At 40.5% G+C, this 576,716-nt stretch overlaps 8 protein-coding genes and 1 non-coding gene across 21 annotated transcripts; 5 read left to right on the top strand and 4 right to left on the bottom strand.

Annotated features, from left to right (window-relative positions):
• Positions 1-4,831: 4,831 nt before the first annotated feature.
• RASSF7 (Ras association domain family member 7) lies at positions 4,832-140,011 on the bottom strand. 3 transcript variants are annotated; one of them, XR_009631076.2, is made up of 6 exons: positions 77,391-77,610; positions 21,682-21,835; positions 16,617-17,527; positions 11,254-11,422; positions 10,429-10,748; positions 4,832-8,475 (listed from the first exon to the last, which is right to left on the bottom strand). XR_009631076.2 is itself a non-coding variant. In XM_060769507.2 (6 exons), exons 2-6 carry the CDS (start codon positions 21,782-21,784, stop codon positions 8,444-8,446), a joined length of 1,311 nt encoding a protein of 436 aa, XP_060625490.2. In that variant the 5' UTR covers positions 21,785-21,835; positions 139,746-140,011; the 3' UTR covers positions 4,832-8,443. The 3 variants fall into 3 exon arrangements, 2 of the variants coding, with proteins under 2 accessions (XP_060625490.2, XP_060625482.2); XM_060769507.2 differs by lacking the exon at positions 77,391-77,610 and adding an exon at positions 139,746-140,011 and having other exon boundaries at positions 10,653-10,748; XM_060769499.2 differs by having other exon boundaries at positions 10,653-10,748.
• Positions 140,012-160,201: 20,190 nt separating this feature from the next.
• Positions 160,202-209,386, top strand: LMNTD2 (lamin tail domain containing 2). Its single transcript, XM_060769572.2, is given in 16 exon segments — positions 160,202-160,223; positions 160,226-160,274; positions 164,985-165,194; positions 169,898-170,083; positions 175,845-175,926; positions 177,247-177,381; positions 185,823-185,921; positions 188,396-188,508; positions 191,186-191,328; positions 192,333-192,426; positions 193,473-193,668; positions 195,596-195,712; positions 196,670-196,887; positions 199,766-199,911; positions 202,296-202,381; positions 208,435-209,386. Coding segments are annotated over 16 exon segments (2,043 nt in total). The 3' UTR covers positions 208,582-209,386.
• Positions 209,387-211,378: 1,992 nt separating this feature from the next.
• Positions 211,379-264,208, bottom strand: LRRC56 (leucine rich repeat containing 56). Of its 4 annotated transcripts, none has more exons than XM_060769531.2 (15): positions 264,019-264,208; positions 257,915-258,164; positions 257,209-257,290; positions 250,440-250,606; positions 245,079-245,166; positions 237,058-237,118; positions 230,193-230,289; positions 228,821-229,024; positions 222,606-222,783; positions 221,901-222,092; positions 221,137-221,201; positions 218,465-218,595; positions 216,767-216,966; positions 214,089-214,443; positions 211,379-211,658 (listed from the first exon to the last, which is right to left on the bottom strand). In XM_060769531.2, exons 3-15 carry the CDS (start codon positions 257,264-257,266, stop codon positions 211,466-211,468), a joined length of 1,989 nt encoding a protein of 662 aa, XP_060625514.2. In that variant the 5' UTR covers positions 257,267-257,290; positions 257,915-258,164; positions 264,019-264,208; the 3' UTR covers positions 211,379-211,465. The 4 variants fall into 4 exon arrangements, with proteins under 4 accessions (XP_060625514.2, XP_060625525.2, XP_060625535.2 ...); XM_060769542.2 differs by having other exon boundaries at positions 228,827-229,024; XM_060769561.2 differs by having other exon boundaries at positions 211,557-211,658; positions 214,310-214,443.
• Positions 264,209-287,503: 23,295 nt separating this feature from the next.
• On the top strand, positions 287,504-349,979 carry HRAS (HRas proto-oncogene, GTPase). Of its 2 annotated transcripts, none has more exons than XM_060769646.2 (7): positions 287,504-287,985; positions 323,964-324,118; positions 333,596-333,774; positions 338,206-338,365; positions 342,586-342,710; positions 345,722-345,748; positions 348,181-349,979. In XM_060769646.2, exons 2-5 carry the CDS (start codon positions 324,008-324,010, stop codon positions 342,703-342,705), a joined length of 570 nt encoding a protein of 189 aa, XP_060625629.1. In that variant the 5' UTR covers positions 287,504-287,985; positions 323,964-324,007; the 3' UTR covers positions 342,706-342,710; positions 345,722-345,748; positions 348,181-349,979. The 2 variants fall into 2 exon arrangements, with proteins under 2 accessions (XP_060625629.1, XP_067318684.1); XM_067462583.1 differs by lacking the exon at positions 287,504-287,985 and adding an exon at positions 290,374-290,394.
• Positions 349,980-354,075: 4,096 nt separating this feature from the next.
• On the bottom strand, positions 354,076-441,333 carry LOC132771497 (USP6 N-terminal-like protein). 6 transcript variants are annotated; one of them, XM_060769613.2, is made up of 17 exons: positions 441,105-441,333; positions 394,917-395,004; positions 392,905-393,029; positions 384,304-384,610; positions 384,038-384,111; positions 383,703-383,788; positions 382,796-382,835; positions 382,088-382,168; positions 380,706-380,813; positions 372,519-372,628; positions 369,710-369,758; positions 368,832-368,952; positions 367,999-368,093; positions 365,807-365,872; positions 365,356-365,455; positions 363,870-364,022; positions 354,076-361,853 (listed from the first exon to the last, which is right to left on the bottom strand). In XM_060769613.2, exons 5-17 carry the CDS (start codon positions 384,101-384,103, stop codon positions 360,190-360,192), a joined length of 2,739 nt encoding a protein of 912 aa, XP_060625596.2. In that variant the 5' UTR covers positions 384,104-384,111; positions 384,304-384,610; positions 392,905-393,029; positions 394,917-395,004; positions 441,105-441,333; the 3' UTR covers positions 354,076-360,189. The 6 variants fall into 6 exon arrangements, with proteins under 6 accessions (XP_060625596.2, XP_060625606.2, XP_060625587.2 ...); XM_060769623.2 differs by having other exon boundaries at positions 384,304-384,606; XM_060769604.2 differs by lacking the exon at positions 392,905-393,029.
• A 111-nt stretch (positions 441,334-441,444) lies between these two features.
• Positions 441,445-441,517, top strand: TRNAA-AGC (transfer RNA alanine (anticodon AGC)). The gene has a single exon. It is a non-coding gene; the product is annotated as a tRNA-Ala (tRNA).
• An 18,192-nt stretch (positions 441,518-459,709) lies between these two features.
• Positions 459,710-479,871, top strand: RNH1 (ribonuclease/angiogenin inhibitor 1). 2 transcript variants are annotated; one of them, XM_060769659.2, is made up of 10 exons: positions 459,710-459,983; positions 466,883-466,983; positions 468,407-468,577; positions 470,077-470,247; positions 470,975-471,145; positions 473,023-473,193; positions 474,602-474,772; positions 475,675-475,845; positions 477,578-477,748; positions 479,244-479,871. In XM_060769659.2, the coding sequence occupies exons 1-10, from the start codon at positions 459,711-459,713 to the stop codon at positions 479,329-479,331; spliced, it is 1,659 nt and encodes a 552-aa protein (XP_060625642.2). In that variant the 5' UTR covers position 459,710; the 3' UTR covers positions 479,332-479,871. The 2 variants fall into 2 exon arrangements, with proteins under 2 accessions (XP_060625642.2, XP_060625651.2); XM_060769668.2 differs by having other exon boundaries at positions 459,933-460,012.
• A 16,835-nt stretch (positions 479,872-496,706) lies between these two features.
• Positions 496,707-506,261, top strand: LOC132761884 (synaptotagmin-2-like). Its single transcript, XM_060754930.2, has 4 exons — positions 496,707-497,085; positions 499,013-499,132; positions 503,590-503,701; positions 505,373-506,261. Exons 1-4 carry the CDS (start codon positions 496,765-496,767, stop codon positions 505,672-505,674), a joined length of 855 nt encoding a protein of 284 aa, XP_060610913.2. The 5' UTR covers positions 496,707-496,764; the 3' UTR covers positions 505,675-506,261.
• Positions 506,262-522,923: 16,662 nt separating this feature from the next.
• CHKA (choline kinase alpha) lies at positions 522,924-549,939 on the bottom strand. Its single transcript, XM_060769680.2, has 12 exons — positions 549,441-549,939; positions 543,475-543,586; positions 534,863-534,916; positions 530,581-530,694; positions 529,762-529,895; positions 529,549-529,653; positions 528,302-528,360; positions 527,691-527,778; positions 526,716-526,824; positions 525,256-525,362; positions 524,794-524,875; positions 522,924-524,055 (listed from the first exon to the last, which is right to left on the bottom strand). The coding sequence occupies exons 1-12, from the start codon at positions 549,782-549,784 to the stop codon at positions 523,996-523,998; spliced, it is 1,368 nt and encodes a 455-aa protein (XP_060625663.1). The 5' UTR covers positions 549,785-549,939; the 3' UTR covers positions 522,924-523,995.
• Between the last annotated feature and the right edge of the window lie 26,777 nt (positions 549,940-576,716).

The raw sequence follows: 576,716 nt of genomic DNA, 5'->3' as shown, positions 1-576,716 counted from the left end.
GAGAAATGCCTCTAGAACATGGCTCTATAGCCCGAAAAAAACCCACAAGAACCTAGTGATTCCAGCCATGAAAGCCTTCGACAATACATTACACTAGCTCTCATTTTAAAATTGAATTTTCTGCCCTTTTATAACCTGCAATGAATCCCAGTCTGGGAGGAAGGTACATTTTTAAATAGAAGTATACACAGATGGAGGCAGTCTTGCATGCCTCCCCGCACTCTTCCCTCCAGCATCTTCTGCTTGAGGCACAATAAGGCCAGACTAGGAAAGGGAATCTCCAAGATTTTTGTTGGATTGCCTTAAGAATGTGTAATGATTAAGAGATTCTCAGATTTTTTTTTCCTGCTCAGGAAATAATATGATCCTTCACTTCCTTTTTGACCCAAGTTCAAATATCACATCCCCTGTTAGAACAGAGGCTGGGCTGCTTTGTAAACATATGATGACACAGAGGTAGCCCAGCCCTGTTAGCTCATCTGATGAGGTGGACTTTGGTCTACAAAGACTTACATCATAATATATGTTAAGAGTTTTGCCTTTGAGGTGTCACAAGATCTGTTGTTGTTTTTCTTTGCTGTAGCAACTGAAATAGCAAGATGCACACTCTTTACATAATTCTTGGAATATTAACTTCAAAGATGTATTAGTTACAGTGGGGGGAAAAGTATTTAGTCAGATACCAATTGTACAAGTTCTCCCACTTAAAAAGACAAAAGAGGCCGGTATTTGACATTTTCCACCATAATTTGCAAATAAATTCGTTAAAAATCAGACAATGTGATTTTCTGAATGTGATTTCTCATGTTGTCTCTCATAGTTGAGGTCTACCTATGATGTCAATTACAGGCCTCTCTCATCTTTTAAAGTGGGAGTACTTGTACAATTGGTACCTGACTAAATACTCCCCCCACAACTGTATATAGTTCCAAGGACCCAAAAGGCAGAATGTCTACTTAATTGGTCTTTAATAACAAAACATGTTGTAGGTACTACTCTCAACGTAATTTTTTTTTTCTTTTCAATTTCTGCCACATTTTTAGTCAAACACATGTCAGATTTGAACATTTATTAATACTAAACATGAAAAATGTGGGAGTTTAGTCCACTGTCATTAAAATAAAACATGGAAATAGTGGCAATTGCTTTCCCCACTTTGCACTTTCCATATATGTTGGAAAGTGAATGGAAATGGCGGGAACTTAGTAATTGCTAGGTTGGAAAGAAGTCCTGAAGTACAGTATGATCTCCATATCTACGGGGACATTTTCCAAAACTCCATGGACACCTGAAATGCAAATAGTAGGAAAGCATGGATTGTAATGACAATACTTGGGCTGGGAGCATGTCATAGAATTGAACTGGGGAACCTAGAGAGGCCCACAAACACTTCCGGAAGGGATATTTTTTGCACTGTGGATGGGTGAAACTGTGGAGACAAAGTTCATGGATAAGGAAATCATACTTTATTATTTTATTGCTTATTCACATTCCTTTTCTCTCAATTCCTATCAACTGTTTACTCACAAATTGTCATGACTGGAAAAAAAATCATTGCTATTACATTGCACTGTTTCCCTGCAATAGCAAAATGCAGCTGTAAGTAGCTTCCAAGATCAGTTGGTGAAGTGGGCAGAGACTTGTTTAAGAAGAACTATCTTTGTTATCTCTCATGCAGAAAGACTTCTACACTGATGAAGAACTGTATCCTCTACCTTCCCACTCACAAAAAAGACGTATGAACTGCAAAGATCAATGCTATTGCACGTGTTTGGTATGCAAAGACCAGCAGTGACAATCGCTTGCAACTACAGTTCTTAGAAAACTAGCGCTTTCCCATTATCCTCCTTGAGACTTCCTCTGGTAATAGATAAAGCCAAAATTCACTGTAGGAACAGTGAGTGCTATCAATAGCAGATATACTTGTTAAGTGTTGTTGAGAAAAGGGGGTAACAGTACATAACAAATGAATCAGTAGATAACAAATGAAATATAACAAGTTCAAAGTTTAAAGTTGATAACAAGTGCCTCTTAACCAAAAAAATGAATTAATTCACTATTTTGGGAAAGATAATAACTAGGTCAAAATTAGTAAGATTTAACTAGTTAAATGGGGGATGCCTGGCTCGATAGTAGTACGTGTGAAAAAGATCTTGGGACAAGTTAAGCAATGTCATACGGCGGCTAAAAAGCTAGTGGGATTTTGGCCTGCATAAATAGGAGTCTAGTGTCTAGATCCCAGGAAGTCATGTTATCTCTCTATTCTACCTTGGTCAGACCACACCTGGAATCACACGTGTCCAATTCTGGGCACTGCAGTTTAAGAGAGATGTTGACTCTAAGCTGGAATGTGTCCAGAAGAGGGCAACTAAAATGATCAAGGCTCTGGAGAACAAGCCCTATGGAGAGTGGCTTAAAGAGCTGGGCAGGTTTAGCTTAAAAAGAAAAGGCTGAGAGCATACATGATGAAGGCCGTGTATAAATATGTGACGGGAAGTCATAGGGAGGAGGGAGCAAGCTTGTTTTCTGCTGCCCTGGAGACTAGGATGTGGAACAGTGGCTTCAAACTACAGGAAAGGAGATTCCACATGAACATTAGGAAGAACTTCCTAACTGTGAGAGCTGTTCAGCAGTGGAACTCTCTGCCCCCGTGTGTGGTGGAAGCTCTTTCTTTGAAGGCTTTTAAGCAGAGGCTGGATGGCCATCTGTCAGGGATGCTTTGGATGCGATTTTGCTGTTTCTTGGCAGGTGGTTGGACTCAATGGCCCACGAGGTCTCCTCCAGCTCTATGATTCTATAAGTTATTATCAAGCATTCTGTATGAACTGTATGACTGTGGTCTTTTGTACTAAAATACAAATAACCTTTATGGACAGAAAGTACCAGAGAAGTCTGTTTGCTCCTATCATTGCCTTCTCATCAGCTTTATTGGGGGGTTTAGTAGCAGATCTAGTTTCAGTGTTGTTAGGGTTTGGGAAGAGGATATAATCACTTTAGGAAGGGAAATGTAAGCTTAACTATAAATGATGGCTGGTCATTTTGCAAAAACAGGCCAGCATGATCTGATTATTTGCAAAAGGAGTCTGCAAAGGTTATTAACTTTGCTTGTAAAAATGGCATGCAAAGCGCTCCACAGAAGGCAAAGAAGAGGCTGTCGCCAGCCATAGGACAACAGTGAAGCTGTATTGTCTGACTGAAGTTGTCTATGTACTAGTTATGCCTGAGGCACTCTTCTCCATTTTATAGAAAAAGAAGGGTGTTATAGTTATGAGGTATATGTCTATGATGTTGCCCAGGTCTATGAATATAACTTTTATTCCCAAATAAAATAAAACTCAGGAATCTTGCCAGAACGACCATATACATCCCTCTTCCATTTTGCCACTCTTTTAGGAATCTTTGCAGCCATGCCTCACAAAACTCTCCTATTTTCTAGCCTTTAAAATAATAATTCCCCAAAGAATTATGATCGTCCCATCTCTATTGCTTCTCTGAAGCACCATGCCTGGAAATTTGAGCACTGAATTTGGATAACAACAAAAAACACAGTGAAATGTTGAGATACCCAGCATGAAGACCTTGTAAATTATGGCTACCACGGATAAGTATTCATTTGCCATTTAATCTAGATTTTTATTTCTAATGCTCCTCCCAAAGAGTCCAATATGAACCCAATGTGCTGCTGTTAACTGAAAAGAAAAGCTATATTTTCTAATATACAATGGGAAGCTACTTCATTTCTTGATTCCCGAAAAATTATGTAGTGACCGAGGATGAATCTACACTGTAGAATCGATGGAGTTGGACACAATTTAAACTGTCATGGCTCACTGCTTTGGGATTCGAAGAGCTGTAGTTTTATATGGTCTTTAACCTTCTCTTCTAAAGACTTCTAGGCTCTCTCCAAACTATAAATCTTAGGATTCCATGACACTGAACCTGGCAGTTAAACTGGTGCCAAACTGCATTATTTCCACAGTGTAGAAATGGGGCTACAAAATGGAGTCCACAACATGCGAGTGTGGAGAAGAGCAAACCACAGACCACCTATTACAATGCAGCCTGAGCCCTGCCACATGCACAATGGAGGACCTTCTTATAGCAACACCAGAGGCACTCCAAGTGGCCAGCTTCTGGTCAAAGGGCATTTAATAGATTACAAGTTTGCAAACTTTGTGTTTTTTTTTTGTTTTGTTTTTTAAAATACAGTACAACTGTTTGGTTTGCTCCTGATACGATAAATAAAATAAAGAGTGTAGATGCTCCCTGAGTGATACAGATGTCAGATGTTATGGGGAAGCATGATTCCTAGATGTGTTGAGAGTACATATTATAATTATGATTGACACTATTGACTTAAAGAGGGCTAACTTTGTGACACAGATAACACATAAAATGGCTTGTTAGATCAATGCCTAAGTGTGTATGTTTTTCTCATAAGTCATAAGGAATACTGTTCTTATTCTTTAGCTTCAGGAAGTATGCCAGAAACATTACAACTGCTTTATAAGGATCAGTGTTTCTAATAGGAAATGCGTAAAAAGTAAGCTTTTGAGTGACATTCCCCAAGTGGGCATTTCGAAACAAGAATTGTCTGAGACAGGTGCCTTCTGGAATTGCTGCAATTATATAAATGTTCAAATACAGTACTGATTTGAAACTGTCATACTGAAGGGTCGTTTGCCAATCTGAGTTGTAGAAGACAGAACTTTCTGCCGTTGACCACAGGATGTAGGGAATGCTGTACTGAGAACATACACCAGAGGGTGGCAGCATTGCCCTCTACTTCAGTAAGTTTGGTCACAAATAAAAAGATCCACATTTATGAAAATTGTTTTTATGGATTTTATTACAATTTGAAATCAGAAACTATATATACATTCATACATGGAAAATGAATCTTTTTTCCTAGCTGGAGAACAAGGGAAGTCACATTTCATAACCATGATATACAAAAGAACATTTAAAAAAGAGAGCGCGACCAGGGCTTCCAGAGCTAATTCTGGTCACTCAAACAACCATTCAGCCATTCCTCGCACATCTAGATTTGCTTCCCTTGGCTTCACAATGAGGACATATGACAGCTTTGGATAACATAAATACAGGGAGGTGGGAATGTTGTTTTATTGATTAAATCAAGAAGTTGTGGGGAGGGGGGATCCTATTAGTTAATATTATTTCATATCCTTTATCATACTCCAGTAAAATGCATCTGTTAAAAAAGCAGCTCCCACCACAAAGTTGGAAAATGCTGTTTGCTTTGTCCTCACTTACTGTAAATCCAATAAGCATTGTTTAAATAGAATCAAGCTTACTACTTGATCTTGGGCTCCATTCCCATCCTTCCCTGGCATCAGAGTCTAAGATAGAGGCTGGCAAACTTCAGAGGCCCAGCAAGCAGTGATCTTCTTTGGACTGCACCACCTCCTGAAATACTATTCCCTTTACATCGATTCAACACTGGAAGTGACCAGTAGTTTGTTATATTTTTTTAATGATCCTCAATAAAACCAGGTCCCCAAGTTGCTCGAGAAGAGAACCAAACTATAAGTGTATTGGGTCTATTGGTTTAGATTCATGGACAAGTAAAGTGGAGGAAGGTAATCATGATGCAGGTAGGCCCCTGTGACCATCATAAGAAATGTGGAATCCACTGCTCAACATTTGGAAATAATTTGAAGGTTTAAGTTGAGGCTGAGGTAAAAAGAACTGAATTAAAGTGCACTAGAAACCAGTTCTTTGTAATGGAACATGCCAAGGCTTTCATTCAGATCTGGTAAAATGAGCAGCCCGCCTTTTCTAAATGTTAAGCACCAAAGTGCTTCCTCCTGATACACAGCACACAAGCAGAAGGAAAGGAAAATATGTTGGAAAACCTTTCAGCTAGTTTTTACTAATGCTGAATCCTCTCTTTTGCTGAAAGATGCAGCCACTCTGCTTAGGGAAAGTATGACCATTTTTAATTCATATTTTTGAACTTAAGGATCCATCTTGTGTGACTCATGCAGCATCTGTTATAAAAGGTGGAATGGCTGTATGTCTGAAGCAGAAAACCAAATTGCTAGCCTGACAGGAGAGGAGCAGCTCAACATTCTTGGCCCTTCCTAATGCTTCCTAGTATGGTACCTAGAGCTTCTTAGCACTTACTTTTTATACTATATAATAAATAAGCTTTTATCTTTCCATATAATCCCACCTTCCTGATGGTATGTTGGTCTTCCACATTTGTATGTATGATCTTTGTGGATTTGATTAAAATGGTCTCTCTGGGAACCTCTAGGCCCTTTGAGCAAAAGTTGACCATTGAGTTGTGCTGGAGGACCTAGACATTCCTAGCATTTTCAGTCACAGTTTTTCATTTTCATGGGGGTTCTGTACCCCAAACCCAAGCAGCCTAAGTATGGGATCCAGGTACTCAAAAGGGCAGTTTGTCTATCTGCTGTTTTCTCCTTAGGCTGGTGAAAAGCCAGCATTAGAACAGAGGTGCTATGACCCCCTCCACAAAGGCACTGGATGACATGTATTGAAAAGTAAATTAATTTGTTTCAAGTTTTCTATTCAAAAACAGCGCAACAGTGCACTAGGTAACCTGCAAGAGCATACTGTGGGCCCATACTGAGGTTCACATTAAATTGGGAGATGGCACATTCAGCTTCACAGCTTATTTTGAGGTGTGGTTAAATTGGCAGGACACAATAGCAAGCAAAGCTTGAAATGTACTAAAAAGCAAAAATGGGTGCCCAAGTATCCACTATTGGAATAATAATGAGATATTAAATATCATTGAGTACTGTATTATATACAATAATTAGTGTATAATATAGTACTCAATTATATTTAATATCTTGTTACTATTCCAATAGTGGATACTTGTCAATTCAGGACACAATAGCCACACTACTGACTAAAAGCCCTTAAGGCAAAGATGAACCATATTATATCTTTTTTGGGAACCACATTATCAATTTTTAAATTGGGAAGTAAGCATTCAAGTGCACTCTCTCTCACTCTTGTTCTCTCACATAGAGACATCATTTCCTTCTTTCCTCATAAAATGCTCAGCAGCAGGATGAATGGAAAGTGTATAATGAAGTGAAATCGCAACTGTGAATAGGGAGGAAGAAAGACATTAGTTGCCCCCCATTGTAGCTTTCCATCTCCTGCTCCTCACTCAAATCTCCAAATGGGTTGTCACACCTAGCAGATAAGGCTAAGATGTCTCCTGCATAGGACACTACAAAATGGCAAATAGAAGGACAGGGAAGTCAAAAGCAGCGTCTTAACCGATCTCCTTTACTAAACCTTGATTCTGCAGATGTGTTATGTAGGCTTCACCCAAAATATCACCCATTATATGAATGTACATCATTTATAATGCCATGTTGCACAAGGGCTTCACTGGGTGGCCCTTTTGTTGAATATGAATGAGAAGACTTGTAGAAACTACTTTGCAAATGTGAAAGATCAAAATATGCAATCCATCAGGAGGAGACACCTAACACAAGTTCAAGGCTGTCCAAAAGTCACCTGTGACTGACCCACTGGGGGAAATCTACTTTTACACATCCTGGGCTTGGAGACAGCTTTGAAGTTAAGACTTCTTCATATACTACATCACATGACTTTAAAGACAACAAAAAGGCTTATATCTATAGGCCGAAGCAACTTAAATCTCTGAAAGCAAAACTGGATAATATCACACTTGGCATGATCCCTAAATGGCAAGATAGTGCTAGCACCTCAATTCTATTTTACCAGATCTGAAAGCTCTTCCCTGAAATGCCTTCTGGATGAATAACAACAAGGTGGCCTTAAATACTATCCTAAAGTGACTTGTCTCTTGTGTTTATATTTTCATCAGAAATGGAGCAAAGTTTATTTCTCCCATCCCAACTGTGTATTTCCAGAAACATAAAATGATGAAAAAAATGCTGTTCAACAATGTACGCATGCAGGCATGCAGGAGCACTACAGTGCATTGATACAATACAGTGAGGAATTCTGGCCTTCGTTGTACGGCAGTAATCTTGCAGAATAGCCTTCCGAATGGATGTAGAGGACTTGCTAGTGAATGTTTTGGACAGTTCATCCCCAGCAGGCTTCACGCCCCTCCAGGGCAGTTGATATTGTATGTACTGTTATGTGTGATCAAGTCTTAAAATAGGGAAGGCTATATAAATTTTCAGAGAAGCCACAAACAGCATCTTCATTTTAAATTACAACAAAAGGGATTTCAAAAAATACACCCGGTTTATTTCCTCCAAATGGATTAAATACCCTTTTCTTCTTTTTTTCTAAAAAAAAAGTCTTGCAAAATATTTTGCTCATCCATCTACACCCATCCATTCCTCATAAAAAGAATTCAAATACATACATGAAATAGAGGATTTTTTTCCTACATAGTTATATTCGCAAGGCAATCAGTCCTTCTTGGCTGGCCTTTTTACCTCCAGATGCTCTGCTTTGTCGGTATGACTGCAAGACACACAAAAATAAACGAAGTGATCCCATTATGATGGCTCAGTATTTGATAAAATGAGAAGATGACAACAGAGAGTGGAGAGAAAGAACCTAGTCCATGCAATTCACTTTAAACAAAAACACTGACATACCCAGTGTTCACAACGGCTTGATCTATTTGAAATGAATGCAAATGTTTGGTAGCTTCTAAATAAATGTTAAGTATGTGACAGAAGGATGCAAAAAGGGTTATCTTAGATGCATCATCACAATGCTGAAATCCACACAATATCAAACACAAGCATAGTCATCTAGAAGAAAGCAAGGCCATGTTTCAGTTCTCATAGGTTCCCATGATTGAAAATGAGTAATAGGCTAACGTTCTCAAAAAGCATCCACAAAATTTAATACAAAACCATGGCCAATCAGAAACAATTTGAGGAGATCTGCTTGATTTAACAAAACAGCCATAAGACAGATGAAAGGGAAATCAGATAAATATACAGATGTTATAGCATAACAGAAAACTGAAGGGTTCCTGGTTGGTTCTGATAACACTATGTAACATTTGAAAGATTTTCTGTTCCCGGTTTGAAAGTGTTATTTCCATTTAATTGCGTGGTACTTACTTTGAAAGTAGTTGTTATACTCTAGAAAGTTTGTTTTTGTGGCTAACACAAACTAGGTTGAATTGGCTAAGACTCAATGAAAAACTATAGCAAAATGTGCTGTGGGATGTCCCACAGAAACAAAGTTTTTGAAGTTTAATAAACTTTTTCCATGTATTTATGACAGAACCAATTAGGAAATAAGATTTATATCCCAGGAACAAAAATTGTGTTACGTAGTGTAATAAGAATAAAGAATCCAAATCCATGAAAAATGTTTATCAGACACATAAACACAGTCTGGGGTCGGTTACTCCAATTTTGAGGATTTGGCTTTTCCCCATCCTTCTTATGGGCCCAGTCAAGGAGAATAACCAAAGAGATCCTGCTGGGATATAAAGAGACCGAAAGAGAAGCATGGGAGTTCCTTTGTTATTGTAGTATTTCTGCATCCACTTAAATGATTGAACTTTGCCCAGGGGGGAAAAAAGAGAGCTGGAGGGATATCTGTTTGGAGAGGGGGGAAATATTCAGAGCAGGATGCTTAGTCCATCATCTATTTTGAACCAACCAGACCATGACTTAAACAGTAAGCCCACTGCTCATTCCTTTCATGGTCACTGCACTAATTCCATATGCTGGCTTTGAACTGAGAAGTTAAAAATGGAGACAATTTTTTGTGCACAAAATCTTTTGGAATAAACATATTGTCCCTGAGCTGATTTAAATACTTCCTATGGACTCTTGCGACCTGCAACTCCACTGTAAAAGGCCTCCCTTTCACTTCCTGTACAGCACCTGATTTTATTTGTCTAAAGGCCTGAGGAGTTGGGAACTGAACCTTAAAACTGTACAGATCATCCTGGGTATGCTTTTAAGTATTATGTTTCATATCTTCATGAGAGTAAAACACCCCTTGCCCCCTATTTGATGAAACTGTACAGGAAAAACAAAGTTTAAGATTGTGAGGCACACATTGTGTATGAAGAACAAAAAACAGGAGGGGGGGGGATCCTATTGCCATAAATTGTGTTAAGAGTCCAAGTAGTTAATCCAAGTGTGAAACTAATTTCATGCACATGGCAATTATCTTTTAGTAAGTTTTAAAATCTGCTTGATTGTGCAAGCACCCTCGACTGAATAAGCAACAGTGAGAAAACTAAACCAATAGTTCCCAAACAAGAAACCATCCTGCAAGCAGCCAGATTGTTAACTGGCAAACATCTGTCAACATCCCATCCTCCACCTGGCATGCAGTTAATGGGCCACATCCAGACTTGGTTCTGGCCTGCAATTTCAGACCCTAGAAGTAATGTCCAATGATTCTGCCTACTTCTGTTCTCAACCTGTTTTCCCTTACCTTTGGTAACTGCAGCTCCTGATAGTTTTGCAAGGGAAGCAAACCACAACTGTTCTACAGAAGGACAGAAAGGAAGAGAGAAAGACTGGGAAGCCGAAGAGATTGCACACTCCTTGCAGGCGAAAGTTGTCTCCAGCAGAGCAAGGTTAGAACATGAGCAGCACTGCTTGGCAAGACCAGGCATTAAGCACACCAGAGGCTTAGACCAGTTCAAACATACACACCCTCGGGGTTCAAGCTGGACACCAGGGGGTTCTGGAGGTTCCGCGGATGGCCAAGGAAGTGCTTGGCTGTGGCTCGGGGAGGCGAGTTGGAGAGATCTGAAGAAGACAAACACATGACAGTTCAGTCCACAAGAAACTCACTTCTCCAATCAGAAGAGCCTGCCTTTTCAGCAGCAACAATTCAAAATGCATTTACTTAAAGCTGCACTTTAGTGAAGCAAGCATACCCTTACTTTCCCACTCAAACAGGGCAATCTCTTATCAATAAGTATCTTAGCAACAATATCCAATAGTGTTGAGATTCAAAATCCACAGAACAATATCCAAACTGTAGCCAAGTTAACTGTTCTTTGACAGGCAGCACTATAGATTTCTGAAGAAGTTTCTACTGCTGACTGATTGCTTCTTTTGCCAGATAATTTCAAAGCATTTTCAAAGGAAGCAATTTAACTAACTGAGCACCATGAACTCCGGTTTTAGAGTTGCCAAAAGTTACATTGCAACTCATGGCCAGAAAATAGTATAATAGCACAGCATGAGAAATGGGTCTCCTGTCTCCCCTCCTCCCTTCTCCACCCATTCACTTGATTTGTGTTCCAACCTCCATTTCTCTGATGAACTGGCAGCTCAGGGTTAGTGTGATCCAGCTGGGGTTCTGCCTCTGATCTGGCCTGTGGAGCAGTCACCATGGCTCCTGTCTGCTGGATGAACTGCTGCAAGTTACACTGCCTCAGCTCCTTATTTAGCTCCTCCAGCTCTTGGTTCTGAGCCTGCAAGACAGAGAAGGAACAGGCAGGGTGAATGCCAAAGCTATCTGCATTTGTGATCAGACACTGCGTAAGGAAGACTTCTGATTCCATCCCAGCCCCCTGTCAAAAGTTAACAAATGTATCTCTATTGCTCAACTATGAATAGAAATCTTCTAGAAATTATGGATAATGTTAAATGTTTTAACTTGCATTGATTTTAATTCTTAATTTAAATGTTTATTTTAATTGTTTGTGTCTTAAGACATTAAATGGTTGCCTATATATAAAGCCACCTTGAGTCCCCTTTGGAGTTGAGAAAGGTAGGATATAAATAGGGTAAATAAAATAAAATAAAATAAACAGAATGTTAAAGAAGCAGGTATAATGATAGCTGTTACTCACCCATTCCAAAAACCAAGGAGCTATTTATTTATTTATTTATTTAAATCATTTATATTCTGCCCTTCTCACCCCAAAGGGGACTCAGGACGGAGCACAACATACAAACGGCAAACATTCAATGCCGGGACATGAATAAATTATATGCATACATCAACTTTAAAAACATTTGTCCAAACAATTAAAATACATTTTTTAAAACCGTCTCGATCGTCTGCATCAAATCTAATTGGCCTGGTAAGATTTCCTATTGCTGCTTTATTGCATTATCCTGAAAGCTTGGTCCCACAGCCAAGTTTTTACCATCCTTCTCAAGGACTGGAGGGAGGGGGCCGATCTAATCTCACCAGGAAGGGAGTTCTATAGCAGGGGGGCAATTGCCTCCAGTTTCTTTTTACGCTGAAGTCCGTATCTACTAAAAGCCCAACATTTAGTGTATGTGTATGAATGTTACAGACAGAACTCCAATGTACATCCACCAGCTTTAGGAAATTGGTTCCAGGTTACCAAAATGTGTAAGTCTGCTATACATTATTTTGCACTCCCCCCCAAGCACACTTTTACATTCCACAAATGTCTCCATCCCCATCTGGTGGGATGATAAATTTCCCTGTTCTTTCCCAAACTGGCTGAACTCCTTACTCCTCCTGGCCTGAGGTCACATTTACTGGCACAAGAAGGAAAGCTGGCATAGTCTTGCCCTTTTCCTGATGCCCTGAATTTTAAGTAAACCAGCCACTGTCCATCTTTCAGTAAGACTGAGAAGAAACAAAACCACCAGGAAAGAATTAAGGGGCGGGGAGGGGGCGGTTCTGCTAGTTTCTCTGTGTTGGTCAGGCAAAGAAGAGGGGAGATTCAGGGAATGCCCACCACCTGCACAAATAAATGTCTTAGTGAAGCATATTTCATTTCTTGTACAGTCAGTCTTCAACATTAGGTGGTTAGGGGTACCAGACCTCCATGAAAGAGAAAAACTAAAAATAAATAAATTGATACTTTTTGAAAATCTGAGCAAAAACTGCTTTTGGAATTGCAAGGTTTTCTATGACTATATGGTCAACTTCCACTGGAACAGTGGTTCTCAGCCTGTGGGTCCCCAGATGTTTTGACCTTCAACTCCCAGAAATGTTAACAGCTGGTAAACTTGCTGGAAGTTCTGGGAGTTGTCGTCCAAAACACCTGGTGATCCACAGGTTGAGAACCACTGCACTAGAAGCTGACCACAGAAATGCAGGCATTCTCTCTAGAAATCTCTAGCACAGTGGTTCTCAACCTGTGGGTCCCCATGTGTTTTGACTGACAACTCCCAGAAATCCCAGCGTTTACCAGCTGTTAGGATTTCTGGGAGTTGAAGGCCAAAGCGTCTGGGGACTCACAGGTTGAGAACCAATGGTCTAGATCCTCCAGCACGACTGAATAAAGGTCATCATAGAGTCATACTGGAAGACCTGGAAATTCTTTTAAAAAGTTTTAAAATAACTCAATGAATAATCAAATCTGCAAAAGTAAAAACCACAAATATGGACAGAGAATGATACTAATTATTATTGACCATAATAAAGTGAACACTGAACAATGATACTAAGACATTTGAGCATCAATTCCTCAAAAGGTCTAGATCATGACCCAAAAGAAATCAAAAAGACATCAGACATTTCAACATCCAGAGGGCCTTGAACGCACAAAATAAATCTAATCTGAAAATTGACTTTATCGGCATAAAACATCTGCTGACAAAGAAACCATCTTGGTTATCACAAAGGCCAGCTCAGTGCTAGTACAGTCTATTGGGAGGACCATTTCTATTGGAATTCAGCAAGAAAGAATATCCTAAATATGTTTTTGGATCACTGAATTGCAAACATGAAGCATTGTATCATAGAAATCTTGGCCAGTTTGTTGTTGTTCATTCGTTCAGTCATCTCCGACTCTTCGTGACCTCATGGACCAGCCCACGCCAGAGCTCCCTGTCGGTCGTCACCACCCCCAGCTCCTTCAAGGTCAGTCCAGTCACTTCAAGGATGCCATCCATCCATCTTGCCCTTGGTCGGCCCCTCTTCCTTTTGCCTTCCACTTTCCCCAGCATAATTGTCTTCTCTAGGCTTTGTAGGCCAGTTTAGGATTTACATAATAAAGGCTAAGATTTTAGGAACACTTCCTTGGACAACAATTCAAGAAAACCAATCTGTTTAGAATTAGTGTGTTGGCCTGTTACAGGCCTGTTCTACTGCATTCTTATCTTCTCATAAACGAGGTGTAATAATATTTAAATACAAGGGAGTACAAATGATGGTACATACTGGCCTACTATGATGATTAGAGAACCATCTGACAAATCAACACTTGTAGTTCATTGTTCTAATCCTGACAGTGCCTCAAGGAGGCAGTCTAACCATAATGCAAAATACTACATGTGGATTGCAGTGAACAAAATGTTACCACATAATAACTGGATGAAACCAAGAGTCACAAAGAATGTAAAATATAAGCACCCGGCTCAAATTAAAGTATTCCTGCATGCATAGTTTCTGGAACTGCATTTAAGTGACAATGGTTTTGCATGTTACTTTTGTCTCCCATTGTCTGGAATTATTTTAACAGGTTGTACAAAGTGGCCTAAAGACATCCGATATGGAATCCACCATAAATTGACAGGTGACCCTGCAGAGGTGTGCTCTCTTCCACACACACACAGAGATCAGTCATCGTGTCATTCTAATAGGCAAAAGTATACAGAGTGTTTATTTTCCTCGGCCATAAGAGGGCACCTGTGCCTAGTATACAGTCGAAGGAAGGCAGTCAGAAAAGATGGGGAAAGGGTGTATCTAAATCAAGCAAAGCATAACAACAGGGGAAGAAATATAAAGATTAGGAGATACATGCAAACTGAAACAAAATGCAGCCAGAATTCAAGCACACTTTCCAGACGGATTTCTTATAGCTGGATGAAAATGGGTAGCACACTGCTTGCGAAATGTTTTTAGAGTGAAAACTGTTGTCCCTCTCAAAACAAACTTTGCCCCCTCTGCTTCTGCCTCAGTGTTTATGGGCCAGCTTACTCTGAGGATAGAGCAAATTCAGCTTGTACTGCTGTGGTATTGGATAAAACATGGCTTGTACAATCACACCTTAGAATTTCCTGCCTCCTGCAAACTCCTGAAAAAACCAGAAAAGGGAAGCATTCAGAGATAAAACACACAGCTTCTGCTTCGGGGGATAACTTTGGATTAACAGAAAACCAATTTTTTGTTTTAGCAATTACTTTATAGTGTGCCTATCACACATTTTGAAAAGAGATTTTTCTACTGTACTAACAGCAGGTGCATTTTGATATTGGCAACAAGTAGCATTTATTATTATTTTATTATCTGATATTAATATTGTTCCAAAGCAATGTTCTTTTTATCATAAGGAGGCCTTAGTGCTACATTGCATATGAAGATCAAGTATGCCTATTCAATACATCCATATGCTTCCATTCTTGAAAAGGTTTATAATTGCATCACATCCATGCACATAAGCCTTATAGCACAAAGCTAACATTATGATTAACTAGTCCTTCTCTCCTATTTGGCAGAGAAGAGCTTTTAAGTCCTTTGGGCAGGATCGTGATCCTGGAAGATGCCAGTCACTGGGGCTTCATACCAGTGAAAGCACATCATAATCTTCCTGGGAAGACTCTTCAATGAAGCAGAACAGAAAACAACCAGGAGCTTCGTGCCAAGAATGTGTCATGTTGGCCGAGTCCCAGACCATTCAGCATTACTGTGGGATCAACTCCCATCTGTCTCTACTGCAACAGCCACACATTCTGCTGTGGCTTTCCAGGTTTATAATCCAATAGCTTCCAGGACCCATCTAGTGTACTGCTATTTGCCAGAAAAAGCTGAATTTCCAAAGATTTCAGGCTGCCAAAGAGATCACAATGCTTTATATCCTTATTCTATGACTCCATCTTCCCAGCAGGAGTATTTCACCTCTTTTTTGAATGGATTGTTTGGTATTTGACTAACAGACAAATCTTTTCAATTGCCCATTCAATCACATGTATTTGTGGTCTCTTTAGGATTGCAAAACAAATATAAGTAACATTTCAACTGGTCCAGAAAGCTGCTGGCAGTTTGCTACCTGGCCCTGGCTACAGAGAGCACAACATTCCCTTACTGGAACCTCTCCGCTGGCTGACAGTCATTTCTAGGTCCAAGCCAAAGTACTGGTTTTAGTCTATAAAGCCCTATAGAGTTCAGGTCCTGGTTATTTGAAAGACTGCATTGTTCTTTATGAATCTGCCAGTGCTCTGAGCAATTCTGGAGAGATCCTTCTCTCTATCCCATTACCCTCATAGGTACATCTGATGGAAACACGGGAGATGGCCTCCTGATCCCACAGGCTCTGAAACTTTCTTTCCAGAGAAGTTGCATTGGCACCCTCCCAACTTTCTTTTTGCATTACTGTTTCAGTAGGCATTTGATAATTGATTGTATAAGACCATCCTATCTAAAAAAATGTGTTGAACTTGGCTATTTGTGGTGCTAGTGAGTGTGTGTCTATTATGAATAGTTTATGCTTTATTTTCTTCATTATTTAATCTTTTACATTTTGTGAATTTTAATTGCGGTATGTGTTTCTAAACCAGATGTAAGCTGGGGAAAAGGCAAGGTAGAAGTAACACCACCACTAACAGACACCTTCTGAAGAACTAGAGGTAGGGTAGAGAGTGGTTAAATTCAACTGCATTCTATAACATTTAAAAGTATAGGCTGCAAGTGTATGTCTATGAATCCTTCAGAAAGGTGTGTTATTACTGAAGACATACCTGAAGGCTTTGTTCTGTCTCTTCCAAGGCCTTCCCCAACATGCTCAGGCTGCTCTCCAACTGTGCACTCTGCTTGGCTTTGGCATCCAGTTCCTTCTTCATTTTAGCAGCCATCTCTTCCAGCTCGGCAGGGTTGTGGGAGGGGGCATCCTTTGCCCTCTTGGTCCTCTCAGCAATTTCCCACTGGATCTCCCTCTCCAAGACCTCAGTTTTTGCCATGAGCTCGTGGATTTTCTGTGTGTACTCCTCCATGGTGGCCTGCAGGCTGTGGACTTTCTCCTGGCGCTCTCTTTCCCCCGTCTTCTCGGCATGCAGTTCATTTTGCCAAAAGTCTTCTTCGCTCAGCTCATTCTCATTCTGTCGGATCACTTGCTCTAGATGTAGTATCTCCTCCTCCAGGTGAGAGCCCCTGCTGGACTCCCAGTGCCTGAGGTCTATTTCCAAAGCATCCCTCTGCCTATCCAGGGAGTAGAGGTGCTCCTGTTGGTGCAGCACCGTCTTGAACAGCTCCTCTTTGGACAGGAGACCCCCGCTTGCACCATCCCTCAAGCCCAGAGCAGCATCCTTTCTGTGCTGCCTCAACTTGCTTTTGGCAAGTGACTCACTGGAGGCCACGGAACCCAAGTTGAACGTTAAGGATTTTTTGGGTGGCCTGGCCCTGGGCACTTCTGTGCTGAGTGGCCGAGGTTTGATGGGCAGGCTGGCTCTGACAAACGTCCTCTCAGGTACCTGGGGGGCACTGTCTGAAGAAGGCCTTTCTGTAAGGCTAGGGCCTGTGCGCTGAAGTATAAACTGTACGTCATTGGCATACTGTCCGCACTTGGCCAGTGCCTCTACAGGGCATTCATGGGGGAGAAGCTGTCTCTCTTTCTCTCGTAGTCTTTGGATGAGAACATACCGACCTGTTTGACCTGAGAAGAGAGAGGAAGGCATTACTTGGGTTAGGAGCGGGGGTGGGGGGAAGCTTCATTAACTACCACTTGAACCAGCTATCTCCAGCCAGCTGTATTCAGTTCACATTCCATAGTAATATCACATCAATAATCTTCATAAAGTTCAGAACTATATTAGTCCCTTTTTGGGGGATGGGACAGAGGAGAGGACAATAGTATATGCTAAATATAAAGACAATGTGTGTGTGTGTGTGTGTGTGCGTGACCCATCAACTTCATGAGTTTTGTAGGGTTTTCTTAGCAAGGGATGCTCAGAGGTGGTTTACCAATTTCTTCCTCTGAAATATAGTCAATATCACTTGGGATACATTGACAGTTCCCATCCAAGTCCCGCTTAGCTTCCAAGATCAGACAGGATTTAACGGCCTCAAGGCATTTAGGCTGTTATAAGGATAATATTACATGTAGGGCACTTCCACACAGCCCTATATCCCAGAATATCAAGGTTTGAAAATCCCACAATATCTGCTTTGAACTGGGGTATCTGAGTCCTCACTCAGATAATGTGGGATTTTCTGCCTTGATATTCTGGGATATAGGGCTGAGTGGAAGGGCCTGTAGAGTATCACTTATTCTAAAGACTTGTCATCAGAAGTATTTTGGGGTGTTTCAGATTTTTTGAATATTTGCATATACATCATGAGTTACTTCAGAGATGAGACTCTGAATACAAAATTCATTTAGTTTCTTATATACCTTATGCATATAGGCTGAAGGTAATTTTATATACCCTTTTAAATATATTTTTTGTGCATAAACAAAGTGTGTGTGCATTATATCATCAGAAAGCACAAGTGTCATTATCTCACATCTACCCATGTGGACAATTTTGATTTTGGAGTATTTTGGATTTCATAATTCCAGATAAGAGGTGCTCAGCCTGAATTTGCTTTAAAAAAATAGAAGGAAAAAAGAAATTAAAAATATTATACTATGGCGATATTGCCTCTTAAAGCCCCCTTTCCCCCTTCAAAATGTCCAAATGAGAAGTTTCATATCCTTGTAACATTGCAAATGGTATCTGAGATGTTTTTTAAATTCCAATAACATTTTTTTTCTTGCTGTAGGCTCTTGGGGGCATTTTACTGCATGAACCCGAAACCCCCTTGGACAAAGTTATCATTAGCAAGAGTCCATGAACTAGCAGTTCCAACGATTTTCAGCAGAAATTCAATAAGCATTAAGGCAGTTGCCTTAAAAGCCCTGATGAATTTTTACCAGCTCACAGGATATTCACATAAGATGTAATTGAAACCCCTGGACTGCAGAGTCAGGACGGAAGTACCCCTAATTCTAGTTAGAGGGCAAAAGTTAGTGCAAATTTTGCTTACCACTCTGGGAGTGTTTCCACATCACAAAGCAGAACAATCCCTCTCCCTTTGCCTGAAGTGACTCTATCAGAGCTGATGTGCCATTTATTATAGTCAAAGGGGGAAAGCATGCACACTCTGGCATTATGAGTCACGCTTGTATGCTGCAGATGGAAACTATGGCAGTGATCTGACCATGGAAAAGCAGCCCAATCTTTGGAATGAGAAGGGACAAGCAACACCCAAGGCTGTTTTGCATGACAAGGACTTAATGATTAAACACCAGCGCTGCCCCATCATATTAGCACATCACTCATATTGGGCTCAGGACATTGTGTTACAGGGAATCTCAGTTGCTTGTTTTTCTGTGGACTCAGAGACAAAGAGGGAAAAAATATGAGCCTTCGCCAATCAAATAGCCCAGCTACAATTGGGAATCCAGAAGCGGGGGCAGGGAGGTGCACAAATATTAGGTTTTTTAAAATCAGTCAACCAATACTTCTTCCCACTAGACCCTTCCACCTTCTGGCATGGGTAAAGTATGCCAGGAAATGACTGAGATTTCTCTCATTAGCACTAACATATGGAGAAGGTACGAAACAACAGGGATTTCTCTGACTGTTTCTTACCTTCTCCAAACAGCAACACGGGAGACCATTGGGAAGACTGCCACAGGGCCTTCCCACCATGAGAACTTGTTCAGGGCAAGCAGGAAAGACAACAAGGGCGATTCCTTTCCCTCTGCTGTGAGACCGGCTGCCTTGCCTCTCCTGCAATGGTCACTTGGCAGTAGCCATTTTGCAAAGCTAAACCAGCTGGCTATTATAAAATCTATAAACCAAACTTGCTTTTTCCCTCTTAGCTCACTAAACCTTATTCCTTACGCACTGTCTTAAATTCAAATTGTCATGTTGAGAGCAGGGACCACTTTTACAATTCAAATATGGGAAAGCTTTTGACTAAATGACAGTCTAGAAACACATAAAAGAAATAATGTTGAGGATACTGGTGCATATACTTTATTAAAAAGTTGTCACACACAGGGCCAGCCCCAGGTAATTTTCAAGTGTAAGCAGGGGTGCCTCAAGAGCACCTCTCGGGGATTCGTGCCATGTGCAAATGCATATCTTGCCTATTGCTTCAACCACCCCTGGTCACACAACTGAGAAAGATAAATTCTGTTAACAGCCCTTTCACATTTCGCAGTTATAGTACTATGAATCTGCTTTCACTGTCAGTGTTCCAGCCTATGGAATCCTGAGATATGCAGTAAGGAAATGGAGAAGAGGCTTGTGTGCTTGATGGGTAGAGGTTAGAATCATAGAATCATAGAGCTGGAAGAGGCTTCGTGGGCCATCCAGTCCAACCCCCTGCCAAGAAGCAGGAAAATCATATTTAAAGCACCCCTGACAGGTGGCCATCTAACTTCTGCTTAAAAGCCCCCAAAGAAGAAGCCTCCACCATAAGTTAAAGAAAAAACTTTTGAGGATGCTGATAAGAAGTTGTTTTTTTAAAAAAAGAAGAAGAAGAAGAAGAAGCTTAATTACTGCCGGAGATTTGGAGTTGACTGAAGAGGGTAGGCAGGTGTGAAAGACAGGAGGAAAGGAATACTGGTATGAGAGAAAAAGACAGATATAATTGACTAGGTGGCTATTTATGTGGAGTATTTCAGTATTGTTCCTATAATAGCACTGGCATGTGGTAACTTATTCCTAGAAGGTTTCCCACTAGGGAATGCTGAACCCTTAGAATAAATACTCCCTAGAATTGCTTTACATAAAAGAAAAATCTCCTTTCTCACAACAATTGGTTAGGGAAACAATGTCTATTTCTCTGAAAGAAGGACACTGTGTAGCACTTTCGGTCAGGGTGACCCTGAAGATAAATGTGCGCGTCACTGATTGACCATAGAAAGACAATGCAGGCAAATATGGCCCTTGTAATGCCTGATATTACCTTTGGCCCAGTGTCAGGAAGGAGAAACTGGTATGACACAGAGTACGTTTTGCTACAACACATGTTTTTAACAATGCAAATTGGTAATAACACCATTAGTTAAAAGAACACAAATACTTGGTTAGCTATAGCATGATTCCATCAGGAGCATTCCTAACTATGGCCAGGACTATGATTGCGGATAATGTGGTTTATAGTAATAATTGTAATGTTTTAAATGTTTTAATGTTTTCTAATCTTGTTTTAATTTTTTAATTGAAATGTTTATTTAATTGTATATTGGATGTATATTGTTTTTAAGGCATTGAATTATTGCCTATGCTGTAAGCTGCCTTGAGTACCCTTCGGGGTCGAGAAAGGTGGGATATAAATATAGCAAATAAAATAAAAATAAATTCCAAATTGGAATTTTTCTGCATCACAACTGGCAACCCCATCTCCCATCAGCCCTTCTGTTTGTCAATGGTATGGGTTTGAGAAGTGAGGAGCTGAATGGGGTGATTGGAAAGAGGATGTGGGAATATTTGTGAGAATTAGATGTTAAGATAGGAGTGGCTGAGATTGGTGGGAGTGAATTTATATGGGATGCGATTTTAAATTGGGACTTGAGTGAGTGTGCTGGATGGAAGGAGGAGGATGGAACATTTGCAAGCGGGAGATTTCTGTTCCTCTCCATCTGTGACTAGGGTGTCAGCATGAAAACTGGAAAGGGTTCCTATAACCCTGGTAATGCAAAAGAGAGAAGTTCAGTAGGCACTGATTGTTGCATGACAAGCAGAGCCTGCTGAAATTCCCTCTTCTAGGGTTGAGCTACAGGCTTAGACAGAAAAGTAAAAGATTACTTACCAATGGCACGTGCCAAGGCTATGACAATCTCCTGGCAAGTGGTCTGATCTGAGACACCACATACCACCCTCTGGACACCATCCACCCAGACCTTCAGCTCCATCACCAAAAATGCAGAAGATTAGGCTTTCCAGATCATGGCTGTGAGTCTTCCCTGCAGAGACATTTAAAAGAAACATAAGTTTAAGTCTATGTTCCCTGACTTCATTCTCAGACGAGTATTCCAGTCTGCTTCAAGAGAATGAACATTAACTGAAAGTGATTAGGAAGGTTAGGGATTCTGATATCTGTCCTATTATCCCCTCCCACAATTTCTATTCTGTCTGTTCTAACACAGAGATTTGGTTTGAGTCACATATTCCTCTGGTTGAAAGGCTATGACCAGGGGAGAAATGATGTGCTCTTCAGGTGCATTTTCCTAGACCAATAGTTTTCAACCTTCTTAATGCCACAACCGCTCAATAAACTTCCTCATATTGTGGTGACCACCAACTATAAAATTATTTTCATTGCTACTTCATAACTGTAATTTTGCTACTTTCTATGAATTGTAATGTAAATATCTAATATGCAGGATGTATTTTCATTCACAGGACCAAATTTGGCACAAATACCAGATACGCTCAAATTTGAATCCTGATGGGGTTGGAGGGGGCACTGATTTTGACATTTGGGAGTTGTAGTTGCTGGGATGTATAGTTCACCAACAATCAAGGAGCACTCTGAACCCCACTAACAATGGAATTGGACCAAACTTCCCACACAGAGCCCCCATGAGCAACAGAAAATACTGTGTTTTCTGATGGTCTTTGGTGGCCCCTCTGACACCCCCTTGCAACCCCTCCAGGAGGCCCCCCGACTCCCAGATTGAGAAATGCTATCCTAGACCATCTAAACCATTCTTTTGGGGAGGATATATAACCATGATAGCTGACCTCTCTAGACAGGTCAGCAATACTACCCTCCACCCCCAACTCCAGAAACCAATATACTTGTGTAGCTAAATACAATGATCCTGCCTGTGTTCATGCTTGGCTTCCCAAAGACAGGCTGCACCAGATGGCTTATACCAATGAAGAGTAACAAGTTTAAAGCATGGCCCTATTTCGTAACCATTTAGTCATTGCATGAGCACAATTGCCAAGGTGTAGTCAACCAGAATGAGAGAACTGACACAAGTTCAGAAAGTGTGCTCAATTTTAGAGACTACCCTAGCTCAAAAAAGTGGAACAGCTGCCAAAGAGCTTATAAACAACCTTGAAAACACAGGTACAATGAATTTAACTCATATTTGCTGTTGTGTAATATGGAAATCAATGATGTCTTCAATCACATGACAAGTCATCCAATCAGCAGCCCAGAGAATAAGTAAGTCATACAGCCTGAATCATGCGGGTATCAAATAAATATTTACATCAGGCTATGTGCTAGAAACTGAATGATTAACTAGAAACTGAACGATTGACTAAGAGAACAGCAGATACTACTGTGCTCCGTTCATTCTTTTCAGAAACTGCCTGAGTGAAATGGTATGACACATACAACAAAACAGCTTTTGCTCTTTCTTCTTCTCACTTCCAGTAGGTAATCAACATCAATACGTATTCCTTTTAATATTGTTATTGTTTAACATGTTGATGTAATTTCACTTGTATTTGTGTTTTATGGCACTATTAGGTACTTCCTGTAAGCTGCCCGAGTCTTTTTTGGGAGATGGTGGTGGGATACAAATAAAGATTATTATTATTATTATTATTATTATTATTATTATTATTATTATTTTATCAGTTATTTCAAATGTAGTGAACAGCTTCAAAATCCTAAAAGAAACTATAAATCATTCCTTTCATCATAATCCAGATGAGATAACAATGTGTTGTCCTGATGTGAAACGTACAGGTTTTGTGTGTGTGTGTGTCAGGAATGACTTGAGAAACTGCAAGTTGTTTCTGGTGTGAGAGAATTAGCCGTCTGCAAGGACATTGCCCATAGGACGCCCAGATGTTTGATGTTTTTCCATCCTTGTGGGAGGCTTCTCTCATGTCACCACATGGGGGACCTGGAGCTGACAGAGGTAGCTCAACCCACTCTCCCTGGATTCAAACCACTAACCTATTGGTCATCAATCCTGCCGGCACAAGGTTTAACCCATTGCGCCACCAGGGGCACATTTTTACAGTGAGGTGCTTTGAATGTGATTTTCCTGCTTCTTGGCAGGGGGATGGACTGGATGGCCCACGAGGTCTCTTCTATTTTTCTTTGATTCTATGAATATATGGTTAATTTAGAAATGGATCTTCTATCTTGTAAAGGGGCCATTTCTATATTTGACCACTATTATCACCACAGGCCCACCTCCCTTCATTTTTAGTTGTGTATAAATGGTTTTAAGACAACAGCTGGCAGCTCAGAGAACAAGAATTTCACAGATCAAATATTGAACGACGATAGTCTGGTATGAATCAGCCACCCACCAAAACTATGAAAAGAATGAAGTACTGGGACTTCCTGCTTGGATATCTGACTATTGGAATCCATTTCTCAACACAAAGCTATCTTGGCTAACAGGGCCACACCTGAAAAATGTCCTTTTCGTCAAGTCAAAGTGCAAAAGTACATCACCTAGATTTTTTTTTAAACACACACGCACACGTTCCTATGTACTCACAAACAGCTGCCTTATGCAACTGCCTATGTTCATTTTGACAAGGTAGGCTATCAGTTTTGAGGTTTCGGCGTGAGGCTTTATGGAAGCAGAGAAATGTCAACCACTTAAAGAAGAAGAGAAACGTGTATCTTCTGTTTCCTTAACGTGAGTGTAAAATGTTACATGGATATTGAGAAGAAATCAAAGCAGCTTATAATGGGCAGGCCCGTAGCCGGGGGGGGGGGGGAGGTGGCGCTTGAGGGGCTTTGCGCCCCCCCCCCCCCGAAATTCTCAGGGTGGTCCGCGAGAAGGCCTTACTGGTACATTATTTAAACTGTTATGTTTATTCATATCATGATCTGATATCATGATCTGATCACTCAATATATCCCATATGCATGGGGGCATTAGGATAACGATACAAAAGGTTTGCTAGGGTAGATCCTGACCCCCCCCCCCATCAAGCCCAGCCCCCTCCCCCCAAATCAAAATCCTGGCTATGGGCCTGATAATGGGCATTCCTTCTCTAAATAATTTTATACATGGAAGAGGTCAAGCTTTTAGGCAGATCATGCTCACGATTAATCAGAGATCAAAGACCAAGCTGGTAAAATGAAAAAGAAGCTTGTCAGCATTTCAAATAAGCTGAAGTAATATTTGTTATCCTCAGTAAACAGACATTTGCTTGCACTCAACTGGGGAGGGCCACACTGATTTAGACTGGGGGTAACAAAAGCATATACAGCAAGAGATTTATGGGGAAAGATTCCCAGTAAGCATGCTAGGAAGGCATATGTTGAAATTTAGTTGGAATAGACAAGTAAGGTATGTTGCAAACTGGTGACACATTTATGGCCATCCTCTTAAAGGATTCCACTCTCTGAATGTCTGGAATGGGGAGCCTTTCCACCCTGGAGCCAAATATGCCCTCCTGAAGTCCCGTATCCACCCTTCTTGGATTCTCCATCCCGCTTTCTCTCTTATTTTGGTTTCCCATTTCTGTTATAGATTTTTCCCATTTCAAAAAGGTTAAACTGTCCTTCCTGTCACTTAGTTATTTTCAGTAACATCTTTAATAGCAAAAGAGCAGAAACGATTTTATCCACCAGACAGTCCTTCACCTAACTTTAGACTTGGTCATTTCTAGCCTGAAATAGATCTCCGGGCCTTTTAAAAATAACCTTCACAACTATTTGTAAATCCCCAGTAATTTGGACACTTCGCAAGCCACGGTAATGAAAAATAACATCTTGCAATACTGATAAGAGATAATAAAATATCACAATAATGTGCAAGATGGAAATATGCTGTTGAATTGGCCATTGGTTTTACCTCTTGATGAGAAAGGAGATTTTTTTCTCAGCAATGCAATGATAACTTTATCATTTGTTCAATGCAATGATAAATTTGTTTCAGTTAGTGAGGTTTTTAAAAGGGACCACCTCCTTTAAAATGTCAGACAAATGTATGATGCAGACAAATTCACTTGAGTTCTTGTTTTCCACAGACAGGTGTCAACAAAACATTTCAGGTACAAATAGCATTGTGCAAAGTAATTATTTACTGATTCATTATATTTGTGTGGTGTAAGGCATCAAGTGGTTCATATTAAAAGTATGAGCATTGCATTCACCAGTTTTGAATAAAGACTGAAATAATAAAATAACTTTTTAATATACCAATTTCTATGAAAACACCATCCATTTTGACACATTTATATGAAAACAAGGACATTCCTTTACATTACTGGACAGAGCAGGGGCAAAGAACAGCAGCTTAACCTGGCAAACAAAGAGTGCAGTCTGCCCAGCTAACCTAGACTAAACCTAGACAAGCATGATTCGTTCATGCAGTATTGCATGAATGGATAAAGTACTACTATCTGCTCCAGAAAACCTCCATGAATACCATACTCAATGGATGCTCAGTAGTAATAGTTGTCGTAGTGGTAGTAGCAGCAGTAATTATAATAATGACAACAATAATGATAAGGATAATAATAATAATAATAATATATTTACTGCCTGCCTCTCCCTGTGGTTTGTATACAATGGCATAGTAAAATTGTGTCCCATATATAAAACGGCAATGATCAAAATTTGCTTTTAGGAATATTTTAATTTTTGAATATTTTAAAGTTGTTGGATTTAGATACAGAATTTGTGGATATGGATTTCTGACTGTATTGTGTTGATACCATTCAGAGCTGTGTTACTCAAAGTAGTGATCCCTGGACTGCTGCCAGTCAATAAGTCAATAGTTGCTTGCCGCTGGAGAATTTCTAGGAAATGAAAAAACTAAAAACACAATTGTAGCCTAGAAGAATGGAAAAAATAACTGCTGGTCCCACATATTAGATAGCCCTGATTTAGAAGACCCTGGTCTCCTTTTACAGCTGAGAAAATAATAAGTGGTTAGCTGAAGGTCGGTCAATGACTCCACAGCAGACATTTCTTGAACTAAAATGACTAATAACTGTATTACAGACCGAACTGAGAGTGTTTTCCCCTCAGGAACTATAGCCTCCCCCACAAAACTGGAAAGACAGCGGAGACAGAGAGGGACAGGATGCTTTCCACAGATAATAAAATCCCATCACCTCCCTTCCAAGATTGAGTATTGCTGTTGGCCACAAATTATAACCAGAAAACACATACATCCTTTTCGTCTTTGTTGAAGAATGCCTTTTTCGTTCCATGCCTCACTTTCCTCACAGCAATGCTTCACACACCAAGGTTTCATTTGTCCCAGAAAACCTTGCCTCCAACCTTCCTGTTCATGGAAACTTTCCATCTTACCCAACAACTTGTCCCAGAGTTAAGACATGCCAAGCTTCAACAGGTTGAATCCTGAAGTATGGGAAGTACCCCTGAGCACTTACAGAGTACATTTCCTTTATTCCCTCCTGATACACTTAGAATGTCAAGGTCTATTTCCCCCCAAACTACACCAGTGTTCACATCTGGGCATATTGAACATTTGTGCCAAGTTTGGTCCAGATTCATCATTGTTTGAGTCCACAGCAGATGTAGGTGAACTACAACTCCAAGGTCAATGACCACCAAAACCTTCCAGTATTTTCTATTGGTCATGAGAGTTCTGTGTGCCAAGTTTGGTTCAGTTCCATCGTTGGTGGAGTTCAGAATGTTCTTTGATTGTAGGTGAACTATAAATCCCAGAAACTACAACTCCCAAATGACCAAATCAATCACACCTCCTCCAACCCCACCAGTATTCAAATTTGGGTGTATTGAATATTTGTGCCAAATTTGGTCCAGTGAATGAAAATACATCCTGCATATCAGATATTAACATTACAATTCATAACAGTAGCAAAATTACAGTTATGAAGTAGCAACCACTGAATTAGAGCATTAAGCTTAACTAATTCTATTTTTAAATATATATATAACTTACTGATTTAAACATATTCCACTTAGTCTAAGAGCCTTATGATGGGCAGTATTTTGGAAGAATGGGATTTATTTCTGTTTTTATTTAATTTGGAAAGAACATAAATGTTGAAGTTATTAATCCATTCCCAGAAACAGATTTCACAGCAAAGATTTCTATCAGTAATTTTGAACTCCACTGCTTGATCTTGGTATGATCTGTTATAAATACTGAAAAGACTATTCATTTAGAACAGGTATGGGCAAACTTCATTCCTCCAGGTGTTTGGGACTTCAACTCCCGCAATTCCTAACAGCTGATAGGCTGTTAGGAATTGTGGGAGTTGAAGTCCCAAACGCCTGGAGGAATGAAGTTTGCTCATGCCTGATTTAGAAGCATTTGCATCCTTGTATTAAAAATCGAATTGGTAAAGTGAACAGATAACAACCAGTGTGGTGTTGTGGTCCCAATGTTGGACTACAACTCTGAAGACCAGGGTTCAAATTCTCACTGATCCACAGAAAACAATCTGCCCGACAATACAAGACAGAAGTGGGATCTGAGCCATGTTGGATCATGTGTGTTCCCCCACAAAGTAAGTAATGCCCAATTTACTGAAGGCAAAGTGGTAATGGCTAAAGGAATACAAACAAAGAAATTTTTAAAAGCACACACGTCGGATGATACTTTACAAACAGGAAACAAAATGTAGGCAAATGTTTCACATAACTCTCCTCTAAACAATACCAACATTTAAAAGAAGGAAAGACACCCACAAAAGAATGCAAAAAAGAAAAGCAAAAGTCCACACTGCCAAACCTTAATAAATAGCAAAGCACAACACATTAAAGAAAACCTACGGCATGGGTAAAACACTCTTCTGTTCCCGAACCACTCTCTCTGGTTCCTAGGCTGATATTTCAAAGACAGAAAGCAGCTTTTCTTTTCCTGGTCAGCAAGGCATGATTCAAAATAAAATACTGAGTATGGTCACTTGTCTCTCTTTGGAATGTTTGTGGGAACCATACCCGTCCGTCCCCCCTTTAACAAATAAAGATTGTAATGAAGGCTGGTACTTCACTTTACATCATACTGACCTCCCAATCAAATTATCACTATTAACAAAGGTCCTTTTTTAAAAAAAATCAAGAGTGCCAGTGTGTCTTGTAGGCACTGAATGAGGTGACCACAGACAAACTCCTGACCTGGAGGCCATAGCATTGGGGAACAACTTATACTGTATCTAATATACATCTTTTTGGGTTATATGGGTTATATTAAGGTGCACATTAGATTTGTGTAATACGGTAATCTTTTTTTCCTATTTTTCTCTCTAGTGATATAGCCTGGAAGTCTCGAACTATCATTCTCACGAGGTTTTAGAAGATCTTGATTCTGTACAGTAATAGGTTTTCCTGATTGCTACCCTTTGGCACGATATAATGGAGGAAAGAAATGCCATAGATTTCAGTCAAAACAACAACAACAAAAACAACAACATGTAAAGCAGCATGTTGATCCCAGAGATCTTTTCCTGTAAATGACTAAAAGAGAAATGGTGGCTGCTTCCATCACAAAGACTTCCAGGGTCAGCAGAATCTGCCTCCAGACACACATCCAAAGGAGACATCACATGACAGCTGACGGGATGCATACTGATTTTACAGTAAAAACAGCACCTCAAAACAGCTGTAAATTTTAAAAACAAAATTAGAACCCCGTGTGCAATTACTCCATTTCTGTGACATTTTGCAGATGGATTCCAATGGATCACTGATGAAATGAGACAAACCTCATGTGATAAGACTCATTCAGAATCACATGCAAAGAATCTCAGAAATTGAGTATAACCCAATGTGATAAGATCCTACTGCTTTAAGATGCTATAATTTAGGTTTGTCAGCACAACTAGAATACGTGATTGGATAACTATACTTATTTTTGTTTACAGATGAAATTGTAAATGTCTGGATGAAACGAGCCACTTCCTGAGAGAGTTAAAAAGGGGGACTGAGCAAAGAGGTACCAAGAGGAAACAAATGTTTGGGGGATCCAGCACTACAAAAATAAATGTATGAGGGGACAAGGAAACTGGCATTGGCAGCAGCTCAACTAAGTGCCTGCTATAAATACTGCAAGGCAATTAAGTCATTTCACCTTTTCCCAAATAGTCTCTTTCACTATGAATTTAAGTCACTAGAAAGTGAGTGCAGGAAGGAGAAGAATGTGCCATTTCATTTTATGTATGTTACATGAGCACAGGAAGCTTTCCGTCTCCAACATCATCAATCATCTTCAATTTGCAATTTATTTGCACACTGCACTCCTTTTTGGCACTGCTCTGAATCAGAATTTAGTCACTATGGTACCATCTGTTGTTGAATTTTTGTGCATAATTTCATGGAGAAGATGGAGAAGAGGTGGTGGCAGAGGACAAAGCATCTATTCTGATCCAATTTAAATGCATTCTGGCCATTTTCTAGGGCCTCCTTCACCTTATAAATTATCACACTTTAATACCAGTTCAATGGCCATAGCTACATCCAAAGGAATCTATACTTTGGTGAGGGACTTGAGGAGCTCCTTAGCTCAAACTTCTAAATATAATTTACAAGGCTGCAAATTCCAAATTTCCATGGGATATAGCCATGGAAGCTAAAAGTGGACCAAAGTGAAACAAAACAATTTTATTGATCAGCCAACTGGTCTTATCAAAACAGACAATATAAACAGAACATACAGTATACATCAAGTCCATGGCAGCTAAAGGAGGACCGAAGTGATATAACTAGTGTGGAAGAGATCAAAGAAAGGCTATTTTCTCTCTTTAGCTGATGCAATTAAGTGCATGGCCAAATATGAGAGCTGTTTCGTATCTATAGGTTATCTTGTGCAGTTTTCTCAACCAAGATGTATTGTATGAGTTTTCCTGTTTTAAAGAAGTATTTTCAAAAATGAGAACTAATGTAATGTAGTGGTTTGAATGTTACACTAGGATTCTGGGAAACCAGGGTTCAAAGCCCACTCACCAATGGAAACCTACTAGGTGTCCTTGTGCAAGTCTCAGCTAAGAGGAAGACAATGGCAAATGCCCTATAAAAATCTTGCTAAGACAATTCCATCATGGATTTACCTTAGAGTCATGAAGGCAAGTAACATTTACTTTCATGCTTTACCTAAAGTGGTGTTTTATGAACTCTTTGTTATGCCATCCATAGAGCCATTCTTCACAAGAGTACCTTCAGGATGATAAAGTAAATTATCTAGCAACAACACTGGTTTAATGAGAAAATGCAAAATAAAGTGCATAAGAAAATAATATTTTGAGATAGGCCATTTGCTTTTTTCAACAATAACAGAAAATCTGTCTATCCCCTTCCCATCCCCACCACACCAATCGTGCTAATCCCTCTTTTGTACTGTTAAAGATTTCCCAAGAGTGCTGATATTTTGAAATAAGCTGTATGAATAGACCGATAGTTATCTGAACACTTTTCCCATGCTCTCTTTCACAACACTGCAAGGAAAAGTGTATCTTAGATCACTGCTTCGAAGATAAGAGAAGCGGGCAGTGGTATTTTTTAAATTCACAAACTTGCCAAGTCCAACCTCCTGATCAATGCGAGATCTCCAGTAACAACTATTCCCAGGAGGTAGCTGTTCTGCAAAAGTAACTTTTTGAAGGCATTCCAAGAAGGGAACCCCAAGGCCTCCCTAGGCAATTCTGTTGCCCAATAATTCTCATTATCAAGAAGTTTTTTCTTGCCACCTATAAAACTTAAAATAATTAGAACTAGCTCTACACTCTGAGGCAGAAGAGAACAAGAGAACAGACTGAAAGAAAGATGACATCAGATAATAATAAAGTGTACATGGTTGCTGAGGCATTGTGCAATGAGACATCTTTTCATTCAGTCCAAATACAATACAACAGTGTAGTAGCATCAGCCTCAAAATTGCATTTCTGACCTTTTAAAATTATACATAACCAGGACCCATTAATTGGATGTGTAGTCAAAAAAGTGGACCATGCATTGAATATACCACCAGCATTGAAGCGATGGTCCTCCGCCATCAACTCCACTGGACCAGCTACGTTGTCCGGATGCCTGACCACCGTCTCCCAAAGCAGTTGCTCTACTCCGAACTCAAGAATGGAAAACAGAATGTTGGTGGGCAGGAAAAGAGATTTAAAGATGGGCTCAATGCCAACCTTAAAAACTCTGGCATAGACACTGAGAACTGGGAAGTCCTGGCCCTTGAGCGCTCCAGCTGGAGGTTGGCTGTGACCAGCAGTGCTGCAGAATTTGAAGAGGCATGAATGGAGGGTGAAAGAGAGAAACGTGCCAAGGGGAAGGCGCATCAAGCCAACCCCAACCGAGACCTCCTTCCACCTGGAAACCAATGCCCTCGCTGCGGGAGAAGATCCAGGTCAAGAATAGGGCTCCACAGCCACCTACAGACTCACAAGACTTCTGATCCTGGAAGACTATCCTACTCGGTCAATGAGGGATTGCCTAAGTAAGTAAGTATACTGGGTAATGATTTTAATTGGTCAAGAGAGCAGATAATCAAAATGCAAGGTGTTGAGAAATGGGGGGGGGGGGGGTTTGATGGTATATTCAATTTAATCTGTCCCTCAGTCATAAATTCTATCGTTACATGGTCATTCCCTAATAAAGTATCATAGAATCAAAGTTGGAAGAGATCACCATCTAGTCCAACCCACCATGCAAGAAATGCTTTGATTTCAGTGACCAACTTTTCCCTGTTGGGTTAGGTCCATGGTTGCTGATTCCTTTTTTCCTTCCTCCACCATCTAAAAAGAGGGAGTTATCTGCAAAGCACATCAGGAACGTGTTGGGCACCCTATGCTTAGCAGAGTTAAGTCCCCCAGGAGATCTCAGTATAGCTGAAGTTCCCCATTACTACCAGTTGTTGTTTCTAGGAGATTTCTGAGGTTTCCTTCAGAACAGTATCATCTTCCATTTTGGTGCCCTGCAGCTACCACACAGTGTTGTTTTTAATTCTTTTCCATTTATTTTTGCCCAAATGCACTCCCACTGGTCCAATTTGATTAGTTGTGTGGATTTATGAATAAGTAAATTAATATTTATTTTCATTTTTATTTATTTAGGATGTTTCTATCCAGCCTTTCACCGCAACGCAGACCCAAAGCGGCTTACAAACAGAACACAAACATTAAAATCCTTCAAACAGGAGAACAAAATAGATAAAACCATGATAAAACTATCAATATAACCCCACATTTCAGTTAAAACCAAAACCTGCTCCCCCATGTATCCCTCCTTCATCCCAATGCAATACTAATGCAAAATGAAATTTCCCCTCTTTTTTTCTCATATATTCTTTCTGAGCAAATTATATCCTTCAGTTGTTATATTCTAATTATGGGTGTCATACCACCAAGTCTCTCTGCACTAGAACTTCAATTTCTTCTTTGTTTCCCATATTCTGTCTATTACTGTATAGACATCTAAAACATTGTCATGCCAGACTAATCTGATCTCTTTCTTCGATAGAGCTACAAGCTGGGTAGATGCAGGGAATGCCGTGGATGTAGCGTACCTGGATTTCAGTAAGGCCTTCGACAAGGTCCCCCATGACCTTCTGGCAAGGAAACTAGTCCAATGTGGGCTAGGCAAAACTACGGTGAGGTGGATCTGTAATTGGTTAAGTGGACGAACACAGAGAGTGCTCACTAATGTTTCCTCTTCATCTTGGAAAGAAGTGACAAGTGGAGTGCCACAGGGTTCTGTCCTGGGCCCGGTCCTGTTCAACATCTTTATTAATGACTTAGATGAAGGGCTAGAAGGCATGATCATCAAGTTTGCAGACGACACCAAATTGGGAGGGATAGCCAATACTCCAGAGGACAGGAACAGGATTCAAAACGATCTTGACAGATTAGAGAGATGGGCTAAAACTAACAAAATGAAGTTCAACAGTGACAAATGCAAGATACTCCACTTTGGCAGAAAAAATGAAATGCAAAGATACAGAATGGGTGACGCCTGGTTCGAGAGCAGTACGTGTGAAAAAGATCTTGGAGTCCTCGTGGACAACAAGTTAAACATGAGCCAACAATGTGATGTGGCGGCAAAAAAAGCCAATGGGATTTTGGCCTGCATCAATAGGAGTATAGTGTCTAGATCTAAGGAAGTAATGCTACCCCTCTATTCTGCTTTGGTTAGACCACATCTGGAATATTGTGTCCAATTCTGGGCACCACAATTCAAGAGAGATATTGACAAGCTGGAATGTGTCCAGAGGAGGGCGACTAAAATGACCAAGGGTCTGGAGAACAAGCCCTATGAGGAGTGGCTTAGGGAACTGGGCATGTTTAGCCTGAAGAAGAGAAGGCTGAGAGGAGATATGATAGCCATGTATAAATATATGAGAGGAAGCCACAGGGAGGAGGGAGCAAGCTTGTTTTCTGCTTCCTTGGAGACTAGGACGCGGAACAATGGCTTCAAACTACAAGAGAGGAGATTCCATCTGAACATTAGGAACCGTTCAGCAGTGGAACTCTCTGCCCCGGAGTGTGGTGGAGGCTCCTTCTTTGGAAGTTTTTAAGCAGAGGCTGGATGGCCATTTGGCAGGGGTGATTTGAATGCAATATCCCTGCTTCTTGGCAGGGGGTTGGACTGGATGGCCCATGAGGTCTCTTCCAACTCTTTGATTCTATGATTCTATCATTTGTTCTCATTTTCCTCAATGTATCAAGGGCTGGCATCATACCTGTGGCTACTGACTACAACTGTTTCTTTTCTTTTTTAAATATCTTGGAAAGACATTGAGAAAAGATCTAATCTGCAAAACTTTTGTTGGCCTATTAGGTCCCTGTGCTTCACAGGCACCTGTAGGCATGTACTGTGAGTGGGAGGGGAAAGTGGCATCTTTCATGGGAATGTGGTAAAAAAGATTTGGCAATCTACAAAAGTGCTTCATGCAACAATCTGACAAGAAGTGCCAAGAGCTCCTCTTACTGTATGATGGCAATATTATTAATTTGTACATCACCTGCCCCTCAAGGAAACTGGAATGACTGCCTTCCACAACAGCCCTGAAAAACAGTGACTAGTAGGTAGCGTATGTGGATCTTTGCCAGAGACACTCTTCTTTAAAAACAGTATTTGGCATTAATACTCCTATTTTTCTCTAGGACCAGAGATGTAAAAAGTCTGATTCATGGACAGGCAAGTATGAGTGCAACAATTGGATAGGCTATTTATTTTGACAGGTTGCACACAGAAAGAGAAACTGCCGCAACAATCTCCTCAGGCTATGTGCTCCTAACTAACAGGACTGGGAACAACTCCATAACAGTTTCGAGGCCTAGAAGAATAAGAAATTTGTGAAGTCAAATGTTTTGTAGCTCAGCTGAACCACACCAGTAAGTGAAATTGTGCTGATTCTTTAACTGTTATCTCTACTTGGCTTTTAAAAAAGAATAAAGAACTTACTAAACGCATGTTACTGGATCTGCTGAGAGCCAACATGATGTTAGGGGCTTGAGTGTAGGACTATGACTCTGGATTTTAGGGTTTGAATCCCTGCTCAGCCATGGAAATCCAATGGGTAACCTTGGGTAAGTCACAAAGGCAATAACCCTCCCCCTGAACAAATCTTGCCAAGAAAACTCAGTGATAGGTTCATTGTTATGTCAGAAATGACTTGAACGCATACAACAACAACAACAACAACAACAAGTAAAATAAGCAACAAGACAATCACTAATAAAAAGCACACAAGTTGTATCACAGTCGGACCCTTCAATCACTGTCCCCTTTTACCCATCAGTTGCAGGACAGTCAGATCCCTGAACTACTGTGGTACATTACCTGGGACCTAAGGGTCAGGAAAGTTGGGATGTATTCCCAGTAAGTAGTTTCTGTTGCTCTATTGCAAATTTCATAAGCATGGCTCAAACTGTATATGCAACCTGGGGAGACCCTAGCATATCAGAGAAGTGAAAATGCAACATATGAGCTATCGTCATCACCCTTCATATAAAAATCAAGTTGGGAAGGGGAAGAGATGGCATCAGGCATCATGCCAATCTGCACCTATTTGAGATGTTTCCTTAGGCACACTCCTTTCACAAAACATTACTACAGCACTTTGATTCAACTTTAAATGCTATGGCTGCATTCAATCTCAAGATATCTAGTTTGGGGCAGCAATAGTATTCTATTGCAAAATGGCACACTACACATATTATTAGTTATCACCCCAGCCTCATGAAGGTCCTCTTGGTCAATTTATCATATCTTCTTTCTGATTCCAATCGAACATCACACTACACCCCAATAACACCCTCCATCATTCATATGGTTATCTACTCAGCTTTGGGCAACATCTTCCTTGTCTTTGTTCTTCAATTACCATCTTTGAAACAGAACTTGTTACCTTATTATCAGAGCCACAAGTTTTGCATTATTATGGATAGCCACATACCTAGCCTGTCTACAAAGGTCTGCTCCTAGGCACAACACACACCTGAGGAAGTAAATCTAGTCTACACAATCGCGACTAGCAATACCATAAGAGCTCTTTTTAAGATTTGGGATTGTATCTACTATTTCAAAGGCAAGAGACACTGATTTTTTCCCCTGCATGATTTTTTTAGGATTTATAGAGAATTCAACGTGGTTCAAAAGCTGACATATTTTGAGTCTAACAAAGTATAATTTGAATTCTATTGTATTCTGTTACAGGGCCAAAATAGCTATTTTTTAAAGGAGAGCTGCAGTGACTCTTCTCCCTCATATTGATTACATCCACTTCTACAGAGGATCTAACTATAAAGTCACAGCAAGAAATAAACACATATACACATAAGACAGAAATGCTTAACATTTTTATATGGTACATATTGAGTGGTTCAAAGAACTTCACACATATTGTGTTTCCAATCCTTAAAATCACTCTACATGGCAAGCCACTATTTAGCACTTCAGCGTTTTTACTGATACCTCAAGACATGAAGCCCAATCCCAAGCTACTCCATTCTCTGATCCATGGAGAAGGCAGGGGAACCATAATGCAGATGGCATCTATGGATCCAACATAGGAAGGAGAAAGAGACGTAATTAATACTTACAGCATGGCTAAGTAGCAACTCCCAGCACTTTTGATGAGGCTATGATACATCATGCAGGGTCATCCAATTGTGCAAGTATTGTTTTTCCTACTAGTTATAGCACTCACAACATGTGATTTTGCTAACCTTGTTTTAAAAAGTTATACAAGAATTTATAGACTGCACCACAGCATCTCGGACCACACAAGGACAACTGCATGTCCCTGAAGACATAATTTATATGCATTGCAGAATCCATGTAATTTATTTGTGACTCTTGTGCAATCTATGCTAGCAAAACTGAAACAAGCTCACTATTAAACTAACACAGCATAATCACAACTGTTACTGAAATCTCCACTGTCCTATTTCTTTTGCTATCTGTTAGTGAAAAGCTAAACTATTACCATGTATTTTTCTCCTGCTCTTCCTTCCTTTGCGATTAGAATTGGCTTAAAATATGATTAACACAGCAACATGAGGAAAGCAGACGTTTTGATCAGCTTTGAAGATAATCACATTCCAAAAATGATGTAATTCTGCAAGCTCCGTTCAGCTCACAAACAATTCAGTCAGATAAATTTCTATCTCTTCCAGCCTGTCACCAACTAATCCACCATTTAATCAATGTAGTTTGAGATGCATGTCATGTTTTAAACAATTTGCGGCACGCCCAAGTGAAGACTACATGTATGTGTATCTACGCTTTCAAGTTGTCTGCTGATGTATAGCAACCTCGTGAATTTCATAGAGTTTTCTCAGGCAAGGGATACTCAGAGGTGACTTTACCAGTTCCTCACTCTTATAGACATCTGGTATTCTCTGGCAGTTTCCCATCCAAGTATTAGCCAGGGCTAACTGTTTAGTTTCCAAGATCCGATGAGATCTGGTGCCTTTAGATCAGTGGTTATTAATCTTGCTAATGCCGTGACCCCTTAATACAGTTCCTCATGTTGTGGTGACCCCCAACCATACAATTATTTTCATTGCTACTTCATAACTTCATACCTTAGGTCTGTCCACATTTGTGTGACGATATTGTTCTTCAGACTACAGGTTGTTCCTGTAGTCTTAGTTAAGAACAGGTCTGAGACAACAGGGAGGGAGCTCAATCTATTCTTTGGAAAGGAAGTTCACTCTTGAAAGGGTTATCAAAGGGAAAAGTGTCTCCACTGAAACTTAATCCTTGTTTCCCATTTTTTTGGGAAAATCATGCCAGGGAGGCAGAGGGGGCAGGTCCGGAGGAGGTGGCAGTGATACCCCTCTCAAATGGCTGATCGACACCCCCCCCCCCCCAGGGGTTGTGAGCCCTAGGTTGAGAACCGCTGCTTTAGATAACCTTGACAATCATTTATATGTCCCAAAAAATTAAAATGCAAAAGAAAAAGGACATTTACCATAGTTGCTGAGCTGTAAAGACAGAAGCAATTTTGGGTGAAGGTGGAGTTCGCGGAAATATACTGACTCTGACTTCAAAAGGAATACAGGCAATCCCCAAGTTACGAGCAAGACAGGTTCTGTGGATCTGTTATTAAGCTGAATTTGGACGCAAGTCAGAACGGGTACCTTTTTAAAGTGCAGCTCCAGACACACACACACACACACGCTTTGGGTCATATGGAGAAAACACTCCTATTGTGTTTGCTTTGCTATCACCCCACTTCCTGTCCCTCTGATAATTGGATTTTGAAACTTTTGACTTGTGGAAAGGACTGGTGAGAAAGTTTCAGTTGAGGCATCTTTTCCCATGATAAACTCTTCCAGGAGTCAGTTTCTATTCCTAGGGGTAACTTTCTCTCACTTCCTATTGTCTCACCCCCGTTCTTAACTATGAGTCATTTGTAAGTCGGATGTTTGTAACTTAGGGACTGCCTGTACTTATAATGTTACAAAAATATATGATATATTTAAACTTAAAATTTAATTAAATATAGTTTATGTCCGATCCGTTTAGGCAGCCTGATGATTCACAGGTTGGTGATCAAATGCCTTGGGCTTCCATTTTATTACAGTAAATGTATTATTACAAATTAGTATGCCTTTGCCCTTTATGAAGAAGCTAGAGTTGAAGATTTGGCGTACCAACTTCACAACCCTGTTTAATAGTTAGAAATCATCTCCTTTTCTATTTTTAGAGGAGAAGAGAAAGTTATTAACATAAATGGCTTGGGAAAAACATCCACCAAAAGAAATGCTGCAGCAAAAAGCAGCTGGCCTTCAGACTATCTGGGTATAAAGAGCCAGACATTTTGCATACTTACATTGCCAAGTTTGAACATTTTGAAAGGAGAGAAAGACTATCCCACCTGACTATTGCTTGCAGCTGCCCTGCCCCAGTCAGTCATTCAACCTTAGCAATCATTAGCCAGCATTCTTTTTAGTACTTCCTCATACACGCTGCCTAATGCAAGAAAACAAGCCTTACTGAGAGCTACCGCCAATGCACAGTTGTTTTCAACACTAATGAGAAGAGGACAAAATGACCAGGTTTCAACTGTTTCCTCCACAAAGACACAAAGAGTGTTTTCTTTCAAGCAATGAAGACGAATTGCTTACCTGTTATTACTCCTGCCAGCAATTACCTCTGTAGTCACATTTTATGAGTTCTGCAAAACCTATTTCAGGAAGCTTCAGCAGCTAAATGAGAATTTTTGCAGGTACCCCATCCCCGCCATCCAATCACTTACTGAAAAGAAAAAGCTCCGGCTTTCACTTTTCAGTTTAAAAGTCAAAGTAATTGCATCTACAGTATTTACCAACAAATGAAGAAACATCTACCAAGCCCAACTTGTAACTCTACGTTTTGGTGCACTTTGGCAATAATTTAAAAATTACAATACATTTTAAAAAGCTATCCTGCATATTATGGGCTGTTTAAAGCAGAAAACTTTAAATATAAATATAAGCTAGGCTAACATGAAGAGAAGCAAGCAGAGGAGTCAGTATGGCAACTATTACATAGGAAACTGACAGGGCCTAGAAGGGAAGCAGAACTAAACTGGTTATCCAGACACATCCTCCTAGAATGTAACACAAGGAAAAGGTATATTAGCAAACACCCCTATTTGGGAAAGTCTAATCCCAATTTCCATTAATGAAGTCCAATCATCAGCGGCCATGGTACAACACAAGAACGGGAAACATACTGTTGGTGGACAGGTAAAGAAATTTAAAGATGGGCTTAAAGCCAACCTGAAAATCTGTAGCATGGACACTGAGAACTGGGAAGCCCTGCCCCTTGAGTGCTTTAACTGGAGGTCAGCTATGACCAGTAGTGCTGCAGAATTAGAAGAGGAATGAATGGAAGCCGAAAGGGAGAAACCTGCCAATAGGAAGGTGCATTAAGCCAATCCTGACCGGGACTGCCTTCCACCTGGAAACCAATGTCCTCACTGCAGGAGAGCATGCAGATCAAGAATAGGGCTCCACAGCCACCTATGGACCCACCGCCAAGACACTACACTTGAAGGACCATCATCCTCGGGCTATGAGGGATCGCCTAAGTAAGTAAGTACAGGTACACTTGAGAACACAGAAAGTTGATGGTCTCCTGTGAGAAAAAAATAGCAAATTTTCAGATGTTATTTAATCACAATTCCTATCAGTATCACAACACTGATGAGGGTCTGGGAGTTACAGTCCAAGAGCACCTTGGGGACTGGCAGAAGCTTTCCAGTGCTTCAGTCAGGAATCTCAAGCCCTGCCTGGAGATGGAAAGGTTGAAAATGAACTCAAAACAAAACAATACCCTCTTTTTGTTAAGCTACAGAATTCCCTCAAATTATTGGTAAAGACCGACCTGGAGAGGAGTCCATAGCTATAGATCCAAATCCTAAATGGTTTGAGAGGTCCCAGTTGACTTCAGCCATTGCTCCATGCTGGTTACATTAACTGCATTCTCTTTTTATATAAAGGAAGGGCATATATATCAATTATACCACAACATACAGCAACTTGAAAAAGCTTTAGAAAGTGATAAGACACAATAAATAAGTTTACAACTATACATGGCTATTATTATTATTATTATTATTATTATTATTATTATTATTATTTCTTACCTGCCTCTTTTTGTGGCTCAAGGCAGGTTACAATATCTCTAAAAACACATAATCATGTAAAAACATTCTATAAAATGCACATTTTAAAACATATTTCTACAAAATACATATTAAAATACTCAGAACAAAGATGAAATATAAGACACATGTTTAAAATTTGTGATTAAAACTGGTTGGGTAGGCCTGCCAGATGAGATAGGTTTTCAAATGTGTTTTAAATTCCGACAACTCATTTGGTGTAATTATGGATACATTATTACCTTCAGTATGTGATAAAATTTCTCATTTACATTTGCTGGAGAAGATAAACAGGCTCCTTATAAGTTAGACATTGGGAACCTTTTCAGGATGTGGGGGAAATTTCTCAGCTAACTCTCCTACAGACTGGATCACGTGTACTGGATTCTTAGCTAAAATCCTCCAGCAAATATTTTGACTGGGAACATTGCCTTGAGTCTCCTTCCTTACGACAAAGAGAAACAAGTGTTCCTGCCCTGATCTGCAAGAACCCATTGCGTCTTGCCATCAGGACTGCCATGATTCCCGAAAAGGTTGAATACCCAGCAAGTTTAGGACTCCGCAAAGTAATCTCCTATTACTAATCAGACACAAGAACAGAGATCCATTTACTTGGTAATCTCAAGTCTTGATAAGAAATCTCCATGAACCAGAAGTGGAACCTCTGTGAGATGGATTATCCCCGGAACCTGGAGGATCCTCATCTTTGCTATAGATAACTGGTTAGCCATTGAGGAAACAGTATCAGCCTTTGGTCTGACCAAGAATACCTATTTCCTTTCTAATACATCACTGATTTACAGAAAGGAGCATATGGTGAGTCTTAAACTGATTTGGTCTTTTAGTGGGAGACAAAGCAGATATTTTCGGAGCACTAGACACATTGTTTCCAAACTGCTGAACTATAATAGAAAGTCTGCATATATACTACTGGTTCTGATGTGGATGCAATGTAAAAGAAAAACAAAACCGAACAGCACTGGTTTGGGTTGAAGGAAACCTAGAGTTCAAATCTGCACTCAGCAGCCTTGTGCAAGTCACTGTCTCCCACCCTAATCTGTTTTCCAGGACTCTGAGATTACAGAAATATTTCAGATATTTCTGAAAGATAAAATAAAATATTTGCCTCTCACCTCTATACATATTATTCAGACTGGACCCTGCTTCAACAGAACAGCAAGTGAATAATGCATGCAGACACTGAAAGGGCTTCTCTGCCTAGGAAAGGTTGCTACTTAAGGAAGGGACCATAATATGAATAGATTCCTACTCACAGTTTCAGGTTAAATATTCCAGTAGAAGTTTCAGTAGATTTTGCATTGAAAAATTAATTGCCTCATCTACAAAGTTTGTCAGTGACTCAGATCCTGGTGAACACTACTCACACGCCTTTTATAATTTGAACTGCTTCAGGAACTTTGTTGCAGTCACTTGAGAGATTGCTTCCTCCTTTTCTGTTTCCTATATAGTAGAACTAAGACTGGCTATGTGATTCTAAATAAATGAAAAACAGACAAGCTTCAGTGGTACCTTGAAGACTGGCAAAATTATTACAGCATGCTCCTTTGTGGACTACCGCCCAATTCTTCCACAAAAGCTCATGCGGCAACGAGTCTGTTAATCTTTAAGGCGCCAAGGGATGCTTTATCATCGTGCAGCAATAAACTAATCCATCTACTCCTTTGGAAATCGTCATTTCTAAGTTAAGGAACTCTTACAGCTTACAAGTGTCTCCAGCACTTTCAATCACACAGCCTCTTAATAGAACAAGCCTTTCTCCTGTATCACTGAATGGATGCTAAGAAGCTTGAATGCAACGTGGCTTGCTTCTGCAATATCTAACCATGGTAAAGGCTAAGGAAAACTGGAAATAATAATATCTAATAACTATGTGTTTAGAATAATATCTATGCACATATATAACTAAGGAAAAACAGGAAGCATGTAATTGAAAATGCACTCTTAAAAGTCCCTGAGTGGAGGGAAAAGACAAACAAAGGGATACATGGATACCTAGTTTCCTCCACCATCGCTTTTAATGGAACTGATACCTTTTCAAGTCTACATTCGTTGCGTGAAGTCTTTTCCTCCACTACTCATGACCTTCCTTAAAACAAGTTGGGCTTATTCTATTGCTGTCACATGTGCAATTGTAAAATCTTTGATGAGTAGACTAGGGAGAGGAAAATGGCACTCTCAAATTTTCAGAATTATTGCAATAATTTTCAAATGGCAGATCTGAAATTGACATCTTAGATTGACAATTGTCAAGATGTCTATCACACATACATAAGTAACGAAAACAGACATGGTTAATTATTACAAGGGAATTTATATTCGCTTTATTTTATTTATTTATTTATTTATTTATTTATTTATTAGTTTGTTTGTTTCATATCAAAGGCATTGCATAAATTAGTATAAAATTGATAAAAATAGAAGGAGCACAAATGGCTAAATACCTTTTGACCAAAAACAGGCAAAAACGACCACATTGTTTGTATCCTCAAACAATTTTTCCTATGTACATGAGACAAGACATTATGGACAAGCACACAGATGTGGAATTGTCTGTTGTGATCCACAGTTGCACAAGGTGGAGGATTCTTTTAGGTAGTGCCATTTTGTCTTTTGCCCACTCCACTGTCTGTTCAGGGACTTCCAAATTGCCCATTCTTGGTTTGCCCCTGGAAGAAGACCCTCGTGGGGGAGCCATCCAATTGGGATTTCCTGATTTAGCTGCCCAGAGGGATACTCTTGCTGTTCCTGGGGCAAACTTAAGAGGAGTGGTGGTTCTCATAAATCTTTTCCTTGATTTAAGTCTACTTGGAGGAGGCTGATAGCCATGCAGTGGGTGGTTCTCACAGTGTTCCAACCTTATTTCTTTCCCAGTTAGCAGCAACTTCCAGTCGCACATCGGGGGAGGGGGGATGCCAGCTAGCTTTAGAGTCTATCAACAGGTATAGGTTTAAGACATCCTGTGATTATTCTGCATGTTTTGTTCAGTGCTATGTTCACTTGCTTTGCATGGGCAGACTTGTCTACTCTGCAACCTAGGTTCATTTGTAACTAATGAGTTCACTACATAATAAAACTCCTATTTACCTAGAGAGTCATTCATTTTCAAACGTTTTACAGCGGATTTTTCTCTTCTTCATAACCAAAACCAGGAGAATTATTAGAAATACAAGGCCTATTTGCAAGTGCACTCAAGGCTAATTTTCTTTGTCTTTCTTTTTTAATCACTGGGGTTTAATTAAAGGACTCCCAGGAGGCAAGGGGTAAACCACGCCAACATTCCACACATGTACATTATATACAAGTAATTCTTAGCAGCAGCTCACATCAGCTGGCTATGGAGAAATGTTACTCAAACCAGATGAGCTGGTGTGTTTACACTCAAACAACATTTTATGCAGATAAAAGCCTGCTTGAAAGAACAGGTATTTCAGGTTACTGGAAAGCATCAAGTCAATTTAGACAGGGCCTACCTTTTCAAACCTAGCAGATCACAGGCAGCGCAAACCTCTTTATCTCACCCAGCTGTGTTGCTTTCTTTATGCTTAATTCCTAATCCCTGGAGAAAGGCATTCATTAACAAAGTACTCGTATGCTCCCCTCCTCCTGCACATCCTTGGAAAAAGCATGTGTAGCTCAATTCAAGTTATTCATCGGTCTTCTCATAATTATAAGCCTCTCTTGCATTCTTCAAAGTGGCCCCAGTTCATTACTACATAGTCATTATAAAATATATATTAAAAAGCTAATGCAGTACTGCAAAACGTACACTGAATATATAAGGTGATGACCTCTTGTTTGTGCAAAATAGTAAGAACGTGACAGCATTTATCTGAAAGTGGGGCTCTTTATCATGAATGTTGCTATCTGCTTCTAACTTTGTTTCCACTTCCATGGCTCATGAGAAGTCTTATGGACGGGTCTTGCAGTGGGAATGCAGGAAACACCTACATCTCAAGAATCTCCCTCCCTAATTTCAAAGAAAAATGTAAAAATATTCCTAAAGTCAGCAAAAACAAAAACATATCCTACACCAATAGAAAGAGAAGGGAACAATATTAATTAGACTCAGCTCTAAGTTTATTGTGTGCCTTCAAGTTGTTTCCAACTTAAGACAATCTTAAGGTGAACCTGTCAAGGGGGTATCTTCGCAAGGAAAATAGAGAAAATAATTTCATCTCCACAAGTTCTCTATAGTGTCAAGCAGTCATAACAAATTCAATGTCATAAAAAGACTTGAGAAAAGGAAATCAAAAGCAGGAATTATTATAATCTGATAATATATAGTCTCACATAATTTCCTCTTATATACCTTTTAGAAATAATTTTGGAACAGTCAATGTGAACACCTTGTCTTAAATATTTTATTCATCATTCTAAAAAAATATTCCACAATTCAATTTTCTGGAGAAACAAATACTTTGGAAAAATATAGGGGGGAAACCCTCCCCCCCCCACCACCACTAGTTATTTCCCTGACACTTCACATATCTGTTAAGTAGAAGCCAACACCCATAAAACAGTTTTGAACAGGATGTTTGTAGCTTGGACAGAACCAGCAAATTTTGACTCAGTCTCTCATTCCAAGCAGCATTCCAACTTGCTGAGGAGGGAGAGAGGCATGGGAGGGAGAGAGGCATGGGAGGGAGAGGCTTCAGTGGCTTGATTTCTCCCTGACAGAAAATGGGGCATGGCAGTGGGAGGCGGTCAATGGGAAGGAATAGTCATCGGATGTAACAAGTTTCATTTTGTTTACAATTGCACTTTGGGATTTTAGTAGAGAAGAAAGTATTCATACCTGAAAGTACAATTACAGTCAATTTGAATTCTGAGCAAAATCAAACCCAGACTAAAATAACAATGTTGGGATGCTAGATATCCAAGTAGATCATGCTAATTTGGGGAGCTAACCGTATCAAGAGATACATTATTTCAATACAAACTCCACCCAGTTTTAGTTTTTAAAGAAATTAGTACAGATAAGTCAAGCCAGAAGTTGTTGGAGAAGATGAAGTGATGAGATAATAGTCTTTGACTGCAATTTTACTTGGCCTACAATCAAGGGGGAATGGAAGGACATGCAATTGTAATGGGCAGATATATATGTGTGCACATATACATAAAAAGAATTTGAGAAACAACATTAGTGGTATAGCTAGGGCTGAAGCCTATGGCCCTCCTACCCAGATAGTAGATGGGACTATGGGTCCTGTAGCAGAAGTAGGGCTGATATAGGCATGCCAGGTCATACTGGTGTTGATCAGTAAAGTTTCTTTAAAGTTTTCATCCTCTCTGTGGGCTACCAATAGGTCAGACATTTTCTATTATTGTATTTTCTTACTAATAACCCTTTTGGCACTGCCTGAGACATGCTTTTTACTGAATTTTCCTCTCTAATCTTCTCTAGTGGTCATCATTTTCATCTTACATTGCTTTAGGAATTGCAATCAACCTTCCACTTTTACTGGAGGCACAGGACACATATGGAAGTGAAAAAACTGCAACCTCCTTCACCCCCACAATTTTTTTACCAGAAACAACACATCCCTAAGAATTTGTAGGTCTTCCAGCACAACTCTATGGTCAACGTCAGATAAAAAAATGACCACAAAATACCACTGGAGGATCAAATCTGAGAATAATTAAATCTGCAGAAGTCACACCCAGAAATGTGGGGGGGGGGGGGGCATTGTACATTTTTCCTTGTGAGGTGCAAAAGCAATACTTTTAAGCGATGACCATTTAGTCATATAACAGACATAGTTTAGGGATGAAGAATATAAGTTAATATATAGCAACCAGAGAACAGCAGGAAGTCAATGTTAATGGGTAGCAGGAAAAAGAATGATGTACTGTTGATTGTCTTTTGTCTTATTAGGTTTATATATGTGTGTGTTTGTTTCTTGTAATTTAAATATTTACTGTTATTTTGAAGTTTTCTAATAAAAATATGATTTAAAACAGGTGACCGCTGTAACGAAAATTAAAGATATCTGGGGCAGGGGGGAACAAAGAATCCCACCGCTGCCACCAGTATAATATAATTAGAATCATAGAATCATAGAATCAAAGAGTTGGAAGAGACCTCATGGGCCATGCAGTCCAACCCCCTGCCAAGAAGCAGGAATATTGCATTCAAATCATCCCTGACAGATGGCCAAAGAAGGAGCCTCCACCACACTCCGGGGCAGAGAGTTCCACTGCTGAACGGCTCTCACAGTCAGGAAGTTCTTCCTAATGTTCAGATGGAATCTCCTCTCTTGTAGTTTGAAGCCATTGTTCCGCGTCCTAGTCTCCAAGGAAGCAGAAAACAAGCTTGCTCCCTCCTCCCTGTGGCTTCCTCTCACATATTTATAATTAAAGGATATCTGGGCAGGGGGGAAACAAACGATTCCACCGCGGCCACCAGTATAGTAAAAATTAGCTGCAGACCATAGGTTAAGTAAATCAATGACCGATGTTATTGGTAGTATTAGCCGCCACCACCTCAGCTTTATTGGTCTGAGGAACCAAAGGTGTGAATGTGTTGTAGGTAAGGTGTGTTTGCCCTGTGTTCTTCTATTGCTTCTTAACTGGCTGACTGGACTTTAAAAGTGCTTGACAGACTGAGGCTTACACCAGCTAAAAGTGAACTAGAAAAAGTTTATTGAGCTTTAAACAAACGTCTACTCATAGAATGAGCGGTACAGAAGCGTAATTCAGATGTAGAGACTTAGTTGGATTAAACAGTTAGTTCTACTGACCATAAAGCTTTTAAACCTGTGAGTTTCCTTAAACACACTGTTCTATTCTTAGAAACAGTATCTCGTAGAGAACAGACTCCTGTCTGTCTCACACACAGGGCAATAAGATATCTTAAACTTCTCCTAAGTTTAATAAGACAAAGCTCTCTTTTACTGGTCCTCTTAACACAGTAAAACCCTAGCCTTTGTCTCAACCTTATTCCCTAACCTTAAGGCTCACTTTAATAACTCTTCTTCCCTGTCAGAACTCTATCTAGCTTCCTCTCCTAAAATCCTATCCTTCTGTGTCTGATGTCAAGACACTTCTCTCTCTCTGTCAAGAACTGACAGCCTCTTTCCCTCTCTCAACCGACTCCTCCCCTAATTGCTCTCACCAATCAGGAGTCGGCTTGACTCCTCCTCCTGCCTCTGCCTGTCTTTCAAGATGAAAGCTACTGATATTCAGGCTTCGGCCTGGTCGCCTAAAAGGTAGATTTCACTACAACCGCTTATCAGATTTTCCCATAACATCAGTTCATTTGTTCAGTATCCCAACCTGATCTATGTACAGATCAGGTAAATGTGTTCCTTTCAAAAAATTAAGAAAACAATAAGTCACACAATTTCTATCTGAAACTTCTACTATGTAATCTTTTCAAAATCTGACAGTATGGAGGAGATTGCAAACTTACCTTAAACATTCATATTTTTCAGAAACAAAGATCCAGACATCTTAATTTTGCCATTGAGTATAGGAAAGTGTTAGAAAACCTTGTCTCAACATGTGGTTAGCAGGAGAACAGTGCCTTTTTTAACCTCCATGTAGTTCCTTAAAATGTAAATAGCAATTATGAGTAGACATGCTGAGAGGCTACTGACCTGATTATTTTAACTGCACATTTTGGGCGAGATTGGAAAAAAAGGTAATTTCCATGGTGTAGAAAATTAGCTGCTGAATTGAGTTTCAGGGCCATCAACCACACGTGTTCAGAAACTCACCACTCCTGCCTGCCAGTTGCCAAGAATATATCTGCTTTATTTTTTTGCTTGCTAATTTTATTCACTTTGCAAGCCATAAAAGCACAAAATGAAGAATGCACCCCTCCTATCAATTCTGAAGCCAAGAAACATTATTATAAATTAAAGATGATATTCTAACACAGTATTTACTAGTCACATCAAAATGCCTTTGCAAGGTTGTGAACAATATCAGTAGTTGTTCGGTTTCCAACTTCTGTCAACCCAAAGGCAAACGTATCACAATGTTGCCTTGGAGGAATTTGTTCAGCAGGAGTTTGCCATTGCCTTCCTCTCTAAGAGAGTTTGACTCAGCCAAAATCACCCAATGGGTTGCATGGTCAAGCAGGGATTTGATCCCTGTTCTCCAAAACTCAGTCCACTATAACACACTGGTTTGTCTCTTCCTTCTATTTACACACAAGGAACTCTAGCCTAAAACTAATTGTTAGTACTAACTAGAAGTGACCCACTTCATTAACTGCAGAACAGTAAATCAATAGTTTATTTATTTATTTGTATACCACTTTTCTCAGCCCTCCGGTGACTCAAAGCGGTTAACAGTAGCAAAATTCAATGCTCAAAACAACATAAAACAGTTAAAAACAATTAAAACAGTAGCATATTAAACAGTCAATTATACATCAATAAACATCTCGTTAGCATCTCATAATTAGAATCAGGATCCAGTCTCATCATCCAGTTGTTCCATATTCCTATATTCATTACACTGCCTATTCAAATGCCTGCTCGAACAACCAGGTCTTCACTTTCCTCTGAAATGCTAACTAGGAAGGGGCCGATTCCACAACTGAGGGGCCACCACTGAGAAGGCCCTGTCTCTCGTCCCCATCAGATATGCTTATGGGAACAGTATTGATTCCATGTGTCTGAGTGGGACAGAAGTCCAGCACTTCTGAAGATTGGAGATCAGTCTAATATTACTTCTGTTTGACTACACCAAATTCCACAAATAAGTATCCTCCAATTTATCTACATGGTATGGGGATTACACACTAGGTTGAGACTTTCTGGAAGTCCAGACCCCAATAAAATGTTTTTTTTATCATGTGGACTTGTAGTCCAAGAGAAACCAGTGTTTCCCCTGACTCTCAAGAGCCAGGTCCCAGAGTTACAAGGCAGAAAGGAAGGACAGCTGAAGGGAGAGCCCACAAAGAACCACAATAATCAGATTCAAAGCAGTAGCTATTTTAGGGCAGGATTTGGACTATGACTCTGGGGGACAGGGTTGAAATCCCTGCTTGGTCATAGAAACATAGAGGGCAAGGTAAACTCTCCCAGCCTCAGAGGAGGGCGAAGGCAAACCACATCTGACCAAATCTTGCTAAGATAACCCAATGATAGGTTCTCATCTTAGCTCTGCCATACATCAAAAATGATTTAAAGACATCAACACAACACCGCAACAGCTGTGTTAGCCTATTGCAACCAAAGCAACCCAAGATTTTATTGTGTGTATTCAAAGATGTTTCCAAAATGGCACTTTTTGTGGGGAAAAGTCCACTTGATCAGATCTATGGAAAGTACAGGCGATATGAGCACAACAACATCCTGCTGCTAGTGTTCCTTAGCAACTGGTATTTATACTCCATCTGATAGTGGTGATGGCATTTAGCTATCTGCCTCTTCCATCAGAACTGCTAAGACTATCCACATAGGAGAAGTTTTACCTCACAGAGGTAGTACTGTTATGGAATGACTTCCATACTGGTTCCCCTGCTGGGAAAATAATTATCACTTTGATTCAGGGCAAACATATTTTACTTAAATTGGTATTATAGTATGATTTAATTGTTCACATTTTTTTAAAGTTTAAATTGTAATCTACATCCTTTCCTCTCTCCATTTATATAAGCACATAAGAAGAGCAATGATGGTGAAAATCAAAGCATAATTGGAAGAGTGTGTAAAGGCATGTATGTTCATCATCATCATCATCATCATCACCATCATCTTTGTTATATTTATTTATATCCCATTTTTTCTCTCCACACAGAGACTCAAAGCAGCTCACAACTAACAGCATTTCAGTAGAACTTAAAATATACAAATATTAAAACAATATTAAACAACATTAATATTAAAACAATCCAGGTTTAAACCATAAAAGCACATAAAATCACATCATAAAAGCAAATCACATCATAAAAGCAAAGCTTGATGGTCTCAAACATCTTCATCTTTAAAAGCCTGTCTGAATAAAAAGGCCCTCCTGGCCACTGTCAATACCTGGGCCTCTAAGTTCAATGCTGAGTCCAGGAGGTCCCCAAACTGCAGGCCTGTGTCTTCAGGCCTGCACATCCAGCACAGGTGGATCCCTTTTCCCTGGTCTACCTTACAACTGACTAGGAGTAGCTCTGTCTTGTCTGGATTAAGTTTCAATTTGTTTGTCCTCATCCAGTCAATGACTGATGACTGACACTGATTTCGGGTCAGGACAGCTTCCTTGGCATTAGTAGAGTTGAGTGTCATCTGCATATAGGTGGCAACAAACTCCAAAACTCCGGATGACCTCTTCCAGCAGTTTCATGTATATGTTGAATAGCATGGGGGACAAAATGGAACCCTGAGGGACACTGCAGGACAATGGCCAGGGGTTCAAACAAGAGTTTCCCAGCATCACCTTCTGGGTACAGCCCTCCAGGAAGGACCAGAGCCACTGTAAAACAGTGCCTTCCAGTCCCATCCCGGAGAGACAACCCAGAAGGATACCATGGTCAATGGTATCAAAAGCCGCTGAGAGGTCCAGGAGAACCAATAGGGACAGACATCTCCTGTCTAGCTCTCTGTGGAGGTCATCCACCAAGGTAACCAAAGCTGTCTGTTCCATGGCCAGGCTTGAAACCAGAGTGAAATGGATCTAGATAATCTGTTTCATCCAGAAATCCCTGAAGTTGGAAGGCCACCACACACTCCAAGACCTCACTCAGAAAAGGGAGGTTGGACACTGGCCTATAATTGTCCAATTTAGAGGGGTTCAGGGATGGCTTTTTAAATATAGGCCTCGCTCCTGCCTCCTTTAGGCAACTTGGAACTTTGCCTTGTTCCGAGGAGGCATTGATCACCACCTTCACCCATTCTGCCAGTCCTCCTCTGGCTTCTTTGATCAGCCAGGAGGTGCAAGGATCTAGAATACATGTGGTAGCTCTCACCTCTCCAAGGATCCTGTCCACATACTCAGGCTGCACAAATTGAAAGGTATCCATCAACACTGGACAAGCAGGAGCCAAAGTTACATCCACTGGGATTGTATCAATAACTTCATTAAATGTAGCATTATACACTTTCAGTTTTAAATCAGAATTTGCCTATCAAAACTCAGGTAGCAAATGCATATGTGGTTGCTCAAACACTGCACTCTGTTTAATTAGAAACAACATTGGCTGAGCAAACAAACATCCTCATCTAATTTTTTTTAGGTTATATTTCATGAAAGACCTCATCTGATCAAGTTTGCTGTGTATTGATACAAAAACACTTTTTGAGTAACAGACCTCTGTTAATTCAACATTCTTGATTTACTCCAGCAACATTGCACATCTTTATTCATACACACATATGATGTAATATGTAGGAAGGCAAGCAAGAACTTTCAGTACACAATGTGTGTGTGCACAAACGTTATTTTGGTCATATATGGAGAGATAAGCACACTCCCTTTTCAAGTAGAAAGTGCTCATTCATCCAACTCATGTTCACTTTCCAGTTTTATCTAGGTACTCAAGCTAAAGGTTATTCTGTCCATTCTCTTCTCTCATACAATGGCTTTCTCTATTAATACAAAGAGCAATTCACCAACAAATTCTGGGCAGGTTCAAAGTCAATAAAGTTGTCTTATTGAATTGCTTCCTGAAACAGATTTGATTGAAGGGGAGAACATTCTTTTTATTTGAGTTATACATGAAACTGTCTTCATAACTCTGCTTTTGTGAAGTATGTTACTGCCAGACCAGAGCTGTTGTTATAAGAAACGCTTACTATGGTTTTGCTATTATTGTATGCCTTCAAGTTGTTTCTGACTTATGTTGATGATAAGGCAAATTTATTACTCTTAGTAAGATTTGTAAAGAAGGAGGTTGCCATGGCCTTCATCTGAAGCTCTGAGAGCGTAATATGCCTAAGATCATCCAGTGGGGCTTTTATGGCTGAGTGGGGATTCACTGTGGCCTCCTGTAGTGCTACTCTAACACTCAAACCATTACACCACAACTGACTCTCTCTCAACAGAACTAGGAAAACAATAGAGGTAGCTACATCCTAAAGCTGAGGTAGAAATCATATGCCCCTTCAGAAGTAATTGAGATAATCAAACTACAGAAAAAGAGATTCCACCTATACATTAGGAAGAACTTTCTGACAGGAAGAGATGTTTGGTAGTGGTGAATACTGCCTATGAGCATGGTGGAGGTTGCTCCTCTTGAGCTTTTAAGCAGAGACTGAATGGTCATCCATCAGCGGTGCTTTGATTCTGTATTCTTACATGGAAGAATGAGGTTGTACTGGATAGTCCTTGTGGTTTCTTCCAACTCTATGCTTCTATGGTTGGAGGAAGTTGCAATGACTTCTGGAGGACCACATGATTCACACCCGTAGTCAAGAGAATGGCATATCTCCTATACACACTGATATTGAATAATGTTTGGACTCAACTAACCTAACAATTAAACATCTATCCATCTATATATATGTACATGTATATGTACCCAATGTATTATACATATGTAATGTATATGTTCTTAGTGGACACAGAATTAGAAGACTTCATTAGTATACTTAAAACAGTACATTATAAGAGAACTTTAATCCTACCCCAAACAAAAATGACAGCTAGTCTTTTAAAATAATTATATTATTGATATTTATTTTATTCATGTATTTCCTGCCTTTCTCTCAATGCATCTTCTAACATATCAGAAACAATACAGATTAAAAACTTGAAACACCATTAAATAGTATCGACATTGTTGAAAAGGCAATTAATTTATAAAGTTAAAACCATCAAAATTCATTTAAAGACTATATAAAAACAGTAAGACAGCACAGCAACACCTAATACACAAAGACTGTTGCCTTTTAGTTTAACAGCTACTGTTTATATGACAAAGTCTATTAAACAACCCATGAAGTTAGAGCAACAGTTAAATAAAACAGTGTATCAAATTAACTAATAACAAGTATATTACCTGTACCCTACAAATAAAGAGCACTAATTGGGCTAATCTTATTACTATATTATCCATGAATGCTTGTAAAATCGAGTTCCAGATTGAAGAAAGTTAGTAACGACTGCTCTATTTTGTTTTGGTCAGATTTTTTAGCTGGAAGATTGTGTCCAGTTCAAGGAGATTACTGAAGATGGAACATATGCACGTTTACTGAGATAGTGAACAGCCCAGAAAACAGATTCCTATCAGGGAACTAATAGGGAATTGGGGATATTTCGCCTGGAGAAAACTTAGACATGGTATGATAGCCATCTTTAAAAAATTGAAAGAATGCCAGGAGAAGATAGAGCTTGTTTTCTGCTGCTCCAGACTAGACCATGGCCCCAAAGACTCTAATTACAAGAAAATAAATTCTGTTTGAACATTAGGGAGAGCTTCCTGATGGCAAGAGTTGTTTCATAGTGGAATAAACTACCTCAAAGGGTGGTAGACTCTCCTTCTTTGGAGGTCTTTAAACAGGGGTCAGATTCCTATCTCTTGGGAGTGCTTTAGCAATGAATTCCTGCATGGAACCAACTCTATAATTTTATGATTACATCATCAAATGCATGGATAAACTTATTATTTTCATCCTCAGCATCTTGACATTGGCTTCAGACATTGTGGCAGATGATTACAGACAGAAAATATGCTTTATAAAAGCATTGCTGTGGCACAGATGTCAAGGTACCTAAAGGCCATGTCATTTGTATCCTCCCCCCTGACAAACAGATGCAGGAGGTATGCTCTATAGAGAGGACAAGAATTCACAGATACAAGGAGAGTTCCTTCAGACTCAGAAAGCTTTATTTGTTTGAGATGGTGCTGATGTGATAAACAAAAAACAGAAGGCAAACACAACTGAACATGAGACCTTGCAAGCCAAAATCCTTGGATATGCAATGGCAAGAAAACAGTGACTCATAAGTCTGACCTCAGTTGTTTGCAATTGTGTGCGCAAAAATTATATAACACTTTCTCAAGGCCTTATATAGAGATCTTTGCAGTTAAGTACATAGTTTGAGTAGTGAGGCTGCTGTGGACATATTCTCAGAAAATCTGGCTTTTGTGTGTGTGTGTGTGTGAGGAGTGACTTCAGACACAAGTCCCTTCTGGTGTGAGAGAATTGGCCATCTGCAAGGATGTTGCCCAGGGGATACCCAGATGTTTTGATGTTTTGCTATCCTAGTGGAAGGCTTCTCTCATGTCCCCGCATTGGGGTGCTAGAGCTGACAGAGGAAGCTCATCAGCACTTTTCCCGGATTTGCACCTCCGACCTGTTGGTCTTCAGTCCTGCTGGCACAAGGGTTTAACCCACTGCACCACCAGAGGCTCATGCTTATGGTTTTCTTTTCTCTGTCTGGTATCAGGAGAAATAGTCCTGCTCTACTCCAGCAGAAGTCAGGTATACACTGCCTCAATAATCCACAATACTGATTAAGTGAAATCAGTAACTTCACAGACCTCTTCTTTTCCGATGAGCCATTTTTTCAATCCTTTCAAGAATGTTCCCCTCAAAAATCAAAGCATCAAATAAGGGCTTAATCTGCTGAGGTTTCAAACAAAAACAGTGGACAGTCTTCCCAAAACATAAGGGAAAAGACAAAACTCAAGATCAACATCCACATGAAAAAAAATTGTGAGTAAATCTATAAATCCCAGAACAGATTGGAATCTTCAGCTGAGTAAACATATGTCTGAAACAGAGTTACCAACAAAATATAGAAATAGTCATTACAGACACAGGCACAGTAAATTAAGGTGTGTTGTTCAGATTTTGATTTTAGGTTCTACAGAATGCTTTCTTCAGATATTTTTAGATTACTATATTGCTGTTTTAGTCCCTCTCGGATAAAACATATTGTTTTTATCTTTTTACTTGAATATTTGAATATCACTTGCATATTTTATGGGAAAATTGGATTTTCCCAAATTAAACGTAATGAAATTAATCTAGAATACTTGATAAAATGGTAGCTTACAGGCTAGAGTGTGATTTGAAGAACGAAGAGTCTGGACTATATATTTTGGAATTATGCTTTTGCGTCTGGACGTCCCTAAGCAGACCCCAACACTGAGCAAGTCAACTTATACTTTCTCCTCCTTTCCTCTCAATTCTAGTTCCCCAAGCCTTCTGGAGATTCCTTCAAACATTATTAGGCTTGCACAAGAGATACAGGGAAGAGGGAAAATTAGCCTTTCCTCATTCTGCTAATGAAGTTTAATTGGATCCCATCCCATATTTTGACATCCTCATTTAGAAAAATGGCTGGCTTATCTTCTGGAGCAGAAAGCTCGTTCACTAGTTTGGGAATCAAAACCACTTGTGCTTCTTGCCATGAATAGGAGAGCTTTACTATAATACATACTGAAATGTGCTGCTTTATGTAACTGGTTTAGCAGAAAGTCTGAGCACTAGGTGTTTTTCTTTTTCTTTATAGAGTCCTTGCAGCAATTTCAGGTATCACAATGTTCTTGCCATTTTAAGAGTCAGGTAAATAAATGATTAGGTACTGCCTGATTGGTTCAGGATAAGAGCTCTGCTAAGGTTGTGATAAAGTAAGTTTCCGTGTTTTAGAACTCTGAAAGTTACAACTGTCTAGGGAATAATGCTACAGCTACAACGAATTGCTTCTGAACCTGGATTTTTTCCCTATGATTTATGACACCAGCTAAGAAAGAAAGAACCCTTTTAGCATTCTCCTTCTACCAAGAGTTTCTAAATATTTGACTCACTGTTTCTTTCATGCCAGGAATAAGCGAAGATAAGAACCTCTGCTCCCACATGTAAGAGGATTTGAGAATCACTAAATGTGAATCAGGGCTGGATGGTCTTCCCAAGCAGTTTTACACTGTTGTCTGAATGTATCTTCTGTTCAAACACACCTATATCAACCTATTCTTTGTCTAACAACAACAACATTATCAGATGTTGCCAGATTGATAGAATACACACTTACTTACTTACTTAGGCGATCCCTCGTTGGACGAGTAAGATGGTCTTCCATTATGGATTTCCTTGTGGGTCCGTATGTGGCTGTGGAGCCCTATTCTTGCTCTGCATCCTCTTCCGCAGTGAGGGCATTGGTTTCCAGGTGGAAGGCGGTCCCGGTCGGGGTTGGCTCGACGCGCCTTCCTCCTGGCACGTTTCTCTCTTTCACCCTCCACTCGTGCCTCCTCGAATTCTGCAGCACTGCTGGTCACAGCTGTCCTCCAGCTGGAGCGCTCAAGGGCCAGGGCTTCCCAGTTCTCAGTGTCTATGCCAGAGTTTTTAAGGTTGGCTTTCAGCCCATCTTTAAATCTCTTTTCCTGTCCACCAACGTTCCGTTTTCCGTTCTTAAGTTCGGAGTAGAGCAACTGCTTTGGGAGACGGTGGTCAGGCATCCGGACAATGTGGCCGGCCCAGCGGAGTTGATGTTGGAGGACCATCGCTTCAATGCTGGTGGTCTTTGCTTCTTCCAGCACACTGACGTTTGTCCGCTTGTCTTCCCAGGAGATTTGCAGGATTTTCCGGAGGCAGCGCTGATGGAATCGTTCCAGGAGTTGCATATGACGTCTGTAGACTGTCCACGTCTCACAGGCATATAGCAGGGTTGGGAGGACAATGGCTTTATAGACAAGCACTTTGGTCTCCCTACGGATGTCCCGGTCCTCAAACACTCTCTGCTTCATTCTGGAAAATGCTGCACTTGCAGAGCTCAGGCGGTGTTGTATTTCGGCGTCGATGTTGACTTTGGTGGAGAGGTGGCTGCCAAGGTAGCGGAAATGGTCCACATTTTCTAATGTTACGCCATTAAGCCGTATTACTGGCATTGGAGAGGGATGGGCTGGTGACTGCTGGAACAGCACCTTGGTTTTCTCAATGTTCAGTGACAGGCCGAGCTTCTCGTATGCTTCTGCGAAGGTGTTTAGAGTGGCTTGTAGATCTTCTTCTGAATGCGCACAGACGACATTGTCATCAGCATACTGGAGTTCTATAACAGATGTTGTTGTAACCTTGGTTTTGGCTTTCAGTCTGCTGAGGTTGAATAGCTTGCCGTCTGTCCGATAGATTATTTCCACTCCGGTGGGAAGCTTCCCATCAACAAGGTGAAGTATCATAGCGATGAAGATGGAGAATAGAGTTGGGGCGATAACACATCCCTGTTTGACACCGGATTCCACCTTAAATGGGTCACTTTGGGAGCCACTGCTGTCCAAAACTGTTGCCATCATGTCATCATGGAGGAGCCGCAGGATGTTCACAAATTTGTTAGGGCACCCGATTTTGTGGAGGATGGTCCAGAGAGCGCTGCGATTCACTGTGTCAAATGCCTTTGCAAGGTCGATGAATGCCATGTACAGGGGTTGGTTTTGTTCCCTGCATTTTTCTTGGAGTTGTCGTGCAGTGAAGATCATGTCCACGGTTCCTCTGGAGGGGCGGAAGCCGTTCTGGGATTCTGGGAGGGTGTCTTCTGAGAGGGGCAGGAGGCGGTTTGCAAGGATTCTTGCGAGGATTTTCCCAGCGGAGGTTAGAAGGGAGATACCTCGATAGTTTCCGCAGTCTGTTCTTTCCCCTTTTTTGAAGAGGGTGATGATGGTGGCGTCCTTGAAATCTGCTGGGATTTTCTCGGTCACCCACACTTTTTCTATGAGCTGGTGGAGTTGGTGTGTTAGCTCAGGTCCTCCCTCTTTAAAGATTTCAGCAGGGATCCCATCTGGTCCACTGGCTTTGTTATTCTTCTGTTGGCTGATGGCATTGCTGACTTCTTCCAAACTAGGCAGTGCTGCAAGCTCATCCCTGGTTTGTTGTTGTGGGATTTGTGAGAGGACCTCTTCGGCCACATTGGAGCTGCGGTTCAGGAGGCTTTGGTAGTGTTCTTTCCAACGTAGTGCAATTGAGTTTTGGTCCTTCAGGAGTTTGGTTCCATCTGATGAGCGTAGAGGCTGTATGCCATGGTTTCTTGGTCCATAGATTACCTTTGTGGCTTTGAAGAATCCCTGAGCATTATGGGTATCTGCCAAGTGTTGGATTTCTTCGGCCTTCTTTGTCCACCAGATGTTCTTGAGTTCTCTTGTCCTTCTTTGGACCTCAGCTTTTGCACTAGCATAGATCTTTCTCTTAGCAGCACAGTTGATGTCTCTCTGCCATGCTTGGAAGGCTTTCCTTTTCTTGTCAATTAGCTGTTGGATCTCGATGTCATTTTCATCAAACCAGTCTTGATGTTTCTTGGCTTGGTATCCAATCGTTTCTTCGCAGGCTTGGATGATGGAGGTCTTCAGTTTGTTCCAATGTTCCTCAACATTTTCGGGGTGTTCTGTGGGTAGATGGTCCTCGAGTGCTGTTTGGAGATGGGCTCGTCTGGAGGGCTCCTGTAGGGCTTGGGTGTTCATTTTGCGCCTTGTCTTCCTTCCTTGGAGTCTGCGCTTGGGGGAGATCTTGATAGCCATCGAGGATCGAATTAGCCTGTGGTCAGTCCAGCAGTCGTCAGCACCTATCATGGCTCTTGTGAGGAGCACGTCACGGCGGTCTCTGGCGCGTGTGATTACATAGTCTAAGAGGTGCCAATGCTTTGACCGGGGGTGCTTCCATGATGTCTTGAACTTGTTTTTCTGGCGGAAGAGCGTGTTGGTGATGACAAGGTTGTGCTCCGCACATTTGGTGAGAAGCAGGATGCCATTTGAGTTGCTGTTTCCAACCCCGTCTTTTCCAATGGTCCCTGGCCACAGGTCGAAGTCTCGCCCGACTCTTGCATTGAAGTCCCCCAGGAGGATGATTTTGTCCTCCTTAGGTATCCCCGATAGGACGGTGTCCAGCTGACAGTAGAATTTCTCCTTGATGTCTTCGTCAGCATCTAGTGTTGGTGCATAGGCACTTATGATGGTTGCCCGTTGGTTTTTGGCAAGATCGATTCGGAGGGTTGAGAGTCGTTCGTTGATGCCAGTGGGTGCTTCGGACAGATGTTTCATCAGATCATTTCTGATGGCGAAGCCAACTCCGTGCATTCTTTGGTCTTCTTCGGGCAGTCCCTTCCAGAAGAAGGTGTAGCCTCCTTTTTCTTCCTTCAGCTGTCCCTCTCCTGCTCTCCGGGTCTCCTGAAGGGCTGCTATGTCGATGTTGAAGCGTCCCAGCTCCCTTGCAATGATGGCAGTTCTGCGTTCGGGGCGTTCACTGCCACTGTTGTCCATCAGAGTCCGTACGTTCCACGTACCGAAGTTCATTTTTCTTTTTTGGCCGCAGGGTGGTGACCCCACTGGACGCGGCAGTCCAGTCAGGGATGAGTGAGGCAGACTATGTTTGGGGCACCTTTTCTAGCCCCCTCCCCATGTGGGGTGAGCAGAGTGGGTCCTCAATAGGGCTGCTCAGTTGCGGATACAGCTGCCGAACTACTCAACTGCCTCGGACCTTGAGGTAGAACGACTGAGTCCGTACCCACCGCCCATGTGCCAGTCTGTGACTAGGGGCTTCCAGATTTCACAGTCCTGCCCCCGTCGCCACTCGCTGATCGCCATGGGACTTTGGTTGGTTGGTTTTTATTTTCTTTGGAAGACGCCTGTGCGTGGGTTTTTTTAATGTGTGGAGGTCAGTGCACAACTGATCAACACACAGACTTCACAGAGTGAGGTTCCACTGGTGATGTAGTTTAACACAATGACCGTGGCTTCTCAGTCTGTTGCAGCCTTCTTCCGCCTTCGCAGCCGTTGTAACATGTACCATGTTATCCTCCGCCTGCTCCGCCGTTGAGGTCTTTGGGTCTTCAGACTGTGCTTGGTCTGGAACCTCCCCCGCAGCCACTCCTGGGAGTGCACGACTCCAGTTGTTGTGCCTACAGGTTCATCGGAACACGCAAGCCCCCTCACCACGACAAGGTGACAGTCCATCGAGGGGGAGAATACACACACACACACACACACACACACAGTTATACATATATTAGCAAATATATAGAGTGGACCAGGGGGAGCCTTCACCTATCTCTTCATAAGAAGTTTCAAAATCTGCATGTAGTCCAAGAACTCATGCAGTTATATAATGTCTTCATTTATTCATGGATAAATGCATCCTCTTTTCCTCATATGCTATGGTGCTATGGTGACAACCTTTTCTGGTATTCTAGTGAGTTTTAAAGCCATTTTAATGTATTTGCTGTATTTTAATTCTATTTTTACCTCACTGTTATGATTTGTTTTTTAATGTTTGTATTGTTCTTTCTAAACGGTTTAGTGTGGATACATGTTAGCCTCCTTGAGTCCCTATGGGTAGAAAGGCAGGATAGAAAGAAAGATAATAAATAAATAAATGATATCTGCAGGAACATTTATATGGGTCATATATTTTATAACATTTTGAGGCCCTGGGGTTTGTGTGCCATATTCAGATGAGTTCTTTCCCAGTTCTGCAGATACTGGCACAAGTTCTGCTTAGACAGCAGTTACTATCTGAAGTAATAATGGCCATAACATTATAGGCAATAATACAGTTCTCAATAACTTTATTATTTGTGTTACTAGTCAGGGCTCCACTTGCCATGTCTCTGAACTTAAAAGATCTGCTCTTTTCCCACTCCATAATCTTCAGAAACATATAACATAAAGGTAAAGGTTTCTCCTTGACATTAAGTCTAGTTGTGTCTGACTCTGGGGGTTAGTGCTCATCCCCATTTCTAATCTGAAGAGCCAGCATTGTCCATAGATGCCTCCAAGGTCATGTGACCGGCAAGACTGCATGGTGTGCCATTACTTCCCATCAAAGTGGTACGTATTGATCTAGTCAGAATTGCATGTTTTCGAACTGCTAGGTTGGCAGAAGCTGGGGCTAATAGCAGGAGCTCACCCCACTCCCTGGATTTGAACCACTGTCCTTTTGGTCAACAAGTTCAGCAGCTCAGTGGTTTAACTGCCTGTGCCACCAGGGGCTCCTTAGACACATATACGGCTTATCATTTCCTTTGATGCCCAATTTTAAGGGGTCCCACTTTACAATCTCGTTAGAGCCAGGATCAAGATCTCTAAACCACAAGCTGGATGTGGTTTTCAACACCTTCTCCATGCAACCTGCAATGCTTTTTATTTGATCATAGATAACAGAGCATATTAAGACATTTACACTCAAAATACATTTTGTTCTCCATAAATTAATCGAAACGTGTTCTTTCTCGACATTTTCTAGGTCCTTTAGAACAGATCTTCTTAAACTAGGGCTCAGGACCCCAAATGGGGTCGGCGTGACTGTACACATACACATGCACGTCTGTCTCTCTCCCTTTCCTCCATCCTTTATATACCTACGGTCACATCAAAGTTTCTAGGGAAAAAGGAGTCACAAGTCAAAAAAATGTTAAGAAGCTGTGCTCTAGCACAACCCTATGTTATTCTTGGGCTGGATATCCTTCATTTCAGTAGGGTTCACTATTATCTGCAGTTTCAAATATCCACATGAAGTCTGGGAATATGAATTCCACAGGTATGGGGGCTGCCCGGCAAATAAATGAGCTGTAATTTTCATGCGTGAAACTCAACATGTTGGCATTGAGTTGTGCCACCAGGGCTGATTTCTGAATCAGGCCTGCAAAAATCTTGCATTGTACCTTTTATACTTGTGCTGAAATGACAAAAAAAAGTGATTTTTCCTGATGAGTTAGTAAAAGTGAGCATAAGAATGGAACATAGGTAGAGAAGCATACTTTCAACTTGGTTGCAAAGTTGTTAAGAGGGAAATTTGTTGAACACAAGACATTGTCATGGAGTGAAAGAGAAACTGTAATACAAACTCTGGCCCAAGACCTATTGCAATTTTCCCAGCCTCCTCACAATAACATCAGATAATTATTCCAACAACAATTTCCCTTTGCTTGATGGAAATAAAAGACAAACAAAAAAAATCTTTCCCACACAAAGCGCAACAGTAAACCTGCCCTCTGCTCATTCCATTCTGGCAGGCCTGAGTTGGCAAGCCTTGTGAAGGGGCAGTTCCTTGACTAGACATAATCTGCCCAAATGCTCTTCCAAATAAATAATGTTTTAAGGGAAGCAAAGATCAACCGCATGGCTACATATAAAATCAATTGAACAATTGGCCAATAAACTGTTGCAATCCAGAGCAGGGAACGAGGCCCCAAGATAACTATCCACCACACTTGGCTGTGAAAAACAATCCTTTTTTATTGAAGAAAAATGGTTACAAAATAAAGGAAAAATGCAAGTCAAAAGCCACCGCAAAATCAGCAAACATGAATTTAAATGGACAAAGCAAAACCAAAAGCCTCACTGTGAAATACTGGAACCTGTTAGCAATCCACTAACCGTACTTGATATCCTAGAAATCTTCCCAAACTATGGCCAGGGAACCGGGAGAACTGCCAAGGTCTTCATCAATTCTGAAACGATGCCTGAACTGAGACAGTCAGCCCGGCGTAAGGCAATTAAAATTCAAGAATTGGTTCCGTGAACCGCCCTTCTTTTTTGAAGCCAATGTTTTTAATTCTTGAATTCGGGAGGATCGACGCAAACTGAGTGATTTACTTCTGTCTTCCCAAATTTGGCCCCTTCTGTTGTCATTACAGTTAACAGGTGCAGAAGGGAGGGAAAGTTCAAGGTCTCTCTGAAACATTCTCATGAACACTGGTACTTTCATTTTCCAAATCTACAGAAGTTCCTTCCTCACTAATTTCAGGAACATTGGCATTTTCCAAACCTACAGCAGTTTCTTCCTCACTAATTTCAGGAGCATTGGCATCAAAAGGTACATTTCCATTAGCATCAGTAAATATATTTTCATTAGCAACAGGAGGAACAAACAGAGAATCAGGTTCAAGTTCAAACTCAGGCTGAACCCCAACATAAACAGTGCAGGCTGAACTAGTTGATAAGGATGCTGGAGTGTTTTCCGAGTATCTGTTTTAGAAGCTAGGCATGTTATTAATTGGTCAGAAACACTGTAAATCCTAGCCACACAAATGCAGACTGATACAATCATTGCTACAGTACAAACTGAACCATGCCTGCATTTAGGCGATCCAGTTTCTTATCTTTCAGAAAAACTCACAGCTTTATCTCATCCTCCAGAGTTTTGGCTAACAAGCCGGTATTTGACTCGCAAAGTACAAATCATTCCTTCTCACCAGGGCAGCCTTTTAGAAACTGGACAGAGGGATAGAGCATCACAGAATAGCTCTATATTAACTAAGTGTGACTTATCAGACACATTTTAATCAATGTGCTTCAGATTTATATAGAACAGACATGGAGAAAGAAATATCAGGCATAGCCTCTTGGATGTCTTCCACCTCTATGGGTTTGTGGTGGCATGATTTATCTTAAACCACCACCCCCCCCCCCACCCCACCCCGTCTTTGTCATTCTCCATAAACAGACCAGTTCTGGCCAATGTCTGTCACATTTTGAGTAATCACAATTAGACGTCAAGCAACGATGCATCAGCTCGGTGCAACAGGGTGGGGTCTTTCAAAGAATACTAATATAACTTTATTTTTGTACCCCGCCTCCATCTCCTCGAAGGGACTCAGGGCATCTACATGGGCCGAGCCCGATCAACACAGTTAAAATGTAGCACATAAAATACATAACAATACAAAACAAAATAAACAACATTATAACAATATATAAAAACAGGCATCAACTGTTTTCAAGAGGTGATATTTACAGTACAAGCATGCCCAGAAGGCCTATTCACTTAACCTCTATTACATATATGAAACTGTTACAAGTTCTTGCTCCACATCCATTCATGTACTGAGGGCTGCATGCTCAACTTGCTTTTGATCTTCAAAGACAGCGTGTGCGTGCACACCTGCATGTACTGGAAGAGAGTCAGCAGTTGCAATCGGGTGTCAAAAGTCAATCCAGGTTTCATCAGTCTATGGCAATCACCAGGCATAAGAAGCCGAGCTTAGCTTGCAGGGGAAAAACTGTTATTGCAAGAGTCTTAAAGGGGTACACACAGGAGACTTACACAGCAATGTATACATTCAAATGTTATAATCCTAAACAGTATTTCCTGATCTCTTCAACAGCCAAGTAATCAGCCAGTGAACCACCCATGGAATTCTAGCTCTAAAATGTGTTTATATGACTCCCTCTACCTACAATACCACACCGATCATCTTTATTTTCCAATCAGTAGAGCTTTCTGCTATCCAACTCTTGAAACCCTGCTGAAAGAGAGATAGCAGTTGATTTTTCACTTAGAATGCAAAGATAGTATGTACAAATACTATCAAATACATTTGAAATTAGCACCGTGTAAAACAATGATTGCTGTTTAATCATCGATAAAGACAGATAGTGTATTCCTGCACATATATCTGGGAGAAGACCAAAGTGTGTAATTTGTTTGCATGCACACGCACACACACATACACAATGTTACTAGCAACCAAATGAACAGAGAAAGTTTCAGCCTGTACAAAGTCTTGAAATTCCAGGAGCACACCCTCATTCAGTACTGAATAAATATTTAGAAGCCTCACCCACTGTGAGTTTCTGCTTATGTTGTTGAGACATTCACCTGTTTTATGGTTTTAGGACATTTTTCTCTTTGCTCCTTTTTCCTTCCATCCCTTCCATGTCTGCCTCATCTAGCTACAAAACAACTCAACATTATCTCCAGTTAGTGCGGCACTATCAGTTGGTAGTATTATCATAGAATAAGGTAAGAGAAAAAGGGATTTTATGGAATTAGATGTGAACATTTATTTCCCCTTAAATAGCAGAAGTTGGAGATTTCCATTTTTTAAAGAAATGCATACATCACCAAGTGTACACATGGGTCTGTACAAATACAGTAAGGTCTCCACTCCATTTGTTCTAACTGCAGGACTATGGTCAGGAATCTGATCCCCCCTACACACACACACACACACACACACACACACCAGCTTCACCAAGAGATGCTAGAATTGAAAGCTCCCTAAACATAATTGCCTCAAACTTGGGACATTTTTCTCTGAAAGCTCAATCACTTCAATTATTCTGAAAGTTTCCATCACTCCACAACAAAGGAAAAGTGGTTCACCTGTGCTCTCTGCCATTCTTATCTATTAGTCATTTGTACTTTTCCAGACTATGCTAAGCACTGAAAGTGTTTTTGAAAGCTTTCCGTCAACATGGGCACTGGTCACCAGAAACTAAGTAATAGGTAACAAATACACCTAGGCACCCTTGGCCATATACTTTTTGTGAGTTGGGCGAAAAACATGGAAAGACCACATTAGGGTTCTGATTTTGTACATATCAATAATTAGAACTCAAAATGTTAATTTTTACAAACAATATGTTGCATGGACAACAGGCATTCCATATTCAAAGGGATTGATTCCAGGACACCCCAAAGATACCAAAAAGTTATGGCTGCTCAAGTCACGTAGATAAAAGGATGAGAAGGGATGCTGATCGCAATCTGAAGGTACAAAGTGTGCATCCGCCCCAGCCTCCCCTTCAGTTCCCCCTTGCCACCTGATCTTCCCACCTCACCCTATTTACCATGCAAATCATGAAGGCAAAAGTCGCCACCACTATGCACAAGCTCCAGCTTCTCCTGTTCACCTCAGGGGCTTCTTTGATCTTGGCAGGGGAGTGACGCAGAATGGCTTCTTCCATGGGCTTCTTATGTGGCCACTTTTAATAACTACTAGCCAAGGCCCTTCGCTGATCACATTTTATTATTTTTACAATCAGATTGCAGAATTCACCCTTAATAATCATAACTATGCTACTAGTTATCAGGAGATGACAGTGATTTCATTTCCCAATCTCTACTAGAACACAAGCCCTATTGAAACTAATGGGACATATCCCAGGATTAATTTAACTGCAACATATCCCAGTCACAATTTGAAGAGTTTTTTTTTTTTGAATGAGTTGCGAGAGGCGGGGGGGGGGGGGAGTCCAATAGAAGACATTGGAGAAATGGGGAGTGAAAGAGAAAAAATATGAATGTAGATTGGAGTAAGAATATGGACAAGAAAGAGAGGAATTAGGAATGAAAGAGAAGATGAATGCAGGCAAAAGGTGAAAAGGAGGAGGATAATATGAGCGTGGAAAGAAGAATATGTTTGGTGAGGAGCTGTGGAGGAGGGGAAGGAAAAAGAAGGGTAGAAAAAGAGAGATTAAATTAATAATTAAAAGAAAAGGAATCAGGCTTGTAAATGGAGCTGAAGAAAGACATTCATACCAGACTTTTTGGTATAAACAATGGTGCAATTCGTTTACACTGAAAAATAGCAATATACTATGGCTCAAACCACTTAGTACAGAATTGGAAACTGAAAACTGAATTGGGAATGCTAACAATAAGATAAGGAAAGCCATAAAGCAGCAGTTCAGAAGTATCATATGCAATTATTCCTGAGGCTGTGAAGACTGAGGCAGCTCAGTTTTTTCCACAAGCTGATTTGTTCAGTGCTGGGGCTAGCAATTGTGTAAGAAATTTTGAGAAGAAGAGGATTAAAAAAAAGAACAGACAAAGTGGACTTTCTGGAAAGTCTTCAGAAGCCATTTGGCCGCAGCAGAAGGCAGAGCCACATGCAATTATACAGAGTCAGTCATGATGACCTGAAGCTCAGCTTTTTATAGATGCTTTTCCAGTTTAAACTTAGTGTAGCAGAAGTTTCTGCTTATTTAGATAATTCACACCAATTTGAAGACAAACCAACAATCTAGAAAAAAACACAATTAACTGAAGTTACATGGCTTTAGCACTCATTTTCTGCAACAGGGCGTTAACAACTATGTTTTCCCATAAAGAGTTTGCCTACAGCCTGATAATTAGTTTAGGAACTTCTTCCTGTCCTTAATTTTTCACGCAGAAGAATTTTCCCAACATTCTCAGTGAACACACAAAAATGTAGAAGAACACATACACTTCTCTTCCACATCTGTGCAAATCCCAAATACTGTCATAAACAATTGTGTAGATTACAAAATGAATAATTTTTAAAGCAATGGGCCCATGACTCTAATAAGGATAAAAGTAACTGGGAGTGGGGGGCATCCATGGAAAAGCTTACTCAGCATTGGGATGGACAGTCCACCCTGCTTTTCTCTGTGTGTATGTGTGAATGAACAGGAAAAGATCTAGTAATACACAAGCTTAAAAAAACCTCAAGGATACGAAGATATCATGCTGCAAGAGAAGAATAAACTCTGATCACTGGAAAGTGTAGCAGAGCAGAATTCCTGGAATTCCATCAGGCACAAGGTAAAATCTTTTCTCCCTGCCTTCTTGGCATTCCAGGGCTCTTGGGTCTTTGAGGATGCTTTTCACCAACATAGTCTTCAGTAATAAAGCCTCATCAGGACACAATGCTAATAGACCTGTAAACTAGTTCTATCAACATTATGTTAATATAAATTCATAGTATATTAGTTTTATTATGTGTTTGGCAGACTAGTAAAAAAATGACCTAGTGATTTGAGCACTGAGAGGTACCTAACACAACCCCAGTCTAAAAGAGCAATTTGAATCTATTTATGGTGCTTGCTGCCAAGGTTTGTGGCAATCCAACCATTGTGAAAAGGACCCATTTCAGTGTCTTTTTTTGGGAATTTATCCTTATCACCTGGTGCCTTGAAGATATAGTGATACGGGGCTGTTTCACATCCACAGTCAATGGATAAAAAATGTTAGAAGAACAGTTTCTAAGGCAAGGGCTTTATCTTGATGCTATAATATTCTGCTGTTTCAAAGTAACCAGCTTTAAATGGAATTGTTACAGCTGAAGAAATCAAATTGTTCTATGGAACCAGTAGGCACGCTGCAGGATCTAATTCTCTAGACAAACAAAATCTCCTGTATATTTTAAATTATGAATCTAAGTCTTCAGACAAGCCAAAGTTTTGCCTGAGGCACCCTTTAAAAAAAAACTCCTGATTTTCAAAGGTTTATGTGAAGTCAGCATAAATAATTTTAAAAATTTACATGTTGATTTATTACGGTTGTTGTTGTGTGCCTTCAAGTTGGTCATGTTGCATGCCAACCTTAAGTAACCGTATCACTGGGTTTCCTTGGTAAGAAAAAGAACATTTGCTTTTATTTGAGGTTAATGGAGTGTGACTTGTCCAAATTCACCCAGTAGATTTCCATGCTCGAATGGGAGTTTGAACCATGGTCTCTAGAGTCATTGCCCATTGCTTTGATTCTCTTGCTGGTTTTAGTACTTGCTTATTTAAACGGAAGTGGAGTGTGAGGGTAAGAAAAGCTGACAATTTCTGGGACTTCATCACACTAGAGCAGGCATGAGCAAAATTTGGCCCTCCAGGTGTTTTGGATTTCAACTCCCACAATTCCTAAAAGGTGGTAGGTGTTAGGAATTGGGGGAGCTGAAGTCCAAAACACCTGGGGGGCCAGAGTATGGCCAAGCCTGAACTAAAGCATGGATCCACTTGAAATCCAATTTCTACCTCCTGCAGAATTCTGGGGTTTGTAGTTTAGGGAGGGGCCTTTAAACTGCTCAGTCAGACAGGTCCAGGGCCTCACTAAACTACAAACCTCAGAATTCCACAGGAGGTATCACCTGAATTGAAAGTGGATAGATGCTCAAGTGTGATGAAGTCCCTAGTCTGGATCAGGTTCTGTTACGCTATTGACCATTTCTGGCTTAGGAAAGGCTTTTATTTTCAAAAGGAATTGATACGTACGTAACTCAATGTTCAGATCATTTTGTCGGGGCAAAAGTCTCTCCTGCACCTAAAAGATCTATTAGTGGATCAAAACCCATGACAACATTGCCCTATGACTCATAGGATATTGGGGGGGGGGGCTGGTGGCAAAAAATATGTGATTCAGTGGGTGCTGTGGGAGGATGTAGCCATCTGGGATTTCCAGTGGGGCCACTGTAGCTCCACAACAGTTGCCCACTTTTGGGTTAGTGGAAATATTAGTCACATCCCCATTGAGCCACAATTCTTTTTAGATCACCTTGTACAAGTTTTTCCATCTCCGTTCATAACCAACTTCATAGATTTGTCAGGACACAATCTCTTATCAAATCTGGATTTAGCTGAAATAAATTATTCCTAAACAATTTTTCAACTGGAATCTTTTTAAAAAGCGTTTCAAGATCTGGCCACATATATTTAACTAATGAAATACAGAACCAGGATGTCATCTGCACAATAAATAATATTGTCCTCCAAGACCTGAGCAATATCATCCAGCCATCATACAGTAGACACTAATAACAGTGATAGTTGTAGAATATGATTGAGTCTAGGTATCCTAAAATCTGCTTGTCTCATTTCCATTTAGTTTTTCAATTTCCTGCCAATGCTCTTATTCTGCCTTATTTTCAGATGACATTACAAGGGAGCATTCCTCCCCCAAAATTCATATGTTTGTGCACATGGTTTTAATTTAGATAATCAATATATGCATTTTTGCACACATTCTTACATCAACTAAATCATATTAATGGAAACTTTTCAAATGTATACATGGTTTTATCACGTCTTCTTTTCAGAACACAATATAAGCCTTATAATTATTTCTGAAGCAGGATACATTCCACAGCAACCTTGGGAGATTCAAAATTACTATTTCTGTATGGAAATACTAATCCAGTTAATCCAATGATCACAATGTACATAACTACAGCACAGCATTCTGACACAATACCATAAATGTTAATTAATTCCTTTAGAACCTGCACTGTTGTCTTAAAATCTTAGGGCCATTATAACTTTAGACCTGACAAGGAACACATTTTAGACAGTTTGACTATGCTAATAGCAGAGTGTTTAATTCTTTTTAATTCCAACAATTTGTTGAAGCAGACAGTTCTATAATTAGTTAATTCATGTGGTATATCAGTGGTTTCCAACTAGGGCCCACTTGGCCAGGGCCCACTTTGACCAGGGACCCCTTCACCAGGGACCACTTTGACCGTGGACCACAGGTTGAGAATCACTGCGGTAAATGAAGTCATGTAAAGCAGTGATGACAGTCGTATAGATCTCTATAGGTTGTTAAAACTGCAGTTCCAGTTTTCTTCACCAGGAGCTATGCTGTTGTGGGCTACTGGGACTTGTAGTCCAACATCATCTGGAAGGCTCTATTATTCTATGTTTATTACATGGGTTACTGACTCTTTCTTAGGAGCTGCAAGAATAAAATGAGAGAAAGGGGCCACAGATACTGCTTTCCTCTTATTAGAAGAAAGGCAAAATATGGATGTAACAATAACTAAAATGTTTGGCAATCACTATTTGGGAATGAAGCATGTTATGGTTTGAATGTTGAACCAGAACGTCAAGAGACGGAGGTTCAAATCCCTGCTTGGCCAGGTCACACCTGGATGGCTTTGGGTAAGCCACACTTTCTCAGCCTCAAGGCAAACCCCCCCCCCCCCCAAGAAAACCCTAAGATAAAGTGGAGTCAACTTGAAGTCACATAGCAAGAAGGGCATTTCAATACAAGATAACTACCATCTCATTTTCTGTGCCATTTATGTAAATGACTCATTCTTCAATTTTGTTATTGTCAGAGAGCTGGGACCCGAACTGTGATCACAAACTGATACTGTACTGTCCTGAAAACTATTGTACTACCGATTTTCATAAAATCCCAAATCTATCCTGAAAACTTAAATCAAGGATGAACACTTAATGGCCTTTCATCCCTCCCCTCCTTTCGTAAGAGCTTGAAGACCTGGTGGTTTCAACAAGCCTTTGAAAATGACCAGTTCTAACTCAGTCCTACACATTGTCGAATACAGCCTTATTCTTCCTACCAATTACCCAGATCATTTCCTCTAATTGGCCCTGGAATGAACAGCCACAGACCCGTACCTAATATTATTGTTGCCTGCCATAGCATTGCACTTAATTTCCGGGCATCCTAGAATTTTTGGGCTTGCACAAATCTTGGCCCGGCCTTTCAAATTTAAATTGCCTTGAACAAGAAGGATTACTTGTAATATATGTGTGTTATGGCAACAATTTTTACGCTATATTTTGTTTTGTTAATCTTATGGTTATGTTGTTTTTACTTTGTATGTTTTGTGATGTTACCTGCAGGCCTGTAGCGAGGGGGTGGTTTTAGGGGTTCAAACCCCCCCGAAAAAATTTTAAAAAATATTTTTTTAAAAAAATAAACCTGGTTTACTCATGAATTTTAACTGGTTAACCAAATCCCCATGCTAAGTCTATGGGACCCAAAAAATTAAGAGTCCCTCCAGAACTGCAAGCACTATCTCAAGCAAATATCGACAATTTATTCACACTGTCATTACTTGCAACAATAGCTGATGTAGCGAAGCAACCAAGTTGGGGGGGGGGGGGGTTAGATTTGAAGGCCCTCATGAAGGAGACCAGACTTGGTGGGGGTGGTTGAAAGGGGCGGAGCTGCAGGCTACTGAAGGCTGCTCTGCCCCTGCTGTGCTCTTTGCTTCAGCATGAGCTAAGAAGCAGGTTTCAACCCCCCCCCTCGAAATTTTTAAAACTCCCCCCCCCCCCGAAATTTTCAACTCTCCCCGAATTTTTTTTCTGGCTACGGCCCTGGTTACCTGGGAACCGCTCTGAGTCCCCTCGGGGAGATGGAGTGCTATATAAATAAAGTTTTAATTTATTATTATATTTCAAAGGTTGCATCTCCTTCTTTCTCACTATCGGTTAAGATAATGAGAGTTGAAATTCAACAGCATCTGGAAGCACATATGTTTCTTTCCTCTAATGAAACATATAATTCCATGGTATATAAAGTACATAAGTATCTATGAGACAGCTACCAGTAAGTCCCTATCATATCTGCTTCCAAAAAGAACGCTCCACTCAAGAGCAGCTGAGACAACGGTAACAGAATCACATAACTATACAAGTGGAACACTGTCCTGTATAACACTGGCCAACACACATCTTGGTACCTCAAATGTTAGCCCTGTTTCTGGGTATATCTGACTTGCTAATGCCAAAAATTGTGCTTGTTTTCCCCTATCAGCACTAGCTTTTTGAGATACAGATATATGCCATATACCAGTTGTCATCTGCTTGTCCACAGAAAACCAAGAGAAACCATATTTTAGAAAGTACAGCTGATGCAGTCAATCCAATACAAATTTCTGAATCACTGTCCCAAATAACTCCAGGAACAGGCCTAAAAACCAAAACAGTGAGAAATTATTTTGTTGTTATTGTTTATTTGTTCAGTTGCTTCTGAATCTTTGTGACCTCATAGACCAGCCCAGGCCAGAGCTCCCTGTCACATTTTATTGGTTGAGCAGTGTAAAACATTCAATATATTTGCCCCTCATATTTCTCCCTTCTTTCCACAGTAATAAGAATGTATGCACACCATGAATAAAAAGACCACAAAGCGAATAAAAAAGAGATGCACCTTGTACTGAGTTCTTGCTGACTGAATCTCTCATAGCAACAGCCATGTCTCTTTCTTCTGTGTGAATATAATTAGAACCCAATAAACTTTATGAGTAACGCTGATTAATCCTTTCAGTGTACATTACCTTGACTTTGTCAACAGAACAGCAACATGCCTCAGGCCTCAACCCACATCAGTGACAGGAGCAAAAACAGGCACCCAGACATTTCCAGCCTTCCTCCATACGATCTAACTATGTCACCTCAAGCAGAAAGTCACTGGGGGAAAGGGGTGAGCCCAGGACAAGCCCCAGGGGAGCAGCCAGATCTGCATAACAGGTAGAGCAATGCAGCTTAGGTCTGCATACACATGTTGTTTGCTTTATAGAGAGAAACTCCTTGTCATTCAGGTCACAGGCAGAGTCATGCCAGAAGTGCACCCTGATTTCTTAATTTATCCTACAAATGGAATGGAAAGCTGTTTTATCCTGTATCAGAAAAGGGGAAGCCATTGTGTGCATGTGGCTGAAGTCCAGGTTATTTGAAGGACCATCTCTCTCACTCTCCCCCCCCCCCTCCCCAAACCTGTTAGAAATCTATGATCCTCTTGAGATGGCCTTCTCTGTCTCATCACCCACTCAAGCACATTTGGTGGGAACAAAGGAGATGATCTTTTCAGTGGCTGCTCCCAGACTTTGGAACTCTCCTCCGAAGGAAAGACCAGGATGCCCCCATCCCTGCTTGCCTTTTGGAGGCTGGTCAAGACATATCTCTGCTGCCAGGCTTTTGGGGGATGCTGCTGCTGGGGAGGTTGTGGGTGGGATTTTGAGGAAATGAGTGAGTTTTACATATAATTTAATTTGTATTTATTGTAATTTAACTGTATTTTGACTTTACATCCATTCACATTTTTTCATTTTTGTATTTGTCTTTGTCCAGCCTCTGTTTAAAAGCTTCCAAGGAGGAGACATGATGGCTATCTATAAAGATGTGAGGGTAAGTCATAGGGAGGAGGAAGCGAGCTTGTTTTCTGCTACCCTGGAGAGTAGGATGAGGAACAATGGCTTCAAACTACAGGAAAGAAGATTCCACCTGAACATGAGAAAGAACTTCCTAACTATGAGAGCTGTTCAGCAGTGGAACTCTCTGCCCCAGAGTGTGGTGGAGGTTCCTTCTTTGGAGGCTATTAAACAGGATGGATGGCCATTTGTCGGGGGTGCTTTGAATGTGATTTTCCTTTTTCTTAGCAGGGGGTAGGACTGGATGGCCCACAAGGTCTCTTCCATTTCCATGATTCTGTGATTCCAAAGGTTCTTACATTGCACTGATTAAGTGAGGGTAGTTTGTCTGTGGACTCTTTAATCTATCAAGATCCCCTAAAAAGGAAGGCTTTCAAGAGAAACTCATATTTTTATGGCAGAAAGTCTGATGGGAACCCCAGACCCAATGCCCCAGACCCACAGGGGGTTGGACTGGATGGCCCATGAGGTCTCTTCCAACTCTGATTCTAAGGAAGGAGGTACAACCACTCTCTGAGGCAGAGAGTTCCTCTGTTGAACAGCTCTTACAGTCGCGAAACTCTTCCTAATGTTCAGGTGGAATCTCCTTTCCTGTAATTTGAACCCACTGCTCTGAGTCCCAGTCTCCAAGGCAGAAGAAAAAATGCTTGCTCCCTCTTCCTTATGATTGTTAGTTACCTTGAGTCCCTATGGGGAAAAAGGCGGGATAGAATAACAATAGAAATAATAATATTCTTCAAGTTACTTATCAACTTTTGGTAACCCCATTAATTTTACAGGGATGTTTTAGACAAGGAAGACAGGTGGTTTTGCCAGTTCCTTCCTAAGAAAATATAGCCTACAGAGCTGGTATTCATGGACAGTCTCTAATCCAAGTACTAACCAGGACTGGCACTGTTTAGCTTCTACCATCAAGTGCCTGGTTTCTTAGGCAAGAGCAGGAGAAGAAATCACACACCAATCACGACACAGTTCAAGAGTCATATACTACAGCATTAGTCAAGTCCTTTAGGTTGCATTCCTTCGACTACGTGTTATATTGAAAAAGCAGGGCAAATGGAAAGGAACTTGAAGCTTTGCATGATTTGCAAAGAGAGCCGCTAATGCACAGAAGAGTATAAAGTTACATAACAAAAAGCTTGTTTGTTTCATCTCCTTAACTTTAGGCAGAGCTGTTGCCAGGCTGAGTACAAATACAACATGTGCAAAGAAAGCGAAGTCTGCCACACTGTTGATGCCGCCTGTGCCTACTCATTGTCACCTCCTACCAATCAGTCTGGTGGCTGCTGAGAGCAGCAAACAAAGTTAGCAGCCAAAGGATCTCAGCATCTTCATGCAGAAGACATTGTCTTAGCTGTAAAAATCAACTAAGCTGAGATCAGAGAGGGAAATATTAACCCAATGGTAAACATTTTACTTCTAACACAAGTATACACGATGCAAATCATGCTTCCTGTTACTATGAAATATACATACATACATATACATATACATACACACACTGCTGACACATGCTCCGAGCCTCTGGGGATAGGGCGTAGCTCTACCGAAGAGTTCAAGGAAGAGGCTACATGCCTATAAACCCAGCGCAACAAGGAACATGCATGCATTTTTGAGCCTCAGCTGACTGTGCCACATGCAAATCACCATCAGTTGCTGCAGATGTAAGGAGTGCTTGCAGTTAAAGTTCTGGCTGCCTCTCTGTTCCTCAGTTTCAAGCCTGTAGTAGTACAACCTTCTCCACATTTTGCCCTGAAGAGTTTTGGATTTGCAAAGGAAAAGCCCACCCTGCTGCCTAAAGCAACCAGGAACAACGGGACAATCTGGTTTTACTGCATATCCCTCTGAAAACCAGCCAATATCCGAAAGGAAGGCAAGAGGAGGGAATCACTTCACAAAGCTGAAAGGGATGGGATTCTCACAGGAGCCAAAGACAGCAGGTTGAACAAGCGAAGCAACTCCAGGGAGGGCTAGCAAGGAGTAGGGGTGCATCTATACTCAGGGCCATAGCTGGGGGTGAGGGATGGGGTTAAAAGTTCAACCCTGCCCTGAAATGTGTCAGGTTAAAAAAGAAACCTGGTTTACTCATAAATTGGTAACCAGTTAAAATTAATTACTAAACCTGTTTTGGGGGGGAGGGGTTAGAACCTTTAACCCCCTCCCTGGCTATGGCCCTGTCTATAAAGTAAAGGAAACGGTTTTTCCCTGACATTAAGTCCAGTCGTGTCTGACTCTGGGTATTGGTGTTCATCTCCAATTTTAAGCTGAAGAGCCAGCACTGTCTGTAGATACCTCCAAGGTCATGTAGCCAGCATGACTGCATAGAATACTGTTACCTTCCCGTCAGTGCGGTACCTATTGATCTACTCACATTTGCATATTTTAGAACTGCTAGGTTGGCAGGAGCTGGGGCTGACACACCGCTCCCTGGATTCGAACCCGTGACCTTTCGGTCAACAAGTTCATCAGCTCAGTGCTTTAACCCAGTGCATCACCGGGGGCTCCTGGCCCTGTCTATACTGTAGGATTAATGCTGTTTTACCCCACTTCAACTCCCATGGCTCAATACTATGGAATCATGGGAATTGTAGTTTCACAAGGTGTGTAGCCTTCTCTGCCCAAGAGTGCTGGTGGATCTCCAAAGTACAAATCCATAGCATTAGGTTGTGGCAGTTCAAGTGGCGTCAAACTGCTTTCCTTCTACAGTATAGATCAAGTGTGGGGAAACTTGGGCCCTCCAGGAGTTTTGGACTCCAACTCCCACCATTCCTAACAGCCTCAGGCCCCTTCCTTTCCCCCCTCAGCCGCTTAAGCGAAAGGAAAGGACCTGAGGCTGTTAGGAATGATGGGAGTTGGAGTCCAAAACTCCTGGAGGGCCCAAGTTTGCCCATGCCTGGTCTAGAGACTCTAGCTTCGTGTTTTACCTATTCTCAGAGAGTTCAAAGCCCCTAAAGGAAAGAGAGCCTGCTTCCTTGAGAGGCAACGCAGGCAGAGGTCACAGAGGAAGCTCCCCACGGACTCCTGCCTCCTCCCAAGTCAACCAAGACGTGCTCCCAGAAAGAGAGAGAGCTACGCGGGACTGAAACAGTCGGGGAACAGGGCAAATGGGCCATGCAATCAGGAGGAAGGGAATCCGGGGAAAGTGAAGGGCGCGGGGAGAGCTTGTCGCGCTTACCTGCCCAACTCGGCTCCCTTCCCATAAGCCGAGGCACAAACAGCCCAGCTAATCCGCTTTGCGAAGCAGCAGCAGCAGCAGCCGCGGTCCTTCCCCTTTCGGCCTCCCCCCGCGCTTTCTTTGCAGCACCACCAAGTCGCCGGCTGGACTTCGCCTCAGTTGCTTCCCGAGCCCAGTGCCAGGAGCGCGCGCCCTCCCCCGGCAACCTGCAGCTCCGTCGGCCCCGCCCCCTGTTCGCTAGGCTGAGACACGCCCCCTGCCTGGGCTAGGCCCCGCCCCCCGCCAGGTATGTGGGCCGAGCCGCGAGGGAGGGGGCGGGGGCAAGGCGCTGAGCGGACCAACCAGCGCGCACCTCCACGGCCCCGTCTGCCAATCAAGCCCTTGCTCAAAGTTCAGAGGAAGAGAGTTTGTTGTGCTCAGTGTTTGGGCATAAGTGTTTCCATCCCTTCCAGCTGCTAACACAGAATATTATTTCAGAATATAATGGCATTTCGGGGCGCGTATGCCATCCCAAGCCAGTTTATTTATTATTTACTAGCTTGGGGACCCGGCGCTGCCCGGGTTATTAGAGAAAGTGGGTAATGGCAGTTCTGTATGCCAAGTTTGCTCTTTATTGGTCATTGGATAATGGCTGCATTGTTTTCAGGAAGTGAGTGCAGGAACTTGAAGTCCCATCATCTATGGTCCATCCTCCTCCAAACAGCAGCAGGATATAGAGTGGGTCATAGGGACTCTGTGTGCCAAATTTGGTCTTTATGAGTCATTGGATGAGGGTGGCAGTGGTTTCAGTAAGTGAGTGAAGGTACTGCAAGTCCCATCATCCATGGTCAACCCTCCTCCAAGCTGCAGCAGGATTTAGAGTGGGTCATGGGGGCTCTGTGTGCTAAGTTTGGTCTTGATCAGTCATTGGATTAGGGTCGTAGTGGTTTCAGTAAGTGAGTAAACATACTGCAAGTCCCATCATCCATGGTCAACCCTCCTCCAAAACTGCAGCAGGATGTAGAGTGGTTCACGGGGGCTCTGTGTGCTAAGTTTGCTCTAGATTAGTCATTGGATGAGAGTTGCAGCAATCTTGGAAAGGGAGTGGAGGTACTTGAAGTCCCATCATCCACGGTCTGTCCTCCTCCAAACTGCACCAAGATGTAGAGTGGGTCATGGGGGCTTTGTGTGCTAAGTTTGGTCTTGATCAGTCATTGGATTAGGGTTGCAGTGGTTTCAGTAAGTGAGTAAACGTACTGCAAGTCCCATCATCCATGGTCAACCCTCCTCCAAAACTGCAGCAGGATGTAGAGTGGGTCTTGTGTGCTCTGTGTGCTAAGTGTGGTCTTGATTGGTCATTAGAAGAGGGTTGCAGCAATCTTTGGAAGGGAGTGGAGGTACTTGAAGTCCCATCATGCATGGTCTGTCCTCCTCCAAACTGCAGCAGGATGTAGAGTGGGTCATTGGAGCTCCATGTGGCAAGTTTAGTCTTGATGAGTCATTGGCGAGGGTCTCAGTGGTCTCAGGAAGTGAGCAAAGGTACTGCAAGTCCCATCATCCATCTCCAAATTTTTCCAAACAAACCAGGACGTAAAGTGGGTCATGTGGTCTATGTGCCAAAGAGGTCTATGTGCCAAGTTTGGTCTTGATCCGTCATTGGATGAGGTTTGCAGAGGTCTCAGAATGTGAGTGAAGGTACTGGAAGTTCCATCATCCATGGTCCACTCTTCTCCAAAACTGCAGCAGGATGTAGAGTGGGTCATGGGGGCTCTGTGTGCCAACGTTGGTCTTGATTGGTCATTAGATGAGTTTTGCAGCAGTCTTGGGTAGTGGAGGTACTTGAAGTCCCATCATCCATGGTCTGTCCTCCTCCAAACTGCACCAGGATGTAGAGTGGGTCATTGAAGCTCCATGTGCCAAGTTTAGTCTTGATGAGTCATTGGCGAGGGTCTCAGTGGTCTCAGGAAGTGAGTGAAGTGACTGCAAGTCCCATCATCCATTGTCAAATTCTTCCAAACCGCACCAGGATGTAGAGTGAGTTATGCGGGCTCTCTGTGTAAATTGTGGTCCTGATCCATCATCGTTGGCAGTTATAATGGTCTTAGGAAGGGAGTGCAGGTATTGCAAGTCCCATCGTCCATGGTGCATCCCCCTTCAAACTGCACCTGGATGTAGAGTGCGTCATGGAGACTCAGTGTGCCAAGTTTAGTATTTATTAGTAATTGGATGAGGGTTGCAGTGGTCTGAAGAATTGAGCAATGGTACTACAAGTCCCATAATCCACGGTCCATCCCCGGCCAAACCACACCAGGACATAAAGTGGGTCATGAGAGGTCTATGTGCGAAGTTTGGTCCTGTTCAGTCATTGGATAAGGTTAACAGCAGTCTCAGAATGTGTGTGGTGGTACTGCAAGTCCCATCATCCATGGTTCACACTCCTCCAACCTGCAGTAGGATGTAGAGTGGGTGATGGGGGCTCTGTGTACCTATTTCGGTCTGTATTGGTAGTGTTCTGACCCAGCCCCTGGCCTTTCCTTTCCTCTCTTTCTCATCTCGGAATCTTGGATTTGAGGCTGGCCAATCAGAGACCATATGCAAATTTCCTTCTGTCATGCCCCGTTTCTGCCATGAACCCTCTTCTCCACCAGGGGCTACTATTGAAGCTGGCCAATCAGAGACCATATGCAAATAGCACCACAGCAGCAGCCAATCAGAACGCTGCCACATACACTTCCGCCCTCCCTCTGTCCTTCCTCTGTCCTATACAAACAAACACTCTTCTTTATTATATACTAGCTTGGGGACCCGGCGTTGCCCGGGTTATTAAAGAAAGTGGGTATTGGTGGTTCTGTATGCCAAGTTTGGTCTTTATTGGTCTTTGGATAACGGCTGCATTATTTTCAGGAAGTGAGTGAAGGTACTTGAAGTCCCATCATCCATGGGCCATCCTCCTACAAACAGCAGCAGGATACAGAGTGGGTCATGGGGGCTCTGTGTGCCAAGTTTGGTCTTTATCAGTCATTAGATGAGGGTGGCAGTGGTGTCCGTAAGTGAGTGAAGGTACTGCAAGTCCCATCACCCAAAGTCCATCCCCTTTCAAACTGCAGCAGGACGTAAAGTGGGTCATGGGGGCTCTGTGTGCTAAGTTTGGTCTTGATCAGTCATTGGATGAGGATCACAGCAGTCTCAGAACATGAGTTAAGGTACTGCAAGTTCCATAATCCATAGTCTCCCTCAAACATCACCAGAATGTTGAGTTGGCCATGGGGGCTCCCTGTGCCAAGTTTGGTCTTTCTTGGTATTTGGATGAGTGTCACTGTGGTTTCAGGAAGTGAGTGAAGGTACTGCAAGTCCCATCATCCATTGTCCGTCCTCCTCCAAACAGCACCAGGATGTAGAGTCGCTCATGGGGGCTCTGTGTGCCAAGTTTGGTTTTGATTGGTCATTAGATGAGGGTTGCACCAGTCTTGGGAAGTGAGTGGAGGTACTTGAAGTCCCATCATCCATAGTCTGTTCTCTCCCAAACCTCACCAGAATGTTGAGTTGGCCATGGGGGCTCTGTGTGCCAAGTTTGGTCTTCATCAGTCATTGGATGAGGGTCTCAGTGGTTTCACTGAGTGAAGGTACTCTAAGTCCCATCGTCCATGGTGCATCATCCTCCAAACCGTACCAGGATGTAGAGTGCATCATGGAGACCTGGTGTGCCAAGTTTGGTCCTTATCGGAAATTGGATGATGTTTTGCAGTGGTCTCAGGAATTGAGCAAAGGTACTGCAAGTCCCAAAATCCATGCACGATCCACAGTCAAACCTCACCAGGGCATAAAGTGGGTCATGAGAGGTCTATGTGCCAAGTTTGGTGTTGTTCAGTCATTGTTGAGGGTCGCAGCAGTCTCGGAAAGCGAGTAGAGGTACTTCAAGTCCCATCATCCATGGCATGCCCTACTCCAAACCGTATTAGGATGTAGAGTGGGTCATGGGGGCTCTGTGTGCCAAGTTTGGTTTTGTTTGGACATTAAATGAGGGTTGCAGCAGTCTTGGGAAGGGAGTGGAGGTACTTCAAGTCCCATCATCCATGGTCTGTCCTCCTCGAAAGTGCACCAGGATGTAGAGTGGGTCATGGGGACTCTGTTTGCCAAGTGTGGTCTTGATCAGTCATTGGCGTGGGTCGCAGTGATCTCAGGAAGTGAGTGAAATGATTGCAAGTCCCATCATCCATTGCCAAATTCTTCCAAACCGCACCAGGATGTAGAGTGGGTCATGCAGGCTCTCAGTGTAAATTGTGGTCCTGATCCATCATTGTTGGCAGTTGTAATGGTCTTAGGAAGGGAGTGCAGGTATTGCAAGTCCCATCGTCCATGGTGCATCCTCCTTCAAACTGCACCTGGATGTAGAGTGCGTCATGGAGACTCAGTGTGCCAAGTTTGGTATTTATTTGTAATTGGATGAGGGTTGCAGTGGTCTCAAGAATTGAGCAATGGTACTGCAAGTCCCATAATCCACGGCCCACCCTCGGCCAAACCGCACCGGGACGTAAAGTGGGTCGTGAGAGGTGTGTGTGCCAAGTTTGGTCCTGATCAGTCATTGGATGAGGTTAACAGCGGTCTCAGAATGTGAGTGGTGGTACTGCAAGTCCCATCATCCATGGTTCATTGTCCTCCAAACTGCAGTAGGATGTCGAGTGGGTGATGGGGGTTCTGTTTGCAAAGTGTGGTCTGTATTGGGAGTGTTCTGACAGAGCCCCCGGCCTTTCCTTTCCTCTCTTGGTCATCTCGGAATGTTGGAATTGAGGCTGGCCAATCAGAGACCATATGCAAATTTCCTTCTGTCATGCCCCGTTTCTGCCATGAACCCTCTTCTCCACCAGGGTCTCCTATTGAAGCTGGCCAATCAGAGACCATATGCAAATAGCACCACAGCAGCAGCCAATCAGAACGCTGGCACATACATTTCCGCCCTCCCTCCACAATTCCTCTGTCCTATACAAACAAACACTCTTCTTTATTATATATATAGACTAGCTTGGGGACCCGGCGTTGCCCAGGTTATTAGAGAAGGTGGGTAATGGTGGTTCTGTATGCCAAGTTTGGTCTTTATTGGTCTTTGGATAATGGCTGCATTATTTTAAAGAAGTGAGTGAAGGTACTTGAAGTCCCATCATCCATGGGCCATCCTCCTACAAACAGGATATAGAGTGGGTCATGGGGGCTCTGTGTGCCAAGCTTGGTCTTTATCAGTCATTAGATGAGGGTGGCAGTGGTGTCAGTAAGTGAGTGAAGGTATTGCAAGTCCCATCATCCAAAGTCCATCCCCTTTCAAACTGCAGCAGGATGTAGAGTGGATCATGGGGGCTCTGTGTGCCAAGTGTGGTCTTGATTGGTCATTAGAAGAGGGTTGCAGCAATCTTTGGAAGGAATGGAGGTACCTGAAGTCCCATCATCCATGGTCTGCCCTCCTCCAAACTGCAGCAGGATGTAGAGTGGGTCATTGGAGCTCCACGTGCCAAGTTTAGTCTTGATTAGTCATTGGCGAGGGTCTCAGTGGTCTCAGGAAGTGAGCAAAGGTACTGCAAGTCCCATCATCCATCTCCAAAGTTTACCAAATAACACCAGGATGTAAAGTGGGTCATGAAAGGTCTATGTGCCAAGTTTGGTCTTGATCCGTCATTGGATGAGGGTTGCAGAGGTCTCAGAATCTGAGTGAAGGTACTGGAAGTTCCATCATCCATGGTCCACCCTTCTCCAAAACTGCAGCAGGATGTAGAGTGGGTCATGGGGGCTCTGTGTGCCAACTGTGGTCTTGATGGTCATTAGATGAGTTTTGCAGCAGTCTTGGGTAGTGGAGGTACTTGAAGTCCCATCATCCATGGTCTGTTGTCCTCCAAACTGCTCCAGGATGTAGAGTGGGTCATTGAAGCTCCATGTGCCAAGTTTAGTCTTGATGAGTCATTGGCGAGGGTCTCAGTGGTCTCAGGAAGTGGGTGAAGTGACTGCAAGTCCCATCATCCATTGTCAAATTCTTCCAAACCGCACCAGGATGTAGAGTGAGTTATGCGGGCTCTCTGTGTAAATTGTGGTCCTGATCCATCATTGTTGGCAGTTATAATGGTCTTAGGAAGGGAGTGCAGGTATTGCAAGCCCCATCATCCATGGTGTATCCTCCTCCAAACTGCACCAGGATGTAGAGTGCATCATGGAGACTCAGTGTACCAAGTTTGGTCTTTATCGGTAATTGGATGAGGGTTGCAGTGGTCTCAGGAATTGAGCAAAGGTACTGCAAGTCCCATAATCCATGGTCCATCCCCGGCCAAACCACACCAGGACATAAGGTGGGTCATGAGAGGTCTATGTGCCAAGTTTGGTCCTGATCAGTCATTGGATGAGGTTAATAGCGGTCTCAGAATGTGAGTGATGGTACTGCAAGTCCCATCATCCATGGTTCATCCTCCTCCAAACTGCAGTAGGATGTAGAGTGGGTCTTGTGTGCTCTGTTTGCAAAGTGTGGTCTGTATTGGTAATTTTCTGACAGAGCCCCTGGCCTTTCCTTTCCTCTCTTTGTCATCTCGGAATCTTGGAATTGAGGCTGGCCAATCAGAGACCATATGCAAATTTCCTTCTGTCATGTCCCTGTTTCTGTCATGAACCCTTTTCTCCACCAGGGGCTCCTGTTGAAGCAGGCCAATCAGGGATCTTATGCAAATAGCACCACAGCAGCAGCCAGTCAGAATCTTGGAACTTTCAGGCTGGCCAATCAGAAAGCCGGCACATACACCGCCACACATCCGCCGCATACAAGTTTTGACTTTTATTATTTACTAGCTTGGGGACCCGGCGCTGCCCGAGTTATTTGAGAAAGGAATTGTGTATCAAGGTTGGTCTTTATCAGTTATTTATATGGCTCGCAGTGGTCTCAGGAAATTAGTGAAGGTACTGCGAATCCCATCATCTGTGGTCCATCCTCCTCCAAATTGCACCAGAATAGAGAGTGGGTCGTGGGGGCTCTGTGTGCCAAGTTTTGTTCTTGATCAATCATTAGCTGAGGCTCACAGTGATCTCAGAAAGTGAATTTAGGTACTGCAAGTCTCGTCATCCATAGTATGTTCTCCCCCAAACCTCACCAGAATGTTGAGTTGGCCAAGGGGCCTCTCTGTGCCAAGTTTGGTCTTTTTTGGTATTTGGATATGTGTTGCTGTGGTTTCAGGAATTGAGTGAAGGTACTGGAAGTCCCATCATCCATCTTCCGTCCTCCTCCAAACAGCATCGGGATGTAGAATGGGTCATGGGGGCTCTGTGTGCCAAGTTTGGTCTTGATTGGACATTAGATGAGGGTTGCAGCAGTCTTGGGAAGGGAGTGGAGGTACTTGAAGTCCCATCATCCATGGTCTGTTGTCCTCAAAAGTGCCCCAGGATGTGGAGTGAGTCATGGGGACTCTGTGTGCCAAGTTTGGTCTTGATCGGTCATTGTCAAGGGTCTCAGTGGTCTCAGGAAGTGAGTGAAGTGACTGCAAGTCCCATCATCCATCGCCAAATTCTTCCAAACCGCACCAGAATGGAGAGTGGGTCATGCAGGCTCTCTGTGTGAATTGTGGTCCTGATCCATCATTGTTGGCAGTTGTAATGGTCTTAGGAAGGGAGTGCAGGTATTGCAAGTCCCATCGTCCATGGTGCATCCTCCTCCAAACTGCACCATGATGTAGAGTGCATCATGGAAACTGAGTGTGCCAAGTTTGGTCTTTATCGGTAATTGGATGAGGGTTGCAGTGGTCTCAGGAATTGAGCAAAGGTACTGCAAGTCCCATAATCCATGGCCCATCCCCGGCCAAACCACACCAGGACATAAGGTGGGTCATGAGAGGTCTATGTGCCAAGTTTGGTCCTGATTAGATGAGGTTAACAGCGGTCTCAGAACGTGAGTGATGGTACTGCAAGTCCCAACATCCATGGTTCATCCTCCTCCAAACTGCAGTAGGATGTCGAGTGGGTTTTGCGGGCTCTGTGTGCCAAGTGTGGTCTGTCTTGGTAATTTTCTGACCCAGCCTCCCTTGACCTTTTCCTTTCCTCTCTTTGTCATCTCGGAATCTTGGAATTGAGGCTGGCCAATCAGAGACCATATGCAAATTTCCTTCTCATGTCCCCGTTTCTGTCATGAACTCTTTTCTCCACCAGGGGCTCCTATTGAAGCTGGCCAATCAGAGACCATATGCAAATAGCACCACAGCGGCAGCCAATCAGAACGCTGGCACATACTCCTCCCGCCACACTTTTGTCCTCCGCATACAAGTTTTGACTTTTATTATATACATAGATTTAGATTTAGATATAGACTAGCTAAACCCAACCACACTTCACTGTGGCTTAGTCTGATATGAAATGAATGAGATAGTAAATAAACGTATTGTTGTGAACATCATTCAATTCTATACCCTGCCTTGAGTTGCTGTGTCTATGTGCACCGCCTGAGCTCTGCCAGTGCAGCATTTTTCCGAATGAAGCAGAGTTTGAGAACTGGACATCCATTGGGATACCAAAGTGCTTGTTTATAAAGTTATTGTCCTCCCAACCCTGCGAAATGCCTACGAAACGTGGACTGTCTACAGACGTCACATGCAACTTCTAGAACGATTCCATCAGTGCTGCCTCTGAAAAATCCTGCAAATCTCTTGGGAAGACAAGCGGACAAATGTCAGAGTGCCTGAAGAAGCAAAGACCACCAGCATTGAAACAATGGTCCTCTGCCCGACCACTGTCTCCCAACTCAAGAACGGAAAACGGAATGTTGGAGGACAGGAAAAGAGATTTAAAGACAGGCTCAAAGCCAACCTTAAAAACTCTGGCATATACACTGAGAACTGGGAGGCCCTTGAGCACTCCAGTTGGAGGTCAGCTGTGACTAGCAATGCTGCAGAATTTGAAGAGGCACAAATGGAGGGTGAAAGAGAGAAACGTGCCAAGAGGAAGGTGCGTCAAGCCAATCCCGACTGGGACCACCTTCCACCTGGAAACCGATGCCCTCACTGTGGGAGAAGATGCAGATCAAGAATAGGGCTCCATAGTCACCTACGGACCCACCGCCAGGATACTACACTTGGAGGACCATCATCCTCGGACTACGAGGGATCGCCTAAGTAAAGTACTATGTGGAATGAAAAGAAAGGAAAGAATAAGAGGGTTTTTAAAACATAAATCATTTTTAATGGTAAAGCTAATGGATTGACTACATTTTTGGTTTGTTCGTTTTCTGAAACATAAACATCAGACGGTTTACCAACTCTAGAGCATGCGGCATATAAGTGCCCCTGAGAGAAGCAATTGTTTCCTAAATTCAAACCACACACTTGCAAAGATTGCTGCTGCGCTTTATTGATAGTCATGGTGAACACAAGACATATTGGAAATTGAAGTTGTTAGTACTTGAACTCCATGTCAGTTGGTATGAGTGGTATGCCAATGGCAACCAATCACAGCTTAGCATCCATATCTTATACTGCTGAGGTGAAATGACAGCTGCTCTGTGATTGGTTGGTTTTTTTATACTAGTGCTGAGGTAAAAGGAAAGCTGCACTGTGATAGGTTATTTCTTTTACTGCAGAGGTAAAAGGAAAGCTGCACAGCAATTAGTTGCTTGAGCTCATAAAACCATTAAAACATGCTACCTAATCCTGCTTTACAAGCTTATAACATACATGAAAGTAAAAATTATATAGTGAAGTGACCCACAGTGTTGTAGTGTATTTTGTGTTAGCTATACTGTCGAATTACTGCACCACTTGAATTGCCATTGCTGAATGCTATGGCATCCTGAGAGTTGTGCTTTTACAAGGCCCAGCTTTCTCTGCTAAAATAGTGCTGATGCTTCTCCAGACTACAAATCCCAGGAATCCATAACACTGAACCATGGCAGTGAAACTGGTGTCAAACACTGGGAAACCAGGGTTCAAAACCCACTCACCCATAGCAACTTCCTGGGTGATCTTGGACAAGTCACACTCTCTCAGCCTCAGGAAGGCAATGCCATCACCCCCACTCAACAAATCTTGCCAAGAAAACCCTGCCATTGGTCAGAACAAAATGAAAACACCCACAATAAACAGTTAAACAAACTCAGGAGGCAATCTGTCATATGTAATTTAGATAAATTCCTGGAGAGAATTAATCAAGAACATTGCCAAGTTTTTATCATTCTTTTTTCCTCACTCTTAAAAATAAGCTAGAACGGCATCTGTCTACCCTGCCAGCAATTCATTGGGAGTTGAAAATGAAAACTTAATGTAAGGCACTCAGTTCCCTTTCTTATCTGGAACCATTCCTAATACAGTGGCAGAGTCTTTCTGCCTGGCTGGGTAGCTGCATCTAGCTGCATTTTGAGTTTTAGGCATTATTGTCAGTACTGAGTGAGTCCACGAAGAGATGGACAGTAGCATTTAACTTTGAGCCTGGTAAATATTTTTGTTACACTTCATAGTGCTTCTTCCAATGCTCTCTCACATCTGGATATGCCAAGCACCTAAGAAACAGACGTCCGCTTTGCCTGTCCATGAGAAGGCTACTGCCGCTAGTAAAGATATAGTTGGAGGATTGGCAAAGGAAAAATTAGAGAAAGTCACCAATGGCAACACAAACCTTTCGGGATTAGAGGTGCTGTCAAATCCTTCTTGTTTTGCTTCCTTGTTTGCGATGACTGTCTCTTGGGAAACTGATGCTGAGAAGCATCCTGGGAGACTGAGCTAATTCATTATGACATCACAATTCAATGCCGCTGTCTATTCCAGGCATGGGCAAACTTGGGCCCTCCAGGTGTTTTGGACTCCAACTCCCACAATTCCTAACAGCCTCACGCCCTTTATTCCCCCCCCCCCTCAGCTGCTTAAGTGGAAAAGGAGAGGAAAAGGAAGGGACCTGCGGCTGTTAGGAACTGTGGGAGTTGAAGTCCAAAACACCTGGAGGGGTGCAGTTTGCCCAAGCCTAGTCTGTTCAATACGTTCTGTTGGACCAGCTCTTTTATCAGCTGAGATTTTAAAAGGTATTGCTCTGTTGTCTCTGTTTCAGAAAACATCTTCCTCTGAAACTCTAGTTCATAGATACTATATAATACTAGAGAAAAAAAATCTGCTTAAAATCCAGTTTCTGCCTCCTGCAGAATTCTGGAGTTTGTAGTTTAGTGAGGCTGTTAAAGGCTCTGCCCTAAACTACAAACTCCAGAATTCTGCATGAGGCAGAAACCAGATTTTAAGTGGGGTTTTTTCTCTCTAGTGTGATGAAGTGTATGTATAGTATAGGTAAGAGGAACACAGCTTCTACCAGTTGGAAGATCCTTTGATTTTCTGTTGGGTCCCTCTCCTCCTTATTTCCACCAAGCATAGGCAATTGTGAAGGGTGATGGGAATCAGAGTCCAGCAACATTTTAAGGTTCATGCTTACAGTGGAAATGGAGTGAAGGGTCAAAAACAAATGTGGGCATGAGGAACAGCCAGCACTCTCCTCTGACTTCCTTCTACAGCAATAGGACCCCACCCCACCTTTTCATAGCGGTTTTGGTAATTATAATTATTCTCATTGCAGTTCTACACATAGTTAAAGGGAAAGTAAAGGTAAAGGATTCCCCTTGACATTAAGTCTAGTTGTGTTCGACATTCTAAGCTAAAGAGCCAGTGTTGTCCATAGATGCCTCCAAGGTCATGTGGCCGACATGACTGCATGGAGCACCATTACCTTATCATTGAAGCGATACCTATTGATGTACTCACATTTGCATGTTTTTGAACTGCTAGGTTCGCAGAAGCTGGGGCTAACAGCAAAAGCTCACCCCACTCCCTGGATTTGAACTGCCAACCTTTCAGTCAGCAAGTTCAGCAGCTCAGCGGTTTAACCCCGCTGTGCCACCTGGTTGTTTAAATTAAAGTTATTCTAACAGATTTCAAGAGATTTAAATTATGCACAGGATTTCAACCTTCATTTTCCTTCCTAAAGTTAAAACTAGGTCCACAATAGTAGCTCCAGCTTGAACTATTAGCATAGATCACTGCAATTTCAAAGAGTCTCGTGCTTGTCTCCACTTCATGAGCAGAAACTCCCATCTATTTTTCCTTTAATGGCACAAATATCGCTGGATTTCAGGGGTTCTTAAATATTGCTAAAAGCTTTTTAAAAAGTCTAAAACAAGGGATGAAAAATCAACAGCATAGAACCTTCAGAACTATGAAATACTATGTTTTCAGACCAAATGTTCAGCTGGCTTCCTAAAAAAAGATATATAAGGCCAATACGGTTTAGAATATTTGGTCCATTTTATATACAGATACTTTTTGTGATAGATGCTCTCTTTTCTTACCAGTTGCATGGCAATGTAGTGATGTTTGTCATTCTTTCCTCAATATAGAGATGAAGCAGAGATGGGAAAGCTGTCCCTGCTGTTTTCTGCTCTCATTTGCCATCAAGTCACCTGTAATCCCATGAAATTCAGAGTTTTCTTAGGCAAGAAATACTCAGAGGGGGTTAACCATTGCCTCTCTCTAAAATAGCATACCACAGTTTAATTCATATACAACTGTTAGTTTAAAATGGCAAATTTTTATTCTTTATGATTACATTAAGAAGCACACCTCTAGAACAATGGCAAATGTTAATCTGAACTCCAGCTAAGGCTAAGGGTCCCATTGGCAGGCAGCTGACACTGAAACCGGAGAGCTTCGTAACCTGCAGAGAGGGCTCTGTTGTAATCCTATCAGGGAAACAACCTGTGATGCCACATGAGCTTGTGCCAGATAATCAGCTGGTGCCTTTCTTTTCACCTGAGTGTAAATACCACCTGCACTATTCTATCTAAGGCTTAGAATAGCTTCTGAAACATAGGATAACACAGGAAGTGGCTCAGGGAGTGGCACTAATCAGATGGCGTATCTAAAGCAGGGGTCTACAAACTTTTTAAACAGAGGGCCAGGTCTCAGTCCCTCAAACTGTTGGAGGGCCGGATTATAATATGAAAAAAACATGAATGAATCCCTGTGCACACTGCACATATCTTATTTATAGTGCAAAAAACACTTAAATACAATGCAATAATTAAAATGGAGAACAATTTTAACAAATATAAACTTATTAGTATTTTAATGGGAAGTGTGGGCCTGCTTTTGGCTGATGAGACAGGATTGTTGTTGTTGTGAGCTTTCAAGTCATTTCAGACTTAGGTTGACCCTGAGCGAGGGAAGGTCCAAGGGGTCCTTCTGTTCCCAGTTAAAATGCATTGTGCAAATATTCTGTCTTTTCCCTCCTTGACAGACTTTCTATGGTAAGAAAGAAGATAGGGAAAGTGATGGGAAAACACAGGAGGATTATGGCTGGAGCTACATTTCCAAATAATGTGGTTTGAACTGCATTATATGGGTCTACACTGATCCAACCAATGGGTAGAAAGGTCTAGACTAGCTGAAAACTTAGTGAAAATCATATGATAAAAGGTTTACCTGGAACTGTGCATATTGCAGGGTTGCTGTCAGTTTTTCAGATTGTATGGCCAAGTTCTGGAAGCATTCTCTCCTGACATTTCACCTGCATCTATGGCAGGCATCCTCAGAGGTGAGAATGCTTGCTATAGATGCAGGTGAAACATCAGGAGAGAATGCTTCCAGAACTTGGCCACACAATCTGAAAAACTGACAAACCACACAATCTGAAAAACCCAGTGATTCCAGCCATGAAAACCTTCAATAATACATTGTGCAATTACCTCATATTACGAAATTCTCCATACAAAGCCAGTGGATGAATGTTGTTTCCTACAGGGCAAGCACACAACCTAAGTAGATTTGGGAAGAATGATTATGAGTGCACCTACAGAATGAACAGTTTGACACCACTTTAACGGCTGTAGGTCAATGTTATGGAATCCTGTGGGTTGTAGTTTGGTGAGGCATCAGCACTCTTTGGCAGAAAAGGCTAAAGACATTTTAAAGCAGGGGTCCTCAAACTAAGGCCCGAGCACTGGATACAGCCCTCCAAGGTCATTTACCTGGCCCTTGCTCAGGGTCAACCTAAGTCTGAATTGACTTGAAAGCACACAACAACAACAACAACAATCATCCTATATCATCAGCCAAAAGCAGGCCCACACTTCCCATTGAAATGCTAATAAGTTTATATTTGTTAAAGTTGTTCTTCATTTTAATTATTGTATTGTTTTAAAGTGTTTCTTTTGCACTACAAATAAGATATGTGCAGTGTGCATAGGAATTCATTCATGTTTTTTTTTTCAGATTATAATCTGGTCCTCCAACAGTTTGAGGGACTGTGACCTGGCCCTCTGTTCAAAAAGTTTGAGGAATGCTGTTTTAAAGGATATCTTCTGTGATTCCATAGCTTTCAGATATGGCAGGAAAAGTGTTGTCAAACAGCATTACTTCTACTTGTACAGAATGGGGACATGATGGCATAAGAAGTAATCTAGCAGATTATTGTTTTGATATTGGTTTTAAGACTCTTCATAATTATCTTGGCAATATCATTCTTCTATGGTAAACTGCCTATCTCAATTAAAATAAATAAATAAAATTTAGTAACACTTCTTCCCCAGTACTACAACTAAAAAGAGATTCTAATTATGGATCTACTGTATCCTGTCTGAGATCCTGAAAGATCTAAAACTAAACTGACTACTATTTTATCCAGTTTTTCTACCAAACTTTTTCATGTTCTCCTAAACCTGGACTTGGTATTTTTTCCTACAATGCTTACAGCTACAATTTTACACATTTGTATCCAATGGAAAAACATATACCAAAGAAATCAAGTTCCTAGGGCATATTAACAAATGCAAACTGTTTCTTAACTCAGTGCAGCTATTGCTTATGCCACAAAACCTATATGTATATCTCATGTGTTTTCCTGTTGAAAGCACAGCTCCTTAAGACCACATTATTTATTTCTGGGGAAGTCAAATCCATGGTTGTAATGCCAAAGCAGCTCAGAAAATCCAGTTAAACAAGAGAATGTCAAAATGTCAGAATGATTAAATCATTGCGGCTTATAAGCTTCCAGGATCTTTAATTACAAGCCATAACCTCTCTCCTTTTTAAAGGGGAAATCCCTGCTGCACATTGATTTGGATTTATAATCGAAAGGAAAATCCAACAGGGAATTTCTATTGAACGCAGCAAGATAAAGCTACTCATAAAAATAATTAAAAGCCTGGGCTCCGCTGATGATAATAAGGTCATACCGTAAAACTGCCACCTTTCTTGGCAACAATCAACATGGGGGGCTTGGAAAAACAATCTCTGTTTAGAGGACTGTCGGCAATGAAATGTGTCTACTTGATGTTTTCTAAACTCCAGTCATTTGCTAAAGCCTTTAAGGATTAGGGTTTTAAAGAAGCTGAGCCCTGACTCAAAAAGAATTTGGGCTGTCCCTTAATTTCAGGTATTCTGGGATCCAAATCTTTCAGGCTAAAAAAGTCAGAACCCAACACTAAGACAAGATTTACAAGTTTCAGGCGTGGAGGGGGGAGAGGTTCATCTTGTTATAGCAAAGGACTAAAATATCTTCATTGCAATTGCACATGGAAGTCTCTTTCCTTTGCAAACAGATACACCAAACAATATCTCCCCACCCTGCTTTATGTCAAGCAAAATGAAGAGAAAAGTTGTCCTTCCAGTCTGCTGCTGTTTATCTTCTCTATTATGCCTGTGACAAGAACAGGAATGTAGCAGGCCAAAAATTAATTTGGGCATGTTTATATTTCAAACAGAAAATTCAAACATTGGTCTCAGAGTGATACAAATGAAATAAATACAATATATTTGTTGAGACAGACAACAGCACTGTATCTGATGGGTTAGAATAAGTTTTTTTTGTGCCAGTGGAAGTGGTCAAAATACTATGAAATTTATGAGACAACCGTAAATCAACCAGCAACTTGAAGACACACATACCATTGGAAGGGGACCACCACCACCAACAACAACTTTATTTTTATACCCCGCCTCCATCTCCCCAGAGGGATTCGGGACAGCTTACATGGGGATAAGCCCAAACAAACATGGTTAAAATATAACACACTAAAACATAAAAACAACAGCATAAAACAGAACAAAAATTCAACATTATAACAGAATGTAAGAGCAACCATCAAACCAACAATCAATGAACCTGCAATAATAAATAATTTCTGTATACCAAGTATATCCTTATTACAGATTGTTATGCCTGATTCTGAGATACTGAGGCAGGTCAATGATAATCAAAGTTTCCAGCTATAAGATGAAAGAACAAGAGATTTTTCTGTCCACTTTGAAAGATGCACACACATACACCCTCTGCCCAGCAAAAGAAGGCTGCAAGTCTTCAGAGTGTACTGTATTGGATCTAGGATAGGCATTTTGGCCCTCCAAGTGTTTTGGATTACAACCCCCCCCCCCCCAAATTCCTAACAGCCTACCAGTCAAAGTCCAAAACACCAGGAGGGCCAAAATTTGCCCATGCCTGAGCTAGGCAGATTGGCCCCAAAGAAGTTAAAGGTTAAAAAATGTTGCATGAAATCACAGTACAGGGTAAGAAAATAATATAGATAAAAATATAAAATAATGTATAAATATTAAAATTAATATGGCGTCCCTACTTCGCAGATTTTCACTTATTGCAGGTGCTCCTGGAACGGAAGTGCGAGAAGTGAGGGAACCCTGTACTCCAAAAATAAGTTGTTGTTTTTTGTGCCTTCAAGTCAACTCTGACTTATAGTTTTCTTGACAAAGATTATTCAGAAGCAGTTTGTATTGCTTTTTTTAAGAATGTAAAAGATTGTGATTTACTTAAGCCCATTCAGTAAGTTTCCACAAGTGAGCAGGAATTTGAACCCTGTCTCCTGGAGTCTACATGACCATTCAAATCACACCACCATGCTGGACTGAAACATTATTCCTCAGTGGAGTCCAGAGAAGGTGCTAGTAATAGCCTCTGCTTCCTTAACTAGTTTAAAAGGCCTCACCTCCTGATGATATCTGACCAAGATCACTACAGAATTTTGTATGTTTCAAAATAACTGAGAACAATCCAACAGCATACTTTTCTGGAGCTAGTTCCATGTAGAACAGGTAAAACACGAAACTAGAGTCTCTAGACCAGGAATGGGCAAACTTCATCCCTCCAAGTTTTTTGGACTTCTACTCCCAGAAATCCCAGCCAACTTACTGAGTGGTTAGGAATTGTGGGAGCTGAAGACCAAGTCACCTGGGGGTCTGAAGTTTGCCCATGCCTGATCTAGACCATAGCTTTGGCAGCGGGGTAAGTAGGGTGACCCCTAAGGACCATTCTAACTCTACAGCTCTACATGTTTATTATTTCTTTTAAAACATAACTTCCACAGTTCTGCTTTATGCAGAAAGAGAGCATTTCCAGGAGTTGTTAAGACTAACCTACTTTTAAAACTAGTTATGTGGAAGAGGCATTTCAGTCATGTGAGCCCACATGAAATTTAAATCATGCAGACACAGGTTTACCAACTAAGGGAATCTTTCAGAATTGCTGTAAGATGTTCCCCTTTGGCTGTATCACTTTAATTAACCCGGGCTATGATACTGAACTAGCAAAATGTGGCATGCTACACAATTTTAGCTGTCTAAATATTTCAGTTTCTCTGTTGATTTTTTAAAACACTTCTGAAATATAGATTTTATCTACATTTTCTTTTAATTTATTTATTTATAAGCTGCCTTAAATCACATATTGGGAGAAAGTGGAACATAAATACAATAAATGAGTAGTGATGAATAGTATTTTGGCATGATGTTAAGCAAAGGTACCCAATTCAATCCCCAGATATGGGGTAACCACAAGCTAATTAAATGCTTTCCTGTTTGCATGTAAACTCCATTAAAATCTTAGCCTATACATTAAACTGTGTTCAAAATTCATCTTCTTTTGTGGGTTTAACTTTTGCAGATTTGATTAATATGGTTCCTCTAGAAATTTCTAGATCCTCTATGGTCAATTTCTCTCACACACACTAACATAGGATACTGCCAATGCTCAAAAGCGCTCCCTAGCCATTTCAACAGTATATCAAATCATTTGGGACATATCTGAGTCCTGGCTTAAATTAAGCCTACTGACCTGTGAAAGTTGTTCTGCCTGTGATTACATCTACAGACTCAAAACCTCTTCCTTCTTTTACAGCCCATCCTCCACCTCTCACCCAACGCTGTGACTTTCATCTTATCCCTTGACCCTGGTGACCTAAAAGACCACCTCAGCCCCACGTAAAGGTGGCCTCCCTTTTCATCTCCATGGCCAGAGGATTAAATCCCCAAGGAAAGGATTTCTTACCTACTACTCTCATTTTACTAGTTAAGTGAAACTCAGAACAATGCTGATAAGTTGTCAGAGGCAGAAAGGAACTGCAGTTGCCATTGATCTCACCAGAGGATTGTTTGCTCAGCAATTGTAAAAAGTGGGTGGCTCTTCACTGGCAGTGGAACGGTGTCATCAGTAAACATGTTCTTTGGTTTGTGTTTATCCATCCATTGAAGGGCAGTCATAAAGAGGGAGATCTGGAGTATAAGCTTAATATTATTTTATCCACAGCTATGCTGCATTTTATTAAAGCATTTTAATTAACAGAAACTTTTACGCTGTTTTTTTAATATCTGTTCTATGTTATGACATTGACATTGTTATTGTTTACAATTTTTATGTGTTTTATTGCATTTTGTGTTATGTGTTTTATGGTGTTATTAGTGTATTTGCATATTTCATTGCACTACCGTGTACTTGTAAGCTGCCCCGTGTTCCTTTTGGGAGATGGTGGAGGGATATAAATAAAGCTATTATTGTTGTTGTTGCTGTTGTTGTTGTTTTGAACACACCACCATGCATTGAATTTTACGTTTCCTTTAAAGTATTAATAGCAAAATAATTCATACCTTAAGGCAGTGTTTCACAAGGGGGGTTCAGAGGGGTCACCAAAGACCATCAGAAAACACATATTTCTGATGGCCTTAGGAACCCCTTTGGCAGATATGGTTGAAAAACTCTCCCCCTGCCCTGCTCTTCCTTTTTGGTAACAGACAGCAAATCCTCCCACCAAAAGCCCTCCTTCTGCTCTCTGGATGTAGGTGAACTATAACTCCAAAACACCAAACCCTTTCCAGTATTTTCTGTTGGTCATGGGATCTGTGCGCCAAGTTTGGTTCAATTCCATCATTGGTGGAGTTCAGAATGCTCTTTGACTATAACTATAACTATAAATCCCAGCAACTACAACTCCCAAATGACAAATCACACCCCCCCCCCCCCAAACCCCATTAGTATTCAAATTTGGGTGTACTGGGTATTTCTGCCAAACTTCGTCCACATCCTGCTTATCAGATATTTACATTACAACTAATAACAGTAGCAAAATTACAGTTATGAAGTATCAATGAAAATATTTTTGTGGTTGGAGGTGAGAACAACATGAGGAAGTGTATTAAAGGGTCACCGCATCAGCAAAGTTAAGAAAGACTGCCTTAAGGGAAGTGTTAATGTCCCTCCTTCTCAGAATTACGATTTTCTTTTTCCTCATTCTGCATATTGTCATAAAAAGTAATAATAGCCCCATGTCCTATGTACTAATTTAGTCATCTGGAAAACGAATCACTGGCATAGCTTTACAACAATGTGAAAAATGAAAAGTTATGCATTTTTAAAATACCTCAAAATATATGGAAGCTGTCTTGAGTTTGTGAGTATATGTCTTTATTTGTTTTGAAGTTTAGAATCTTTAGCCAAATCCTTTCATGTTTATAGTCTATTCCTGATCCAGGAGCTTCATTGCTATAAGCCCTTGCTGTTTTCTCTGCTATGGACTGACACAGCTACCCTTGAGGGAACAGCCATATCAAATATGCTACACAGAGGAAGTTTTTCTCTTTGTAAAAGGGCTGTATCAATGGAAAGCTGTGTAGTATGTTGACCCTAATGTTTTTTTCTGTAGGAAAAAGTCCCCTGGGTACTGCAACTGTGCGCCAGAAGTGAAGAGGGTGACCTTGGGTCTCACAATAATCGAAGTTTGCACCACATTATGTGACAGGTGGATAGATGAAACCTAGAAAGCAAAAGCTAAGTAAGCACACTGTAACAAGATTTTCTTTAACCCCCACCACCCGCCCCACACACTGCAAAGATGCTTTTATTACTGAACACTATAAAGCACCGTGACAATGGACAGCACAGCACTAATAATGCCCTTTTCCCCAGACTGAGCGAAGGAATGTAGATGCTTTTGAACTGTGGGTTTGAAGGAAAATTCTGAGAGTGCCTTGGACCGCGAGAAGATCCAACCAGTCCATACTCCAGGAAATAAAGCCTGACTGCTCACTGGAGGGAAAGATATTAGAGGCAAAGATGAAGTCCTTTGGCTATGAGAAGACAGGAAAGCTTAGAGAAGATGATGCTGGGGAAAATGGCAGGAAAAAGGACGAGGGGCCGACCAAGGGGAAAAATGGATGAATGGTATCTTTGAAGAGACTGGCTTGACTCTGAAGGAGCTGAGGGTGGTGACAGCTGACAGGAAGCTTTGGCGTGGGCTAGTCCATGAGGTCACAAAGGGTCGGAAATGACTGAACGAATAAACAACAACAAACTCATTGAGTATTTGAGTTTCTTTTCACTGTATGTCTTAATCTCTATTGTAAAAAAGAGGTTTAATCCAATAAGCAGTGTAGATACATTGAGATCCAATTCTGATCAACGTTTTTAGATATCCCAATTTTTTATGGTGTGTTCTTTTTTACTTTTGAAATGAAAAGGATATTGCCTGAGGGAACTACAACAGAAGTCCTATATTCCTATTTTGCTTGCATCTATGACAGGCATCCTCAGAAGTTGTGAGGTTGAGACCTGCCATAGATGCAGGTGAAATGTCAGGAGAGAATGCTTCCAGAACATGGCCATACAGCCCAAAAAACCTACAACAACCCATTCCTAGTTCTGTTGATATTCTGTTGATATAGTTCTGTTGATACAACAACCCATTCCTAGTTCTGTTGATTTAATATTGAGATTTTAAAAATGCAGATCACAAGTTGAGCTAATCAGAACTATTTTACAAACCAATCTGTGCAGGCAAAGTGTTATATTCAAAGACAATATACTGACATCTAATACCTGAGGGACAAGTTCCACTGAAATTTCAAAAAAGCTTAGGCTATTAGAACATCTGATCTGTATTAACTCAAACATATATTTATACCTGCACACATAGATCATTCCAATATATGGTATGAATCATTATGTGCAGTAAACAATTACCTACCAGAGCTTGCAAGCCATTAGTTATATCAGTAATGAGTTACTTTCCCCAGTAACACCAGTCTGGTTACAGTACACTATGTGAGTGTGCTTTCAATTCACCATTTATTTTGACCCCATTCATTTCAGAGGTTTTTGCTAGGCAAGGAATACTGTAACTTTACTGTATACCTCTTTAAATGTGTAACCAATGCCATACTTTAATAATTACAGGAATGTGGCTTCACTAGATGGTAAAGAAGGAAGGTCTCAAAGGCTAGCTTATGCTGCAGTTCGTGCAACTGCACTTGTATCAGTGTTGAGGAAACAATGAAGGGAGTGACAGAAGGGTGTGTTTTGTGTCTCAAATCAGCTGCTTGGTTTGTTTGGTGTATTTTTTTAAAGTCTCTATTTTAATCATGTTGAGGAAATGGGAAACTATGGGTGTTGTTTTTTAATCTGTCACTATACCAGCAGTTATAGGCATTAGCTCTAAGTAGCAAATGCAAGGACTTAACTATCACTATTAAGTTATTACTTATTTAAAGTAAACCTGTTGTAAGGTGTTATTTCTATCCCCTGAGGTACTAGCAGGGATAAAATGTGTGTGTATTTTGTGCCCAGGGAACTCAGAATGTGGCTACCTAAGGACCGATGTGCTGAAGTCAACAATCCCACCAATATATGGTTATTTTTAGCCAAAAGAGAGAAGGACATGAATCCCAGTGCTTCTCCAAGCATTTAAGGCCACACTATTTTACCCCAGAGGGAAGCAAATAGCTGTACACTTATACTTTACAAGGCTGTTGTGAGGATGAAGACATTTACTGTGATCCTAAACAGATTTGCAAAGAAGTCCCATCAGACACAGTGCATCCTAGTTCTTAATAGGCATCTATTATTAAGAAGCCCCTTGGGGATAATTAGTAACAAAAGTAAAACTCATCAGGTTCAGCAAAACTTGCTTCCACTGAAAGTATTTGAAGATTGCAGCATGGATTATGAAGCCAGTTTTTAAAGAAAAACAAAGCTGAAGTAACATAGCTGATAAGAGTCCAGTCCTATCCCAGATGCACCAGTGGTTGAGTATCAAGAAACATATATTTATCCTTTTTTCAGGGCTACAACAGCAGTGATGATGTTAACTGGGCATGGGAATGCAAACAATTCTTAGCATCTCTTGCGAGGCAGCTGGTGACCTTCGCCATCTGGAGCTCTCAAGCAGTTAGCAATACAGTCACACTAATTTAGTTAAGGTTTTAAAGGAATTTCTGGAAGAAGCTTCCTTCTTCCCAGGGGCACTGACAGTGATGACCCACTGACCCCACTCCTTTATGGTTAGGTTTACATGCAAAAACTACAGCTGTTAAGAGTTTCTCTTCCCTCCACGGTGATAGCTTTTTGGAAGGAGCAAGGCTACTGGAACAGCAATAACTGTTTATTTAGGGCTGACACAAAGTAAGACTATCTCCTTGACCCTCACTCAGACACCTCCCCCAACTGTCAAACACTATCGTGCCTCAGAGTCAGGACCTCTATGGAGGTGGAAATGCTCAGATTCTAGGCATATACCAGAAGTTGACATGAGAAAAAGCTGCCCACTTTGAAGACATACTCCACCATAGATCTTCACAAGAAATGTGCATTTTAATGCTTTGTGATACAACATCCCACCCCTCCCTTATAAACCAAGGAAACGAGTGCTGAATAAGCGGAACAATTGGCAGTCTGGTGTCAACAGCTACCATATTGGACTAAAGGGCAGGAAGGCAGCTGTGACCCAAGAAGTTTCCAAGGCATAATTTCCCTTTGACATAAGCTGACTGGGTGGTCTCCAGTATTGCTGTAGGCAGGATTGATGGAAATGGAAGCACTCTTGGGGGTCCCAGAATGCGATCTTCAAGCAGAACTACAAAAGCTGGTGCTTCTCTTGGGACCACCCTACTGTTTTGCCCTGCCCCTCCCCCTCCATGGACTTATCAAGTGACAGTAACCACTGTCTGGAAAATCACTTACTATATGATTTATCCTGCACTGCCTCAGAACATGCACTATAATTCTGTGATGCTGTGGTAATGTAACATGGCAGGCTAAGGTTTCCAGGTGAACAGCTTCCCAATCTCAGAGATTTTTTGGTAGAATCTTGTAATGACACAGTGGCAGTTTTGTGTACCCATTACAAAATAATATCAATGTATGAGAAGATAATATAGAGGATCGCTGAACTATTGCCTAACAATTATTTAGGATAGAGATGGCTAGTCTGATATGAGTAATATACTACTTCATGCATACTAATTTTATAATACCAAAAGATCTGTGCATAAAATGTATAGTCATTTCTTAGATAGTGTCACATGAAAACAGTTAAATATAACTTAGAATTGACAAAATAATATAAAACCTATTCATTTGTTTTTATAATTAATTTGACTGAACAATTAATTAACTCAGAAACATCTCAGCTGTGTATTGAAAATCACTTTTGACATTTCTCCACAAATGCAGAATTATGAATGCAAGACTTGAGATACAATCTCCCAGAAAGCAGAGTCTTGATGACATGTCCAGAGGGGTCACTCATGGCTTTCATAAAAATTAAGGCTATCATGATGGTTGTGTACGTTTGTGCATATGTATGTATGCATGCACATGCATGCCTTCAATTTGCCTGAGAATTTCAGAGGGGTTTTTCAGGAAGGAAATACTCAGTTTTTTATGATTAATTTTTTTTATTAAGACAAATTAAAACAAAACCAACATACAAACATACAAAAACAAAACATCATCTATATAAATAAAAATGTAATGTTCGTTTATGGGATTAACATAGCTCAAAAATCACTGGACGAATTGACACCAAATTTGGACACAATACACCTATCAGGCCAACAAGTGACCATCACTCATAAAAACACTGAAAAACACAGCAGAAGGGACTTAAAAAGCAAAAAAAAAGGGCAAAAAGGCACTACACCGTATGTGTAAAAATGACTCCCCCAGCAAACAAAACACACAATAGCATATCCACACTCTCTTCCAGACTACAGCTCCCAGCATCCCCAAGACCAGGCCCTTTAGGAGCGGAGGATGATCCAAATGCACTGCTTCCAAGATGCAAGCTTTCTTCTCCTTGGATTTCTTTGAGAGCATCCAAATCCCTGCATATTTTCAATTTCCTCTTCCTGGACTGCAACTTCCAGCAATACTCCAGATAGATAAGATAGATAGATAAATTAGATAGAAATAGATAGGTATGTATACAGATCAATCAGAAGGACTGTTGGGAGTTGCAGTCCAAGAATAGGAAGGGAAGGAATAACGGGGAGAAGGAGGAAGGGAAAAAAAAGGGGAGGAAGGAAGGAAGGAGAGAAAGAAACAAGGAGAAAAGAGGGAGGAAAGGTTGGCCACAGCAATGTGTGACGGGTAGAGCTAGTCACCAATAAAAGATTAGAAATACTTTTTCTAGAATAATACAACTACATCCTAAACATTAAAAAACCCTACAAACTACAAACAACCTACGTTATCTAATCTAAGGGCTTTACATTCTCTCAGTTTTTGACACCCATTTAGTGAAAATAAACCATTGGTACATCCTTTTCCCAGATAATAACACTTCTAGTCCAAAAAACCTCATCTTCACAACCATTAAAGGTACAGGAGTCAACTACAGTTTTTAATCTGTCAAGCCTATAATCTGGGCTTCATCTTGTCAAGAAAACTCCCAGGATCTTTCTCCTTGTTTGCAATGGAGTGGGAATCATTTGTCCTTCCAGAGTTTATAGGTCTGCAACTTCAAGCAACCCAAGCCATCATAGTCAATAGCGAGGGATGCATAATTCCCAGCCCAAGTGATGCCTAAAGAGGTGTCTTAGTAAACTAATTGGGCACACATACGTATAAGGAAAGAAGATGAGATTCAGAATAATCAATGCTGGATGGTTTGTTTTTTTTTAATGCAAACATTTTAAAGTTATTTTGCCTCTGTATTTGTTTAGTTCCTGCCTGTACTTGAGATGCAATAGTGATGTCATCCTCACAGTGTCTTGTACATTTATTTAATAACCTGTGAAATGACAGCCTACACCCTGTGTTTATGTTTGATTCATCCTTTGGATTGCTGTGTGATGGAGGAGGAGATCACTGCTCCAGAAGAAAGGGGCTGATAGAGTGAGAAGTTGCCAAAAGTCACCAGAAAAATCTGGGACAGAGCAAGGACTTGAATCTAGCCTTTTAACTTTCAAAACTATACTCACCTTAGTGCATTGTAACATGTCTTCTAGTCATCCAGTTCAAACTTGTATCAGAAATATGATTTCATGAATAAGAAGCTTGCACATGATTGAAGTACCTGGCAATTTAATTGAAAGAGGAAGGGTATTTCCCATGGACTGAAGCAACAAGAAAGTGCCCGTAGCCAACAGCTGAGCTGAAACATCTCCCACCTTTCTCCCTCTCCAGTTGTACCTTTGGCTTCTTCAGCAGTAGACTTTTTCTTCTCTTTATGTACAACCCTTGAACTGGTTTAAAATCCAGCTAAAAACCAACTCATAGCGACTACAACACCAAATGCTTTCTATCTAGGCAAAAACAAACAAACAAAAAACCCAGCAAGGATGTATAGTTCAATTTATCGAACAACTGAATTATATATATTTCAGTTCCCTTATCTATATCCAGGCCAGCATTGATTTACAAAGAGTATATTAACTGAATATCTAAGTCAGTAGTGTAGGTACTCATCATAAATCTCTCTGTACCTTCATCCCTAAGGAGAGTTTAAAAATGCAGCAAAACATCTTGTTTGCCTTTCAAACCCCATTTATGCTCACTTCCTCCACCAGTCACTCCAACTCCCTAAAGTTTTGGCAGGCAAGTATAGCTCCAGCATGCCTAGGGCCAGAAGCAGAGGAAAGCTCATCCCTCCACCTCACCGTAATTGCCCTGCCTGGCTTCGAAACAGGGAGATAACAGGAGACAGCCATAACTGTATCGTGTCTAGGTCCAGAAATAGATGGAATACCCACCCTTCATCCTAATTACCTAAGTGCCACTGCCCTGACCTTGGAAAGAGAGAAGAGGCAGCATCTGCTGGACTTAATCCCCTCCCTCACTGCCATCTCCTTTGTGTGTTTTGTCTTTAACAGAGCAGAGAGCTGAGCCAAAACTAACAAAATGAATTTGGGCATCACAATTCAAGAGGGATATTGACAAGGTGGAACATGTCCAAAGGAGGGCAACTTAAATGGTCAAAGGTCTGAAGACCATATCCTATGAGATGGTCTTCTTTTCTGCAGAAGAGAAGTTGAGAGGAGACATGATAGCCACATATAAATGTGGAAGGGTGTCATAAGGAAGAGGAAGCAGGTTTGTTTTCTGTTGCCCCGGAGACAAGGACTCAGAGCAATGGGTTCAAAATACAGGAAAAGATATTCCACCTGAACATTAGGAAGAACTTCCTGACCAACAGTGGAATTATCTACCTCGGAGCGTGGTGAAGATGCCTTCTTTGGAGGCTTTTAAACAGAGGCTAGATGGCCACCTGTCAGAGGTGCTTTGATTGTGCTTTTCCTACATGGCAGGGGGTTGGATTAGATGCCCCATGTAGTGTCTTTCAATTGTGCTTCTATGATTTAGATTGTAAGCCTGAGAGCAGGGCACTGTTCTGAGAGCCTTTGTGGCAGAAGAGTGAGGTATAAATACTCTATATACATAGTCTTAAGTGAGTAAACTGGATTAATTAACATTTCTTTCCAAGGCTTTGTCCAGGTATTTCCACAAAGCCCTGGAGGATGTCAGCAGGGTGGAAGGCACATACTAGTTACTATGGACTCCCTGGCACCGGCCACCCATTGACATGAATGGCTGTTTATCTTTGTCTCACTTCCAGAACATCAGAGGGATGTGTGTGTGCTGTCCTCATCCTATTTAGAGAATTCTAATAGCAAAAATTGTAACAACATATTACTCACAATATATCACAAACATATATGGAATTTCATGTTCAGCATTTCTTCAATCCCTTAATGAAAATTTCACATTAGGATGGAGTTAAAACATGCTGAGATTAATATGGTAGAAAGAGTTCTCCCATGAAAGGTAAGTTATGATAAGAGAACTCCATCTACTAGAACTCTCAAGTAATCAGAAAAAAATCCAAGAAATATTTTAAATAAAAATGTGTTTGTAATGCAGTAAAACAGTAAAATTGTAAATTTGTCTTAATGTGTTTTTAATTACTGCTTTTTCCAATATTAACATAAGTCAATACTGAGCTTATAGTATAGTATGTGGTGGTGCAGTGGGTTAAACCACTAAGTTGCAGAACTTGCTAGCCGGAAGGTCAGTGGTTCGAATCCGTGGGACAGGGTGAGCTCTTACTGTTAGCCCCAGCTCCTGTCAACCTAGCAGTTTGAAAACATGCAAGCGTGAAAACATGCAATAGGTACCGCCTTAGTAGGAAGGTAACAGCGCTCCATGAAATCATGCTGGCTACATGTCCTTGGAGGTGTCTACAGACAATGCCAGCTCTTTGGCATAGAAATGGAGATGAGCACCATCTCCCAGAGTCGGACACAACTAGACTTAATGTCAAGGGGAAGCCTTTACCTTTATGGGGTATAGTTTTTAATAGTGATTATCAAGCAACCAGAAACTCTCAAGCGTCTATCAATCCCCATGAGTGCCAGTTAACTGAGAGTCTTCTCTATTATTTCTAACCCTCTGTTAATTTCTTGCCTTTCAATTCATCCCCAATAAGAGAACCAACCAGTTCCCAGTGGAAACTGGAACAGCACTATTTCAGCACTAAGGCTAAATCCATACCTGTAAAATAATTAATCTCTACCTCAATCCAAATCCTGTTTGAACCCTCAGTGATATTCCATTTTAAAATGAAATCATTTCTTTTAGATGCCAGAAAGGTTCAAAACATTTTTAACACAAAAAAAAGTTTACTCTGGGAAAAAACAGATTTTTACATGCTTGCCCTGATTTGGGATTGTGAGGGCATTGGAATGGGTGGATGGATTGGAGGGCGGGACAGGTTGGTGGGTGGTTAATGAGGTCACTTTTCTAAAGCGAATAACCACATATTTGAATAACCAAAGAGTAGCAGGACTAATTACGATTCATTGTAGATATGGGAGGGAGGTGGGAAAAGTTCACAGCAGGAAGAACCTCAAAGGGGTTTACGTTCAATAAGTGCTGACATTTTTTTAAAAAATACAATGTATATATGTATTCTGATTTCTGCATATTTGAATAATGGAAGGGATGCCTCTGAGAAGTCCTGCAAGCCTGTGGTTACTTGAATAAGCACACATCTGCATACATACATTCATTGAACTAAAAATAGTGTTGACACTATGCTTGCTTGATGTGGGTGCTAAAGTAAACTCCTTGGGACCCTTCCCACCAATAACTTTGCACACCTCTGATATCACTGTATCTCTTTATTAGATTTTATTAAATATAGCCATCTCGCCATATTTTACATGGATAAGGGGCACTCATCTATGCCCAGACCTGTTGAGGCAGTACCGCAAGTGAAGCAGGAAGGGGTGAAGGTGGCTGCTCCTTTGGCAGTGGCTCTCCCCTCATCCTGCTCTCTCTGTCCTCCTCAGAGGTCCATATACTACTCACTTCCTTCCACTCCCTGCAGCATTCTAGTGGGTTTCCATAGCTAAGTAGGGATTGGAGTACCCGCCTCATATAGTCCTAGTCTCAATCCACTACACCACACTACTTCTCAGAAAACAATTACAAATTAAATTTACTTTAATTTACAAATTGAGCTACAAGTACTGAATTGAACACAACTGTTCCAAGAAAATTCTCTCTTTCTGCTGCTGTATGGGGATCAAGCAAAAGATGTAAACACACACACACTAAGCCTTACAATGCCTAAGAACAGAAGAAACCACCATCATTTGCAAAGGAACCTCTACAAGATATTTATTCTCTTGTAAACCTCCATAATGTCAAGCAGATAAAAACATTAATTCTCATAAAAATAACAGAATAGGAAACCAGGACCAGGAATTACAGTGATAATGATACTATATTGTTTCTCTAGCTATCTAATGTGAGGGAAAATAAGACTTTGGGAGAACCAATGTGGCATAGTGGTTTCCACGTTGGACTAAGACTCCAGGAGACCAAGATTCAAATCTATGCTGAACCATGAAAATCCAATGAGTTACTTAGACAAGTCATAATCTCTTAGAATGAGGGGACGGCAATGGCAAACCTCCTATGAATCAATCTTGCCAATAAACCATTGTGATGTCAGCTTGAAAGCACGCAATGACAACAAAGATGTATGGGGTGAAGAGAGGAAAAAATTTCATGTCTGATAGAGTTGAAAGGTCTCGTGGCTTAGAAATTCTGGTACTCATCAGGCATGTTTATTATGAGGATAAGTCTGGGCTGTGATTTAGCTGGTTGTTTTAATAAAAGGTGTTGGGTTTCATCCCTGGACTGCACAAGTCTCTCGTGTCATCGAGTCTCCATTTCTCAATGAGTAGATAGACCAGTTGTTCTCAACCTGAGGGTCCCCAGATGTTTTGACCTTCAACTCCCATAAATCCTCAAAGCTGGTAAACTGGCTGGGATTTCTGGGAGTTGTAGACCAAAACACCTGGGGACCTACAGGTTGAGAACCCCTGAGCTAGACTAAGAGATAGTATTAGAGTGATGGATTCCCCCCCCCCCCCACACACACACACACACACATTACTATGCATGCTTTCTTTGCTAGAAAGCGCTTTGTTTTTACTCTTCCTTGATGCCATTATCTCCTCCCCCTTTAAAGATGAAGCAATGTAATTTCTGTAAGGTCACTTCCTTTTCAAAGGTATTTTTATTGCCCTGGTCTTGTCCATTTGGTCAGCCTCCATTATTTTTTTCTGCCTTTTACTTCCTTCCAGTGAAGACGCATTTTGCCTCTCTCTAGGCAAAATGTAGTTGCATGGACATTTTTTACTTTTTGTCCTTTGCCCTTTCTTAGAAGATGAGATTTAGTAAGTTAGTTAGCTCCAAGACCTTTTCTATCTAGAATGTATTTTCTTTTTCTTTAATATGGGACTATACAATTCTGTGCCATCCTGTTGAATGGAAGCTTATCCTGGCACACCACACACAAATTTCTGCTGGTTATGAAGTTTACTTCTAGTACTATGTTATATTTATGGTGGAATCACCCCAACTGAGGGTTATTTCTTGGGCCTAACAGCTCAGATTCCCAACAGAAGCGAACACACTAGAACAAGTGGGTTTGTGCTTTTGAATCTCTCAGTATAGGGTGGCATATTAATCTAAATAGCTAAACTAATTAAAGAAATTAAGCAAGGAGTACAACTAGCTGATCCCAATTTGTTTCAGCACTGTATCCTAATTTATCTTTTGGCAGGTTTGTCCAGTTTGGGAGAGAACACAATAATTATACGTCTAGAAGACTTGCATCTTATTTGCAGAGACTGATCTGCCTCTTGAGCAACCTCATCTATGCATGTTTCCTCAAAATCAAATCCACCTGATCAAGTTCTTCCACATTAATAAATTCCTTTAGAACTGCATACCTTCCTTTGGATCAACACTTAAACTAAATTGTGTAGGAATATGAGGGCTTGCATTCATCCAAACAGTGTCAGCACTGAAAGGAACATGAGTTCTTTTCACAATATTCAAAGGGATTTTGCTCATAGAGCCAGAAGAAAAGCATTCAAGATAGCTCATTAAGGGTCAGCGCATCCTTCCATATTATTGGCAGACCGTTCCTATAGGGCACACAGTCCATTTGATCAATGGAAAAATTGTGCTTTGTAAGCAGTTTGCCAGTCCATATAAGTAAAAACCAGTTGAACCAGAAGATGGGGATCAAAAAAGGAGATAAGATTTCAAGACCAGAGAAAGAGTGGAGGTGGAGCTGCTTGGAATCCATTTCAACAGTATTTTCATCCAAAAAAAACTCAATCCATCATTGACTAAAGTATCTGTTTGACAGGCAGAGTGGCTTAGGACAATTGTTTAGCAGTCTCACTGAATGCATAATTTCAAAGAAAGGATGCAATAAATTCTTTTTTGCATTCACAAGCAATTCCCCAGGGCAAAGGACAATGGCTTGTTCATAACGAGTTGGCATTTGTCTCCCTGTCATACTGGATGAGCAATCAGGAAAAGAAAAACATCACAAGATGCCATTACTTCCTTTCATTTAATCACATTCTCAAGAACATTTGCACATGCATAATCAGCAAAAAAGACAAAACAGGCTAGGTAAAATATTAAACACACGATCTCGAGCAGTGGTTCTCAACCTTCCTAATGCCGCAACTACTTAATACAGTTCCTCATGTTGTGGTGACCCTAATCATAAAATTGTTTTTGTTGCTACTTCATAACTGTAATTTTGCTACTGTTATGAGTTGTAATGTAAATATCTGATAGGCAGGATATATTTCCATTTCCTGGACCAAATTTGGTAAAATACCCGATACACCCACATTTGAATACTGCTGGGGTTGGCGGGGGGGCTGATTTTGTCATTTGGGAGTTGTAGTTACTGGGATTTATAGTTAACCTACAATCAAAGAGCATTCTGAACTCCACCAATGATGGAATTGAACCACACTTGGCACACAGAACTCCCATGACAAACAAAATACTGGAAGGGTTCGGTGGGCATTCACCTTGAGTTTTAGACTTGTAGTTCACCTTCATCCAGAGAGTGCTGTGGACTCAAACAATGACAGATCTGGACCAAACTTGGCATGGATACTCAATATGTCCAAACGTGAACATTGGTGGAGATTGGGGGAAATAGACCTTGACATTTGGGAGTTGTAGTTGCTGGGATTTATAGTTCACCTACAAAGAGCATTCTGAACTCCATCAATGACAGAATTGGGCCAAACTTCCCACACAAAAAGCCCATGGCCAACAGAAATGACTGTGTTTTCTGACGGTCTTTGGCTACCCCTCTAACACCCTCTTCACAATGTCCCAACCCCCAGGTTGAGAAATACTAATCTAGAGAGCTGTTTTATGTTTATCTCATGAATTCTGCTTTTGCACGGCTGCCTGTTACACTTACATATGTCCTTAATAACACTCACCCCCACACATTTATGCAAAGGACTGACATTGCTTTAAAGGTTACGGATACCATGAAGTAGATTCTTCAGACTGGATTCCAATAGAAATAGCAAGTATATTTATTCGCTCTATTTAGAAACCAATGTAAGAATTCAATGCTAATCGAGATGGCTAATTGCAACATTCACATTTGCCTCCAGCAGACAAGAATTTTACTCCCACCCTGGACATTCCCACTTGCCCAGTTTCCAACAGTCCTCATAACCGCTGACAATGTCTGCCATAGATGTGGGTGAAGCATCAGGAGAGAATGCTTCTGGCACATGACCATACAGCCTGGAAAACTCACAGCAACCCAATGTAAGAATTGTTGCACAAAATTATTATTATTGTTATTGTTGTTATTATTATTATTATTATTATTATTATTATATTTATACCCTGCTTTATCTCTGGCAAAGAGGCCTCAAAATGGCTTGACATAAAAGCATTAGCACAGAATTTAAAATATAAAAATATACAAAAATTAAAACAGAATTAGACACAAACAGCAGTAAAAAAAATCAGGTAAAACCCATAAAAACATATTAAAAGTTAAAAACCACAGCTAGAATATTTTTAGTCCAAAAGACATGTCAGGCTTTGCAAAAAAACAAAACAAAAACCCACACACGAAAAAAGCCCAACCCCTGCCAGAGCCAGATCCATCTTTGCTGTTATGTGAAGCATCCGCTGCTGTCATACAAACAAATATGTTCAAGGGATTTCTTCCTTGGCCATTATAGACAGTTATGAGGAATAAGGACTAATGGTTTACTAATGATAAAAATTTTGAAGGGATAGTTCGAGTTTCTTGGCAATGGAATAACTCTGCAGTGCTAGGTGGATAACATTATAATTTGTTCTAAATTGTTATTTTACTTATTTTAAGCTTCACAGAAAATTGTCACAGACTGCTTTTTGTATTTTGTGCTTATTTTGTCCCCAATTTACAATTTTCCCTCACTAGACCACGCATATAAAGATATGCATGTGTCTGTAGTATACACATACTTAATGTACACTGCAACCCATCATAAAATCTGTTACTTTTCCACTGTCTTTGAATATAACTTTTAACAAGGTCTTAGCTTTATAATTGTTTTAAAGATTTTGTCCTACTAATTTATACTATATGAATATGTTGGATATGGTTTATTTAAGTTGTATTTTAAGTTAATTTATTTGGTATTAAGTTTATAGTTAGGTTGTCTGTATATTGTTTGATGCATTTTGTTTTGAGGTAATTTGTTTATATGTTCTTTGTAGGCATTGAATGTTTGCCATATGTGTTGGAAACCACCCTGAGTCCCTTCGGGGAGATAGGGCGGTCTACAAATAATGATGATAATGGTAATTTCTTAGGTGATCCCTCGTTATCCGAGTAAGATTGTCCTCCATGTTTGGTGTCCTGGCAATGGGTTTGTAGGTGACTATGGAGTCCTATTATTGACCTGCATGTTCTCCCGCAGTGAGGACAATGATTTCCATGTGGAAAGCAGTCCTGGTCAGGGTTGGCTTGATGTGCCGTTCGCCCTCCATTCGTGCCTCTTCAAATTCCACAGCACTACTGGTCACAGCTGAACTCCAGCTAGAGCACTCAAGGGCCAGGGCTTCCTGTTCTCTGTATCTATGCCACAGTTTTTAAGGTTGGCTTTGAGCCCATCTTTAAACCTCTTTTACTGGCCCCCAAAATTCTGTTTTCCATTCTTGAGTTGGGAGTAGAATAACTGCTTTGGGAAACGGTGATATTATTACTGTCAATAATAATAATAATAATAATAATAATAATAATAATAATAATAATATTTTATATTTTATAGGCTCCCCTGGTGGTGTAGCAGGTTAAACTGCTGAGCTGCTGAACTTGCTGACTGAAAGACTGGTGGTTCGAATCCAGGGGAGCGGGGAGTTGCTCCTGCTGTTAGCACCTGCTTCTGCCAACCTAGCAGTTGGAAAACATGCAAATATGAGTAGATCAATAGGTACCGCTCTGGCAGGAAGATAACAGCGCTCCATGCAGTCATGCTGGCCACATGATCTTGGAGGTGTCTACGGGCAATGCCAGCTCTTCAGTTTAGAAATTGAGAAGAGCACTACCCCCCCCCACCCCCAGTGTGGGACATGACTAGACTTAATGTCAGGGGAAACTTTTACCTTTTACCTTATTAATATTTATTAATATAACTGCCTGGGTTTAGGTACTCATACAGTAGATATGTTCTTGTTCTTAATTGCCATGCAATTGACCTTGACTTATGGAAATCCTATGAATGAGAGACCCCCAAGTCACCCCATCATTAATAGTTATACTATGATCAAGTCTTAATAATTAAGACACTGTCTGAACTAAAGAGAACAAGGATTCCTTTAGTCCTTCAGAAATTAACAAATGTATCATGCCATTAGCTTTGATGGACTGCAAGATACAGTATTTCATTTTCTGATGCATTTTGAAGATAGCATGAAAAGTGGGCTGCAGATCATATCTCATGTCTTTAATCTATGAGAAAACACTCATGATCCTTCCCAATTTATAGGCCAAGCTAAGACAGTCAGAAAATGCAGTGGGCTCTTCAATCGAAGGAATTACCTATTCAATTTCCGGAGAATTTCCCTGTACAAACTGCCATTTAATTCTCAGATCAAAGCAGTTCATTATGGTGAAAATGTATTGCAGTGAATAGGATCTCACGTAGTACCACTGTACACATATTGCCAGTTCTGGGTTTTTGTGTATTGATCACTTAGAAGGCCAATAGAATAGATCTTTCCTAATGCTGACAAGTGGCCTGTATACTATACAGCATTTAGGTTTGTAAAATGTATGTACAAATGTTGAAAGTTTGTGTGAAGCAACACTAGGGTGATTCCTAAAATCTATTAAACTACTGTTTGGTTTATATTTTTCAAGCCTTTCCCTCCTGCTTTAAAACTGCCCTATGAACAAGAAGGCAGTGTTTCCATTGTCTTATGTACAAACTTTCACATAAAGTATCAGTGAACACATCTATCTTGGCATGTGCTAAAGCAAAATTGGCATGAAGGATTCCTGACAGCTTCAGCTTCATAGGACTCTCCGTTCTGGTAACACTAATTCATTTGCAGAAGTTTTTGAATAACAGAAGGATTCTACATTTTGCTTGGTAGTATAACAGCATGATATTTAGAACACACAACTTTGATTTTTAATTCACTGTCTTATTTTCAATCTGTTTCATAATAGTTTAGAAGACTGATTATTTTTCCATTATTATGGCTACTGACTTAACATTCATTTTGTCACTGTTCTGCAAGAGTTAAATACACGGATAGCAACAACAACATAGTACAGTGGAGCCTGCAATTATTGCAAGGGGATCTATTTATAAAATGAAATTATCTGTTGCCCCTAACACCCTGCTTGCGGTGCAGTTTTGGCCCTCCTGCTGCAATATGTTAGTGCTTCTGTATACAGAATAATGAACAATGAAAGGATGAAATGGGACGGTGCTTACAATTAAGCATTGGCCGCAGAATCCATAACAAACCTGACTCTTTCCTCTTGCAATGGATGTAGCGAGTCTGTCTGCAGGTTTATACACTAGTATTTAGCATTTATATTGTACTTTTTATCTTAAAAGCATTGTCACAGGCATCTCCTTAATCTCCAAAGTTGCTTGGAGTACTGCATATTCATATTCGATGGAGTGGGTGGGATGGAGCACAACAAAATTGAGCAGCTTGCTCAAGGGCAGAGTGAGGAGGAGTTGTTTTGCAGAGCCAGGGAAGACTCAGCAGTTGTTGGCTTCTAGATCAGATCACTGATTATTACTAATACATATGTCAAACATATGAAATGAATAGATTCCTAAACTCTGGACTGCCCATTAGAAGGCTGAACATCTTAAAGGTCTGATGGGTGGGGTGGGGGGCAGCATTGAAAAATTAATACAGCGCAGGGAGAAAGAAAGCTGACATGGGTTCGCACCATAAAACAGCATATTCTCAGAGTGAGCTCTCAAGATACGGGATGCAAGAAAGCACCCACATCCATTATGTTCTTGCGGTGGGAAGCCACCACCCATAGTTGCTTCCTTCCACTTATGGAAACTGCGGATTAGACAAGACACTTAAATCAGACATGACGCATACCAGTTTCACAAAATTGCTACAGGAAGAGATTCTCTTTGTTAACCTTTGATTGAATTATGATCCCAAATATTCTTCTATATTCACTTTTCACAAGCATCTATGTACGGTGTAGATTTATGTTCAAGTATCAGCTCCTATAAAGATTTATAGGCAATTCAGTACATGCCAAATGAAGTCATTCCCCAAAAGTGCTACGCCCTATTTGCAAGTCAGTTTTATTCAGAAAATGATAGGTATCTTGGAGCTATCTCTACCATAAATTAGTGAGGTAGGGATACAAGCTGAAGAAACCCAAGTCCCATATGGGACTGGGGCAAGGGAGGGCTGTTATGGATAAGGAAGCCCCCTCCCTTTTTTTACTCCGATGCCCTCAGAGTATGGTGCGGACTGTTGAAAGAAAACTAGAAACAAAGGATAGAAGTTGACTTCATTCAAAACCAGCACCGCCGCCCTCTTAAACGGTTCATCTCTCTGCAATATATTTAAATTGTCTCCTCAGTAAGCTTCCAGAAAATTCATTCCCACCCTCCAGAAAGTACAACTTGAGGAATCCAGAAGATTCAAGGCAATGGTATACCAAGCATGAGGCAGTGGGTGAAATTTGACGAGTGAAGCAATAAGGGGATGCACGTAGATACACGACTGCCTGAATGGCCTCTCCACTTACCAGCTCTCCACCCGAGATACTCAGGTTGCAGCCGCAAGACTATGTTGCAAAACTCTTGTTGATATATGCAGGGCCATAGCCAGAAAGAAATCGGGAGCAGGGGGTGTGAAACATTTTTTTAAGCAAATCATGAAGAGTAGATCTATAACACAAAACAATTTACATTATATTATTAATTCTATATTTTATAGGGTTGTTGTAGGGGTTTTTTTTTGGGGGGGGGTTATATGGCCATGGTCTAGAGGCATTCTCTCCTGACGTTTCACCTGCATCTATGGCAAGCATCTTCAGAGGTAGTGAGGACCTCACTACCTCTGAGGATGCTTGCCATAGATGCAGGCGAAATGTTGGGAGAGAATGCCTCTAGACCATGGCCATATAGCCCAAAAAAACCTACATCAACCCAGTGATTCTGGCCATAAAAACCTTCAATGCTATATTTTATATATACATAGTTAAATCAAATTTCTGTTTTAATCACAAAGTTTCAAGTCTTATAAAAACTGAAGATAACTCTTAATTGGTAATTTATAGTTACAAAGGAATAGCAAAGCATCTGTTGGAAATACTTGAAAACTGTGTCTATACACTTTGACAGAAATCAGGCGCCATCGATAAACTTAAGTGGACACTCAAAAGTGCAGGTTCAGTCAGTCTTTCTTGCTCCATTTTGCTTCTTATGTAAATAATTAAGCAAACTATATATGATGTAGGAGATTCATTGTCAAGTCTCCTAACGTCTTTCCTGTTGCTTATAACAACCACAGGAAAGGTATAGGTTTGGACTCCAGCTACTGTTAACAGTATCCAGAAAGCAGTTTCCTAATGAAAATCTGTTAGCCCTGTTAGCTCAGTAGAGGAGGAAATGAGTACAGTATGATGTATTCCTAAAAGCAAATACATTTTGCAGAAAGAGTACTTTATGTAAGATTAATAGTTTATACTAAATGCAAAACACTTGGCACTGACACATTTCCTTCCATAATAAAGCAATGTTGTAATTCAGTCAGTAATCAGAAATGTGTGTGTGTGTGTGTGTGTGTGTATGTTGCTATATTGTGATGTGTTGTTCCTTGCCTCGATCCATAGGTAGAGGTGGGTAAGAAATAATAACTATTGTTGTTGTTGTTGTTATTATTATTTACACATTCATTCTCCCCATAAATATTTTACATTAATCATTCTTTTCCTCTGCAGTCTTGCCTATAAAAATTAGACTTTCTGTCCAGTTGTATGAAGCAGGAGGAATTAAACTGGGGAAACTCCATCTCGTATTAATCAAGAGAAACAGGAGAGGCCCCAGCAGAGGACTGCCAATCATAGATCAATTTACTAGAGCAATCAGTGGGTGCCGAGGCCATCTGATTAGCTACTACATTGACTAAATGGGCAGCAGCAAGAACAGCCGTTCAATGCTCTCACACCTTCCCTTCTTCTCTTCCTATTCAAGTGGCTGCCATGTCCTTAGATCAAACGGGGAGTGTTAAATTGAAAAAGAAAAACTGGTTGAAAAAGTCATTTCTCAATGGCATGTCAAGCAAGTAACAACATCATTTTACCAGTTACTGCACTTTCCTCCCTGGTATACAAAATTAGGATGGCTGCTTATATATCAAAAACAGAGGAAACAGAAATGCAAGGTTCTCTGTGAGAAAGACTGTAACTGGTGTTCCACTGCCCAAACTGTAACTACTAATGTGCAATTTCAAGACTCCTGCTTATCTTAGGCTGCCAGACTGAAACTGCACAGGGCGCTTGCACTTTGTGTAGAAAAGGAAAATTCAGTAGGTGTTGCTTGTCATGTAACCCAGTAACAAGCAACACCTACAGAAATTTTCTCTTCTCCAGTTTTCAGTCTCATAATCTTATATGCCTATTTTTCTGAGAAAGATAATAGTGAACACACAGAGGTGCACAGAGACAGATAATAAAATGTGTCTGAACAGACAAATAACTCACCAGTCTGGATATATTAGAATCTTTTATTTATTTATTTATTTTATTTACAGTATTTATATTCCACCCTTCTCACCCCTCAGGGGACCCAAAGTGGATTTCAGTGTACATATACATGGCAAACATTCAATGCCATAGACACACAACATATATAGTCAGACACACAGAGGCTATTTAACTTTCCAGTTTTATGAGGGTGTGTTCGAATCCCGGCCTCTGGGGGACCTGTCACTTCACCATCCACTTGTGACACCGAGTCCTTGATGGAGTACTTTGTCATTCTTTCGTCTGCCGTTGGAGATTTTTATGACGTCATAAATTAGTTAAATTAACCTCCCTGCATAAAGCAGTACCTAAATTTCCTACTTGACAGATGCAACCGTCTGTCGGGCTGCAAAGGTCGACAGCAAGCTAGACAAATGGTCGGGAGTTTACTCTGACCCAGGCTGGCTTCGAACTCATGACCTTTCAGTCAGTGGTGAATTAATGCAGCTGACTTCCAGCTCATGACTTCCAGCCCATGTCCAATCATATACACCTCAGACTGAAAAATGTATACTAGGACAATGACCAGGAATACTCTCGTTGGCCTAGTTGTATCATATTGATAATTTCTGTGCCTTTAAAATTGTTTTAAAGTATTATAATTAAGTTTTAGAAATGTTATCCCAGCAAGCAGGCCTGTAGCGAGGGGGGGGGGGTTAGGGGTTCAACCCCCCCCCCCCCCGAAATGTTTCAGATTAAAAAAAAGCCCCAGTTTACTAATGAATTTTAACAGGTTAACCAAATCCCCATGCTAAGTCTATGAGATGCAAAAAATTAAGAGTCCCTCCAGAACTGCAAGTACTATCTCAGGCAAATATTTATTTATTATTCAAACTTATATGCCGCCACTCCCTTGGGGCTCGGAGCGGCTTACAAGAACAGGCTAAAATTGAACACAATTTAAAAACAATTTAAAACAATTTAAAAACAGCAATATCAGAGATCAAAGGCTTGTTGAAACAGACATGTCTTACATGCCCTGCGGAAAGCTGGTAAGTCCCGCAAGGCATGGACTTCAGGTGGCAGAGTATTCCAGAGTGATGGTGCCACTGCTGTAAAGGCTCTGTGTCTGGTTGCTGTTAGATGCAAGGTCTTGACACTGGGAATTTCCAATAGATCTTGGTCCTCAGAACGGAGGGATCTCTGGGGTTGGTAGGGGGTGAGGCGGTCCCTCAGGTACATCGGCCCCAGACCATGCAAGGCCTTAAATATTGACAATTTATTCACAGTCATTACTTGCAGCAATAGCCGATGTAGTGAAGCAACCAAGTTGGGGGTGTATGTGTTGAATGCTCTCATTAAGGAGGCCAGACTTGGTGGAGGTGGTTGACAGGGGCAGAGCTGCAGGCTATTGAAGGCTGCTCTGCCCCCTGCTATGCTCTTTGCTTCAGCGTGAGCTAGGAGGCAGGTTTCAACCCCCCACCCCCGCGCATGAAATTTTCAACCCCTCCCCCCGAAAATTTCAACCCCTCCCGAATTTTTTTTCTGGCTACGACCCTGCCAGCAAGTGAAGTTGCCATGTATGGAGGGAAATTTCACAAAAATCCATGAAGATCTGTAGGCGTGCCTTTTGTGTCACCTAACTGCTCCTGGCCACAAGACAAAGCAAATGTTCTTATGCTTGTTTATCTTTCTATGAAGAAGCACGTTTAACATTCAGACTGGGGATTTAAGAATGAGTTATCATGGGGTTTAGAGTTTCCTGAAGTCAAAGACATTGACATTGGAAACTAAATGACCAAACTGCTAAGTTCAACTGAGTTAAACTTCACATACATGCCTGAATCTAGAAAATATGCCAAGAACGCTTGTTGGGGCTTGAAGTGCTGCAGTTATAGAGATTTCAGGTGCAGAAGGTGGAGTTTGCAACATAGTTTTGTAGATTATACCTTGTACTGTTACAGTTTGTTAATGATGAAAAGATTAGGAGAAAATGTATCTCCTATGCTATCAGGGGCTGTATAGGCAGGAAAAAAGCAAAGTATCAGAACAGGGCAATCCAAAACCAGTTTAGACAGAAGGAAAGGCCACTAAGTTCAGTTAGACATATTTCCAACTGAACTTTCAGGTTAACAATCACATTCACATGTGTATTAAAATGTGCATCCTATTACAAGTGATATGTATTGTGGCACACCCAAATGTAAATCCTGCTTCTCTCTGCTACAAAAAAAAATGTATAGCAGTGTGAATAAAATCACTATGTTCTGGTTTCAGCAGAAGGGACGAGTTCTCTTTTTGTCTCATTCCATGTACCAGTAGAATCTGAGAACAACATCTGCATGCATGCACGCGTGTACACAGAGCTTCCAGTTCCGGTATGGCGGTCAGCAGCAGCAACGCTGAGCTGCGCTGACAAAAAAGAACAATCCTAGGGAATCCTAGAAAATCCTCCCTCCCTGACCACCAAATTAAGGAGGGGGTGAGATCAGCACTCGCCACGGTCGCGCTGAACCTGAGAGAGCTTGAAAGAGCCAAGGAGCCGAGAAAAAGGACCAGGAAGGCGGAGGTAGGCAAGGGAGCGCCGCCATTGCAACACGGCCAGCTCCCTCCTCAAGAAACCTACCTGGTGAGGGCCTGGTCGGCCGTCCACCTGGTCGATCCACCTGTGCCCCGATCCCGGTGCTGCGGTGCCCGCTGGTGAGTCCTCCCATTGCCGCCTGGGCTGCCGGCTGCTGCCGAGCCACTGCTGTGCGCGCCGCGGTCGCCATCTTGCCGGCGCTGTCGGGCCTTGCTGTCTTGCTGCCGGGAGGAAGAGGCTGCTGGAGGGAGAGGCAGCCGGGAGGCCGAGAGGCTGAGAGGAGGCGGATTGTTACAATCGCGGTCGCCCTTGTCAAGGCAGACCGCCACCGCCGCCAAGAGCCGTCCCGTTCCCTCTGCGGGGTGCTGGGGAAGAGTGAGCCGGGACTCTGTAGCAGCCAGCGCCGAGGCCGCCGCCGCGAGCGCCGCGAACGCTCGCTTGGCTGGGCCTCCACTGTGGGGCCTGTGCCAGGCGAGCCACCGCACCGCGGGGACTGCTTGAGTCGGGCCCTGGCCGCCTAGGCCTTTGTTGTTCTACCATCTGGGCCTTTTCTTCCCCTCCGCCCCTCCGTTGGGGCCTATTACGGTGGCCAAAGCTGCCGCCGCCGCGAACGCCGCCCCAGCTAGGCCTCTGCCACCTGGGCCTACCAAGCAGGCCGCTGCGTTGTGAGCGTCGTTCCGGCTGGGCCCTTACCATCTGGGCCTTACCATCTGGGCCTTCACCATATGGCCTGTACAAGACGCCTCGCCCCCGGGCCCAACATCATTGCTCCTCCCAACTGGGCTTCTACCATCTGGGCCTATACCAGACGCTGGGCCTCTACTGCCCAGGCCTTACCAGGCAGGCCGCTGCATCGCGAGGGCTACTTGAGCCGGGCCCTGGGCTACCTGAGCCGGGCCCTGGCCGCCTGGGCCTTTACCATCTTCTACCATTTGGGCCTCCACCATCTGGGCAAGCCGCGTGTAGACCTTTTTGTGCTGACCTTTTCTGTGTTGACCGATATTGTGTAGACCTTTTTGTGCTGACCTTTCTCTGTGTTGATTGATATTGTGATAGACCAATTGTGCTGACCACCGCCGTGTTGACCATCTCCGGAAGACTGAGAGACTCATTCGCTACTTTACATCAGCCGTCCATAGATTACACCTTGAATCATAATAACTTTACCAAACTGATATCACTGCCAACCTCCTTAATATTGTGTTTACATATTACTAACATAGCACGTTCCTTGTCTACCTTGCTGCTAATTGGTACTAAGAACGCAATATAGCACTTTAAGGCGCCTGCCTCTTTTGCTGCTTAATCGTACTAGCACTTACGCTCCCTTCCCCTATCCCTCCATGCCGCACTTTAGATAGCGCTGAGAGCCAGATTTGGGTATTTTGTCGCACTTTAACATCCTTGCACTTTATGAATTGCCCTAGTGGCACGCAGCTGTGACGTCTACTGTGTTGCACTTTAAGACTCTTGCACTTTATGAACTATCTAACTGTCGCGGCTGAGACGTTTATTACACTTTATCACTATCAATCTTACTGAAGTGTACTATTATTACCCATGTGGTTCCCCATTCCCCTATTTGTATTGTCCTTGATATTAGTGACTAGTGGAAGGGGCAAGGGAGGAAGTGGGCTGGAGTCTGTGGACAACAATGAGGTGGGGAGGGGGGAGAAAGGGAATCAAGGGAGTTGGCAAGAAAAAACGCCAACAAACCAAACAACTAGCGAAACAGAAATTAAGACCTTGGATTTGGACTGCGGCATTGAGGAGGGGAGGTGTTCCGCTAGCCGAGGGGCCCCCATAGAGGTCGTGGTGGGGAGGGGGAGATGCGGAAAAAAGGAGACCTCAAATTCGGCCTAATTCGGACCGCTTATCTACATTAATAATCCCAAACCGGTCTCCTAAGGTAAATTGGTGTAACCAGGTTGGCGGGCCCTCCGGATTGAAGGTGGTGCTGTTGAACGCCAGATCTGTCAACGGAAAAACGACCTTTATCCAGGATCTAATCCTGGATGAGCGGGCAGATCTGGCGTGCATCACGGAGACCTGGTTGGATGAAGCTGGAGGCGTGAATCTTACCCAGCTTTGTCCTCCAGGCTTCTCCGTACAGCACCAACCGAGATCCGGAGGACGGGGAGGCGGGGTCGCAGTGGTCTATAGAGATTCCATCCATCTGACCAGGAGTCCCATCCCGCAGACCACAAATTTTGAATGTGTCCACCTGAGGGTGGGTGACCGGGACAGAATAGGGATTCTGCTAGTGTACCGTCCACCTCGCTGCACTACAGTCTCCCTACCTGAGCTAGCAGGGGTAGTCTCGAGCCTGGCGTTGGAGTCTCAACGGCTTCTCGTGCTGGGAGACTTCAATATCCATGCTGAGGCGACCCTCACAGGAGCGGCTCAGGACTTCATGTCTGCCATGGCAACCATGGGGCTGTCCCAACAAATATCTGGCCCCACCCACTGTGCTGGACATACATTGGACTTGGTTTTCTGCCAGGGATGGGAGCAGGGTGGTGGTGTGGAGGAGTTGTCCATCTCTCCGTTGCCATGGACTGACCACTTCCTGATCAGATTTAGGCTCACTGCGCCCCCTAACCTCTGCAAAGGTGGAGGACCCATTAAGATGGTCCACCCCAGGAGGCTTATGGATCCGAATGGATTCCTGACGGCTCTTGGGGATTTTCCCGCCTCCTCAGTAGGTGACCATGTCGAGGCCTTGGTCGCTCTCTGGAATGGGGAGATGGCCAGGGCAATTGACATGATCGCTCCGGAACGTCCCCTCTCAAGTAGCCGAGCTAAACCAGCTCCTTGGTTTACTGAGGAGCTGGCAGTGATGAAGCGAAGGAAGAGGGAACTAGAGAGCGTGTGGCGTTCGGATCCGAGCGAGTCAAATTGAACACGGTTTGTGTCCTTTCTAAGGGCATATGCCGCGGCAATAAAAGCCGCAAAGAAAACTTTCTTCGCGGCCACTATTGCGTCTGCAAGGAACCGTCCGGCGGAGTTGTTCCGGATTGTCAGAGGTCTTTTAACTCCCGCCACTTCAGGCGGGAGCCCTGACAATTCGGCCATGCGCTGCGAAGCATTTGCTCGGTTCTTTGCAGACAAAGTCGCCTTGATCTGTTCTGGGCTGGACACCATGTTAAATGCAGTCTCTGAGGATGTGACACGAGCACCTGCTTGTCCTATTTTGATGGATTCTTTTCAGTTTGTGAAGCCCGAGGATGTGGACAAGATACTTGGAGGAATGAGGCCCACCACGTCCATCCTAGACCCCTGCCCATCCTGGCTTCTGAAGGAGGCCAGAGGGGGATTGGCTGAGTGGGTAACGGTGGTGGTTAATGCCTCCCTTCGGGAAGGCAAGATTCCAGCGAGCCTAAAACAGGCTATTATAAAACCGCTGTTGAAGAAACCATCACTGGACCCCACTAAATTTGACAACTTTCGGCCTGTTTCCAATCTCCCCTTCTTGGGCAAAGTCATGGAAAGCGTGGTGGCCTCACAACTCCAGGTATTCTTGAGAGACACGGATTATCTGGATTCGGCACAGTCTGGTTTCAGACCGGGACATGGTACCGAGACGGTCTTGGTCGCCTTAGTGGATGATCTGCGCCGGGAGCTAGACAGGGGGAGTGTGTCCCTGTTGGTGCTCCTGGACCTCTCAGCGGCCTTCGATACCGTCGACCACGGTATTCTTCTGGGGCGCCTTGCAGAGATGGGTCTTGGGGGCACTGCTTTGCAGTGGCTCCAGTCATTTCTGGAGGGCTGTACCCAGAAGGTGTTATTGGGGGACTCCTGTTCAACACCACAGCCTTTGACCTGTGGGGTTCCACAGGGCTCTATACTGTCCCCCATGCTGTTTAACATCTACATGAAGCCGCTGGGTGAGATCATCCGGAGTTTCGGGGTGCGGTGTCATCTGTACGCAGATGATGTCCAACTCTGTCACTCCTTTCCACCTGCTACTAAGGAGGCTGTCGAAGTCCTGAACCGGTGCCTGGCCACTGTAATGGTCTGGATGAGGGCGAACAAACTGAAATTAAATCCAGACAAGACAGAGGTACTCCTGGTCAGTCACAAGGCCGAACAGGGTATAGGGTTACAGCCTGTGCTGGATGGGGTCGCACTCCCCTTGAAGGCGCAGGTTCGCAGCTTGGGTGTGATCCTGGATTCATCATTGAGCCTGGATCTCCAGGTTTCAGCGGTGACCAGGGGAGCATTTGCACAGCTTAGGCTCGTGCGCCAGCTGCACCCGTACCTCGGGAAGTCTGACTTGGCCACGGTGGTACACGCTCTGGTCACATCCCGCCTGGACTACTGCAACGCTCTCTACGTGGGGCTGCCCTTGAAGACGGCCCAGAAGCTTCAGCTAGTCCAGCGCGCGGCAGCCATGTTACTAACAGGAGCGGGACGCAGGGAGCACACAACGCCCTTGTTGTTCCAGCTCCACTGGCTGCCGATCTGCTACCGGACCCAATTTAAGGTGCTGGTGTTGGCCTACAAAGCCCTAAACGGTTCCGGCCCAAAATACCTTTCTGACCGCATCTTGGCCTATGAGCCCACGAGGGCCTTGAGATCGTCTGGGGAGGCCCTTCTCTCGATCCCGCCTGCCTCACAGGCACGTCTGGCGGGGACGAGAGAGAGGGCCTTCTCAGTGGTGGCCCCCCGGCTGTGGAACACCCTCCCTGTAGACATCAGACAGGCGCCCTCCCTTATGTCATTCCGCAAGAGCCTAAAGACATGGTTATTTGAGAAGGCGTTTAACTAAGTGCTACAACAATTGGCAATGACGACTGGAACGGAATATGGATTATGAGATTGGTTTATGATTCTACGATGAGACGGAGCGGATGATTTAGTGTAATTATATTATTGTTGTATTATTGATAGTTATGTGGATATTTCGTTGTGTTATTGCTTTATTGTAAACTGTTTTTATATGTTGTACACCGCCGTGAGTCGCCCTAGGGCTGAGAACGGCGGTCAACAAATGCAGTAAATAAAATAAATAAATAAATAAATAAATACACACACAATGAATAAAACATGTGAAACAATGAGCTCAACTGATTAAGCCTCTTCAATTTTATTAAGTAAGACTGCCCTATAACCTGCTTTCAATATGTTTTAGACTACTGATCCCATGATAACTGATAAATGAGTTATGCTGGCTGGAACTAATGGGAGCTCCGGTCTCAATCTTTCCCACCAAAATAAAGGAAGAAAAGGGGGAAAAACACAACTGAAAATGAGGAAAAGTGGTGGTAAGCAGGACTGGATTTCTGCATGAAAGGGTCTGTTTAGTTCTGATATTGAAACAGGTTCTTAGGGGGGAAAAACCCAGTTCATTAATTATAAATGTACATCTTTTGCTGGATGTTCCTTATGTCCCATGAAGCCACCTCAAATTATCACAACACTACAAGTGAGAAACCTCCTGCGGACCATATTATTAAAAGTTCTGCTCAAGTGTTGTAAACTGAGGGCCAGAATTCCAGGGTGGAAACTATCCATCTACCAAGCTGTTTTGCCTTTTCTCCATAGCAGCCTAGTTTGTTTGAAAAATAATGTTGCTCTTGTTTCAGTTAAAAAGCGCAAAGCACAATTTGTTCCAGCTATTACAAATTACCTGGAGATCTACCACTGCATTATGATTCCCTTGTGCCCCCCTTCTCTGTATTGTAGGCTAACTGTAGATGTGTACATTTAAAACCTACCAGGGAATGGCAGGATTTCAGCTCCTCCTCTCCCCTCTGCTGAGTTAATCGAATGCAAATTACTTTTGACTTTGAAGTCAATTTGCAGCAATTGAAGTCAGCTGAGGACAAAGGTGAAATGGGAGGAGGACAGAGACACTGGGACATCTTTAAAAGAGCTGGAAAAAAATGGGATGACAGAGTCTGGGTCAGTCTCCTGCTAAATCGGGACTGTCGAAGCCTTCCATGGCCGGAATCACTGGGTTGTAGGTTTTTCAGGCTATATGGCCATGTTCTAGAAGCATTCTCTCCTGACATTTTGCCTGCATCTATGGCTGGCATCCTCGGAGGTTGTGAGGACAGTTGAAATTAATGTATATTATTTAGTTCCAAAGGAAAACTTAACGACATTGCGCAAACACGAGTAGTATATCTTTTATCAAATATAGAACAAACATTCTTTAAGCAGCAACACTGCTTTCTGATTTGGATTCTGTAGACTTCTTGCATGGAAGAACATGCTGGAACAGCAACCAGTGGAAGTAGAAACTGGCTCAGTGTCTGATTGTGGACAACAAGCATAAACATTTGTAGAAGGCAAAACCCTGGATTTCAGAAATCAGAGAGAACCCCATGCTGTGCTATTCAGAATGACTGCCTTTGATAAATTACAGCTCTCACTTGCTTCATTCCACCTAACAGTACATTGCTACTCCATTAATGCCTTGCACAATTGTGAAGTTCCTTGTGTGTGTGTGTGTGTGTGTGTGTGTGTATCAGAGCTTGAACATTCATTTAGCTCACTACAAACGGGATCCCATTGGGAAGAACATTTATGGAATGTAAGGGATTATTTTAAAAAGATTTTGCAGATATTAAGATAACCTTAATGACCTATATTTAATCAATGCTTGCTTTGCTCCAGACTTGAACATAGTTAAAATACATCCCACAAACCAGATGCTTTAAAAAAGTTATAATGATATACTTTGGTAATTTCACATTGACTAGGTTTTGTCCAGCTTTGCAAGTCAATCATTGACAATCATAGTCACTATACTTGACCCTTGCTATGAATAATTCACATCATATATCATTAACTATTTGAGAGAGTTTATTACTAGCCATACTGTAATCAATACTATGATTGCTATAATTACTTGTGGAACATCAGCCAAACAAAGAGCATGATTACAAATAACAATCTTCATTCCACCCAAATTACATGAAGCTCAGTTGCTCACCTATCATATTTTATTAGATAAATTTCAAGGAAATTTTGACCAAAAATCTGTGGCACATGTTTGAAGGACATGAGTTCAAATAGATAATAGCTCAATGTACCAAAATAAAAAATTATTTATCTTGTCAGGAGAGAACCAAAACAGTTGTATTGCATTAAAAATAAAAATAAAAAATAAACACAAAAAATTGTCTTCTATGAAAAAGTAAACATAGAACTAGGTTTTTGTCCACCAGCCAATTCTTGTAGGAAATGCTTTGGATTGGCACTGGAGGCCTTAGAGATGTCTACATACTCTGTGCCTGGCCCTCAGCTGTGGCAGGGAGGTGTCTTCATGGTTCTACCAGACTGAAACCAATTCAGTCTGGCTGGACTGTCACCTTCTCTTCACTGTTGATGGATGAACACAGAGCTCCTGGCCATCACAAGCACTCCATACTAACACCAGCAGAGGTGCCATGTGGCCAAGAGAAGGAGACAATATACATCAAACTCAATCATGCTGTCCACACTCCAGACCAGACCAGTATTTTGGCAAGAAAATGCCCTGACTTTCCTTTTGGGGGCCACACTGGTTCAGTTAAGTTTACCCCATGTTAAGGACCAGAGGTCTCTGGATGTTGCTGAAACATCCAGTAGTGACTTCAGGACCACGGTATAGGCAAGCCCTAAGGTATCACAACAATGTTACCTAACCAGGCCTGTAGCCAGGGGGGGTTCAACCCCCCCCCCTCAAAATTTTTCAGGTTTACAAAAAACTGGTTTACTCATTAATTTTAGTTAACCAAATCCCCATGCTAAGTCTATGAGACGCCAAAAATTAAGAGTCCCTCCAGAACTGCAAGCACTATCTCAAGCAAATATTGACAACGTATTCACACTGTCATTACTTGCAGCAATAGCCAATGTAGCGAAGCAACCAAGTTGGGGGGGGGGTGTTGAATGCTCTCATTAAGGAGGCCAGACTTGGTGGAGGTGGTTGACAGGGACGGAGCTGCAGGCTACTGAAGGCTGCTCTGCCCCCTGCTGTGCTCTTGGCTTCAGCATGAGCTAGGAGGCAGGTTTCAACCCCCTCCCATGAAATTTTCACCCCCCTCGAAATTTTCAATCTGGAGGCACACATTTTCCTGACTTCTGCCTTACTGCAAACTAGGTTTGTAACCAAACACAATCTCAACTAATTCAACTTTCCTCTATATCTGCCCTTTCCATGTCATTCCTATTTTCTTCTACATTCCAATTTTAGACTCTAAGCTCCCTGGGCAGAGGGACTGTATTTATTGTCAGAACCCAAAAGTGATTACAGATCCATGTTGTGTTGCACTAGTGCACTTAACATTATCTCATTGGGGGTTTTTTGTCCACCCACTTTTGATGTGTGTGTTTGAACACGCGTGAGATCTGTATAAAGAAATATAGGATATTTGCTTTGTAAACAGTTCTATATCAGCAGCAGGTGCTAAAGAATAAAAATGTAATAGGGATTGCATGCCAAAGGTTTGAGTTAAATACAGAAAGGTAGAAGTAATAGTGCTCACTCCAATAAATTACTCTGTTCCCTACCATTAGCAATTGACTTAGTCCAGAATGGTTCTATTCATCATCCAAAATATATATTATATTGTTTTGAGAAACTCTGGAACCAATCTAGTTTGATACATTACACACCATAGACAGGTGACTATGGTTCTCCTCTTCGAGGAGAAGATGGGGCAATGCTGACAGGGGATAGGGAAAAGGCAGAACTACTTAATGCCTTCTTTGCCTTGGTCTTCTCACAAAAAGAGAGTCTTCAACCTCAGCAAGATGGAGTGGATGAGGGATTGGAGGACATCCAACCCCAAATTGGGAAAGAAGTCGTCCAGGAATACCTGGCCGCTCTTAATGAGTTCAAGTCCCCAGGGCCAGATCAACTACACCCCAGAGTATTGAAGGAACTAGCGGAAGTCATTTCGGAACCATTGGCAACCATCTTTGAGAGTTCTTGGAGAACGGGAGAAGTTCCAGCAGATTGGAGGAGGGCCAATGTGGTCCCAATCTTCAAGAAGGGAAAAAAGGATGACCCAAACAACTACCGTCCGGTCAGCCTCACGTCGATACCGGGCAAGATTCTGGAAAAGATTGTTAAGGAAGCGGTCTGCAAACACTTAGAAACAAATGCAGTCATCGCTAATAGTCAACATGGATTTATCAAAAACAAGTCATGCCAGACTAATCTGATCTCTTTCTTTGATAGAGCTACAAGCTGGGTAGATGCGGGGAATGCCATGGATGTAGCGTACCTGGATTTCAGTAAGGCCTTCGACAAGGTCCCCCATAACCTTCTGGCAAGGAAACTAGTCCAATGTGGGCTAGGCAAAACTACGGTGAGGTGGATCTGTAATTGGTTAAGTGGACGAACACAGAGAGTGCTCACTAATCCTTCCTCTTCATCTTGGAAAGAAGTGACAAGTGGAGTGCCGCAGGGTTCCGTCCTGGGCCCGGTCCTGTTCAACATCTTTATTAATGACTTAGATGAAGGGCTAGAAGGCATGATCATCAAGTTTGCAGACGACACCAAATTGGGAGGGATAGCCAATAGTCCAGAGGACAGGAGCAGAATTCAAAATGATCTTGACAGATTAGAGAGATGGGCCAAAACTAACAAAATGAAGTTCAACAGTGACAAAAGCAAGATACTCCACTTTGGCAGAAAAAATGAAATGCAAAGATACAGAATGGGTGACGCCTGGCTCGAGAGCAGTACGTGTGAAAAAGATCTTGGAGTCCTCGTGGACAACAAGTTAAACATGAGCCAACAATGTGATGTGGTGGCAAAAAAAGCCAATGGGATTTTGGCCTGCATCAATAGGAGCATAGTGTCTAGATCTAGGGAAGTAATGCTACCCCTCTATTCTGCTTTGGTTAGACCACATCTGGAATATTGTGTCCAATTCTGGGCACCACAATTCAAGAGAGATATTGACAAGCTGGAATGTGTCCAGAGGAGGGCGACTAAAATGATCAAGGGTCTGGAGAACAAGCCCTATGAGGAGCGGCTTAGGGAACTGGGCATGTTTAGCCTGAAGAAGAGAAGGCTGAGAGGAGATATGATAGCCATGTATAAATATGTGAGAGGAAGCCACAGGGAGGAGGGAGCAAGCTTGTTTTCTGCTTCCTTGGAGACTAGGACGCAGAACAATGGCTTCAAACTACAAGAGAGGAGATTCCATCTGAACATTAGGAAGAACTTCCTGACTGTGAGAGCCGTTCAGCAGTGGAACTCTCTGCCCCGGAGTGTGGTGGAGGCTCCTTCTTTGGAAGCTTTTAAGCAGAGGCTGGATGGCCATTTGTCAGGGGTGATTTGAATGCAATATTCCTGCTTCTTGGCAGGGGGTTGGACTGGATGGCCCATGAGGTCTCTTCCAACTCTTTGATTCTATGATTCTATGATTCTATGATATTTGACTAGCTCCTTCCCAATAAGCTATGTTGGCTAATGCTGATAGGAGTTGCAATGTTATATCTGGAGAACCACAACTGTCCACATCTGCTGCTACATACTAATTACAAATCTTTTGATTAGCAAGATTCCTCACCGGGAGTCACGCCGTGGAAAACGGGGAAGAACCGCAAAGAAATCGCAGGAGAGACACAGAAATACACAGAAGTACAGCCGACACCCGGAGAGGAAGAACAACACCGGTATGCACATTAGGCCGTAGATAGAGAGAAGAGAACCCTCGGACAAATTCTGAAGGACCCAAAGAGTTATTGCTTCACTAACAAGAAGTTGCGAAGCTATGAAACTGTGAAGGCATCTGGAATAAGCTCATTGTACCGAGGTATCAACGGCTAAATTAACCTGAGCAGAGACTGTAAGTAATTTAAAGTAATTTAAAAGGAGAATAGCGGACTGTTAAAAAGGGAATAAGGAATATCCCTTGTATTGCACCTCCCCCGGGATATCGTTAATCCACCAGCCAGAAGTTGCGCTTATTGGAAGATTGTAACTGCTGAATGTTTGAAGAACTGTTATTGTAAAAGGAGACTTAAGTGAGAACTAAAATTGCCATCGATACTAACTGAAAAAACATACAAATTGGATTAAGTAGAGACAACAAAAATACCGACTATAGAACTGGGAAATTCTACAGTTCATAGACCAGGAGCAGGGGAAACAAGAGCTTTATGTGACAAAAGGACTCTGAGTAGACCCGGACCTTGACTGCACTAAATTGCAGAACTTTGTGCCTCTAACCAGTTTGACCTGGAGCGAGACACATAAGTACTATAAAAATCTATCTAACTACCTACTCAGCCACAACAAGGGAACTCATTATTCTAAGTAGCAAGTATTCTCAAGAAAACTCTCCCATGCACCTCCCTAATACCCCTCCCTAACAGTCAATATCTGAAGGACGCTTAGCTCGATTATTATTGTGTAGATTTGCCTCCTCTGTACCTCCTTACTACCTTTCCCTAGCAACCCTTTTTTGTGGGGCAAATTTGCCAGTTAAGCTTAACACAACTAAGATTCCTTTTTGCAATTTAACAAAGTATACAAGTCTTAAGGTTCTATGGTTAACCCACTGAAATATCTTTTGTGAAGACGGTAATCCATTGCACTTGGCACTTTCTAATCGGGAGAAACAGAAACAAGGTTGGTTTGACGCCGACCATGCCGACCATGCTTAGGGGGGGATAATAACAAGCCAGTATTGATGTACTTTACTTATTATAATTCCCTAAAATTGTGTTGCTAATTTATGGTGCTTCTCTTTGAACCCCTCCCTATTGACTTCCCAATATTTCCCAAATGCATTAGTATCACTCAAGGATATTCGCTGTAACTATTTGAACTCTTTCTAGATAATACCAGCTTATGGTTCCATCTTAAGGACACTGTTAAGACTTAAACCCTATGTACCTCCCTATTACCCCTTCCTGAAAGTCTTCTATCTGACTGATGAAATGTTTGGCTGATACTGTGTAGAGACTGCTGTATTTGATTGATATTGTTTGAATTTGCCACCTCTGCACCTCCCTCTTACCCTCCCTGACAATCTGATTAGGAACGTGTATTGTTTAACAATCTCAAATAAGAGTAAAGAGACAGATTATTAAAGTGTAATAATGGCAACCATACAAAAAAGTAAGATGGAAAAAGAAAAAGAAAAGGAAAAGGATAAGGAAGTTGAGAAAAAAACCCCACTTAGCACTAGAAAAGGCTCTCTACCAGAAGAGCCTACAGTTAGAGACCTTATGAAAGAACTACTCAAGATACAAGCAGAAATAAAGACAATCCAAAACAATCAAGAAGCACAAAGTAAAGCCAGCAAAAATGAGACTGAAGCAATGAAGAAGGACATGAAAGATCTGAAAGAGGAGCTACAATCACTGCAATCGCTAATGAAGGAAGAGATGACTACCGTAAAAAATGAAGTAGGAAAATTAAAACAAGACAATACAGACCTACTCAAAGACAACATTCTAATCAAGAACCACCAAGAAATAGTAAAGAAAAAAGTGAGAAATGTGGAGGAGACGATAGACAAAGTCCAGAACCAGCAGGAAATGATGGAATTCAGAGAGAAAGAGACCCAACTCAGATTCAGAAATGTGATAGAAGAAGAAGAAGAAAATATAAGAGAAGTAGTAGTGGACATGATTACACACCTACTCAAAAAGACAAAACCAGAGGCGGAGGCAGAAGTAGACAGAGTCTACAGGATACAAACATCGCACTCCAGGAAATTCAAAACCCCGAAAGACACTATTGTGCAACTAATAAAGAAAAACACCCGGGATGAAATACTTAAAGAACACTCGAAATCACCAATACAATATAAAGGGAATAAAATTGTGATCCTGAAGGAGATACCAATATCCATACTAGAAAGAAGACGTAAGTATTATTTCTTAACCGACGAACTGAAGAGAAGGAATGTAAAATTCAAATGGGAAAAGAGGGAAGGCTTAACAACAACATGGAATGAAAACAAGTATTGGCTAACATCCGAAGCAAAAGCAAGAGCCTTCTGGGAGAAGCACATCAAAAAGAAAAACGGAAACAAAAAGGGGAACGAAGAAGAAGGAAGATGGAAAGATACACCACACCACAATGACTATACCGACAGTGCAGCAAAGAGACTCGATCTCCTGGACGAAGAAGACTACGAAAAAGGAAGAAAAAGACCAAGAGAAATATCTCCGAGAGATTACACTCTTCAGAAAGAAACAACAAAAATAGACATAGACTTATTAGTTAAGAAAAATGACAATAATGGCAAACAAAATTAGAATTTATTCAAACAATGTAAATGGATTGAACGGTCCCTGTAAAAGGAAAAAAGTTTGGCACCATTTAAAGAAATGTAATTATGATTTAACCCTCTTACAAGAAACCCACATTTCTAATAAATATATATCTCACTTGGAATGCAAAGCGTTGGGAAAGAGTTATTATGCGTCCGGACTAGAAAAGAAAAGAGGTGTAGTAACGTACGTTAAAGAAAACATCCCCTCTGAGCTGGCGTTTAGAGACTCAGACGGTAGAATCCTAGGAGTTTTGATAAAAATAGAGGATAAAAGTGTCCTGGTTTGTAACATATACGCACCCAACGAGGCGAAAAGTAACTTCATAAAAACTTTAAAAAGACACATCTCAGAAACAGAGTACGATGATCTGATACTTATGGGGGATTATAATGGGGTGGTGGATATAACCAAAGATAAATCAATTAGTACATTGAAAACAAAACAAAAACAATCAGGGACCCTCCCCAAAACCTTTCTAGAACTAAAAGAAGAATTAGGTTTGACAGACATATGGAGATACCACCACGAGGAGGAAATCGATTACACATTTTTCTCCAACAGACACTCAACGTGGTCACGCATCGACATGGCCTGGGTAACAAGAACCATCATACCAGAGATAACTAAATCTGCAATACTGCCCATGATTAATTCCGACCACACACCCATAGAATTACAAATCCAAAACCAAAAGGAAAAAAAGACCATCTTTAGATGGCGCCTGAACGACAAAATACTCTCAACACCCAATGAAGTGGAAAGAAATAAAAAATTACTGGATGAATACTTTACCCTAAACACAGAAAAGGACACACCCACTAAAATAATATGGGATGCCCATAAAGCATTTATAAGGGGTCATTTGATCGAACAAGCTGCAAGGATGAAAAAGGCCAGAAAGAAGGAACAAGAAAAACTAGAAAAAGAACTTACTAGACTCGAAGGAAAGCTCAAAGCAAACCCGAATGACATCAAAACTAGTTACCAACTGAAACTAATAAGAAAAAATATAGACACATTTCAACTGGAAGAGATAGAAAGGAAGCTGAAATACACCAAACAATACTATTTTGAAAACGCAAACAAAATAGGGAAAGCACTCGCAAGGAAAATTACAGCCAAAAAACAGAGTAGACAAATAACAAAGATAATGAAAGGAGACAAACCCCTATACAAGACAAGCGAAATTGTAAACCAGTTCACAGAATTCTATAGAAATTTATACAAAGACGAAAACATCCCCAAAGAAAAAATAATGCAATACTTAGCAAAACAAACTATTCAAAGAATCTCTGACATACAACGAGAAGGGCTGAATAAATCAATATCCTTAGAAGAAGTCCTGACAACAATCAAGAAACTACCAACTGATAAGGCCCCAGGGCCGGACGGCCTCACGACAGGATATTATAAAACCTTCAAAGACACATTAGCCCCTCACTTACAGAATGTAATGAACAAAGTCATGGAGAAAGGGGAGCTCCCTGACACATGGAAACATGCTACAATCTCTCTAATTCACAAGAACAATACAGACAGCACTTCAGTAAAGAACTACCGCCCTATTTCGCTCCTCAACACAGACTATAAAATATTCACGGCAATATTAGCATCCAGATTAACCAAGATACTAACAGAAAGAATAGATGAAGATCAGGTCGGCTTTCTGCCAGGAAGACAACTGAGCGACAACATAAGAACAGTAATTAACATCATCGACTACTACGAAAAGAATACCCAAAAAGAAGCTGCTCTTATGTTTCTAGACGCCGAAAAGGCATTCGACCAAGTCAACTGGGACTTTATTATATGCCTTCTTAGAGAAATGGATATAGGGTATCAATATCTAAACGCTATTACCTCCATCTACGCTTCACAACAAACAAAAATAACTATCAATGGGCAATACTCAGACAACATAGAAATTCAAAAGGGCACCAGACAGGGGTGCTCTTTATCTCCTATACTCTTCATAACAGTCTTAGAGGTGCTTCTCCAAAGAATTTCAGTAAATAAGGAGTTGAAAGGACCAAAAGTTAAAAATCATACATTCAAGACAAGGGCATTCGCAGACGATGTTGTCTGTTTTATAGAAAATCCATTAGAGAACATTAACAAATGGCTGAAAGAAATAACAGATTTCGGTGAAGTCGCAGGTTTCAAAATAAATAAAGACAAAACTAAAATTATAACTAAAAATATGAATAAAAATAATAAAGAAAAATTACAAAATATTTCAGGAATTAAAACAACAGAGGAAACCAAATATTTGGGAATAACAATTGCGACAAACAATGCCCACTTAATAAAAAACAATTACGAAAAGAAATGGAAGGAAATAAAGAAGAAAATCAACTCCTGGAATTCCTTAAACCTTTCCCTTTTTGGCAGAATAGCCACAATAAAAATGAATGTTCTATCGGATGTTCTGTTTTTGTTCCAATCTTTGCCAGTCCTAAAATCCAAAACCCTCCTTAACAGTTGGCAGAAAGAAATTTCCAAATTCGTTTGGAAGGATAAAAAACAAAGAATAAGTCACAGAAACATGACAGATGACAAGAAAAGGGGAGGCCTGTCCCTCCCCGATTTACACCTATATTATGAAGCTGCCACTTTGAGATGGGTTAAAGACTGGGTGACCCTAAATAAACGTAAAATTCTAGCCCTAGAGGGCTTTGATTTACACCAAGGCTGGCACGGTTACTTATGGAGAGGCAAAGCTGAAAAAGAGAAGTGTTTTAAAAATCATCCAACTAGAGCCGCACTTCTCAAAGTCTGGGACAGATACAAAGATAGATTCTACAGAAAAACACCCCTATGGTTCTCCCCTAATGAAGCGCAACATCTGAGGGACTTGCCTAGAGAAAAATGGCTTACCTACGCCCAGCTTCTGAAAAAAGATCCGCGAGAAACCATATTAAAATCCCAGGAAGAACTCAAACAGTTAGACAAATCCATCTCCTGGTTCCAATATCAGCAAATATCAGAGAACTACAGAATAGATGTCAAAAGTGGATTCCAGACCCAAGAAACCTTCTGGGACAAAATACTAAAAACCGAAGCCAAATTCATCAAAAGAACATATCAACAACTGCTGACATGGGCAACAGAGACAGAACAAGTTAAACAGAATATGATCCAGTGGTCCAAAGATATAGGTAGGCCAATAAAAATGTCAGAATGGGAAGAGGTCTGGCGCCAAAAAATCAAATATACATACTCGACCAATATGAAGGAAAACTGGTATAAATCATTTTACAGATGGTACTATACACCGGAAAAGATATCCAAATTTAGCAGAGGGAGAACCAAAAACACATGTTGGAAATGTGGGAAACACAAAGGAAGTTACATCCACACATGGTGGAAATGTAAAAAAATTAAAAATTTCTGGCAACAAGTCAATAGAACGATACAGACAATATTAGGAGAGAAAATAACATTTAGACCGGAAACCATGCTGCTGGGAATCACAGACCCTCTACAAAATAAAAATTCAGACAAACTACTCTTCTACTTTACAACTGCCGCCAGAACAGTCATAGCTAAGATTTGGAAATCTCCAGAAATCCCAACGATAGATCAATGGATGCTAAAAATATGGGATATAATGAACATGGATATCCTAACACATAAAATATCCCAAAATGTGCCTAAACCTCCAAAAACTAACTGGGAATGTTTTATAGATTATGTTAAAAGATGCAATAACGAAATTGATATCAGTATGGAATAACGAAAGCTCTCTAGGGAACGTTATTAAACATCAGACGCATGATAAGTAAGCAAAACAGAGGGGCAATAATGCCCATCACTATAATATCTGTCCAGAACAGCCTTGGAAGTGTTTTTAAGGTCACTAAGGGTGTCTTAGGTGGTGGGATTTGACGCAATGAGAATACACAATCTGTCCCCCCCCCCCCCGGGTATTTAACCCTAGGATTCGAAATGCTACACTGTTTTTCTACTTTTGAATCCCCCTGCGCATTTAGATTCCCCTACCCCCGAACCACTTTCCCCACCCTACTATCTCCCAACGGCTTGAGTAAAGAGGAAGGAGAAAGGGGAGAATTGAAGGAAGACAAGAAATATGAATATTGTACATGATACCACTGTAACAAGTAAAATTAACCATGGGGGGAGCAAGAGGGAGATATCTCGAAACAGGAATAAATATACTTAAATGATAACTAGAAGATCTGCACAAAAATTATGTCATATTCAATGTTATTTTGTCGGTATTTCGTCTGTATTTGTCTGTATTGTTCGTTACATGCACATTTATGTCGTGTTATTGTCATATGTCTACTATAGATACAAAACTAATAAAATTTAATTAAAAAAAAAAAAGATTCCTCAGGATATTGAAAAACAAGCTGATCGCATAAGTGTATTGTAACTGCTGCAATACTCCCTGAAAAAATGAAAGCTTAACACCTGTTGTTGCCCTTTGAGAACTAGCCTAAATGACTAATGAACCCTTCACAATGTAACCCACCACAGTCCAAACAGAGGAAACATGGCTTAAATTGCACTTAAGTGCAATCCTATGTTGTTAAGTACAAGGAACAGATAAAATAAGAAGTAAATCAAATGAATTATTTTTTATCTTCAAGATTAGCGCTGGCATTTTAAAAAACAGTGCTCACATTTATTTCCACAGTAATTGCCTTGACTCTTTAGTTTGTCTGCAATTCAGTAATACTGCAACTTCACTCTTGATGATCTTTCTTCCAATTAACTCTCCGATTGCTGCAGGGCAGCTGCTCCCAGGCCTTCTCTATAAGATGCTCTTCCCCTTCGACAGCAGCTCTTTTGCTTTCCCTGAGCAGTGTCATTCCCGGCGTCACCCCTCTCCTGGCCTGAAGGGGTTCAGGAAGCAGCTTTGCCCTGACAGGTCTCTCTCCAGCGAGAAAGGAGGAAGATTGCTTTGGAAGTCATGCACTTCCTTATGCTGTTGTAATTTGTTTTAGCCATCCTGGGTCAAATTAACACCAATTCTAGCTGATTCTTTTTTCTCTCTCATCACTAAGAGCAGGCTGAAAGCATTCTTTTAAAAATGCCTTCTGAAGCAGAGCAATCCTGCTTCTGCTTATATAAAGCATGTCATATCTACAGATAACACTATGGATTCTTATGGTTGGAAATTTAAGATATTATGCTGGGCCTAGTCAAACTGAAATTCTCTCAATCATTTTCTCTTAGTCACAGAAATGGCTGAAGGGGTCACAAAATAGGGCCTTTACATTGGCTGCCCGTAGCCGCTGGAATTCTTTCCCCCAACTTATCTTATGGTGCTCAATAATAATAACAATAACCATCATCTTTATTTATATCCCTCCACCATCTCACCGAAGGGACTCGGGGCAGTTCACAAAAGCACTCAATAGTGCAAACATATAAAATACAACAAAGTACATAAAGTAACACAATAACAATAAAGTCCACTTAACAATGTATATTAAACACTGTATAAAACCCCTACCCATTTAAAAGATTCAACAAAACACAGCACTCATACAAAAATAAACTATAATTGATTGAATCTGAATTAATGTTTTTATATGCGCATGTGTTTTATTGTATTGTATTTTATATTGTGTTCACTTTTATGTTTTGTTTTTGTTTTGTTTTTTTAGGCACTTTGTGCCGCCTGTAAGCTGCCCCGAGTCCCTTCGGGGATATGGTGGTGGGATATAAGAATAAAGTTATTATTACTAATAATACTTAGTATCAGTCTCTAAAGTGCTAAGGCAAAACAATCACAAGGTCCTTGAATATAACAGGTAATGTTCTAAACATGGTCAAAGGTCTGTTTGAAGAGTCATGTTTTCAGATTAATTATGAAAACTTGGAAGAGTGGGGGCTAATCTAATCTCTCTAGGGAGGACACTCCAAAGCTGGGGGGCCATCACCAAGAAGGTGATGCCCCCCCCCCGTGTCCACAAACCACACTTGAGACAGAGGTGGGACCGAGAGGAGGGCTTCCCAGGCAGATCTTAGAGCCTGCGCTGGATCATAGAAGGAGATGCAGTCTCGAAGACAGGTTGGACCTGAACCTGTAGCACTTTACTCTCAGAGTACTATGGATTGCAGATGTGAGCTAGATCTGGAAATAGGTGTTTGAGTCAACAAATGACACAGTTATAGTAGGAATGGTGTGATTCAATTACCCTTTCACCCCTTCAATATGGAAACAAATAAGTATATTTATTACACACACACTGGACTATGTCTGTATAAAATCCACGTGGCTGCCCATTTATGGCTCACCGTCTTATCTAGTTTGCCCTTTACTATCCGTATTTCCAAATGCACAGATTTCCAGCAGTTCACAAAAAATGACTTGTTTCACAATGACCATGAGAAATAAGCTTATTTTTCTATGTGACTAAAGTAATAAAAAGCATGCATTCTTGAAAACCAACTGAAAAGAAATCAATGGTATAGTGTAGGTTGTGTATCCCTTATCAAAAATGCCTGGAATTTCTGATATCTTGCAGATTGGATGCAAGTCCAAAAACAAAAGTCATTTATACTTCATATACACCTTATACACATAGCCTGGCACTAATTTTGTACACAATAGTTAAAATAATGTTGTGAATGAAACAAAGGTTCTGGTCTTCTAACCATCAGAGAGCAAAGTTGTTGCTGTCTCAGCCACCAGTGTGGACTACTTTGGAGATTTCTGGGTAAAGGCTGTACTTCCAAATGAAGTGTAGTATAGTGTATGTGAGTAGATCAATAGGTACAACTTTGGCAGGAAGGTAATAGCGCTACATGCAGTCATGCCGACCACATGACCTTGGAGGTGTCTATGGACAATGCCGGCTCTTCAGCTTAGAAATGGAGATGAGCACCAACCCCTAGAGTCGGACACGACTGGACTTAATGTCAGGGGGAAAACCTTACCTATAGTATATGTGCTTCAGATTCTGTGTTTGCTAGATAATATTTCACTTCTAATGCTACTTTTGAAAGATAGAGATAGGCTACTAAGAGTTCAAATACATCCGTAAACATTCAGGAACAACAGAACATCTGAAATGTATCTCACACATCTGGTTTGTTTGATGGATCATGAGAATTGTAGAGGCAGGGCCACTGCTTGCCTCTACATACAGGTGGGCATGTGTAACATACAGTAACACTCTGAGATAATATTTCTTTTCGCAGGTTTACAGCCACAGGTGCTATTCCCATCAGTGCAACCTGTGGACCCTTGAAAAACCTTCCACAAAAACATCAAGGATTCATGACTTTGGTACCTTAAAGAAAGAGGATTCAACAACAATTTGATACAAATGACAATATTTTACTCGAAAATACTTTTAGTACATGCATGCAAAGACACAAATACATATACATCTAGACATGCAAAAGTTTGACCTGACCCAAAAACAAGCCTCAAAGGTACCTGTTGGAGGTCTGGCTGCTTCTTGCAGTGCTGCCGATCTTTGTGCCGCACTTCTCGGGAGGCCAGCGAAGTATGGCTGGCCTGCTTCCCGTTGCCAGGGCCACCTAGGCTTTCAAAAAGGGAGCCACTGACCAATCAGGCCACCAGGCTCAAACACTCAGCCCGGGGGTCATGTGATGCCTCTTGGTGTCTCTCTGAGTGAAAAGCATGACAATATTCATAAAGACCAGAAAGGGAGCTGCTTTTGTATGACTTCCCTCCTCTCCCATTGCACAGCCCCCCCTGACAAGGAGCCCAGTTAAGCCGTGTCACAAAGCTGCAGCCTGGCGGGGAGAGGGATTGATGCCAAACAGAAGAGATAGCGTTGAGTCAGTAGCCTGCACTGGCTCTGGACAGCTTCCCAAAACTTAAATCCAAAATTTTGTCCTCCCTTCCTGCTCTGTGCCTGCTTCTAGCTGCCACTTTCATGTGGAAAGTTATTGACTCAAATAATCTGACCAGAAAGGAAAGGGCAGCCACACAAGGCCTGGGGAGGGGTCTCTGAGGGGATTTCCATTCATTTACTCAAAGTGTTTTAAGCCCCATCTTGAACTTTTGCACAATATTTCCTCAAACTGCAGTTTCTAAGGGCAACCGCAGAACGTCGTTGCTATGTCTATATCTGAATAGCTGCATGACAAAATACATAAGCTGCTCTTTGGGGGGTGGGAACCTATATTTCAGCACAGAATAGGGGGGATGGGAGAGTTGTGTTGCTGTTAGTTACAATAATATAAATAAAAAGGATTAACAGAATGGGAGGATGGTGCTCAAGAATAAAGGATGACATTGCTTTGCTATTGCTCACCTTCCTCTCCCTGTTCATAAATCTGATGAGTAGGACTTCCAGCTGGGTTCTCAAGGCCCGCTACACAAATTGTACTCATTCCTTCTGATTGAAAAGCACAGTGGTTGGAGCTCTTGAAGAACAAAAGGAACAAAGATAAGCTGCAAAAAAGAATGATGGGGACAAGGAAACACACTGACGTAAATAATTAGGTAGGAGCCTGAGAATTTCAAGACCATTTAGTCCCTGTTGCTTGTGTATCTGTGGTCTACATGATAAAATTGATATTGGGTTGCTGTGAGTTTTTTGGCCTGTATGGCCATGTTCCAGTAGCAGTCTCTCCCGACATTTCGCCTGCATCTGTGGCCGGCATCTTCAGAGGTCTCTTTTGTCCCATCTTTTCCTTCTTTTTTGCCACTGTGCATTACATTTGCCAATTAATACTTTTCTTGGTTTCAGGGTTTAGAAATTGAGGTGCGCATTAGATTCGATGGTGCAGTAGATTCAAGTAAATACTGGTATGTGGTGTGTATGGAATAAATTACAGGCGTACGGTTTCCAATCTCATATGAAGTATGTAAGAATGCGTATGAGCCTTCAGTTAACCTGACAACTTATGGCAACACCATGACTTCCATAGAATTTTCTTTGACAAAGGTGTTTTACCATTGCATGATTCCAAGTTATTAGCCATGGCATTCCTTGGTAGTCCCTCTTTCAAGTAGCAACCTTGTTTAATTTTCAAGATCGGACAAGATCTGGTGATTTTAGGGTGGTTAAGCATGGAAAACACAAGAATGGCCATCAGACTGGAAAAAAATCAACTTATATCCCCATACCAAAAAAGGGAAATGCGAAAGACTGCTCCAACTTCCATACAGTTGCCCTTATTTCTCATGCCAGCAAGGTAATGCTCAAGATCCTGCAAGGAAGACTCCAGCAATACATGGAGCGAGAGTTGCCAGATGTTCAAGCTGGGTTTAGAAAAGGCAGAGGAACGAGAGACCAGATTGCCAATATCCGCTAGATAATGGAGAAAGGCAGCGAGTTTCAGAAAAACATCTACTTCCGCTTCATTGACTATTCTAAAGCCTTTGACTGTGTGGATCATAATAAATTGTGGCAAGTTCTTGGTGGGATGGGCATCCCAAGCCACCTTGTCTCTCTCCTGAGGAATCTGTACAAGAACCAAGTAGCAACAGTCAGAACTGACCACGGAACAACAGACTGGTTCAAGATTGGGAAAGGCGTCCGGCAAGGCTGCATACTCTCACCCAACCTTTTTAACTTGTATGCAGAACACATCATGCGATGTGCGGGGCTTGATGAATGCAAGGCTGGGGTGAAAATTGCTGGAAGAAACATTAACAACCTCAGATATGCAGATGATACCACTCTGATGGCCGAAAGCGAGGAGGAGCTGAGGAGCCTTCTAATCAAGGTGAAAGAAGAAAGCGCAAAAGCCGGGTTGCAGCTAAACATAAAAAAAACCAAGATTATGGCAACAAGAATGATTGACAACTGGGAAATAGAGGGAGAAAATGTGGAGGCCGTGACAGACTTTGTATTTCTAGGCGCAAAGATTACTGCAGATGCAGACTGTAGCCAGGAAATCAGAAGACGCTTACTTCTTGGGAGGAGAGCAATGTCCAGTCTCGATAAAATAGTAAAGAGTAGAGACATCAGACTGGCAACAAAGATCCGCCTAGTCAAAGCCATGGTATTCCCTGTAGTCACCTACGGATGTGAGAGCTGGACCTTAGGGAAGGCTGAGCGAAGGAAGATCGATGCTTTTGAGCTGTGGTGCTGGAGGAAAGTTCTGAGAGTGCCTTGGACTGCGAGAAGATCCAACCAGTCCATCCTCCAGGAAATAAAGCCCAACTGCTCACTGGAGGGAAGGATACTAGAGACAAAGTTGAAGTACTTTGGCCACATCATGAGGAGACAGGAAAGCCTAGAGAAGACAATGATGCTGGGGAAAGTGGAAGGCAAAAGGAAGAGGGGCCGACCAAGGGCAAGATGGATGGATGGCATCTTTGAAGTGACTGGACTGACCTTGAAGGAGCTGGGGGTGGTGACGGCCGACAGGGAGCTCTGGAGTGGGCTGGTCCATGAGGTCACGAATGAACAACAACAAAGCATAGTACAATAAAACCTTTACTTAAGAGCATCCCAATTTAAGGGTGTTTTGAGTTAAGAGCTGTTGCTCAGTCCGGGTTTTGATTTGACACAAGAGCAGCATTTTGTTTTAAGAGCTAGCACTAGAGGGAGCGCTAACATGAGAGTAGAGGTCTTAGGGCTTCAAGGGAGCAGCCTCCATGCCCCATGCCTCGTGCTCTTGTCTACTTTGGGAGATTGCAGTCTGCTTTGCTCTTGTCTGCTTTGAGGAAATTTGAGTTAGTTGATTTTGTGTGATTTTTATTCCAGGTATGTTTGGCTTCATAAAAAAAGAGATGGAGAGAGCAGGGGAGAATGGGAGGGAGGCTGGAATGATTATGGTATGAAGAAAATAATGCTCCTGCCTCTTTGCTTTGTGCTTCCTTGCCACAACTTTGTGCTTCTACCATTTTAAAGTTGATTTTTCTTTTTTATTGTTCCATGCAAATGTGCGCAAATACATTATTTGTTATTTATAAAGTACATTTTCTTGTTTTAGAAAACAACAAAAATGGGGGGGGTCAGAGGTGGGAACGGTTTAATAGCATTTCAATGTGAAAATTTGCTTTGAGATAACATTTTGAGTTCAGAGCTTGGTTGTGGAACAAATTAAACTCTAAAATCAAGGTATCACTGTTCCATATTGAACTATAAATATTATATAGGAGCCAATGTAGTTTTTCTTTCAATTTCTTTTTTTATCTAAATTATCCTCTGAGACTGTGATCTTTAACACAGGAGACTTAGCTCTCCCCTTCTGATCACTTTCCCTGTACTAAAAAAAGACATACATATCTTGTTACTTCATAATTCGGAAAGGTTACTTTTTTGCACTAGAACTCCTGCATATGCACTCTGCACATTTAATGTGCCTCATCAGCACTAACAGATATAATTATGTTGTAAAATTTCATTCTGGCAGGTACTTGTCTTGCCCTCAGGACAATGGGGTTGTATGTTCATAATGAAACAGGATGTGTGCTGCACACCACTCCTTCTAATGTGAACTCAGATAGTGAATGTTGCCAGGATTGTAGCCGAAACAGAACCAATGAGACTCAGCAGGAAAGGAGTCAAATGTTTCGGGGGGGGGGGGGATAAACCCCCAAGGTTTTCAATAACAATTTTAAAAATACTTAAGACACATGCACACACCCTGCTTTGCATCTCCAAAATGTAAAGAGTAAGCACATCAACTTGACATCGAATGAAGATATATCTGCAAAATAAAAATACCATTGGGAGTGGAATGCCTAGCTTTGACGGAATGGCTCTCTGGAATAATGTTTTTTAAAGAAAAGAAAATGACCTGCAATATTTAGTTCAATGGTTCCTCAGGCATCAGAATGTGTGTTATGGATTCAACCCATGCAAAGCAACTGAAGGTTGATGGAGATGTTGACAAATACAGATCCCTCCAGTGTTGCTCAATTCTTCAAGCAATACAGGAATCTCTGCCAAAGTGCATAATATAAATCCTTCAGACTCGCTCCCTGGGTTTTCAACAATTACGTTTGGCTCATCATTTCTTTTCTCAATACGTCCATAACGCCTGACCAAGCAACATCAAGTTCTCAGGCATATTTCAATGGCTGCCAATGTAGCACTTCTTCCAGAAAAAAGGGGGGTTTCAGAAAAATGCTATTTTCCCCAAATTTTTAAATTTCTCTCAAAATATCTTACAAGTTAAAAACAAAAACCAAGAAAGAAGATACAAAAGTTAAAAACAAGATTAAACAAACAATAATAATTAAAAAATGTATACCTTTAAACATAGTAGTGTTTTTCTTTTTTTCCTATGAACAAGTCTATGTATAATAATAGAATTCAAGATATTGTAAAAAAAATCACTAAAAAGGATAATATGCAAATAACCCTTGTAGGAATAGGAAGTTGTTTGATAAATTACACAGCTGCATGGCAGTTCTGTTCTGTAGTTGTGATACTGTTCCTGTGAGGCAAGAGGCTATTCTGACAACAGCAGTGCCAGTCGTAAGGTTAGGCTGGCTTTTGCAAAGGAGCTAAACTAAATATGCAAAACTGTTTGTGCGGGGTTAAAGTAAACACAAAAAACACCCATGCTAGGTAGGTATGTTAATCAATCCTCTCACGTCCTCCTCCAGCTGTGCTTGGAACTGAATGTCTCTCAAGGCATGCAGTTAGTTCTGATCCAAAACACTGCAGAGTCCTTATCACAGTTATGAGAGATGTATACTCCAGCCTCTGACCTTGTTTCATAGGTCACCACTTTAATAAGCACACTTGAGCTCTGGCTTTCATTCAAACTCCTTGGGAGGTTTTTATTCTTCAGTTGTTGCTCTGTATGCAGCTATTTCCAGGTCTGCTATCAGTACATACAGCGATATACTCACAACCATAACAAGATGACCATAGCAAGACACGCACATGGCAAGACGACAGGTACAATTCAGTGAGTTCCAGATGGCATGGATGTCGCATGGCAAAGAGAATCTGCACATGTTTGCCACTTCCTTATACAGTATTCACTTGCTACTTCGCGGTTCGCTTTTCGCAGACTCGCTGTTTCACGGGGTTTTGCCTCCTGGAAACGATGGAGTGTGGAAGGGGATTTTATCCTCCCCGAGAGGCAGCCAATCATTTAAAAAAAGAGAGAGAGGAGATACAAAGCAGTATGTAAATCATGGCCTTATAGCCCATTCCTAGCAAAAAAAAAAAAAGAAGAAGAAAAAAGGGTGTGCGGTGCCTTTAAATCTCTCCTTGCTTCTGCCTCACCCTTGGAATTATATATATATATATATATATATATATATAGTCCCTACTTTGCAGATTTTCACTTTTTGTGGGTAGTCCTAGAATGTAACATCTGCGATAAGTGAGGGAATACTGTTGTCTCTCTAGGTCCACATCTCCACTCTCTTAACTCTTTCAGTGAAATGTGTTGTGACCACCTGTCCATTAGAACTATATTTCAAACACTATGGAGTTACATGCAATGCATGTCTATCTAATACAGAATTTTCTACCTGCTGGGCACAGCATTAGTGCAGAGTGATACTGGCAGAGGATTTCTCAGAGATGACAGCAAGGGTACCACTTGGTAGTACTGCACAAAAGGAGTACTGTTAAATGACAGATGTGGTAAACCTCCTTGTTAATGGAGCACTATGGTTATTGGAGCAACTGGGATCAAAGTGAAAGGACATTCAGCTATTAACATCCTCAGAGGCAAAAAGAAAGCCCAAAATTGCAGAACACAGATAATAAGGACATAGAATAAGAGAAGTATGAATCAAGGGAAATTAACATGGTAAAACAAAACAAAAAGAAACATATTTATGTTGTAATACCTATTATAAGCAAGCTAAAGCCAACAGGAATAGGACTTTTTGAGTAGGATAATTGCACAATGTTTTACTCAGAAAAGTAAACATCTAAACAGGGTGAGGAGAGATATAGCACAAGCAGTCAAGGGATATAATGTAAAGCCTGGCTGAATAACATCAGTCAGGGGGAAACCCACTAATATAACAATAATATAACTAGAGATATAGAGAAGGAATATAAATATTCTGTATTGGAATATTATCACACACTGAAAAAATGAATTATTGTTAATTACAAGCAATTGGAATGCTAAAGTATAAATAAATAAAATAAAACAAAGTAGGAAACAGCAAAATCTAAGACTATAGGAAATTTGACTATAGGAAATATCTACCTTGATATTCTGGTTATATGGCTATGTGGAAGGATCCTTAGAGTTATAAAGAATCATTTATATGCTACTGCTGATTTGACAAATTTTCAGAATCATATTCCACCCAACAGAAACAATTTTAATTTAGCTACGCTGAAATTTGTCTGTATGTGTGGTCTGAGATGAAAAAACAAACAAACAAGGAAATTAATTGTCCTGTAATCAGAGAGGTGTGGAGCACCTGAATGTGAGTGTAATTAAAAACACCACTTAAAAATGGAAAAGGAGCTCTGAGATTTACACAGTAAGCACATAGCAAAGGACAAGGGAGAGCCTTTTTGGAGATGACATGGGATATAAAGTTTAAGAAGCAATAAACCAGGAAAGACAGGCTATCCGGGCACTGGAAATGAAAAGTGAATACAAAGTATGTTCTATTTTACAAGCTAGACATGATTTAAAAAATATACTTAGAGCACAGATATCTATAGGTACATAGGAAATAGTATGTTAGTGTTAATTATTGAAACATCAAATATGCCTTATGTTATTGAGCTGTAATTGTTATCGCCACCCAGAAACATCTCTATAAAGCATGACTCGGCAGCCCTTGACCCCTCCAAAGTACCTGGACTGCTCCTTTTCTGAGTTTAAAAAATGAATTGTCAGGAATAGCAATTAGTTTTTAAAAAATAGATTGCAGTCCCCCACTGAAACCGTTCCAATTTTTTAAAAAAGCAAACCCGGAAACTGGCTTCTGTCTACTACCAGATTGTTTTTGGTTTGTTTGTTTGTTTTTGGCAATCTATGTATCCTGTGGAGGGTCCCGTTGCAAAAAGTATCCTTCGTCATACCAAGATGAAGGGAATGACAGGGAGAGGTCAAGAGTGTAACTTGGCAAAGCTTATTTAGTGAATTCATGTTACAAGGAGACTCAACCTGAGCATCTCTTGATCCATAGCTCATTCTTGTCATGCTCAAAGCTTAGCAAATTCACTATGCTTTTTTTTTTTTTTTTTTACATTGCCCACCACAATGAATTCCTGGTCGAATCCCTATAGTTACTATGAATATTTAACAAGGCAGCAATGTCTATTCCCATACAATTCATCAAATTCTTTGGCAGGATTAACTTCTTTGACTCTGGTACCCAGATCTGTTCATGACTATTGTCAGAAGCTTAATAGCTTTACTGCTCTCTAAAGCTGCTGTATGAACATATCACTATGATTACAGTGTTTACTACTAAACATGTAAAGGGAGTTGATACTGAACATGTGGAAACAACAACTTTATTTGCAAAGATACAAGCAAACCATCAGTAGAGGCAAACAACAGTCCTTCCATTACCCCTTACCTGATTATCATGAACTCAAAAATGTTCCCAACCAACACAGGTCTCTGTATGGTTCATCTTGCATCTCTTCAAATTTGACACATACCTTAATTAAACCAGTTCCTCCTTTTGGCTCCTTCCACTTCTTCCTTCCAGGGTTGGTCATTGGCTCCTATTTGAGCAGGGCCACAAATCTGTTCCTGGCACTAGTATGATCATTTTAAAAAATTACCCAGATATCAAAACCTATTATCCAAAACATACTTGACACTTTGGATAGCTCTGTTAAACTTTACATTGATACCCAGAATTGACGGATCACCAACTGACATAAAAATCGGTCTATAACTCTGGGCAGAGAGACAGAAATCTCCTCCTTTGTATTCCTTCCCTTTCAAAGCACTTAAATCTGTCTCCTGATATCATAAGACCATATTCTAACAAGTAGTTCCCATGGCTACCTTAGGCTATTTAACATAATGAAAGAAATAGCCAGAAGCCATCACAATATAACAGAGAGGAAAAACACCAAGAACCCATGACATAATTGTGAGAGCACAGAGTATCCAGAGAAGCCTATTTTGTGCAATAACTCCATCCAAATGTGTGTGTGTGTGAAACTTCAGATAGCACAAGGAAGGGTTAACATGCCTGTAGTATTTGTTTTGCTGTCTGTGCTCCTTTTCAGAAGATTTCACCTCACTTTCTGTCCCTTTAATAACTGGATTTTTAAAATGGCTTTGTTGTGAAAACAAGGATTAGCAATAGAGCTTCAGTGGAGACTCCTTTCCCCCATGATAACTCTTTTAGGAGTGAATTTTTCTTCATAGGGGTAGATTTCCCTCACTTCCTGTTGTCTCACCTCTGTTTTTAACTACAAGTCATTTGTAAGTCAGATGTTTGTAACTCGGGGACTGCCTGTAATCCAAACCCACTAATTGATGCAGTGAAAAAGTGTTGATACAGTAAAGGAAGTTGAAACTCTGACATAAATGTGTGATTTTTGTTTTCATTTTCAATTCTGCAAAACAGGCTAGAGCTAGACAATGCCTGCTGTCATTTAGCGTTACTGATTTTGCTTTAGGTTTACTCTATAATAATAAAACTGTATTTATATTCCTTTATATGTATGTTGCAATACATATGGTGGCTCAGAAAGCACTTGTGTGAACTAGCCACTGTCTGCTGTATTTAGAGAAACACACCATTTACGGTGGACTTACACTCTCTCACTACTGAATTTGGTATCCTGAACAAATACTCACACCTCAGTTTCATTTCTGGAGTTGAATACATCCCATTGTAGAGGCCTAAATACTTGGATGGTAGACTGCCAATGAATACCAGGTGCTGTAGGCTGTATTTCCAAAGAAGAAACTGTCAAAATTACCTCCAAGTATCCCTTGACTGAAAAAAACCCTACAAAATTTCTTGTGTTGTCATATGTTGACAGGCAATATAACAAATACGCACAAATCCCAATGTGTTGTTCCCTCTATCTTTCACTCTCTATGCCTGAGAAAGTAGTCTGTAGTCTATGAAAATGTAAGGCAAGATAAACGCCTCAGTATTTAAGTTGCCAAGTAACAGTGCTGATTTCATTATTTTAGTTTATTATTACCTCTTCCTGTAACTTTACCATTGAAAAAAAAATCCCAGTAAAATCACTTTTTATTAGAAACGCTTTTTTCTACAAGGTGAGTTAATCACTTACAGTGGTTGTATTCACTTTATATTAAGAAATTACATAGCGAAGTCACAAGTATTACTATAATCTATAACTATAAAATTATTCATGTAAAACTATAAAGTCACAAGCATCAGATATTAGTTGCATCCATCCATAAAGCCTCATTGTCTGAATTTTGCACCTGGACTGCCCATTGTATGCCAAGTCATAAAGGAAAACCCAACTCTTTAAATTTTTCAAAGAAGTAGCCATATTATTCTCACAAAGCATAAAAGGAGGAAGGGAGGGGGAGAGGGGAAAAAGGAATGTGTCAGCACCTGTTAGACCAACTGGTTTGTTGTCGTAGTAGCAGCTTTTGGGGGGTATAAACCCATCTTTTCATATGCAGTTCAGGGTGACATTGGACCTTATCAGACACAGGGAGAGGAGCATCTTCTCCCCACTTCTCTGCACAGCCAGAACAGAGTCCCACGGAGCCCATCACATGATGCAGGGCTACTTCTGGCGGGACTCCATGGGGCTCTGTGCCAGCAGCGTTGTGGCAGCAAAGAGAAATGGGGAGACGAAGAGGGAAAGGTATCAGGCAGGGAAACGATGTGGGGGGGAAATATGGACCCCGACAGGAGGTAACAGAGCCTGACGGTTCCCTCTGCTGTCCCCCCTTTCCCCGCTTTCCCCTGCCTGTCTGATAAGGTCCATGAAGGCCTCAAATTAAAAAGTATATGTATACAGTTTTGCGAGTGGCATAAAATCTAATCATCTTTCTATTAGTATTGACACAACAATCTAGAATAAAGTGATATATTGTACAAAGTGGTGGATGGGAGGAGACTTAAAGGGCAGAGGATTAAACTATTTAGGTTTTTAAAAAGTACCATTGAAAGGTAACTAGTGAGAGCAACAGGAAAGTAAAAAGCTCTTTTTTACAACATTGCAACCGAAACAGTAAGTCACTATTCAGCGTGGATGGAACAACTAATTACTTTTTACAAGTAATTCTCCCAGTGCTAACAAGGCATTATGGGTGAGACACAGATAGTTGCTACAGCCACTTTGCCCATAAGGCCATCATCTGGAGAGTAATGTTCTTCAAGAGTGAGCCATTTAGGCCTAACATGCAATCTGGAGAGTCACAGAAGTACTTTCCTGTGTCAGAAACACTTTCCAACTGCCCAGTGAGTCCCTTGTCCTGAGGACACTATGTGATACTATAACTCCATCCAATCATCAAAATGTTAACTTTTACTTAATACCTTCAAATGCATCCTGTCCTTCCTAGATGTCACAGCTGAACACCACTCTTCTCTGTCCATAGTCTCCCCCAGCTCTCCCAGTATCATCATTATTGCTGAACCAGTATCATCATTATTGCTGGTGAGAAGGAAGGCATAGAATGCAAATATCTAAATATAGCTACTGATAGTCCCATGAAAGATAAAAATTCTGTTGTGATGTGCATCCATAGCAACACACTAACATACTGCAAAGTATAAAAGAGGTCGGATCACAGCAATGTAAAAATGAAGGGAATGTAAGATGTGATTGGCCAATCGTGCTTTTAACAAATTAAAGACGGAGGAAAATAGAGTGTTAAGCATATTCAGGAATTTCTTCAACTCTTTTTGAGCAGTCACAACTTTGCATGTTGTTCAAATCTAAGCATATTGTAGTTAGGCTGACTATAGTTTTAACAAAACAACAGAGTTTCATATGTCACAGTTTCAAAAGGGTTTTCTTTAGTGAACCACAGTTAACACTAACCTTTAGGTGGCTTTAGATATACCACTAGGTTGTGGTTAGTCAAAACCAAAAGCTTCCACATTCCTTCTTCAGAGGAGGGGGGAGCATTACAGTATCCTTCTCATGCTATTCCTTGGTTTAGCATTATAAATGAATATAGCCAATTGTGATCCCCAACCAAGTTGTCCACTTTCACCATATCATCATCAGTGATCCCTCATGGTCAAGTATGATTGACTTCCAAAGACTGAGTCTTGGCAGTGGGTCCATAAGTGACTGTTTAAACCTATTCTGGGTCTGCATGATCTTTCACAATGAGGACATAGATGGGAGGCGGTCCTGACATGACTTTGCTTGATGCGCTTTCTTCTTTGCACCTTTCTCCCATTTGCCCTCAATTCATGCCTCTTCAAAACACTGTTACACTGTTGGTAACACTGACCTCCAGTTAGAGCGCGTGAGAGTCAGGGCTTCCCAGTTCTCAGTGTTTATGCCGCTTTTTGAAAGGTTAGCTTTACGACCACTTTTAGATCTTTTTTTGCTGTCCACCGACATTCCCGTTTCCATTCTTGTAAAGTAATTGCTGTGGGAGACAATGATCAGGCATTTGGATAATGTGGCCAGTCCAGTAAAGCTGATAATGGAGAATCATTGCTTCAATGTTGGTGGTCTTTGTGTCTTCCGGAACACTGACATTTGTCCTCCTGTCTTCCCAAATTGTTCACCATCAAGTGTACAATTAGTACTTGAGAAAGTGCCTCTCCCTATATAGGCCTGCCTGAGAACTGAAGTCAACTGGGTCCCTCCTTTATTACCACCAGTAAAGTCAATACACTGTGTACAGATGAGGGAACAAGTCTTTTCTGTTATGGCATCCTCTCAGTTGTAGAATGATTTCCTCTTGGAAGCCTGATTGCTGCCAACACTAGCCTCATTTAGATGCCAAGTAAACACATAGCTGTTTATGAAACCCTTTGGGGCCTGAATAAGTCATTCTAAAACATTTGTGCATGAGGTTTTAAACCATTTAATGGGTTAATACATTTACTATGTTTTTAGTCTATTTATTTTGTATGGCTTTAAATTGTTTATCATTGTTTATAATGATTTTATATGTGTGCTGCCCTGTGATTTTGTGATATAGAGTAGGAAATACATATGTACATAAATACATAAGTTACATTCATTGGGGCCTAAAATCAGTATATTGGGAATCATGATACACCTTGCATGTCCACAAATACATTTCTTGCATTAACCCTTTATATTTTAGCACAACAACCTATAAATGCACCCATTTTACTGACAATTCCTCTTTAGTTATTTACACTAAATAGGCAAATTGGTTGATAATTTAAGCACCCTATTTAGTAAGAGTCTTTGGCTATAAAGGAGTGGCAGAACTTGATTCAGCTAAAAGCCAGAAAATGTGAAAAGGATGTTTCAGCGGGCAAAATTGTGAACTGTATTCAACATTTCATTGATAAAAACAGGGACATGTGTGGTCAAGAAACATCTGAATGTGGCCAAGAAGGCAAATGTAATTAATGAAAAACAACACACTAGCAAAGAAAAGCTAATTGGCAAGTTTTTTGCCTGAGTCTAATATTGTGGGTGATGTGATTAGGTCCTGTGGTGACATTTCCCTTTGGATGTGTGGGCAGAGTTGGCATCTGGGTTCATGTCAAGGTCTTGCATAATGATCTCTACAAACCAAGGCTGTAAAGAGGCTCCACTGACTGAGAAAGCAATCCTGCCCTGGAGATAAGAACTTGGCAGTTGCAAGCTTGCATTGGTTTTCACTATCCTGCTGGCCAAAATCATATTTGTTGGCATATAGATGGTAATAGAAGGGAAGAGAGAAGAAACAAGTAGCAAGTAAGCAAGCAAGTAACCAGTAACCACCTCTGTATTACATTCTATTTCATTATGTTATTCATTACAGAAATTTGTGTTTTTTATGTCCTGGAGGTTATTTTTGCTTGTTGTTAGTTGCCTTGTAACTAGGCATTTGCAATCCTTTAGCTAACCACATCAGGCAGGCACATCTTCTGTCAAGTTCGAAGGACATGTCATTTTTGTACATTGGGAGCTGGAATGCTGTTTCTCAAAACACAGCAGCATGAATAAAAAGAGAGGAGTTGCATTTGTGGTTTAAACATACAGACCTCTGTACCACTGAAGCAGTCACAAATAGTAAAGAAGATTAGAACAGCACAATAGAGACTGAGTGAATGAGATTAGAAGTAGTGTTACAGGCTTAAAAGCCCTTTCCTTTCCACCTGTCAAAGAAGTGGTAGAAAACAATAATAATAGCTACCCAAAAACTGTGGCAGTAATTGAAGAGGGACTAATACAAAATTCCTTATGCGTCTATGGTGGCCAGTGACCACAGCATATTATGGTGGCCATGGAATATAGCATGTTATATAAGGTCCCAGACTTATATAGCACTGATGTAAGTAGATACATAACATGAATCTTAACTTTGTCTCCTTATAACAGTAGTTCCCAACCTTTTTTTGACCAGGGACCACTTGACCAGGGACCACTTTGACCAGGGACTACTCTCCAACATTAGTACCAAAAGGGTTAGGAATCGGTTGTTGGTCAATTGATTCGGTTTGGTTGTTTGGGGTGCTGATTTAGAAAATTGCATTGGATAGACCACATCAGCTCTAGTTTCTGATACAGAACATACGCCATCCAGTAGTCGCCATCTGCTCGCCCTCAGAAAACCATATTTAATAAGTTTTGGCACTATAAGAGGGTTGTGTGAGACTAGTCACTCTTGTTGCTGCGGTATCATAACGGTGAGACCACGGACCATATTTTAGTTCTTGCAGACCACTGGTGGTCCATGGAGCATAGGCTGGGAACCACTGTTTTATAACATATAACTCCAGTTAGTTAGGAAGTAGTAGCAGGCTATGAAACAACAGAGTGAAACACACACAAGCAGCTAAAGGAGAAATCGTAACATAGAAGTTCAAAAAACTGGTTTACATTTGGAGCAGATAAACAAACTGCTAAGATTTTATTCAGGAAAATGACTTCTGAAGTTTTAATTAGCATTTGTATTGATACCATTTATTCAAAAACATACAAAAATGTCAGCAAAATTACACAAGCTTCTACAGATGGGCAATGAAAACCGCAAATAACCCCCATTTCTGCTTACCTTGAGTGAATAAACCAAAATATTAAACAAGGTATGGCTTTGCCCCTTCCCATTTTCTAAATATCTTCAATTCATTTTAAAAATCTTAACCATTAATATACAGATGAATGAATTAATTATGTCTGTCCCCTCAATCCCCTGCCAAGACAAGACTAGCTTTATAATCAATTCCTTGGGTATTTTAAATGGGCGGAGGTAGCTTTAATTACAGGAAAAGCCCTCAATTTTCTTAGCTCTGTAGACATAAGATGGCAACCTGTCTAGACAGCTTTAAAGAAACACAACATGCAGTACTCTTTCTCAGGGGAGGAAAAGAAAATATAAAAGTATTATACATAAATTCATTCCCCCATTATGGGGTTGGAGGGGATTGTGGGAACCAATCTGTAGCCATAGTTAAATGGAAAGACTGGGACAGGAGAGACTCTGGAGAACTATTAGCTACCAGATTGGTAACTGCTTTTGCTGACCCCATGAATGAGAGACACCCCCCCCCCAATTCACACTATCATCATCAGCCTTGTTCGGGTCCGGCAGACCCAGAGCCATAGTCTCCACCACTTCACAGATGAAAACTAAGACATACGTGACCAATCAACAAGATGACCATAATCATGAGGAATGACACACCAAACTTCTATTTTGAGCTGTTAAAAGACATTTATGTAAAGAGTTTAGGAAAGAACAATGTGTTGTTGTAGGTTTTTCGGGCTGTATGGCCATGTTCTAGAACTTTCCACTGATATATAAACCCAATTTTCCTAGTTTCCAACAGACCTCACAACCTCTGAGGATGCCTGCCATAGATGCAGGGGAAATGTCAGGAGATAATACTTCTATAACATGGCCATACAGCCCAAAAAACCTACAACAACGCAGTGATTCCGGCCATGAAAGCCTTTGACAATACAAAGAACAATGTGCCTGTTAAGAAGGGCAAAAAATTACTTCCTCTTTTCCTTTGCTTGTAGTCAGTTAGCTGACTACATATGCCATTTATTTATTTATTTACTATATTTGCATACTGCCCTTCTCAGCCCTTAGGTGACTCAGGGCGGTTTACGATGGCAACAATTCGATGTCCAAAAACACAATAAAACATTTAAAAACATTAAATGTTTTAAAACCATAACAAGAATACTAAAAGCATACATAATTTGCATCTCCTAATAAAAACATTGTCCCATCTCGTCCTGGAAAATAGAGGGAGAAAATGTGGAGGCCGTGACAGACTTTGTGTTTCTAGGTGTAAAGATTACTGCAGATGCAGACTGTGGCCAGGAAATCAGAAGACGCTTACTTCTTGGGAGGAGAGCAATGTCCAATCTCGATAAAATAGTAAAGAGTAGAGACATCACACTGGCAACAAAGATCCGCCTTGTCAAAGCCATGGTATTCCCTGTAGTAACCTACGGATGTGAGAGCTGGACCTTAGGGAAGGCTGAGCGAAGGAAGAGAGATGCTTTTGAACTGTGGTGTTGGAGGAAAGTTCTGAGAGTGCCTTGGACTGCGAGAAGATCCAACCAGTCCATCCCCCAGGAAATAAAGCCCGACTGCTCATTGGAGGGAAGGATACTAGAGACAAAGTTGAAGTACTTTGGCCACATCATGAGGAGACAGCAAAGCGTAGAGAAGACAATTGTGCTGGGGAAAGTGGAAGGTAAAAGGAAGAGGGGCCGACCAAGGGCAAGATGGATGGATGGCATCCTTGAAGTGACTGGACTGACCTTGAAGGAGCTGGGGGTGGTGTCAGCCGACAGGGAGCTCTGGAGTGGGCTGGTCCATGAGGTCACGAAGAGTTGGAGACGACTGAACGAATGAACAACAACAACCCATCTCTTCGTCCAGTCGTTCCAATTCCTGTGTCTTTTACCTTGCATTTTCAAACGCTTGCTCAAACAACCAAGTCTTGACTCTCTTCCAAAATGTTAAGAGGGGGGGGGTGATCTAATGTTCCCAATAAGGGCGTTCCATAACCGAGGGGCCACCACTGAGAAGCCCCAGTCTCTCATCCCCATCAAACGTGTTTGTGATGCAGGCAGGATTGAGAGCAGGGCCTCCCCGGACGATCTTAAAGTCCTAGCAGTTTCATAAGGGAAGATGTGTTCAGACACATTGGGCCAGAACTGTTTAGGGCTTTATAGGCTAAAGCCAGCACTTTGAATTGTGCCCAGTAGTAGACTGGCAGCCAGTGGAGCTGGTGCAGCAGAGGAGTTGTACGCTCCGTTGGACCAATTGAAGCTTCCAGACAGTCTTCAAAAGCAACCCCACACATTACATTTTCAACTCAGTCTGCAGTACTGAAATAAACTGAGAACAAAGGAGGAAAGTAGAATGAGAAGATAGAAATGCAGACATTTTAAAAAAACAACCAAGAAAGTGGGACAACAAGAGAGTAGCCAGGACCATCGTTGTCAAATTGAGATGGTTGGGGGGGGGGGGGGTATGGGCTACAGCCCTTATACTTATCATAACTTTACTGTTTCTAGAGAAGGTTGTGGAATCGAATCACAATTAGTAAAAGACATAAAATAGACTGTGTACGTATGTAGACTGTAGAATTAATTTAGTCGGACATCACTTTAACTGCCATAACTCAATGATATTTAATCCTAGGATCTGTTTAGGGAGACACCAGCATTATTTGGCAGAGAAGGCTAAAGGCTTTGTGAAACTACAGCTCCCATTATTCCACAGCATTGACCCATGGCAGTTAAAGCTATATCAAACTGCATTAAATCTACAGTGTAGATATAGACATGCATAGAAAACCCATTCACATTCTGGGCCAAATTAATGCAGAATGTTGGAGAATTTTGGTAGGAACTGTACCAGAACAGAGAGCCTTGATAGTCCTAAACACTAGATGGCTGCTTCCAACAATACTTCTTATTTACAAGACTTTCCATGCATGCATATGCCAGTCCTTTAATGGCGAGATCCTGAGGGACTATTTTTGACAGGAGGCTTTGTTTATTTGTGATTGCTACGATCTCCGGGTTCAAAAAGAATGAAAACCAAAGAAAGTTAACATGTAGAAGAAGCCAAATTAAATATCAGGATTTTTTTTCTTTAAAAATTTGCTTGTCCTAAGTCAAACAATGTGGAACATGCTAAGCATTTTTGTAATGGTAACTCTTGACAGCCTAGAATTCCAGCACCCACGTTTTTTCTCCAGTAAGTAAAAATAATTGTCATTGATCCAACACATTAAAATACACTATTCAGATTACACTGAACTACTGGCACTGCTAAACAAGATCAAATTATGTAGAAATCTGTGGTCATTCAAGTAGTATTTAAGCTCCCATTGTTGTGAACACAAAAGGGGATAAAGTCCGATTTAAACCAAATGTAAATTAGGTGACAAATCTCTACAAATATGCTTTGCTGTACTCTTTCATCCCAAGATTAAAAGGGAAGAGATATCCAGATAACACGACTAAAGTTAAAAGTTAACTTTGTGTCAATACATGTCCATTCAAATTGGAGGGAAAAAGAAAAAAAAGTAGGGAAATAATGAATTAAAGGGATAATTAATGCATTACCCTGGAAGGAAATTGCAAAGATCTTCCAACCCAACCTCTACAAATAGAATATAATAACATTTATCCAACATAGCAGTCTTCAGGTACCATACAGAAAATTGTAACCCAACGCTGTATCTGCACTAACTCTTTGTACTGTGTTCTGAGCAAATGTACAATTACACCTTGACTTAAGAGTTTATTTTGTTTCGTGACTGGGTTCTTAACTCAAAATGCTCTTATTTCAAAGCAAACTTCCTCATTGAAATGCTATTGATGCGTTCTGCCCCCCTCCCTCAATTTTTTTGAAATATGTTTTTAAATAAGAAAATGTACTCCATAAATAACAAATAATGTATTAATGCACATTCACATGGAACAATAAAAAAGAAAGATCAACTTTAAAATGGTAGCAACATCAAGCTGTGGCAAGGAAGCACAAAGTAAAGAGGTAGGAGCATAATTTTCTTCAGCCTGTACTGACTCCATCTCTTGCTCTCTTTCCCTCTCTCCCTTCATGAAACCAAACATACCAGGAAAACCCCCACATAAAATACACACTAGCAAAACATTTGATCCAATTTTCTGCTTGAAATAGGCCAGGGTGGGAAGGGGAACCCCTCTAGATACTGCTGGAATGTAAGTCCCACCAACCCTTACAGTCTGATGATGAAGAATACTGTGAGTTTCCATTCAGGATTGTGGGCCGCACAATCGCCTACTTCTAGAATAGGGCATCTCTCCATTGAAAAGGCCTGTTTTCAGGTAAACATCACAAAGTGAATGCCTTTAGAAATGAGGAGGAAGGCAGGCAACTATCCTCACAACGTGGAGGCTCTACATCAGGGTCCTCAAACTAAGGCCCGGGGGCCGGATGCGGCCCTCCAAGGTCTTTTACCCGACCCTCGTTCAGGGTCAACCTACGTCTGAAATGACTTGAAAGCACACAACAACAACAACAGCAACCCTACTCATCAGCCAAAAGCAGGCCCACACTTCCTATTGAAATACTAATAAGTTTATATTTGTTAAAATTGTTCTTCATTTTAATTATTGTATTGTTTTTAAGTGGTTTTGCACCACAAATAAAATATGTGCAGTGTGCATAGGAATTAATTCATTTTTTTCCAAATTATAATCCAGCCCTCAAACAGTTTGAGGGACTGTGACCTGGCCCTCTGTTTAAAAAGTTTGAGGACCCCTGCTCTACATATTCAAGGAATCCTTCATGGATGTTACATTCACTCAGGCATGAAAACCCAGTGGGTTCCCCTGGTCATGTAATGCAGTCTAAGTCCCAGAAAAACCTGTGCTAAACTTGCCTTATTATCACCATAGGTCAGGAAAAAAACTTAAAGACACATAACAATAACAATGTCTGAGTCAACTAGGGATTGTTTGTTTGTGGGTGATATTAAGTAACTTTTTGTGTTCAGACAAAGTTATGTCTCCAATGTCCAGAAGATATATTTTTCTTTATACTTCTGATACAAAAATAATTCTTTATTTTCTATTCACTAAATAATTAACTTTAGTTCCAAATAAACATCTGCATTCAGCAGATTAAGAGATAGCATAAGTGAACAATTAAACTACATCCTCCCCTACAAATTGCACTTTTCATTGCTATCTCATCCAGAGTTTTATCATTTTATGTCATACATTTGTCCCGCCCACTGTGTTTGATTTCATTATGTTATTGTACTATTTATTTTATTTGAGTGGTTTATTTTTATTGCAATGTTATTTTATTGTTTATATTTTCTGTTGCTGTAATATATTGTTGGTCTTGGCCTCATGTAAGCCGCTGCGAGTCCCCTTTGGGGAGATGGTGGCAGGGTATAAATAAAGATTATTATTATTATTATTATTATTATTATTATTATTATTATTTCCCATAATTTAATTGAGCCTACACTCCTGTAACCATGAATTAAAATGAGGTTTACATAGCAAAAAGAAAGCCATTATCTCTCCTTTCAGCACATAATTATCATGGAACTTCATTATATTTTACTTATTGGAAGAAATTAACTAACTACAAATAACTTCTAGTTGTGGAGAATTGATTCAAAGCTCTGGTGGTCCCATGTCTCAGCCACAGGTGATGTGGCAGACCTTAAAATATTTTTTGTATTGTATTGTAATGGGATTTGTCAGTTTAATTCTTTCTTGCTCTTTGCAAGCCTGTTTAGTTAAGTCTGAAACAATCAAACAGCAGCCCAAGAACAATAGGAGAAAGCACAAAGGCTGGGCCGTTCAGAGTGTGACTGAGGAAGAATATTGTCAGGGCTGGTTCCGAAATGTGCTAAAATATGCAATGTTGCTGAGGCAGCAGATTGACTGAGTTACAACTGGGCTGTGGATTATGCAAAGCTGTCCATCACTGCTGCCACTAAGGAGGTAAAACTTTGACTTGTTTTCTTCTTGAATGCAGGAATGAAAAACTGCAGATATTGTGAGAAATTGTGAGACTGTTCATGCATTTTTCATCCCCCCCCCCCCCCCCCCAAATATTTCTGGAAATGTGAGGGCGCTTCCAGACAGGCCCTATATCCCAGGATCTAATCCCAGGTTTTCTGTTTATCTGCCAGTGCAGACTCATATAAGCCAATTTAAAGCAGATCATGGGATATAGGGCCTGTCTGGAAGGGCCCTGAGAAGCCCCACGTTTATATTAAAACCCAGAATGTTTGCCCAAAAAGCAAAACGAAGGTGATAAAGGATAGAATTAGAGGAAAGTAAAGATATTTCAATTAAGCAGTGGTTGCCCTCTAGTTTAGAAAAAAGTGAGTTGTGTGCTAGTTGGGAAAGGAAAAGTACAATGTAAGAATGTATGGTGGTTGGATAAGGGAAACATATTTGACGGCAGTATTGAGGGTGCCAAAGTAGAGAGAAACCTTGGTCTGAGGCTGGACTTAAACTGCTATATAATGTAGTTTCAGAATGCAATGTATCTGCATTGTAATGAATTATATGGCAGTGTGGACTCATATAATCCAGTTCAATGCAGTTAAACTGCATTCCAAATCTGCATTATTTGGCAATATAGATCTAGCCTGTGATGGACAGGAAGATAATGCTGAAGGAGACAAATATCTGTTAGGAGTTGAGTGATGGAATAGAGGAGTCAAAAAGGGAAGCTAGGTGAGAAGAGGATGGTTGATTGGTCAAGCAAGATGAAAGAAAAGCATTAAGTTTTGCACAAAAATAGATTTATCTATCTAATTTTACTATGATTGCTTTTAGAACTGGGCATAAACTTTGTTAAATGAATTATTAATTCTCAACTGCTTTGTTAATACAGCAAAAACTTTGGATTTTTTTGCTTTGGTTACTGGCCAATGAGCACTTTGTGAAGGCTCCAAATGGAGAAAGCAAGCTGTCATTAAACCTGACTGCATTTTATGATAAACCCTATGGAGCCCTCAGTGGTGCAGTGGGTTGAAGCCCTGTGCTGGCAGGACTGAAGACCGACAGGTCACAGGTTTGAATCTGGGGAGAGTGCGGATGAGCTCCCTCTATCAGCTCCAGCTCCTTATGCGGGGACACGAGAGAAGCCTCCCACAAGGATGGTAAAACATCAAAAACATCCCCCTGGGCAACGTCCTTGCAGATGGCCAATTCTCTCACACCAGTAGCGACTTGCAGTTTCTCAAGTCGCTCCTGACATGACAAAAAATAAATAAATGATAAACCAAGTCCATACTGGCAGAATAAATCCCAACATCAAAGTTTCCCAGTACATTTTTTCCCTTTCAATGAATGTGTTTTCTCATATGTTTTGATCTGGTAGCTTTTTGTAATTATTTTTTCTATTTTCCTATCTTTATCAGAAGAATTATTGGCCTACTCTCTTCCAACTCCATGTTTCTACTCCACCTGCATTCCCACACACTCTTAACATATACTACTTCCCCGCCCTCTTAATATTGTTGTTCCATATACAATATTTCCAGGTTATTTTTCACATTTATGATAAACACCTTTTCAAAAAGTAGATATATGAACATCCTCTAGGGAGCCAAGACAAGCTTTAGCATCATTCAATGTATTTCTTATATATATCTGAATTACTTATCACCAATCAAATGCCATAGCGAAAAAGCTCCCTTTACCTTGCATCATTGTGAACATTCTTCATTGAGTAAATTCACCAATTCAGCTGCAAGACCTAAATGTGAATTTGTGGGGCAAAGAGAAATCATCATGTATATGCTTCCATGACAGCCTTCTATCTCCCAGTCATGTGTGCATATATGGTATGGAAGCTAGTTAAGTGTATAGTGGCAGAATGAGCTATGTAAATGCCATCAGAACTGAAACCGCATGCTTGATACAGATACAATAAGTGTAACACATTGCTCTATAAGGTGAAAGTTGCACACAGTGTGACCATACAATAGTTATGCTTCCCTCTTCTGTCTTGCTTTCATCTTTTCTATGGACATGGAAAAGGCTCAACAGAAAGAAAACCTTGCCATGAGTCTCCTTCCCTTTAGCCTCCCTGCTCCCCAGACTTGTAGGAGAGTTTATTGTCTCTCCCCACCTCTGCAATGTTACTATGGTGACCTCAACAAAGACCTTAGTTGGCCTCTTGGGCAGAGAGATGAGACTAGCATCACAAAGCCTCCACCTCTAGAATAGGAAGCAGTAGAAGACAGATAGCCATGTGAGTTACAGGGATGAGGGCAGGGGATAATGTGGGGGAAACCATGAGCAAACACCAATAATTTATTTTTGTATTGAGTGGAGGAAGCATGAACAAGTGCTGATTCTTTAGGTACTTTATGCTATTTTTGTGGTGAGGATGAGTAGGTTTGCAGAGGGATGGTTTTTAACTGGCTGTGTTTCCACGAAAGCCACATTCCTCCTCATTGTAAACCAGGCATAGGCAAACTCTGGCCTTCCATGTGTTTTGAACTTCATCTTCTACAATTCCTAACAACTGGTAGCCCTCCAGAAGTTCAAAACATCTGGAGGGCTGAAGTTTGCCCGTGCCTGTTTTACACACAGGGAAGAACATTGAGAGACTATGAATACATCTACACTGTGGAATTAATGCAATTGAACACTATTTTAATCACTATGGCTTACTGCTAAGGAATTATAGAAGTTGTAGTTTTCAGCTTTAGCCTTCTTTGCCAAAGAGCATTGATGTTTTATCAAACTACAGATCCCAGGATTCCATAGCATTGATCTATGACAGCTAAGTGGTGTCTGTCGACTACATTAATTCTACATTGCTGATGCAGCCAATAACTTCCCAAGCGCTGCTGAAAAAAGGATTTCAATGTAGTTTCCCAAAACAGTATTTATGCAAGAACATACAATAATAATTGTGTAACTGGACCGGGTTGTCTTAAATACAGATGGACAAATAGACCTTTAATTTATCACCAAAATGACTGGCCTTATCAATGTTCACACACAACAACTTTGGATATACAGTAAGCTGTAATTTATGCAGCCTATAATGAGATTTAGAAGTTTAGAAGTTCACTCTTACTGTCTATATCAGTGCTTTTTAAGCTGTCTAATAGGTGATAGTTTGTGGACTGGCACCAGTCAATGAACCACCATTTAAAGTAGCGCTAGTATATCTAATCTTTACATTATACATTGATATAAGCCCTCAAAATTAGGAACAATTGATATTTATACTTGCATCAGTGTTCTTTTCCATCTTTTTCTTGAGCTATTACATAGTTAGCTATAGTTTGAGTATCCCTTATTCAATATGCTCAGGACCACAAGTGTTTTAGATGTTAGATTTTTTCAGATTCTAGAATATCCATAGTTGTAAATACCTACATAGTGAGCTATCTTGGAGATGTGACCTAAAAACAACATTCATTTGGTTATACATGCCTTATGCACGTAGATTGATACAATATTTTGAATATTTTTTGCATGAAACAAAGCTTATGTTCATTGAACCACCAGCAAGCAAATGTGTCACTATATGAGCCACTCATGTGGAGTATTGTGGATTTCAGATAAGAGATGCCCAATGTATAGCTACAACACACACTGAAACCTGGGAAACAGATACATGTGGGGGGGGGGGGAAGCATGTATACATTTTAAGAAACACAAAATAGAAAAATAGCAAAACAAGTATTTGCAGAAATCTGCAGTGTCATACAGAAATATTGATTTCAAGAAGGTAACTTTGACTGAGTCTCCCAGTCAAGGCTATATTTGGTAGTGTTTGAGGATCAGGGCATCTATAGGGATACCAAGGTGCTTGTTTATAAAGCTATTGTCCTCCCAACCCTGTTATGTGCCTGCAAAATGTGGACTGTCTACAGACGTCATACTCAACTCCTGGAATGATTCCATCAGTGTTGCATCCGGAAAATCTTGCAAATCACTTGGGAAGACAAGCGGACAAATGTGAGCATGCTGGAAGAAGCAAAGACCACCAGCACTGAAGTGATGCTCCTACGCCATCAACTCTGCTGAACTGACCACATTGTCCAAATGCCTGATCACCATCTCCCAAAACAGTTACTCTACTCCCAACTCAAGAATGAAAAACAGAATGTTGATGGACAGAAAAAGAGATTTAAAGATGGGCTTAAAGCTAATCTTAAAAACTGTGGCACAGACACCAAGAACTGGGAAAGAACCAAGAACGTGGTTCTTGAGCAGTGCTGCGGAATTTGAAGAGGCACAAATGGAGGGCGAAAGGGAGAAACGTGCCAAGAGGAAGGCGTGTCAAGCCAACCCTGACCGGAACCACCTTCCACCTGGAAATTGATGCCCTCACTGTGGAAAAACATGTGGGTTACCTACGAATCCACCGCCAGGACCCTGCACTTAGAAGGCCATCATACTCAGGCAATGAGGGATCACCTAACTAAGTACATTTGGCAGTGAACCTGTAACCTGGGAAAGTTGTTATTTTTCCCCTGGGGCTGTCTGTCAGGTATACATGTAAGGCTAAACTAAAGGCCTGGTAAAGTGTATTATGGGAATTGTATTCCAGAAAAGGTCCTGGTGCAGTCACCTTTGCTGTTAGTCATAACTAAAGGGAGCTTTTTTTTATTTAAGGAAATACATTTGCAAATAAACTTTGTATTAGAAGATAACTGTTATCTCCACAGGGAAAGACAAATGAGTGTCAGATTTCATCCAGTGAGAGAAGATGAGGATGAGGATGCTGATGCTGATGTCAGTAGCCCTCCCAATGTGGAAGACAACAGAGAGCATCCTGTCATCACCAAGGTCAGCTTGATGTTGAATCCTGTGCCTGGCATTGAAAAACATGACTCCAGCTCTTCCCTACTTGAATCAGCAAAGGAACGGTGAGTTATGAAGGAATTGCTCCTCCTAAGTTTGTTCCCTCTGTGGATTTTTAAAAAGAGGGGGAAAGATGTGTTTGTTATTTGCCTCGAAGTTTCATGCTCAACTTATCTATAGAGCATAATTTTGGCCCTAAGACTTGTCCTCGATGAATACATGAGGTCAATTTATCTAGAACACCAGCAGAAGCTTGCTTGTAAATGCCTTGTTCCTTTTCCTTCCTTGTTTATAATCTCCGGTATAAAGTGAGAAATGCACTTATTATTTCTGATGGAAGAGGAGAAGAGGAGTAATTTCTTCCATCCTTTTATTTGTCTGTAACAACCAGGCAAAGCTGACTGTCTCTGCTATTTAGGTTTCTTGCTCATCCATGGCAACCAGGAGATATTTAACACAAGCAAGACAACTAAATGTTGCTGTTTGTGAGATCAAGCAGAAGGAATGAAAAACAGATGGGAACAGGTAGAAGAACCTCTCAATGTTAGAGGAACCAAGATGTTACAGGAATCCTTGCTTGCTCGGTCCAAAAAAGCTGACCCCTAGAGTATTGAAAAGGAGGAGAGAGGATAAAAAATTGGAGGCTGTTGAACACAACCCTGAATAGCAGACAAGCTGCAATTAGTACAACATATGGAAAGTCAAAGGTTTTAGGAGGCAAGAGAAACTGACATGATGCAAAACAAAACACAAGAAAAAATAGGGCAAATGAGAAAAGAGAAAGAACAGAGAGATGTATATACAGGTTGGAGTGGGGGTGGACGGGACGATGACAGTACACAACCATTAACAATAAAGGTGAATGTAGTTACATCTATTTGGGGTATCATTGTTCCTTGGGTGATGAGTCCATGAAAGCTTATGCTACCAACTTGGTTCTCTCTGGGCCCGTCCCTTGGTTCTCTCAGGACCTTTATTGTGGTATCTACCGCAATAAAGGAGGGGCTGTCCAGACAACATTCTGGACAGTCCCGAATCAATTCGCTACAAACCAGGAAAACCCTGGTTTGTAGCGAATTAATTAGATAATGGGTTTATTCCACTCCTTCATGGAAGGTGTGGGATAAACCCACTATTTCCGGCTCTGGACTGCACAGTTTACAGTTTACCAGGCTAAATAAGCCCAGTAAACTGTGGGAATACCGACCCCTCCCACAAGCCCCAAGCCCCCTTAGAAAAGTAAAAACTTATGTGGCCTCCATTAGAAGCTTTGGCCAGCTCTCCCAGAGCATAGAAATGATGCACCAGGAGAGCGGAGGGGGGGGGGGGAATCACTCCACTTCCCACTCTCCTAGCATGTCATTTCTACATGCTGGGAGAGCTGATCAAGGCTTCTACTGGAGGCCACATACGTTTTCATTACTTTTCTAAGGGGTCTGGGGGCTTGGGGGAAGGGGGGTAGGGCCGCCACACATTCTCTTGGGCTAGTCCTGATAGAATGTCTGGACACCCACTCCAGAAATCGCACACTTTCTGGGATGAGTGTGGACAGGCCCCCAGAAACATCCATATTTTTTTTTACGCAGATTCTTCTGGGATAAAGGCCTGTCTGAATCTGGCCTCAGAAAACCCTGTTCAAAGCAAATATTGTGGGACTTCCTGCCTTGATATACTGGGTTATATGGCTGTGTGAAAGGGCCCTATATCAGTGGTTCTCAACCTGTGGGTCTCCAGATGTTTTGGCCTTCAACTCCCTGAAATCCTAACAGCTGGTAAACTGGCTGGGATTTCTGGGAGTTGTGGGTCACAACACTTGGGGACCCACAGGTTTAGAACCACTGCTTTAAGGAATATTTATCAACAGTGGTCCTGGGAGGCAGAATATTGCTATTATCCTGTGGTCACATGGGATACAGTATATCCTTACTTGTAGCTTGAGATGAAGGAACACTGGATCGGCTCCTTGACTGTTACATTATTCATGGAGCTGCTTCAGTGCAATACAAGCCAAGGACATTTAATGCAACCTTGACCTGTGTTAACAGAAATCACTGGATACTCAGAAGCTTTCCCAAAACTCCAGCATATCCAGCTACATGCCACCCTGTTGTCCCTGTAGTCAGGAAGCCCAAAGGGAGGTGATGGCACCTACCTTGTTGCCCTTGACCTTATATCGGTGATGTCCATTGGGCACAAAAATGGCAAGCACCTGGAGTGCTTAGCAGCTGGAGTGATATCTAGCATGATAAAGAGTTTGGAGAGGGGGGTGATCCCTCCTCTCCCCCTCTCTATCAACATGGTGGATATTGTTATTCCAGGCAACAAGCAGTGCCTGCTACCATTTTTATGCCCAGTGGACACCACCAAGGTAGGATAAGGGAGGGGGGCATGGTAAAGGTGGCAGGTGAGTGGGGCTGAACAGATTTCAGCACCACTTGCCCATGCAGTCACCATGCACCTCCTGAGCTTAGGGGCAACCAGTGTAGCCTCCCATGATGCTGATCCAGAGGAGCCCACACTGGGTAAGGATTGCGGAACCTGCCGCATCAAGATGCACCCTAAGTCTGAGTTGGTGTAGCGTAATAGACAATTGATACAGTATTTAACATGTTACTGGGTTCACTTAATCTAGGTAGCTGTGGGCAAGTCAAAGGTTACCTCAAACAAGAGGGGAAAATATCCTCACATACATGGAATATACCTTGAGTGTTTTGTGTTTTTTTAAATAGGATAGCAATTATTGTTGTTGTGTGACTTCAGGTCATTTCTGATTTGTAGCGATCATAAGGCAAACCTATGATGGAGCTTTACCTGGCAAAATATGTTCAGAGGTTCTTCTTCCTTCCATCCTATGAGGCTGTGATTTGCCCAAGGTCAGGCAGTGAGCTTCCATGGCATTCAAACCCTGATCTCCAAGGGTCTTAGTCCAATACTCAAACCACCATACAACACTGGCTACTTCACAGAAATTGTTTACTTCACAGGTTCAAGATGATACAGTTGCGCATTTTGAGGTTTTTGAAAGATAAAACGTATAACAATATTTGAAATAAATGTGAATTCAATATATATGAGTTATTTGATTCATCATTTTGACTTAAAGAAAATAAGTCCATAAGTCCCGATTTCCCTGCTACAGGGCTCACGTGTCCGCTTGGCTGTACTTCATTAGGAACAACCTTTACTTTCATACATGATGTCTGATGTCTAGAAATAGTATACCTGTAGGTATTACTCCATACTGGGTCAATATTAAGTCTATACAATACTAGTGAACCATGACATAGTTGTCACAGTGGTAGTAAAGAAGAATGTGGGCTATTCAATTTCATGCTAGAAGTGGGGGTTCATATAATTGAGTATTCTTCCTCCAGTTCTAATTAACTAAAACTTAGATGTTAATGATAGAGTCAGGCTAGAAATCTGCTCTCTGATATCTATGCATATTTTCCTATGCAGAGGTGAATGCGATGTGAGCACCACTCTTTGTCCCGGAGTGTGGTGGAGGCTCCTTCTTTGGAGGCTTTTAAGCAGAGGCTGGATGGCCATCTATCAGGAGTGCTTTGCATGCGATTTTCCTGCTTCTTGGGTTATATTGGGTGGCCCACGGGGTCTCTTCCAACTCTATGATTCTATGATGCTGTTCACTCACTTTACTACTGGTGAGAATTAGGAACATGCAGTGAATAGTTCTAGATAGCAATGTGTCAGTATGGAGCTCAGATTGAATCTTAGTGATAGTGGTACAGAAAAGATGGATACAAAGAGTAAGGATTCTTGACTGATGGAGAGGAGAATGACAGATTTGAACTGGAAACCTCCTGGCTCTCATGAAAGATTTATTGCCGTACAGATCCAACTGGAGGGAGAACGGAATATTGTGTGAAGAGGAGAGTAGCTAGCAAAAGAAATATTCTCTCTCGTTGTCTTGTATCACTTGTGATCAGATACAAAATTGAGAATTCATTGGCAATAACTGTCTGAACAATTCACTGCACTATCTGGACATAACTTTTTTAAACAATGCAAAAACCAATCCAGATACCCGTACAAAGGAAACTTGCAAACTATGAACACCAACCCCTCTTTCAAACTGCTTCAGTTGTTTGAAAAAGCAAGTGTATTGTCGTCAGCCATTCACATATTAGCTTTCCTATTATGTAAGACTGAGAGGCCTTCTCTGAACAGGGGAGGGCAGAAAATAAATTGGGATCTACTAGCAAATACCTAGCTCTTGCTGAAATGAATTGCTTAGGTTTTAAGGAGCCACAAGACTTGTTCATTCTTTTTCAAGGTTATTTGCAACAGACCAGCATGGTTTATGATAAACAACACCCACTTTGCCTGATCAACTTTGGTTGCTGAAGAAAAAACTGTGTGTGGGGGGGGGGGGGGATAATGAGTGGAGGTTTGTGTAAAAAGGTTTGTGAGCTTGTTTCTAGTGTGGGTCACAAATTCCTTGGCTGGATACATGCATAGAAGCAGTCTTTTCCTTTGATTCTTAACATATATTCCCATTGGCTTGAATCACAGTACTGCACTTCTTCCATTGGACTACAACACACACATGAAACAGAAAGAAGATCCCAGTGTTCTCAGCCTGGGGTCCCCAGATGTTTTTGGCCTACAACTCCCAGAAATCCCAGTCAGTTTACCAGCTGGGAGTTGAAGGCCAAAAACATCTGGGGACCCCAGGTTGAGAACCACTGCCATAGACCTTCAGCCTGCCTGCCTGTGGTTGTATCATGGTGTTTTGTTTCAGTTCCAGGAAATCTTCTTCTCTTCAGCAAAACCCCAAACTAATGGAAGACCCACGTACCCTTCTCCTGTTGCTGCATCAGAGGGATCTGGAAATCAAAGGCTTGAAACGTGCTGGTCAGAAAGAGCAATTTAATCATCTGAGCCGGATTTTGGATGAGCTTCTGAGGTCAAAGGAGAAAGGTCCACCAAAGAAGTGAGTAACAGTAAGCTGTGAAAAATTGGAGAATGTATTCAATCCAAAACCCATACAGAAATGCATTCACACACAAACCCATACAAAAGTAGGTCATGTTGAATGGCAGGTGACAAAATGGGACCATGATCATCATGTTAGAAGATGTGTTTCAGGAGGTACAAAAACCAGTGGTGGTTGAAGAAGGTGTTGCTGGGTGGATCTGCTTGTAGGAAGCGACATTCTTCCAACATCTCTTCTTGAGGTGAGACTGAAAACATCATTAGTAGATTAAGAGATTATCAATATCCTGGGATCAACCCTAAATTACAAAACACAACAGAGATTGCCAAGGTGTAAAGATGAAAATAACAAGAATAAGTAATTAAAGATGACTGTAGAAATGCTGATGATGAGAGATTTCGTTTAGGATACAGGCTAATTGTGCACAAGGATTCACCAATGAATAACATGTGTTGTGGGCTCTGTTTCAGAGGAAGGCGAAAACAAGCCACTACTCTGCTTTTCTTAGCTTTAAAAACTCTATGAAAACTCATAGGGTTGCTATGAGATAATAAGACAGTAGGTGATAGAGAGAGAGAGAGAGAGAGAGAGAGAAAGAAAGAAATGTAAAAGCTGTTGAAAATTTATTGGAGGGAAAGGATTGTTCCCTCCAGTAAATAATTCCTTAAATAACCAACTTAGTTTTGTTCAGGTGGTTTGTAATGATAGAATCAGTACCATGCCTACACCATAGTAAGACTATCAAGTCCTGCAAGGTACAGAGTTTATTTTGACATGTGACAGTGGTTTTGGTAGCACTTCCTAACTGTGATAGCTCTTTATTTAAAAGGTTGACAATGGGATCCATAGATCAAAACATGAAGGGTAGGATGGCTTTGTTATCCATCATGTGTGATGTTAGAAGTGAATACTTGTACTTTTGATTTGATGTGAGGTGTAAAGAAAACAGAGTTTCTGCTTCTTACAGATAATATCTCAGGTGACGTGTTCTGTTCTGCTATAACTTAGGCCAAGATTTAAGAGGTGTAAGCTTCACTTAGTATTTGATCTGCTTATGTGTTGTTGTTGGTTTAAGTCTCTCCTCCAGCAAAAAGCATTGTCAGTTCTGTTGGCATTTGTTCTTTAAAGCAGGGATGGGCAATTATCCAAGGTGCAGGGGCTTCCTTTTATTTATTTATTTATTTACTTTGCTTGTATACCACAATTTCTCAGCCTTGTAGACGACTCAACGCAGTTTACAACAAGAGCAAAAGTCAATCCAACAGCATACAAAATTTAAAAACCATTAACAGCATAATATACAAAATGACACATCAATAACAACACATTAACGTCTTTTCACTTTATTAGACTTGAAGGATTATATGCAGCAGCCATACAGTCCAAACATGATTATTACTGCATCTTCTGGCATATAAGACTACTTTTTAACCCAGGAAAATCTTCTCAAAAGTCGGGAGTCATCTTATAGGGCAGGTGCTGAAACTCCCAACCCGGACTAGAGAATCTAGCGTTTCCGCATATGGTGGGAGGAGCTCAAAAATGGCTGTGGATGCATCCCCGCCATATGCAGCAGCTGTATGAAAGCTGCAAGGGCAGCGCTGTACAAGTACAGTCGAAGAAAATCCACTCACCAGGATTCGGGGAAAGAAATGACTTAACGCGGTCCCGACGACAAGGTGAGGGGGCATCTCACCAGGAAGGTGTAAGTGAAGGGAGGAGCAAGCTGCAGGTGTCCAGAAAAAGGGGATAGAACAACACTGTGCCCAGAAAAACACACCTCTTTCACCCGTCTGGCTTGCCCTTGTATCCTATCACCATACCTCCTTCTCTGCCTCTCAGATCTCGCTCCTGAGGACTGCAGTGAAGTGGCGCAAACATGCATGTGTGAGATCTGAGAGGCAGAGAAAGATGTGTGGTAATAGCAAAATTACCATATTGAAATCAAATCTGATGCTTTTAAAAATTTTATTTGGTGTGTGTTGTAAGAGGGGTAGCCTTATACGGCTACCCCTCTTACAACATCCCAAACTCTATATTTTAATTGGAAAAGTTGGGGGTTGTCTTATATGCCCAGTCATCTTATATGCCGGAAATACGGCAAATGTTTCAAATCTGTTAAAACATGTTTTACTTCCTGTTTTTAAAAACGTCTCTCCTGGTATTAAAACAGATAGGCTAGAGAGGCAGAACTGCTTCACACTCCTCAGGGTAGATGCAGTGGTCATTTTGAGGAAAAGAAAAATTCAAAAACGTTGGGGTCCAGGCCCTTCAGGTCTTCAATGACAGCCATACTTCCCTCCCCCTCTTTTAGATCATGGAAGAGAATATTTTGCTTCAATTTCCCTTCATGGGTTCTTGGTCAAATAATGCCATTCTCTCTCTGTGGGGTCACCAAAAGGAACAAAAGTATGCTGCTGCCCGTTCAAACTTGGTCATCCAGGACATGAATAAGCTGCATGTAGCAAAGGAGAGTCACAGCGTCTATTGCTCTTTAAGGTTAGGATTACAGGATACATATGTATATTGTGCTACTTCTAAAATCCTCTTTTAATAACTCTGTGGGAAGTAATTATTTTGAGATCCAAATCAAGAAGCAAGATCACCATATTCCGACATTCCTTGATTATTGTTTTAAGAATTTTCCCAAATAGTACTGCTAGTATGCATTTTTAGCAGACCCTACTCCCAGAATTTTCACAGACTTGACTTATAGATATTAAAAGGTTATTCCTAATTTCTGTACTGTGAAAAGCTTTCACTGCTGTTATGTGCAATAGAAATGATATGAGTGACAGAAAACTTGAAACATTATGTTGAAGTGCCTCTAAATACCTTTTGGAAACAAATAGAAATTGTAACTTATTATGCCAATAAAGTTATGTGGTCTTTACTCATTATGTTGGTACCTTCTATCCCAAGAGGCAACTCATTAGATGTAATTAAGTAACATATAATGCATTGCTTCTATTCTCTGACACCAACAATATTTATGTAATGAACCAATAATGCAACAGTCCAATCAAGTAAATTCAAAAAATATTTGCTTTCCTATTCATCCTGGCAAGATTTATTCAACTGAGGTTTTCCATTAACTCCCTCTTGGGAGAGTGTGACTCCCTCAGTGTGTTTTCATGGCAAGACAGGGATTTGTACACTAGTCTCTTGGAATCTTGGTCCAACATTCAAACCTATACATCTAGTTGAAACTGCATATGATAAACCAAGGATCCATATAGCTATTGCAAGACCACTGAATGTGCTTTCTGGGAATACGTTATTCTTGCAGGCTGTAGTATATAGGAACATAATAAAAGCAAGGGCATTTTAACAAGATTATTTTTCTCACCGTAAGCTTCCTCATCCTTTTTTTCATTTGTATCAGTGTTTTATATATAACTAGCCATCCCCTGCCATGCGTTGCTGTGGCCCAGTCTGGTGATCTGGAAAACAAAGTAATGAGAAAGTGTGAGTTTCTAATATATGTAATTTCTTTAAGCTTATGGGTAAACAATATTTCCTGATGTTTGTCAGTGTCAATGTAGAGATTGTATGGTTTGCCTACTCTGGAACATGCAACATATAATTGTCCTTCTTTAGGGCTCCCTTTCAAATCTTTGATACTATAGCTGTCATATACATATAAGTGTGTGTGTGTGTGTGTGTATGAATCATATATATCTGTATCTATGGCTGGAGGGCTTTGATTATATTTTTTTGCCCTGGTGAAGGGATTTGGACTGAATGGCCTTAAGGCAGCATTTATCAAGCTTGGGGTTTCAGGACTCCTGGGGGGGGGGACGCGAGGGGGTGTCGGAAGGGTTGCCAAAGACCACCAGAAAACACAGTATTTTCTGTTGGTCATGGGGGTTCTGTGTGGGAAGTTTGGCCCAATTCTGTTGTTGGTGGGGTTCAGAAATCTCTTTGATTGTAGGTAGACTATAAATCCAAGTAACTACAACTCCCAAATGTCAAGATCTATTTCCCCCAAACTCTATCGGTGTTCATATTTTGGCATATAGAGTATGTGTACCAAGTTTGGTCTAGATCCTTCATTGTTTGAGTTCACAGTGCTCTCTGGATGTAGGTGAACTACAACTCTAAAACTCAAAGTCAATGCCCACCAAACCCTTCTAGTGTTTTCTGTAGGTAATGGGAGTCCTGTGTGTCAAGTTTGGTTCAATTCCATCCTTGGTGGAGTTCAGAATGCTCTTTGATTGTAGGTTAACTATAAATCCCAGCAACTACAACTTCCAAATAACAAAATCAATTTTTGAGTGGTGGTCACTCCTTGGGTTAGTAGGTGACTTGTGGCCAAATTTGGTGGCAATTAGTCCAACGGTTTTTGAGGCACCCACACTTTTTGGCAGAGAAGGGTAAAGCTGCAGTTCCCACAATTCCATAACATTGAGCTAGGGCTGTTAAAGTTGTGTCCAACTGCATCAATTCTCCACTGTAGATGCACCCTTCATTTTCTAATATTGCTCCTTAATATCGTGCTCTGTGTAGTTTTCCAAATGTAAGTCATCTCACACAATGGAGCAATGTTTCTATCACACATGCATGTTGTTCTTAAAAGTCCAGCAGTGATTATGTGAGAGGTGTGGACTGCCAACACTCTCAGCAGACTCTTCTAGTGACCCAGCATGCTAATCAACAGTATTAACTCAAGAGAAAATTCAGGCAGATTATCTCAAAGTAATCCTTTCATGGATTGCAACAAGCACCATGCATCTAGTGTAAGACAGAGGTAGTTAATTTATAGCCACTAAAAACTTTATCCTAGACAACTTATGGTCCTGTAAAATTGTTTTTGTGTAATTGTCACCAGTCTTAATCAACCTAGCAAATGGGGGAGATGATGAAAGTTGTAGTTTTCATCTTGAATTTCATAGGTGATCCCAGGCGTTGTCTGAATCTAGTTAATATGGGATTATGAATTTTACATACTAAGTGGCTTGGATTCTGTCTGTGCATGGCAGTTTGTATAATGTGTTATCATATATGCATGCTATGTGTGTTTCTAAAGTTGAATATTAACCCTGTTGGTTATTGCTGTGTGTATGTAATCAAAAGAAACCAGCTAATGGTAGGGATTCTGTGTGCCCTGTTTCATTTGAAAATACATATCTTTCTCTTGGCTGTAGTATGGGTGAAAACAATCTATGACACTAGTCAACAGTATGATGTGGCAGAAAAAAATCAAATGCAGTTCTAGGTTAAATGACTAGTAGCATTCAGATCAAGCAAAACACTTTGTTCTGTTTTGATAAGACTTCATCTGGAATACTGTAGTGTATCCTGTTCCAGCACCACAATCTTAAAAGGATATTGAGGTCCTGAAATCTGTTTAGAGGATCAAGACTGTGATAATAAAATGTCTGGAAAAAGGATCATGAGGAAAGGTTAAGGAAGTTAACATGTTTAGTATGCAAAGAAAATGACTGGGGCCCCATCCAGACAGGCCTAAAATGCATGCCATCCCGCTTCTTCAAGTGGATGTCCAGATGATGTCCCACAGAAAAGCAATTGCATTTATCACAAAGCAGTAAAACTCTGCTTTTTAGCAAATTAATTTGATAGTGGGTTTGATCCATACCTTCTTGAAAGGCACAGGTTGAAACCACTATGCCCGCTGTCTGGACTGCCCCTCAGAAGTCCTGGCCAATTTATGGGTCTGCTGTTAGGCTTCTTTTCTCCCTCTCTCTGGACACAGTTAAGAAATGAAAGAAGTCTATTTTCTGTTCTTGTTTTGTAGAAGCCCAGTTGAAATTGCCCTTCAAAAAGAAGTTGATCAACTGAACAATGAACTGAAAGTTGCTAAGTATGACCACAAGAAGGTGAATACCTAACAGATGATGCTAACTGCGAGTACCTGTTCATCTTTGGCAATCTAAAGTGTCACAAACACATGCAAACACAGGCTTACAGAGTCCCAGGCCAACAAACTGAGATCCTGAAAACTAGACCAGACCACAGACAAAAATTGTGTAAAATATTATTTGTTTTCATCAAGGTGTTGATTTCAGGCAAACGGTTAGGGGTTGTTGTTTTTACTTGGAGACATTTATTTTGTTTATCATCCTAAAAACCAGGGCTTAGATGCTAGGATATATGTAGAAGGAAATAACATAAGAACAACCCTGCTAAGTCAAAAAGAGAGCTTAGAAAGGCTACTTTTGGGAATGTTATCTCCCAGAATCTTCTGGGAGTTGTTCTCCAAATAGTCGCTTCCTCAAGATTTGGTCTAATCTGGCATTGTTTCCCATTGTGGTCAACCAGATACCTCAATGAAACTTGCAAATTACTAAACTTCCAAATGAATGGCATTACCCATCATTGTCCCACAAAGAAAATGGTTCCACTTCTTAAACGGGGAGAACTTAATCATGTGATTCCCCACCTGAATCTGGAGTGATGCAACTCAGCACAGGTTTACCAGTTCAGTGAGAGCTAGTTTATAATTGTCTTTTTCCTTATGAATAAGGAGCAGTGCAACAGTTAGAGTGTGCAAGGTAGAAAATATATAGTCGTATGGGTAGCTGACAGTAAGAGATTTTTTATTAATATCCAGAATAAATAGGTTGACTATTTTATCTGCCTTAGTGATTTTTAAAGAAGAGTTCATAAACCATGTCATCACTATTTTTTTTGTAAAATTTTGTGTGAAATTTAAGTGCACAGTCATGTATACATCCCAGTTAATTCAATGAGACCCATGCAATGTGTAAATGTGCATGGGTTGATTGAACTTATTTGATTTAATGCATAGTAGGAATGCATAGTAATAATATTCTAACATCTTGAGTTCAAGATATCATATGATTCTCTGATTTGTGTCATAAATCAAGAACACTTATATTGCACATGAGTACAATACTGCAAAACAATGATAATTTTAAAATATGTATTTCCCTTGGAAGAATCTTCAAGAGAGGAAATTCCATGCAGTCATACTGGCCACATGACCTTGGAGGTGTCTACAGACAACGCCGGCTCTTCGGCTTAGAAATGGAGATGAGCACCAACCCCCAGAGTTGGACACAACTGGACTTAATGTCAGCGGAAAAGCTTTATACCAGGAAAATAGATAACTTTCTTGATTAAATCTCAGATCCATCTAACACATCCCATCCTCTTTTATTTTTCCTTTTGAAAAGGAGATGGAAGACCTGGAAAATCAACTCATAAAATCAAGACTGCATGTTCTGCATTTGGAGAAGACACTGAGGAATCTGTCAGCCAAGTCAGACTCTACAGTGGTACTGGGAGAATTAGCAAGTGAGGTCTTTGAGGTAGGAGCTAAATTTTATATTTTCTAATACAGGGAACTTCATATAAATATGTATTGTCAAAGGCTTTCATGGCCGGAATCACTGGGTCGTTGTAGGTTTTTCGGGCTATATGGCCATGTTCTATAAGCATTCTCTCCTGACATTTTGCCTGCATCTATGGCAGGCATCCTCAGAGGTTGTGACCTCACGACCTCTGAGGATACCTGCCATAGATGCAGGTGAGACATCAGGAGAGAATGCTTCTAGAATATGGCCATACTGCCCAAAAAACCTACAACAATCATGCATATAAATATATTCTGTACTTAGCACATGTATTTATTTTAAATTTAGAGAACACAAGTAGCTTTGTTACCAGCTATTTGGGGTGAATGGGGATAAGGCATAATGGGTGCAATGCCTTTCTAAATGAGAATATTGAATTTTCATCCAATCCTCCCATTTTTACCACTGCAGAGAGTGAGACACTGAAGCCTCAAAAAGGCTGGGAGAGGTGTATCTCTATTTACTTGCAGTACTTCTCAGCCTTGGCCTGGTGCTCCTGTCTGGTGGCTAACAATAGAACAGTTGCAAGTGAAGAAAAAGGAAAAACCATTTGAAATATTTTTTAAAAAAGAAATGCAGAACAAGGGCTCAATATAACATAGGATCAATATTGACAAAACCATCCCATTATACCAGTAACAGTTGCAACGGTAAATATATTGATGTGTATTTACTCTATAACCTTTCATAACAGAAAGGTTTCCATCAAGCTATGAAAACAGAGCCTTGACCGAATGAGCAGACCATCACTGCGAGTATTTTCCAGAAAGCTGTGCTATGACTGAAAAGACATGTATATTTGATCACCCATGGCAGCACATAAATACACATCTATGGTTGCAGTGCTCAAGAACATGGACTGGATCAGAGTTCTCCAAACATGCATCATTTCGAGACACGGTAATTCAGTTTTATTAGCAAACCTAAGGTTTCACCAACTCCTTATAAGAGATACAGACACACATATAAATTGTAATAATGAAACCAATGAGAACACAAAGTATCTCATGAAAAACTTTCATTTATATGTTTTTAAATATATGATTTGTAAGATGATTATATATGTTTCCATTATTTTGCCATTTCTTGTTATTTTTGTGTGGCATACCTACACACTGCAGCCAACACACTAACGTGTTGTGACACACAATTTGGAAAGCTCTGGACCAGATTCTAATGTCTAGAGCAGTGGTGAGTAACTATGGAAGACCATGCAACAACTTTAGCCTCCCAAAGAAGATCCTGGAGAGATGCATCCATGCCATATCCTCACTGCAAAAAATCCTTTGCTCCCAAATGCCCTCTAAAGGGCATGAATTGTATTTTACCTTTGTTGGAGTGGGGCGTCTCCTGGGTCATTTTAGGCCAAGGGAAAATGCTTTTTAATTTTTTAATTATTTATTTATTTACAGTTTTTATATTCCGCCCTTCTCACCCCGCAGGGGACTCAGGGCGGATTACAGTATACACATATATGGCAAACATTCAATGCCAGTTTGACAGACAACGAATACAGACACAGAGGCTATTTAACTTTTTTTCTGGCCGCCAGGGGAGCTGCTGCTTTCATCGTCCATCAGCGACACCGATGAAGTTCTTCCGCATTCCACATTCCCTGGAGTTTTCTTTATGGCCTCATAAATTAGTTAATTTAGCCTCCCACACAAGGTGGTACCTTATTTTCCTACTTGACAGATGCAACTGTCTTTCGGGTTGCAAAGGTCGACAACAGGCTACACAATGGCTGGACACCCACTCCAGCCCGGGCTGGCTTCGAACTCATGACCTTTTGGTCAGAGTGATCTTAATGCAGCTGACACTCAGCCAGCTGCGCCACAATCCCGGTGCTGAGTAAAACAGCAGAAAGTGAAAAAAAGTAGCTTTATTTCTATAAGAAATTTCTATTTCAATCCCTATTGGATTTTAAAATCTATTTAAACTGGAAAAAAAGCTTACCATGCCATCTAAAGGGCATTTGGTGATGGAGGCTGGGGCGTCATTGGCGAATCTAACCAAGCATGAGATACAGCCTATTTAAGCACAGGATAGAGTCTATTTAAGAACCTATTCCACGGCAATGGTGGCAGCAGAAAAGGCTTACATAGCTTCCAACGTTGCATCTGCAAAGGACTGCTTTTCTAAGCTGTTCCGAGTACTCAGGAATCTCTTACATCTGACCCCATAATCTCTGACTACTCAGTGGTGCATTGTGAAAAATTTATGTGGCACTTTGCTGATAAAGTCGCTTAGTACTTCTCCAATCTGGATACCAGTTTCTTATAGAAAAACCTCAGTAGCCTGCGAATTTTAGGGAATTTTAATGATATACATTTTAACTTATTGATTTGTTTAAATGTTGATATGCATTGTGTGTTATGTGTTCATTTGGTTTATGATGTTTTTGGTTAAAAAAAATGTTATTTGTATTTTTGCTGTTTTAGCCATGTACACCGCTTTGAATTCCACCCATGGGAGAAAAGCGGGATAAAAATAAGTAAATAAAAATAATAATTTTGAAGCAAAATGGTTTTTATCCCTGTGGACCACACAAATGGCCCAGGGTTACAGGGAGATTGTGAGCAGCCCTCAGCCACCACTTTGCCAATTCATGAACTGAAGTCTCAGATTTCAGCCTGGCTAGTAAACACATTTGGGAAAGGCAGTCCAGTTTAGGGATGGAAAGAATGTATATTTGTTCCCAGGTGGAAAAAGAGTTTTCCACCTGAGAAGCCCTGTCAGGTAGAAAATGCATGCAATTTTCTGCCAGTATTTGAATATCCTGAAGTGTTGGAAGGGGAATATTCTCTGCATTTTTTGTGTGACAATCCTGTTTTCTGTGCAATTTTTCTCCCCCACAGTAAATGCTGTTTTTCCCATTAGTTTCCATCTTCAGAATAATTCTCACAGAATATTTTGGGGTATTTGAATAATGGGGAGAACACTTCGGAGGAATATTTGTTTTATCTTACAGTGAGGGAAAAAACTTACCATAATGCTTTGTTATTGCATGAAAGAATAAAATAGCTGAGGATTTAGATTCCTAGTCCTGATGTCCCTAGTTAATTTAAGGCTTGCAAGATTAATATCAGCACTTTGAATTGGGCCCTGAAGCTAACTGGGAACCAGCCCAGTTAATTATACCCTCTAAGTAGCAAATCTCGATGAAAAATCCAGCTGATTGATTACTGATATTTATGAGAATCCTGTTTTACAATTTTCTTGCCCTCTCTATCACCATTTTGTAGAGCAGACTAGGTTAAAAGCTCCTCCTCCACATGTGAACATATTTTTGTTCTTTTTTGTATATGGGAATGTTCAGTCATGATTGTCATCTGAAATAGTACAGAGTCCACCAACATCAGTAAGGCTGCTGAGCCCTAGTGTTGAGTCTTTGTTGCTCCCCCTAAAAGAGGACCTGAGGGGTTTTTTTTTGTTGTTTTTGAGAAACTATTTCAGAGAGGAGGGTTTTAGGCAGTCCCACAACCTCCTTTTGAACGGATTGAAAGGTTTTACATGAGCAGAGCCAGGAGAAAGTTACTTTTTTGGATGGCAACTTGCAGTAGCCATGCTGACATTGGGATTCAGGGAATGGTAATGCAAAGGACCACTTTTGCCTCCAGCTCTGGAGCAAAGGCAGTTGGGGCAGCAGATGTTTTTGGTCTTGCTTACACATGTGTGCTTTGTGATATTATATAAATATAGGTGAGCAACTTGGACTACATGTTCCAAAAACGAAAGGTATTTCCAGTTTCACGTAGGAATTATGTTGAACAGTCCTTATCTGGAATTCCAGATTCCAAAATATTCCAAAATCCAAAATTGTCCACATGGATTTCCTGACACATTTGCTTTATAGTAGTTCAATATACATAAACTTTTTTTCATACACAAAACCACTCAAAATATAATAGTAGAGTCTTGCTTATCCAACCTTTGCTCATCCAACATTTTATATTATCCAGTGCAGTCTGCCTCCTGCCCGGATCCACAGCTGTTTTAATACATTGCGATGTTTTGGCGCTAAATTCGTAAATATAGTAATTACTACATAACATTACCGTGTATTGAACTGCTTTTTCTGTCGATTTGTTGAAAAACATGATGTTTTGGTGCTCAGTTTGTAAAATCATAACATAATTTGACGTTTAATAGTCTTTTCCTTAATCACTACTTATTATCCAACATTTTCGCTTATCCAACGTTTTGTCAGCCCATTTATGTTGGATAAGTGAGACTCTACTGTATTGTATAAAATTAACTTTTGGCTACATGTATAAGGTATATATGAACCATAAATGAATTTTACGTTTGGCCAAATATCTCATTATGTATGCAAATGCAAATGTGGGTCTTCCAAAATTTGAACACATATTAAACCCCAAACATCCCAAGCATTTCAGATAAGGGATACTCTCAACCTGTCATCGTGCCAGCCTCTCCTGTCATTCAGAAAGTGATTGTTTAGATAATGGGAGTACCTTCCTTACACTTGCTCAAAGATACATTTTTTTAAAAATGTAGGAGGGATTTGGAAGGAATCGAGATGGGTGCCGTCTGTTTGTTAATAGCACTTGCCGGTGTTACAAGTTAAAGTGGGTGGAGGGGGTTGCTCTCTTGTATAAGCCACCCTGCAGTAATGTCACTCACTTCACACACCTCCCCCCACCAGGGCTCTAAGTAGCCAATTTCCTCTGATTCAGTTTTCTTCACTGAAAGCACCCTTGAAGTCTTTGCAACATCTCCTCCTTTTCTTTCCTGGCTTTGATGGAGTCACTTATATCTTTAAGAACTCATTTCGCATATTCAGTGTACTTATGTAAGTCCACATCTAGCCACATTTCAGCCATTATAATAATTAAGCTTAGTAAGGGCTATGGCATAAGGAGGATGGAATGAGTTTAATTGAAATCCTTCAAGATTGCAGGCATTTCAGCTTAACAGATGACTCTGGGAAGGGAACTCAGGTGTGCGTTCACCACCACATCTTGTGCACAAGAGCAGGCAGTGAAACTAAGCACCTGATCAAAGGTAGAGAAGTGGTTTTGCTTTGGTTTCCCCCACCCTATTCCTACCCTCTACGCAGCCAATTTGCTGCTCCACATGCATCTCTGTTCAGATTCCCTGGAATAAAACACCAAAGTAATTGCTTCCGACAGGGCGCTGTTTTTCTTTGATCTGATTGCACACCTTCCCTAACCTGTCCTGTTAAGCTGCTGTCACGCTGCTGCTAAGATTTTCCTCCAGGGTCTGGGTGACAGGCGTTTCTGAGGGACAAAGGCTTCAGTTCTCACCGTCTTTTCAAGCGCCCCCCCCCCCCATTGCCCAGGCAGCAAAGGTGGAGTATGGACATCTCTTTCCACTGCATTCTAGCCTTCATTCTCAGTTCACAAAGTGAGAGTTTATGCAGAATAAAGCCATATGCTTAGGTGGCAGATGTCCAGATTGTATATCTTCAATCATCCCATTCTCCTTTCTGTATTACTCAAAGAATCTTCTGGCTGGATTCGATTTTTGGTTTGGATGTTATTATTATGTTTTGTATTCCTGTAAATTGCAAACCAGGCTAGTTGTCAGGTAAAATAAAATCCTAATGACAGAGAGCTGATTGATTTGAGAGTAATGCATATTAACAATCTGCTTTGCATAAACAGTATGACAGGAACAAATCCTCAAAAAACATGCTTACACTTCCATAAAAGTAAGAATAATATGTAATTTTGTAAAAATAAAAAAGACATAATTTTGTAAAAATAAAAAGGGCAACAATCTTACTTTGAGTTAATTCCTCCACCATCACACACTGCTGTTGCAGGGAGATCATTGATGTGAGGTGCAACCCTTCCCTCTCTCAGGTCAGCCACCAGGGTCATTATCAAAGCAGACTCTCTGTCTACCTTCTCATTATATGTCTTTGTTAGACCAGCACTTAGTAATTCTGACATATTTCCAGCTAATGTTATTTAAAAAAAAACCTGAACCTTTCAGCAGTCAGAAACAATTATTTAGATCAGAATGGGAGCTTTCTCTTCTCAGCCCCCCCCCCCCCTAATTAGACATAGGAAAATAATTTATTAAGATCATCAAAGGAAATAACTTCAAGGGGAGATGAGCAAAATTAAACCCAAAACTCCTATCAGCCCTATTCAGCATGACTAAAGGTAGAAAGTTACAATCCAAAACAACCTGGGGAGTCCAGTTTATTCATGCCTAGCATAATATGTTACATCTGGCTTGAGGAATGGCACAACTAGCTAGTTGAGAGATCTCATCCATAAAAACTCCAACTGGGAGAGGGGATATGCTGCAACATTTTGTTCTGGTTGACACAACAATCCAGAACAACTGTGCTGGGTCAGTCCCAATGTCCATCTGTCTGTTCAAATGTGCCTTTTGAAAACCCACATGAATGGAAGTGGACTGGCATGGCACTCTTGATGAAAGGAATTGTAAATCAAATAAAATCCTTGTCATACTTACAACATTCTTCATGCTTCAGACCTGGAAACTCTGTCCAGATGTACCTGCTACATAAGGAACATTGTCTTTTAATGTTAAAGAAAATATTTTGTGCTTTTAATGGTTCTTCCTTCCTTTGTTACATATTCTTACTCCCACATACAGTACGTGATCAGTGCAGGGAAACTGCTACCCAAGTGCCAAATGAAATCAATTTTTTTTGGCAAACCAAAGCACTCAACAGGTTTGCAGATCTTCCTGCTCCCCTCTTCCTTCACCTCATTTTCAGTTTTGGACTTAACTGCATTAAGTGTTATTTCTACCCTGAAAATGGTTGTTGGTCTACACACACATGTAGGCATGTATATTTGTTGTTTATTCATTCGTTCAGTCGCTACCGACTCTTCGTGACCTCATGGACCAGCCATGCCAGAGCTCCCTGTTGGCCATCACCACCCCCAGCTCCATGCATGTATGCGAGCAAATTCTTGCACTCTCTCACACTTTTGTATTAGTTGGCTCTGAATCATGGCTCTGAATCATTTCTAATATTCTTTCTCCCTCCTTCTTGCTTTCTGCCCTTCACACTGCATACAGGATGAGATGGTGACTGCCACCTATTGATTGGGTCAGTTTTAAAAGTACAGAGAATTGCAGTTGACATCTCTGACCATTAGGGGGTGCACGCTGCCCACCAAATGTTTCTTCTTCCACCTCTTCTTTTGAGAAAACTGAAGACTTCTGTTCCATGAGTTATTTTTCCTCTGGCTCAGCTCATGACCTGAAGTTACCAGTTATTGTCCTTGACATATCTTTCAAATGGGGTTTCTCCTTTCCCTTCAAACTTCTAGAACAAAGTTAACCATGTTCTTTGGGTACTGAATTTGCTTTTACAATGATCATTATCTTACATAACTTTTAAAGGGAAAAGAACCTATTAATTGAGGATGGATCTGTCAGTGGTGTGCCTCTGAATACAACAGGAAATTTATTGTTTATTTATTTACAGTATTTATATTCCGCCCTTCTCACCCCGCAGGGAACTCAGGGTGGATCACAATGCGCAGCTGGCTGAGTGTCAGCTGCATTATTATCACTCCGACAAAAAGGTCATGAGTTCGAAGCCAGCCCGGGTTGGAGTGGGTTTCCAACCAGTTGTGTAGCCTGTTGTCGACCTTTGCAACCCGAAAGACAGTTGCATCTGTCAAGTAGGAAAATTAGGTACCACCTAAAGTGTGGGGAGGCTAAATTAACTAATTTATGAGGCCATAAAAAAGACTCCAGCAAAGCACTCCAGCAAAAAAGCATGCGGGGAATGCAGAAGTACTTCATCAGTGTCACAGATGGACGATGAAAGCGACAGCTCCCCTGGCAGCCAGAAATAGTTAAATAGCCTCTGTCTATGTCTGTATATGTTGTATGTTAAAATTGGCATTGAATGTTTGCCATATATGTGTATACTGTAATCTGCCCTGAGTCCCCTGCGGGGTCAAAAGGGCAAAATATAAATGCTGTAAATAAATAAATAATAAATAAAGAAAAGGAGGAGATAAAATAATGATGATGATGATTGTTTCATTTAAGTATCAGAAATCATAGCTTCTTAATCTAAAGTCAATACTAGTTCTTGAAACTTTTCCATTTCCAGATCTCTTCCATTTTGGCCGGGAATGGATGAAAAAATTACCAGCCTGTGTTGGTTCTTCCATGGGCAGGGTGGGAGCTGGTTACTTTAGGATTCAGCTAAAATTATCCAGCAAACTAAATGTCCTGAGAGCAGTCAGGAGGTACATGATCTAATTTTGCCACAGCCTGTCTGCTGGTCTGGAAACCGTCAATTGCAATTTAGAGAAAGTGCAGAGTTCACATGTCAGAAATAAATATTAACTTGATGGATTACTAACCCTAACTTTTTTTGATTTCCCTCTCTTCTTGTGCAGCTCTGGTCAGAGAAAGGAAGCAGGATAACATCAGATACCAGCGATCTAAGGCTTCGGAGAATACCAAAGCACACCAGTTTTGTTGATGCTTATCATAAGGTCAGTGATGCCACATAAATCCAGCTTCCATCAGAATCCAAAGCAGGATGAGAAAAAAAACATTTCAGCCTCCAAAACCCACATATCACAACACTCCATCCAGAATAGCATCACTCAAATCCTCCTCAGTTAAAGAAAGCAATCTCACAACCTTGAACTGCTGTGATAGGTTCTCAGGAAACTAAGGACCCATCACATATCTGAAGTTTTGGGCCTGATATTCTTCAGTTCACTATGGCCTTTGAATGAGTGTTTACAAGGTTCTTCTATTTGCAGATCCTAACCAGTTGAAACTCATAGGAAAACAAAGAAATGATTTGACATTCATGATTTCAAAATGGAATAGGCAGGTGTTAGAGTGGTTTTAATGACAGCCAGCATGGTGCAGTGGTTTGAGTGTTGGATTGTGACTTTGGAGTCCAGGGTTCAAACCCCCACTTTGCCATGGAAACCCAGTGGGGGACTTTGGGCAAGTCATGCTGTTTCAGCCTCAGAGGAAGACAAAGGCAAGCTCCCCCTGAACAAATCTTGCCAAGAAAATCCCTTGATAGGTTCACTCAAGAGTCAACATAAGTTAGAAATGACTTAGAGGTATGTAATACTTATTATTATTATTATTATCTTTATTTATACCCTGCCTTTCTCCCTGTGGGCACTCAAAGTGGCTAACACACCACACTAAGCAAGTTTAGAACGTGCAATATAAAAGTTTAAAAGCAATTAAATAGTAGCAGTGTGGTAAAACAAAATCAAAATACAGTAGATATACTAAAATGGCATTTAAAACTCATATTCCCCTTATCCCACCCACAGCACCCCCTGAATTCAAAACCACAGCACCCACTGAACTGAGCTTAAAAACCTTCTTTGAAAGCCTGTCTGAATAAAAAGGTTTTAGCCTCCTGCCAGAAAGACAACAGGAAGGGGGGCATTCTGGCTTCCCTGGACAGGGAGTTCCAGAGTCAAAGGGCAGCCACCGAGAAAGAAGGCCCATCCTCGCATTCCCACCAACTTGAGGTGGAGGTGGGACCAAGAGAAGGGCCTTTCCTGAAGATGTCAGGGCCCAGGCAGGTTCGTACAAGGGGATGCGGTCAGTCAAATAATGTGGATTCAAACCATTTAGGGCTTTAAATGTCATAACCAGCACTTTGAATTGTGCCCAGAAACAGATTGGCAGCCAGTGGTGCTGCTTCAACAGGAGGGTTGTCTGCTCCCTGCAGCCATCCCCAGTTAATAACCTGCCTGCAGCTCATTGGACCAGCTGAAGTATGTAACAACAACAAAAGTGATTTTAATGGTTTCCAAATACAAAACCCATAGTCATGGAATCCTAGAGTTATTTATTTATCGTGTCAGGGGCAACCAGACAATTGTATTACATTTCTAACAGAACAAAACAAACAAACAGACAAAACACAAAATTTGCAAGCTTGGTAGTTGATTAAATGTCCTTTGACCAGTATCTGGTCACTTGGAGTGCCTCTGGGTTGCCGCAAGAAGGTCCTCCATTGTGCATGTAGAAGGGCTCAGGTTGCATTGCAGCAGGTGGTCAGTGATTTGCTCTTCTCCACACTCGCATGTCATGGATTCCACTTTGTAGCCCCATTTCTAGAGTTGAAAGGGCCTTTGAGTCCAACCCCCTTCTATGCAGGGACACAGAATCAAAGCGCCCATAGTAGTAGTAGTAGTAGTAGTAGTAGTAGTAGTAATAGAAATAGAAATCCCAGGAGCCATTCAATTAAACTCCCTTCTGCCATACAAAAAATGCACAATCAAAGCATCCCGTGAGAGGTGGGATGGAAATAGAGTTTTGGAAGGTGAGGGGGAAAGGATCCGGGCGGTGAGGAAGACGAGGAAAAAGTGCTTTTGGCAGCAAGGAAAGTGAAGAAAAAAAGGCTTTTGGGAACAAGGTAGGCAAGGAAAGGCTTTGGAGGTGAGGGAGGTGAGAAAAAAGTATTTTGAGGGCAAGGAAAGTGAGAAAAAAGGCTCTTGGGGTGAGGGAGGCGGAGAGGGGGGGGGAAGCTTGGAGAGGGAGGGAAGCCTGGAGTTCCTCAGTATGCTTTGTGGAATCCCAAGGGCTCCATGGAACACACTTTGATAACCACTAGTATATACAATCAAAATGTCATAGTTTAAATTTAATAGTATGAGTTGCTTCATTCCCCTATATTCCGTTTCACTGTGCTTCTCAGTCTCTGGTGCTGGGACAGGCTTTCACTACTACATGGGTCAATAAAGCCTTGTGTGGGTACCATATCCAGAGGCACATGAATGAAAGAAAAAAGTACCCTTTGAAAGAAAAAGAAAAACAATGCCCATCAAGTTCGTATACAATTGATGGTATAGCTGTATTGGAGTCCCTTGGTTCTTGCATGCATTTATCAAGCAGATCGTATCGAGGAAGCATAGCTTTTTCCTGGTAGATTCATTTATTATCCTATCTATATTGTGTTCACCAATTTTCTCTATTTTAGTTTGGAAATGTCGTTCTGTCAGATGAGGACAAAAAGGAAATCATCACTAGATTGGAGGCATTTGCTCAAAAAGCACAGACTAGTAGCACCACCGATGAAAGTTCACCGGAAAGGTAATTTCAGATCACAGGCTTTCTGACAAGAAAGGTGATGGTGGGGTGAATGGGGGGAATTAATCAACCTTTCTGAGATGAGTATCTGCCAAATAGCAAAAATAGTAAGATCCTAGAAAAGAAGGAGGGCTGCCCCCCTTCAAGTCTGGCTGACGAGGTGCTGGTAGTTTGTTCTTGCCAATAAAATCTTCTTTAGGGAGGGAGAAAGAAAGAAAAAGACAACTTTGAGGAAATGTGTTTGCTATTGGTGTCTCATATTTTGGATTTAACATCAATCCAGGGGGCCATTTACACTACACAATTGTTGTGTTGTATTCCACTAACTCCCATGGAAGCATCCTGTGGGTTTGTAATTTGGTGCGGCACTACTGCTGCCTGGATAGGAATTCTAAATGCCCCTCATGAAACTGTACATCCCCAGATTCCAGACATCTTGCCATAGCAGTTAAAGTGCAATGTAGTGCTATAGTGTTAAAGGGTCCCAAAGCCCATCATTGATGGTATTTTTACACAATACATACTTAAAGGCCTTATCACACACCCCCTCCCTCAGTGCTGTTTCACCAGCAAGCATGCAAAATGGCAGGCACATGGTTGACTTTGCCACCCCACACACCACTGTGGTGTGGCCATGTTTCCTCCATCACAAGGGGGAAGTGTCTCCCAACTGCGGCACAACATTCCCATGGTGACTAGGAAACATCCTAGGATGCTTCCATACCTGTTGGGGGCAGGGCCTCTGCCGGAAGTTGAGGGACATTGCATGCCCATCCGTCCCTCAACTGGTTGGCAAGCATCATGGGATGCTTAAATTGGTAAGTGTGATGAGGTCCTAAATCATAAAAGTATTGAATATAACAATTATGTTAAAATGACTTGTTCAAATGAAACAATGTGTTAAATAGTCATTGTATATCAATAAAATCAAGAAAAAAAAGAGGGAATATCTTTCCCCAATAACTAATCAGTATCATTGCATCATAACTAATATATGCTTTTTTGATGCATAAGAAATTACATAGCCAAAAGTGAAATGTGGATGTGTTATTGTTTATTTATTGGAGGAAGGAAGATATTTCTATTGCTGTTAGATAGGATAGGGGTGGTAAAAATGCACTAGGGATATGGGGCATTTTTCATACACACATCTGCATCCCCCGGAGTCTCTGTGCCACTGTGTCCAAACTGGTTTTACCAACTATCTTGCTTTTTAATATTTATCTATTTAATTCCTTATTGCATTCAGATAACATGGATGCAGTATAGGTTGACTAACCCTTATTCAGAAATCTGAAATCCAAAATACTCCTAAATTTGGAACATTTTGCTGGCAGCCGCTCAAGTGCTTCTTCAAAGTGGCTGCTGCTGCTGCGGCACTCCTGCTGTATTGTTCCAAAGGTGGAAGTAGGTGGCTAGTGGGGTCCCCAAAAAGTGGTGAGAGGCAGGAGAGAGACCACAAGAGATACAAGGCTGGATACAGAGGCTGGTGGATGTTGTAGTTCAGCCTTTGCTTGTGCCTGTACCTGATCTCTTTGGAGATTCTGGACCTGTTAGTCATTCTGATGATACTGGGGATTCTGGGTCTGCAAGTCAGGAGGAAAGCCAGCAATACATTTTAAGTACTGAAAATGAGTGGTCTGTGTGTGAAGGCCACATTCCTGAAAGGCAGTTCACTTGGGAAGCATGGTCACAAACAGATTAGAGCTCAGAGGATGAAAATGAAAGTCCAGCTGGACAGATTAATGAGCAGTTAGATAGGAGATTTACGCTTCATTAACATAGGGTTACTCAGGAGACTGAGTGAAGATAATTGTTAGTGAAGAAGTCCTTATCAGTTTTCCAGAGGAGAAGGCATGACTTTCTCTCTATTTTAGCTATTTTAGCTAGTCTGTTAGTCCAGGCAACGTTGGTGATTGAGTATAGATCTATTGTCAAGTCAAGGGATTTCTAGTTCCATGTTTCCTTTTGTTCATATCTCATGATTCTAAGTTTTAAAGACTGTTCCTGAATCTCATGTTTTGAATTTATTCTGCTTTTATATTCCTGGTTTTTGATGCTATTCCTGTACTTTGATTTCTGTAGATTATTCCTGATATTTGGACTTAAGTTTTTTATACTATTTTGCTGAATTGGTTTTTATATGTATTCTTCTATCAACTGTGTTGCTATTTTACCTTGGACTGGAGTGTGTGTTATGTACAGAGGTGGTTCCCAGCCTTGGCGTGCAATAGTGGAAATGGCACAAGATGAGGATTCATGCTGCTTGTATTCCTGTCACTTCACAGATCCTCAGTCTCCCTCCAGGCTACATCTCGGCTATACTAATCTCTAATCATTTCAGTGGGAGATACTTAAGATTTTATACCTGGAATTGTGATCCAGATATGCATTTATCTTTATGAGAATGAATAAAGAACAACCCACTTCCAACATTCTGCCCCATATGGGTTTGGATTAGATGACATTTTGGTCTCTTCTATGATTCTATGAAACATGCAATGGGAAAACTGGTAACCCGTTTCCAATGTAATCCTGTAAAATCCCAAACACTTCTGGTCCCAAGCATTTTGAATAAGGGATATTGAACTCATATTGGAAAATATGTCTCAAGGGGTTTTTTTTAAACAATCTAAGTAACTATGAGTATTCTACATAGAACGTTGTTTCTCTGTTGCAGCTCAAGAACGGGTAGTCAATTGCCTTCTGAACAATCCTCAATGGCTATAATGAGCTCTCAGAAATCAGACCTCACTTCCTCTGTGACTGAAACCAAGACAACAGAATCTTCTTTGGAAACGGAGAAACCCCAACAAGAAAAAGGTAAGTTCAGATTCTTCCTCTTAAAAACAAATGGCCTGGCATTGGTTGGTTGTTTAGTTGAAGAGTCACAATTGCAGTGATACATACTCTTCAGCAAGATGATAACAGGGATAAGTGTAGCAAAGCAACATCTAAGCATGGTCAAGATGGCAAGAGTCATGACTCGGTATTTTATATGGTTTTTAATCTGTTTGATTGATTGATTCTGTATGTGTTTTAATTGCCTATATATCTAGAATGTTTATATTTTGATGATGTGTACTTTATTGTTTATCTGTATGGCATTGAATTTTTGCCGGATTTGTAAACTGCCTTGAGTCCCCTTTGGGGTCGAGAAAAGTGGGATAAAAATGAAATGAAATGAAATGAATAAATAAATAAATAAATAAAGATTATTAATGAGGAAGAGAAGACAAGATAGGAAAGACTGCCCCATTTGCTTCTGACAAGAGTCTATTCGTGAAAATGGTATTCTTCTCCTCTGTACTTTTACCTCGCTGAGTTGAGTTCAAACTGCATTTGCACTTTGAATTCATTTTGCAAATCTGGTCAGTTGTATCAATTGACTGGCTGGCTAATTGACTGGTTAATTAACAATCAGTCGATCTATAGGCATCTTTTCAGTTAAAGAAATTCTCAGCGCTGCAGCTTAATATATACATGACATACAGGCAGCAGACTTTTAAATTTTTGATGCTATTTCTTTATTTAGAGCTTGCATGGTGTAGTGGTTTGAGTGTTGGACTAAGACTGTGAGAGACCAGGATTCAAACCCTCACTTGGCATGGAAACCCATGGATGATCTTAGCAAATCACACTCTCTCAGCCTGACAGGATGGCAATGGTAAACCTATTTGGGATATGGTTTCCATGTGATTATATATGAAGGCACAACAACAAATAATTTATTTATAAGATCTGAAAAATCAAATTGTATAAATATATATGTATTAATGTGGGACATGAAGACGTTGTGTTTTAATTTTCCAAAACTATAGTTCAAGCTTTGGATCAATGGAACCTTGCTCAGGCTGGTCTTACTATTGGACGACTGTCAGATGGAGAAAAAATGGTGCCTTCCATAGAAAGAAAGAAAAGGTAAGTGGCATTGAATGGAGGAACTTGGAGGAAGTCCTCTATAAGAAAAACAATACATTTAGCCCTCCCTGTTTGCAGGTTTAATTTTTATCGACTTGATTATTCATTGGTTTGATTAATATAATCTTCAAAAAATCTAGAAGTTTTTTATTTACTGTTCTGATTTTAGAGTTTATTTAATACTGGTAGCTAGATTTTGTTTATTTTCATGGTTTCCTTCTTTCTGTTGAAATTGTCCACATGCTTGTGGATTTCAATGGCTTCTTTGTGTAGTCTGACATGGTGGTTGTTGGTGTGGTCCAGCATTTCTGTGTTCTCAAATAATATGCTGTGTCCAGGTTGGTTCATCAGGTGCTCTGCTATAGCTGACTTCTCTTTTGGTGTTTTATTTTTAAAATTCAAATGATGTTTCTGTCATCATGGACTATTCATGGCCAATGTGCTCTACATTGGGCTACCTTTGTACCAAGTTCATAAACTCCAGCCAGTTCAAAATACGGCAGCCAGATCAGTTGCAGGAACATTTAGAACATTCTACTGGAACATCCCCAAAAACTCACAGCAACCCATTGTTGTTGTTGTTATTATTATTATTATTATTATTATTGCATTCAACTGCAATATTTTATTCCCATTCTTAAATGGACTTCTTTTTAATTAATTTAATTAACAAAAATTAACAATATCTTCTTTTCTTTAAAAAAAATAGAGTTGTCGTACCTCTCTGCATTAGTGAATCAGTAAAATGGCACTTTTGCACTATTAACACTACAACTCTCTTTTTAAAAAAAGGAAGGAGGGAAAATTGGTCTTCAACCATAATATCACCTCAGCAAACCACACCCCACATTATTTTAAAAAATAATATTTGGAAGAGCACTAGTAAGGATCCAAGAAATTTCTGCAGTCAACCGCCAAAAAGGAATAAAATGAATGGAGGCAGAAGCAGCAACAACCTGCAAAACCCTATGAGGCATTTGCTTCTTTAGGAAGAGCCCAATGTCTTATCAGTCTGTTCTCTCTTCTTCACCATTTTGTCTCACCAGTTCTTCTATCAAAGGAGGCGCTGTAAAGATTGTCAATGTCCACCGTAGAGGCAAATTTGTCAGAATCCTCAACTCCTCATTGAACAAGGAGATGGACCTCAGTGGCTACCGCCTCCAGCAGTGGGTTGGAGGGCACCCAGTTTCCATCTACCGTTTCCCAAGTGGTACGATTCTGCCTGCGCAGCACCATATTACTGTAAGTACCATGGACCCCTCACATTTCCCAGTCCTCAGTGTGATGTTAATTTGGTTGATAAGCAAAAGCAGATTGTTGCCCATTTGTGGAAAGGGGAGATAGAAACTGCCTGGGCTTAGCTGTTGCTGAGCAAAGGATACTGTTCAGTACAGTGTTGCTATTAACTGTCTTCAAGTTGACATCAACTTGTGGCGACTATATGAATGAAAGACTTGCAAGCCACTCTTATCATCAGCAGCCCTGCTCAGGGCTTGCAGATCCAGGGCCGTAGCTTCCGTGATTGAGTCTATTTGTAATGTTGTCATCTTCTTTTCCAAGTTCTTTCTGCCTTTCCAAGATTTATTGTCTTTTCTAGTGAGTCATATCTTCTCATGATATTTCCAAAGTTCAACAATCTCAGTTTAGTCAGCTTGGTTGGAAGGTAGAACTCTGTCTTGATTTTCTCTTGCAGTTTTTGCTTTGTTTTTTTCAGGGCCACACTTCAAGTGAGTTTTCTTCACTGTTAGAGAAAGTAGCTATAATGACAAAGCTCGTAGCTACCACTCTTGAGGCAGGATCTTGGTCAGGGTTTATCAAGCAGTCTTGGTAATAGCAAGAGAAGCCCAGTTTTAGAGGATCATTGGTTTTGGAAAAATACATGTAACGAAACAGTAGGAACATCTCTTTGGCTGATTTAAATGTCACTTAGGTACCATCTACACTACCATAAAAAAATCCAGAGTATCTGCTTTGAACTGGATTATTTAGCAGTATAGACTCATATAATCTAGTTCAAAGCAGATAATCTAATAAGTAAGGTAAAGGTTCTCCCCTGACATTAAATCTAGTTGTGTCCGACTCTGGGGGTTAGCGCTCATCTCCATTTCTAAGCTGAAGAGCCGGCATTGTCCATAGACGCCTCCAAGGTCATGAGCGCCGTTACCTTCCCGCCAAGGCGGTACCTATTGATCTACTCACATTTGCATGTTTTTGAACTGCTAGGTTGATAGAAGCTGGGCCTAACAACGAGAGCTTACTCCGCTCCCCGGATTCGAACCACCAATCTTACAGTCAGCAAGTTCAGCAGCTCATTGGTTTAACCTTTTGCCCCACCGGGGGCTCCTTTTATCTGGTTTAATAATCTGGATTATATGTCAGTGTAGAAAGGGCCTGAGGGGGAAATCAAATGGAAGAAAACTTCTTGTCTGTTGCTCAAGTTCTTGGGTTATTCTTTCTAAAATGAGCAGACGGTATTCTCCTTTTCATGGAACATACAGAGCAGTTTAAAAAAAAACTCAAAATATTTTATTCTTACCTAAAATATTGCTTATTTATAAACTAAAGGCAAAAAGCTCAATTCTTCCAGGGGAGCACATGGTTTTTATGCTACAACAGTATTTTTTTTTTTGAAACACCATTTCTTTGGGGGAAAAAAACATGCCCCTTGAGGTCTGCATATCTAACATTTTTGGGAGAATTTGTGAAGTTGGAATATCTGGTTATTGGTTTTTTTAAAAAAAAAACTATCAGGCTACAACTGCACATATATGAAGATGAAAAGCATTGAGTTACAAAACCTTCCAGCAGCATGTAGAATGAGGAAGTACTCCATCAAAGAACTTGGTGTCACAATGGACGGTGAAGAGGCAGCTCCCCCTGTGGCCGGAATCTATCTGGAATCCAGCATAACCTCATGAAGTCGGAAGAAGCTTGGGCACAGCTGGAATGTTAAAATTGCCTCTGTGTCTGTCTATATATGTTGTATTTCTAACTGGCATTGAATGTTTGCCATGTATATGTGCATCGTAATCTGCCCTGTGTCCCCTGCGGGGTGAGAAGGGCGGAATATAAATGCTGTAAATAAATAAATAAATTACAAAAAGTGAACTATAGAGTATATACTATTGTGCACAATTATTAAGGCTTCAATTTATGCCATGTTTTCCAGATTTGGTCTGCTGCAGCCAGCCTTGCTCACCAGCAGCCTTTGGATGAGTTGTCTGGACCACGTTTTTTCAAGGCAGGTCCCGGGTGCCTTACCGTCCTCTATGATCACAGCGGTCAGGTGAAATTGCTTTGTTTAACAGATAGAATGGAAACAATGTTCCTCATGGCTTTGTTGTTTTTTGGTTTTTTTTAGAAATGATGCACCTTACTTATAACTCCTGAAACTTTGGGTAACAGGACAGCCTTCTTCACTACATGCGAGGCCTTACCTTAAGGTAGTGGTTCTCAACCTATGGGTCTCCAAATGTTTTGGCCTTCAACTTCCAGAAATCTTAATAACCGCTGATAAACTGGTTAGAATTTCTGAGAGTTGTGGGCCAAAACACCTGGGGATGCATAGGTTGAGAACCACTGCCTTAAGGGCCACATGCCGCGCACAGCTCTGCTCTCCAGCCCTCAGCATCTGACATCTCACCGCCTCATGGAAGGGCTGCTCCTGGCATGTTTTGTGACAATATTCTGGGAACAAACCACTCCAGTTCCCATTGCTCTGGGAGAGAAAAGAGCTGGACTGAATCCATTTCTCTTCTGTCATATCATTTATTTTATCCAATTTTCCCCATTTCTCAGAATATTTCTGGGAAATTTTAACAATTTATTTTCCTTGTTTTCTTTAACATGTGAAATTATAAATTAGTTTGAGAATATTGGCAGAAAGTCAGCACTGAAACAGAGGAGTCCTCAGTGGCGCAGTGGGTTAAACCCTTGTGCCAGCAGGACTGAAGACTGACAGGTCACAAGTTTGAATCCAGGGAGAGGGCAGATGAGCTCCCTCTGTCAGCTCTGGCTCCCCATGCAAGGACATGAGAAAAGCCTCCCACAAGGATAGTAAAACATCAAAACATTCGGGCATCCCCTGGACAATATCCTTGCAGATGGCCAATTCTCTCACACCAGAAGCGACTTGCAGTTTCTCAAGTCACTCGTGACATGAAAAAAAAGCATTGAAATACAAAGAAATAAGCAGCAGAGATCTGGTGAATAACTTTCTGTCCCTTTTGCTTCATCTGCCAAGATGATCTCGCAACATGCAAACTCTCACCAATTCACAACTGCTGCAGAGGCCTACAGTGATAACTTGGACCTTTCACTGGACAAATTCCCACTTGACAGTGATGATGACGGCGATGATGAAGATACATACAATGAGTCCATTATGCCTTCACGAGACCTCCTCTTCTTTCAGCAAAACCAGTGCAAGCATGCAGGATCAGACACCATGCTCAAGAGAAGGTACACATTCAATCTAGAAATGAATCAGTTAGGCCATTTTGTGTCTCCTTGTGAAGAGAAAAAGCAGCGTAATAATAATAATAATAATAATAATAATAATAATAATAATAATAATAGGAAACAGGAATGGGCATCATGGGATATATTCATAGGCCAGCCCCTCTCCTCCCCTTATGGTAGATTTCACAATGAAGGATGCAGTTACAATCTTGTTGTTATTGTTGTTGTTGTTGTGGTGGTGGTATTACTATGTATTTGAATACTGCTAATGAAGAAATATCATACCTCCCATGTCAAGCTATTCGTCTTTCAAAGAAGTTTGAGCATTAGGAAGACCCTTCTCTAATGTTTAACTGAAAATTCGCTCCCTGAAATTTTCATCCATTGGGGTAAATCCAGTTTGGCTCCTTCCCTTCAGAGAAGGTGAAAAACTCTCAAAGGTACAGAGGGATGCAGTGGGGGAAAGAATTGTGAAATTTCACATCCCTGCCCCCTTTCTGCATCATGACTGCAGGTCTGCTAACCAGTCTGGTCTAATTGTTCTGTTCTTTGCCATCTTCTGCATGATATATGTTCAGGCACGTACGTTTTCCCATAATCTCCATATTCCTTATGGTAAATGTTATCTGCATATTTACTACTAGTAGTTTCCATTATGAACTTCCATTTTGGCCTCTGAGAGTCCTGGTTTGGTAAGTCCCTGGAATAGATATGGTTACCAGCTATTAGGAATTGTAGAAGCCGAAGTCCAAAACACCTGGATTGAGAAGTAGTGGTTTATGTAATGGAGGGTTCTGTGTCTGCACTTTGCAGCCGGTGATGGTAACATTATCTGTAGAAGGAAACTCTCATGATAGGTGGACCTCAGCTGGCCCTCCACATGTTGGTAGACAACAATTCCCAGCTGCTCTACCAGCATAGCCAATGGGAAGTAATGATGGCAACTGTTATCCCATGACATCTAGCGGGTCTGATCCCCAGCAGAATGCAATTACCGTATTTCTTCAATTGCAAGATGCCATCAATTGTAAGATGCACCTTAATTTCAGTGCCAACAACAACAAAAATACATGAGATACACTTGTGCTTCTAAGACTCACCTCATTTTTAGAGATGTTTGTATAAGAAAAATATCTTAGAAGTTTCTTCCTGTTTATGTTTGTGGTGGTACACTGAAGCCTTAAAGGGAAGCACTCTACTTCCAGGTTATTTATTTAGTCACTGGTCAGAAGCGAGTTGAGGGTACAGCTATAATGTATTTAAAAACACAAAGTTAAAAACTTGACATTATACTAAATGTCCTTTGACCAGAAGCTGGCTACTTGGGAGTGCCTCTGGTGTTGCTGTAAGAAGGTCCTCCATTGTGCATGTGACGTGGCTCAGGCTGCATTGTAATAAGTGGTCTGTGGTTTGCTCTTCTCCACATTCGCATGTCGTGGGCTCCACTTTGTAAACTCATTTCTGAAGACTGGCTCTGAGAGAAGCCTCCCCTCAGGATTGTAACACATCTGGTGTGTGAATGGCAGGGATCTAATGTTGCCCTACATGCATTTAAGTACACTGTAATCTTTGCCATGTTCGGTAAAGCTTGGTGCTCAGACATTTGCAAATGATTGTAGCATAGAGCCTTGGAGAACTCTTACCAACAAACAGAACGTTCCCACACTTGACAACCATTTCTAATAGCTCTGGCACAATTTGAATGACTCTGTTTTCTTGGAAACACAAAGAATCAAGAATTGTGCCTTGGCATCACATTACTGGCAGTCCCCAAGATAGGTTCTGTAGGTTTCTCAGTTCTTGTGGGTTTTTTCAGGCTATATGGCCATGTTCTAGAGGCATTTCTCCTGACGTTTCGCCTATGGCAAGCATCCTCAGAGGTGAGGTCTGTAGGTTTGTTTTTAAGCTGAATTTGTATGTAAGTTGGAGCAGGTAAATTTTTAAAGTATTAACTCCAGTAAAAATATATATATACTTTTTAGCTTTGGAAAGCATAGGGAAGTGTTAACACCCCTGTGGTGTCCATTTTGCTGTCGTGCCCCTGTTCAGAAACTTTCACCTGACTTTCTGTCCCTGTGATCATTGGATTTTGGGGGAAAAGGCTTGTTGTGGAAACAAGGATTGGTGATAAAGCTTCAGTTGAACCACCTTTTCCTCATGATAACTGGTTCAGGAGAAAAATTCCCTTCTGAGGGGCAGATTTCTCTCACTTTCTGTTGTCTCACCCTGTTCTTAACTATGAGTCATTTGTAAATGAGATGTTTGTAACTTGGGGACTGCCTGTACAAAGTGCTCATTCACTCCAGAGACTGAGTAGGTACTCTTTTTGGACTATAACTCCCAGACTCCCTCAATCAGTATTACCAGTGGCCATGCTCATAGGAAATTTTGGAAAATATAGTCCAAAAATATTGCTTTCCCAAGTTTTGTTACTAGACTTGTGGTAGATACCTGCCCACTCCAGCAATGAGTTGTGTGAATTGTAACATAAGTTCAGATCATGCCACAGAAATCATTAGGTGACCTTAGGCAAGCCTGAGTTTCTCTCTGCTTCATCTTTCCCATCTTCTACCTGCAATAATATCCTGGGCTGCTGGGTTTAACTGTTGTAAGGACTGCTGGAGCAATATTTAACAACTGTTTTGATTCTGTTGGAATAAGCTGGATGAGAAGGATGACTTTGTATGAGGTTTCATTTTGTTGCATATCAAGTAACTAAGTTTCAGTGTCTAAAGATAAATGATGTGACATTATATTTGCATCAGCTCTGTAAAGTAGTTAAAAGGATCTAACTTAACTTAGCCTGGAATTGATGCTCACAATCACTTTTTCAGCAGGATACGTCTCACAGCACAACCAATCTGGTTCTTCCAATTAGGTACACAAGACACTTTTCTATTGATTCTTCGGCAACTAGCAAAACTCCATCTGGTCGTTCCACAGCGACCAAAGCAAAATTCAGAGAATTAAATAAAGATGGTTCCACCTCCTTTGTGTTTTCCTCAAAAGCCCCATCAGCCTCAGGTAGGTGTTTGTTTTCCACAAAACTTCGACCATTGTCAGCATAGGGACCCATATCTTCTTAATGGCATTGTAGATTTACACCGTGTTTAAAAAAAACTCTGTGCATAGATTTGTTTATTGTGTTTAGAAAATTCAGAAATGTATCCTTAATAAACAGGGCAGACATGGGATGCATTCATGACCAAGCATTTTGGAACTCAGTGTTGCTATTTTGGAAGGCGCATGGGTGTGTGTAAAAAACCGGGCACTGCCCCCCCCCCCCCGAAAACAAGAATTCTGCCTCCCCGTGGCATTTCCTTTATTCCCTAAATTTCTACAATTGGAATAATTTAAAACTTCAGTTGAGCATGTAGATATACAATTTAGACAACAAAAGAAAAGTGAAGGCAAAAATAGCAAAATAATATAAGTACAGCGAAAACAAGAGTACTAGAGTCGGTTGTTTTCAGTATTGTGCTCTGTGCAATGCTAAAAATTTAGGGGTGGAAGATAAAGTTTATTAATGAATTCTTATTTGAGTGGGGAAACCCTCACCTAGATACCCATAGCAACACCTCTTCTGGAACTAACTACTGTCTTTAATGACATGCAAGGTGTTCAATAAAGACCTGGTAAGTCATTTGAGAAAAGTAAAGGGGGGTTTCAAGCAGAGCATCGACAAAGACACGGCTATACCTAAGATTTGCCATTCTATCATTTCTTTGCTATCATTTCATATGACCTTCTGAGAAGTCTCCTCCTGTTCAAGGTTCATGTTCACTGCTGCTGGTGAGGTCATGCAAAGAATGGAAAGTTATTAGGGGAGAGAACTAAAAAATGAAGACTGCCACAATCTTCTGTTCAAAATGATGTTTCCTGGAGCATTATTTGTTTCATAGTGGTTTCACCTGGTGCATTTGCACTTTGTATTGTTGTGTGTCTTCAAGCCAATATTGATTTATGGTGAATCTCTCATAGGGATGCTTTGGCAGGATTTATTCAGAGGTTAATTGTTACCTTCCTCTAAGACTGAGAGAACATGTCTTATCCAAAGTCACCCAGTGAGTTTCCATGGCAGAATGGGGATTTGAACCCAGGTCTGCCAGAATCTCTGTCCAACACTGATATTATTACACCACAGTTAACTCCTTAGGACAGTGGTTCTCATCATGTGGAGCACCACATGTTTTGGCCTTTAACTCCCAGAAATCTTAACAGCTGGTAAACTGGTTGGGATTGCTGGGAGTTGAAGACCAAAACACCTGGGGACCCACAGGTTGAGAACCGCTGCCTTAGGACAACTATATACTCTCTGACTAATAGCTATGACTCCCAGTCACTCCCATAGTGTCCTGGAAGCTGGAAGGCTAGAGAACAGGAAAACATGAAAGAAGTCTGAGCATGCTCAGGCAAAAATACAACCTCTGGTTTCTCTAATGTATAAATAATAAATAAATAAATAAAACTTTATTTATATACCGCCCTATCTCTCCAAGGAGACTCAGGGTGGTTTCCAACATTTAAGACAAAATAGTCAGTTGCCAAAAAGTAAAACCATACAGACAAATAAAAAAAAACATAAAATGCTATTAAAACATACATAAAATTTAAAAACCTGCTTCATCAGGCAGGTTCAAAATACCAGTGAGAACCTGTGTCCATGTGGAGAGTGCAGTCAAATTACCTAAGTATTTGTCAAGTCTAAGCTCCCCCTTCAGCCAATAACTAACTATTTGCTTCTAATTGACTAAAAGGACCAATGCTATTCAACTCTCTTGGACTAAACTTGCCAATTATATTTAGCTTTTCCATTGGATAAGAATACAGTACCTTCAATACCACCATCACCAACTCTGCAAAATCAATTGTAGCCACATTCCCTTAAGAAAATTCTAGCAGGTTATTATTGTTCTGTTTTTAAATAAATACTATTAATAGATACAGCCTCAAATAAAAACACAACCCAAGAATGATGGGTGGCCAAGCTTGAAGGAAGGCTGGGGAATATATGATGTGGAGACTGGTAGGTAAATTAATCCATCACATCCTCCACAGCCTCTCTGGGCATCAAGGGCCTCCCAAAGCTGTGTTGCCCCTCTTCTCAATCATTCAGCGGCCTCCCCCGTTGTCCTGCCCTTTCCAGAAATGATGGCATCAGTTCCCATGACTTTAAATAGAGCTATTGTGTTTAAATGGAGATAAATTATGCAGGCTGTTTAGTATTGTTTGTTCTGCAAAATGCATTACATACTTCTTTTTGTGGGTTTAGGTAAAAGTGCATTTTTAAACATTCTGATTGCACATGGGGATGTTTTAGGCGCCTTATTTACTTTGGATGAGCTTTATAAATGAAGGAGGAAGCTTTTAGTATTAATAAGGCACTCTGCTTGCATTGTTCCTGGCAGTCAGTGACAGCTCTTCTTCATCCAGCGAGGGAGATTATTTTGCTTTTCGCTCATGGAAACCTCTACTTCAGGAACCAGAAACAAGAGTAAGTAAAACCCATTGTTGACAAATACAGACAGAAGATTGCAGGTACCTCAAAACAATACATGCGATGTAGGTTATTTTGAGCTCAAGGCTTTTGGACAAGGAAACACTGGGCACAAAGAAAAACAGTGGGATCCTATGAGAGGTAGTTGATGAACTGGAGGATAAGGCCACCTGAGGTGATGTCAAGAGATTGGCAAAGGAGGAGTCAACTAGAATCATAGAGTTGGAAGAGATCACAAAGGCCTTGAGTCCAATGCAGGGACTACATCTAGCTTGCCCTCCTTGAGACTTTTAAGATATCTTATGTGTATGTGAACTACTCACCAACGTTCTCTGTATGTACTAGAAGACTCCAGGAAAAAAAGAGTTGAGAGTCAGTGAGGGTGGGAAAATTAAGCATCAATTTCCATCTGCTAATTGTACTTTTAATCCATCTCTTCTTTTGTATTAGCACCAGTAAGGCCAATATAAATGTTCTCCGATATGATGCACCCTCACCTTCCAATGTGTCTTTCATGAACTTCTGACACCACATCACTGTCTACTTTCTCATACATGCAATGTTCCAGGGGAAGCAGCTCCCAAAGACTGGATGCTGAGTCTCTTCCCTTAAGCTGTTGAGGTCTGGACCTATCTCGGCCCATGATGGCATTGCCAGGTCATCAGCCCAGTCCACTGCCCAGCCAGGCATGGAGTATGAAAGCACAAGGGCAGGACTTTCTGTTCTGTCATGCTTCAGCAAGTATTGAACTATCTCAGTCTCTTCCGCCCTTCTCTGAACTTGACAGCTATTGTGTGCCCTCACAGAGAATAGAGGGCAACAGGAAGGAGGAAAAAGAAGCCACCTGCTTCACTCCTCATGTCAGTTCTTTCCTGAAGCTCAAGCTTGACAGCGCATCTAAAAACATGTATGGTTTTGGGACCCAGGCAAATAGATGCTGCAGAATTTTGCAACATCACAAAACTGTGATGCTTTCTGTGAAATATCAGGGAGCAATCTTTGACTCAGAGTTGGCAATCCTTAAGTATAAGTCCTATATGTGACTTCTCAGGTTTTTTTTTAGCAAGGCAGATTATTCCTGGACTCAATCCATTTCCTGTGTTCAACTAATGCAAGTGCTGGCATGCTATGGCTTTCCAGATGTTGCCGTTTTGCAATTCTCTTAATCTTTCACTACTGACTATGCTGGCTAGGCCTGGTGGGAGCTGCAATCCAATTATATCAAGATGGACACATTATCCCCACCTCTGATCAAATTTATTTAGCCACTTCTGCTTCTATTTTTTTATCAGTTTTATACTTATTTATGCAATGCTTTTGACACAAAATAAAAATAAAATCTAATTCCATATCCCGACAGGAATTGAGGCAGCTCCATTTGGTAGGTTACAAACAAGATGCAAACAGCACATTTGATACTGAGATAAAGAAATAATTCCTAACCAAAGAATCCAGTAATAGTTGATAAAGCAAACTGGAGTCCTTGAATGGTAAAGGTTTTCCCCTGACATTAAGTCCAGTCGTGTCCAACTCTGGGGGTTGGTGCTCATCTCCATTTCTAAGCCAAAGAGCCGGCGTTGTCCATACACACCTCCAAGGTCATGTGGCTGGCATGACCGCATGGAGTGCCTTACTTTCCCACCAGAGCAGTACCTACTGGTCTACTAGCATTTGCATGTTTTCAAACTGCTAGGTTGGCAGAAGCTGAGGCTAACAACAGGAGCTCACACCACTCTCCTGATTCGATCCCGAGACCTTTTGGTCACCAAGTTCAACAGCTCAGCACTTTAACCCACTGCACCACCAGGGGCTCCTAGTAGTCCTTGAAAGCTTATGCTAAAAAATATTTTTTACAAATAGTCTCAAATATGCTACAAGATCCCCATATCTTTTAATGAGAAAACAAACTGATACGGCTAATTTTTTTAACACTATGGTATGTTGTGTGTATATATGTAATCCAAGTGTTAGGCACAAGGCATGGGGCATAATTCCTTTAGCATGCAAATTGATGCTCCCAGTAATTGTTAATTTTCTGTGCTTAATGTACAAGTATTAGCTAAGGGCAGCACTCCAGCACTGCATGTTGAATAATATCTGTGCCAAGTACTACAAGTTTCCTTCCTGACTCTGTGGCTAGAGGTCATTTTATTTTTTGAAATGTTTGATTTATAGTTTATTCTTTGCAGTCTGTACACTTTCACACCATAGCAGATCACTCCAGAAGCCTTGTGATGTTATTTTTTTTTAAAGGACCAAGCTTCTGCTAGGCTGCCTTTCCCCTTCTTGATTCAACCCCATTGTTCAGGAAGGATGCTTTAAACCTATTGAAAAGTAAATTTCCCTCTATGTTTGTCTTGCATTGCTGTTCAGTCTACAGCCTTTTCAAACTGCTAATTTCTGGGTTCTACTGCCAAAGCTGATGGGGATTCCTTGACACACACACACACACAAAAAAACAGGTGGTGGAGAGATGATAGCCTAGATATCAGATACTGCATCTATACATTATATTCAAAAATAAAACAATCCAGTGGAAAACCTAAGATATTACCATAAATTCAAGGCAGAATCAGACAGGAGAAATTATGCCAAGAAAAATTGGTGCTTCCCCGCTGTCCAGACTCCTTCAGTAAAGGTTAGATGGCTTTAGCCTAGAAGACAGTGACATTTTGAAATGACTTGTGGTTTTTCTTTGTAATTTCCCTGTCTGGCCAAGAGTATTTTTAATGTCAATCTTAGGTAGTAACCATACAAAAAGTATACATTTGAAGAGGTTTCTTTCATCTTCAATAAGGCATTGGGGAAATTGCGAGATGCAAAGAAGCTTGTGATCTGAAAAGTTGTTCTTGATATTTACCTGTCTAACTGAGGGAATTTCTGCTAGGACAATGACCAAATTCTTAACAGAATCCTAAGTACTTTAGACATGTTTATTGCTACTGAAATCAATAGGTTAACATTTGCCTAGCAAGAATGTATTATATACCACATGGATCATGTTCTTCCCATAGTGATGCTGGGGCATCATCTGCTGTCCAATAAAATGAATGCTTGGAATCCAATTGGGCAGTTATGTCTGCGTAATTTAGAGATTCACACTTGTGACTGTTTCACATTCATAATCCCTAGTTTAGGCAATACATGGGGATTGTGAAAATCCACACTTACCGGAGAGCAACCACTACAATTGAAGGGAAATAGTGAAAGGAGTTGTGTTTCTGCCTGTCAGACTAGAGCCTGCTCATAGGAAGGAGTGGAAATGTCAATCAGCTCCTTCCCTTGCAACAGGTAAACAGACCCCCATCAATTGCAGTGGCTGCTGCTGCCTGGAAAGCAAGGATGAAACGGTTTGGGACAAGAATCACTGCATAGCATCCATAAGTACAGAGTTTATGTAGCTGTAACTTTCCAATGGGATTCTGGCACACATTTTTTTGGTTGTATCTAAATCAAGCGAACTTTACAAAACACTTTGAGAAATATACCAATTCACAAACCAATACAACCTAGCAGAAATCCTCACCCAACCAGGTCAAAGGAAGCAAATAGATTATAGGAGGATTATAGGGAAGCATGTTCAGACTCATGCCAGCATTAGGTAGTATCTCCATCATCACAGCACTGCTAATGAGTCTTGTGATAATTTTAACTTGGGAACAGTTTTCTTTAAAAACAAACATAAGCAGTGTAACATACTTTTATGTTGTCTGTTCCATTTCCCACCACTTTAGTGCTGGTTCTGAATAGTAAACTCATACTTTTGGCAAGCTCTGAGAGAAAGAAGTACAAAGAGGGGTACATGGTGTGTGTGTGGAATCCCTAAATATGTACATGGACTCCCTGGAACTGAGCCAATCCAATAAGCAAATTCTGAATGGAGAGCCTTCCTCTTGGTGCTTATTAACAAGGAAATCCCTTATGTAGATAAATATCGCTTTATCTGCTTAAATAATGATTTGATAGTATGCTGTGAATTCTATTACCTCCAAGGAGATATAAAGCATTAATGCTCCTTCTTGGTGTCTTGCAAATACAAAGTGACAGAGTATTATTAGTAGCATCAAAATATAGCAGGGACTCTGCTGAGATTCACATTCAGCACAAAGCACTGTGGAAAAAAATGACTGCCATTTTTAAGTAACTTTCTCCTCCCTACATGTCACACCAGTTTGTAAATGGAAAAGCACCCTAGTTTACACTGAGAGGGAGCCCCCGGTGGCGCAGTGAGTTAAACTGCTGAGCTGCTGAACTTGCTGACCAAAAGGTTTGTGGTTCTAATCTGAGGAGCAGGGTGGGCTCCCACTGTTAGCCCCAGCTTCTGCCAACTTAGCAGTTCAAAAACACGCAAATGTTAGTAGATCAATAGGTACCACTTCTGTGGGAAGGTAATGGCTCTCCATGCAGTCATGCTGGCCATTGGAGGCATCTACGGAAAATGGCAGCTCTTTGGCTTAGAAATGGAGATGAGCACCACCCCTGAGTCGGACACGACTAGACTTAATGTCAAGGGAAAACCTGTACCTTACACTGAGAGGTGGGATATGACTTTGAAAAGGCATTCCATTTCCATGTAATTTAACAAATCTTTGGGATAATTTCTACAATTGCAGTCAATATTATCTTAGTAGTTGAATCCTCAAAACATTCATGTGTTCACACAACCTGCTCATTCAAATTGCTTTATTAGGTAAGGGTTGATAACTGAGATGATGACTTACTATGGTATCCCCATTGGGAACAGAAAAAAAATCCCCTTCCCATGCAATATCTTCCACATGTTCGGTCTTTGAGTAATTTCCATACATATTTCAGGTGACATTTCCTGCTATTACATTTAATCATTTATTCAGCTCTGCAAGTTACACCAGAAACACCTGTACAACTTCCAACATTGGATATGCTTTTTGCAGGAGTCTTAAAATAAACAATAGAGAAGCTATGTTGCAGATACAAATAACAAAAATGTCACAGTTAACCTTAGTGTGGGAATGGTGTCACTTTGCTACACCCAGATTCTTCTGCCTAATCAGTTAGCCTTTTACTAGTAGTCTTATGAAATGGAAAATAAATTTTTTAGAGATCCACAATACGTTACTGGTATTCTTAACATCTAATGAACTAACAGGATGAGATGTAATTGTCTAGTCCAGCATTCTTTTCTCTAGCACCCAACTTGAAACCTATGGAAGGACATGAATGCAACATGCTCTCCAGCAGAGAATGCACAAAGGGACCCTGTCGCTGGTACTTGGGTAAATATACACACCCATCGTGACCAACAAGCATCAATAGCCCTATCCTGCATGAATTTATCCAGTTTGCTTTTGAACTGGGCATCATGGATAGTTCTTGTAGAGAATTCCAGTTTAATTCTTTGCTGCGTAAAGAAGTACATTCTACAGACTTGAGCTTATATCTAGTTCTTGTTTCTTCCTCAGGTTCCATATATTTTAGAGGAGAAATACTGATCCCAATTTGTGTTAAAATCTGCTACTGATTTTAGAGTGGAGAAAATGAGATTGAGATTGAGATTGGGGGGGGGGGGGATCTACGGCACAAGGGCTTTTGGAGTGTAGTGTGGTTTCCAGGCTATATGGCTGTGTTCTAGCAGCATTTTCTCCTGACGTTTCACCTTTATCTGTAGCTGGCATCTTCAGAGGATCCTCTGAAGATGCCAGATACAGATACAGGCAAAACGTCAAGAGAAAATGCTGCTAGAACACAGCCATACAGCCTGGAAATCGCAGAACACTCCAGTAATTCTGGCCATGAAAACCTTCAACAATACACAAGGGCTCTTGATCTGATATCATTAATAATGTGATGGCACACCAAAAACACTAATTTCCTGAAGAAACAAGATTATGTCTACCACTCCTCTTTATGGCCTCTCTGATTTTTGTATGAATATTGATTTCAGGATCAAGATTCTGGATTTGGAGAAACACTATAATAATATTTTATGAAATCTACCGTAATTGGCAATTGCCAAACAGACATCTGTTGTTGATATATCTTTCTGATAATATAAATCTTTTTTTCTTCAGGAGTTCAAGACTACACTGGACACTACACTTCCCATGGTTTCTCTTCTAGGACAGAAAAGCGCTCGCTCAAGATATGGGTTCAAGTACATGACTTATATGCCTACCATTACTGATTTGCACCTAAGGAGGTATTATCCAACTAAATAACATTTTGACGTAGCACCAAAGGAGACTTGCCTAGCTTCTTTAAATACACAATACACTCCCACAATTCATTTGGCAAGAACCTGTACTTGTATGCCTTGAAATCCAATTCAAATATGGCTCTTAAGATCAAGTGGATGGTTTTGGAAGGTGGAAGGACCACCACATTTGGAGTGACTTCAGTGGACAAAAGGGACAGGGTTAAGTGGAGCATACTAACATCATGTGAACATGTTTCCAGATGACATGTTGGACATTGTTAACCAATATTATAGAATTGTGAACTAGGCACACCTTTATGCATGGAATTGCCCCAGTGGCTCAGAAAAAAAATAAGTGGGGCTCTGGTTCTGCATTTTTCTCTTAGGCCTTACTCCCCATCAGCCTCTCTCCTACAGCGTTTTCTCCCCAACTGGACTCACTTTCTACATCAGAGAAATTGAAACCCATCTGAAACTCCCATCTACTTGCTGGGTGGTAACTATCGATGTCATTTTTTCCTTTGCTTTCACATTCCTCACCCTCCTGACATGAGAAGTGATATAACTTCCAATTTTATTTTTCATTTTTCGTTTCGGGGGATTGAAGGCAGGAATGTTGTAGAGCAGTGGTTCTCAACCTGTGGGCCCCCAGATGTTTTGGCCTTCAACTCCCAGAAATCCTAACAGCTGGTAAACTGGCTGGGATTTCTGGGAGTTGTAGGCGAACATCTGGGGACCCACAGGCTGAGAACCACTGTTGTAGAGGCAAAAATTCCCCATTTGTTGGTGGTTTTTTAGCTGTTTTTGGCCATTTTGAGTCACCTAATCAGAACATTTTTTTAAAAAAATTAGAAATTTGGGAATTTGAAGGCTGTAAATGGAGCTCCATGGGCTCCATGTAGGTTGTGAACTGCACTTTCATATTGTGAAGTTGGTTAAATGGAAGGGAGGCATTTGGACACTTTCTCATACTTTTTTGGGTTGGTTTGTTATGTGCTTAAAATTAAATTGCCTAGCTCTTCCTCTGTGAATGGAACACATTCCATATTTAAATAAAAAGACCTGGGTCCTGATGTAGAGAATGTTCATTTGATAGAACATTATGTCCAAGTGAAATCTCATTTATTTCACTGAGTGCACTTTTTAGTATCACTTATGCAATCCGCACAACACCTGCCACACTCAAGTTTACCAAGTGATGCTATGTGAACATATTAGGCTGCGTTTCCCCCAATATCATCATTTAGACAGAGGTAGCATTTTAATCCTAATTACAAACTGAGAGAATGAAAGAAAACTAGCTTGATTAGTTTAAGACCAATTTTCCCACTGTCCCTGTAAAGTACCATTCTATATGATTTTGATACGAATCCTCTATAAACCTATGCTCCTACTCTAGACTGCTCTTTTCCTTCTCACAATAAAAATGCCTTGCATGTTCTTGGTTAGAAAGGTCCAAGAGCATCTCATGTTCTTTAAATTATTCATCTTCAACATAAAGTACAAGCTACGTGTTTTGAATTATTATTGATTACTTGATTTTGTGCTGTATTCTTTGGTACTGCATAATTTATGAATTCTAAACAGGAGTCCAAAATATATTACTTTATAAAAGTAGCAGTACTTGGTTTCAAAATATTCATGTTACATGTCCGCACATACAAATACCTGAGTGACAGCTCTTACAAAGCTTTTGTTCTGCTCCCAGATGACCCCATCGCTTCCTTGGATTTGTGTAGACCAGTGGTTCTCAACTTGTGGGTCCCCAGGTGTTTTGGCCTACAACTCCCAGAAATCCCAGCCAGTTTACCAGCTGTTAGAATTTCTGAGAGTTGAAGGCCAAAACATCTGGGGACCCATAGGTTGAGAACTACTGGTGTAGACAAAGATGCAATGTGATCTGGAAGTCACAGATATGGCCAGCACTACTTGTGACAGGTTCCACCAGCAGAAAGTCTGAAAATCAGGTTTACTCCAATGTACAGACTTCTACTTCATATGACATCCAAATAAGGTAAGCTCCCCACAAATGTTTCATTTAAAGATATTGGTACACAATATATTTTTCAGTATCAATCTGAAATTGATCAAGAAAAATTAAATTACAGTATATTTGCTCATAAGGACATTTGCTGTGAAAAAGTATGAGGGGAAAAAGTAAATGGAAGATAATTGGAAATCAAGCACACAATGCCAAGAGGTTTACATCAGTCCCCCAAAATTTAGGCATAACTGTATAATAGTAATTCTGGATCAATGTCACATATCTCTTCTGAGCTGCTCAGCACGTCCATACCGGAAATGACGATATACAGAATAATGGACTGTAGTGTCCACACTGATGTGGAATTGAAGCTAGTACATGAGTCAAGGATACATTTTGTGAATGGGAATCCTGACTGAAGAACATGGAAATCACACTTAATTCCAGTCCCAGACAATTTCAGTGACATTACTTTCCTAGTCTGTCTGTTATTTTACTAAAGGGACCACATCCATTTGGCAGGGTGCTGGCGTGCGAATAGCTGCAACTGGATGCTGAACGATTGTCTGTACTTTCCTCACAATGGCTGAGTCAAGAGGGCCAAAGTCAGTCATGCTGCTGTTCTAAACATCAGGTAGGTAGGCAGACACCTGCAAAGGTTTTGGGCACACCAACTTCCTCTCCTTTTCTTACAAAGTCTGCTAAAGTGGTTTATTAGAAACACGTAGATTCTCTCTTTGCAGCAGAATTTTTGTTGGAGGTAAATAAATTGTTCTGCTTGCCTTGAGGCACAGTTGTATTCCGTGATCAGGATGAATCAGAGAAGGCAGCTTGTGTTGCTGATCAGAGGATGGGAAGCACAGAAACAGACTGAATGCTTCTGATTTGGCAACAATATTTGCACAGCTGCTCAGGGCATTTCCTAAAAACTTGGAGTATTGCTTTGAGTTGTCATTGACATATCTGGCTTTTTTGGCAAGCTTTGCATGGTAGCCGTGGTAGTCAGAGGGCGGGCAACATTCAGTACTGAAAATTGCCTTGGTTTTCTTAGGCATGACTGGACAACAGGTTGATGCATATTTATCATGCCATTGACGTCACCATCCAAAATAGCTCTAAAGAGAAGAAACACCATAGTGAGTAGGCATTTGTATGTTTGGGAGGCCAAACTAGCAGTGTATATTCACAAGAGAACTAACACCTTCAACACATTTGTCCCTCTCATTAACATGGAGAATGTGTTATTGCACAGCTATAGGCTTGTAGAATCGATGTTGTAATTTTCAATAGAACCCTGGTCTCCACAAATAAGTCCCTGTTTCAACACACACACACACACACAATACAGGCTAAAATATAAAAGACCTCTGATGCCAGAAATTTGTTTCAAGTTACCAGAAGTCATTTCCAATTTAATTGTTTTTGGTAGCCTTGACATTTTTAAGGGGATAGCTAAATGAAGTAATCTCTTATGTGATTTCAGAGACTTCCAAGAATCAAAGCCTAACCTTTACGAGTGACTTTTTTTTCTACCTTCTTTCATTTTTCAAAATTGTAAAAAGGCATTGCTGTAAAAAGGGAGTTGACACTGTAAGTCAGGGGTCCTCAGACTTTTAAAGCCAAAGGCCAGTTCATAGTCTCCCAGACTGTTGGTGGGGGTGGACTATCATTTGAAAAAAAAAACATGAACAAATTCCTAAGCACAGTGCACATAACTTATTTGTAGTGCAAAAATATATGAAAGAATAACACAATATTTAAAATGAAGAACAATTTTAACCAACATAAACTTACCAATATTTCAATGGGAAGTGTGGGCCTGCTTTTGGCTGATGAGATAGTCAAGATGCAGGTTCGCAGCTTGGGTGTGACCCTGGACTCATCGCTGAGCCTGGAACCCCAGGAGCATTTGCACAGCTAAAGCTTGTGCGCCAGCTGCGCCCGTACCTTGGGAAGTCTGACTTGGCCACGGTAGTCCACGCTCTGGTTACATCCCGTTTAGACTACTGCAACGCTCTCTACGTGGGGTTGCCTTTGAAGACAGCTCGGAAGCTCCAACTAGTCCAACGCTCGGCAGCCATGATTTTAACAGGAGCGGAGCACAGGGAGCATACAACCCCCCTGTTGCGCCAACTCCACTGGCTACCGATCTGCTACCGGGCTGAATTCAAAGTGCTGCCGTTGGCCTTTAAAGCCCTAAACAGTTCCGGCCCAAGCTACCTATCTGACCGCATCTCTGCCTATGAACCCACCAGGACTTTGAGATCTTCCGGGGAGACCCTGCTCTCAATCCCGCCTGCTTCTCAAGCTCGGCTGGCGGGGACGAGAAATAGGGCCTTCTCGGTGGTGGCTCCTCGGCTGTGGAGCGCCCTTCCTACGGACATTAGACTAGCACCATCTCTAATGGTATTCTGCAAAAAGGTGAAGACCTGGATGTTTGTGCAGGCGTTTGAGTAATTTAGTGCAATCTGGTAATGGAACATAGGAATGGAACAATAGACGACGAACCTGGACTACGCTTGGATGATGAGAAGATCGGTTGTTTTTTGTAATAATTGTGCATTGTAATTGCTTATTGGTAATTTATGGATAATGTGTTAAGTCAATTGTTATATGTTGTATGGAACCACTGCTGTTTCTACTGTTTTTACTGTTTGTGAACCGCTGTGAGTCGCCTTCGGGCTTGAGATACAGCAGTATATAAGCAAAGTAAATAAATAAATAAATAAATAAATAATAATTAGGACGGTTGTTGTTGTGTGCCTTTGAGTTATTTGAGACTTAGGGAGACCCTAAGTCTAAGGTTTAGAGCAGAGAAGGGGGCAGGTCAGTGACCTTGGATGGTTGCATCTGGCCTATGGGCCTTATTTTGGGAACCCCGATGTAAGTGGTCAGTATTTTCTCCACCTCAGTCTAGAGGACTCGGAGCCACTGGATATCAGCACTCCTCTCCAAGTAGTAAACCCAACAAGGGAAAACCAACCTGGCCTATAGTGGATCTAACGGCTGACTTACAGCTCACCACTTCATTCTGACAATATCAAATTGGTCTTCATCCCCCCACTTTCCCTTCTAAAGGGGAAAAGATTACAGGTTCTGTCTTTTTAAACGGCCAATCTGAGAGCTAGGCTTGGATCTTGTCCTGCATCAACCACAGCACTATTTTAAAATATTGACTGATACAAGCTACTCTGGGGACATTTCTTTTCCATCTGAAAATCAGACAAACAGATAATCAATATGTACTATATGAAGGGGAGAGATGTGATGGAAATGTGCTGGAAAGCAGCTAATCTTAGATACAAATTGTCTGTGAAGGTTCTTAGAACTGTTTTACAAGGGCAACATCACCCAAGATGAAAGGGCAACTAAAGTAAGTTTAAGATCAATATATTTTGGCCACAGGCTGACAGAGAGTTAGATAAGCTTAAGCCTATTTTATCATGCCTAACTCAGTCCGGGTTATAGTGATGAACCAGCTTTTCTCCAATGAAGATTTGTTTCTATATGGTTTCGCAATCTGGCAAAACACTAAGTAGACAAACCTGTTGTTTGTTGTTCCCACTTCTACTGCTCCTGAGCTGGGACTATTGCTGCCAGTGCCACAAGTCTTACTACACCTCTGTCTAACAACATTACAGGAGGTATCAGTTCCTCTATGGAGATTCAGCACACCAATCTTCTCCACTACATGATGCACTGCATTCCTGTTCATAAGTGACGGAGACTGTGGCTTTAGCTGAGCTGCCTTTTTTGAGTGGGGTACCTTCAGGTGTCTGGCTCCGACAAGTCCACCTTTTATACTCCGTATAGATGCAGGGGAGGGACATTTTGGAGGAGAGGGTGTGAGGGTATGCTTTACAATGGTGGGTACTGCATTTTCTGGGACATCAGATGAATCTGAAATAAAAAAAGAAAGCACACCAGTTTAAAAGCAGAGTATGACAATCACTATTTGTAAGGCTGTCCAGAGTCCCCTTTGGAGTTGAGAAGGGCAGGATATAAGTGATGTAAATAAATAAATATTTTTCACAACTGGCATCTTCAATATAGAGGAAAGTTCTTGAATAATCAAACTGCAAAAGGAACTGAGAACTGGGCAGTCCTACCACATATGCCAGTAGGTGCACCTAGGACTACAGCCCTTCCAACAAGTGCTGCATACTGCATCTTTAATTCTAAAAATCTGAAATAGCCTTCTAAAGCATGTCTTTAATACATCTGAATGTGTTTTCCAGAATATAAACTGAAACCAATCAAAATAGTTTGGGAGCCATATTTTGGCCCACATTCTGTTTAATAAGGATACTTTTAAGTCTGACTCCCAGAGCACTTTAAACCAATGGTTCCCAACTTGTGGTCTGTGGTCCCCAAAAACTAAAATATGGTCAACGGCCTCACCGTTACTACGCTGTTGCAACAAGAGCAATTGGTCTTGCAAAATCCTCTTATAGCACCAAGGCAATGGGGATGTTGAGAGGGGAAAGGCTGACTACCCACAAAAGGTGCAACAACAAGCCTCCTGACTGCTGCTTCTCCACCTCCTCCCTCCCTCCCGCTGAGCGGAGCTGTGCCATGTGGTGCCTGGAAGCAGCAGTGCCTTGGTGTCTCCATTTTTAGATCTGTCCCTGAGGTTATTTGGAGTGCTGATTCAGAAAATTGCATTGGAAAGACCATGTCAGCTCTAGATTATTAAATACTACGGTTTTCTGTGGTCAAGCAAATGGTGACTACTGGATGGCATATGTTCTGTATCAGAAACATGAGCTGATGTGGTCTGTCCAATGCAATTTTCTGAAGCAGCACCCTAAATAACCAAACCAAAGTTGACCAAAACTGATTCATAACTCTTTTGGTACTAATGTTGGAGAGTGGTCCCTGGTCAAAGTGATCATATAATCTGGATATTCATTTGAGGTTATTGACCATATCCCTCATATGACCTTTTGTGTTTTAAAACTGTTGCGTGAGGGTTTTGATGCTGGTAGTTAAGAGTCGGTTTTAGTTTATTATATAACTTTACTAGCTGTCCCCTGCCACGCATTGCTGTGGCCCAGTCTGTTGATCTGTTTCTAATATATGTAATTTCTTTATGCTTGTGGGTAAACAGTATTTCTTGTGGTTTCTTTGTCAGTGTTAACGTGGAGTGTGTTTGGTTTGCCCACCCTGGAACATGCAACATATAATTGTCCTTCTTTAAGGGGTTCTGTGTGGGAAGTTTGCCCCGATTCTGTCGTTCATAGGGGTCAGAATGCTCTTTGATAGTAGGTGTACTGTGAATCCCAGTGACTACAACTCCCAAATGTCAAGATCTATTTCCCCTAAACTCCAGCTGTGTTCATATTTGGATGTATCGAGTGCTTGTGCCAAGTTTGGTCCATATTCATCATTATTTGAGTCCACAGTACTTTCTGGATGTAGGTGAACTACAACTCCCAAAGTCAAGGTCAATGCCCACCAAACCCTACCAATATTTTCTGTGGGTCATGGGAGTTCTGTGTGCCAAGTTTGGTTCAGTTCCATCGTTGATGGAGTTCAGAATGCTCTTTGATTGTAGGTGAATTATAAATCCCAGCAACTACAACTCCCAAATGACAAATCATAATTTTTTGAGTGATGGTCACTCCTTGTGTTGTGAGATGTTTTGTTGCCAAATTTGGTGTGATTTCGTTCATCGGTTCTTTTGTTTTTAAGGTACTCATTATGCGCAGAGCATTTATATATATATATATATTAAAATCTGTTTCTGTCTGTTATGCATTGTCTTATGGACCCTAAGGACCGCTGGATTTGCCATTGTATTATAAGAGATTTTGCCTCAGAAATGTCTGTTTAATAGCTTCTCCTTGCTGTATTTCTAGCAGCAACTGAGTCAAATGCTTCTCTGCATTTGGAACTACATAAGATATCTGTGTGGCTATGTTCCAAAGGGTCAGGTCAACTGACAGTGTAGCAATAGGTCCTCTGGGTTTCCTGAGGTTCATTTCCCTAGCTTTCTTTTAGTTAATGTCGGTCGTAAGTGTCATATCAAATGTCACTTTAGAATGATTAGATGCCTGTCAGCTCTCTCAAAAAAACACTATTTCTGTTTCTGGGAAGAAAAGCTCTTTGCTCCCCAAAGTGGTTGTTGCATTTTAAATGAGCTTCTGTCACTGTTACATAAAAGTTTGCAAGTGGGTGGTAATGGCACACATATCATCCAGGCAAGCATTGTTAAGTCTACCTGTTGACGAATGAGAACGAAGGGACTGAGAGGAGGAATTGGATGATGTGATTTCCATGATGTCCTTAATGGTTTCTTTCTTATCTTCTTTAGTGCTGTCATTGAAGTTGCAGTCTTGTTCTCCCTCCTCTTTCTCCTCTTCACTGTGTGTTATTTTTAGTATTTGTGGTGACTTCTCTCTTTGGAAAGCTTGCAGATGTCTGTCAGAGATTTAAGTTGTTTAATTAGATGTTCATCCTGCCTCAATTCTAGCAGAATCTAAATGTTACAGCACTTTAAGACAGCAGTGTCAAACTTGAGGCCCTCTGGATATTTTGGATTTCTCCCAGAATCCCTTGCCATTGGACAAGCTGGCAAGCGCTCTTGGGAGTTGGAGGCCCAAACATTTGGAGGACCACAAGTTTAACATCTCCGTTTTAAGATGGCTTCCAACATGTCTTTCTTGGAAATAAAGGACACATACAGGGAGTGCAATGAAAAGCTTTGGGACTACGTTTGGGACTCTCCTCTGTGAGTTGCTCACTTGGCACTCTCACGCGTGGCATTATAGTTAACAGGAATCAATTATTCTGTTTTATTTTGCTTTGAGAAATTAGGTCTAATATATTGTTTAGCTCTGTACTTGTCTTTAGCATCTGGTTTTAAGATTTTTCATTTTATAATTCATACTGTTTTGGAAGCAACAGTGAAAAGGCAGTTTAGATACACAGTGGGCCCTTGGTATCTGCTGGGGTTTGGGACCAGGATCATCCCCATGGATACCAAAATCCATGGAAGATCAAGACACATTATATACAATGGCAAAGTAAAATGATATCCCTTGCATGAAAATGGCAAAGTAAACATTTTGGAATATTTTCAAGTTGTGGATGGTTTGACTATAAATATTTATACCTCTCTGTTTGAAATCCCATCATGCAGATATGATGCAAGGACAATGCACACTTGAAGCTCCTAAATTCACATATTGCACTTTCATCTTAAAGTGAGGATCTGGGGATAAAACCCCTGAAAAAATATTGATGCCATTTAGGAGGAACTTCACGCACAGCATTCCTTCCAGAGTGGTGTTTCTCTGCTGGAAGCCAAGTTCCCTATGTTACTGTACAGCAAAAGTGAGGATGACTGAAAGCAGTGAATATGAGCTGAAGTGACAACAATGTGCCCTTCAGGAATTATTTGTTCGCACTAATTTTATTTTTCAAACTATAAAGTTATAAATTGTGCCATCTACAAGTGAGGTAACCTGGCTTAGAGGGGGGTTTGATCACAAGAGGTAATTGCATAACATACTTACTTGATATCACCGGAAACAGGCAGAAAGCTGAACCAGCATTTTATTTATACAATAAGTTAGAGTAAACTCCACAAAGCATGTGGCTCTTTGAGGTTGGTCTGGTGATGCATGGGAGTTTCCACAACTTTTACACTCACATTTTAAGATTAGTGCATGCTTTGGATGGAGATGAATGCAATCCCAACATGCCCCTCTCTCATCACCAAAACCTGGGGAAACATACAAATCCTCCCCTGCTCCCTAATGTCTCTTAGAGATATTCTAGAAAGAGAGAGGGTGGAAGCTAATTTGTTACTATATGTTAGTTCTATTCAGTGAAATCAAAATCATTAGCTGTTTTACCTTGACAAGCTCACTTGAGAAATTACTAACTGATTTAATCATTAAACTGGACCTCTTACTGGTAAGGATGCTTTCCTGAGGCTTCTAGCTCAGCAGAGAGGTCTTCCCCATTCATGCAATCCGTCTCTTCAGAGATTTGGCTGTGTTCAGATAAAGGATGTGGTGGCTGGATCAGGTCTGCTACCGTAGGCTACAACACGAGTAGAATTGTGTCAGAGGCACCTGACATTTACTAAAAACTTGACATCTTTTTTAAAAAAATTAATTTAGTTCACATCCTTCTCTTATTTATAAAAGAGATCCTATTATGCCCAGAGCATTTTGTACTACCAAGCTACAGAGAGTTGAGATCAGGGCATGAATTGACATACTGAAGCACAGCCAGAAGACTTCAGTTCTCAGTCTCATCTATTGCTTGTCTCATGGATGTAAATCAGTAGTGTCTTTCCCTTTACCGATCCTTACTCAGACAGTTGATAGAGAAACATCACCTACATGTGTACCTCTCTTCCAACCAACCATCAGCTTTCATATGGTTCTGGGGAAAATGAGACTCTTTTCCCCTGATAGGGTGGTTCCTCCTGAAACCCACCATGTCCAAGAAATAATGCAGATAATAATGCAAGGAGGTTCAAAAAGAAGCCAGAATATTACTTATTAGGCTTCACAGACCTGGAATTACAACTTGAAGAAAATGAAGACAAATTACTAACATACATTACAACAGCAGCTAGGATTAGTTTTGCTAGACATTGGAAAAAAGAACAAACTCCCATTATAGATGAGTGGTTAGATAAGGTTAAAGAAATAAAAGACATGGATGAATTAACTTTTTTGATGAGGAAAAACACCGGAAAATCGGTAAAAAGGACGGATTGGACACTTTTTTATGACTATGAAAAAAATAGAAGAATATTAGAGGCTAAGAATACATAAATTTAGATAAAGAAGTACTTAAAGAAGATCCTGAGGCTGGAGTGGAAGTTATTTTAGGACTGTTTGTGTTTTTTTTGTTCGTGTGGTTTATTTCTTTTTTTAAAAAAATGTTTTTGCATTTTTTCGCAAATTTTTAGACTTTTGATTTTTTTTCTTTTTCTTTTTTCTTCGCATTTTTCGTTTTGGAATCTCTCTTTTTTCTTTTCGGTGGTGATCGGGTTTTCCTACTTTTCTGTCTTCTTTCGAAAACAGTGCTAATTGGGGGAAGCTCTGAACTTTTCTTCAGAAAATTACATGGTTTTCTATCATTACAGTGAAGAAGAATCTGAATATCTTGAGGCTGTGGAAAGAAAAATCAACTGCTTTTTCCAGACATCTCTAGGGTACAGGTAATCTAGAATTAGTATACCTAGGATGCAATGCATTAATTAATGCACATGAACATGCACACTAATCATCCGTTAGAGGATGTCAGAAGTAGATAGCTAATAAGGGCATACAATTTTCTTCCAAAAGTGTTCCAAAGTATGTTGTATTTTTCCATAAAAGTGGATGGAACCATTCACTTCTACATGATAACATAAAGCAGTGTTTCTCAACCTGGGGGTCGGGACCCCTGGGGGGGTCGTGAGAGGGTGTCTGAGGGGTCGCCAAAGACCATCAGAAAAAACAGTATTTTCTCTTGGTCATCTGGGTTATGTGTGGAAAGTTAGGTCCAATTCTATTGTTGGTGGGGTTCAGAATGCTCTTTGATTGTAGGTGAACTATAAATCCCAGCAACTACAACTCCCAAATGCCAAGGTCTATTTTCCCCAAACTCCACTAGTGTTCACATTTGGGCATATTGAGTATTTGTGCCAAATTTGGTCCTGATCCATCATTGTTTGAGTCCACAGATGTAGGTGAACTACAACTCCCAAACTCAAGATCCATGTCCACCAAACCCTGATAGTGCTTTATGTTGGTCATGGGAGTCCTGTGTGCCAAGATTGGTTCAGTTCAATCATTGATGGAGATCAGAATGCTCTTTGATTGTAGATGAACTATAAATCCCAGCAAGTACAACTCTCAAATGATAAAACCAGTCCCTCCCCCAACCCCACTAATATCCAAATTTGGGCATATTGGGTATTTGTGCCAAATTTGGTCCAGTGAATGAAAATACATCCTGCATATCGGATATTTACATTACGATTCATAACAGTAGCAAAATTACATCTATGAAGTAACAATGAAAATAATTTTATGGTTGGGGGTCACCACAACATGAGGAACTGTATTAAGGGGTCCCAGCATTACCAAGGTTGAGAACCACTGACATAAAGGAAAGCATTTAGAGACAGGGACATCAAGAGAGGAGGTGCACATGCATGGATATGTAGGGGAGAAAATCCCTTGCTCCCAATGAACACAATGCCGGATGTACAATTGGAATGCTCTCTCCTTTCTTAATCTTCGAATTCATTGCATTGAAAATAATGGGAGCTACAGCTACTGCAAACAGAATCAGCTTTAATCTGAATACTTTTCCCAGGGTCCTGTTTCCAATGAGATGCACACACACATTTATAGACATCTGCCAGTTCTCATTATCCTCATACTCTTAATATCCCACCAAGAAATGGCAAAATCTATACAACTCCCTGCATCTGCACACATACACTTGAACATCTCCAGAATATATTTCTTATGACAATGACCATGGTGCTCTACAGATAAAAACTATGCAATTCTAATTCATGTCACTCTGGTTTGCCAAAGAAGAAAATAAAAGCATGTAGGAATGAAAGCTTACTCCCAGCTTTTGTCTTCGTGCGTGAAGAGCTTTGATGGGGTTCCCACATATGACTCTGTTGATACCTGGCCAAAAAGAAAAAAAAGAAGGGTTTGCTCCAGTTAACCATTGTGCAGACTCTGTATATAAATACGTCTAGTTCGCTTGTGATAAGTTTCCCATATTTAAAAGGAGGAATACATTTAGGAAAATAAAGTAATGGATATTCCTGTGTTGTTCTGTGTACCTCTTTTGGTAGAAAGGAGAAAACTTTAAACAAACACAATTTTTCTAGTGGGTCAGGAACTACCCCCAAAACACATGCAGTGGTGATCTGAGGCAGAGATTGTACAGATAGATGAAGTATCCAAGCACCTCTCACTTCTCTCAGCTGAAGGTACTATGACATTCAACCTGCCTTTACAATGTGAATCAATATAATGTAGCACTTTGATTTTCTGTCCAGCAAGAGATGAGCATAAACCACAAACAACACAGGAGACTGACCATTTGAAAGACAGCATCATCTAACCAATAACTTAATACAATTTGAGCCATACGTTTTACTCCTTGTACATGTTCTTTTTTATAGATAAATATCTAGAAAATTAGGAATACAGAAATGTGCATGCAGTACATCTGCAAGAAGGGATCATGGGTGAATATGCCATTCAAGAACATTTATGTGAGAAAATTCCTACATCACTTTGTGTTTACTCACATTCTTTCAAAGACAGCTTGGGAAGAGAGGAGAAGGATAAGAAAAGCACAAGTTGTTCCATTACCATGAGTCAAATCACTGGAATCATCTTCAGGCAGGCCTTCCTCACAAACAGTCGGCTCTAGAAGAGTGCTACAACCAAAAAGTAAATGGGCAGTGGGAGGTCTTTGTCCAGTCTGAGGTCTGGAAGCTATAGGGAACTGTGTTACAGGAAGCTTCACAGAAGAACAGAGCCAACTTGGTATAGATTCTGAATCTAAGCCATGGGGAAGAAAAGAGAGATTATTCGAATCAGGTGGTGCAAGCCAGTGGTTCTCAACCTATGCGTCCCCAGATGTTTTGGCCTTCAACTTCCAGAAATCCTAACAGCTGGTAAATTGGCTGAGATTTCTGGGGGTTGTAAGCCAAAACACCTGGGGACCAACAGGTTGAGAACCACTAGTGTAAGCCATTACAACATAGCCCTAAATCCTGTTTTTTCATAAAGCGGTTGACAGTATGGAAGGAATCACGGCAAAAGCAAAACAAAAGGCTCCACTAGGACTGCATAAGCTCTGCATATCTCAATAACAAAAGCACACAATGACCTCACCTTTGATGGTGACTGCTATCTCATAATCTCCTCATTTCTACCCAGTTAACAAGTACAAGCTAACTGATAACAAAACCTGACACACAAATATGTACTATTAACCAATGCATATGTGGTATTGAAAACTAACTTTTTTACCATTAGTAAAAATGCACTTTACAAAATGTATTAGCATACCAGACTCAGAAGCCTGATCAAGTAAATTTCCTTCTTTGATTGATGTCTTGACAAAGAACCATTCCTCATTCATCTTGCATGGGGAAGGTAAATCTGTTTGATCTGCTGGTATTTCATCCAAACATTTTAAATGAGGAATGAGTTTTTTCACTTCAGCTCTGTAGTTGTAATCTGGGACCTGGGGGGGGGGGGGGGAGAGAAAACATCATTTTAAACACGTTTAAAGGGAGTGGGGATCTGAGAAATGGGCAGGCAAAAGAACACGAGGCAGTGTTATAAAAATGAAAACAAGTTAGTCATAACTCCTGTAGATACCTGAAAATGTGGATAATAATGAACCTTATATTTTTATTATACTTGGCCCAGAAGCATACCACAGAATTGTACTGGAGGAGCTAGAGAGGCTCATTGTAACATCTTTTTCTGAGTATTTTTTGTGTGCTCAAGATGAGCAAAACAGAAGAGCCCAGTACATTTTTGTCACAGACATTGCAAACATTCAACCCCCATCGGATTCATTCTAGCTTCTTGCCTAATTTTCCTCACCATTAGACATCATGACTACAGCTGATGGGAGTTGTGGTACAGTAGCATCCAGAAGGCTGCAGTTTGTTCTGTTTAGTTAGTGGGATTTGGATTTAGATATAAAGCTTGTGGATAGGATACCTAGCATTAACATGTTCTCAGAATTGCAATTCCTATTATTCCCAGTCCACATGAGAGATAATAAAAAGTGATAGGAGTTATTGTTCAATAACATCTGGAGACTCAAATTGGGTAAAAACCTAAGAGCACTGACACTACGTAAAAAAGATTATAGTTAAATCTCTGTATCCATGGATTCAATGGTCCTTTGAAGGCCATCATAAAGCTGATGTGGCCCTTGATGAGAATGAATTTGGCACCTCTGCTCTAGAGGACTGTGATGCTCTAGAGGACACTGATGTTATCCACCTCCCTGGTATACACGTACTTACATCTCAGGACTCTTCCACACAGCCCTATATCCCAGAATATCAAGGCAGAAAATCCCACATCTGCTTTGAACTGGGTTATCTGAGTCCACACGCAGATAATGTGGGATTTTCTGCCTTGATATTCTAGGGCAGGGGTCCTCAAACTAAGGCCCGGGGGCCTGATGCGGCCCTCCAAGGTCATTTACCCGGCCCTCGCTCAGGGTCAACCTAAGTCTGTAATGACTCAAAAGCACACAATAACAACAACAACAACAATCCTATCTCATCTGTCAAAAGCAGACCCACACTTCCCATTGAAATACTAATAAATTTATAGTTGTTAAAATTGTTCTTCATTTTAATAATTGTATTGTTTTAAAGTGGCTTTTGCACTACAAATAAGATATGTGCAGTGTGTACCGGAATTCATTCATTTTTTTTTTCAAATTGTAATCCGGCCCTCCGACAGTTTGAGGAACTGTGACCTGGCCCTCTGTTTAAAAAGTTTGAGGACCCCTGTTCTAGGGTATAGGGCTGTGTGGAAGGGCCCTAGCTCTTCTTTTCTCTCCCTCCCCTTTCCTCAAATTTAGGCTATTGTCAAATCCTATAGAACCCTTCCTCCCCATCACCAAACTGGATTATGTTCTTCATGCACTCATCAGCCTACTTAGAGTAGAATCAAGCATATGGTACAGTGGGGTCTACCCATAAAGGCCTTGATGATTTGCAGTAGTTTAGCAAAAGTTTTAGCTTCCTAATCAGATACAACAGTGAAAGGGCATTGCTTCTTCTTATCCTTATGCCCCGCTTTTTTCCCTGTGGGGTCTCAAGGTAGTTAACACTCCACACTAGGCAAGTTTAAAGGTGCAATACAAAAGTTACATGAAAGGCACTGCAGACTACTTCAACCAGAGAAGTCAGCCATAGCAGAGCACCTGATGAACCAGCCTGGACACAGCATATTATTTGAGAACACAGAAATTCTGGACCACTCAAACAACCACCATATCAAACTACACAGAGAAGCCATTGAAATCCACAAGCATGTGGACAATTTCAACAGAAAGGAGGAGACCATGAAAATGAACAAAATCTGGCTACCAGTATTAAAAAAACTCTAAAATTACTACAGCAAAACAGCAGAGAGGAAACAACCAGGCACATATTAACACCTCTCAATAGAACATTTTCCCAGGCTCAGCCAAGCCTTCAAATGCTAATGAAGGTGGTCAGCTGAAACATTCACACCTAGCTTCAGCAGAGAGCTCTTTGCCCCACCCCAGTCATTCCACAGATATATAAACCCATTTGTTGCAATCCAGAGCAGGGAACGAGGCCCTAAGATAACTATCCACCACACTTGGCTGTGAAAAACAATCCTTTTTTTATTGAAGAAAAATGGTTACAAAATAAAGGAAAAATGCAAGTCAAAAGCCACAGCAAAATCAGCAAACATGAATTTAAATGGACAAAGCAAAACCAAAAGCCTCACTGTGAAATACTGGAACCTGTTAGCAATCCACTAACCGTACTTGATATCCTAGAAATCTTCCCAATCTATGGCCAGGGAACCGGGAGAACTGCCAAGGTCTTCATCAATTCTGAAACGATGCCTGAACTGAGACAGTCAGCCCGGCGTAAGGCAATTAAAACTCAAGAATTGGTTCCGTGAACCGCCCTTCTTTTTTGAAGCCAATGTTTTTAATTCTTGAATTCGGGAGGATCAACGCAAACTGAGTGATTTACTTCTATCTTCCCAAATTTGGCCCCTTCTGTTGTCATTACAGTTAACAAGTGCAGAAGGGAGGGAAAGTTCAAGGTCTCTCTCTGAAACATTCTCATGAACACTGGTACTTTCATTTTCCAAATCTACAGAAGTTCCTTCCTCAGGAACATTGGCATTTTCCAAACCTACAGCAGTTTCTTCCTCACTAATTTCAGGAGCATTGGCATCAAAAGGTACATTTCCATTAGCATCAGTAAATATACTTTCATTAGCATCAGGAGGAACAAACAGAGAATCAGGTTCAAGTTCAAACTCAGGCTGAACCCCAACACCATTTTCCTATTTCCAACAGACCTCACTACCTCTGAAGATGCTTGCCATAGATGCAGGCAAAACGTCAGGAGAAATGCCTCTAGAACATGGCCCGATAGCCCGAAAAAAACCTACAAGAACCTAGTGATTCCAGCCATGAAAGCCTTCGACAATGCATAGTAGGCTGTAGTCAGTGAAAAGCAACACTAAAACAAATCTAGTAATTTTAAAGGTGTGAAAGAATTCTTCTTTCATTTCCTTCTAATCCAAATTTACTTATTTACTTATTTACAGAGCTCCTATTTCCTAAGCGAACTAAATGATTGTATGGTGGCTCCTTTTCTATTTGGCCCCAAATCTAACAGGAATAAGAACCTTGGCAGGAAAGCCAGAGAGAATTTGGTTGTATTTGGACTGTACTGGTACTCCTTGATGGATTGTCACCTGGTCTGGGGCTTGTGTTTTTCAATGAATCTGTGGGTGAAACCGTTGGAGTCATGTGCTCCCAAGGAGGTCTCCCTGAGCAGCAGGGCCGCAGGGGAGGAACCAGATGCCGCACAATTCGATGTCATCAATGGTGGAACAGGTGGAGAATAATATATTACATGTTATGAGGGCTGTGAAGGTGGAAGAAGGTTGCAACAGATGAGAAGCCATTGTTGTTGTGTTAATCATGCCACTAGATGAGTCCCTCATTCTGTGAATACTGTGTTGATTGGCTGTGCACTGATCTCCACACATAAATCAAATGAAAAAGAGATGGCTTTATGAAGCCTCCTCTTCTATCCATTCAAGAGGGGAGGGGCTCAGAGTTCTTTGCTAATGGCTCATCTTATCTGGGAGAAATGACCAAATAGCATAATGAGGCAGCTGTATGATCAGATAAGGTTCAGACAAAATGCCCCAAGGGGGTGGTCGGCTTAGGAGACGAGGATTTCAAATAAAATGCTGCTCGGAACAACCTCTGCACCACAAGCTCTCTTGACAGATGCAGTACTACCCCTATGCTCAACATATAGGTCTTAGCTCCATACAATTCCAGCAAAGGTGGAAGTAGCAGTAGCATACCTTTTAAAAAATATACTATACTTCAAATGGTCACTTTTCTGGTCCTGGGCATCTATATAACATCAGAGTAGCTAACTTTCAATCCATATTGTTCCCACAAAAAGATAAGTGAATATTTACATTAGTGGACACAGTCATCGGTTCACATAGTGCATGTACTTTACAAAATGCAAAAGCTATAGGTTTCCAGTCTGTAATGATTTTCTGATATGAGTGGTGCATCAAATTACACATATACATAGTGCAACAGAAACAACAGCTTGCAAATGGGATCACCAAATGTATCATGATGTTGTTGGTTTTTTGGTTTAGATTTCAGGAAGATATGAGCTCATCTGAAAATCAAATTACAGTGAACAAGCATACAGCCCAATGTAGCATACAGCCCAATTTATTTGAAGCAGTATATGTAATATTATTTCTTTTCTTTTCTTTTTAAAAAAAAAACAAAAACCAAACCTTCAAATAGCCAGTCAGAAGCAATGCATTTATTTGTTAAGGCAATGTCTATAAATTAAATGTATGCTTTCTCCATGTTAAAGGAAAATAGGAAGCATATAATCTTAGACCGAAAAAACATTTTGTTTACAAAGGCCTTAACCACACTTTTGAACCCGCTGTATCAGTCATGTTTATCTATCTCTCCATCTCTCTAATGTAATGTTGATGGTAATATATTTTATACTGCCTCTAATACCTACAATAAATAAAATACTTTATTATATCAGCTTTACCCTCTCTTCACTAGCAAAGGTAGGTGCAGCCACCCCTATATAGCAGTGAAGGTCAAATGTATCCAGATGTGTGAGACTTTGCTTTTTATGTCTTTTCATGCTACCCACTTTAATTACTGTGGCTGCATTCTATGGCATGCTAGAGGTTTTAGTTCAGGAAGGTACTAGAGCTCTCTGGCTGAAAATTCCATGGACAGCCCTCTAAATTGTAAATGCCAAGATTCCACAGGATTATTTCTGATTTCAATTTCAAAACAATGCTTCAGAAAGAGACAGCGTAACATAGCTGGATGTGTGGCTATCACTGCCTGATGTGGCATGCACTGTCTTTCTAAAAAGTATTATTTTGGACTGGAGCCACAGAAGTAAGAAACTGTAATGTTCTGAGCAGGGAAAGGTCTCTTTAGCTGTGTATTTCTGCATGGCATGGAGCTGGATTAGATGGCCATGAAGTCCCTTTCACCTCTCATTCTATGTTTCTGTTCAGAGGTATAGAAAAACCAATTCACACATCAGTAACTAAAATAACTGCAGGTATATCTCCGTTAACAAGGCTCTGACAAAGCAGCTGAAAGCTTTTTAATAGCATCAGCAATGGAAAAGGGTGAAGAGAGCTGGAAAAGGCAGACATTTGCAGTTCTGTTACAGAAGCATATCTGCAGTAAAATGTGTAATAAATAAAGACCAAGCTAGGAAAGAAAGGGATTTTACTTTATTTAATCACATTCCCTACAATGGGCAGAGTAAAGAGCAGCCGCCTCTAGGATCTCTCACTGAGCATCAATGAACAACAAACAGAGAAAAGAGGAAAACGGCTAAGACTGCTTCATGAAGTATCCCTAGTATTTTGGGCCATCAAAATGGGAGTTATAACAAAAGTGGGGGTCAATGAAAGAAAAAAAATCCTTATATGTATGTTATACAAAGCTTTAAAAGGGTCTCCAGAAGATTCAAAATGTTTTTGTTTATTTATGCAAAGGTTACCTGATGTAGCTACTGCATTTCATGTGTGCATGCTGCTCATTTTGAAAAACAAGTTTGCTGAAACATGTTGAGTTGTTCTTCTTTTTTGTGGTATAGGATTTTATCCCTATTATTTCCAGGTTATTTCTGCTCCTGGTACCAAAGTTTCTGTTAAAGAACTAAAGCCCAAAAACATATCCACTTCATTAACTGAGATATACCTGTACTACTCACACAGCTTTAATGTAACATGCTACCTTTCCTTCCCCAGAAAAAATTATATGGCAAATTACATGCCATCTGTGACAAGCATGTAATGTAACACATTCATTTGAAATAACTCATTCTAAATTTAGCCCTGGGTGAACTTCCATGTGACAAACTATATAGTACTAAGTCACAAAACAATTTCATTTTATGTTTAAAGGTAAATTAAGATAAATCTACAATATATACACACACCTCTGGAGATTGGGGACTAGGTTTCAAGCATATAAGATTTCCCTCCAGTGTAAGAGTAGACAATTTTGCACAGAGCCCCAGATACTGAATCTGACTGAGATCTTCAATGTTGTTTCCTTCAAGGTCTAGAACCTCAAGATGTTCCAGCAGGCTCACTTGACTTAGGTCAACAATGTTGTTGTAGGCTATGTAGAGTTCCTAAAAAGAAAAAGAAAAATCAGAAGCAATGTATAAATTTTTAAGATTTAACTATGTACTGCACTTTTAATGAAAACACCGAACTAATGTCTTCCTGTCTGTATACTTGTATATAATTATTATGATGTGGCTTTAAATTGGCTCAGACTTATGAAAATTCTACCATAAGGTATTCTTGGCAAGATTTATTAGATATTTAGAGGATATTTGTTTATTCTTTCAGTTGCTGTTATTATTTGGTGCCTTCCAATCACTTATGGTGACCCTGCTGTAGGATTTTCTTGGTAAGATTATTCAGGACAAGTTTGCCAGTCCTGCAAGGCAGAGAGAGTGTAACCTGAGTATATTTCTATGGCTCAGCAAGGATTTGAATCCTGGTTTCCTGAAGTCCAGCAGTCAGACCACTACATTGCACTGGCTCACAGGAATTTATTTTTACATCTCAAATAATCTTAAATTCTCAAGAATCAAAGTCTGCAAACAGAATACATAAGAGCTTATGATGGAAGTCTCCTTCACCTATGATGCATGACAATGTTTTCTGAAGGAGACTATATGTTAAACCTTTTAGAAGAAAACACATATACATAAATACTGAGTCTGAACTCAGCGCCCAGTTCCCTTCGGAGGTCCAGGCTATTTGGCTGCCAACATCTCCTCGTATAAGTTTGCTTGGGCCCTGAGATCTTCAGGAGAGGCCATTCTCTTGGTTCCACCTACATCTCAAGATCGGTTGGTGGGAACAAGAGAGCAGGCCTTCTTGGTGGTTGCTCCTTGCCTCTAGAACGCCCCTTTTCCCAGGGAAGCCAGAATGGGCCCCACCCTGCTGTCCCTCTGGCAGCAGGCTAAAACCTTTTTATTCAGACAGGTTCTAAAGGAGAAGGTTTATAAGATCAAGTCTGGAGGTGCTGTGATTTTTAGCTTTGAATATGTATTCATGAATTTTTTAACTGTGATTTCTTTAATGTCATTGATATTTAATTCTGTTTTAATGTTTGTATATCTGTACACTTTAAATTGCATTGAAATGCTTTTAATGTAAGCTGCTTTGAGTCTTCTTGTGGAGCTAAAAAGTGGGGTATAAATAAACATAAACATAATAACAATAATCAACATAAAGAAGCTGAGATATGTCAACAAAATTGTGTCAAATCACGAACGGCCTCACCTTCAAAGAGCAACAGGAAGAGATCCCATCTAAATCTGGAAGCCTACAGCAAGCCATCCACAGGACTTTGAGATGAGTCAGAGCTGTTCCAAGATCCCTAAGGGAACAAAATTTGGGACCTTGAAGATCAGAGATTCATCCATTCCTCATCTGATTTCAAACAAGTGATCAATGTATAAAATCAGAAACTGATGTAAACTACACTTCAACTCCTATAAGCACATTTTTAATTCCAATTTCCATCTTAGTCAGATTCAAAAGCTGATGACAGAACATGTGCAAAATTCCAAAAAATATATATTTCTATCTTAACAAATGAAAGAGAACAAAGCTTGAAAATCCAGGAATGCAGAAACAGTCAAAATCTCTGAATATGTCTTAGTTTCATTGGGTTTTAGGCAATAAGGTCAAAGCAATTAATCCTCATAATTTTTCCAGGGATCCAAAGTAAAAGATGTTCACAGCACACACATGAACAAATGCATGACATACACAGATAATTAGTAAGGGCACAATCTATCTGCAACATTCACCAGCCCTGTTGATGCTCCTTACATTAAAACAAGTATTATATCTCATTAACTTGCAATGCTATGTACAATGACAAAACAGTTAGTGTGCAATCTGATATTAATTAATTAACTGGAAAACTCTTGTGAACCCAGAGGTATCCACCCTCCAAGCTGGACATTCTGCAATTCCAGTTTAATTTAAATTAATTCATAGTTAAAAGCTTGCCATAAATCATTTTATACTGCCATACTGAACATGAACCCAATCTCCACTCAGTCATTTTAAATGTAACATTTTTTCCAAGTAATAAGAGTTTTATGGAGATGCAGTCATAGAAACTTACAAGTGATTAACAACATAATCCTATGCATATATTTAGTAAGATTTAATTCCTTCTATATTCAATGGCACTAACTCTCCAGTAAAGGTGTTCAGGGCTTCATCCTAAAACAAATGTGTGCCTTAGAGTAAATTCTGTATTATTAACTTCCCAAAATTCAATATTCTAATATACTTTACAGAATCTCTCTTCCATAGAAGGCACTAATGGAAATCAATTATCAAAGTTGGTGATAATTACTGAAAACCTGGGAGAAAGCAATGTGGTATAGCACTAATTGAGATTTTGAAAATTGTGACAGCAAGACATTCAAGAAGATCTACTCTAAGTAAGTCAAATTCAGCCAAATTCATTGAGAAGACTCTCTTTGACTTCACCAGTACAAAGCTAAATGATTCCAGATGTCAGATCAAAACAGAAGGGGAAATGGCAACCCAACCTGCAAACCTTATTGCAATTTGTGAACTCTGCTGCCAAGAAATGGAGCACTTTAGGACGAAGTCCACACTCTCCATCCAAACACAAATTAATATCCATGGTTCCTACTCTACTCCTATACACTGGAAGAGGCCCCACACAATTCAATAAGGCTGAGGATCTAAGCCATCTCTTTCTCTGACTGGTTGCAACAGCACCAAAAACACCATAAAGACCAGATTGTTTCCATTAAGGTGGGGCCTCCTGTAATTCCACTTGAAGTGTCCAGAAGCCTGATTCTTTCCAATTCAGGTTACTTGGAACATGAGAAGATGTGGAAGCATGGTGTTCGAAACAGCCCAGCATGAAATACAGGAGGCCTCCATGATCTGCCATATTCTTTGGTCTGTAAGGAGGCATCTGTGCAAGATCGATGTAGGAAGAAAATAAAGAACAGGTATACTCCAGGTATAATAGTTGGTCCTGGCCTTCTTCGAAACAGTTCAGTCTTAGGCTTCTGAATGTGTGCATTACTGTATTTCTGATACTTCAGAGTCCAGAGATATTGCATTATAACTATGCCAAAATTGGCAAAACATTGAATTAAAGGGCTCATTTGACTCAGCCAATCCCATTCACCAACTCTGCAGTTCCATGAGGAAGCAGATCTTATGCTCAGGAAATACACATCTGGTTGATGACTGTGCACACAGCCTTCTGCTATACCATGGGTGGGCAAAGTATGCTTTGGAGCATTTGAGGGTGATAGTTTTGATTTTGCAAGTCATGGGTGTGTAGCTCTGCAAGGTCTTCTGGTGTACTAATAAGAATATTCCTTGTTTGTGAAGCAGAAAGCTTGTCCCTTTTAGGACTGGCAGGTGGTTTTTATATAAAGGATGTCTTCCTTTTATATAAGCTGATCAAGATGCCAAAATAGTCTATCTCGGGGTACAAGCACTTCAAAAAGATAGAAATGCATGCATCATGACATTTGTGAATGTGGACAATAATGTAATATCACAGAAAAGGACATGGGTTTGTTAACTGAAACCAATACTTTTATTTGGATTATGACAGATGGTGTAACTGTTTAATGAACATGGAGAATGGAAGATTAATGTGCACATAGCTAAATAAGAAACAAATTGGGATGTGCACTAAGACTTGTAACTTCTTGTTACAATAAGTTCAATAAAGAGAACAATACAAAGTAAATACATGATTCATGGAGAAATATCAACTTATCAAAAGGACTGTATAATTAATTTTGAGACTGTAAAATCCTTTAGGTGACATTTTCAAATCTGCAAATAAGCGAAATAGGTGTGTGTGTGTGATTTTAAATTCATTTGCAATGCACAACACTCTCCCCTCATAAATAGGCTCAATTAATACACTCAGTTATTTTAGTCCTCCACATCCTCCTCAAACCAAATTTAAATCAAGTTCAGACAATGGGGTCTCCCTTCCACTTATAAATCACTATGTAAAAAGGTACTACTCCCAATGTCCAGTTGATTTATTGGTGTCCCATGTCTTGAAGTCAGATGTGAAACACAGAGAAGAAATGGTGACCAGATTAATACAATGCCATTTTCCTTTATTCTCTTCTGGTCAATAACATTTTTTCACGCAACAAGAAGATAAACATTATCAAGCCATAACCTTACAAGAAAGAGGGCCTGCAACATTTTCCACAGTTTTGCAATTTGCCAAATTTAGTGACTTCCAACACTAAATTTTCTTTTATACAACTGTTACTTTCTTGTTGTAAGACAAGTGTCAAACAATAGGCCAACATAAATTCACAGAAATTATTGTTCTTGTAGAAGATTATTTTTTAATCCATTTCTGGATGAAGAGCCTGTTACCCACAGAGACTGGTAAGGATGGGCAATTCTCCAGGTAGCTGCCTAATTACACTATTATTTCCCAACATGCAACTCTTTACATTACCCAGGAGAAGATGATAATTGTTCCCTTCTTATTTCTGATTCCATCAATCACTTACTTCTTTCATTATCTTGGAGCATGATATTAGAGGTACATTTCAAACTCATTAGATATGAGAAATCTGTTTTCAGTTGGACAAAACTGTTCATTATATTGTAGCTGTAACAGAAAATGAGAGGCTCACAACATGAAATTAAAATCCCTAACTCACCATATCTCTAAATATTGGAGGCAAAAAGAAAGGATGTGAACATGGGTAACATTCACATTGCACAGTAGGGAAACTGAAAATTATGCCAGATCATGGACATTACATGGAGGCCTCCTGTATTTCATGTTGGACTATTTTGCTTCCACTTCCTGGCTACTTCTAGGCAGATGCCCTCACTATTGACTATGTCATCTTTTCACATGCTAATGGATGGATCCCACTCAAACACCTGCAAATCAGGCTTGCTATTTGTACCCTCATGCTTGGTTAATAAACATTGGTTATTTTTCCCCACCCTAGAGATTCCACAAGTATATATACTCCACTTGCTTTACCACCATCAGATCATCTGAAGATGCAATACTAGGTCCAATGAAAGCCATCTCTCTGTCTACCATACTTTTGGACTGTCAAGACCAGGGGTCCCCAAACAAAGGCTTGCAGGCCAGTTGCCACCCTCCAAAGTCATTTACCCATCCCCCATCCTGAGCTTTAGAATTAGGGTCACCCTAAATCTGAAACAACTTGAAGGCACACAACAATAACAACAACAACAACAACAACAACCCTAATTAACTTGACTGTTTCAGCAACCAAAAGTAGGCCCACGTTTGAAATACTACTAAGTTTATGTTGGTTAAAATTGTTCATTTTTTAAAAATGGTGTTGTTGGTTTTTTTGCACTACAAATAAGATATGTGCAATGTGCACAGAAATTCATTTGTGTGTATTTTCAAACTATAGTCCGGCCCCTCAACAGTCTGGGGGACAGTGAACTGGCCCTCTGCTTAACGGGTTTGAGGACCCCTGCTCAAGACATTGACAGCACTAGTCTTCAACAGCAGGAAAAAGTAGAAAGTGCATTGTCTTCAGTCACTGCACTCCAAGATATGTGATATGAAGTTATATATCTTATTTATATAGTGCCAAGAGAACCAGGTCTTTTTTTTTTTTTTGAGAAATTCAATACACACTGTATACACAGTAAAAGGATGCTGAACTAAGAAATTAAATATTCCTGCCAAAGGGAAACCATTGTTACATTTGCTTTTCAAAAACTCTTTTCAATAGCTGGAAACATTGTGGCAATTTTTAATTTCATCATTAACATGGTGAAGACCAACATTTTCTCCCAGACACCGATGCAGACAAACACGTGAAAAGGTTAGCAAAATGACAAGAGACAGTTTACGAAGCCAGGCTTAATTAGCTATTTAATTGGGAATGAAAGGCAGACATAAATTAGAGTGAAAGGCCTACTTTCCAGGAAGTCAGTCCTTTTGCCCATATCATAACTGACTTTTCTTCAAATCGACATACTAAGAACTGGACTGCATGTCATGTAGAAGACACAAAATAATGCTTTTATACAAAGACTACAATCTTCAATAGTGTGAAGAAAACAATATTTTGAATGCCTCTAGGCTTATACAGTACTACTAAATCAAGCAACACCCAAAATTTACCTCTGCCTCAACAAGAATAAAAAATTTCACCAGGAACTTAAAAGTACCAGGATACAGTAATTTTTTACAAAGTGGGTTGCTCTCAAGAACCTGGGTTCAATGTATCACTAGTCAGTTTACATATAGCTCTTCTCTGTTCAAAAGCAAACCCCATTAATTTTTATGGAACTTATTCCCTTGTAGGTACAAATCACAATCAATGGGACATATTTCAAATTAAACAAAGAATTACACTGGAATTGACTTTAACATGCATAGATTCTCATCTCCTACTCTCAATTTTTGAAAGCAAAACAATCTGTTACATAAAATATAAAACATGCTCTTCCTAGTGTGCCAAAGCCATGCCTGCAACAAATACATAGTATGTTTACCTGAGCCTGTCTTTTAAATTAGCAAAAAAAAAAAAAAAAGAAGAAGAAGATAACTATTAGCCATAGAAAATGCACTTAACTCTTAATCACGTACTGAAAGGTTATCAATCAAAAAAGAAAAAAATATTTCCCAGAAGCATCGCATGATTTTCCTCTGGGAGTGCTATTTCTTTCCATGTAAATATATATGAAAAAAATGCAACTTCTTTTTTACAAAACAAAACACACACATTTTTTTCACCTGACTATTGATCTTTAACCCCATGAAGCAACTGATATTTTAACTGGTCCCAGTCTACATGGAACCTAAAGGCTACCTTCTCTGCTACTGACTTCCCCAGACATTTCCACTAAAACAACAAAATACTGTATTTCTTTACTCTAGAAATGATAAGTCATTCAACAAATGGCGTCTACTCTATATGCCCAAAGAATTAACTACAAAAGTCTAATGGAACAGAAAAAAATTATCTATATTTTCCCATATATCCCTTTACTCATCCCTGAAATTAGAAAGCAGAAGCAATTAGATTAAAAATTGTGGCTGTTAGCCAGACTAGAACAAATACCCCATTAGCTTTGATATATAGCCTTTTTTGCCAGAATCATTAAAAAGATAAGCAACATATGCCATCATGAGAGAAGAAAATATAGTTTTTTAACCTGCCCTCTTCAAAGAATGTTCCATGTTTCTACTTCAATTATTACGTCATAAATCTGAGATTACTTGGCTGAAAAGAGATAGATGGAAGCAACAGAGTAAAAGCCTTATAAAATAAAGTAAGGTAGAATGTAAGGTAATTTTTATCATACACTGTGAATATAGTTCTATGTTAGCCAGCAAAAAACAAGGCTTCTGACCTCTAGATCAAAAATGAGCAAAATATGACTTACAGATGCATGGACCCTTCTTTTGAGGCATCTAAAACTACCCATCGTCAGTTTCCACCCCCCCCCCCTTGATCCCAAACCCTACCGATTTTAAAATAAACTTGCCCCCAAACCATGCACAACATCCGATCTGCCGAGCTGGGAAAAAGGTGAGGAAGGAGGGAAGGCTGCCTTTCTCCAGTTGGGTAAGGGAGGAGAATGGGGTGAGAAGGTCTTGCCTCTTCCTCTCCTCACTATCTTTTTCATGGGGTCCCTAATAGAGGCAGGGGTTTTTGTTTTTGTTGCTCTTCTCCCCTCCCCACTTTTCCCCTAAAGCACATTTTCACACACACCCCTTTCTATTATTTTCCCTATCTGTATCTTGACAGTGTTACAAGATTCTTTGTACCAAAAAGAACCCAACAACAACAACAGATTAGTACACATTATGATCTTCCTGGAAGGAATAATATTGCCATCGGCTTCCTGTACCTTTACAGATCACAGAACATGAATTTCACCTTTTAAAGTGTTTTTCTACTTGTCATATCTACAACAAAACTGAAGGGCTCAACAGAGCTTTCTCAGCATAGGCAAGATAAAGACCTACTTCAGTCTCACTGGGTTATAAAGATATAAAGATGTATTTGCAAGGTGGCATTGTGAAACAGGAGAGTGAAAAAGCTCTCTGAACTTTTCTTTTCATGTTATGTGTCCTTACCTCACAGATGTAATCTTACTATGGTTCAGTTTCAGATGTTTTAGATTAGGGAGATAAGTACCTGTAAGATCAGGAGAAAAACACAAAAATATCCAGATAAATACAGTAGTCTCTACATTACATATACACACACACCATCCTTGAAGACATACAGGGGGAAAACAGGTGTTCATCCCAAATGACAGTGAGACCACTGAACCAATGGGACTTGAATTAATGTTCCAACAAGTCCCATTCACTTAATGACTTCATTGTCGTTGGGACCATAATTGTTCTAAAAATAGTGGTTCCCCATTGTGTTAGGCTGATTCCTGAGGTGCAAGTACTTTCTCTGAAGAATAATAGAAAGAAAAAGATTACCAGGACTCTATTTGACATTACAAGTAGCAACATTTTAAAAGTTGTTTGAAAACAACTGTTTTGGCTAAAGTCAGTTCTCCTCCCACAGATGGCTTGCAAAAGGGGTTGCTGTTAGAGAGCCCGGTTTTGCCTCAAGTGAAACAGGATTTTAGTAAGGCTTTGTTGTTGCTATTTTTATTTTAAATGGATAGGAACATAAAAAAAAAACAACAGTAGAGCGTTTGCACAGACACACCCATATAGTCATCAAGATAACTTGCAAACAGACTTGTATATGGGTCATTCAATACCAAGTAGTTTAATTTTTTTAAGTTCTCACCATCATGTTCTCCAATTTTGTTCAATTTTTAGCTGAAGTACCAGTCAGGTGTTAAACTAAGTTTCCAAAATTTGAGGTCTTTAACTGCAATAGTTGCTGATCTAAACCTCCTTATCTGAAAGGTAGAACAGTCAACGTGCACACGACATTTAAGAAAATGCCATTTTTAGGGTCTAATAAAATTGAAACTAAATGTATAAAAATGGCTATTAAATTGAAATCCTGTACAGTTTTTTCTCCTGATTCTGATTAAATTAACATTATGTATGCAAAATCCAGAGGACAGGACCAATTTAATGTATTGAAAATTTTAAAAAGTAGATTGATTAAATATTAAAAGGAACTCCTTGAGAGTAAGAGTGGTTGGCAATGGAACCAATTGGCTACCAAAGTGGTGGTGGGTCTCCTGTTCTGGACATCTTCAAAAAGACGTTGCAGCGCTACCAGTTAGGGCTAATTTAGCTGGAAGGTTTTGGGCACAATGGTCCATGAGGCTTCTTCCAATTCTGATTCTATGTAACTCTTCCAGTCTAGCATTTTTGACTTTATAGTCCACAACATACATAACTTTGTTTGAAAATCAAGTTGCAGGTGTACAATGAAATATTGCAAAATGGTGTTCCTGTTATTTTTAAGTTTGCAATCTGTTCTACCAATTTTGCCTTTCTGCCAGTGGAATGGTGAGTGCTGGGACATTGAATCCTGCACCTGCAGCTCCTCATTTACCTTCCTCTCCATCTGATGAATAACCCTTCACAGCAGTTTTAAGGAACTTTGGGGAGGAGGGGAAGTGAACATCCCAATGCATTATTGGAAGTTGGTTTGCGTAATGTTGGATTCAGCCCATTGTCTGGGTAATGTTCTCAAAACCGCTTCCTTCAGAGTTATTGCTTTCATTTACATGCAAATTTACACAAATAAGCAATCAATAAAATGGCACAGCATGTAATTCCAAATGGGAGGAGGGAAGGAAGGAGAACCCAAGAGTCTTAAACTCATCTCTTAGTGTAAAAGGAACTAACAAATTAAAATGAAGTTATCACTTAACTTAGAAATTTGCCAATTTAAAGTGCCAGCTTAATAGCAGTTGTATTTAACTAAAATGATGGACTTAGTTGGAGTTTCACCAATAATTTTTCTCTAGAATTAAATTACCAGTTAATAAAATGAGCCACAGTGCTAAAGACTAAAGCATTTAATGGTTCTTTTTCCAAACACTGTTCTCTTGAATTTTAAAGAACAATTTCTTACTTTTGAAAAAGCCCTCTAGGGCTGGTGCATCATAAGAGTTAGGTCACCAAAAACTGGACAACATAGAAGGACATTAGTCATCTTGACATCTCTATGATTCTCCTTTAAACCAGATACCAAACAGAAACTGTTACTTCTGGAACTTTGTTGTGGTTCATGTAACAAATAGTATATCTCAAAAAGTATGAAATAAAACAATGAGATTAGAGGGGACACAGAGAAAATATCCTGTGGTTTGTTACATCTGTTGCTAAAGGTCTCACAGTTTTCAAAGCATCCACATGGCATTGCCCTTTCCACAGAACATCCAGAGGAAATATTCTGTACAACAAAACCTCCAAATTCATCGTGGAGACATTCCGGTACTTAACATGGATACATGAAATCACAAATAACAGTAAGCCCTACTAAAATGAAGGACTTCTGATCCAAGAATACTATAGAGTTGAACTATCTCTTTTGTGGTGGTGGGCTGAGAAAAGGGAATCTCCTGAGAATCTTAAAGCTTGGGCTGGCTCATCCCTGGAGTTACAGTCTGCCAAATTGCCTACCCTGCTTCCTTCATTCTTTCTCCCTTCCTTGCTAGCTGCAAATGTCTGAGTGGATTAAAACCACTTTTCCAAGAAATTGAATTGGGCAATAAATAAAAAATTGTGTTTCCAGAAATAATTTTTATTTGGAGGGGGTGATGATATGCCTTTACAGAAGGGGAAAGGGGAAAGAGAAGGAGATTTAGTGGGCTTGGTGAGAAATAGGATTTTGTAAAATTCCTTCTCGCCAAAGTGTCAAATGAAGGGGGAGAGAAGTAACATAATAGATGGGATTTCTTCCTTTTACTGTGGTAAGCCTTTGAGTGTAGTATTATAATGCAATTTAGGTCTTTTAAAATTGTTAATGATGAACTTAACACTTAATCCTTTTTCAATAAAACCCCCCTTCTTTAATCACAGTAGTTAATATTTTTAGGCCCTCTGAGTCAGGTTTTGTTGTAGAAGTTAACACGCATTTAAATAGAATCAAATCTACAAGTAGACACATTTACTGCAAGCATTTTAAACAATGTCCCTGGGTTTCAGGCACTGCTCATGAACAATATTCTTCACAGCCAAAAAAAATCTGGTACAAAAAATGTCTGTTTCAGTTTGCTATGGGAATACATTCTGTTCCATAAAATGTAATTGTTTTTGGACAAAAATACCCTATGCCATTTTGAAACATGATGCAAAGAAGCTGATATGAACATTCAGATGAGAAACAACTCCTTCCTATGCTGAAAGGTGGGTGGGTAGCAAATGCATGATCCTTCGGCCCTCTCCAGGAAGAATCAAGCAGAGAAAGCCTGGACTGGAAGGATTTGGTGCAATCACAGGCAGCTCACTGTAATGAAACCCAAGATGTAATTTGGGAATGCTCAGGGCCAAAACAGGAATGCAAACAAAAAACAGTGCTGCAAATCTCTGAAGTGCTCCTCATAGAAAACATTCTTTGTCATATCCATGATGCAAACAGTGAGGTATGGTGGGCATGCAGAGATTGGAATGAGAGGAACCCTATCAAAAATTGCAACCCCCCCCCCCTTTTGATTACACTGAAATAAAGGCATTTTAGGCATGCATCAGGCAATGTACAGAAGACACTGGCCTACTGCTGGAAGGACTGTAGCATTCAGTATTAAAGTACTGCAACTTCTGAACAACAGGCAGCCTGAAGAAATATTGTGGAGGGAAGCAAGAGGCATGCATATGGCCACTGATAAATAGGCTCCATTTCAGGATTTGTGTGTTGTGAAGGTTCGAATGCAATACACCAGGAACAGATCCAACCATTGATGAACAGGCAGAGTTCAGAGATAACTATCCATTCTGTCAGCATATGGGGAGCAAGACAGTTTTTTTCACCAACTTATTGCTGGCGGAGGCCTGCTATTCAAAGAATTAGTATATATTTGCACCATTCAACAGAACATGTGGTACATGCCTTTCCCCGCTTTTTTTCTGCAAAAGGTATGTAATAGATACGAAAACAAGCAGACAACTCCCCATTTTGTGGGAAATTTGCTTTAAAGCATCCAAGCAATATGGTGACACAGAATTGCCCTTCATAGTTGAATATTCTTCTCAATAGAGAGTGTTGGGGGAAAGAGGGCTGTGATACAAAATTACCTCACAATACTACTAATACTAGATTTCCCTGAAAATAAGTAAAAACAGCTGTTTTATTTCAGGATTTTTTTAGGTCTGTTTCCTAACTTTTGGGATTTCCAGTTGGAAGTGACAGTAATAATACAGTATAATAGGGACAGCATTTGTAAAACACAGAAATTCCAGTCGTGCATTTTTACTTTTATTTTTTTGCAGAAAAAGAAAGCTAATCAACCAACTAAACTTAATGTGTTGCTTCAAGTGAACATGTGTTTTCTGACTCTAGATGCTTGGGTACAATCATTTTGTTGTTCATTCGTTCAGTCGTCTCCGACTCTTCGTGACCTCATGGACCAGCCCACGCCAGAGCTCCCTGTCGGCCGTTACCACCCCCAGCTCCCTCAAGGTCAGTCCAGTCACTTCAAGGATGCCATCCATCCATCTTGCCCTTGGTCGGCCCCTCTTCCTTTTGCCTTCCACTTTCCCCAGCATAATTGTCTTCTCTAGGCTTTCCAATCATTTTAGACCCACAAATACTCCTGTTCACATGAGGCACATTTATCCTCTCAGCCTCACTGTCATGCCAATGGGATCAAGAAATACCCCAGATGTCACCCAAAGCCACTTCAGCCCTGGGATCTGACTTAATGCAGTTTATCTAAAACAGATTTTCAGGAAATTCTGATAGTTGAACTAAAGACTCATCCAGTTTAATATGCTATATAGAACTGAGTTTCTGTATTTAACCTTTTAACCTATCTTTTAATCTTACATATAAATTAGTGGTATACTTGGCTGTACACGTCTTAGACAGAACATTGTAAAATGGTATTCTAATTTGATAATTAAATAACACATTTCAAACTTTGGCTGAACCTTTACTGTCACGAAGATTACCAAATTAGCAAGTCATAACCTCTAGAACAGTGGTTCTCAACCTGTTTTGGCCTACAACTCCCAGAAATTCCAGCCAGTTTACCAGCTTTTAGGATTTCTGGGAGTTGAAGGCCAAAACATCTGGGGACCCACATGTTGAGAACCACTGCTCTAGAATATAAGGGATGACAGCAACAATGAATATAAAGATAAGTGACTCATTTTGAAGAGCCAGTGTAGTAAAGAGTCCAGAATTTCTTTGAGCTTTTAACAACAGATTATGACTCAGCCATGGAAAATCAATGGTCTTGGGTGAGTCATGCCTTCTCAGTCACAGAGGAAGAAAAAGGCAACCCCCCTCTGAACAAATCTTGCCAAGAAAACCCTATGTTAGAAATGATTGCAAGGTATAGAACAACAACAACAACAACTCTTGGATTTCAAAAGATGGCTCACCAGGTGATATTCTGAAGATATGAGTTTGAAAAGCTGAACAGACTTGGTACCAGGCCTGTAGCGAGGGGGTGGTTTTAGGGGTTCAAACCCCCCCCCCCCCGAAATGTTTCAGATTTTTTAAAAAAACCTGGTTTACTCATGCATTTTAACTGGTTAACGAAATCCCCATGCTAAGTCTATGAGATGCAAAAAATTAAGAGTCCCTCCAGAACTGCAAGCACTATCTCAAGCAAATATTGACAATTTATTCACACTGCCATTACTTGCAGCAATAGCCGATGTAGTGAAGCAACCAAGTTGGGGGTGTGTGTGTTGAATGCTCTCATTAAGGAGGCCAGACTTGGTGGAGGTGGTTGACAAGGGCGGAGCTGCAGGCTATTGAAGGTTGCTCTGTCCCCTGCTGTGCTCTTTGCTTCAGCGTGAGCTAGGAGGCAGGTTTCAACCCCCCCCCCCTGAAATTTTCAACCCTCCCCAAAATTCCCCCCCCCTGAAATTTTAACCCCCCCCCCCCAAATTCTCAACCCTCCCCGAAATTTTTTTCTGGCTACGGCCCTGCTTGGTACCATTGGGTTTGACAGTCACATGGCTAATATCAAAATGAATTTACAAGAGTTCACATATATCCAATATAATGCCTATTTTCCTAGCTGGAAAAAGTGCCATTCATGCCTAGCTAGGAGGGATCTGGTAAACTGAGAATCTGTACCTGGGATATTTCTATGCAAAGAACCATAATACTTTGTTTATGTTTATATATTCCTGTTAAAGGTGACCAACTTTTGAACTTACTGATGCAATGTATAAAGTCATATACTAATATATGGTGCAGAGTACACAATTTTACAGAGACTCTTGTTTAATATTAACATGTTCTCTATAACGCTTTGGCTTGTCCTAAGGACCATCTTGGGAGAGGGGGATAATGGCAGGGAAAGACAGGCACTGCACAATACCTCAGCTTAGCGCTGGCACAAATGTAAAGGTTATTTTGAAATAATCTTAACACTAGATATTCATGTCACACATTAACTTGCATGATCCTTGAACCATTTTGAAATGGAAACAAGCCCAAATATACTCCCACACACATATCTGAATTATCAAAAGTGATTGAAGAAGATATCAGAACAACAAAAATGGCCAGCGACTCTCTTGGATTCCCACTTAACAGGTTAACATTAGGACAAAGTAACTGTGTGTAATTAGAAAACCTACTGCTTCATATTATTAAGTATGTTTGTTGCTCACAGTACAGGACACATAAACACTGGTGGTAAAACCTACTGTTTATCATTACTGTGATCATGTATACTAATATCACTGTTTAGAGAAGAGTGATTGCACTTGTATACACCAAACAGCATTATCTATGCTAGAGGTGGGCAGTATTGCCTTGAAGCCACCTGTAGCCAGAGACCCTGGAAATGTTTTTAAGCTGAAATAGTTCAACATTGGCAGGTAGGCTGCTATTAATTTTGTCTACTTACGGATACTTGGAAGAGGGACAAATTACTTCTCCTATTAATTATCATTCTGACATTTTTTAACATAAAGTCTATTAAAAGCTCAATGTGTATTTAGTGCCCTCCATGTTTTCAGTTAAACTTATTCCTATGTAAATAGCTCACAGGCAGCATTTATTATTACTAAGTGACAATTACCGTCTTGAGATGCCTTACTGCTTTATCATTTAGTACACTTATTATTCATAATGCCTGAATAGTCTTTGCCACATAGAAGTCTTGGCAGTCCATTTTTAATATCATTCCAGAGGATCTCACTCCCTATAGCCTAGTCTTAGGGGGAGTATCTCAAGCACTGTTCCCAATTCTCATTTTTGTTACTATCCATGTTTGATACAACCCTGGGTTTAGTACACTGACAGGATAAATAAGCAAACTACTAAATAGAATGGACTTAGAATATGAGTGTTAAATATTTTTTCTGCATATGTGAATTTGACAACTATGATATTTTCATTTTCAAGAATGAGCCAGGATCATTTTGTCATTTTTTTTAATCCAGAAGGAAGGCAGCCTCAGACATACAATCTATTTAGTGAAGCTGCCAGAAGGTAAAAACCAAATTAAGTTGAAGGCACGCTATTCTGACTAACATGATTTGTGGTTCTTATTTAAAGAAGTCTGGTACTATTATGGATGAGTTTACCAGCCATTATTTTACAGTAATAGTTTACTCAGCTTGCTTTGAATATGGAGTCAGCCCTCCACACTCACTAGGGTTAGGGGCATATAAAAGGGGAAAACTGTAAATAAAGAAATTGCTATTTTTTAACCTGAAAGAACACCTCTCTGGGAATGTTAGGTCTTCCAGCATGTCTTTATGGTCCAAAGTTTGAAAAAAACAGACCATAGAATCACAGATTCTTCAAAAGGATCCATGAATAATTAAATCTACAAAATTCTAAATTGCCAATGTGGAGGGACAACTGTAACTCATCTGTCAGTGATCAACATTCAGTAATGAAAATTTAAAAATCCACACAGAACAGGAACTAGTCCAATTGGGGAGCTTCTACCCCTTTGATATTAAGAAGGCTTAAACTCCAGCTAAGAAAAGGCTATGAGGGTTTCAGTAAGCACCAAATGTTTTCTCACCAAAGTTTCCCAGGCTGTTCTCTTTTGTATCGACACGCATTTCTAGGACCCTCACTTGTTGCAGATCATCTAACCCTGTCAGTGTTCTCTGCAATGATAACAAAAGGGTAATTATGAAATTTTGCATTCTTTATCATGGAATTCCATAAAGAAGCTTGTATTCACTGAGCAATTCAGGTCTATGCAGAAGACTCTGAGGAGACTGAATACTTGATTTCTAGTAAAAGGGTGAAGAGTACAGCTATCAATAATTTTAGGTGCTGTGGCAATTTACAAGTTAATGCACGTAAAAAAGAAGTGCAGGCAACTTCACTATAGCTATGCTGGGTAAGGACTTTGTATCCCAATGCCTGCAGTGCTCAGCTACAGATACAGCACAATAGGGAAGTGGGACGTGTAGTCCTATAGCTGTTATTGTTCTATAATTCATATCATCCCTCACATCACTGTTTGCTAGATCTGATGGGAATTACATTCTAATAGCTTTTGGAAGATAATACTTTTCCCACTCCCACATTTGAAATTTCTGATAATCTTTGAACACATAACCTGCAAAAATAAGGGAGAAAGTATCACAACTATGATGAGAAGCACATCAGGATTATCACATTTTTTTCTTTCTGAAGATGCCTTAGCATTGGTCTTCACCCCATAAAAATGGAAATTGAAGGCTTTGCAGAAATCACACAGCCAAAGTTTTATATTCCATTAAAGAAACCGACTAAAGTCTCAAGTTATAACCAGGGTTAGCCCTGCTTAATTTCCAAGACCAGATTGGTGCCTTTAGAGCAGCCATGGGCAAACTTCAGCCCTCCAGATGTTTGGACTTCAACTCCCACCATTCCTAACACCTGGAGGGCCAAAGGTTGCCCATGCTTGGTTTAGAGTATTAAGGTCTTGAGCCCAAATGTGTGTATGTGTGTAATTAAACACATCCTAATAGATTCACATTCTTTCCAATAATATATCAGATATGGTGGGAGAAAATAAATTGGGGGGGGGGGAGGTGCTGTTCCATAAAGGAGGACAAAAGCTATGAAAAATTAATATGACCTGACCAGTAGAAACCCTAGTAGTCACCAACATTTATCTCCTTAAACACTACCCCATTAAACTCTCTTTCTAAAACAAGGGTATTTGTACTCAAAGTAGACCTTTTAAAGCTAGAAATAAATATATCTACTATGAATTACCTCCCATGGGGCTTTTAACAATAAGAGTTCATTGAATTCCATCTTTGGATGGAAATACTGATATTAACTCCATTTATTGACTGTGTTATGATTATTTGGGATGATAAAGGTTACAGTCTAACCCATCTGACTGAAACCCAGTTGGGGGATCATTCAGTATACAGCACTATGGAGAGTCAACAACAAGATTTCAGACACTCAACTGTAGGATGGAACAGCAAACTTTATCAAGTATATCAGTTTTAAAAAAAATGGTCACACCCAAGAGTGAGGAGCAATAGGACCCAAAGTACTGAAAGAAGAAAGGAAATACAGGCACACAAGATTTCAAAATGTTTTTCTTAGTGAAATACTAGAAGAGAAAGAAATTGTTCCCAGATATCAAAACAAGTTAAGAAATATGGTATAAATGTGCTGAGGAAAAAATACTTTCTGCAACTCAACCATTAAGGAGATCCAACTACTAGAAAGGCAGAGTGAAAATTTGTTTGTAATCATTTATTTGAACAGCACTACTATTTATATACTTGAAAAAAGCCAAGGGAAGTTAACAACATGAAAGCAGCTGCTTCATCATGAACATTAAAAGGGTGTAGCAAACATAGCTTGTGTTTCCTTGACAATGTTACAGTTTTAAAGGAGGAAGTGTTTGCTCCAACAATGCCAACTCATAAAGAACTTCTCAGGATAAATGAAAGTCCATATTTGGTTAAAAAATAACGTAACTGTCAGCGATAACACTGAACAGTTAAACCACAGAAGCTGAACCTTCACCAAACACAACTCTGACTTGGCTGAAATGTTTCAGAAATCACACCAGGATCAAAAATTTGGAATACTTTTATTAGTTTTGTTAGATGAAATAATGAAAAGTTTTCAGTTTCCTTTAACAGAGAAGAACATGAAAACATTTCAACTTTGGAAAGTTTGTACAAGATGATAAACTGATGCCTGGCACCAGAAAGATTAAATACATGCATATAAGGGCCAGTAATGTATGTTGGAAATGCAGTCATTAAGAGGCAATCCACGGTCATACATGATGGGCAGTGATAAGAAATTCTGGACTCAGATCCACAGTTTGATGGAGGACACTTTCAAATTAAAAATTCGTATGAAACCTGGGTTCTTTGGTTTGATGGATATTTTTATATTTTCCCAAAATATATTTATGGCTGCCAGACTGCTTTATGTATAAATGGAAGGATACAGCTATATCACCTAAGAAGATTGGATGCTGAAATTGACAGAGGTGAATAAACTCGTGACTTTTTTATAAAATATGGGAATTGTTGTTGCCTATAGGGGTTAGTGAGGGAGATTATCCACATTAGGATTTCAAGAACTGTAGGATTGAGTGATTAAGTGGAATTATAATAAGTGGACAATTATAATCCTTTACCAGGAATCCAGAAGTCAGTGGTCTTTCTTCCCATTCTTTTCGTAGTGTAGAACATTACTTCGGTAGGTTAGTAGCTTTATTATGTGTACTGCATTTGCCTTATATTTACTTAATGTTTATATTTTTCTCCTGAAATATTGTTTTATACTATAAAAATGTGTTCTTGGGGTTATTTTTAAAATTTCCACCTTCAGAAATTAGAATTAGAATCAGAATTAGAATCAGAATTAGAAAAGAAAGTGATATCGAATATTTATAACATATTACTTACCTGGCTGACTGAAAAAGAACAGGTTAAAAACTGTATGATAAAGTGGGCTCAAAATTTAAGAAGACCAATTCAAATGAGGGAGTGGGAACAGATGTGGAACAAAAAATTAAAAAATTGGATAAAAATGTTCCACAGATGGTACACCACACCGAAACAATTGGCTAAAATGTATAAAACAGTTTCTGATAAGTGTTGGAAATGCCTGGAACAGGTTGGCTCCTTCTACCATATGTGGTGGACTTGCAAAGAAGCAGTAAAGTTTTGGAGGGTAATTCATGAAGAGACACAAAAGATTTTAAAAAGAACATTTATAAGAAAACCGGAGTATTATTTGTTAGGTTTTACAGATTTAGATCTACAACTGACGGAACAAGAGGATAAACTTTTTACATATATGACGACTGCCGCCAGAATTGTTTTTGCTAGAGAATGGAAGAAAGACTCAGCACCACCCGTACAGGAATGGGTGGAAAAAATCAGAGAAATAAAGGACATGGATGAATTGACTTTTTTGTTGAAGAAAAATACAGGTATGATACTAAGAAGAACGAATTGGGATAACCTCCATGAATATCTGGACAATTTGGGAAAATAAGAAACAAGAGAGACAATTTCTTTTTGAACTTATTTTATATTTTTGAATAATAAGAAGATATGATCCAAGAAGATGGAATGGAAGTCAGTTTTTTTTTCGTTTTTTTTCTTTTCTTTTTTTGTGTGTTTTTTGTGTAATTTTGTAGATTTTTTTATTTTTTTCCCTTTTTAATTTTTTTTTTTAGGGGTTGTTTGGGATTTTAGTATATTTTTTTGTTTCTTCTTTTTTCTCCTTTTTTTCTTTATTTCCTCACTTTCCTATACTTTATTGTTCTCACTCTTTCGTTGTAATCTATATAAAAATTAATAAAAAATTCTAATTAAAATTTCCACCTTCAGTCTGAAGTGGTACAGTTGTGCAGTAAGTTTTTTAAAAAATTGTTTTATTGGTTTTTCCCACTCCCACCCTCCCCTCCTTGTACATGCCATTTATACATCAAACTACAGAAGTTACATTTGAAATATCAGTCTCAGTCTTAATTTTTCTACTCCACATCTTAACACATTCTCTAAATAATTCCTAACTGGTTCCCACATCCTCTTAGTTGTTGTAATCTTTTCAATTTTATCTATATTATTCCATTTGCAATTTGCTATTTCCACATTTAACATATTAACTATATAGTTAAACCAATTAATCAGCGTCCATTTTGTTTTGTCTTTCCAACCCCTCACTAAAACAATTTATGCACACACGATTAATTTGTCAACCATTTTTTCCTTTTGTATATTCTTCACTCCTGTTATCCGTGCACATGCCAGTAGCCAGGATTTTGATTCGGGGGGGGGGGGGGGGCTGAGTCTGAGTGAAAGAGGGTCTACCCTAGCAAACCTTTTGTATCATTACCCCAATACCCCAATGCATATGGGATATATTGAGTACGGTGATCAGATCATGATATGAATAAACATAACAGTTTAAATAATGCACCAGTAAGGCCTTTTCGCGAACCACCATGAGAATTTCGGGGGGGGGGGGGGGGCTGAAGCCCCCAACCCCCCCCCCCCCCGGCTACATGCCTGTCCATGCATGTAGTACATTTCTATTAATTATTACTATTTGTAAATTTAACATTCTATTGATTTCCCCTTCAATCATTTCCCAGTATTCTTGCACTTGATCACATTCCCATATCATATGATTAAACACCCCTCTTTGTTCACAGCCATGCCAACACCTGTCCTTTATCCCTGGTACAAAGAGTGAAAGTTGTGCAGGAGCAGTTGTGCAATAAGTGAAATCCAACATGACTTCTGATACTATGCTTTATCAAAATTCTCTGCCATCTTTTGTTTGGTTCTTTAGTCAACAAAGGACATCTGCCTTTTGCCTGGAGGCAGTTATTTTCTCAAGAAAAATTATTTCACACAGCAAAATCAAACTGTATTTAAAAATAAAAGCAAATGAGTTCTTTCCTTTTAATTATTTAAAAAGAAAACTGAAGAGAGGGAGACCACAATAGCCTTGCTGAAATTCTTGAAATACAAAGAGTATTGGTACAGTTCTATTTTTGTTTTATTTCTTTGCATATTTTCAGCTACTCTCATCCCAACAAATGCAGTATATTGTCTAGCTACCCTCCGCTGATATCAGCCCATCTTAAGCTTTCCTCAGCTTTTAACTGATATGCAAGTAAATAATGCATGGCACAATGTAAAAACAAAAGAACCACTAGGGAATCTGCCTCATTTTTTTCTACAGTGCTGCTATTTTATGACTAAAAATATTATGCAAATATTAAGTGAAAATTTTCAGCATATTCTTTATTCTGAACACAAAGAACACAGTAAGCTGGACCCAGTAAAAGTTTCCCAAGGCCTCCTGGAGTCCTAGTCTAGCACTCAAACCACTTCACTCCATTGACTTTCACTATAGATCCATTAACATGATATTAACTTACCAACTTATCAGGAGAAAGATATTCATCCACAATTTGTTCCTCCTCTTCTTTAATGGATGGACTTGGATTTAGCTGACTTTGCCAATCAAATTCTGTAACTCGAACTGTTCTTGACCCTGCCCTCAAACATCTTTCTAATTGCCGTTTTAGCTCCATCTCAGAGTTCCCTAAATATCAGCAACACAAAAACAGAAGTTAGGTTTTTAGTCTTTGTATTTCAGAATCAGTCTAATTCTAGGGTCATTCTAAAATCCTGCAGTGGTATAGAAAACCAATTTCTAATCCAAACCTTACATTCATAGCAGGTCAGCCTTTCCCATACTGGTTTCCCACAGGTAGAGATCCACTGTGCTAAAATGTTACCACTTGCAGGTCTCAAAATGAAATACTGGGATGGTGGAAGGTGCAGATGTTTCTCATGCACAGTCCTTCCATGCGCTTAAAGGGGCCTGGATTGGGTCCTTCAATCAATATTGAGCTGGCTCATATAATCTCCCCCTTTGGATTCAGTGAGGCCCACAATGTTAAAAGACTGAAAGAAGATCCACAATGGTTGAGCAAAGAGGACCCATAATGTTAGACGGTATGACAAAGTCAACCCCTTTTTTCGTTGGCCAATGTGATCTCCCTTAAGTGGAGGGAGACAATTTGGCACTTTCTCCAACCTGAGTTTGAGTGCTTTCTATAAAAAGAAACTCTGCTAACATTTTATTATGACAATGCAAAAATTATAAATAGAATAGAAATCTTTCATTCTGTTATTATTATTATTATTATTATTATTATTATTATTAACTTTATTTGTACCCCGCTAGCATCTCCCGAAGGACTCGATGCGGCTTACACGGGCCGAAGCCTCAAAACACAATACAATAGAAAACATAACACAACAATAAACAAAGCAAATCAAAACAATTAAGCAAAATAACCACAATGAACAATACATCAATACATCAAGACACTATTAAAACTGGTTCGGCCGGTGCAATGGGGTACAGGGGTTAAAAGTGCTGAGATGGCAGGAGGAACGTAGGATTAAAAGTGCGGTGTGCAGCAACATTGGTTGTGCTAAAGTGCTTCTAGGACTTGGGATGGGGATTCCTAATCTGCGAAGGCACATCGGAACAGCCAAGTTTTTAGGTTCCTTCTGAAAACTGCTAGAGTAGGGGCCTGACGAAGCTCTTTTGGAAGGGCATTCCAAAGTCGGGGGGCCGCCACAGAGAAAGCCCTGTTCACTTTGAGTTATCTGGAAAAAACTGTTTTATGGTTTTGAACCCAAGACAATGCCACTAAAGAGTTAATGAACACATGTGAAACAAAAAGAAACAAAGTGATTTATTTCAGCACTTCAGTATACTGCAGTTGCATTACAAAATGTGCTTTCATCTTTGAAACATATCTTAGAGCAGCACTTACTTATGGTTTTGACAAGTAGATCAATTTGTGGTTTAATATCCAAAGTTACGCTCCTGGTTTTTATACTTCCAATATCGATTTGTTACTTGTAACTCTTATAGAAATGAATTAGTTGGCAGAACAGTATTTCATGCCAGAAAACGAATCCAAAACTGAAGATTCAATAATATAAATTTAATAGTGAACAATTAAACAGACCACTCAAATTCAGAACCCATACACAGAGGACAAATAAAATGTTACTTTTTAGTTTTTCAAGACAATTATACTTATTACAGGCAAGAACAGAACAGATGGAGATGCAATCGTTCTTTGAACTAAGACTATTTCCAACATAAATTTTAGCACATCTAGCAGGAGATAATGAGAATTCTTTCTGGCAAAAGTTTTGAAATGTAAAGTAATAGTGAATAGGTATTTGAGGTTATTAAGGCCTGGCAAATCACTAAAGTGAAAACGTTTCCCTGTTAAGTATGCACTAGTATGCAAATAAGTATTTTATCATTTCTTAAACAAAAAAAAGTCATTTTCAGTTTCTGTAATCCAACAGAACTCTTAGACTCTTAGCTCCAACAAAGAAAATAAAGACAGTGTATAATTTTATGCACTATCTAGTTGTTTGGTTAATTCATTTAGACATTTATACTCCACCTTTCTGTGATAAAAATCAACCAAGCTCAAGGTTGCTAACAAATAAGGATATAAATTGAAATGATACAATCAATTAAGAGACATCAGGGTTTATATATACAATTGAATGGCTTATTGGCCTACGCATTTTGACTAACCCTGTATACTAGCTGTGCCCTGCCACGCGTTGCTGTGGCCTATAGTAAAGCTTATCAAAGTTGAGGTAGATATCTGGACTATTATGAAAGAGAGGTCCCTACCTATTCCTTCCCCCTTTTCCTCCCCCTTTCTCTCCTTTCTTCCTTCTCTACCTCTTTCTTTCTTTCCTTCTTTCACTACTTGGTTTCATCCTTCTCTCTTTCCTTCATTCCCTCCCCCTTTCTTCCTTTGCCTTTCTTCCCTCCCTGTTTGCTTCCTTCTTTCACTTTTTATTTCCTTTTATTTCACCACCATCATAACAATAACAATAATGCAATGCATTGCCTCTGGGACCTGACACCTCTCCCATTCCCCCTAAAAGGGTCTCATAGGAACAATAGCATAATAACAATAATAGAAATAACAACCTTTACCCGCCACGTGTTGCTGTGGCCAATCTTCCCTCTTTCTCTCCTTCTTTCCCTCCCTCCCTCCCTCCCTCCCTCCCTCCCTCCTTCCTTCCTTCCTTCCTTCCTTCCTTCCTTCCTTCCTTCTTTCCTTCCCATCTTTCCTTCTCCTCTTCTTTCTCTATCTCTTTCCTTCCTTCCCTCTTTTTCTTTCTCTTCTGCTGTCTCTCTTTTCTTTCCTTCCATCTTTCCTTTTATTTCCTTTTCTTCTTCCTCTAACTTTCCTTCCTTCCCCCTTTTTCTTTACCTCCCTTTCTCTTTCTTCCTTCTTTCCTTCCTTCCTGTCTTTCCTAGATTTTGACAGGGCGGGAAGGGGCGGGGTGGGGTTTGGAGGTGGCCTGAAGTAAAAGGAGGTAAGATTGGGGCAGGGGAGTGATGGAGCGTGGGGTTGCGTGTGTGTGTGCGGCGGCGGGGGGAGTGATGGAGCCTGGGGTTGCTTGTGTGTGTGCGGCGGCGGGGGGAGTGGGGTTGCGTGTGTGTGCGGCGGTGGGGGGAGTGATGGAGCGTGGGGTTGCGTGTGTGTGTGCGGCGGCGGGGGGAGTGGGGTTGCGTATGTGCGTGCAGCGGCGGGGGGAGTGATGGAGCCTGGGGTTGCGTGTGTGTGTGCGGCGGTGGGGGGAATGGGGTTGCGTGTGTGTGCAGCGGTGGGGGGAGTGATGGAGCGTGGGGTTGTGTGTGTGTGTGCGGCAGGGGGTGTGTGTGTGTGGGAAGTGGCGCGGTGGGGCTTGGAGTGGGCATGGTTTCCGCAGAGGGAACGTTGGCCGGAAGGCCATGTGCGCGCGCAATGGAACTTGCGGCTGGGCGCCAATGCGCATGCTCAGTTGTTTTGCCGTTTTGTGAGTGTGTTGTGTTGTTTTTCATTTTGAGTAGATATGTTTGTACCTTGTGGGTTATGTTATGGGCATGGGAATTTTGGTTAAGTTTCGTTGGGGTTTTTTTGAGTTTTGTTCTTTTGCCGTTTTGTGAGTGTGTTGCTATGTTGTTTTTCATTTTGAGTAGATATGTTTGTACCTTGTGGGTTGTGTTATGGGCACGGGGATTTTGGTTAAGTTTCGTTGGGGGATTTTTGAGTTTTGTTGTTTTGCCGTTTTGTGAGTGTGTTGCTGTGTTGTTTTTCATTTTGAGTAGGTATGTTTGTACCTTGTGGGTTATGTTATGGGCACGGGGATTTTAGTTAAGTTTCGTTGGGGGATTTTTGAGTTTTGTTGTTTTGCCGTTTTGTGAGTGTGTTGTTGTGTTGTTTTTCATTTTGAGTAGGTATGTTTGTACCTTGTGGGTTGTGTTATGGGCACGGGGATTTTGGTTAAGTTTCGTTGGGGGATTTTTGAGTTTTGTTGTTTTGCCGTTTTGTGAGTGTGTTGCTGTGTTGTTTTTCATTTTGAGTAGGTATGTTTGTACCTTGTGGGTTGTGTTATGGGCACGGGGATTTTAGTTAAGTTTCATTGGGGGATTTTTGAGTTTTGTTGTTTTGCCGTTTTGTGAGTGTGTTGTTGTGTTGTTTTTCATTTTGAGTAGATATGTTTGTACCTTGTGGGTTGTGTTATGGGCACGGGGATTTTAGTTAAGTTTCGTTGGGGGATTTTTGAGTTTTGTTGTTTTGCCGTTTTGTGAGTGTGTTGTTGTGTTGTTTTTCATTTTGAGTAGATATGTTTGTACCTTGTGGGTTGTGTTATGGGCACAGGGATTTTGGTTAAGTTTCATTGGGGGATTTTTGAGTTTTGTTGTTTTGCCGTTGTGTGAGTGTGTTGTTGTGTTGTTTTTCATTTTGAGTAGATATGTTTGTACCTTGTGGGTTGTGTTATGGGCACAGGGATTTTGGTTAAGTTTCGTTGGGGGATTTTTGAGTTTTGTTGTTTTGCCGTTGTGTGAGTGTGTTGTGTTGTTTTTCATTTTGAGTAGATATGTTTGTACCTTGTGGGTTGTGTTATGGGCATGGGAATTTTGGTTAAGTTTCGTTGGGGGGGTTTTGAGTTTTGTTTCCTCATTGGATGCCCCTAACAAATTTATATATATAGATATATCTTTAGTGGCATTGTCTTGGGTTCAAAACTATAAAACAATTTTTCCAGATAACTCAAAGTGAACAGAATGAAAGATTTCTGTTCTATTTATAATTTCTGCATTGTCATATATATAGAAGGTTTGTTATTGTCTGCATTACAATTGTCTGCATTGTCTGCATTACCATTCTCTGAATACAGCTACAGCATCCTAGCAAAATCTCTTCCTCGGTTTGCCTCTACTTAGCTTCTGAGAACAAACAGATTCTGGTACCTTCTGAGTATTTAAGCAGCTAAAGGCTTTAGACACTGAGTACAGGGCTCAAACAGGTCCACGGGTTAATATAATTCCTGAGATATTTGGGTCTTACCCCAACTAGAAGTTTAAAGGCTAATGCCAGTGAAATTAAAAGGGAAGTATCAGATGTGGTCCATCCTCAAGGCAGTGGCATTGAGAAATGCACCACAGAGACTAGCCTAGAAGTGATGACAGCATGATGCCCAATTTAGCTCACTCACCACAAATGATGCAATATTTATATCTTCCATTTCTTCTTTGAATATGTCTAGCTTCCTCTGATTCATGCTTCTTATATTCTATATTGCTATAATATGTATTGTGTACTTTCATGCTTTTCTTTCACCACTGAGAAAGTCAACAGCTAAATGTCCTTTTGGTTTGAATGTGCTTGCATCCTATGTCACAGAGCTACTTGTAGTTGTCCTCTGTACTACGCCAGTAGATTATTCAGCATTATCTACTCTTGCAATCTCATCTCCTGGCACTTTCTCTCAGTTCATTTTGGATTGTCTTCTTTTGTGAAGCACTGAGAAGAATTAGGTATGGTGACTGTCATCTCTGAGAGATCCTCCCCCAGTGTCACCTCCTACTTCTAGTGCTTTCTAATAGTTGTTCGGCACAGTTAGTCTGGCTCCTTAGCAAAAGCCTGTCTAGCAGGGGAGACCCTACTAGCAGCACTGCTGTCATTAGCATAGACTTTTGCCTCACAGGAGCCTCCATTCCCACCATATGCATATGCTAAATTACTAGCAATCATTCTTCACCGTTCTATATGCCAGCAATAAAATATCACTTTCAAAGCCCATTACTCTCTCTTTGGTACATAATGTATTCATTACTCTAGGGGTTTCTGCTGTATTCCCCTGTCACTTAATTATTTAGTTTCATACTTCAAGAAAAATAGCAGCTGTCTAAAGGAAAAGATCAGAAATTTGTACAGACTGCACACTATACATAGTTTGGTTTGGTAAGTCACTGGAGAGCTGTGAATGCATTTTTAAGTATAATTTTTTGAAAGTGCCCTATAGATAACCTCTTCTTATGGAAAAATACAATCTTTTGCCAGATGAGATTTATGATTATGTCATCAGGAAACTACTGTTATATCAATCAATTCCTAATGGTAAGAACCATTTTAAGCTACATTTATGCATTACGTTGCATTCTATAGGCCAGTGGTGGCAAACCTATGGCATGTGTGCCAGGGATGGCACTCAGCATCCTCTCTGCAGGCATGCACTGCTGTCATCCCAGCATACAGCTGTTCCTGCTTCTTTTCAGGGTTCTTCTCATTCCCTCTCTTTCCGAGCCTTCCCTCCCTTCTTCCCTGTGGCTGCTGGAGATTCCTCCTCCCACTCTTCTCAGCAGCATAACCTCCCTCCCTCCCTGCTTTCATTTCCCCACACACTTTCCCCTCAAGGTGTGGTCTACCTTGGAAGGTGAAGTAGGAGGAAGCTGCCTCAGATTCTCACCGGGAGACAGGGAAAGGGGTGCAAGTGCCTCTCTCTGGGGGTGCTGCTGGGGGCAACAAGGAGAAGGAAGGAAAATGAAAGCCCTCCAGAGACACCCTCAGTTAGGGTTTGGGGAGGCACCAAAGAAAGGCTAAAGAACTTGTAAAACTACAACTCCCAGGGTTATTCCCTAGCCTTGAGCCATGGCAGTTCAAGAGGTGCCAGGCTACATTCATTCTGTCTCCGGAGTCCCTTCCAGTAAAAAAAAAAGTTCTTTCTGAAACAGTAGGGCATATTTCAAGCAGGCATATGTAGGCTCTATCAGTTGTTACACAGCAGAATAAATTCATATAGGATAAAATTTACCTTTGGACTCAGACCATGAAAAATGGGGGTGGAGAGTGGACATTCCAGTAAGGAACATGTGTCATTTGACTATAATTTTAATCTATAAGACAAACACATGTGAAACAAAGTAATGGGTTTTAAAAGCCATAGTCTACTTTAAGAAAAAAGCTCAATATTAAAGAATATTTCAAGGCACTACATGTAAAAAGTGAAATTAATTGCAATACAACATTCTAAAATCTCAACAAAAAAAAGAGTAAAATTGAGAAGCATCAAATTAAAATAATACATCTATGTAACACAGTCAAAAAGGTTTTATCCCGAGTCTGCAGAAATGTCATTTACAAGTATGGAAGACTACTAGGGAGAGGACAGGACATTTTCCTTCCATGATTTTTTATGATATGCCATTTATAAAGTATATTACTAATACAATTATTTTTGATACTTTTGTGCATTTTCTAATTGGAAAAATACTTTTTACCAGATAATTACCACTTTAAGAAAAGTAGTTGTAATAGTCCTCAAACATATCTCCCTTTAAGAGGATGCATGACTTTTATGATTTATGGCAATTTTTATCTCAATACCTATACCTATCTTACAGCATTATCCCTTGGTTTTAAACATCAGTTGATAAACCTCTTGAACAAATGATTAATAAATAATATAAAAGCAATTGTCTCACTGATGCATTTACTTAGGTTTCCGGAGATGTATTTACCTCTGGTTATTTCTTCTTGGTGGTCGTAATCACTCTATGATCATTACGATGACAAATATTTACATGTGATACAGTAGGTCATTGTACTAAGTTGTGTTTGTGATCCCTCTGTCTTTATCTACTCTTCTGTGGAGCTTATTCACATTCTTTCATTACACCATCCATGGTGCTTCAATGACAAATCTATTTGTGGTACACTGGTTTGAACAGTTACTGTTTATCTTCTTGAAAAAAACATTAAAACCTTTTCCTACAACAAATTAGAAAAAAATTGCTTAAATGAAGACAATTTTTAATATACATTTTGCAGAGACAATTGTCAGACATCAGTAAATATCTACAGCAGTGTTTCTCAACCTGGGGGTCGGGACCTCTGGGGGGGGGGTCACGAGGGGGTGTCAGAGGGGTCACCAGAGACCATCAGAAAACACTGTATTTTCTGTTGGTCATGGGGCTTGGCCCAATTCTATCATTGGTGGGGTCCTGAATGATCTTGGATTGTAGGTGAATTATACATCTCAGCAATTCCCAAATGTCAAGGTCTATTTCCCCCAAATTCCACCAGTGTTCACATTTAGGCATATTGTGTATTCATGCCAAGTTTGGTTCAGATCCATCATTATTTGAGTCCACAGTGCTCTCTGGATGTAAGTGAACTACAACTCCAAAACTCAGAGACAATGCCTACCAAACTATTCCAGTATTTTCTGTTGGTCATGGGAGCTCTGTGTGCCATCATTGGTGGAATTCAGAATGCTCTTTGATTGTAGGTGAACTACACATCCCATCAACTACAACTCCCAGATGACAAAATCAATCCCTCCCCACCCCATTGGTATCCAAATTTGGGCGTATTGGATATTTGTGCAGAATTTAGTCCAATGAATGAAATTACATTCTGCATATCAGATATTTACATTATGATTCTTAATTGGTGTAAGATTACAATTATGAAGAAACAACGCAAATAATTTTATGATTGGGGTCACCACAACATAAGGAACTGTATTAAGGGGTCGCGGCATTAGGAAGGTTGAGAACCACTGATCTACAGCAATCATTTTGAACTCATTTCTAACACACTAGCTGTGCCCTGCCACGCGTTGCTGTGGCCTTTAGTAAGAGTTTTGAATTCTCTGCCTGGCCTCTCTTCCTTCCTTCCCTCGCTCTCTTTCCCTCTCTCTCTCTCACACACTCCTTCCTTTCCCCTCTTTCTCTCTTTCCCCCTTTTTCTCTCTCACACTCCTTCCTTTCTCCTCTTTCTCTCTCTCTCTCCCTCTTTCTCTCTCTCTCACTCCTTCCTTTCCCCTCTTTCTCTCTCTTTCCCTCTTTCTCTCTCTCTCACTCCTTCCTTTCCCCTCTTTCTCTCTCTCTTTCCCTCTTTCTCTCTCACACTCCTTCCTTTCCCCTCTTTCTCTCTCTTTCCCTCTTTCTCTCTCTCACACTCCTTCCTTTCCCCTCTTTCTCTCTCTCTTTCCCTCTTTCTCTCTCACACACTCCTTCCTTTCCCCTCTTTCTCTCTCTCTTTCCCTCTTTCTCTCTCTCTCACACTCCTTCCTTTCCCCTCTTTCTCTCTCTCTTTCCCTCTTTCTCTCTCTCTCACACTCCTTCCTTTCCCCTCTTTCCCTCTCTCTTTCTGTCTCTGGCATCCCTCCTTCCTCCCCCTTCTTTATGCTTGGCCATAGGGGTTCAGTGTGGCATGTTTGCCCTAATTCTGTCATTGGTGGGGTTCACGATGCTCTTTGAGTGTTGGTGAACTGTGAATTCCAGTGACTACAACTCCCAAATGTCAAGGTCTATTTTCCCCAAACTTCATCTGTGTTCATATTTGGGCGTATTGAATGCTTATGCTAAGTTTGGTCCGGATCCATCATTGTTTGAGTCCACAGTGCTGTCTGGATGTAGGTGAACTACAACTCCCAAACTCAAGGTCAATGCCCTCCAATCTTTTCCAGTGCTTTCTGTTGGTCATGGGAGTTCTGTGTGCCAAGTTTGGTTCATTTCCATCATTGGTGGAGTCCAGAATGCTCTTTGATTGTAGGTGAACTGTAAATCCCAGGAACTACATCTCGCAAATGACAAAATCATAATTGTTTGAGTGATGGTCACTCCTTCTGTTGTGAGATGTTGTGTTGTGTTGTGGAGCCTCCCCTTCCTTTCCCCCCCCCCGCCTTTCCCTTCCCTTCCCTTCCCTTCCCTTCCCAGCACTCGCCTCTTTTGCTGTTCTTCCGTCGTCCCTCCCTCTGGCCGGATCGCGATCTAGGCAAGAGAGGCTTCATGCAAGGCTAGGCCCTGCACAGAACCTCCCTCGCCTAGAGGGGAGGGGAGGAAGAAGGAGGGGGAGGAGGTGAGATTGGGGAAGAAGAAGGAGGAGGTAAGAAGGAGAAGGGAGGGGTGGTGAGTTAGCGGCGTGTGTGTTTGTGTGGAAGGCAGGGGGGTTTGTTACCGGCGTTTGGTTGTGTTGCGGAGAAGGGAGGGGGTGTGCGTTAGCGGCGTGTGTGTTTGTGTGTTGCAGGGAAGGCAGGGGTGGTGAGTTAGCAGCATGTGTGATTGTGTGGAAGGCAGGGGGGTTTGTTACCGGCGTTTGGTTGTGTTGCGGAGAAGGGAGGGGGTGTGCGTTAGCGGCGTGTGTGTTTGTGTGTTGCAGGGAAGGCAGGGGTGGTGAGTTAGCTGCATGTGTGATTGTGTGGAAGGCAGGGGGGTTTGTTACCGGCGTTTGGTTGTGTTGCGGGGAAGGGATGGTGTGTGTGTTAGCGGCGTGTGTGTTTGTGTGTTGCAGGGAAGGCAGGGGGGCTTGTTACCGCCGTTTGGTTGTGTTGCGGAGAAGGGAGGGGGTGTGTGTTAGGGGCGTGTGTGTTTGTGTGTTGCAGGGAAGGGAGGGGTGGTGAGTTAGCGGCGTGTGTGTTTGTGTAGAAGGCAGGGGGGTTTGTTACCGGCGTTTGGTTGTGTTGCGGGGAAGGGAGGAGGTGTGCGTTAGCGGCGTGTGTGTTTTTGTGTTGCGGGGAAGGGAGGTGTGGTGAGTTAGCGGGGGGAGGGGTTGTTACCGGCGTTTGGTTGTGTTGCGGGGAAGGGAGGGGGCGTGTTTTACCAGAGCTGCGTTGGAGGAGGGAAGGAGTGTTTCAGGGCCGGAAGGGGTGGGAGGAAGTTGCGATGCGTGTGTGTGTGTTTGTGGCGGCGACGTGTTCGTGCTGGGCGAGGGAGGGAGGGAAGTGCCGTTCGGCCGTTCGGCCATGTGTGCGCGCGCGCTGGGGTCTTTGCGGCAGTGCGCATGCTCAGTTGTTTTGCCACTTTGTGAGTGTGTTGTTGTGTTGTTTGTAATTGTGAGTGGATTAGTTTGTACCGAGTGGGTTGTCCTAGGGCCATGGCAATTTTGGTGCAGTTTCGTTGGGGGGGTTTAGAGTTTACCTGTCCGGTATAACCAACCTAACAGATTTATATATATAGATTCAGCTGGAGAATGGCATATTCAGAAGAGAAAGATTAGGTTTAGCTCATCTACACTGGCTACTAATAAAATCATATAAGAGCCAACCAAGGGCTCTTCCATACAGCCATATAACCCAGAATATCGAGGCAGATAATTCACAATATCTACTTTGTAATTGGTTATTTGAGTCCACACTGCCATATAATCCAGTTCAATGTGGATTTTATACAGCTATGTGGAAGGGGTCTTAGCAATAGGCACCTTTATTGGGTCTAGGGACCTATTGTTCTTCCTGGGGAACCCAAAGACATAATGAATTAACAAAAATGTCCCTTGATTATAAAAAAAAACAATCAGAAATGGGAATACATCCATCAAGGCAGAAAGTCCCACATTATCTGAATGTGGACTCAGATAACCCAGCTCAAAGCAAATATTGTAGGATTTTCTGCCTTGATATTCTGAACTATAGGGCTGTGTGGAAGGGTTCAAAGAAAACTCTATAAAATTGATGGGGTTACCATAAGTCAATTGGCCTTCTCGAAGTCACATATACACACAAAGGAAGAAAAAAAAAAGCATTTGGGGATTGTAACCAGCACTGGTTTCTCAAACAACCAACATTTTCTGTAAACAAAGGCCTATTGCTGAAACAGGACAATATGGCAGTAAATCAGGACATATGAACTTTGGAAACATCTCTGAAAATTCCCTTTTAAAACTACGTCTCTTCCATTAATGCTGATTGTTTGAGAAACCAGTGCTTCAGAGAGGAAGTTACTTTTCAAGGATAACAGTACATCCGGACAAAAACAGCTAGCTAGTGGCTAGTTAGAACTCCCAATTTCCCAGTTGTTCTGGAGTCATGTTTGCAGCAGACTAACAGATGAGATTGATTCATTAAGACAGTCATGGTCAGAGAGCAATAGACTATAGTTGTGCTATAGTTGTGTCATTGTTAGGGTCCCACATGTGTTATAATGTAAATCAAAATCATAAACAACCAATGAGCAACTGTATAGCTAGCTTAGACCAATGAAATGATTTGTGTTTCAGGTTCACAAGTGTGGGGTTGGAGGAACAATAAATGCTAAGGTGTAATAACTACAGTCAAATTTGATTTTTCATATGCTTAATGAGCGATGATTGTATACCATCCTGTAAACTTGATTGCTATTTTGTATATTTTTCTTCTTCTTTTTCCCTGTTTTTTTCTGTTGTCTGTTTTGTTTCTTGTGCACGCTATAATTTTTTTAAAAGAATGTATATGGCATGGTCTGGGGCCGATGTACCTGAGGGGCCGCCTTACCCCCGACCAACCCGAGATCCCTCCGTTCTGAGGACCAAGATTTATTAGAAATTCCCAGTGTCAAGACCTTGCATCTAACAGCAACCAGACGCAGAGCCTTTATAGCAGTGGCACCATCACTCTGAAATACTCTGCCACCTGAAGTCCGTGCCTTGCAGGACCTATCAGCTTTCCGCAGGGCATGTAAGACATATCTGTTTCGACAGGCCTTTGATCTTTGATCTTGTTGTTTTTAAATTGTTTTAAATTGTTTTTAAATTGTGTTAGATTTTAACCTGTTCTTGTAAGCCCCAGGGGGAGTGGCGGTATATAAGTTTGAATAATAAATAAATAAATAAATAAATAATGATAAAAGCTCTGCAGCCCTATTGGGGGTTGCGCCAAACCCTTTGGTTGCATTCCTGTATGCTTGTTTGTCGATATTGCTAGGCCTGCAATAAAGCCTTGGTAGTAAGAATCCAACTTATGGCTTCCTCCTTGCATGGCTACATTGGGCCATTGAGGGACCTCCTCAGCTTGTGTATTTCGAGTGTCCCTGCATCGGTGCCCCTTCTGTGCCTTGGTATCTGCTGGGGTTTGGCTCCAACCCAATATCTGGGGATGCTCCAGTTCCATTATATATAATGGCATCGTAAAACGATGTCCCTTATATAAAATGGCAGTATCGATGATGATATCAAAGTTTGCTTTTTTATTAATATGTTTTTGTTAATGTTTTCAGGGTATGGAGGGTTGACTCCATGGATACAGAATCCATGAATATGAAGGAATGGCTGTATTCTGAGCTACACTACAGTGGCCTGCTCTAGTCCAGGAAGAAATCCATGGAGGGGGCACAAACCCCAGTAAATGCACTTCCTCCTCATGTGGGAAAAGAACATTTTCAAACAAGGCAGGGCTGACAGAGGATGTCTCTACACTGTAGAATTAAGGCAGTTTGAGACCACTTTAGCTGCCATGGCTCAATGCTGTAGAATCCTGGGAGTTGTAGTTTAATAAAGTCCTCAGCCTTCTCTGGCAAGCAGTGCCTCGCCAAACTATAATTCCCAGGACCAAATAGCATTGAGCCACAGCAATGCTCTCAGTTCTACAGTATAGGCCAAGCATGGGCAAACTTGGGCCCTCCAGGTGTTTTGGACTTCAACTCCCAGCATTCCTAACAGCCTCACGCTTAAGCGGCTGAGGGGGGAAAGGAAGGGGCCTGAGGCTGTTAGGAATGGTGGGAGTTGAAGTCCAAAACACCTGGAGGGCCCAAGTTTGCCCATGCCTGGTATAGGCCCACTCACTGGCTTGTGTCCGTCTGACACTGTTTTGGGACTCGTCCCTGTCCTCGGACGTTGACCTGGATGTACCGAGTGACCCACCTACCTGCTTCTCATTTCCTCCACCTGCAGGAACATGGTGGAAGTGGAAGATGTCTCTTTCCCCTCAAGCCCGCCCAAATCCCCAACAGCAGCCCCTTTCCTTTGATCCCGCTCCAGGCTCCTTCCACTGTCTTCCTGGGCTTCGCGTCAGCCGCCAGGCCTCTCGTTGCCCCGACAACAGCCCGATTTGCATAGTCATGAGCTCCGGAGGCCAGGAGCCAATTAACACTTTCTGGCTGCGAGGGGCATGGCACGCTTTTGCCAATGACGGGACGGGGAAAGCCGACTAGTCCCGCCTTCGTCGCTGCCGGCGAATCAGATGCGGGGTGCGTTGCCAAAGTGAGGACTGGACACCGGAGAGTCTTTTGGTGGCAGGATATCAAGGCAGAAAATCCCACAATAACGGCTTTGAACTGGTTTATCTGAGTCCACACTGCCATAGATTCCAGTTCAAAGCAGATAATGTGGGCATTTATTCAGCTGTGTGGAAGGGGCCTGAGAGAGTGCCAGTGTTGCTTGCTACTGTGTTTCTTACATATTATTAAAAACACTATATAGAATTACCCAGAGCATTTGAAGCATAGCTTAAATTCATATTTAGTACTATTTCAAAGTAGAGATTCTATTAAAAACTGCGCCATGAATTTGAAGCCAGCCCAGGTCGGCGTGAGCTCCCGACCATTAATAGTCTAGCTTGCTGTTGACCTGTGCTGCTCAAAAGACAGTTGCATCTGTCAAGTTCCATCTCCAAGATGCCAATATTCCAAAAATCCAGAATCTAAAACACTTCTAGTCCAAAGCACCCATCATGTTTAATCATATTTTCAAGTGCACCATTTTATAGACACTTCCATATACAGTTGCTTAGGGGACATCTCGTTGGCCTTTTCATACCCCACCAAACTACAAGGATTCCATAGCATTTAAAGTGGAGTCAGACTGCATTAATTCTACAGTGTAGATCAGGCCTGAGCAAACTTGGGTCCTCCGGGTGTTTTGGAGTCCAACTCCCACAATTCCTAACAGGCACTCAGCTTTTCCCCCTCAGCTGCTTAAGGTTTTGGGAGTTTAAATTTTGCAAAACATAACACCAAATCAGTGCTCGGCCTATAATAGTGAGATCACCTAAGGCTTGTTCAATAGTTTTCAATAGAATCTCTACTTTGAAATGAAGAGAATAGTACCTCCTGTGACAGAGGAGGTACTATTCTTCTTCGGGTCCAACTTATCTTTGAGACTGCATCTCCTTCTACAAACTGGCGCAGACATTAAGATATGCTGGAAAGACCCATCTTTCGGTCCCACTACCATCTCAAGCATGGTTGGTAAGAATGAAAGAGAGGGTCTTCTTGGTGGTGGCTTCCCAGATGTGGAAAACCCTCCCTAAAGAAATTAGATTAGCCCCCTCTCTTCGGGCCTCCCTGGTGAGTCTAAAAACATGGCTCTTCAGCCAGGCCTTTGATCCTGAATAATTCATGGCTAATGTGTTGGATCATTGGTAGTACTGACCCACATTTTGATTGATTGTTAATGACAGATAGCCAGTCTGCAGGTTCCACTGCATTTTAGGAATTTTATAATTTTAATATTTTTATAATTTTATCAGTGAGATTTTTATGCACTGTTGATTATAGCTGACCTTGCTGTGGCACAGCTAGTTAGTAGCCTGCTGTATTAAATCACTACTGACCGAGAGGTCATTAGTTCGAAGCCAGCTCAGGTCAGAGTGAGCTCACGACCATTAATAGTCTAGCTTGCTGTTGACCTATGCCACCCGAAAGACAGTTGCATCTGTCAAGTAGGAAATTTAGGTACCACTTTAACTAATTTAACTAATTTACAGGACCATAAAACCTTCCAGCAGCATGCATAAGAATGAGGAAGTACTCCATCAAGAACTTGGCGTCACAAGAGGACGGTGAAGCAGCAGCTCCCCCTGTGGCCGGAATCGAGCATACCCTCATGAAGCCGGAATAGCTGGAATGTTAAATTGCCTCTGTGTCTGTCTATATATGTTGTATGTCTAATGCCATTGAATGTTTGCCTTGTATAAGCACATTGTAATCCACCCTGAGTCCCCTGTGGGGTGAGAAGGGTGGATTATAAATACTGTAACTAATTAAATACTTATGTCATTGTATTTATACTTATGTTTTGTTGTCTGCATGTGACACTTGGAGTGCTTCTGTGAGCCGCCTCGAGTTCCTTTGGGGAGATGGTGGCGGGGTACAAATAAAGATTATTATTATTATTATTATTATTAAAAGAATAGTGGAAATACAGAGTCTTTTACTTTTTTGACAGAATTTCATGAAACTAGAATGGGCTAAGGGTTAAAATACTAATGTAAAATACTAATGTAGTGAAATGGGTATAGCTATAGTCCAAACTGGGCATACCAAATCCTGAGGGTGAGCCTGCTTATGAACAATGGTTGCTAGTTTGCATTTTTTCTGAGTTCAAGCATAGTATGTATTAATGTAATTTTCTGTTAATTTATCTTAGTCACTCACTTTCTCTTCCTGAAGCAAGTAGTCTTGAGTTTGTCCATTAATTTTAGTCTGCATTTCTATTTCTCTCCTCCTTGTTTGAAGGCCACATCTTTATAAAGCCTCTTACCATGAGATGTTGTGAAATTGTTAGCATTTGTAAGCAAACTATATTTTGTATAACAAAGAATACACTTTTGCAGTCTTTGCATTGCAAAGCCTTGTAACCTTGAAGCTGCAAGGCTTTGCAATGCTAATCAAGGTGATCAATGGCATCATTCACACTTGTCTCCAACAGACAAGAGTTCTTTCTCCCACCCTGGACCTGCCACAGATATATAAACCTCCCTTGTCTAGTTTTCATAACCTTTGAGGATGCATACCATAGATGTGGGCAAAACATTAGGAGAAAATGCTTCTGGAACATGGCCATACAGACCAGAAAACTCACAGCAATCCAGTGATTCCGACCATGAAAGCCTTCGACAACACAAAAAAAAGAATACACCTGCTCTATGAATTGGTTATACATGTGTAGAAGTGGGGTGGAACAGGTTGTTACTCACCTTCTGCTTGCAAATTTCTGTTGCTGACTTTCCACATTATTTCTGTGGCTCAGGAAGACATTTAAATATGCTATACATGCATCCTAAAGGGAAATAATTTCTTTATATTTACAGGAATTCCAGAGGAACTGGGGAGAGGTAAGAGATCCATCATATAGTCATACCTTTCAAGCTTGTGCTTGTCCTGTAGTTTCCCTACGCTCTCAGTTGGCTGCAGGTGACATTGCAGTGATGTTGCAGGTCGGGGCATGCTTTCATTGATGATGGAACATGTTCCCATGATCCCATTGCATCAAAGCTTCTAATTCCATCTCCTCGCTAATATTTGTGCAAGTTCACCAAATAATCCTAAAATTCCTCCACTCTTGTTTCTTTATTTTAAAACTGTTAACCCTGGGGATTAATTTTGCCACAAAGTCACCTTCAGTTTATGGTGGCCCTATGAATGGCAAACTTCTGTGACACCCTATGGCATTTATTTTGAACTTTTAAACATCTCTTCTCTCCCCCACACCCCCACCCATGTATGTATATATCTGATATTGAAAGATAATACTTCATAAAGTGCTATTCTATTAATTAAAGCATATGTTGCAATGAAATTTCAGGTCTTCAGACCAGCCCAGTATTTCTTGTTTTCCCTCTATCCAGAGCTGAAAATCTAAACTTTCACATATACTTCATCTGTATTTCTGAGAACTGAGCAAGCTCTATGTCCTCCCACAATTTATTGTATAGAAGGCTGCTGCAGAAATATAATTCATTTAATTCATTTTGTAATAATAGAAGCTACTGCACAAATCTTCTGCCAGTAAGCAATGATGATTCAAGTGCTTACTGCGGGAAAACTGTAGCCAATACATTGTTTTCATATAAAAATGTGTTGCTAATGAGTACTGGGAAATCGTTCACTTTAGGACAGCATCATCAACTGAATTTCTTAGTCATATGCTTTATAAAAGTGCTATAATATGACAGTTACCTAAGCTGCCCATGCTCTTTTTTGGGTTAAGATGAGTATCACCTGACACAAGTAACTCAAAAAGAGGGTTTACATCAGAGATGGGAAACTGTGGACCTCAGGATCTAGACCTGGGGGGAGGGGGGCACTTCCATAATGCCTCACAATTTACTGTGCTGGTTAGGGTTAATGAGACTAATCCAAAAATAGTTGGAGGAATGCCACTGCCCATTCTGATCAAGATTGATCAAAGTAAATAGTTTCAGATATTTGATCCCCCCAACATAAAAAGTAAACAATAAATTCTCTTAAAAACAACACTATTGGTAGCTGGCATCTTCTTCCACCCACTGGAAGAGGCAGAAGATGTAGCAGCACCAAAGTAAGCCCCTTGCATCAGCTTTCAGGAGCATAATGTACAGCTGGCGTCTAGACATGTCTGCTGAGGTAGAAGCCTGACAACAGCTTTCAGGCATACAACGCACAGCACATTTTCATGCCTATCTTCTCAGAAGCTCCAAGGCAAACCCATTTCATTTTCTTCTAGTCTGTAGTTCAAGTGTCCAAAGTGATTTTGTTTATACTGTTAGTGAACCAAGTCACAGCTAATGGCTTTGAATAAAAAATTGTTTCTTCCAGAACATTCATGTTTGAAGTATGTTTTTCATTCTGTAGGAGTGCCAGTGAGAACATGAAGAATAATGGGGAGATTTTAAGTGCCCATAGCTATTTCATCTGGAAAAATCAATTGCTAGCAACTCTGTAAAGTGGTATATGCAACTTACACTTTCAAACACAAATTCAGATTACACACTCTTGCACCTTATCTGTACTGAAGTAAATGACATTGTTGTCATTGTAAGTGTGGGCATTGTATACCCACGAGTGTGGAATAAGACACAAATGTGTTACACCAGTTCATTTAAGATAGATTTTAAAAAAACTTCTCATTGAGTGTTATCTGCAGAAAGAATTGAAAACTGCTGGCAATGGAGATGTTCCCTAGTTGTTCTGTACTATGCCCACTCTTACACCCATTGTTTGAGGTCCTGCTTTAGGAGATACACATGTACCACATAGCAATGCCTTTATAGTTACATCCACATGTAGTTGCCCTGTACATGACTTACCTTGTAAACTGTGCAACCTCCTCCAACATGGCTATTTTCATATTACCAAAGAATCGGGCAGGATAAGCGAGGATGTATCCAGCTGTTTCTTATAGTTAAACATGGTAGAACGGGCTTCTGTGGAGATGTCTATGGATCCATAGAATCATAAAGCTGGAAGAGACCACACGGGCCATCTAATCCCATCCATGCAATCCATGATCAGCTGAACATGTTCATGCTCATCCCACATTCTCCAACAAACAAAAATGGATGCCTTGGGAGAGGGTTGTGTTGCTTACAAAATGCTATGGGGTAAGTGGATTTTGGTAACTGCATGGCCAGAACTGAATTCCAGTCTATGCAATGACTGTAAAAGTGAGTTGTACAGTATACATTTGACATATACTCTCAGACTTCCCTACTTACTAATTTCCTATTGGTAGCTGGCCTTTGAGCCTGACCCCTGCCTCAGGTGCATCCTGACAAGAGATCCTATTGACATGAACCCTCCTTGCTAGATGATGTCAAGCCACCACTCTCAGCTTTACTCACCATAGCAACCAATACCTACGGATCAACATTATGCTGTTTCATGGGCTGAGTTGCCATGGTAAAGTACTTGTGTCATATTGTTAGGTGAGAAAAGAAGACACATTACTTTTCTCTAAAAAGAAAGCTTGACAAAATAATAAACCTTGATCTCCAAAGCTGTGCTTCAGTTTTTGCCCTGCTCAAAGCCAGGTCAAGTACAAAGTGGCCCAAAGTGTTGATAACCTAACCACAGCAAAGCATCTGGAGAGTATGCATTCCACACAAACAGTCATATTTGCTGGATTAGGGGCATGGGACCACCATGGAAGTGGAATACCATTAATTTTAAGTTGCGACTTTTTAGCAGATAAAGCACCTCTCTAAGAATCTCTAGGTCAGGCCTCCTCAAACTGCATTGAACAACTGAACAAGTTGGTTAGGGATTCTGGGAGTTGGAGACCCAAACAGCTGGAGGAATGCAGTTTGAGGAGGCCTGCTCTCAGTGCTCCAGCATGACTCTGTGGTCAATTTCTGTCAGAAGTCAATATTCTTCCTCAGAATCTGCAGGTCCTCTGGCAGCAGCTGAGCACAGAGCTGCACAGGAGAACCTAGAGGTTCCTCAAGATATCGTTTCAATCAAATCTCTGAATAATCAAATTCACAAAAATCAAACCATAAATGTGTATGGCTAATTGTATGTCATTCCTGCGCTGTCAGTGGTCTTGTTGCATCTTATTTTAATCCCACTCTCCTGTTTTAATCTCACATACCAACATTAATGAGGAGATGCATGAAGGTGCTTTCTATTCTCTACTAGCTTGGGGACTCAGCAATGCCCGGGTTATTAGAAGAAGGCATTGTTTGTTTTGGGATGTTAGGTAATATCACTGAAGTTTGGTCCAGATCTGTCATTGGCTCGATTCAGTGCTCTCTGGATAAGGGTGAACTACAATATCCAGATCCCCAAGGCAATCACCCAGCATTTGCAGTTGACCATGTTGGGTCTGTGTGCCAAGTTTGGATTAGTTCTGTCATCAGCTGGATTCAGGACTCTCTGGATAAGGATGAACTACAACTCCCAGATCTGAGGTCAATCACTCCCAAACCAGGCCTGTACGCACAGTTGGCCATGTTGAATCTGTGTGGGAAGTTTGGTCCAGATCTGGCATTGGCTGGGTTCAGTGCTTTCTGGATGCAGGTGAACTACAACTCCAGAAATCAGTGTTAATTTCCCCAAACCCCTGCAGTATGTTCAGTTGGTCATGAGTCTTCTTTATCCCAAGTTTGGTTCCGGTCCATTGTCAGTGGGGGTCACAGTTTATCTTGATGTAGATGAACTAACTTCCAAAATCAAGGTCCATTCCCCAAACCCCTGCAGTATGTTCAGTTTGTCATGGGGCTTCTCTGTGCCAAGTTTGGTCCCAGTCAGTGGGGGTCACAGTATCAGTGAAGGTACTGCAAGTCCTATTATCCATGGCAAGTGTGGTCCAGATCCATCATTGGTTGGTTGAACAGTGCTCTCTGGATGTAGGTCAAGTACAACTCCTGTAAATCTTGGTGAATTCTCCCCAAACCTCTTCTTCAGTTGCTGATCAGTTCATCTGTCTTTTGTGTGCCATAGGAAAGGATAGGAAAGGGTTAAGGGAGAGGCAATGGGTGGGGTCATGCAAATTCCACAGCAATTGAGAGAGAAGGGAACCCTGGGACATGGAGGAAAAACAGAACATCTAGGATGAAATTGTCCCCGCATGAAAGCCTTCATTTGGGTGGGGGCCAGTATGGTCTTTGTGGAGCACACTGGTAGGGTTTAGACTACATGTTCATGGTGCTCACTTTAAGCTGCAATGTTAGTGGAAGGAGGGACATGGGTGTCTCCTGCTCAGTGGGAATTATAGCTATTTGTGGAGGTGGGAGTCTGTCTGTGTAAGTGGATACCTCTGCCTTTTACACATTTTTACTTTTGTTATGTGTATAGATTTGTGGAAGAATTCTTCAATGCTAAGTAATCTGGTTCACTTTTGGAAATATGATAGATGAGAAATAAAAAGGTCACCATCACAACCTACATAACCAGTAATGTCAGGATCTAAACAAAAAGAAGAAACCATCTATGCCCTCTAACTAAATACAGAGTGGCATGAACCAATTGAGCAGGCCAAGGAAATTGGGCATAAGAATGAATTGATGTCTGTGAACTGCCTGAGGATATTGTTACAGTAGTGGTGTGCTAGAGACTAAACAACCATTCTTCCACTCTATGGACTCCAGAACAGAGGGAAGGAGCCCCTTGAAATTACCTAGTCACCAAAACTGGACACTGAAACTCTTCTGTAATTGAGCCCCCCCCCCCCCCCCCCCAATACCAAACTGAAGTGACCTAACTTATACAGCCTTCCTTGCATTTGCTTAATAGGGCCTTAAATATTTTCCCTTTCAGTTATGCTTTCAATAATTTTATAGTACCTCATTGGTTTTGTTGTTATTGTCATGGTAACCACATTGTTAACTGCTTTAATTGATGGTATTGTTTTGATTGTATCATGTATTTTAACTTTTTTGTAAAATATACATGCCAGTACGCTAATGGTTGCCCTAGAGAAACACGTTACACCTATTTTATTCATTCTGTAAACTCTGTATGAGTCAACCTTTGTAATTTCCTCCCCCAATTAAACATCTATCCAGGACGCATGGATGTTCCTCTCTGTCCTACTCATCTTTTTTCTTATCAGATATAACTAACCAAATAGCTATATGCTGACATCATTCTTAGGTTTCTCCTGGAGAAGTAATATATGGCAAACTGACATAGTGGCAGGGCAGCACAACACACATGCATGTGCTTGTGAAGGAACACTCCCACTTGGCATTGGTACACCCAGACAACCAAAATCTGAAGTAGTATTTCTTCAAACAAGGTCAAATTAAGGTGGACGGGGCCTTTGGGTAGTTCAGTTTCTACTATACATATGTGACCTGTTGTAGAAGAGGTGGCATATTAATTATTTTAAAATATTAATAAATGATGAAATCTAATTATAATAAAAAGCAACCAATTACTACATTGTCAGTGATACTAGCAGTTCAGTCCTATGTATTTGTACTCAACTGAGTAAACACAAAATGTTGATAGTAACATAAGTGCAAGGTAATTTAGGAAGTGAACATGCAAGGAAGAAAGCAACATACAGGGTTAGTCAAAATGCATAGGCCAAACATACATACAATTGTATGTATGTTTGGCCTATTGTTGGGTTTCATCCCTGACTGCACAAGTCTCCAGCCCTCAATGAGTAGATAGACTAGATAGACTTAGGGATTCCTCCCAATTTCCTGTAGTTAAGTTGGTTAAGAAGGGGTTAAGAAGGGGGAATTGCCCTTTGCATGGTACTATCTCCTCCCCATTTGAATACCTAGGAATGTAATCCTATAGGGAAAAACGTAACTTCCTCTTTTAAAGGTATCTTTATTGCCCTAGGCTGGGCCATGTGGCCTGTCTCCATTTTCAGGCTCTCTTCTTTTTGTCCTCCATAGAGAGAGGAAGCATCTTGCTTTTGTCCAGCAAGGATGTAGTAGAGAAATAGTTACTTTTATTATTTTTTCCTTTTCTTTTACCTTAGAAGATAGCTCAGTGAAGCTAGTTAGCTCCAAGAACCTTTCCTATCCAGAATGGATTTCTTTTATCTTCAATAAACATATTATTTTGATCCTATGAGTTGTGGATCTGCAATCCTGTTCCATCCTGCTGAATGGAAGTCAAACCTTGCTCACTACATGTAAGTTTCTGCTGCTTATTTTCTGTGCACCCTGCACTCTGCTATATTTTGGTGGAATCACCCCCAGAGAGGGTTATTTTTGAGCCTAACAGCTCTTGATTCCCAACAATGGGTTATTGAGGCCCAGAACGTGTACGCTGAGCATTTTTAAAGGATTGCATTGCAAAGAGCAATAGAGAAAGGTTCTGAGAGATTTTTTTGGAGCATTTTTGTTTTGATTTTGATTTTTGGGAAAATTTTTCCTTTGACTGGAAGCTGATGGCCATGGAGAGAAGGCAAGAATCTCCTGTGAATCTCCCCAAGCTGGAGACAAGAGGAGGACATTTCCTGAATTGGAAAGAAAGGCTTGAGCTGGCTTTGAACAGAAAGCAGCTGAAAGTTCTACAAGAGGACCCTCCAGACCCAGCAGCTCAAGGACTGGATGAATGGAAAGATGTAGACAAAACGGTGAGGTCCATAATATCTCTGGCATTATCAGATAAAGTATTTGCATGTGTTAGAAGTGCTAAAACAGCCAAAGAGATGCTTTATCGTTTGGATCAAATGTATGGAAAAGGCTCAATAGCTGAAATTATTCTGGATTATCAAAAATTGTTTACATTGAGAATGCATTCAGAAAGTGACTTATTTGATTATCTGGAAGAAATACGTTCCTTGGTTGAACAATTAAGATTGAATGGAGAGACTTTAAGTGATAAGATGATTATTTCTCTTGTTCATCTACAAATTGATGAAAAATACAAACAAGCTGTATTGATTTTGAGAAATACACAAGACAAAGAAAAGCCCATGACTCTTGATGACTTAATTTCTGAGTTGAAAGCTCAATATATTCACCAGAATGGAAGTACCATTGAAGCCAAAGATGGTATGGCCCTTAAGGCTGCAAAAGGCTACAAAAGGTTTCAAAATGCAAGCCCAAAATTTTGCCATTTTTGTGGAAAACAAGGGCATCTCCAACGAAATTGCTGGAAAGCAAAGGAAAACAAACAATATTTAAGAAACCCAGCAACTCCTGTTGCTAGGCAACCTGAGCAAGAGATTCCTAGTTCATCAGGCAGAGGTCATTGGAATAACAAAGGGAGTGCTAGTGGGTCTAATCACCCCCCTCCACAGAGGCATTTTTCCAGAGGAAATGCAAAATTAGCTATGCCAAGCCCTAATGACCCAAGTGAGTCGGAACAGAAAAATGAACTAGATGAAGACGTACTTTTTAAGTTTTCCAGAAATAAAGTAAACAAAGATGTGTTTATTGACAGTGGTGCAACTGATCATTATTTCTCAAATAGAGCTTATTTCACTCATCTAGAAGAATGCCAATCTTCTGTATATGGAATTGGGAAAAATGAAGTAATATGTACTGAAATTGGGACTGTAAAATTGACCTGTTTGGACACTAAAAATGATATTTACCTAGAAGGTGCTAAATTTTCAAACCATTTACAGACTAATCTCATAAGTCTCGCAGTTTTAGAACAAAAAGGTTATACGTTTAATTTCAAAGATAGTCTTTGTTCTGTGGAAAAGGATGGACAAGTGATCCTAACAGCCAGTCACTATATGGGATTGTACAAAGTCAATTTAGCACCCAAGATTTCTGGACTTATGATATCAGAATGCCAAAATAAGAATTGTTTTCAACTGTGGCATAGAAGATTCGGTCATGCTTGTGCCAAATACACATTGAAGGCAAAAGATTTGTGTAGAGATTTGGAAGTTGAGCAATGCTGCAAACAAAGATGTGCCATGTGCCTTCAGGGGAAAGCAGTAGCCCCCATTGTTCCAAAAGGTAGTGAGATGGTGACGGAGCGCCCCCTGCAGCTCATACATAGTGATGTTTGTGGTCCAATGAAAACTGCATCTTTAAGGGGCATGAAGTACATCCTTACCTTTACGGATGATTTTTCGAGATATTGTTTTGTTTATTTCTTGAAGAATAAAAGTGAAGTGTATGACAAACTGTTGGACTTTCTAGCAAAAGTGAAAAATCAGTTTGATAAGTTTCCTGAGGCTTTCAGAACTGACAATGGAAGTGAATTTTGCAATGAGGCAATTGATAATGTCTTGAGAAAATATGGTATTCATCACCAGCATTCATTGCCATATTTTCCACACCAGAATGGTGTTGCAGAGAGGAAAAATAGAAGCCTAATTGAAATGGCCAGAACTATGCTGTTGGATGCAAAATTACAGCATTATCTTTGGGCTGAAGCAGTTAACACTGCTTGTTATTTGCAAAATAGACTTCCAAGTGCAAGCAGAAATGTGACTCCATATGAATTGTGGAATGGACATTCGCCTTCTGTGAATCATTTGAGAGTTTTTGGCTCAAAGGCATATATATATGTACCTGAAGTGAAACGAAGTAGCAAGTTTGATCAGACTTCTAAGCCTCTAATTTTGATTGGATACAGTTCTGAGCACAAAGGCTACCGTTTGTTTGATCCCCAAAATAAAACACTGACTGTTGGAAAAGTTGTGTATTTTGATGAAAGGACAGAGGAAAATAACTTTCCAGAGGCTCAAGAGAAGCCAGGTCTCTTTGTCTCAGGTCAACCATGCGGTCAAGAAGGGGAAGGAGCCACGCCATCCAGTGGTCAAGTGGAGCAACTGCATTCTTGGAGGCCAACTGAAGGGCCGCCACCACCCAGTGGTCAAGCAGAGCAACTGCATCTCAGGAGGTCAGATGAAGAGCCAACACCACCCAGTGGCCAAGAAGAACAACTGCACCTCAACAGACCAAATGAGAATACAGTGCCACCCGGTGGACAAACAGAAATATTGCTTCGCAGATCTGAAAGAGAAAATAAAGGCATCCCTCCTTTGCGTTTTGCTTATCTAAGCAATGAAATGGAACCGCAAGAACCATCATCCTGGAATCAAATGCAAAGATTACCAGAGGATGAAAAGGAGAAATGGATGAATGCAGCAATGGATGAAATGGAATCATTGCAACAGAATCAAACATGGACACTTGTTCCACCACCTGAGAACAAGAATATTGTTGGATGCAAATGGGTATTCAAGTTAAAGCATGATGAGAATGGAGAGATACAGAGATACAAAGCCAGACTTGTTGCTAAAGGCTATTCACAAGAGTTTGGTGAAGATTATGACCAAACCTTTGCACCTGTTGTAAAACATACAACTCTAAGACTTTTGCTTACTATAGCAGCTTCAAGAAACATGGATGTCCAACACTTGGACGTGTCAACAGCCTTTCTTCACGGTGACTTGAAGGAAGACATTTTTATGCAACAACCACCAGGCTTTGAGGACAAAGCACACAAAGGCTATGTATGCAAATTAAAGAAATCAATCTATGGATTAAAGCAGGCCGCAAAATGTTGGAATGAAAAACTGAATCAAATGTTGATTGAGCAGGGTTTTGCTCAAGGCAATGCTGACCCTTGTCTCTATTCTAGATTCAAGAACAATAGATGGACATATGTTCTAACTTATGTGGATGACATCATTTTCTGTTTTGAAGAGAAATGTGACTTTGATGAAGTTGTCCAACATCTTAACTGTACTGTGAAAGTGAAACAACTTGGAAACATATCCCATTACTTAGGGATACAAATTGAAAGAGAAGAAGATGGAAGCTTTTTGCTAAATCAAAGACAGAAGATACTGGACTTATTGAAACATCTTGGACTCTCAGATGCAAATCCAGTAAGTACACCCATGGAAGTGAATTACTGGAAAAACTCTTCAGAAAGTGAACTGTTACCAGACAATAGCTTGTATAGAGAGGCTATTGGAAAGCTACTGTACATCAGCAGGATTACAAGACCTGACATTTCAGCAGCGGTTGGAATACTGTGCAGGAAGACCAGTCAACCAACCAAACATGATTTGATTGCAATTAAAAGAGTTGCAAGATACCTGAAGGGGACATTGAACCTCAAGTTGAGACTACAAGCTACCAGTAACCTCATACTTAAAGGATATGTGGACTCAGATTGGGCTAATGATATTACAGATAGAAAATCAACAAGTGGTTACCTGTTTTTCTATGGAGATGCACTGATAGACTGGACAACACAAAAACAAAAGATTGTTGCATCATCATCAACTGAAGCAGAATATGTGTCAGCAGCGGAAGCGTGCAAGCAACTGAAGTGGCTTCACATGGTACTGCTTGATTTTGGAATTAGTGAACCAACACCAATAGAAGTCTTTGAAGACAATCAAGGTTGTCTAAAGTATTCCCAAACAGAGAGAATCAGCCCTCTACTCAAACATGTGGATACAAAATATCATATTGTGAAGAATGCATATGAAGAAGGATTTATGAAGCTGGAATATTGCAAATCAGAAGATATGATTGCAGACATCCTGACGAAGCCGTTACCCAGACAAGCTCATGACAAGCTGAAGAAGATGCTGAACCTGATAGACTTGAGCAGTCCTAGATGAAAAGAAGGGGATTGTTGGGTTTCATCCCTGACTGCACAAGTCTCCAGCCCTCAATGAGTAGATAGACTAGATAGACTTAGGGATTCCTCCCAATTTCCTGTAGTTAAGTTGGTTAAGAAGGGGTTAAGAAGGGGGAATTGCCTTTTGCATGGTACTATCTCCTCCCCATTTGAATACCTAGGAATGTAATCCTATAGGGAAAAACGTAACTTCCTCTTTTAAAGGTATCTTTATTGCCCTAGGCTGGGCCATGTGGCCTGTCTCCATTTTCAGGCTCTCTTCTTTTTGTCCTCCATAGAGAGAGGAAGCATCTTGCTTTTGTCCAGCAAGGATGTAGTAGAGAAATAGTTACTTTTATTATTTTTTCCTTTTCTTTTACCTTAGAAGATAGCTCAGTGAAGCTAGTTAGCTCCAAGAACCTTTCCTATCCAGAATGGATTTCTTTTATCTTCAATAAACATATTATTTTGATCCTATGAGTTGTGGATCTGCAATCCTGTTCCATCCTGCTGAATGGAAGTCAAACCTTGTTCACTACATGTAAGTTTCTGCTGCTTATTTTCTGTGCACCCTGCACTCTGCTATATTTTGGTGGAATCACCCCCAGAGAGGGTTATTTTTGAGCCTAACAGCTCTTGATTCCCAACACCTATGCATTTTGACTAACCCTGTATTTTATCTTCACCACTGGATCCCTAGTCAATGAGAGGCATGGAGCCATTACCCCAGTTGAAATACTGATAATCCAGCACTTCCTTCAAGAAAGCTCTTGAAAACTGTTGTAATATTGTGAATTGTGAGAATCTATGTACCTGGTTCAAATCTTGCTTTGGTCATCAGTTAACAAGGTGGCTCAAGGGGAAACACTATTCTTTCAGCACAATGCATATGGACGTATGTCTATTTTGCAAAGTTAAAGACTACTGACATTATGATGTGAACTGATTTAGAGTGCCACCCTAGATGTGTTTATTGCGAACCTAGGCATATTCCCCAGGAAAATGGAAACAAGAATGTAGCCTTAAACACTGAAGATATGCTATGTAAATAATGTGAAAACAGTGAAAATGGAAAGTGCTCATATACAATTAGTGTTTCTGTAGAGGAAGGGATTCTGGCAGGTATTCCCCTTTACCTGGTTGTATGACAAGCAACACCTGCTGAAATTTCTCCTTCTAATTAAATTTTCAATCGGGAAACCTCAAATCGAAGCCCAAAAGTCCCTGATTTACATCATTTTGTGTTGCCAAGCTTTTAAGGGTGATTTGGGGAGGCACCCAGTCTACCAAGACAGGAACATGATAGCACCAGTTCACCAATTGCTGGGTGAATTTATGTGACACACTTCAAACACACTTATCAAGTGGTATATGAATTATATTATTTATACTTGACAATAAATTAATGCATTTAAGTATGAACTTGATTAACAGTTCATAATAAATGTCATTCCTAAAACAGCAAGGGCACACAACTTCCATTATAAGAAAGGATATAAGAAAAAGCTCATTATTTCTGGTCACAGAACTTAGAAAAAATACCTCCTGTTGCTAGACTTTCCCAGCTTAACATGGGCAGTAGGCATTCTGGCTGGGAGATTCTAGAATTGTACAGGAATCCCTTACTTATGTGACAGATTAGGGATTGGACCACTGTCCAAAAATGAAATCAGTTGAAAAGTAGAACCCGGGGTGCTTTTAGCTTGCAAATGTAAGACTAAACACTAGATGGCACCAAATTGACTGAGAAGAGAAATCCCAGAATGTCCCCAAAAAAGCAGTAGCAATGGTTGAAAGAGCAAAGCAGGGGTTGAAGGTGCAGGACATTGCTATGATTTCAACCTGTCAAAACAACAGACCATATAAAAATGAATTGCCAAAAAGTGGGGATGACTAAAATCCCAAAAAAAAGTCTCCAAGTTCTGCTTGGGGGAAAAAAAATCAATTTTCGGTTTTCTCTGAATGAGTGGCCCTTTAATAAATAGAAATTCAAAACAAATCTGATACTTCCAACTCACATACTTACAACTCTGGCAGAAGTCCTGGAAATGCTTTGGTTTTTATTATGGTATTTTTAATGTTAAGGAGACCCGGTGGCGCAGTGGGTTGAAGCCCTGTGCTGGCAGGACTGAAGACCGACAGGTCGCAGGTTCGAATCCCAGGAGAGGCAGATGAGCTCCCTCTATCAGCTCCAGCTCCTCATGCGGGGACAAGAGAGAAGCCTCCCACAAGGATAACAAAACATCAGAAATCATCAGTGCGTCCCCTGGGCAACGTCCTTGCAGACGGCCAATTCTCTCATAACAGGAGCGATTGCTCCTGACACGACCAAAAAATTTTTTTTTTCATGTTCTCCCCTCCATCTGTGATTAGCACAGCAAACCTGTGCAACTTACTGCAGCTATTGGTCTCCCTCAAACAAATACATAAAAGTTTTTAAACTGTGAAAATCTGTCCAGGAATTTTGTAGCCATTTGTCTCCTCAATCTGTAATCTATGTGCATATATGTAACATGACCATATGTATGATCCAGAGCTCTTGTTTGTTGTGCTGCAACCACCAGAGATGCCGCCCTGAGTCCCCTTCAGGGTGAGAAGGGCAGCATATAAATGTAAATAAATAAATAAAATAAAATAAAGCAGAATCACCATGTATGTAGTAAGTAGAAAGATATTTGCTCTAAGCAAGTCAAGGTCTTCTATCCTAACCTTATATTTTTGAACATAAGGAGAAACCCCAAAACAACAGAGACAACTGTTCTCCTAATAAGGTAACATCTTATTAACAGAACATCTGCAGAAACATCTGCATAATTATCTAGAGCTCAGCCATTAGTTTATTTCCTAGCTGTAGAGCTAAAAATTGCCTGTACTGATTCCCATGTTTTTGTTTGGGACTGGTGCAAATCACAGGCCCTGCCAAAGGATTAATATAATATCAAGTTTGATATAAGTGACTGGTATTTGTATAAAAGGTAAAGGTTTTCCCCTGTCATTAAGCCCAGTCGTGTCCGACTTTGGGGGTTGGTACTCATTTCTAAGCCGAAGAACCAGCATTGTCCATAGACACCTCCAAGGTCATGTGGCTGGCATGACTGCATGGAAAACATTTGCATGATAGAAGCTGGAGCTGACAGTGGAAGCTAACACCACTCCCCGGATTTGAACCTACGACCTTTTGGTTAATAAGTTTAGCAGCTCAGCGGTTTAACCCACCGCACCACCAGGGTCTCCGATATTTGTATACAGCATGCATTTTATAACAGTGTCTATCATCTCTTTCTACTCTCTGAGTTTTGGATTGATATCTATCTTATGTAATTACCCTATATCCTTTCCCTCCTATAATATGGACCCCAAAACACCAGCCAGAATGGAAATTCTGGAAACTGAAGTCTCTAAAATATTGGGCACTATTTTATGGCAAAACAAACACACACACAGTCTTTTCAGGCAATAGAAGCCTATCTTTGCTGCCGTGTGTGTGTTTGGCTACCTGAATTCTATAACCATCACAAATCTAGAAATTGTTGAACTCTGCAGGATGGATCCTGTTAAAGTGGAATCAAACTGCAGCAACTTTGCAATGGGGGTGCACCAACAGAAACCAGCCATGTAGATAATTGACTCTACAGGAAGCCAAATCTGAATGTCACTTTTTCAGCTACAAGCTCCCAAATAACCCAATGGGTCTGGCTGTTCTGAAGCTGAACTTGACCCTCTCCCTAGGCATTGCAGTCTCTTGGAGCAGAGGCTAACTTTAAATGTCATCTGAATGGTATTCTGAAGTGTACTATCATAGTAATGATTTGCTATGGGAACATGTGACACCCTAATGAACACATTACATGCTGGAGCATATAAGGAGCCATGTTTCCATACATTTGCAGATAACATGTGTGCTTGAATTAGAATTGTTGTTTTGGGGTTTATATTATACACCATCCCAGACATCAGATAATCCAGTTTCCACAAATGTGCAACATTTACACTTTCTGTGTGTACACAATGACAAAATATTATGCATTTGTAGTCCTAGTGAAAATATTTCCATGGACTTCTGGTGAAGAAAATGGAGCTGTGAGCAGTGTCTCAGTGAGCTGCCTGAGCACTAGGATGTCCTTGGGGGTTTATCAACCATATTAAGTTGAGAAATACTTTTTCAGAAAGGAAAAGGACAGACACAAACCCCTCAAGATTCAAAAGATCTCACCTTCCCCAATGAAACAAGAGAGGAGGAGAGAAGAGGAGGAAACATCGTGCACTCCAGCAACGTTTCATGTAAACAAATGCAGACCAAAGCAGCTCCAATTTACTTCTTAAAATACTATATTTAAACAAGGCTGGAAAAAAAACCTAACTAAAAGAGGTCCTTAAATCTACTTTAAGTTTACCAACTTTGTGGACAAAAACATCCCTGGGATGTAAACTGTATTCTGTATTTTTTTCCTCAATTGGAAATTGTAGAGATAAAAAAAAACTTTGAAAATCTAATTAGTGGGATGATTCTTTCTAAGTCTGCCTGATGAAACTATCTAGTAAAACCAATTACAAAGGGTGAATGTGGAATCTCTTGACTGATTCCAAAAAGGAAATAAGACAGGTATAGAAATGAACCATAGAGCTAAACCAGAGATAAAATCATAAACCATAGAGCTTGAAATACAGCTTGAAATACAGAAAACAGGGAAACAACTGAAAGGGCTGTAAGCAACAGTGTACTAAAAGTGAAAGGAGGCACTACAGCAAATCTTCAAAAATTAGATGTCTGGTTGTTTAAAAAAGACAGCTTGATCACAGAAATGACTGCAATGTCAACAAGATCAAGATTCAAAGATCAGAAAAAGGTTTCCAGGAAAGGCTCTCTTCCACAAGAAAAAGATCCAATGAGGGAAATCCTGACCCAATTAAGAATCATTACAGATGGAATGAAAAATTTGCAGGCCAGGATTGACAAGAGAATTACACAAGCTAAAAATTATTTAGATAAAGGGCAACAAGAGCTGAAGAAAGATATGCAACAAATTGCAGAAATGAGTGGTATTCTGAAGCAGCAGGAACAGTAAAAACAGAAAGTAAAAATAATTGAAAAGGCACAAAAGAAGATGCAATTGATTTCCAAAGAGATAAAATAAAACTCCAAATATTAGAGTATGAGCAAACAGAATACTCTTTGAGTTGAGAGGAATACCTGAATCTATACAGGAACTTGAAATGGCAATAACATAAGTTGTGGTTGGAATCCTTGGTAGACCAGAGCAAGTGTTCGAGGCTCAAATTGACAGCATCTTTGGAGTCCAATCCCAACATGCAATGAGGAATAAGCTGTGATTGTGTTGTTTTCAAGAAAGAAAACATGAGATCAAGTTTTGCAAGTTAACACCAATGATCCAATTGAAATAAGAAATACCAGGATTGCAGTATTAAGAAAATTTCCACCGCAGATAATAAAGAAATAATAAATTGCTTTTTTCTGACAGATAAACTTAAGAAGGCCAAGGAGAAAGAGATGTTGGAAACAGCAACCTTACAATCCTTCACTAACTGTTTGTTAATATATATTTGTTAACCTGCATTCTATGTGTATGTTGATTTTCCAGTTTGGCTTTCCTCTTTGTTGTGGGAGGGGCTTCAGACCTGGACTCAATTTTGTAGTTTGCTTTTGGACTTCAATGAGGTAGATGTTTACTTTTGGACTTCAATGAGATATGTTTGGTTTCAGACTTCACTGGAGGTGGATGTGTGTGCTCAGGGATTTGAGTGAGTACAGATATGCCTAAAGACATTTTAAATACTATGTGCCTGTATACTGAATATATACAAGTTTGTTAGTAAACAAGTTATATTTTTTTTTCAAAGAAGACTACTTTGTTTTCTCTCTTGAGTGCATGTTTTAAGGGAGTGTATATCTTTTGGGCAACTGCAAATTCTATTTCAAACAAACATCCTCTGCTAACCAGATAGATTTTTGTAGTGGCCTGTCTTTATCCATAACCGTTTAAAGACATGGTTCCTAAGTTTAACACTTGAGCTACCCATGGCGCTATCACATGAATGCTTTATGAATATCAGTTGTCTTAAGGTTTGACTTCTAACAAGGTCACGCCATTCCTGACTTGTGGTTTTCAAGTGGTCTCTAAGTTCATAGAGATTCAAATTTTCCCAAACGGAGGTGACATCATTTTTATCTTTTCAATAAGGTTATCGTGCACTGAAATTTCCAATAGATTGTGGGCTTTCCAATAAGAAAACATCCAAGAAGGCAAGAAGAGAAGGCAACCTTAATAAGGAAGATGTTCAACTACAGTAGCAGGCCACTCCACGTGATGAATAATTGGATGATCATCTACTATTTTAAGATCAAGGACTTTAAATATATTTTCTTTAAATATCAATGGACTAAATTCACCAAACAAGAGGAGGTGAGCTTTTCATTATTTGTGATTACCGGAAACATGAAGTAATTCCCTCTCAAGATTTATGGATTACAAAAATGATGGATCAGGTAGAAATTGACAAATTGATCAAGTTTATACAATTAGAAATGGACAGACTGACTAGGCATATAAAACTGCCAGATCCTTCTAAATCTGAAGAAGAATGGCAGCCTTTTATTTACTATTTAAAAGAAGAAAAGAAAATGAAAATATCGGGTTTTCTATAGCACCAAGGGAAAATTAATAGTGCAAAGGAAGAACAAGAAAATAAAAAAATAAGAGAATTCAGTGACAAGAATAACAGGATCCTCAATGGTATCCAAGAGATCCTGCAAAGTTAATCTACCAGAGATATGAAGTTTTATGACAACAATAATAGGTTTTTTCATTATAAAGAGGACAGCAGAGACAGGGTAGAAAGTGCTAGTTAGGACTTTTCATTTTCCATTTCTCAACTTTTCTATCTCCTTTGTTTCAAAACAACATATGCACACTTTTTATTCTAATTTTAGATTAGAAAAGTTATTTTATTATTATTTCTCTATATTTTCACATCATAAAACCTTTTAGTATTAGACATGGCAATGGAAAAACACAAAAAGATAACATGTTCAAAATGGAATGTTGGTGAACAGCAAAAGAGATTTAAAGATGGGTTTAAAGAAAACTTTAAAAAATGCGGAATAAACATGGAGAACAGGGAAGGCCCTGGGGCTCTAACATTGTAACTTACCAGCAGTGCTGTAGATTTTGAAGAGGCACAAATAGAGGGTGAATCCCTTGTTGGCTCCCCCTTCCATCTGGAAATGTGTGTTCTCGTTTTGAAAGTTCCTAGGGATCCAGAATAGGAGTCACTGCAAAGACTACCCTTGAAAGACAACCCTACTTTGCCACTTATGATTGTCCATGATGATGATGATTTGCATAATGTTGAAGGCTTTTATAGCCAGAATCACTGGGTTGCTGTGAGTTTTCTGGGCTGTATGGCCATGTTCAGAAACATTCTCTCCTGACATTTTGCCCACATCTATGGTAGGCATCCTCAGAGGTTGTGAGGTATATTGGTATATTAGTTTCCAACAAATCTCACAACCTCTGAGGATGTCTGCCATAGATGTAGACAAAACATCGGGAGAGAATGCTTCTGGAATGTGGCCATACAGCCTGGAAAACTCACAGCAACACAACATAATGAATTATGGGTTGTTGTAAGTTTTTCGGGCTGTATGGACATGTTCCAGAAGCATTATCTCCTGACATTTTGCCTGCATCTATGGCAGGCATCCTCAGAGGTTTTGAGGTCTGTGGGAAACTAGGAAAATGGGGTTTATATGAAACTGCTAGGCCATCAAATGCTAATCAGGGTGGCCAATGGAAACATTCACACCTACCTCCAACAGACAAGAGTTCTTTCTCCCACCCTGGACATTCCACAGATATATAAACCCTGTTTTCCTAGTTTCCAACAGACAACCCAGTGATTCCAGCCATGAAAGCCTTCGACAATATAATGAATTATCTTAGAAATGTGATGTAAGTCTAAAGACGCAATTCATTGGTTTTATGCACAGCTCTCACACTCATAGGCCCAAAGGTAGTGTCATGCACTATGGATCCCAATTGTGTGCCTGCAACAAAGTTTTTGTTCATTGTACCACCCAAACTGTGGCCAGTTTGGGGCGTTCCCAATTGTCATGTATCATGTCCTGCAGTTCATGGTGGTTGGTGGTAGCAGACCCAACAGTTGGTGATGGAAGAGTTAATGTAAGTCTTAGTTCTAAAGGGCTGAGTAATTTGTAACTAACAGTTTACAGGTAAACGCAATTAAGAGTGGCAGGATGCAAAGGATAGGTTGCAGTTGGGTGTTACTGGTTTTAAGGAGCTGACCTCGGGGCTGATCTTTGGGAGAAAAGTATTTGTTTTATGTTGGTAGTATATGCTGCTGGTTTTTCCTAAGTTTTCTGGATTTTTGGTGTCCTGACCTGTCTCCTGAACTCTTGGAACCCTGGAACCTTGAATTTTTGGATTGGCTTTTGACTATTGTATAGACTTTTGACTTCTCTCACTAAACTCTCGGCATTTGACCACTGGACTGGACCCTTTGACTACGGTGCAGTGTTTACTATCTGTTTTGGATAAAAGTATGATAGCTGGGACCGAGTGCAGGTAGCACTTTGCTGATTCTGCAACGCTGCTTCGCCAATGCTGATAGCACAATGCGGTGAGCCCAACTCAGGTCAGAAGGGGAGGGAGGGAAAACAGAAAGGGGGGGCAACAAACAGGGAAGCATTGCACTTAAGGCAAGTAAAGCAATATTTGAGCGGGAATGGTAAAGCAACTACAAACTTGCAGACTCTGTCCTGCCTGCGTATCTCACTCCACCTGGTCTCACTCCACCCAGTCTCTTGACCACACACGTGTTCCTCATTCACAACCACCATTGCGCAATCAGCGTAGCACTATCTGCACTCGGTCCCAGCTATCATACTTTTACCCAGTTTTGTTTTATATTATGTGGCTTCCTGCTATCTTTATTTTTTATATTTTGGACTATTAAAACAGCCAGAAACGAAGTGCTGCTTTAATTAAACTGTTAGAAACAAGCTGGGTGTTTGTTTGATTCACCTCTGCCTGAATACTGGCAGAGCCCTGGCATGGTGGCACCAATAAAGGATGCTCGGCTGTTGTGTGGAAGGGCGTTTCCGTCCTCCATCGGGGCGGTGGGAGTAGGGGGTCTCGTGGGGCGAGAACCCGGCCCCTCCTTCCTTTGTGTGGCGCCCCCTCCCCTCCTCATTACTCCCCTCCCCATTCCTCCCCCCGGCCCCTCGTTTCGCGGCTGTAGCCGAACCAAACCCAGAAGAAGGGCCTGATGGCGGCCCCAAGCCCGAAGGCAGCCCGAGACCTTCAGAAGGAGGCGGGCGCGACCCTAAATAGAGAAGGAAGGAAATGGGAGTGTGCTGCCTCGGCGGGGAATTCATACCGACGAGGGAGGCCCTGCCCAGCGCTGAAAGGCAGAGGAGGTGGTTTGATTTCCCTGGAGGAAGCAGCACGCTCTAAAAATACACCAGGGGCGACTCCCCCACCCAAAGCAGGCGGGCGGGCGGGCGAGCTTCCTCCTCTCCTCCTCCCTCCCTCCCTCCCTCCTTCAGCCCCACAGAGAGAGAGAGACCTCGGCGCTGGCTTTCTCCTTCTCCCTCCCGCGCTTGGCCCCGCCCCTCTGGGCGTGATTGACAGCCTCCCCAGCCCACCGCGAGGCCGGACCCGCAGTCGGGGGCGCGAGGGTTGAGCCCTATCAGCTGCTCCGGGAGAGGCTGGAGTGACGAGCGCCCGGGGCTGCGTTGGGCGTGGGTCCCTTCTCCTTCTTCTTCTTCTCCTTCCTCCTCCTGGTCGTCGTGCCCCGGCCTTGTCGCACCCACGCCGGAGCCGTGGCGGCCCGGGGCTCGGGGCCAATGCGGGGAGGGCGACGCAAAGAGGGGGCTCCGCCGCCGACGCCTCCGTGGGAAGCCCGCCCCTGCCTGGAGGGACCCACGGAGAACTGAAGGCTTGCCAAAAGAGGCGCCTGGGGTCTCTAGCCCTGCCCCGCCCTTCCCCACGCGCGAACTTTGCTCCCTTTTGAGAGCCCTCCCGGAAAAGTGGGAGGGAAAGAGCCTCGTGGGAAAAGACGGCGGCGAGTAGAAGGTGAGGGGCACCTTTCTCCTTTCAGTTTGTGGGGGATCTTTGAAGGGGTGGAGAGAGAGCGAAAGAGACTGGGGATAGCGTGGGAGAAAACCCCCTTTCCCTCTTCCCCCTTCCACGCGCGCCTTTCGGCTTGTAAAGTCATTCATGAGGGCGAGTAGGCAAAGGCGGCCGACTCTTCCTCCTTCCTTCCTTCCTTCCTTTCCTTCCCTCTCTCCCTTGGCTGGGATTGTGCCTTGCTGGCCCTCCGCCCCCCACCCCTTTCCCCCTTCCAAAGGCAAAGGCTCCTTCGGTCTCCTCTCCTCTCTTCCCGGGCGGGGCTGCCGCAGCGCCTCCCCAGTGCGGCTGTGTGGCTCTTTTGGAGGGAAAGAAAGAGGGGCGCGCTTTTGGAGACGGAGCCCTCGAGGGGAGCGCGCGCTCCTCCCCCCCTTCCCTCTCTCCCCCTCCCTCCGTGGGGGCGCGGGGTGGGTCTGGTCGTCGGGGGGGGGGGGTTGAAGGGAGTCGCCGCTGGTCTCCGGGCGCCGAGGTGCTCAGGCTCCTCCCCTTTGTTGTCAGTCCTTCGGTTGCAAAAGGAATCCTAGACTTAGCAGAGACCCCAAGGGCCATCCAGTCCAACCCTCTGCCATGCAGAAACACACTGTTAAATCTGCCTAGCCCTAATCTTTTGGGTCATTGTAGGTTTTTGGGGCTATATGGCCATGTTCTAGAAGCATTCTCTCCTGACGTTTCACCTACATCTATGGCAAGCATCCTCACAACCTCTGAGGATGCTTGCCATAGATGCAGGTGAAACGTCAGGAGAGAATGCTTCTAGAACATGGCCATATAGCCCGAAAAATCTACAACAATCCAGTGATTCCAGCCATGAAAGCCTAATCTTTTGATTGGCTCTCCAGCACTTTATTCCCAGCCCTACAGTGTTGCATTTGCACCAGCCCTTGTCGTGCCCTATTAGTCTCAAATCTGCACAGGCCCACCTTTTCCCCCCCAACTACTGGTTATTTGATGTCTGGTCTATGTTTTATGATGTTTTACATTTCATTGGTTTTACTGTTTTAACATATTTTACTCTTCTATGTTTTTGATTGCGTTAGTTGAGCCCTCAGTGACGCAATGGGTTAAAGCCATGTGCTGGCAGGACTGTTGACTGACAGCTCAGCGGTTCAGTATCGGAGAGTGGATTGAGCTCCTTTTGTCAGCTCTAGCTCCCCATGCGGGGACATGAGAGAAGCCTCCCACAAGGATGGTAAAACATCCAAACATCTCGGCATCCCCTGGGCAACATCCTTGCACAAGGCCAATTCTCTCACACCAGAAGTGATTTGCAGTTTCTCAAGTCGCCCCTGACATGAAAAAAATAGCTGTTTAAATATATTTTACTGTTATATGTGTTTAATAGTGTTATTCCTAACCTTTGTTTATATTGGGCTTGGTCCCCATGTAAGTGGTCCCTTCGGGGAGATGGAGGTAGGATATAAGAATAAAGATATTATATTATAAAGTGATCAAGACACCCCGACAGATTTCGATCCAGCCTCGGCTTAAAGCTCTCAAGAGAAGGAGACTCCACCAGCTTGCAAGGCAGCAGCACATTCCACTCTCTAACCGCTCTTCCTGTCAGGAAGTTCTTCCTTGTGTTTAGGTGGAATCTCTCTGTATTCCTGCGGTTTGAACCCATTGCTCCATTATGTCCCAGACTCCAGAGCTGCAGAAAGAGAGTCTTCAGGTATTTACACTAGGCTGCAGTCCCCTGGTGGTGCAGCGGGTTAAACTGCTGAGCTGCTGAACTTGCTGACTGAAAGCTCTGTGGTTCGAATCCAGCGAGCGGGGTGAGATCCCGCTGTTAGCCCCAGCTTCTGTCAACCTAGTAGTTCGAAAACTGCAAATGCAAGTAGATCAATAGGTACTGCTCCGGCTGGAAAGTAACAGTGCTCCATGCAGTCATGCCAACCACAAGACCTTGGAGGTGTCTACGGACAAAGCTTCGGCTTACAAATGGAGATGAGCACCAACCCCCAGAGTTGGACATGACTAGACTTCATGTCAGGGGAAACGGTTACCTTTTACTGTCCCCTGTCTGCCTTCTTTTCTCTAAGCTAAACAGACCAGGCTCCATCAGCCTTCCTCATTTTGGTCATCCTTTTCTGGACACCTTCTTTTAAGGAGATCCTAACAGTGGCTGCACATGCTGAATAGATCCTGTGCAGAAACCTATCCTAGAGTGGGGAGGGGTTGTGTGAGAGAGTGAGGCATGTGTTCAGATGATGTGACCAGGGGGCAGTGGGTGCTTGTTTTGCGTGTCAGCCTTTTGCATGTTCCTTAAGGGCTGCCTTTCCTGTCTGCAGAAGGAATTAGGCTCCCAGGAGAGGGTTTTCCAACAGCGTTTGCTGTGCCTCTGAGCCTTGGGGGCAGGTAAGTGAGGAGGCAAAACAATCTGCTTTTTTTGCCTCCCTCTCTCTCTCCTCTTCAGTTTTACTGACTTTACCTTCTGTAAACACTTCCTGTCAGCCCAGAAAACATGGGGTGGGGGAAAGAGCAAGAGGAGAGGAGAGGTGATGGATCCTTAAAGAAATCTACATCTTTCTTTTATCTCCTTGTTTTCTTCTTCCAAAGTCTAACCTTCCTATTCTGGCTTTGTATGTGTCTTGGTCTTAAAAATCCCAAGCACCTCTGTGTTTATTGTCCTCTGTTCGCTTATTGATTTCTTGGTATCAGCTTGCAGTTTAGGGAGTGGTCTGAGAAGGCAGTGAAGTAAGTTCCTCCAAAAATGCAGATCCAATTGGCTTCCCCCCAGTTTGTGATGATAATTCCCTTCCGTAGCTGTAAGAAGGTTTTATGGGGGAAAGGATTGTATTCTGCAGTAGTGTCTGTCTCCACTGAAGGGAGTGGCAAGCCCATTCTCTTCTCTCCTTCCCATTGGGATTCTTAATCCTTTCCTTTCATCCTCTGTTGTTTTCCAGCTGGTTGTAGCCTTTTGGTGTGACTGTGCGGGGACTGAGGAGGGGAATAGCATGGCTTCCTTCCTCCCTTGCTGGTAGATGCCACTCCCAGTGCTTTCAAGCTGCCACTTGGGAATAGTTATGTCCTGGTGATTTGTGTCCTTTCAGTTTGGGGACGCATTGAAGATATATTAGCATCTTCTGGTAAATATCCAGGTGATTTGCATCATGCTCTGCCAACAAAGCTTTCTTAATCCATGCCATTTGTAGTCAATCTGGTGGTTTAAACAACAGACAACATTGGGCTGCTCCCAACATTAGGCTGTTGAAGATGGGAAAGGTTGTGAGGGGGTGGGGGAGTAAAAAGGCATATGGGAGCCCCACTTGTCTTACTGAAAGCAAATTGTTGGGCTGTACATGTACTCAGAGGTATGACTTGTTCCCCAATTCCTTGCTTGTGTTCCTGAATCCTGTTTTGTATCTGGCTCTGCTTGTTTCTGGTGAAAAACAAAGTAGATTACACTAGACTGAAGTCCACCCATCTTTCTTTTCAAATAGTGAGGGAGACTGCATGTGCCTCTGTTGCACAGTATCCTAGAGATGCCGTTCTTCATAGTGAGAATGTCTTGACTGTCTCTCCAAAATACAGGGCTTATTAAATATTGACTGTTGGATTTTTCTGCTATATGTGGCTTTCGTTCTCAAGCATTTAAAACTGGTTTCCATTCTTGGCTTTGGTGAAGCAATCCTCTTAAACCAGATGGAGCCGGGATAAGAATGTATCTATTTCCACTAGGAATAGTGGGGGTGAGGCTCACATCCTGTTGCTAAAGACCAGTGTCATTCCAGGGAGTGGGGTCTGGCCAGTGACTCAGTGTGTTCAGTCTCCCAGTGGGACATTGTTTTCGTATTCAGAGCCCACCTGTGAGCCCCACCCCTGGAAGTGGAAGTGGAAGTGGCCTCCCAGGCATCCCTTGCGTCCTGTTGTTCATTCTTGAACACTTGGCTAGTAGCAGGCCACCAGCCAGGTGATCTTCATCTTGATGAGTCCTGCCAAACACAACAGCTGGGAACTGGCAGTTTGGAAAAGAAGCAGCAGCAATTATTAATGTACAAAATGTGCTTGATAAAAATCACAAATCAGTCACCACTTTCAGCTGTAGTTCCTCCTAGGACAGGAGTGGTATGCTGAGGTGTTGGCCCTTCTAGTTTCCCAGGGTGAATCGCACCTCCTGATTTATGTTCCCAAATCAGCCGTGAAAATTACAAAAAAAATCTACATTGCAGATTGCTTGCTCAAAACCTGTGAGTTGTAAAATACTGGGGTTTTCCTCATTGCTGTACTAGGAAATGAGCTGACCCTTCAGTCTTATATTTACTTACGAGCAAGGACCTATAGAAACAAATGGGACTTACATCTGGGTAAGAAGCTTGTAAATCACTGCAACTCTATTATATTTTTATTTATTTATTTATGACATTTATATGCCGCCCTTCTCACCCCAAAGGGGACTCAGAGCGGCTTACAAGATAGATAGATAGATAGATAGATAGATAGATAGATACATACATACATACATACACACACACACACACACAACATATTATATTATTAGTATAGCACAATATCAGTATTATATATTGCTGTATTGTACTATACCATTATATTGTAATATTATTAGCAATATTAAATGTAATATAAAATTTATAATTATAATATTGTATTATTAGTATTATATTGTATTACAATTCATTATAATATTATAAATTTGCAAACATATTATATTTGTTTATAATATGTTTATAAATATATAAATATTTTAAATTTGTAAACATGGCACTATCCGCTTGTGTGGTGCCATTGTCTTGAGGGGAAATGTTGCAAACTAACTTATTATTAGCGCATGGCCTTTTGTTTTCTGGGTGTAATCATTTCAGTTATTTGCTAAAGTCAGTTATTCCTCCGTGTGGAGGAAAAGTTACTTTTTGGATTGTCATTCTCTGAATATATTGCTGGCTGGGAGCTACAATTAAAAACTAGCTTTCCTTGTCTCTGGGAAAAATGCGCTGCACGTGCAAAGGAGTGTTGTTTACTTTCATATGCTACACTTTGTGCTGCAAAGCAAGCTCTTGAGTTGAGTTTTAGTTTAATTTGAGTTGAACCATAGCAGTTAATGTTATTCCATGTTTTAGTAAGTCAGAGCTAAGATATATGTGTTCAACATGTATTAACAAAAGACCAGGAGAAATGTTCCTGGGCTAATTGTTTACTTGGAATAACTTTGTATGTGGCTGACTTTTATTCTGAGGATTGTCTCACCTCCACCCAGTGTTTTAACAGGGAAAATGGGTTTATGCACCTGCGTCTTAAAATGGAGGGGAAGTGGATTTGTTACGCTTCACTGGCATCTGAAAGACTTGTATCCTGGTCCTTGGAAAATGGGTGTTTCTATACCAAGATGGCTATGATAGCATTGTTTATGCATGTATGGAGTATGAATGGGCCAAGTGTGTGTGACTGAATGCATAAAGAGTTCATAAACAGGGAGTGGCTTTTGTGGGAGACAGGAATTTTCACAAAAGGAAGGGAAAGCTGAAATGCACAAGACTGAAAAAGGATTCAGGTCATTTCATGGAACCTTTAGATACAATACACAGCATCGTGTTTTGTTAGGGTTACTATTCGTAATAGTTGTATACAGACAAAATTGATTAGACAACTGCTTTTTAAGATCACCTGAAATCCAGTGATCTCATGGCATTGGTCTGCATACATAGTGCATTTCATAGTAGTAAGCATGTTCCTAAGCAATAAGTCCCACAGAATTCATTTGTACTTCTTTCTGAGCTGACATACATAAAGAGAGCCCTTTGGTACTTCCTTTCATTCAAATCTTATTTGTCATGATTGGAGAGTTACAAATAAATCTAGGTAGGCCTAGGAATAATGATACTTCTCCATTAATTTTTTTTAGTTTTATGCTAAGTGGTAGTCTGATTGCTTCCAAAATAAATCCTTAAAGTGACATTTAATACATCATTTCTTGTGCCCAAGACTGCTGCTGTTATTACATATATTCAATTACTGCTTTCCATAATTAAGTTGTGATGGGTGAACCTGAACATGTTTAGTTATGTTTTGTCTAACTGTAAGTAGAATTGATGTCTATGAGTAATCTATTAAGAAAAGTTGGAATGGAAGTATAAGGCAAATGAACACAAATCTGATTTCCTAAAAAGATAGGATGGAGATCTCCACAGTTTTGTTGGTTTGTTTGCTTGCTTGTTTGTTTTCCATGTCAGGAGCGACTTGAGAAAGTGCAAGTCGCTTGTGGTGTGAGAGAATTGATCATCTGCAAGGACGTTGCCCAGGGGATGCCCGGATATTTTGATGTTTTAACATCCTTTGGGAGGCTTCTCTCATGTCCCCACATGGGGAGCTAGAGCTGACAGAGGGAGCTCATCTGCGGTCTCTCCAGATTCAAACTTCCAACCTGTGGGCCTTCAGTACTGCTGGCACAAGGGTTTAACCCATTGCGCCACTGGGGGCTTCTATCTCCACAGTGTGATTGTTGAAAAGTCTGCAGACTTTGCTCACCTAGGTGTGGCCAAGTCAGTTTTCAGAAGAATGGCCTGAAGAGAGTTTTTCCTAGTTGAAGTTTAGCCACAAGGCATAGCTATTTGTTGTGATGCATAGCAACCTTTCCTCAGCCTTGAGCTCTGAAGCTGAAGATAATGTTTGATTGACCCCTTTTCATTCTAAGAAAAATTTGGAAAAATCACAACGAAACCTGAGTATCAAGTTGTTCCTTGCCTCTCTTTTGTTCGGCTGCTATTAGTTTCTTCTCTACTGGAATGTATATTGTACAAGAATGTATTACTATTGTTTATTATTAATTACTAAGACAATTAATAAAATGTTGGCATTCTTTCCCCTTTCTCCTGCCATAGCTTATAGTTTTGCCTTTGCGTGGTCTCTTGTCAGCATTCAAATGGACTCCATATTCAATATGTTCTCCTCCCCCCCCTTTCTTTCCTTAACACTCCTTCCATTATTTTGTGGCTTACTTAATTGGTACTATTACCACTGCCTGGTCATATAGGGGATGAAGGGAGTTATGATCATGACAATAGTGTTTTTTTAAAATGTCAGGAGCAACTTGAGAAACTGCAAGTTGCTTCTGGTGTGAGAGAATGGGCTGTCTGCAAGGACGTTGCCCAGGGGATGCCTGGATGTTCGATGTTTTACTACCCTTCTCTCATGTTCCCGCCTGGAGAACTGGAGCTGACAGAAGGAGCTCAACCCACTCTCCCCAGATTCTAACTGCTGGCCTGTCAGTCCTGCCTGCATAAGGGTTTAACCCATTGTGCCTGCAGGGGCTCCAGTGATGCCTTTATTAACCAAGGAAAAAGCACAAAACGCATCATGCAAGCTTTTAAAGCTCCATTGGCTTCTTAATCAGGTGAAAGATATTAAAAAATCATTCTGGAGTAATGCTTTCAACCGCAAGCTGCTGCAGCTAAAGAATGGTATCAATAGAATCTCTAGTTCTGTGTCTTGAGGGAGATGATGTCATATGCTAGTTTATACACAAGAGAACCTTAATAGAGAAACTGCAAAGCATTGGGAACGTATTTGTATCTACAGTCGGCCCTCCACATTTGTGAGTGTAGCTTTTGCAGGGTTGATTGATATGTTTTGTTTAGAAACCACTAGGCCCTCCAACATGACTATGGTCCATATCTGCTGGAGGCTGACTATGGAATCAGCCTCCAGTAGAAATCTAGAGATTCCTAAAGAGGTAGAACGTTTTGGGTAAAAAAAATAGTGTTTTCTTTAATTCAATGTTTTCTTGTCAAAATGGAGAGTCTCCTGTAGAATTATTTTTCATCTCATAGTCATATGTGGTACTTTTGTTTCTTGCAGGAGACAGTTCAAAGACATACGGCCCCAATGATTCCTAGCCGTACTGGCTGGGGATGATGAGAGTCATGGTCCCAGTTATGGTCTCAAACCTCTGGAGACCACCAGCCTGTGCTGGAATCTTAGGAAGACATTTGTTTGCCAGCAAAAAGCTAACTGATAAATTCAGTTATGTTGCAGTCTACCTGCCTCCCTAGAAGCAAGCTATTCTGTGTTTAATGAGACTTACAGTCACTTCATTGTTTATTGCATAGGATTGCAAACATAACCTTGTAGGTGATAACATATAGTCCAAACTGTTTGTAATCAACCAAAAAAACCCCCATGGAATCAAATATATTTATTTATTTGCAGCATTTCGATCCCGCCTTTCTCTACCCCAGGGGTGGGGTGGGGGTGGGGGACTCAAGGCGGCTTACCCTTAGGCAACTATTCAATGCCTTCAAAAACAATATACAATTAAAAACATTTAAATAGAATTATAAAATACATTAAAACATTTAAAACAATGCATTCACTGTTAACCACGTTATGCAAAGTCATAGTCATTGCACATAATTCCATATTTATCTATTGCACAAGATATCCAAAGGCTAGATCAAAAAACCAAATTTTTACTTTCTTGTGGGAGGTCAGAAGGGAGGGGGCTGATTTAATATCCCTAGGGAGGGAATTTCACAGCCGAGGGGCCACCGCTGAGAAGGTCCTGTCTCTCGTCCCCATCAGTCGAGCTTGCGAAGGCGTCGAGACCGAGAGCAGGGCCTCCCTAGACAATCTTAAGCTCCGAAATGAATGAATTTCATTAGCAACACTTTATGCTTAGGATAGCAGAGACACTGTTATTTTGAGATTGGATGTCATATATCCATCACTTCTCTGAGTGCAGATTTTAAAACTGCAATTAGATAAAAAGTGTATGAAGGTTAAACACACTGAAACTTCACCTTCCTTGGTTCTTTAATGGTTCATGTATTGTGGCATTTTGATAAAACATTGAGAAATTACTGAAACCCACAAACATTTTAACCTTGTAAATTGTTTTCTGTTATACCATCAAATAAGTTATTGAATGATGTGTGTTTCAAACCAGTAAACTGGTGACCCTGGGTGAGTAACACACTCTCAGGCCCAGAAAACACTGTGATAGGATTGACGTAAGTCAGACACTCCTTGAAGGCATAAACAAAGCAAAAAAACAAAACAAACCGAGGTGTTTCTTTTTCAATGAGAACACCCACTTCATTAAATCACCCACATCTGGAATCCATTTCCCTTGCTTTTACCACAGTGTCCACCTTCCTTGCATTATCATTTTTATTCCCTGCTGCATTTTGTTCCTCCCTCTGTTTTGTGAAAACATTTTTTCTTTAATCTGATTGTTCCCTTAAAAAACAACCAACCAACCATTGGCCAGTGCAGATATTATGCAGTGAGGGGAAAAGCTTATTTTATTACTATGCTGGTGGTACAATGGAGTGCCAGACATACATATTGTGCCGTAGTGTTGCCCTACCATTCCAAAATAAAAGGTTGACGGCACCTCAGTTTTACCTCCAGGTCTTGTTTGCACGGCTTCTCACAAGGCTTTCCTGGTGCAACCCACCTTTGCTGAAATGTCATTCTTTGCCAGGTATTTCTGGAGAAATTAGTGGATGTTGACAAGAATCTTAATTGAATTTGTGTTCTAATGTAATTTTAATGGGAGCTGTGACATTTTTCTTGAGGCATTAAAGGTTGCTTAATGTTGCATTTTGAAAATATAACTGAAAATGCTCTGACATTTTGGATGTTTTCTTAGATTCTGTGATGAAGGTAGCTACTGGGTGAATGATTTGAGTCATGCATTTGTCTAGTTTTAATTACTGAGTTTCAGTTTGTTCAGACTGGGGTGCTTCCAGACAGCATAAAAATGCATGTTTTAACTGGAGGACAAAAAATCCCAGGACCTGAGAGCTGTGTTTTTTGTTAGTCCACGGCTATACAGTGATAGGAATACAGTAGAGACTTGCTTATCCGACCTTTGCTCATCCAATATTCTGTATTATCCAATGCAGTCTGCATCCTGCCAGGATTCACAGCTGTTTCTCTAGGCAGCAATGCACAGGGAGCCTCTCCACATGCCTGGTGCCCGCCAGGAGAGGCAAGCCGTGGCCGGTGCAGTCTTTTCCCATCAGGCACAGTGTCTGGCCTGCACTGACTGCATTTATGTGTTTTAGGTGCTATGTAGATGGGCCCTTTGCCTTCCTCTTAGGCTGAGAGACTATGATTTGCCTAATGTCATCCTATGGATTTCCATTGCTGAGCAAGCAATCAAACCCAGGTCTACAAAGCTGAAGTCCAATTTCCCAAATTCCATATCATCATGGCTCTCAGAAATTATGGTTACTTTCCCCTGGGAATTAGTTTTTTGTGCATGTTTTTGATGTAAGTCCAACTGATTGGTTGTAGCATAAGTCAAGGATGAAGTGGATTGCCTGGATCCTTTGTCTCTAAATTTCACTGGACAAGGAGAATGTATTTCTATTTGTATTCTGATAGCATTTGATATGATATCTTTAAATGTTCTTTGCTGATATGGATTTGGGAGGTACTGTTTTGCAGTGTTTCTAGTTTTTATTGCCTGAATATTTCCAGAGGATGACTTTGAAGGCCTGTTTTTCAACATCCTCGATCTTAATATGTGAATGAATAAAATGTATTACAGTCTTAGACTTGGATTTGAAGTGTTAAAGCATTAAAATCTAAAGATTTGGAGTTCTACAAGACTCAAAACTGTCCTCTATGCATTTAACTTCTACATGAAGCCATTGGGGGAGGTCATCCAGAGTTTCACAGATTTCTCAAGTGGTCTCCATATTGCATGAGCCTCTTCATTTTCCTTCCCATTCTCTGGCAATAGATCTTGCTGTCTGACCACATCCAAATAGGAGTCCCCGGTGGCGCAATGGGTTAAACCCTTGTGCTGGCAGAATTGCTGACTGACTGGTCAGTGGTTTGAATCCAGGGAAAGCAGGTTGAGCTTCCTCTGTCAGCTGCAGGTCCCCATGTGGGGTCATGAGGGAAGCCTCCCACAAAGATGGTAAAACATCTGGGTGTCCCCTGGGCAACGTCCTTGCAGGCAGACAATTCTCTCACACCAGAAGTGACTTGCAGTTTCTCAAGCTGCTCCTGACATGGAAAAAAAAAACACATCCAAGACCCATTGAGTCTTCTTTTTTCTCTCTGCTTGTTGTAAACATTCATTGTTCTTTAGTATCCCAATTTAATCTCTAATGGACATTGACATCACATTGAACATACCTCTTATTTCTGTCAGCTCACCAATCACTGTTTGATAGAAAGCTAACTATGCAGCACTTCTGTACCTCTGCTGTGTCTTTCTATCTTGAAACAGAGACATTTCTACACATCTAGCAATGTTTTTAACTTTGTCCAGCATGTGTCCCCTTTAAAAAAATTACTGATTTTTTAGGGGAAGAAACAGGGAAAAAGCTCAGGTTGGGGAATTCAGTTGGAAAGGTTTTGGGAATTTGGAGGGTGGAGAAGGAAACTAGGGTATGAAGGGTAAAAAGGTTTCCCTACTGGTAGGAATAGTGGTAAAGTGGTTGGGAGAAAAGGAAAAAAGGGGAAGGGAGATAAAAAGAAAAAGGAAAAAAAGAAAAATAGAATAAAAATAATAATTGGGGATAAAAAATGGAAAAAGGAAAAAGTGAAGTCTTCTTGTTTGTTGACTTCCAAATCTTTTCCTGTCCGGGATATTAGTCTCTTAGATATTGATTGTAGTTAGTCTCTCCGTCATCTTGTACTTGTACATTTCCTTCAGTTTTCCAAAAACAACAACAACAACAACAACAAAACAACATTTAGTGAAGTCCAGTCTGTTGGGCATTTGGATTTGCCTTGATGTCCTTGCAGAAAGTAATAATAATAAAAGCATGTGTCTCCTTCTAATGAAACAAAGTTTCTCATGATGTTCCATCTTGCAATCTAGCATGTACAAGTCCATACTAAAAAAAACAATAGATCATTATTGCTAGCCTTTTTCTGTGTTACTAAGAAAGATTCCATTTCTAGTTGTTTTTTTTAAAACTTATTTAAAAAAGAAAGCAATATACCAAGACTGAAGTATCACAGATGGGTCAAAGATTTGTTAATCTTATTCTAAATGTTAGTATTTATTATTATTTATTTGCTTTATTTCTATACCGCATTTTTCAGCCCAAACAGGCGACTCAGTAATAGAAGTCTAGAAACTAGAAGTTGAATAAAGAGACGTTCTGGGGTCCAGCGTCCATTGAAGAGCTACTTTTGAGCTCTTCAGGTCAGCAGACAATTGTAAAGCCTAATGAAATCCCAACTTCCCCACACAGTTTCACTGACCCTCTCTTTGCAATTTCCATGACAACTGCTGGATTAAGTAACCCTTGTGGGCAATCCCTTTGACCTCCCCTTGATATGGGAAGATAATTGTCTCCAGACTGTGAAAAACCACCATCATTTCTTTCCCCTAAGGAGCTTCACTAGAGAGGGAAAGCTTTAACCTGCCATCTTGTCCTGTAAATCCCAAAACAAAACAGGAAATTCTATTGGTCAGTAAAATAGTTAATTTGGGATTAGGATTATCAACTGTTCTGAATGGGGATTTACTCCCTTTGAAAGACCAGGTTTAATAATTTGAGGCCATTTTCTAGCCCAGAACTACTTCTGGAAGGCCAGTTGGCTGATGTGTCCAGCAGTCTCTTTGCTCAGAAGATGTGGGTTTTAAAAAAGTGTGGGGGAAGAAAGCCATTTCAGTGTAGTAATTCTTCTGAGTACAAAAGGTAAAAACTAGAAGGAATGAAGTCATGCAATAAATCAGATTTAAAAGAGGCTAAGGGTCCATTTACAACTGCAGACTTAATGCAGCTTGACACTACTTTAACTGTTATGGCCCAACACTATGCAAGTGCGGGATTTGTATTTTGGCGAGGCACCATCACACTTTGACAGAGAATGCTAAAGACTTTATAAAATTACAACTCCCGTGTTCCTATAGCATTGAGCCATGGAAGTTAAAGTGGTTTCAAACTGCATTAATTCAACAGTATAAGTGCACTCTGAGTCTCAGTCTGAACCTGCTGAAAATTCAAAACTTATATTTTGGAGGCACTCACCTGAAATCCCTGGAAGTTGAGTTTTATTTTCCTGGAAGGCCATAAAAGTATTTCATGGTTGAAACATGGTGGGCTCATTTGTGAAATAAATTCATTTTTATATTTCCTATTTATTTATCGTGTTATCAGCAACCAGACCATTGTATTATATTTCTAACAGAACAAACCAAACAAACAGATTAAAAAACCCACAAATTTTGCAAACTTGGTAGTTGATTAAATGTCCTTTGACCAGTATCTGGCCACTTAGAGTGCCTATGGTGTTGCCGCAACAAGGTCCTCCGTCGTGTATGTAGCAGGGCTCAGGTTGCATTGCAGCAGGTGGTCTGTGGTTTGCTCTTCTTCACACTCACATGTCGTGGATTCAACTTTGTAGCCCCATTTCGTAAGATTGGCCCTGCATCTTGTGGTGCCAGAGCGCAGTCTGTTCAGTGCCTTCTAAGTCGCCCAGTCTTCTGTGTGCCCAGGAGGGAGTCTCTCATCTGATATCACCCACGGATTGAGGTGCTGGGTTTGAGCCTGTCACTTTTGAACTCTCGCTTGCTGAGGTGTTCCAGCGAGTATCTCTGTAGATCTAAGAAAACTATTTCTTGATTTGAGTCGTTGACATGCTGGCTGATACCCAAACAAGGGATGAGCTGGAGATGTCTCTGCCTTGGTCCTTTCACTATTGGCTGCTACTTCCCGGCGGATGTCAGGTGGTGCAATACCGGCTAAACAGTGTAATTTTTCCAGTGGTGTAGGGTACAGACACCCCGTGATAATGCGGCATGTCTCATTAAGAGCCACATCCACTGTTTTAGTGTGGTGAGATGTGTTCCACACTGGGCATGCATACTCAGCAGCATTTAACCCATTTATATTTCCTGAGACTCTGCCTTTCTTTTACATATAGCTCAGTGCAAAAGATCAGCCATAATTGTTGTCTTTGCAAATCTCCAGATGTTTTACTGTTACCTTCAATCTGTGAAGATGGTTAAAACAGAGAGAAAATATTTGTTATACTTATTAATGTTTTATTGATTGCTTATTATGTTTTATATTAGTGTCTTTGATTGTTGTTGATTTTATATTGTATTTTATTGTATTTTAACATGTTGGATGCCACTTTTGGGTCCCTTCGGGGGAGAAAAGTGGGATATAAATAAAGATTTATTATTCATTATTATTTTTTGACTCTTCTTGGACTTCAGCTCTCTGAATAAAACATATTTGGGATTAGATTTAAAGACTGGCTTCACAATACTTCAGCCTACCTTGGCCTGTTTCTGTCCTGTGGATGTTGTAATGCAGGATAGGAAATAAATGAAAATTCTAGTCAATATAATTTTCTTATTGGTAAGCTGATCTGACTGCAGACATTTTCAGATATGGTATACAAAACTTGCCAAAATCATCACCATTTTTCTTACTTTCATTTCTTCTGCTAACTGAACAATGTCTCATACCTTTCCCTGCAACTGAGATGGCTTCTGTAAGTAAATGGCAGATGATTGATTGTCTTCCTAAATCCCTGCTGATTTTTAGTTGTATACATCAAAGCTTTGGAACTTTGCTTGTCAGGAATTGCAAGTGGAATTTACGTCATTTGATAGTCTCTGCTGCTGGGATTTTGAAGCCTGAGGTTGCTTCTGCACTGGCCATAATTGACATGGGAGGGATAATTCATTACCTCTGCTCTCAACTGTCACTTTCCACCTTGTATGCCTCTGGTGCACTGATGCATTTCTCTCCTGGAAATGGAACTGCTTCCAAACTGGATTAAAGTGTGAGTACAGAGCAGACCTGCAGAGCTTGGTAGTTATAAAGGGCCATTTTTAAAAATTCAGTGAGCTGTTTCTCCTTCCTTCATTTGTGCCTAATCATGATTAGCTGCAACTTGTCATGTGGCCACCAGTTTGCACTGCCTCCTCTTTACCGCCCGCTAGTTTTTTCATGTTAGGAGCAACTTGAGAAACTGCAAGTTATTTCTGATGTGAGAGAATTGGCTGTCTGCAAGGAGGTTGCCCAGGGGACACCCAGATGTTTTAGGAGGCTTCTCTCATGTCTCTGCATGAGGATCTGGAACTGACAGATGGGAGCTCACCCCATTTAATCTTATTCTGCAACTCCAGATTTGAACCGCTGACCTTTTGATCAGCGGTCCTGCCACCTCAAGGGTTTAACCCATTGCAACACCAGTGAAGAGGAAGCCCAGCTCCTTCACCAACCTCCTTTCAGAATGGAGGCCCACACATACAACTGCTATAATTGAAGCCTGGAATCTTGCTTACTGCTGGTTTCTGTAAGGAAGGCAGCATAATAGCCTTCCGCTGCAGATTATGGGTTTAATTCCCACTCATATAAGGCACAAGGATGGAGAATATTTCTATCTACCATAGAATAGCGGAGAATAAAGTGTGACCTTGCAAATACAGTTCTTAGCATTTACCACTATTTCATCATTGGTCATCTTAGCTAGGATTGCTGGGGAAAGTCCCAAGAACATCTGGAGAGTTGTATATTGGCCACCCCTTTATATAAGACAGAAATGTTATTCAGAGGTGGATAGTTAACATATTAAGCATGGCTGCATAACACTTAAGTGCAATATCCTTTTCTTCCCTCCCTGTGGATCAGACCTGGTTTAATTGAAGCCAAAACTGACAGGAGAGTAAAAGCTATTTTCTTTGAGCAGAAATAAATGTTTAATCAGGAGAAGTACCCACCCTCACAGCAAACAAGACATCTGTGCAGTTGCAAGTAGTCCTAGCAGTAGGCTTTATATTGCTGTGCTATATTCTGTATTTACATTGGGTTTTTAAAAGTGAATTTGGTTGGAAGCAAGAGGTTCTATAAGAATATTTCATGTTGGATGTAGAGAACTGGTAATGCGGGGATGTTTCTAATCCTGATTCTTCTGCTCCCTCATCGTTCTGGCTGAGGCTTAAAATGTGCATTGTCTAAGACACTAAAAATGAGAAATTCTGTCCTCTTCATTGGGTCCTGTTGGAAGAATAATCACAGTTTCTGTGACGCAAGTTACTTCATGAATTCCGTCAGTGCTTTGAGGGCAATGAGGCTGTGGTCAAACACACAAGTGGACTTGACTGTTTGGCATTTACCACTTGATCCAATGTATAACATTTCAGAGGGACTTTCATAAACAAAATGTTTATGCAATGTTGAATAAATGCTCGGTCCACTCTTCTCTGTCATAAGCAGCATAGAAGAGGATGATACGATATGAGAGATGGAGAGGTAGTAGCAGAGAGCAGCTGTTTGGTGAAGGTGAATAGTGAATGGAAGAAAATGAGAGGTGGACTAAGGATGATGGATTACAAATTACAATACAATGCAGTGTATGACTTAATGTTCACCTTTGATCAGATTCATATTATGGAAGCTTAGACTAAATTTTGATGTTTTTATTCAGTCTCCCAAACTTGGTAGCCCCCGGGAGGGGATGGGGGACAGGTCATCCTCAAACTATCCTCCCAGCGTAAGTATGGGGTGCCTCCTTTCCTTCCTTGGGCCGTTCTCTTGGGCCTCAACCTATCCTTTGGCCGAGAGAATGGCAAGGCAGGGAGGCATCCGCTGCAATGACAGCGGGGCCTGCCACATTCCCAAATTAAGAGGAGGAGGAGACAGGCTGTTTCTCAGAGTCTGTACTTCCCCTGGCTCTTCTTCCAACCTGGGGAGCCAGTGTCCCACCACATTCCCTGGCTGAAAGGAGTAGGAGGACACAAGCCACTGAAGAAGATCTCCCCTTAGCACTCTTCTCTGTCTGGAGAGATGGTGGCCCACCATGTTCCAAAGCAGGGAGGAGGAGGAGGAGGAGGAGATGGAGACACGTGGCTGGCAAGAGCTCCTGAAAGCTCTTGCCAACCGTGTGTTTCTGCTTCGGCCCTCCTCTCAGCCTGGGGATGTAGGCTGCTGCATCTGCATGCTGAGGGGATGTCTGAGGCAGATGAGGGCCGGACATGAGCCCAAAGGATCACATCTACCCCACGGGCCTGGGTTTGCCCATGCCTGATCTACACTGTAGGAAAAATATAGTTTCACGCCACTTTAACTACAATTGTTATATGCTATGGAATCATGGGAATTGTAGTTTTACAAGATCCTTAGACTTTACTAAAGAGTGCTGATGTCACCCCAAAGTACACTCCCATGATCGCATTGCATTAGGCCATGACTGTTAAAGTGGTATCAAACTCCATTAATTTTATCGTCCAGAATGATGCACCAGGGAGGGAGGTGGGGGCCAAGTTCTCAGGCAGGGAGTCATATAGAGTTGTTTTGTTGCACTCAGTTTAATGGCTGTCTGTAGCAGTACTTTAGTTATCACTGGAATTTTTATATCCAGTAAGACAGTCATCCTCAAACTGTGGCCCTCCAGCTGTTTGGGCCTTCCACTCCCAGAATTCCTGACAATTGAACAAGCTCATTAGGGCTTCTGGGAGTTGAAGGCCCAAACAGCTGGAGTACCGCAGTTTGAGGATGCCTGCTGTCGGATAGCCAAGGGTTTAATCTGCTTTGGCTGCCCACGTTATGAACTGCAATGTGTGTTAAAACTGGCACATTTTTCAAAGGGCCTGCAGCTGTGTGTTTTAACACTAGTCTGATATGCAGATAATTGGCAGGTGAGAAAGTTTTATCTCCATGGTGTGAAAAATTTCACCTGCTGCTTTCTAAATACCAGGCTGCTGTTCAAGGTACCAGAAGAAGGTAGGTTGCATGCATGTGTCTTTGGCTATTAAAACTGCACCTAATTTTATTTATTGAGAGCAGTGATACAAAACATTGGGAAGGACTGCAGTATTTGCTTGGTGCTTTCTTCCCTTTAAATTTGCATTTCTCTTTCTCTAAGGTTTAGGCGTACTGAGTTAAGAACCCAAAAATACAGACATAACTTGTTCAATGTCCTGTTCTTGGACAGAAGGTTTCTCCCAGGATTTGCCAGTTAAGTGAGTGATATGTGACCCTGAATGCACCCACTTGGGTTCTTTTGCTGCTGAGTGAATGCAGGGAGTTTCCATCCAGATGGTCAACCCAGCTATTTGCATATTCATGGTATGATCTTTTCACACATCATATATTTGGATCATCTTAATATTAGCTAATTTTAAAATGTGGATGAAGTGAGATCTGCCAAAGTGTGCATGATCAGTCTTTTCATTTGCTTATTTTTTTGCCATCAGATTTTACTTAGTTTCAAATTGGTGATCCCTTTTGTGTGTGAAACTGTAGGCTTCCGGGTAAATATCTTATGGTAGTTGATGCCTATATATAAACTTTTATTTAGAAAAATGATTTTTCATATAAATGAATACAATAACATGGGATCCATCATCCAGAATGTCATCATACTGCTCGTTCTGCCCTTCTCTTTGTCTCCTTTCTTCTGAAAAGTACGTTAACATAATCTGTTTGGAAGCCAGTCCAGTTGTACTTCCCAGGACTACTAAGTGTTAATTAACAGAGAAATGGGCTGTAAAGCCAAATTGTGATTTTTTTTCTACTTAAGAAATGTGTGTTGGCTCAGATAAAGTCCCACTAAGAGTGAGGAATGAATAGTTTTTAAGTGGTTAGAAAAGAAATTCAGGGGCCCTTATTCAAGAGGGTAGGTAGTTAAATGGAGTACGTATGTGGATAGATGATAGTTCTTGAATCTGGATTATCCTGCTATTCCTCTTCTTCAGCCTCCACTTTTGCCTAATAGCGTGTAGGATGAGAACAGCAATTTCTGAGGCCTCTCTGAAGCATGACTAATCACAGAGACTTCAGCATATGTGCAGCACACCCAGGCTGACAGCCAGCATCTTTTCCCAGTATAATCTTGCCTGCATAGCTTTTCAGTTCTTTTAGTATAGTTGAAAATTTCATGACATTTCTACTGGCTGTTTTGGGCGTTGAGGTAAATTGTGAGGACATGATTGAAGTAGAAAGTGAGGCATGACTCCTTCAAGAAAGGACTCAGATGGATTTGTATGTAGATTTGATAACTGAAGTAAAAAAAACCGAGGCAAAAGGTGTGGATGTCCATTCTCCCTCCCCATCAGTGACGGCTTAAGTTTCAAAGCTTGGCATGTGCATTTGAGGGGTAAACCTTGAGCCATTTTTTCCTGGCTTTAGGTGGGAGCTATGATCCTTTTTTTGGGATCCTCCCAAAATTTGGAGTTATTTTCGTTTGCTACCTCAAAAATCAGACCATTATGGTGGTGGTGGTGGTGGGGTGTTTCCCACCCATTGGCTTCCCTTCTCGGTGTGTGCTTCCATTCTGCTGTTTCTATTCTAGAGTAAGAGATGCTCAGCTGCCTGCATGCCCGCCACACATGCACTCTCAAAGAGTGCGTGTGTGGTGGGGTGTGCAAGCAAGCTCAGAGCATGCCTGTAGCTGAGCGCCTCTTACTCTACAGGCATGTGTGCTTTCTGAGCCTGCCTGTACACCCTGCCACACGCACACTCATAGAGTGTGTGTGTACACCTGCAGCCGAGCTCTGGGCCTGCCTGCACACCCTGCCACACACACACTCTCTTTCCAAGGCAAGGAGGCAATTTTGGCTGCAGACGAAAGCAGGCTTTCGTGTCAAGCAGATTTTTGTGCAGGAAGGGGGCTTCCCGTTTCTTGCTCCCAAAGAAATTGTAGGAACTAATCCTGCGCACAATGGTCCATAACCGTGCTTAATATGATGGCACTCCCACCTGTCCAAATTCAGCATATCCATAGAGCTGTTACTGCTGTGCTTTGTCTTCGACTGAATCTTTTCCTGTCTGCCCAACTTAGTATCTTTTTCCTCCTTGTTTTTAATGTTTGGCTCTGCAGCATTACATTTTTTACATGGGATAGTTATTCATTCTCCAGGGTCCAGTTGTAGATGCAACTTAGACAAGCCCTATTCAGACTTGTTTAAAAGCTGTATTTTGAACATTATATAATGAGAACAAGAAACTACTTGTTCTGTATAGGATTCCTGTTTGTACTAAACATAGGTACATTTCTGTATTAAGAGGTTACATAAAGCTTGCTACAAAAATGTAAGTGAAATATTAATGCAAATTGGGTATCCCTTATCCAAAATGCTTGGGATTAGATTTTTTTTCAGATTCTGAAATATTTGAGTGTACATAATATCTCAGATATTATTTACTGTATGTTTCGTATACACATTAAATACAAAACCTGACGGTAATTGTATATACAATATTTATCATAATTTTACGCATGAAGCAAAGTTTGAACAATCAGAAGCAACAACGTCACTTCCCCATGGATCATTCTGGATTGCTACAGTATGTTCAGAAAAAGGTGTCACTACCACCTTGGATACTTTTGTATTTTGGTAGATTTCATATTTCCAGATAATCCCACCCATAGGAGAAAAGCGGGATAAAAGCGAGATAATCCCATAAAACATACAGTGATTTAACATATCATAAAGACTGTGTCGTTCTCTTTTGCTGTCATGCCACAAATATCTTTGATAGAGTTCTTCTACTGGGACACTTTTATTGGTATTTGTGGGATGAAATAAATGTTTCGTATTACAGGTTGATTATCCCTTCTCCAGAAATCAGAAATTCTCCAAAATCCAAAATATCCACTTGGATGGCTAAGATAGTTAAACCTTTAGTTTCTGGTGGTTCACGCAAATAATGACGCTGCTTTAGTGAGGTGATGTTGCTGTTGCTTTTCCACCTCTATTTGTGCAACTATTTCTCAACTTCTCTTCCAAACTTCCTTGTACGTACCAATTGTGTATCAGTGTGAGGTCATGGTAACAATTCGATAAAAGTGCAACAATTGCTTCAATATGCTACAAAATTCTTAAGTTTCCTTGTAATCTGTTTTCAGTACTTTATTTGCAAATGCCATTTCACCCTCCGATTTAATCCTATTCCAAGCGTAGAACATGTTTAAACATATAGTTTGGTAGTTTCCACTAGTTCTAAGACCTGCGAGACATTTGACTTTCCTGATGCAGGGAGATCTGAAATAAAGAGTCCGGGGGGGAGAGGGGAATTCATACCTTTCATGTACTGCAAAGTTTTTAGTCATACTGATAACATGCTCTGGGGGATTTCTCTCTTCTTGACAATTTGAGGACCAATTTTGTTCCTCAACTTGGTATTGATTTTTTTGTCAGAATCTTGAAATGGCTTCAAAAAGTCCCCCCACCACCACCACTACCACTGGGGTAATGACTGACTGTTTTGCTGATTCTTTCATTGTTGTTTGCCTTCAAGTTTACTCGGGTTTATGGCATCCCTATTGCATTTCCTTGGTAAGATTTATTCAGACAGGTTTACTTTTGCCTTCCTCTGAGTCTGAGAGTGTGACTTGCCCACAGTTTCATGGTTTTCATGGCTAAGTAGGGATTTGAACCATAGTCTCTTGGATTTATCAAATCATATGAGGATGACAGAGAGTTCGTTACAAACACATACTTCCTATAACAAAATAGATTAATATATATGTAGATATGATAACATTACCAAGAGATAAATCACATAAACTATTTAATTGGAAGTAATAAATGTTATTAAGAGGGGATTATGTGGATATGGAGTCCCTGGTGGCACAGCAGGTTAAACCGCTGAGCTGCTGAACTTGCTGATGAAAGCTTGGCAGTTCCAATCCAGAGAGTGGGGTGAACTCCTACTGTTAGCCCCAGCTTTTGCCAACCTAGCAGTTTGAAAACATGCAAATGTGGGTAGATCAATAAGTAGTGCTTCTGCGGGAAGGTAATGGCACTCCATGCAGTCATCCTGGCCACATGATGTAGCTTGTTGTTTATGTTTTGGTTTTATTTTGATGTAATATGTTGTCCAGGCTTGACCCCATGTAAGCCACTCCAATTCCCCATTTGGGAGATGGTGGCGGGGTATAAATGATGATGATGATGATGATGATGATGATTATTATTATTATTATTATTATTATTATGACCTTGGAGGCATCTACAGACAACACTGGCTCTTCAGCTTAGAAATTGAAATGAGCACCACCACCCCACCCACCCTCCAAAGTCAGACACGACTAGACTTCATGCCAAGGGGAAAGCTTTACCTTTATGTAGATACAGCTACTTAAAAGAAGATCAGAATTCTATTTTGTCTTCTTTCTTTCTTTCTTTCTTTCTTTTCGTCTTTCTTGTTTGCTTCATATTTAAAACTTTTATTTTCTGGTTTTAAAGACCTTTTCCATTGTTTCTAATAGTTCAAACTTGTAATACATTTTAAGATTGTAAACAATGAAAAAGGCCTAAAGGTAAAGGTTTCCCCTGACATTACGTCTAGCCATGTCCGACTCTGGGGGCAGGGGTGGCACTCATTTCCATTTCTAACCCGAAGAGCCAGCATTGTCTGTAGATGCCTCCAAGATCATGTGGCCAGCATGACTGCATAGAGCACCATTACCGTCCTGCAGAAGTGGTACCTGTTGATCTGCCCACATTTGCATGTTTTCAAACTGCTAGGTTGGCAGAAGCTGGGGCTAACTGCGGGAGCTCACCCCACTCACTGGATTGGAACTGCCAACCTTTCGGTCAGAAAGCTCAGCAGCTCAGCGGTTTAACCCACTATGTCACTCGGGGGTAGGGGAGGGTAAATAAATGTTCTAAAATATGAAGCAAGAAAAAAGAATGAAAACGTTAAAAAAGAGGGTTAAGGTCTTCCTTTAGATGGTAGTATCTATGTAATTCCCCTCTCAATAGCCTGGTCCTTCTAATCATTGCCAAGTCATTATTTTCTACAAAAAGGCTAGGGTGGCTTCGTTCTTTGAGAATGCCTCTGCTAACCTTTTTCTTATTGAAGTACAATTGGTCATTTTCTGCTAAATCAATCAGTGTCATCTTCCGCTGTTCTGTAGCAGGTAGCATTGAGTTCATCCACAACTCTTTCCCAACTGCACATTCAACTCCAGAAGAATTTTTATTTAAACATCTGGATCTAATTGAAAATTAATCTTTAAAATCCTTTGCATTGGTGTGTGCACTTGAATCCATTATTTTTAGCCCTTTCACTTTTCCACCACATATGACAAAATGCACCTTCAAGCTGTTCACATTTTCATCATACATTACACACTCCGTTATGCATTCTGGACAGTTTCTCTGAGGTCATATACCAATGATATATCATTCCATAGACATTTTCTTTAAAATCATGTATATTTCAGTCTTTTTAGCCATATCTTTTCCCACTGATCCATCTGTATATTATAACTGAAATATTTCTCAGCAAAACAGATTCAGTAATGTATCGAACTACTAAAGACTGGGCTTTAATAATAGGAAAACATTTCTAAAACTCTCTCATCCATTATATATTTTCATAGCAAATAATAATAATAATAATAATAATAATAATAATAATAATAACTTTATTTATACCCCGCCACCATCTCCCCAAGGGACTTAGAGTGGCTTACATGAGGCCAAGCCCAACAACACATCAATAAAACAAGAAAGCAATAAAGAAAACAATACAATTAATATAAATCACATATAAACAATAAGCAATAACACACAAGGAATTAAAAACCTATGGCTGGGCCAAATGTAATAGTTTAAAAATTTAAAAATAAATGCTGGGCATGAACAAGGTAGGATATATCTGGTAGGAGGGTATGCTGAATAACCAAACAGTAAATCTCTCACACTCTGTTTCTTGGAGTTAGAGCCAAAATCTTTATTAATAGCGATGTGTGTATGCAAGTGTTGAAATAAATTCATGGCAAATACTACTTAAAAATACTTAAATGTTTACTTGTGCTACTTCAAACTGGCAAGGCAGAATTGGGAGGAAATAACAGATCATCATATTAGATAGAGATATAACTTAAGGAAAGTGTGATTGAGAAATATGAAAACAGAAAAAGGGAAGGAAATTTATTTCTTCCCAGATTTGTAATTGAAAACAGACGCTTTTGCCTGTAATGCTTCCAGAAGAAGGGGTTAAGTGTGTTGGTTGTGCATTTTGTTATATTTCCATTTTGTATGTATGAGTTTAAGGCACTCCAGGCCACTTTTAAAACATTATTTTTATGTCCATACAAATAAAACTTCTTGTAAGAGGAAGTGGGCAAAGAACACTGAATAAATCAGTAAGAGTGCAGGTCCGTCCTGAATGGCACCTCATGGACTGGAATTAATTTGTTTGACAGTCATAGATTTGTGCTTGGTGGCATTGCTATTAGACTTTAGCAGCTAGTCCCTGTTTTGAGAAACATGCTGATCCCTGGAGTAGTGCTGGTCCTTGAGCCATTTCTGCAATTCACTACTGTTTCCAGGGTAGAAACAATTGTAACTCATAGGAATTAATATGTTGTCTGTCCATGTCATTGATGTCCTAGGAGCTCCCAGTGGCACAATGGGTTAAATGCTTGTGCTAGCAGGACTGAAGACAGGCAGGTCACAGGGAGAGGGCGAATGAGCTCTCTGTCAGCTCCAGCTCCCCATGCGGGACATGAGAGAAGCCTCCCACAATTATGGTAAAACATCTGGGCATCCCCAGATTGGTCCTTGCAGATGGCCAATTCTCTCACACCAGAAGTGACTTGCAGTTTCTCAAGTCACTTCTGACATGAAAAAAATGATGTCCTCTTCCCATTCAGATGATGATGATGATGTCTTTTAAAAATAAAGATTAAAAAACATAGTTGGCTTTGACTTATGAATGCAAGACCTTCAAGACAGGCCTTTCGAGTTCAGGTCCATGACTTCTTTAATCAAGTATATCCACCTATATTGTCATGTTCCTCTTTTCTTACTGTTTCCCACTTTACCAAGCATTATCACAATTTCTAGTGAATTTCACTTTCTTCACTGAGACATGCAGCTAAAATTACAAAAGTCCTGTTCCTCTGGAAGCATGATAGAGCTTGGAAGACTTTGATAGTAGAGACAAAAAAAGAAAGCAAAGAAAAATATCTTTACTCTTGTCCGTGTGCACATGAAACTTTCCCCGAGGCACACTTTGTCCTTTTGCCTGCCTGGAACGCTATAGCATGTTAGCACATGCACGCACGCACCCCTTTCTCATAAGGCAGAGATCAGGGTTAAGTCTCTTCAGTGGCTGTATGCAGCTTGACTTTTTGTTGTGTTCATGATGTAACAGCATATCTGTCATGAGGAGAGTTTATTGTGTTTCTCCTACATATTATCTCACAGCATATTAACTGTTCCTGTAGCATAGGTACTGTTGCTGTGCTAAAATTCAAGTTCCACCATTTCTTCTCTTTACCAGGAAAAGTACAGTTTCGTTCAGTGAATAAATATGGTATAAAGGCACCTGGATTAAAACAGTTTTCTTAAACTTTTTATATTTTAAAAGGCAGCATATAAATAAAGATAATAATTACGATGGTGACAGTAATAACAGAATAAATTGTCAGGTGAAGCAAAGGGAAGGGTTGTGTTTCTCAAGGGCCGTGGTTTGCTTGTGAGACTGAACTGAAGGGCAGTGGTTGGAAAAGATCCTGATGCTATGGTAATTGAAACTGGTGATGAGCTGGGACTTTCTCTGTGAAGTATTTGCCCTAGGCAGAAATGCAAATGCTGATTCCCAGTAATGTATAAATCCAATGCTGAGGAAGAGATCTTCCTGCAGGATGAGAAATAAACGAGATTATTCAAGGGTCTTGTGAGTTCCAAAATACTGGCCTTCGGATAAGGTAGACTACTGTTTCCTGCTTAGAAAGGAGACAAAGCCAGTTAGCACTTGGGTGTGGTCTACTAGTTGGCTTGTATCACATCTCTGCACAGAGTGTGATTTGAATGGCTGTATTACCTCCAATGCAGATGTGACTGTCTTTTGTGTCTCTGCATAAATCACTGTTCTGGGTGCACACATTATGGACTCCACAGCCAGCAAATAATTGTTAATGATTGTCTAAAGTGGGTTGTTGTAGGTTTTTTGGGCTAAATGGCCATGTTCTAGAAGCATTGTCTCCTGCATCTATGGCAGGCATCACCTCACAACGTCTGAGGCTGCCTGCCATAGATACAGGTAAAATGTCAGGAGACAATGCTTTTAGAACATGGCCATATAGCCTGAAAAATATACAAGAACCCAGTGATTCCGGCCATGAAAGCTTTCAACAATACTTTGTCTAAAGTGTTTTGGGTTCAAAGAGTTTTAATTTTGAATGGCTGTGATAGTCCAGTTTGTGGCTTACAATACACCGAGAGAAAGAGATGAGAATGAGAGGATAAATTATTTTGCCCTAACTGATTCATTTCCAGTCTCCAGGACCACTTCTGACATGGTAAGAACTGTGTTTTCCATCATGGACATGCAATCCAGAGCTGTGATGAATGGCACTTTTCCTTCAGTGTTTTCAAAGGACAGGCAAAGCTTTTTTTTTCTGACTAATTTCATCCTCCTAGCAACCGTTAGACATATACAAGGTTTTATTAATATTGTATTTGGTACACGTGCAGGATTACTGATAATAATATATTCACATTACAATCATTTGGCTGGATTCAGAGCTGCTGCTTTGCAAGCAAACGGGCTCCTTCTGGTCTTATGTGTTGATTCAGTGGAGGATAATGCTGTTAGAGATGCAGGGCATAGACAGCCTTTGCCAGCATTCCTCTTCCTAATGCTGCAGAGCCTCCAACTTCCACACCCTTCTGAGGGTCCTTTTAACAGTGCAACTTTTTTTCTAGATTAGTATCCAGATAGCTGAGTTATGTTCCAAACAAATCTGTAAATTAAAGTAAAGTGCTAAGTGTGTGGAGTAGATATATTCTGAGTGCTAGATGACTTTCCCTGGTGAGAATGTTCTTGAGCTGGGATACTGCAACTCATAATGGGTTGTTAACAACTGGCAAAATGAGTCCCTTAGTGCCCAAAATTACCACCACTCAGACTCAGGCCAAGACTCTAGCTTTCACTGGTTTTCAGTGAAACAACTAGTTTATCTGGCATTAGGGAAAAAAGAAGGCCATGTTGCATGTAGATAGATTCAGCCAAGAAAGCCATGGTCCTGAATTTGCAAGACTTGAGAATGGTTTGTTAATAACAGGGTGGATTGGAGATCTCTTATTCATAGGGTTGCCATTGGCTAAAGTTAGTTGGATGACAGTTAACAACAGTATGTTCTTGTCTCTACATACATGTAATAATAATTGTGCAGTGAAATTTTAAATTAAGATTATTGCTCTAGAAAGAAGTAGCAATAAGAAATTCACAGGGATTGTCATTTTCTTTCCAGGAAATAATAAAATCGCAGCTGTGTTGTCACATTGTCTTTCATTAAGTAATCTTCCATTGCCTTTTGAAGATGTCCTCCAGTGGCCAGATTGTAAAAGAGGAAGGGTGTTCATGACTGACAGAGATTCACTTGAGTGAGATATAAAGATTAGCTGCCATATAATGTAAACTGTGCTGCTCATAGTCCTACTGCATCTCTACTGAGATTCTTGGATGTTTCGTGATGGAGAAGACGAGTCAAGGATGTAAACAGATGCAGCCTTGGAGTCGGGAGGATGAATCTGAGCTGGGACCACGGTGGCTCCAGTCCTCCTGCTGCACAGACAAAAACCTACTTATGAATTTGAAGGTCTAAGTATAACTCTGAATACAACAGATCAAATTCTGCTTAATGGCCTGCTTGGCTGTCAGGTTGCTTAACTCTTGTCTCTGCTACTGTTGCAGGCACTCACAAACCCTGAGCTATTTTTCTAAATTAGGGGGCATCCTTGTCCACAGGCAGATGTGAGGTTATGTTCTGCCATCTTTTTCCCTGTGTGTGCTGATCTGTAGGTCTTGGTTGAAGTAGGAAGCAGGAAGTAGCCATAGCTCTGTTTGGTTGATTTGGATTCTTTCAGGCAGCACATCCTGTCTGATCTTCGAAGTTAAGCAGGTCAGGCTTGGTTATTTATTTATTATTTATTTAGAACTTTTATATACCGGTCTTCTCACCTCCAACGAGGGACTCAGGCCGGTTTACAACAAGGAGGTTCATACACAATAGTTTAAAACATCACATCAGTAATACACTAATATTGTGCTTTGATGGGAGACCACCAATGAATACTAGATGCTATAGCAGTTGTTCTTAACCTGTGGGTCTCCAGGTGTTTTGGCCTACATCTTCCAGAAATCCCAGGCAGTTTACCAGCTGTTAGGATTCCTGGGAGTTGAAAGCCAAAACATCTGGGGACCCACAGGTTGAGAACCACTGGCTTAACCCCTCATATGCTGCCTTGAAATTCTTGGAGAAAATCTGGAGGATAGATCTGACTAATTAACATGATTCAATGAGAATAAAGACATCAAAAATCCTTTTATTCCAGTGGGAGGTTTGAACATATGCTTCACTTACTGATACCAGGAAAACTGAAAGCATTTTATCTCCATCTGGATTATGACCCAAGGGTGTGATCTTAAAATACATGCAGTGGGTCCTTGGTATCTGCTGGGTTTGGTTCCACAGCCCTCTGAATAACAAAATCAGTGGATGTGCAAGTTGCATTATGTAAAATTGTTTACATTCTCTCCACCTTTCCAGCCTCAATTTAATGAATTCTGACTTGTAGTAGCAGCCATAAATGTTTCTGTTGATTATGTCCGCCTCAATGCCCAGTACAGGAACTCTCCCTGACATCATAGACAGCTTGACGGAGATGCAGAAAAGAGTAACATAGCTCAGTCTCGCTTTTCAGCAAGCTTTGGTGATACTCAAAAGCTGATGGTTCCAAACTAGACAGTAAAATTAAAATCTATTTGTATCAGGGGGCATTAATTAACAACCAGAGTGAGGCACTCCATGTTGGCTACAAATAATCATTAACTACCAGGACAGAGCAAAACATACAAATTCTGGCCTCAAGCATCAAACTTTTTCAAGGAATAATGCAACAATGTGGAATGTAATTGGTGTATTTGATGACTATTCCTGCTTCTTTCTACTGGGAATACTTCTCATTCATAATGTGAATGATATATAATATGCCATCTCTAGGAACGTGTGGTTGTTTTCCCAGTCCTATGGATGCTGGGCTTTCATTTGAATGTGTAGTTTATTATACTTCCTGGTTTTTTGTTCACATGCATATTTGTTTCTTTTGGTTCATGTCATTCTTATGCATGCTTTCTGGAGCTTGGAAAAATCACTTTATTTGGATAACAACTCTCAAAATCAAGGTTTGGTTAAAAGGAAATTGGTTTAATGATTATGAAAACGTAGAGCTCCCTCATTATTAAAATAAATCATGGAACAGAGGGAATTCACAGAAATTGTGGGATCAGCCTTCCAAAAAAAAAACAATTCCCCCCAGCTTTGTTCCTTTCCTTATTGCTCCTTCCTTGTCTGTGTTGCGTGCTGGCCCTGACCATTTTCTTGCTTGCTGGTTCATCTTTGTCCTTTTGTGACACGGCAGTGATTTGATCGGAATAATTGGAGAGCAGTGGGCTTTTCTTTCACATGAAGTTCATTGTGTCCTTGCTCTTTGATTTTCCTTCTTGTGTGACCAAAGGGAGGCTTTGTCTCTATAGAGAAGCTATCAGATCCAGTGGGACTAAAATAAACTGTTTTCCCATTCACTGTGTTTATATGGGGCTTTTTCATGGAGCTATTGCTATGCATTCAGGGTGGATGGATGCCAAATTACAACTCTTAACAGTTTAGAATCATTGTCTAACTAGATCATAGCAAGCTTTTCTTTTATACGTATATCTATCCACTTATTACATTCTTGTCTACCTTGTGACCAGTGGTGGTTGGTTTCACTCTTTTTAGTGGGGTTGTGAATCCGCTTTGACTTTTTAAAATCCAAACATTAAAGTTATTGAATCTGTTTTGACAATAGGATTCAGCACTGGATAGCTCCTGTGAAGTTTGGGCTACTCCATGTTTCTGAATAATGCTGGAAATGAAGTATCTCCAGTCTCTTAGTCACGTTGGGAAATTAAAAGCATTTGATAAACTTCTTTGTTACCTCTTTTCGCTCTCCCCCGGCCCCAATCCTCTTCATTTGGCCTTGACTACAGTCTGTATTTTGTTTTCATTAACACTGTTATGATGATGCAGACATATAGTTCCATCATGGTGAAAATAAATCATAGTTTGAAGGAAATTCACAAAGAAAAGGGCCCATACTGTGCTCCCAAACTCCTGCCTAGGTTTAGAGCAGTGGCTCCCAACCTTTTTTTTGGTCAGGGACCACTTTGACCAGGGACCACTCCCCAACATTAGTACCAAAAGGGTTACAACTCAGTTTTAGGTCAACTTTAGGTTCAGTTTGGTTATTTGTGATGCTGATTCAGAAAATTGCATTAGATAGACCACAACATCTCTAGTTTCTGATACAGAACATCTACCATCCAGTAGTCACCATCTGCTCACCCACAGAAAACCATATTTAGTAATCTAGATATGCTGACCTTATTTTAGGTCTCACAGCCCACCAGTGGGCCACGGTCCACAAGTTGGTAACCACTGATTTAGAGTGACTGCAAACAGCATCAGCCTATCATGAAAGACTCCCGTATAGTAAAATAACAAAGTTTAAAAACATAAAAGATCTACAAAATACTAAATTTTGGAGCCCAGACTGAGCAAGTAGGTGTTTCTTTTGAGAAAGAAAACCCAGATAATTCTTTATATTGAAAACAGCCCTTGTCTTGTGATATGTTTTTCCAACCCAGGATACATGATTTGGCCTTTTGGTACTGAAGAAGAACAGATTGTCGTTAATAAAAATGTGAGTGTAGCTGGCATGAAAGCAATCATATCTGTGCAAAATAGAAATACCACTGAGAAACTGAGAAGAGATGCGCCCTAACCTAATATCCCAAAGATAATAAATTGGTTCAACAGGTTTTTCTTTAGGGAGGGTTTTTGAAACCAAGATGATCTTATAGAGAAGACTTTATCTTAGGGTGGATCTACACTGCCATATAATTCAACATCTGATCCCAGATTATCTGTTTTGAACTGTATTAAATGAGTCTAAACTGCCATATAATCCACTTCAAAGCAGATAATTTGGGATTATATGGCAGTGTAGAAGGGGCTTTTTAAGTTGCATGAAGTACTGCCAATACGCTGGCCTTCAGAAAAAGGTCTTGAATCAGAGCAAGATGATATGGTCCCAAGCCTTTTCAAGCAGAAGATAGGCACTGCAGTGATGCATTTTGGTGTTAAGTGGTTTCTGGTTTGGTTTTTAAAATATTTTAGCTGCTTTTCAGCCAGTTTTAGTACTAATAGAAGCTTTTAACCATCTCCAAAAGCAATGCCATTTATATGGTACATTATAGGAAATCAGCTGGAATTGTATTGGAACATGACTTTCCAGAAATATAAAGGCTTGGAAAAAACCCTACAAAACATTTTTTTTCCTGTTCAAAGCCTCTTTTCCTGAAGAAAAATGGGGGAAAATATATTATGGAATCTTTTAGAATGACATATAAAATGTTGATCACAAGGTATTCATATATTCCACCCCCCCCCCCCCACAATTATTCCTAATAACTAATGAACAGGAAGGATGTTATGGAGGACTATGTAAAAACTAAAAGGAGAGCAAAGTTCTGATTAGTGCTAGGATGGGAGACTACCAATGAATACTAGGTGCTGTAGGCAATATTTCAGAGGAAAGAACTGGAAAAACTATTTTGAGTATACCTTGCCTAAGAAACCCCTATGAAATTTATGGGATCACTATATGTCAGCTAGTAATTTGAAGGCATATATATAAACGCATATATTCTGTATCTGTATCAAATCATTGCAATTCATGGCCTTGATTTCCTTTTGTAAGTTCTTTTTGTGAAAGTGATTACTTTATGTCTGCTTGACATTATAGAGAACTATAGGGAACAAAATAGTTTTCTTTGTATTATTAATGTGAGCAGTTTCTTCTGTTCTTATCATTTTTGCCTTCTCCTAATCAATTCTCAAAACCAAAGATACTCTTTAACATTCAAGACCATGTAGCTCCATTTGTAACCACAAAATAAACATTGATATGAAGTAAATCTAGTTTGTAATTACTGTTAAATTAAATTCATTTTAATATTCCAAATATATTTTGTTGTTGTTCATTCGTTCAATCGTCTCCGACTCTTCGTGACCTCATGGACCAGCCCACGCCAGAGCTCCCTGTTGGCCGTCACCACTCCCAGCTCCTTCAAGGTCAGTCCAGTCACTTCAAGGATGCCATCCATCCATCTTGCCCTTGGTCGGCCCCTCTTCCTTTTGCCTTCCACTTTCCCCAGCATAATTGTCTTCTCTAGGCTTTCCTGTCTCCTCATGATGTGGCCAAAGTACTTCAACTTTGTCTCTAGTATTCTTCCCTCCAATGAGCAGTCGGGCTTTATTTCCTGGAGGATGGACTGGTTGGATCTTCTCGCAGTCCACGGCACTGGACTGCGAGATATAAAATAGGCGAGATATAAAATTGGTATGATATAAAATATATTTTATATCTAACCCAATTATATATAATGCATTTCATGTTTCTGAAGTGATAAAGAGATTTAAACTGTAAAAGGTGCTAGTATGGTATTTTTTTCTGAAAATTTCTTGGGGTTTTGTGGGCTTTAAAACATCGCAAATTTTTAGATCTCTGTGGATAACTGTAGCCAAACTATCCCTGTTCAGAAAAAAATGAAGGCTGGTGAACATACCAAAGCTGGTAGAAGGTGCTCCATGTTGGAAAGACCAACTGGAGACGAATGAGATAACTGCATCTAGCAGGTCTCCTAAGGTATGAGCCTGTCCTTCAATCATAATTGAAAACACCACTTCCCTGCATTCGAAGCCATCTACCTCAAGAGTAGGAATCTTTCCATCCTCCTGATATTGATGGGCTATGATATCCCTCATCCGTACCCAGCACAACCAGTGTTGAGGAGTGCTGGAAGTTGCAGTCCCACATCACCTGGAATAAAAAGTAGGACACATAACATGGGACCCTGAATGGCCCTATAACATAAATGGCATGCCTTGAGCAGAAATGCCTCACTGCCATCTTCTAGAAATGGTCCGCCATGTAAAACCACCATTATCACCATGTTCCCTATGGAAAGGCCCGGCAAGATCCTGCTGCGTGTTACCATGGCTGACTTTGAGTTTCCTTATGCTGAATAATTGAGAAAGCCTCTCTTGTCTTAAAACCTGGTGAAATATTAAACTGAGAGTGAACCTCAGTGAAGCTATGTAGGGTTAAATTACACACTTTCTTTTTATTTATTTAAAATGTCTCTCCCCATTGCAACTGAGCCTTAGCAAACAAAGACGCGTGCATTTTTGTGAATATCTTTAACCAGTGTGAGAGAAGAGATACATTTGGAGGAGACTGGGAGCAGGATAGAGCACAATCCAAGGTCCACAAAACAGCGATATCTTTATTGTCCAAACAAAATGCACAAAATACATTGTGTAAATTTTTAAGGCTTCACTGTTTCCTTGATCAAACAATATAAAAAAAATCATACAGAAGGGAAAAAATCAACATTGTTGGAGTCACAGGTTTACATTCTGTTGTTAGTTCAGATGGTCTGGAAGGAGCTCAGTGCAGCAAAGGCCACTCCTTTCCAAGACCATCTGGACACCAGGGACAAAGGGCAGTAAAAGGCAAATAATAAAATTTCAAGCCCATTAGCAACACAAAAGCAAAGGAGCCGGGAGTCACTCCTAACCTCAAGAGTGTCAACTGCTGATTGTTTCACTGACCTTTTGGCAGCTGGAAAAGACAGAAATAATTGTTGGGTTCATTTTGCATTTGAATCATCTTGTTTAATTTAGTTTTTTTTTTTAAAAAAGTCTCTGCTTGGCCTCTTGTTCCAAGGCTGCCGAATTTAATATTGTGATAATACCTATCATCTGAGTTGGGTTTGGAGGAGAGGGACATTTTGCTGGTTATACTAGGGGGGGAAATGGGCCATAGTTTTTGCTTCCTCCAGTGCCCTACCAACGTGTGGGGATTATAAGTGGACTTCTTATGTTCCCCTTATTTAATATTAACTTTAGTGTAAGAAGTAACGGCACTCCATGCAGTCATGCCGGCCACATTACCTTTGAGGCGCCTACGGACAATGGCGGTTCTTCGGCTTAGAAATGGAGATGAGCACCACCTCCCAGAGTCAGACATGATTAGTCTTAATGTCAAGGGGAAACCTTTACCTTTACTTAAGAATTAGCCTGAGAAAAGAAGGGATCTGGCAGCTCTGCTAAAGCCTTAAGTTGCTTTGAGTAGGCTCTGGAGACAAGGGTTCAAATGCCTGCTCTGACATGACCAAGTCACACTCAACCTCAGATGAAGATTAAAGGAAAACCCCTCTGAACAAACCTCATGATATATTTGCACTACCATAAGTTGGAAATTACTTGAAGGCACACAACAACAACCTTATGGTTCTTTGTCTTCGTGTACAGCTGAAGAACCTATGGCCTTCCAATTGCATTCTGGACAATCCAATTCTAATCAGAAGTATGACCCCCACCATCCCCAACTGGGCCCCACAAGGAATTTCACTGCTTGTAACATTATTTAAGTAACCTTACTCTCTTGAACTGAACTTCTGTGATCTCTGCTGCTCTATTATGTCTGAAGTTAAAGTAAGTCGTAGCATTATATTGTTTCTCATTGCTACAGTTCTTTCCTGTTGGTTCTTTCAGCTGCCCTGAGGTTTCACCAGGGCCATGTGGTGGGGCTAGGAATATAAATTTTAAAAAATTGAAAAGATAAAAGAAAGAGGTAACCAAAGACACCTGGCTGTTGAACTCACTCACTCCCTATGTTCGACGTTAATGCCACTAATTTATTTGGCTATTTGGTCTTTGTGCCTGTTGATTTAATAGTTAATCATTTTCTTCTGCCCCTGGAAAACATTTTCAAGACTTTTAAAAATAGGAGCCAGTTCAGGCAGCATGCTTTCTCTTACAAAGAACAATCAAGTTTGGTCCTGGCTCGTACTGCACCTTTGTATGATGACCCAGCAGCACCAACTCTGAGAGTGATAGCAGGGGATTTTTGTTGGATTTTTCCCCCTATGTACTCTTTTAACTACAGATACTGTGATGGGTTGTGCCTGACAGCTGGTGGTTTCCATATTAGTAGTAGACTGATGAACCCCTATATCATTAGATTAAGCACATTGCATAACTCAGGCTAAATGTGAAAGCACACTGAATGCCTCATTGCCTGGAGTGGATACCACTTTCTGATTTCTTTGCTACTTATGCCATGTTGTCTACAAATTTGTGCAAGGCCAGGAGACCATGGAGCCAAAGCAGGTTACCCAAGTTTGAGCTTTTTTCAAAAACATAATTTCAAAATAAAAAGTCTAAAGAAATCTGTTTCATGTAAATAACTGGTTTCTGACCAGTTCTTCATTTCAGAGAAGGAATGGATTCTGTCATCATGATACATAGAAGAACAGACTTCCCAGTTTCACTAGCAGTAGTTTAATTTTTCCACAAAGTGTTTTATAATATTTATCTTCTATGCACCATCTATGTGAGACAGTGTGTGTAAGTGCATGTGTGAGGGGAGACTCCACTGAGCTGAGAGTTTAATCCTGTTCAGATTCCTCTCCCTACCGATCGCTCCCGTACTTGGCAATATATTTTAATGTAAACCACTGATGATGATTAATTGGGTATGAATAATAAATGGCATCAATCCCTTTCCTGTTTCATGTGTGTGCTTCCCTTTACCTGCTCATTGTAGTTTTTCCACAATGCCTTAAGAGGGCTGTAATCCCCTTTGGTGCTTCTCAGTGTTGAGGGCTTTCCATTTCTATGTAATGAAAACAGTTCGTAACTGGCTGGTGTTTTGCATCAGCAGAAGAACCTGGTGTCTTCAAGGTATTGTTCCTACTTTCTCCCAATGGCACTTGCAATGCTATAATATGAACTTGTTATTGCCCTGTGTTGTCAGGTGGCATTAATGACAGATGGTTGTGAGGAGAAAGGTTTCACCCAACCTCTAGGGTTGTTAATTTTTTTCTCTTTTCTTTCAGGTCTCTGTGTTGTGAGGGGTCCCTGAGGTGGGACTGGCCAGAAGATGACAGAGTACAAGCTGGTGGTGGTTGGTGCTGGAGGTGTGGGGAAGAGTGCTTTGACCATTCAGCTAATCCAGAACCATTTTGTTGATGAATATGATCCCACGATAGAGGTGAGCAGCCTGATTGTTTTGAGAAATGCTCTGTTGAATTCCTTTCTTTTTTGCACCAGTGGTTTCATAGAATCTTAGAGTTGGAAGGGCCATCTAGTCCCACTCCCTGCCAAGCCTCTATAAAGATGTCCAGCCAACCTCTGTTATAAGACTTCCAAAGAAGGAGAGGTGGTGTGTTTGTCACCCTCTTGAGACAGAGGGTTAAAAAGGTTTTACACTAAAGATGTTCTTTCTAATGTTAAGTGGAATCTGTTTTCCTGTAATTTAAATCTATTATTCATATTCATATTCTAGCCTCTGTAGAAGCAGAAAACAAGCCACAGCTTCTACTTGTCATCTCTTCCAATATTTAAAATTGGCTACTGTGTAACATCTCATTCTCCTTTTCTTCTGCCTGAGTTGTTTCAAAGGGGAAAGCTATAAAGCTTAAACACTCTCCTTATCCAGGTCTGGATGTTTATTAAAGCTCCTCCAAAGGGAATAATGGTCACGGTAACACATGATAATGATGATAACAGTGTTGCCCTCCTCCTCCTCACTATCACTACCATTCTTTTCCAGTCTAAAACTAAAGGTATCTTGCTAAAGTAAAACTTTTTAAAAAGTCAAATACAAAAGTTAAAAATACTATTAACTCATCCATAAAATTAAAAGTGGCAAGTAAATATAATGATGATGATGGTGATGATGGTGATTATTTATTTTTAACCCTAACTCTCCAAAGGGACTCAGGGCAGCTTATAGCCATATTATATGATAGCCATAAATAATATACAGTATCTAATACCCATATAATGAGCTCTACAGGACCCAGTCATCTTAAACATTCAGCCCTTGCTGAAATAAATAAATGCAGAGGACCATTCATATCTGTTTGTGTTTGGTTCCATGACCCCTGCATAAATGCAGAAATCCATGGATGCTCAAGTCCTGTTTTATACAATAGTGTAGAAAAATGCTGTCCCTTATATAAAATTGCTAAATCAAGGCTTATTTGCAGGACCTTTTATAATGTCTGTTTGTCTATCTATCTGTCTATCCTTGGAAGCTTTTAAACAGAGGCTGGATGACCATCTGTCAGGGGTACTTTGATTGTGCTTTTCTTGCATGACAGGGGGTTAGAATAGATGGCCTATGTGGTCTCTTCCAACTCTATGATTCTCTATCTATCTATCTATCTATCTATCAAGCAATTGATGGTTAAATTCATGGATGCAGAATCTGTGGGTGCTGAGGGCTGGCTGTAAATAGAAAATACTAAAAAGTTTCAACCTACCTGCAGAAATATAGCAAGGCTGGCTGTAAATAGAAAATGCTAAAAAGTTCTAACTTCTCTCAGAAGGGTGTTCCAGAGCCTGGGATCAGCCACCAAGAAGGCCCTCTCCTGGGTTCCAACCAAGTGCCCTTGTGTGTGTGGTGGGTTGGACTTGAGCCATACAGAGATTTAAAGGTGATAACTAGGACTTTGAATTGCCCAGAAACAGACTGCCAGTGGAGTTATTGCAACAACTGTGTGCTCCACTTGGTAACCTGGCTATTGTTCTTTGAACCAGCTGAAGTTTTTTAAATACTCTTCAAAGCCACCCCCTTACAGAGCATGTCATAGTAATCTGAAGTATATGATATGTAGTAGGATATAAAATCAATTTGAAATCATGTCTACATGAGGGGGAATGGTCAAAAGGAAATATTCACTTCCCCTGTGACTTTTTAATCTGGTTGCATTTTCTACCACCATTGTGGCTAATTAATAAGGCAAAAGACTGGAGTGTGAAAAGCTGAGCTACAATTTGCCAAAATAAATGTCCTGTGCTTTACTTTTCAATTTCTAGCCAAATAGGGTTTATTTATTTATTTATTTATTTATTTATTTATTTACAGTTCTTATATTCCACCCTTCTCACCCCGCAGGGGACTCAGGGCGGATTACAGTAAACACATATATGGCAAACATTCAATGCCAGTTTGACAAACAACGTTTAACAGACAAATACACCGAGGCTATTTAACTTTTTTTTCTGGCCGCCAGGGGAGGTGCTGCTTTTCATCGTCCATCAACGACACCAATGAAGTTCTTCCGCATTCCACATTCCCCGGAGTCTTCTTTCTTTATGGCCTCATAAATTAGTTAAATTTAGCCTCCCACACAAGGTGGTACCTTATTTTCCTACTTGACAGATGCAACTGTCTTTCGGGTTGCAAAGGTCGACAACGGGCTACACAAATGGCTGGACACCCACTCCAGCCCGGGCTGGCTTCGAACTCATGACCTTTTGGTCAGAGTGATCTTAATGCAGCTGACACTCAGCCAGCTGCGCCACAATCCCGGTGTTCATCCCATTGAATATGAGGCATGCCCAAGGGCCGCTTGTGATCTCTTAGTATCCAATTCGTTAGTTGACATTTCCATTGGTTGTCTTTTTTTGTTCATTCTATATGCCCTGCCCATCTTCATTTGCTCCAGTGTAAAAAAAAACCCACATTTGCAAGTGGAGGAATCAGGGTGCTTGGTGGTAAAAATGTCATTTCACCTCCCCTGCATTTATTGATCTCTACTTTTTATTTATAAAATAAAGATAAGGTGACAGCAAACTCCTGTGGTCGAAGTTATAGGTTGTTAGCCAAAGATGTCATTAAAGCTAAGCAGTCAGTACTCACACCTGGCATCTGATGTGGAACCCAGTGCCCAGGAAAATACGGCTATTGATTTTGAACTGTCTGTGGCTTAACCTGCCAAGAGTAAAGAACTTTGTGGATTTGTTTGTAAAAGGTTCAAAATAAAATGTAATTTTGGTGCTAGTTGGCTGATATATTTTTCAGTGTGATCCTTCATATATGTCCATTGAGACAACACAGTTCATAGGATTTACTCCCAAATAAGAATGCATAGAATTGCAGCTTTGCTCTTCGATCATTTTCATGTTTACTAAGGCATAAGTACTCCCTCCCAATTGAGAATGCACAATGTGCCCAGAAAGTGCAGTTGTTTTAAATCAGTTGGGTATTTTTTGGCATAGGTAGAATACTGATTATTCTTTGGACTACAATTCTCAGAATCCTCCAGCAGCTGTGCTGACAGTCCTCCCTCAAGGAGGGAACTTTTTCAGGCTTTGTGATTGAAAGATTACTTTGGTATATCACTTTAAACAGGTGTGTGTTCCTCTTTTAGTGTTGCAGAGATCCAGAGTTTAAAGGAAGCACGGCTGAGAAAAGGCTGGTAATCCAGAGGCTGTCTGGGAGAGAGCTACTTGGGTGTGTCCTGAGCACTTCTCTCTGCCTTGCAGCTCAGTGGTCTGGTTTTGTCATCTTACTGTCAAGAACAGGAGCTTGCATTGTGCTCCATGAGGCCCGTTGAGAGGGAGGAACTGTAATGAAATGAGGATAAAACAGACCCTGGGATTGAGTGCTCCTTATAAACAGCTCAGCTAACATTCAGTTCAGGGAGAGTGTCATTGTGGTTGACTGACTTTGGTGAAGAACCAGTCTAAGCTAACTCGCTGCTGCTTGTTCTTCCACTCTACAAATTCATTTACAAGGACTGTCAAGGTCAATCTATCACTATTGTCTAGGGAGGGGACTGTGAGTTAGTCTTCCAGATGTGTTTGCTCCCATAGTTAAGCAGTTGAGAAGGAAAAGAATGTTTCTATTGTATCAAGTTGGAGCCAATTTTCTTCCCACTTTGGTGTGGCTGATGTTGTCAATTATTATTCTTACTCTTTGATTTAGGAAACATGATACTCTAAGAGCAGGCCTGCACAATCTGTAGCCCTCCAGGTATTTGGAATTCCAGTTCCCATAAGACTTAGTCAGCTTGTACAATGGCCAGGAATTCTGGGAGCGAAAGTCTAAAACACATGGAGGACCACAGGTTGTGCAGCTCTGTTTATAGCATTAAAAGTGAATTACTCATGTAATGCAGTGCTGATATCAATAATTAAAGCAGCACATCTGTTGGGTTGATGGTAGTTGTGATCAACACATCTGGACATCACTAAATTGGAGAAAGCTGATGATACATTGATAGTATAGTTCAAGAATATGTATTTGTAGAGTTGATGGAATCAAACTTCCTAGCAACAATATCATCAATAATCTCCCTTGTACACATTCCCATTCTTTTGCCTGTCTCAATCCCTTTAGTGATATGGAGCCTCACTTGTTTTTGAACTGGGGAGTTTTCTCCATATGTCATGGCACTACTGATAAGGCAGCACCTTGGATAGGTGCAGCTTTAAAATAGCTTTTTCAGGGATAGTTTGGTTGTGCTTCCTCTGCATATCCTGGTTTATCTTTCACTTTCAGTTCTCTGTTATTGGGTCATCAGATGTGAGGTTACTTAATTAAATACCCAGATATGTTACCAAAACTATTATTCACCTGCATCAAAACAGGAATTGACGACTGGGACTTTGAAATAAAAAACAAAAAAAGAATGTGTTAAATTCTAAATTTCTAAATCCATTCTGAAATGTTTTTTGTAATCTATCATTTAGATGTATTTTTGATGCCCTCGATTCCCTGGATTTAGGTTTTTCACTTGGAAACAAGTCAGAGTAGCGCAAGAGAATTTGCTGCTCAGTTTGTAAGTAACCCAGAGCAGAACTAGCTTGACTATTTAACTTTTCTGCTCCAGTGAGCCTCAGAGAGGCAACCTGCATTTGTAGTAGGAAGATGGGATGCGGTACTTCAATAGCCAAAAGACCATTTCTTTCATTCTCGTCAAAATCCATTGGGAAGCAGCTGATGCATTATTGATAGGGGTATATAAATGCCTTTCTCTCATGAAAGCCTGAAATGCCAGGCATCTTGAAAGTAGTTGGCATCTTGTCAAGCAATCAGTCTTCTCAGTCTCTTGGTTATTGTTCTGTCCTCTCGGTTCCCCTTGAGGACTTAGTTGCTATGATGGTTGTAATGAGAGATATCGGGAGCCACACTGGTTTTAAAATCTTGTTGGTTTGTCGATCTGTACAAGAGGACAGATTGATGAACTGGGTTACAGTGCTCTAGTAAACTCTCTACACGCTATGCCTTCATTTTCCTGCCCTGGAGCCCATTTTCACAATCTCTATGCCCCTCTCTCTGTACAGAGAAGAACTGGACCAGTTCAGGGCCGAATGAGAGGTAATAGTGGGGTTTCTCTGGGCATTGGCACTTTTCCAGTTGACAAGGTGGGAGAGTAATGGTCAATGGGGACTCCTGATCCCTTGGAGATGCTTCTGCAAATGCCATCTAAGTCCTTTTCATGGCACACAGCAAAAGCCACAGAAACCCTAATAGGTAGGCAAGTGGCTTAGTATGAAAAATTACAGTTCACCCACCACATTCATGAGTTTGGCTTTTTCATATTTTTGTGTGAACATTCAAGGAGGAAATGTCAGTGATTGTCTTGGCTGTCACCAACCACTTCCCTAGGCCCAGGGCTGCAGCAGTTTGGTGGAGCACCTGTCTTTGTTCTCAGCCACCTCTGGAAGCTGGTCACTATATGGGCCTTGGGAGGCAGTTTGTGGGCCATCGTGGCTCCGCTGCCATCCCTGGGGCATTAGAGGAGATAGAGCAACAGCAATCTCATTTGTCAATCACTTCTGGAGGCTGAATACTACAACGGTTTAAGGAGTCAGTTGGCAGACCATTACTGCAGCTTCACTCTCCGCACAGCTTCAGGCACAGGGCAACACAAATCTCTCACCAACCATCTCTGGAATCCTGCTTTGTTGTTGTTTATTCATTCAGTCTCTTCCATCTCTTCATGGCCTCATGGATCAGCCCACGCCAGAGCTCCCTATCGGCCGTGGCCACCCCCAGCTCCTTCAAAGTCAAGCCTGCTAGTGTATGAATTTCAGGAACAGGTTGGCAGGGGTATTACTGATGCTTTGCTCTCCTAAAGGCCAATCCCATTGGGGAGCCCTCTTCACCAGCTCTGCAAGAAAGCCTTACCCCTCCCCTCAAGGTATTCACAATTTTCCTACTTTTGTGGGATTCCTGTGCCCCTAACCACGATGAATTTAGAGGGCCATCTCTGTGCAGTGTACATGTAGTTGGCAATTGCCAAAGAAGCCCAATACTGTCTCACTTCAGAAGAAGAAAGGTCTGAAAAATGAAGGGACTGGCAAAAAGAAAACTGAAATGAGGACGGTCAGTAGGGCAGTTCTCTTCAGAAAGCTAGATTATTACTGAGGCATATCATTAAAATCACTATTTAAAGTATTTAAAGTCATCAGAAAATTAGCAATGCTAAATGGTCCATTCATTTTCTAAATTTCAGAAGAGGATAAGCTTGATTTCTATCCCATGCCTGTCTTATAGGAATATCTGGGGAAGGAGGAAAAAACACTGTATTTCACTTTAAAATCTGTCCAGAATAAATTTGGAGGCATTAAACTAAGAGACTGTAGGGAGCTTTAAGGATAATGCTTTGGAACTCAAGGTAACACAGAACCTTGATGTTTTTCAATAGAAGGAAGCTCTTGGCACTAGTGTATATATGGCTAAGCTGAACTAAACACAAGACCTATTTGGGTGCTCATGGGTTTAACATGAAGAACCTAATGTGCAGTATGACTGGGCAGACATACAGGAGGGGCTTTTCCTGCGCACGGACTCCACCCAGTGCTTGCCTGTGTTCTGTTTACTCACTGGCCTGGATGCAGTGTGGCCACAGAAGATGACTGTGACCCTGTGAGCAAAGCTGCTTTTAAAAGGATTGCTGTACACTAAATAAAGTTAAGAAAATAGGTGTGTGAAGGTTGGGTGGCTCTGGTCAAAGGCATACCTTGTCTGTTAGGAGACAACACTGTCAGTTCCAAGAACAGGACTTCGGCTGTCCCAGTTTCTCCTCTGGCACCAGCAGCACAACCTGTTCTGGTGTTTATTCTCCTCAACTCCCTTTCTTCCCGGCTTCCATTTTAGAAGACTGGGTGGGCCAGTAACAAAACATGTTCAAAATCTATGCAAGTCAAGATGGTGTCTTCAACACATCTGTTAAAATCAGGAAGGAAACACACAACTTTTAAATACAAAGTCAACACAGATGCACTCTCTAGTTAACATATTGCTTAATGTACAGTTAGCAAAAGTTATTTTTTGGAACCGCAACTTCCCAAATCACTCTGCTAGTATGAGCATGTTGACTGGGGGATTCTGAGAGGTGTAGTCCAGAAAAGTAACTTTTTAAAACACTGGGCTGGGTTTCTAGGTTCGCAAGATGGATCTACAACAAGAGAATTCGATGGCACCAGTTTGTGTTTCCTCGCTGTATCTCAGTTTTCCACTGCTCCTCAAATAATTATTTGTATGGTTGCCGCTACTCATTTTGACAGAATAGTGGAATAACTTGCCTTTCATAGTGCATTCCAGTGCCATCATTCTCCCCAGCTCAGGATTTCGATTTTTAAGTAACAAAGCAAATCTTTCATAAGTTCATATTTCTCTAGATCAGAGGTTCTTGAACTTTTTCAGCCGTGGAACCCTTTTAAAAAGAAATGTTTCTCATGGAGACCCAAGAAGTGTGTGTAGAGTCTTGCTTACCCAACATACTTATTTATTTATTTATAGAGTCTCGCTTATCCAACATATTTGTTGTTTGTTCGTTTGTTTACAGTATTTATATACCGCTTTTTTCACCCTAGGGAGATTCAAAGTGGTTTACACATAGCTGGCAAAATTCAATGCCTTACATTGGACACTGACGCGATGCCAATCCGTAACAATTACAATAATAAAACCACAATTAAGCATAAATCATAATTAGACAGTACATAATGAGACAGTACATAAACCGGCCGGCAGAATATTGGATAAGCAAAAATGTTGGATAATAAGGACAAGCCTATGAAACATCAAATTCTGCTATGATTTACAAATTAAGCACCAAAACATTATGTTTTACAACAAATAGACAGAAAAAGCAGCTCAATACATGGTAACGTTATGTAGTAATTACTGTATTTACAAATTTAGCATCAAAACATCACAATATAATGATGTATAATACTGTACAGAATATTGAATGAGCGAAGGTTGGATAAGCAAGACTACTATATATACAGAGAGAGAGAGAGAGAGATTATATATAATGTATATATACGAGGCATGGACAAACTTTTGGACACAGGAGCCACATTGCATTTTAAAATTTGACAGCTGGGTTGGGCGAGTGGTAGGTGGATGGAGATTGTTTGTGTGAAAAAACATGGACAAATTCTTATGTATTTATTTATTTATTTATTATTTATTTATTTATTTACTTTACTTATATACCGCTGTTCTCAGCCCGAAGGCGACTCACAGCGGTTCACAACAAATAAGAACAGCAAAAATTCAATGCTACAGTGTAAAACAGTTAACAACCTAACATATTACATAATTAATAAACAATTACTACAATAACCATTCACTATCGTCTCATCATCAAAAACATGATCCAGATTCGTCATCCATTATTCCGTTCCAATGTTCATTAACCAATCATTGCACTAATTATTCAAACGCCTGCTCAAACAGCCAGGTCTTCACTTTTCTGCGGAATACCATTAGAGATGGTGCTAGTCTAATGTCCGTAGGAAGGGCGTTCCACAGCCGAGGAGCCACCACCGAGAAGGCCCTATCTCTCGTCCCCGCCAGCCGTGCTTATCTCAATTGTAGTACAAAAAAGAAAGAACAATGCAATATGTAAAGTGAAGCACAATTTAAACCAACATAAACTTAACAGTATTTCAGTGGAAGACTCCAGGGGTCATCCAGTCCAACCCCCTTCTGCCATGCAGGAAAAGCACAATCAAGGCACCAGTGTCTCCTTCTCCACCACCGTGTGCTTGAAGGAAGAGGAGGAGAGAAGCATGGAGCTCCTGATTGTGCTTCATGGAGCCCTAAGAGCTCTGCGGAGCACACTTTGAGAACCACTGTTCTAACCCTTCAAAAATGTGCTAGGCCTTGCTGTAACGGAAGAAGCTTACTATGATTATTAGATAGAATGAATGGCATAGGAATGAATGTGGAACCCAAGAAAACACATATGGGAAGTTGGGTGAGAATTTGATCAAGAAATGAGTCTTGTGGAGGGACTTGAAGGAAAAGATTGAAGCAATTTAAGAAAAACAGAAGCTCTGGGGAAGAATGTTTTTTATGTCTGGACACAGCAATATGGAAGGGAACAGAAGAGAAAAAGGGAGCAAGGATTATAAGTAAGTTGTGATGAATGGTCTGGGACTTTAGGCTTGATCATTGAAATTATGAACTAAACATTTGTTGAGTGGACAGGTAAAATCATTAGTGGAGCACAGGAGGTGGGAGTTGATGTTAGAAAAAACTAATTACTTGAATAGAGATCTAAAAGATTTAGAAAGGAGAAAGGAAGGTGAAAGAGAAGGGTAAGTAAAAAGGTGGAGTCTGCTGCAGTTCAAGTATACAGAATACGAACAAGTAAGCTACATGTTATTTGCTCCCCATCCAATGCTTCTTAATTCTTTCCTGGTCTTGCAGGACTCCTACAGAAAGCAAGTGGTCATCGATGGAGAAACCTGTTTGCTAGACATCCTTGACACAGCAGGCCAAGAGGAGTACAGTGCCATGCGAGACCAGTACATGCGGACTGGAGAAGGTTTTCTTTGTGTCTTTGCCATTAACAACACCAAGTCCTTTGAAGACATTCATCAGTACAGGTCAGCCAAATTAACAGATAGAGATAATGGTTCTGGGGGCAGGGATACTCTGTAATCTTCATCAGTGAGTGGATGATATGCCAAGAGAAAGAAGACAAGGTGCTAAATGTTGGCTATTAGTTATGGGTGGGAAGGGAGACAAATTCCATGTTGGGTAAAAATGGAACAGGAAAATAAAAATAAAACTGTCCAAACCCTCCTGCTGTGCAGTGTTTTGATTATTACGCTCCAGAAAGGGTTTTGGTTGGGAAAGTGCAGAAAAGAGCAAACAAAATTATTACAGGAAAAGAGAAAATGTCCTTTGAGGAAATGTTACATTGTTTAGGACAAAAAGGGCAAGTAAAAAGAGATGTGATAGCAGTGTGCAAAATTATGCATGATGTGCACAGGGGATTTTTTTCCTCACTCTCAAAATAATAATATTCCATTGGTGTTGTGCACATTCAGGACCCTACGTAGAGCTCTCTGTGTGGAATAATTACATTTTTCCTTTTCTCCAACTTGGCATTTTCCAAATGTGTTTGAGCAGAACGCCATCATTTTGATAGCTGGCGAGCATTGTAGGTCAATGTATCTGAAGCATAATGGCTTGGGGAAAAGTTGCATTACATTCTGTATGGGTATGGTACTGGAGGGAGGCTGCCAAATGGCTTTTCTTGTTGCCCCAAGATCAACCTCTGAATTCAGGCTCCAGAATATAGCATAGTTAGATGTGTTGGCTCATTTTGCCTCATCTAGGAGCCCTTTCTGAGCAGTTGGGTTGTACTATTCCAAAATGGGATGGAGGAAATTCTTATGATACAACAAACAAAATATTTATATTAAGAGGCATTGGAGTCAGTCTTTTCTTCCCATCTACTTTTCATTGCATATATATGAGGAATGGGGAAGGATACAAGAGTGGATATAGAACAGGGGCATTTTTAACATCTTACATCTTCATCTCCTTCCATTGTTATCTAATACAAAAAATGGTTTCTATGATGTTGAAGGCTTTCATGGCTGGAATCACTGGGTTGCTGTGAGTTTTCCGGGCTGTATAGCCATGTTCCAGAAGATGCAGGCGAAATGTCAGGAGAGAATGCTTCTGGAATAGCCATACAGCCCGGAAAATTCACAGCAACCCAGTTTATGTGATGTTAAAAGGGAAAGGAAAGAAAGAAAACATTTCTAATCTAAAAGAGAAGGCTAGAAAAGAGGATGCACATTATTTTGAAACAAAGGAGACAGAACAATTGAGAAATAAAAAATAGAAAGCACTCACTAACGCTTCCTACCCTGTCTCTGTTGTGCTCTTCATAATCAAAAAATCTATTCTTTTTGTCATAAAACTTCTGGTAGATTAACTTTCCAGGATCCCTTGGATAATGGGCTGCCATTTTTAATCAAGATGGGAGGATTTGGCAATTGTATAAGCCTCATCAGTTTGTCCATCTCGGACATGTCCAACATTTTTGTAATCCATAAATCTTGGGTGGGAATTTTTTTCTCGTTTCCTATAGTAAGCATAAACAACCCTTGCTGCAATTACCATGTATAAAAAGAGCATCAGGAATTTTTTTGGTAGTGTTGAATTTGTAAGTCCCAACAGAAAGGCTCTAATGGTACTTTATTTTTAACGATGTTTTCAATCTTCTCATAATTTGTTTTAGGGTATACATTGTAATGTTTATTTATATTTTAGTTTTTATGTCTTAATGGATTGTTCTTGTTTTTATTTTATTTTGATACTTAATTCCTTTGCTGTAAGTTTTCTGTTGTTACTCTCCATTATGCTGTATTATTTTGATGTGTCTGTAACTATCTTGAGGCATTGAATGTTTGCCTTTTTATGTGTAAATCACCCCGAGTCCTTCCAGGAAGAGAGGGTGGTTTAGAAATAAAGTTGATGTTGTTGTTGTTGTTGTTGTTGTTGTTATATTCTTATATATTATAACCCCCCCCTTTTTTTTTTTTGCTTTAGCACACGTCCACCACATATGGCAAAAAGTTCCTTCTTTTTGATGACATTTTCAACAAGCATTTTTTAAATTTTGGTTCCATCTATGCTAATCTTTCCAGTGTCATGTACCATCTGAACATCATTTTGTAGAAATTTTCTCTCAATCCATAGCATCTTGTAAATGTAATATTTGTTTCCCCCATCTCTTCCCGTTTGTCTCGGTCGATACTATGGCCCACATTCTTTGACCATTGTATCATACAATCTTTGACTAGATGTACTTGGATCTATTTTTAATAATAATTTATAGAATTTGATTTTTTTTTCCTTGGACTGGAAAAATATTGTCTATTTCATTACTTTCCAGTCGATGCCTATTTTCTTATCCATTTGATATCTTTCTTGTAGTTGTCTATATTGGAACCATGAAAATTGCATGCCCTCTTGTTATAGTTGGTTTGGATTTTTTAGATGACCTAATTTTGTTGTCCAATTAATATATGTTAAAGGTGGGCCATTGGTCATCCCATCTCTGTCCAATCGAATGCTTGTTGATAGATGTCCACAAAGTTATTTTTAAGTAGAGTCTTGATTTGTACATTTCCCATGCTCAGTATAGTGTATTTCCTGGCAGGTGGCCCTTAAAATTAGAGTCCATTGGTGGGGTTTTTTTTTTTCATATATTAAGTATCCATACCATCCATATCTTAAATAATGACCTTCTTATGTCAGTGATCTTTTATTCTCTAGAGTTATCTATTCTTTCATTTAAACTAGAGCTGCAGTTTTGTAGTATAGTTTAACATTTGGTAGAGCCAGACCCCCTCTGTCTTTGGCATCTTGCAATGATTTCATCTTGATTCTTGGCTTTGTGCCTTTCATAGGGTTGCTTTGTTTGAGGCAGGTATCATTTAATAGTATTGGTAATGTGTGGAAAAGAAACATCATTTTAGGGAGAGCATTCATTTTAATTGTAGATATTATTCCCAGCAAAGGAAGTTCTAGCTGGGACCATTGTTTTAGATCAGACTTGATTGTGAGTGCACTTTTGCCTTTTTTTGACATTAGAAAACAACCTGGGGGTTCTTTCTTTAAAATTCTTTAAAAATGAGATGAATACTGGCTGACATCCTTTCAGTAATCATGAGATTGTCAGATGAAGTTACAGTCTTGTAATTGCAGGACATTCATATTTTTCAATAGCTGAAAGTGGTGCCCCACCCTCACTGGCCACCAAAAAACTTACCCTTTCAACCTGGCAGTGATGGATGGATGGATGGATGGATTATTCAAACTTTTAATCATATTTAATCATAAACACAGCAGAAGAGACTTAAAAACCCCAAAAACAAAAATTACATTACAAGGCATACTCAAAACCACATATATACACGCAAACACATATATACACATATACACAAATATATACACACATATACACACACAAAACACATATACACAGACTGGGCCACAGCAGCACATGGCAGAGGATGGCTAGTTAGTTACTAAAAATGGACAAGATGTTATGTATCAGTACTTGCCTGGTACACACATTCCTTGGAAAAGAGCTCTAATCTAAACTCTTTGGGATCCCTGAGGTTGACAGCAAATAAGCCATGGTGCATCCCCTGGGTCAGTGTCCTCAGTGTTTATGTCTCCTTTCCAAGATGGGAGATGGGCAGTCGACTGCATAACCGCGGCCTGGCTCTTTCCCTGGGGACGTGAGGAAACCTCCTGCTGCTGGAGAGCTGCCCAGTGACTTGGGGTTATGGCACAGAGCCTGGTTGTAGTTTGTTGTTGACAAAGGGTTTCTGCTCACGCCCTCCACTGAGGCCTTCCTGCTTAGCACAGTGAGGCCCTGTTCAGTAGGATACACCAGGATCGCTCAAACTGTGTCCTAACAGAGTGTCTGAGGATCAAGAAAAAGAGAAACCCTTCAGATCCTCAATGAACACAAGCCAGGAGAGAATTTTGTAGTAGATGTGAGAAGGGCTCTACGGAAACTGGGAGGGTAGAAATAACCCAAAATATAATATTGGCCACAAAATGAAAGCCTTCACGATCAATTTGCTGACTTAAACTGCAGCTTATATAATTTCATTCATTGTTGAATTAGAAAAATGCTATTTTTTAACATAGGCTAGTATGGGTTTTGATTCCCATTGATTGCTGTAATACTCATTATTCTTTAAAGTAGCCGTGGGCAGTGTGCAAATTAGAGCTCCTGTTCCATGCAAAGCCTTCCCAAGTTTCAAATAGCTTCTTATTTCCAATCTCTAAAGAAATTACTTAAAATAGCCTGTGCATTATGCCAAAAAACTAACAAGAATGAGGTTTGGTAGGTTCAAAGTAAATTGTTGACGTAATTTTCCTCATTATTAAAAAAAACAGATTTGAATGCAGTGTTCTTAACATGTTGTTTTCAAGTTCTTTAAAACAAAGTGTGCTTTCACTAATTTACTCCACTTTGGGTATTTATTTTTCTACAGGGAGCAAATCAAGAGGGTGAAAGATTCTGATGATGTCCCCATGGTGCTGGTAGGAAATAAATGTGACCTTCCAGCCCGGACCGTGGAAACGCGACAAGCCCAGGAACTGGCTCGGAGCTATGGGATTCCCTACATTGAGACATCAGCCAAAACCAGACAGGTACTTTGAAGAAGGGTGTGAATGAGAGTCTCTTCTGAAATACTTTTCTCCAATGCCAGGATTGAGAAAAGAGTCCAATTTGTACTCCCAAAAACCCAGTTGTAGTTTATCATCCTCAAGTTGCATGACAAGAACATGGATTGAATGGCACTTGTGGTCTCTTCCAACTCATTGATTCCTTTTAGAAAAAAAAGCTGTTTCTGCAGATAATCAAGCTAGATTGTGCAAAGGATTTCTAAAACTTCATGGAAGGAGAACCAGATAGGGAACTTTACTACCCCACATATTTTTCTCCAGCAGGTGGCAGATAACCATGCATTAGACTCTTGAGACTCCTTGGGCTGAGTCCCAGTTTACAGGATACATAACTTTGAAAGCTTAGGCTGCGTGTTTAATACCCTCCCTTACTGATGACCTCTTTCCTTGGTGTGCTGAAAGGGTCCTGCTCTTGTTTATTTATTTGATTTATATCTCACTTTTCTCCCAGCACAGGATCCAAAACAACTCGCATCTAATTCAAAACACAGTACAGTCAAAACACAGTACAGTCGCCCCCTGGGCTGAGAGTGGCGGTAAATAAGTGCAAGTAATAAATAAATAAATAAATAATAAATAAATAAACAAATTTGTTAAAGTACTAAATGGTCTCAGTTTAAAACAAATATAACAAAAAGATATAAACATTAAAGACTATTAAGAGATCCTTCAGCCACGATACATTAAGAGTCAAAGGTCTGCCTAAACAAGATGGTCTTTGCTACTAGTAGAAATGAGCAGACACGGAGCCAGTTGAGCCTCCTGTGGGAGGAATTTACACATCTTAGGAGAAGCCACTGAGAAGGTTGTCATTGCTGTTTTCACTGATCTTTGGTGGTTGCAGGATATAAAGGAAGCTTCCCCCTGGCGATCTTAAACATCTGGTATACTAATAAGCAATACAGTTTTTCATATAGTCTCCATGTGAGCTGTGTAGATCATAACCATCACTCTGCATTATGTGCAGAAACAGAATGGTAGACAGTAAAGTTTTTGTAACAGTGGAATTATGTGATCCTTTGTAATATACCCTTAGCAGAAATCTGGCTGCAGAATTTTGGACCCACTCCAGTTTCTGAGCAGATTCCAAAGGCAACCCCATGTAGAGCATGTTACATCCGTTCAAATGAGAAGTAACCAAGACCTACTTCACTGCAGCCAGAACTGTCATCTCGAAGAATGAACACAATTAACACACTAGTTTTAGCTGTAGAAACATACTCCTGGTAACTGCTGAAACCTCAGTATTCAGGCTCAGATCCAAGTCCCAGGAGTATGTCCAAGCTGTGAACCTGAGATTTCTGAGAGAGTGTCATTCCATCCACCTGCCTTTTTACTAACTAAGAGCACTTCAATCTTATCTAGATTTCATTTCAGTTTGTTTGCCCACATCCAGTCCATTAATGACAGCAGACCCAGATTTATTTGTAAAACAGCATCCTTGAAGAAATAGAGTTGCTTGTCATGATCATACTGATGAGGCTCGAATCCCAGAACACTAGATAACCTCTGCCAGAAGTTTCATGTAGATATCAAACAATACTGGGGACAAAACCATGCCACAAGCTAATGGCCAGAGGGGCTTAACAGGAATTTCCCAGTGTCACTTTCTGAGTTCTCCCATCCAAGGAGGATTGAAACCACTTTACAACAGTACACCTAAGTCTTATCCCAGAAGGGTACCATGGTTGATGGTATCAGAAGCCACTAAAAGATCCAGTAGAATTAACACTCTCCCTGTCTTGTTTGTATAAAGGCAGCCAAAGCTATTTCCATTCCAAAACTAGGCTAGCAGCCAGATTGAAATGGGATCTAAATAATCTGTTTCATCCAATAATTCCTGGAGCTCAGAAGTCACCATATGCACCTTGCGCAAGAAAGGGATACTGGAGACTGTTTGGTACGAGACTGTCTCGTAATTCTTGTGACATTAAGATGGCAATTTCTTGTTTCCCTCCTGGCCCCCAGCAGCTTGCTTACTTTCCCGTGTTTGTATAAGAATGAGTCTGTTTTTCCCCAAAAAAGTTTTTATTCAATCAAATTTACAGTATTATAAAATGATGGGGGAAAAGAAGGAAAGGAGGGGGAAAAAGAAATAGAAGGGATTAAGGGGAAAAGTTTGTCAACTTCCAATCTTCTTCATCATGGTATAATAATCCTTAGTTCGTTCTTTGGATTAGTGCTTCCCCTTTCGTTGTGTTTTCTTATGAGACTTTTTTCTTCTTCTGATTCACATTTCCTTACATTATATTAACATTCTCACCTTTACCTGTTTCAGACATTCTTTGAAAGGTCACCAATCCGTAAAACTCTTGAATTTTTCTTGACCTTTCACTAATAATTGAGTTATTTTGTCCATGTTCATAATTGCCATTATTTTTATCAGCCAGTCTGTTGAAGGTGTGTCTTTGATTCTCCAATTCTTTGCATAGGCTATTCCGACAGCTGTTATTAAGTAGTTAAAAAGTGTGTCTTTATTTTTATCCATCTCTATATCAATTATTCCTAGCAAAAAAAAAATATTGTTTCATAGGTATTTTTATATCCAATATTTTCTGAATTTTTCCTTGTATATCCTTTCAATATTTCTTTGTTTCTCCACAAGTCCACCACATGTGGTAGAAAGTGCCCACATGGGATTCACATTTCCAACATTTATTTTGTAAGTTTTTATAACATTTTGCAAGTTTTGGGGGAGTTATGTACTATTGGTACATCATTTTGTACCGATTATCTTTAAGATCATAAGCATAAGTATATTTTAGTTTGGAGTTCCATCGTCTTTCCCATTTTTTCAGTTTTATTGTATGGCCTATATTAGCCACCCATTTCTTGTAGATTTTTGTAATTACTATCTTTTCTGTCATCATTATTTTATCCCAAACAGGGTCCTTTTCCGCAAATCTTAAAGTTTTGTCTTTATTATAATATTCTTAATAAAATTATAAAAAAAATTGAAAATTATAAAATTCCTAAAACACAGTGGAACCTGCCATCCAGCTATCTGTCGTAACAATCAACCAAAGTGCAGGCCAATACTATCATCAATGATTCGTCACATTGGCCATGGATTACTCAGGATCAAAGGCCTGTCTGTAGAGCCATATTTTTAGATTCACCTAGAAGGCCTGAGGAGAGGGGGCTAATGTGATTTCCTTAAGGAGGATATTCCAGAGCCGGGAAGCCACCACTGAGAAGGCCCCCCCCCTCTCTCGTTCCCATCGTGTTTGAGACGATGGTGGGACCGAAAGAAAGGCCTCCCCAGCAGATCTTAATGCCCATGCCAGCTCATAAAAGGAGATGCGGTCTCAAAGATATGTTGGACCAAGAGATGTTCCTGTAGGTTTGGTTGATTTCTTCTTGAGTCTTTAAGGCATAGGTTCCTTTCTCTTTCTTCAATTTTTCTCTAGATGTAAGAACAAGGCTGTTGAGCATTTCCTTTGTACAGAGCAGTGAAGAGGCTGTCTGATTGAGTGGTGAGATTGACACACAGCTTGTTGAAGCAGCCCCTCTTCATGCATTCACTCAGGCTACCAGCCTCCCAGCTGCTAAATGTGCAGCAGGTTGTATAGTCTTTGCTGTTGGCCCTGAGTGCCAACAAACATAAGTGTGAATTATGGTAGGTATGAACTGAGTGTGATTTGCCTGCCACTTACCCACCTCCTCCACTTGCATTAAAGTGATGCTGGGGGTGAAACTCTCAGTTAGCTTGGCTTAGCAACTTGCTTTAACCTTATAATGATAGTGAAGGTGAGGATTCAGTCAGAAGGGGTGAAAGTGACTTTCATTTATGACTTGCATTGTGCTTTTTGGACTATCCACTGCCTGCCTGAATGCAAATGCTTGTATCAAGTTCATCGCCCAATCAGGCCAGGACTAAAGCCATAGTAGCAGTCAATCATATGTGCAACCACTTGTGCAAAGAAATGGGTGACTGTGTGTACTAATTCATAGCAACAAGGCTGTGTGTAGATGTGTGCCTTTTTGATCTTTTCAAACGCCCACCTATCCAAGGCCTTTTTCACACTGAGAAGGAACATTACTTGGTCTCTATGCTGCTGCAATCAATGGAGGGAAAGGTGCTCTTCAAAACTCCTTCAAAATTTCTCTTTCAACTTTTCTTTTTTCCTTGGTTATGTGGGTGTGTGTTCTCATGTTCAAGGCACATTGCTGCTTTCTTGCAGGGAGTTGAAGATGCCTTCTATACTTTAGTGCGGGAGATCCGGCAGCACAAACTACGCAAATTGAATCCTCCAGATGAAAGTGGCCCAGGCTGTATGAATTGTAAATGTGTAATATCATGACCAAGGTAAGTCTCAGAGGAAGATCAACTGATCTTGGAGGGAGAATTGCCCCCCTCCCCCCAATTATACACTACGGATCGATGTCTGAAAAGTTTCTCTTACCTCTGCAGTGGAACCAGGCCAGAGGCAGTGAGAATTAAAAGCAAATGAACTCAGATTCTTGGTGGATGATTCCTGCGGTTACTCGTCCTTAATGAATCTGACGTTCCTCAAGCGTTTTGGGAGACAGGATGGGGGCTTGTCAAACTGCACGTTGCATAGTTGGCAATTTAAAGCATTTAAAGCAAATGTGTTTTAGCTATGATTTTTAGAAAAAATGATTTGAACTAAACTGATTTGTTGTCACAAATGAGAATGTATTGGCAACTTGCCTTTTATCAGTGGATGCTAATTAGAACCAGCATGTTCATTTCCATTTTATCCCCATTTAAGAATGGTTCTCCCTACAGATGCTGTATTTGCTGTTAATTTTACTTCCCCCTCCCGCCAATTCCCTCTGGATTGGCAGCCTCAGAATGACACTTCCTGTTCCACATCTTGGGCGGTTTCTTTCCGCTGCATTTTCAGGCATTTTGTTCCAGACTTAACTGTACTGAGGCTTCTCTTTCTCTGCATGAAGCACATCTGTAAACGAGTGAAGAGGCTAGTTTATATTTCTCTGGATTGAACAGTAGCAGAACAGAATTTGGTTGTGTGTGGTCAGTGGCCATTTCAGAGTTCATGCGGTAGAATTACAGCCAGAAAGTATTCAGAAGTTCACATTCTGATGTAATAGTATCTCATAACTGAAATATGAATGGAAAATGTATGCAAACAATTATGCCCCCCCCCCCCATGGTGAGGAAGTGCAGACATACGATAAAAAGTGCCTTTGGAACAACATTGTGCAGGTTTACAGAAATCAGAATGGGGTCTCTAAATGCAGAGGCAGGCATGCCCACTCTCATAATTGTTCAGAGCAGTGGTGGGAGAAAATGTAAGGTTGGATCCATGTTTGGGCCTCTGTAACAAGACTGCAAGGAAGTGATTGCCCGTCCACCTACTCCTCCTCATGGCCGCTCCTCCAGCACCTTGAAAATGCAGTCCAGAGGAGCAGAGTGCCCATTAAATGGGCCAAGCTGTGGTGCAGGAAGAAAAATTGGGTTCCTGAAATTCAGGTGGATGTACCTTCTATCAGCAGAGGACAGATACTGAATCTTTTTTGTGTGTGTGTGTGTGGAGGGGGAATTTGGTCTTTGAGGGAATGTCAAATGGGAAAGTGCAGAAGGGAGCAGAGAGAAAAGTGGGCCGTGGGTATTGCAGGGAGCTTTGTCTCGCTGTGAAAGCCAAACAGACCCTTCAGCTTCCTCTTGGTGCCTGGGATATATCTCCTGGCTTCTTGCTTTTCATGCATGAATATTGAGACCTCTTAGGAGAATGTGCCTTATTTTGCAGTCTATTTACTTGCTGGCTGGCTTGCTAACTTAGGAAAATATGTATAACCAGCCCTGTAGTACACAGTTGTAGGGTTGTGTACAAATAAAATCAGTTTAATCCATTTAAACAAAAAGGAATAAAGTAAACAATTCCACCAATTGAAACAAGGTGCTTTAAGTCACTTAAAACAGTTTCAAACCAGAAGTCTAGAAATTCTGAGAAAGAGAAGGGATTGCAGCTGAGCCGGAAAGAGGAGTCTTTCCTCCCATTACAGAAATAGAAGTGTGTGTATTTTCTTTACAAAAATGAGAACTACACTTCACTCCACCCAGAAAATTTCAAATGAGGCATGAATGGATGTCATGTGAGTCGGCTGGGATCTCCCAGCAGGCCTAATCCTTGGTCTGCACCTAGGGCAGCTCATGCTCTTAAGGGGGAGTTTCCAGATGTGCAAATAATCCAGATGTCTGAAACTGTTTCCTCAGGCTGAAGATATGAGTTGGGTGGGAGGGTGGGGGACGATTTCCTGTCGGTTGCCTGCTGATAGTACAAAGATGAATCCCAAACGTTCCTTAAACTCCCTGTCCTTAGAGAGAAGCTGTTGCCAAGGACTGTGGAGAGGAGAAGGCCCAGGGCCTGCCAAACGGTTTTTTCTTTCCTACATCCCATGCACTACCCGTGCCTGTGTTTCTCTCTGTGTGTTTGTGTGTGTGGTGCAATGCTCTGACTGTCCTGAACTTTCTCTCTTACTAGAAAGCTGCCCAACGAGGAGAGCATAACTTGGCAATGCAAAGATAGGTGTGGTCCCAGCTCCCTTACTACGGAGGAGGAAATGGGAGCTGCTTTTCCCCTTAATTATCTGCAACGCAAATGGGCCAGTTTTATGTTGGACAGCATCTTGATAACAAAGCAAGCTGTCTTAGTTAGGCTTGGAGAATTACACAACCCGAGTGTAAGGCAGCAGCAAGAAGTATGTGCAGAGTAAATGGGAACAGGGAGCTGGGAAGGGACGTCATTCACATGAAGTCCCTTTCACAGAAAATGTGTTGAGTTTTTTATGTTCAGCTATATTGGAATGTTCACTCACTTTTTTGGCACGCAGTCAGTTTGCATCACATTGGTTGTCTGCTAATCTCTCATTTCATAGTGCTCGATTTTCAGTTAAGCTAAATTAGAGTGGGACAATCTGAGAAATATGGCAGCAGTCCCTTTCTGTCTTACTGTGGCCTTAAGTGGCATGTTTTGATCCATTCTGCATGCTTTGGGGCATGAAAGTGGCTATATCCAACCTTGCCCCACATTATGCTTTCAGAAACATGCAATTTTAACATAGAAGGGGCATGGCTAGCTCAAACCCAGAAGCGTTGCCATGTGGTGGGGTGAGCATCCATGCTAAATGTGGGGAGCCAATTTCTGTCCCCATGTGCCAGTGTCAGCAGGGAATCAAAGCAGAAATCACTTGTAATTCTGAGTTCTTGTTTATTGGGGCCAGGAGTTAAAGCAGCTGCTATATGGTAAACTCCTGCTCCTGGAAGTCTCCAGGAATCAAATTTATCTATTGGGCAATGAAACAAAATGGAATTTCTTTTTTCCCCCACAGGGTCCAGGCATTGAGGAGGGCATTCAGGTAAGCCCTAGCAGGGGAGGATGGGATTATGTGCATGACCTGACCCCTGGGAGGGCACACATTCAGTGGGCTGCACAGATCTTATGCCTGCCGTGCGGTTTCACTTCAGACAAGACAGACCATCCTCACATGGCCAGGCAAAAGTCCCAGCTACAAATGTATTCACCTTAACATTCTCCTGTGTTAATGCAAGCACCTGAAAAATGTAATCTTTCTTCCCTCCCACAACCACCAAAGGAGTGGTATCTGGAAAATCTAGGGGAGGAGCCACTCACAAACAAGCAGTGTCGTCCCCCCCCCCCCAAAAAAAAAGAAAAAAAAAAGAAGGCAGGGCTGAAGTCATACCGGACTGGAAGCCTTGTCCTTCCTTTCTCAGCATCAAAGCAGAAGTAATGACCAGAGAGAATCTGGGCCAATTTCAGTTCTGAAGCAGCCCGAAAGAGGAGGTGGAGTGACCAGCAGTCAGAAGAGCAGGACCTTCCTGAAGAGTTATTTGCAGGGATGATTTTTGGGCGTAATGTTGCTGGTATAAATTGGTCTTTCACCAATTCCTTAAATATAAGATTTCAGTTATCACAGTTTGGGTTGCCTGTGTTATTCAAAGGGAAGCAGAATACACTATTGCCTGTAAGTAAAAAACACTACGGTCTAGATTAAGTTGAAATACAGCCTCAGTAAGTGTTACAGCATCACCATGAGGTTAGCAAGCAGTACTGCAGCCATTTTTCCTCAAAAGCATAAAAAAGTCTTAGTAGAAAATCTGTAAACTATTTGAGACTAGATAGTAAATGTGATTACATTTACTAACAGTGTCTACCATCATCTTAATGCAAATATTATTCGCTTGGTTATTTGTTAGCTTCTTGCAACTAGTTACCTGTTTTGCAGATAATTTTATTTTCCTGCAAATAAAGGAAAGAACGGAGCCCCCGGTGGTGCAGTGGGTTAAAGCACTAAGCTGCTGAACTTGTTGACCAAAAGGCCGCAGGTTTGAATCCAGAGAGCGGTGTGAGCTTCCACTGTCAGCCCCAGCTTCTGCCAACCTAGCAGTTCGAAAACATGCAAATGTGAATAGGTACTGCTCCAGCGGGAAGGTAACGGCACTCCATGCAGTCATGCTGGCCACATGACCTGGCTTAGAAATGGAGATGAGCACCAACCTCCAGAGTCAGACATGACTGCCCTTAATGTCAGGGAAAGCCTTTACCTTTACCTAAAGGAAAGAACATTCCTGGACTTTAGTCCTTAATGGCTTTAACTATTTATTTCAATAGTCCTAGGTTTAATTCTATTTTTGTGTTATAAGCTTTAGGTTTTAAATTGTATATAGTATTGTTTTAGCATTTTTTGCCCCTTTGAGTCTCTTTTAAGAGAGAACAAGCAGCATATACATTAACAACAACAAAAAACCAACTTTAGTCCCTGGAATAATATCAGTTGGTTACTAAGATAACATCAAGAAGAGTATCGTCAACCCAGTATTTCAAGAAAGTTAATTTTCTCTATCTTAGAGAAATACTGGGTAGAATTCCATGGCTACAGATGCTAAAGGAAAAAAAGCAGACCCACCAAGAGTGCAAGGTTATGAAGAAGGAGATGTTAAAATGGCAGTCACAGAAAATTATGTGGAAGAAGAGGAATGAGAAACACCTAAACAAGCCAATGTGGCTGCGCAATGAATTCAAGAAGGATGTGAAAAGAAAAAACAGAGCATGTATAAAGTATGGAAGGAAGGACAAATCACCAAGAAAGAATACAGATGTGAAACCCAAGCTTGAATGAATATTTACAACATATTTACAAATATGTTTGAAGAAATTAAATGACCAAGAAAACAGTGGGAATACTGCCCAGCAAGGATGGTAAAATATTAATAAATCACAATGAAAAGAGAGAATACCTCAACACTGGCAAAAGAAAGTTGCATGCTTCCATGCATCAGTAGAGACCCTTGATACGGGACCTGGATTGCAAATTAAGAGTGGACAGAGTCAGCAACCAACATCTGTTGGCTATGAATAGAAATGGTAGAAATAGTGAAACAGTGTCTTTAAGTATCTCCTGAGTAAGTTCAGTATCTACAGACCAGACCCCAGATACACATCTTCTTAGTAGTTGATTACTTTTAGTGGGTGCAGAAACTTGCCTGCCTGCTTATAAAGAACCAGTAGCAATAGAACATAATGTTCCTGCTCTGAGCATTAGTCATCTGCTGAGGAAATGCTGCACAAACCCTTTGCACCAAGTTACACTAAGCCAATTAGGAAATAATAGGCTGGAAGAAAACCTGACACAGAGTAGAATTCACTTTAAAGTAAAACACTGTTGCAGGTTTATCACAGCAGGGCTTTTTGGTCAATTTCTTTTATTGCTGACTGAAATCTACACTGAATTAAAAATATTTCCTAATTCTCCCTCGTTTCTGTTCCCAGTTGACCAGACTGTGACTTGGAGGAGTTTCCACTATGCTTTGTGCAGAGATGGAGGTGATGTGAAAGAAGAATCTAATGGATTCCAGGGAAGAAGACAAACAAGAGGGTATCTGCAGACCCCAGGAGCTCTGCATGGACTTTTTCTAAACGTCACCAAGACCTGCAATGAACTGTTTTTTTTATTATTTTTTAAACAACCCCCTCCACATTCTGCATTCCCCCCCCCCCCTTTCCTGGAAATGAATACAAAGCCACAGATAGAATTTCAGTAAATTATTATATGATGGTCTTGACACTGGCTTTTTCATCTCTGTCCTGATTCTGAGGACTGAGCTATCTTCCCTGTCCTCCTCGAGCAGGGATTGGCAGAGAAGGAGGAAAGCTTACACAGAGCAGGGCTCTTTCTTCAAGCATGATGGGTGGGAGCAAACACTGGCTACACATCAGTTAAAGAAGCATTTTAGAAAGGAAGAAAACACACTATTTCTAGTTTGAATGGTTCTATGTTTGTATCTCAGAAAGAAAGTTGTTGTTTGCAAATCAGGTTTTTAAGCAGTAGCTGGATGGCCATCTGTCAGGGGTGCTTGGGTGTTCCTACATGGAAGGGTTTGGACTGGATGAACCTTGTGGCCTCCTCCAAGTCTAGGCCTCTTTGGAAAACATCTCTACTCCCAACTGTCTTGTCATTCTAGATTTGCCAGGAAACTTATCAGTTCCCAAATAGTTGACATTATATTCTGTGGGTGGGACAAAGAGACACCACCCAACCTTGTAAACCAGGTTTTATATTAATAGAAAATGTGCTGTATCTAGATCTTTCGCCCAATCATCCTGCCTATTAGTCTTCCCTGAGACAGATAGAAAATAGGACCAGTGTCTTTCATTAATACACACTGTTGCTGTCTCCGCTATAGGTTTTCCTTGCAGAGTTTGGTCTCACAAAAGCTCCCTGCAGGTCTGAATTGTTTCCTCTGGAATCTAGGCGAGTGGGAAAGAGGGAATGGCATTTCATTAATGTATGTCACTTCTGGGTTCTTTTTTCCCTTTTGCAGTTTGTTGGGAGGATGTCTGTGTGTAAATGTAAAGATGGCTATACAGCAATTTCCTGATGGGGTCTGAAGGAACTTTGATTCTGTATCTCTCCATCCACTTTTCACTGAGCCCATTATTTTGCTAATTGGTGGGGTTGTGGGGGGAGGGGCTCATGTTTCCTTTTGGGGGCACTGGGTGCTATGCTATCTCTGTTTTCCTCTCCTAGCCATTGTGTCTTATGGGGTGTTGGGAAGGGAGGGGCATTTAGTGGGCAAGAAAGGGTCACGTGTTGGCTTTCCTATTTGTTGTAAGCTTGGCCTCTTTTCTGAGCAGTTTTTCATGCTTGTTGCCTGTGCTGGGGCTGACTTCATTGACGTGCTTGTTGCGAACTCTGTCTACTTCCTGGGCGGTGGAGCTAGTCTCTGGAGGCATCAGGGCCTGTTTCCTTGCTCTTGCTCCAAACCCTCCTCCTCTTTCCTTTTGCAGCCGCTGTGCCTACGCTTCCTGCATGCACAGCTTAGATCCCTGCTCTTCAGGTGGCAGCTCTTCTGTATTAACTGTGACTGTACCAATTATACTTGCTGTAATTAATTTTTCCTCTCCAGTAAGATAGCAAATCTGGGTGCTCTCGGCACTGGCTGAATTAAGGAAAACCAATCCCTTCCAATAATTAGGTAAACAGGTATTATTTTTTAAAAGTTTTGGGGGGTGTAAAAGAGAACCCAAATCTAGCCTTAAATGTCATTAAAAGTGTTTTGTTCTCAGAAGTGTGTTTATTTTGAAGTTCTCAGCTTGTGTGTTGCTTCTCTGCATTGATGCCTTTTCATCCAAAGTTCTCTTGAAATTACTCCGCTACTGCTAACAAAAAAGTAATGGCATATTTAACTGGTTTAAGTGGTTTGGCCACATGTGCGTGGCAAATGCATTAAAAACAGCATTCCATTTTCTGTGATTCCGCAGAATATGCTGTAATATGGTGCATGTCCTTGAGAAATGGTTATCATATGTAGACTTGTTAATTATGCCTATTTGTCACATGAGGATGAAGAGTCGGTTGCTTGTCAAGAGCCCAATGCTGCTAGTGGGCTTGGCTAAAGATTCTCTCTCTCTCTCTCTTTTGGGCCACTCTGCTCTTTTTCCTCAGCAGGCTGAGAGAAGGATAGAGTGCTCTTGAACTAGTAATTTATAGAGAAACTGTGGGCTGTAGGTGATCGATATTTAGGATAAAAAGGTTTCTTGGACTATGCAGCCACAACAAGGGTTTTAGGAACCACTCCAGAGCCTATGAAACCAGGTGAAGCCAAGAAATGGGCAACACATTTTTGCTATGCAGAAGCAATGTCCCGTCTTCAAATAAAGAATGTCAGTGTTGACCTGGAGGTGTGGGAAGCTACCAGTGAAAAAATCACTTATGTCTCTTGCTCATTAATGAGTCCAGTTATCTCCATAGGCAGAAGCCTATGCATATATGTGTGTTGGTTTTGCTGACTTTTCAAAACTGAGTATAGATGTAGCATATGGGGAACATTCAGCTGTAGTGCTGTTGTGCATTACACTGTTAAAAGGTTCAGTATTAGAGCAACAACTACAAAGCAAAAAGGTGTTACATCCTTGTGAAGGTTTCATATACTCAATATAAATTAGGGACAATTCTGTGGTGCAATTATTTAACATGCCTCTCCCATGACAGTTGCTATTAATCTGTTAAGCATTATGCAAGGCACACTTAAATGTTTGAATCATAGTACTTATGCCATCATGTAGAATGAGAAAGGCATCATGTATGGATAATCATTTTACATTTTCACTTTTCATATGATCATGCTGGAAATACGATTTTGGGGAAATGTTGGCTCAATGCAGTCAGCTGCTTAACCCCCCCCCCCTCCCCAACAGCACTTTTCACACCAGTGTGAGTGAAAAGGAGGCATTTAAAGGCTTCAATGTATTTGGGGCTGTAAATGTTCTGAATTGTGTTTGTTTAAGATATTCCTCTGTAATCCACATTTCAAGTTGAAGGTTTACTTGATAACACCTATCTCACAGAAGTCTGTATTACTCCCATGAGATGAGGCAGAAGCATCTGAATGTATATGAGGTGAAACTAAGAAGTGAGGCCTAATGTGTCCTAATGTTTTTATCAACACATCAGAATAGCAACAGACACAGGTTTTCTTCTTTCTCATAAGGAAGACAATCCTAAATTCTGTGTTGTTCCCTCAGACAACGGTCAGAATCCCTCATTCATAATTCCATTCTTTCTAGACTAACCTACTTTTATGAGATAGAACAGGCATGGACAAACTTTTTTGCCCTGGGGCCACATTGTAGGCCCAGCCAGCAGGGCTGGGCTAGGAGGAAGGGCAACATTGGGGGGAGGCAAGTGTGGGGTGCAATGGGTCATCCTCAGGCCATCCCCTCAGCATAAGGATGGGGCTACTTGCCCCTTCCTTATGCCAGGAGGGCGAGACACGTGGTGGCTGAGAGCTCTCCAGAAGGCTGCCTTCCTCCCCCGTCCTTGCCCAGAGAACAGGGAAAATTAGGAGGTCAGGACATAGGCACCCAGAGGGCTGCGGTCTGCCAGGGGGACTTAGAGCATAGTTTACACAGTGGAAACAGTTCAAAGCAGTGATCAACTTGAAAAATAAACCATTATGCTATTGTGTGCTAAGCACTTTATGGGCTTAAGCGACATCTTGGCCTTATTATTTTAAAGACAAGAAATTTTCTTCAGAAGCTCAGGGTACTAAACTGTGTCTTCAATGTTAAGTTTTGAATAGAGAGGAGACTGTTTTCTGTGATCTTTTCATTCAGGCTATAATCATAGGTATGTTCTTACAATTTTTGAGCAAACCATTGATGATATGGTGAGATTTTCCAAACTAAGTAAATACTTTTACATTCTTTCCGTGTAGTATGGGTTGGGGACCACACCTTACAGTTCTTTCTCCTGTGTATTCTGCTATTACATCCAAGTTAAAAATGGCAGCATTCGTAGCTTTTTGTCCCGAGTTTGCTCCATTCCCAATTAGTATAAATTATTCAGCACTGCCTTGTTGATCTAACAGCCCTGCAAGCAATAAGATCATTATACTATTGGAAGCATGGGAAGGGGACAGTTGAGCTTCAACTAATGGTTTGAACACTAGTTTTGATTCTGAAGTATGCAGCAGCTAGCTGAAGTACAGATGAAGATGTTCAATCTGTTGTTCTTTCATGTAGCCAGGAAAAAATGGATTTGTGCAGCATGTTGCTGCCACTGATCAGTTGTAACATTCATTAAGTACAATTAAAATTATTGCAATGGGGAAGCACAACAAAATTTCTTAGCTCAGATCTTGGGTAAAAAATATAGGAGGTAGCTTCATGTGCTTTCTTCCATCACATGCAGAAGGAATCTGGCACTGAATTGTATTAACAAAAACAAAGCAAAACAAACAAAAAAAAACCCCTGGATTAAGAGAGGAAAAACTGACAAACCTTTGCTGCAAAACTGAAGTGTCCACACTGTCCTCCTTGTGGTTTTAGATCTGCAAGTTCAACCGAGCTGTGCATCTGGGAACCCCCTTCTTCAATTCAACCATATATTTGTATAGAGGTAAGGCTGCTGTTGTGACACACTTTAGATTGGGCTAAAAGTGATGAGTTGTAAGGGTGTGTATCAGTTACTTATTCCATGGGGGTCTAGAATTGAAGAGTAGTAGTCTTTATCTTTATTTGATAAGAAAACAGCTAATGTCTTTGAAAGTGGTGATCACATGAATTAAACTGTAAGGATGGCGTGAAATCATACTGTCCAAGTCCCAGGTTACTGGAGAGAAGTAGGGGGCAAAGTTGGTGGATTAAAGGTGGCGCCACCATAGATAAGGAATGTGAGGAATTGTAGGCCCTCCTCCAGGTTGCATAGTTTGATCAACCCGGGCGCAGAGATTCGGCCACTACCAGCTGCTTCACTATGAATCAGAGGTTAACACAAGGTAAATTGCATGCAAAAGTCCAAGTTGCCCTCCTGCAGAACACTTGCCTGTACAGGCAGTCTCCAAGTGATGAACAAAATAGGTTACATTGGTTTGTTCTTAAGTTGAGTATGTTTGTAAATCAGAACAGGTACATTTTAAAGTGCAACTCTGCCCATTTTTAAAATTTTGGATAGCCTAGGGAAAGGTTAACACCTCTGTAATTTCTTTTTGCTGTCTGTGTCCATGTTCAGAAGATTTCACCTCATTTTCATGGCCGGAACCCTCTTGGTGGATATGCGTGTATGACCTGGGTGATGTATGCATTAAACCATTTTTTGTGCAAGAAATATGAAATACCACATTGCAGAATACCTCCTTCTGCAGCCAGCTTTTTTTTAAAAAAGGCGGGGAGTAGTGGCTGTGAAAGGATAACCAAGCAGAAAGAGGGGAAACTGTCTTTTTTTCTGGATGCAACGTTCATTCTGGAAGTCTGGGAAGGCTGCCACTGTTTCCATCCAGCAGAGGTTCCACTGCATGCTTACCATGGCACTGCATACCATCCCTTGGGCATGAAATTGCTATGAAGCTTTCATCCATCACTCCATATGGGGGTGAAGCAACAGCCCAATCTAACTGCACAGGTAGAGTATTATATCATTGTTGCATGGAGGTAGGATCTCAGCCCAGCTTTCTAAGTCTTGGTTCTGCCATATAACCAAACTCTGCAAATACCCAAATTCCACAATGGCATGAGGATGTACCATCTTGTGTCCCCTACTCAAGTGTTAGAAGAGACTTGTAGCAATGTGTCATGCTTTTAGCCCACTTCAGTCCCAGGACAGGAAAAAAAACAAGCAAACAACTTAGGAAAAAACCCTGTGTCTCAAATAACATTTGCAGCCACTTTTGCTAAAATTTAACTTATTGTAACAGCATTTGAACACTTTTGTACAATCCTTTTGGATCAGAATTTTTTAAAGTACATGGTTTGTTTTGCACTCCATACTTCTTTCCCCACTCCACACATATACATAAAATGTATAAAAGCAATAATACAATACACAAAGTTATAAAGGAAGCTGACCAAAGTGTAAACAATAATAGCATCAAAATGTGAAATTAAAAAAGAGATAATGGCTGCAGAGCTATCAAAGTGCACAATAAAAACCAATCTACTGAACTGCAGAGATAACATGTTACAACAATGGGAGAGTTTCCAGAACTCCAATGCTGAATTTCCACCCTGTGGTTGCACTGTTTCTGCTCAAAGCGTTGGATCTGATCCAACTCCTAACACATGTAACTTAAAAACTAAATACATCTCTGCCTCACACCCCCCATTCGAGGATTAGATGGGAGAGAGATTTTCCTGAGTTCCTAAAGTAATACTGGCTGCTTCCTGCTACACAGGAATCTTATAAATATCATTTGTCATTATCTGCTGAAGGACAAGTGAAGTTCTTTGCCTGCTTTACTTGAAGGATTGAAGTTTCTGGCAGTGAAAATTCCAGTCTTAAAATTATTTCAAGGCTAAGCATGTACTCTTTCCTCTTTTAATTATTGGTAAGATTGCTCACAGGACAAAAGATGGTAAACACAAATGGATAATAATGGCAACAGAAAGAATGCCACACCTCATCAGGACTAAACTTGGAGTTAAAGGAATTCTAGCATGGAAAGAACTGTACCTTATTAAGTGCTTTGAGAAATAGAGCCAACAGTAGATACTTGATGAAATATAAGTACCTTCCTCCATGTGGCATTCTAGTTTACATTGTGTGTGCTCTCTCATGATGCCACCACACTGAACATAAGGGTTCTCTCCCAAAAAAGGAGTGTTTTTTAAAAAAAATATAGTCATTTTATTACATATTTTGGAAAAATGACTTCTTGGCCTCAATTTCCAGATTCCCTCACTGGCAAAGCCTAGTGGCCATGCTGGTTGTAGGGCCCTGGGAATTGTAGTCTGACACATATTTTTAAAGCTCTGTTTTAATGAAATGCCTTCATTTAAAAGAGTACACCTTTTTCATGTAAAATATACCCTGCTAGCTCCTACATTATCAGTGTTTCTTTTTGTCCCTGTCTAGCCTACTTTTTACTCTACTGGCATTTCAGCTTGAATTTTCTAGTTCTCTGGTGCACAGATATTTTCATTAGAATATTTGCGAGGGTAAGAAGAAAAATTAAAGCTTCCTATCTACCTGTTATATCACATTGAGGTACATATACCACAAAGGCCTACATCCCATTGCTTGCACTCTCTCACTTTGATCATAGTTCTATGATAGTGGCATATGCTGGTTGGATTAGAGACTGGAAGGAAGCAGAGGAAGAAGCAAGCCTCGGAGTCATCTGCCCACTTGCAGCAGCAACTTCCAAATTGAAGTTTGAAAAAGCTGGAGCAGGGGGTTTTGGTTCTTTTTGCGGACTTGAAACAGATTCCCCCAATGAAATTAAAAGTATGCAATGAATGCAAACATATGATGCAGGAAAAAAAATTAAAAATGGCTTGAATTTGCTTCCCTTTTGAGTGTGTTTCACACACCAGAGAATGCTGCATGCAACAACATTGGAGAGTGTATCTTTGGGAGACACTATGGGAAAACCTAGATGGCCAGATTTTACTTTGGTAGTTGTCTCACAAAAAATGGCACATCTTAAACATTATTTAACACTAGCCCTTATTTCATGTAAGGTTTTACTTGCAACCAGAGAACTGCTACCTGAATTCTTTTTCATAATGCAGTATGCAGCATGATTTAATCCTATTAGTTAAAGCTACATTTTACATCCTAATGTAAATAACAGTTTCACCTACAAAAAGAGCCAGCATGGTACAGTGTTTTTTGAGTGCTGGATTAGGATTCCAAGAGACAAGGGTTCTAATCCCCACTCAACCATGGGAACCCATTGGATGCCCCTAGGCATATCACACTCTTTTAGTCCTAGAGGAAGGTGATGGCAAATCCCCTCTGAACAAGGCATGCCAAGAAACTCCCATGATATGTTCACCTTAGGGTTGCCATGAGATGGAAATTACTTGAAAGCACACAACAATAAAACATGAACAAATGCACGGGCATCTTGTATCATCAGAAGAGAAACAACAGTAACCAATAGCACAAATTTGTGGCCATTCCCTGGCACAGCCTCCCTACCCACCGCATCAGAAAATAGCAGCTCTGCCCTAGATGGCATTTACCTTACTTCCAGTAGAACTAAGGGCTTTCCCTGTAGCTATTTATGTGGTTAAAACTGGTTGTACCTTTGAAAGTCTGTCTCCAGGAAAGCTCATATTCTTGGCTTAACCAACATTACAGAGGGAAGGGCATGTCTTGGGGAAGAAATATGAAGCCTGTTCTTGCTCTGGAACCTGCCACCTTTTCAGAGTGTTTTGAGTTAATACCAGAGGTCTACTAGTCCCACTATGGGATCCTGCATATTACTATTTTGTTACTGTATAGAGACAACCGACTAGTAAATCCTACATAGAGCAGAATCTCAGAACAAATCCAGCCAAAAAGGGTTATTTAACCATTCTTTTAGCCTGAAATCAAAGTTAAATTTTAGCGCTATCTTCTTCAAACAAAAACTTGAAAATTTAAACTTAGAAACACAATCAGCTTATTTAGCAATACATGCCCAGTGTGTGCATTTTCATTTGCAGGATACTAATATTTCCATGCAAAGGAGCACTTTATATTTTATCAAATGACATCTTATTTTTTTTATTTATTGATGGTTAGTTAAGGCAAGTAATATGGAACATGATGCAATTAATGTGGCAGATAGGAACTGTGGTATGAATGGTGGTAGTGATGCAAGAGGTTTTTTAAAACATTGCCTCAATTTCCTACATTGGACAAATGTTCCCTTGCAACCCTAGAAGTGTGCAACACAATTTTTAAAAAACAGCCAGGGAAGAATAGAACCACATATTCCTTCCCCCAACATGTTGAATGGAGATCATCCTGCTTTCTTTGCTGTAAGGTTTCAGGGGGTACAGCACTTGGAGGTGGAGTGGGAAAGATAAAGAAAGGATAATAAGAAAGCCCAAAAATTCACTCTAATGTCACTGGATTATGATAACAGACACTGCATTGGGACAATGGCAAAAGAGAGGGGTGGGGGAGATGTATACATGTCCAGATATAGCTCCAAAATACAGAACTGATTTCTTACTGCCCACTAATGTGAATGCCCCTAGTAATAGGACTAAGATACTAAAAAACAAATAGCTGGCAAACATGGACTTAAGGGAAAGAATTTGATCAATAATCTACAAAAAGATAAAGCTGGGATTGCCACCTTTGTTGAATAGAAAAACGAGACAACTGAATAAATAAATGCATTAACTGAAAAATAATAATCTGAAAGTTTAACTTCCTCCTCCAAATTACAGTTCTGTTCACAACATTATCTGACAATCTCACATCAAGTGGAGCAAATTTTAAAAGTTGAGCAAATCCAGTCAAAATTCTTCAGTGCAACTTGGTTTAAAGAAAGGCTGTAGAACATGTGGCTCTTCACTTCGGAGTCTACAAGTGCCTTCATCCCTCACAACTGGAAATGCTGACTGGTGTTGGTGGCAATTTGAGCCCAAGAAGAGCTGGAAAGTTACACATTTTCCCCTACTACTCAAAATTATGCTATGGAACACACTAAAACTTAGCAAGGACCTGGGATTCTTATCTCATGGATCACCTGCTACAATTGCTTAGAGCCTGTCTTGTCCACCAGCTTTCCTTGTAATGAGCAAATGTGCATCACAGGTTCAAGGCATGTTGGTGTTTACTGGGATGTGCATTTGACATCTGTGAAATGGCTCTCAATGAGCGTCTTTAACAGGAAGCATTATAGAATTATCTTAATAGCTATGAGCACCTGATCCCACCTTGTTAGACAGATAAGGGAGATGCAAATAGAAAAAGGAATTGATAGGCCAGGCTACTCCTATTCAGTACAGTATGAACTAACCAAACAGCCAGTTTTGTGTGAGTTCATGAAAATCTCAATTTGATTTCATTCATTTTTCAGTATGTCTCTTTGTGATGTAGAAGCAATGAGCAAAAGAATACTCCAATTTATACTGATCTTAACCTAATGGGTCTGATACATACACAGACACATTCATTTTTCATCAGCCGTGCAACATCTAGGAAAGTAACATGTAAAACTCCATTAATGAAGGAGTTTTTGTCTTTCCTTGTAGGGTGTTAGAGCCACTCCAAATTAGCAACCATTTTACTCAGTGATTCTAGAAAACTTCAAGATCTTGCTACTGATTTGCCTTCAAATCACTCCTGTGAAGGAAAGATTAACTAATTTCCAAAGGAAACAACAACAAAAACTAGATTGAGAAAAGAAGACGGATTCCATGTCCCTGATACTACACCCAAGCAGAGTATCTCTGGAAACATAAAGAGGATCTTAAACTGGATGTTATATACTGCCATTTGAATTTAACTTCTACAGCAATGTACTAGAAAATGGCAATCCATTGAGTGGGTGCATCTTTGTCTTTTTGGTCATTCCTTGATTTCAAAACAGGGAGGCATTTCTTTTCATACAGGGAAAAGCAATCTCTTAAGAAGTTGGGGTGCAAACAGTGATGGATACAGCTCTGCATACATTTCAGTATAACAATTTAAACTTGAGAATTTGAGAAGAGCTTGCTTCTTTTCTGCTGGGCAATAAATGTATAGTTGTAAAACCATGTCTTAAATAACTTTCTTTTTAAAGTTCAGTTTTTAGTAATACTTCCATTATAAAGAAAAATGTATATCCTACCTTCTAAAGGCTACCTTCTAAAGCAATGATTTCTGCCTTGAGCCCTGTACACTTTGCTAGCAAACAGAAAAGTATGCAAAATCAACAAGTTGCTAGGAAAGCAATCCTATGCATACTCAATGGGACTAACCTGGACAAACTTTGCATATAAACATGCAAAGATGGGAGTGTAGATGACTTTCGCATGACACTTCTCATGAGGCTAGACTGCACATGGTTGGTCCCATGGTACTCCTGCAGTTACATCCTGTAAGAGCCAGGAGAATTCTAGTTCCTATAGTACTACACAACCCCCCCCCCACCCCCACCCCAATTACACAAACCTTCTGAGCCAGCTCTCTCTCTCGGAATCTGCACAAGAAAAAACAATGGGTACAGAGATCTTGCTACAGTTCTTCTACCTACTATTGCCATCCCTCCTAAAGTACATAAAGGGTCCAGGTGCATGAACAGACATGCAAACAATTCAGTAAATGCAATCTAGACTGCCATGTTGGCTTTCCTCAGAAGTTGTCCTTGCTTCCTATATAGATTATTACATGGCTGAGTAGAACAGAAAACCCGCTGTATGGAATACTTTACTAATCTTTGAGAAACCTCATCAGTGCAAACAAATAAGGGAGCAAAACAACTATGAACAGGCATGCTGAATTGCCTGGTTTTGATGCATGAGAACACACACATCAATAATGTGTGCATAGATATTGCATAGATGCTATGAAAGTCAACTTTCCTTACACAAATCACCCACAACCTCTTTTAGAAGACTACGTTGGGTGTCAGACAGAAACAGAAACAAGTATTGCTACTGAAAAATGTGCTACTGTCCTAAATTTGCAGCTGAGTAGTCACTTGCTTCCTCAAACCCCTCCCTCTATCTCACCACTGTTTAAACATTCAACTTAATTTTTTAGTTCGAAGTATCTGAAGGAAACAGTGCAAATGGTTTCAACAGATTAAACATGTTATATATCAACCCAGTTGTGAGGAAGGCAATATGAAAAACATGATTCAAAAGCACTTTGGGATATGTTTGAAGATGAGAAGCCAAGTTTAGAGAATCCGTCCATAGGCATTGTCTCTTAAAGACTGACCTGCATTCAAAATTCTTGGACACAGCATGAGTAGCTATGGGACTGGCTCCCTAGTCTTCCATTAGGCTGTGCTTTTCCCATTTCTTATGAACAACCACCCTGTACCTTTAATCAGCGCTTCCTCAACTCTATTAGAATGTGACTGATTTGGTCATCTGTACCATGGGAGGGCAGCCTGGAGAGAAACTGTTATCTGAATGAGTTTTGAAAATCTTTGGTGGCACTTTTGGTTTTGGCCTTTGAAGGGCAGGTAAGCCACCCAGATCATTTTGTGACTTCTGAACACAGTCCTGGGCAGTCCCATCCTCTGCAGTATCCATGAATGCAAGAGCAAGTTTGTCACTGTCTGCTGCATCATGGTAGCTGGTCTCAAGCAAAGGCAAGGCCACATGCTTTTCGCTCATGAAGCCTTGCTCCGTAGCATGAGCTAAATGAAGAGGGGTGGTAGTTTTTACTATTCTGAAAGGGCTGTGTGGTTCTTGTAGCATTGGGGATGAAGTGGGGCGACCATGGAAAGCTTCTGACAGCCTCCCGGCATCAGAATCTAGCTCCAATAAAAGTGGCACACTGCCTCCACCAGTCAGACTCTTACAATGAGACAGCATCGTGAAGGCTTGGTTAACTCCTTTTGGCTGGTGTTCCAAATCTACCATTTCCCAAATACGTTCCTGGAGATTTTCTATTTCCCCAACAGATGCAGACCTGGGGATTGTACACTTTAAAGCTGGAGTAGAGAGCTCATCCTGTGGTATTGGCACTGCCGGTCTATCAGAACTGTGAACATGTACTGAACAGTTATTGTCTTCATATTCACCCCCAGACAGGTTATCGTACTGAGATGCATCAGAAGGTCGCCGTTGTTCATCCTCAAATGAGAAAAGGAGAACAGAATGTCCAACTGCACATGGAGCTGCCACGGCTTCTGGCAAATCACATGCTGTGGACAGGCTGTGCTCTGGAATAAAAGAGGGTTCTATACTTGCGGGGTGGGCCGTATGATCTGGAAGCAGTACAGTATGTTCACATAATAAATCCTCAGAAGCGCAAGTATTACTTTCATGCTGAAGTGCTGTTGCATTTTGCACAGACAATGGTGATTCTATGGCACTTTGCTCTTCGACGGAGGGAAGCAATGGCACTTGATGTGGTGACTCTGACCCTGACAATGAAATTATACTATTGTGGCTGGCAGAAAGATCTGCTTCTGCAGTCTGACTCTGTAAGGATGATTCCCACAGAGAGCTGTCAACTGACAGGTGTCCTGTCTGCACTTGGGAAACAGGGTTGCTATCATCTATAGAAAAACAGGGATTATTTTTCTGTAAACTACCTCTCTCTGTGCTGCTGCTCTCTAAAGAATCAGTTTCATTAGTGGCCATAGGCTCATCCTGGTTTTTTTCAGGGACATGAATCTCATTCAGCACTACCAGATTATTCTCTGATGGGATTCTATTGGCATTTTCTTCTTCTTTTTTCTCCTCCATTTCAAACTTTGGGCTTGATTCATTATTCTGGAATGGATCATTATGCACGACTGCTTCTTCAGCTTCCAAGGGAAGACCATTAGGTTGTGAAAGGTCAGGGGTCTCCTCTTTTCTAATATTTGAATTGCCAATAGTTTCATTCAGATGAGAAAGATTTTTATCTGGAGAAAGTTGTATCAGAGCATCTTTGTCCTGGCTGAGATCATTGACATCCTTTTGCTGTCCATTAGCTGCAACACTTGGCTTCATTGACACCAGATTTAGAGAGAGTTCCAGCCCCAGGACTTTCTTGGGAAATTCTTCAGATTTTGCTGTAACAAGAAATGGCATTCATTAGCTTCTAGTTGTGAACACAAGTATAATCATAATCGGCAGATGAAAGGGACCCAAACTATGATAGGTTTTATTTTAGGAAGTGACCAGGTGACAAAAGTCACTGAAAGAGCAGCAGGGCAGTGGTATCAGAAACCTGTGAAAGAACAATCACCTTCTTTTAGGGGAGGAACATATTGCACAAACGAAATTCCACACTCAACCTTAACAATATTTTCCCAAACTAATGCATATGTTTCCAATACTTGTGGTCTTTAAAAATCATGACTCTAATTCTTATTTCTGTAATTCAAAATCAAAACCTACACAGTGAAACACATAATAGACTTTTGAAAATAGTTGCTATCTATATAACATGTAAAGCTGCAAAACGCACAAGTCTGGATCAAATATCATTTTTGTGTCCCACAATACCATTCTGAGCACACTAAAGGTTTTTTCCCCCAATTTCAGGAGCTAAGCAGACTCAGGCCCTGTTAGTTTTTAGATGCGATATCACCACGTAACACCATGGCCTGTAGCTAAAGCTTGCAAAGAATGCTTCCTGAAGCCCTGGACTACCACTACCTGTGGTAGTCCAGATGAACCAATGCTCTGATTCTAACACAGTTGCCTATTCTCTCAGTATTACATGTGAATATTTCAATCTGGAAATGGACTTATTGTGCAGCATGTTGAAGAAAGGATATAACATTCAAGGGTGTTAATTGACAAAGAAAGAAGGCTAAAGAGAGAAATGCCAAGGGATTTGTAAACTTTACCCTAATGTTGACAGAATGGATAGAGGGGCGTTTTTCTCCCACAAGAATTCAAGGTCACCCAATGACAACAACTGACAGCAGACTCAGGACAGACAAAAAGAAACTGACTTTGTGCAATGCAATTCAGTCACAAGACAAGAGGCAGGTCACTTGTTTAAATGGCTTTGGAAATGAGACTTGGCAAATTTGTAGACAGTAAGAATATTAGCAATGATTTCTACATGGACTCTCCAAGGCTTGAGGGAGCTTATTATAGAGCATCAGCTGCTGGAGAAGCAAAAGCTGGAAGGGTGGGCTGTTTCCATGCCTTGCTTGTGGGTTTCCCAGAATCATCTGGTGGACCAACACATTAGAGTAGATGGAATAACAACTGAGTGATTCTGCTATGCTTTTCTTATGTCCACAGCATAAACATAGACTTAGCTTTCCAAAATTACACTGCAATAACAATGAGCATGCCAGAATTCCCATGCTTCCCATAGAAATACCATTCCTAGTTGTCTCATGAGAAGCCATATACTTCCAGATAATTGCATACCATCCAAATAACACAGCACCACAAATCTTTGCTGAAGCCCATTATGTTTTACCACCCACAAAAAACACAATAATCATGAACAAATCATGAAACGCTGTAGTTCATAAAGCTTCTAACATAGGCAAGCTCATCCAGACTATCTGCTACTGAAATCCTCTCCCTAAGGCAGTGGTTCTCAACCTGAGGGTCCGCTGATGTTTTGGCCTTCCAACTCCCAGAAGTCCTATCAGCTGGTAAACTGGCTGGGATTTTTGGGAGTTGTAGGCCAAAACACCTGGGGACCCACAGGTTGAGAACCACTGCCCTAAGGGAATACCAACTTCAATACTTTCTAAATACCAGACAAACAATTGTATCTCCACTGACTCTTAACTTCCAAGGTATTTTTTTTAAATTTTTGCCAACATATTACCACTGCCTTATAATATTATAAATCATTTTATTGGTTATTGGTGTTTTTCCTGTTATTCTTTCAATTACTGTGAACCGCTAAATAATATTCCCTTAGGAACATATGAAGCTGCTTCAAAAACTGCTGATACATTTAGTACTAGACTTTCAGAAAGTGAACTTTCTCAAGTGTACTTGGAGACACTTTCTCAAGTGAACTTGGACTTTTCGCATAGAGAAACGAGTTAAAGCTTGGTTAAATGGGAGATTGTATAAAAATACACAGCTGTTCTACTTCTGCTTACCTGGAGGAGGAAGATCAAATTTCATTTTACGCAGTTCAGCCATGGATGCTTGCAATTGCTCTATTATAATATCATCTTCAAATTGCAAAGAAGTAGCAATTTTTTCCTGAAGGAATTCCCGTAGATCTTCCAGGGACATTTTCAATAAGCGCTCTAAATAAGCAGTTAAAATATCAGCAAAACAAAAACGGCCTGATGGTTTTGATTCAGCTTCTAATATATGATGCTGATCAGAACGAACTACTGACTATTGCTGCAGAGAATAAAGGGTGAAATCTCCAAAAAGCAAGGCTCATGTATGCTCTTGTGGTCAGACATTCTTTTCTTTACACAGGGTTCTCTCTCAAATTAATGTTATAATATCCAGCCTAGAAAGCATTTTTACTGGTTTATAACTTAATCTGTGGTATAAATACTTACTAGAATCTCTTGTACATGTATTATAAAAAGGGCTGATTCACTGATGTTTGAAGTTATATGTAAAATTGTTCAGACATTACACCTCTAGAGGGAGTAAAACTACATTTTATTTTTAAGATCACAAAGAACTACATAATCCAAAGGCTGTGTTCTGGTTTAGATAATGGATAGTACTGATCAGAACTTTAAAAAGCATTGTAAGGTAGCCAACGAATTCTGGCATCTATCAGATAAACATCTTCATATTCCCTTCCACGTTTCTATTCTGCCTCAAACTCCAAAAGGAAAAAAATATATATCCTATCACAAAGAGACATCTTTAAACAAAATTATTATAGTGTATCCCACATAGGCCTCAGGATAATTATTCACTTTTCTAAATGTATTTAAGTAAACCAAGTTATTTTTAATTTGTTTTGCTGTTAAGAATATAAAGCTTAAGGCCACCCCACACTGTGCAAAACAGCAGCTCTCTTAGACCATCTGGTAACCTTTATTGAATGTCTAGACACAAGTGAATTCCATCCAAATTAGAGCTCATTCAGAGGATTTTTTCAAAAAGGTATGGTTATGCCAATTTGTGTCTTTATGAGCAGATGAAGAATGTATTTGAAAGCAAATACATGGATGATACTAGATTCAACTCCCAAGTTGCTTAATATTTGGTAATCAAATCCAGTTTGGCTTGTTTGATTGTGCAAGGAAAGACTTTCCTGTAAGTTCAAAGAGTGCTGAATTACACACAAATATTTTCCCAATAGCTTTCACTGTGGTTTCACAGACGCTTAGGAGATGCACTACTATGTGGCATTTCAAAGACCGCTGTAAGATCTCTTCTCATAGAAAAACCAGTTATGCTGCCTGCAACATTGGTAAACAAGGTCAAACACTTAAATGCATAATACAACATAATTAATTTCTATTTTAATCCTGGCCAAAAGAAATAAGTGCAAAGTCTTCTGGGCCTTTGGAGGAATGCTGCCTTTCAAATCAGTTTCTCTTACTATATCTCTCTTTCCAAGGTGCCAGCTTCATCCAAACCAAACATGTCAAGCAAACATCTTACTTTTATGCAGTTTGAGAATGGTGTATGCCATGGCTGTCAGCACTCTCTCTCCTTCCAGGATGTAGATATCCCACAGCCGCAGTGTTAGAGTAAAGGGGGTCTGTTTATAATGTTAACAAAATAAGATGTGATGAACTTGCACAGAAATCATAATACATATGCTCAGAATCAACATATCAACAAGTGTGTATTTTAGGCTAAAGCCAAAGCTAAATGCTCTGTGTATCTTTCTGTATCCAGCAGGCCAATATGCTGGTGCAGTGCTGTTACAAGCAGATCAGTCCAACCCCAAATTCCATACATTATAATTCTCTTTGTTTTTCATTCAAACCTTACTCTAATCCCACATCATAAAAATACATGCAAGAAGAAGAAAAAATATATGTATTGTGAATAGCTCCAAGTAAATAGCACGAGTAAAGATTTTGTAGGGTGCTGAAGTTCTTCATACCCGATCAATGAAGCATTGGAGAAACCACTTTGTTGTATAAATCCCTGTAGACATCTGTTCTTTGTCCTGAGGAAGAGAAAATATTCATTTTAATGGGCAAATAACAGGATGCTTACAAGCAAAATTGTTTGAATACTAAACATTGTGATTTATGTTCTTGAAACATTCTTATATTCCCAAACATATGAAAAATTATGCCATGTTTTGCTTGATCTTCCCGAAAATAAATTTACTGCTGAAGGAAAAAAATATATCCTTGCCAATTACATATTCTAAGCTATCATTTATGTTTATTTCCTCTTGGATAACCAATGTGTTGTCCCTTTTTTCTTTTCATATGTTATAATGCTGCAAACATTTGCAAATTTGTGGCATTTTATTTCAAACTAGTCGACCCCTGCCACGCATTGCTGTCAGCCAGTCTGTGTATATGTGTTTTGTTTGAGTTTATATATATTTGTGTACATGTGTATATATGTATGTTTGCGTATATATATGTGGTTTTGTGCATATGTTGTAATGTATTTTTAATTTTTGGCGTTTAAAGTGTTTTCTGCTGTGTTTCTCAGTGTTTTATGAGTGATGGTCACTCGTTGGCCTGATAGGTGTAATGTGTCCAAATTTGGTGTCGATTCATCCAGTGGTTTTTGAGTTATGTTAATCCCAAAAAGGAACATTACATTTTTATTTATATAGAAGATTGGAAAGTAAATATTTATCTCAAAATAACCAGTATATTTTGTCCTCCCAGAACATATCTGGAAAAGCCCTTCAAGCGCTCTCTGATCAGTTGCTAGAGAATCCTATGAGATGGCCAAAATATGAATACATGTTTTACAACAACAGGTAGGAATCTGCTATCCCTTCTGCACCTGTCTAATGGAATTCTTAGAAAAGGAAATATACTATAATGACTAATCTGTCTGTTATCAAACTGGCAACCTGAAGGAGAAATATCTAGTGTTCCAAACTGGAGTTTTCAATCAATTTGTTGTTGCTGTGTGCCTTCATGTTTTTCCAAATTACGGTAATCTTATCAGGGAGGTTTTCTTGGCAAGATTTGTTCATAGGAGGGTGCCTTTGACTTCCTCTCAGGTTGAGAAAGTGTGACCTGCTCAAGGTCACCCAGTGGGTTTCCATAGCTGGGTTGGCTTTTAAACCCTGGTCTCCAGAGTCATGGTCCAATGCTCAAACTACTATACCACACTGTCTCTTTTCAGTCAACATCAACAGGATATTTCTGTACGGCATCAAAGTAACTATTTTTAAGACATTAAACTGAAATGCTACCTCTATAAAAGCCCCAAATACATATCCCTCCTGAGTTAAAGGTTTTTTAGGTTATCAGGCATCTCTGTCCAATTTGTTATTTTTCTAGAAAAGTGACAGCAACTGAAGTAAGCTGGGTTGCAAACTTGCAGGTGGGGGTGCTATAAGTGATAATGATGACAAGATCATTTTCCTTTTATATAATATAAAGTTTGGTGCCAATATATAGCAAAATAGTAGTTCAAATCTATTTGGATTTACTGCAGTTTGTCACAAGTACAATCATGGCATAACTGAAACTGAAAATAAATTCAACCACACAGGATGTTAAAAAGTGGTATCTTTTAGTAAGCTATCGGAGATATATTACCATGCAGATGCTACAGTTCGCATGTAGTAGCAATGACTCATCAGTAACTAAAATAAATCATCTCACATTAACTTGAAATAAATATCTGCTTCTGCTTTCCCTTAATATTCTTATGGTTTTAAATATATTTAACCAGTCTTTCCACAAAGTGGAGTCCACGACATACAAGTGTGGAGAAAAGCAAACCATAGACCACCTATTACAATGCAACCTGAGCCCTGCCACATGCACAATGGAGGACCTTCTTACAGCAAGACCAAAGACACTCCAAGTGGCCAGCTACTGGTCAAAGGACATTTGGTAGAAAGCCAAAAAATGCATTATAACTGTACCTTCAATTCACTTCTGATATGATAAATAAATACCAGTCTTTCCAACCACAACTGTGAAATAATTTAGATAAATGCTATCTTTTTTACTGACTAAAGAAATGAAAGAACTACAAGGGTACATGGCCAAGTTTTTGTTTTTATTTTTTAATGCATGATAAGATAAAAGTCATTCAAAATTAACTGTAAATAACAAATGCTCATGTAACAACAGGAAATATTACCATGTGCTTCTTCAGCTTTGGAAAAAGTTTATTTAAGATTGCCTCATGATGGGCTTGGAATCTCTGCAGCTTTGGGAATCCAGGAATGAAAAACCCTTAGAAGGGAAAAACAAACCAACAGCTAAAAACAGCCTGAAAGCGTTAAAAGAAAAGCTAAGCAGCACAATATTTAATGAGGGTAACATATGGAGGCTTCCATTCTCTAAGACCTCAGTTTTAATAGTACCCAACAAAGTGTTGGGTGTGTGTGTGCATGGCTCGGGCTTGTCTCATCCAGGATATACATATAACAGCAGAATTCTCCCTGCAGTGTGGCACTAGGCACCATCATCACATTAAATGGTTCCTTTTAACCCAAGGTTTTTGATGGCTGTCCAGTGGTCTTTTAAACTGTGATTAACAATTGCTTATATTTTAGAAAGATAGATAGATCCATCCTTCTTTTTCAACAGAAAGTCTGTACAGATATTATTAATCTCCACAGCTTCTTAACACTGTAGCATGATAAATTATACTTTAAAGTGGTCACATTTTAACTTTCTCCATTTCTCAAAGAGCCTTTTGATTCCATCAAAAAACTTCTCTTCTGCACATCATAGTTGAGAGACAGACAGAACACACACACATACACATATGCACATATATTGTGTTGTATGTATATATGTGCATGTGTATGACATGAGGAGTTTAAGATACACATAGGAAATAGGATTCCTAAAATAAATGTCTGAGACCCTCAGTTAAACTATCTGGGTTATATAGGATACAAAAATGCTAACTACAGAAAACAAAATAATGGGAAAGAAGGGTGAGTGTTTTTCAGAAAGTCTTACCATGCATTGCATGTCTTTGATTGGTAAGCAGTTGGGCCAGGGCCCAAAAGGCATCCTCCTCATTTAAATACATCAGCAGGATGGCTGCAATCTGACTCATTCCCTGGCAGTAACTCACTTCCTGGAGGATTCAAGGATGAAGAAACACATTACACAAATCAGCATCAGAGTAAAGTAGACTATGCAAAGAAAGCACAACATACAAGTTTTCCTGAAGGGGACAATGTAATAAGAGAATGATATTATCTACACAGATGTTATTTTATATTCTTGGTGGATAGGAAATTCAGAAGAAAAGACAATGGTTTCTTTAAAATACTGGTAATGTGAATCTTCCTATTCTTGGATTATCTGACTTAATCCTCTTCCTGCTGGCACGTGGAAACAGCAAATTTTGTAGCTAATTTAAGCATATTTTCTCCTCTATGCCCTTTGGCTAGAAATGAGTTAACTGGCTGTAAAAAATTGGAGTCCTGAGCCGTGAAGCTACCATTGAATGAGGCAAAAGAGGTCACAAGGAGAACTAACCAATATTTGCAATCTGGGGGTAGGAAAGAGTCACAGAGAATTTAGTCAGAAAGCATGCCTGCAAGAAGGCTCATATGTACCTACACGTAAAACAGGAAATCAAGGGTAGAGATTTTTGCAGAAGCAGCAAGAAGGATGGAATTGGGCACTTCAGAAGAAAAAAAGATTGTGCATTTGTTTTATCTGAGCTAAGTTAAATTGGTTTTCAGCATATTATACTGCCTCCTTGAAAGCACATGCTGTCAGTTTAGAACTAAAATCTTTTTTGAAGCTAAACTACAATTTTGTTGCCAAATAACAACTAACTTTCAGAACTTTCCAGTTTCCAAATGACTCTCTTAAGTTCTTACCGTGTTGTAAACAGAATAAGCTGACAAGACGTGAAACAAAGCTTGCTGCCTGCACAAGAAGAAAAGATGACAGTAAGCACGTCCTTGAGGAATATTCCAATGCCACAGTTCCAACTATTTTGTATGTCATTCCAATTATCTTGTATCTGAAGTATTTTTTAAAGAAAGCTATTGCAATTATAGAGCAAATAGGAAACAGCACAAGAACAATTGCTCTAAACATTAGGTTACTGACATTCAGACATGGGTATGATTCCCCTACAGGTGTTTTAACAAAAAGCAGCACCTGAACTGCCACAAATTCTCTCCAATCTCCATCATGATGTTGCTGTAGTCTGCCAATTTTTGCCCTCCACTGTATCTGCTGAACTACATTATGTTCTAAACACGTAGAGGACTGGCATATTGTGGAACCACCATGATGGTTAAGGATGAAATAATGTTCAGCTAATAATGTCTTGCAGAAGGTTGTGGATGGGGGACAAGGGAGGCAGAATGAGAAAGAGACTCTTTCATCTAAGACAGTGGTTCTCAGCCTGCAGGTCCCCAGATGTTTTGGCCTTCAACTCCCAGTAATTCTAACAGCTGGTAAACTGGCTGGGATTTCTGGGAGTTGTAGGCCAAAACACCTGGGGACCCACAAGTGGAGAACCTAGCAACCTAAACCTGATTCCGTAGGAAGACTTTAATTAAATTAATGTACAGAAATGCCAAATATATTTATGAAGCTATGCAAACACAACATCGGTTTTCACATAAATGGCAAACCTGATTTTTTTTTTTTTTTTTACTGTGCAGCTAGGAGTTTATGTGACTGAACACTCCTGCCATACAAAGGCATTCCTTGCATGGATAAAGATTCTAACCTAGCCTTTTTGTTGGAAGGCTAGTATTTTATGCACAAAGTGTGTTTTGCTTTGTATGAGGGAGTAGGAAGGTATATGAACCCCAACTCCTCATACTGTTTGAAGTGACACAGGCCAAGCTCAGATTTACATGTCTGTGACAGTCATTCTAGGATTTACAAGAGAAGAATGTAATTTTCTCCCAGTTCCTTCATTCTTTTTCTTTTTTAATGAAAAGTAGGCATCTCTGTCTACAATCAATAGGAAAAGACTCACCCCCACCTATCCCCACTCAAAATGAGTTAAATGGAGTTAGATATTTTTTACCACTTGGCTTTAAGATCAAGGTGACAAATAAGAGTCCCCAATAGATTAACATACACAAGTCACAACTAAGAGATGATACAATCATACAACAGATCTGCTCAATCACGCACATACAAATATCCTGAAACATCATATAATGATAAAGGTACTCTTAAAGACAAGGAATATTTTGCACCCAACATGAAATATTTGTTTTCACACACTGATTTACATACAAATGAGGAATGTGTGCAAATATTTAGGAACATTAAGAACATTATGAAAGCCATTTATCAATCATTAAAAGTCAAGCAATATCACTCTCATACACAAATGCTATCAATAGTTGCCTACAATTTAGTGGAAGTGATTGTAAACACTAAGAAGGAGTTTGACACACAGTTGGATCTGACAAACAGAGATATAAGCAGGTAACAATATGGATTATACAAGATCTGAGTCTTTGTAACATTTCTAATGAAGTTTCAGAAATGACATCATTCACATTCTAAAAAGTTGATGTCAGAGAAGGGACGAACTCTTTCAAGACAAGGGACATGTAGATATTCTGGAATAAATGCACAGGCACATCCAAAAATCTTCAAATGTAGGGAAATATCTGATAGCTAACATTAGCTTATGAGGCAATATTTATTTGATACAGTTTGTTTCCTCCTCTTAACCCAGAGGTTATGTCTTCTTTATCCAGAAATACTAAATAATTCAAAGACCTTAACTTTTTGCTGCCATCTGCCCATTTCTGACTTTGTGGAAAGGGGGTTTGCCACATGTCCAGTGCTGCTCAGTTTCTCTTCAAGGGGTCCTGAAGGAAGATAAAGTGGAGCAGGGAAGGTATGGCTCTACTAACACAAGGCCCCAGTCAAAAGCAGACATCTCAGAATTTCTGCACTTGCAGTCTGCCCAATGGTAGTACATGTCAGGGCAGATGCCCTGGAAACATGAGGGCAAGCCAGAATAATCCATTGGCTATGACCTGCATCCAGCCCAGAAAGAAGAATAGTCTAATGAAGGAGGGGAGTTTCCCTTCTCTTCTCAGCTAAGAGGGCACACAGTGTGCTGACAGCTGGGGAGGAGTCTGGGACATCTTGTGGGGCAAGGGGGGGGGGACTGTAAGCTGCAGCCTCCCCTCCCTCCCTTTCTCTTTCCCACATTAGAGCTTCTTGAATTCAGCAGGCACTAGACATGTGACATTCCCCCACCCCTCATTCACTAGGTAGATACAAATACTGGTTTCTCATATTTTAGAATACCTGTATATGTATATACATAGTGGATGAGGGATGACTAAATCTGTATTTTCCTAAAATATAAATCTAATATTCAGATACTTACCTAATTAACACCCTATTCTTAAAGAACTACCTCTCTGCCTGTTCTTCTCCCACAAGCTGTTTGTATGGAGGTGTCCTGATCTCACTGGGAACAGAGTTGATATGATCAGAGGAATAGTTGATAAAGACTGCCAGTCCTTTAATGATCAGGTCATAATATTTTATATTTGAACTTTAGATTCTTTGGAACCTTGAAAGTGGAGGCTTTCAACAACAGTTCACAACAGTGGTGAAGGAGTAGAAATAAAATGAAATAAAATAGGCACATCTGTAGCTATCTATCTTAGAGAGACATGAGATACTCACTTAACTCCATAGCGATCCCGGAACATGATATGGTTTCGAAAAGTTCTATTAACATCCAGGTCTATCTGCTTTATTTCTGATGAGAAATCCTTGGCTTGTTCTTTCATTTTCTGGATTAAGCAAAATCAGTTAAAGAATGAAATATCTTTAAAGTATCTGGAAATAACTATTCTTAGAGAAGATAGAACAGTCTGCCCACACCAACTTAGAAGGCTCCTAGCAAGCATTTCCTTGGGCTCACCATCATTGTTTTTCTGCTATAAGCTATAACCAGAAATAATATATGCTTCCTTCAAGAGATATGGTGCTTTTGGAATGTGTGCATATTAGGCCTGGGTAACAACGGAAAAATTTGTTTCTAAAATCGATTCGTTTTTTGGGGGTTTTTGCGTTTTGTTATTTAAAATAATTACAAAATTTTCCTTTTAAAAAGTTCGATATTTACGAAATTTCGTAAATGTGAAAAAAATTACAAAACATTAACGAATCGATTTCCGAAACAATAACGAATCGATTCGTTAATGGTGGACGCGACCGCGAAATACGCTAAAAAACCTCCAAAAACTTCTGAAGCTTCCCTCTCCCTCTGTTGTTGACTGTTGGTGTGATATTATAATTTTTTTTCACTAATTAAACAAAAAACAACCATAAAACTTGCCCCGCATGCGGAAACATGCGGAAATAATAACGAAACGACCTCAAAACAATAACGAAACGAATACAATAACGAAATACGAAGCATTTACAAAACTATTTAAAAATTCGTTTTTTTAAAAAAATTGCTCCAGAATGGTTCGTTATCATTTTGTAATTAAAAAAATTAACGAATTATTAACGAATTACAAATTAACGAAACGAAACCGCCCAGCCCTAGTGCATATCACTATGTTTACTCGCTCTCAAAGAAGTCTAAACAGCAACACTGGGCAATAAAGACCGCCATAATGTTCTCATATTCAATTATGAAAATTCTTCCTCTGGCTTCCACTTTCTTCTAAATCATTTAGGGTTAATGGCTGGCCTCAGGTGACATTAAGGATAAAGAGGATTACAAAAAGCCAATTTCCGGGATTTATAGCCATGTAAAGCTTATTATGCTTTCAATCTCTTGTTTATTGAAGACCCCTCAGGAACTTAGTTAAACTGCTTGTGACTTTTGTTTATTTCTAATCACCTGCTGTGAGGCCTGGTCAAGTGGGAACATTATCTGAAAAGAGTGGCAGTGGTCAAAATAATTATGCTTAGGAGCAAGCCCTTATTATTGATCCTCTTTCATTTAACTTCCCATACTCTTGTGAATTAGTTTTACCATCAGTAAAGAGACAAATACCAAGAACATCTAGGAGTAAAATCGATAGCAACAAAATTGGTAATAATGTTTGAGGCTACTGGAGATCAGTACTTACTCATGTCAAAATTAACTGAAGTGTCACCTAAAGGCGTAAAGTTGGTCTGCTGCTGAAAATGGTATTGGCAAGCTTTAACACTGGTCCTTAGGATATAAATTCTACTTTTCATGAACAACTTTGAAATTAAATCTAGTCGAGTCCGACTCTGGTGGGTGGTGCTCATCTCCAGTTTTGTCCGTAGATGCCTCCAAGGTCATGTGGCCGGCATGACTACATGGAGTGCTGTTACCTTCCAGCCGAAGCAGTACCTATTAATGCACTGACATTTACATGTTTTCAAACTGCTAGATTGGCAGAAGACGAACAACTTACTTGGAAAAAATACTGTATTTTGTTTTTTTGTTAGTTAAAGTAATTCCTGGAAAACACTGGGACCTAGGATTGGCCTTACTTGGAACTCAGAGAGTTGCTTCCATGGAGACCATGAACTTACTTTATATTAAGAAGTTATCTATACATTTTTCAAGAGCTGATTTTTTTAAAAAAAAAAAAACTAGCTAGAATCTTCCACTTATGATTCATGGGGAAGCAAACTGACTGATCGGGCCTCAGAAGTCAAATCATGCTGATAAACTGATTGTCACTGATTCTCAGTAATGAAATATTCTCTCCAGGCCTGGAAAGAAATTATCTCAGTCTTCTAACATTACACACATCTCACTTGACTGTAGAAACTAGAAATATTCAGAGAAGATGGAGAAAGGTTCTGTGAAGACTCTATTACCAATCTAGTATGTTGAAGATATTTTCTGACAGCCATTTTATGTGTGACATGCAGTGAAATAAGTTTTCTAGAAAAAGAAGAATTGGAAAATATTCCAATGCTCTAAATAATGTTTGGCATGTTTGGTTTAAATGTTCAGACACATTAAAGTTTGTATGTAAAATTATTTTATTACAATATTTGTAATAAAGAGAATTGCATATACTTCCATTATATGTAACCACTCAAAATGGTGCACTCGAAAGAGCAGTTTTTTAAGGGCATATCCCTAAAAATATGTATTTGATATTGCATCAATGCAACTTTCTTTTGATGATGTATAATTGCAAAGCCTTCAGTCTCTCTCTCTCTCTCTAATCAGTTCCATTTCAAGTTGAAAAACATCTGATTCAGTGTTATTAACTGAGTATTCTGTTTTGCTAAATGTTCAATGCGTGTCTGTGGGCATAGATAACTTATCACGTTTTGTCTTTATTATTTGTTATTGTGACTCACTGAGAAGCAAAAGAGATTTTTTTTAAATAAAAACACATGTGTCCATTTGTCAGACTGTACCCCGGGCACTACAATAGGTCACTGTTAAATCCTCATATCCCACAGTTAACCCTTCTAACGTGGCTGATCACAATACAATAGCCCAGATAAATTTAGCTAAACACATAAAAACATATGGCATGGGATTTTTTTTCCATAGCAAAATACATTGGAAAATGTTCATCTCATATCTTCAGTGACTTCAGCAAGCATGTGGAAATTATTCGGTCTATCTTGAATTTTAAATTCCAGCTCATATTAAATGTGAATCACAATTTGCGGCTAGGGCCATTCTAGATCTTGATTTCTGACTAGGATAGGACAACGGTGATCTGGGAATGCAGGGCTTGCCACTGTTCCACAGTCATAAACAGATCACTTTTCAGTTAGAAGTGGTAATTCATTAAGACTTATGGATGTAAATTTTGAGGAGTGTCTTGATGCCTTGACAAGCAGTCTTGACAGAGCCCTAGTCAATCTCTGAAATGGGGAAATGTCTATTCCATAATTGTTACTAAGAGTCCCTATCATTGAGCAGAGATATATCAGCCTTTGATTCTCTAAGGAGGTGGCACCAGTGAAACAAGTGAAATGCAGACTAGAGGGACTATGGCAGAAAACCCAGAATGATTCCAACTGAAAACAGGCTAAAATCTGTCTAGGGCAATAAGGATAGCACATGATTACATCCACACAGCAGAAGGTTTTTTGTAATTAGAGATTTGTTACTAGCTACCTTGAACCTCATTTTTGGGGAAAGGGTGGTATATAAATGAAATTATTATTGTCATTATTAAAATTATTGACACATAATGTAGCTAATTACAGGGCCATTTTAATTTACTGTATAAAATGCTTTTTGTCTGTTCCTTAGTACATGTTTCCCTTTTAGAAGTATGACACTGACTATGGAAATGGGTCTCTTTGCTTTGGAGAAAAGCATTGTTGTTACTTTTAATTAATACATTAGGAGATCTAAGACTAGCTAGGTAAACAGATTTGAACAGAGCAGCACAAACACTTTCAGACGTAGTAATGCAAATTATCTTCTTCCTCCGGAGCTACGTCTGCTTTTATACCTGAAATCCTTTCCCTGCCATGATTGATAAACAGCCATATTTCAACATTGACAGTTCCACAGGATTTGCAAAACACAACTGATCAGGTGCTTGATATCAAGGATAAAATTAAACTGGAGGAAGACATTTTTATTGGAAAACTTAAGGAAGCCACTCATGGGATCCAGGTAATCAATGATATGTGATGGAGCAATCAATGCGTTCAGTAGGGGAATACTAGAAGAACCAACATTGATCTAATGTCCCTGTAAATCACACACATATACAAATGTTAAAGTTTATTTGCTGAGGTGAAATAAGCAGCAAATTGGAATACTTAAAAAATGGAAGTGCTTATAAAAACTGCAAATGACAATCACCTCTTTAAAAGGGCATCCACTCTTGTATCACTAGATAACAAAATGGAAGCTTCATGCTTCAGAAATAATGAACTGGATCAGATTGACTCAACTGATAAGTAATTTAAATTATTACTCTTTCCACACATATCTCAGTAAGGCAAAGTATAACTAAGTTAGTCTGAGTGTATCCCATCATTTTAATCTGCCTGTAAATATATATAAATTTAAAGACTTCATTTTATTAAGATGTTACTGCATCTATAGCTCTTTTGGGAATTGAAATACTGCCAGGAAATGAATCAGACTGCAGTCATCTTGAAATGCATTAAACCAAGAGAATGCCTTCCTCATACTGATATGATTGTTTGCCAGAAATGTTCAATAAATGAGAAAGTTCTGTAAATTTTTGTAATTATGTTTATTTATTGCACGTGTTCTGCCTGATTTCCCTCAAGGTTAAGTTTTTCTTGTTGGGTATGACATTTTTTAAACTTACAGTCAAGGCTTTTGTTTTAAAAAATGTTATTTTTGCTCTAGACAGCAATTCATTTCTATTTCATTGTTTTTTGGATATCAAATCCAAGACTCATAGTTGCCTAAATCTCAGTATTTGTGATCACATAGGTAATTATATCAGCATTTTAAGTGGTTCTTACTGCCCTTATTCAGTTCATCCACTGGGGGCAATGCGGTTTCCCACTATTGAATAATAAGCATGAAATAATTCATCTACTCATTCTTAAATAATTGTAAACACCAAACATCTCTATTACTTTTGCATAAAACTCTTAAAATGTTGAAATTGAAACAAACGCATTATGATAGTAATATTGGTAAAACAACTTTCATCCAGGACTTAATCTTGGAGGAACGGGCAGACCTGGCGTGCATTACGGAGACCTGGTTGGATGAGACTGGAGGAGTGAATCTAACCCAGCTGTGCCCACCAGGTTTTTCCGTACAGCACCAGCCGAGACCTGGAGGACGGGAAGGCGGGGTTGCAGTGTTCTATAGGGATTCCATCTCCCTTACCAGGAGCCCCATCCCGCAGTCAACCATTTTTGAATGTGTCTACCTGAGGGTAGGTGACCGGGACAGAATAGGGATTCTGTTAGCGTACCATCCACCTCGCTGCCCTACAGACTCCTTATCTGAGCTAGCTGGGTTGGTCTCGAGCCTGGCGTTGGAGTCTCAACGGCTTATTGTGCTGGGGGACTTCAACATCCATGCCGAGGCCACCCTATCAGGAGCGGCTCAGGACTTCATGTCTTCCATGGCAACCATGGGGCTGTCCCAAATGGTATCTGGCCCTACTCACAGTGCAGGACACACCTTGGATTTGTTTTTCTGCCAGGGATGGGAGGACAGTGGCAGTATTGAGGAGTTATCTATTACTCCATTGCCATGGACCAACCATCACCTAATCAGGTTTAGACTCACTGCACCCCATAACCTCTGCAGAGGTGGAGGACCCATTAAGAAGGTCCGCCCTAGGAGACTTATGGATCCAGATGGATTCCTGACAGCTCTTGGGGATTTTCCCGCCACCTTGGTTGGTGATCCTGTTGATGCTCTGGTGTCCCTCTGGAACGGGGAGATGACTAGGGCAATAGACGATTGCTCCGGAACGTCCCCTCTCAAGTAGCCGAGCTAAACCAGCTCCTTGGTTCAACGAGGAGCTGGCAGCAATGAAGCGAAGGAAGAGGAGACTAGAGCGCGTGTGGCGTTCAGACTCGAGCGAGTCAAATCGAACACGGTTTGTTGCCCTTCTAAGGGCATATGCCGCAGCAATAAAGGCGGCAAAGAAATTTTTCTTTGCGGCCAATATTGCGTCGGCAAAGAACCGTCCGGCTGAGTTGTTTCGAGTTGTCAGAGGTCTATTAAATCCCACCATTCCGGATGGGAACCCTGACAACTCAACGGCCCGCTGTGAAGCATTTGCTCGGTTCTTTGTGGACAAAGTCGCTTTGACTCGTTCTGGCCTGGATACCATGTTAACGGCGGTCTCTGAGGATGTAACACGAGCACCTGCTTGTCCGATTTTGATGGATTCATTTCAATTGGTGAAACCTGAGGATGTGGACAAGATACTTGGAGGAATGAGGGCAACCACATGCATCCTAGACCCCTGCACATCCTGGCTTCTAAAGGAGGCCAGAGGAGGATTGGCCGAGTGGGTGAAGGTGGTGGTTAATGTCTCCCTTCGGGAAGGCAAAATTCCAGCGAGTTTAAAACAAGCTGTAATAAAACCGCTGTTGAAAAAACAATCACTGGACCCCACTCAATTTGTCAACACGGATTATCTGGATCCGGCACAGTCTGGCTTTAGGCCGGGACATGGTACCGAGACAGCCTTGGTCGCCTTAGTGGATTATCTTCGCCGGGAGCTAGACAGGGGGAGTGTGTCCCTGTTGGTTCTGCTGGATCTCTCAGCGGCCTTCGATACCATCGACCACGGTATCCTTCTGGGACGCCTCGCGGGAATGGTCCTTGGTGGCACTGTTTTGCAGTGGCTCAGGTCCTTCCTAGAGGATCGTACCCAGAAGGTGTTGCTGGAGGACAACTGCTCGACCTCACAACCATTGTTTTGTGGGTCCCGCAGGGTTCTATATTGTCCCCTATATTGTTTAACATCTACATGAAGCCACTGGGGGAGATCATCCGGAGTTTCGGGGTGCGATGTTATCTGTACACAGATGATGTCCAACTCTGTTACTCCTTCCCACCTACTACTAAGGAGGCTGTTCAGGTCCTGAACCGCTGCTTGGCCGCTGTATCGGACTGGATGAGGGCGAACAAATTGAAATTGAATCCAGATAAGACAGAGGCACTCCTGGTCAGTCGAAAGGCCGAACAGGGCATAGGGTTACAGCCTGTGTTAGATGGGGTTACACTCCCCCTGAAGACACAGGTTCGCAGCTTGGGTGTGATCCTGGATTCATCACTGAGCCTGGAACCCCAGGTTTCGGCGGTGACCAGGGGAGCATTTGCACAACTAAAACTTGTGCGCCAGCTGCGCCCGTATCTTGGGAAGTCTGACTTGGCCACGGTGGTCCACGCTCTGGTTACATCCCACATAGATTACTGCAATGCGATCTACGTGGGGTTGCCTTTGAAGACAGCCCGGAAGCTTCAAATGGTCCAGCATGCAGCAGCCAGGTTGCTAACAGGAGCGGCGCTCAGGGAGCACACAACTCCTCTGCTGCGCCAGCTCCACTGGCTGCCAGTTTGCTACCGGGCCCAATTCAAAGTGCTGGCTTTAACCTATAAAGCCCTAAACGGTTCTGGCCCAGCCTACCTATCCGAACGCATCTCTTCCTACGAACCCTCCAGGAAGTTAAGATCATCTGAGGAGGCCCTGCTCTCGATCCCGTCTGCTTCACAAGCACGCTTGGCGGGGACGAGAGACAGGGCCTTCTCTGTGGTGGCCCCTCGGCTGTGGAACTCCCTGCCTAGGGATATTAGATCAGCCCCCTCCCTCCTGACCTTTCGTAAGAGAGTGAAAACCTGGCTCTTCGAGCAGGCATTCGTAACCCCGGAATAGTCAAGCTTGAGATGGAGAATGACCCAGGAACGGCCAAGACGACAAAACGGATGAGGATTGGAATGAGAGGATATAGCTCTTTTTAAATTGTTATTGCACTGTCTTTTTTGTCTAAATGCACTTAATTGTTTTTGCTTTTGTATTGTATTGATGGCATCAAATTGTGCCGATATGTAGACCGCCCTGAGTCGCCTGCGGGCTGATATGGGCAGGATATAAGTGATGTTAATAAATAAATAAATAAATAAATAAAATTGCTCCTTCACGCTGTGTCCTCTGTCACAGAGTCATCAGAAGAGGGAGTGAAAACTTTTGAACCCAGATGTTTTGGATTATATCTCCCATAATCCAAAATATCTGGGTTCGAAAGTTTTCACTCCCTCTTCTGATGAATCTGTCAAAGAAGTCACAGAGTAAAGGAGCAATAATACTATCATAATGCCTTTGTTTCAATTACAACATGTTAAGAGTCCTTATAATGTTGAAATGGTTCTGTTGGCTGGGACTAATGGACTGTAGGCCAAATATCAAAGTGAAAGGTTCCCAGATTCTTTACCTCATATTTTCCTTCATTCTCCATCTTAATCTTTTCAATGTCCAACAAGAGAGACCAGACCTGGCCACGCACTTGAAGAGGAATCCCTTTATAAACTCTGCGGAACATCTACAAAAGTTTTAAACAACAACAAACAATTAATACAACCTTGTAAGACAGTGATTCTCAACCTGTGGGTCCCAAGGTGTTTTGGCCTACAACTCCCAGAAATAACAGCCAGTTTACCATCTGTTAGGATTTCTGGAAGTTGAAGGCCAAAACATCTGGGGACCCATAGGTTGAGAACCACTGCTCTAAGAGATAGGTATATTTAATAATAATAACAACCACTTTATTCTTGTATCCTGCCACCATCTCCCCGAAGGGACTCAGGGCAGCTTACACATGGCACAAGGTGCCTAAAAACAGAATATAAAATAAACACAGAATAAAATACAATAAGTAAAACACATATGCATATAAAATATCAACCAAAACTCAATAAAACTGCAGCCATATTTCTAATATGTAGTATATCCTGTACGATCCTAGTAATCATAGGCTAAAAAAGGAATGAGAATCATTTTGAAACTAGAGGCCTCATCTTAGATTCTCATTCTGAGTTGAGATTCTTTCAACAGATATGATCCAGCATGGTTACAAATGATAACTAAAAAACAGTATGCTTTTATTTTCTGTTCTAGCACAGCACTAGTAGTCTTTCACTGTGAATATACTGACTGAATTTCAGTATTCCTTGAGCAAAATGCCTTCATTTGTTTGTGTAATTAATATACCCTATGTATTGATGTATAAGTAAAGAAATATTTGTAAAAAAATTCACCCAAAAAACCTGAATCAATTTATCCACAAGTCAATGTGAGTACAGTACCTTACCTCTTATTTAAAAAAAGGGGGTGGGGGGGTATCCCTTTCTTTCTCTGAGTAGAATGGTAAAAGACAAGAGTCTGCCCTGGGAGAAATGAAAATAAGCATCGACTTCCTCTACTCTCCAAGATATAGTGCTGCTTCTAGACTTTTTGAATACCTGGGTGGAGAAATGGCAGTGGTGGCCACTGGTGCTTATTCACCTGCAGAATAACCCTCAACTTATCCCATGTTCATATCAAAATTCATAATTTTGCCCCAAAACCTGTCCTCAACTTATACATGAATCAATATGGTTATTTACACAGATAGTTCACAATCATGAAATAGGCTACAGGATAGATACTACAGCTTAAAGAAATATAACCATGATCTTCAACAGTGTTCATTTTGATTTCTACATGAGAGCTGATCAAAAGAAAGAGACACAATACCTGTTGGTCATTATTTCACTTAAAGTAACAGCGAGAACTAGTATTTACAGTACTAGTAAAGTAAGACATGTCATTCCTCACCTTTTCACTGTTTCTGTATTTTCCCCATTTTCTTAACATTTTCAACCATTTGTCCACTCGTTCAATCTCTTGAAGCTTTTGCTGGAAAAATGTTTTGAAAGTGAAGTTTAAAGGCTTCTTCACAATTTATGTAAACTAGTAACAAGGGAGGGAAATATATCATTTTGAGGTCAGCATGCTATACAATCATATGGATTATAGAAAAGTCAAAGGTGGCAAGTAACATATACTAGGAGTAATAAGGAATTTACCCATCTCACTCATTTTCTGCTAAAATCTAATTTTTCAAAGAAAATGTTAGCCCATAAACTATTCATTGAGTTAACACAAAGCTATACTGTCAGCCTGTACATTTTAATCCATTATATAAACCAGCTAACTCTGTTCCCAAAGTCCTACCCTGCCCATGGTAAAGATGACCAATGGCCTCCTATTCCTAACCAGAGCTAAGCATACCCATAGTTTTGCCATAGTTCTGCTACATGGCAGAAAACACAGAGAATAAAATCATTCTTCATAGATGGCATAGGAATAAATTACATACATCACTTGCAACTACTTTTAATCAAGTAAATGAGGTTAACTTTCAATTCAACTCATTTAGAGTAAGAGTGCAACTGATAGATTTGAGATCACCAAAGCCAATAACTGCAGTCCATTCCAGCACAATCCTTTCCAATTGCTCATCAGAAAATGAAATGTTACTACCTTCTCTTCCAGAGCGCTGCGAGTTGGTAGCTCATGCTCACTGAAAGAGAAAAATGAAGCTGAAGCACCATGTAATACAAAGACTACACAAACAAACATTTGACACTGAGAAGAAACATGAAGTTATTCCCCAAAGCAGGGCTCAAAGTGTTTGTCCAGATCAGTGCTGGCTTGCAAGCCATTGGCTGATAATTTGCAGGAAGTTTCCAGGAAAAAAAGACACTGTTGTAGTCCCTGGCACATTTGGGAAAAAAACACTTGCCAATTTGCCCTATCAGATAGCTTAAACAGCAATGCCCTAAAGGATAGACAGAAATTGATGTTATTGACAACATAGTGTAAGCATTTCTTATCCCTTTAAGCTATAATTTATTTATTTCAAATTTCAGAATGACTGCATGGCTCCCAGCATCAGGAAATAATTTTTTTTCAGGATTCTATGCACAGGATGAAACATTATAAAAACAAATCAAACAATAAATTATTGTAGCCCTCTTTATCACACAGGGAGCTTATGCTATTACCAGGCGCGAACACCCAAATCTCTTTAATGGCAGTTGTGGCAGAAAGGTTTCCTTAGAAGAATGTCATGGTTTTTGAAAACTCAGATCATAACCAAATTTTATCATGTGCCTGGATGCACAAGAAATGAACATTTACTTCCAAAAACAACTCTTGTTACACTTTGCCTGGTAAATAATGGCTAAAGCTTTCACAAACAATATAAAACCACTCATTCTGCTTCTCACTTTCTCGAGTGTACTGCAACTGTAGGTACAATCATATGGCATTGCAAGACAAACACCAATTCAACATCTCTACTGAAAGTGTAATACAAAATGTGACTGTAACTATCAAGGCAAGTTTTAAGAAAAAAGATTAAAGGGGCATAAAATGAAAAACTCACTGCAAAAACCCAAATCTGTCTGTAACTTTGTAGAGTGTGAAGTCAGCATCTTCCCATGGATCAATCTGAGCCCCTTCCTGCCTTCCCTGCAAATAAAAGTAATGTGGCATAATAATAAACACCATGGATAGGCAAACAGGCATATTCATATAATTTTTAAAAACAACTATGTGTCACATGGTGCCACGTGGAAGCAGTATCAAGGAATCCCTGCATTTCAGCTATATCATGAAATGCAAGTATTTGCAACAAACTGACTGAATGACTAGCAACTGAGGTTCCTGCTATCTATAAAGTGAAATAAACAGGATTTTGGGCAAATGTGATGTCTTTACCTTCTCGTATTTATCAAGAATTTCTGCTCTTTCCTCTGCTATTAAGGCATCTATATCTTTCTTCATGTCAAAAACTGCAAAAAAGGGAAAAAACAGATAGAAAAAGGAACAATGGGGTAATAAGTATACAGTGCATATTGCACTAGGAATATTGTATTTTCTGGAAAGTGCTAAAAAGAAAGAACGGACCACAAAAAACTCAGAACAAAGCACTAACTCCATTCAAACATCTCACAGAAATATTTGACACAAATGATAAGCCTTACCTGAGGTGGTTATTACGTCTTGCACAGCACCTGTTGAGACTGCAGTAGCCTCTCCCTCCTTGATGCTACCGAACTGAACACATTCCAAATGCTCTGGTTGTGCCGTCACAACTGGCAGTTCTGTTTACAATCACCTCTTCCAGGAAGCCTTAATCTGGTCATTATCAGTCTTGTCCACACTATCCACATACCATGAAGGTCTATTTTTCTTCGATATTGTGCTTTAGCACAAATATTGCCAGGTTGAAAGGAATATAGCTATTGCAGTTCTTCTTGCGCAGAAAATCTCATTATTCCACAGGGCTGACTGGGAGGAAAAAGAAGACAGAAAGACAGAAGAAAGAAATAATTCTTTTTTAGCATCTAGAACAGTGATTCCCAACCTTGTTTTGGTCATGCCCTACCTAAGCATCTCTAAAATCCTGATGCTCCCCCTCCCCCGAGACATATAATTCTTATTATTTAAAAATGAATTCCTATTCACATAGAGGAAGTTTAAAAGGCCATTACCTTGATCTAAACAAGCTTCCAAAGAACATGGCACTCATTAAAGAGGGGGGGGGGAAATAAAGAATGAAATGACAGTTGAAGTACTAAGGAAAAAATTAATAAAAATGTAATAATAATAATAATAATAATAATAATAATAATAATAATATGAAGTGAAGTGAAGTGAAAAAATAGCAAATAAAACTTCGAAATATACAATAGAGCACTGAAATGCATACATTTAAAATAATGAAAGCTTTTTCTGTAATACTTTGACCATTTCAATTACTATACAAAAAGAAATTTTTATATATTTTGTATAGCTTGTAATGTTAAAAGAACACTGAAAGGACTGGGGGTGTTTGGAATGAAACCAGCCTCCCTTTTTTCTCATACTATCTGTGGTTAACTCTATGCTCTCACCTCTCTTCTCTATTAGCAGGCTTTCCCCCTCTCCACTGTCACAAACTGACTGCCATGTACGTTCAAACTACCCCCCATCAAAATCAACTTGCCCCCCTGTGGGACGTGTGCCCCACATTGGGAATCAGGGACCTAGAGCTATGGCTATTGGCCCATCCAAGAAGCATAGCAAGTTTCAACAATACATTTATTAGAGCTGGGAGGTAACACGTTAAAAGTAATAGTAACTTTTGACTAGTTATCTTTCACAGCAAGACCATTCCTTGGTTAAAACAATTGCATTCTTCACATAAGGGATACTAACATTTTTATTAATTAACATATTTATGTAAAGTAATTCAAGTAGGGAGAGTAGTCTATGGTGCTCTTATTTGCAATGTGTAGTACGAGCCAGGGGAAGAGTTTTCTTTTCTTTTCTGTCTTTTTCTTGGGAGATAAGAGAACTGTACCATGCAGAGCAATGCAAGATCCTACATGCTGTTGGCCAAGTCTCAGAAGCTGCACCAACTAGACCAATGTGACATTCTAACCAGTAAATGTTACTGGTTGTCTGTGACCCTACCTGCAGTGGCTAGACTGGAGTATTGCATTGATTTGATTTCTTTAGCCTATTTGACACAGTATGTAGTGGCATCACCATATTGGTGATATTCAACCCTATATGCCTCCTCTTGTACCAGACCATAATGCAATATTGTAACTAAAATGCTAGAAACTTCAAGTATCCATACCTGTACACTGTCCTATATCTTCAGATTGTGCATACATGTGTATGCATGTACACACAAAGAGCACCTGGTTTATTGCTCTTGCTGCAGCACAGAAACTATAGTAACACCAGCGGTAGTGAAGCATATACCCAAAAGAGAGCAAAGAAAGCTCTGCAAATTAAAAGAAAGTCCAGGGGAGATGCTGTCGAGTGAGGAGTGTTGGAAGTCAGCCTCACACTGCTCAAGTCTGCAGATCTCAATAAGGAGCAGTTAGTTAGCAGTTAGTTAGCTTGGCAGGCTCAAACCCAGAGCCTCAATCAATGGCTGATACCCAATGAGAGACTCCCCCCTGAGCACACAGAAAACTGGGTGACTTGGAAGGCGCTGAACAGACTGCGCTCTGGCACCATGAGATGCAGAGCCAACCTTCAGAAATGGGGCTACAAAGTGGAATCCACAACATGCGAGTGTGGAGAAGAGCAAACTACAGGCCACCTGCTGCAATGCAACCTGAGCCCTGCTACATGCACAATGGAGGACCTTCTTGCGGCAACACCAGAAGCACTCCAAGTGGCCAGATACTGGTCAAAGGACATTTAATCAACTACCAAGCTTGCAAACTCTGTGTCTTTTGTATGTTTGTTTGTTTGTTCTGTCAAAAATGTAATACAACTGTTCAGTTGCCTGAAACGATAAATAAATAAAATAAATAGTTAGCTTGTGCCAGCTGACATAAAGACCTGAAGGTCAGCAGTTCGAATCAGCGGGACAGAGTGAGCTCCCATCTGTCAGCCCCAGCTTCCCATACGGGGACATGAGAAAAGCCTCCCACAGGATGGTAACACATCCGGCCGTCCCCTGGGCAATGTCCTTGCAGACAGCCAATTCTCTCACACCAGAGATGACTTGCAGTATATTCTCAAGTTGCTTCTGATATGATAAAAAAAACTTCTGCTTGTGGTTTTTTATATATATCTAAAGAAAATGGGGGTGTTGAAGGAAAGGAGATGTAGTGGGGAAATACTCTGTGCAAATATGTGGGAAAAATTGAGAGAGATGGGGGGAGCACATCTGAGCATATACAAGGGATGGAGGTGAACACTGAATTTCTGTGAATAAATCTAGCCAAGATGAAAAGGACAGAGTTCTCCACCACCAGCCTTCGATGACACAAAGGAACAAAGATAGCCCTTGGCATTTTTCTTTCACTTTACCCACTTCTCTCCCACGCCCACAGTTGGTAGCACCTGATATTACCGACACACATTACCCATGATGCCACTGATAGCATGTAAGATTTTGTGCTGCTCCAAATGGTAAACATTGAGCAAAGTGGGAATTTTGTTTTCAAAATACTGAAGGAAAACACTCCAGATGTTTAAAATAAGTCAAATAGAGCAACATTTGTTTCTATTACCAGAACAGGAATCAAGTGTGTTCTTTTTAAAACCTGAGACAAACATAAGAGCAAAAATTGCCTCCCAAACACCATAAGCAACATAAGAAATTACAATTTTAAAGTAAAATTCTAAGCTTTGAATTTCATAATACTGTTGCACACAACAGAGATATATGGCAAAAGATATCTGAATAGTGCTTTTTAATGTTATTGGTTATGATTCCCATCAATGTTGCACAAAAACTACCAGCCAATGAAAAGTTAGACTAGCTACTGTGCTTACTCCGTATTAACTGTTATAGCGCACTGATAGCCTCAAAAAGAAACAATATACTTTTTGCTAATGTATAAATATTGTTTGTTTAGTCATATACTAAATTGGAATCAATTAACCAGGTTACTAAGATGCCACCTTAAAAAATAAAAGAGGAAACATAAGAATTCGTAATTTTTAAAAGATTACAGGGTATCCATGTTAACAATAAAACAAATACAATTCCATATTGTACCGGTCCCTTTTTAGACTCAAAAGATGCAAAATGCAAGCATAATGTATTGTTTGCCTTTTGTTGCATAAGTTTTATGCAAAATACATACTAGGACATATTCCTTTAGGGCCAGAATAGCAGTCAGACTAGTAGCAACTACTCGGTCCAGTGACAGAGACAGGGAGCTGATCTGTAGAAGCAAGTGGTTCTGTTGTCTGGTAGCCCATGGGCCAGTGTCCTTCCAATTCAATTGTAGCTGTATCTTTGCATTAAAGAGTACCTCATCTAATTTCCATAATAAGAAAATGAATATAATCAACATCTTCTGAAGCTCAAAGTCTGACAGCATCTTAAAGACAAATGAGTTTTATTTAACATAAGCTTTCATGGACTGCAGTCCATGAAAGTGTATGTGAGATTAAAGTTGCTAATTTTAAGACTCAGCATTTTTTCTGCAACAAATTACTATGGCTACTGAATGGCTATGGAAACACAGACAAAAAACTATGTATTTTAAATCCCAGCAGCTGCTTCTCATTTTGTTTTAGGACTGCAGAATTCTCCAATTCAATCTTGTTATTGGGGCTCCTGCAGATACCATGTATTATATCCAATCATTATGTATACTGCCTCAGAGCAATGAATTGCAATTTACCAGTTAGAAAGTTCCTCATGATTCTAAATAATATCCAGAAATAATAAATTACGTATATAGTGTATACTGGTTAAATTGGTCAAAAAGAAAACAACTCCTGCCCCCACGCACATATTTTTCTGAAGACTAACATGACAGCACACAGAAGAGAAGTCATTTATGATTGAAGCATATCTATTATTTAGTATTGGCATTTAAAGAAAGACAGAGTAACTGAGATTTGGAAACTGTATGAAACCAAACCTTGGGGAACACAAGCTGAAGTAAGTCCTGGAGCTGATCTTCATAGAAGCAAGTAAAGAAAAAAGTACCCAACTAGTTTTGATTTTCGATGGCTGTGTACCAAAGGAAGTCTCTATATATTGAATAAAGTCTATGGATCTGCTCTGTTCATATGCTAACCTTTCCATCTGGCCTGTTTTTGTTCAAGTCTGCCAGAGGCATATAATTAGATTGTCCCTCTTGTGACCTCGTCAGGAATTTTTACTAAACACCCTTTAGTATATCCACATATATTAGTGGGCTGTATGCATTTTTGTGCATGAAAGTACATGTGAATGTAAGAAATATGGTAGGTGAGTCAACATTTTTTTTAAAAGAATAGATTTGAATACTCTGAAAAGGCAAATCCACTTCACTCATCGTGACAATGTCTTTGCATTTTGTTGTATCTCAATAGCATCCAAAGAATACTGGAACACATTTTATTTATAGCTGCTAGAACAAATAGTGAGTGAACTGCTGATAACAAAGAAGAAATTAAAGCAAATCCCCAAAAATGCCCTGCACCTTCATCTTGCAACTTCAGAGATGCAGTAATTGCCACACACTGAAATCCACTGTTTGTTAGACCAAATGTAGCTCAGTGCAGTTCCTTCTCAGGCTCTCCGATGTGTGGGACCAACAATTATTTTTCCCAATGTACCAGGGAGTGACACCATACTTAAACCCATTGTATATAGCTTGTCCCTTAGAAAGGAAGATAGTGACCATCTCCAAAATGGCCATAGGCAGAATGCTAGTCTGTAATGAGGTGAAAACTGAACTCTGACATCCTCATTTCTTGATGTCTAGGACTCACTGGTCTGTGGCTATGTGCTCTCATTCAAGAAGGTAGGGAAAGATGAAATAACCAAACTAAGGATTGAGGTGGATCAAAATCGAGAGGTTACCAGTATTGATCAGACTAGAACAGCAAAGATGAAGCTTTCCATCAAGAAAATTCTCTTAATTTATGTTGTAGATGGATTTTGAGTTCCTGAGCTGGAAGGGTTTCTCAATCTCTAGCAGAAAGAGTCTGATCCAAGCTTGGTATTGTTTTGATTGATATCAAGGAGAAGATAAACGGAAGCACTACAGGTTTATTTGTAATTGTCGTGGCCAACAATTTGTTTCGCCTGGTCTGGCTGCTTAGAAGGAGCCATGAACAGCTCTGAAACAGAATCTGATTTGTCTTCTGATAGCAAAAACTGCTAATGCTGTCATTGATATGCTGAGTGGAATCAGAGGGATCAATGGGATCAAGCTTGCCATGGTGAGCATTAAAGTGAACACATTGGTACTGTAATCTCAAGTGCCATGGAGGTAACTGAAACTCTTGAGGGTATCAATGCGATCATGTGATCCCATGAAAAAGAGACTGTGGACAATACCAAGGCAGGTTACATGGTGAAATATTCCCTTGCTGGATATGTTGGCAGCAGTGGCGGTGTGAGAGACCAAGATACTTCCTTTGCCATTATCATGTACAACGAACTATGTTTACACACACACATTGGATGGTCATTACAGTTTTAGTCCTAAACTGGCAAGAGGTTAAATTAGATGGACGTTGAGCACCCTATCAATCTATGTTTCCATGAGTCAGATCTGAGCCTTCAATGTCACCAAGATCTACAGTACTGAAACTAGCAACAGAGCATATGCAGTGTATCAACAAAAATTACAGGAAAAAGAAAATATTTTGTGGATGCTATTCGCTCAAGGATGACACTGAGTCACAAGGTTGTAACAGGGTTTTTTCCTTCAGATTCTTCCACAGAAGATGAAATAAAAATAGCTTCTACTGGAAATACTGCTGTCACATTTTCTTATTCCAGGATGTAGGTCCATCCTTGAGTTAGTAAAAACAATTTAAAAGTACCGACATTTTCTAGGACCACTAAATACAAGACGATATATAGAAGACCTACCATAAGAGGGAATAAAGTCCAACAGCACTTGCCTTTTTCATTTATTTAAAAAGAAAACCTCAGCAGAAAGACTAGGAGAAACAGCATTCATGCACCAGAGGGCCCAGCAGAAAGTAACAATAAATCAGAGAGAGATTTTTGAAAATCAAAATGATCACTTTGCACTTATTTGTATTCAATCATAACATCTATTAATGCTAAGGTAACTGCTCAGTATATGAAATATCTAAACACATGGACAAATTAGCGCATGAAGAGCAGGGAACCGGAAGAACCCCTCTCCTTGCTATCTTATCCTAAAAGGATGTTGGGGGCGAGTGGATAATGTAGTGAAAATGTGGAATGAAACTCATGGATTTGATAGTCCTCCTACTATTTCCTTTGTAATTCAACAAGTGAGATGAGTATAGAAAAATAGTTCAATCTTTGGAACATAGAGAGAACATACATCTTGAGCCACAGAGAAAAACGTTTTCTATAGGCAAATAGAATTAAACTTGACTGATAGGGAAGGGCTTTACATTTAAACTGAGGTTTATAGTGGAATGATGGGCCATGAATTGTAGGATGATGGAATGAGCAACAGAGGAAACTGCAACAGTTAGGGAGAAATGAGGGGGGGAAATCGTTTAAAAAGCCCCAATGTGTTTTTCTCTCTCTTGGTTATATCTCCCTTCTCCATTCTAGGAAATATATATGCCTTCAAGTTGCCTGTTGACTTATGGCAACCTCATGAATTTAACAGGGGTTTCTTAGGCAAAGAAACTCAGACATGGTTTTGCCCGTTCCCTTCTCTGAAATATTATTATCATTAATTTCCTTTGTGACAAGATGTCCATGTCCAATGACAAGGCAATCAATGCAAGAGTTGTGGGGAGGGGCATCAAATTAGTTACTTTTCCAAAAATAAAGTTTTTTAAAAAAATGATAGAGCTGCAATTGATAAGGTAAACAATAGTTTTATTTTACTAAAAGTGCCACATTGAGCATATTGTCCTCTCTTATCCCCCAACTCAGATAATACATTGTTCTCCATGCTAATCCAATTTTCTCATAACACATTAAAACTGATGCAAGAGCATTGTGGGTCATTCTAAATTCCTTTGATTGTTTAAATGATGATCTCATAATCTTTCAATTTAGTAGGCTTTAGTAGTGCTCACATGGCTGAAAATCCCCCCCCCTTCCCTGCCCCCTCTTCCCTTTCGTATTCTTTCATTCATGTCCTCCACTGAGAATACATGGTGCTAAGATATATCATTGGTTTCTGCTACTATTCTCATTTGCGATTATTTTTAGTTCTGTCAGTCACTCCCCGTACATTTTAATGTTAAGTTTAGTAAAGAGGAGAGATCTCCTGCCTTTTATTTCTCGTGACATCCTTTGTCTGCTAGCTTTACTGCTGGTTATGGCTCACTGGAATGTTGCCAGTACTTGTTCTGTTAACTTCGGCTCCCTCCTGATGTTTGAAATCCTTACCCAAGATTTCTGGCAAGTTACTTCTAACCCCCACCCACACACTGATTGCATGATGTGTTTTAGATGCTATGGTTACTGCATGGATTGGACTGTTGCTAATATTAGATCTTTTAAGTACCCGTTTTTCACAGAATGTTGTTCACTTTGATGGAGTGGGGAGCTACAGCTGGCCAGGAAGTGTGAAAAAATAGAATATGAGGGCTGAAGGTTATGACATCTATATTCATTGACTCGGCTCTTTTTCAATTGCCAACGTTTGTTTTGTGGGGGAACAGCATAGCTACACATGCAATCATGCATTGTTCTTAACTAAGCCAGATTCATCCCTGAAACTCAATTTCCCTTGCCTATACTTCACATATTTGGATGCTTGGATGTGTCTTTATTAGGATAGAAAATGTATAAAAAGTTGAAGTTGCTGAGCTGACATCACAGTATTATGATGTTAAGGACACTGCCATTCCATGCTTCCAAACCGCACAAACCCAGAAAACACAAGGTGGCAATTGTGGCTGGTTCTGTTTGGGACCAGCTCAACTGTCTCCACAGGCCTGAGCCAGAATTTGGGCTTTCCCCCCAACTGTGTTAAGGTGTCCTTGCCCTATGGTACCATGGATCAGCCCTAAGCAGCATGAAGCTGCCCCAAGGCTGATCGTAATCTACACTGATATCGGTGATTAGTGTAGATAGGGCAATGGAGTACTCAGACAATCCCGTCTGTCCCAAGTTAGCACATATTGCTGCTTTTGTTCATCATCTCACTTACTACAGTGAAATGCTGATCATGGCCTCAGGCTTCACTTTCCTGTTGGGAGTAGAATCTCTGGATATTGGAGTACGGATGTCAGGGTGAAGGCAGCACTGCAAGGATGACTTTCCCAGAAAACACCACTGAAGCAATGGAATTGTAAAATATTAATTGAATGAAAGAAACGGTGCTTAGATGTAAGAAAGTTCAATGATGTGATATGTATCTTGTTTTGTTGGGTTTTTTTTTTAAAAAACATACATATGGAACTGGGTAAGCCTATTTGTTTCACCCCTAAATTCAGTTGCTGTCTTTAGTTAAGGATTTTTCCAGAAGGTGTGTCCCACTCCAACACTCTGGGTGTGGTTCAATAGCCATTTTAAGCTAGATTTTACTTAATCTTTTCCAGTATCTTAAGATTCTGAATTTGCCATCTTTCTCCCCTTCCACCCACATTAACTATCATAAAAATTATGACAGAGACAGTTAATGGGATATCCACCAGAGCAGAGAAACTGTTCCAGCAGCCAGTGAATCATGCTGCAGCAATGTGTGTGTGTGGGGGGGGGGGGGGGGCAGTATGCCCAGTTCTTAAGGACACCGCCTTTTATGGTATTTCTAGAGAAAAGGCTGATCAAATACATTTGGAGCACTTCAGTTTAGTGTACTAGTGTTTCAGAACAAGAACAGACTTTTCAGAATACAACTGTTTTTGAAACAGCTTGTGAAAGGCCCATGAAAGAACACCGTGTCTTTTAACTTTGACAGAGGAGCATAAGGGATTCTAAACATTATGTTTAATACAGTGAATTGCTTTTGTGTCACTGTAAATAAATGCTTCAACATCCCACTGTTGAAGGTAATACTGCAGTCAAGTAAGTGTTGTTTTAATCAACAATGTACATATCCTAATCTAACTGGACACCATCTGCTTTGCAAAAAGGACCAGAAGAATAAGCCTATAAACCTTTAGAACACTTAGAGTTTTAAGTATCAATCTGTATATTTCTGTCTTCTGAAGAGCCAAGAAATGCTGAACTACCAGCTCATCATGTCATCCCATATTATTCTAAATCTGCAACTGACATAACATGGAAGAGTATGTGATTTTGCTTTTTCAGCACCATTTAGGAATGGAGGGATTCAAATTAAAAAATCAACTTTCTACAGAACACAATAAAAGAACAATTTTTGTGTGTGTCATGAGCAACTTGAGAAACCGCAAGTCGTTTCTGGTGTCAGAGAATTGGCTGTCTGCAAGGACGTTGCCCAGGGGATGTCCAGATGTTTACCATCCAGTGGGAGGCTTCTCTCATGTACCTCCATGGGAAGTTGGAGCTGACAGATGGGAGCTCACCTCACTCCCTGGATCTGAACCACTGACCTTTCTGTCAGTAATCCTGCCAGCACAAGGGTGTAACCCATTGCACCACTGGGGACTCCTAAAAAGCAAATACACTGCATCGTCTAATGCCAACAGGCAAAATGTAGTACAAATTTTTCTTAATTAAACAATCAAAGAAAGTAGAATGAATCTTATTTTAACAATAACGTCTTTATAACCAGAAATAAAGTATGGGAATAGAGGCTTAAATGGAAAATATATTCCCATTAGATCAAGCCCATAGTATTGTAAACTTTCATTCCAAACAAAACTATAGTTGAATAATTGTAGTTTAGAATAAAAAGTAAATTCTCAAGAAAACGGAAAGTCACACTAGTACATTTTCTACCGAACATGAACATCTGTTATCAGCAGTTTCCCAAGGCTTTTTGAAGAAGAAAATTTTAACAGATGTCCAAAAGCACAACTGGAAGGAGAATAAAATGACTTCTTTTGGAAGAGAGTTCTAAAGCACTATGGATAACACAGAAAAGGCTCTGTTCCTAGTGGAGGCCTATGTAAAACTATATTTGCTGCATGGTCTCAGGATCTCTAGTGTTGGGTAAGTCCTACAGCAGAAATCCCATTATATAACAACACAGTGAACTGAACCCAGAAATAAAGTGGCAACTAAATACTATTATACCTGTCAACAAAGAGACTGCTATATCCTGCACAAGTTTCAGTCTGACATGATGTTTTCCTGCATATAGCACTTTTATAGCAGTCTAAACCTGCAAATCACCAAAACATAAATGACAATGATTCAGTGTTGTAGCAGCAGGAGACACAGTCGCAATATGCATTTTAACCATACTGTTATTTACCAGCCACACAAAGTACTGGGTTAACAAGCAACTACAAATATAATAGAACAGCACATAATTACTCTCTGTTACTTAGAGTGTTTACCACCAAAATGATCTTGAAACTATGGAAGGAACACTCAGCAATGGGGAAAATGACCAAATGATCATAAAGAACTTTTCAGTGATTTCCAAACATAATTAGCAGCTAATCAAACATTAAATTGTCATTTTAAAGAAAATAAAAAGAAAGGAGAAATGGGAGGTTAATTAATGAACTGTTGTTAATTTTAGCATTTTTATAATCTAGCATGTTACTATTGACATAATAGCAAGAGCTTTAGCATCTGGAGAAACTATTTTGATCCCCAGAAGCAAAATATGTCTATAATTAATTATGGGAATGGCAGAGAGAAATTGACAATCTGCAGAGAGGCAGCAGCTGACACGGAATGCATATATCTCATTTGAGACATTAGTTCATTGTTGGCATTTCAGGGAAGGCATTTGTTTTACTTGTCACCAAATGTGACTGACATAGTCTAATCTTATTTACATGCTTCTGCAGACAGATTGTCGCAATCAAATCACCCTTTGCTTTCCAGTGCTAAATAAACCCTTTCAATGAATAAGTGTGGAACAGTTTTTATCTGACGAACAGTTGAGGACAAGAAAAATGAAACACAAACTAACCCCTAGGTGTAAATATTTGTGTCGCTAAAGACCCATGTCTGTCATACCCAGATACACTAAAAATATATTTCAGAACAATTAGTTTAAGCCAGTGTTTCTCAAATTCTGCTCCTCCAGGTGTTTTGAACTTCAGCACCCAGAAATCCCAGCCATCTTACTAGCTGTTAAGGAATTGTGGGAGCCAAAGTCCAAAACATCCGGAGGAGCAGAGTTTGAGAAACTCTGGGCTAAGCTAAGATCGACCACCATGACCACCAACATTTATTTATAACAAGTTTAGGTAGCCAGCGATGAACAGGATATTTGAAAAAGTTTTTTTATTTTATGAATGATCCTGTTAAGAAAATGCATACAGTTGTGGGTGGACTATAACTCACATCATGCTAGGTTAACCCCTGCAAACTCCATCAGTACTTAAAGTTGGTCATTCAGCACATGTGCCAAGTTTGCTAAAGATGCGTAATCAATGGGGTTCAGTGTGCTCTCTGGTTGCAGGGTGAACCACAACTCCCAAATGATAATGATAATAATAATAATAACAACAACAACAACAACAACAACAGCAACTTTATTCTTTTATCCCGCCACCATCTCCCAAAAGGGACTCTGGGCTGCTTACAGACGGCACAAAGTGTCTAAAAACAAAACAAAAAACACATGCATATATAAAAACATCAACTCGGACTCAAACTGCGGTCCTCTCACCATGGCGGTACATTGATGTAAACATGGCCAAGCTGTAAATATTAACAACAAAATATGTGCCAGCTGCAGTAATTGAAAGAAGATATGGGATAAAGTGCAGGATGTGTGTATACTATACAGGACAACAAGGGACTAAAAATTCTCAAAGGCTTGATTGAAGAGCCACTTCTTCACATCCCTACAAAAAGAGGACAGTGTGATGGTCGGTCCACGACAACGGAACAATTTTGAGTTCTTCCACACTAACATTTCTCCCATCCACCTTGAAAACCAGGTCCAAGGTGTGTCCAGCTACATGAGTGGGCCCAGATATCACTTGGGACAGCCCCATAGTTGTGGTGGTCATGAAGTCCTGAGCTGCTGTTTTGTCATTCATGGACCTAGTATTTAACAGCAGGACCTTAAGCCCAGGGGGGTTAAGTCAGTCCACCCCAACCCACTCCAGTTATGTTCAGTTAGTCATGGTTGTTCTGTGTGCCAAGGTTGCTCCCAGTCCATTGTCAGTGGGGGTTGTTGTAAACACGGTTTCTCTGGAAATAGGTGAACTACAACTCCTAGAAATCAAGGTCAATCCCCCAATACCCTTATATTTTCTGTTGGTCATGAGGGTTCTGTGTGCCAAGTGTGATCCAGATCCATTGTTGGTGGGGTTCCGCTTGCTCTTTGATTGTAGGTGAACTATAAATCCCAGCAACTACAACTCTCAAATGTCAAAATCCATTTCACCCCAACCCCCACCAGTATTCAAATTTGGGCATATCAGGTATTTGGGCCAAGTTTGAGCCAGATTCATCATCGTTTGGGTTCACAATGCTCTCTGGATGTAGGTGAACTACAACTCCCCTAAATCATTGTCAATTCCCCCCAAACCCCTCCAATATTTTCTGTTGGTCATGGGGGTTCTATGTGCTGAGTGTGGTCTATGGCCTTGATTAGTGGGGTTCAGAGTGCTCTTTGATTGTAGGTTGGCAGTTGTTTTAATCAGCTGTAGCAAAGAAGGAAGTAAGGCAACACAGTGTTGGCCAGCAGCTATGATGAAAATAAATATATAAAAATATATCACTGAACACCAACATTTGAATAACCTATACCATACTTTGGTATTTATGCTTTCTTTGGACAAATGTGAAAATTGCAAAATAAGACTCATCTGAAATATGGTGCTAGATAAGTTTTTTTACAAGCATCATGGATGACTGAAAAATAAAAATAATGGGGTCATAGAGAAAATAAAACCCAAGCTCTCACTAGAAGCCAGAATGACTAAGCTATGGTTCTTGTCCTGAACGTACAATGAGAAAATACAACAGCACAGCAGAACTTACAGGAAGTAATTGTTTAAAAGGACACACATTGCATTCCTCTTTCAGTACAAATCCGACAACCTGGAATGGGAGCTCAGAGAGATATCCCAGATGAGGTTTGCATTCCGGCATCCAGTCTGCTTCATTTGTTCAAAAAGCAAATACTAATGCACACTTGCAGTACTACAGCTATAGCTATAGAGGAAACTGCATGAGAATCAACACAGTACATAAGAAGTGTAAAGGAAAAATTTCCAAACCTCATTTACACAGTAAATATTTTTTTATTATTTGAAACACAACAAGATGAGTCCACAGCAGATACTCAGCTGGTTGTTGTATTGGATCACACATCAACACTTTCCAAGTGTCTAGGACTGTGTGATGTTTCGGCAAATAATGTGTGCAGATCCCAGTAAGGTGGCCTTTTGCAGCTAGCAGATGGTAATTTTGTCAGCGCCGATTGTGTTTAGGTGCAGGACAAGGTCTTTAGGCAATTATTATTATTATTATTATTATTATTATTATTATTATAACAAATAAATTGAAAATATTGCAAGGGGTTGGTTTAACTGCAGGTTTGCTAGTAAAACTGAACTATTGTGTCACAAAAGGATGCATGTCTAAAAAGCGTGTCACCAACATGAAAAGTTTGGACAGCTCTGCCCTAAAGGCACAAGATACCATCTGATCTTAACAAGCTAAGAATTTGTTCAGTGCTTGGACAGGAGATTGCTAATAAATACCTGGTGCCATAAGGCTAATTTAAGAGAGAGGATATGGCAAAACCATCTCTTAATCTTTTTTGCCTAAGAAAATACTAAGAAATTAATTGGGTCACCATAAGTTGACAGATGATTTGAAGATACATAAATACATGCCATTATGAACAGAAGACATACCACATTACTAGAAATTGCAAAACACTTTGGAGACATGTACATTTCAGGTATTTTCCAAAGAGCAGTATAGAATCCTACAAAAACCACATTTAACATTATTCATCACACTTGGTGCCAATTTCAGTCCAATTGCAGCTTGTTTATTATAGCAAGACTAGCCCATGATGAGGAATGAAGGGAATTTCAGTATTTCAGTACTGGGTGGAACTCACACTATCAATTCCTGGACGAGAAGAAAACCTTTGCTTGAATTGTGGAATGACTCTAGGCACCACTGCCTGTTCAGAAGGAATGCACGTTTCAATGTCAAATTATTCACACAGGTTGCCCTAAAATGCAGAGTAAAAATATGAATGTAGGGAAAATTAATGTAATTAGTGGAAACCTCTCTGCACAACAGAATAACTGCAAATGCTCAATATGCAAAACTTCTTTATGCTCTAGGTCCTAGAGTCTAGGGCAAATAAATCTCCCATCTGAAACTGTTTAAACAAGGACATCCTGTCAGTGGGGTCTGTTTATTCATGGTCTCTGAGCTGTGCAAAAATGAAAGCTGACAGAAGAGCCAATACAAGCAGTCTGCCATGCACAGCTCCATGTGCTGGCATTATATCATGCTGGCAGATCAAACAAGCTTCTCTTTATAATAAGCACTTAGTTTTTTGGCATATACTTAAACACTAGTACTGTGCATCCCTCATTTTTTCCTCTGCTGTATATTCTAAAGCCAGTGGAGACAGTGCATATATATGACAAGTATTTTCTATCTGTTAATCTCCTTTAGAGTAGTTATAATATGTTTATAGTATAGGAAAGCGATCTATAAAACAAAGTCAGCCTTTGTTTTGCTGTCAAACCCATGATCTCTCTGAAATGCTTAGACCAAATGCTTGAAATATTTAACAACAAATGTTACATTGTACATTTACTGCTATTTCAAAGAAAAGTCCATTTCAGACCCAGCTCCAATCACTGGGATGGGGAGGACATGATGCAAGTTACACGTCTATTTCTGTTAGATTTATTTGATGATTTAACTCATCTCTAAGCAGAACCCAGTTTAAATCTCTCCTTGACAAGCCCAAGACATGCTGTTGTCTCAAATACAGCTGCTATATATTTACTTTACACAGGCAGACATAATGCAACCTTGGGTTGTTGTAGGTTTTTTTCGGGCTATATGGCCATGTTCTAGAGGCATTCTCTCCTGACATTTTGCCTGCATTTATGGCAAGCATCTTCAGAGGTAGTGAGGTCTGTTGATACTAGGAAAATGGGTTATATATCTGTGGAATGCCCAGGGTGGGACAAAGAACTCTTGTCTGTTGGAGCTTGGTGTGAATTTTTCAACTGACCACCTTGATTAGCATTTGATGGCCTGGCAGTGCCTGGGGCAATCTTTTGTTGAAAAGTGATTAGATGTCCTTGATTGTTTCCTCTCTGTTGTTTTGGTGTTGTGATTTTAGAGTTTTTTTAAATACTGGTAGCCAGGTTTTGCTAATTTTCATTGTTTCCTCCTTTCTGTTGAAATTGTCCACATGCTTGTGGATTTCAATGGCTTCTCTGTGTAGTCTGACATGGTGGTTGTTAAAGTGGTCCAGTATTTCTGTGTTCTCAAATAATATGCTGGGTCCAGGTTGGTTCATCAGGTGTTCTGCTATGACTGACTTCTCTGATTGAAGTAGTCTGCAGTGCCTTTCATGTTCCTTGATTCATGTTTGGGCAATGCTGCGTTTGGTGGTCCCTATGTAGACTTGTCCACAGCTGCATGGTATACGGTAGACACCTGCAGAAGTGAGGGGATCCCTCTTGTCCTTTGCTGAATGTAATAATGCAACCTTGATCTCTAAGTCTTACTGGAGAAGAGTTGCAAAATCCTACTTAAAGAAGACACCTTTTGGACAAAACTGTGGAGAGATACTTCAATATTGTGCTGTGGATTCCTACTGAGCTTAATAAGACAACATGGTGTAATGGGTTTGAGTACAAGACTGAAACTCTAGAAGATAAGCATTCAAATCCCTGCTGCTGCTCAAACGTGGAAACCCACTGGATTACCTTGGACAAGTCATACCTTATCAGGCTAAACCTTCCCCTCCCCCCACAAGACAAATCCTGCCAGGAAAACCCACAGCAGGTTCAGCTCAGGGTCACCATAAAACGATTTGAAAGCACATAGCCACGATCATTACTCATTTTACCCTGGGCAAACAATGATGACAAATCAGAAATGACAAAAAAGTAAGTTTTAGGAGGAGATTTTGCTTATTCCTTTTAATATACTTTATATCTCATAGTGAATACAATTCCTCTGTAAAATAAATACTAGCAATATTTTCACACTCTCCCCTATATTCCTGTTCATTTTAATTTAAAGGGCATGAAGTTACCAAGTATTAGGCAACTACAAGATTTAAAGCCCTCAATGAGCTCTGATTACAGAGGGAAATAGCATATTAAATTTGTTCCTTTCTTTCCTTGTCAATCTGAATTTTCAGTGAATAAAACTAGTGGAACTCGTTGTTCCCAATATTATGTCGAAGTCTGACAAGCTGTGTGTTCTGTTAATCGTAGATTATATTTTTCTTTCAGTTACAGAAATTGGAAAAAAAATATTGCCACCTCTCTTTGAATTCACGCTAGTGCTAATGCAGAACCTTTCTGAATTGCATCTGTTATTCTTACATGATTCATGTAAGATTCATGGATGACCAAAGGGTCATCCATCCTTTCAAACAGCATACTGCAAGAACATCAGAGCAAAATTAGAAAAATATTCCTTCAGCAATTTCTTTCGTCTATGACTTGGAAAGTTTAATTAGAAACATACATATCAGAGCTTTCACAGTGCCCACCACCAAGAAAGGAAAACACTGGGTCTGTAAACCTTATGTGTTTTTCAGGCCACCCCATATCCTATCTCCATAAGTGAAGTATCTTCCAGCAACTGTTCCTCAAGAGATTCTACAAGCATGTATTCAATTCATCACCATCACCATCATCATGTTATGATTGTATGAACTATATGTGAGGGTAATACACCATATGAGAATGCAGGGATAGGAAATTGTTAACTCTTTTAGTTTCATTATGCCCAGGATATATCATTGGTCCAGAGATTATTTAGAAGCATATATATTTCCAAATTGTGATAATTCATTTGCCATACTACCCCACAATAAAAAAATAAATAATAACCACTCTACCACTCAAATCCTGTTAATTTTAAACAAATTTTTTGGTTAAAAAACTACAGGAATATTTGTTTTGCGTTCTCAAAACATTTTCCTGCTCAACCACTCTCAGGATTCAGTTACTAGAAGTGGATGCTCAAGATCAAATTATGACTAATATAATAATCTCCAGCCCTATTTTCATTGGCCATTGAACCACTAGCAAATTCAGTTAGGAACAATCCGGTCATTAAAGGATATAAGGTGGGCAAGATTAATCTGTATGCTGATGATGTTATGATAATTTTAGGGGAGGTGGAGGAGTCATTACAATCAATAGTTAAAATAGTTAAAGATTTTGGAAAAACTTCGGGCCTTACAATTAATTTTGAAAAATCAGAGATACTACACACAAATTTATCATGGGAAGAACTCAAAAAGATTCAAAATATTGTGGGAGTTAAATTGGGGGGGAAAAGATGAAATATCTGGGGGTAAATATACCAAAAAATCTCAATAATATCATACCAATGAATTTTAATTGTCTATGGAAAAATATAAGCAAACAAATTAACACATGGGGAAAGAAATTCCGAGATATATCCACAAGGTTAAACATTTATAAGATGAAGATTTTGCCCAAATTCCTATTTTTGTTCCAAACTCTCCCAGTGAATATCCCTAACAAATTGCTGAATAAATGGGATAACTCTATTAAAAATGGGTAGTGGGAGGAAACAAAAACAGAACTGCCAACTTTTTATATTATAGTAAACAAGAAATGGGTGGATGGGGGGCTCCCTCTTTGGGAATATATTATGAGGCAAGTCAGCTGGCAAGATTATAAGAATTTGAATTGGAAGGGACGAAAAGATGGGTGCAAATAGAAAAGGAAGCAAACAGTTGGCAAAAGGGAACGTATATGGGAGAGAGAATAGACAGAAAAGACTTAAAGAACTTTAAAGTCGGCCCATGCTTAACAACGTTGTTAATTTGGAAAAAATGGCAAAATAAATTACAAATAAACAAAATCAACCCTTTCCCATTAGAAACCTTGGAAAATAAGGACAAGACATTCAGGAATCTAATTAGGGCACTTAAGGAAAATAGAATCAAAAGGATAGGGGTCCTCATGGAACCCAATGGAGAAATAATAAAGTGGGATAAGATAAAAGATAAATGTGGTCAAGGAAACTGGATAGCATGGTTAGGCCTGTCCAGTAAAGCTCAGGCCATGAAAAGAAGAGAAGTAACAGAAACCCCACCTGACAGAATAATTAAAAGGAAAGTAGAAATAGACAAAGGGATTATCCGGCTACTGTATGAGGAATTAATCACCTTAACTTACAAAACAAAAACAACACTAATAGAAAATTGGAAACAAGAGGAAAACTTCAGTGAGAAATTAATTGGGTCTTGGATTGACAATATTCATAAAATTAAACATATGAGGATCAAGGAAACCCAAAGGAAAATAATCTCAAATGGTACAGAACCCCCACCCAATTAGCACACATTATGGGAAATATCTCAAACAAATGTTGGCACAAGTGTGGGGGGATCGGTTCATTCTCCCACATGTGGTGGGATTGTAGAAAAATCCAGAACTATTATGATAAAATAAGGACGGTAATGGAAGACATGATAGGGAAAGAATTAATGTGGGATAAAGCCAGGTTCATGTCCCTCACCATAAAGGAAAAGGAAGATAACAATAATTGGACAGAAATCCTAAAATATATGACAGCCGCAATACAGGCCACGATAGCCCAGAGATGGAGAGACGATACAAAATGGGATTTGGAAACCTGGTGGGCCTATCTATCAGAATATATAATTAATGATTTTATCAATCAAAGGAAAAACAAGTATATATATAATCAAATAGAACAAGATTGGTTTAGGAAATGGTCTGTGTTAATAGACAAAATAGACTGACACGATAGATACAACATTTTGAACCAGGTTTTCCACACAGTTAAATTGATGCAATGACAAGATTTAGAATTGCTGTTCCGGGGGGGGGGGGGGGTGTTTGTTGGGTGATACATAACTAAGGAAGGTACAGTAGGTCATTTAAGGAATGCTTACTTTTGGAATAATGTACGGCAAAATTTTGTTGATTGTTGGGATGTATCAAAATAAATAAATATTTTTTTAAAAAAAAGATCAAATTATGACTATTACCTATCAGCTTTGTCTGTTTTTTTTTAAACTTTATTTACAAAAGCTGGGTTGGGTTAAAGATTTCCAGGGAGATGCATCTCTGATCATTATGGGTTTTCTTACTACTTCAAGAGTGACTCAAACTCCTGTGGTTTTTTTTGTTTTTTTTTGTGTTCTCTATTTCATAGTTATTAGACTGTCACACATAGACTATTTTCTTTCAACTCAAAGCCTTAAGGGATCAAGTAATGTTAGAACAACAAAACCACATTATTGTTTCTTGCAAACACTACATGTTAGCAGTTATATTTATAGATTAATGTGGTAACTATTTAAGCTTCAACTCTTCTTAAAGCCACTGGGCACCCACAAAATAAGAACTATAAGGTTAGGCCTTGGGCCTGACAAACAGAAAAATGCATTTGCAAATAAAGAACTTTACTAGGAGATGCACTTTCTCATGCCTTTTCTACAGATTGGGATAGGGAGCAATAGCTTTGTCATCAGTAAGTATTCATATAGCATTTAAAATTATTCCAAGCACTTCATACAGATTATATCAATCATATTTAAAACAATATAAGGTCTTTAAAACAATATAAGATAAAGGTTTCCCCTTGACATTAAGTCTAGTCAAATCTAACTCTGGGGGGGTGGTCCTCATCTCCTTTTCTATGCCGAAGAGCAGGTCATGTGGCTGGCATGACTGCATGGAGCGCCATTACCTTCCCGCCGAAGCGGTACCTATTGATCTACTCACAATTGCATGTTTTCAAACTGCTGGGTTGGCACAAACTGAGGCTAACAACAGGAGCTCACCTTGTCTGTGGCTTTGAACCATCAACCTTCAGGTCAGCAAGTTCTACAGCTTAGCGATTTGACCCAATGCGCCACGGCAGCCCCATATTATTCCTAGACTATTATCCCTACATTATTATCCCTACATTGCAAATAGAGAGATTACAAAAAAAAGCCACTCATAGTAGAAGCATGACAAAATTGAGACCAAGGACACTGATAAAGTTCCAGTCAGTTTAGAGACACAGTGATATTAGCTACATGAGAACTTTGTGGCTGAAAACCTTTGAAATAAAAGTTTTTAGAAGACAGTGAGTTTCCTAATTCCTACTTTAATTAAATATTCTCTGAAACTGCAAGGTTTTTTCTGTGCACACAGTGCCCTGCATCACTGCATGTTATTTCAGTTAAAACTTAACAGGAAGCCATAGTTTTCCACCACAAAAGTCAGCTGCAGCAGGCTTTGGTTTTCTGTGCAACCTCTTCTCTCTACCTTTTCTTTATGCCTTAAGGAACAACTTCAGACTTTAAGCAATTTCCTGTGAGAATTAAACTTTCACTTTATGGAAACTCTATAGTGGGGATCTTAGCAATTATAAGCCTCTTTCCAGCCTCTCATCCCTAAAGAATGTAACTGACTATGGCGGCAGCAGAACTCCAGAGAAGTGCTTATGACATTGTCTCTTGGCTCTGGGAGAAAATATCTCTCTAGAAATCCTTTGTTGCCTATTCTATTAGATTTCTCAAATTATGGATCAGAAGAAAATGTTACAGCTGCTAATATGTGAGACTTTACAGTACAGTACAGGCAGTCCCTGGCTTATGAACAAGATAAGTTCTGTAGGTTTGTTCTTAAGTGGAATTTGTATGTAAAGAAGAGCATACTAATTCCAAGAGGCAGTCAATGTGCTTCCTTGCTGTTCAACAGCACACAGCTGGCTGGCGTGCCTACCTTCTAGGCCCACCTCGCACAGCTGCAAGCCATAGCTCTGGTTTTCATTCAGCACCTACAGCACGTGTGGGAGCACTATCAAATCATTCCCAGCCAATGCCTTGATGGCCACCATTTCACCTGTATGGAACAGGCATCGCACCACAATGGTGCCGTACACTTCTGCCTCAAAGGGAGGGGAAGGAGAGGAACCCAGAGAGGGGGTATTGGCCTTAAGAATAATGCCTTCTTGTCACTCTTTGAGAGTAAGGAGATTGAGAGAGGAAGGAAAGGAAAGGAGCCCATGGAAATAAGTGGTGTCTGTGTTAAGAACTATGCCTCCTTCTCCTCTAAGCGGATGGTTAAGCTGGGAGGAGGTGACCCTGTGTAGTAGAGGTAAGTACATTATCCATCTTCTTTAAAGATGGAACATTATGCAAAGAAGACGATGCCACATGCAAACCAAACAATTTCCCCCATTTCCCCAGCTCCGACTGATGAAATTCTAGATTTGGTGATTCTTTAATCTAGCATGTAGATCTACATAATGTAATTAACAAACCAAGCTATATTTTGTTAAGAAGCAACTAAGAGTCAGTACATGATTCAGAAGGCCATACTGAATAGCCAAAGGTTCAAAGCAAATGAATTGATAGCAATAAGGAGAAAGGAGAATTGTTTGATTGGTAATTGAAGGATGGTGTTCACTAGATCAGCCACACAATTGAGAATGTTCATGAAAAAGAATGAGGAAGTAATCACCAGGAATGCTACTTTTCCAACTGTGCAATTTGCTATAATAATCCATGGTATTTATAGTACATAATATTATAATGAAATATAATAGGCTGCTCTGAAGCTCCAGCTACTACAAAATGCTGCAGCTTAATGATATGGATTTAAATACTTTTTTCATGAGTTTTAACTCTGTCACAATTGGATTTACAACACAAAGAAGCTCTGTCAGAACCCTTGCATGTGGATTAAATTAAAACAAGTTAAATCTGTCTGTTTTGTTTTAATCAATGTTTCTTGATTTAGATAGAGATTAGGACTTTTATGTTGGGTATTGTAAAATTATGGGATTAGGGTTAGGGTTCTGCTCTCATTTTATTATTGCTCTGGTCATAAAGGAATTAACACCTTTATGGTGTTGCCTAGCTGCGGCTGGTGGTTCTATTTTTATGAGCATTCTCTTCTGTTTCCAAATGCAACAACACAAGGACTCTTTTCTGAAATTTTCAAATGTGTTGAGCAACAAATAGGTAACTGGATGTAGGCAGATAAATATAGGTTGCTTACCTGTAAACATAGTTTCCCAAGTGGTCACCTGCGAATTTACACATATGGTATAATCTGGCGCTCGCGCCGGCAGCAACGGAAGGTTCACGAGACTATTTTGACCGTTAGAGCAGCCCCTCCCGCCCCTCTCCCCTCTATAAATAGCCGTCAAGAGGGGCTGCGGCCAGTTCTTCCGGCGCTAAATAGCTATATAGAAGAGCTGGGCATGACAACTAAATGTAGAGGGGAGGATGGGCGGGTTGTGTAAATTCGCAGGTGACCACTTGGGAAACTATGTTTACAGGTAAGCAACCTATATTTTCCCCACGTGGTCACTGCGATTTACACATATGGTAGACTAGCGAGCTGCTACCTTGGACGGTGGGCGTCATGCCACAGCTGAAAAAAGCACCGCCCTGCCAAAGGCTGCATCTGTCTTTGACGTTACATCCAACTTGTAATGCTTCACAAAGGTAGTCGGTCTAGACCAGGTGGCTGCTCTGCAGATTGTCTCAAGTGGGATGCCCCGGAGAAACGCCGTCGAGGTGGCTACTGCTCTTGTAGAATGTGCATTAACCTGTAAAGGTAAGTCTTTCCTACTCATCTGATATGCAAGTTTTATATTAGAAACAATCCACGATGCAAACCTCTGCGAGGATACAGGAAAACCCATGGAGTCCTTCCTATACTTCAGGAATAACCTCGTGGATTTCCGGTAAGTATTAGTTCTATCAATATAATAAACAAGAGCTCTACGTACATCTAACAAATGTAGCTTCTTCTCTAAAGAACTAGTTGGATTTTGGAAAAAAGCTGGTAGTATAATTTCTTGCGACGTATGGAATTTACTCGTCGCTTTCGGAAGGAAGGATATATCAGTTCTAAGAACTACTTTATCCTTATGAATCCTCATATAGGGTTCGTCACACCTCAGGGCACACAATTCCCCTGCTCTACGGGCTGAAGTAATAGCGACTAGAAATGCTGTTTTCCAGGACAAATATGCCATGTCTACCGTTGCTAACGGCTCAAATGGTGGCTTGGACAAAGCCGTAAGCACCAGTTCCAAACTCCAAGACGGGGCAATAGGCGCCATCGGAGGTTTCAGATTCTTCAAACCTCTCATAAACAGGGATACCATCGGGTCACTAAAGCACGACGGCATACCTACTTTACGCCTAAACCAAGAAAGGGCTGCCAAATAACATTTTAAGGAAGACCAGGACAAACCCAAATCAACTAAATGTGCCAAGAAATCTAATATTACTGAAGTTGGCGCTGTCAAGGGATCTACCCCTTTGATCTGAGTAAATTTTGAAAATCTAGACCACTTGTAAATATAAGATCTTTTTGTTGATTGTCTCTGGGCAGCTTCTATAATAAGTCTGACTGGACTTGAAATATGCGCCATGCCGTTAATCTCAGCTTCTGGACATCCGGGTATAGAACCCGTCCGTCCTGCTCCGTCAACAGGTCCTCCCTCTGAGGTAGTGGCTTGAATATTCTTTTGGACATTTCTAGAACTAGGGAAAACCATGGCTGCCTCGGCCACCATGGGGTGACTAGTATCCCTTGTGCTCGATCCTGGAGTAGCTTCGACACTACCCGATGAATAAGAGGAAACGGGGGAAACGCATACACACTCCGCTCCCCCCAATGCAAAAGAAACGCGTCGCCTAGACAATTGGTCATTGGATTCCTGTAATCCCGGGCGCAAAACAGTCGACACTGAGTGTTCTGGGCCGAAGCAAAAAGATCTATCTCCGGTTCTCCCCAGGCCCGAAAAAGTAGGGCTGCAACTTGTCTGTTCAAAGTCCACTCGTGGTGAGTGAGAGGATTCCTGCTCAAGAAATCCGCTAACACATTTTGCTCTCCTGGTAGATGTATCGCCATGAGAAAAATGCCCTTGTCTATGCACCAATTCCACAGCCTGAGTGTTATCTCTAGCAATCCTCTTGAGTGAGTTCCTCCCTGCTTGTTTATGTAAAACATTACTGTTGTATTGTCCGTCACCAGTTGGACCACCTGATGTCTTAGGACCGGTTCGAATGACTTCAGTGCCTTCTCTACCGCTAGTAACTCTAACAGATTTATGTGATATGTCGTCTCTATTGATGTCCATGACCCTTGGGCGGTCAATCCGTCTACATGCGCTCCCCAACCCATGAGTGAGGAGTCTGTGGTCAGAATCTTGGAAGGCCTGGGCTGATGAAAAGGAAGGCCAGTACAGACATTGTGGCGCTCCGCCCACCACAATAGATGGTTGCGTTGTTGCAAAGGTAAAGACAGGCGCGTATTGGACTGGTGTAACAAAGGGTCGAAGACCGACAGGAACCAAGACTGTAGGGGTCTGAAATGCAGCCTCGCATGAGGAGTCACCGCAGTTGTTGACGCCATGTGTCCTAACAATACTTGAATCTGTCTGGCCCTTACGATGTCTCTTCTTGACGCCTGTAATACAAGGTCCTGCAACTTCTTGAAGCGCTCCTCGGGCAGGTACGCTTTTTGAGTCTCCGAATCCAAGAGCGCTCCAATGAACTGCATCCTTCTTGAAGGGATGAGATTGGATTTTTCCCAGTTCACTATCAGACCTAGGGACTGGAGAAGAAATAAAGTTTTGTCGATATGTGTAAGTAATAATTGTCTTGAATGTGCTACAAGCAACCAATCATCAATATACGGATACACCGTTATACCAGCTGTGCGGAGATAAGCCGCCACTGTGGACATGCATTTAGTAAAGACCCTTGGTGCTGTCGCTAAACCAAATGGCAAGACGTTGAAATGGAAGGCCTGATTTCCGACCATAAAGGCTAGGAATCTACGATGGTGCACATGAATGGAGACGTGGAAATAAGCGTCTTTCAAATCTATCGATGCAAACCAAACATTTTTATTTAACAAAGGAAGAATAGTTTTAAGTGAAACCATGCGAAATTTCTTAGTAATTATAAACTTGTTTACCCCACGTAAATCTAGTATTGGGCGTAGGCCACCTCCTTTCTTAGAAATCAAAAAGTATCTCGAGAAAAAACATTGTCCATATAATGATGGTGGTATCGGACATATTGCTCCTTTAGAGAGTAATATCTTAATCTCATCTAAAAGTACAGGAGAAGGGGATGTGGCTCTAACATGCCCAACTGGTGGTAAACTATCAAACTCAATCAAGTAACCATTTTTAACAATTTGAAGTACCCATGTGTCAGTAGTAATACCTGACCATGCATCATAAAAAGGAGCTAAACGTGCTCCAAAAAAAGGTAACTCGGAATTAACACTGTTTAAGTTTCTATAAACATGAGGAGTACAATCTTGTAACGATGTGGAAGAAACTAGGTCAGGCGAGTCAGATGTTCCATCGCCTGTAGAGGAAATGTCAAAAACGCTGTTTGTTTCCTCCTGGGCGACTGGGTTTACCCTGATACGGCTGGAACCTATTCCTCGCCCCATAAGACTGCTTCCGTGGGAGATACGGCTTATTATTTTGTGGCGCACGTTGACGTTGTTGGCCTCCATAAAAATTACCAGCACTTCTTCTAAAATACGAAGGAGATGTCTGCCATCGAGGTTTTTGCTGGGAATATCCCTGTCGAGGAAAGCCATAAATCTGCATGGTTTTTTTCATCTCCTGGTTATGCTTCAGCTTTTCATCTGTCGTGGGATGAAAAAGGCCTTCCACGTGCAATGGTAAGTGCTCTGCAAGAGAGCGTCCTTCTTCTGATAGAGCTGACGCACGAAGCCATGCATGCCGCCTTATTGATGTTGCATTGCTGAAGATCTTCCCTGCAGTTTCTGCCATGTGTTTAGCAAAGTCTTTTTGGAACTTTGCTAGCAGTATAGCCTCAGTGTAGAATGCCCTTGGCAGGCGTTGCTCGTTTTCCGGGATGTAATCCATAAATGGATGCACTTTATTCCACAGGAAAGTCTGGTATGCGCTCATGTACGTGGCGTAATGAGCCATCCTAGTAAAAAGTCCAGCAGCCATGTGGGCCTTTTTTCCCATAGCATCTAATTTCTTTCCTTCTTTATCTGAAGGAGTAGGGTTTTAATTTCTTGCCTTTTTGTCCATGAGCAACCTCAGCTATGACAGTGTTTGGTGCTGGAGGCCTAGCTATCCAATTCGCAGAGGATACATCAATCCTATAAAGATTATCCACTCTCCTCGGAATTGCAGGGGTCAAAGAAGGAGAGCCTTCCATTGTTTTAGTAAGTTTCAACAAATAAGGCAATGCTGGAAGAGCAGTTGAGATATTGGATTCCTGTTGTTCCGCAGGAAACATAGGGTCTTCCACAGACTCTGGCTGTTTAGGAGTTGGAAGGTCAAGCGCACGGATCATTCTAGTTATCAATGATGCAAACTTAGAGTAGTCTTCACTATTAGGATCCTGCTCTGCTTCTCTATCATTTTCTTGAATAATCATTTCCTCATCAGATGTTTGGGATTCATCTATGAGTGGTATCTCAGCATGCCGGATTGGTGATAACTGGTCCTGTGAAACTATTGGTTCTTGGACTTGAGTATGTGCTCTCTTTCTTTTCTCTGTACGTGTTTTTCTTCCTTGTACAGAGTCACTATTGGTTGCATTACTAGCATTGGTACTGGTAGAAGGCCATTGCGTAGGCATTGGCGCCCCATAATAAAACATCTGGCCATTTGGGGCCATTTGCCAGAAACCTCCCTGGTTCATAAAAGGGAGGGGGGTGGGCATTGCCCCCCTTGGTTCATATACATAGGAGGGAATTGGCATTGTCCTCCTTGAACCATGCCTCCTTGGCTCATGAATGGAAGAGGAGGAGGTTGGCATTGGACCCCTTGACCCATGCCTCCATAGGGCATAAAAGGAAAAGGAGGCTGACATTGACCTCCTTGGCTAATGCCTCCCTGGCGCTGGCTTTCCTGATTCTTAGAAGGGGAAGGAGGCAAGCACTGCTGCTCTTGCCTTCTCGATATATGAGAAGCGCTCCTCTTGCTCCCTTGAGCCCTCCCTTCTCCGCTTCGCTTCCTTAAGGGGGAGGAGTTGGGGGAGGAGTCTGAGGCGGAGCTTGCAAGCCTCGACGCCGAGCGGCTTCGACGCCGGCGTCCTCCGCTCTCCGCCATCTTCCTTGAGGGCGCTCGATCCCGAGCGCGTCTTGGGCTTACTTCTAAGAGCCCTACTGGCGAGGAAGGCGCTCCTGATGCCACGGTATCGTGAATTATGATCGGCGGAGATACCGAGGCTTCTGAAGTAGCCTCCATAGCTGCTGCAAGAACTTTAGGGGATGCTTCAGCAGGTAATCGAGGAGCCGATTCTTCTTCCCCATTGTGAGCCGAAGACGCCATTTTATCCGGCGTTTGGCTCTGCAAGCCATTCTCTCCCTCCTTAGAGGGGTTTTGCGGCTTTGCTTTCTTTTGAGTATTTTGAGCCGCTTCACCTTTCTCCAAGGGCTTATTTGGCTTTATCTTCTTAATTTTAATTATTTTCTTCTTTATAAGTAGTGGATCAACCTTCTCAGTTGTATCCTCCATTACTTTTGGAGGAAGTAGAGCTTGTTCATACAGCGCCGCTTTTAAACGTAGCTCTCTATTTTTTCTCGTTTGTGGCGTGAAAGCTTTACAAATTTCACATGCTTGGGAGAGATGCTCTTCTCCCAAGCAAACAAGACAATTTACATGTGCATCGTTATCCGGATATTTATTCGGACACGATACACATTTCTTAAAGGAAGTAGTCATTCTTGTAGTTTAAATCGTCTCTTTCCCTTTCCGTTACTGCTTTTTAGCGCGGATTTAAAGAACTGGCCGCAGCCCCTCTTGACGGCTATTTATAGAGGGGAGAGGGGCGGGAGGGGCTGCTCTAACGGTCAAAATAGTCTCGTGAACCTTCCGTTGCTGCCGGCGCGAGCGCCGGATTATACTATATGTGTAAATCGCAGTGACCACGTGGGGAAACTGTGGTGCTATACATCACATAAAAACAATCTGCAATTTAACAATTTCCAAAGCTATTTTACAGTCTGACACTATACATTTTACAGTCAGACACCGCATGTCAAAGGACAGCAAGCAGTAGTAGAATATATCTCTATTTCTCTCTCAATTGTGAAGCAGCAGTAAGGCTGTTTAAACCACTTCAACCTGGATTGGCACAATGGTTTGTTTAAGTGTTTCTTCTTCAGATTCATTCTAATTTCTGAAATTAGCAGTTTGTGATCTGTGCCACAACTGCTCCTGGTCTTATCTTTGCAGAGAGAATAGGGCTTCTCCATCTTTTGCCTCTGGTTATCTAGTCTATTTGATTGTTTGAACAATGTGTTTGTACTGAACAAACTGATGGCCTTGTAAAATTGCTGGCCTGGTAAAATCAGTTGCTCTCCTGCTTCATTTCCTGATCCTAGGCCACATTTTCCCACAATCTTTTATTTAGTGCTGTTTCCTATTTTTGCATTCCAGTCAGCGATAATTAACGAAAAGTCCTCTTTTGTGTGCAATCAATTTCTTTGAGTTTAACATTTTTTAAATTTCGTTTTCTTCCACCTCTATAGTTGTAGCATAAACTTAGATTATGGTTATACTGGTCCGTTTTCCTTGAAGTCTTATTGATATGTCCAAATGACATAACTTAAGAGAAATCTGGAACTCATATAACATTAAACATGCAGATCTCTACTTATACAATAGAATTTCCACTTCTCAAAGCCACTAAGTGGACCAGTGGAATCAAAAGGGTTATACTTGCTCTGACTCTTTCCTGGTAAAAATAATCCCACAAGATGACTAATGTTTCCCCACAGAACATCATGATTTCAAACTGACTGAAATGGATCTTGAAAGAGGATCTTCCTTATAGAGTTCTGTAATCCTAATCAGAAACAAAGAGATTCATTATCCCAAACTTACAAAACATTCTAATGACAAATTATTCCTTCTAGTAAGATGCACAATATTTAAAAATCTATTTAAAGCTTCACTCTTGTGAATCTAGGGCTGATCAGTACACAAAAAGGTCAGAAACTTAAAGCATTCCAGCTGTCATGCCAACAACTATGGATAACACGTTTCAGTTTAACAACCTCTTCTTTCTGGCTTAAGTGAAAAACATCAACCTTGTTTCAAAAGGAGGGGGCATTACTTTAAAAGAACATGAGTACAAATATAAAGTATCCTACGTTCAGAAGAAGGGGTTGTTTTTTTTCACATTTTGAGTATGCACACACAATAGTGTCTCTCTCCACTATTATTGTTGCCCCACAGCTGTTTGGCCCATTTAGACTGGATCCTCAGCAAAACCCTGCCTGATATAGAAGATCCTACTGGCTGTACTATGGCTGTCAATGTAACCTCTTGCCTCATATGAGCACATAGTCCCACCACCACAGAAAGGTGCATGCGCCCACCTCCCCCCAAATAAAAATTAGCTATTTTATTTATTATGTATTATTATTTTATTTACTATTCTTGTATACTGCTGTATCTCAAGCCCGAGGGCGACTCACAGCTGTTTCCAAACAGCAAAAACAGTAAAAACAGCAATAATCAATATACAAAACAGTTAAATTACACAGTTCCATTAATAGCTAATAAACAATCAACAATACACAATTATCACAAATCCCATCCCCCAATCGCCTCATCATCCAAACGTGATCCAAATTCGTCGTTATTGTTCCGTTCCTATGTTCACATTACCACACTTGCACTGAAATTACTCAAACGCCTGCACAAGCATCCAGGTCTTGAGCTTTCTACGGAATGTCATGAGCAATGGTGCCAGCCTAACGTCTACAGGAAGAGCGTTCCACAGCCGAGGAGCCACCACCGAGAAGGCCCTATCCCTCGTCCCTGCCAACCGTGCTTGAGAGGCCGGCGGGATCGAGAGCAGGGCCTCCCCGGAAGATCTCAAAGTCCGGGTGGGTTCATAGGCCGAGATGCGGTCAGATAGGTATCTTGGGCCGGAACCGTTTAGGGCTTTATAGGCCAGTACCAACACCTTGAATTGGGCCCGGTAGCAAATCGGCAGCCAGTGGAGCTGGTGCAACAGGGGGGTTGTATGCTCCCTGCGCTCCGCTCCTGTTAGAATCATGGCTGCCGCGCGTTGGACTAGTTGCAGTTTCCGGGCTGTCTTCAAGGGCAGCCCCACGTAGAGAGCGTTGCAGTAGTCTAGGCGGGATGTGACAAGAGCTACAGACCATAATGTTGGAAACTGCTCAGTTTTCTTGTTTCCACTATGATTTATTCATCTTAGTGAAATCTTCTATCTTATATACTGCAGAGACTCCAAAGAATTGGACTTTATTTTTATTAACAGAATGCAACTAATAAAAAGGGTAGGTAAGCAAAAATAGAAAGCAAAGCAGTAGCTGTTTCCAGGTTTTAATGTGCAAATTTGTGTACAGAAAAGCAGACATTATGCTAAAAATCCAAAATGATTGCATAAATAAAGTAAGCACTTTGAGTTTTAATTCAGGAAAGGGTTTTAGAATTTACCATAACAGAACATTACATCTATCTGGATATTGAAATGAAGATATTTCTATAATAGAAGGGCAATCCAGAATTGCACTGGATTTTTTTTCTTAAATTAGATCAGGGGACTGATCTAATTTCCCTTGGGAGGAAGTTCCACAGCCGAGGGGCAACCACCGAGAAGGCCCTGTCTATTGCACCTCAGCATGAGTTCACCTTGCTCACAGCACTCACCAGGAAACCAGACATGATAATAAACAGTTTATTGATAAAACACATATAAGAAAGGGCCAAAGGCACCTTAAGCAAATGATAGGGTAAAAATCTAATTGTTAATAAAGAAAGCAAGTCCCAAAGGCAATAGGTAAATCCAAAAAGCAAGAGTTAAAACATGAACATTAATCCAGGAAACAAAGAACAAAATGAGAGCATGAATCCACAGGTAAATCCATAAAGCCAGAAGCAAAATTTGACCAAGAACCTTAGGCCTTGAGATAAAGCATGAACCAGGAACAAGACAGGAGTTTCTCACTCCAGTAGCGACGTTGCTTGATCTAAAATCCTAACAGCTCTCTCTCTAATGTAAGGGCTGCAAAACATGAACGCATTCCTTTGACCTTGAGAGGCCCGCTTCTGCCTCTCTTTTTTGCACCTGAATTTCTTTCTGCCCCCTCAGAAGCCTGGTATCACTATCTAAGCGAGCTGCTTCCTTGGATGAGCTAGTGTTATCCTCTCCTTAGTGCCTGTTGGCTTCCAAATCAGTTTCACTCTCACACTTTGACTCAGCCACAGCATCTTGCTCCAACCCACTCCCCACCCCCCACACACTCTGTCAGCTGAAGAACCATCTTGCTCTAAAACCCCTCTGTCTGGGCACCCACAGAACCATCAGGCCCTGCACTCCAAAACCCCTCATCTTCATCAGCTAGCCGAACCACAACACTGTCTCTATTGAGTCATGTTTAACTTGTGATCTAATGAAGAGCCCTAGCTCTTTTTCACATATACTGCTTTCATGACAGCTGTCATACATTCTATACTGTCCATGTTGTGTTTCCAGGCTGAAGAAAAGATCAAATAAAACATTTTGGGAAATATCTTCTGTCCATTTATTCAACAACAATGAAGCAATTTCACATTCAATTTTACCATTTTGCTATGTAGTATGAAATGTATACAATAAGTTAGCTCACTAGTCAACATTTCACATTATTGCCATTATCTGGTCTTTAACTATGATCTTCAGTACCATAATGACCAACACTCTCTGTACTGGGTATGTGTATGTTGCCAATTTGATAATGCTTTTTACAATGTCCTTTCCCTCTACTGGACATAAAGACACAATAGGAAAAGTAACTTGACTGTCAGTGCCTTTCGATGCCATCTCTGCTTACCCCAAATAAAACTAAAATGGGAATTAATTCATACTTGCCAGGAGTGGAAGAGTGTAACATTTTTATGACTGAGCTGATTATGTTGACAACGCTGTCCCTTAGCTGCATGGCATCATACTTGTGCCAAAACATTGTAACCAAATTAGCACCCGACAGCATAAAACAAACAAGATGTAAATTGTAAGACATGCCAAAATTAGCACTAAATATTCCTTCATAATTAGGTAAGAGTGTAGTGTTAAGTACTGAATATAAGAAATCTTTCAGTTCTACAGCCGAATTAACAGAAAACTGGTAAATACATTAAAAGTTCATCCATCCAGTGAATTTCTAATTAATTCAAGTAGTTCAATGTTCCCTGGAATATGAATGGACTTTACTGTTTTCATAAATACCCTCAGGATTATAAAACTGTGAAAAATCTGGCAGTCAGTACTACTATGGCTAAAAATATACACACATCCACAGCAACCTCTGTACCTGAAAGATTATCTGTAATTAAAGGATGAAGAAGAGAAGAGAAAATAATATTTATGAATATATATATATACACACTCAGTTGAGATAAATGCTATCCTTAATGCTCTGCACCAAGCCAGTGTAAACCCAGCATATGTGAATATTATAAAAAGCATAAATACACGGTGCACAACAGATATAAAACTATTGTCAGAAGTGTGTCACATCAGAATAAACAAAAGAGTGTGTCAAAGTGACACAATATCCCCCAAACAGTTTGCAGCAACTTCATAAAACCTCTCCTGAAAAATCAAATTTAAAGGCAGAATTTCAATTGATGACTAACAACTTTCTCATTGCCTCTACATAGATAACTGCATCCTTTTTGCCAAAAATCTAGAAGGTTTACAACTTGATCTCCAACAACTAGCTCAACTCTCAAAATCAGGAGGACTGGAAATGAACTTGAATAATATGAAATGGATAAAAAAATAGCAGTGTGTCCAGGGCTGCATTATAAAGAGAGGTGAAATTGAGGAAGTGACTAAATATGTGTTTCTTAGACAACAAACACAGTTGAATAAAGTGACAAATGGAGAATGGGCAAGAAGATGAAAGGCAGCTTGGATGGCTTTTAATTTAAACTGGACAGTGCTAACAGATGCTAAACTGCCAGTGAAGGTCTGAGCAGATATCTTCAATACTACAGTTCTACCAGCAATGTTAGAGGAGGAAAGACTGGCAGTGACTCAGAGAGCAATGGAAAGAAGGATGTGTGACCTGACAATAAGAGATAACGCCAGCAACAAAGAGCTGCAACAAAGAACTGGGGTATGTGACGTGGTCAATGAGATCTATGACACAAAAAGAAGATCTGCATATAGCATGAACATAAGAGAACAAATGGACATAGCGACTAACGAACCAAGAGACCACAAGCGGCCCTTGGGCAAACCTCTTACTCGATGGGATGAACCAATGGTTAAGCTATTTGGCCAGGATTGTATATTTTGGTAAATGGTAGATTTGCGTGAAGCCCAAAGGAGTGGATCAATGACAAATCAAATTGAATCCAATTGAATAGCAATATATATAAAAATGTTTTAAACAACATGTGCTCGTCTTGATTTTATTGGCAAAATGTAAAAAATTCAAAGTATCATATTATGAACATTTCCTTTTCATAATTAACACACTTTAAACTTGAAAGACATACTTTGATGAAAGGTTTTTATAAAACATCCTTTCACATTTAGTGAGCTACAATTCATACTCTGAGCTATTGAGAGAGAAAAACCAGGATTGTTGCTTCAGAGAGTAAAGGATCAGAACTGAGTCTCAGTGTAAAATTCATCCTCTTCTCCTAGATAATGTACATGATGTTTTAAAATGTTTTTAAACTGTTGATATCAGCTGCTTCAAACATCTTAACAGTGAATAAATAAAATTGTATGTAGCTATGTTTTAAATTTAAAATCAGGTATAAACCAGCAAATTCCAGCTACCGTATATACTCAAATATAAGCCGAGATTTTCAACCCTTTTTTTGGGCTCCAAAGCTGGCTGGCCTTTGCCTCCATGGAGGGGGCCAGAGGAGATGGACAAACAGCAGCAGAGCCCACAGGTGAGCCTTGCACCTCCTTCTTCAGCCTCGGGCGAGTGAAGCGGTCGGCGACCGCCCCCGCCGCCACTTTCGACGATGCCACCTCAGGTCTCCATTTTCCTTTGGCCGAATGAACCAGATGGCGAGTGTTTCCACCGCCACCGCCGCTTCCAGTGAGGCTGCCTCTGGCCTCTGGGCTCAGGAGAGAAGCTGGGCTCAGGAGAGAAGGAGGCATCGTAAGGAAGGAGGCCAGAGTCAGCCTCGCTTGAAGCGGCAGAAGCAGTAGGTGTGCTCACCAGCCACTTAACTCGGCTGGAAGTGGCTTCGCCAAAAGCAAGGCTGAGTGGAGCTGGCTGCGGCGGCTGTGGAGGGCAGCGCAGACCTCCGCAGGCCTCTGCAGCCCCGGAAGTCAGGCAGGCAGGCAGGCCACTGTGAGTGGAGGTCCTCCGCTGCATCGGCCACGTCCTCCACTGGCGTACGCAGCGAGCGGAGGATGCAGCCGACACAGCGGAGGAGGACCTGCGCTTGCAGAGGCCTGCCTGCCTGACTTCCGGGGCTGCTGAGGCCTGCGCTGGCCTCCGCAGCCAGCGCAGCTGTCCATAACCAGCTCCACTCGGTCTCAGGCCTGCCTGATTAACTGACTGACTTCTCTACCAGGGAGTGCTGTACTTTGATTGTGCATTTGCTGCATGAAGGGGGTTGGACTGGACAGCCTTTAGTGCTCCCTTCCAAATATATTCTTATTTTTATTCATATTAATATTATTAACATTAAGACTGGATGGCCATCTGCCAGGGGTGCTTACACTGTGCTTTCCCTGCATGAACACAGAATGAAGAGGGTTGGACTAGATGGCCTTTAGAGCTCCCTTCCAACGTCATTATTATTTTTATTAATATTAATATTGTTAATATCATTAAGGATAGATGATCATCTGCCAGTGGTGCTTAAACTCTGCTTTCGCTGCATGAAGACAGAATGAAGAGGGTTGGTCTAGATGGTCTTTAGAGCTCCCTTCCAACATCATCATCATTATTATTATTACTAAGGCTGAATGGCCATCTGTTGGGGGTGCTTTGATTGTGCTTTCCCTGAATGAAGGCAGAATGATGGGGGTTGGACTAGATGGTCTTTAGAGGCCCCTTCCAACAAAGATGCTAAGAAAGGAGTCTTAGTCAACCAAGAGCTGAACATGAGCCAACAGTGTGATGCTGCAACTGAAAAGGCCAATTCTGTTCTAGGCTGCATCAACAGAAGCCAGAGAGAAGGCAAAAGGGAACTGATATGATACTTTACCTCAAATGGTTTTTTAATTGCTTTCAATGATAATTATTTAATGCATCTGTTTATTTTAACTTATTGTACAATGTTTAGTATTGCCTTTTGTTTATAATTTTTATGGGGTTTTTTGTTTTGTTTATATAGGCATTGAATGTTTGCCTGTTACTATGTTGGAAGCCATTCTGAGTCCCCATTATGATAAAGTTACTGTTGATACCATATTATTTTTCCACTTACATAGCTAGTTTACTGATTTACTTTGAAATGTGGTAAATATTCAAAAAACATTTAGCCTACTGGTGCCTCATTTAATGTAATTTTAATAATAATGTATCTATTTTTATTTTGAAATTTACCAATAGCAGCTGCATTTCCCATCCTCGGCTTATAATCGAGTCAATAAGTTTTCCCAGTTTTTTAGGGTTTTTTGTGGTAAAATTAGGTGCCTTGGCTTATATTCGGGTCGGCTTCTACTCAAGTATACACGGTATGTCTTTTCTCTATTATAATAAGAGTGCCTACTTTGTGCAAACAAAAGACATGATGCTACTCTGCCTTCACGGAGTCCTTGAGAAACGATTCAGAAGAGGTTGTTGACTTGGTAAATAGATTACTGGAATGATGCAAGTGAGGATGTATTAGAAATCTTATGAATCCTGCTGTGACAAATTTATTAGGCACACTGAGAATAAGGTCATTCGTTCACCTTCATCTAGACTACAGAGGTTATCCAAAGCACTGTCTAGTTGAGTTTAATGGAATCAATTTCAGTTGCTATGCCTGAAAAGGTAAGCATGTTGATTGAAGCAGATATTTTGTATTCTTCTTCCAATTGGCAATTAGCAGCTGCTGGGATCTGACTGTGTGGCTATTGCATTTTACAACAGGGAGAGGTCCCAATCTCCTGGAAATGATTACACATTAAAGGAAATCTCTCTGGACTCATGAGATTTTAGCAAATATTATCACCCAGTTGCTAATATCCTTTTGTTGAAGCAATATAACTCCACATGCTTCTAAATGAACCAGTCCAGCTAGATTAATTTTAGACTAGGTTTTCATTTGTTTGATACTGAATGTATCTTGCTCATTTAATAGATAACCACTTTAAAAAATAAAGAAAGGAAATAATGATCTCTCTCAGTTTTTTTTTAAATATCTCTATAGTACCTTGTTGCACCATCTTTCTGGGTTGGGTGCTAAAGCTATGGTAACACAATGGTTCTGCTCCTACCTAAAGGGTCATAAACCAGCATGGAGTGTCTTCCCTATTATGATCCAATAATTATATCATTTTTAAAAATCTAGGAAGGTACTGGGCAAGGCCATCATCAATTTTGGACAGAGGTATTATAAACCTGCAGATTATGTAAATAATAATAAACCGTATAGTAAGTTTTGACCCTTACTTACTATATTTATAGCCTGCCCTCTCTCACTCCTAAGGGGACTCAGAGCGGCTTACAAGTAGGCAACAATTCAATGCCGCATAAATTAACATACAAATACAATAAGCATATACATTAAAAACCATAACGTTAAAAAACATCTAAACATTAAAACCAACTATTAAAACCACACAGTCCAAAATCATAGTACAGGAGCTATTCCAAATCCTTCTAAAAACTTGCCTTCTGTTTTTTGACAGCCCTAGGCTGGGTGGTAATCTGACATATCTAAATCTCCTTTCACCAAAGGTCACTCCTGAACAAATATTAGAACTGTATCAAAGTAATGACATGCAGTAAATTGTTTTTAAAATGAGATAGTTCATGTGACTAACTCAATTATATTTTTACTCTAAAATATCTTATAATACAAAATGCATTCAAAATCATTTTAAAACAAGATGTCAAGCTTAAAATGTAAGTAGAAATATTTTATTTTATTTATTTGCAAAAATAGGAATTTTCTATTAGAAAAGGCAGGACAGAGACTGGGGAGCAAGATTCTTCTTCTTCTTCCTCTTATTCGGTTGCTCTGGAGACTAGGACACGGAGCAGTGGATTCAAATTGAAATAAAGATTCAACCTAAACATTAAAAACCATAAAGTTTTTGACAATAAGAACTGTTTAACAGTGGAATATGCTGCTTCAGAGTGTCGTGGAGTCTTCTCTGGAGATTTTTAAGCAGGGGCTAGGTGGCCATCTGTCAGGGGTGCTTTGATTGTGTGTTCCTGCATGGCAAGGTGTTGGACTAGATGGGTCTTGTGGTCTTTTCAACTCTACAATTTTATTAGATTGCTTGTCCAGAAGAAGGTGCCCCTGCAAATTTTTTCAGACTTGGCTATCAGAGAAAAAAAAGGAGAAACAGCCTAATTCTCGACCTCCTGATCAAATGTTTTCTTTCTCCTTTTCAGATGGTTCAATATGAATTGTCTCCTTCTTTTGTGTTCATATATGATCTCATTCTAAAAAACTATCCATACTCTATATAAAAAATATCTAGCTTTTCTTATAAAGAAAATACCAGAGAGATTGTGAGATCCCATAAAATGCAACAATTAAGGCATGGGCAACCTTACGTTAAAGTCTTTTATTTAGATTAGGAACCAATGTCATTATTAACTGTCTGATTTATACACAGAAATTTTGGATGCACAATTCTACTGTGAGAATTTGTAGGAACAAGAAAGGAACAAGAAAGTTGCTTTTTAAAAGAAGAACAAATTGTTACTACAGAAGATTGATAACCTCTCTGGTTTGAGAACTATAAAACTGTCACAGGGCCATTGAAACACACTATTTGCTAAGAAGGATCTGACAACAGAATTTATAGCAATATTCCAAATGTAATTCATTATCTGATGTATACCATATTTATATTTATATCCTGTCCTCAGGCCAGGGCTAGCAAGATCTTTAAGGCACAGTGAAAGCAACCACTTTGGGCAACTGGTGCTGGAGCAATAATGACAATCTCCTGGCTGTTTATCTTGGATTCATCAGCTCATTCTCACTGCAACCAAACTTGTGGGGTGATTGTATTTAAACTAGTGTTATAGACTCAGTTGTAGTGGGAAGATATTCTCCCATCCTTAGATGGCTTTTACACACAGAGATGCTGCTATCTTACCTTTTCTCTCAAGAAGAACATTTTTTAGATGAACCTGCCTCAGATGAATATAATCCATGTTGTCTGATATCTATTTTTGAAGCACTTCCTAAGAATGTGATAATTAACTTGTTTGGTGCATAGTGGCAGGCCTGCTGGATAATGTTCACAATTATCCAACATTGTCTGATTAGCCCAGGTAAATTAATGCACTTTCATCTAGTATTATTTTTGATGGTGAAGAGGGGACTTTGAGAGTTTATTCCATTGGGCTCCTGCATTGATATCTGAGGTAAGAACTCATACCATCACAATTGCTAAAATTTATCACTGGTGGATTTCACAGTTAGTTGCAGTATTTACTAATATTGTTTTACAAGGGAAATCCTTGAAATATTGTATACTATATGTATTATTCCCATACAGGCCCCAAAACTGAACCAGCACATTAGCAGCCTATTACTGTGGTATGTACAATCACGAAAGTGCATACAAAACATTCATACAATATGATAGACTGAATGGATGAAGAGCACAACCTGTCAGAAGAACAAGCAGGATTGAGACAAGATAGTGGCTTTATTTGCTTCTAAAATACACCAGATAAATAAATATTAAGCAATTTGGAGTCAAAGACATTCAGAGAACCTTCCATTGCCGTAAGTAATAAAGATTATAAAATCAATTTTAGCCAAATATTGAATCCTAAAGTTGACATTTTTGAACAGTGAGCAAACAAATATTGGACATAGACCTACAGAAATTGGTGCTTTCGGAGGAAAACCATAGCTCAGTGCTTTACATCCAGAAGGTATAAGAATCAGTCTCTAGTTAGAGTTTCATTTAAGAAGAGCAGGTAGCCTTTCTGCCTGAAATTCCGACAATCACAGTAGACAATATCAAACTAGATAAACACTCTGTCCTAAGATAACAGCGGATTCCTGCATTCCAAATGCTGAGTGGACAGTTTAATATTTCTTCATTACTACAAGCTATCTGAATGAAAAATACTACAGCAAGAGAAAGGACAAGTAGAAATCTATCTCAATATAGTTTTGCTGATTATTTTTAATCTTAAATTTCAATTCAAACACAGGTGCCTAAAGAATCAAAAGATGATGATGACCACCTGCTATAGTAAAGCTAGCATTTGTTGTTCATTCGTTTGGTCGCTTCCAACTCCTCGTGACCTCATGGACCATCCCACGCCAAAGTGCCCTGTCAGCTGTCACCTCCCCCAGCTCCTTCAGAATCCAGCCAGTCACTTCAAAGATACCATCCATCCATCTTGCATAACACAAGGATTTTCAGTAATCATCAAGACTTCCATTCCACATTTAAAGAGATCTGAACAATTTTCTATTACTATTTCAGACAATCATGTCTATACAACTTGTTTCATGTCTGTTCAAACGGTATGTGTGGCCTGCAACAGTATGTTCTATTTACGGATACCTCTGTATTGCATCTTACACTGCATCAGTTCAGTTGATACATCCTGTTAAAAAGGATACAAAACCACAAGTGTAACCAGAAGGGTAAGAATGAAGCAAAACTCTGATGTAAGCCTGTTAGCAAACATTTCTTAAATGTCACACAAAGAGACAGAGGAGACTCGTCCATTTCTGGACAAAATTCAAGAGGGCTAGTTGTGAAAGTCAAATGAAGCATGGACCCAGACTGTCTGAAAGACTGTATCTCCCTATATGAGCTTGTAAGAGTTTGAGATGCTTTAAGGGAGGGCTTTTTCTTAGTTCCACCAAGAACACAAGCATATTTAGCAAGATCACAGGAAAGAGTTGTTCCCAGGTTACTGAATTGTGTCTCACAGATGAATCAGTTGATTTTCAGTCCACAGGAGATTTAGTTGATCTTTTTCTGCTGGCAGGCAAAAACATTTTCATTTAGGAAGGATGTGGGGCTCTTACATCTTACAACAGAAAGGTATTTAAAGAAGTATCCTGTGCTTTTCCCTTTTTATTATGTCCTGTGGGTACTATTTATGCTTTCAGTTCACAGAGAACAAGGTAACAATAACAACTATATGACTTTTGATACACAAAACTAAAATCCTAAACCTATCTTCAGTAACAGCTGGAGATTTCCATGCCAGTAGGGTGGTGAACCCATTCTGGGTTTGTCTCCAAACTTTAAAAAAAGCTTTGCAAAATGTGAGCCCTATCATTAAAACAGCTCCATCATATGGTATAAGGTAAATGTTTCCCTTGTCATTAAGTCTAGTTGGGTCACACTCTGGGGGGTGGTGCTTATCTTCATTTCTAAGCAGAAGAGCCGGCGCTGTCCACAGACACCTCCAAGGTCATGTTGCTTGACCGCATGAAGCACCATTACCTTCCCAATGAAGTGGTACCTATTGATCTACTCACATCTACATGTTTTCAAACTGCTAGGTTGGCAGAAGCTGATGCTAACAGCGGGAGCTCATCTTGCTCCCCAGATTCAAACTGCTGACCTTTTGGTCAGCAAGTTCAATAGTGCCACTGGGGGTGCAATCATATGGTATAACTCTTCTAAATTTCAAATTCAAACCCATAGCCAATTCAATGTCCCAATGACTACCAACTATTTCTTACTTTGTACAAATTGGCTAGCACAATATGCATACATAATCTGATGTTACACACGCATATCATTTTTCGCCACTGCTGAAGGAAATATTCAATATGCTTGCAAAATGTCCTCTCCTACTGGCTGCTTCCAAATACCAGGAGTGAGTTGCTAAGTTACTTACTGGCTGTGGACTGGGTCAGAGTTGGCCAGATAGAGCTGGTTAAAAATAATTGAAACCTCCCTTCCTGAATCTCTACTGAGCACCTCCCTCTTTTCCACATCCAGTCAGCTAATGGCTGTGGCAGCACATCCCGGGTGCTCTGAAGCTCCCTTCAGAGGTGAAAGACCAACATAATGGCATGAATGCAACATTTCACTCTCTTTGTACAAAACAGGATGACAGCCATTGTCTTTAATTGCATTATAATATACACTCTTCTCCACATGACTTGCACTATTAATACACACAGATCTTCTTCATGTACCCAGATCAAAAGCACACATATGACCACTAAGATGCTATCTTGAGCACATTTGCACATTTACAAATGAACGTATTTGTTCAATGTATTCCCATTACTTTTAACCGAAGAAAGCACTGTTCAAAGAGATATTATCCTTTCTCTTTGTTTATTTATATATACTCCTCTTGACATGAAAAGTGTAAGAATGGAATAATTATGCCTGGATAATTTCTGTAAGAGCACTTAATGTACTTTGCCAATATTTTCTGTGAAAGTTGCCTCAGAATTACTTTGCACATGATTATTCCACTAGATGCACCATTCTATTTATCTAGCTCACCCTGGGGTTTTATAATTTTATCCTTTGCATCAGGCCCAACCCGCTTTGTATAATTCTTTTATCATTTTATATTTTGTGTTATTATGTTATTGTCATTACTTTATTGCACTTCTTTGTTGCTTTTAGTATTTTATTTTATTTTATTCTTTGTTGTATGTGTTTTATTTTGTCTTATTGTAATTCTTGGGCTTGGCCTCATGTTAGCCACTCCGAGTCCCTTCGGAGAGAAGGTGGTGGGGTAGAAATAAAGTTTACTATTATTATTCATGTCATATTTAGATTAGCTGTGCCCAAGTACATGCGGTGGAAACCATAATCATGGTAGCAGTTTGACTATTCTTTGGCAACAAAAGGTATACTTCATAGGCTTTCCTCCTACTTCAACAGATGAGGAACCACTTAGAAACAGTGAGACTTTATGGCAATGATAACAGCTGCTGCCAAATACATAGCATTTCCCTAAATTCACCGGAATACATTCTAAAAGTAGCCTTTAAAAACATGCTGTCAGTCACCTTCTTAGGCATAAAGGATTTTGCTACAGCTAATTCTGTTCTCTATAGGTAGCAGACCATGTGGAATGCAGCAGCTTAGGAGGGAAGATTGGGTTTCAAATCCACACTTGGCTATGAAACTCACAGGGTGTGTTTCAGCAGAAAAGCAATTGAATTATTTTCAAAAGGGCATGGGGTAAGCTACATATGTGACCCTGATTTCTTTGGAGAACAAAGGCAAGAGAACTGTTGAATAATGATGACATATAGATTCAGCATATGGCAAATCACATATTTATATTGTAAGGTGATTTGGCAGCCAACCCTGATGTATGGCAGAGTGGTCCCTCCAGATTTGCGTTTTCAAGCAACTGTGGATCATCATACCCCATCTTAGTAAATGGTGGCAGCGTGGACACAGACAACGCTGAAGTGTATGCATTGACATTGCTGCCATATAATAAATGGGGTGTGTTTTGCCATATTCGTGATGGATTCTGGAACAAAACCACTGAGGGTACAGCAGGACCACTGTATTTGATTATTCTTTTTTTGGACCCGAATACTTAAACTAAATTTGACTTTCAATCAGAAAGACTTTTATGCTTTCATTTATGATTTAAATGCAAAAGAAAAAAATATTTCAATAAAAGTTTTAAAATAAAATAGGCAAGAGTAAAGTAATTTAAAGTACCTTAGGTGTGTTGATAGGCACACCTAAAAATGAGATAGGAAACAATGATTTTTCCTAATGAATACTCTTTTAAAAAAATATATTATCCATGTTTCCTTTCTTTGAGTGCAATAGGCCAAGAGCACAAGAAAGTTATTATTAGGGTTTCATACACATAAGAGCAGAAAGACAAATGAGACTTGATGACAACCATCCCCTGAAGGATCATACGAACGTACCTCGAATTTACAAAGCTTCAAAATGCTGCAGTAGTAGTAGTTAAAGAAAAATCTGTGTGCAGGCTTGATCTCAGCCTAAATTCTGAGATAATTAAGAGTGCCTCATCACTTTACATGGCTTTATATTTGCAGTTCAACTAGGTTCCTTTAGCTGGGTGAAAAGCAGAGCACAGGCTTAAAAAAATCAGTACAGTGGGACCTCAACTTAAGAGTGTCCCAATTTAAGAGCATTTCAAGTTAAGAGCTGTTGCTTGACTGTGTTCACTTTGCCATACGAGCAACATTTTGAGTTAAGATCTAGCACCAGAGGGAGGACTAGAGCAAAAGTCCAGAGCTTTATGGATTGAAGGGAGCAGTCTCTATCTAGAACCATGGTGAAGATTATGATCTTTTGAATTCTCTACAAAAACTGTGCAGAAAATAATTCCATCTGGGATTAATCCCTTGTGCCTCTTGTGGTGGATACCACATGCCTCAAGGAGGTTCTCCCTGGCTGGAAGCCAAGTAATATCCAAGACAGGAAAATTCTTTGCTGTACTAAAGGAGATGACTGCTTAATCTGTTTAATAGTGCAATGTACTACTAATTCATGAATATATCCTTCTCAAGATTTATGTACTTTCTTGCATAGAATCACTGAATGAAGGATTTATAGCCATGGTTTACAATAGCTTCTCAGCATGTTTCCCTCAGACGGCTGCTCTGCTATCACTTCCAACACTGAACTATTTTAATGATTCATTTTTCTACTCCCACCAAGCTGGCAAAAATACCAGCAATTGCTCCAAAATATTAGTAATTACAAATGAAAGGGAAAGGTGTGTCACTGTATTAAACAGTACTCTGTGTCTTCTTCATTATGTACCCAATGCAGTGAAAACAAATCCACTTTGCATCCTATTCACTTATTCAGTTGAAAGTTTAGAATGTGTTAAACTCCATTTTATTGTCAAATCCTTAATTTTAATATTTTATGAAAAGAAGGTTTTACTATATTAAATCTCAAATAAGGATAATATAATCAGCCCTTCATATCCACAGATTCTGTACCCATGGATTCAACCAAGCTATAACACAGTCATAAAGCAAGTATTGACTTTGCCATTTTATACAAGGGACACCTTTTTACTATGGCATTATATATAAAAGGATTTAAGAACCCACATATTTTGGTATCTATGAGGTGGGGACAAATACTAAGCACAAACTATGTATCACAATAAATGCAAAGTAGACACCCCCAGTTGATATTTAATGAATTTTTCTTTCAATATGAGATAGACATTAGCATCTAGATATGCATGTCAATTTCTGATCATTTGGAATCCAAAAACACAGTTACATTGTTAAGACAAAAATTGTGTCTTCTTAATAAGCTCTTAAAATAAATTCAGCAGTAGCATTTCCTCAAGATGCTCAAGAATTGATCTCCAGAAGCCAAATGGAATTATGTAAATTCCATTTGCAGAATAGAACCCTCAGTGATTCTCACATAGCTCTCAAAGCATATGCATGCAAGCAATCTCAGTTTGAATCCGAGCATAAATTTCACCCCATAATTAGTCTCATATCACTCACATTATTCTCTCACTAGCAGAATTAGCAGGTATTTTTGGTTGGTTAGATTTAATACTTCATGCTGATGTTGCTGAAACAGTGACAATACTGCAACTATTATATTCATATCTTTATCCTTTCTTGTTTCTCTGAATATGCTCACTACAAGCTCTAAACCTGGGCACCAGCAAAGAAACACATATGTATTTTCAAAGTCCATCAGTCCCCACAACGGCAAAAAATAATCTATCGCAATATATTTTACTCTCTAGTGTGCAGGAGGAATATAATCTTTGCCTCTTTCATTATCACATGCAAGAATGAAGAGTCTGAAAAGTAATCACTCCTCTGGACAGGGTTCTAAGTGTTTCTGCACATTTCTGTTTGACTACACTAGTAGTCAAATAGTCTAGAAATTTTAACAACCTACCCTTCCCCCTAAAAAACATGGTTCAGCTTAACCATGAGTCAATGTGAGAACTACATACTAACTCTTATCAAAAGAGAACCACCCCTATATCTGAGTAGTGTGGCAAAAGGGAAGAGCTTAGTCTGGCCCAGGAGTACCTAAAAGAAGCACCAATTCCCATCTACTCTCCTCTTCATAGTGGCACAGCTTCTGGACTTTTTGAATGCCTGGTTAAAGAAATGGCAGTAGTGGCAGCCAGGGGCAACTGGCCCTCTGAAATGGCACTAGTGATTCCACCTCACTGCAGAATGGCCCTCGTCTTCTCTACAGGTCATATCAAAATCCATAATTTTGGGCCCAGAATCTCCCCTTAAGTTATGCATGAATATATACAGTATTCATATTTGGTGTCTTTAAAAATGTTTCCAAAACATTAGTTTTCACACAAAGTTTTTTGTGCAGGAAGCAAAATCTTTATATGCAAAAGACAGTTTCTCCTAAAAAATAATTTCTTCCCCAAATGAATTTCCTTTCACCCTATCTCAAAGATTGAAAAACTGAATGGCAATCTTTGATGTGTCTTAATATGTTGCTGTGTTGAAACATCATTTTAGCAAGGACAAGAAATATATGAGTATTCTTAACATCACTAGTGTACTGAAATGATTTTTTAAAATCCTTGCACAAGGCAGAAAGGTCACAAGAATATTTACTGCAGTAAACAAATTTTCAGATGGTTCTAAAACAGCAGTGGTAAATGTATTTGCTCATTACACCATGTAACACAATTTTTGCCCCTGAGTTATAAATGCTATTTCCTAATTGGTTCTAGCATAAAAACATGGAAAAGGGTGATTAATCTGCAAAAACCTTGGTTTTGTGGGACATTCTGCAGCACATTTTGCTATATTTTTTCAACGACTATCTGATAGACTCTCAACCAATTTAACATAGTTTGTGGCAGCCACAAAAATGAAGTTTCTGGAGTAGAACAACTACTTTTAAAGTAAGTACCACAGAATTAAGCAGGAAATAACACTTTCAAACCAGGAACAGATTTTTTTAAATTTTGTTATATTGTGTTACTAATGAAGCTAGATATACTGCCTAAATAGAGCTAGTAAATTTGTAATACATGAAAATAAGCTAGTTAAAAAGATCGACATTATGCTTGATTTTTTAAAAAATCAAAACCCAATGATAAGCATGGAATAGAGTAAACAAAATATGCATCCTAAATAAATAATAGGAGGAAAAGAAAGTTCTTACAATTCAATGTTCATGAATTATAATGGTTATGTACTGCAAACATAAAGACAAGAAGGAAGGGGTTATAAATTTATTATTTTAGGAGGCTTTCATTAACTTTTGAACATGGCAGGCTTTCTGTAGATAAAACATTCTGTCATCACAGCTATGTATGAAAAAAGCCCTGAGGTGGGAACAGACTCAGGAAGAGCCATCTTCTTAGTTGCATAAGTGGAAACCTATTCCTATTGTATTGTAAAAGGAAATTTCTACAGACATATCAGCATATCTCTGAATGTAATCACCATCACATGGGTAGTTTAATTTTATGAAATCAAATGTCTGTTTATTTCTTCAGCATATAAAATAGTTGGTTCAGCAATATCAGCATGCACACCAGTCTCAGCTGTGCTTACTAATTATATCTATTCCAATCAGTTAAAACATTACTTTTTTCACTTTCCCTCACCACATCATTATTACTGTGCATAGAACAACCTGAACAATTTATAGTCATATTGCAGCCACTTCCCACAGTATCCTATGCACTATCACAAAAATTGCTTCAAGTTGTTTACACAGGGATTTCCACATAAATATTCTCCTTATGATCAGCTATTTCAGGCATGTCAAACTTATTTTCATCAAGGGACACACCAGCCTTATGGTTGCCTTCAAAGGGCCTGTGAACCTATAGAGGGAGAAGCCATTGATACAGAGGGTCAACTACAGGGTTTGTTTGTTTTTTTACATAGTGGTCGGTGCACTTTAGTTTTTTATCCAATTTGGGGACCCATATGTTACTGAACGACAACTCCATAGGTTTATGACATCTGGGTGAATTCTAAAAATGATATTTAAAAATGCATTTGCTATCCTCCAGAGATTTAAAAATCAGCATAATATAAAATAGGGTATATAACAATTAAAAGGTATAAATAAACTATGGTGCCTCTATTACAGTCACTTAATCTCATAAAAATAAATGTCAGGTTATAGGGAATGGGAAAAAATTCAAACATTGCCCAATTATTATTTGTAATATTAATAATCAAAAGGACCTTGTTGCATAAGAATACAAGCTGATCTTAAATATTTACAGAAAGATATACAGACATACATAGGTAGAAACAAAGGAACTGAAAAGGGCCAAAGGTAACAGCAAACATTTTGAAAAACGGAATCCATATTACCAGCAGTGTCTATTCCACCAATAGACTAACACAAATGTAAGCAAATACTACCGTAAGTTATTAAAATTCAGAACTATATTTCTCTGCACATCTAGCATATAGCATAATTTATGAAAGCAGTCATATAGAGGAAAACTGGAAGTCCTAATGAGTGCCAAATGTTACATATACAAGGAATTAAGTTAATTCCCTCAAAGACCTCTACCACGTTTCCATTTCATCACTTAGACATACAACATGTTTTGCCTTCAGCAGAAACAGAAAACAGAGAGATTATATAATAACTAGCTGTACCCTGCCACGCGTTGCTGTGGCCTATAGTAAATCTTTTCAAAGTAGAGCTAGATATCTGGAGTATTATGAAAGAGAAGTACCTACCTATTCCTTCCCCCTTTTTCTCCCCCTTTCTCTCCTTCCTTCCTTCTCTTCCTCTTTCTTCTTCCTTTTTTCTTTTCTTTCCCTTTCTCTTTCTTCCTTCTCTGCCTCTTTCCTTCCTTCCTTCTTTTGGTTTTTGTTTCCGTTCTTCCTTTTGTCTGTCCTTCCTTCCTCCCCCCTCTTTCTCTTTCTTTCTCTTTTTCCTTTGCTCCTCTTTCCTTCCTTCCTTCCTTCCTTCTCTTCCTCTTTCCTTCTTCCTTTTTTCTTTTCTTTCCCTTTCTCTTTCTTCCTTCTCTGCCTCTTTCCTTCCTTCCTTCCTGTGGTTTTTGTTTCCATTCTTTCTTTTGTCTGTCCTTCCTTCCCCCCTCTTTCTCTTTCTTTCTCTTCTTCCCTCACTCCTCTTTCCTTCTTTTTCTTTCCTTATCTCCTTCCTTCTTTCTCTACCCATTTCTTTCCATCCCTCTTCATTTCCTCTTTCTCTCTTTTCTTCCTTCTCTACCTCTTTCCTTCTTTCCTTCACTCTTTGCTTCCATGTTTCCATCTCTGTTTCCTTCCTTCCTTCAATGTTTTTCCTCTTCCTTGATTGGGCCCACCGCAGGAAAGGAAGGGGGTGTGTCTTACCGGAGGGGGGTGGGAGGAGGGAAGGATTGAGTGAGGGAGGGACGGGGTGGGGGGCAAAGGAAGGGGCGTGTCTTACCGGAGGGGTGTGGGAGGAGGGAAGGATTGAGTCTGGGAGGGAAGGGGTGGGGGTGGGGCGAAGGAAGGGGGCGTGTCTTACCGGAGGGGGTGGGAGGAGGGAAGGATTGAGTCTGGGAGGGAAGGGGTGGGGGTGGGCGAAGGAAGGGGGTGTGTCTTACCGGAGGGGGGTGGGAGGAGGGAAGGATTGAGTCTGGGAGGGAAGGGGTGCGGGGACGAAGGAAGGGGGCGTGTCGTGTGGGCAGGGGAAGATGAAGGAGGGGGAGGAGGGATGGTTTTGACAGGGCGGGAAGGGGCGTGGCGGGGCTTGGAGTGGGCAGGGCTTCCTTGGAGGCGGCGTGTTGTGGCGTGATTGTATGGGGAGGCAGGGGGAGGGAGGGGCCGTGGTGTGGGGTGATCGCACGGGGCGGGGCGACGGAAGATGGGGGCGTGGCTTGTGTAGAGGGAGCGTTGGCCGGCAGACCATGTGCACGCGCCAGGGAACTTGCGGCTGGGTGCCATTGCGCATGCTCAGTTATTTTGTCGTTTTGTGAGTGTGTTGTTGTGTTGTTTTTTATTTTGATTCGATTTGTTTGTACCTTGTGGGTTGAAGTATGTGCATGGGAATTTTGGTTAATTTTCGTTGGGTTTTTTTTTAGTTTTGCTGTCCCGTTGGAACCCCCTTACAGATTTATAGATATAGATTAGTTTAGAGCACCTTATTCTAAGCAAAATGTATCCAAAATGTTTCTGACTGCTTAAGAGTTCCAGGTGTTCCTTCACTAAACTCTTATTCAGGAAGTCAGCTATTACTAACAGTGTTATGGGTTTTGAAGAGGCACCAACACAGAGCGAAAGGAAGAAATGTGACAAGAGGAAGGCATATTGAACAAACCCTTGTCTTGACCGCCTTCCATCTGGAAATCTATGTCCTCAACATGAAAGACCATGAGGATCCAGAATAGGTTTTCACAGTCACTTATGGACTCATCACCATGACTTTACCTTTGGAAGACTATCATACTTGGCCACAAGTGATCACCTATGATGGTGATGATTCAACTATAAAGCTAATAATAATAATAATCCTCTGGCTGGTAACACTATAAAAGCAATATGTTTTTGGAAACAATAAACATTGATAAAATCACGATCTGTCAATTGCAAAAGGCCACTTTACTTGGATCTGCGTGCATCATTAAAAAATACATCACACAGTCCTAAAACGCCTGGGAAGTGTTTGACTTGTGATTTTGTGATACAAAATCCAGCATCTAGATCTTGTGTGCTGTGACATACTGTGTTTTTGTGTCAGTAAAATAGTAATAATAACAACTTTATTTTTGTACCCCGCCTCCATCTCCCCGAAGGGACTCGGCGTAGCTTATATGGGGCCAAGCCCGATCAACACAGTTAAAAAGTAACAGCTTAAAATGCAAACAACAATATGAAACAAAATAAAACAACATTATAACAATACAGAAACAGGTATCAAAACCAACAACTAACTCAATTTTATCATGTTTTTAGTGAGAGTCTACAACACAGGAATATTACCTATAGATCATGCCACCAGCAAACATGCAACAAATAAACATGTGCAGAATGGTCTGATGGATGCGAAGAAAAAGATTTGTAGGTAAATCTATAAGATTCTCCACATAAACAGGAAAGAAAATAAATGTAATTAAGGAAAAAATGAAACCTACAGAGTTTTTCCCAAAAACAAATTGACTAAGAATCCTTCAGCAGGAAAAATGCTTCAACAGCAGAGAACAAGATTAAATCCAGGACTCCTTAATTAGCAAAATTAGCAAAACGCAAGGTAAGAAAACAAGCAAAGCACAAAGATTGAGCAATGGCTGCCTGATGTGAGTAATTGCTACCTCCACAAGAACCAGCTAAAAGATTTCTTATTGTTGAATTTCAAAAGATAAAATATTTGTATTTTTAACAAAAGTATACAGCAAGATCCACATTGCTATGTGTTCCTTGACAGACTGTGGTTACCTGACACCATTAACATGATTGAATGTCATTAAATTAACATACTTCAAGTTCTAACGCATCATAGAATTATGTTAAAAGCCCTAAAGATTCCGAGAGAGATATTCTTTATAGAAATGTGTTGATCCTCCAACAAAACTCTATTTAACTTATACTGCTTCCACAGCATTTGTTAGAAGGATGACCTAACAAATTCCTAGAGAGAGACCCCTCCCCCCCCCCCCCCCCAAGGTATAGGCCACCAGTCCTGTAAGTCCTGCTCCACAAATCCCCTTTAAACAAGCAGGTATTTACTGGTGCGCAGCAGCTGGTTACTGAAATGAGTTTGTTGTTGTTCATTCGTTCAGTCGTCTCTGACTCTTCGTGACCTCATGGACCAGCCCACGCCAGAGCTCCCTGTCAGCCGTCACCACCCCCAGCTCCTTCAAGGTCAGTCCACTCACTTCAAGGATGCCATCCATCCATCTTGCCCTTGGTCGGCCCCTCTTCCTTTTCCCTTCCACTTTCCCCAGCATAATTGTCTTCTCTAGGCTTTGCAAAAAATACACTGATGCAAAAAATACTAGAAGACTGAAAAATCCAGTTGCGTTGTAAACTGGGTCCCAATTCCCAAACTTCATAGTATATGTTAACTAGGGCAGGCCTAACTGACTGAATACCATCAGCCATGTACTGTGATCTAATCAACTTCTTGTGAAACCGACCCTACTATCACACCAAATAAAAAGCAGAACAAACCTACAGGGCTGATAGGTGACTTGTTACGTCATGAACCAGGCCAATGGGCCTTTACTAGAGACTGAAATAAACCAGATTATTGAGATAAGCTTTATTTTAACATTCTGAAATACTATACACAATCTATTTTTACAAAGTGGGAAGTACACTATTGTTGCACATCTGTCTTACTGTAGAAACTAGAGGCAATTATGGTTGTTTGAAAGTAGAGTTGTCCCCGCCCCACAGTTCACAGCAGTTACAAGCACAGCTCCCCATGAAAGTGCAAAAACTGTGAATGTCTCCAGAGTGGATTGAGACAACACCACCACAGTCCCCAGAAGGTTGGGGGGGGGGGGGAGCTAGTTCCACATGCAATTTCACTTACCTGCAGATGGCACCTCCTTTTCCCTGCCCTGCATGCTGCGAGCATCTGCTTCATCCAGGTTATGGAAGAAAGGTACCAAAGGGAACGGAAAATTGCAGCAAACAGGAAGAGAAGTAGGAGAAACTGGCTCTGTGGATGCCTGCACCATCATTTACTCTATGGATACAGTTCCTCCTTTTTTCTGTGTGCACATGTTTCTGTTCCTACCTTTACCTTCCTTCTTTTGCTTGGGTAAGAAAGACATTCGTGGCACACAGGAAAGGAAGATGACTTGCATCCTCAGGGTAAGTGAAGTTGTGAGCAGGGTCAGTTTCTAATCTTCCTGCCCCCTGTGAGTATCTATTTCCCCTGGACAAAGCAAGGGAGGTCCAAAACAAAACACAAAAGCGTAGCACTATTGCCTTCTGAACAGGTTCCTCCCCACCTCCTGAGGATGGTGCTGCCATGTGAATGGTGGGAGCATGCAGGAGCTTGTGGCACAAGCCAGCAAATAATCAAGACCACAAGTGTGAAACCAATAAAAGTGGATGGGTGACTAGAATTTCATGAGGGTAAATGTGTGGCTACCAGCAAAACAATGCATTTCTGAATCTGGTAAACACATCTGATGAATACATGAATGCACAGTTAATACCTAAAGATTGTTTTACTCATAAGTACATTGAGTTATCAATTAAAATCAGCTAGTTGCACCTAATTTATCCGAGAGATACAAAATAAATAATATTAATGTATTGTCGAAGGCTTTCATGGCTGGAATCACTCCGTTCTTGTGGGTTTTTTCGGGCTATATGGCCATGTTCTAGAGGCATTTCTCCTGACGTTTCGCCTGCATCTCTGAGGATGCTTGCCATAGATGCAGGCGAAACGTCAGGAGAAATGCCTCTAGAACATGGCCATATAGCCCAAAAAACCCACAAGAACTAAATAATATTAGCCAAAATTCTATGGATCTGGGCCTATTATAACACAAGGCTGTTGTTGTGTGCTTTCTTGGCAATATTAGTTCAGAGTGAGGTTACCTTTCCTTTGAGGACAAAAGAATGTGACTTGAACAAGATCATACTGTGGGTTTCCATGGCTAAGCAGTGACTCTAACCTACACATGTCAAACGCAAGGTCTATGAGCAGAATTCAACCCTCCACATCATTTTATGCAGCCTGTAAGGCTTCCAGTGCCAGGGCAACAGAGTAACATTTATAAAGTCTTACAATTAAAAACAGCCCTTTGAAGGCAACCATAAGGCTGATGTGACCCTCAGTGAATATGAGATTGACACCCATGCTTCTCGTCTCCAGAATCATAGTCCTATGGCTCTCTCAATGCAGTACTAGACACACCTAATTTTATGTGGATTTCATTCTGTATTTATAGGTTTTCACATATGAATAGTTCCTCATTCACAAGTTCATCAGATATTCTCTTATCACAACACTACTTGTTATATCTCAATGATTAAAATAGTATTTCTACACATGAAACAAAGTTACGGCATGGCACCATAAAATAAATGGGGCTTATATGAAGTAAATATTCACAGTACATAGATCCCATTATTTTTGCTTAGGTTTTCCAGGCCACTTTTATATCACTCCACATAAAAAGGGTAATTACCATGCTACTGAGCTATTCTGAATTATCATTCTTGTTTCAATGAAAGCCAAAGCCTGGTATTAGTCAGAGGCAGGAGTAAAAATCCCACTAAGCATGAGAACAGACAATGAGTTGTTTTAAAGTTTCCACTGCATGAATGTATGTATTCATTCTGACACAGACTATTCTGGCAATCAGTCAAACACCTGGGCCAAGCCCTTTCATAGAGCATGAGGTTTGAATTACCCATTGCTGTTTACAGATCCTTGTATTTTAGGTAACAGCAGAAAAGTTAATTCATCTACGGCTGAAGCAACATGGTTTGCACAGAACTATGAATTTCATCCATGAATACTCACGGAGTTGCCACATTGGTAAAACTCCCTTCTCTTGCCCATTCAGTTTCCATACCTTTTGTACTACATGTCCCATACACCAGATGGACAAATTTGTATGCTGGTGGTTGTTGATAATGGCTTTAAACTTGTGATATTGTACAGCCTAAGGAAAAAAAAGTGTGGTGTTTCATAAGATAATGAACCAAATTTCAAAGAAGCTCCTCAGATCCTGGACCAGTGCCTGGCAGCTATGATGAAGGCTAACAAGCTGAAACTTAATCCAGACCAGACAGAGGTCCTCATGGTCAGTTGTGAGGCCGATCGGGGTATTTGGTAACAACCTGTGCTCAACAGGATTACACTCCCCCTGAGGACACAGGTCTGCAGTCTGGGGGTCCTCCTGGATTCAGCGCTGAAGCTTGATGCTCAGTGACCAGGAGGGCCTTTGCACAATTAAAGGTTGTGTGCCAGCTGCAACCATACCTCAAGAAGCCTGACTTGGTTACAGTGGTCCATGCTTTGGTTACATCCAGATTCGATTACTGCAGTGCACCCTTTGTTGGGCTGCCTTTGAAGACAGCCCAGAAACTGCAACTGGTCCAAAGGTCGGCAGCCAGGCTTCTAACTGGATCTAATTATAGGGAGTGCACAATACCCCTATTAAAGCAGCCCCATTGGTTCCCGATAAGTTTCCGGTCCCAATTCAAGGTGCAAGTTATGACTTATAAAGCTCTAAATGGTTCGGGTCCTGCCTATCTTTGAGACCGCATCTTCCCCTATGAACCGGCAGGGGCTCTAAGATCCACCAGAGATGTCCGCCTCTCGCTCCCATGACCTTCACAAGCATGGTTGGTGACAACAAGGGATTGGGCCTTCTCTGTGGTGGCCCCCCGACTTTGAAACTCCCTTCCCTGGTAGATTAGGCAAGCTTCCACACTGTCTTCCTTTTGGAGGGATTTGAAAAGCTGGATGTTCCAGTTAGCATTTGAGAATGGCTAGTCTGCGTTGGAGAGCCATTACATTTCCGCAGAAGCTGTACCTACTGATCTACTCACAACTGCGTGTTTTCGAACTGCTAGGTTAGCAGAAGCTGGGGCTAACAGCGGGAACTCACCCTGCTCCCTGGATTCAAACCGCGCAACCTTTCAGTCAGCAAGTTATGCTCAGCGGTTTAACCCACTGTACCACCAAGGGATCTGCTATATTTTACTATGATCTTATTTTAATTGTTTATGTTTTAATGGATTGTTTTGGTTTTATGTTTTGTGGGCATTTTGACCCACATATAAGCCACCCCAAGTCCATTCGGGGAGACAGTGGCAGGGTATAGGAATAAAGTTATTGTTATTCTTATTATTTCATCCAGGATGGAATGGGGCTGCAAAATGTCAAAGATCCCCCCCCCCCACTTTTGCACAGTCAGTTTCCCAACTGGATATCTCATAACAAGGTGGGCTAATATGTATGCTGTTATTGGTTGTGGTTGCTGCTGGCTTTAGCATGATTTTGCTAAATGGTACTGCGCTGCGTGAAATAAAAGTGTGGTGTCAAATACTGATGATAATAGTGATTATTATGATAAAGGTATTGCACCCAGGCATGAGTGGAGCTGCAACATGACTAAGAATCCCCCCTTCGCCCAGTCAGTTTCCCCAACTTGTGTACTGCATATCCCATACACCAGGTCAGCTAATTTGTATGATGCTGATGGTTGTGGTTGCTGTTGTCTTTAGCTTGGTTTTGTTAAATGGTATTGTACAGCATGAAGTAAAAGTGTGGTGCCAAATATTGATGATAATAAAAGTATTTCACCCAGAATGGAATGGGACTGCCACATGGCTTAGACCCCACCCCACTTTTCTGCCCAGTCCATTTCTGCAACTTGTGTACTACATATCCTATATACCAGGTGGGCTAATTTGTATGCTGCTGGTGGTTGTGGTTGCTGCTGGCTTTATCTTGGTTTTGCTAAATGGTATTGCACAGCATAAAATAGTAGTGTGGTGCCAAATACTGATGATGATGATGATGATGATGATGATGATGATGATGATGAGGAAGACACTGCACCAGGGAATGAGTGGGGCCACCACATGGCTAATATTCCTCCTTTTACCCAGTCAGTTTCCCCAACTTGTGTACTGCATAACCCATACATCAGGTGGGATCGTTTGTATGCTGCTGGTGGTTGTGGTTCAAAAGAGGCTCAAAATACACAGAGCTCAAAATACACAGAGCAAGACCTTCCTTCCTTCCTTCCAGCCCCCTCCTCGCCCTCCCCTTTGCCTCCCCCTCCCTCGTGCCAGATGGGTCCTACCCAGAATCCCACAAAACCGCTCCAAACCCAAACAGAGACAATGGCATCACGAAGGCCCCCAACAAGAGCCAGATAATAATGGACGTGACACGCTCCCCCCCCTCCTCCTCCCCCTCCTGCCGCCCTCCCCACAGCCTCAAGGATGAAGCACAGCTTGGGTGCTTCATCTACCACTGCTGCTGCTGCTGCCTCCTCCCTCCCTCCCTGCCTCCCTGCCTGGCCGCCCTTGTTTTACCTCAGGGCTGCTGAGGCGGTGGGGACCCCTGCTTCCTCTTCCTCCTCCTCCTCGCTCTTCTTCATCGTCCTCGTCCTCCGGCCAGGGCAGAGAGGTGGCCGCCGCCTTGGGGGAGAGGCTCGGCGAAGAGGCAAACCCTCACACAATAAGAAACATCAGGAGCAACCCAGCAGCCTTTCTCCCTCGCTCGCTCGCTCTCTGACTGACTGGCTGGCTGGCTGGAGCAACCGGCCGCCAACGACGCCAGCGAGCCCGCCTCGTGCAACACGCATGCGCAGTGTGAAATACTTGGGTCGGTGCTGTAGTCCTTTACTCTGCCGCACGATGCAGTCTTCAACAAGGGGAATTAGCTCAAATGGTAGAGCGCTCGCTTAGCATGCGAGAGGTAGCGGGATCGATGCCCGCATTCTCCAAATTTTTGTTTCCTTCTGGTCTACCAATGTCTTTCGAAAACATTCTTTTAAAAGCTACTTGTAAATAAGCAGACACACAAAAAGCCCTTGTATTCAATTGATTTGGAAAATCAAAATTGCCTTGATGTAAATGCTTCGTTATTGTTGAGTGCTTTCAACCTAAAACGACCCTACCATAGGCATTTTTTTTTAGAAAAAAAATGTTCAGAAAATTGTTCCATTATATGGCAATCAAAGTGGCCAGTTGCAACATTCACACTTGCCACAAGCAGACAAGAGTTCTTTCTTCCACCCTGGACATTCCACAGATATATATACTCTCCCTCCCTCTCTCTGTACATATAGACTGTGTGTGTGTGCATTTTGAACCCCCTCCAGGGTGAGAAAGGTGGGATAGAAATGTCATAAATAAATAAATAAATAAATAAATAAATAAATAAATAAATAAATAAATCCCACTTGCCTAGTTTCCAACAGATCTCATAACCTCTGAGGATGTCTGCTATACTTACTTACTTAGGCCACTCCTCCTAGCTTGAGGATGATGGTCCTCCAGATGTGGTGTCTTAGCGGTGGGTCCGTAGGTGGCTGTGGAGCCCTATTCTTGACCTGCATTTTCTCCCGCAGTGAGAACATAGGTTTCCAGGTGGAAGGTGATCCCGGTCAGGGTTGGCTTGATGAGCCTTTCTCTTGGCACGTTTCTCCCTTTCTCCCTCCATTCGTCCCTCTTTAAATTTCACAACACTTCTGGTCATAACTGACCTCCAGCTGGAGCGTTCAAGAGCCAGGGCTTACCAGTTCTCGGTGTCTATGTCACCATTTTTAAGGCTGGCTTTATGCCCATCTTTCAATCTCTTTTCCTGTCCACCAACATTCCGTTTTCCGTTCTCAAGTTCAGAGTAGAGCAACCACTTTGGGAGGTGGTGATTGGGCATTTGGACAATGTGGCCGGTCCAGTGGAGTTGATGGCGGAGGACCATCACTTCAATGCTGGTGGTCTTTGCTCCTTCCAGTACACTGACATTTGTCCGCATGTCTTCCCAAGAGATTTGCAGAATTTTTTGGAGGCAACGCTGATGGAATCGTTCCAGGAGTCGCATGTGACGTCTGTAGACAGTTCATGTTTCGCAGGCCTATAGCAGGGTTGGGAGGACAATCGCTTTATAAACAAGCACCCTGGATGTCCCAGTCCTCAAACATTCTCTGCTTCATTCGGAAAAATGGTGCACTCGCAGAGCTCAGGCAGTGTTGTATTTTAGTGTCAATGTTGACTTTTGTGGAGAGGTGACTGTCAAGTTAGCGGAAATTTATTTATATTTATTTATACTTATTTATACGCTTGTATACCGCTAATATCTCAGCCTCAGTCGGCGACTCATTGCGGTTTACAACAATTAAAAAGTTAAAAACAATTAAAAAACAGTATTCAATTTAAAACATAAAACACATATCCAATACAAATTATTGGGCCACCAATAATAATCCCATGCATCTCGTAACTAAACTCACAATCCAAAATTCATCGTCCATGATTACCAGTCCTTTAGTCGTCAAAATTCATTGCAACGGATTAACCGAATGCTTGTTTAAACATCCATGTTTAACTTTGTGTCAAACTTTGTGTCAACTTTTTCTAATGTTACACCATTAAGTTGTATTTCTGGCATTGCAGACAGATTAGTTGGTGCCTGCCCGTTTTCTTGATATCCAATGAGAAACCAGAGTTTCTCTTATGTTCTGCAAAAGGTATTAAGAGTGGCTTGTAGGTCTTCTTCTGAATGTGCACATCAGCGTATTGGAGTTCTATAACAGGTGTTGTTGAGGATGTCTGCCATAGATGTGGGTGAAACATCAGAGGAGAATGCTTCAGGAACGTGGCCATACAGCCCGGAAAACTCACAGCAACCCTGTTCACAATACAGCAATGTGCTTTGTTGTGTGCCTTTCAAATTGTTTCCAACTTAATTGCCTGACTAATTTCAAACCAAGTAAAATGAATGAAGATATACATTTAGTTCCTTGGCTTCTCACATCATTCCATACAGATAAAACTATTACTTTAATAGATCTCATCCCATGAGATTAGGAATACCAAAGCTGTACTCTTCCAATAGTTCCCAAACTTTGTGTTTTGGACTTCAACTCCCAGAAATTACAGCCAGGTTACCAGCTGGTAGGAATTGTGGGAGCTGAAGTCCAAAACATCTGGAGGCCCAAAGGTTGGGAACCACTGTAATGGCTTGTGAGAAAACTCTCAAGATTATGTAAGCAGAGGCAGAGAAAGCATAAATTAAAACCCCATTGCTGCTGGGGGTGGGGTTTACAGTTATTCAATAGTCTCCAACCAGGCCATACTCACCGATTTGTTAATCGAAATCTTAAGCATGCATGAATGTATTTTTCAGGTCATTAGTTATACATAGAACATTGCTTAATAGTTTGAAAGTTTAACATACCATATTTTCCCCAGCTTGATCTATAGTCTGACGTTTTGTATTACTTCCTCCAATAATTATTTAATATTAGCCATTCACAAGGTTTTTGGTCATGAGGCACTGGTGCACATAAGGCAGGTGTGCCTACAGCGCTCTCTCCTGGGTGAATTAATAATATTTATCCAGGCATGAGATGTACTACATTGCAAAACAAAGGAAAAACACTGCAGCACTCCTTTACAGGAAAGCTTGTGTGTACTGCTTGAAAAAGTAAACTGCCAAGGCTCAGTGCTATGAACTCACGGGAGTTGAAGTTTTATAAGGTCTTTAACCTTCTCATGGGGGGCACGGCAGTGCTATAGGTTAAACCACTAAGCTGCAGAACTTGCTGACCAGAAGGTCGGCAGTTTGAATCCGAAGGACGAGGTGAGCTCCCATTGCTAGCCCAGCTTCTGCCAACCTAGCAGTTCAAAAACATGCAAATGTGAGTAGATCGGCGGGAAATTAACAGCGCACCATGCAGTCATGGAGTTAGAAATAGAGATGAGCACCACTCCACAGAGTTGGGCACAACTAGTGTTAAGGTCAAGGGGAAACCTTTACCTTTACCTTAACCTTATCTGCCAAACAGTGCTGATGCATCACTTAACTACAGCTCCCACCATTCCATAGCATTGAGCCAGGGCAATTAAAAGTGGTGCCAAATGTAGCTGCATCCATAGATGTATGAAACTGATTTTGCTTCTACATTTATCAATACAGTTCCCCCAATTCATGCAGAGCCTGAGTCACACAGAAGTCTCCTTCTTACAGGAGAGGCAGAAGCAAACTGATGCAGCCTGTCCTAGCCTGTGTTCTGCAATCTGCTTGGCCACATATATCCCAATTGTGATCTATGAAAAGTAGGAGGCTGTGGATTGAAAGGCAAGTCACCGGGCACAGATTACCTAGAAAACTTCCTGGTTGAATGAGTCCTTAGTCTGATATACTGTGGAGAGGGCACACATCATACCTGGAGACCTGACATGAGGAATCTATAGTCCTCCAAATATTTTAGATTTCATTTATCATCAGCACTAACTAACATGGCCAAAACAAGGGATTGTTGGAATCATCTGCAGATCCAAAACCGTTTTCCACCCAGTCTTGGACTATAAAACTGTGTGCAGAGTATATTTAGCGCATAGCACGGAGGGTCAATAATAAGCAGAATTCAGCTCATTGGGGGAGACGTGGTGACAGAATTTTTCCCTTCCCAGTGCAGACAGGCAAAAGCAAACTGTGCCAGCTTCTCCTAACTTATGTGTTATTACTCAGTAATAATTTTTGCCATCTTGATTACACTCCAATATTACTTGGCAACACATATCCCATTTTTAAATTTGGAAAACATTGGGGAATATGTTACATTAGCCTTTGAGCTCAGGGGGCCTTTCACATTATATAGTTACAGAGCTATTGTTTCACCTTAGCTACCATGGTTCCATCCTATTGAACGGTGGGATTTGCATTTTAGGTAAAGCTACAGGTTTTTCCCTGACAGTAAGTCCAGTCGTGTCTGACTCTGGGGGTTTGAGCTCATCTCCATTTCTAACCCGAAGAGCCGGTGTTCTTTGTAGACACCTCCAAGGTCATGTGGTCAGCATGACTGCATGAAAGACCATTATCTTCCTGCCAGAGTGGTACCTATTGATCTACTCAGATTTGCATGTTTTTGAACATCTACGTTGGCAGAAGCTGGGGCTAACAGTGGGAGCTCACCCCGCTCCCGGGATTCAAACCAGTGACCTTTCAGTCAGCAAGTGGATGACGTTTTAACCTGACAAACTGTTTTAATGTACATTGATATTTATTTTTTAGGCATTTGATTGTATTTTGTGATGTTTTATTTTTTCGGCATCGAATTGTTGCCTGTTGGTAGCTGTCCTGAATCCCTCATTGGAGGCCGAGAAAGGACAGGGTATAAATGTTCCAAACAAACAAATAAATAAGTTCAGATGCTCAGCGGTTTAATCCATTACGCCACTGGGAGCTCCTTTTAGGGAGATGTATTTTGAATTCCTGGCCAGAGAGTCCTCATAGTTTACCCAACTGCAAACCACTGGATTTGTTAGGATTCGGCCATGGTAGCCTCAGGAAAATGGCCCATGGGTCTCTTTCTTCCCCTGCTCATTGGAAAGTTTAATATCCAGGGACTTTCTATAGGTCTTATTAAGCTGTAGACAGATGTGATCTGTACACATCTGGTGGAAGAGGAAATTTAATTCACACCTATTCATTCTCCCTCACTCTGTCACACTCCAAATCCCTCAAACTCTGAACTAATTATATTTTTAGTAGGTGGGAGAGCAGCTGTTGTTCAAAATATTATGTCGCAAAAATAAATTCCCTGCAAAGCCTCAGCCAATTTTTAAAGTGACAATTAAGTGTCTTGGAACAACCACTAACAGACTGAAGTTGTTCTGGAATGAGGCTCCTGTTTGTCTTCCACGTTTATCTATAGTAAATGTTTTCTAACCCACTGTAATAGAAAAAGCTGTGTTTGGCATGGTTCTTCACACTGCTTTTACTTCAAGCTGAAAAGACAAAGAGCAAGGGACAGGCATTCACACATGACATTTGTTCCTCTACACTAGGGCTTCTTAAACTTTTCCCACTCACTACTCCTTTCTGCCCAAGAAATGTTTACATGACCCCAGGACTACAGATATAAAAAATAGGTATAAAACCCCAAACATTTACTAAAAATAAAGCAGCATTTGCAAGGCTTGCTAAACAGGCTGATTGTCCTTTTTGTGAAGTACAGCTGACGCATTTTCTGCGGAGTTTATTTATACACATTTGTGTACATGGGTGGGGTTCAGAAATCTTTTGTTGTTGCTAAACTTTTTTGTGATCCCAACATTGAGCTAAGTGGACCCCATTTGGGGCCGGGACCCACAATTTAAGCATCAGTGCTCTATACAACAATCCCTAATGATTTGCTTCTCCAGTAATGGATGGTATCCTTGAAGTGACTGGCTTGATCTTGAAGGAGCTGGGGGTGGTGACAGGGAGCTCTGGCGTGGGCTGGTCCAGAATATACATAATATAATTGAGAAGAAAATGATGCTGGGGAATATGGAAGGCAGGCATGTAGCGGGGGGGGGGGGGGGGGGGGGGTCGGGGGGCTTCAGCCCCCCCCCCCGAAATTCTCATGGTGGTTCGCGAAAAGGCCTTACTGGTGCATTATTTAAACTGTTATGTTTATTAATATCATGATTTGATCACCATTCTCAATATATCCCATATGCATGGGGGTATTGGGGTAATGATACAAAAGGTTTGCTAGGGTAGACCCTCTTTCACTCAGACTCAGCCCCCCCCCCCCGAAACTCAGCCCCCCCGAAACCCCCCCTGAAAATTTTTAGCCCCCCCCCCCCCCCGAAACGAAATCCTGGCTACGGGCCTGATGGAAGGGAAAAGGAAGAGGGGCCGACCAAGGGCAAGATGGATGGATAGTATCCTTGAAGTGACTGGCTTGATCTTGAAGGAGCTGGGGGTGATGACGGCCCATAGGGAGCTCTGGCGTGGGCTGGTCCAGGAGATCAGGAAGAGTTGGAAGCGACTGAACGAATGAACAATCACATAATTGAGGAGAGGGAAGATAATGGATGCAGGTGAAGAGTGATGCAGGAAGAGAACGTGGATGGAAAAGCAAGCAGTGTGTAAACCTGCAGACCAGCAATGGACGAGTAGAGGCATTCAAAGACCGTGGATCCTAACATGACTTTGGTATAAGAGTGCAGTAAATGAATAACAAATCAATCTAAAACAGGTATGGGCAAACTTGGGCCTTTTGGGTGTTTTTGGACTCCAACTCCCACCATTCCTAACAGCCTCAGGCCCCTTCCTTTTCCCCCTCAGCCGCTTAAGCGGCTGAGGGGGGAAAGGAAAGGACCTGAGGCTGTTAGGAATGGTGGGAGTTGGAGTCCAAAACACCCAAAAGGCCCAAGTTGGCTCACGTAGAATGGATGCAGTTTGGAGGGAAGGCCCAAGTTTGCCCAGGCCTAATCTAAAACCTCACACACAGTTCCACTGGATATATCATGCAGATCTTGTACATTATGAGCCCCTGATCTAAAATAACTGGATACCACTAAAGTGACAATATTCTACGATGACCCGAAGACAAGGAAAGATTGCCTACACACAAACTCCCCTTTCCAGACATAAACATACAGGAGAGAGAGAGGAGGAAGGAAACTTTCTGCCCGGTTTTACAAGCAGCCAATCACGTCCCAGAAACGGCACTCTGGCAACCAATCAGAGCGGCAAGCCTGGAGAGTGGCAGCGGAGACGGGGGGAAAGGGGTCCAGGCTGGGCGGGAGGGGAGTTAAGTTATAGTTAGACGGAATCTTTCGCCTTCCCTGCCAAAGAAAGATGGTGCTTCACCAAACTACAATTCCCAGGCCCCCAAAGCATAGAACCATGGCAGTCAAAGAGGTGCCAGATTGCATCAGTTCTACAGAATGGATACAAACCCCGTTCCATCCCTCTTTGCGGCCTTGGGGAAGGCGCCTGGGGCCCAAACCCCGCCGTTGCCAGGAGACGCTGGGAGGCGGGGCTTAATCTCTGACGTTTCCTTTCCGAGAAGCATTCTTGCGCGGCGAGTCGGCCGCCGTGTTTGTTGCTAGGCGACGGCCTCGGCGACGGTGGCCTTGTGGCTTGGCGTTCCCAAGGCGCCTCCCAGGCCTGGAGCTCGGGGTTTCCCCGGAGACGCGGCTGCGAAGGACTTCCTTTCTCAGGGGAGCGAAAGCGGGCGCGGCCGGGAAGAGGAGGATGACGACGGGGCCGTTCCTTCCAGCGCCAGCTCATGAGGCTGGATCGGGGCACTGAGTCACTCCGGAGTGGCCTGTCTGCGCCTCCCCTTGGCTTCAGGGCCTCAGATACAGGCTTACAGGACCCGGTGGGAGCCACCCAATGGTGTAACTCCCATCATCCTTCATCACTGGCTGCAATGGCCAGGGCTGCTGGGACTTGCCCGCAAGATTAGGCCAAACCCATATGCCCTCGTGATATACGAGGTGCAAAAACTAGTAGAATCAGAATCAAAGAGTTGGAAGAGACCTCATGGGCCATCCAGTCCAACCCCCTGCCAAGAAGCAGGAATATTGCATTCAAATCACCCCTGACAGATGGCCATCCAGCCTCTGTTTAAAAGCTTCCAAAGAAGGAGCCTCCACCACTCTCCGGGGCAGAGAGTTCCACTGCTGAACGGCTCTCACAGTCAGGAAGTTCTTCCTCATGTTCAGATGGAATCTCCTCTCTTGTAGTTTGAAGCCATTGTTCTGCGTCCTAGTCTCCAGGGAAGCAGAAGACAAGCTTGCTCCCTCCTCCCTCTGGCTTCCTCTCACATATTTATACATGGCTATCATATCTCCTCTCAGCCTTCGCTTCTTCAGGCTAAACATGCCCAGCTCCTTAAGCCGCTCCTCATAGGGCTTGTTCTCTAGACCCCTGATTATTTTAGTCGCCCTCCTCTGGACACATTCCAGCTTGTCAATATCTCTCTTGAATTGTAGTGCCCAGAATTGGACACAGTATTCCAGGTATGGTCTAACCCAGGCGGAATAGAGGGGCAGCATTACTTCCCTAGATCTAGACACTTTGCTCCTATTGAATTTTGTACTGCGTGCATAACTTAAATTTCCAGGATAATTTACATAGAGTTGATCCAAGCAAAACATTTTATTTATTTTATTTATATTCCTCCCTTTCTCCCAAGGGGACTCAGGGCGGATTCCAACATTTGTTGTTGTTTATTCGTTCAGTTGTTTCCAACTCTTCGTGACCTCATGCACCAGTCCATGCCAGAGCTCCCTGTCGGCCGTCACCACCCTCAGCTCCTTCAAGGTCAAGCCAGTCACTTCAAGGATGCCATCCATCTTGCCCTTGGTCAGCCCCTTTTCCTTTTTCCTTCCATTTTCCCCAGCATCATTGTCTTCTCTAAGATTTCCTTTCTTCTCATGATGTACTTCATCTTTGTCTCTAATATCCTTCCCTCCAGTGAGCAATCGGGCTTTATTTCCTGAAGTATGGACTGGTTGGATCTTCTCGCGGTCCAAGGCACTCTTAGAATTTTCCTCCAACACCACAGTTCAGAAGCATCTATCTTCCTTCAGTCAGTCTTCCCTATGGTCCAGCTCTCACATCCGTAGATTACTACAGGGAATACCATGGCTTTAACTATGCAGATCTTCGTTGCCAGTGTGATGTTTCTACTCTTCACTGTTTTATCGAGATTGGTCATTGCTCTCCTCCCAAGAAGTAAACATCTTCTGATTTCCTAGCTACAGTCTGCATCTGCAGTAATCTTTGCACCTAGAAATACAAAGTGTCACTGCCTCCACATTTTCTAAACATACAAAAGGGCAAACATTCAATGATTGCCTGTGCACCAACCTCCACACATTAAAAAGAAACTTACGCACAGGCATCTGTCAAGCAAAATAATAAAAATGTAGTGGAGGTATTGTATGGACATCATGATAAGATACCCATTGATTTATTGGATTTTCCCTTTAAAGCCATCCATGTTTATAGCCATTATCATATCCTAAGAAATTGACTCAGAACCATATTCTGTTTCATCAGTCCTGAACCACCCATCCTGCTTCTTCCTTGGATTTCCCCAAGTTCTAATATGAAGAGAAGAAAGACCCTGTTTTTCCCCTTCACTTCGATTTGTTGTATTATGTTGCCACATCTTTTAATGTTGATACTGTTGAGATTAGAAGATTTGAATATGCTTTCGATGATTGCCCTGGGCATATATGCAGGTATCACCTCCACCCATAAAATTGATCTTTAAATCTATATCACAGCTTCCTCCTACTCTTTCTTTACTTTGTTATTGTTAACTATTGTCAAGCCAACTGCGACATATGGTGACCCTATGAGAGATTTTGAAGTCACCCTGTCATTAACATCGTGTTCATTTCCTGCAAACTCATGGCAGTAGTTTCCTTGATAGAGTTTACCTATCTGGGGTCTGGTGTTTTTCTATTCCCTTCTACCTTACCAAGCATTATTGTAGTTTTCAATGTGTCGTGTCTTCTCATGATATGTCAAAGGAGTGCAGTCCAATGTACTACAGCTTGGCTTCTAATGAGAGTTCAGGCTTGATTTGCTGTCAGACCCATTCATTTGTCTTTTTAGCTGTCCACGGGATCCATAGAGTTCTCTAACAACACATTTCAAATTAGTTGACTTTCTTCCTATCAGCTTTCTTCACTATTCAACTTTCACAATTATACATAGAGATTGGAAATATGATGGCACGGACAATCTTGAGCTAGCATCTTATGCAAATCATCTGTGGTCATTATTTATCTTTTTATAAAAAATATTTTTATTAGGAGTTTATAATACATATTAATCTAAAATAAAGACAGGAAATTGAGGGGTGGGAGAACTGGGTTAAGGGCAAGAATAGGAAAAAATCAATATAGAAAAGGGGAAAATTATATAACAAGAAAGATAACAGTTCTTTCTTATTATTTTTCTTAATGTTCAGCTGTAAACTGCCTTTGAACTTTCTTCCCTGACCTTAAAGTTTTGATTTTCTTTATATGCCTCTTTCCTCTGCATCTAATTCTGTTTTAGTTTAAGATAAACCAAGAGGGTGATAAAATGCAAACTTACCTGACCCTCTTACCAATTGTAAACCATTCAATTTCTCTATATTCTGCTCTGGTGTTGTCCTCTTGTCCTGAGCATAGGTTACACATTAAGACAATTAACTGTTGTGGCACATCCGTTTCTTTAAACAGCAATATTTAGTTTTTCTTGATCTCCAGAATCAAAGGCTACTGCAATCCCTGGTGTTTCCTTTTGGGGGAGTGGTATGTGTACTTAGGGTTTCTAATCTATGGACCATATTTTGTTTTCAATATTTGTTAATATATTTTAGTGAAAACTAGCATAGATGCTATCTCTGTAGCCTGATGCAGCTCTGTTCATGTACTGTCTATTCTTGATGGTTTTTCTTGAATAAATCAGTCATCCTTTTATCTTTTATATATGTTTTCTGTGTATTGTTTTCATGAGCTTTTTATATCCACTTGGTCATGTGTTTTTCTGCATTGGTGTTTTCGTCTCTGCTCAGAATGATCCTTGACTCATCCATGGGTCACATCAAAATTCATAATTTTCATCTCAAAACCCACTTTTAACTTATGTATTAGTATATACAGTAGTTTTCCTTGTCTCTGCACACAAGTCACTGAACAATCTTCTTCAGGTTTTCCGCTGTATTTATGACACATTTTACTTTTGCTTCTCATATTGAAGAGTTTAATCTGTCATCCATTGAGACTTCTTTTTATTTTTGAGTGCAGATGGTTTCTTTTTACATTCTTCCCTGACAATGTCACCAACTTTATCCAGAGCTATTCTGGCTTTTAGTTGGTCTTGGTAGTGCAATTTCCTTATTTTATATTGTCTTTTTATTCTACAGGCATGTTCTTGAGATTTTATTTTGGCACAGTGGTTGGTTTAGTTTTCTTCTTTATCTTTACACTAATTTTGGGTATTAGCAGTTCATGATTCAGTGCTACAATCTGCTCCTGGTCTTGATTTTACAGAGAGAATGGAGCTTCTCCATTTTCTGCCTCCAATTATGCCCTCTGTTTGATTTCTATAATGGCCATTGGGTGGCATCCATATATATAGTCCCCTCTTACATTACTCAGAAAATGTGTTTGTGATGAACAAACCATTGACTGCACAAAATTCAATGCTGCTGTCAGCATAGTCTCTTCCCTCACATAATCCCACCACCACAGAAAGGTAGTGCCCTTGATGGGCTTTGTTAAGTGGGACAGCTTAATTTTGCTACATACTTGACAAACTGCCATTATTATTATTATTATTATTATTATTATTATTATTATTATTATTATTTCTTACCTGCCTCTCTTCATGGCTCAAGGCGGGTTATAGTATAACTAAAACACATAAATATTGTAAAAGATTCTATACATGTACATAATATATATATATATATATATACACACACACACACAATATATATATTGTTAACGCTGATACTGACTATTGAAAAAAACCTGTTGTTCATAATGTGTGTGTGTATATATATATATATATATATACATACATACACACACACACATACATACATACATACATACCTATTTCTATAAAATACATATTAAAATACAAAGAAAAGAGATTAAATACAATATATGAGTTTAAAATTCATGCTTAAAACTAGCTGGGTAGACCTGCTGGAAGAGATAGGTCTTTTAGATGGTTTTTAAATTCTTACAGTAAAGTTATAAGCTAGAGGTTGGGACAACAAATGTTTACGGTACGTAGCAATCTTTCAACCACCTATTAGATGTAAGTCCCATTATACACAATGAGACATTAGGTACTTAAAAACAGATTACCTAGCACTGCTTGTTCAATTTGTTCAACAGCAGTTCGGTATTTCCCTCAATGATTTTATATGTGTGATATAGAAAATTGGTAAGAGAAATACTAAGGTATATTCACATTACACAAGTATATTCCACTTTACCTGCTATGGTTCTGACCTATGGAATCCTGAAATAGTTTAGGGAAGTGCACTAAAATTCTCAGCCAGAATCTACTTCAGCCTCACCAAAATAAAAATCTTAGGATTGCATGGGGGGGAAGCATGGCAGAATGTGGAAGATAGTACTATATGTGTGTTGTGTGAGCGGGTTTGAAGAAAAACCAGAAAGCCTCTAATAGAGGACATTGATATCTAGATGCTCAAATAAAATTATGTGAATGAGGTATTGTACAATGGACAATAAAAGTTTAATTTGAAAGTATCCTTATTTTGTGTAAAAACTTATAAAAATAAACATTTATTTTGAGTTAACACAGCGTACAGTTAATTTCACTTATATTAAAAACTTATACTGCCTGGGAGTAAACTTTATTAAATTCTGGTAAAGTTTATTCTATAAATTCATGCTACTGCTGTATCCTGAACATGCATATATAGAAATATATCATCTTGGTTTAAGTGTAAATGGTTTAGTATAATATGATGTAAATAGCATAACATTTAAACCACACAGGCCTATCCAGTTGATAATTTATTCAGCAGTAAGCTACTTGAGACTCACAGCAATAAGCTAACTGAAGAGACTTCAGTCTTCGATACCACCAGACTAAAATCAACATACCAGCAATGTTGAATTTCTTGTCTCAGAATATTTTGTAACTTCTCCAGTTTAGATGGTTTGAATGATAACACTGTTGAAATCACATTACTGTTGACTTGGATTGCTGCAGAGATGTCAAGAGTCTTGTGGTATGCTTGACTGTGAAGCAATGTGTTTGTGGAAGAAAGCTGGCCAAAGTTTGCAAGTCTTAAGTGTTGTGTGCACAATTGGGTTTTAAAAAGTTGTTAAAATATTTTGCAGCCAAACCCAAGAAAGAGTTCAGTGACATCTTATAGACTGGTAACTTATTACAATTATTATTACCGCTGTAACGGTCTGGATGAGTGAGAACAAATTGAAATTGAATCCAGAAAAGACAGAGGTACTCCTGGTCAGTCGCAAGGCCGAACAGGGTATAGGGTTACAGCCTGTGCTGGATGGGGTCGCACTCCCCTTGAAGGCGCAGGTTCGCAGCTTGGGTGTGATCCTGGATTCATCGCTGAGCCTGGAGCCCCAGCTGCGGCCATACCTTGGGAAGTCTGACTTGGCCACAGTAGTCCACGCTCTGGTTACATCCCGTTTAGACTACTGCAACTCTCTCTACGTGGGGTTGCCCTTGAAGACGGCCCGGAAGCTCCAACTGGTCCAACGTGCGGCAGCCATGATACTAACAGGAGCGGGGCGCAGGGAGCATACAACCCCCTTGCTGTACCAGCTCCACTGGCTGCCGATCTGCTACCGGGCTCAATTCAAGGTGCTGGCATTGGCCTATAAAGCCCTAAACGGTTCTGGCCCAAGATACCTAACTGACCGCCTCTCGGCCTATGAGCCCACGAGGACTTTGAGATCTTCCGGGGAGGCCCTGCTCTCGATCCCGCCTGCGTCACAGGCACGGCTGGCGGGGACGAGAGATAGGGCCTTCTCGGTGGTGGCTCCTCGGCTGTGGAACACCCTTCCAGTAGACATCAGGCTAGCCCCCTCCCTGTTGACATTCCGCAGGAAGCTAAAGACCTGGCTGTTTAAGAAGGCATTTGAATAGAAGTGCAATGACTGGTAACTTGACCATAGGAATGGAACAACGGAAATGGTATCGGATTGTGAACTTGACAATGAGACGACTCGGAATGGCTTGTAATAATGTTGATGTTTTTGATGAGATGTTTTGATAATGATGTACTGCGGATTATTTTTCACTATGTTTGTATTTTGCACCTGTTTTTCTATGTTGTACACCGCAATGAGTCGCCATTAGGCTGAGAATTGCGGTATATAAGCATAGTAAATAAATAAATAAATAAATACAACTTGCATGCAAGTTGTTTGAACTATAGCCCACTTCATTACATGCATCAAGTGCAACTCAGAATCTCAGGAACAGAAAGGACATGGGTTGTATGTAGTTGAAGTCAAAGAGAAATTAAATGCAGAAAGTAATCACAGTGGCAACTGTATTGTTAACGCTGACACTGACTATTGAAAAAAACCTGTTGTTCATAATGCAATCTTGTTATTGAAACATGTAGTTTGTGAAATATCTATTATGATTCAGATTTTGGTAATAGACTGGAACTTCTAAATGAATATAATGCATCCTTGTCATTCAGAGATGAGATACATTGCATGCATTACAGCTTTCCTCTGCTCCTGCTCCCTGCTCCTCAATAGCACCTGCCATGCCTCCTTTTCATGAGCATCTTCCAACTCCTTTCTCCCTCCCACTTTTTTACCTCCTACACTGCTGTTCCTGGAAATGTTTCTAAAGAACATTGAAGAAATTCTGTCCCTTTTCAGGACTCCTTCCGAGGGATATCCTCCTTTCCTTCTCATGTTCTTCTTTGGCTTCAAACCTTGTGGGTGGAGGAAAAGAAGGGGAAATGTTTATCTTGCTTATCCTTTTTACATTACTATCTTATCTCAAGGTTTTAAAAACTTCTTTCTGTCTGCATGGCTTCACCTTCCAGAAACCACAGGAAGTTTTCAATCTGTAGTTTAGTTGCGCAGGCTTCATACACCACATTCAAATATAATTCACTTAGAAATTAACTTAGCCATAAATGAGATCTTTTTTTCCCATTGCCCTTTTCAACTAACCACCACAGTCACGCCAGGCACAAGACCCCCATGAAAGCAAGTAAGTACAAATAGAGAAATTCCGAATGTTTTACATGTCTAGAAATGTTTAGGTCTTCCAGCACAACTCTATGGTCAGCTTCCACTTGAGTTGCATTGGAGGACCTAGAGCAGGACCTTCTCAACCTGTAGGTCGGGACTTCTGGGGGGGGGGTCATGAGGGGGCGTCAAAGGGGTTGCCAAAGACCATCAGAAAACACTGTCTTCTGTGGGTCATGGGGGCAGTTTGGCCCAATTCTATCATTGGTGCGGTTCCGAATGCTCTTTCAGTGTAGGTGAATTATAAATCCCAGCAACTTCTACTCCCAAATGTCAAGTTTATTTTCCCCAAACTCCACCAGTGTTCACATTTGGGCATATTAAGTATTCACACCAAGTTTGGTCCAGATCCATCATTGAGTCCACAGTGCTCTACCTGGTTGTAGGTAAACTACAACTCCAAAACTAAAGGTCAATGCCTACCAAAACACCCAGTATTTTCTGTTGGTCATGGGAGTTCTTTATGCCAAGTTCGGTTCTATTCCATTGTTGGAGGCGTTTGGAATGCTATTTGATTGTTAACTATAAATCCCAGCATAACAAAATCAATCCGCCCCCCCCCCAACCCCACCAGTATTCAAATTTGAGTGTATCGAGTATCTGTGCCAAATTTGGTCTAGTGAATAAAAATACATCCTGCATATCAGATACTTACATTATGATTCATAACAGAAGCAAAATTACAGTTATGAAGTTGCAATGAAAATAATTTTATGGTTGGGGGTCACCACAGCATGAGGAATTGTATTAAAGGGTTAGGAAAGGTTGAGAACTACTGACCTAGAGATTCCTAGCAAAGCGTTCTCTATAGGTTCCTCAGCACAACTCAATGGGAGTTCTACTGGAAGCTGACCGTAAAATCGCACTGGAGGACTTAAAGGTTCTTATAGAGACAATTTTAAATCAAATTAGCAAAAGCCAAAATCATAGATGTCGAAGACGACTGTAGTAAAAAATTACCTGTCATTGTACAGTTATCTGTACCAGCTGTTAAACATATAAAGTGACACAATAGTATAATAAAACACTGACTAAAAAACAGATATAACTGGAGGCCATGCCAGACATGAACATATCTGGATTTCTCATTGATGTGTGAGCATCGTTACAAATGATAATTTTGTGGCGAAGTTGCTGTGAGATAACCTGTCCAATCTACATGAGTTATTTGGTCCTTCGCGTCTGTTTAGATACTTCTTGTTGGACTGCAGACATCATATTATGAATATATGTATGTAAACGACCTTACTTTCATGTGCATGCATTTAGAAACTTTTGAAATCCATATACTGTTTTTGTTCAAGACCTTCCTTTCACCTTCTAGTTTCCTGACATGCATCAACAGATACTATGCAAAATGGGATAACTGGGAGGAGAAGGAAGAGAACACTAACAAGAGAGTGCTCCAAATAATTTTTAATATGTGTAATAGGTTGCAACAGATATTTTCTGAGGGAGTCCTAACTATAGAGTAGTCAAAGGGAAAATCCAGACTGTGGTACACTTTTGCCCCAAGGCTGTAATCATAAACACTGATGTAAGAATAAATCCCATCGACATCAGTGAGCCATCCTTTCACCTAGGTGTATTTGTACATGTTGGATTGTGGGTCCAAACTTCATTGTTGTGCAAAAAGAAAAAAGCCATAGCCAACACCCATCTTTGCCATTTTCACTAGTTAGTGCAGACCCCTCTTCTCCCCATCAAAAGCAACCATTTTGCTAAAAAGAGAAGCATGACCTTCTCTTAGGACGGGGATGGAAGTGATGCTGGTTAACTGGATATCAGTGAATCTTTCCTCCCACAGTTGGACTGACAAGATTCCAGCAAGCAACGCAGGAAGGTTAGCAACATCCAGGAAAGTTAAGAAGTGAGTCTGTTTCCTATAGGTCTATATTTAGGCCATTTAAAAAAAGTTGTCAGCTGCCCAGATTAGCAAACTGTCTTGTCACCAGCAGGTTTTCTACTAGGCCAACAAGGTCGAGACCCCATGATGACTGCATTGCACCTGATTGTTGATCTTTGCAAGCAGTTACAAGGACATATTTTTTTTATCAAAGGAATGGAATAAAAGAGCCATAAATAGAAAATGTTGGAGATTGTAAGTGATCTGAAGATGAGTAATAAGGGTCTCCCCATCACAAGTTTAAACAGCAACCTTTTGCCTTCTCCAGAACAGACAGTTGAAGAAGGAACCGGAAATTGTGACATTAAAGAACCATGTTGTCTTTAGTGGGAGGAATCACCACAAAAGGAAGTTCTGGAGTTTCCCTCAGAGCTCTCTTCAAAGAGAGGGTTAGGATTCACTGATAACTAGCAAAGGACACATGGCTACTATCAGAGTCTGCTTGGGGGAAGCCTCTGTTTGTTTGTTTGTTTGTTTGTTTATTTACCGCATTTGTATACTGCCTTTCTCAGCCAGAGGCGACTCAAGGCGGTTCACAGTCGTTAGCATTTCGATGCCATAATAAATATCAAAATACAGTTAAAACAATTACAAAAACAATTCAACATTTAAAATGTAATATAAAAACCAAATATATCTGTAAAAACAAGATCTAGAACAGGCATGGGCAAACTTTGGCCCTCTGGGTGTTTTGGATTTCAACTCTCACAATTTCTAACAGTCGGTAGGCTCTAGAAAGACACTCAAAAACAAAATGTTGGGGATGAGGATTGCAAAAATAATTTAAAAAACAAACAATAGGAAAATCTGTTAATTAAAATAGGTACTTCAGAAGTAGGATGTAATGTAAGTAGAGTCTCGCTTATCCAACGTAAACAAGTTGGCAGAACGTTGGATAAGCGAAAATGCTGGATAATAAGGAGGGATTAAGGAAAAGCCTATTGGACGTCAAATTACGTTATGATTTTACAAATTACGCATGTAGTTTTGTTTCTAACTTTGCTGTATTATTTTTGGGCTTGGCTTCATGTTTGCCACCTCGAGTCCCCTTTGGGGAGATAATGGCGGGGTATAAATAAAGTTTATTATTGTTATTATTACTATTACATCACATAGTCCGACCTAGACACTTGGGAAGTGCCCATGTGATCCAAAACAACCACCAGCAAAATGATCTTGTTTGCTGTGTACTAACCTTGTTGTGTTTCAAATAAAAATAATGAATAATAATAATAATAATTAACTACCATGGTTCAATGCTCTGGAATCTTGGGAGTTGCAGTTTGTTAAGGGCTCTGGAATCTTGGGAGTTACAGTTTGGTAAGGTCCCATCACTCTTGAGCAGAGATGGCCAAAGACCTTGCAAAACTACAGTTCCCATGATTCCATAATATGGAGCCGTGGCAGTTAAAAGTGGTGTCAGATTGCATTAATAATCTTACAGAGCAGACCTCTTTTCCTCCGCCTATAAAAAAGGGATGAATCTTCTGGAAAGAGATGCGTCACCGCAAAGGAGGCAGTTTCTGGGAAAGGCCTCTCGCGGGCATTTGGGGCCCATCCAGTGGGTAGACCGGCCTCTTCTCTCTCGGTTGCTCCGTTCCCGCCCACTATGCAGATTTATCTCAGGCCCCTCCAATCAGGCGTGGGCTGGTGGGCGGGTCTTAGTGGGAGAAGTATATAAGTCACCTCGGGCAGGGCTCCTTTTGGTAGAAGGGCGGCTTGGTTTCCTCTTTCTGAGGCCTGGAGATCCGGTAAGAACCGAGCATTTTCCCCACAGTTCGTGAGTATGGCTAATTAGATTACGGATAAGGTTTGCGTATGCTTACGGTCCTGAGGCGCTACATCGGGATGCATCTACACTGTAGAATTAATTCGGTTTAACACCACTTTTAAGTTATTCTGGGAGTTGTAGTTTGGTTGGACACAATACTCTTTGACAGCGATGGCTGCTCCCAAGATTCCATAGCACTAAGCCACAGCAGTTAAAGCGGCGTGAAACTGCGTTAATTCAATGGTGTGGATGCGCCCTTGGCACGGATCGGATGGTACTTGCGTGGCGCTGGGGAAGTGGCCATCCTGAGAAAGGGGAAGTCCCACTTTCCTTCTGACTTTCTCCTTGGCTCTTGAGATTGCAAACTCATGCATCTACACTGTGGAATGACTTCAGTTTGGAACCGTTTTAGTTGCCATGGCTCCCTGCTCTAGCGTCCTGGGAGTTGGACTAAAGATCTTGTAACACTACAACACACATATTAATAGCATTGAGCCAAAGCAGCAAAAGTGGTGCCAAACTGTATTCATTCCACTTTATGGGCCAACTTGGGCTTTGCAGGTATTTTGGACTCCAACTCCCATCATTCCTAACAGCCCCAGGCCCCTTCCTTTCCCCCCTCAGCCGCTTAAGCTTAAGCGGCTGAGGGGGAAAAGGAAAGGGCATGAGGCTGTTAGGAATGATGGGAGTTGGAGTCCAAAACACCTGCAAGGCCCAAGTTGGCCCATGCCTGCTGTAGATGCACTTTGAGGATGATATCACATTACAGGCCTGCGTTTCCCAATTGCCTGCTTTGCTCCTACAGGATTCTGGGAAATGTAGTTTAGAGTAGAGCCTTTGGAATTCTCAGCCACAGAGGTCCTGGCTTCCCTAAACTACATTTCCCAGAATTCTGCAGGAGCAAAACTGGGCGATTGGGAAATGTGGGCCTGTGATTCGGAACTCTAATGTGATACAATATAATAATCATAATCATAATAATCTTTATTTATACCCTACCACCATCTCCCCAATGGGGACTCGGGGTGGCTAACCTGAGGCCGAGCCTAGAAATAATACAACCAAATAATATACTAAACCGTAGACAATTAAACACAACAGAATACATAATGCAACAAAATAAAATAGACAATGCAAAATAACATAATAAAATCAATCACAAAGGGCGGGCCAAACATGCAAGATAAAATGTTATGGTATCATCCTCAGTCCTCTTTGTCTTAAGGATTTATGGAGCAACTTGAAGGCACACAAGGTGCAGAGCCCAGAAAAGTAACAGTTTGATGTTTGTTGTCATCCGCTGCTAGGAATATTATTATTTTATTATTGTGTCCAAAGTTACTTGAGAAACTGCAAGTCGCTTCTAGTGTGAGAGAATTGTCCGCCTGCAAATAAGTTGCCCAGGGGATGCCCAGATGTGTTACCATCCTGTGGGAGGCTTCTCTCATGTCCCCGCATGGGAAGCTAGACCTGACAGACAGGAGCTCATCTCGTCTCGCAGATTTGAACCACTGACCTTCAGGTCAGCAGTTCAGCCAACACATTGCGCCACCGCACCACCTTATGATGCTAGGATGGAGAAGTGACTGTAGTTGACAATTTCTGCATCTTCACACAGTTGTCTCCACAATCTCTGTTTCGTATTACAGGCTTGATTCCCTGCAGGGTGTTGAATTCCTACAACTGTAGACTCTTTCATATTTCAGTTTCCTTAGTGATATTCAACTGCTGACTGTTGTATGCTGTTTTGTGACTGAAAGTTTTGTTCAATTTTTTGATGCAATCCTTTTTTAGTCCAGATAGTTGGTGCAAGGCCTCTTTTTATTTTTTGACAGCCCGTTGTTAGATTTCTCTCGTGCTCTATCATGGGTATCAAACTTGTTTTTTTCTTTTTGTGTGTGTGTCAGGAGTGGGGGGGTTGATTTTGTCATTTGGGAGTTGTAGTTGTTGGATTTATAGTTCACATGCAATCAGAGAGCATTGAAAACTCCAGCAACAATGGAATTGAACCAATCCTGGCACACAGAACTCCCACGACTAGCAGAAAATAGTGGAAGGGTTTGGTGTGTATTTACCTTAATTTGGGGGAGTTTTAGTTCACTTACATCTAGAGAGCACTATTGATTCAAACAATCATAGATCTGGACCAAACTTGGCGCAAATAATCAATATGCCCAAATGTGTACATTGGTGGAGTTTGGGAAAAATGCACTTGACATTAAGGAGTTGTAGTTGCTGGGATTTATAGTTCCCCTACAATCAAAGAACATTCTGAACCCCACCAACGATAGAATTGGGCCAAACTTCCCACACAGAACCCCCATGACCAACAGCAAATACTATGTTTTCTGATGGTATTCGACACCCCCTTGCAACCCCCAGGTTGAGAAACGCTGGTCTACACTATAGTTTTAATGCAGTTTGGCACTACTGTAATTGACATGGCTCAATTATATGGAATCATGGGAGTTTTACAAGGTTTTTAGCCTTCTCTGCCAAATGGTACAGAGAATGCTCATTCCATTGGCAGTGGGTCATGCTTGGCTAAGTGCTCTAAAGATACCAGGTCCCATTGGATCTTGGATGCTCAGAAGGTGAGTACTTGGTTGGGAGGCCACTAACTAATGCCAAATGATGTAGCCTATATTTCAGAGGAAGGAACAGGCAAATCTGCATTTCAGTTTTCCTAGTCTAAAAAAACCCATAACTTGACAGACAAGTTGAAAATATACACAATGTTTGTACACTTATGACTATTCTCAGCCTCAGAAATAGTCAGTAGAAGAGAACAGACTTCACTGACTGCATTTTTGCAATTGGACATTTGCTCCTAGAATTTCCTGGCAGTGCTATGGCAAAACTGGGATTATATTGTTATAAATACATAACAATATATTGATCAGATAATCTATTCGGAAAATGAGGGGCCAGGAGAGACTTACACTGCAACCAAACTGCTAGTAATAGAACACCTGAAGCCTCACTAGGACTCGCCCGTCAGTCACATAGATATGAAATAGATGTATTTTTCCATAGATTATTTATTGTGAAATGTGGCGGATGCCATTGTGTTAGGAAGCTTCTTCACAGTACTCCTATTCACAAACTGTGTGATACTGAGTCACAGGTGGCAGTCAAAGCAGTGAACAACATGGTTTTTAATCCTTTGAGATTCAGTGTGCAAAGCAATTTCTCCATACTTAAAGGAGTGGTAGCATTTCACCTATGAGTAAGATGTTCAATTCAATTACCAAATCAGGGTGCTTAATATCTCAAGGTGTGCCTTCTTCCCCAGAGCCCATAGAGAAACACATCTTCTCATCACTGCATAAATTCTGCTACTGCCCCCATCGTCTTACTGGTTTGATTGGGAAATGGTTGACGTTGGTGGTCAGAACAGTTGGAGGCAGTGCACAGGAATTGCTTGGGGGCCACATTCAGAGTAAAACCTGTGTGCTCCCCTCCCTTGCATGAAATAAACTTCACAGAAAAGAGGAAGCAGTGGGAAACTGCTTAATTCCTGTAACTGTCTCTCCCAACCCTACCTATAAGCTATTTATTATTTAATTCAAGCAAACAAAACACACACTGGCAGATTGGAGACCAAGGCATCGTTTTTACTGGGTGCCAAATGTCCAGGTGAGCAGACATATATTAATTTGGCACAGAAATACAGGCAATGGCAGAACCAGTTGAGCTCCAAAATAGAATGCGAGAGCTGAGAAAACCTTCCTCGTCAGCCTTCAGTGGGAAAAAAAATCAAATTCATTTTTAGGAGAGCGTTTGCTTTACAGGTTTCTTTTAATACTAAATAGTTTATATTCATTATGTTTAATTGTGTGCTATGATGAATTACAGTGCATTTGTTATTGGCAATTTATTAAAAAAAAGTGTGATCGAAGTACCTAACGTGTGTGCTGTGCGAAATTGAAAGAAGGAATGGTGCTGTTTCTATTAAGAACCATTTCTCACTCACGGAAAAGGTACAGGGGGCCTTCATCTTCCCTACTTTTCCTTATTCCTCTATGCTTCTTTAACAAGGAAAAGAGTGAGATGACCAGACAAATACTTGGAAGGGAAAGGATATAAGATCAATGTATTGTCGAAGGCTTTCATGGCCGGAATGTTCTAGTAGCATTCTCGCCTAATGTTTCACCTACATCTATCACAACCTCTGAGGGTGCCTGCCATAGATGTAGGTGTAATGTCAGGAGAGAATGCTTCTAGAACATGGCCATATAACCCGAAAAACCTACAACAAGCCAAATAAAAGGCCACATCCCTTCGATGCCTGGTTTGCATCTTTAACAACAAAAGGAGATGTGGCACACCAAAATTGATGTTGGCTGTAGCTTGATTCTAACTAAAACCCAATGTTGGTCACTGTTGAGCAGCAGTTCCCTGTTCTACGAAATGACCAGCACTGGCTGGAGATGCTAGGTGTTATAGTCCAACACATCTTGAGGCCACAGATTGGTGCAGTGTTCATGCTGACATGCCTTCATAAGCCATGACATGCATCTGAGAATGAATCACATCTTCCTCTATGTCCTAGGAAACTTTACTATGAAGCAAGACTGTGAGTAAAGCCAGTTGGTAACTAGGTTGGGCTCTGTTGCTTTCTCTCTCAGCGCATATGCCATGACTCAGCCTTCAGAAATGCCTCACTGTGGTTCAATTTCAGGAAAATTATAAGCCTAAGAAAAAGAGTAATGTGTATAGTTCTGAAGAGAAAAATAAAGATGCTTTCTCCAGAACAGAACACCTGGCACCTATAGGTTTTGTGTAATGATGGTAGGCTGCTGTTACTCATGTAGAAATGAGTTTGAGCATTCCTATCACATTAATGAGGGCATCTCTTGAAAAGACTATTAACAACATCAAAAACATTAGTGCAATAATTACCATTGAGATCAAATGACACTCAAATTTGAAGATTCATTTCACAAATGAGAGATTTTGTTGTTTTGAGGATGTGGTATGAGGGGGTTTTTTTGTTTGTTTTGCAGTTGTTACACTGCTCCCCAAACCTGCCAACCATTGTCTCCAGGCTTAAGATTTGTAATAAGATCTTGTTATGTTGAGACCTTAAAAGAGATAAGGGGTTTAAATTCTTTCTTTTGGTTCTGTTTCAACACTGTTTGGTCCTGAGAGGTAGAGTGAATAATGCAGGTATGCAAGACTAATAAATAGCATCTTGTGGAAAGAGATGATGCAAAACCTAGAAACCTCCCTCTCATCACTGCTGTTCTGTACAAAGTCCAAGTCCCCTGTACCTGTTTGGAAGCTTTGAACAAACCTTTGTGAGATTTAGTTACATGTCCCCCACATTATGTGCGCTTTGGCTTCTGACTGAATAGATGAATAATGTTTTCTTCTTAAGTCCAAAGCTTGTGTTTGTTTGTGTGTGCATGCATGCCTTCAGGTCATCTGAAGATTTACGATGACCCCATTAACTTCATAGGATTCTTAGGCAAAGAATATGCAGAGGTGGTTTGACCAGTTTCTTCCTTTGAAATAGCAGCATTTTGAATTCATTAGTGGTCTAGCATACAAGCACTAACCAGAGCCAAAATCAGACAGGATCTGATGCCTTTTGGTATATGCACAAATATAGGTATTATATAGGAACAATTAACAAGCAGGATTGAAAAAGACAGCATAAGCAAAATATTTCAGTTGCATGTCTTTTTCTGGGGCTATACGCACATACACATACTATTCTTGTAAATGTTACCTGTGCAGTTTACCAAATTCTGCACACAGTATTGAGATCCACAGTTGCAGAGTAAGGCTATCGCTATAGAACAGGTATGGGCAAACCCAGGCCCCGAGGGCCAGATGCAGCCCCTTGGGCTCTTTTTTCAGGCCATCATCTCTTTTACCATCCTATCCTATCCTTCCTTCTCTCTTTCCTTCCTCCTTGCCTCCCTCCCTTACCTCCATCTTTCTCCCTCCTTCCTTCCTTCCCTTCTACCCTTTCATCTTTCCTTCCTTCCCTCTTTCCCTCTCTTTCTTCTTCCATCTTTTTCCTTCCTTCCCTTTTGTCTTTCCTCCCTTCTCTCTTTCCTCCCTCCCACTAGTCCATTCAACCCTTCCTTCAATCCTTCTCTTCCTCCCAAGGCCAGCCCTTTTGAGATCCAAATGTTTCCAGTATTTCCTTCACTTTCTGTCTCCTAACAAAAAGAGGAAGGGGAAGGAAGGGAGGGGACTTGAAGAGAACCCCTTCCCTTCCAAGACCCACCCACCCACCCCACTCTGGCCTGCCATGAGACCCCCAAGTTAGAAAGTTTGCCCATGCCTGCTGTAGAAGGTTAGAAAAATCAAACCTTTCCAAAGGGTTCTGTATCTACTCTGCTATACAATTAATGCATACTGTGTTGATCATAATAATACAATCCACGTTTCTCCTGTCAGTGGTTTCATCTCAGGGGGAGCTCTGAGTTGCATGCATGTAGTGGGTGAGGCTGAAGTCAGTAGGCAAGAAGGAACCAATACACTGGGTTATAACTACTTTTGAAATTTTGAAATTCATCTAAAATGCTGGAAGTTGTCTACCCTGAATCAGCTTAGAACTAAAGTGTTGCCCTTTTGAGTCTCCCCTCTAGCAAGGGAGGTGAGATTTCATGCTGTAGAAGTATTGCAGCAAAACCTGTTTGGTGGCAACTCCATGGGATTGAATTGCATGTGGCCAGCAAAGGCTCTTTACACAGGAGGATCTTAGGCAACCCATCAAGTATTTGTTGGGAAACTTTGCCTCACAGAGAAGAGAACTAATAAATGCTGTGGGCAAAACCCACAACTGAATGGGCACCGGTGCCTGCTTTTCTTGCTCAAAAGAAGTAATCCTTTCTCTCTTCCCAAATCTTCTTTTTCCAGCTGTTATCTTTAAAAATGGATCTTGACATCCAGTGTACCGAGCTCAACACCGCCAAATGGAAAGAACTTGTTTCATCCCTGCATCAGTACAAAACTATTAGGTAAATAATGTTTGTTTATTGCAAAGACAGACACTCTAGCACTTGCAAGAGGATTGAGTTAGATATAGCTTCAGCTGGCTTGGTGGAAGAGGATCCAACCTTGCTTCTGAAACAAATAAGAGATGCTTCTGGGTTGCTGTGAGTTTTCCCTTGAGAATATCCCTTGAATTTTGCTGCACCCGGGGAATTGCCTTCCCATTTATGTGGTGAAGGCAGTCTTGAGTGTGAAATATTGGACATTATATGTTGTCAAAGGCTTTCATGGCTGGAATCGCTGGGTTGCTGTAAGTTTTCCAGGTTGTATGGCCATGTTCCAGAAGCATTCTCTCCTGACATTTTGCCCACATCTATGGCAGGCATCCTCAGAGGTTGGGAGGTCTGTTGGAAACTAGGCCAGTGGGGTTTATATATCTATGGAATGTCCAGGGCAGGAGGAAGAACTCTTGTCTGCTTGAGGCAAGTGTGAATGTTGCAATTGGGCAAGAGATGCTTTTTATGGGGAAAACTTTGTGGTCATGTTTTTTCTAGTAAGCCTTTTCAAAAGGGTGTAATAGTGGTGCAGTTTCTTCTCAGAGAATTGTGATGCTCCTCAAATATTCTTTTTAGAGATCTCTTTGGTCACTCACTGTAATTTCTGGCTGAGCAACATCTACAGCTTCTGTCAATATAGAAATGCCATCCCTTTTTGGAACTGAAACTTCCCTATTATCGGCAGACTCTCCTTTGTCAAGGGAAGACTGCAAGGTGGTCTGACCTGTCTTTTAGGTGCTAGTGTCAGTCTTAGGTTTCTTGTATGCAATGGCTTACGTGTATGTGTGAGCTTTGTACACAGACAGAAAGTGTTTTTAAGGTAGACTATAAATTACCGAATTGGCTTAATCACCCTTTCCAGAGCTATCTTTATTGTTCATTGTCATGCATAAAAGAGGCAAGAGAATTACCACAATTATAAAAAAGAAGCCGGGAGAGGGGTGAGCTCCAGTTGTTAACCCCAGCTTTTGCCAACATAGCAGTTTGAAAACATGCAAATGTGAGTGGGTCAATAGGTACCACTCCAACAGGAAGGTAATGACATTTCATGCAGTCATGCTGGTCACATGACCTTGGAGGTGTCTACGGACAACGCCAGCTCTTCAGCTTAGAAATGGAAATGAACACCCGCCCCCCCCCCCCCCCCCCCCCCCAGAGTCAGACATGATTAGACTTAATGTCAGGGGAAACCTTTACTAAAAAAAAAAGAAGCTACTTGCTTTTGGCATGTTGTGTGGCACACTGATATTACACATTTTTTAATCTCTTAGGTTTTACTCAGGCAATTTAAATCTTCTAGGATTTTTCTAATATATCTTGGAAGAGAAGTATATTAATGATTTACTTCACTGAATTATTAGAGCTTACATGTGTCTCCTCTACTCATTTTCAGGCTTGATGACTGCAGTTTATCTACCAAACATTTCAAAGATATTTCCACTGTTCTGACTAAAAATCAAGTCCTGACTGAACTTAAACTGAACAACAATGAAGTGGGAGACTCTGGTATGGAGGTGCTGTGCAAAGGATTGTTGCATCCAAGTTGTAAGCTTCAGAAACTATGGTAAATCCCCTGTTTGTTTGTTTGTTGTTTAATTTGCACTAAATAAAATTTGCTACAAATGGAAGTCTACAGACATCTTATCTTTAATGTTATGTTCTGAAGTCTGCCAAGTAAGTGGCACAGGATTTCTGTTCGATTTAGCATGCATTTTCAGGCTTTCATTTTAGTAGAACATCTCCAGTCTCTCTTCATATTCTTGTCATGCAGTTTCTACAGCATGGGTTTTGTTGAACCAATTGTGGAGCTTATTTCCAAGTCCATTTGAACAGGTTTTATAGAACTTTAAAAATGCTCCAAGGATATGCATTCTTTTGCTACAAAATGCAGTATTCCAAGTCCTGTACTGAAGTGATTTGATATATTTTGATAGTTTTGACCTGTACACAATATTCTACACCTAGCTAACAATATGCCTCCGCCTACAACTCATTTTTTTATTTTGGGGGGATTTAGAGCCCCCATTGGTGCAGCAAGTTAAACTGCTGAGCTGCTGAACTTGCTGACCAAAAGGTTGGCGGTTCGAATCCAGGGAGCAGGTTGAGCTCCCGCTGTTAGCCCCATCTTCTGCCAACCTAGCAGTTCAAAAACATGCAAATGTGAGTAGATCAATAGGTACTGCTTCTGCGGGAAGATAACAGCGCTCCATGCAGTCATGCCAGCCACGTGACCTTGGAGGTATCTATGGATAATGCCAGCCCTTCGGCTTAGAAATGAAGATGAGCACCAACCCTCAGAGTCAGACACAACTAGACTTAATGTGAAGGGGAAACCTTTTCCTTTTGGAAACAAACTCCACAATTAGACAAGGTGATCTCTATCAGTTGATAATAGCATAACTTATGCAGGCTGACAAGTACACTGACAAGACAGTCCTAGTTGTTTCTCTTTCCTAGCATTACCCTGAACATAAGTGATATTTTTCTTAGAGCCGCCGCAAACTAGCCTCCTGCGGGAGCAAACCTTGCCAGCACGTCCCTGACGTCATGAGACTGCACCTCTTGCCCCGCCCCTTTCTCTGCCTCTTTCTCCGTGCCAGAGTGGTTTTTCCTTTGCTAGGTCAGCATTGCCAGCGTACTCTCGTTGTTGAATTCTGCCAACAACGAGAGTACGCTGGCAATGCTGCCCTAGCAAAGGAAAAACCACTCTGGCACGGAGAAAGAGGCGGAGAAAGGGGCGGGGCAAGAGGCGGAGTCTCATGACGTCAGGGACGTGCTGGCACAGTTTGCTCCTGCAGGAGGCTAGTTTGCGACGGGTCTTAATCCTTACGACTTCCTTTATTCATCTTCACAAGAAGGGTAGATCATAGAATATGGGTTTGTTTGTGTATGGTAGAGGTAAAAAATAGGGGTTCAGAACTAGCATTCTCCACTCTCTCACATGTGTAGAGATGGTCTTGGCTTTTTTGGTTTTGTCCACCAGCTTAACAGTCTAAAATCACTAACAAATAGGGAACTGTTCAATTTTGGGAAGAATCACTTCATTGTGAACTGTTGTTACAGGCTGCAGAATTGCAACTTGACCGAAGCCTGCTGTGAGCACCTCCGCTCTGTGCTTAGTAGCAATGCATCCTTGACTGAGCTGCACTTGGGTGACAACACTTTGGGTGAATCAGGAGTGAAAGTCTTGTGCCAGGGACTTCTGGATCCAAACTGCAAACTGGAGAGTCTTCAGTAAGTGACTGTTGAATTTGTGCACAAATGATTACAAATACCTTTGGGTTGTAAATATGTTTACTTTGAAAAACATCTTTTTGGGAGCTGGTGTGGTGTTAATGGGCTTTTCTATTGAGTCAGATGGACAGGCTGGGTAAATAACGAGCAGAAAACATATATTGCCAAAAAAGAATCCACAACCAGGCTTGCAAGAAGTTTTTACTAGAGTGAAGACCAGATTTACCAGATAGATTCATAGAGTTGGAAGAGACCTCGTGGGCCATCCAGCCCAACCCCCTGCCAAGAAGCAGGAAAATCACATTCAAAGCACCCCCGACAGATGGCCATCCAGTCTCTGCTTAAAAGCCTCCAAAGAAGGAGCCTCCGTCACACTCCAGGGCAGGGAGTTCCACTGCTGAACAGCTCTCACAGTTAGGAAGTTCTTCCTGGTGTTCAGGTGGAATCGCCTTTTCTGTAGTTGTACATAGGATTTCTGAGTGGGTTAAATGCAGATGTTTGAAAGATAAATATCCCATTGTTGTATCTACGGTGGTCTTCCATAAGCCAGTACATTCTAGATGGTTTGGAGTATAACTCCCAACCAGTAATGGTCATTATTATGGTGGTTGCCCAATTGGAGAGTACAGTGTTGAAGAAGGGTGGCTTAGAGATGTTCAATGTGAGGAAAAATGAAGCAAGTTCCTCAGTATGTAAGGTAGAGCCTCGTTCTTCTCTTTTCCCATAGGCTAGACTACTGTGAACTCTCGGCAGCAAACGTGGAGGCCCTCAGCTCTGCCTTACGCACCAAGCCATCCCTGAAGGAGCTCAGCCTGTGCAACAACAGCTTTGGAGATGCTGCAGTGAAGCTGCTTTGCCAAGGCGTACAGGATTCCAAGTGTAATCTGGAGACATTACGGTAAGTTGCAACTTCTTCCTGCTTTTGATATCATCCCTTCTGAGGCTGCATCGTGTGACATATTTGCCTTGCTGGTTATCGAGATGGCTTCGCGAAGGGAAGACTTGGGATTCTCCATAAAATCCTTATTGTCTTGGCCAGGATTGGATTGCTGCGGTCTTGGATATTGACGCAATCATGGGGATGATGGTAGTGACTACATCAGTGTTTCTCAACCTGCGGGTCGGGACCCCTGAGGGGGTAGCCAAAGATCACCAGAAAACACATATTTCCGATGGTATTAGGAACCCTTTTGGCAGAGAAGGCTGAAGATCTCTCTGCCTACCCTTCTCTTCTTTTTTGGTGTTGGTGAACTACAACTCCCAGAATTCAAAAACACCCAACCCCACCAGTATTCAATGTTACTCATGTAGGTAGTGTGCCAAGTTTGGTGCATATCCATTGTGGTCTGGACTCGGAATGTTCTTTGATTGTTGGCGAACTATAAATCCCAGGAACTACAACTCCCAAATGACAAAATCAATCCCTCTCCCCAACCCCACCAGTATTCAAATGTGGGCATATGGGGTATTTGTGCCAAATTTGGTCCAATGAATGAAAATACATCTTGCATATCCAATATTTACATTATGATTCATAACATTAGCAAAATTACAGGTATGAAGTAGCAACGGAAATAATTTTCTGGTTGGTGGTCACCACAACATGAGGAACTGTATTAAGGAGTCGCGGCATTAGGAAAGTTGAGAACCACTGGGCTGCATCTTTCATTATGTGGGCTTACACTGCAGCTGTGTTAATTGAAGAGTCCTGAAACACACATTTTAAAATTTATTTCAGTTCTATGCAACTTTTTTTTCAGAGTGGAACCCAAGACAGCTCCCAGAGAGCATAAATTGAAAAACCTTTACAATAATACAATAATAACATTTAAACAATTCAGATCATCACACAAAATCATTATAGAATCACTTTTAAAACAGACAAAAGTTAAAAAGATAAATAAAGCATTCAGATAATAACGTTCCCTACTTACACATTAAAAACCAGCTTCAACAAAAAAGGGCATTTGCAAAAGCTCCACCAGAGTTTTTTGTGTCTTATGGGGAGTGACGGCTTTATTCTTTGTCTGAACAGCAAAATTATTATTATTATTATTATTATTATTATTATTGATACAAAAGTACAGTATGTCACAGCAAACGAGACCTATATGCTGGATTTTGTATCACAAAATCACAAGTCGAACACTTCCCAAGCGTCTAGGAGTGTGTGATGTATTTTCGAATGATGTGCACAGATCCAAGTAAGGTGGCCTTTTGCAGTTGACAGATTGTGATTTTGTCGATGCCGGCTGAGATCTTTTGGCACGGCACCCAGTGCGCCAATGACCACTGGGACCACCTGGACTGGTTTATGCCAGAGCCTTTGCAGTTCAATTTTGAGGTCTTGTTATTATTATTATTATTATTATTCTCTTCCAAAACTCTTCCAAACACAGGTAGTAAGTCTGCAAGATTCCTGTTCTAACAATATGTCACTGCAGTCTTGAAGATAACATTTTATTTCTCAATTCTATATTCATAAAGCTTAATATGGGTTTGAAACAGGTAGAAATACCTCATGGCAAAAAAGAGTACATTTTCTGATGCACTGTCATTGGAAAAAGCTTTTGATCCACGTTTTGCAATGCTAAATTAAGAAAAACCCCAATGGCTAATAAAAAACATCATATTGGAGAAGTCAAAGCAAGATGTGTCTTAGTGATGGCCGCAAAGACAGAGCTGCTGACATGAATGTGGAAACAAGGCCTCCCCGTTGTTTGGCTGTCTGCAAATCAATGCTTAGCATTGTCCTTGGCTTCTTTTTTTCTGCAGGTTGGAGAACTGCGATTTTACTGCCGAGAGCTGTGGGGATCTCAGTACTATTCTCAGCACAAAGCCATCTTTGAAAGAGCTCTGCATAGGCGAGAACAAGATTGGTGACCGCGGTGTGGCACTCCTGTGCCAGGGCGCACTGAACCCAAACTGCAATGTTCAGAAGCTGTGGTAAGTGCCTTCTCTACATTGCCATGCCAAGTGCAAGGTGTTGCAGAGCAGAGGCAACTCAAGCCAATGTTCCTCATAGGAGAAACTGTTCTCCCTGGTAATTGCATTCTTTGGGTCAATAATTGGGAGATTTAGGGATCTATGATCAATTTCCTCCAGTCCTGCTGAACAACCTAAGGATTATTAGTCACTAGTTTCTTCAATGCAAATGTATGTTCAGCTTCCATTGAAAGGCGACCATAGAGTTGTGGTGAAAATCCTAAACATTTCCAGAGAGATGTTTTCTGAGGTATAAAATATCAGTTTTCTTTATAGTTTTTCATTTTCATGGGCATTCTGTGCCTCTAACTCCAGCGAATGTGGAGAGCTGACTATATTTCATTTTTTCTACAAATTACCTTTTACAGATGCTTTGCTTTTAACTATCTATCACATGAACAATTTCTTAAATTAATATTTTAAGAAATTGTTCAAAAGTTGGCCCTCCATATCAAGGGATTCCAGATTTAGAGGAACCACCTCAGTTTCCACACAAAAATCAATTTTTGATTTTTCCATTGTATATGTCTATTGTATATAATGGGACAAGCATCCATGGATTTTGGTGTTCATTTGGGGTCTTAGAAAGAAACCCAGTAAAATACCAATGGCCCACTGTATATGCAATCCTCACTATCAAATCTTAAAAAGTTTATTCTCAGTCTTACGTTAATCTGGGCCAGGAACCCAAAATCAAAAAATCCAAAAAAACCTCTAAAATCAGGACAGTAAATATAGAACAACATTCAGAAAACAGGGAAATTCCAGACAGGAAACAATCAGGGCCAGCCAACACCTCCCAACAAAGGATTTCCCCCAGACAGGAAGCAGACAGGCTTTGAAGCTGCAAGGCTATTCAGTGCTAATCAAGGTGGCCAATTACAACATTTACATTTGACTCCCTGGACATTCCACAGATATATAAACCCCACTTGCCTAGTTTCAACAGACCTCACAACCTCTGAGAATGCCTGCCATAGATGTGGGGAAAACATCAGGAGAGAATGCTTCTGGAACATGGCTATGCAGCCTGGAAAACTCGCAGCAACCCAAAATCTTGTACATGAATAGCCACCAATCCTTCTAGCTCAGATACATAGGTAAAGAGTTTTGGCCCGCAATCTGAGGTTTTATCCTTGACTCGTATGTATGTTTGCTTTGAAATCTCCAGTATTTATACTTCATGCAAATAAAGGTGATATATCTTCGATGGAAATTCTGATTTATGATGACTTAATACTACAAACTCTGTGAAATATAGAAGAGCAAAATAGTGCATGCTACATGTAGGCAGTGTACTGAGTCCATAACATTTCTCAGGTCTCTTCTTAACTGTGATTTTGTTGCTCTGTAACAACTATTATTTCAGGTTGTGGGAATGTGGTATCACCGCTCATGGCTGCAAAGACCTCTCCAACCTTTTTGGCAATAAAGAGACTCTCAAGGAGTTAAGCTTGATTGGAAATGACGTGAAGGATCAAGGAATGGACTTTTTGTCTCAAGGACTGAAGAATCCAAAGTGTAAACTCCAGGCAATTTGGTACATACTCAAGAGCTGCTTTCACTACTGTTTTCTTTGTTACTGAATGCAACAAATAATGCTACTAAGCAGGAATGTTCTATAAAAGTTAGGCATAGATAATTCAGGCCCAGACCAGCTTCTTAGGTGATTCACATTTAGCCAAACAACAATTGGTTCACACACACACACACAAATATACATACGAACAGGGTCTATCAGAGAAAGAAATATGCTATTGCATTTACTTACAATGGCTTTTATTTCCAGTACTTTTCCATATTCAAACACATGGGGTAATTTGGGAGCAAGAGAAGAGAAAAATGGCTGCAGGTAGGAAGTGGGGGTTGTGAAGCAAACAGACAGGAATCCTAAAAAAATGCAGTTAGCAATCTGTGAGCAAAGGGATGCAAAGGTCACTTACATGAGTTGCCCAAAACAGTTTCAACTTTACCATGAATATTACTAAAGGTTCATCAAGTTCCTTCCTTTTTTCTGAACCACCACAACTTCTGCTAAGGATAAGGAAGGGTGGGGAACTTTTGGTCTGCTTGACGTTTTAGGCTATAGTTTCTCCACTCCAGCCATGTTACTGAGGCTTGATGTGGGTAGAAATAAACCTCTGGAGTGCCAATACTTCTCTAGTGAGAACCTAAGGCCTAGTCCACATAAGCATGAGTCATGAATGGCTCCGTCACTCTTCTTGTGTGGGAAGATGCTTTGTGTTCTTGACCCTGGGGAAGTGGAAGATCATTATTCAGGGTTTGTTCCCTATCTTTCCTGTTGTAAAGCCACGGCTTGTCACCCTGATTTTATTATAGGGTTCATAGAGGGCAAAACCATGCCACAACACAAAGCAAATGCTTTCCTAGATGCAAAATGTCAAACTAGTCAGAGATAACGTCTTTATTTGTCTCCTGTAGGTTGAGAGAATGTGGTCTGACCGGAACCTGTTGCAAGAGCCTCAGCCAGGCTCTCAGCACAAACGGTACTTTGAAGGAGCTACACATCGGAGGCAATAAGCTGGATGATGCCGGAGTGATTCAGATCTGCGAGGGAGTCCTGAGCCCCACCTGCAACCTCCAGTCCCTCTCGTAAGCAGACTTCTACCTATGTTTCCTTTCAAACACAGCAAAGAAGGGCTCTGTGTAAGCCTTTTGAGGCAAGGACTGCTATTTGCATGGACGGAGCCCTTTTTAAGCTGTTGTGTTTGGGATTTAGGTGCCTTTGCATTACAGCTTGCTGTCATATCTTCTCCATGGGCAAATTTCCTGTATTGCATCCAATGTGAAAAGTGGTCTGGGAATGAAGTGCCCTATATCATTATTAATATTGGGATTATACTACAATCCTAAAGATGGATGTGCGCACACCCCTCCCCACTCCAAAAACAGGCATTTCTTGTTTCTCTGTCTTGGCTTTAGCTATGATTCAGTTCTTGCTGCGGGCTCTGAAGTGAGTGCTTCTAAATATACTTTTGCCTTACTTTATTCAAAATAAGCAGCTGCATTTGAAGCAACTAAGCTATTTGCCTTGAACTAGTTAAGGAAAATGTGCATTTTGAGTGACTTTGTGATGATGGTTGTGTAGGATGCAATTCTAGTTTGCTTTGAGTAGACTGGGCAGTTGTGGCCATCCAGATGTTAGACTGTAACCTCCAGCAGTCCTAGTCAGCATGGGCTGTGCTGAGGAATGCAGGAGCAACACAATTCACATTCTTGCCAGGAGTATTACGTTTCTTGTCTTTCAAAAATATTGTAATTCTGAACCCAGTATTTTAGTTTTTTTTTCTCCTTAAAGCTAAGGCATTCCGATACAGGTTTCCAACCTGTGTTATAGAATTTCTGTAACAGTACAGTATTTATTACTATAACTATGAAAACACTGTATGATGCTTTGTGAGGCCACCCTGAGTCCCCCTTGGGGGTGAGAAGGGCAGGGTATAAATATAGTAAATAAATAAATAGATAAATAAATAAATAATTATGAAAATAGATATTTGTTGCAGATCTGCAAAATTGTAGTGGAAATAACATTGATGATGATGATGATGAAATAATAATAATAACAACAATATGAGGATGATGATGATAATAATAACAACAACAACTTAATTTTTATACTCTGCCTCCATCTCCCCAGAGGGACTCGGGGTGGCTTACGCATGGGACAAAACGTCCACAGAACATCAAAACAAAACAATCCATTAAAACAAAAAACATAATTAAAATAAAACATAGCAAAGCATAACAATCAAGTAAAACCCAATTAAATAAAACATAAGGGTGTAAAACAGCAACATTAAAACTCACTCAAACAATACACAACAAATACCAATAACCAGAATACTAAAATGGGCGTGATCAGGGTATAAAGAGGACCGGACCTGGGATAGTGCATTATCCAATTAGTAGTTGAAAATTAATTTTATTTTTATTTACATGTATTGTTTTTTCCTTTGTCCTCGAAAAAGGACTTTCCAAGGAAGTGTATGGAAAAATTAAATTAGGATCACAGGATTGAAATGCCATGCAATCCAACTTCCTGCATTTTGTTGTTGTCTGTCTTCCAGACAACTTTTTGCTCATGGCAGCCCTCTTCTAGGGTTTTTTTGGCATGACTTTTTAAAAGAACGTTTGCTATTGCCCTCCTCAAAGGCTGAGAGTATAATTTGCCTAAAATCACCCAATGTATGATTAAAACCTCTACAAAGAGATTAAAACTTTGGCCTTCCAGAGTCCTAATCGAACACTCAGACCACTACTCTGTTATCTTAGACATGTAACATGGATATTATAGCTCGCTCTCATTCTCATCTGTTCCTAGGGTGGGGCAGTCACAGCTTACGGCAGCTTGCTGTGACAAGCTTGCCGAGGTGATAGCTGGAAAGCCATGTCTACAGGAACTGGACGTGAGTTACAGCCACATTGGAGATGAAGGCGCAATGAAGCTCTGTGAAGCAGTGAAGAATCCCAACTGCCACCTGAAGTATCTAATGTAAGTGGGCCCTTCATGATGTGCTAACAATTGGAGGAATTGCCAGGGTGGGTTGAATAAAGGAACACTTTCATAGATCTGTTCCTGTCTAGATGATGCACAGCATTCTCATCAAATCTTTTGGCTCTGACCTTTGGAAAGGCATCCATTGGATTTGAAGTGTGTCTGTCATTTACTCCTGGGTATCAGCATAGTCTGCCCTACTGTTAGGAACAGTGAGTGTCTCAAGCAACAGGCACATGGAGGGCAGAAAGAGGTGACAGCAGGGTGCTGGAGGATAAATCTATGTGTGCAGAATATGCTTCTGCCTTTGGGTGTTTTGGATATAGTGCCCCCTTCCCATCAGCAGTGTTGAGTTTATGCTCAGCTACCAGTTTGATTAATAGCTATATCTTGAATTGGGGGATGCCCTCTTATCCTTCCCCCTAGGTAAGAAAATATCCCAAATTAATCCTGTAGATCAGAGGTGTCAAACTGTGGCCCTCCAGATGTTTTGGCCTCCAACACCCAGAAGCCCTAGCCAACTTGTTCAAAGGCCAGGAATTCTGGGAGCTAAAGTCCAAAACATCTGGAGAGCCACAAGTTGTATGTGTCTTTTGTAGATGATTGTTCTAAGCACTTCAGTGAACTTCCTGACTCATTTAATTTCTGTACAGTCTCTCTTGAGGTAATCTTCCATTTTTAGCAACACAGGTCTGGTTTGGTCATCTAGAAGCAGACTTGCTTGAATTATTTACATAGTGGTGTCCAGCTGACCATTACAAAAACTATCATGACACCACATTATGACTGTGTAAATGGGAAGAGATTGTACAAGTGATTTTTGCAATACAATGAGTAGCAGTCCCTAAAAGATAATGGTAAAGGTTTCCCCTGACATTAAGTCTAGTCGTGTCTGACTCTAGGGATTGGTGCTCATCTCCATTTCTAAGCCAAAGAGCCAGCGCTGTCTGAAGACACCTCCAAGGTCATGTGGCCAGCATGGCTGCATGGAGTGCCGTTACAATCCCGCCAGAGCAGTATCTATTGATTTACCTTGAGTTGCCTTCGGGCTGAGAAAGGAAGGTTAGAAATACTGCAAATAAATAAATACTCACATTTGCATGTTTTCGAACTGCTAGATTGGCAGAAACTGGGGCTAACAGTGGGAGCTCACCCTGCTCCCCAGATTCGAACTACCAACATTTCGGTCAGCAAGTTCAGCAACTCAGTGGTTTAACCCACTACACCACCAGGGGATCCTTAATCTTATGCCAAATGAAATAGATTCATTTTTAAATTCTAGAGGACTGTGTTGTGGTGGTGCATGTTAACAAACTAGACCAAGAGCTTCCTCCACTATTAAGATGTTTACCGTCCTGTCTTGCATCTCTGTGTCCTTCCTTTGCCACCTTAAGTACTTGTAAAGACCTTGTTGAGGCTGAGCTTGTCACCATATCCACAACTCTCACCTCCAATTTTGAGTGATGCTAACTTTCACTTAATTCTGTTGCAGCCTGTATGACACCTTCTGGACTACTCCAGTGGATAAAGAACTAAAGGCGTTGGAAGAGCTAAAGCCTGGATTTAAATTGGTTACATGAGTAGCACAAGTTCTCTGTGACTACTTCTATTGCCTTTTACTTCTGCGGGGACTTCCTTTTTTAAACCAAATGTGCAGCCCATACAATGATGGATTTCTTATTATGCCAAATTCAGGGACTTGGCAAATGTAGTCTGCCTAGGAAACACATTCAAAATTAGGGAAGTATCTGTTCTTCAGTTATGAGGTAGCTCAATATAAAAGAGTACTGGAATATCTCCTGGGTCCAGGAGAATTAATTAAAATTAATAGTAAATCATGTTGGTAGGCTGCCTTGCCTTTTGGGAAATAACAAGAGGGCACCAAGTGTAATATATAAAGGAGTGGTTTACATGCAGATAACATGAAAATCTTCCTGAAGGAAGAACTATATTGGTAATGTATATTGGGGGGTGATACATCCTTTGATTTCCATAGAAATGATGCAAATTGTGTCCTCAAAATATCAATTATTTTAAGTTCTCTGCAAGTCAACTTTCTGTATCTTGACCAGCAAAATCTAGCTTTGTAGAAACCTGAATAAAGTTTGCTTGCAAAGAGATTGTATTTGTGCTTTTGTTTTTTGTTTATCATCAAAGGTTCCTAAATGCTTTCATGAAAGTACCTTCAGATAGCCTAAAGGTCAGATCTCCAGCATCACGAATGGTTAGACTCCTTCCTTCTCACAGCAGTGCCATTTTTAGAAAAATATGAGCAATATGACATGGCAATGGCAACATAGTTTTTCTTGTCTACACCATGCTGTTACATTGGTATAGCAACATGACAATGCTTTGGGCTACTTTGCAGTTCTCATTATTTTTCCTTTTTTAATATAAATACATTAACAGCTTACAGTGTAAACAGTAAAGAGAGCACAGAGCAATGAACATTTTGCAAACACAATACCCCATAAGGCCTGAACAAAAATGATTTCCTTTGCCATAAATTTATGAGTCAACCAGTAAACAAATGTCATATCCAAAATTCCTGACCAACAAGGTTGTATTGTTCTCATTATTATTCCGACAAGACTTGTAGTTAATCAATTAACCATTAGCTGCCAGTGTGGCTTCTTAAAGCCAAATCACATGTTCACAACACCAGTAATGCTGCTGTGTGCCTGTCCACCTGTTTTCCAACCACTATTTATAAGCTTGTTTTATTATCTCTGCTAGGTGGTCTTTCACAATGCCCTCCCCCAGTATTGTTATAAATTTATAAAAAATTATAAAAATTGGAGTGTGTGCATGTACAGCATCTATTTATTTATTCACGACATTTATATGCCGCCCTTCTCACCCTAAAGGGGACTCAGAGCGGCTTACAAGATATATATATATATATATATATATATATATATATATATATATACACACACATACACACACACACACACACACAATATATTAAATAATTACCATAGTAAAATATCAGTATATGCGATGACTCAATACATTTTTGCATCCAGTGGGGTATAGTGGTTTGATCATTGGACTAAGACACATGAGACCAGTGTTCAAATGCCCATTTGGCCATGAAAACCACTGGATGACCTTGGACAAGTTACATTCTCTCAACCACAGATGAAAACAAAGGAAAGTACCTGAGAGCAAATCTTGCCAAGTAAGCCCCGTGATAGTTTTGCCTTAGGATCTTTACAAGTCAGAAATTATTTAAGACACACATCAACATGATAGAGATATATGTGGTTTTGTTGTTTTGAATATGTGAATAAATTGCATTCCTATAAATAGTGCTATATTGCAATTTCCAACAATTATAGCCATTATAGTGAATGATAGGGTATGTTGGAAGTTGCAGTTTAACAATACTAAAGAACCACATATTGTCCCTCCTTGATCCAGTACTTAATGGTGGCTGCAAGATTCTATTGTATTATGTTTGTTTTCTTTAGTATAGGACTCAGGTTGGCTGAATACATGAAAGGGATTTTCAGTTTTACCATCCAGCTCCTTTTTTATTTCATGTCAAAAACATGCCATAAATAAATAAGTTTAAAACTGATAAAATAAAGGGAGCATAAGCAGCTAAATAATTTTAGACCAAAAATGGGCAACAGCGACTGCATTATCTGTAGCTTTAACAGTTCTTCCCCTGTGCATGAGGCAGGGCATTGTGGGCAAGCATACAGGTGAGGAGTTGTTTATTCTGCTCCACAGTCACGCAAGGTGGAGGATTCTTCTAGGTAGTGTCATTTTGCCAGGTTGATCCAGCTCCTAAGCCTTAGGATAGACATGCCAATCTCCAATATGTAGGTAAGGAGAAAAATGTCTATTAAAGCAGGGTATGGTGCAATGGTTGGGGGCAAAATGTATATTAAATCTTCTACAGATATTAATATATGCAATATCTGTAGAAGAGGCTTGACATGTATGCTGATGCACTGCCACAGCCCGATTTACCCTACTCCTGTTTTGATAGTTTCCCCTACCAGTATAAAATAATACAAATGTTTTTATTAAAACAAATAAAAAATATTTTTATTTATGTATTTCTTGGGAGTATTTTGCCAGTTTGCCTGCATGGCAGGAATTAAACTAACTGGCCCATGTAGCCTCTTCCAACCTTATGATTCTATGGTACAAATTACATATTTCTTTCAAACTGCAAGGCTCCTTAAGTCCCAAATCATTTAACAATCAAAATCTGACTAAAACTGTCCATATCTTGATTACTTGTAGACATAATCCACAGCAGGAAATCTTATAAGGGGTTGCATTCAGTGTTCATGATCTTTCAGCCAAGTAAATATTGGTGGTCATTTAAATGTGTTCAGAAACAGAGCCAAGTAAACTTAGAAAATCAATGGTGTCGCAGTAAATCTTGAAATGCTGTCCTGTCCTCATAGGCACACTATTAAGAGAAGTCCAAAATGAAGCCTTACATGCTGACCAATCTTTCTGTGTATATTATACACAGAGTAGCCCATATCCTTGCACCTGGAAATCAGCTGACAGAATAGTGAAAACAAAATGGTGAGAGAAAACGAGGCCCTACTCAGAAACTACTTCAACGTAATGATCCTGGTTCTGGTAGAATACTGCAGCCAAAGTGGCTTCTTCGCAAACCTCTAGATTTATATTAAGGTGTTGGTAGTACTATGGATAGCATGGATTATCAAAAAGACAAATAAATGGACCTTAAATCAAATCACCAAACAGAAGCCAACATGACTGAACTAGGGCTATTTATGCTTTTGGGCATGCCACAAGATAACATGGTTCAGTGGAAAAGACAATAATGCTTAGGAAAGTGGCAGTAGGAAAAAGAAGGACATATTACAGGTGGATAGACTAATGGAAGTTCAAGGCCATGGATTCCTTGACCAAGGTCCCATCTACATTGTCCTAAATTGCAGTTTCAAGCTGCATTATATGGTCATTGTAGACTCATAATGCAGTTCAACTGCATTGTACAGTAACATATGAATCAATACTGACCATATAATGCAGTGTAGATGGGGGCCTTTGTCAAGGAATCCATGGCCCTGAACTTGCAAGGCCTTGGCAAAGCAGCTGGTGCTCAACACTCTTGAATATCTCTCATTCTTAGGGTCAGCTTAAGTTGAAGGCAACCAGAAATAACCACAAGAACAACAAAATATCATTGAAATTGAAATGCTTGAGCCAGTGTGCTATTGTTTAGGATGTTTTATGATGGTAAAGCACATGATATCTTGAGATATGTGGGAGATGCCTGCTCTGTCTGTGAAAATAGATAATTCGTTTCCATCATTCATACAGAACAACTTTCCAAGGCAGGAACGTGGGCCAAATTCAACAAACAATCTCTACTGAATGACGAGCTTGCTTTGTGCCATCTTTGTTAAAGGTTGTTTTACATTAAACATTTAATTTTATGATTCTAGACAGCATGACTGCTCAGGATGTTGAGTTTAACAATTTTGGGTAAAGTAATTAACAGCAATAATAGTAATCACCCCAATAGTAATAAGCCCAATTTCTGTTTTCTTATATGAAATAGAAATGTTAATCTGCTCTGAATCCCCTCGAGGAGATAGATCAGAATATAAATAAAGTCTTCTTCTTCTTCTTCTTCTTCTTCTTCTTCTTATTATTATTATTATTATTATTATTAATCTCAAAGTAATTGGAGGAAGGATAAACACTGATTCAAGACAGGTGTTTAAATATTTTAGGCTACTGTAGACTCAGCAAAGGGACAGCATGCACTGCTTCATTTAATAAGTTTTGGCATTGAGGACAAGGGAAAGTTGTGGCCAAACACAATCTGAATTTGTTGTCCTTTGAAAAGAAGCATTCCCATCCTTTCTCTTAACATTCTTGGCAAAGGGTCCCTGTTTACTCAGCGTATGCTCTGCAAGACGACCAGTTTGAAGGTAAATGACTTTGTGCTCATTGGTGCAGAGTGACCTGATGCATAGGTTGCCCCTGATTCACGCCCTTGTAGGTGCAAGGGATAATGACGGAGTAACCACATGAGGTCCCATACAGCTCTGTGGTACTGTTGTTGACTTGGCTAGCTGTATTATTATATAGTGCCAGATTTACTCCTTGACCAAGCTGTGTTTGTTCAATATGAAAACAAGTGATTCTATGAAACTGGGGTGTACAACATAGTACCCATATTTGCTAGAGATATGTTACATGGTGGATACCTCCAACCATGAATCATGTATTTTGATTACAACTGTGCTGAAAGCATAAAGTAGCACTGGAGGACTCAGAGATGCCCTTCCAAGAGGAAATAGTTTTTGAAGTATGGGATATGTGAAACTCTGGATATCATACATGGATATTCATACTCCAAAAACTGTTTCCTCTTGGAAGGAAGAATCTGAGTCCTCCAGTGCTATTTTATGTTTTCAGTATAGATATGTGAAACTCTGGATATCATAGCTATGGTAGTAGCCTCTGGTGGCGCAATGGGTTAAACCCGTGTGCTGACAGGACTGCTGACCAAAAGGTTGGTGGTTCGAATCTGGGGAGCGGGGTGAGCTCCCATCTGTCAGCTCCAGTTCCTCATGCAGGGACATGGGAGAAACCTCCCATAGTATGGTAAAACATCTGGAAACCCCCTGGAAAATGTCCTTGCAGATGGCCAATTCTCTCACACCAGAAGCGACTTGCAGTTTCTCAAGTCACTCCTGACACAGAAAAAAAAATAGCCATGGATAAGCAGATCATACTACATTTTCTTCCCTTTGGCTCATGACTTGAATTAGCTTTCATCAACCTAGTGTTTTACAGAACTTTTGAAATTCATTTGCCATGACCCTTCCTATCTGGCAAAGAGAAATGGAGACAAAAAAAACAACAACCCACAAAGCACCAGTGGGGTAAAACTGCTTTGATGGAGAAGAAACAATGTGGTACTATTATTTCTAAGGTAAGCCAGACTTCTGTTCCCTACTTATAAAAATAAAACAAAATGTCCCTGACAGCCATAACAGTATTTTGGATTGTCATCCAAGTGCAGTCCCCAGTTTCAATTCAAAATTTCCAAGCAAAGAGTTCACACTTTGAAGACAAGGGACTCCATAATTCTGCAGTAAATTTGGTAGATACCTTTACATTTGACTAGGTACATTACCTAGTCAAGTTTAAGGTCCACTGGATGACTTTGGACTAATTGCTGCCCTAAAGCTTGCCTCAAAGGGTTGTTGTAAAAAAAATGTCAGAAGGAAACCATGAAAGTTGTTCTGAGTTTGGTTGGGTTTTGTTTTGTTTTTTTTTGGGGGGGGGGGGGGTTGGAGGAATGGCAGACTATAAATAAAATCTGAAGTGGCCCATCTCATCTGGATTTCTGTGTGGATTTCTGTCTGGCTTTCTATGTAACATGTTACATTTCTATGTAACATTTTCAGCTTTTTAAAAGCATCATTGCATTGTGTCAAAATCAACATGACTAGCCTTGAAAAGGAGAAAGAGAAAGTACCACATGGATTGGAAATGTCTTTCTGTAAATTCTAATAATTAAATGGCTAGTCAAGTGAGTTTAGTACTATCAGCAATGAAAGACAGTAGCTTTCTAGGATTCCTAAAATGTGATCTTTCTCAGCCATATCAGGAAAACCCGGAGACTGAAGCTGCAAAGTTCTGTAAGGGAAAACACCCCAATGTGCTCCATTATTGAAACATATGCTCATCCTTATAGTAATCTCCCTAAGCATAAGATTAACTACAGAAAGGGATTTTATTTCTCAGTTTATAGCTGAAGTAGTCACACGTTTCTAGGAATTTGCAAATTTTGGATGTTGATTGCAGTTTAAGCAGTCAGTTCATGAGCTTTCTCCCAGCAAACTAAAATGGGTTACTGTGAGTTTTCCGAGCTGTATGGCCATGTTCCAGAAACATTCTCTCCTGGCGTTTTGCCCACATCTATGGCAGGCATCCTCAGCGATTGAGAGGTCTGTGGGAATCTAAGGAAGTGAGGTTTATATATCAGTGGAATGTCCAGGGTGGGAGAAAGATATTCCGCATTCCACAGATATATAAACCCCATTTTCCTAGTTTCCAACAGACCTCACAATCTCTGAGAATGCCTGTCATAGATGTGGGCAAACCATCAGGAGAGAATGCTTCTGGAACATGGTCATACAACCTGGAAAATTCACAGAACCCAGTGATTCCAGCCATGAAAGCCTTCGACAACATATAATATCCAATATTTTATACTCAAGACTGCCTTGACCATACAAATAGACAAAGCAATTTCCCGGGGTGCAGCAAAATGTAAGGGATATTCTCCATGTTAGGATTAATTCAAGTTTTCACCACAGTTTTAACAGTATGGGTAGATTTAAGTTTGACGTGTTTGTACACACCAACATCTTCTGGTGTTTGGGACAGGCTGGGGAATCTATGATGTTTATGATTTGCTTGTTCCTGCTTTGCATCCTCCCCCCCCCCCCCCCCGCACACACAAAAGCCAGCTCTGTTTACTTTTTTATATCTATTGTTCCATTCTGTTTGAAAAAATACCTCTTTCATTCCTGTACCAAACTTTCCTTGTAATACCACTTGAGCAAAGTAACTGGACAACATCACAAACTGTACATGGAATCAGTGCCATTTGACAGAATTAGGTAAGATTCGTATATCTATCTGTCTTCTGTATGATCCTATATTAATGTGCTAGAATATTATGAGCAAAATTAAATACTTTTGTCTGTTAAATGCTTGATTAATTTCCTTCTGTTGTTTCCTGGAATGTGAGTTTTGGTTAGCCTATGAAAGGTGCATATATTAAGCTAAACACAAGTAAGCTGACGCAGCATGCCTATTCTTATTTTGTGATCATCTGAAATCAGGCAAAGAAAACTTGGATTCGAAAGATCCTAAAAATGCATGTGTCTTAGTAATAGGTTTCCATGACAATTTAAGGCTGGAGAGGAAGCCATGAGAAACAACCTTGAGATGTGGATAAATGGAATACAGCTAGTCAACATGTTCTGCAGGAACAGAGAAAGTTGCCATTTTATTAAGACAGATTACTGATCCTTTTAGTTCACTATATCAAGAAGTGGGGGATTTATGGCTCTACAGATTATTTCAGACTACAGTTCCCATAAGCCTTAGCCTGCACAGCCAGCATGAGGAATGATGGGAGCTCCCGGCAACATCTGGAGGGCCACATTTTCACACTATGGCACCATTCATACAACACAAGTACAGCATTATTATTCCACTTTAATTACTATAGCCCTATTTTTTCTGGGTCTCCCCCGTGGGGAGAAAAAGTGAGGTATATATAAACATCATCATCATCATCCTTGGAATCCTGAGGTATATAGTTTGATGAGGCACTGGAGTGTTGTTGTTGTTGTTATATTTATTTATATCCTGTTTTCTCTCTCCATAAAGTGACTCAAAACAACTGGAAATTCTAAATAACCTTCCCTAAACTACAACTAAGCAAAGTCAGCCTCGTTAGTGTTTGGATGGGAGACTACTAACGAATACCAGGTGCTGTAGGCTAGATTTCAGAGGAATGAACTGGTAAAAACCCCTTTTATCAGGATTCCTTGTATAAGGGAAACCTATGACATTCATGGGGTGAACATATGTCGACAGGTGACTTGAAGGCAAACACATATACACATAATCCACACATCCTAGGACTCCAAATGATGGAGCCATGGCAGTTCAAGTTGCACAACAGCACTATAATTTTGTAGTATGAATAACTCACATGTCTCTGTGTGTGCATTTATGTTTGGCAGACAGAGGGTTGCATTAGGTTTTGTGTAATCAAGTTAAAAGCCTTTGTTCCATCTTTGTAGAGTCAGTGGCAAGACAATGTGTGCCTGAAGTGTATAAAGGAAATATTTCACTATAGCAATAATGTTATTTGAAAGATGATCCCTCTCTCTTTTAGTACGTTTTCTATTTGTCTCTGTGAATGTTTACACCTTCCTTTCTAAAGATTTTGATATCTCTGATCTGAATTCTGGAGAAATCGGTAACCTTCAGTCCAAGTTCTCTATTCCTGCCCTGAAACTAGTGATTAATTGTGATTATTTTATGGTAGCTAAACACACTTACTAGAATGTACAGTGAGTGCACAGTAGCCCTTGGAAGTTGTTTCCCTGTTAAGGAAGTCAGAAATGTTCTATAGCTGCAGAAAAATAGATCACAAAGCTTGAAGTTTGGTAAGAGTGGGTAATACATGTCATCTCATCTGAAAGCCACCCTAAGTACCCATTTAAGTTTTCAAGAGAGGTGTGCCAACTGAGCTCATACATATTTCTGTAAAAAGGCAAAAGAAAAACAATCTCTCTCCCCTTCCCCTCCCCATTTTGAATAATGGAACCCAAATTAATTACTTCCCCAATTTTTATTGTCTGTGACGGAACTTGTTTTTCTAGTGCATTGTGCCAGTCTTCACTGCACTGGAAGGTCTGCAAGACTTTTTCTTACAGTTATTGAGAGAGCTTCAGGGTCTCTTTTCTGAGCAGACATCAAGAAAGGTATGTCTGAAACACTTCTGCAGATAGATGGGTGTGTGTATGCTCAGAAGGGCTGGAAGCTCATGGTGTGCTTGGAAGCTTGGAACGCAAGACCCTCTTTGGCACTCTCCCTCTGGATTGCTCCTCACGATTAGCTGCTGATAAATAAATGCACTTTGGTGTTGCCCTGGAAGGCAGTCCGAAATGTGAGAAGGGTCAGGGCAAAAAGAAAGGGTACTAATAAGATGATTTGGATGCATCATTTTACCAGTCCTTTGTTGTGCAGAGGACTCTAGTATTTTGTTCCTGAGGTTTCCTGCATCCAGTATGTTTGGAACTAAAGCATCAATGGATTGAGCTGATCTATGTAGCTGTAGATGAGGCACTTACATTAATTGGTCTGATGTCGCTTTAACTGTCATGGCTTCGTTTTTCACAGGGTCCTGGGATTTGCAGTTTGTTTGAGTACATAGTGCTCTTTGTCTAGCACCTGCTAACTAAGAATTCTAAATACCCAACACACAAGAAATCTCTAGATTCTATAGGATGCTATCAACTTATGATATCTATATAGTACAGCTATATAGCAGGGATCTGGTTCAGGAGTACAAGGACAGCAGAAATCCTTTTCCCCATCAGAATGCCATATTCTTAGGTGCATCTGCACTGTAGACTTAATGCAGTTTCAAACACTTTAACTGTTGTGGTGCAATGCTGTGGCATCATGGGAGTTGTAGTTTTACAAGCCTTCATTGCCAAAGAGTGATGGTGTCTCACCAAATTACAAATCCCAGAATTCCATAGCACTGAGCCGTGACAGTGGTGTCACTGCATCAATTCTACAGCGTAGATGTATACTTAAGAGTGTAATTGTGCCTTTTGTTTTTATCTGCATTTATCTTGAGCCTGTACTGTGTGTCTGTTTCAGGCACAAAGGCTATGGCAGAATCACGTGGGCAGGAAAGAGGAGGCATGGTCATGGGGCAGCAGCAGTGCTTTGTTTTCTTTTTACATTGGGCGGAGGAATTTCAAGTGTGGTGCTGAATGTTGATGATATAGGTATAGGTGTGAATGTGCTGCTACATTGCTAAGTTTCCCCCTTTTACACTTTCAGATTTTCCAGCTTGTGTACTCCAGATCCCATATACCAGATAGGCTAATTTGTATACCAGTGATTGATGTTTTTGCTGACTTTAACACACGTAGTTTTATTGAGTGCTATTATACAGCACAAAGGAAGAAAAATATGGCAATCTAAAAGTAAAATATTAAATTGAACCATTTCATGATTGACCCATTAACTACAATTTCTGCCCAAAATTTAGCTATATAGCTACGTGTGACCAATGTCTTAAACTCTCTACATCCCCCTAAATTGCAGAGATTTCTTTATTTAGGTGATGTGTTTTATCAGTTAGACATAGCACTCATGGAACCATTTTAAAGCGTATGCCTTGTGTGATGTAATTATATTTCTATGGGGAAGTTATCCCAACTTCCCTCTGAGATCATTATACTCAGATAATTTTCCTATGCAAATTTTGCACCTTCTTTGTTAAGAGTTTTATAGAGTACACACTCCCATTTCATAATTCTGTTATTATCAAAACAACTGTAGGCATTTTCAGCTATTCTTTCTTGTGAACAATGAAAAACAAATACTGGCTCCTTTGAAAGGGTGGCAATGCTTTACCAAAAATACCTGAGGAGAGAATCCAAGAACCTGGAAACAAATGTGTCTTTACAAACCACTAAATTCATATCAGACCAAGAAAGAAACTCCACCGAGGCCAGAAACTCCATGGGCATCTCCATAAAAAAAGGGGGCTTCCTGCTTTGTCAATCCCATTCCATATACAGAAAACAAATGGATTGGGAGTTAATCGTATTTTATCATTACATTGGCCTTGATGAAATCAATACCAGAGCCTCAATTACCTTGACAGCCTCTTCAACGGGTAGGGAAGCAACGAGGGCCAAAACTTACAAGATTCTTGATCACTGTAGAAAAGGAGGTCACTAAGATGTGTTTTGCAGAAACATATATCTTCACACCTGCTGCACAGATGTTGTGTACCTGACTATAAGGGAAACATTGAAAAGGACTTTGAGGAGAAATAAAACTCACTTGTCCAAGGCACAGCAAAAGGACAGTGACAAACCTGCTGTGACTTGATCTTCTTCAAGCCTGGAGCCTGGGAAATCACCCAAAACAGGCAGTAAACCTCATTGAAGGATATGTACTGATAATGAGTGCACACTGATAAAACATGATTGCCTAATCAATCATGTTGTATAGGTTATAAGCCACTTAAACATGCTCCTCTTCTTTTATTGTTTTCCTGTCCTGCACACAAAAGAAAAATATGGTATTCTGAAGCTTGTCCAACTCAAGTTGGCAAGGATCTTACTTGAGTTGACTGATGTTTGTTTGGACCAGGGAGAGGTAACTTTTGACCTAACAATACCCAGCATGGCCAAAAAAAACAGCAGGAGGGCTAAAGATTTATCACCTATGATGTAGCGCAGGATGGACAACTGCGGCAAGTTTGGAGACTACCTCTGCATCCTGGTACTCTCTGGATGTTGCACGGATTACTAAAAATATTACTTCTCAGCCGTTTGGCTAAAATCATGGGTAATAATGAGAAATAAAACAACAAAAACAACAAAACCAAAATGTCTGAAAATCCAATTCAGAGTGTCAGAAATTATATTTTAAAGGCCTTACAACCAATTTAAAAGGTCAGTTATAGCACCCGGACTCTTATAAGAGAAATAATCCACTTTCTTCTTTTGGCCAGGAAAATATAAGTCTAAAGATTCTGGAGGTGTCCGTGGCCATGAAAATATCATTGGATGCTACATTTTGTTCACATTGGATGTAGCACAATCCTTTTCTTCCTATGGCAGTCATCCAAAATCATACTTTTCAAAGGCCTCCATTTGGTAGGAATACCCTGATTAATCCTTTTGTCCTACTTTTCAGCTGTTTTCAAAAGTATCCCAAGTTCCCTTATTTTTCTTCCATTGGCCTTATTTTCTTCAGTTGCTGCAAGAAAATTAGACTGCTCAATTAAATCAGGCAGGAGAAGAGGAAAGGAAAAGGTGGAATCTTGCCCTTCCCAATGGGTTTAGGCAAAAGTAAGCTACTGTAGCTTCTTCTAGTGTCTGTGTTCTTCCTGATTAATAACATTTGTCATCTAGACCACACTCGGATATCACTTGTTTACACAAGTTCTAGTTTTAAATTGTAAAATATTAGAAGGCAAGTAACATGCATGTGGGCTACAAAATAACACAGAGCACTTTCTCCAATTCTACTTCCAACAGGTATGACACAAGAAAGACCCAGCATCTTGTATTTTCAGACCCTTCCTCTGCTCTTCCCTGATCTCTGGAAATATGGCATGTTGACCCTCTCCATCCTCCTGTTGCTGGTAGCACTAGTAATTTTGACTTGTCAGCTATGCAAATGCTGGAAATTCAAAAAATCCCAGAAAGGTAAGCCTCAGAAAATGGTGTGTTGGTTTTCCTGACTGGTCTTTCATTCATCCTGCTTCCATAAACCCTCTCCCTCATCTGGCCTTCCATCCAGTTGCTAATGAAGCAGGAAAGGTAGCACGTTTCCGACCTTCTCAAGCTGGATCTTGCATTCGTTTGATAAAGGAACTGACAGAGTGACCCCACTTCTCATTGCTTCTGCTTTCATTCTCTTTTTTTTAATAATAATTTTTATTGATTAATCTCAATTGCTACATTTGTTATACATTTGTTATTACTGTTACATTTTATACAACACACTCTCTTTAACATGTTATTTATTGTTCTGCTTAAATATTTTCCCCCTTTTTATTTTCACCACAGTACTCCCCTCCACCCGTCTCAAGCCACAATTTTTACATATCATCTGTCCAAAATCTCATTTCTTCTTGTGACGGTAACTTTCCTTCCTTATTTTTTAAACCATTTACCACGAATTTTCCCCATACAGCATCAAAGTCGCTTTGTTTCCATATACTTTTTTAAACCTTTAATATACATGTCAGCTTATCATTTATTGCTAATTTCCATGCTTCCTTATACCACTCCTCTATTTGTATATTCATTTCTTTTTTCCAATTCCTTGCTATAAGCAATCTTGCTATTGTTAATAAATTTGTTATCGCTTCTTTATCCTCCTTTTTCAATTGCTTCTTATTATATAATGATAATAAAGCTATACTAGGACTTTTATCAATTTTAATATTCATTATATCTTCTATTTCTCTAAATACCTTCTCCCAAAAGTTATTTACATATTTACATTGCCACCACATGTGTATATATGTTCCTGGTTCTTGACACCCTCTCCAACAATTTATTGAGTTATTTTTATTCATATATGCTATTCTTACTGGTGCTTCTGCTTTCATTCTCAAAAGGTGTTTTGCCAGGCTTTCCATGCATTCTCTGCTAGTTTGGCCCCATGATAGATCAACAAAAAACCCCAATGGTAAGGTCATGGAGGGTAACCACCCTTCTCAGCTAAGAAAGCCTAAAAAGAATTGAAGGTCCAAAGCTCCTGTCCCCAGAGTCCCTTCATGTGCTAATTATGTTCTAGATCCAAATATTTTTTTTCATAAGACAATATCTTTATTATGATCAACATAACAAACTGCACAGGATTTCACAAATGGGGCCTGGAGACCCACTGAAGCCACTTAGGTGGATGCTGCTTCTGCTCTTCGCTTCTCTTCAATTTGCTTCTTTCTGGTTAACAAATTCCTTCATGCGCATAATGTGGTCTTGATGCTCACAGTAGTCCCAGTCATGACGTTCATGTGCACACCCAAAGATATTAGGGAATTTGTCATGTTTGCACTTCATCAGTTTAATAAGATAATGGACACAATAATCACGCTGCTCCAGAGGAAGCTGAGCATCGTTCATCTGCTCCTGTGTTGCTATCGTTACGCGTTCCTTGCATTCAGGGAAGCTGAAGGTGGGGTCGAAGTTAGGCATCCAGAATGGGTTGGGCTCTATCTCCGCGTCCCACAGGTAGCACCAACTAATTAGATCCAACTAATTTCAAAGGCATTTTCACCAATTCTCAAAGTGAGTTGTTATTACAACAAAATGTTAGCTCTGAAATGGACAGGCCAGCTTTAAACCTTTAAAGAAAATTAATTAATAATGCCCTCCAGCATTTCACAGATGAAAACTAGAACGTATGTGATCAAGAAACACTCAGTTAATGCAAACTACTTTTGCCACTCAGTTAACTAAATGCAAACTACTTTTGCACTTTGAACTCAGTTTGCAATAAATAGGCTGAGAACAAAAGAGTCCCTTTAAAATTCGGAGGAGGATGAAAGAAAATGGAGCAACTAAAAATAAGATGACAGAGGATCAATTGGCACTGTCCCTGCTCAACTAGACAGTAAGAGGGTATAATTAAATATAATTAAAATGTTCAGAAAAATGTTAAAACGTGGCTGAAAAGCTGAATGAGCCATTCAAAGACACATGAATGTGGCCCTATCTATCAACTTCATGAACAAAACAAATACCATTATTGACTGCTATTCATGTAGGTGGGGCAATCAATGGATGTTACATCATACAGTGTCTCAGCCTAGATGCTATGAGAAATAAGGAACCATTCATTAAAATCTAAGACAATAGAAAGAGATCTTGTATTGAATGATCAGACCCATTGGTCCAAAATTCAACACTGTCTGCAACTGTACTTGGGTTTTAGGGTAGAAGCTTTCCCAGCACCAGAAAATGCTAGAAGTAGAACTAGGAACCCTTTTCATGGAAAGCATTTATTTTCCTACTGAGCTATGGATCTTTTCCTGCAAGAACACAGCAAAAATTACTTGCATTGGTATTACTGCTGAAGACTTTAGAAAGATGCTGCTGGTGCCAATATAATGAAGACGTCAGTGAAAGCTGTGTTTCCTGTAAATCAAGTTAATCTCTAAATTTCATTTCATCCTCTCAGCTAAACCACAAATTACTCATTCTTTGGGAAACCCACAACATAAAATTATTAGCCAATAATTCCAAAGTTTCTAGAGTGATAAGAAAAGCTTGAGAAATTACTATTTAAACTACAACTCCCAGAATCCTTGGCCAAGGACCATCCTACCTGGGAGATACTGGATGTTACAGTTCAAGGAAAAAGTGACTTTCTGAACTCTGAGACCAAGAGACCAGGCATTACTCTTGCCAAGGGTGCAGTTGTGTTTCCTGAAAGAAACACTTTTATTGAAATAATATGTAATATTTTTATATTTCAAATGCACAATCTTATTATTAAGGATATGTGTTTCCTAGCCAAGTAGTCCATTCACATGACACTAAGAGCTATGTGAAATGCCAGTTGACATGAGTCACGGGTGTCATCCCAGATAATACCATATGTCACATTTCTTTTTCACCTTCCTAATGCGCATGACGCAACTATGTCCTGTTAGAACTTCTAATTAATTTCAATAGAGAGACAGCACACTCCTTTCGACAGGAGGAGGCATTGTTTCCTTTGTTCTGAAAAAGATATCTTATGATAATCTAAATGAACATGTAAAAGTGTGAAGATTGCTCTGGATCTATGCACATTGCTACAAAAATGTGCCAGAGAGCTGTACAAACTCTGTCATTAGACAAGAGGGCACTATTTATTTCATCATATAATGCCTTCATGCAGTCCCATAGCCAGAAAAAACTCTCTCTTTCTGTGTGTGCGTGTGTGTGTGTGAAACCATTTTTATTTTTTAAGCAAATCATGAAGAGTAGGTCCATAACACAAAATAATTTAAATCCTATTACATTTTAGAAACTACATTAAAATACCTTTAATCTTGTACCTAGTTATGAAAAAATACTTGATCGTTTATGAAAAAATAAAATATAACCTTTTATCATAGTTGTTATATACCTCAAAACATCGTAAATTATATTAAACTTACATTTTTCTTATGGAGTTTAACCTGGGGAGCTGGATTCTGATATCTGTTTCGGTAGATTATGTCATCTTCATGTGAAAAAAAATAATGATTAAACGTCTGTGGTGTCAAAACTTGGTAACTTCTACTATGTCAGCTATTGCAGCTATTGCAATGTAAATAGGTGGAAAGGTAGGTAAAGATAGTGTAAATAAATTATCAAAATTTGGTTATTATAATGCTTGCAGTTCAGGAGGAATTCTAATTTTTACTTCTCATAGACTTAAATGGGGATTTTGTTAACCAGTTAAAATTCATGAGTAAACCAGGGTTTTTTAACTTGATATTTTTTAGGGTGGGTGGAGTGTTGAACCTGTAACACACCTCCTCCTTGGCTACGGGCTTGTCTTCATGCAAATTGTTATAGAAACATACTCTGTCACAAAACCTCATTGTTTTGTGAAGAAAAAGTGTGTATTAGTCCCTCAAATTCATGTAGGTTGGTGTTTTGGGCCTGACTCTATGCTTTTATGATATTGTTGTTATATGCCTTCATGTCAACTTCACGACTCAAACTCTGGACTCCTAGCATCCTAATCCAATATTCAAGCCATTACACTGAATTGGCTGCTCTGAAAATAAGCCCTCAACTACCTTTGTTCTTGCAGTAAGAACCTTTATCAACTACGCTCCGAAAGAGATAGACCAAGAGAATGCCTTCCAGGGGAAGAGATCACAAACATCTCTTGTTGGCTTTGGAGCACAGTCCTCTCATGAGATCAAGGCAAGTAGATCAATCCCAGGATGCATTATTGCCAGGTGCATAAAGATCCTATGCCTTGTTTGAGTCCTTGTTGAAGAGCATCCATTATGCTTCCTTTCTGCAACTGAGCTCAAAAGAAAATTACCTCAATGTCTAACGGAAACTAGTTGTATACAATACATTTTGGTTAAGGCTGGAAGCAGGCATGTAGCCGGGGGGGGGGGGGGGGCTCAGGGGGCTTCAGCCCCCCCCCCCCCCGAAATTTTCATGGTGGTTCGCGAAAAGGCCTTATTGGTGCATTATTTAAACTGTTATGTTTATTCATATCATGATCTGATCACCATACTCAATATATCCCATATGCATGGGGGTATTGGGGTAATGATACAAAAGGTTTGCTAGGCTAGACCCTCTTTCACTCAGACTCAGCCCCCCCCCGAAACTCAGCCCCCCACGAAACCCCCCCGAAAAAAATGCAGCCCCCCCCCCGAAATGAAATCCTGGCTACGGGCCTGGCTGGAAGCATTAGACCTCCTCCCGCAAATCTATTTTATACAACAGATTTTCTTTTCTCTTTTAAATAACTGTTTATAATGCAGATTCCTATGCCCTATAAATTCCTATACTCAAAAATAAGTCTCGTTATGTTTCACAGAGCTCGCGTACAGTCAGATGTCCACTGGGTGGCAGCCTAAATGAAAGACTATCTCTGCTTTGCATTTTCTCCAGATCCAAAATATCCAAAAGGAGCTCAAGAAACTTGGAGTCTGCTTTTCACCTTCCTCTGACATCAAGAGTCTTGCCATGGGCATCCTGGCTAATGATCCTGGTGCTCCTGATCGATCCCAAGGCAAACTGAGGTTCTCACTTCTCTACAACAAGAAACAGCTTGAATTACTCTTGACTGTCACAGGGGCTCTGGGCCTCCCTAGACTTGAATACAGCAATACCTTTGTTCAGGTCCGGCTGCTAAGCCAAGCCACCTCCTCTTCCTCTGATCTTCAGCACATTGTCCATGAATGGCAGACTCAGGTGGTGAAGTCCGACAGCAGTCCCACCTTTGGAGACCAGTTTGCTTGCACTTTGAAGGAGACGGAATTGACAAAGAGCAGTGTCAAGTTAGAGGTGAGGAAATATTCCCTTGCCCCCCACTTTCATAAAATTAACCTAAAGATGTGTGGATGAGCTCCCTCTGTCAGCTCCAGCTCCCCATGCAGGGACATGAGAGAAGCCTCCCATGAGGATGGTAAAACATCAGAGCATCCGGGTGTCCCCTGGACAACATCCTTGCAGACAGCCAATTCTCTCACACTAGAAGGGACTTGCAGTTTCTCAAGTCACTCCTGACACACACACGCAAAACCTGAAAGATTACTGTGGGAAATGTGTCTTCTGCCCTGCCTTCCAAGATCTCACAATGGGGTACCTTAAACTAATGCCACTTAAAAACACTTATTAACATTTCAATATAACTAAATAGACCAATAAGGCCAAGATGGACTGATGCACACTGAATCAATGAAAGCTTTGGAAAGCTTAGGTGCCAAAATGAGGTCACTTTGGGCATCAGGCAGATATCAAGGGAAGTTAGTCCACAGCTCAACACCACAATGGAGAATGTCCTATCCCTATTATCACATAGTGTACTGTTTCCGGTACCAGGATACAGAGGATTATAGCGTCCCCACTCCTTGTTTAGTGTCTTAGGAAAGGAAAAGTTGCAGAAAAAGGCAAGCCACCTGATGATCAAGAAGCCAAAGCAACATCTTTGTGATAAAAGGTTGCAATTTCAGTGACTGAAAGTAGGATAGAAGTGTGCAGAATTTGGCACAGTATAGAGAAAATGGATCAAACTCAGTTTTCCTCCATCTTTCATACTAGAACCCATGGCCATCTTGTGAAACTGAATGGTGCTTAATTCAGGACATCAGAACTAAATCATATAATTGTGTACAAAATTAGAGTATACATTCTGTGACAGAAATGGAAACAGGTGTATTATACCTGAATGCATTGCAAATCACACAGTACTTAAGGGTTATTACGTACAGTTTGAGTAGTTCAAAGATAACTCCGAGTCTTCTGGAGTGGAAAAAAGCAGGTTTTTATTTTCAGCTGTGCACTTGAGTAGGATAACTCCTTCAGTCTCAGATGCCCCAAGTCTTAAATTACTCCCCAAGACAATTTGGCATGTATAGGAAACTATGGGTCACTTCTCGAGCCCTGAGTTTGCAAGTTCGGTCTTACAAAAATGGCTGGAGGCATTTATCCCCAGTGGCTCCCATAACTGTAATGGTGCATTCTGCGACTAGGGCCAGTTGGGTAGTTAGGACAGACTTTTCATCTCTGGTGTCTCTCAGAAATCCACTGGTTGGGATCCTACTCCTACACTGAACATGGGGTCCCTGGACCCCAGCTTGAGGACCCAAGTCATCTTCATGGTTGTTCTCCTCCTCCGATCCACTGCGGGACTACTGCCAGGCCTACAAATCCTTGGTCTCCTGAGTTGAGGCAGATAAGAGTAGGTTGGGTTTGGCATGGTTCCTCGGGTCGCCTGGTTTCTCTGGGGGCATTAATTCTTCCAATGTCCTTTTTGTCTGCAAATTGTGCACTAGTTCCTTCCAAGAGGTTGGCCCTATCCTCTTCCTCTCGTTGGGCCCCTTCGGACTCTTATACGTCCTCTTAGCCTGCGGCCAGGCATTAGAAAAGAAAAATTATTTGACACCTATTTGACACCTCCCTGACTGTTGTGCCTCAGTGCTGTGAAATCAGGGGAATTGTAGTTCACTCGCCTCTTTTGCTCCTTTTGTAACTTAAGAACAGGGTACTTAAACTTTAAATATCTTGTCTAAAAGTTGAAATATTAAAACTGTTGGAGTCTTTCATTCATTCCTGTTCCTGACCCTGGTTCAAACATGCCCAAGCCACAGTCAATATGTGGCCTCTAGACACTGTTCAAATAATTGTGTTAGAAGTATTAAAGGAATTTAAATAAAAACTGTTTATTTCTCTCATTTTTATTTTTAATTTTATGATCATTATGATTCCATAGGTGAAATACTTTGACAAATATTCTCGCCACATACCACTAGGAGAAGTCAGGGTAGCTTTGAACACCCTCAAGGCCTTTGAAAACATGGAGTTCTGCAGGGAGCTACAGAAAGCAACCAAGGTAATGACCCATTTCTCAGTAGCTTTGGAAATGATCTCTAAACCCCAAAATAATGGTTGTATTTAGTGCTGACAATGAACCAGAAGTATACATTTATAAGCCTTGGGCAGCATTGGTCCCACTTTCTGCATCTAGGATAAATCCCCCTTTTTGGTTTAAATTTTGGTTTGAACCTATATTGATATTGGAGACATTCTTTCTATCTTCAATTCTATAGATCTGAGAAATAGGTGAACAACAGCATTTATTAAAATAAACACACAATGGGATTTGGCAAGATATTACAAGAGAAGTTAAAAATGTTTTAGATTTACTTCTTTAAGCCGCAGAGTAGGAAGGTGGTGGTGGTGGTGGTGGAAGTAGGTAGTTTAGTTTTAATGGTTAATATCAGGTGGATATTTTATTTTGTTTGTGTAAGTTAATTTAGTTTGCATTTGTATGTAATTGTAGCGGATGGTTTTTCAATGAAATAAAATGAATTGGTAAAAAAAGAAAGATATCTTTAAGTCCAAAGCTTCTTTGTCTTTAAGCTTTCTAGCTTATTCTAGGATGCAGTTAGTAAGTGAAGTCTTTGCGTTACCAGTGAATATGCAACTTCTCAGAGTGTTGCAGTATTTTCTGTTCCAGCAGGTGGCAATGGACACTTGAGTTCCCTGCATTATAGAAAAACGAGAACAGGAGAGGTCCTGCAGTATATTTTTGAGGTTCTGAAGTTTCAACATAAATTCTGCCTTTAGGTCCAAGCTTCAAGTGTAATTCAAAACCTCTTACCCTATTAGTGATTTTGCCCAATAGCACTTATGTCACATAATCTTTGCAGCTAAGCCGAGGAAAGCTTTATTTCAAGCATTATGTGGTGCAACAATAGCACTTACTGACCTGATAGCAAAACATCTAATGACAAACAGCGAAGCAGCTCTGCGATATTCACTGCATGCAGGGGGTGGACCAACCTCTTGTTGAGCGAGTGGGCTTATTAACGGAAGACCCTCTTCATAAATCCACAGCAGAGTAACTTATCAGCAGCAATGTGACCCAGCACCAGTAGCCCAAAGAACAAAAATACACAGATCAATGTTATATCTTCCACAGGAGGCTTTTCTTTATAACAAAATAATATGGTTGCACTATTTACAAGAACAAGGTTTCAATGACACAAATAAAGTTTAACCTTCACACTGGAGCTGCACACACAAGACCTTCTCATACTGAGGCTTACCTCACACTGAGGCCTTCTCACACAGACTAAGGCCTACCTCCCACTGAGGTTTACTAAGCTGTAGGCACACCTGCTTATATAGAACTGCAGCTTTTGCTAAGTCATTGCGTCTATTTAACCTCTTCAGTGCTTGACTCACATTTTTGTAATTAAAAATACCTAGCTAATTTTTAATATTTCTGCCAACCCTTTCCCTCATAGGAGCTGCTCTTCCTAGTTTCTAGTGCTCCTTGTGCTCAAATATACCCAGCATTAGGGGTGTGAGGAATACTTGCATATTTTCTCATTCTTAAGAGATAATGCATCTGGACATCACGATGGGTGGAAGAAAGACATTTCTTTAACATCTGATTTTTGGGCAGAAATGTTTTCCCCACTGAAAAGGCTTGTTACACAAATGCAAGGCTTTCCCATTAAATATATATATATTTCAGGACTTTTAAAAATATGTGCATTTTCTTGTAGAAAAGTCCTAAAATGACTCAAAGATTGATTTTTTTTAAAAAAAATCCTTTTGTGATCTCACCAGGAGGGAAGAAAATAGTGTAAGTTTGAAGTTGGTAGCATATGGTTTCATAGACTGAGTCTACTCCCTCAAACACATGGAGTCTAGGAAGTCTTATGCTACCAATTTAATTCTTTCAGTTAGTCTCTGGAGCCTCAGGTAGTGCAGTGGGTTAAACCCTTGTGCCAGCAGGACTGCTGACTGATAGGTCAGCGGTTTGAATCCGGAGAGAGCAGATTGAGCTCCCTCTGTCAGCTCCAACTCCCCATTCGGGGACATGAAAGAAGCCTCCCACAAGGATGGTAAAACATCCTGGGCAATGTCCTTGCAGATAGCCAATTCTCTCACACCAGAAGTGACTTGCAATTTCCCAAGTCACTCCTGACCAAAAAAAAAAAAAAGGTTAGTCTCTAACGTACTACAAAAGAGTCCTTTGCATACTGATATTTCAGACTAACATGGTTATGCTTTTGAATTAAGTAAAAGAAGATTTATATCCCTACCCAAAACCTTGATTCAGCCAAAAGTGTTTTCTTGGATATTTTCAGGGAATTTTATCTTTCTCCCCAAAATTTAGCCTCTAAAAAAAAAAAAAAAGAAAAAAAAAAGGAAAACAACATGCTCCATAATCATAATTTGTATCTTAACAATGTAGATAATTTCAATTTGTGGGTGTAACATTAATGTGTTATTTTTCATGGCTTGATAACGGGTTACGTAGTCAATGATTTTTCCAAACGATAGTTGCCGCACTACCCAACATGTAAATAACCTTCTTCCTGGCATTGCATCATGCACTGTGTTACAAATAACTGCCTTTTGATAGCATATTTTTCTTCTTCTCCATTCTCTACATATTACTTGGATGAGAGTTCCTTTTGCCTATGCCTGGAACCTGACAATTCAATATTATTCTGTAATTTAAAACTTAACAGAGCTGCCCTGCTCTGTTAAGTTTTAAATTACAGCAGCATACTGGATTCACACATGTTATTACTTAGAATAATGTTCTTTCTAGTCGGTCAGCCATTGGTCCTTTCATGTGAATGAAGCTACATGAGCTAAATGAGTGTGCATATATTCATTGTTCGGTTATTACCAGAAAGGAAAAGGGGCACAAGGAGAACTAAACCCTGCTGCCCACCCCCTTTTTGCAGTGCACAACCAAAGAACAGGGGTGCATTTCACACATAGCATATATGAACTGCTTTTGAACCTGGCTGTGAATACATTGCAACATGCAAAACTCCGATGCTAAGTTTGCCTAAGTAAAAACGGGAGGAGGCCCTTTACCTTTATGGTTGTGTGAAAGAGAGAATTTTAGCGGATATTGCTTGTTAGCTTGTTCCATGGCAGCCAACATCTGCTGAACTTCTCTCCTGTGCACAATAGTCATGTGTGTGTATTAATATAATGATTCATTAAAGCGCAACAGAATCAAAGTTTACTGTGTGCACAGAAGCTTATGGTGGCTGAATTTCAAGGCTTGGTTGATATTGTTATTTATATAATTCAGTCTGAATCCTAATTTGCTGTGATACATCCAGCACCCTGTCTCTTCATAATCCTAGCTGGACCCAACGAACTGCCCTAATTGTCCCAAAACATCACCTCTGTCCCTCCATAGCCTCATCTGTTCCTCTGCTCTTCATTGCCCTCTAACTCATGTTTCTAAGTCATTTCTATTTTTAATTTGTATTTCTGTCATACACACTGAATTAAAAAAAATCACATTTAAACATTTAGTCAATTGCAAATCACCTGCAGATAACTTATTATGTACACTGTATGCCCATCCATAATAATAGTTTTCCTTAAAGTGCTGGCACTGGCCTATAAAGCCCAAAATGGTTCTGGCCCAGTTTACCTGTCTGAAGGTATCTCCCTCTACAAACCTTCAAGGACTCTTAAGATTATCAGGAGAGGCCCTGCTCTCGGTCCCACCACCCTCGCAAATGCGACTGGTGGGGACGAGAAACAGGGCCTTCTCAGTGGTGGCTCCTTGGCTGTGGAACTCCCTCCCAAATGATATCAGATCTGCCCCTCCCTTCTGGTATTCTGAAAAAAAAAATCAAGACCTGGCTCTGGTGTCAAGCCTTTGGGCAATAGATTTGAATGTGATTGATTGATGCGACCGGCAATGGACTGATCTTGGATCATGATTTTAAACTGGTGATATTTTAGAATTTTAAATCTTTGAATGTTTATTGTTGTTTTAATGGTTATTTTAATTATGTTTGTTAATTCAATGTCTGGCATCTAATGGTTGCCTGTTGTAAGCCTCCCTGAGTCCCCCCGCCCCTTGGGGGTGAGATGGACAGGATATAAATGCTTGAAATTAATTAATTAATTTCTATAATGCACACATTTTTTTAAAAAAATACCATAGTCCAGATCATTACATTTATCCCAGGTTTTATCATTTCTTAGAGGAATGAACAATCTTAAAGAAGCATTTGCCAACTTGGTTCCTGGCACTTTTGTCTTCAACATTTCTTCCTCCAGTGTCATTGCCTTCACTGTTGGATCAACACGCCCCATCAACAAAGAGGCCAGTTCCTTGAGGTGTAGGCTCCAAAAGTAGTTCTGCCTCCATACTCCTGGTCAGGTTTCCTTGGCTGAGTTAAAAACCAAGTTGTTACTTTAAGACAAGGGACCTGTTATATATTCTCCATCACAGCCATTTCATCAGTAAAGGCATTCACATCCCAATGCCTGCTCTTCTGTTCACAGGACACTGTTGGGGAAGTGCTTGTTTCACTCAAGTGCCTTCCTATCTCCCAAAGAATAGAAATTGGTTTACTGAAAGTTAAAACTACTTTCCTATGTAACAATGCAGAGAAGCGTAAGTATGTTGATACTCTTGTTCTTTGGTTTTTATTTGTTTATACTACAGTAGAGTCTTGCTTATCCAACATAAACGGGCTGGCAAAACGTTGGATAAGTGAAAATGTTGGATAATAAGGAGAGATTAAGGAAAAGTCTATTAAACGTCAAATTATGTTATGATTTTACAAATTAAGCACCAAAAGATCATGTTTTACAACAAATCAACAGAAAAAGTAGTTCAATACACAGTAACATTATGTCATAATTACGGTACTGTATTTACAAATTTAGCATCAAAATATCTCAATATATTGAAATAGCTCTGGATCCAGGCAGGAGGCAGACTGTGTTGGATAATACAGAATGTTGGATGAGCGAAGGTTGGATAAGCAAGACTCTTCTGTACTTCTTTCAAACATGTATGCTGGAAGTGTGATTGAAAAGGAGATATATATATATATATATATATATATATATATATATATATATATATCCAGATGTATGGTCTCTGTATATGAGGAGGAATACGTGCTTTACATGCAAAACATCCCAGTTCTGATCCCTGGCATTTCCATGTAGGACTAGGCGCCTATCCAAAAACTTGGAGAAGAACAGTGTCCATCCTGTGTCCTGAGCTGAGCAGACCAATGGTCTGAATCGACAGAATACACTTTCTGACCATCTTGTGGCAATTTTGTGCATCTTTGAGCTAGAACTTCACCAAAATGAAAATACCTGGCAAGATGATTGTCTTGTCCTGCATCCTCATACATTAGAGACATATCTTGATAATCCAGTTCAGTTTGTAAAGCACTCTGATCTCTTGAACCAATAATACTAATACATTAAATTACTTCAGTCCTTACTGTCTAACTGAAAATCTAGGTTTAGTCTCTTAACAGAGACTTCAACAGATACAAAGCCTCTTCAAGACATTTGTGACTTTTCCACATTTCTAAGAAGACTGGAAACTTGCTTTTTCTTGTTTTTTGGAACTCTGAAGCTTGCTTTTGTGTCCCATTTTTACTTGAGATTCTCAGAATATTTCTCATTGCCACCTGTTATCTGACTGCTTTTTTGCAATTCGGTTTGGGATGAACATGCTCTGAAGCCTGTGATTTATTTTCCCTTAGTATCCCTGTTCACACATTCTACTTGCAGAGAGTGTATCCCTATTGTAATATCTCTTACAGAGGAGATGTAAAATAGGGATAATGCTTAGCTTACTAAATATTACACACACTTTAGTGTCAGAAAGCTCTAGTGCAATGGATCTCAATCTGTGGGTCCCCAGGTGTTTTGGCCTACAACTCCCAGAAATCACAGCCAGTTTACCAGCTGTTATGATTTCTGGAAGCTGAAGGCCAAAACATCTTCACATGTTGAAAACCATTGCTCTAGTGTTATATGGTTCAGAACAAGGCACCTCACTATGGTATGAATTCCTGTTTGTCATAAGAGAGAACCAGTGGCAGCAAACTGCTTCAATTCTGACACAGCTGCAGGGAGGGTGTGTTTTATTTTGATATGGGCAATCCTCACACTATTTCTTTCCATTGTTCAATCAATATTTATATATAAAACCTTCACCTAATCCCAAGGCATAGCTAGGATGTTGTGATAAGCAATTCAGACATTTCAAGAACTTGTGATCTCTTCATCTTTTCTGATGTTCTTTCTGTTCCAGGTATATATGCCAGGATTGATGTCTTCTGCAACCTTCACAAGCAGAAGCACCAGAAATCCAAGCCCAAGACTCTTGCATCAGTGACTGTTTTCAATGAAACATTTTTCTTCCACCTGCCTGAGCCCGTAGTCTGGGACTGTGCTGTCCTCATTTCAGTTTATGAGATGCATCCCAAGAGCAGGCAGCTCGTTGGACAGGCGGCCTTGGGGAAGGGGGCATCGGACAACCCCAGTGATCACTGGGAACGCATGATGCAGTCCATCCAGCAGCCTGTAGCCAAGTGGCATCCCTTGGTTATTTGAAAAAAAAAAGTCAAGGGGGATTTTGAAGTGGGAAGGAGGTGAAATGGGTATCCCTCCTTCATACCAGATGCTGCTCCTGCAGCATTCAAAATGAGTGAATAATGAATAATGTCTGGAATTGCTTGGTCAGGCAGAGCTGTTATCCTTGAAGCACTCATTTAATGAGGGATTCATTCCCACAGGTGTTTGTTACCATATTGCTTTGCATTATGTTTTGCACTGTGATTTTTGTGGTTGAAACTGGGAGTGTTTTTTTTTTTAAATAGCCATTTTATGTAGCCAAGATCCTATTTTAAAAAAAATAACAGCAAACAGCACTCAAATTTGAGGTCAGATCACTGTGAAATAGTTTTGATGCAGGGTTGTTGCAGGTTTTTTGGACTGTATGGCCATGTTCTAGAAGCATACTCTCCTGATGTTTCGCCTGCATCTGTGGCAAGCATCCTCAGAGGTGATGTCTGTTGGAAACTAGGCAAGTGAAATTCATATATCTGTGGAATGTGAAATATCTTTCTCCCATCCTGGACATTCCACAGATATACGAATTTCACTTGCCTAGTTTCCAACAGACACCACCTCTGAGGATGCTTGCCACAGATGCAACCCCTAGAGTTGGACATGACCAGACTTAATGTCAGGGGAAACCTTACCTTACATTATTGAAATTAAAAAAAACCAGCCTGACAAACAAGGAAAATGTGTATACACATACTTTTCTAGACAGCACTCTTACACCCAGATTCTTCCTCCTTATACTGAGAACTGGAGAAGAGGGGCTAGTTTCATAACTACACCGGCATACATAATATCTTCCAAGAGGGGATTTCACTCCTTATGTCAGTATCAATTAGTCTTTCCGGCATCAAAAATGCCTTGTGATTTTATCTGTAAGAAACTGTGGCTGCTGAAGTTGTGATTTCTGGACACTTTTCAAAGCTGGTATAAAAGAGCCTGAAACTCTCAACAGACTATTTTGAAATGTCCTTTGCTAATACATCTTCACTTTTCACCGAGGGCAAGTGGAAATGTAAAGTACATAAAAACATGTGTATTTTGTATGTAAACATAAATAGAATTACTCTGAAAATATTTCTCTGTTTCTTATAGTACATGTATTAGGTTACTTTAATGAAAATATCCTGCCCTCAATCCAAGGATCGGATTTTAGTGTGCTATGAAAAGGTTCAACAAGGTCAAAGAATTGGATAACTCTTGAATATTTGTGGTTGCTGTTCCTGAAAATCTTTTCCAGATTATGCAATCTCAAAGTGACCCTATCATGAGCTTTTCTTAGCAAATTTGTTCAGAGGAGGGTTTCCATAATGTTCCTCTGAAGCTGAGATGTAATCCATGGGTCTCCAGTTTCTATTTATATCAGGAGGACCCAGCTTACGTGGAATGAAGGGCCCCGGGTCGGGATTGGGGCCTGTGGTGGCGATGATGATGGTGGAGAAGCTAGTACAAATACTGTGGTCTAGAACACGGCTTCTTAATCTTTTTCCACTTGCAACCCTTTTCTGACCAATAATTTTTTACATGATGCCAGGTATATAGATATATAAAAAGAGGTGTAAAATCAAACATTTGCTGATAATAAACCAGCATTTGCAAAGCTTGCTAAACAAGCTGATTTTCTCTTTTGTGGAATACACTGCACATTGCTGCCTACAGACTGTTTTTTTGTTACCTGAGAGAACATCTCTCGAGAAATCTTTAGGTCTACCAGGGTAACTCTGTAGTTAATGTCCACCAAAAGTTGAACATAGAGTTTGTTGAGTGAGTGGTCTTATTAACAAAAGGCCCTCCTCATAAATGTACAGCAGAGTAACTTATTAGTAGCAGTATGTCCCAGCACCAGTAGCCCAAAGTGATAAAAAGAACAAAAACACACAGACCAATGTTATCTCTTCCGTGGAGGCTTTTCTTCGTAGTAAAATAATATGGTCGCGCTATTTACAAGAACAGGGTTTCTATATCACAAATAAACACTTTACACTTTATTCTTTGCTTCTACACTGGGCATCTTTCTTACGCAGATAAACAGCTTCACTCTCACAGAACCTCCTCTCACATTGACATGACATAGGAGTTTCACATAGTAGCTTTGCACACAGCTTTACATATGAGGCCTTTAACTTGGAACTTCTTTCACCAAAGCTTCTCACACTCGGCCTTCTCACACTCAACCTTCTCATAGATTAAGGGCTACCTCTCACAATCAGGCCTAGTAACAATGAGGCCTATTCTCCCACTGAGGCAATCTCTCACACAGAGAGGCTTCTCTCAGACCGAGGTGTTATTAAGCAACAGGCGCGCCTGCTTTTATTGAACTGCACCTTCTCTGAGTCACTGCATCGATTTAACCCTTTCAGTGTTTGATTCACACTTTTGTGATCAAAAAAACCCAGTTGATTTTTAATATTTCTGACAGAGTTGCACTGGAGGATGCAGAGATTCCTACAAAGTGCATATTCATTGATTCTGCAAAACTGAAATCCAGAATTGTGGATGGTAGACTGTATTAGTCCCATCACTCCTCACAATTCATCATGGTTAATTAGGCCAATTCAATAACATAGTTGAAAGGTCACAGGTTATCCAATATGGTACATTGGTGGGGCCTATGAAGTGTCCCTCTGTGCAATCATGTGGTGAAATTCAGTCCCATGGTGACTGTTCCTCTCTGTTACTTTTTCCTGTGAAAAAATTCCCCACAGGGTGTGTGTTATCAAAGTCGGCTGAGACAATGAGCTACAAACAGGTTGTTTTTCGTAATGCAGTACAGCAGAGGTCAGCCCATCCTGTTTGTTAATCTCATGTTGTTCCTAATAATTATTTTTCAGAACTTGGTGTCCGGTTCTACATCCTCAATGGGCTTCATTCCTTTATCACATTACGTATTTACACAGAAAGTGATAGGAAGACCATGGTGTGACGTATATAATAGGGAAACAAAGTTGCAGTTTGAAGAATGTCAATCCCAAACATACTTGTTTCCTATCCATCAATCATTCTGCCAAGTCTTGTTTCCTCTGGGAACTGCTTTCAAGAGATTTTGAAACATTCCTCCTGGTGAACTTCAAACTAAATTTCTCACTGACCTTGGTATGACTTCTCTCTGCTTTCAGAATTTCAGAGTAACAGTCTCAAATACAGACTGCATTGGCCCAACATATGTTTACTTAAATCATTCTGTGATGCCTGGCAAGGCATTTATAGTCTATCTTGACTTGGTCAACATTGTGACATAGGACACAATCTCTTCGGTTTCTGCGGGAATGTAAACTTTGTACAGCCTGCTCAACTCTTGGCTTCCCTTCTGGATTCGGACGTGAATATGATGGCTTGAAACCTATGTTTATATCTCACCCTGGTGACACGTGCTGTTCTGGAGCTGGAACACAGTGTAGGAAGGATGCTTCGTTGCACGTTCTACACTGCTTTTCACTACACTGCAAGCCAACATGAACCCAGCACTTCTACACTATCATGTATCCAAACCATGTTTTTACACATGTCCTTCTCCCTTGCAGCCATTTTAACAGAATTGCAACAGCACACTGTAGAAACCATTTGCCTTATTTATTCCTGCAGGCATTCAGACAGACAAAATAGCTTGTGTCCCCTTTCTGGCGGTTTTCGTCTCCATGATGGAAAGAGACAAATTGATTAGCTTTGGTGACTATAAGTGCATAACAGAGTAGTGAACCAGAAAAGTTGTTAGTCTCATGACTTCAATTACTGTATTTTGGATTATTTTCAAAATATTTGGAGGCAGGTGATAACAAGAAAAAACTTCCTTGATGAATATAAAATAGGGGCTACATCAGGAGGAGCTTTATATTGATTCTCAATTACTGCTGGTCGGAGAAAACTATACAACACATATATTTATGTTAAGGAGTCTCCAGTGGTGTAATGGGTTAAACCATTGTGCCAGCAGGACTGCTGACTGATAGGTTGGTGTTTCGAACCTGGGGAGTGGGCTGAGCTCCTGTCTCAGCTCTAGCTTCCCTTGCAGGAACATGAGAGAAGCCTCCCCTCAGGATGATAAAACATCAAACATCCAGGCATCCCCTGGACAATGTCCTTGCAAACAGCCAATTCTCACACCAAAAGCGACTTGCAGTTACTCAAGTCGCTCCTGACATGAAAAAAGAAAGAAACTTATTTATTTATTTATTTATTCAAGCCGGAAGAGGTGTTTTCTTAAGTCATGAACAGTGTTTGCCATAGCATATGGGTTTTTTTCCCTTATCTGCATATAGTGTGCTTTGTTTTGACATTGGCCATTAGAAGGTAAACAAAGGCTTAAATTTCTGAGACATGGTTTTCCAGAAAATAATCTCAATAGCAGGGAACAAACTCTTAGAAATCTTTGTCTTTTCCAATAATTTGGTCATGTGCATAGATATGTAATTTGTTAGCTGTTAACCCAGGGAAGGTGACAACGGATGAACATACATATTGCTAGCACCTGTGTTCTACACCTCCAATTCTTTCTTCAGCAACAAAGCTAGGTTTCATAGTTCAGTTGGCATAAACCAAATTGAACTGACCTGGCTACAGGATATGACATTAACTGGATGCAGATCTTGACATTGAGACAACCTCGGCTTCTGGCCCTGGAACTCTGACAGGGCTTGGCCATCATTAGTTCTATAGGTAATGAGAATGCATTCCCAGAGCTCTATGGAACAAAATACATGAGTGTTTCATTGAACACTCTCAGCTCTGTACTCAGACCAGTTAAACCCATGGTTCTTGCAACCATGATCATCAGTGCTCAATGCCTTAGTTATAAAAGCCCAGAGGTCCCTAAATCTAAGATATCTAAGAAGCACTTGGCTACCATAAACTTATGCTTATTATTCTGAACTGCATCAATCCAACATATTGTCATTGAGCATGTTCTAATTTCAGAGTGGATTTGGCACAGACAGAATACAACTCAGCATGTTTCAAGAATTTGAAAGTGTGCCTTGTGCTGCCATAGTCTAATTTACCACAATAGAGTTGTTGTGAAGAATGTCACAATGAAAATTAGTGTGTTGTCACAGTCATGGAAGCTTTCCTCCTCCGACCAAGGAAGAAAATCACACCATTGTCTTTGCAGCAGACTATATATATATATATATATCTCCTTGAAGTGACTGGCTTGACTCTGAAGGAGCTGGGGGTGGTGACGGCCAACAGGGAGCTCTGGCATGGGCCATGAAGTCACAAAGAGTCAAAAGCAACAGAACGAATAAACGTCAACAATATATACAGAGTCTATTTACAGTGGCTGAAGACTGGAATACTTCTCCAGCCTTCTTCTCCTGACACTTCCAGATAACTGGAGACTTCTTGCTTGTAGCAGGTTGGTTTTGTAATCCAATTCTTTTTGATGCTCCAATCTTCAGTCTCCACAAGCCTCTCAGAACTCCAATCTTCAGTAAACTCCAACTCCTCAGCAACCTCCAACCTTCCAACAACTCAACAATGAGTAACCCTTTTGCTCCTTTATTACCCCAGCAGTTACTTCACCCTGGCTGTAATTACACAATGCTAGCCAGGTATTTTGGCTCTTACTGCTTGCTACCCTGATTCTTACACTACTTGTTACATAAGAAATGATAAAAACTCTGACATAGTAGATGTGAGTACAGCCTTTGAGGTAGGAGAGTGATGTACTAGAAATGAAAATAGATTTAATAAATATTAATGTGATTCATAAGACAATGCCCAAACTATAAGAAATACATGCATGCACGTCTCTCTTGTTTTTCTTATCGACCTGACCAACAAACAAAATGGATAGTCTGTGCTTGTTCTTTTCCGTTGCCACCTTTACTGTTGTTCTGTGTACAACTGGGGAGTCACACATTTCACAGGTTGATCTAACAGGAAGGGAAAGGATTACTTCTCTATACAGAAGGCATGTTGCACATTCCTTACTCAGAATTCTGAAACCAGAACTACTCCAAAATGCAGGGAGGAAAGCAAAAAATCTCCCCCCACTATTTTTTTCTGGGAGAAATATTGAGTGAAACTCAACAAAGGGAATACTCTTGTTGGCAGAAAAGTTGCATCGGTTGTGAAAGCAGCAAGGCGTGAATGAGAAAAAGCATATCAATTGGTCCGCTGCCCCCCCTTTACCACATATTTCCATTTCCCATATCTGTGAATTAGACTTCCAACTTGCAATGCCCTGGAGGGAAATTTCTTTTTAGGCCTTTTCTTTTGGCACACAGAGCAATCATCTATGCCGTGCAAATTCCAGATCAGACTGCTTTAGCTGGAAGCTCTGAAGGAGACAAAAGGTAGCAACTGCAAGCGTGTGTGTCGTGCATCTTGATGCTTTCTATCCCTTTCTGTGTTCCTTGTGCTCTCCTCAGCGCCAGTTTGGCTTTGGCTACAGTGGCAGCGAGAAAGGATTGCATTTTAAAAATAAACAGCAGGGCTAGTGTGCTATGGACTGAGCCAGGCAGTGCTGTCACCGAGCTTATTAACAATGCAGTTGGTATTGTGCATATAAAGAGAAAACTGCAACTGAGGAAAGCCGACCTAGGAGAACTATTTGTTTTCCTTCTTCCTCCATCTCTGGCCCTCATAACATTTGGATTTGGAGCTACAGTTTTGTTAAAAGCAAGCAACTAGACACAATTTTGATTTTTTTTAAAAAAATATTTGGAGTACATGCTCACTTCTTGCATATCCCTTTTGAGCAGGCCTGTAGCCAGGATTTTGTTTTGGGAGGAGCTGAGTTTGTTTGGGGGGGGGGGGGGGGCTGAGTCTGAGTGAAGGAGGGTCTACCCTAGCAAACCTTTTGTATCCTTACCCCAATACCCCCATGCATATTGGATATATTGAGCATAGTGATCAGATCATATGAATAAACATAACAGTTTAAATAATGTACCAGTAAGGCCTTCTCATGGACCACCATGAGAATTTCAGGGGAAGGGCTGAAGCCCCCCAAGCCCCCCCCCCCCCCAGCTACATGCCTGCTTCTGAGTATCAGGATTCCAGACCCTGAGGTTTCCGAGTGAAAAACTGAACCCTGTATTATGTAGAAGGTATAGTTCCATAAAGTTAATCATTCAAACACACACTCCACTTCCATAAGTCACCCATTTTCATGGGCCACCTCCCAGTGAGAGGCAAAGGTGCAAATTCTCCAGTTCTGGTGGGCCTACCTCCAAGCGAGGGATCAGGGTTATATGCCAATCTCATGCTCAGCTAGTGAGGCAGCAAGTTACAAAGCTTCATGTATGTATTGATGCAAGTTCAAAGGTTCTTTGGAAGGGCAGTGAGGATGTTCTATATATTAACTTACCTTCCTCCTTACCACCCCAACCATTGTGGATTCAGGACTCATTCTCTGCCTTCTATCTACCTTCTGCGTAGAAGCAAGTACTGTAGATTCAATGTAACTTCTCCCATTTCCTTAGAAAAGGCATAATCCCCTTATTTCACACCAATTGGGGAACAGCCCCTTTAGCTAAGATTTTTGTCTTCACCTCCAAAGAGGAAAATATGACTTATGGAAGTGGAGTGTATGTATGTGTCTTTGAATGATTAACTTGAAGGAACTATACCTTGTACTTAATACGGGTTTCAGTTTTTAGCTCAGAAACCCCAGGGCCTGAAATCCTGATACTCAGAAGGGATATTATTAGAGAAGGTGCACAGGTAGAGACAGGCACCATGAATGCTCCACTGGTTCCAGACAAGTTTCCGGGCCCAATTCAAAGTGCGGGTTATTACCTATAAAACCCTATACACTTCGGGTTCAACTTATTTTCGAGACCACATCTCCTTCTACAAACCAGTGCGGGCCCTGAGATCTGCTAGGGAGGCCCTTCTCTTGGTCCCACTACCATCACAGGTGCGATTGGTGGGGATGAGTGAGAGGGCCTTTTCGGTGGTAGCTCCCTGGCTCTGGAATGCCCTCCCTAGAGAGATTAGATTAGTCCCAAATTTCCAAACCTTCATTTCGAGTCTTAAAATATGACTATTTACATGGGCTTTTGACCTGGAATAATGTACTATGGTCATATGATGACATTGACCATTGTTATTCGACACTTTAGTTCATGTTTGAAGAAACACAATGACCCACAGGTATGACTATGTTTTAGAATTTTGAAATATTTAATTTTATCCATTGATGTCCATTGTTTGAATTAAGTCAAATTGTGTAATGTTTTGATGATATGCAATTCTGTTTTATATGTGGTACTTTGAGTGCTTAGTTAGCCACCTCGAAGCCCTTCGGGGAGATGGTTGAAGGGTACAAATAAAGTTTTATTTATTTAAAATGCTTGGAACCAGAAATGTTTTGGATTACATTTAAAAAAGGAATACTTGCATATATACTTAATGAAATATATGCAAGTATTGTTTTGATGATATGTAATGCTATTTTATGTGTGTCACCTTGAGTGCTTTGTTAGCCATCCCAAGTCTCTTCGGGGAGATGGTTGTGAGGTACAAATAGATTATTATTATTATGCTTGTAAAATGAGAAAATGAAGGAGATATGGTGATTAATTTAACAGAAACAGATACAACTAAGAGGAGAAATGATATAGTTTTTGTTCAATTTTGGTAGGGGTTTATAACAAATAGCTGAATTTTATTATGACATCTTATTAATAATTTTAATGCTCTTTTAGAAGTGTGAGCTGGCTTTTCTGTGTGTATCATTATTTGAATTTTGGGTATGATTATTAATAGTTATAGAAAGGAGGTTAATAATTTATTGTATTAGAGAAGCCTTGTATCTTCTGTTTTTAATAAATCAACATAGTTTTAATTGCTGCTGAGAAAGCTGGAAGTCACTTTTATCTTTTTCTTTCAATGTTTCCAACGTTTTCTTTTGATAACTATCTTTTCTATCTCTTTTCTTCTCTTTTTCTGTTTCTTTCCATTGTTAGTGGGTTTTATATATATTTGAAAAAGTGAATAAAATGTATTTTACAAAGAAAATAAATGTAGATGTAATTTATATATTGCTAAGTATTTCTGGTATTGATTACTGTGGGAAGGCCTTCATTGGTTAAGCCACATAATTGTATTAAATATTTAATTGCATAATTGTATTAAATATTTAAATTTTTTGCATGTAAGCTTAGGTTTAATTCTGAGTATCACTATATCTGGTTCTTGACAGTTTTAAGGAGGGTTTATTCCAGACCTCTGTCTTACACTCACGGAGAGATGTATTCCAGGAAACATCTGACTACATACTTGCTGTTCAGCACCTTTTGGATGCACTGTTGGCTCTGAGTCAGGTTCAAGGAGTTCAAATGCCTTGTGACTTATTATAGAAGGAAGGTTGTAGATTTCAGCCATCAATGAAGTACGTAGTATTTGTATTTCTACTCTGAACTGGAGATAACAATGAGGTGAGGCAATACCTGTCCATAAGGACTGAGATGACCCCGGAAGCACAGTGATAAATAGGCCAGTGAGGTAGAAAAAATGCCAGAGCTAGAAAAGCAAATCTTAAACCAAGAAATATTTGGCAGAGTTTGGAAAAACCGCATTTGGGAATCCCTTAGGTAACGCAGACAATGGGGCCATCTAGGAAATTCTGGGCTGTCTGGTGTGAAAATATTTTCCATGCTCTAGTAACAGGCTTTCATGGAGCCACGGTAACACAGCGGTTTAAAGCCACTAGCTGCAGGAACGGCTGCTGACCGGATGGTCAGCAGTTCAAGCCACAAATTGGGGTGAGTTCTCGACTGTTAGTCCTAGCTCTCTGCCTACCCAGTGGTTCGAAAGTATGCAATGCGAGTAGGTAAATAGGTACTGCCTTCTGGCAGGAAGGTAAAAGGGTGCCCCATGCAGACATGCTGGCAAAGATCGGAGACGGCTACAGCCAGCAAAGATTGGAGAAGGCTATGACGGCAGGTTCCTCTGGCATGGAAAAATGCACCTTCTCATGTCTGGAAGTTGAGCATCACCTCCAGACGTCGGAAATGGATAAAAGGTGAAGACCTTTACCTATCTGTGTATTGTATGTTGTCGTTCATATTAAAAGGCATTGAATATTTGCCTTGTATGTACTGTAATCTGCTCCGAGTCCCTCTGGGGAGATAAAGTAGGTAATAATAATAATAATAATAAAAAATGCAGGAGTTCTCAAACATTTTCAGCTGTGGAGTCCTTTTTGAAGCAAAGGTTTATCATGGAGCCACAAGAAATGTTATTATACTGTATTGTATTGTATTGTATTGTATATTATATTATATTATATGCATATATATCAGGCATGGGCAAAGTTTTTGATGCATTGCACTTTAAAATTTTATGGATAGGCCGGGCCAGTGGAGGATGGATGGAGAGTGTTTTTGTGAACTAACTGAAAAAAAATGAACAAAATTAAGAACAATTTTAACCAACATAAACTTAATAGTATTTCAGTGGAAGAGCTCAGGGCCCATCTAATGTAAATTTTGCCATACAGGGCCCACTTTGATCAGGGCCCACTTTGACCAGGTCCCTGGTGAAGTGGGCCCTGGTCAAAGTGGGCCCTGGTCAAATGGACCCTGGTCAAACAAAAAAGGTTGGGAACCACTGAATTATACCATCTCAGACAGCTAATTTCTATGTCCTTTCCCCATGAAAATCCACTGTCCCCTGCTCATTTCTGAGTTACTGTAATATGGCTTCATTTCATTTCTTAAGGACTACAGAAGATATGAAAAGAAAACCAAAGGAATACATTGGAACAGTTTCTCAAACTGTTCCCCTCCCACTGAAGTATTGTTTGGGAGGCTTAGATGCTCCCAGATAAGATCCGCCTGGCCAGTCTCCCTCAAGTCAGTGCTGCTAGGCTTTTCAATATAACCCGGATCACTGTGGGAATACAGTGAACTTCCTTGTCCATCAGACTTGAAAACAAATCACTGTGTGTTCTTCTTGATCCAGGAAGACTATTATTAGGCTTTCCTCTTCCTTGCTGGGCTTGTTAATGAGTACAGCCAGTTGCATTTAGAGAGGCATGTTCCATACCCGCAGCAATCTCCTTATATCTCCAGGTATCAGCTTTAAGTATATGTGGTGCCAGATGGCTACTTTCTCCCACTAGCACATGTGCCTCAAGCAGGAAAAAAGCCACGGCCCATGATAATTTTGAATTGAAAGGCTGTGGCTTAGATCCAGAAAAAATCTTCTGTAGATGGAAATGACTCCTTGCGTCAGCAGGAAGCTTTTGGTCTGGCTCATTTTTTTCTAGTGGCAGAACGGAAGAAGGGCATTCTTGATGTCTCTTCCAGTAAATTATTAACTAAGGCAGATAGCTCTTTCTGTGACTATGCTCTGTGTTAGTACCTTTCTAGCCCTAGATGAATAGTATTATCTGGTAGTTCCAAGAATCAGATGAGGAGTAGTAAAATAAGAGGATTGCCCTCCCAATAAGAATGGTTCCCCCTGTTAATTTTTCATTCAGTACCCACATTCTAGCACTTTAATAGTTTAGCTGAGTATTTTGATACACTACTCTAGGCCTCTAATGAAAAGGGATAGGCAAAGATAAGAAGGGCATGTGAACACAGTAAATAGGAGTCCTAGTGGGGAATGATTTTCAGTGTCTCACTGTTTGGGAATGCTGGTGGACTGAAGTGATCAAAGCCATAGCTTGCAGATCCAAAGAACAACTGTGGTTCTAGACTTGTTGCAAGAGTAAGTCTATATAAATAAAAACGTAATGTTCATTTGTGGGATTAATATAACTCAAAAACCACTGGACGAATTGACACCAAATTTGGACAAAATACACCTATCAGGCCGACGAGTGACCATCACTCATAAAAACACCAAAAACCCCAGCAGAAGAGACTTAAAAAGCCAAAAAAAAATACATTACAACGCATGCACAAAACCACATATATACAAATATATACACACACATATATACACACAAAACACATATACACAGACTGGGCTACAGCAACGTGTGGCAGGGGACAGCTAGTATTTTATAAATTGATTGTAGATCAAACATATGCTTTGCATGTTGGTCACAAGTTCAGTTTGCAGCATCTTAATGTTTTGGGGTTTTTTGAGCGTCCTCCTGGAGTGCTGCAGGGGGGTGTCACACTGAACTGGCACTCAGCATCAGGGACACTTTTGTAGCAGAACGGAGGAGCTGAGATAAAATGGGAATTTGATGCAACCTGAGCAGTACTCATCCTTATTTTATTCCACCCTAGATAAATAAACAGGCATTAGGATTCCCGATCCTTGAAATGTTCCGAGTCCAAATGATAAACTATGTGGCCTCTTCGCACAAAGCAGTATACATAGTGAAACTGACTCAAGTACATTTAATGCAACCCGAGCCCTTTAGAGCAGTTCAGACGTATTACTTAAGACCTTACTGAACAGCATGAATGCCCTTAATTCATTTCTTCTGGAAGCAACTCTGCAATATTCCACATCTTAAGGTTATGATCTAAGATGGGATTGGTTATGGATGGCAAGGGCCTAAATATTAAAACGGCACCGGATTCCATCTGATCTTGGAAGCCAAGCAGAGCCAACCCTGATTAATACTTGGAAGGGAGATAGTCGATAAATACCAGGTACTGTAGGGTATATTTCAGAGGAAGGAACTAGCAAAATCACTCACGAGTATCCCTTTCATAAGAAATTCTATGAGCTCAGTCAACAGGTGATTTGAAGACACATACACAAACATGTTTGTGTTTAGAATGTTTAGAAAATGGCAAAGAAAATAGCTTCACACAGGCTTAAATACCATACCTACTATTTGTTTGTTGGGTTGTTGTAGGTTTTTCAGGCTATATGGCTATAGGACCTCACAACCTCTGAGGATGCTTGCCATAGATGCAGGCAAAACGTGAGGAGAGAATGCTTCTAGAACATGGCCATATAGCCCAAAAAACCTACAACAACCCAGTGATTCTGGCCATGAAAGCTTTTGACAATATTTGTTTGTTTTTGTGTCAGGAGCGACTTGAGAAACTGCAAGTCGCTTCTGGTGTGAGAGAATTAGCTGTTTGCAAGGGCATTGCTGAGGGGACGCCCAGATGTTTTGATGTTTTATAATCCTTGTGGGAGGCTTCTCATGTCCGCACATGGGGAGCTGGAGCTGACAGAGGGAGCTCATCCATGCGCTCCCCAGATTTGAACCTCCAACCTGTCGGTGTTCAGTCCTGCCGGCACAAGGGGTTAACCCATTGCACTACCGGGGGCTCCTACTTCTACCTACTGCTCCTACCTATTATGATTCTGTAGAACAGATTGCAATTTCAATTTTTGTAGACCTTGATTTTGCATTAAAAAATTGACATTTTAAACATTGTCCAGAAAGGGCGTTGCGTCAATAAAGAAATAACTGTTTCATGAAGGAACTATTCCTAAATGTCATCGTACCCCTTTTCCAGACAGATGGGACATTTGAATTCTCCATATTATTGCAATTCACACAGAACTACAAAATTTTACAACATTGTGGCCGGAAGTCTTTGAGACTCATAGTTTTTGGTAACAGAGGTCCCATATATTAATTAAATGTCTATTGCCTACATTGCTTCCTCACCTCTCAAACAAAAAAGACTGGCAAGCTAATCAGAATATTTTACTCCATGTCAAAACACTTTTTCTTGCTTTGTGTATTTAGATATTGTGGTACAACCTTGATTCCACAGCTCATATAAACTCTACGGACATGAGATATCTTTATAGCCGCAATCCCCTGGAATCCTCATTAGGGGGTCATAAAAAGTCAAACTTAAAGCACTCAGTGAAAATGTTATGTCTGGATGAGAATTAAACATATTTTCTATTACTTCTGAAAGATAATCGATTTTCTTTAGCTACTTTTGTTCCCTGGCCTTAATTACCAGTACTTTGTGTGCCCCCTTAAGAATAAAAATGTGGGTCTAGAACTACTAAAATTTGCATCACATCTATGTAGGAAAGCAAACTGCAAAGCGAATGAATACAAGTCTAAATTATATTACATAATGCAATTATTTATTATATAAAATCAGGAGGGAGCCAACTGTACAAACAAAAGCTTTCATAAAGGGAGACCCCAGCTTGTCTACTTAGCACAGCATATGGCAGTGTACACATTGTAGATTTAATTTCAGCTAAGAATCCCTTCAGCTGTTTTCATCCATCTCCCATGTAATCCTTCACTTTTTGCTAGCTCAATTGGTTTTGGCCTGAAAAATTATTCCTTTTGCATATTGCCTTCAAAAACTACCTGATTTAAAAAATCTAATTGTGTCCATGAAGAGAAATCAAACAATGTATTTTCCATGTTCTGAAGGAATCAGCAGGAAGAGAAAGAGAGAGAAAGCAAATTGCCAGATTGGAGAATCAACACACATGACCAACTTTTGTGAGAAAGAGCTTTGCTGGTAAAAGAACAGAGCAGTACAGAAGACAGCTGATTGCAGATGGAAAAAAAAAGGATTACATAAAGGCACATGTAAAGATGTAATTGCTACTGTTTATATATTATGTAAACCAAAGTACTAGATTGGATGTTGCATCTTCCTACGCTTTGATTTGGAAATGTGGATTTTCATTATGGATCTGAAGTATGCCATTCCAGTGGGCTTTCAAAGTCACATGTACGTTAAGTCTTTGCTGTAACTATTTATATTGCCAGAACTGCTGTCACGTGATTTCACCATCTGGTCCCAGTTTGTCTCAAGGCAACTTCTTGAAACTGACATTGCTATCTGAAACCAGGGCTTTCTCCCCATTTCTGCACAGTGCATTTCACATACAATGAATGTAACAGCATAACCTGGTATAATCACCCCGAACAAAATGCAACTTTGTTCAGACCCATCATTGTTTAAGGCAGCATGACTCTAACAATTTACGCTTCCTATGGCAGTCTTGATCTAGATTGATCAGACTGATGGGATTAGTGGAAAGGAATGGCTTGGTTGAGCCAAAGTACTACTTCCTATTGCTGTGATTCTGAGTTAAAACTGAAAATAACATGATCAGTCTACCCAGCACCATTTTCTGTTCAGAGAATCAAACTGCATCCAATATTTGTACCCCAAATGCATTGTGCTTTGTCAATGTTCTATGGTAGTGATTATCAACATGTGGGTCCCCATGTGTTTTGGCGTACAACTCCCAGAATTCCCAGCCAGTTTACTAGCTGTTAGGATTTCTGGGAGTTAAAGGCCAAAACATCTGGGGACCCATAGGCTGAGAACCACTGTTCTACTTCCTGGAGTATATAGGTCTGGTTGATTACATTTTGAAGAATAAAAACTACAAATGAATGCTAAGTTTGTTAAGGCATTTGTGAAGATGCAATGTTTCTTTTCTGTTTTCTATTTGTCTGAAAAGCCGTAAGTTTATGGATGTACTTGTTTCCACTGGGACACACACACAATTGGGTTTTTGGACGAACTAATGTTCTATTTAAGCCTGTGGTTTCCAAACTTGCACTTAGAACATTTATAATGCAATCCTTTGCCCATTTACTCAGAAGTTTGGTCTATGTAATTTCAACAAGACCTAATATCTAAATATGCAGAGAACTGGAACCTTAAGCACTTTAACCAAGTAGGTACTGCAATCCTATCTTAAGATACTACATTCTGATTTCTGGTTAATAGGGGTACTATTTAAATTGGCAAGCTTGGGGGGGGGAGGGGGAGTGTCAACAGTATTACATTCAGGAAAAATCACATACTTTTTTAAATCTTAAGGTAATTGTGATTATGCAATGTTTTAAATTGTTCAGTTCAATGTCTTCCCACTGCCCAGCAGCTGCCAAACTCTGAGAGGGACACCTGTGCTATCATTTACCAGTTTGGGGGGGGGGGGGTGCGGACCATAAACAGTGTCTGGTGCTAGTTGGCTGGGGAAAGAAATGTGAAGGTGCTCTCAAAAGGAGTGCACTCACTTTTTCCTCCCCCCAGGACACAGAGCTTCACACCCCAAAATTGCCATCACAATTCCTTGCCTTCCAAACAACAGCAGGGACCACTTTCCAGACTTGGCAGTTGCTGAGCAGAGCTATTTTAAGATGGAGCACAAGGGTAAGAGAATAGTCCTCTGTGCCCCATCCAAAAGGGGACTTATGCACATGGAAGTTACTAACAGGATGCTCATCCCTGTGATTTAAGTGTTGCCTTAACATTCAGCAACTCATTCAATTTGTCTACTTCAGTTGAGTCTAGTTTGAACATCAACTGATTACTGAACATAATGCAAAACTGAATATCCTAAAACATCACAAGGCAGTTTTCAGCCCTTTAGATAATTTATAAGATATTATGCTATGTGTCAGTACTGTGGTTTTACTGGGGTGAAATATCACTTCTAGTTTAAACTCTGTATGTTCAGTGTAGAACATAATGCTGTGTAATGCCATGCAAGGGTTAAAGGCATGGAGTGATTTAATGCCTGAATGGAGTTGAAATAGAGTGTGTGTCACTAGAGTGAGAGAGCAGAACTACCTAAAGTAGTAAGAAACAAATAGAATACTAATTGATACATGAGAAGGTTATGTATAACACTGAGATTCTGCATTGTCAGACAGAGAATAAGCAACAGAAGAGGGCCTTCAGGGTCCCGCTGCTTGTTTCCATGCTCTCCACAACAAGGAAAATGTTGCACATATACTTTCCAATCACCCTGGTCTTCAGCATTTCAGAAGCCTTTCAGTTGGGATGTTCATAGGCTGAAAAGGCGGGGTTTGGGAGTTGTGCTGCCATTAATGACCATAGATATGAATCCCCAGTACCTATCAGACTGTAAGTTCATCTTAATTTGTTTAATAACAATCTATTAACTACTGAACTGAATCAAGTTTTAATTCAGAGAGCAACCAAGAAACAGCTCAAACGGATGTAGCAATTCTTGCTTGCGAACAAAACATCACTTTCATGAATAGGAGTAAACACATCCTGTTGCGTTTTTTCTTCACTCTGGTATTTATCTTTGCAAATTTCTGGTCTTTTGTTCAAGCACCCTCTTGCCAACACTACCAATGTTCATTGAGAGGCTTTGCGATCCAAAACATTCAACAAACTATTCTCCTATTCACCTAGTGGTAAATGAGGCTTATGCATAAAGTAAGTATGCCAGAGTTGGAAGTGTGCTACTCGATTACGCTGCTGCTGCTAAACTATACTACAATGTCTTTATGGGAAGGGTCTTTTGCTTGTAAGTCCACTTGTTTAACAGAAATTTTAAAAGACTACTTGACTAAATAATGATAGTCAACGACAGTAAAAGTGTACTTACTTTAAAAAAAAGTTTATTTGTACATGTTAAGCAGAAAGCACAAGTCAAATAAAGATGGTTAAATTCTAAAAGCTTTCAAGATAACATACACTTATTGTAGAGTTCACATATACATATTTCTGCACACACACAAAATCCACTTATTTGGTGGAAAAAGCAACAGGCTTTTAAATAAGGAGCAGTGTGCCCCTTACAAGGCACCGACATGCCACAATTGGTCAAATATCCCGCACTTGTTACCCAACTCCTTTGCCCATTCCTTCTCCTTTCTGCCAGAGGGGGACAGCTATAGGAATTCAAGGCACTCATTCCAGTGCTACCAGCCCAGAGAACATTCTGGAAAAGAACAATGCAGATCTCCAGGACTGTTCCTGGGCAGTCAGTGTGCATCCCTAACCAAAGATGTGAAGTGAGCTAATCTGAAATCTTATGTGTTCCAGTTTGAGATGAATCTGTATTACCTTGTTATACCGAGACATTAGAATATGAAAGCTACCTTAAGAGATGCCAAAATGTATGGGCATTGGTTCAGAGGTTTTTTAAAACCTCTGTATATTAGTGTTAGCTTAGTCCTTCTCTGGAGGAACGGTGTGACATACCATCACAAAAACAACCACCACTCCAACAGATTTTAGCAAAGATTCACAGTATAACAATTTTCCCTTATAAGAACAGGGATCCTCCATTAACTGGCAGCAGGTTATGGTGCATTAAGAGAATTCAGTAAAATAGCTTAGTTTAAAATGGGGACCCACAGTTAATACTGCTTGTTTTTGAAGAATGGGATGGTTCGCACTGAAACTCAAAGCTTCCCTCATAATACCGTCTAGATTAAAAAGCTTGATATTGCACTGTTATATTATACTCCAGCTGTCAATTCGCATTCCAAAGACTTATGAAACTGTAAATAAAGTAAACTTAGCCATTTTGTGCCGTCTTCAGCACTGCATCCGAGTAGTTGGAATTTGCAAAACCTTCATTACAACTACAGTAGCCTAAGCACAGTGGAATTTCTGCCCAGCTGCCTTCCTTATACAGTACAGAAACTGATTGTCCTGTCTTCAATCTTCACACTTTGAGTTTCTTCTTCTGGTCGAAGTAGGCATCAAATCGTGCGAGTGCATAGTCCTAAGTGAGAAAAGTACTACACTTCAGCATACTGAGTTACCTTGCAAACTTCTCAAATTTCAATACATTTTTCACACAAACCTACTTTGCACAGAACAGTGTGAGAAAAGGTTACGCCAAGTCAAAACTCTTCTTCCTCAGGAACTTTTTGTTTTACAAATAAAATGAAGTAATGTCAACTTCAGCCGTTTTCTGTATGTCAAATCTTACCCAATAGCAAATACTCCAATTGGATTGTGAGGAATAAGAAAATTTACGTTCCTATGTTACTGTAAGCCTGGTGTATTACTCAGCTTTAAAAAACACACACACACACAGATGGAAGTTGTTCCTCTGGAAAGCATTCTCAAGTAGAAATACCTAGAAATTGCACTGGGCTTTGAATATTTGGTGGGAAATTGGCCACAAATACAAATTACATCTAGCCTCTTGATTGTTTTAGCTCTATCTGCTGGATATGTAGCTTTGTCTGCTGATGAAATGCAGATCCTGAAGTCCTTCCCAAAACTGAAACTGGGCTAAAATTGTTCCCTATTAAGACATTCTGGGTCCAGTAAAATACATGATCCAGTTGTACTTGCTCCAAATATTAACTGTGGCTGAGGTCAAACTGAATGCTGACTAAAACCCTGACACTGAAAAAGAAAAATAATGGAAATTGAATCAGATGAGTTTCTCTTACAGGGATTCAGTAATAATTGCTGGGTTTATTTAAAGATAGCATTTTTGAAGACATACCATGTATCCAAACTCAATTGAGGATATCTTTGCTTGTATAATGGACCACAGACCCCAGAAGAAATGTGATGCAAGGGCAAACCTGTCAACAACAAAAAATTTTTTAACAAATTTCTACATGTTTCAATTTCAAATTCTCTTTTGCCTCTTTACTAGAATGGCTAAGACTAGACAAGATTCCCTCCCACCCCACTTCTACACTCAAGAATCTCTTAGTTGTTGTTGCTACGGCAAAAAGGGGCATTTCCCCTTTAAATTTGCTATACTGCTTAAATTTAGAGCTACTCCACCCAAAATTATAATTTCTGCTTCAGAACAAGGCTCACAGTGAACATAAATCTCAAGTTAGACTTTTCTAAGATTTTATGTACCATTATATACCCTAACAAAAAATGAAAATTCAGCATTTTACACTGTATGTGGAGCTAAATTTGATATTTTCAAAATAAAGACAAATATTACCTATTTACTTCAGTTAGCATTTCTTCTTCTATTTTTGACTTATCTTCACTGCTCAGATTTTCAAACCCACTTTGAGATGCAGCTAGATAACTGGAGATGAAATGGAGCTAAAAGAGACAGAGAATTCATAACTTAGTTTTGGTGCCAGAATGAAATCAGTACCTGTGTACCTCAGTTAACAAAGCCTGAAAAAGGAGCTCCTTTTTACACAGCTGTTTCACACTCATCCACCCTCTTCCCCCTTGTACTCTGTCTTGCTGGGATTTTCTTAGTGGCAGAGGAGGAATGGTAAAAGATGGCTAAAAAGACAGTTTGGTGCAGCTTGAGTTGAGAAAAATACAATTCTAGTGCAACCAACTCTATGGTTGTGCTTGTATCTACCTACAACACGCAAGGTAAGCACCAGCTGCCTCCATTTTTTTTATTGAATATACAGGGGCAGCAGAACAGAAAAGGAGAAACCAGATGAGCCTCCCTCACAGGCTACTACCTGCATTATTTAAAAGCATGGATTATAGACTAAAATGGAATTCACAGGTAGAGGCTAAGGAAAGAAAAAGCCCAGCCTCAATATTTTGGAAGAAATGTTCAATAAAAAAACATATAGAAGTGTTACCTCACCTGGTGGTTTCACACATGTATATTGTTAAATCTAAATGAAAAGCTTTCCGAAACATGTTGCCACTCTTTTTTTGTGGTATAAGAAATTATCCCTGTTCTTTCTACCTCTGATGCCAAACTCTCCATAAAAGTAGTAATGCCCAGGAACACATCTGCTTCATTAACTGGGGTATACTGTACAGTGGTTTCATATGTTAAAGAAAAAAAATGCAGTGTTAAAATCTTCAATCACAATATTCATTCTCAGATTAATATTGGCCCTAACAGAATTTTGGTTTCACTTTGAGAAAATCTTGTGAAGAGTCCCTAAGCTACATAATATTAGTAAGTGGTTGTTGTTGTTATCTGCTATCAAGTCAATTTCCACTCCACTCTGTCATCAACAGCACTATTCAGGTCTCACAAACTCAGAGCTATGGCCTTCTTGATTTAAGTCTCTATCTACCTGTAATGGGGTTTTCCTTTCTCCTACTGCCTTCTACCTTGCCAAGTGTTTAGGTACATAATTATGCATACATAATTTGAACAAAAGTATTGAGGTAAACAAAAGGTGTCCCATGCAATTTAATTAAAGTGCTCTCAAAATTTCTGTGTTATGAAGCAAGATTTAGAAAGCATTTCAGGGACACCACATTTCAGTACTCCTCTGCAGTTAGTTATATAAAGTGCTGGTATTGAAATTGCAAACTGTAGAGTAGCCTTAATCTACATAAGAAAGCACCCATGGTTAAGGTATGAAGTTAAGACTGAAGATACAGAAAGCTCTGAAAAAACAACTATTCTAGGAATAAAAGATTGAAAGCTTGAACTTAAAATTTAAAACCAAAAATCAAGCTCACCTGTTGTTTCCTGGATGGATACTTCAAGGAGTTTGCTTTAAAAAATGGGTATTTTTCATAGACATAGTCATACATCCATTCACAGAAGTGATTTCCAATATCAAACCCCCTGAAGGAAGAAGAATAGAAATGTAGGGGATACTTTTAAGGTTACAAAGTCTGATTCCTTGTTTCAAGCTGCTATTTCATGACCCCTTACTAATTTCCAGTAGCAAGTAGCAGATACATGGATAATGCTAGTTAGTAAGAAGTGTTATGCTACCAACATGAAGCTCTGCATAGAATTAAGAAAAACAGTGTTAAGCTTAAGTTACAGAATTTTGCTTAGGAGCTTACACAAAGAAAATACAAGCTCTATTACAGATACATATCAAAGTCCCCAATGTAAGATTTTATCTGACATTTTTAGTTGCAGGTGAAGGATTTTGAAAATGGCATATTGCACAGTGTTTGTAAGTGCAGGCAGCCCCCCCCCCCCAAATTACAAAGAAAATAGGGTCTATAGGTTTGTTCTTAAGTTGAATTTGCATGTAAGTCAGAACAGTTACATTTTTAAAGTGTAACTCCAGACAAATATATGCCAGTATATATATGTGTGTGTGTATATACACACTTTGAATAGCATAGGGAAGGGTTAACACTCCTGTGGTATTTGTTTTGCTGTCTGTGCTCCTGTTCAGAAATTGTCTGTCCTTGCAATAATTGGATTTTGGAAAATATGGCTTGTTGTGGAAACAAGGATTGGTGAGAAAGCTTCGGTTGAGACACTTTTTCCCCATTATTACAAGGGTGAATTACACGCAGATTACATGCAGATATTGAGTTGGTCCACTCTTTTACCAGACATGGGCAAACACAAACAACTCAAAAAAGGCAAAAACAAATGTAAGTAACAGATGCAATTAAGAAAAATTAAATGTTTGCTAATCTCGCGTTTCTCCCGATTTAAAGCCAGCAGAAAGGCTGAGCATTTACCTGTAATTGTAGCTGCTGTATTCAAAGTCAATAAGCATCAGCTTTTGCTTCTCTGAGTCTTCTCTGCCTTCGAGAAGCAAAATATTTCCTGGTAGAAGGAAGAAAGTAAGGGACAGCAATAAGCACTCCCAAATGCCTCAAATTACTTCATCGGTGACATTTCAGTAAGTATGTATTAGGTCACGACACGAATTTGAGTCCCAAATATTACTATGGACTCCAAAGTATCAATTATCAGAAAAGCATCCACCATGACAATAGATGGGTTGCATGAAGGGAGGATTTGTTTACCATAAAGACTCCAGGGAAAGCAACAATGACGTGATGATGCCTTTGATTAAAGTTTGAGCAGGGTTACAAGAATTTTTCTGACAAAATCCAAATTATTATGCTCCTTATCCTGTTATACAACATGAATGAAGACATGGTTTGTTGCAACCCTGTATACTGCATCATTAAGGTCCTCCCCATTCTTCTTCGAGGGGCCTACTATAAATTACAAACAGCAGTCTACTTTAAACTAGAAACATCCTCAGTTTTAAATGGAAGTTTGCATCAAATCAATGGTTATACTTTGTAAGACACTAAAATGGAAACACACGTTGTCATACCTTCTTGACAGTCATTATGGCAAAACACAACTGGAGAGGAAGTAGCTTCCAGTAATGACCTGGAAAAGAAAAGGATTGAACCAAATAGCAATTTCATCAGCCTTCACTCTTCAAAGCTGAACCCAGCAATAAAAAGGGTTTCACTGAAAGTGTAAAGCAAACATCATCTGTTACTTCTGCTTCCATTAAATTAACTTGTAGTGGATCAAATTGGTCACTGCAACAAGCCACTCAAATAAAAATGCTTCAAACTTCAAGTTTACTGTTGCTGTCCTTTCCTTTGACAGCCTCCATTTGAAGGAAAAGGTAAACCAGAGACTATAATCCGAATCTTACTAATATTTCCAACACCTGAGTAAACCTGTTTAATCCGTAGTTTGATGGATTCCATGGATGCAGAAACTATGGATATAGAGAGCCTGTTATATTGTTTTCAAAATTATTGAATTAAATGCCAAAGCATTCTTGAGGAAGAATTGTTCCGTTTTTATATTTGTCTCTTCATAGACAAGTGGGTTGAGAGTTCTGTAATCACTATAGTGTGGGGATGAATTAAAACCAGGTGCTTCAATGGAGTCAAATGGGCAAGAAGCTTTACAGTAGGAGCAGGCAAACACAAATCCCCAAAGGCTGTTTTTCTGCTTGCAATCCCTCCAAACTTATTTTTCTGGCCAAAACCCAGTGGCTACCTTCTCTTGCAAGTTGCCAAAAGCTTTTAAATGGGTTGCAAAACTGTTTAACATCAAAACATACTATTTTTTCTGAAAATAAATGTGATTTCTGCAAAAATCCAAGTTTATATTGTGGTAATCTGGGTGTTCTGTATGGTCTGTGAACAGTCCTGGGGCAGAAAATAGATTCCCAAAGTCACACAGTAACCCATCTCTGCTCTATACATAATATGCTGAAAAACCAATCTGAAATAGCCTGAGTAATTAATCACACTAAATTCTCAAAGGGATCGGAGTTCTTATGGAATCTCTGCATGTTGCTTAGTACTATAATTTTCCAACTAAACAGTGAGAAATTAGTTGTTGATCATCTCCAATTCAAGCACATCCTTGGATGTCCATAGGTACCTTTATCTAAATATACTATTATTAATAAGAGTCAATATTAAGATACACATGAAGAAAATCCATATAGGATTCTTACTTACAGATTTATATTTTAAAATATCTATCATTCATCACATAATAACATTTTAAATGAAAAGTCAGGTAAATTGTCAAGAGCTAAAACCTTACCGTAGTGTTTTCAATTCTTGAGGCAGATTGTAACTGAGAATCTTGTTCAGTTTTCTAACACGGGACTCCCTGGTAAACTTGATTCTCATCACTTGATTTAAGTACCTGAATAAAGGAATTTAATGCAGTTAAAAATCCTAAGCCAGTGTCAAAATGCATCCCTCTTTACAACCACCCCAAAATATACTGAAGAAAAAAAATCAGTTTACTTACTTCTCCATAGTTCCAAAGAGCCACTTTGGTTCTTTATTAAATGGCATTTTCATCCCATGAAATCTTGCCATTTTCTCAGCTATTTCCGCTGATATATCAGGCAGACTTAGTTCTTCAGTATCTAGTTTCCTACTCTGAAAAGCATATAACACAGTGGAAATTAATCATAAGATTATACAGTATTACACGAAAATTCTAACTATCAGATTCTTGTGACTGAAGTAATGTACTGACTTTGTTTCAATGCTATAATTTACTACCTTAAAGGTGAGATCTTCCTCTACTGGGAACTATATAACTGCACCAATGGTTCATTCTATTAACTCCAATTGAGGAACAGTGCTTGGGATGGGGAACATTTTTAACCCACAAAATCCCAGATACTTGTACTACTCCTTCAAACTGAAACAGAAAATGTGTTTCATTTTCAGCCAATTCAGGCTCTGGGGAGATCAAAGCAATGAAGTCATGTTACTGTTATTTTAAACAGTTTGGGTAGTAGGTAAATAACTTTTGAATTTTTAAAAGAAATCTTTGGGGCTATTGAAGTTTGCAAGATGTCCTGGAAGGAGTCAAAGGTTGTGGCTGCATGCAGCTCACATGTTGTACTTTCTGAATATCTGAATTAGAATTAGTACTGTGAAAATTTAAAATCCTGAAAATTAATAAACACCATATAATCAAATCAAACTATAAAATGAAGTTACATAATGCTATTGCTACACATTGGCAAATACTTTATTTGAACATCTGTATTTTTAATAATCTGCACAGAGAGCAGTTACAACTACCATTGCCACACTAATAACTGGCACTCACAGGAATGAATTCCTCCAGACGACCTTGTGGAAAGATTCCATAAAGCTTTGGTCCAAGAGCTCTTTCAGCAAGAATGGCAAACATAACACTCTCCAGAACTACAGCTTCTGCCCCCTAAAGAGAACAATAAACATGAGACTGGGACACATATAATCTTTAATATATAGAACATAATATGTTTTACATTTCTGAATAAATATAATCATGTTGCCAGAATCAGTTACATAATAATATGCTATTAAACTACCAGGACACTGTAGCGTACTGTCTTCTTGAAAGATTGCTCATTATCTTATTGAAGATGGTGTTCAACAGACAAGATTATTACGATCCAGTGGCAATTTCTATTATATAACTGCACTAATTTCCTTGGGAATTATGAAATCATGAAAACCCCTTTTGTGGGCTATTCAGTCTTTACATTTGAATCAGTGACTAACATAACTGAACAGGTGCTCCGTACTGTAAGTTGATCAACATGAGAAAAAAAATGACTGTTTAGAATACAACTCTAGGTATCTGAACTTATAGAAGAACTCACAGTTTACCCCACTGTGGGACTATATGCAATATCACTGACAACACGCTGCAGCAAACAGAGCAAAGGGAAGTAAGGCTAGCATCAAGGCTACATTCTTCATCATTTGTCAACTAGCAGCTGCAATTACATTGTGCTTATAAGCATAGGAGAAAATGAAAGAGGGACACAACATCAATGTAATTTGTAATTACTTATTACTGATTCAAATGGGTTGGAGAACACGCTTTAGGCAATCCAAGATTAACTGTGTTAATCTTTAACTTCAGTGTTATCAGCCTCATTTAAATGGAGATTTCAAGATTATTCCTTCTGTTTTTCTTTGGCATCTACAACCAATTTCTATTGGCTCCCACAATTCTCCCTCGCTGCATGAATGCCAAAGCAGGCCCTGATCTGACTGCAAAGCCTCCCCACTACCGCTTTGATGGTGCTTTTCCTGCAAAGTAGGAGGAGGTTGGACTGGGTGGCCCCTGGAGTTGCTATTATTATTATTATTTAAACAAAAGCACAGTATGTCATAGCAAATGAGATCTATATGCTGGATTTCGTATCACAAAATCACAAGTCGAAAACTTCCCAAGCATCTATGACTGTGTGATGTATTTTCGAATGATGCGTGCAGATCCAAGTAAGGTGGCCTTTTGCAGTTGACAGATCATGATTTTATCGATGTTTATTGTTTCCAAATGCCAGCTGAGATCTTTTGGCATGGCACCCAGTGCGCCAATGACCACTGGGACCACCTGTACTGGTTTATGCCAGAGCCTTTGCAGTTCGATTTTGAGGTCTTGATAGCGGCTGAGTTTTTCCTCAATGCGACTGTCACCAAGTACACCAGCCCCAAGTAAGGAGCCCCTCCATCCATCTATCCGCCCCCTTAACTAATTATTATTATTATTATTGCTGCAAAGGCTGGGTGGCCATCTGTTGGGGGTGCTTTTACTGTGCTTTTCGTGCAAGGCAGAAACAGGCTGGACCGGGTAGTTCCTGGGGTTGCTCCTATTATTATTATTATTATTATTATTGTTATTGTTATTATTATTATTGCAAAGGCTTGATGGCCCAGGGGTCTTCCATTGAAATACTGTTAAGTTTATGTTGGTTAAAATTGGTTTTTTTTTATATTTTAAATATTGTTCTTTCTTTCTCTCACACTACAAACAAGATGTGTGCATAGGAATTTGTTCACCCCCCCCCCCCCCAATTCGTTCCAACAAACACTCTCCATCTGCCTCTGGCACAGCCCATCTGTCAAATTTTAAAATGCTATATGGCCCCATGTCCAAAACTTTCTTGGGGTTCCATGAGAAATTTTTCCTTTAAAAAAGACTCAGCGGCTTTAAAGGTTTGGGAATCCCTGGTCTACAAAGGTGGCTTTTCAAATGCAACCATTGCCCTACATGATGGGTTAAGAATCACCTCAAATTGGAACACCACTGATCTGTACTCATACCTAAGGGTTTCTAGCTTCCCTCTGAACATCCCACAAAGCAACACTCTACAAAAGAAAAACCCCACATAGGCTCACTTCTAACAAAGAATCACGACTTAATGAGCTACATTCAATGAAACTTAACACATTATTGAAATTCCCCAATGATTTCAACAGGCATAATTAGCTATAGTCTGGGCAGCTATATTACAATCTGTACTTCTGTCCTACAGACTTTTTGCGCTATGATTGTCCTTGCTCACAGAACCATAACCTCCAAATTACTTACGTACAACCCACATAAAAAAAGAAACAAGGGATCAGACCTTGCAGCAAACTTGGATGTTAAACTCATTACAAGAATTAACCCCAGCCACAACTTCACTTCACTTCACTTTATTTCTTAATTAGTCGCTCTCCACCAAGGTGCTCCGAGCGACTTACAATCTAAAATAGCATTAACATAATATAAAAACATTCAACATAAAAACATTCAACAGTGACTATTTGGCAAATTAGATCTGATTACTTAAATGCACAACCAAACAGCCAAGTCTTGAGTGCCTTTACAAAAGGTCGCAACTCCGACATTGCTTTAATGTATGGAGGCAATGAGTTCCACAGAATTGGAACATAGGTCAAAAAAGCTCTACGCCTTGTAGCTTCCAGGTGTACCTCCCTAGGGCCCGGTATGTATAGGAGATTTTCCTGGGTGGATCGAGGTGACCACTGATGGAGAAAAGGAATGAGGCGGTCCCTAAGATATACAGGTCCTTTGCCATTTTGAGCTCTAAATGTCAGGATCAGTATCTTGTAAGAGATCCGATGTTCTATTGGTAGCCAATGCAGTTGTTGCAGAATCGGTGTAATATGGGATCTTATAGATGATCCCGCTAGCAGCCTGGCCGCTGCATTTTGGACCATCCGAATCTTCTGGGTTGTTGACTTTGGAAGGCCGGCATAAAAGGCGTTGCAATAGTCCAACCTCGTGGTAACTGTTGCATGGATTACTGTTGCCAATGCTTCTACCGAAAGGTAGGATGCCATTTTCCTTGCCTGGCGAAGATGAAAAAAGGCCTGCTTACTTATGGCAGTGATCTGGGCCTCCATCGTCAGCGATGAGTCCAACACAACCCCAAGGCTTTTAACAGTGGCAGACAGAACCAGAGCTCCCCATCGAAATCAGGCAGGGACTGGATTAATTCTGGCGGCTGGCTGGGCCAGAGTATCTCAGTTTTTGCAGGATTCACTTTTAGTCTGCTCGCTCGCAGCCAACTCATCACTGCCTCCAAACACAGCCTAAAGTTCTCAGGAATCGCGGTTGTCCCAGGTTCGAGAAGCAAGAGTAACTGGGTATCATCTGCATACTGGTAGCTCTCTATGCCAAAGCTCCGCACCAGTCCAGCAAGTGGCCGGAAGTAGATGTTAAATAACAGGGGCGAGAGGATAGCACCCTGGGGAACTCCATAGCAAAGGCAGAAACTCTCAGAGCTTTGGCCTAACCACTCCACCCTCTGTCTCCGGTCCCGGAGGAATGAACTGAACCATTTCAGGGCTAAACCTCGTACACCAGACATAGCCAATCGATGAATCAGCAAGTCATGATCCACGGTGTCGAATGCAGCTGTGAGGTCCAAGAGTACCAATAGCGCTGATCCGCCTCGGTCTAACTGACGACGAATTTCGTCAGTAATAGCTACCAAGACAGTCTCTGTCCCATGACCTGAACGAAAGCCTGATTGAAAGGGGTCCAAACCCGCAGTCTCATCTAAGAATTGCTGTAGCTGCCCCGCCACTGTCCGTTCAATCACCTTGACCAAAAATGGAAGGTTTGAAACTGGGCGATAGTTACTAGGTATGGCGGCATCTAGGCTTGGTTTTTTCAAGAGAGGGTGGACCACTGCTTCTTTAAGGCAATCTGGAAAAATTCCTTGCTCCAAGGAACTGTTGATGAACTTCAAGGATTTATTCACCTGCAAGAAATATCTTTCTGCACTCCAGATGGAAAAGTATGCATGGTCTAAGAAGCTGGTGGAAATGAGTTAGGTTTAATCTGATACCTCTTCTGATTTGAAGAAATGCTTATCGCTTTGAAGTTAATAAGAAACAGGCTTGGGAACATATTAACCAAGAGAAATTTTCCCAGGAGTGAATTAGACAGAACCAAACTGCTCAATTACCTTGTTGGTATAATAGGTATTGCAGCAATCTGACTTCAAGCATTTTTTAGTATTGTGATTAGCTATAAAGATATCACCAGTACATATATTGTGTGCCTGATGAAGAATATTTAAAACAATAATACTTACTTGTAAATCATTTTCCTTTTGAGCCTGTCCAGATCCTCCTTTATTACAGGACCTCTATGAATGAGAAAAATCAACATTTACAATGAGAAGTTGAAGACCAACATCACCATCTTGCAGCCACCGCAATAAGGAGAGTTAGAAAAACCAACTGGACATAGACCTCTTTACTGAACATTGATCTGAAAGTGCCAGACATCTCAACACAGCTCCTTTCTCATTCGAAGAAAAACTTAATTCCAGATGTTTTAAAAAGTATGTGCCACTGAAACAATATTCTTGCCTATAATGACAGAGCTGAGAAGATCTCAAGCTTGAGATGGCCTTACCTACACAGCTGCAGCCTGTAGGAACTAAACATTTATTGAACACAGAAGCATTCAGATTTGAGACACAAAAATGAAGTTTTAGTATAAACCAGCTTTTCTATAGAGGTATAAAGTCAGCAAGACACCAACATAGTGGAAGCATGTAATATATAAAAAGTGGTTTAATAATATTGTATCCAATCTTAAAATAAAAATATCTGCCTCCTGTAACAGCAATATTGTAAAACTTAAATCACTTCTCAAAGCAACATAAACAAAACAACACATAATCAGTTCCATATTTAGTGGACTGTAGTGTGCTTTTTAATATTCACCACAAAGCATTTTCAAAGGTTCCAAGTTCTGCTTTAAATACCGAACTCAATGGCACATACTTTTACTATATTTGCATCTACAAAGTGCAGCAAAGATACAAGCTTTGTAGTCCATTAAGGATTTCAAAGCTATGCAACAAATGAGCCTTCCAGTTTTATTCAGTGACAATATATTAAGGCTACTAATGCTATACTTCTGTAACAACACCCTGCTCAAAACCAAACTATATTGAGAGGCCCCTAAAGGAAGCCTTTGGTTAAAACTACTAACACTAAAGATAATGGAAGCAAGAATAATGTTTTGCTTTGACATTCTGATACAAAGACCAACTGAACAAATAACAAGCACTAGTTGTTTAAGTACTACCCAAAATACAGAATTTCTCTCAACTTACTTGTTTCAGCTTGAAATAACCAATTTTCCACATTATAGTAGCAATTCTTTCCATTGAAATTTACAAAAATATGTAAATACTGCAAAATTACATTTCAACGAAAGCATAAATGTTCTTGAATATTCACAGACATGTTTACAACTACATATTAGTGATGCTACACAAAAACATTATTTATCACTGCCGCTATTCTCTCTCGTTGACTATTCCTTGAACACAAGATGCACATCATTCAGAATAATTTTTTTCATGCTCCCATATGATGGTATAATCTATCAGAAGCAAATTGGATTAGAGAGGTTTTACCCAGGTCCTTAACGGGAACTACTTTATATTATTAGGAACACATAAGTACTGAAAACTGACCAATATTTTTGTGCTAATTTTTAATTAGGTGCCTAAAACTTTACTGCACCAATTGGATTTTCTTACAAGAGAAAAATGAGGGAAACTATCTAAATATTTTCACAAAAGGGAAATTGTATATGGTTATTTCTCTCTTTTTGTCCCAATTAACTTGGAGAAGGGATGTTGCATGAATGTCACTGTTTCTAAACAATTGTATTTGAGATTCAACAATGTCAAAGTAATCTTTAAGCTACTTTTATTTAGTCTTATGCACTGTATAACCAAGAAAGTGTAGGCAATTCATCAAGAGCACAAAGGTAGCTTTAAATGTTAATGCTTATACTAGAAAAGACATATTGCTGAAAGTTTGCTTCAAGAATTTCTGAAGCAAAACTCACTAGAACAATATGCTCACATTTCAGATACCTGCTTAGGTAGCAAGCCACTCGTTGACTTTTTAAAACAGGACTATTATTGTGCAGAGTGTGGCCAACTTCCAAGGCGATTACAGAAGAAGTATTGTATAGTTCTTATTAAGAACAAAAGTAATAGGGAACCATGTTGCAGGGAAAGCTGTTGTAACTGTTTGATACACCAAAGCAAGAAGCTAGAAACAAGCAAGTATTTATTTAACAGGTCTGCAAGTTTGTAAAAGTCAAGTTGTCAGACCTCTTATTGCATGTTATTAAGAGAGCCACATGCAGGGAGCTGGTCTCCAAAAATGTGGAAATAAATAATAAAACTGTGGTTATGTAGGAGATACTGAAGCGGGAAATAGCACTGTTGCTATTATAGGACAAAATAATTTGATAGCATAATTAGACTTTATAAAAATGAAAATTAGGTGCAGGGGTAATTCAGCAGCCAAACTACCTACTATTATATTATTAATTACCACATGTTACTGAACTTCAAGCTGAGTAATTATGTTTACTTTACCATTAATGAAGAGAAACTAGAAGACAAAAATATAATTCAGTGATGATACAAATGAGATGAGTACACAACATTGTCAAATTATAAAGATGGTTATTTTGCACTAGGGTTTCATATATCAACAATTTCCATCCCTTTTTTTATATCAATGGATAAGAAAAGAAGTGTAACCTTATGTGGATCCTGAAATCTAGGCCATCAATGCTGTACTTCCATTATTTGTATATTAAGACCAAAGGATAGACTTTAATAGTAAACTAGCAGAAATATAGTAATTTTCAGATCGGGAAAGTCAATTGGAATTTGTCCACATTGCCCCACAAAAATTCTGACATGGCTGGCACACATCTAACCTTTATAAATACATAAATCTTTCCTCTGGCAATTTCTTATCTATGTTTATATTCTACTCCTAAAGCATGTTTACAGATGTTGTTTTTGTATAGGAATCGACTGGTAATTCTGAATATCACATCAGGTTAAAGGACATGCAGTCATGATGGCCACATGACCATGGAGGTGTCTACGAAAAATGCCGGCTCTTCGGCTTAGAAAAGGAGATGAGCACCACCCCCCAGAGTCGGACACAACTAGGCTTAATATCAGGGGAAACCTTTACCTTTAAGGGACAATTAGTAGTTTTATATGTCATATAAAATACAACAATACCCTTAATCCCTTTTACTTCTGATTAAATTACCATTCTTTAAAAGGAGCAACTGGAAAAAACTGTGTTTAATGCACTCTTCTGGCATTCATTTAACTCTCATTTTAGACAGTTTAGATATTTTTAAAATTTACAAAGGCAAATATTATCATAACGGCACACTCGGAACCACAAAAAAATTAAACCCAGAGAGAATGCTCCAACTTCAGAGATCTCATACTATACCGTGAATCGTGTCTGTCACCTGGAAACCAGAGTGCTCTAGGCACGATCGCATGGACAAGCCTGCAGCAGAGAACACATGCACATACAACTAAAATGGTACATTACCCTCAGATGACCCTTAATGCCACCCAACAAAACAAAGTGTCCCCTTAACAGGATTTCTGCTATCAGGCTATCTGCCAATAAAAGGCATTTGCAGTTATTCATTGCTAAAAGACTTTAAAAGCAAGAATCATATCAGTAATGGAGAACTACAATTAAATGATTCCATGCATTTTTTTTCAGTTACAATCATCACCATAGAACTGCTGTCAATACTCCTGATCTCATTCTCTATACAAATGAAATGGCAGAGTAGAAAAGAACATAAAGTAATCATAAATGCTTAATACTTTATGCAAAATTTTGTTTCTCTGTTAGTAAGAACAGATTAAATGTTTCAGTATCAGAAATAGGGCATGAGAGGTTATTCCCAGAGCTCTATTATTTGGACAATAGTGGTCTTCTGCTACAATTCAGCATTACTTTATATAGTGAATGCATCATCCTGCAATTCTTAGATTAAGTGCACAACAGAAGTTCTACAACATTTCAAACCAAAATACAAACTGTTTAAATGGAGAATTGTTTTTAGGATTAAGATACTAAATAGTATGTGGGTTTTTCCCCCACAAGTCTTTTCAAGATAAGCAGAGAGGCCAACATCCACTCTAGCGAATCTCTATGCAAAACAGGACTGCCTTGCTTCTACAGATACACATGCTTTCAGTTTTTCAGAGTTAAAGAAAGTACAGCATGGCATTTGGTTTTCAGGTTCCCTGATATTTAGTTTGAACCTTAGTCATTTCAAAAGGACATAGATGTCCCTTTTTAAAAACTCAGCTCTCACCATGCCTTCATATCATACATTCAGACAGTGGCTTAAAATAAAAGCCATTATAACTAGGTCCCCAAGCCCTTTCTTCATAGTAGCTTAAGCCAACTTAAACAATTTACATTTAACAATATAGACTGACATTTGTGTCTTCCAGAAATTTTGAAAAAAGCAAACTGTAGTCATATTAACTGTGCAATGTCTTTTAAAAGTGGCTTCAGTTGACATATGTAGGATTGGTAAGTATTTTCCAATCATCATTTTAAAATGTTGACTTAATGAACTCAAAAGATTAATTTTTTTCTTGGGACTAAATTTTAACTTGATAATGACAGAAATAGCTTTTTTCACATGTGTTCTAACTGAAGTATTACTTTAATAATGGTAATTAAGGATTATGTGTAATGTAAGAAAAAATAATCGACATGTGAACCTGTCTTTAAAATGAGCATCTCTGAGCTTTTAAAATGTTAACAGCATTAAAAAAAACCCTTTCTATATTATTCTTGGGTATATAACAATGAGGAAGTTCTCCAAGATCTCAAAAGATGAAAAATACAGCAAGATCAGCTTGCTTATGTATCAAAGACTGATCTGGAAGAGACAAATGTTTATACTAAGACCCTCAATATAATCTGAAAGTTTTACCTTAGAACTGTCTCTGCTTACTTAACCCTTAGTGAACTGCACCAAGAGCAGTCAATTCACTGCCACTATGGAAATAAAGGAAGTTAGATATCTCAGAAGATCTTTAATACGAAGGGAGAAAACAGTTAAGTTGTTAACACTCAAATGACTGGCCAAACTAGACCTTGAAGAAAAATGCACATCTGTTGTGTTATTTTCTTCAGAAAAAGAATGATTAAAAATATGGGATATTCATGAAAGTAGGATCAGTATCCCAATTTATGATTCTCCAATCCTGGATATTTATAGCACCATGATTACAAGTTCACCAGAAATTCTAGAGGAATTAATGCCAAAAAATTTAAAATACCACTCCCCTCCCCCCCGATACATGATAGCAAATTCTTGCAGTGCATTGATTCCATCGTTTCTTCACACTGGCTTAAAGTTTATTTTTTAGTGTGTAATCAAGCCACATGCTAAACAGTTAATAAAATCACTGGTGTAGCTTAGCAATGGATTAATTAAATATTCATTGTTGCCTTGACTACTGTGTATACTCAACTATAAATTGATCTTATTGGTTAAATCAAGAGCAGGTTATAGGCCCAAAATTACAGAATTTGCCATGACCTGTTGATAATCTGAGAGTAAAACTTAGGGATGTTTTCAATTGCAAGCAAAAACTATGCTAAATAATTTACAAAATCCATGCAAGTGTAACTGTTTGTTTTCTGGATTCATAACAAGGGAACTAAATTGCAGCTGTGCAACATGAGGGACTTGCTTTGGACTACTTACATGCATGCTTCTCGCAAAGCAAGCCAAGGGGGAGAAAAGAGACCAACCCAGATCAAACCTGAGATGGGTGGTGATGCCAGAGATCTATGGAGTGGATTTTCAAAAAGCAACCCAGCAAACTCCTCCTGGCTTGATGTGAGCAGAAGCAATTATCTAGTGTGTTTTGGGTAGCCTCAACTTCCTTCTCCTCTCTCTCCTGAACTAGGTGGGCCAGCCTCTGTGTGCCTCAAGCCATGTGAAGTTTACTGGATTCCTCTTTGAGAATTTATTCCTTCATCCTCCTTCAACCAGCAGCAGTCTCCTTGGGGATCCCTGAAAAACCATTCAGCACAATCACTCCAGGTTGGGCTGCTAGTGGACTCTGAGGGAAGAGATTGTTGAAAAGCAACTCAGCAAACCCCTTCCAGTTTGTTACATGAAAAGGTGGTCACTAGGGAAGCCTCGGCGGCCTCTTTCCTTCTCCCTCAAGCTGGGCAGAATGGTCTCTGTGCAGCTCGAACTGGGAGGACTTTGCTGGATGGCTTTTCAACAATCCAATGCCTTGATTCCCTTGTTCAGGCTCCCCAGAGGTCTCTTTAAAAACATTTAGAGCTATTGTTGTTAACGTAACTTCTATAGAAACTAGCACTGTCCCATGGAGGTTTTTTCGTGTCAGGAGCAGCTTGAGAAACTGCAAGTTGCTTCTGGTGGGAGAGAATTGGCTGTCTGCAAGGACGTTGCTCGGGGGATGCCCGGATGTTTTACCATCCTGTGGGAGGCTTCTTTCATGTCCCTTCATGGGAAGCTGGAGCTGAGAGACGGGAGCACAGCCCACTCTCAGGATTTGAACCACTGACCTTTCGGTCAGAAGTCCTGCTAGCATAAGGGTTTAACCCATTGGATAGGATAATATAAGTTTTAGGGGAATGTTTTTACCTAAATGTCGCAATTTATAGTTGAGTATATACAGTATTTTTATCAAGTAGTCCTAGCACAAATATTTAAGGCTAATGTTTCACTGTAATATACTTCTAAGATGGACAATAAAAAAGATAATGTATGAAGTAACATGATTGCTGATTTCCATATCCATTATTTTACATATTGAAATGTAGAACCTAAGATTTGGAAGTGCAATCGCAAACTGATGTCCTAAGAATACTTTCTGTATGTTTTTAAATACCTATATGAAGATACATTAGTTATAAGAGATTTGGATACAAACAATCAGAGACCCCTTGGAGCTTTATAGCAAGGGATCATTACAGGAGGGGAATGTGTATGCATCAAATATCTGGATCTTTAATATATTTTTCTAACCCTCATCTGCTATATTCCTGCTGCTTCATATGAATGAGGTACATATCTGCCCACCCTTGACATAAAAGATGCAAGGAGCCCCCTTCTAGCAGTAACAGATTCCCTTTATTTGTCAGATAAGCACGTATTACAGCCAATGGCATCATTAATTGCCTTAAATGCACAAAGTATGAAATGTACACCTGTCATTTTAAACAGCTATGCACATGTGACTCAGTACATATTTAGAAGACAGTTATGAAGTTTAAGATTAATCCTAAATTATTAAATAAATCTATAGGAATAAGAACTAGATTTGTCTATCAATTGCATAACTGGCAACTCCATATAGAACCAGTGTCTACAACATGGTCAGTAAACACTTAATACAAGTATACTGGCAACCACCCTGATTTCAGATACTATGCATATTATTAAGTCATACTATAAAATGCTAAGTTTAAAGACTATTTCGTACATATTCAATAATATATTTACAGGTGATGCATTATTTGAAGACATGCTCCAATGAATTCAATGACATTTATTGTTAAGTAAATGAATGCTGAATTATAACCGTGTAGTTTACATTTTATGGCTGAGATACTTTTTCCTTTTCTTTTTAAAAAGACATTTGGTTTGGTTTATTACAAGTAGAGTGCTGGTGTGTGGAGAATTCTCCAAAGAGGATTGAAAGTATTGACAGATCAGCTATGATATTTGGAAATGTTTTAAAAGCCACTTTTGTCATTTGATGCCTTAGATGGCTTTTGTGACAAGGAGCTTCTTTCATCAGGTTTAAGATATTGCAGATAATGCTGCCAAGGTCAATCAGGCTACAATTTATGTTCCAGTAGTTTCAGGACAGGCTAATATAACTATTGCCAAAGAGTGCTCAAAAACTGGCTGGATCAAAATACAGATGTTAAGTGATTAAATGGAACCTACCACTGGGAATAAGTTGCAAATACTTAAATTTCTATTTTTAAGTACTCTATGTATTTTCAAGTACAATTCAAAGTATTAACTCTCAACATTATAGTCTTGTGCAGCTATTCACCAAAGTACCTGAAAGAATGCTTGCCCATATATCTTGGTATCCATACACTTCTCTTCATCTTTGAAACCTTTTTTCAGGACTCTCTCAGTGAACAAACATGGTTTCAGAGATTTACCTGACATGTGCATTGTATTTTATTGTCATACAAAACTATGTCTTATACTGTAAGGTTTTCAATGCTTGATTTGCTTTCAGCTGCTCATTAATATTTTTGTGATTCTGAATATGTATTTTTATTCTATTTTGAATATAAATTGAAAATAGAAATATGGCTGAAGAGAAAAAAACAAAGGTCTAAAATGGGTGATATACCCATAGTGAACAGCTTCCCATTTAATATTTCCATTCTTCCATATTAAATATGAAACTGACAACATGAGGAAAGGGAGCGCATGGCATTTTAGCCAATTATTTTGTTTGATTATTAAGTAGTAAAGGCCGGGCATAAACAGAATTTTGAAAAATGTTTGTAAACTACTACGTAATCAACACTAATGATCCAATTCAGTTCCAGCCATGAAACAATTTATTACTAATGCTGTATCTCAACTCAAGTCTGTAAAACACAGAAGGCAGTAAATAATAACAGTGAACAGTAACTGTAACTTGCCTAAGTTTCTAAATAATAAAAAACGAATAGATCTAGACAAGAATTCTCAAATTTATCAGCAAGTAGGAAGACAATACCTCGTTTTAGTGTTTCATGCCTATTCTAATTCAAGATGTTTAAATAGCTACCCAATCCACTACCAAATACTCACCATTTGTAGAATTGCACCATATAAACGAAGAAGAACAGTGCGTGGTTCATCTGCAACAGTCTCTATGGTATCAGGTAATGAGCACTGGAACAGCATGTTGCTTAGGCCTCCCCTATGAAGACAAGAGAGATGGGGGATACATTTTATCAGTTTCTTCACAATGATAATATTGCATGCCATGCACTACTGTTTGTCACCAGAGCTTGAAACGTAGGGGATTCTGACTAAAGGAATTCTAGTTCTCATTTAAAAATGCCTTTTCCTATCCCTGTTCACCATAAACAGTCCTTTACTTTTCTGCAAGTAACATGGGACACAATTCATGGAATTACCTCATATTATAAAACTAACATCATGATGTTATCTTAAACTGAATTGTCTCCCTGCATTTAGGTTTCCGAATTAACCTAATTCTCAGTTTTGTCTATGACTAAATTTCTTATTTAACTAATATAGTAGGCCATGACACAGGAAGAATACGATAAGTGTAGTGAACTCTGAAGACCAGGATTTGAATCCCAATGGGTCACCTTGGGCAAGTCCCAGTCTCAGAGAAAGGCAAACCCATTCTGAACTAATCTTACCAAGAAAACACATGTCAGGTTTGTGTTAGGGTGGTCACAGGTCAGAAATGACTTAAAGGCAAGCAACATAACACCAGATATTCACATTGATTTTGAAGAATGCACCCTTAATGCACGGTTTGTACTTTACTTTTGTGTCTAATTTTTAGAAGAGAAGAAAGTACACTGCCCCCCCCCCCAATTTTGAGCCCAGTTCTTGGGTTTACAAAGTGTCCTGTGTGTTGATTTTGTTCTTTTCTGTTTTATATTCTACATTTAAGAGACTGAAAAGAATATAACTCAAGAAACTGCTCACCAAACTGGGCACAAAAAGTCCTTCAGCTGTAATTAAGAACAAGCGGCAATTATGGGAAGGTACTGGGACCATTTTTATATAGAAAAGAACTGGAAACAGATATAAAAACTTTTATCATGACAGGTAAGATATTATTCCAGGTTAATGGTAATTTAATTTTACTGCAAAATGTACAATGACAATAAAGTTTTTCTATTCACCTATTTAAATATATAGAGCTTTGTGGGGGAAGATGATTTTCCAGGATATTTTCCTGTTTCCTAGTTTCTGAAATACTTAAAGAGACCAGCTCTCACACAAACGGAAAACCAAATGAGTGCTGTACTCCTTTCAGATTGTTCTATACTCTCTGCTTTCACTCAATTACAACAGGCCAGTAGCAAAGATTAAAAGGTGGGAGTGGGTGGGTTTTTCTTTTTGAGGAAGACAAAACACACTGGCATGAAATCCTCCCACACACCAGTACCTCTTACTTCCTTGTTTTCAGTAAGGCCAAAGTGGGAAAATCCCAGCTACAGTTGTCATGCCCAAGGACAAGTCAAGCAAATTTGTGTCATGCAATTCAGATTACATTTAATTTTCCAACCCAGACTTCTTGCTGGTGGGGGGGGGGGGATGCTTCCAGAATGTTTGCTTCCTTCTCCACTTGCACAAAGCAAACACATAATAAGAATTTTGACAGCTACTCATACTATTGTAAAAATAATGGATCAGAGCATGGGTATATGGAGTCCTATGCACCTGATTTATGCAAAAGAAGCAAGATAGCCATCTTTTAAACCATTTTGAATATACAGATAACAATATAAAGACAGATTTGTTTAGTTTGAATTCCCTCCACTGGAGGCAGAAAAGCCACAGTTTAATAAAGCAAGCTCAAGGAATGTACTGATACGTGTACAGTACATCAGGGTGCACAAGAATTACTCTTTACCAGAGCATTGCCAGCACACCAAGGTTGAAACAGCATGCTTCATGCAAACATAGTGCTTCTTAATCTGTCTGATGTAGTGAACTGACAGGGTTTTCTTATTCCTATTACTTCTATATTTGCTCCCATTGGCTACACCCTTTTCTTTCTTTCCTGGAAATACTCCAGTCAGTGGCTTAAGGATTGGCACCAGTACAGGAGGCACAATTTTGAGCAACATTAAGTTAGAGAATAGGAGGTTTCAGGGTTCTCAAGATGTTATGGATTACAATTTCCATCAGCCACAGCTACTATGATCAATTGTTATGACTGATTAAAGGCTATTTGAATGCTTCTAGAGGGCTCTGGCTATTCTATTCTTGACTTAAGCAATCTACTACTGATGACCATTTAGAAATACAATCTAAAATGGCATAAACAGATGAAATTCCATGACTTCAATGATAATAATGTCAAGATATATACAAGGGAAATCTGTTTTCAATCTGGTATCACAAGGCCTCAATATATGCTATCATGTTCCACTTGTTTTTCATTATTAGATAAACGTCTTAATACCCCACTGCACAAAACAGCAAGGAAGAAGAAACACATGGCTTTAGTCCTCCACCCCCACAAATACAGCTGTAATGCTGCTGAGAGAATCAACCCTGAGCAGCAGTGTTGGAAAAATGCTGTTTGTGGCCACAGAAACAAACCCAGTTTGTAAGGGCATTGAGGTACAGGCAGAAATATCCATAATTGTTGGGAAAGATAGATCAAAAAAGGAAGATGTAGCTAGGGCACTAGAGCAGGACGGAATTGGAGATCCTTTCTTCCTAGAGTGGTAGTATGATTAACAGCAAGCTCTACCAATCAGGTAGACAGGTGGGAGCAGCCTTAGCCAACATGAAGAATTACAACCATACACTGCTGGTAAACACTCTATTTTAAACAAACTTTAAATACTGTATTGATATGGAGGCTGTAATCAGAATCGTATTTTGAGAAAATATGCTCTATTCACTTCAGTAGTATTTACATCAGTACAGTTCTTCCAAACATTCTAAAAACATTAGAATTCCAGTCACTCAAATCTTAGCTACCTATGATTTTTGAGGAAAAAAAGAACCCTGAGCTCAGTTACTATTGAAGCACCAAATTTGTTTGCCATTTAAACCAAAAGAAAGGAAGAAATTAGCATTAGCCATTAATTCTCCTTGATGCAGTGAATAGGAACTGCCTTGACAATCCAGTTAAACTTGTTTCTGAGATTCATTCTGTTTAACTTAAGCGACCATTTTGTAAAGAAAATATACAATCTCACAATAAGCTGTTCAGAAGAGAGCAAAAACCAAAAAACTTTCCACTCCTGATTTACCAATATTGTATGTAAGTCAGTTATCTACTCTTTACTGGCTTTGTGAGTAAGAGCAAGACACCTGATACTACAGGAAATTGTTGCCAAGAAATGACTCATACTGCTGAGCAGTCTCATTAAAAAAAAAAATCTCAGGACAGAAGTAACATGCCAAGCTGAGTCAGTTTTCAGCCAAGAATTTAAAAAGGACCATGCAACTTTATGTTCACTCGTGCAGCATTTAGATTTGTACATTCCTGAAACTTGCGTCATATTGATCAGGTGACCAAATTGAAGTGAACAGCATATTTTGAGAATTTAACAATTCCCGAAATATACATCTCCTGAGTCTAATACATCAGAACCATTGTTATCTCAAGTTACATCTTCTAGAGATTTTTATACAGGGATTATTTTGTAGATCAATCTCTTGGACAAACTACTGTGCCACCTTATTTTTTCCACATATGGTAAGCTTGAAGTAACAAGCCTTAAGTATCCCCTACATAGGGCAAAACTACTCTTAGATTGGAGTCAGAAAATAGTTTTAAGAAGAAGCTATCTCTAAAGTAGCCAATGAATATATTCTCGTGTCAAGTAAAAATGGTGCTTTATTCAATTAAAGACTCTAGCGGTTCAAAAACCAGTTGGACAGTGGGGACCCATAAGAACAGAAGAGCAAGGACACTTGCACTCTGATGTGAAACTATTATGTTACCAATTTTGTGCTACAGGTTGTTAGGATATCTAAATCCAGTTATGCCCATTGCTACAGCTCGCAAGGGTCTCCACACGCGTGAGATCTGAAAGGATGCTGCGGGAATAACAAATTCCAACTTCAGGAAAAGATATTCTGTATAAACATTAGGAAGAACTTCATGATGGTAAGACCTGTTCAGCAATGGAAATTGCTGCTTCAGTGTGGTGGAGCCTCTTTCTCTAGAGGTTTTAAAGCAGAGACTGGTTGGCCATCTGTTGGGAGTGCTTTGATTGGGTGTTCCTACATGGCAGCAAGGGATTGGATGGCCTTTGCAGTTTCTCCCAACTCTGTGATTTTATGAGACATTGATAGAAACAAAAGGGTTATGGATGTGGGTCCATTTCAGGTACAAGGTCCACTCTGCAACCTGGGACTTTTCCAGCTGAAGATATAGGCCCCCAAAACACCCCATTGGTGGTCTCACAAATCAGGACAATTCAGTGATTCTAGGAAGCCAATTCTAGCATTCCTGAAAATGTTCAAGATCAGGCAAAGGCGGTTATAACAAAAAATGATTCAGCAGAGGATGCCTATCCATTGAGAGCAGGCATGGGCAAACATTTTAACTTGGGGGGTCAAATGGCAGGTCAGAGCAGGATGGGTGGGTCAGGAGAGATGAAGTTCTCCTCAAGCCTTCTTTCCTCCCTTCCTCTTCTCTTTTGGAGGCAGAAAGTCAAAGAAAGATGGGAAATGCTTGGATCCCAAAAGGGTTGGCCTTGGTCAGGATGAGATGGTGGGGGGGGGGTGTCCGTTAGACACCCCCCCCCCAATTGCCTACTCCTGATCTAGAATTCTAGAGCCATCCAGTCCAACATCCTGCCTTGCAAGAAGGCACAATCAAAGCACTTCTGATAGACAGCCCCTGCGGAAAAGCCTCTAAAGAAGACTCCATCACTCTCCCAGGCAGCCTATGCCACTCTCCAGGAAGTTCTTCCTAATCTTTTCAGTCCAATCTCTTTCCCTGCCATTTGAAACCATTGCTTCCTTCTGCCCAGGTCTCTAGAGCAGCAGAAAGTCAGTTCCCCGCCCCCTCAACTGAACATGGTTATCTACCTTCTTTTCTCTCAGCTAAACATCCCCCAGGAGGAAGGAAAAAGAGAAGGGAGGAAGAGAAGGATGGAAGGGAATGGAGGGAGGGAGGAAAGGGGAGGAAGGAAGGTAGGTAGGAAGGAGAAAAAGAGAAAAGGAAGGAGAAAAGAGGGATGGAAGGAGGAAAGGGTGAAAGGGAAGGAAGGAGGAAGGGAGAAAGAGGGAGGTGAGGGGGAGAGAAGGAGGAAGGAAAGAAGGATACCATGGTGACAGAGAGGAGGGCCTGAGAAAAGAGCACATGGGGCCTCATTCCCTCCAATTTGTCCATACCTGGCGTACAGTTTCATAACACCAGAACATGGATCCACTTTAAATCCAGTTTCTGCCTCCTACCGAATTCTGGGGTTTGAAGTTTAGTGAGCCTCAGGACCTGCCTGGCCCTAAACTACAAGCCCCAAGAATCTACAGGAGGCAGAAACTGGTTTTTAAGTGGCTCCATGCTCTAGTGTGATGAGGTCTTTAGAGGGACTTCCACACATAAAGTCAAGGAGGAGAAACATGTCCAGAAACATCACATCCTCAAAGGAAGGGAAATGTCCGACCCCTCCCACCCCGGAGAGATATTCCATTAATACAGTGGTTCTCAACCTGTGGGTCCTCAGGTGTTTTGGCCTACAACTCCCTGGAATCCCAGCCAGTTTACCAGCTATTAGGATTTCTGGGAGCTGAAGGGCAAAACATCTGGGGATCCACAGGTTGAGAACCACTGCCATAATGAATGAAACGGCCCTTTGTGCAACACCAGCAACCTTTCATTGTGTGAAAGGGCGCCGTGAGGGCGTTGCAGAGAAGCCCTTCTGAGCCCTGCGGCATTCGAGGGGCGTCTGAAGAGAAAGTCACAGAATGACGGTGCTGAAAGGGATCTCAAAGGCCATCCAGTCCAACCCCGTTCTCCCCCCCCGCCCCTCCTGCTCTACCCGAAGGCGCGCTCTGCACATGCTCGGGGGTGGGGTGGGGAGAGTGCTGACCTGATGGGCGTGATGCGGATCTGGTCCTCGCGCAACCCCCGCCACGCCCCCCTCAGGAACTCCTTGCACCAGAGGTAGGCCTTGCGCCGGGTGCGGGGCTCGGGCTGCTGCTGCTCTTCGGCCCCCGCCGGCGGGGAGGGCGGCGCCGGAGGCGGTAAAGAGACCACCGGCAAGGCCAGGGGAGGCTGCTTGGTCTCGGCCTCGGCGTGAGAGGAAGGCGGCGGCAAGGGAGGCGAGGGAGACTGAGGCAGGGCGGGCAGGACCGGGCCCGGAGCCCCGCACCCCAAGAGCAGCCCCAGCGGGGAAGAGTCGGCCTCGCCACCGTTACAGAATTTGGTCTTCATGGCGAGAGAAAGGGGGGGAGAGCGGTGAGGAGAAACAACGGTCTCGTCGCGAGCACGTCTCTAGAGCCTCTTCGTGCCTGGAATCCCCGCAGAGCGTCTGCCGCGCGCGCCGGCCGCGAGGTTCTTATAGCCTCCCGGCACGCGGGCACCGCCCCCCTTTCCTCCTCGCGCCGCTGCTGATGCTGCGCACACGCTCACCTCGCGCTCACTAGCCCCCTTCCCCCTCCCCCTCTTCTTCTCCCGCTCCCCTTCGTCTCTGTTGATTGGCTGCGGCCCGAGGCACTCGTAAGGTGGCACTGGTGTCCGCGCCGCTCCCTGTCGCTGATTGGTCCAGACGGAAGAAGCGGCGCTGAGACGCCATTGGCTGCTTCCACCCCGTTGCTCTGGTGATCGGTGCGGCTCGGCGGCTCCGCCCCGCCTCCCAGCCAGGATGCCTCTTGATGCTGCTGCTGCTGCTGAGGGAACACAGCGAGCGAGCGAGGGAGGGATGGGCTCCCCGCACTGGGCTCTGGCTCTAGCTGCTGCCCGGCCTTTCCTCAGCACACAGCGGCCTCCTCTCCCCTTAAACGCATCCCCGCTTTAACAGCTCATAGTAGGCACGGTGAATGTGTCAAGGCTAAGCATATACAGTGACACTGGAGGATAGATAGAGTCAGAGTTGGAAGAGACCATCCAGTCCAACCCCCCTGCCATGCAGGAAAGCACAAACAAAGCACCCCGGACAGATGGCCATCCAGCCCTTGTTTAAAAGCCTCCAAGGAAGGAACCTCCACCACATTCTGGAGCAGAGTTCCACTGTTGAACAGCTCCTACAGTCAGGAAGTTCTTTCTAATGTTCTCCTTTTCTGTAGTTTGAAGCCATTGTTCCGCATCTTAGGCCCCTTCCACACAGCTGAATAAAATTCCACATTGTGCTTTGAACTGGAACATAGTGTGGACTCAGATAACTCACTTCAAAGCAGATATTGTGGGATTTTCTGCCTTGATACTCGGAGTTATATGGCTAGTGTCCAGGGCAGCAGAAAGCAAACCTACTCCCTCTTCCTTATGACACCCTTTCACATATTTATACATAGCTATCATGTCTCCTCTCAATCTTCTCTTCTGCAAGCTAAACATGCCCAGATCGTTAAGCCACTCCTCATAGGGCTTGTTCTCCAGACCCTTGATCATTTTAGTTGCCCTCCTCTGGCCACCTTCCAGCTTGTCAATATCTCTTTTGAACTGTGGTGCTCAGAATGGGACTGTATTCCAGGTGAAGTCTTACCAAAGCAGAATACAAAGGCACCAAGACTTCCCTCGATCTAGACACTATACTCCTTTTGATGCAGCACAGGTAAAGGCAAAGGTGTCTGCCTCAGGGTGGTGGTGCTCATCTCTATTTCTAAGCCAAAGAGCCGGCATTGTCCGTACACAGCTCCAAGTTTATGTGGCCAGCATGACTGCATGCAGTGCTGTTACCTTCCCACCGAAGCAGTACCTATTGAGCTACTAACATTTGCATGTTTTTGAACTGCTAGTTTGGCAGAAGCTGGGACTAACAGCAGGAGCTCACCTTGCTCCCTGGATTTGAACCATCAACCTTTCAGACAGCAAGGTCAGCAGCTCAGCGGTTTAACCCACTGTGCTACTAGGGGGCCTGATGCAGCATATAGATGACAATTATATGTTCCAATTGGGTGTATCTCTGCCATAGAATGAATGCAGTTCAACCCCCCTTTTTAACTGCCATGGCTCAATGCTACAGGATCATGGGAGTTGTAATAATTTTACTAGGTCTTAAGCCTTCTCTGCCAGAGAGTGCTGGTACTTCACCAAACTACAGCTCATGTGATTCCACAGCATGGAGCTATGGGAGCTTAAAATGGTGTCAAACTGCATTCATTCTACAGTGAAGATGCAGTCACAGCCATCCCTGCTGCCTAGCCATGCCCAGACCTGCAAACCTCCCTTTCAGATTCTCTTGTGATTTCAAAACAGTTGCAGTTAGACTGATTTCACTGTTGACTGCCACATGGGAGTTGTAGCTTCACAAGGTATTTCGCCTTCTCTGCCAAAGAGTGCTGGTGACTCACCAGAACTACAACTCCCTGGATTTAGGAGTGGGATCAAACGGCAATCAAGATGCACCCCACAATTATATTATTATTGTAACCTTGTTAAGAGTATATGCATTGGGGAGCACATTGCCCCTCACCACAATTATAAACTGCTAATTGTGTGTGTGTGTTAATATGTACACATTTTGTACATCTCGCCGCTTTGAATCCCACCCATGGGAGAAAAGCGAGATAATAATAAATAAATAAATAATAATCTGGTATTTGTTAAGATTTTGTGTGTGTCTGTGTATATATATCTATCTACATATATGTAGCTTATGTATGTATGTACATATTTTGTATGTTAATCTTGCACATGTATGCATAAATACACACGTTAATTGTGTGTATATACATGTGTACATGTGTATGTGTTAAGTGTGTGGCTATATATATATATGTATGTACACATTGTGTATGGCTTTGTGTGTGTGTGTGTGTATCTACATATAGGCACACATTTTGTATGTTAAGCTTGTGTGTGTATATATAAGCACATTTTGTACAATAGGTTTGTGTGTGTATATAATATGTAGAGGGAGATATATAGGAATATATATATATATATATATATATATATAGTAAACGACACCTTTTGCAGGGAATAGCCAGTGCCTGTCTGCCCCTCCCGCTCTTCCCTTTCCCCTTTCCCTTCCTTCCCTTTCTTTGCCATTTCCCCTTCTTCCCTTCCCCTCTCGTCCTTTCCCTTCCCTTTCCCCTTTCTTCGCTTTCCCATTCTTCTCTTTCATTTCCCTTTCTTCACTCCACTTTCCCTTTCTTCTATTTCCCATTCTTCCCTTTCTCTTTCCTCCTTCCCCTTTCCCTTCCTTTCCCCATTTTTCCCTTCCCTTTCTTCCTCCCCCTTTCCTTTCCCATCCCTCCCTTGCGCTTCCTTCCCATTTCTTCCATTTCCTTCCCTTCCTTTTCCTTCTCATCCCTTTCCCTTCTCTTCCCTTCTTTCCTATTGCAGCCTCCATTTTCTTTTCTCGGTCTTTTTCAACCACCCACCCACCCTCCTCCCTCCCTCGTGTCTCCTTGGCACGTGGGCTTGCAATCGGGAAAGGTTTCTGCCCTCCTCCAAAACCTCCCGACACGCGAGGAAAAAAAAAGGAAAAGGAGGGGAAGCGACTGTGGAAATAACCGTCCAGATTAAATGGGCTGCAAGGCTGCCGGGTGGCGAGTTCGGGGGAAGGTCACGAGGAGGGCGACTGCGGTGGCTGCCTTCGAGATCTCACGGGCGAATTCATTGGTCCCACGCGAGGAACCGGCGCGTGGGTGCCTCCGCTCGAGGCCCGCCCCCAGAGCAGAGCTCTCCTCCACACTGGTGCCATGCTTTCTAGGCGTGCAGCCTCTCGCGACCATCCAGAGCTGAAGGGGGTTGGACTTGATGTCCTTTGGGGGTCTGCTCCCACTCCAGTGAAGTATAGGCTGCCTGGGAGTCCAGTGGAGTCTCCTTTTCTGAGGGTGGTTGAGCCTCCTTTTCTGAATGGCGGCCTGTTGGGAGGGCTTTGACTGTGTCCCTTCCTGCCTGGGTGAAGGGGATTGACCTTTGGGGGTCTGTTCTAATGCTGTGCTTCCCCTCCCTACGTGGGCCCCTACCCTGAGCTCCTACCCCCCCCCCCCCCAATCCTCCACGTTTCCGTCTTCCTCCTCCTCCTCCTCTTCCCGTTTGGGCTGCTGCCATTGGGGGCAAGGTGGAGAACCAAGGACAATAAGGTCTTATTGTTACTCTTGCTGTTGCTCTTGCTGTCTCCTCCTCCTCCTTGGGCAGCTAACACACTCCCAGCCTTTGTTTGGGGAGGGGGAAAGCATTTTTTATGAACTACAGGTGACATACTCCTTCAGAAAGCTGTGTCCTAGAGGCAAGGGACTTTGTCACACACTACACACTAGAGCAGTGTTTCTCAACCTTCCTAATGCTGTGATCCTTTAATACAGTTGGAATCATAGAATCAAAGAGTTGGAAGAGACCTCATGGGCCATCCAGTCCAACCCCATTCTGCCAAGAAGCAGGAATATTGCATTCAAATCACCCCTGACAGATGGCCATCCAGCCTCTGCTTAAAAGCTTCCAAAGAAGGAGCCTCCACCACACTCCGGGGCAGAGAGTTCCACTGCTGAATGGCTCTCACAGTCAGGAAGTTCTTCCTCGTGTTCAGATGGAATCTCCTCTCTTGTAGTTTGAAGCCATTGTTTCGCGTCCTAGTCTCCAGGGAAGCAGAAGACAAGCTTGCTCCCTCCTTGGCACGTGGGCTCCTTCATGTTGTGGTGACCAAACATAACATTATTTTCGTTGCTACTTCATTACTGTAATTTTGCTACTGTTATGAATCGTAATGTAAGTATCTCATATGCAGGATGTATTTTCATTCACTCGACCAGATTTGGTACAGATACCCAATACATCCATATTTGAATACTGGGGAGGTTGGGAGGGGGGGTTGAATTTGTCATTTGGGAGTTGTAGTTGCTGGGATTTATAGTTCACATACAATCAAAGAGCATTCTGAACTCCATCAATGATGGAATTGAACCAAACTTGGCAACACAGAACTCCCATGACCAGAAAATACTGGAAGGGTTTGATGGGTACTGACCTTTAGTTTTAGATTTGTAATACACCTACATCCAGAGAGTAATGTGGACTCAAACAATGATAGATCTGGACCAAACTTGGCATGAATACTCAATATGCCCAAATGTGAACACTGGTGGAATTTGGGGAAAATAGACATTAACATTTGGGAGTTGTAGTTGCTGGGATTTATAGTTCACCTACAATCAAAGAGCATTCTGAACCACACCAACTATAGCATTGGGCCGAACTTCCCACACAGCGCCCCCATGCCTTGAATGGACTCGCTAGTGTGAACCTCCCTCCAACGTCGCACACTCTCCCTCACCCACATGTGCACCATGCTGTCATGCGCCAAGTACGCCTGCTCTCCCCTCCCCTGCTTGGAGTCTCAGAAATAGTCCTCTCCTTGGCTGAGAGGCTAGCGGAGGAGGGCTTTTGGAGGGAGGATTTGCCATCTGTTTCTAAAAAGGAAGAGGAGGACAGGCGAGATCTTCAGCCTTCTCTGCCAAAGGGGTTCCCAAAACCATCAGAAATATATGTTTTCTTGTGGTTTTTGGTGACCCCTCTGAAACCCCCTTGCGGCCCTCCCAAGGGTCCCGACCACCAGGTTGAGAAGAGCTGCTGTACAGCATCTTTCCACTTTAAATCCAGTTGCTGCCTCCTGCAGAATTCTGGGGTTTGTAGTTTAGGGGTAAGTCCAGGACCACTCTGGTTGAGCAGGTTAAAGTCTCTCTAAACTACAAACTGGATTCAATGTGAATAGATGCTCTAGTGCAGCCATGGGCAAACTTCGGCCCTCCAGGTGTTTTGGACTTCAGCTCCCGGTAGGCTGTTAGGAATTGTGGGAGTTGAAGTCCAAAATGCCTGGAAGGCCAAAGTTTGCCCATGCCTGCTCTAATGTGATGAGGTCCTAGGACACAATGGAGCAATTTGTTCAAATTGCAGGAAAAGAGATGCCACCTAAACATTAAGAAGATTTTCCTGATGGTAAAAAACAACAACAACGCAACAACCCCAAAAATAGTGAAGTAGGATCCATGTTGTGGATTTGCCTGACATTTATTTCCTTCAGGTGTCCAGTTCAGAAATATGGAAAATTACAGCTCCAAGTCATCCGGAGAGATTTTTTCAAAAAAAGTCCTGTTGTTGACTCACAGGATGATGAATGAACCGAACCCATTGTTACAGCACTTAGTTGTAGCAATGGGCAATTTAAAATGCCTCTCTCCCCTGCATTGCTCACTTACTATTGATTTAATACCCTTCTTCCTCTGATAAAGTGAATTTATCTTTTTTTTTTTTTGATCTCACTGATTTTCTTACAACAAGTCATTTGGAGGGATGGTGGTGATGTCACAATCTTATGATACCTTTGAGCCATCTTCTTTCAGGTTGGAAAGCAGCCAATCGTGGTCAATAATAGCTGCTTACTTCATAAAGGGCTAAAGTCTAGTCTGTAGGGATGTATCTATGGCTACATCTACACTGCCCTATATCCCAGGATCTGATCCCAGATTATCTGCTTTGAATTGGATTATATGAGTCTACAATCTGGGATCAGACCCTGTGATCCCAGATTGATCCAGTCTTAACTGTAGAATTAATGCAGTTTGGTACCACTTTAATTGCCATGGCTCAATGTTATGGAATTATGGGAGTTGTAGTTTGGTGAGGCACCAGCACCCATTGGCAAAGAAGACTAAAGACCTTGACAAACTATACTTTCCCATAATTCCATAGCTTTGAGCCATGGTAGCTAAAGTGGGGTTAAACTGCATTAATTCTACAGCGTAGATGCACCCTCAGGCCCCTTCCACACAGCTGTATAAAATCCACATTGAACTGGATTATATGGCAGTGGGGACTCAAATAACCCACTTCAAAACAAATATTGTGGATTACCTGTCTTGATATTCTATGTCAGGGGTTCACAAACTTTTTAAACACAGGGCCAGGTCACAGTCTTTCAAACTGTTGGAGGGCCAGAGTATAACTTGAAAAAAAATGAATTAATGTCTTTGCACACTGCACATATTTTATTTGTACTGCAAAAATCACTTAAAAACAATATAATAATTAAAATGAAGCACAGTTTTACCAAATATAAACTTATTAGTATTTCAGTGGGAAGTGTGGACCTGCTTTTGGCTGATGAGATAGGATTGTTGTTGCTGTTGTGTGCTTTCAAGTCCTTTCAGAGTTAGGTTAACCCTGAGCGAGGGCCGGGTAAATGACCTTGGAGGGCTGCATCTGGCCCCCGGGCCTGAGTTTGAGGACCTCTGTTCTTGGTTATATGGTTGTGTGGAAGGGCCCTCAGTGAGGTGCAATCGGCTCTCCGTATCCATGGGTTCAACCATCCACAGATTCAGCCATCCATGGCTTGTGTTTTCCAGTTTATGTAAGGGACACCATTTTATTATGGCACTGTATATAATGAGACTTCCGTATCCACAAATGGGGTACCCAACCAACCTATAACTCCCAGGATTTCATAGCACTTAAAGTGGTGTAAAACTGCAGGTATGTTGTGAGGAAACCCCAAGCGAGTGCCTCTAGAAATAGTTTTCTAAGATCTACAGAGGCACTCACTGGAACACCTCAGCAAGCGAGAGTCCAAAAGTGGCAGGCTCAAACCCAAAACCTCAACCAATGGCTGATACCAAATGAGAGACTCCCCCCTGGGCACACAGAAGACTGGGCGACTTGAAGGCGCTGAACAGACTGCGCTCTGGCACCACGAGATGCAGAGCCAACCTCAAGAAATGGGGTTACAAGGTGGAATCCTCGACATGCGAGTGTGGAGAAGAGCAAACCACTGACCACCTGCTGCAATGCAACCTGAGCCCTGCCACATGCACAATAGAGGACCTTCTTGCAGCAACACCAGAAAGCACTCCAAGTGGCCAGATACTGGTCAAGGGACATTTGATCAACTACCAAACTCACAAGTTTTGTATTTTGTCTGTTTGTTTGCTTTGTTCTGTTCGAAATGTAATATAATTTGACTGGTTGTCCTGACATGACAAATAAATAAACCCCCAAATTTATTTTGTGGGGCAAAACTAAATCATAAGTTGAGCTTTTTTATATACCATGCTGTTATTACTGCATCTCTGATTATTACAGCCTTACATTGCTACCAGATTATTACAATTTATACATGTTCCTTGTAGGATTCCCCTCACCCCAACATAGGAATATACTCCAGATACTTCAGGATACTTCAAGACATTGTTTAGAAATCATACACCTGTTTTTAATTAACTCCGTATAGGCTTTCAAACAAACTCTCCAGTGAGTTCAAATATGCCTGGAAGGGGAAAGTGTTGTGGAATTATGTCCTTCTCTACTAAAAGTACAGTGTGGCTGCTCTCTGTAGTATTGATTTTTTGATAAAGGAGCAAAGGCCTCCCTGTCCCTGGCAGAGCGATCATGAGATGAAAGTCTTTGGTGGCACAGTCCCAGGAATCTGCATTTCCAGGAGCCACGCTGGCCGTAGATCTGGTTATGTAAGAAGTGACTCACTTTACATGAAAGCAGATAAGTTCCTGTCACCTGTGTGGATTTCCTGCCTTATTGTAGAAGTATGTTATCTGCCAATACACCGACAACTGGGCACCTTCTAACCATCACTGCAAAAATGTAAACATACATACACCTACAAAAAGCCATGCTCTGAGGTCCTTGTGCGTCTTTTTTTTTCACACACCTCCCCTTGCTGTCTTGAACAAGCATCCCTCTATTTTCTGTTTCTTGGGTGAACTTGCACTGTGGCATTAATGCAGTTTGAGCCCACTTTAACTGCCATGGCTCAATACTATCTAATATTGGGAGTTGCAGTTTTCCAGGTCTTTAGCCTTCGCTGCCAAAGAGTGCTGGTGCCTCACCAAAATACACCGAACTACATTGAGCCATGGTAGTTAACATGGGCTCAAACTGCATTGATTCTACAGTGCAGATGCACTCTCCCTCTTTCTGTCCCTCTCAACCATCCACATATATCCTTCATACCATTCTGTGCTTTATGTTAGATGGGACTTCTATTCACACCTGTCTCATAAAGCATTGTGTCTGACTACACTGCACAGTCTGATACCATTTCAGCTGCCATCGCACCACCTTTTAGATTTTCATTCTTCACTTTAGGACAATGGACTAGAGGTATTTAGCAGATATTTCTAAATGATCCCTACCAATTTTGCAAATCTCAGGACTCCATAGAATGGACAATCAAGTGGTATCTGTGTAATATAGATTAACTCAAAGACGACGTGTGGTATAATGTCTGAATTCCTGGTGTTTCCCCAACCTCACAAGTAGCAGTGAAGAACTGTGAGGAAATGCTAGCCATTTCTGTCTGGATATGTAGATCCTGGCATCCTGATTTTTGCTTGATGATATTGCTGATGGGAAGGGAGGTTTTCAGAGAAATATATGAGTGTGGTAGAGCGACCTCAGTGTTTGAGTTAGAGTCCTTCCACACTGTTGAAAATGCAGAGAAATCCAGTACAAAATGCCAGTTTTCTCCACATTTCTTGGCCACACACAGAGCCCAAACCTTGCCTTTTTGGCTGAAAGGTGGCCAGATACCCACTCACACTGATTTGCAATTGTCCCACTCCCCTTACAAACAGATAAATAGCTTCAGTCCAATGGCACAAGGCTTGTCTTTCCTTCCTGGAACTTGAAAATGAAACTATGGAGCTTTGGAGGGGGAGTTCCCCCCTTTCCTTTTCATGCCCCAGGAAATTTACGGCAAGCACTGTGCCTCCTATGAGGCTTTATGCTACGTTTAAGAGGAAAGGGGGGAGGGCTGACACTGCCATCCCTTGGCTGCCTGAGCCCAGGGAGGAGGGATGGCTGTGGGGGTCTGTCTCCTGGGGTCGTAAATGGTGATCCCAAGAGCCAGTCCCCACTGCCTCCATACCTGCCAAGGTCTGGATTTTCTAGTAAGATACAGACATTTACAGGTATTTTAAACCTGGAATAATCTTGATAATAAGGTTTATCCCGGATTGTGATGGATTGATCTGGAGTATTGTTTGTAAAAACAGACCACAGAGTAACAGACTGGTTCAAGATTGGGAAAGGAGTATGACAGGGCTGTATACTCTCACCCTACCTATTCAACTTGTATGCAGAAGACATCATGCAACATGCGGGGCTTGATGAATCTAAGGCTGGGGTTAAAATTGCTGGAAGGAACACAAACTTAGATATGCAGATGATACTACTTAGATGGCTGAAAATGAGGAGAAGCTGAGGAGCTTTCTAACCAAGGTGAAAGAAGAAAGTGCAAAAGCTTGGTTGCAGCTAAACATAAAAAATCAAGATGATGACAACCAGACTGATTGATAACTGGCAAATAGAGGGAGAAAACATGGAGGCAGTGACAGACTTTGTATTTCTGGGTGCGAAGATTACTGCAGATGCAGAATGTAGCCAGAAAATCAGAAGACGTTTACTTCTTGGGAGGAGAGCAATAGCAATTTTTGATAAAATAGTGAAGAGTAGAGACATCACACTGGCGATGAAGGTCTGCATAGTTAAAGCAATGGTATTCCCCGCAGACGTAACCTACGGATGTGAGAACTGGACCATAAGGAAGGCTGAGCGAAGGAAGATAGATGCTTTTGAACTGTGGTGCTGGAGGAAAGTTCTGAGAGTGCCTTGGACTGTGAGAAGATCCAATCAGTCCTTACACAGGAAATAAAACCCGACTGCTCATTGGAGGGAAGGATATTAAAAGAAAAGATGAAGTACTTTGGCCACATCATGAGAAGAAAGGAAAGCTTAAAGAAGACAATAATGCTGGGGAAAGTGGAAGGGAAAAGAAAGAGGGGCCAACCAAGGGCAAGATGGATGGATGGCATCCTTGAAGTGACTGGCTTGACCTTGAAGGAGCTCTGGCATGGGCTGATCCATGAGGTCACTAAGAGTCGGAAGTGGCTGAATGAATAAACAACAAGCTAATCCGTTTCCTATGCCCCACTATGTGGTTGTGTAGATGGGATCTAAGACTCTGGGAGACCATGGTTCAAATCACTTCTCTGAGGATGCATCTACATTGTAGAGTTAATGTTGTTTGAAACCACTTTGACTACCATAGTTCAACGTGTTTCACAAGATCTTTAGCCTTCTCCATAGCATTGTTCCTTGGTAGTTATAGTGGTGTCATCTGTTAATTCTGCAGTGTATATGCACTCTAGATAAGCCTTACCAAGAAAATCCATAATGGGTTGGAAATAAGTTTGGGGCAACTTGAAGACACACAGTAACAACAATGACTTTAAAAATGCAAAAACATTCCACATTTCTATCTGAGGTGGAGAGGGAGATAATACCACTCTACTACAATAAAACAAATATGTAGTAATGGGATTTGAATGATATCTACAACATATACCTGTAATCAGGATAAGACTGAATGCATATGATAAAATAGACTATAAGCTTTTGCTATATAATACATGCGTTAGCTTTGTAGTGTGTCATAAGACTGTGCTAGTTTTGCTTCAATGGACTAACACAACTACCCATCTGGAAATACATTTTGATGGATCTGTGCTATAGTGACAAATTGAAACAAGGGGATGGGGCGGGGTGGGGAGTTTCCAAAACAGCAAAAGAGGTATGCTTTATGGAGACTCTCTTGGAAAATTGAATGCTGCAGGTCTCAAGCTGAAAGTTAATGGAGCATTATGTTTTGTAAGTAAAATGTCTGGTTGGTTTGATATGAGTTCTTCACAGTGTTTTTCTTTATTCTCTGCCAAACCTAGAGCACTGAACCTTGAACAAAACATGAAAAAAGAGAGATGTCAAACACAGCAGGCATTTTATTCCCTGGCAACCATAAGCAGCAAATTCTTGCTTTGTCTTCACAATAGGTAAGCCTAGCTCAAAGAAAGTTGGATTGCTTTGTGATACTGGCACTTGCTATGCATGTTTTTGTGCAGATATTGATACTGCATATCAGTCGGAAGAAGGGACTTTAGTTTGGTCCCAGTGGAAGCTCTGTTCATCTTAATTAGTATAGAGCTTGGAAAAGTTAATTTAGGGGATTATGATTCCTTGAATTCCTCAGACAGCATGGCCCCTTTCCCAGTCTCAGTACTTAATATTACATGCCACTGATTTGCCCTATCATGACTCATCCCTACGTGACAGGGGAACACTTATCCTTACTGTTCAGAGTTTCTGCACCAATGAAGCCTCCTGGATAATTTGCTTAGTATTCTCTCCTTTTTATATATAGAATGATAGAGCTGGAAGTTATCGCAAAGGCCATCCAGTCCAATCTCCTAAAATACAGTTATATATAAACAAGGAACCCTGTCCAATCTCTATTTAAAAACCTCAGAGGAGGAGACCCCACCACCCTCCAAAACAGCATATTCCACTGTCTAACAGCTGTTACCATCAGGAAGTTCCTAATGTTTAAGTGGAATGAATCTCTTTTCCTAGCATTTGCTCAATGTCCTAGTTTCCAGAGCAGTGGAAAACCAGTTTGTTCCATCTTCAATATGTAATTCTTTCAAATATTTTAACACAGCCATCATGTCCCTTCTTAATTTTCTTTTCACCAGCTAAAACATGCCCAACTCCCTTTGCTGCTGCTCTTAAGGCATGCTTTCCAAACCTTTTATCATTTCAGTCGCCCTCCTCAGGACATGCTGCAGCTTGTTAATATCCTTCTTGAATTGTGGTGGAGCTGATAAACCAGTGTTGTTCATAACATTTTGATGAATTTGTGGGCATTTTGGTGAATTATTAAGAATGTATGCTTCCAAACCCTTTGCCTCTTCTCTATTTTATCCTTATTTCAACATGGTTTCTGCTTTGTATTTGGGAAACATTCACTTTCTCCCCCAGTGTCACAATGTTTATATTTTGTAGCTCTCGAGAAGATTAACGTCAAATTGTTGTATTTGTTTCCCTGGAGATTTTTGTCTGTCTCGTACACATGCATACATGTGCACACAAACATACACATGCTCTTGCACACATTTTCTGGGGGCCCTCCCACACAGCCCTATATCCCAGAATATCAAGGAAGAAAATCCCACAACATCTGCTTTTAACTTATCTGAGTCCACACTGCTATATATTCCAGTTCAAAGCAGAAAATGTGGGATTTTCTGCCTTGATATTCTGGCATATAGGGCTGTGTGGAAGGCCCCTGGGTCACACAAAGACAGGCTTTTGAAACCTGCAATGGCATGTAGGTGGCTATAAGGAACCCAGGTGACAATAAATGCATTATCAGCTTTTCCCAAGTTTTCATTTTATTACTCATTTCTTTATCTATGGGTGGTGGCTATTTTATCATATAGTAAGTATGTAGAAAGAGAGCCAGTGTAATGTAGTAGTTTGGTTGTTCAGCTAGGTCACATGGAAACCAGGATTAGAAATCCCCAGTGCCTGAACTCAACTGGGAAAAGAGATTACTTGCCACGCTGAAAAATAGAGAGTGTGGGTGGATTTATCTCTGAGGAAGTAAGCACTGCAGTGCCACCATTTTAGCTTAATGTTAGCACTATTATTCTAGGTAGCTCTTTAAAAAAAAAGATGTAAGGAGGCAATGAGGAGGAAAACAAAAGCCAAACATGGAAGGAATGTAAAGTAGAAAAATATCTGTAGATAAATGGAAACAGTCATATCTAACATCATAACATTTGGAGGACTGATACCAATGTGTTATCTGGCTATGCTTTTTGTTTTTAAAGGTAGGGTTACGTGCACAAGCTGTTTCCACTTGTCTGTGATTTTAAATGATTTTTAAGGAGGAGTTTTATTGTTTTTAAATGTTTTTTATCTATATATTGCATGTATGAAACATTTTACATGCTCTCTGAGTTCAGGTGGATTGGGAGGCCATAGATATTAATGTCCCAAACAAACCCACACTACAAATAAGCCATCCTCAAATGAATCAAAGCGTGTTGACTTTTTATTGTGGTATTTGCATGGGTCAGGAGACCATTTGGAGAGGGAAGCAACACTAAGTGTCAAGAAGCAACAGTAAACGGTGCAGCATAAATTGCTCAAATTGACCATATCTCTAGATGTGCTAATGGCTCTTACGTAAGACTGTTTCTACTTTGGGGCTAAATCCAGTGTTAGTCCTAACTAGAAGAAAGCCAATGAATTTTAGGAATTTTATAATTTTTATATTTTTATAATTTTATTAGTAAGATTTTTATGCGCTGTTGATTATGTTTATGTAATTGTATTTATACTTATGTATTGTTATCTGCATGTAGCACTTGGAGTGCCTCTGTGAGCCACCCTGAGTCCCTTTGGGAAGATGGTGGTGGGGTACAGATAAATATGATGATTATTGTTATTGAATTTGTTAACTCTCATCTCTGTAAGTCCCATTGATCTTAAAGTGCTTAGTCTAACTGGGGTGAGCATTAGCCCTTTGTTTTACATGTTAGCCCACAGGACCAAGCAGTGAAAACTTGAGGGGGTATCTCATGTTATCATTGCTTGGAGAATGTTACAACTTTACTCAGTCCACCTTGCACTTCTTTGCCCTGCTACTTGCCACAACAGTTATTGCTTTGTATAAAGTTGGCTCTCCAAACAAAGCCTGACAAGAGGATTATAGCCAATAGAGTAAATTATATAAGGAAATACTACTCAAAGGGTCAAATCGACCTAGAACGAAACATGAGATTATTTGGAATGGGCACATAAAATTAAATTGGGCAGATTTATATATTTTGAGTTTGTTTAGGCTTTGGTACTCCACGTTTTTTGGCTGAGCAGGGTCTAGGAACTTTCAAGTAGAGAAAACACTTCAGAACTACTTCTGCTTTACAACAGAAATCACTGTAGCTGACCATAAAGGTCAACTAGGGGCCCATCTACAAAGGCCCTAAAATCCGAGAGAAACTGGGATAAAAGAAGTGGGATGGGGTTGCTAGATGACGCTTGCTGAAAATGTGTACTGAATCACATCATTGGCTGCAAAACACGGGTTTAAAAAGTGTGCTTAAAATCTGAGATTGGCTGAAAAATGTGCATATTCACATCACTGTATATCCCTGCACTCAAGAAAAACATGGGAATTCATTGCCATATGCTAGTATGGACTGCTCCAGTGCATGTGCGCATTTTAAAATCACGAAACAGCTGTTGAGGGCTGTAAACAGATGGAGCCATGGACACACAGGTGGCTAAATAGAAACACCATTTGAAAGCAGTTGCAATGAGAACTCTGCAACCATTCCTTTGGTCTGATATTTGTGAAATTAATCAGAGCTTGAATTTACATAGTGGGCACCAGGATGGCAGACAAGGGACCCTAAAGAAAAGCGGGTTTTAAGAGGGCAAACATGAAGGCAGCAGAATGGTGAGGAAAGAAAATGACAAGAAATCTGCTTGTAGTCAAATTTGTATATCTGCATCAGCACTTATGAGGTCCAGCACATCTCAAAGAGTTATTTTTTTTTAAAAAAAATACATTTTACAGATTTCTAAAATCTGCTACAAACAAATCTCTCAGGACACCAGATGACTATTTGCCAGAACTGACAGCTCCGTGTTTGGATTTGCTTTCCAGTATTGTGTTTTTTAAACCTATTTCTTTGTCCCACATTATGAGGCTGTCTGGAAGTTTCAGAGGAAAGAAAGTGAAGAAACTAACTGATATCATTTTCCTTATTTCTTAATTCTTTTCTCTCCAACATGACTGTGCTTGTCCCTTTATCTATTTATATATTTAAGAATAGAATCAAATAATTTAGATAAAGTAAACATGCTAAATTTATCAAAGTACTTAAAAATATATATTTCCTGCACGATTTATATTTACTAAACTCTAGCAGCTATTGGAAGTGCTATACCAGGCCTCTTCAAACTGCGCCCTCCAGCTGTTTCAGCTTCCAGGCTTGTTCAATTGTCAGGAATTCTGGGAGTTGAAGGCCCAAATGGCTGGAGTGCGCAGTTTGAGGATGCCTGTTACCCTGCCATGTTTCATAATGACCCATACACACAGGGGCAGCTCAACCCATTTCGCAAAGTAAGCATTTGCAGTATAGTTGATTTTGCCCAGGGGCACTCTTGAGGCGCTCTTGGGGGAAAATAGACCTTGATGTATGCGAGTTGTAGTTACTGGGATGTATAGTTCACCTACAATCAAAGAGCATTCTGAACTCCACCAATGATGGAATTGAACCATGTGGTACTGGACTGTATTTCAGTCACACAGAACTCCCACGACAAACAGAAAATATATATCAGTGATTGGTTGGGGGGGGGGGGGGGCGCCAAAATACTGTTTGCTTACCGTTGAAAATTATCTAGGGCCACCTCTGCATACACATAAAGTTTTCTATAGAAACTGAAATACAGTCCAGTACCACATGGGTACCAACCAGCTTATTAAACCTTTATTTTCCTGAACTGAAACCAAACCAGAACAACTATTTTATTTACTTTAATCCTTTATTGACTTTAATCCATGAAAAAATCCTTTACTTATTTTAATTACAATTTATTAATATAGCCCATTTTTCTCTCAGGGATGCAAGGCAGCTCCCAAAATAATTAAAAAGATTCTTATAAAATCACAATGACTTATAGACCTTAACTAATGAATTTGATTAATTATATTGGATCAAATTATATTAAAAGAAGCAGTGATGTATAGTGGTTTAAGCATTGAACGAAGACTCTGACAGGGTTGAATCCCTGCTTGGCCATGAAAACTCATCTTGAGCAAGTCCCATTCTCTCAGCTTCATAGAAAAGTAATGGCTAACCTCTTCTAAATAAACCTTACCAAGAAAACCTCATGATAGCATCACTATTAGTTGGAAATGACTTGAAGGCACACCACAACAGTATTAAAAGACCAATCAAAATCATTCTAATGCTATACTAATAGTAAAAATGCCTAAAACATTAAAAAGGAGTTTGATTATCTGATGATGGGATATGCTTACCAACCTCCCCCATTCTTTATTGTTGCTGTGTGACTTCAAGTTATTTCCAACTTATGGAAGAAGCTGTCATGGTGGTTCCTTGGCTGGATTTGTTCAGAGGGGATCTGCCTTTGCCTTCCTCTGAGAGAGTGGGACTTCCCCAGTGTCACCCAATAGGTTTGTATGGCTGAGTGGGGACTTGAAACCTCATCTCTAATTTCATAATCAAACGCTCCAGCCATTATTGTTTATTTACATCATTTGTGCCCTGCTCTTTCACTCCTACACGCTCCTTTACAAGATAAATAGCGTGAATGTCTCTGCCCTGAGGCTTACAATCTAAAATTAAAACAAGATACATAAGGTAAAAGGGAATGGTGGTGGCAGCTGGGTGGCAGGGAGAGAATCAAGTTCAGTGCTCAGATTATAATGACTAGATGGAAATTGTTTAAGTAGTCGGCTGGAACAGCTGGTGCTGGCTGCTACCAAGACTAGAAAGTCAATTGTGTCTGCTGCTGCTTGTCCTCTAGTTGTTGTGTGCCTAGACAATCAGATTGTAAAATGTCTTCTTTCCTAAGTTGCTGTGCAGTCATGCTGTGTGATGTTAAGGCTTCATCTAGATGGCCTCTGGTTGCTCAACTGCTGAGAACTGCAAGAAAAAATCTTTGTGATGTTAACGTTGATAGCTGTAGGAGGGTTTGTCCAGTCGCAGTCAGATCCAGACATAATGGAGGTCAGCCATCTAATCCCTCTGTGACTTGTAGAGAAGGGAATGTTCTATCTTTGAAGAGACTGCAAGATGTTTACTTCTTAATCAATGACTCCCACCACTATTAATTGACTATAGTCTAAGCATACATGGATTTTGACCCGTGGTAGGAATTCCTCTGCTTATTGTTTGTTTTGGAGTTGAAGGGCAGTCCTCCCATTCAAGATTCTTCTAAATAATCAAATAGCTTTAGATGTAAGCAGTCAAGTTTACATCTGAAGCTAGTGGAGATGTATGAGACTCAGTCAGGCTCCTAACTCAAAATATTTATTCAAGCATCAAGGACAATAAAATGCATTAGAAAGAACATTAATTTATAGTTAATGTTACATATTGGTTCATCACCTTACACAAATCACAGAATTCTTATGCATGCAAAGTTGCAAGGTGAAACAAGCATCTTGAAGAATCTTCAAGGCAAAATCATGTTTATGGTGCATTCCTCTGGCAGGAATGCTGATCGACAAACACCCATCCAGATAGGATCCTGGGGCTGGTGAGGTCGAACAAGCAGTCATGGGTGAGAATGCTTGTATCAAAGGAAGTACCACTAGGACATGGATGGGCAATTTGTGCAGCACTCACAAACCCAACCAGATTAGACAATGGAATGCATGGCCAATTTGCAATATTTATAGGGGCCTTAAGATGTCCATCGTGGCTTTAAGAGATTTACATTTCCTGTTGACTATAGTGTATTCTGTATTTGTGTAAGGTTGGTGTGCTATTTCGTTTATTTGTTAATTAAAATATTTCTATCCTTCCCTTTCATATGAGATATCAGGATATGGGCAGCATACAATTAAAGCAAAATATACAATTCCATATTAAAGAAAAAAACAAACTAAAAGTATATTAAGTCAAATTAAGTCAAAACAGCAGAAATACTAAGGACCTCATTATATTATCTGTAATGACACATCTGTTTTGACAGGACTTTGATCTTTGATATTGCTGTTTTTAAATTGTTTTTAAATTGTGTTAGATTTTAGCCTGTTCTTGTAAGCCGCTCTGAGCCCCAGGGGTGTGGCGGCATATAAGTTTGAATAATAAATAAATAAATAAATAAATAATTGAGGGGCAGCGGAGGGATTTGCCATGCAACATGGCAAATCCATGGAGTAGTGGGGGGGGGGGAACCATTGCCCCACATCGCCCGCTGCACCCTTTACCTCATTCCACAGGCAAAGCATTGCTGCCTGGCTTCCTCCTGTTGTTCTGTATGGAACACAAGAAGTTTCCCGTGTTCCCAGGGAAATGTCCTAGCATGGTGCCATGACACTTGCCCTATGGAGCCCCGCTGGTAGTTGCCTTATGTCGTGTGATGGTGTCCAGCGGGCTCAGAGGAGGAAGCATCTTGGCAGCTTCTGTTGTGTGATGAGGTAAGTCAATCAAAACCATGTACATATACATTAAAAAACAGAAACTAGGTCTCAAAGGCATTTACAAAAAGCCTTTTAATTTTAATTTGGTGAGTGGAAGAACAAACGTTAGTGCCATTTGGGCGTCCAAGAGGAGTGCATATAGGGAGAGGTACTCTATCAAATAATGAGCTCCCAAGCCATTTGTTATATGAATTGCTTTTGTTGCTATTATGGAAGAAAGAATATTTGCAAGATAAAAGGAACCCTAAAGTGAGAGAGGGTTTAATCTTTGTATTTTGCCACAGACTTCTCTACTTCTATTGTCTTTTCTGGGATTCTGAGAAGTAAGACTTTTACATCAATTACCCCAAGGTATAGAATGGACCTACTACTTCTTGAGGTTCCTCATTCCTGCTCTACTGGTCTTCTGGAAAGGATGGAAAACAAACATATCTCCTGTGTTTAAACTACACTTTAGCTTGATGGGTTTGTCTGTCGAGTACTGCTTTTCCTCCAAGTCATGTCTGCCCCATAAATTATTTATTTCTCATGTATGCAATGCTTATGAGCATGTGAAAAAACAGCTAATTAATTATTTTTAATACCTGTATATACTCGATAATAAGATCTTTTTAGACTGAAAAAGCCCCCTTCAGCTTATTCTCAAGTCAAAGTTATTTATTATTGTACTCTGTTATCATTATTTTTATTACATTTATTTTTACTCTATTATTATTATTGTTATTATTACATTTATTATATTACCCACTTGATTATTATTGGAAGGATACGTAAGCACATTTACACTGAAGAAGGTTAGAGCAGTGGTTTAATCAGAGTTGAACAGTTTTATCTTAAATTACAGTTTTATGTACATTTTCAAAAACATTTAACCTACAGATGCTTCAATTAATGTAATTTTATTGATATCTATTTTTATTTTGAAATTTACCTGTAGCTGCTGCATTTCCCACCCTCGGTTTATACTCAAGTCAATCCTTTTTCCCACTTTCTTGTGGTAAAATTAGCTGCCTTGGCTTATATTTGGATCTGCATATACTCGAATATATATGAGTAAACTGTATAAAAATGCATACATTCTATAAATATATATATGTAATGTGTGTTAAAGAAATAGAGATGAAGACTTGTTGTAACAATAGTAGTATTGTAAAATAACCCCTCATTCCTTAGCAACCTTCACCCTCTGTTTTCTCCTCGTGATATACTAGACATTTGTAAAGATGCAACTAACCAATAATTCATCTATTATCCCCCATTTTTCCTTTTTCCTTCCCTTGTCCCCCTATCTGCTACTTTCCTAATAAGTGTTTAATAAAACATATTTGAAAAAATAGGAAAAATGGGATTGTAAGACAAGATTGAGAATGAGAGACTGATTTCCTTATCAGAAGTGTTCAACCATGAGACAATTATCTCTCTTTAGATACAAGCTATCCCAAACAGTTTTTAACCACCAAAATATTTATTAATTGTTTTAAAATTGCATTTAAGAAACACTGTACATTGATGTGTACTATGTACAGTGAATTAAACAGGTGACAACTTTCTTTTTGAAGGTTAAGCTCTTACTAAAACTAAAAAAATTGTAAGTTTCTATATAGGGCATTTCACTTCAAAGGGAGCGGAAGTTCAAGCAGTTGTGGTTTTAGCTCTGCTAGTGTGGAAGTGTGCATTGTGTGATACTGAAATGAATATGAAGAGTTTTCTGTAAAGCAAGAATAATTCAGTATTTTGTTTTTACAATTACAGGATTGTTCTGACTGCATCACATGGCTTTCTGGCCAGAGCACCTGCTATCTGTAAAGTGAAAAGCATGAAAATGGATGAGACAAAGACTTCATAGTGCCTTTCAGTTAAATTAAATAACCTCCATGTAACAAAGTTATTCTAGATGATGACAGGCTCTACTTTTTTTTGGAGATGACTTGAAACCCTAATTTGATCAGAATGCTTTGTAGAATCCCAAATCATTTATCCCCTCTCAGAGCTACCATTTCCCGCAATCACTGCCCACTAAACCAGCTTATTGTACAACAGAGATATCTAGTACTGGCTTCCCCAAGCTGTGAAAGAAGGCTGGAATAGAGCTTGTTAAAATGTATTTCATCTGCTTTTCATTTCTGAGCGTATGGGTTCAAAGTATAACTTCAGTTCATGTGTGAAACAGCCAAAAGAGAGTGGAGGAAGAGGTCTTTTAGCGGGCAAACCGGGGTGTGCCATGCAATCTGCCCTGGAACCTTAACCTAACTTGCTGCCTCAGTGAAGTCAAGGGCTCTTTCTTATCACGAGGCAAAATTCAACAGCCTGCTTAGTTGAACTTTATACATGGAATGAGTCAGGCTGCCATCTTGACCTTTGCTTTGGGAAATAGATCCCAATTTTACAGAAATTTACATCATATCAGAAGCCAGGACAACGAATGAAGCTGGGTGGTAGAAAAATGCAGAAGTACTTCAGGGCACAGAATTTTCTATCTCTGTGTTATAGTTATTAGGATTTGAAAAAGGACACCATGATATGGTGGGTTAACTGGAGATAGATGTGTCAGCAGCCGATTGGCTGAGCGTGCCAGGGACCAGAGTTCTGATTGGCTGCTGCTTCTGGCTGGCTGCTGAGGCCAACAGTTCTAACTGTCATTCTTTCATTTGTTCTCACTTTGGACAGTGAAGAGAAAATGCTGGCTGCCAACTATCTTAAGGACTGATCATTTTATGGCATGAGGCATATTTCAAAGATTATTTTAAAAGAGTATTTTATTCCTCTGTTCCCTGCCTGAATTCAAAGAGACTAATGTTTATATTGATACCATGTTTGAAACTTTGAACTAAAGTAAAAATACTGTTCCTTGTTTCTCAAGCCTGAGTGACAGCAGGATTTACCTTGGTTTAAATACTATAGTAAAGCTTCTATTTATTCTGCTTTTTTTTGTTGTGTCAGGAGTGACTTGAGAAACTGCAAGTCGCTTCTGGTGAGAGAGAATTGACCGTCTGCAAGGGCATTGTCCAGGGGACGCCCAGATGTTTTGATGTTTTTACCATCCTTGTGGGAGGCTTCTCTCATGTCCCCGCATGAGGAACTGGAGCTGACAGAGGGAGCTCATCCGTGGTCTCCCCGGATTCGAACCTGCGACCTGTCGGTCTTCAGTCCTGCCGGCACAGGGGTTTAACCCACTACGCCATCGGGGGCTCCTCATTTTTTATTCTGCTTATACACATTTATCAGCCCTCACAACAGTGATACCCAGCACCATAGGTGGCTTTTGTGACATAGACATCCTAAACCAGTGGTTCTCAACCTGTGGGTCCCCAGGTGTTTTGGCCTACAACTCCCAGAAATCCCAGCCAATTTGCCAGAGAGTTGAAAGCCAACATATCTGGGGACCCACAGGTTGAGAGGCACTATCCTAAACCCATCTGAGACCTAGTGAGGGGAAAAGCCTTGTTCCTCCCACCAATATCTTCCTTTTGCAATTCCTTATTGTGAGAATTTAATTAGAACTTTCCAAAGAGCCTGTTAATTCCAAAATATCTGGTCCTGAAGATTCCTCGCATCTAGGCATTAAAAAAAGAAGAGACTTATTCGACATTGATTTTTGCCAACCCTCCTCCCCATCATAGGTTTATAACGTTCACAATCTGATTAAGTAGTGCACATAATAATGTACTACAACATACTTGTTTTTACAATTCCATAAAACGTATTTTATCTAAATGGGGGTTGGATTATTCATTGGCTTGTACTGAGGGGCAACAATAGGAGAGGGCTAGCCTCACGTTTTGTTCCCCCCCCCCCCCTATTTTGGTAAGTAGCTTGCTGGAATAGATAGGATTTTGGTTTGATACATCTGGGCTTTTCTGACATGTTTATTGTTCCGTAACAAGTGCACCCCTGCATCACTGGCAGCAGAAGTGGTCAGTCAGCTTGTGGTTTAACAGCCATTGGTTTCAGATCCTGTATATGTAACAGATAATGGGATGATCATGCTAAAAGCAGCCAGTGATAAACTCAGAGTAAGTTCAAAGTGAAAAATGAAGAGAATTAATGCGAGGTAACTATTTTATTAAAGCATTGCTCCAGGACCTACCTAACCGCTCTCTTTTGTGCCATGCAGGGGTGTCAGAGAAGTCGCCAAAGACCATCAGAAAATATACTATTTTCTGTTGGTCATGGGGATTCTGTGCAGGAAGTTTGGCCCAATTCTATCATTGGTGGGGTTCAGAATGCTCTTTGATTGTAAGTGAACTATAAATCCCAGTATCTACAAATCTCAAATGTCAAGTGTATTTTCCCCAAACTCCACTCGTGTTCACATTTGGGCATATTGAGTATTTGTGGCAAATTTGGCCCAGATCCATCATTTTTTCAGTGCACAGTGCTCTCTGGATGTAGTTGAACTACAGTTCCAAAATTCAAGGTCAATGCCCACCAAACCCTTCCAGTATTTTCTGTTGGTTATGGGAGTTCTGTGTTGTCAAGTTTGGTTCAATTCCATCATTGGTGGAGTTCAGAATGCTCTTTAATTGTAGGTTAACTATAAATCCCAGCAGCAACAACTTCCAAATGACAATATCAATCCCCCCACCCTATCAGTATTCAAATGTGGGCGTATACTGGTATTTGTGCCAAATTTGGACCAGTGAATGAAAATACATCCTCCATATCAGATATTTACATTACGGTTCATAACAGTAGCAAAATTACAGTTATGAAGTAGCAATGAAAAGAATTTTATGGTTGTGGGTCACCCCAACATGAGGGACTCTATTAAGGGGTTGTAGCAATGGGAAGGTTGAGAACTACTGATGGAAAGCATCCAATTCATTAGTTATTTGTATGTGGAGAACTCTCAAAATCCAAGGCTCTAAATGGTGGTTTTCCAATCTTGTGCATAAATCTGAGATCTTATCTAATTGTTTCATGTGGAACTGCCATTTTAATTCTGCTCCCAATAGGTTTCAGAAAGGTGGGCTCTCTGTGAAAATAAAGGATCCCCATAGAGCTAAAGTGCTGAGAAAGAGGGCGTTTGAACTGAAATTTGTTTCCCACACTTCTCATTATGTAATAGTATGGCAATCTCTATACTGATCCGGAAAAGCGATTGTGATATTTGCTAGAGGAAGAAATTTGAACTGTTATGGACCTGCCAAGTATGCCTGCTTGACTTGTTTAATAAAAGGGTAGATGCAAGAATTTTGACTCACAACTATTTATATTTGTTTACTCATTTGAGGACTCAGCTTATTATGCAACTAGTCATAAGAATTATTACAACAAGTAAATATTTGCCCCAGCTTCTGTATTCATTAGCCTATTTTGCTTGTTTCTAACAACAGCCAGAATAAAAACCAATTGAAGTGAGAGATTAGGCATTATCTCCAGTGAATGTGTTCATCCTGAAATCAGGTTGCTAAATGTGAAGGTCACTGAATTGCAAAATGCTCCAGGTGGTCATGGCAGTTTGGGATAATATTGCCTTGGGAAGTGTACACCAGGAAAGACACAGAACAAGTTGACATCTTCTATAGAGATACTAGCCTAAAACATTTTTTAAGGGGAGGGGAAGGGTACTTTCTCACACTTCTGACTTTGGGGAAACTAGCCCAGTAACTACAAGAGATCTGGTCACCCAAACATCCTCTATAGCTTCACTGCCCTGAGGAAGGGCAGCTATTGGTTTTAGGCTATGCTGCACTCACCCTGACCAAACAAATATTATTACCTTGTGAGGAACATGGAACTAATGAAGTCAGCAAGATATCATCCAGCATGCCAATGCCTTAAATCAAGAAATAGCTTTCTAAGGTCTACAGAGATACTCACAGGAACACCTCAGCAAGCGAGAATCCAAAAGTGGCAGGCTAAAACTCGGAACCTGAATCAGTGGCTGATACCAGATGAGAAACTCCCTCCTGGGCACACAGATCCAGCTTTAAGAAATGAGTCTACAAAGTGGAGTGCATGACATGTGATTGTGGAGAAGAGCAAACCACAGACCACCTACTACAATGCAGCCTGAGCCCTGCCACATGCACAAGGGAGAACCTTCTTGCAGTGACACTAGAGGCACTCCGAGTGGCCAGCTTCTGGTCAAAGGAAACTTAGTACAATGCCAAGTTTTTAAACATTTTCCTTTAACTATATTGACCAGATCATTTTTATTCTGGCTTCTCCAGCTTAACATTTTTATTATGTTTTTTGGGATGATGGGCCTACCTATGCATTGGGTTAGTGAGTGCTAATGTAATGTAGTGACCATTGACTCAGACTGAAAACAAGGACAACGGGATTCATATTCACATTCAGCCATGCAGTTCACCTTGAAACAAGCCATACAGTACAGTTCCCATACCCACTGGATTGGTAATGGCAGTTTCATTTATCCAATTGCAATAAAGTATGGCCTCTATGGATTTTTAAAGTCCTTCAGCACAGTGCCGTAGCCAGAAAAAAAAATGGGGAGGGCGGGTTGGAAAAAAAATCAGCGAATCATGAAGAGTAGTAGTTCCATAATACTAAATAATGTAAGTAGTATGGTTCATTCTAGATTTTATATAGAGGTGATTAAATCAATTTAATGTTTGCTTCTCATAGACTTAGCATGGGAATTTCATTAACCAGCTAAAATTCATGAGTAAACCAGGTTTTTTTTTAATCTGAAAAAATTGGGAGGGGCGGGCTACGACCTTTCTTCAGCACAACTCTATGACATTCTTGGGACAAAAGTCCTTTATTTCACATACTACAGTTAGCTGTCAGGCATCCACATAAAGGGTATGCAGATACGGGGGTCAAAATATTTTTCAAACTATCTCACACAGAATGGGTGGGTGTGAGATGTATCCCCAAGTTCCTTGAAGGAAGATATGGATTTTAAAAATGCAATAAGAACATAAAGACTTGAAGTAGATGGAAAACAATAGTACAGGGTTTCAATGACTGAAATGTGTTCTTTGTCCCAATAGGCACAGTTGGGATGCAGCTTGTCTCAGTGTCTTAACTTGCTTCCTCAAACTTTCAGAATATTAAACAAGTTTCAAATCCTAAAACATGGTTTCCCGGGCACTTCCTTAAATTCTCATGACAAAGTTTTCTAAGTCTTAACTGTGTGCCAATATTCCCTGGGGAATTGCCTGGCTAGGGTTTGCTGGTTCTCACTCTCTTGTTTCATCTGTATGTCTCTAAATATTATTTACCATAACCCCATATATTTCTCATGCTCTCTTTTCTATGGCAGTCTAATCTTACAAAGACGACTATGAGCCTCCTAACACTGCAGAAAAGGAAAATAAACTTCTTTTTACTTTAGATCATGGTGGAGCAAACTTGGAGTATCCAGGTGCCATTTTTGTCCTCTTTGGTCTTTAGCAAGCCACATCCCTGGAATCTCCTTTCCTTGGAAAAAAAGAGTGCAAAAATACCTACCTAGACATGTTCTCTGAAGTATCTGGGTCATGATTAGCCATTTAAAACTATACCAAGCTTCTCTTTCACAGTTCAAAAGGAATATAATTTTAATCAAAGAATCATATGAGCATATGAGCCATCCAGTCCTACCCCACTCAATATAATCATGATTTTTGTCAAATTTTCTAGTATGTTAACTATAATATTATGGTAGAGAATTCCTGCAAATCTCTTGGGAAGACAAGCAGACAAATGTCAGCGTGCTGGAAGAAGCAAAGACCACCAGCATTGAAAGCGATGGTCCTCCGCCACGAACTCTACTGGACTGGCCATGTTGTCCGGATGCCCGACCACTGTCTCCCAAAGCAGTTGCTCTACTCCAAACTCAAGAATGGAAAACGGAATGTTGGGGGACAGGAAAAGAGATTTAAAGATGGGCTCAAAGTCAACTTGGCATAGACACTGAGAACTGGGAAGCCCTGGCCCTTGAGCGCTCCAGTTGGAGGTCAACTGTGACCAGCAGTGCTGCAGAATTTGAAGAGGCACGAATGGAGGGCGAAAGAGAGAAACGTGCCAAGAGGAATGCGTGTCAAGCCAACCCCAACCGGGACCGCCTTTCACCGATGCCCTCACTGTGGGAGAAGATGCAGATCAAGAATAGGGCTCCATAGTCACCTATGGACCCACCACCAGGATACTACACTTGGAGGACCATCATCCTCGGACTACGAGGGATTGCCTAAGTAAGTAAGTAAGTAA

The sequence above is a fragment of the Anolis sagrei genome, chromosome 1 (assembly GCF_037176765.1).
Source record: "Anolis sagrei isolate rAnoSag1 chromosome 1, rAnoSag1.mat, whole genome shotgun sequence".
NCBI lineage: Eukaryota > Metazoa > Chordata > Lepidosauria > Squamata > Dactyloidae > Anolis > Anolis sagrei.
This window is presented reverse-complemented; position numbering and strand designations above follow the sequence as displayed.

What these genes read in the sequence shown, in the direction of transcription:
- HRAS (XM_060769646.2), top strand. Translation starts at nt 324,008, where the DNA reads ATGACAGAGTACAAGCTGGTGGTGGTTGGTGCTGGAGGTGTGGGGAAG. An exon ending in GAAGACATTCATCAGTACAG is followed by an intron (nt 333,775 to 338,205) that starts GTCAGCCAAATT and finishes ATTTTTCTACAG; the next exon opens with GGAGCAAATCAAGAGGGTGA. An exon ending in CATCAGCCAAAACCAGACAG is followed by an intron (nt 338,366 to 342,585) that starts GTACTTTGAAGA and finishes GCTTTCTTGCAG; the next exon opens with GGAGTTGAAGATGCCTTCTA.
- LOC132771497 (XM_060769613.2), bottom strand. Translation starts at nt 384,103, where the DNA reads ATGAAGAAAGATATAGATGCCTTAATAGCAGAGGAAAGAGCAGAAATT. An exon ending in TTCTTGATAAATACGAGAAG is followed by an intron (nt 383,789 to 384,037) that starts GTAAAGACATCA and finishes TTTTATTTGCAG; the next exon opens with GGAAGGCAGGAAGGGGCTCA. An exon ending in TCAAAGACATGCAATGCATG is followed by an intron (nt 368,094 to 368,831) that starts GTAAGACTTTCT and finishes TTCCCTTCTAAG; the next exon opens with GGTTTTTCATTCCTGGATTC.
- LOC132761884 (XM_060754930.2), top strand. Translation starts at nt 496,765, where the DNA reads ATGGGCATCCTGGCTAATGATCCTGGTGCTCCTGATCGATCCCAAGGC. An exon ending in AGCTACAGAAAGCAACCAAG is followed by an intron (nt 499,133 to 503,589) that starts GTAATGACCCAT and finishes TTCTGTTCACAG; the next exon opens with GACACTGTTGGGGAAGTGCT. An exon ending in ATGTAACAATGCAGAGAAGC is followed by an intron (nt 503,702 to 505,372) that starts GTAAGTATGTTG and finishes TTTCTGTTCCAG; the next exon opens with GTATATATGCCAGGATTGAT.
- CHKA (XM_060769680.2), bottom strand. Translation starts at nt 549,784, where the DNA reads ATGAAGACCAAATTCTGTAACGGTGGCGAGGCCGACTCTTCCCCGCTG. An exon ending in ATCCGCATCACGCCCATCAG is followed by an intron (nt 543,587 to 549,440) that starts GTCAGCACTCTC and finishes TTGTCTTCATAG; the next exon opens with GGGAGGCCTAAGCAACATGC. An exon ending in CAATTGAGTTTGGATACATG is followed by an intron (nt 524,056 to 524,793) that starts GTATGTCTTCAA and finishes TTTCTCACTTAG; the next exon opens with GACTATGCACTCGCACGATT.
- RASSF7 (XM_060769507.2), bottom strand. Translation starts at nt 21,784, where the DNA reads ATGGAGCTGAAGGTCTGGGTGGATGGTGTCCAGAGGGTGGTATGTGGT. An exon ending in AGACAGAACAAAGCCTTCAG is followed by an intron (nt 11,423 to 16,616) that starts GTATGTCTTCAG and finishes TCTGTCTTGCAG; the next exon opens with GCTCAGAACCAAGAGCTGGA. An exon ending in GTCCAGCTTGAACCCCGAGG is followed by an intron (nt 8,476 to 10,652) that starts GTGTGTATGTTT and finishes TGTGTCTTGCAG; the next exon opens with TCATACCGACAAAGCAGAGC.
- LRRC56 (XM_060769531.2), bottom strand. Translation starts at nt 257,266, where the DNA reads ATGTTCCTTACTGGAATGTCCACTCTCCACCCCCATTTTTCATGGTCT. An exon ending in GAACAGCCTGGGAAACTTTG is followed by an intron (nt 237,119 to 245,078) that starts GTGAGAAAACAT and finishes CTGATCTTACAG; the next exon opens with GTACTTATCTCCCTAATCTA. An exon ending in GTGGGAACAACAAACAACAG is followed by an intron (nt 211,659 to 214,088) that starts GTTTGTCTACTT and finishes TCTTCTCTTTAG; the next exon opens with AGCTATTTTGGATGGTGACG.
- RNH1 (XM_060769659.2), top strand. Translation starts at nt 459,711, where the DNA reads ATGAATCTTCTGGAAAGAGATGCGTCACCGCAAAGGAGGCAGTTTCTG. An exon ending in TGCAATGTTCAGAAGCTGTG is followed by an intron (nt 473,194 to 474,601) that starts GTAAGTGCCTTC and finishes CTATTATTTCAG; the next exon opens with GTTGTGGGAATGTGGTATCA. An exon ending in TGCCACCTGAAGTATCTAAT is followed by an intron (nt 477,749 to 479,243) that starts GTAAGTGGGCCC and finishes ATTCTGTTGCAG; the next exon opens with CCTGTATGACACCTTCTGGA.